Source organism: Prunus persica, chromosome G8 (genome assembly GCF_000346465.2).
Source record: "Prunus persica cultivar Lovell chromosome G8, Prunus_persica_NCBIv2, whole genome shotgun sequence".
NCBI classification, from domain to species: Eukaryota; Viridiplantae; Streptophyta; class Magnoliopsida; order Rosales; family Rosaceae; genus Prunus; species Prunus persica.
The window spans coordinates 21,266,356-21,767,511 of record NC_034016.1 but is presented as its reverse complement, the minus strand read 5'-3'; the positions used below and the strand labels follow the sequence as shown (position 1 = coordinate 21,767,511).

The 501,156-nt window shown below is 37.8% G+C and overlaps 95 protein-coding genes, 3 long non-coding RNA genes, 5 other non-coding genes and 4 pseudogenes across 138 annotated transcripts in view; 51 read left to right on the top strand and 56 right to left on the bottom strand.

Annotated features, from left to right (window-relative positions):
* Window positions 1,511-5,459, top strand: LOC18767953 (BTB/POZ domain-containing protein At1g03010). Of its 2 annotated transcripts, none has more exons than XM_007199690.2 (4): window positions 1,511-2,041; window positions 3,090-3,156; window positions 3,338-4,534; window positions 4,724-5,459. In XM_007199690.2, exons 1-4 carry the CDS (start codon window positions 1,950-1,952, stop codon window positions 5,264-5,266), a joined length of 1,899 nt encoding a protein of 632 aa, XP_007199752.1. In that variant the 5' UTR covers window positions 1,511-1,949; the 3' UTR covers window positions 5,267-5,459. The 2 variants fall into 2 exon arrangements, with proteins under 2 accessions (XP_007199752.1, XP_020409399.1); XM_020553810.1 differs by lacking the exon at window positions 1,511-2,041 and adding an exon at window positions 2,706-3,003.
* Window positions 5,841-5,913, top strand: TRNAR-ACG. The gene has a single exon. It is a non-coding gene; the product is annotated as a tRNA-Arg (tRNA).
* Window positions 5,925-7,360, top strand: LOC18768985. The gene is made up of 2 exons (XM_007199427.2): window positions 5,925-6,112; window positions 6,850-7,360. The coding sequence occupies exons 1-2, from the start codon at window positions 6,006-6,008 to the stop codon at window positions 7,040-7,042; spliced, it is 300 nt and encodes a 99-aa protein (XP_007199489.1). The 5' UTR covers window positions 5,925-6,005; the 3' UTR covers window positions 7,043-7,360.
* LOC18768225 (monothiol glutaredoxin-S1) lies at window positions 12,761-13,565 on the bottom strand. Its single transcript, XM_007199041.2, has one exon. It carries the CDS (start codon window positions 13,469-13,471, stop codon window positions 13,148-13,150), a length of 324 nt encoding a protein of 107 aa, XP_007199103.1. The 5' UTR covers window positions 13,472-13,565; the 3' UTR covers window positions 12,761-13,147.
* Window positions 16,811-17,550, bottom strand: LOC18766655 (monothiol glutaredoxin-S1). The gene has a single exon (XM_007199939.2). It carries the CDS (start codon window positions 17,285-17,287, stop codon window positions 16,967-16,969), a length of 321 nt encoding a protein of 106 aa, XP_007200001.1. The 5' UTR covers window positions 17,288-17,550; the 3' UTR covers window positions 16,811-16,966.
* LOC18766348 (OTU domain-containing protein 6B) lies at window positions 19,960-22,074 on the bottom strand. Of its 3 annotated transcripts, none has more exons than XM_020570874.1 (3): window positions 21,906-22,074; window positions 21,381-21,492; window positions 19,960-21,022 (listed from the first exon to the last, which is right to left on the bottom strand). In XM_020570874.1, exons 2-3 carry the CDS (start codon window positions 21,470-21,472, stop codon window positions 20,152-20,154), a joined length of 963 nt encoding a protein of 320 aa, XP_020426463.1. In that variant the 5' UTR covers window positions 21,473-21,492; window positions 21,906-22,074; the 3' UTR covers window positions 19,960-20,151. The 3 variants fall into 3 exon arrangements, with proteins under 3 accessions (XP_020426463.1, XP_020426464.1, XP_007200427.2); XM_020570875.1 differs by having other exon boundaries at window positions 21,381-21,482; XM_007200365.2 differs by lacking the exon at window positions 21,906-22,074 and having other exon boundaries at window positions 21,381-21,893.
* On the top strand, window positions 25,085-25,624 carry LOC18767434 (glutaredoxin-C11). Its single transcript, XM_007201378.2, has one exon. It carries the CDS (start codon window positions 25,207-25,209, stop codon window positions 25,513-25,515), a length of 309 nt encoding a protein of 102 aa, XP_007201440.1. The 5' UTR covers window positions 25,085-25,206; the 3' UTR covers window positions 25,516-25,624.
* Window positions 27,277-28,251, top strand: LOC18767416 (monothiol glutaredoxin-S11). The gene has a single exon (XM_007201376.2). The coding sequence runs from the start codon at window positions 27,722-27,724 to the stop codon at window positions 28,031-28,033; it is 312 nt and encodes a 103-aa protein (XP_007201438.1). The 5' UTR covers window positions 27,277-27,721; the 3' UTR covers window positions 28,034-28,251.
* On the top strand, window positions 30,491-32,349 carry LOC18768584 (annotated as a pseudogene).
* LOC18767564 (E3 ubiquitin-protein ligase MIEL1) lies at window positions 32,645-35,786 on the top strand. Its single transcript, XM_007200514.2, has 12 exons — window positions 32,645-32,991; window positions 33,088-33,175; window positions 33,290-33,346; window positions 33,460-33,492; window positions 33,596-33,673; window positions 33,807-33,850; window positions 33,952-33,992; window positions 34,531-34,613; window positions 34,699-34,790; window positions 34,897-34,966; window positions 35,062-35,100; window positions 35,432-35,786. The coding sequence occupies exons 1-12, from the start codon at window positions 32,918-32,920 to the stop codon at window positions 35,552-35,554; spliced, it is 822 nt and encodes a 273-aa protein (XP_007200576.1). The 5' UTR covers window positions 32,645-32,917; the 3' UTR covers window positions 35,555-35,786.
* On the top strand, window positions 37,126-40,190 carry LOC18766742 (zinc finger protein CONSTANS-LIKE 13). Its single transcript, XM_007201016.2, has 4 exons — window positions 37,126-38,078; window positions 38,579-38,782; window positions 38,860-39,137; window positions 39,544-40,190. The coding sequence occupies exons 1-4, from the start codon at window positions 37,476-37,478 to the stop codon at window positions 39,632-39,634; spliced, it is 1,176 nt and encodes a 391-aa protein (XP_007201078.1). The 5' UTR covers window positions 37,126-37,475; the 3' UTR covers window positions 39,635-40,190.
* Window positions 40,713-41,632, bottom strand: LOC18766709 (aspartic proteinase nepenthesin-1). The gene is made up of 3 exons (XM_020553607.1): window positions 41,599-41,632; window positions 41,375-41,427; window positions 40,713-41,327 (listed from the first exon to the last, which is right to left on the bottom strand). Exons 1-3 carry the CDS (start codon window positions 41,630-41,632, stop codon window positions 40,713-40,715), a joined length of 702 nt encoding a protein of 233 aa, XP_020409196.1.
* Window positions 48,602-50,114, bottom strand: LOC18766960 (probable aspartic protease At2g35615). Its single transcript, XM_007201585.1, has 2 exons — window positions 49,505-50,114; window positions 48,602-49,416 (listed from the first exon to the last, which is right to left on the bottom strand). The coding sequence occupies exons 1-2, from the start codon at window positions 50,112-50,114 to the stop codon at window positions 48,602-48,604; spliced, it is 1,425 nt and encodes a 474-aa protein (XP_007201647.1).
* On the bottom strand, window positions 56,633-58,145 carry LOC18768892 (probable aspartic protease At2g35615). The gene is made up of 2 exons (XM_020553606.1): window positions 57,536-58,145; window positions 56,633-57,447 (listed from the first exon to the last, which is right to left on the bottom strand). The coding sequence occupies exons 1-2, from the start codon at window positions 58,143-58,145 to the stop codon at window positions 56,633-56,635; spliced, it is 1,425 nt and encodes a 474-aa protein (XP_020409195.1).
* LOC18768257 (aspartic proteinase nepenthesin-1) lies at window positions 61,509-63,024 on the bottom strand. The gene is made up of 2 exons (XM_007199997.1): window positions 62,412-63,024; window positions 61,509-62,323 (listed from the first exon to the last, which is right to left on the bottom strand). Exons 1-2 carry the CDS (start codon window positions 63,022-63,024, stop codon window positions 61,509-61,511), a joined length of 1,428 nt encoding a protein of 475 aa, XP_007200059.1.
* LOC18768838 (bidirectional sugar transporter SWEET9) lies at window positions 68,560-70,352 on the top strand. The gene is made up of 6 exons (XM_007200176.2): window positions 68,560-68,739; window positions 68,935-68,971; window positions 69,084-69,294; window positions 69,387-69,548; window positions 69,644-69,763; window positions 69,865-70,352. The coding sequence occupies exons 1-6, from the start codon at window positions 68,691-68,693 to the stop codon at window positions 70,138-70,140; spliced, it is 855 nt and encodes a 284-aa protein (XP_007200238.1). The 5' UTR covers window positions 68,560-68,690; the 3' UTR covers window positions 70,141-70,352.
* LOC18766785 (rRNA-processing protein FYV7) lies at window positions 70,951-72,407 on the top strand. The gene is made up of 3 exons (XM_007199313.2): window positions 70,951-71,305; window positions 71,540-71,643; window positions 71,803-72,407. Exons 1-3 carry the CDS (start codon window positions 71,113-71,115, stop codon window positions 72,184-72,186), a joined length of 681 nt encoding a protein of 226 aa, XP_007199375.1. The 5' UTR covers window positions 70,951-71,112; the 3' UTR covers window positions 72,187-72,407.
* LOC18768495 (protein TRANSPORT INHIBITOR RESPONSE 1) lies at window positions 74,615-78,542 on the bottom strand. The gene is made up of 3 exons (XM_007201661.2): window positions 77,816-78,542; window positions 76,025-76,517; window positions 74,615-75,876 (listed from the first exon to the last, which is right to left on the bottom strand). Exons 1-3 carry the CDS (start codon window positions 78,277-78,279, stop codon window positions 75,079-75,081), a joined length of 1,755 nt encoding a protein of 584 aa, XP_007201723.1. The 5' UTR covers window positions 78,280-78,542; the 3' UTR covers window positions 74,615-75,078.
* LOC18768795 (heterogeneous nuclear ribonucleoprotein A1) lies at window positions 87,191-88,856 on the top strand. Its single transcript, XM_007200420.2, has 2 exons — window positions 87,191-88,510; window positions 88,638-88,856. Exons 1-2 carry the CDS (start codon window positions 88,239-88,241, stop codon window positions 88,726-88,728), a joined length of 363 nt encoding a protein of 120 aa, XP_007200482.1. The 5' UTR covers window positions 87,191-88,238; the 3' UTR covers window positions 88,729-88,856.
* On the bottom strand, window positions 88,749-92,610 carry LOC18768819 (sodium/hydrogen exchanger 2). Its single transcript, XM_007199412.2, has 14 exons — window positions 92,524-92,610; window positions 92,056-92,263; window positions 91,833-91,951; window positions 91,634-91,731; window positions 91,469-91,528; window positions 91,265-91,311; window positions 90,973-91,167; window positions 90,677-90,790; window positions 90,468-90,568; window positions 90,246-90,347; window positions 89,984-90,122; window positions 89,838-89,900; window positions 89,672-89,755; window positions 88,749-89,577 (listed from the first exon to the last, which is right to left on the bottom strand). Exons 2-14 carry the CDS (start codon window positions 92,230-92,232, stop codon window positions 89,221-89,223), a joined length of 1,656 nt encoding a protein of 551 aa, XP_007199474.1. The 5' UTR covers window positions 92,233-92,263; window positions 92,524-92,610; the 3' UTR covers window positions 88,749-89,220.
* On the top strand, window positions 93,627-96,606 carry LOC18768569 (tubby-like F-box protein 3). Its single transcript, XM_007199836.2, has 5 exons — window positions 93,627-94,701; window positions 95,130-95,217; window positions 95,472-95,601; window positions 95,683-95,862; window positions 95,945-96,606. The coding sequence occupies exons 1-5, from the start codon at window positions 94,357-94,359 to the stop codon at window positions 96,405-96,407; spliced, it is 1,206 nt and encodes a 401-aa protein (XP_007199898.1). The 5' UTR covers window positions 93,627-94,356; the 3' UTR covers window positions 96,408-96,606.
* LOC18767323 (F-box/kelch-repeat protein At3g18720) lies at window positions 97,059-98,272 on the top strand. The gene has a single exon (XM_020570673.1). The coding sequence runs from the start codon at window positions 97,206-97,208 to the stop codon at window positions 98,136-98,138; it is 933 nt and encodes a 310-aa protein (XP_020426262.1). The 5' UTR covers window positions 97,059-97,205; the 3' UTR covers window positions 98,139-98,272.
* On the top strand, window positions 99,334-102,090 carry LOC18768986 (protein NETWORKED 3A). 2 transcript variants are annotated; one of them, XM_020569533.1, is made up of 3 exons: window positions 99,334-99,463; window positions 99,633-99,751; window positions 101,193-102,090. In XM_020569533.1, the coding sequence occupies exons 2-3, from the start codon at window positions 99,664-99,666 to the stop codon at window positions 101,870-101,872; spliced, it is 768 nt and encodes a 255-aa protein (XP_020425122.1). In that variant the 5' UTR covers window positions 99,334-99,463; window positions 99,633-99,663; the 3' UTR covers window positions 101,873-102,090. The 2 variants fall into 2 exon arrangements, with proteins under 2 accessions (XP_020425122.1, XP_020425121.1); XM_020569532.1 differs by having other exon boundaries at window positions 99,335-99,463; window positions 99,647-99,751.
* On the bottom strand, window positions 102,325-103,325 carry LOC109950543 (classical arabinogalactan protein 26). Its single transcript, XM_020569604.1, has one exon. The coding sequence runs from the start codon at window positions 103,001-103,003 to the stop codon at window positions 102,602-102,604; it is 402 nt and encodes a 133-aa protein (XP_020425193.1). The 5' UTR covers window positions 103,004-103,325; the 3' UTR covers window positions 102,325-102,601.
* TRNAL-AAG lies at window positions 104,157-104,237 on the top strand. Its single transcript has one exon. It is a non-coding gene; the product is annotated as a tRNA-Leu (tRNA).
* LOC18768325 (probable indole-3-pyruvate monooxygenase YUCCA10) lies at window positions 109,430-111,062 on the top strand. The gene is made up of 3 exons (XM_007199873.2): window positions 109,430-110,197; window positions 110,338-110,697; window positions 110,784-111,062. The coding sequence occupies exons 1-3, from the start codon at window positions 109,568-109,570 to the stop codon at window positions 110,946-110,948; spliced, it is 1,155 nt and encodes a 384-aa protein (XP_007199935.1). The 5' UTR covers window positions 109,430-109,567; the 3' UTR covers window positions 110,949-111,062.
* On the bottom strand, window positions 111,043-117,480 carry LOC18766729 (protease Do-like 2, chloroplastic). Its single transcript, XM_007200244.2, has 21 exons — window positions 117,209-117,480; window positions 116,973-117,128; window positions 116,755-116,805; window positions 116,451-116,524; window positions 116,297-116,360; window positions 115,880-115,924; window positions 115,648-115,755; window positions 115,035-115,112; window positions 114,807-114,873; window positions 114,600-114,658; window positions 114,372-114,471; window positions 114,026-114,105; window positions 113,696-113,752; window positions 113,156-113,259; window positions 112,620-112,707; window positions 112,411-112,496; window positions 112,290-112,314; window positions 112,085-112,156; window positions 111,798-111,848; window positions 111,658-111,718; window positions 111,043-111,576 (listed from the first exon to the last, which is right to left on the bottom strand). Exons 1-21 carry the CDS (start codon window positions 117,422-117,424, stop codon window positions 111,332-111,334), a joined length of 1,887 nt encoding a protein of 628 aa, XP_007200306.1. The 5' UTR covers window positions 117,425-117,480; the 3' UTR covers window positions 111,043-111,331.
* LOC18768867 (auxin response factor 2) lies at window positions 119,930-126,181 on the top strand. Of its 2 annotated transcripts, none has more exons than XM_020570523.1 (15): window positions 119,930-120,348; window positions 120,695-120,871; window positions 121,327-121,439; window positions 121,658-121,753; window positions 121,884-121,940; window positions 122,141-122,296; window positions 122,692-122,776; window positions 123,230-123,320; window positions 123,433-123,597; window positions 123,706-123,825; window positions 123,951-124,026; window positions 124,113-124,251; window positions 124,388-125,013; window positions 125,455-125,645; window positions 125,757-126,181. In XM_020570523.1, the coding sequence occupies exons 2-15, from the start codon at window positions 120,724-120,726 to the stop codon at window positions 125,848-125,850; spliced, it is 2,157 nt and encodes a 718-aa protein (XP_020426112.1). In that variant the 5' UTR covers window positions 119,930-120,348; window positions 120,695-120,723; the 3' UTR covers window positions 125,851-126,181. The 2 variants fall into 2 exon arrangements, with proteins under 2 accessions (XP_020426112.1, XP_020426111.1); XM_020570522.1 differs by having other exon boundaries at window positions 119,930-120,506.
* LOC18766625 lies at window positions 126,203-127,442 on the top strand. 2 transcript variants are annotated; one of them, XM_020570525.1, is made up of 3 exons: window positions 126,203-126,772; window positions 126,862-127,147; window positions 127,353-127,442. In XM_020570525.1, the coding sequence occupies exons 1-2, from the start codon at window positions 126,371-126,373 to the stop codon at window positions 127,120-127,122; spliced, it is 663 nt and encodes a 220-aa protein (XP_020426114.1). In that variant the 5' UTR covers window positions 126,203-126,370; the 3' UTR covers window positions 127,123-127,147; window positions 127,353-127,442. The 2 variants fall into 2 exon arrangements, with proteins under 2 accessions (XP_020426114.1, XP_007199293.2); XM_007199231.2 differs by lacking the exon at window positions 127,353-127,442 and having other exon boundaries at window positions 126,862-127,268.
* LOC18768407 (secoisolariciresinol dehydrogenase) lies at window positions 127,261-129,126 on the bottom strand. The gene is made up of 3 exons (XM_020570524.1): window positions 128,547-129,126; window positions 128,267-128,341; window positions 127,261-128,131 (listed from the first exon to the last, which is right to left on the bottom strand). The coding sequence occupies exons 1-3, from the start codon at window positions 128,564-128,566 to the stop codon at window positions 127,330-127,332; spliced, it is 897 nt and encodes a 298-aa protein (XP_020426113.1). The 5' UTR covers window positions 128,567-129,126; the 3' UTR covers window positions 127,261-127,329.
* TRNAP-AGG lies at window positions 129,849-129,920 on the bottom strand. Its single transcript has one exon. It is a non-coding gene; the product is annotated as a tRNA-Pro (tRNA).
* On the bottom strand, window positions 130,404-131,420 carry LOC18768281 (F-box protein At1g49360). Its single transcript, XM_020553605.1, has one exon. The coding sequence runs from the start codon at window positions 131,418-131,420 to the stop codon at window positions 130,404-130,406; it is 1,017 nt and encodes a 338-aa protein (XP_020409194.1).
* On the bottom strand, window positions 132,210-132,281 carry TRNAP-AGG. The gene has a single exon. It is a non-coding gene; the product is annotated as a tRNA-Pro (tRNA).
* On the top strand, window positions 132,415-136,526 carry LOC18768575. 2 transcript variants are annotated; one of them, XM_020570262.1, is made up of 8 exons: window positions 132,415-132,625; window positions 132,782-133,069; window positions 133,268-135,309; window positions 135,384-135,653; window positions 135,795-135,875; window positions 135,990-136,101; window positions 136,193-136,253; window positions 136,352-136,526. In XM_020570262.1, exons 1-8 carry the CDS (start codon window positions 132,571-132,573, stop codon window positions 136,392-136,394), a joined length of 2,952 nt encoding a protein of 983 aa, XP_020425851.1. In that variant the 5' UTR covers window positions 132,415-132,570; the 3' UTR covers window positions 136,395-136,526. The 2 variants fall into 2 exon arrangements, with proteins under 2 accessions (XP_020425851.1, XP_020425850.1); XM_020570261.1 differs by having other exon boundaries at window positions 136,187-136,253.
* On the bottom strand, window positions 136,719-139,372 carry LOC18768957 (U1 small nuclear ribonucleoprotein C). Its single transcript, XM_020570265.1, has 6 exons — window positions 139,204-139,372; window positions 139,077-139,119; window positions 138,609-138,650; window positions 138,259-138,526; window positions 137,449-137,724; window positions 136,719-137,020 (listed from the first exon to the last, which is right to left on the bottom strand). Exons 1-5 carry the CDS (start codon window positions 139,209-139,211, stop codon window positions 137,462-137,464), a joined length of 624 nt encoding a protein of 207 aa, XP_020425854.1. The 5' UTR covers window positions 139,212-139,372; the 3' UTR covers window positions 136,719-137,020; window positions 137,449-137,461.
* Window positions 139,441-142,717, top strand: LOC109950642 (mitochondrial substrate carrier family protein ucpB). Of its 2 annotated transcripts, none has more exons than XM_020570263.1 (9): window positions 139,441-139,520; window positions 139,794-139,911; window positions 140,259-140,320; window positions 140,396-140,632; window positions 140,722-140,892; window positions 141,057-141,106; window positions 141,572-141,704; window positions 141,901-141,938; window positions 142,168-142,717. In XM_020570263.1, the coding sequence occupies exons 2-9, from the start codon at window positions 139,800-139,802 to the stop codon at window positions 142,262-142,264; spliced, it is 900 nt and encodes a 299-aa protein (XP_020425852.1). In that variant the 5' UTR covers window positions 139,441-139,520; window positions 139,794-139,799; the 3' UTR covers window positions 142,265-142,717. The 2 variants fall into 2 exon arrangements, with proteins under 2 accessions (XP_020425852.1, XP_020425853.1); XM_020570264.1 differs by having other exon boundaries at window positions 139,452-139,664.
* LOC18767075 (RNA-binding protein BRN1) lies at window positions 144,634-148,961 on the top strand. Its single transcript, XM_007199808.2, has 9 exons — window positions 144,634-144,951; window positions 145,192-145,274; window positions 146,612-146,663; window positions 146,810-146,935; window positions 147,035-147,114; window positions 147,468-147,647; window positions 147,843-148,176; window positions 148,274-148,417; window positions 148,498-148,961. The coding sequence occupies exons 1-9, from the start codon at window positions 144,780-144,782 to the stop codon at window positions 148,623-148,625; spliced, it is 1,299 nt and encodes a 432-aa protein (XP_007199870.1). The 5' UTR covers window positions 144,634-144,779; the 3' UTR covers window positions 148,626-148,961.
* Window positions 151,757-154,398, bottom strand: LOC18768296 (rho GTPase-activating protein 2). The gene is made up of 4 exons (XM_007199753.2): window positions 153,862-154,398; window positions 153,376-153,496; window positions 152,926-153,276; window positions 151,757-152,824 (listed from the first exon to the last, which is right to left on the bottom strand). Exons 1-4 carry the CDS (start codon window positions 154,179-154,181, stop codon window positions 152,198-152,200), a joined length of 1,419 nt encoding a protein of 472 aa, XP_007199815.1. The 5' UTR covers window positions 154,182-154,398; the 3' UTR covers window positions 151,757-152,197.
* On the top strand, window positions 158,205-159,104 carry LOC109950746 (phosphopantothenoylcysteine decarboxylase subunit VHS3). Its single transcript, XM_020570777.1, has one exon. It carries the CDS (start codon window positions 158,401-158,403, stop codon window positions 158,899-158,901), a length of 501 nt encoding a protein of 166 aa, XP_020426366.1. The 5' UTR covers window positions 158,205-158,400; the 3' UTR covers window positions 158,902-159,104.
* LOC18768968 (rho GTPase-activating protein 2) lies at window positions 159,749-162,135 on the bottom strand. Its single transcript, XM_007200215.2, has 4 exons — window positions 161,629-162,135; window positions 161,174-161,294; window positions 160,704-161,054; window positions 159,749-160,619 (listed from the first exon to the last, which is right to left on the bottom strand). The coding sequence occupies exons 1-4, from the start codon at window positions 161,949-161,951 to the stop codon at window positions 160,119-160,121; spliced, it is 1,296 nt and encodes a 431-aa protein (XP_007200277.2). The 5' UTR covers window positions 161,952-162,135; the 3' UTR covers window positions 159,749-160,118.
* On the top strand, window positions 164,061-165,851 carry LOC18767228 (peroxidase 3). The gene is made up of 4 exons (XM_007199947.2): window positions 164,061-164,358; window positions 164,509-164,700; window positions 164,803-164,968; window positions 165,232-165,851. Exons 1-4 carry the CDS (start codon window positions 164,152-164,154, stop codon window positions 165,639-165,641), a joined length of 975 nt encoding a protein of 324 aa, XP_007200009.1. The 5' UTR covers window positions 164,061-164,151; the 3' UTR covers window positions 165,642-165,851.
* On the top strand, window positions 166,313-169,976 carry LOC18768340 (NPL4-like protein 2). The gene is made up of 2 exons (XM_007199822.2): window positions 166,313-167,744; window positions 169,374-169,976. The coding sequence occupies exons 1-2, from the start codon at window positions 166,761-166,763 to the stop codon at window positions 169,626-169,628; spliced, it is 1,239 nt and encodes a 412-aa protein (XP_007199884.1). The 5' UTR covers window positions 166,313-166,760; the 3' UTR covers window positions 169,629-169,976.
* LOC18766819 (sister-chromatid cohesion protein 3) lies at window positions 170,398-179,419 on the top strand. Of its 3 annotated transcripts, none has more exons than XM_020570403.1 (22): window positions 170,398-170,873; window positions 170,965-171,154; window positions 171,735-171,847; window positions 172,107-172,199; window positions 172,409-172,572; window positions 172,667-172,903; window positions 173,020-173,164; window positions 173,266-173,444; window positions 173,541-173,686; window positions 173,794-173,921; window positions 174,199-174,372; window positions 174,807-174,968; window positions 175,054-175,254; window positions 175,332-175,469; window positions 175,563-175,760; window positions 175,883-176,027; window positions 176,299-176,405; window positions 176,613-176,750; window positions 177,464-177,729; window positions 177,832-177,947; window positions 178,545-178,851; window positions 179,146-179,419. In XM_020570403.1, the coding sequence occupies exons 1-21, from the start codon at window positions 170,823-170,825 to the stop codon at window positions 178,796-178,798; spliced, it is 3,345 nt and encodes a 1,114-aa protein (XP_020425992.1). In that variant the 5' UTR covers window positions 170,398-170,822; the 3' UTR covers window positions 178,799-178,851; window positions 179,146-179,419. The 3 variants fall into 3 exon arrangements, with proteins under 3 accessions (XP_020425992.1, XP_020425991.1, XP_007200321.2); XM_020570402.1 differs by having other exon boundaries at window positions 170,399-170,873; window positions 170,968-171,154; window positions 177,832-177,956; XM_007200259.2 differs by having other exon boundaries at window positions 170,399-170,873; window positions 177,832-177,956.
* On the top strand, window positions 181,590-189,405 carry LOC18766550 (nodulin homeobox). Its single transcript, XM_020570378.1, has 18 exons — window positions 181,590-181,851; window positions 182,741-182,792; window positions 183,109-183,237; window positions 183,335-183,493; window positions 184,085-184,168; window positions 184,245-184,373; window positions 184,607-184,825; window positions 185,226-185,357; window positions 185,486-185,581; window positions 185,722-185,883; window positions 186,110-186,401; window positions 186,496-186,621; window positions 186,705-186,774; window positions 187,136-187,199; window positions 187,308-187,376; window positions 187,759-188,295; window positions 188,379-188,413; window positions 188,635-189,405. The coding sequence occupies exons 2-18, from the start codon at window positions 182,751-182,753 to the stop codon at window positions 189,179-189,181; spliced, it is 2,892 nt and encodes a 963-aa protein (XP_020425967.1). The 5' UTR covers window positions 181,590-181,851; window positions 182,741-182,750; the 3' UTR covers window positions 189,182-189,405.
* LOC109946279 lies at window positions 190,424-193,647 on the top strand. Its single transcript, XR_002269468.1, has 2 exons — window positions 190,424-192,459; window positions 192,618-193,647. It is a non-coding gene; the product is annotated as an uncharacterized LOC109946279 (long non-coding RNA).
* LOC18767726 (SOSS complex subunit B homolog) lies at window positions 198,666-199,318 on the top strand (the record flags this gene model as incomplete). Its single annotated transcript, XM_007199052.2, has 2 exons — window positions 198,666-198,751; window positions 198,843-199,318. Coding segments are annotated over 2 exons (534 nt in total), but the record flags the coding sequence as incomplete, so codon positions are not given.
* On the bottom strand, window positions 199,437-206,137 carry LOC18768604 (serine/threonine-protein phosphatase BSL1). Its single transcript, XM_007201152.2, has 21 exons — window positions 205,499-206,137; window positions 205,329-205,389; window positions 205,097-205,175; window positions 204,866-204,945; window positions 204,659-204,753; window positions 204,430-204,529; window positions 204,271-204,340; window positions 203,743-203,844; window positions 203,422-203,503; window positions 203,151-203,321; window positions 202,467-202,656; window positions 202,173-202,374; window positions 201,924-202,091; window positions 201,598-201,836; window positions 201,287-201,371; window positions 201,099-201,197; window positions 200,815-201,014; window positions 200,661-200,736; window positions 200,296-200,431; window positions 200,086-200,225; window positions 199,437-199,973 (listed from the first exon to the last, which is right to left on the bottom strand). The coding sequence occupies exons 1-21, from the start codon at window positions 205,701-205,703 to the stop codon at window positions 199,890-199,892; spliced, it is 2,664 nt and encodes an 887-aa protein (XP_007201214.1). The 5' UTR covers window positions 205,704-206,137; the 3' UTR covers window positions 199,437-199,889.
* LOC18767342 (protein tas) lies at window positions 206,372-210,807 on the bottom strand. 2 transcript variants are annotated; one of them, XM_020570397.1, is made up of 11 exons: window positions 210,058-210,807; window positions 209,768-209,976; window positions 209,582-209,670; window positions 209,431-209,487; window positions 209,092-209,200; window positions 208,856-208,957; window positions 208,701-208,765; window positions 208,153-208,256; window positions 207,985-208,049; window positions 207,453-207,507; window positions 206,372-207,150 (listed from the first exon to the last, which is right to left on the bottom strand). In XM_020570397.1, exons 2-11 carry the CDS (start codon window positions 209,969-209,971, stop codon window positions 206,990-206,992), a joined length of 1,011 nt encoding a protein of 336 aa, XP_020425986.1. In that variant the 5' UTR covers window positions 209,972-209,976; window positions 210,058-210,807; the 3' UTR covers window positions 206,372-206,989. The 2 variants fall into 2 exon arrangements, with proteins under 2 accessions (XP_020425986.1, XP_007200598.1); XM_007200536.2 differs by having other exon boundaries at window positions 210,089-210,807.
* Window positions 210,903-211,761, bottom strand: LOC18767320 (histone H2AX). The gene is made up of 2 exons (XM_007201278.2): window positions 211,458-211,761; window positions 210,903-211,278 (listed from the first exon to the last, which is right to left on the bottom strand). Exons 1-2 carry the CDS (start codon window positions 211,650-211,652, stop codon window positions 211,057-211,059), a joined length of 417 nt encoding a protein of 138 aa, XP_007201340.1. The 5' UTR covers window positions 211,653-211,761; the 3' UTR covers window positions 210,903-211,056.
* On the bottom strand, window positions 212,145-212,964 carry LOC18768691 (histone H2AX). Its single transcript, XM_007201256.2, has 2 exons — window positions 212,682-212,964; window positions 212,145-212,569 (listed from the first exon to the last, which is right to left on the bottom strand). The coding sequence occupies exons 1-2, from the start codon at window positions 212,883-212,885 to the stop codon at window positions 212,348-212,350; spliced, it is 426 nt and encodes a 141-aa protein (XP_007201318.1). The 5' UTR covers window positions 212,886-212,964; the 3' UTR covers window positions 212,145-212,347.
* LOC18766579 (ankyrin-3) lies at window positions 214,739-216,851 on the bottom strand. Its single transcript, XM_007199754.2, has one exon. The coding sequence runs from the start codon at window positions 216,465-216,467 to the stop codon at window positions 215,049-215,051; it is 1,419 nt and encodes a 472-aa protein (XP_007199816.1). The 5' UTR covers window positions 216,468-216,851; the 3' UTR covers window positions 214,739-215,048.
* On the top strand, window positions 225,709-228,727 carry LOC18767669 (gibberellin receptor GID1B). Its single transcript, XM_007200285.2, has 2 exons — window positions 225,709-226,558; window positions 227,133-228,727. The coding sequence occupies exons 1-2, from the start codon at window positions 226,520-226,522 to the stop codon at window positions 228,126-228,128; spliced, it is 1,035 nt and encodes a 344-aa protein (XP_007200347.1). The 5' UTR covers window positions 225,709-226,519; the 3' UTR covers window positions 228,129-228,727.
* Window positions 231,328-235,302, bottom strand: LOC18767668 (pentatricopeptide repeat-containing protein At2g30780). Its single transcript, XM_007201094.2, has 3 exons — window positions 234,720-235,302; window positions 232,845-234,090; window positions 231,328-231,774 (listed from the first exon to the last, which is right to left on the bottom strand). Exons 1-2 carry the CDS (start codon window positions 235,152-235,154, stop codon window positions 232,966-232,968), a joined length of 1,560 nt encoding a protein of 519 aa, XP_007201156.1. The 5' UTR covers window positions 235,155-235,302; the 3' UTR covers window positions 231,328-231,774; window positions 232,845-232,965.
* On the top strand, window positions 236,287-241,289 carry LOC18766490 (LEC14B protein). Of its 6 annotated transcripts, XM_020570484.1 has the most exons (11): window positions 236,287-236,484; window positions 236,653-236,744; window positions 237,046-237,358; window positions 237,648-237,767; window positions 238,014-238,091; window positions 238,816-238,992; window positions 239,276-239,353; window positions 239,573-239,748; window positions 240,056-240,214; window positions 240,438-240,498; window positions 240,842-241,289. In XM_020570484.1, the coding sequence occupies exons 1-11, from the start codon at window positions 236,419-236,421 to the stop codon at window positions 241,055-241,057; spliced, it is 1,536 nt and encodes a 511-aa protein (XP_020426073.1). In that variant the 5' UTR covers window positions 236,287-236,418; the 3' UTR covers window positions 241,058-241,289. The 6 variants fall into 6 exon arrangements, with proteins under 6 accessions (XP_020426073.1, XP_007201155.1, XP_020426075.1 ...); XM_007201093.2 differs by lacking the exon at window positions 236,653-236,744 and having other exon boundaries at window positions 236,951-237,358; XM_020570486.1 differs by lacking the exon at window positions 236,653-236,744 and having other exon boundaries at window positions 236,288-236,484; window positions 237,036-237,358.
* On the bottom strand, window positions 243,053-245,312 carry LOC18766698 (MDIS1-interacting receptor like kinase 2). The gene has a single exon (XM_020553843.1). It carries the CDS (start codon window positions 244,555-244,557, stop codon window positions 243,349-243,351), a length of 1,209 nt encoding a protein of 402 aa, XP_020409432.1. The 5' UTR covers window positions 244,558-245,312; the 3' UTR covers window positions 243,053-243,348.
* On the bottom strand, window positions 247,172-249,687 carry LOC18768959 (histidine-containing phosphotransfer protein 1). Its single transcript, XM_020553839.1, has 7 exons — window positions 249,616-249,687; window positions 249,386-249,469; window positions 248,872-249,002; window positions 248,672-248,740; window positions 248,364-248,435; window positions 247,759-247,831; window positions 247,172-247,501 (listed from the first exon to the last, which is right to left on the bottom strand). Exons 2-7 carry the CDS (start codon window positions 249,446-249,448, stop codon window positions 247,451-247,453), a joined length of 459 nt encoding a protein of 152 aa, XP_020409428.1. The 5' UTR covers window positions 249,449-249,469; window positions 249,616-249,687; the 3' UTR covers window positions 247,172-247,450.
* On the bottom strand, window positions 250,910-256,901 carry LOC18767037 (autophagy-related protein 18g). Of its 4 annotated transcripts, none has more exons than XR_002272851.1 (10): window positions 256,168-256,901; window positions 255,247-255,711; window positions 254,669-255,106; window positions 253,816-254,061; window positions 252,877-253,710; window positions 252,645-252,802; window positions 252,245-252,375; window positions 251,393-251,962; window positions 251,194-251,276; window positions 250,910-251,119 (listed from the first exon to the last, which is right to left on the bottom strand). XR_002272851.1 is itself a non-coding variant. In XM_020570011.1 (9 exons), exons 1-9 carry the CDS (start codon window positions 256,336-256,338, stop codon window positions 251,272-251,274), a joined length of 3,018 nt encoding a protein of 1,005 aa, XP_020425600.1. In that variant the 5' UTR covers window positions 256,339-256,901; the 3' UTR covers window positions 250,910-251,271. The 4 variants fall into 4 exon arrangements, 2 of the variants coding, with proteins under 2 accessions (XP_020425600.1, XP_007199698.1); XR_002272852.1 differs by having other exon boundaries at window positions 251,393-251,959; window positions 256,168-256,898; XM_020570011.1 differs by having other exon boundaries at window positions 250,910-251,276.
* Window positions 258,587-261,630, bottom strand: LOC18766918 (annotated as a pseudogene). Its single transcript, XR_002272754.1, has 8 exons — window positions 261,434-261,630; window positions 260,669-261,092; window positions 260,285-260,536; window positions 259,921-260,075; window positions 259,713-259,792; window positions 259,487-259,622; window positions 259,204-259,353; window positions 258,587-259,083 (listed from the first exon to the last, which is right to left on the bottom strand). The product of XR_002272754.1 is annotated as a receptor-like cytosolic serine/threonine-protein kinase RBK2 (transcript).
* Window positions 267,939-270,192, top strand: LOC18766726 (annotated as a pseudogene).
* LOC18766979 lies at window positions 274,601-276,413 on the top strand (annotated as a pseudogene).
* Window positions 276,482-277,768, bottom strand: LOC18767671 (pentatricopeptide repeat-containing protein At4g32430, mitochondrial). The gene has a single exon (XM_020570651.1). The coding sequence runs from the start codon at window positions 277,346-277,348 to the stop codon at window positions 276,713-276,715; it is 636 nt and encodes a 211-aa protein (XP_020426240.1). The 5' UTR covers window positions 277,349-277,768; the 3' UTR covers window positions 276,482-276,712.
* On the top strand, window positions 279,549-282,390 carry LOC18767484 (probable LRR receptor-like serine/threonine-protein kinase RKF3). The gene has a single exon (XM_007201096.2). It carries the CDS (start codon window positions 280,142-280,144, stop codon window positions 282,104-282,106), a length of 1,965 nt encoding a protein of 654 aa, XP_007201158.2. The 5' UTR covers window positions 279,549-280,141; the 3' UTR covers window positions 282,107-282,390.
* Window positions 283,589-287,805, top strand: LOC18766476 (sugar transporter ERD6-like 7). Its single transcript, XM_007200932.2, has 19 exons — window positions 283,589-283,970; window positions 284,186-284,380; window positions 284,481-284,543; window positions 284,849-284,938; window positions 285,065-285,124; window positions 285,234-285,299; window positions 285,388-285,453; window positions 285,618-285,693; window positions 285,772-285,836; window positions 285,917-286,009; window positions 286,118-286,198; window positions 286,302-286,386; window positions 286,480-286,523; window positions 286,606-286,668; window positions 286,760-286,819; window positions 286,903-286,956; window positions 287,067-287,126; window positions 287,211-287,325; window positions 287,449-287,805. Exons 2-19 carry the CDS (start codon window positions 284,210-284,212, stop codon window positions 287,562-287,564), a joined length of 1,428 nt encoding a protein of 475 aa, XP_007200994.1. The 5' UTR covers window positions 283,589-283,970; window positions 284,186-284,209; the 3' UTR covers window positions 287,565-287,805.
* LOC109950659 (sugar transporter ERD6-like 7) lies at window positions 288,189-292,897 on the top strand. Of its 3 annotated transcripts, XM_020570389.1 has the most exons (20): window positions 288,189-288,736; window positions 288,821-288,883; window positions 289,205-289,294; window positions 289,386-289,445; window positions 289,559-289,624; window positions 289,740-289,805; window positions 289,966-290,041; window positions 290,139-290,203; window positions 290,290-290,382; window positions 290,488-290,568; window positions 290,662-290,746; window positions 290,873-290,916; window positions 290,994-291,056; window positions 291,151-291,210; window positions 291,296-291,349; window positions 291,458-291,517; window positions 291,601-291,715; window positions 291,816-292,456; window positions 292,561-292,630; window positions 292,729-292,897. In XM_020570389.1, exons 1-18 carry the CDS (start codon window positions 288,548-288,550, stop codon window positions 291,929-291,931), a joined length of 1,446 nt encoding a protein of 481 aa, XP_020425978.1. In that variant the 5' UTR covers window positions 288,189-288,547; the 3' UTR covers window positions 291,932-292,456; window positions 292,561-292,630; window positions 292,729-292,897. The 3 variants fall into 3 exon arrangements, with proteins under 3 accessions (XP_020425978.1, XP_020425977.1, XP_020425979.1); XM_020570388.1 differs by having other exon boundaries at window positions 292,561-292,897; XM_020570390.1 differs by having other exon boundaries at window positions 288,620-288,736; window positions 289,248-289,294; window positions 292,561-292,897.
* Window positions 293,934-297,604, top strand: LOC18766202 (sugar transporter ERD6-like 7). Its single transcript, XM_020570387.1, has 18 exons — window positions 293,934-294,113; window positions 294,231-294,293; window positions 294,577-294,666; window positions 294,769-294,828; window positions 294,925-294,990; window positions 295,125-295,190; window positions 295,296-295,371; window positions 295,461-295,525; window positions 295,618-295,710; window positions 295,817-295,897; window positions 295,978-296,062; window positions 296,257-296,300; window positions 296,378-296,440; window positions 296,532-296,591; window positions 296,673-296,726; window positions 296,848-296,907; window positions 296,997-297,111; window positions 297,275-297,604. Exons 1-18 carry the CDS (start codon window positions 294,057-294,059, stop codon window positions 297,388-297,390), a joined length of 1,314 nt encoding a protein of 437 aa, XP_020425976.1. The 5' UTR covers window positions 293,934-294,056; the 3' UTR covers window positions 297,391-297,604.
* Window positions 297,972-298,882, top strand: LOC109950762. The gene is made up of 3 exons (XR_002273061.1): window positions 297,972-298,249; window positions 298,366-298,495; window positions 298,740-298,882. It is a non-coding gene; the product is annotated as an uncharacterized LOC109950762 (long non-coding RNA).
* LOC18767470 (probable indole-3-acetic acid-amido synthetase GH3.6) lies at window positions 300,195-302,465 on the bottom strand. The gene is made up of 3 exons (XM_007198930.2): window positions 302,084-302,465; window positions 301,861-301,968; window positions 300,195-301,764 (listed from the first exon to the last, which is right to left on the bottom strand). Exons 1-3 carry the CDS (start codon window positions 302,368-302,370, stop codon window positions 300,435-300,437), a joined length of 1,725 nt encoding a protein of 574 aa, XP_007198992.1. The 5' UTR covers window positions 302,371-302,465; the 3' UTR covers window positions 300,195-300,434.
* Window positions 304,732-308,533, bottom strand: LOC18766748. Its single transcript, XM_007200918.2, has 4 exons — window positions 307,077-308,533; window positions 305,567-305,774; window positions 305,352-305,481; window positions 304,732-305,214 (listed from the first exon to the last, which is right to left on the bottom strand). Exons 1-4 carry the CDS (start codon window positions 308,048-308,050, stop codon window positions 304,949-304,951), a joined length of 1,578 nt encoding a protein of 525 aa, XP_007200980.2. The 5' UTR covers window positions 308,051-308,533; the 3' UTR covers window positions 304,732-304,948.
* TRNAS-UGA lies at window positions 310,155-310,236 on the bottom strand. Its single transcript has one exon. It is a non-coding gene; the product is annotated as a tRNA-Ser (tRNA).
* Window positions 310,610-314,514, bottom strand: LOC18767015 (putative E3 ubiquitin-protein ligase RF298). Of its 3 annotated transcripts, none has more exons than XM_007201624.2 (4): window positions 314,343-314,514; window positions 313,958-314,252; window positions 311,673-313,741; window positions 310,610-311,242 (listed from the first exon to the last, which is right to left on the bottom strand). In XM_007201624.2, the coding sequence occupies exons 3-4, from the start codon at window positions 313,671-313,673 to the stop codon at window positions 310,700-310,702; spliced, it is 2,544 nt and encodes an 847-aa protein (XP_007201686.2). In that variant the 5' UTR covers window positions 313,674-313,741; window positions 313,958-314,252; window positions 314,343-314,514; the 3' UTR covers window positions 310,610-310,699. The 3 variants fall into 3 exon arrangements, with proteins under 3 accessions (XP_007201686.2, XP_020409391.1, XP_020409392.1); XM_020553802.1 differs by having other exon boundaries at window positions 313,958-314,145; XM_020553803.1 differs by having other exon boundaries at window positions 313,958-314,003.
* LOC109950584 (methyl-CpG-binding domain-containing protein 4-like) lies at window positions 321,043-322,926 on the top strand. The gene is made up of 2 exons (XM_020569863.1): window positions 321,043-321,197; window positions 322,139-322,926. The coding sequence occupies exons 1-2, from the start codon at window positions 321,066-321,068 to the stop codon at window positions 322,649-322,651; spliced, it is 645 nt and encodes a 214-aa protein (XP_020425452.1). The 5' UTR covers window positions 321,043-321,065; the 3' UTR covers window positions 322,652-322,926.
* Window positions 323,003-336,661, bottom strand: LOC18766419 (piezo-type mechanosensitive ion channel homolog). Of its 2 annotated transcripts, XM_020569861.1 has the most exons (21): window positions 336,217-336,658; window positions 335,691-335,771; window positions 334,550-334,709; window positions 334,296-334,456; window positions 333,786-333,942; window positions 333,485-333,671; window positions 333,020-333,135; window positions 332,680-332,764; window positions 331,826-332,041; window positions 331,566-331,743; window positions 331,194-331,322; window positions 330,856-331,029; window positions 330,453-330,686; window positions 328,585-330,129; window positions 325,734-328,228; window positions 325,169-325,564; window positions 324,874-325,032; window positions 324,279-324,788; window positions 323,963-324,107; window positions 323,688-323,832; window positions 323,003-323,581 (listed from the first exon to the last, which is right to left on the bottom strand). In XM_020569861.1, exons 1-21 carry the CDS (start codon window positions 336,263-336,265, stop codon window positions 323,446-323,448), a joined length of 7,458 nt encoding a protein of 2,485 aa, XP_020425450.1. In that variant the 5' UTR covers window positions 336,266-336,658; the 3' UTR covers window positions 323,003-323,445. The 2 variants fall into 2 exon arrangements, with proteins under 2 accessions (XP_020425450.1, XP_020425451.1); XM_020569862.1 differs by lacking the exons at window positions 323,003-323,581; window positions 323,688-323,832; window positions 323,963-324,107; window positions 324,279-324,788 and having other exon boundaries at window positions 324,957-325,044; window positions 336,217-336,661.
* On the top strand, window positions 337,054-338,852 carry LOC18766763. The gene is made up of 4 exons (XM_007201452.2): window positions 337,054-337,368; window positions 337,754-337,964; window positions 338,204-338,373; window positions 338,464-338,852. Exons 1-4 carry the CDS (start codon window positions 337,120-337,122, stop codon window positions 338,488-338,490), a joined length of 657 nt encoding a protein of 218 aa, XP_007201514.1. The 5' UTR covers window positions 337,054-337,119; the 3' UTR covers window positions 338,491-338,852.
* On the bottom strand, window positions 338,963-341,549 carry LOC18767328 (transcription termination factor MTERF4, chloroplastic). Its single transcript, XM_007201639.2, has 2 exons — window positions 341,358-341,549; window positions 338,963-340,687 (listed from the first exon to the last, which is right to left on the bottom strand). The coding sequence occupies exon 2, from the start codon at window positions 340,657-340,659 to the stop codon at window positions 339,088-339,090; it is 1,572 nt and encodes a 523-aa protein (XP_007201701.1). The 5' UTR covers window positions 340,660-340,687; window positions 341,358-341,549; the 3' UTR covers window positions 338,963-339,087.
* Window positions 341,668-343,776, top strand: LOC18767909 (auxin-binding protein T85). The gene is made up of 5 exons (XM_007201264.2): window positions 341,668-341,802; window positions 342,278-342,384; window positions 342,689-342,892; window positions 343,183-343,250; window positions 343,499-343,776. Exons 1-5 carry the CDS (start codon window positions 341,718-341,720, stop codon window positions 343,608-343,610), a joined length of 576 nt encoding a protein of 191 aa, XP_007201326.1. The 5' UTR covers window positions 341,668-341,717; the 3' UTR covers window positions 343,611-343,776.
* LOC109946270 (pentatricopeptide repeat-containing protein At4g32430, mitochondrial-like) lies at window positions 349,137-349,751 on the top strand. Its single transcript, XM_020553604.1, has one exon. It carries the CDS (start codon window positions 349,137-349,139, stop codon window positions 349,749-349,751), a length of 615 nt encoding a protein of 204 aa, XP_020409193.1.
* Window positions 349,938-352,356, bottom strand: LOC18768353 (exosome complex component RRP4 homolog). Its single transcript, XM_007200339.2, has 7 exons — window positions 352,114-352,356; window positions 351,894-351,995; window positions 351,742-351,787; window positions 351,518-351,607; window positions 350,990-351,055; window positions 350,823-350,888; window positions 349,938-350,590 (listed from the first exon to the last, which is right to left on the bottom strand). The coding sequence occupies exons 1-7, from the start codon at window positions 352,266-352,268 to the stop codon at window positions 350,135-350,137; spliced, it is 981 nt and encodes a 326-aa protein (XP_007200401.1). The 5' UTR covers window positions 352,269-352,356; the 3' UTR covers window positions 349,938-350,134.
* On the top strand, window positions 356,070-357,837 carry LOC18767896 (probable galacturonosyltransferase-like 4). The gene has a single exon (XM_007200272.2). The coding sequence runs from the start codon at window positions 356,730-356,732 to the stop codon at window positions 357,765-357,767; it is 1,038 nt and encodes a 345-aa protein (XP_007200334.1). The 5' UTR covers window positions 356,070-356,729; the 3' UTR covers window positions 357,768-357,837.
* LOC18766773 (BSD domain-containing protein 1) lies at window positions 360,145-362,238 on the top strand. The gene has a single exon (XM_007199553.2). It carries the CDS (start codon window positions 360,439-360,441, stop codon window positions 361,954-361,956), a length of 1,518 nt encoding a protein of 505 aa, XP_007199615.1. The 5' UTR covers window positions 360,145-360,438; the 3' UTR covers window positions 361,957-362,238.
* LOC18767759 lies at window positions 362,836-368,069 on the bottom strand. Its single transcript, XM_007201649.2, has 7 exons — window positions 367,178-368,069; window positions 365,171-365,301; window positions 364,928-365,045; window positions 364,455-364,556; window positions 364,188-364,303; window positions 363,861-364,015; window positions 362,836-363,745 (listed from the first exon to the last, which is right to left on the bottom strand). Exons 1-7 carry the CDS (start codon window positions 367,722-367,724, stop codon window positions 363,271-363,273), a joined length of 1,644 nt encoding a protein of 547 aa, XP_007201711.1. The 5' UTR covers window positions 367,725-368,069; the 3' UTR covers window positions 362,836-363,270.
* Window positions 378,285-381,724, bottom strand: LOC18768385 (E3 ubiquitin-protein ligase SP1). Of its 2 annotated transcripts, none has more exons than XM_007201187.2 (11): window positions 381,189-381,724; window positions 380,964-381,016; window positions 380,638-380,759; window positions 380,444-380,539; window positions 380,118-380,255; window positions 379,979-380,044; window positions 379,485-379,597; window positions 379,273-379,383; window positions 378,985-379,028; window positions 378,797-378,899; window positions 378,285-378,700 (listed from the first exon to the last, which is right to left on the bottom strand). In XM_007201187.2, the coding sequence occupies exons 1-11, from the start codon at window positions 381,260-381,262 to the stop codon at window positions 378,598-378,600; spliced, it is 1,023 nt and encodes a 340-aa protein (XP_007201249.1). In that variant the 5' UTR covers window positions 381,263-381,724; the 3' UTR covers window positions 378,285-378,597. The 2 variants fall into 2 exon arrangements, with proteins under 2 accessions (XP_007201249.1, XP_020426396.1); XM_020570807.1 differs by having other exon boundaries at window positions 380,181-380,255.
* LOC18766447 (basic form of pathogenesis-related protein 1) lies at window positions 384,045-384,757 on the bottom strand. Its single transcript, XM_007199928.2, has one exon. It carries the CDS (start codon window positions 384,702-384,704, stop codon window positions 384,219-384,221), a length of 486 nt encoding a protein of 161 aa, XP_007199990.1. The 5' UTR covers window positions 384,705-384,757; the 3' UTR covers window positions 384,045-384,218.
* Window positions 386,566-387,467, bottom strand: LOC18768777 (GDSL esterase/lipase At1g54790). The gene is made up of 3 exons (XM_007201480.2): window positions 387,185-387,467; window positions 386,880-387,080; window positions 386,566-386,792 (listed from the first exon to the last, which is right to left on the bottom strand). The coding sequence occupies exons 1-3, from the start codon at window positions 387,378-387,380 to the stop codon at window positions 386,710-386,712; spliced, it is 480 nt and encodes a 159-aa protein (XP_007201542.2). The 5' UTR covers window positions 387,381-387,467; the 3' UTR covers window positions 386,566-386,709.
* Window positions 387,780-389,956, bottom strand: LOC109950564. 3 transcript variants are annotated; one of them, XR_002272802.1, is made up of 6 exons: window positions 389,681-389,956; window positions 389,502-389,554; window positions 389,288-389,403; window positions 388,785-389,178; window positions 388,588-388,695; window positions 387,780-388,464 (listed from the first exon to the last, which is right to left on the bottom strand). It is a non-coding gene; the product is annotated as an uncharacterized LOC109950564 (long non-coding RNA). The 3 variants fall into 3 exon arrangements; XR_002272804.1 differs by having other exon boundaries at window positions 388,615-388,695; XR_002272803.1 differs by having other exon boundaries at window positions 389,308-389,403.
* Window positions 390,433-391,153, bottom strand: LOC18768779 (basic form of pathogenesis-related protein 1). Its single transcript, XM_007199396.2, has one exon. It carries the CDS (start codon window positions 391,099-391,101, stop codon window positions 390,616-390,618), a length of 486 nt encoding a protein of 161 aa, XP_007199458.1. The 5' UTR covers window positions 391,102-391,153; the 3' UTR covers window positions 390,433-390,615.
* Window positions 397,188-398,597, bottom strand: LOC109946269. The gene is made up of 2 exons (XM_020553603.1): window positions 397,977-398,597; window positions 397,188-397,856 (listed from the first exon to the last, which is right to left on the bottom strand). The coding sequence occupies exons 1-2, from the start codon at window positions 398,595-398,597 to the stop codon at window positions 397,188-397,190; spliced, it is 1,290 nt and encodes a 429-aa protein (XP_020409192.1).
* LOC18767351 (GDSL esterase/lipase At1g54790) lies at window positions 402,046-403,834 on the bottom strand. Its single transcript, XM_007198996.2, has 5 exons — window positions 403,575-403,834; window positions 403,271-403,471; window positions 403,017-403,183; window positions 402,674-402,944; window positions 402,046-402,585 (listed from the first exon to the last, which is right to left on the bottom strand). Exons 1-5 carry the CDS (start codon window positions 403,768-403,770, stop codon window positions 402,341-402,343), a joined length of 1,080 nt encoding a protein of 359 aa, XP_007199058.1. The 5' UTR covers window positions 403,771-403,834; the 3' UTR covers window positions 402,046-402,340.
* Window positions 407,121-409,197, bottom strand: LOC109946297 (E3 ubiquitin-protein ligase SP1-like). The gene is made up of 8 exons (XM_020553710.1): window positions 409,007-409,197; window positions 408,810-408,862; window positions 408,560-408,675; window positions 408,270-408,449; window positions 407,933-408,100; window positions 407,777-407,842; window positions 407,372-407,487; window positions 407,121-407,280 (listed from the first exon to the last, which is right to left on the bottom strand). The coding sequence occupies exons 1-8, from the start codon at window positions 409,072-409,074 to the stop codon at window positions 407,211-407,213; spliced, it is 837 nt and encodes a 278-aa protein (XP_020409299.1). The 5' UTR covers window positions 409,075-409,197; the 3' UTR covers window positions 407,121-407,210.
* Window positions 409,630-411,745, bottom strand: LOC109946298 (E3 ubiquitin-protein ligase SP1-like). Of its 3 annotated transcripts, none has more exons than XM_020553711.1 (8): window positions 411,541-411,738; window positions 411,298-411,350; window positions 411,109-411,224; window positions 410,872-410,967; window positions 410,506-410,676; window positions 410,356-410,424; window positions 410,146-410,258; window positions 409,630-410,001 (listed from the first exon to the last, which is right to left on the bottom strand). In XM_020553711.1, the coding sequence occupies exons 1-8, from the start codon at window positions 411,609-411,611 to the stop codon at window positions 409,932-409,934; spliced, it is 759 nt and encodes a 252-aa protein (XP_020409300.1). In that variant the 5' UTR covers window positions 411,612-411,738; the 3' UTR covers window positions 409,630-409,931. The 3 variants fall into 3 exon arrangements, with proteins under 3 accessions (XP_020409300.1, XP_020409301.1, XP_020409302.1); XM_020553712.1 differs by having other exon boundaries at window positions 410,359-410,424; window positions 411,541-411,735; XM_020553713.1 differs by having other exon boundaries at window positions 409,921-410,001; window positions 410,364-410,424; window positions 411,541-411,745.
* On the bottom strand, window positions 411,873-413,654 carry LOC18768482 (GDSL esterase/lipase At1g54790). The gene is made up of 5 exons (XM_020553709.1): window positions 413,406-413,654; window positions 413,102-413,302; window positions 412,848-413,014; window positions 412,505-412,775; window positions 411,873-412,416 (listed from the first exon to the last, which is right to left on the bottom strand). Exons 1-5 carry the CDS (start codon window positions 413,599-413,601, stop codon window positions 412,172-412,174), a joined length of 1,080 nt encoding a protein of 359 aa, XP_020409298.1. The 5' UTR covers window positions 413,602-413,654; the 3' UTR covers window positions 411,873-412,171.
* Window positions 414,369-418,222, top strand: LOC18767536 (elongation factor Tu, mitochondrial). The gene is made up of 12 exons (XM_007199797.2): window positions 414,369-414,702; window positions 414,958-415,033; window positions 415,260-415,352; window positions 415,485-415,559; window positions 415,630-415,734; window positions 415,851-415,941; window positions 416,026-416,231; window positions 416,631-416,714; window positions 416,943-417,008; window positions 417,099-417,161; window positions 417,397-417,637; window positions 417,796-418,222. Exons 1-12 carry the CDS (start codon window positions 414,527-414,529, stop codon window positions 417,861-417,863), a joined length of 1,344 nt encoding a protein of 447 aa, XP_007199859.1. The 5' UTR covers window positions 414,369-414,526; the 3' UTR covers window positions 417,864-418,222.
* LOC18767539 lies at window positions 418,430-421,676 on the bottom strand. Of its 2 annotated transcripts, none has more exons than XM_007200986.2 (5): window positions 421,290-421,676; window positions 420,801-420,969; window positions 420,010-420,415; window positions 419,580-419,660; window positions 418,430-419,362 (listed from the first exon to the last, which is right to left on the bottom strand). In XM_007200986.2, exons 1-5 carry the CDS (start codon window positions 421,374-421,376, stop codon window positions 418,861-418,863), a joined length of 1,245 nt encoding a protein of 414 aa, XP_007201048.1. In that variant the 5' UTR covers window positions 421,377-421,676; the 3' UTR covers window positions 418,430-418,860. The 2 variants fall into 2 exon arrangements, with proteins under 2 accessions (XP_007201048.1, XP_020425361.1); XM_020569772.1 differs by having other exon boundaries at window positions 420,888-420,969; window positions 421,290-421,624.
* Window positions 424,173-428,081, top strand: LOC18767471 (BTB/POZ and MATH domain-containing protein 2). The gene is made up of 4 exons (XM_007200989.2): window positions 424,173-424,900; window positions 425,677-426,025; window positions 426,591-426,867; window positions 427,680-428,081. Exons 1-4 carry the CDS (start codon window positions 424,476-424,478, stop codon window positions 427,856-427,858), a joined length of 1,230 nt encoding a protein of 409 aa, XP_007201051.1. The 5' UTR covers window positions 424,173-424,475; the 3' UTR covers window positions 427,859-428,081.
* On the bottom strand, window positions 428,598-430,591 carry LOC18766599 (aspartic proteinase-like protein 2). The gene has a single exon (XM_007200919.2). It carries the CDS (start codon window positions 430,141-430,143, stop codon window positions 428,677-428,679), a length of 1,467 nt encoding a protein of 488 aa, XP_007200981.1. The 5' UTR covers window positions 430,144-430,591; the 3' UTR covers window positions 428,598-428,676.
* On the bottom strand, window positions 431,042-434,255 carry LOC18768499 (endo-1,3;1,4-beta-D-glucanase). Its single transcript, XM_007200306.2, has 7 exons — window positions 433,898-434,255; window positions 433,499-433,520; window positions 432,796-432,925; window positions 432,577-432,667; window positions 432,369-432,458; window positions 432,093-432,193; window positions 431,042-431,461 (listed from the first exon to the last, which is right to left on the bottom strand). The coding sequence occupies exons 1-7, from the start codon at window positions 434,043-434,045 to the stop codon at window positions 431,321-431,323; spliced, it is 723 nt and encodes a 240-aa protein (XP_007200368.1). The 5' UTR covers window positions 434,046-434,255; the 3' UTR covers window positions 431,042-431,320.
* Window positions 435,113-435,808, bottom strand: LOC18766493 (basic proline-rich protein). Its single transcript, XM_020553602.1, has one exon. The coding sequence runs from the start codon at window positions 435,806-435,808 to the stop codon at window positions 435,113-435,115; it is 696 nt and encodes a 231-aa protein (XP_020409191.1).
* On the top strand, window positions 443,968-444,695 carry LOC18768879 (heavy metal-associated isoprenylated plant protein 42). Its single transcript, XM_020553601.1, has 2 exons — window positions 443,968-444,016; window positions 444,064-444,695. Exons 1-2 carry the CDS (start codon window positions 443,968-443,970, stop codon window positions 444,684-444,686), a joined length of 672 nt encoding a protein of 223 aa, XP_020409190.1. The 3' UTR covers window positions 444,687-444,695.
* On the top strand, window positions 445,179-448,256 carry LOC18767874 (apoptosis-enhancing nuclease). Its single transcript, XM_007199219.2, has 7 exons — window positions 445,179-445,501; window positions 445,967-446,118; window positions 446,233-446,366; window positions 446,534-446,757; window positions 446,855-447,028; window positions 447,435-447,515; window positions 447,638-448,256. The coding sequence occupies exons 1-7, from the start codon at window positions 445,461-445,463 to the stop codon at window positions 447,906-447,908; spliced, it is 1,077 nt and encodes a 358-aa protein (XP_007199281.2). The 5' UTR covers window positions 445,179-445,460; the 3' UTR covers window positions 447,909-448,256.
* LOC18766699 (mediator of RNA polymerase II transcription subunit 33B) lies at window positions 448,977-457,321 on the top strand. Its single transcript, XM_020569884.1, has 12 exons — window positions 448,977-449,595; window positions 450,211-450,321; window positions 450,486-450,833; window positions 451,050-451,369; window positions 451,466-451,557; window positions 452,400-452,757; window positions 452,931-453,153; window positions 453,749-453,863; window positions 453,948-454,109; window positions 454,746-455,406; window positions 455,518-455,724; window positions 455,967-457,321. Exons 1-12 carry the CDS (start codon window positions 449,309-449,311, stop codon window positions 457,085-457,087), a joined length of 4,005 nt encoding a protein of 1,334 aa, XP_020425473.1. The 5' UTR covers window positions 448,977-449,308; the 3' UTR covers window positions 457,088-457,321.
* Window positions 459,439-462,248, top strand: LOC18766812 (protein PALE CRESS, chloroplastic). The gene is made up of 7 exons (XM_020569995.1): window positions 459,439-459,633; window positions 459,735-459,796; window positions 459,989-460,183; window positions 460,294-460,380; window positions 460,760-460,810; window positions 461,089-461,268; window positions 461,761-462,248. Exons 1-7 carry the CDS (start codon window positions 459,513-459,515, stop codon window positions 461,992-461,994), a joined length of 930 nt encoding a protein of 309 aa, XP_020425584.1. The 5' UTR covers window positions 459,439-459,512; the 3' UTR covers window positions 461,995-462,248.
* On the bottom strand, window positions 462,351-466,039 carry LOC18768328 (isoamylase 2, chloroplastic). Its single transcript, XM_007201688.2, has 2 exons — window positions 465,739-466,039; window positions 462,351-465,306 (listed from the first exon to the last, which is right to left on the bottom strand). Exon 2 carries the CDS (start codon window positions 465,211-465,213, stop codon window positions 462,562-462,564), a length of 2,652 nt encoding a protein of 883 aa, XP_007201750.1. The 5' UTR covers window positions 465,214-465,306; window positions 465,739-466,039; the 3' UTR covers window positions 462,351-462,561.
* LOC18768075 (CSC1-like protein At4g02900) lies at window positions 466,094-471,013 on the bottom strand. The gene is made up of 12 exons (XM_007200247.2): window positions 470,699-471,013; window positions 470,276-470,605; window positions 469,919-470,068; window positions 469,654-469,789; window positions 469,416-469,517; window positions 469,122-469,241; window positions 468,932-469,012; window positions 468,365-468,705; window positions 468,001-468,246; window positions 467,403-467,727; window positions 466,936-467,169; window positions 466,094-466,810 (listed from the first exon to the last, which is right to left on the bottom strand). Exons 2-12 carry the CDS (start codon window positions 470,587-470,589, stop codon window positions 466,589-466,591), a joined length of 2,271 nt encoding a protein of 756 aa, XP_007200309.1. The 5' UTR covers window positions 470,590-470,605; window positions 470,699-471,013; the 3' UTR covers window positions 466,094-466,588.
* On the bottom strand, window positions 472,375-473,687 carry LOC18767215 (EID1-like F-box protein 3). The gene has a single exon (XM_020553832.1). The coding sequence runs from the start codon at window positions 473,614-473,616 to the stop codon at window positions 472,726-472,728; it is 891 nt and encodes a 296-aa protein (XP_020409421.1). The 5' UTR covers window positions 473,617-473,687; the 3' UTR covers window positions 472,375-472,725.
* Window positions 477,006-490,051, top strand: LOC18766597 (probable glutathione peroxidase 5). Of its 4 annotated transcripts, XM_020570157.1 has the most exons (15): window positions 477,107-477,583; window positions 478,149-478,225; window positions 480,766-482,886; window positions 483,160-483,619; window positions 483,923-484,031; window positions 484,147-484,259; window positions 484,429-484,616; window positions 484,701-485,587; window positions 485,683-485,877; window positions 487,515-487,576; window positions 487,660-487,736; window positions 487,835-487,896; window positions 488,185-488,303; window positions 489,537-489,704; window positions 489,795-490,051. In XM_020570157.1, the coding sequence occupies exons 1-15, from the start codon at window positions 477,461-477,463 to the stop codon at window positions 489,825-489,827; spliced, it is 4,794 nt and encodes a 1,597-aa protein (XP_020425746.1). In that variant the 5' UTR covers window positions 477,107-477,460; the 3' UTR covers window positions 489,828-490,051. The 4 variants fall into 4 exon arrangements, with proteins under 4 accessions (XP_020425743.1, XP_020425744.1, XP_020425746.1 ...); XM_020570154.1 differs by lacking the exons at window positions 487,515-487,576; window positions 487,660-487,736; window positions 487,835-487,896; ... (1 more) ...; window positions 489,537-489,704; window positions 489,795-490,051 and adding exons at window positions 485,943-486,010; window positions 486,084-486,530 and having other exon boundaries at window positions 477,006-477,583; window positions 485,683-485,859; XM_020570155.1 differs by lacking the exons at window positions 487,515-487,576; window positions 487,660-487,736; window positions 487,835-487,896; ... (1 more) ...; window positions 489,537-489,704; window positions 489,795-490,051 and adding exons at window positions 485,943-486,010; window positions 486,098-486,530 and having other exon boundaries at window positions 477,104-477,583; window positions 485,683-485,859.
* Window positions 491,932-492,325, top strand: LOC18766299. Its single transcript, XM_020570159.1, has one exon. It carries the CDS (start codon window positions 492,054-492,056, stop codon window positions 492,201-492,203), a length of 150 nt encoding a protein of 49 aa, XP_020425748.1. The 5' UTR covers window positions 491,932-492,053; the 3' UTR covers window positions 492,204-492,325.
* LOC18766849 lies at window positions 492,944-497,381 on the bottom strand. 2 transcript variants are annotated; one of them, XM_007198931.2, is made up of 9 exons: window positions 497,266-497,381; window positions 496,707-496,771; window positions 496,202-496,361; window positions 495,244-495,947; window positions 494,576-494,749; window positions 494,352-494,468; window positions 493,860-494,039; window positions 493,730-493,776; window positions 492,944-493,575 (listed from the first exon to the last, which is right to left on the bottom strand). In XM_007198931.2, exons 2-9 carry the CDS (start codon window positions 496,752-496,754, stop codon window positions 493,266-493,268), a joined length of 1,740 nt encoding a protein of 579 aa, XP_007198993.1. In that variant the 5' UTR covers window positions 496,755-496,771; window positions 497,266-497,381; the 3' UTR covers window positions 492,944-493,265. The 2 variants fall into 2 exon arrangements, with proteins under 2 accessions (XP_007198993.1, XP_020425747.1); XM_020570158.1 differs by lacking the exon at window positions 497,266-497,381 and adding an exon at window positions 497,157-497,265.
* LOC18768933 (DUF21 domain-containing protein At4g14240) overlaps window positions 498,720-501,156 on the bottom strand; it is a 4,519-nt gene continuing 2,082 nt past the window's right edge. Inside the window, exons 8-13 of the mRNA XM_007201727.2 lie at window positions 500,754-500,841; window positions 500,551-500,624; window positions 500,142-500,469; window positions 499,889-499,935; window positions 499,677-499,746; window positions 498,720-499,159 (exon numbers count right to left, since the gene is read on the bottom strand). Of these exons, the coding sequence (XP_007201789.1) occupies window positions 499,052-499,159; window positions 499,677-499,746; window positions 499,889-499,935; window positions 500,142-500,469; window positions 500,551-500,624; window positions 500,754-500,841 (715 nt within the window). The 3' untranslated portion in view covers window positions 498,720-499,051. The remainder of the gene's footprint in view (window positions 499,160-499,676; window positions 499,747-499,888; window positions 499,936-500,141; window positions 500,470-500,550; window positions 500,625-500,753; window positions 500,842-501,156) is intronic.

Here is a 501,156-nt window from a genome sequence, read left to right as displayed (position 1 = left end):
AAGGCACATTTCTTGAATTACATGGTTAATAAGATTTGTGTAAAACAAGTTAAATTAAGGAATAAAGATTCCCAATGCACAACTTCATTACCTAGGTGGGGTCCACTTACACACTAAAGCCAAAAGACCAAAAGGTGCAAACTTGATTTGATGAGGCAGCTCTGCAGTGGCAATTTCAATTTGGTACAAACTTTAACTATATGCCATTTTTATATGGGACAAGTTCCATAACTTCAACAAATAATTGACTCTTCTTCAAAAGCCAGTGGCCTTCATTATAATAGAGAGGAGATGGAGGCACCAACACCAGCTTTGACTTCTTGTTGATACAATCTTATTTTCATAAATTTAAACCTATTTTTTTCACAACCTTTTCAGGAAAGATCAAATAGGTAAGTCAGAAAGTTGATTATATTGTATTTTTGGGTCAAACAATTTTGTTTGTTTATTTATTTAAGTTGTTACAATCGATAAAGAAAATATGATTTTCACACTCAGTTTAGACAGACTTCAATAAAGAACAAATGAGTCCAAACCTGATTTTCAATAAATTATTCTTCTTGTCTGGCACAGACTCTACAGAAAAGATTGCCATCTAGCAGCAAGCAAGAAGCTCCATTGGGATCTCACTCTGTCACTCTGTCACTCAGTCACTCATGATTTGATGCATTGTTTGTGCCTAAATTTCTACTAATATGAAGACCCAATTAAAGCACAGGTGGCTGGCTGGAAGCAATCAGTGCACCAGCAGCAGGGCACAGGGCACTCTGATTCTTCTTCTTTGCCTAATGCCACTGTAACTGTTCACAAATCACAAAGAAAGAAGTAAAAGACCCAATTTATATATATATATATATATATATATTCAAGTTTGGAAAGTGCCAAAGCTGGTGGTTTATTATTTGGCAGCTTTGCGTACAGCCAATTTTAAATGTTGTTCACCCACCGGTCATCCAGCAACACAAAAGAAAAAGATTGATGGGGATATCATTGTCACCTGATATATGCAATCTTAGGCCATGATGAGCCCAACAGAGTAACACTAAGAGCACTCAACACATTAATGTATTTTGTTTGCATAAACTAGAACTTAATACATGTGTACTTGGAAGGAAAGGTAATGTGTCATTATATAATCCTAGGTTAGTTTTTTTTTTTTCTTTCTATGCTGTCAAAATCGTAGTGACTGTGAGCCTGTGTATTCATTGAATTCTCCATTCTATGTTAATAGTGAAAAAAGAAAAGAAAAGAAAAGCACTTGCGCTAAATTTGTTTCTAAGAGTGATCTTGTACGTTAGACTAGAATTTTGTATGATAAATATATTTTAAGTGGAAGTTTTGTGGTTCTCATAATAACATGTAATCCCACTCATCCTTTTTAATTTCTACTTTAGTGAGCTTTACACATAATAGAGACTTAATTTAAGCAAAAGCTATTTTATGCTCGGTGGGTTGCTTTCAATGGCCATGATTACAACCCCCAAAAGCACTGCAACCCCTCAGGAATCCTGCAATTCCTCAAAAACAAAAACCATGTAAAAGAAAGGTCACTTCCTCTCCCTCACTACCTTTCACCGAAAAGTTCAAGTGCAGCTACAATTCCTTGACTTTTACATATTAAACTCATTATCAACACTCATTAAAAGTATTTGTGTTTCAAAGTCATCATCAACCCTTTGTTCCTGCATGGATTCATGTGACTTTCTCTTCACTCCAGCATTCTCTTCCCTCTCACACACATGACAAAGAGAGAGACACAGAGAGAAAGCAATCAAACCATCTGTCAGAAAACTGAATGATTTGTTATGCAACTGAAAATTCACTTTGAGTTGGGTTTTTAGTGCGCGCTAGTTATATTGTTGAAAGAGTTACACTTTTGAACTTTGGTAGTGGGATTGGTGTTGCAGAATTTTCAGTGGGAATTTTGAACTCTAGGTGTTTGAGGAAAGATGGGTGTTGTCACCATTGGTGAACTGAAGCCTAGCATTTCAGGGAAGCGGTCGTTTCGTCCAAGCTCCAGTATCAGGCATGCCACAGAATGGTAATGTTCTCCTTCTCTGCTAGCTTTTGATTAGTTACCAGCATTTAGTTTCCTAGTTGCAAGAGTAAAAACTCATACACACAAAACACACCAGAAAGTTTGTGTCTTTGAATTTCAGCCTCATTTTCTCTAGCTACTCGTCTCATGGTAGTTTAGTTTCCACCTACCAAAAAGCATTTAACTTTGGTGCCCCAGAGTTCATTTGTTGCATGTTTTTTTGGGATTTAATTTGTCCAAGACAGAGCCTGGGTTTCTCATCTACAAATCAACCTAAGCTGAGCTACTGAGGTCCCCCTAAATTTTATGGAAGATAACATCTCATGGCCATGAACCCTGTGACCTTCTACCTGACACAACCAAATCAAAACGACAGTGGCACGAGGTCCAGGCGAATTGCTGTCCACATGCTGCTATGTTTCACTGTCAACATTTTGAAGTGCCAACTGCCAAACGCAGTTAATGCCTTCTTGCATATCAATTATTTTTGCGCCTTTGTCATCTGTAGGCCCTCAAGGCTAAACATGTACGGACAAGTTGTACATTTGGTCACCGAGTATGACAAATCTTCTAGCTTTACATAAGAGTAACAACAAGCAAATCCACACCCTGCTAGCTTGTTAATCTTAAAGGAGCCCACATGGTGCCCCTGTATTTTTGTAAGGCCAGTGAATTTGGCCAATTTGGTTCCATTTCAGGAGCAAAGCAAGTTCTTCAAACTTTAAATCAACTTTTTAATCCTTTGGCATATCTGGCCTTACTGCCTGTGCAAACTGCAATCCACTCATTTTGAAATTATTGAGTCGTCCCTATCGAATAATTAGTCGCTAGGGAGGATCACTCTGTCCATATGTTTGAGATGTTCCACTGTTCTTAGGTTGAGCACAAATTGTGTAGTGTTCTTTCATGAAAATATATAGAAGAAGCTCCTGCAAAGTTTCTGACATGTTGGTACCTATCAGCATGTATGCATGCAATTCTAAATTATAACTTGGTTTTTAGTTTTCTTGTCTCTCTTCAATTCCCTTTTAATAAAGTTTCCATTTTGCAGGCCAATCTCTGATGTTTCCAGCGATCTTACTGTGGAAATAGGAGCTTCAAGCTTTGCACTTCACAAGGTAAGGAAAATCGTTTCAGCACTAGTAACGCTATTATTCAGTCAACTTCTAGCTTGTTATAGATCAATATCATGTGACAACTAAATGAACAGTATCGAATTATGAAATAGTATTAATAATGATCTGGACCTTTAATAAGAAAAGAAAGAGAATTAGTAATGTGATGGTGACTATTTTGCAGTTCCCTCTAGTTTCTCGGAGTGGAAGGATTCGGAAACTGTTGCTTGAAGCAAAAGATTCGAAAGTATCACGCATAATTCTATCTTCTGTTCCCGGTGGACCGGAGGCATTTGAGCTAGCTGCAAAATTCTGCTATGGAATTAATGTTGAGATTACACAATCAAATGTTGCCATGCTCCGTTCTGTATCCCACTTCCTGGAAATGACAGAAGAGTATGCTGAGAAAAACCTGGAAACCAGAACTGAAGCTTATCTGAAGGAGATGGTGCTCCCAAACATATCAAAATCAATATCAGTTCTTCATCGTTGTGAGACCCTCTTGCCAACAGCAGAAGAAACCAACCTGGTTAGCAGGCTTATCAATGCAATTGCAAATAATGCATGCAAAGAGCAGCTCACCTCTGGCTTATTGAAACTTGACCACAACTTTCCTACAAAAGCAGCTCCAATTATGGAACCTGAAACACCTTCAGATTGGTGGGGGAAAGCGCTTACAGTGCTTAGTCTTGACTTCTTCCAACGGGTTCTATCTGCAGTGAAAACCAAGGGTCTTAAACAGGATATGATAAGCAAAATTTTGATCAATTATGCCCATAATTCTCTTCAAGGTCTTGTTGTCAGGGATGCCCAATTGGTAAAAGGAAGTCTCTTGGATCTAGAATTGCAAAAGAAACAAAGGGTCATTGTTGAAGCTATAGTTAGTTTGCTCCCAACACAATCAAGGAAGAGTCCAGTTCCAATGGCATTTCTTTCGAGTTTGTTGAAAACTGCAATTGCGGCATCAGCATCCACTTCTTGCAGATCTGATTTAGAGAGGCGGATTGGTTTGCAACTGGATCAGGCAATTCTTGAAGACATCTTAATTCCTGCAAATTCACATGGGAACAACCACAGCACAATCTATGACACAGATGCTATATTGAGGATCTTTTCAATATTTTTGAACTTGGATGAGGATGATGAAGAAGATAATCACTTGAGGGATGAAAGTGAGATGGTTTATGACTTTGACAGCCCTGGATCTCCAAAGCAAAGCTCAATCCTGAAGGTGTCAAAGTTACTGGACAATTATCTTGCAGAAGTTGCACTGGACTCAAACTTGATGCCATCAAGGTTCATAGCACTAGCAGAACTACTTCCAGACCACGCTCGGATTGTGAGTGATGGACTCTACAGAGCTGTGGATATTTTCCTCAAAGTGAGAGTCTCTCTCTCTCTCTCTCTCTCTCTCTCTCTCTCTCTCTCTCTCTCTCTCTCTCTCTCTCTCTCTCCATGTGTTTTAAGTCCTAAGCAACTCAACTTTGATTTACACCCTGTCTATATTCTGCATTTTCATTGTTTCTTTCCAAGATGTTGAGTACGAATGTGCATTTGCATCTGTTTATAGGTTCATCCAAACATCAAGGACTCTGAACGGTACCGGCTGTGCAAAACCATTGACTGCCAGAAACTCTCCCAAGAAGCATGCAGTCATGCAGCACAGAATGAAAGGCTACCAGTACAGATGGCAGTGCAGGTACTCTACTTTGAGCAAATCAGGCTGAGGAATGCAATGAATGGTGGCCACAATCAGTTCTTCTTTGGGGCAATAAATGGAACCCAATTCCCTCAAAGATCAAGCAGTGGTGCTGGCAGTGGAGCCATCTCCCCAAGAGACAACTATGCATCAGTCAGAAGAGAGAACAGAGAGCTGAAGCTTGAAGTTGCAAGAATGAGAATGAGGCTAACAGACTTGGAAAAAGATCATGTCTCTATGAAACAGGAGCTTGTAAAGTCTCATCCTGCAAACAAGCTATTCAAATCATTCACCAAAAAGTTGGGGAAGCTCAATGCATTGTTCAAGATCAATAGCATTAAGCCCCTAGGGGGCAAGGCAAGCTCAGAGTCCAGATTTCCATTTCAGAAGCGAAGGCGTCATTCCGTTTCATGACTGTCTAGGAGTGTGAATATATACGAGTACAAGAGTGTATAGTATTATTTCTGTATTGTATTAGTATAATTATAAATTTACAACTCATAAAACTAGTGTGGTGGCTTCGAATCTTAGTTTGACAGTTTTTGAGTGTACGTACTTGAGAGAGATTCTATTTATTTGTTATATAACTTGTGTTCTTGAGATCAAATCCCTCCTCCACTTTTTTGATCAATAATCATATGAATGTTTATATGTTTGTTTGAGACAAAACGATAAGATTATGTCATGTTTGATGTTCGACACCTATATCTATATGTGGTAAGCTTGGGTTTGGTTTGTCAATGTCAATGTCAATGTCATTTTATGAACCCTTCTTTTTATGGGATAGGTTTTAATTTGGCCAAGCAGATTAATGTCAAATTAGGCAAAAGGACCGAGATTATTAACGGAATGAAACACATGCACCAAATCGGTCAAATTCAAATCACATCAACCAAAATATAAATTCAAGCAATATAGAGGGACCAAAATGGTATTTAACTCTTTCATATTAATATAAATATGGAGTGGAAAGCGATTCTAACAAGCTGACTCTGTGGCCCAATGGATAAGGCGCTGGTCTACGGAACCAGAGATTCTGGGTTCGATCCCCAGCAGAGTCGCTAATTTGTTTTTGTTTTTGTTTTTTATTTGCTAATTTGCCACTTCGCGCGTTTTCAAGAAGCTTCGGAATGACGTCGTTTTTAGTATCTTGATGAAATGGGTCTCTCTGCGTGCAACCGTCGTACAACAGAAACGGCGCGTCTTTGAGGTGGGAGAGAAAGAGATGAGCAGGTCATTGCCCTTTTCCAGGCTCTTCAGGTACCTCCTCATAATAAGTTTTAGGGTTTTCAAATGATGCCGAGAAAATTGTTGATAAATAGAAAGTGATTCTAGAACCTACTGGGTTTGATTTAGTGAGCTTTTCTATAATTAACCCGAATTTGTTTCCTTTCTTTTTAGTTCAAATTGGAAATGCTCTAAAGCTTTTGAATTTAATTCTGTCTGTTTGGGTTCGGTTTCTGTAAATCACAGGCTTATTAGGATATATGATCTAATTCTATTCTGAGAAGACCCAGATGGGCATTGGCCATAGTTATTTGATAAAATTCATTTTCTGTTATACAATGGATAGTTCTTGTATGCCTCATTCATTGCATCTAAGTTGCTCGATAAGAGTAGAGTTGCTAGCTGGGTTTTTTATGTGAATGGGAAAAGAAAGAACTTGTGCATTTTGGGGTGTATTGCTTTGGCATCATGTTTCGTAGATCGAAACTGAGTTCATCTTGCTGCCCCCTGTGGTGAAGTTACCCTTCATCATGTGTAGTTGTATGGGTTGAATTTATGTATCTGATGTCTGTGTTTCAAATGATTGCTAGAAACTAGTTTTGATGGCCCTAAAAATTATGCATCACAGACAATAGAGTGATGTTTCTGCTTTGTTTTCAGTTGCATACTTGATGTTCCTGTATACTCTTGCAAGTTATTTTCTTTTTACATTATCTTGTTTGTTATTTTTTGCATTCAATTGGGATTATTTCCTATTTCTTGTTGCATAGGCAGCTGGAGCAAGAGATGGAAACTGTGGTAAAGGTATTGCAGCCTGGACCTTTAGGAATCATAGAGCACAAGTTCTCTGCTGAGGAGATACGCAAGGCAAATGCTACAGTTCAGAGGGCTGTGGAAACTTGGCGGCAGAATGCAATCCTAGAGCAGAGGAATCCACTCTTGAAAGATTATATTCATAAGTGAAGCATCTGCTCAAGCTAACCTTCACGAGTAATGGAGCAATCGAACTTTGTTGAATACATAAATTCTCTCCCTCTATGCGGGAAGTGAGAACCTGTTACAAATGTGCAGTTCATGTATTCCTTTCACAGTTTTGTTTTTTTATGATGTGATATGAAGAAGGAAATGCTTAATTTCGTTTAGTCTCAATAATTACGACTCATTTGGCAAGTATACATATGTCCTATCTTTCACTGAAGATGATAAACAGTGGAGACATTGTGTTGACATTGATAAGGAAATAAACTGCTTCCTTGTGAAAACAGCATTGGAGGTGCTGAACCAGTGCCCTTTCAATAGCCTGCCCATTTAGAAGTTCATCCAGCTCGTACACTGTAGGGTTTTCCCCATAACTCGATATCAGTGACTTGATGGTGTGGCTCATGTAGCTAGAGCTCTTGCTGAAGACTTATCGTATCTATTAATGCTAGTGCCTGTAACGATGCGGATTAAAAGCGTCGTGAATTGTTTGTGAAGTGAAATTAGTGGAGATTGCTTGCTTGCTAATAGCTATGTAACTTGTTGCTGTGAGGAGCGCTCGTGTTGGTCTGTTTATGTTGTGCATGTGTTGCATTGTAAGAGCAACTCCACCCATGAGGGCAAAGTCTAAGGCGAGGGCAAACAAGGGCTGCCACTATTCACGTGAATAGTGTCAGCCTTGCCATTTGTGGTTCCACCCATGAGGGCAAAGTCTAGGGCAATTACTATTCATTGTACTTTATTTCCTATTTTTTTATACTTTAAATCATTAATTTTGATAATCTTTTGTAATTAAATTTTCGGATAAGATTTTCGGATGAGAATCTCGGTTGCCACTTGTCTTATTCCAGATAAAATTTTTGGATATTCATTAATAAAAATTATAATCTCATATTTTCCGATAAAATTTTCACCCTCTAAAATTGTGCCACGTGTCCCATGTCAGATAAGATTTTCAAATATTTTTAAAAAAATTATAATCTCATATTTCAGATAAGATTTTCACCCTCTAAAATTGTGCCACGTGTCCCATGTCTGATAAGATTTTCAGATATTTTTTTACAAATAGTGATCTCAGATTTCAGATAAGATTTTCACCTTCTAAAATTGTGCCACGTGTCATCTCTATCTTCTGAATCCCTCTATAAAACTACACCATCAACACCACTCCTCTCACACCATCTCTTATATATTCCTTCATTTCTCAGATTTTACAAAATACATTATACTCTCAATGTCAAACTTCAGGAGGGTGTTGGAGAGGCAACAGAAAGAATGGGAAGAAATCCGGCGTAGACGTGAGGAAGAAGATCGGGACGCCGATGAAGAAGAGGAAGAAATGCTTGTAGCAGCAGCGGTGTGTATGATGAATCAATCAAGCCAACACCATCGTCGTCGTGCCCCGAATGTGGACAGACGCAGAGAGTCTCGGGGTAAGAATCTCTTGGAGGATTACTTTATCCCAAATTCGTTATATCCAGTTTCTAAGTTTCGAGAGAGATATAGAATGCAGCCACATTTGTTCCAAAAAATCATGTATGATATTTGTAATTACGACACATACTTCATTCAAAAGCATGATGCTGTTGGAGTTTTGGGTCTTATCCCGGAGTAAAAACTTACAGCTGCTTTGCGGATGCTTACTTATGGGGCATCTGCAGAGCAGGTGGATGAGATTGCAAGGATGGGAAAATCTACTATCCTAGAGTGCTTGGTGAGATTCTGTGATGCAGTGAAAAATTTGTACACGAGGGAGTACCTTCGCAAACCCACTCCGAGGGACCTGCAAAGGCTTCTACAAAAAGGCGAGGCTCGAGGTTTCCCAGGAATGATCGGAAACATCGATTGCATACATTGGCAGTGGAAGAATTGTCCTACTGCGTGGCAAGGAGAGTATGGGAATCGGAAGGGCCAAAAAAGTATCATTTTGGAGGCCATAGCTTCATTCGACACTTGAGTTTGGCATGCCTTTTTCGGGGTTGCCGGATCTCAGAATGACCTCAATGTCCTTGGTCAATCCCCGGTGTTCGACGAGGTATTGTGAGGTCATTCCCCCAGGTCACATACCAAATCAACAATACCGTATACTCTGGTGCGTACTACCTTGCCGACGGAATTTATCCTAGGTGGACGACATTCGTGAAAACAATTCCGAATCCCCGATCCGAGAAGGAAAGAAGCTTTGCTGCCTTTCAAAAAGGCTACAGGAAAGACGTGGAAAGGTGTTTCGGTATCTTGCAAGCTCGTTGGGCAATTATTAGGGGTGCTGCTCGGATGCAAGATGAGGAGGTGCTGCGGAGTATTATGATGACTTGGATCATCCTCCACAACATGATTGTAGAGGATGAGTATGACTACGATGCTCCAGAGGTGTTTGAACCCGATCCTATGAACACGGCGTTGACAAGAATATATGAAAAGCCAATGGGACCAAATGGCCTACTAATGGAGCCCGAACCGTTACTTCGGGATGGTCGATTCAACAACCCCATGATTGATCGTTATCAAGAAATGCAATCTTCATATGTTCACGAAAGACGTCAAGTTGACTTGATCGAGCACTTGTGGCAGATGAAAAGCAATCACAATGAATGAAGGCTAGATTCGTGCTTTGTTTGGAATTATGCTTTGTTTTTTAATTATGCTTTGTTTTTGTGTGTGGTGTTTTGTGGAATTATTGCGAGGTCTTTTTTATTATTATGCTTTTATGTATGGTTTGTTTTGTGTGTTGTTTGCAATAAATGAAGGTTTGTTTTTAATTAATCTTTGTTAGGAATGCTCAAATGTTTTTAATAAATAGTCCAATTATAGAATGCTTTTTTGATTGAATAAAAAAGAAACAATACAACAAATTAAAGGATAATACAACAATTTAAAAAAAATACAACAATTATAAAAAAATACAACAATACAATCTAATGGTTTTCATCATTTAGCCAATCCGTATTGCTAGGTCCGTCGTCATGGAAAAGTTTTCTTCTCATCACATCCCTTCGTTTATGCTTCCAATAGGCCTTTGTTTCAGGAGACATATGGCTCGTATCCATGGCCATGATTTTCATCTCTCTCTCATCGTCGTCTTTTTCTTTTGCATGTTGCTTTTCAATTGCAAAGGCTTCCAATCGTGTCTTGTCGTCTTCATCTCTCTTCAAGTCTCTCTCATATCTTAGAGAGTTGTTCTTAGCTATTTGCTCGAATATTTGAACACAATCAATGTTCGAAGTGGCCCCTCTCTTGGCCTTTGCCGCCTTTCTCCCAATAGGTCTCGGCGGACGTGGGAGTGGTGACTCCGTTTTCATTGGGGAGTCCAATGGCGAATCGGTTGATGGCGATTCGTGGAGCGGCGTCTCATGCAATACAACCGGGGGTGCGGTAGGAATAATTTTGAATCTGGAACAATCCTTGACAATTTTCCAACATTGGAAATGCACAAAACTTTTTTTCCCTTGCCCCGTGGCACCGAACCACATTTGTGCTTGTATGATCTATTCAAAATAAATAATTGGAAGTGCATTAAAAAAATATACAATGCAAGAAATTATAAACTATTTTGAAATGCAAGAATAAAATTGATTATGTAAATAAATATAGACAAATTGAAAATGCAAAAACAAAAATAAAGATTATGCATGAAATTATAAACTATTTTGAAATGCAAGAATAAAATTGATTATGTAAATAAATAAAGCCAATTAGGAAATGCAAAAAATAAAATAAACATTGTGCAACAAAAAGAAATAGAATATGCAATAAAAAAAAGTTACATTAAATTGATTAAAATGACAATTAAAAATATTTTACCTCATCGGAAAGATTTTGACTTCTCCGAATGTTCTCCCTTGCTTTTGTCAAGGCATTTCTCCATTTCCCTAACTCTTTGTTTAGAAGTTTCCATCTACTAGACAAAGCCATTTCGATCCAAATGGAACCCGATCTTTGACAAAATTCTCCATGAATTTTGCTCCACATATGATGGAACTTCATCTCATTGCCCGTGATAGGGTCATGACTAACGTTCACCCAAGACTCGCACAACGCAATATCTTCCTGGGTTGACCACGAGCCTCCAATTTCGACAGAAGATGCCATTTGTTTATTTTCTACAAATGGAAAGTAGTACAAAAATGTGAGTGGATAGTAAAAAATATTGGAAGGAGAAGAGTTTGTATGGAATTGGTGTGGAAAGTGGAAAATATGAGTAGAGAGTAGAAAATATTGTATGGAGAAGAAATTGTATGAAGATTTGGTGTTGAAAGTAGATAAAATGGTTAGGTATTTATAGGGAAAAAATACATACTTTTTTGGTATTTTTTTAAAAAAAATTTCAGAATTTTTTAGGATTTTTTAGGATTTTTTATAAATTTTTTTAGCCAAAAAAATGAGAACCATAGGATTTCTTTAAAAAAACCAATCGGAGACACCCGGTGGCGACACGTGGCATCTTTCCGTTGGAGCCTGCGTGTGATGACGTCAGCGCTGAGGTCAAGATGACGTTAGCGCACGGAAGTCAAATTTTTTTACCGTTGGCGCGTGTAAAAAATTTGAACTTACCGTGCGCTGACATCACCAAACTCGGGCTTGAGCCCAGTCTAATTTCGCCCTTGGGCCTGCCCTGGTTCGTAGGACCCGCAGCTTGCCCGGGCTTCGTCTGCAGCGCTGGAGCTCGTCTGGGCTGTCTCGGGGGCCTTTGGCCCGGTTTGATAGCAGCGCTGGAGCTGCTCTAACGAATAAAATATTAGATCACCAAAAAAAGTCATCGATCGGATTCTCAGATCATCGCCCTTTATCTTCAAGCATGATTAGTCGATAAAGACGGACCAACTTTGCTCTTTGAAAATTGTTAGCCGCAAAATATTTATGACATAGGCTTTAATTCATGGGGTCTAAGCAATTGTCAACTCAATGCATAACTTACGTACAAAGAATTGTTCTATAGTGAGGGTGCCATATATGGATCATAGATGTGGACCTTTATATTATTCATAGGTTTCATTTGAATAGTAACTTGACTTAAGTTTAATGAAATGATCTTGTGACTAATATGATTTTTCCCATAAAGGGTTCATATATGACGCCCTCAATATAGAATTTCGCTACATATAGACTAATAAGGGTAACGATTTTGGCACTTTTCTTTTGGACCAGTACATGAGGTTGTTCAATCTTGTAAGTTTGTTGTAATATTTTCTTGGGCCTGATTTTGTGCATGTCAAAATGTGGCTCACGCTCATTTTATTAAATCATGGGCCTGGTTGGGGCTTTAACTTATTTCCTAGAAAAACGCAAATTCTTTCTTAATCAAAATGTATGCATCACATACAATGGAGTGATGTTTCTGCTTTGTATCCAGTTTGCATACTTGATGTTCCTTTTTACATTTGCAAGTTACTTTCTTTTTGTTTTTTGTATTCCAATTAGAATTACTTTCCTGTTTCTTGGAGCATCTGCGCAAGCTAACTTTCATGGTAATGGAGCGATCAAGCTTTGTTGAATTATACATGAACTTCTCCATTCCTTTGCAGAACGGACAGCTTGCGGGGGAATGTCAACTTCAGTGGATATATGTTTCAGAACCAGAATAAAGTAAAGCAAAACGCAAGATCGATTCGTGGCATCCTAACCATTTTCTTCTTCATTGATTTTCTTTGAGCTTGATGCAAGTTCAGCATTCACAGTGTTTCATAGTTCTGTGAATTATAAATAGTCTTAATTAATCACAGTTATAGATAGATCAACCATTGCAGTTCAACTCGCTGCCTTTATTGGACATACATCATATAATTAAGGGAGATTACATGAACTGAAAACATATATAAATAATAAGCTCATCCTCTTCAACCTAGACCAAGAGGAAACTAACTTCAGCCTTGCCCAGACAAGAAGAAACTAAAGAGTAAACAAAGCTAGGAGGGAACAGAAAAAACTGTTATTTGAGCTTCGTTAATTAGTGGACGTACGTAGGTACGTCTTGAAATTATTATTATTATTATTATTATTATTATTATTATTATTATTATATATAAGAGTATAATAATATAATGTGTATTATATTAATTGTAGATAGATGAGGAATTTGTAGGAAAATGTTATTCAGGTTCTGTTCCAAACCCAAATAGCGTTGGCCCTTATGAGCCGTGGGACAAGCTGGTTTTGGACTTGGAGGCTCATGACCTGATCAGCTCCACCAATGAACTGCTGCCCTATGAAAACAGCCGGCACACTTGGTTGGCATTGGAAGTGCTGAACCAGTGCCCTTTCAATAGCCTGCCCATTTGCAACTTCATCCAGCTCGTACACTGTAGGGTTTGCCCCATAGCTACGTATCAGTGACTTGATGGTGTGGCTCATGCAGCTTGAGGTCCTGCTGAAGATCACCACCGGCCTTTCGGCCACCATGCTCGTTATCGTATCCATGAATGCTAGTCGGAGCCTGGAACAATGCGGATTAAAGGCGTTGTGAATTGTGAATTTAGTGGAGCTAGCTTGCTAATAGCTAGGTATAGCTTGTTGCTGTGAGGAATTTAGATCTCTCATGTTGGTCTCTTTATAGTGTGCATGTGTTGCATTGTAACGAATAAAATATTAGATCACCAGAAAAAGTCATCGATCGGATTCTCATATCATCACGCTTTATCTTTAAGCATGATTAGTCGATAAAGACAGACCAACTTTGGCTCTCTCTGCAAATTGTTAGCTCCAAAATATGACCAAACCGATTTTGGCACTCTTTCTTTAGTTATATGCACTTCAAACAGAATATTTTACAATTCACGTGAGGACTGCAAATAGCGCTAAGTGTTAAAATCACTGGCCTTGAATAAAGCTAGGGTGTGATTGGAGGATGTCACTGTAGACCCAAAGGATTGGCATATTCACCACCTGCAGGTAGAGACAGTGGAAATGATGCCAATATATTTTAGACATATATAAATTAAAGAACACCTGCTAATTGTTGAGAGTGTTTGTCTTACGTTGAGAAATTAAGGGACATAGCCTGGGTTTATAAGGAGTTGGGCTATTCCCCCATCGCCAATTGGTTTTGAGGTGGTATCTCAACTTCCTTTATGGTATCAGAGCAAGGCTTCACGTGTTGGGCCCAACAATCACACATATTCCCACGTAACAGAATATGTGTTGTCCATGTGTTAGCTTTGAAAATTCGCCATATGTACGGAGGTGTGTTGAGAGTGTTTGGGAGCATCTACTCTATATTCTGCTAAGCTGGAGACAGAAGATTAGTTTATCCAAAGGGGGCAAAGATTCCCATCCACTTCAGTTGAACCAAACCCAAAGCGATCTATTGGAGAGAGAGAGCTAGAAACAAAGTAAAATAGACTTTGGAGGGATAACATATATGCTTAAGAAAGATTATCTGTCCCTTACTTAATCCACGTGATTACCGTACAAGTTGGAGAAGATACCTCAAGGACCCACCCCACCTCTTGATAGAATTGATAATATTCTGTGTAAATCGTAGCTAGAAGTAGTAAATTAGTATATGGTTTTTGATTCAACTAATTATTAGTTTAGTGATATTTCTCTTCAAAATATTCGAAATATTCGAACTCCTAAACGTATAGTCGGTTGCTGCCCACAAATTCTGACCATTGAATATTGACCAAAAGGATTGGACATGGGTCATTAACCCTTATAATTAAATTATAGGGTTTAGGACATCTAGTCAATCCCTAATCATTGATTAGTTTCCTGTTAAGACCTTTGTACCTTTTGTAGAACAGTCCAATGAACAGAAGCTAAATCTAAAGTAAAATAAAACAAAACTTTGAGGATCGATTCTTATTGCAAATGTCACTAAATTATATTAGTAGGTAGGTAACTAGTTCAAGTGATTTGCTATCAATATCATAAGTTGCTGCCAGTGATGGATATGGATAAGAAATTCCTTATACGTACAAGTTCAGATTTTTTTTAATTATTCCCGATGTCAACATTTTAATAATCAGTTAATACTTAGTTCATTATCAACAGTCAATGTAGAATTGATTTTGTTTGATCTTGATTCTGATTGATTTGGATTTCAAGAGCATATATGTCCATGCTTGCATGTGATTGAAAGAAAAGGACTAGCTAGGTTTTTGTTTTTTTTTTTAAATAAAATTTTTTAAAAGTTTGATTTGTCTGCAGGTACGATTTTAGATGAACCGCAACATCATGATGATGAACCTGATACCTGAGCTCATTTTGCAGTGATTAATTAAGTAATCAAATCATCATATATATTCTTGCTTTTTAATCTACGTACGAATTAATATTCTTGTGATTTTGAAAGACATACCATAATACATTACCTGCACCAACATTTTCATTTCATGTTGATCAGTAAACTTCTACTTAGGGCCCCGTTTGATAACCTTTTACAAAAATTTAGTGATCAATATTTTCTTTTGTACAGAAAGCTTTTGCAGGAGAATAAGCCTAAGCTAGCTCCATTTCAAATTCATATGGAGGATATATAGAATGTGAATTTTCTTTTGATAAGTGGGGACTGTATCTATATTTTTGTGGATAACATATGTCTAGAGAGAGAGAGAGAGAGAGAGAATACATACATATATACATATATATACATGATTGCAAGGTCGACGGTTCCTGGCATCACACAAACGTTCTGAGATTGCAGCCTATAAAACTTATACATCTCGATTTATTAGGCTCACATTTAAATAATATTCCATGAGGTGGAAAATCTTTTCTTCTTTTGGTCCAACAGATGGAATTTCTATCTTGTTTTTTGCAACACACTAGCTATCAAAGACAAAATCAAAGTTTAGGAAAATTCCAAAGGTAGATGGAGAGCATCTTTGTACGCGTAAAGCTTTAATAAGTTGTTTTCGTCTTTCCCTTGTCATCACGTGGGTTGCTATTCCATATTTTCTTGTCCTTCTCGCGTAATGTGATCATGTCCTTGAGGCCTCTCTCATGCAACACGTGTTCATCAGATTATTGATAAATTTCCGTGTATTACTCGAATATAGACACGTGGTATAGTTGTACACAGTGACCTAGTTATAATATAATAAATAGATATTTGTTATAATGTAACCATATTATAACATGTAAAGACATAGTCGTATTACATGATCATATTGTGTATTGGTACCATTGTGGGCTTTACTTATGTTATATTAACATAGTGTATAAATACGATCAACTGGTATTGTACAAGTAGTTTTATTTTGTGGAGCTGAAATAACCTCAAACATTCTGAAATCATATGTCAACTATTTGATTTTACGTTGTTCTTTTACTTTATGTCATCACATGAGGCGAATATGTGTGTATTGATAAGGAGAGTTGTAGACTCATACATTCTATTCTATACCAAACTCTCACGCGATCAAGCTCAAGTGTAGGGATTAATTTACTTACATGGAATGTTTTATTTTATTTTGAATATAAGTCATAGTCTAAATTATAAAAGGAGGGAGTTTCTCACACACTATATACCAAGGTGCCAAGGAAGTTCGAACCTGAGATCACGGATCTCCAAATCAAGGTCATTTTCCACTAGAACTAGACCCCATTGGCTTACTTACATAAGTTTGAACTTGAGACCACGGATCTCCATATGTATTTACTCACAGATCTCCATATGTATATGTATATGTAGATGTATTTACATAAGTTATGTAGATATTCGTATGTATCCGATCTTTACTTATGGGTTATATATTCGATGAAGCCTCTGTAAATACATCTACATATACATATATACATAAAGATAATCCATCAAAAACATAACAGTACGTACGTAGTTCTCATTTAGTTAGTAACTGATGCAAATCGAAGTGCAAAAAGATGGACCGAGCCTCATATATTGGATAGAGGCCGGCCATTTTATCAATATACATCTGCTGGGTGTGCATAGTAAGTCTATGCTACTAATCATCATCGATCGTTCCAAATCCAAATAGCTTTAGCTCTCATTAGCAAAGGGACAAGCCTGTTCTGTACATGGAGACTCATGACTGTGTTCGTACCTCCCACCAACTCTTGGCCTATGAACACAGCTGGTACACTTGGCCTGCAACCCCGCTGCAGCAGCGCCCTCTCGATTTGCTGCCCGTTCGGCATTTGATCCAGCTCGTAAACTGTAGGGTTTGCCCCAAACCCACGTAGGAATGACTTTGTTGAGTGACTCATGCAACATGAACTCTTGCTGAAGATCACCAATGGCTTCTCATCCACCAATCCTGCCACCATGTCCATCTCTCTTCGATCGCTTCGATCTCTTGCTACCTGCCTTTTTAATTGGAGAATTGACTTGAGGTTTTTGTTTGATGAGGAACTTGAGATCCATTATGGGTCTATTTATACTGGTTCATATCATTGTTCAGTGCGGTGGGGGATTGCAATGTTTAAAACTTTGATCGACATAGAATATAGAAGCTTTTAGCTAGCTAGTGATTATGTAATTCGATTCCCAAATTACCCTTTATGCATGCATGATTTACTTGGTTCTGCGCAGGACATGATCAGCTGAACACTTTGCATATGTTTATATGAAATTAGGTATGTGCATGCATATATATGTATCTGCCCAGCATTTTGTCAAGGTTGAGGTGAAACTTGTCATTGTGAAAGGGCCATGCATATGGAATAAACAAGTTGCCTATACATATACTTACATGCAAATTGTGACAGCATATCGTGGGATCCCTGAGTTCCCAAGTTACCCTTAACGTACCAAACAATCTATAGCCGCAATATATATATATACATTGTCCTTTGCAAGCACCAGATTCATGTTTTGCATGCATTTTATCCCTAACCAAATTAATATTTATTACAAAAATAAACTTAATTACTGTCTAAGGTTTAATTTGAGTTTGTAAGTAATTAATGTCTATGTGTGCAAGGGGTTTATTTTGTTTTTAGTACAAGCGGTAGTCTAAATTATAGGGGATGGAGATTTCTCACACATAAAACTATGGGATTCGAACATGAAACCTCTTATCTGCAAGTCAAGGCTTTTTCCACTGGTGGGGTTTATTTTGTTATTGTTATTGCTAAGATATATATGAATACGCAACGCAAGGGTTTAGTTAAGTGAAAGTAAGCTAAAGGGTATTTTTGGTATTTATCAATTACAACCCAGGTCTCATCATCTATTCTGGAGCATCTAGGTACAGTTATAGTGGAGAAGAAGATGGGTTTATGGAACGAGTAGGATAACAAGATTCGTGTACGTCCTCTTCAAGTTCAATTGAAGAGATCCGAAAGCGTGAAAATAAAGTCAAGAGAAAGGAAGAAACAATAATTTACGTACATACATAGTTAAGATTCTGATTAAAGGTAGGTTAACAGTTAACTTGCCCCTTGGGCAGCATGAAAATCCACCCAAGAATAAAACATTAAAAAGAAACTAGGATCCAAATAATTCAGGTCCAACTTGAACTTGCTAGGCTATATATGTATCAAGATTTCAATGGTTTCTTTTGGAACAATAATATTAGATTTGTAGTTTGTCAAATTTATATATGTCATCAATCATCTTGGTTCCAATTCGATTCCATCTATATAAAAAAACCAATTATCTCGTGTTCCAATTACATTAAATATGTTTGGCGAGGAGCATGAGGTTCCAAAAGAAGATTGCTTTCACAAAAGCTCTTTCCTTAGCTATATATGGATATTATTTCTTCTGCAACTAGCCAGTTACACACTGACAAAACAATTGCCCAGAAAAGGATTTGCTTTGGGTATATTCGCCACCTCACCAAAATGATCTCAGCTATCCATCCCATTTGATTTCATTGCCAATGTATAAAGTTTGTCAACCCTAAACGTCAAGATTATGCATGCATATGCAGAAAAGAAAGAAGGATAATCTAGAACATAAATTATGGATAATTAATGTTATAATATATGTTTGAGTTTGACAATCAAAGTAGTACGAGTGGACACGGTTGGGGATATGTAGAATTTAACAAAGGAGATAGCATCCCGAATGGATTAGATAAAGATCAAAGAGTGCTTGCTGGCTGCTACTTGTTTAGAGAAGAATTCTGCCCTTTTTTGCAACTCCATCTGCTATCTTTTAATATATATTATAGTTTGCTTACTAATCCAGAAAAGGAAAGAAGATATTTCATCATCAACTAGGTTTTGACTTTAGAGGAGTGAGGTGGGCGGTTGTCACTTTGCATATGCTATATGCTAAGGTCCATTCGATAGTCATTTCAATTTTAGTTTTTATTTTTCATTTTTTATTTTTTTATGCTAGAGTATAGAGGAAAATTAGAGTGAGAATGAGAATTAAGTATAAGATTGAGGGAGAGGATGAGAGGGAGGAGTAACAAATATGAAAACAAAAACGTGAAAGAGAAAACAATTTCAAATAGATTTTTTTGTCTTTTGTTACTCCTCCCTCTCAATTTCATCTTCACTCTCATTCTCCCTTTTTTCCCTTTGTACTCTAGAGAAAAATGAAAACTAAAACTAAAACTAAAATTAAAATGGTTATCAAAACGAGACCTACAATTTTAGAGATTTTCCAAATTTTCTTTTGGTCAAAATTAGTGTTTGTTGCCAAGCCCTTGACGCCCAAGCGATGAGAGAATGTGGGGCAAGGATTAGGATTTGTTCAGGTTTTGATTCCCTTCAATGGAACCAAATAATACATATTCTGAGTACTTACAAGTAAATGTATTGGTCCAAAAACAGATTTAAGAAATAAGGGAAGAATAAAGAGTAATTAACTCGTTTTGCATGAAATGTATCAATGGACTTCTCGGATGGATAAAAAATGGATGTGGCATGTGAGAATCTCTGGCCCTGGGCCTCTATAGGAACCTACAATTTGTGGCCAATTATGTATTCATGCTGGGTACTCAAGTTTCGACATAAACGAGCCAGAGAGAAGTCAGAAGAGACAAAAATTTGACTACAAAACTTAGTCCAGAAGATGTAGAAAACTTTTAAGGAAAACCAATCTGAATATAACCACTGTCTAGTGTAGTATCAATAATTAGTTTAGAGCTCAAAAAGTGCTTGTTCACACCACAAGTTACAAACCAAGTGATGAGCAAACCAAGTGTGTTTGCATTGTGGTTGCGCCGGCTATTCGATGATCATATTCGAACCACAGAATTATAGTGCTCACCAAGCCCAAATGCATGCTTATGGTATGACAACATAATACTCGAATCAGAAGAATCCGTACTGCTGCTATCTGATTTGTACTCCTTGCCCATCTCCACATCAGGGAAGGATCCTGAGTATATCATGATATGCTTTTTAAGGCAGTGAGTTAAAGCACCAAGCTCTAGCTGCCCTCCCCATGCCGCTGTTGACTCTACTTCTTTACAGTAATTCTCAAACCTCTCTGCAAGTGAATCCTCAGAATCTCCATCTACCGGATTCTCTGACAAAAAAAATGGGAGAAAATCAGATGCATGCTTCCTCATATAAGCAGCCACCATTTCTCGAAGCTCTTGGTACGTGTGAGGTGATGAACCTCCGGAAAGATGGGCCAGCTGATCCTGGATAGCTCGGTAGAGGCAATGACCATCGGGCTTTATTTCATTAATGGTCAAACCAAGGGGTTCAAGCTTTTTTTCTAGCTTCTCATTCTCAATCATTCGATCACTTACAAGGTTGCTCTGCTCTTCTTGAATTCTTTGCTCCCTAGCTGCATCTTGCTGAGCTCTTTTCTCCCGCCTCTTTGAACTCTTGCTGGGCTTTGCTTGGTCAGGTTGACTGGTGACAGAAACACCAGCTATGGCTTTCACTAAATTGTCAAGTTTTGCTTTCTGAGTTCCATTACTAGTGCTATAGCCTAACGAAGCAAGTTCTTGAGCATGTTTTTCTTTAAGCTTAGCAGAAAGCCGAGAAATCTCTTCCTCCACCTGCTTTTTCTTAGCTTTTTGTTCGGCCTTGCTACCTTTGGCAGCTGCCTTCTTCATTTCAATTTCCTTGTCCTGAAGTTTTGATATCTCTTTCCTGTATAAACAGACATGTCAAAGGGGAATACCAGAATTATCTATGGGAAACTTAACAAAGTCGACCTCGCCAATTTTTTAGACACCAGCCTCAATGAACCTATAATATGTCGTCATTCTTATTATATCAACCACTTCTTGGAGAACATGAAAACGCATCATCAACACAATTTCATCAATTCAAATATATTGAAGATAAACCTTCGTATTAGTCAACCACAAAGTGCGTTTGACTACCATACACATGTAAATAACAGATCGTATTTGCATTACCAATGTAACCACCAGCCAAATACAACATCATAAGAATAACTAAAAGATAACAAGTGATAAAAATGCAGACTTGATGAGCAAATCACCTGTGCCTCGAAAGCATTTCATCACGAGTTTCCTGTGTATTTTCAGATGATTTGTCTGACATTGTTTCAGATACTTCTTGGGCATCCTCCATTTGAGCAATCCTGAAAGCCACTTTGAACAATAATAGTATTATGTCCATCAAGAAGATCATAAAGTTTCAAACTTTTCTAAACCCAGGCCTAACCCAACATCTAATAAAAGCAGAAAGTAAGAAATTTTCAATTTTCATGACTAAACCAAATCCAAACATGAAACATAAGACCACCATATACAAGGAACTTCACTTAAAGTCCAAGGGATACAATAAACAACTTAAAATATACTAACCCAAACTGAGATAATCAAATTCCACACCCATGGAACCTGTAAGTCTAACCAAGTGCAATCCAACCATTTGACAATTAAAACTCTGTTTCGGTTCAAGGATGTGAACCAACGGTTTGGGTGCTTGAATATCATGCCGAGACTACGAACTTGAAATTCCTAATTTATTTTAGCTGATAGGTAGAACGAAATCTACTTACCCGAGAGTCCTTCTTTCAACCTCGACGCCGACCGAAAGCTGAAGCCTCCAAATTTATCGTTATCACTGCAAAGCCCTAACCCTAGGGTCCAATTCCGATTATACACTCTCTCCGCAAAGCCTAATTGAGCTTGAGGAGAGCCAAAGGAAATTTCTTTTTAAATATTATTATATATAAGGAAACATTCGACTATTAATTCTATTAATTCGAGGGTTTTGTTTTGTATTAGAATATTAAGTTTTTAAATGGGAAGGCGCGAATGTAACGCTATCATCAATTTTTTCTCTATTGTGCTATAGGTTAGCATGGTAAGTCACCACTTACATTAAGTCATGCGTCCTAGGTTTTGATTTATAATTAGGATTTCGTAATACATAAATGTATTTTAATGGTATATGTCACGTAACATGTAAGTTCTTATTTAAGTTTTTCTCGTATGAACATGGTGTACAAACCCACTCATAATGTTGTCAATTTTTTTAGTAAAAAATATATTTTTCAATCTCGACACACAAAGATATTATTAAAATAATTTTGATGAAATTTATAATTATCTTTCAATCATTTTATTAATTTAAACGTATGATTATGTTAAGAGATCACAAATGTTAGAGAATATTTGGATAAGTAAGATCTTGTAGCATCGGTAGAGGAACACATAGAACCTATTAGATTTGCTTGGGTTTAACGCATATAATCTGAATTTTTTTAGGCATATTTTCCCGTTATGGAGAAAAGTAAAAATTCTCAAGCAAAGGGATAAAAAGAAAAGTAAAAGAGAATCAAGTCTCAACAAGCTATAGGGCCCAAAACGTCCCTCTATTGTTCATTATCTAGCCCATCCTACACAACACAATTTAAGCAGGAAGTCAATCGAACGGGTTGAAGCCCACCCATTCCCCAACCCAACCAAATCCCACAAATGCCCCCGAGTCATTCTATAGTGAGGGCCTTATATGACCTTTAGGTGATGTCTTATCTTTTAACTGTTGAATCAAGCTAACCAATTTGATTCAACAACTAATCAATTTAATCCGACGATTAAGAGATAAGACCTCACATAAATGCCATATATAAGACCCTCACTATAGAAATCCTGAAATGCACCCACCCTCATCTAGGAAAAATACATCTCTATCCTGTTTTATTAGAGCGATTCTAGCAACAACACTCAGCCCTGGCAGGATAGGGCCTGAGTCCAAAAAGCAGCTTCCAACGGGCTTGTGAAGCCTGGGCAAGCCATGGGTCCCATGAGATTGGGCCAGCCCGCAGGCGAAACCAACCCGAGGCTAAGCCCGAAGGCTGCTGACGTTAGCGCAGTAATTCAAATTTTTCTACCACGTGGCCGTTCTGGTGCTCCAATGCTTTTATAAAAAATTAAAAAAAAATCCAACGGTTGGGCTTTTTTGTTGGGAAAAAAATTCACCAAAAAATTTTGAACTTTTTTTTCTCTAAAAATACCTACCATTCTTCTTCACTTTCAACACAAAATCCTCATATAATTTCTTCTCCTTCTATTATTTTTCATTTTCAACACATTCCATACATCAAATAAAATATAATTAAAAGAAAAAACCACAACCAAAGTATAAATTTTTAAATAAAAAAAAAATCACAACCAAAGCATAACTAAAAATAAAACATAAACAAAGCATAAATAAAAATTATCCAAGTTAATTGTTTAGGTTATAAAAAGAAAAAAACCAAAAGTGAATAGTATTTGCCCTTTGCTTTTTGTAAGGGCAGCCACTATTCATGTGAATAGTGTCTGCCCTAACCCCCCTTTGTCTTTTACCATGTTAAATGGATGGAGTAGCTCTTACTCTCTCCTTCTCTCTCTATATGAGGAGAGTGGTGGCTAGAGGAGACAATGAAACGGCAAGTTATCCAATCGTAAATGCCTTGTCAATGTTGTGATGCATGTCGACTGATGAGGACAATGCTAAGTTGTCGATGTGATACATCATGACGATGATGAATGGCTTTATTTTTATTCTTTTGATTGAGATGGGTATATGGAGACACGTGCCATATTCCGGATTTTAATATTAGGAAGAAGATCATGCAGAACAATCAAGAAGATGCATTTATTCCCAATCTTCAGTGTCATGGAATGAAGACTTTTTTTTTTCCCCCTGGAATTTCTGGGATGAGATTGGTTGCAGGGCTGTTTACTCAGTGACACATAAAGGAATATTAATAATATAGGTATCAAAATATAGATCTGTGAATTTGATGGAGGGACCATATCAGAAAAGAAAAGGAAAGTGAAATTCAATTGGATAAACTCTATCCCTTCTCCACATCAGCCACATACTGCAACATGCAATGCAATCCGAACAAAAACCAGATTGATTAACCAGCTTTATCTCTGCATTTTCCCCACTTCTTCTTCTTCTTCTTCTTTAAAAAAAAGAAAAATGAAAAAAGAAATGGGTTTATTGGTGGTGTACGTTTTGTCTCTGTACACAATGCCAAAGTGGGGTCTAAAATTCCTAGCTAGCTAGCTAGTCTCTGACTTTGTAAAAACAAATGCAAAGAAAAACGCTAGGGATAAAGTTCATTCTTGTTGTCCCCCTCTTCCATAAAGAGTTAATTTGCAACCAACCAAGAAATAATATGAATATAATTAATTAGTATATCTTGATGCGACCAACCAAGAATTAATATTAATTAGTATATCATGATGCAACCAACCAGGGCCGAAAGTGTGCGTTGGTGGTTAATATATGAACATATATGTGTGATTCTTATTCTCAACACTGTTCATAGTACGGACATTCCAGGAGATCTCTAAATAGACTGAAAATTATCATTACTCTGTGTCTGTGTGTGTGTGATTATATATATATATATATATTGTATATATGCTGCATGCAATTTGTTTATAGCATATAGCAGAGTCGCCATCATGCAAATCATCAGGGGCATTTTTCTTATCCAAACAAATATCTAAAGCAGCTACTACTTTCTCTGTCTTATCCATTTTATGGTTCTGAATTGTTTCTCTCTCCTTTTTTCTCTCAAGATTAAACAATGCCATCCACAAGCCTCTCCAGCCTTTATAAATAGGCTGATCAATCCCAAACTACACCAAGCAAACCCTCAAACCAATTAGCCATTAAGCTCTGAGTACATCTGCTTTTGCTGCTCTTGCATATAGCATTTCCCGTCACAAACAAATCTTTAATTCGAGTTTCTGCTTCTGGGTTTGATTTGCAGAAGTGATCAGCATTGCTAGTGATTTCTCTGCCCTTTACAGTGTTTGCATTAGTCAGTATACTTTGTTTTCTCTAGAGAAATGGAGAGTGTAAGAGAGTTGGCTTCAGAGAAGGCTGCTGTGATTTTCACAAAGAGCTCATGCTGCATATGCCACAGCGTGAAATCACTTTTCTATGAGCTTGGTGCAAGCCCTGCGATTCACGAGCTCGATCGATATGCCAATGGGAGGGACATGGAGTGGGCATTGAGGCAGCTGGGCTGCAACCCTGCTCTCCCTGCTGTGTTCATAGGTGGGAAATATGTAGGCTCATCAAAGGATATCATATCCTATCATGTTGATGGATCTCTAAAACAAATGCTCAAGGATGCAAAAGCCATCTGGTTCTAGCTAGGCTGCTAGCTAGCAGCTTACACATATTACACAGAAATTAAGCTATGCTAGTTAATGCTCTGTTAATTAGCTCTAAGTATACACAGAAAAGAATCCCAATACCATGCTTCAAGAAAAATGAGTATTGAGGTATATTTTCCTTTTTTCTTTTTCTACTATCTATGTAACTTCCCTGGCTGCATTCTATGTATGTGAAATGAAGTCAGATCATATGAAAAGTATATCCTGGAGAGTTCTGAAACTTTTCTCCATCAAAACATCTTCTACTTTTACATTACAAGTAATTGGACACTGCAATTTTCCCTATCTGTCAAATCAGCAATGGATCTAACTACATTGACCTATTTATGTATTTGGAATCCCAACTTAGGTGGCAACTGATATGCACCCCACATCGTTGTCCAATGCGAGAATGCCACCTAGGTTGGGAAAGAAAATTGGGAGAATGCCACCTATAAAATTTCATGATAAGACTGACTAACTAAACTGCAGCAGGTTTTTCATTTGTTCACAAAAGATTGTTTCCATGCTAAGCTAGATTAAAATTAAGTTTCAACCAAGCATAACAGTAACCTTTTATCATGATCAAGATTTCTGATCATCTGATCAATGATAAGAGATTTTCCAATACAAAAAACATATCCCCTAGATTAGGTGGGTCCCTGTTTGAAAAACTGAGAATCGCATTTGCCTATGAAATGTAAAAGGCTATAAAGTTTTTTCTGTTATTATGTGAGTTTGTATATGCATGGAAGATAAGAATCTTTTCTTTGCATATATATATATATATATATACTAGGCCGTGGGTGCAGGTTAATCTTTGAAGGAAAAGATGAAATGGTTGGGTGGTTCTCAGCATTCTGACGGTTGGGGCTCTCTCCCTTGAATTCCCCAGAGACTACATGCCAAGTGAATTTTATGGGAAGCCATGTGCATGACAGCTGCTGAGGGATCAGAGACAATGAAGCTTTGATGCCTTAGGCTCCTATAGCTAACCTTTTTGGGCCTTGTATTCCTCCCAATCCAAAAGGCCAAAAAGTTCTTCCATATGTCCTTCATCTATATAAAGAATAAGCAATTTAATAAATCAGAATCTCTGCAGGAGTATCTGATATGAACATCAAAAGAATTTAGATTTTCACTGATATGTTATATATGCTGATTGATGACTCATTATACTCTAAAAAGGCTTGCTCCAAGAAGAGGAATATCTGGCCTCTTCATTTATACAGAAAAGAAGTTGCTCTTCTAAAACGTATGGTGATCATTTCCATATGCCTATCCACATACATGTGGAGCATGGAAAAGTTTGGAAACTTAACAGTCTGTATGAACAATATCTAAGCTAGCTCTCTCACGTACGAGTGTGCCACACGTACGTGTCGTGTGTGAAAAGGAATCGTGCAAGTTGGTGGGCGCAACACAACAGAATCGCAGCCACCGAAAGCCATCTATCTATCTCATTCCCCATTTTTCTGCACAAGGATTCAAGGAAGGTGATTTAGGGAATCTGGTATAAATTGATCCCAGCTGCCTTAAGGAATAACTTTCTACTTTTGTTGGGTCTAGACACAGAGTATATGTATAATTGGTGTTTGTTTCCATTAAATTTGTATAACCTGAAGAAATGGTGCATAGGCTATACACGTAGGTCGCATATAAATTACACCACTCAATATATATGCAGTCATATGCCTGAGAGATATTAATTCACTTCAGCTAAGCATGTACTGCATGCAGGAAATACATCTGCCATGCAACTTGTTCAGTCTAATAGATGTTTGGAGTCTTTATCTTAAAAAGTAGCTTTTCTTTGTTTGGGCATCTAAATAAAGACCATCCTCTTTTGAATTTTCTTGTTCAAAGAAAAGCAGTCCACCCTGCTAATGCTGTCCCTATAAATAGTCCAGCAATTGAGAGCTCAAATATTCAAACAACCTTAAGCTTCAAACTCTTCTCTCTAGCCAACCTAGCTAATTATCTATCTCTTCTCCTCATCATAACTCCAAAAGCCAATTTAACCATTGGATCGAGTTCAGTTTGAATTCGATCCGATGGTTCTGATAAAGTCTTAAGTAAACTAGTAGTCTTAGGTAATCCAGAGGACTACTTTTTTCCTCGGTTCTTTTTTTCCCTTCAAGGCAAAACTTTGCCATATTGGGAAGATACTCTTGATCAAGTGTTTTTTTTTTTTTTTATCAAGATGGACAAAGTAATGAGGTTGGCATCAGAGAAGGGTGTGGTGATTTTTAGCAAGAGCTCATGTTGCCTGTGCTATGCAGTTAACATTCTATTTCAAGAGATTGGGGTGAGTCCTGTGGTTCATGAGATTGACCAAGATCCTGACGGCAGGGAAATGGAGAAGGCTCTTATGAGGCTGGGGTGCACTGCCCCCGTGCCGGCTGTGTTCATAGGCGGAACCCTGGTGGGATCAACCAATGAAGTCATGTCCCTCCACCTAAAAGGCCAACTCATCCCAAAGCTGAAGCCTCACCAGCAGCAGACTATGTCTTAATTAAAACTACTCAAATATCATGTTGGAAAAAATAAATTGGCTCAAATTAGTACTGTAGTAGTGAGCTCTGCATGCAAAGTCTATGTAGTAATGCTTCTTTCTTTTGTTTCTTTTGAACAAGTTATGTAGTGTTTGATGTGTCTAGTGCTCTGTAACATTTGATCAGCTATAGCATGTATTCTATTTCCTATTCTTAATGAAGTTAGCTTTATATACTTTCTGTCTTGGTGTGCAATTTTGTAGTTTGCTGCTTCCCCACTGCCACTATATAATGTCCAAAATGAGAACAATACCATTTTAAACTATGAAATCTAAACATTGCAGTAATGCAGACTCTAGACCATTTGGAGATCTTAAAATACTCTCCCTTCGTACTTCCCCCACGCAGAAGAAAAGGCGGAAAAAAAAAACGAAGAAACAGAGCTCTCTCTCCACAACTTGAAACAAAATGTAAGTGAATAGCCAGTTTCTTCATTATTTGTTGTTGTTGCTGTTGTTTTCTACGGTCAACCTTTGCGTATAGAATATCCTGAAGTATACTGTATGCTGAAAATTCTCTGAAATGATTGGAAACAGACAGCACAAAATATCAAGAGTTTTGGATTTAACTAGCTTTCAAATCATTATAGTAAATTGTGAATCTCTTTTTTTTTCTTTTTAAACCCTTTTTAAGCATTCTGAGAAAAGCTGCAACAGAAAAATTGAAGCAAGACAGAGAAACTTCCCAGACACTGAGTAAAAATCTGGAGTTGGAGAGAGAGAAAATTTAAAATCTAACTTTCATAATCCACCTTGCTTTCCTCCATACATGGTATTAAAAGGAAAAAGGAGAAGAAGAAGAAGAAGAAAAAGGTGTATTTTTCTAGGTATAGATTCTTCAACTTTATCAGAGATAAAGAAAGGTATTACATTCGTTTCCTTTTAACACTTTGCTTCCTTTTCTTTTATTCTCTTGATTCTCTCCCTCCAACGATAGATTTGTGTTTGGTAGTCAGTGTCAACCTATCAAGAACATCATGGAAAATTACAGCTCCACATGTTATTAGTGCGGAGCAAGATGCATATATGGCATCTCCCGTACATATTCCTTTTCAACTCACAGCCTCAGAGTCAGACGACACACATATCTATCCTTCTCACACAGAAAATATATACATGTCAATTCTACAACTTGCACATACAACTCTCTATCTAGAGAGAACTGTTTTTGCACTCAAATTCCAGCAAACTTGGATGCGTAGCGAAATTACGAATAAAAGTTGTACAGGTTAACTTTGCCAAACTCTATAGCTGGCTCTACTTGTCCAAGTTTGTTAACTTTTAAACAACCAAAAGGAATCAATTGAGTGGTGAGCTCCCCCAGAGAACCACACTAGAACAAAGATTCATTGTTGGCTTATGTTCTGCTGATCAATCTTAATCCAGAAAATTCAAAACAAAACATTAATATTAAAGTAGTGAAAGGGGCATGCAGCTGGCATGAAGTTTTCGAGGTTTTATTATGAAGAAGAAATGAAGTCTGTAATGTTTATGATACCATAACAAGATGCTCCTTGTCAGGCAGAACAAAATATTGTAGAATTTATCAAATTTAACCTGATAAAAAAAGTAAAAAATTATAGCCATGCCCTGCAGAATCCATTCAAATCTTACCTATCAGTATCAAATATTACGAGCATCATCATCCGAATCGATTTTGAGTTGAATACTCTAAACTGACAGTAAGAACTATAATAAATCATGAGATGCAGGTTCACTGTTGTAAAGTTGATCCAAACAACCTATTTGTTTGAAGCAATTATCATGAAGGATACCAGCATATTGGTGCGGTCCATTTTAGGTTACCCTGAACACTAGTCCACATGAGTAGTGCAATGTTTGGCGATTAGGATTGAATTGCATTGGATTAGGAGGTAGGATTAGTTGCATTGAATTACGTTCAATTGAAAAAGATATGGTCTAGATATTGTGAAATGCAGTTAAATATACAAGAACTAAAGTAGTAGAGGCTCGGGATTCCATTGACACTAGTGTCCTGAGTTTGTGTCGCGGCTCCCGGATCTTGAATTCAAGGTCAAGGGATTGGAGTAGCGAGATTATGCATCCCATGTCATTGATAGGATAAGTTGTCCTACAAAAAGGCATATAATAGAGGTGCGCATGCGACTATCTTTTATCCTATCCACATTCCACATTCCACATTCCACGTTCATTTTTTAACACAAAAAATGATATTGGATTAAGCTAATCCAATCCTATTACCATAAAAAAAGTTCGATTTTATAAAATTATAAAATTAAAAATTAAAAACAGTAACGAAATCATATATTAGACGTGTTCGATCTCAATTGTCTCCTCTTACCCAATCACATCTTGACACATCACTATCCATAGACCATGAGAGAGGTATATTAGTCGTTCGAGGCGGTCGGCAAAAAGCCTCCATTCTACACGTGGCGAGATATCAGTAGGAGTTTAAGAGCACGAAACTAAAGCCACCGATCAGAGCTAGAAGAAATCGTAGTTTCTTATCACGCCTCTTTCTTTCGTTCAAGAATCGATTCTCTTACCGACTGTTTGGTTGCCAGGAAAATGAAGGATAACTACGGAGGAGAATGTGAGAATTTCTCGGATCTTAATTACTGTTCCTTCGAATGCGAAAATCTTGATTACTGTATTCAGATCACTATGTAATGGAGATTTCTGGTTTTCATTATAAAATATTGAACACATTGCGTTATCAAATTTAATTGGTAAAGATCGTCGTGGATCACAGTATTTATAGTCTGATTTGATTTGGAAACTTGTGATTCTATTTTAATGAATATATATGGCATGAAATAGATTCGACATTATATTATTGTTGCAGAGAGATATCAATAGGATCGAGTTCTTGAGGCACTTGGGTCATATGAGGTGCTTACTTGGTTGGATTGGTTCCCAAACCCTTGATTCGGATGCGCAGCTTTTGCTTCTTCTTCTTGCACATAAGGTTCGATCCTCATTTGCCGCATTCTTGGCTTTTATAAAATCTATTTTTGATTTGGTTTATTAAAGATTATGAGGATTTTGTATTTCATCATTAGTGCTGAATAATCTGTTTGAAAAGGGAATGTTGAAAACTAAATGAGTGTTTTTTTTGCTCTCTTCTTTTCTTTCTTTTTTCCAGGTGGGTTGGGGGAGTTTGAATTCTTTCTGTGGAAGAAGTTGTCTGTTTGGGTTTTCAAGTTTGGGGAAGAAGAAGAAGAAGAAAGGAGAAGGAAGGGGTATATGATATGGGTCAAAGAGAGGAGATAGAGCTTAAGTTCAGGATTTATGATGGGACAGATATAGGACACCATTCTTATGCACCATCTATGACAGTAGCAAATCTAAAGAAAAGGCTACTTGCTGAGTGGCCTCAAGGTAATATAGCCACAGCCAAATTGGATTTTGATGAACGTGAGTTGCTGAAAATTGAATTTCATGAACTGATATATCATGTGGCGTATACATACAGATGAAAGTAGTCCATATTTCAGCTGCATTTTCATGTAACATAACATATTTTGATTGTTAAAACTTCTCTTGATCAAGCTAGCTATAATACTTTTGTCTAATCAATGGAACTTTAATTTTCCATCACCCCCAGCGAAAACAGTGACACCCAAGTCTGCAAATGAAGTTAAACTCATACATAGTGGCAGAATTTTAGAGAATAACAAAACACTTGCTGATTCCAGAATAACCTCTGCTAACCAGCCTGGTGGTGGGGCTGTAATCATGCATGCAGTAGTGCAGCCCCTTGTACCCAAACAAAAGAAGACAGGTTAGTTCTGTTCAAACCCGCCTTTTAATCTCGGAAGTAGGATCGGTCGATCGATCAGATTCAGATATATTTTTGTTTTTATAGTCACTGTATCTTTGTTTCTGCAAAGTTCTCTCTTTTAGTATCAATGGATACATGCAATTTCCTGCATGTTCATGGATGATGAGTGCCTGATTTATATGTTCCGGGTGGGTTTTGTGCAGATAAAAACCAGAAAGATATGCAAAAGATGAATTCATGCTCGTGCACCCTTCTTTAATCTGGGAAGCAGTCTCTGTAGCTGCGATTGCAGAGAACCACCACATTTAATTTTTCACATGTTATTTTGTTTCATTTTTTCATATTTGATTCAAGTTGTGTGTAAAATTTTGAGTGACATCTTTAGTCATGCAGTTAAGTTGCCTTTGTTACTTGAAACTACTGGTCATATTGCTTCATTTTTTCATATCAGGGGACTACTCTTCTTGTGTCAAACCTTATACGAAAACTTCAATTGTGGACAAGGCCAATCCTAGGTTTCTAATACATATGCTAAACATAATGCCCTATTATTATTATTATTATTATTTTGATTTTTTTACAAATAAGCCCATTCTAACTTGAGATATATCGCATTAAAACTCCCGTCATGGACTTATAAATCGAACAATAAAAACCCCAGTCATATTAACCACAGTTTTTCTTATCAACAATATAAAGTTGGTAACTAAATATTCTAGTCTCAATTGATCCCTTTCGTATTTTATATTCACCTTTTCTTTTTCTATAATAATAGTTGAAACTTGAACTGCATAACGTATACATGCAATATGTATTCCAAATTTACCCTAAGCATAGCAAGCAAGGCCAAAGAGTCCTGTATGGATATGGAGACTTCAGTTTTAATTTGATAAAATATTGTAAAAGGTCAATAAATAAAATAAAATAAAATAAGGAGACCCAAAAAACAAAACAAAAAAGACGATAAAACTTGGGTTACACTCTGACCCTGTTCACCCTTTTGGTAATCTCCACACCACATCCATCCAGACCAGAGCAATTCAGGCATTCACAATTGACCAGCAATAAACCATCCAATGGAAGACTCTGCTTCTCCTGCTTCTCCGCCTCCGACCAAGAGTCGACAAGATTTCGGAAAATTGGATTACGGGTAATAATAGAAGATAAAGCAACCGCCTTTTCTTACGTTTCGTCTGTTTCGTCGGTAATTTGTCAATCTTTGTTTTGTTTCTAATTATTGATTTAGATGCGACCATTATCGGAGACGATGCAAGATTCGAGCCCCTTGCTGCGACCAGATTTTCCCCTGCCGCCACTGCCACAACGAAGCCGCGGTCCCCTCTTTCTCTTTCTGCCCTTTTATATATTATATAATTCATAATTCATGTGTAATTGGGACTTTTTTCTTTTTTATTATTTATAAATTTTGTTCGTTTTGTGGTTCTTAGAGCTCCCTCAGCAACCCCAAAGATCGCCATGAACTTGTCAGGCAGGATGTGAAGCAAGTATGCCCCTTCCCCGAAATATATTTATTTATTCATACTAACATTCACACTTGCCTTCACTATTCTATTTAATCGTAGTGTTGATTATTTGGGTTTTGCAATTGCTGTTTTAGGTTGTATGCTCCGTTTGCAATACAGAGCAACAGGTTCGATTTTGGCGGTTCCTATGATATAATGCGTTTGTTTATTTTTAGTGCAATTGAAGCTTTCAAATGCGCTTATTTTGCTTGCACTGTGATCTGTTCCCAGGTTGCTCAGCTTTGTTCTAACTGTGGTGTCAACATGGGAGAATATTATTGCGACATTTGCAAGTTCTATGATGATGATGTAAGATAATTAGTTTCAATCCTTTAGTCATCTTTGGATAAATTAGATAAAAGTGTCTGAATTTCGGGATACAGCTGTTTAGCTGTTAAATTTGAGTATCTGATACCAAATATACTGTTTGTAAATGATGCAGATCAGCAAGCAGCAATTTCATTGCAATGAGTGCGGGATTTGTAGGTTAGCCAACTGGTGATATCTTCCTTTTATTGATTTCTGCTTTTCGGATCGTGCCCTTCTTTCAAACTGAACTATTTCTGTTGTTGAATTTTGATTCTCAGAGTCGGTGGTCGTGACCACTTCTTTCATTGTCAGAAGTGTGGTATGCACTTACCTTGTTTTGCTGTTTTTGTTCTATGGTTCTGTAAGCTTAATATTATAATCCCCGTTATTTCTTTTTCAATCACACTAGTCCAACTTTACACCTTCAGATGTACCATGCTTATATACAAGTGGGTTATTTCATGTCTTAACTTGGAGAGATGAAAAGTTCCTCCATTTTTAGGGTACTTCCAAGAAAAGAGTGATGATGAGGCAGGGCCTATAACTCAGAGAATTAGAGCTTGTGACTGGAAAGTTGAAACCACGGTGGTGAGGGGTTCAAATCCCTCACTTCTTATAATTGGCCAAAAAGTGAACAAATCTTTCCTTTTGGAAGTAGGGAAATCATGATAGAGATAACAGATCCATAACATAAGGTGGGGTTGGCCTTTAGGGTCCCCTGAAGTATTCATACATTTTCAGTCAGATTGCATTTTTCACAGAGGTTTTATTCCTCTTTTATTTTATTTTTTTGGGAATGGCAACAGGATAGTGGAGGGTGGCTGATTTTCCTTTTCTATGTTCTTCCATGAAAACAGGCTCTTGCTATGTAGTGGAACTGCGTGATAATCACTTATGTGTAGAAAACTCCATGAAGAATCACTGCCCTGTTTGCTATGAGGTTTGTGATTATTTAAAGTTCAAAAATTAAAATAAAATAAAATTTCTGTCTTCTAACAATAACAACCCTTTTACTATCCTGACAGTATCTTTTTGATTCGGTTAAAGGCACAACAATTATGAAGTGTGGACACACAATGCATTCAGAATGCTTCATTGAGATGCAAAGACAAACTCAGTTAACTACATATTATCTCTGAGATAACTAATTTATTATATAAATTGGATGAGTCAAACAGAAGTTGTTTGGTCATAATATATTTTGGATTTGTCATCCAATCCAGGTATCGTTGTCCCATTTGCTCCAAGACAATACGCGACATGGATTCTATTTGGAGATTGTTGGATGATGATGTGTGTATTCTGCTCCTTTTCATTCCTTTTTAATCCTTGTTCCTATATTATTGTGATTCTGAATTAGTTTTCTTTTCTTTTCTTTTGGGTGATAGATTGAAGCCACTGCCATGCCCGAGGAATACCAATATGAGGTCGTTGCTTTATCCCTTTTTTTGTCTTCCTATTTTTCAATTGTCTTAGCCATAGTATACTAAATGAATCTATGCCTTTATCAAATACTTGTGCATCTACCACATTGACTTTCATTGATGAAGGTATTTGATAGTTACATGATTTTTGGTATAGACCCATGTCTGCGTTTATCTATTACTCTACTCTTCCTAGTTTGAAACATACAAAAACTGTCAATTTACTTATTGGTTTTCTATTTATTTTATTGTTTTTTTCCCCGATTGTAAGCATATTGCTCTGTTATACCATTCTTGGGCACAAATTGAATGTAACAAGTTGCATATTCTCCAGGTATCAATTCTTTGCAACGATTGCAACACAACTAGCAACGCTCCCTTTCACATTTTTGGGCTCAAGTGCAGCAACTGCGATTCATATAACACCCGAAGAATTTCAGCTGCAGATCATCAATGACTGTTGATTACAAGTTTTATTGAATATGCAAGGCTGCGCCAATTCACATTAGACTTTTTGTCTATGCTTCGCCTTGGTTTGACTAGAATAGTCCTCTTCTATTGTACGTGTGCTTCTTGTACGCCAAGTGTATGGAAGAATGCACAGCTGCTGTAATTGACTAGCTTCCATTGGTTCATCCAATTTATACCAACTCATTGATTTATTGTCCAAGTGAGAACAGAATCAATCTCTCTCTCTCTCTCTCTCTCTCTCTGCGCCACATTGCTATGCCCTTTTTCCTTTATTTTCTTCACAAACACAACATGAAAGAAAGACGGGGACAAAACCTCTCTCATCTGTATTTTTGTGGCACAATACAATTAAAGAACAAGAAATGGTGCAGGCCAAGTATTCTTGTGATAAGTTGGGCGGTTTGTCATGCTCGCCTCGTGAATTCTCTTTCTGCTGAGTGAACTTAATGAGGAGGTAGCAGCTTTGTCATGGCAAAACACAGCTGCATGTCTTCTTAGTTATAAAAAGGTAACTGGTTTCTGCCGGGCTCTCTGTGTTAAAACTTAAAATTGCTGTCTGCCCTGTCATGTCAACTATTGGTTTATGGCATCAAGTAGTGTCGACAAAACCGGACTGGACAGGTGGTAGGGCTGCCTCACAGAAAGAAACCAATTGAAGAAAAAAAAATCACTTTTGTGTTAAGCTAACTGCTGCTGACCCAGATTTGGGGTTGAGAACTTGAAATGCAAGCTAGGAAAATTGATCTCTCTCCTCCCTCACATTAATTTTCATTTACAATTTGGTTCCCCTATCATATAATGAATCTGGACCAAACTTATGGAGGGCCTAGATTATGGATGTGCCAGAAACTTTATGATATGTTGACCCTTTTTTTGACAGACAAACGAGGGCTCTTCATCAAGTTAATGAGGAAGAGGGGCCCATCCCATCCCATTCATGAGACTTCTTGTAACAACACATCATCATTTTGTTAGCAAAAATCAAGAACCATCTAGAGATTAATGACGTCGTACATTGGATTAATGACATCATCAATGCCTCACCTAAATTTGTAACTCTCTTTAGTTTGAGAGCCTTAACAAAAAGGTTTTTATTTAATTTAAATAAATTAAGATGTAAATTGTAGTTTGGGAGAGCTATACCAGATAACTTCTCAAAAGAAGGGGCTTTATTTTCCTATTGTTTTTAAACAACATAAAGGACTTTGTTGAATATGGGTGATTATAGAATATCAAGTGATCATATTATTGTAATATTTTATAATTTCTCGTTGGATAGTTTCTATTAAGAAGAATAGAGATTACTCATTATTTTATGATTTGTTTAATTTTTTTATTAGTTCTTTTGGAACTTTTTCCGAACTTTTAAAGTAATTGTAGACCATGGACATGGAAAGGTCAGCCACCATAGCTTAGCAACTTTGAAGTTCGAAGGGAACGTGAATATTGTTGAGCTTTTATTATTTTCTCTTTTAATCGCAGTCCACACAAAAATGCTATAGAGGAGACGTCACCGCCAAAATTTCACTTTCATCTGCCTTGGCCCTTGCCCTTCTGCTAGCAACTAGCAAGTTCCAAATTCAACCTTTTTCAGAGCAAAAACTGCAAAGTCTCTGCGAGTGTTAACCAAAGGTAAAACATCACTTTCCTATCTTTGTGGAAAGCAGACAAAAATCAACAAACCGTCTTTAAGATTGTTCGTGTTCATCAAGTAATGATAAGATCTTCCTCTTTCTCATATTCAATTCTTCCAGCCCTGTTTCAAAGCCACACCAATATCTCTGATATTTAGAAGAAAATAAGAAAACAGATAAATACATATAAGAACAGAAAAAGAAGAAGAGAGATTCATTCATTCATACAGATATTTGCAAACCCAGAAGCCACAGAAACACACAGAGCAAGAAATGAATGGTTCTTCAAGAAATGAAGAAGCTGAGGCGCCACAACCAGAACGAGAGCACCAAAAGCGTCTCTGTGACTATTGTGGAAGCTCAATGGCTCTGCTATACTGCAGAGCCGACTCTGCCAAGCTCTGCTTCTTGTGCGACCGTGAGGTCCACTCAGCCAATCAGCTTTTCTCCAAGCACACTCGGTCACTGCTCTGTGACGCCTGTGACGGTTCCCCTGCCTCCATCTTCTGCACAACCGAGAGCTCTGTTCTGTGCCAGAACTGTGACTGGGAAAGCCACAACCTTTCGTCGTCCTCGGTGCACGACAGGAGGCCTCTGGAAGGGTTCAGTGGGTGCCCTTGTTTGAATGAGTTGCTTACAGTTGTTGGGTTTGAGAATATGGATAAAAAAGCTCTGCTTTTGAGTGATGAGAGCGGTGGTGGTGGAGGAGGAGGTGATGGGTTTTTGGGTTGTGGGGTTGATGGGTCTTTCGATTTGGATGATGGGTTTTCCGATTTTTTGGTTTGGGACACTCCCTCTGTTGTTAGTCTTGACGATTTGATTGTTAGCAATCCGGCTTACAAATTTCAGGCTATGGGGGTTCCTCCTCTGCCTAAGGTATGTATGTTTTTATTTTATTTTTATAACTTTCTTATAATTGTTTTTTCATTCGCAACTGTTTTTGTTTCTTTAAGATATAAAGGAAATGACTTTAATTTTTCTAACAATTTTTATTAGTGAAGGTCTTATGTTTTCATTAAAAAGTAAAAAGAAGCAAATGTTCTATATTGCTCTTTTCCTCTGTTCAATATGGTGTTAGTCTTGATGCTTTGCTCGTCTACTAAAAGAAGTGCTTTCTTTCAAGTAATATTTCTGGATTTCTTTTTTGTTTTTCCTCCAAGGTTCCTGGTAAAAATTCAGTTTCTGCTCAAAGAAATAAAAAAACAATAAAGAATCCTTTTGTTCTCAAATTGTCTGTTGTTTCTCACTCCCTTTGCTTCATTAAGAATATGATTTAAAAATTTGGAAGAAGGGTTTCTTTGCGCTTGTGTATACTGTTGAAATCGTCTATTATTTATTGCAATTTGACTTGGTTCGGGATATTGTTGTTGAATCAGAATCGCAATGCTGCTTGTGGTCGACACAAGGAAGAAATATTTCGTCAGCTTCGTGTGCTTGTCAAGTCAGAACCCAACTTGTTTAGCGAAAATGTGGATGTTAAACCCCTTAAGTCCCTAGCTTCTGAACAAAACATGCAACGAGGAAGTTTGTTTACAGGTTTTGAGCATGATGCAGAGCCAACTGTATTTCCTGCTTATGAGGTATGCTTCTCTTAATGTCAATGTTAGTGCCTGCAGATTGAATTTGAAAAATGATCAAGTGTGTTTCTTTCATGCAGGCACATGATTTTCAGTATAACGATTGTGGCGCAGCCGAAAAGCGAGAATCTTCTCCTAAAACATTTATAAGGAGCTACCTTCAGGAATGTTGTGTGGTTCCTGATAAACATTCATATAATGATGGCAGTGCAAGTCATGCTAATGATGGTCATGGGCATGGAGGGCAAATGAATTCTGAAGCCTCCTCAGCTTTTCCCAAAGTTGCTGCACATGAGTTAAGCAGCCAAAACAGAGAGACTGCTCTCTCGCGGTACAAGGAGAAGAAGAAAACAAGAAGGTATTACACCCCCATTTGCCACAAGTATCTCTTCTAAGTTTAAAATTTTTGACTTGATAGGATTGCAAAGTTCGTTTCATGCCAATGAGATTCTGAAATTTATATGTTTATAATTTCAAAATTTATATTAGTAACTGAGGTCTTTCTTTTATACTTGAAATCTTGTTGAGGTTGTTAGTGATTGATGGAGAAGTTCAGAATTGGAGGGAAGTTTATAAATTCTTTATTATCATTATCACTTGTGAGTCTAATCTGATATTATTTGCATCAAGTGGCGGTTGTGGTGTATTTATCAGCCTAACTTATTTGTGCACCTCCTTTTCTGCTTGGCCTGTCATGAATGTTATCATGTCAGCATCTTTGGATTTTGGTATGTGACATATGTTTGCTTGGAAACAATGACCAGGTATGAAAAGCACATCAGGTACGAATCGCGGAAGGTTCGGGCAGAAAGTAGGACAAGAATTAAAGGACGTTTTGCGAAGATGGATCACTGAGGAGAATGGTAAGGAAATATGACAGTTACAGCACACTTTGATGTCTTCCTATTCACACATCTTCTTCTTCTTCCGGGTAGAAGTGAATGGGAGCAAGGGCTATGAACACACTTTCCTGTTCTTATATATTTTCCTTGGCATCCGCTTTTAATTTTGTATAATGGCATAAGTATTCAACAGCTTTGACAATCAGATGAGGAATAGCTCAAGACAGAATTTGCGACATTTTGCTTTGCTAGGAGCCATTGAAACATCGGTATGCGGTCCTGAGAAAATATGACATTTTTGCTTTGCTAGGGAATTATTTATTATTAATCTTGTATTCAGAAGCTTTTGAAATTATAGCTTGGCTCATTTGGTTGCTGGTTTCTGAAAGAAAAAGTAAATGTAAAATCTTGTATTTGGATAACTCTGATGTACAAAGCATCTCATCATGTTCAACTTAACCTCTTTTTCTGTTGTGTTAAGTTAGTTATGACAGGAACTCAGTTAGGTTACTGTGGTCTTTATACATGTGTTTAATTTTATGGGCCATGGATGGAATTTCATGTTTAAATATCCATACTTTTCTTCAAGTATTCGTATTTTTTTTGTGCGTGCATGCGTACGTGTGTTTTAAGTTACATTTGGGCTTATCAGATATGCTCATTCATAGAAGATGAAAGTAGAAAAAACATGGGAAATCATTGAATTGCAGTCTTTATGCTGCATATAGTCATCTGAAAATCATTGAATTGCAAAATGGCTTGGATATATCTTTGCCCTGAGATGCGTAAATTCTGAAAATCTTGAACATCTTCTACAAAATGAGAGGATCCAGCTCGGACAAAAGAAAGAAAAATATACTAGGTGATTAAATCATGAAAGAAATCTAAAAAGTTGCAAAGCCATTGAAGAGAACTAATTATTTTCAACCAAAAAGAACATGTGGATGGATAGAAAGAGAGACATGATCTATCAAGCTTGATCTGATTAAGAATTATTAGCACAATCCTCAGGAACAAACTTCAACTGCTACCTGTTAAGGTCATATACGAATCTGTAATTCGATTGCTGGAATGATCCCAAGAGAGTACGCTCATCGTCTCGCAAGAACGCCAAACACAGCCTCATTTCCCTGCGAATCAACCTTCGCCGTTATGAATGCCTCCGATGGCTGTACCCCAAGGTCAGCATTTTCAAAGTGAAATGTCAATGTTGGCAGCTGCACCTCAACCGCCGGCGGCATCGTCCATTTATAGCAAAGTTCAAACGAGGGTGCACGAGGACCAGGAGCCCTAGCTAAGCGAGGATAGCGCATAAAATACATCTCCAGAAACTGAACCAGAGCCTCAAAAGCAGGCGTGATGAGAAAAGTAAATGAGGCACCATTGTCCATGATACAACCTCCTGCTGTGCCCTGATTTCGTATAGCAAACACCAACGGATCTATGAGAAGCTTCTGTCCATGTACACTTATGCCCAACAGATTCTCGTAGTAGAATGGTACTTCTTTGAAAAGCACAAATCTCTTGACACGCAGAAAGCCTGGTGGTGTGGGGATGTCTGTACCAAATCTGAGAAATGTTTGAACATCACTTCGGCGTGTTAGGCAGTGTGAGAATACTCCACCACTAAGATAGTTTTGTTGCAGTGGAAGGGAACTGGGACCATATCCCAAACCAATAGTCCTGCAATCTTGAAGTCTTCCTGCCTACCAAAAGTCATTCTCCTGGTGTCATAAGCACAACCAAACACTACGCCTGGAACCGGCTGCAGCTGCCCACCGCTTGACAACAAGTTGAAATTTTCAACTGCAACCAAATCACAAGTTATATCAATATCGAATTTTCATCGATGAGCGACTGTCATGTTATGTGTCACATTAGTTGCAATAATTGGAGCAGTGATTGGTGCCCTTAATAAATCTAATATACTAATATATATATATATATAGGAATGTTTTTTTGAATAAATGATCATGCCTGAAAGAATGGAATGGACAGCAGGGCCACCCATGTACTCAACGTGCTGGGAGCAGTAAGCACCGACGCAAACGTTTGGCTTGCAAAAGGGGTGCTGATTGCAACAGAGAGGGATATAAGATTTGGACTGGCTGTTAGGGAAAGGGGGTTCCCTGGTTTGAAAGCATTGGTTTCCAGGCTTTTTACAGTCCTCACACAGCACCCATAAGAGGCTGCTTCCAGTATCGACGTACAAATAGTATGTTTTGAACGGCCTTGCAGGGAAAGTTGCATCAAATGCCCCGATGCCAACTTGTACAAGGTAATTGCCGAGAGGGTAAAATTCGAGATTCGGACAATATCAAGGGGGTTGATTATAGTTTGTTACACATTATTGTTGCCGAGGGATGCCAGGGTAGCATGCAGGTATTGAGCTCGGGCATTGGATCGATCTATGAGTCTTTGGATTTCTTCTTCATAAGAAATATTGCCGGGATAGAGAGGTGATACCGGCGAGTCAACGGGGATGAGTTCCATGGTCAAGCCATTTGGTTTGCCTGCGGCATTAACACAAGCAAGCAAGAAGCTAAGTGATAGGAAGCAAAAAAGTACATGTGATGCAATATCGCTGCCATTATCTGCCTCATGTTTTTCACAATTCCTCAAAGTGCTTGCTGCTTTTATAGTATGGCCTTCGTTGGGGAATTAAATTTAGCCCAGTATGGTAATGGTAGCCTGCATATATTTGTTGGTCTGTTAAGCTCTTCTAATACTTTTCCATATGAGCAGCTTCTTTACCTTCAATTTCCCCAGGGGCTCGTTCTTTAATTTTCTGTACTAAATTGTCTCATGCATGCATGTGCAATGACAATGATGAGGGAAAGTATTCACAACACAACTACAATCCTCGGGTGCAGGCGCGATGGTTCTTCCTGTCGATGCTCACAAGAAGTGGGTTTTCATTTTCATCTTGCTGGACTCTGAATTTGGTCCCCCCCCTTTTTTTTTCTTCTGTCTGCGTGAATGTCATAGTATTACTCACTAATTGACTTATTGATAGAATGAGTGTTGTAATTAATTGGAAAGAGTATATCAATATATTGCAGCCTGCACATATGGATCATGGCGGGATTGTTTTGAAACTATATTGAATTGGAGAACTGGGCACCCTTAACAAATCATCCATTAGAAAGGATCCCACCCAAGTAGGCACATGATCAAAAGTATATAGACTCAAGTCCATGTTGTAACTCCATTTGGCGAGACAGTTAGCCACCCCATTCGTCTCTCTGTAAATGTGACACAAGACACAATAATCAAACCGTTCATGTGATATTTAAGGAGAGTTGTCTCCATTTATTGTGTTGAGTTTATTTTCAGCATATTTTGTTTATATATACAATTCAATTGCCATACGTGTCTATCCATTTCATTAAATTTTTAAATTTCAAATGGTGATTAGCATAAAGTTGTTATAAAACTAGAGGGAGAACATGTAGAGAAAAGTGATATGCTAAAGATAAAGCTTCACCATGTTTATTCCTTCCTTAATCTTTGGTAGAACCACCTATTTATAGGCTTACAAGATAGAAGATTGAATACCATCATTTACAATATACCTATAGGTTACAAGTACTAATTACAAATACTTAGTGCATAGGTTACATAAAATCCAACGGTGGAATATTAAGAGGTATGGTGGTCATCCACCAACTCATGCATTTACAACACTCCCCCTTGGATGTCCACCATACAATAACATTGTTTCCTCATTAAAAACCTTGCTTGGAAAACCCAGTGGGACAAAACCAAAGCGAAGGGAAAAAGAATGAAACTTTCTTCTGAATCATTGATATGGTGTTGGATGAGCTTATATTGCCTCGTTAAAACCTTGCTAGGAAAAACCCAGTGGGACAAAAACCTAGTCGAAGGGAAAAAGAGTACAACGCACATCTGCCTTGAATGTAGTAGAATTGGGATGCTCCCCCTGATTGATATCTCCCCCTGATTAATATCTCTCCTTCTCTGATTTGAGCAATACAAGCAACATTGTCTTCATACATGATCATCTATCACACTATTCAACCTGCTTTTCACTTTTCAAATGATTGAAATCTTTAGGAGTATCAACAACTAATTTAGTAGTTAGAATATGTTACAACAATATCAAATTTGAATTCAAAATACTCAAACTCTTAGTGTTAACTCTTAATTAAGAATATTGTGGTACTTTATATCCTTCAAGAGGTTGCTTCATCCGATATATCTCAAATATTTCATGAGCTTTGAGGATTTCCATGTACCATATAGTCTTAATAAATATGCATTTAACACATACTATAAGTTTTGCGTTAAAGTAACAACCGCACTTATAGAAATGTGGATGCATTTACGATGAGATTGGAGACTAAAATCACATGTCTCTCCCAGAAAACCTTATGTCATATTAGTGATCTTATTTCACTTCATAAACACCAATTCGTAACCTTCATACTGAACATTTGTAATTTGGTGTTTGAGTTATAGGTTCAATATCCAACTCTTCTTATTTAGTGATAAATGAAATTGCCTATTTCCATTTTTGGCCAATCACTTAACTTGTCGACATTCATGAAATGTGATTTAATATAATCATAGCCCTTGATGATTGTAGTAGCTACTAATAAACCAAATGTATCATCAATTTGTGATCCCACAATTCTTATGTGCATGCACATGCATAATTTATAATCATCTCATTGCTTTGGGGTACCAATGCCTCTTCAGGGGCTTATGTTGTCACTTATGGGACAAACATCTCTTTTACAATGAATTATTTAGAATATGTGGATCATAACCTCCTATAGAGCGTTATTTTTTATAGGGCTTGAATTTTTCAAATAATCTCCATTTCTGAGGAGTTAAGTCTTTAGAACCTATATTTCTGACATGCTTCAGGCAGCGCATTATATATATAGTCACCATGTTAATGGATTGTAATACGAGAATATCAATCCATGTTAGCATATGTACAACTTATATATGCATTATCTTGATGAGACAAAAGCGGATTGATTCAACACTATTTCGCGACGTTCTTCAGGAATTGTCATTTCTCCCCCTAACGGCGGGAAAATTGTCTCAAAATGTAGGAAAATAAACTCACAGTCGTTGTCAAATATGTGACCATTTTAGTAGGCACATTCAGTAAAACTGGTGAAGTGATCCATAATTAGATGTTGTATAGGCTCACAAATATCCCCTTGAATTATTTCAGGAAAGATGGCTCAAAGTCAATTTTTGACTGAGATGATCTTATGACAGCTTTTATTTGTGAGCGTTCTTTGTAATGATATTGTTGGACAAGACAATAATTTGAGTCTTTAAACGATGTCCTTACAAAATTTATAAAAATCTTATGCATCATTGTGGGACATGGATTGCCAAGATAGTCATGTCACAACATAAAAGTTATTCGGTCAATGAACTTCTAGTTCATGACATCATAATCTTCAACTATAATAGTTGTGTAATATTGGGGCCTCAAGAACTTTTGGTTCATAACATCATAAACTTCCTACCCACAAAAGAAAGTAGGAAGTTTCTCTAATAGACGCCTCTGACTATCAATATTGGGGCGGTAATACAAAACATTACCATTGTAAAACGAAATTAATTAATAACCTAACATAAATAAAATAAAATATAATAAAATAAGTAAAGTGGTATAAACAAGGAATAAAATAAATCAATTAAAGATTATGAAATTCCAAGATAATCCAATATTAATGTGGATTCAATATGTAGATAAAACTACAAGTTTAAGAATTGGATTTCCAACCAATTCAGGTTCATATAGGCACAAATAAGTAATGGACTTCAAGTTCATATATAGTATTAAGATCCATGAAAAACTATGAACTTCAGGTTCATATCAATATATATTCGAAACTTCAGGTACGAATACGTAGATCTAAATAAATTGAATTAATAGTTGTGCTTTGAACTTCATACTCAAATCGATGTATATGCACTCGAAACTTCTAGTTCAAGTTCTTGACATATGTAGGCCTCATGGAATTCTGATTTTGATTAATACAAAATCGAGGAGTTTTATGTCCTTATGTGCTCTTTAAATTCGCGGAACTTCACGCCCTCAATTATTTGGAATCAAAGAACTTCAGGTTCTGATTCAATCAAAAGGACTCTATATCCTAATCTAGTTATATGATGAGGATCACGGAACTTCGGGCCCATAATCTTTTGTATAATTCAAACTCATCATAATAATTAAGATCATACTTAAAATTAAATAAACAAACAAATAAAAACAAAAACATGGCATTATATTCATGTGTAATAAGAATAAGAATTTTTTTTTTAAACAAGCATGATGAAGTCTGATGGTGAGTACAAAGAAACTCTATATCATGTGATGACTCTAGCTCATATAAGAAGAAAAAAAATTCAGAGAAAGAAAACATACCAAGAGTAATGTCGTGCTGATAACGTGTTATAAAACTAGAGGGAGAAAATGTAGAGAGAAGTGATATGCTAAAGATAAAGCTTCACCATGTTTATTCCTTCCTTAATCTTTGGTAGAACCACATATTTATAGGCTTACAAGATAGAAGATTGAATACCATCATTTACAATATACCTATAGGTTACAAGTACTAATTACAAATACTTAGTGTATAGGTTACATAAAATCCAACGGTGGAATTGTTCACCCGTTTTCGTGTTTTACTCCTGAGGTGGAAGGGCGAAGTTCCCCACTGGCTTGGAGACCACTTGTTGGTCGACAAGTCAGCTTTCTTTGGTGTGCGAGCGTGCCACTGTTAGCAAAGTAAATTCTAGCAGACTTATTTTTAGATTGGATAACTTGCGCCTCAAGTTACTGACTTCTAAAACAAAGGATTGTGAATTTGGGTGAGGAATATCTCCCAAGTAAGTTCTTTTCTTGCCTCAGACTGGTGAGGACTTTCATAATCTATCTCAGTATCAAATGGTTGTTCTGACCAGAATAGATAATAATAAAATACTGTTTCAGGCAGAACTGCCTTTTACAAAATTAAGAAGGGAGAAATCAACCCTAGAAAGACAAGAAGATGGCTGGAATCCCATTTCTGCCTAGGTAGAAACTTCTGATCCGGGCTGGATTGGGTATGTCTGTGCTGGACTGTGCTGTTAACAACTTTGGCTGCTTGGCTTCAGCTGTAAATCGATACCAAAGTTCAATTTTGGCAGAGCTTCAATCTACTTCAAGCCTTAGGAGACTTTTGAGCGGGCAGAACTGCAGGAATTCTTCAGTTTGAAGGGACAGAAGTGGCTATTCTCGAGGATTTAGCAAGCTGGAACTATGCTGTAAAATTTGTTGAGGTTTTCATATTGGTAAAAACTCAAACTATGTTTGTCTTGGCTTTGCTGAACCAAATTTGTAACGAGAAGGATCTCGTTTTCAGAAGACTTATTTTCTAAGTCTGAACTTTGGGATTCTGATCTAAAGCTGTTTTTTTCTCTTGGGATCCAAGTGAACTTTTTCTTATTTGTTTTTTTTTTTATTGATTGATGAATTGAGTGTCCTGTTTCTTTGCCTTCTTTCGCTTTTATAAGAGATCCTCCTAAGGAGGTCATTTTTAATCTTTTAAACAATGGGCGGCAAAAAGATCTCTTATAATGTAAAGTAAGAAGGGTTTTTTAGATAGGTTCTGAGCAGTCACCTCCTAAAAACAGTCCCTTCCCTGATTTTCTGGGTGGCAGCTTTCTAATTCAACCAACGCCACCGTCTGTGTGGGCTTTTTATGGCGGTTTTGGCTCTTTTTCTTTTGTATTTTCTGAGTGGTTCCCTGTTTCCCGTTCTAATTTAGAAAGCGTGATCCGTGAATTTCTTGGGAGATGGTGTATTGATTTGGAGCAAAATCTTGAACACAGATGGGTTTTTGATCTTCAATTAGCAGTGTTTCAGAGACGTCCCTCTCACATTTTTAAATTTTAGTTGATATTGCTGACTTTTCCAAAGCTGAGGCAATCACGTGGGTGTGTCTTCGAAAGTTTCCACATCTGGGCTTTCTTTGGGCTGAGGCTTTATTTCCAACGTTTTTGGTGTGAAGCCCAAACTGTTTGGATTTTATTTTTTTCTCAAATCTCTGGGCTGGGCAGGCAATTTTATAATGGGCCTGCCTTCTGGTCTTGGGCGTGCCGAATTTGGGCCCAAACAGGAATATTAAGAGGTATGGTGGTCATCCACCAACTCATGCATTTACAACAAAAGTTGATTTGTCAGTAAGTTTTTATCTTCTTTTTTTGGCATTAAAATAGAAAAAATTCATGTTTTTACCTATGATTTCTATGTGTTATCTCCTAATATTTTAACACAACTAATCTTTATTTTAACATTTGATTTATTGGTTACTTGATTTTTAAATTTTTTGAATAATAATTTATCTATTTCATGATTTTTTTTCTTTTCTAAATCAACATATCTATTTGTTTCTCTTTCATGAATGATAATATACCTATTAATTTTCTATTGTACCTATTATTTTATGGATAATAATATACCTATTATCTTTTATGAATAATAACTTATCTCTTTTTATGGATAATAATTTACCTATCATTTTTTGTGATACTTAATGTCAATTTCCATACTTGAAACTATAAGTAAATAATTTTAGTAGTAGGTATATTAGTCTTTATTGTGCCTATTGATATTGTGTTATGGTGTTTTGTGATTCATTTCTCGCACAATTTTTACTGTGCCTATCAATACATTAGATTTAGGTTGATTGTTTGTGGCGACAATGGTGGTGGGAGTAATTGGCCATGACAAGTTAGTTGTGGTGGTGGTGACATGGTGGCGAGTGGCAATGATAGTCATGACATGGTGGTGGTAGTGTGAATCATATCAAGCTTGAGGTGATTAAAACATTTTTAAAAATCTATAAGGTTGCAAAAGAACTAATTATTTTGAACAAAAAAAGAGCACATGGATGGAATGAAAATGAAAGAGAGATTACATGATCTATCAAGCTTGAGGTGATCAAGAATTCTTAGAACAATCCTCAGGAGCAAACTTCAACAGCTTCTGGTTAAGATCATATATGAATAAGTAATTGGATTGGTGCATTGATCCAAGAATAGTACGAGCATCGTTGGCGATGAAGGCCAAACAAAAGAGATCGTTCCCCTGCTGATCAGCATTCACCTTTATGAATAAGTCCTCTGGGTTGATCACAAGGTCAGCATTTTCAAAGTGAAATGTCAAAGTAGGCAGAGGTGGCAGCGGCGTCATCCATTTGTAGCAAAGTTCAAAAGGGGGCCCAAGAGGCCTACCACCCTTAATAAGGTGAGGAAAGCGCATGAAATACATCTCCAGAAACTGAACCACAGCATTAAAAGCAGGCCTGATGAGAAAAGTAAATGAGGTACCATTGTCCATGAAGCAGCCGCCACTTGTGCCCTGATTTCGTACAGCAAACACATTTGGGTCTATGAGAAGCTTTTGTCCATGCACACTTATGGCCAACAGATTGACGTAGTAATATGGTACGTCTTTGAAGAACACTAATTTGGTGACACGCAGACCACCTGGTGGTGTGGGGACGTCCTTACCAAATCTGAGATATGTTTGGATCTCTCTTTGGCGTGTTAGGCACATTGAGAATACTTTACCAGTTTGATAGGATTGTTGCAGTGGAAAGGAAATCGAAGCATATCCCAAACCCAATAGTCCTGCAACCTTGAACTCTTCCCGTCTTCCAAAACTGATTTTCCTGACGTCATAAGCACAACCAAACACTACGCCTGGAATCATCAGTGGCTGCCCACTGCTTGACAAAAAGTTGAAATTTTCAGCTGCGCATGCAAAGCAACCAGTTGTCATTTATTAGTTAGTTGCGATATTTTTCGAGAATTAATACTAAAAAGATTAAGATATTCATGCCTGAAAGAATAGAATTGACAACGGTGCCGTCCATGTACTCATCGTGCTGGGAGCAGTAAGGACCGGTGCATTGGCCTGTCTTGCAAAACGGGTTTTGATTGCAACAGAGAGCAACATAAGATTTGGACTTGCTGTTAGGGAAAGGGGGTTCTTTGGTTTGAAAGCATTGGTTTCCAGGCTTGAGACAATCCTCGCACAGCACCCATGTGAGGATGCTTCCAGTGTCGGTGTACAAGTAGTATGTATTGAATGACCTTGCCGGGAAAGTTGCATCAAAAGTCCCAATCCCAACTTGTACAAGGTAAGAGCCGTAAGGGTAAAATTCGAGTTTCGGACGAATGTCAAGAGGGTTGATTATAGTTTGTGACACATTATTGTTACCGAGGGATGCCAAGGTGTAATGAAGGTGTTGAGCTCGGGCAATGGATCGGTCTGTGAGTCTTTGGATTTCTTCTTCATAAGAAATATTGCCCGGATAGAGAGGTGATGCCGGCGAGTCCACATGGATGAGTTCCATGGTCAAGCCATTTGGTTTCCCTGCGGCATTAACGCAAACGCAAGCAAGGAAGAAGCCGAGTGATAGGATGCATTGCAATATTATTGCTGCCATTATCTGCCTCATAGCTAGTTGTTGCAATCCTCATAGTGCTTGCTGCTTTTTATAGTACGTACGTGATATCTATGGCCTTAGCTGGGGAATTAAATTTAGCCCAGTATGGTAATATATTTGTTGTCTATATGATTAAACCCTTCTATGTATATATAATACTTTTCTATATGAGCAGCTTATTTACCTTAAATTTCCCTATAAAAAATTAAATAAAAATAAAAACAATTTCCCTATGAGCCGTTACCACATAAGCAAATTTACTAAAAAAAGGTTCGTCCTTTCATTTCTGTACTAAATTGATGCATATAAATAAATAAATGTATTTGGAGAATGCATGTATGTTTACTCAATGACAAATGGAATTTGTTTTTGTCCTCTACACTAATTAACAGATTTGAATTTCAAGTTATATCATAAAACTTGCAAGTAATATTCAGATTCCTGCTCAAACAAAGTTGGCTTGCTATGTGTAGTGTAGACCCACCAACTTATGAAAGTCACCTACATTTTCCTCTTCTCTTTGTCTTAAACAAACCAAACTATTGCAATTCTTAGAAGATAATTTGATTGATAATATATTATTAAAGTTAGGTTTTGTTTGGGCAAAAATTAATTTAAATCCGATCAGTCCAAGTCAACAGAAGGTCGAGTTCACGCGTGCTCCACCATGTGGCTCAATTCAAACCAATCTAGTAAAATGGCCAAGACGTACTTATAAAGACTTTTGCAATGTCCGATAACAAATTTCAACTCAAATTTGCTTGCTAAAACCAACAAGTATAGTTCTAGTAATTAAACTAATTGGAGTATTTTCTCCACAAAAGAAATAATAAATAATAAAAAATTTGCATTTCATAACAAACTAAAAAGATGAGAAACAGAAAGATATACACTTTCTTCTATGCAATAGGCCCCCTTCTGTTGCAATTTCAGCTTGCTCCAGGGCCACTGCATATGCACTAGATTACAAAGAAAATCAAGAAATACCAACCCCATAAGCGAAAAGTGTAAGAAAAGTGTAGTTATACACACACACACACATACATGCATATTTGAAAATTAACTTGACCACAGAAGAGAAGAATGAAGGGGATATCATATAAAGTATGCCCAATGCCCATAACTGAACACGAAATTAGGAACCTAAACAAGTGTACAAGCATAGCAGGCATGGCCGCTCATAAAAGTTGAAGCAAAAATAAATGGGAAAAAGAAAATAAATTGGTACAAAGCTAAGCTTGCCAGGTCATAGAAAGGAAGGCATAATTAATCGATGATAATTGCTTCACATTTCTGCCTTTTCCATTTAAGTAGCATCGTTGTGAGCGAGTGGTGCTCGCTGGCTCTTTCAACATCCAGTACAGAACAGAGGATGACTAAGACTTCATTTATAACTGCAAATCTCAATGTGCCGGGCAATTTATTCACACTTAATAATGGTTACCCTTTAGTTACTAAGCAAGGCCCCTCTCTTGTGTTTCGGACGAATATCAAGAGGGTTGATTATAGTTTGTGACACATTATTGTTGCCGAGGGATGCCAAGGTAGCATGCAGGTATGGAGCTCGGGCACTGGATCGGTCTATGAGTCTTTGGATTTCTTCATCATATGAAATATTGCCGGGATAGAGAGGTGATACCGGCGAGTCAACGGGGATGAGTTCCATGGTCAAGCCATTTGGTTCGCCTGCGGCATTAACACAAGTAAGCAAGAAGCTAAGTGACAGGAAGCAAACAAGTACATGTGATGCAATATCGCTGCCATTATCTGCCTCATGTTTTTCACAATTCCTCAAAGTGCTGGCTGCTTTTATAGTATGGCCTTCGTTGTGGAATTAAATTTAGCCCAGTATGGTAATGGTAGCCTGCATATATTTGTTGGTCTGTTAAGCCCTTCTAATACGTTTCCATATGAGCAGCTTCTTTACCTTAAATTTCCCCAGGGGCTCGTTCTTTAATTTTCTGTACTAAATTGTCTCATGCATGCAGTGGCGGACCTGTGCAGGCGCAAGGAAGTGCACCTGCACTTCCGGTGAAAGGACCCGCCCCGAATTTTCTCAAAACCCGGGACGAACCCTTTGGAATTCCTGACATCACCCCGATGCCGGGCCCACTTACTAAAAACCGAGACTTCCTGCCGAAATTTCGGCAAAGTCTCCCCTATAAATTGGACATTTCCCAAAATTTCAACCTGCATAAAAACGCATTTCAACTGGCAGCATGCACAATATAATTTCATGCAAATTCTCATAAATGGCCTTCGGCCTTCCAATAATTCTCAAACAACTACCAAACAATTCAAATACCAAATATGACTAATATTTAGTCTGCGGCTGCACCTAATAACCTTAGGCTGCCTACGTACCCTCCTTGAGGGATCAAGCCACACGTAGTTCTTCCTTAAAACCCAATTCCACACTTAAGCGATACCTTATTTCATTTCTCTGTATCTCACATAATCTCCCCATACGCCGGTACAACCAACGCCACGTATGGGGCCTGTCAACACGCCGGATAACCTACGCCATGTGCGACCATGCCATACTATCATAATCTCTCCCCATACGCCGGTACAACCAACGCCACGTATGGGGTCTGTCTCAACGCCAAATAACCTACGCCACGTGAGACCTACACATCATATCACATAACTCCCCATACGCCGGTACAACCAACGCCACGTATGGGGCCTGTCCCAAAGCCGGATAACCTACGCCACGCGGGATCTCAACATCATATCACAAATCTCCCCATACGCCGGTACAACCAACGCCACGTATGGGGTCTGTCGACACGCCGAATAACCTACGCCACGTGCGACCTCAACACAATATCACAATAGATCCCCATACGCCGGTACAACCAACGCCACGTATGGGGTCTGTCCCAACGCCGGATAACCTACGCCACGTGGGACCTAATTTTCACTTGGTGGTGCTTGTAGTGAATCCAAAATCCGGGGAGGTACCTACAGTAGTGCGTATAGCACTCCAAACTGACATTCTAGACTCTGTTGTACCCTTGTACAACCATATATAATTATATAAATAATTCTAATTTGTGTAACCCTCCACAATAGTCTAGCTCCTGATAATCCCCCCTGGAAGGGTGAGATTACTCCGGGAGACTCACGGTCAACCAAGGGTCAAACTACTCTAACCCTGGTCAAACGGACCTGTAGAACCCACGACCTCCAATTTCCGATCCGAAAGTCTCTATGGGTTCTACCAGGTATAGGACACTTGTCCTGCGAGTTTGGTTCAGATCGGACGGTCGGATTTCTCACGATCGCACGATCTGACGGTTAATATAAAATATAAACTTTAAATTATTATTCGGAACATCCGGGGCTCCGATTCACGATCCGTGAATTCCTAGACGATCCTAAAATTACCTAGATTAACATATATTAAATTTGGGACCATCCAACGGTCCCAACCTATCAAACCCGGATAACGCACACTATGCGATTATCCGTTCGATAGTCAAACGACGTCCGAATTGAGATCCGCGAAATCCTACGCACTCATGACAACCTAAGGATCTCATTGAAACACATCGCTACTTTTTCTACAGCGCGTGGGTGCCCAAAGCGATAAAGCTTCGCCGGAAAATCTCAAAACCACGGCTCCAAACTCCTACCCTAGGTATAACACCCTATTTGGAGCCACTTTTGTTCTTGGACCTACCCCAAAAAGTGGCTGGAAATGGCCGATCACGGCGGCTGAATTTTCGACCGATTTTCAATTCAAAAATCGAGTGATCTAGATATCGAATCGATCAAAACCCAACCAACAGGCAGCTAGAACAGCTCGAGAAGTTCAAGATCCATACCTGGGTCGACGAAAATGGTGGCCGGAGGAGGGAGATCGACGGCGTTGAAGTTTCGATGACCTCCCGGCAGTTTTCTGCACATTTTCCGGCCAGCACAGGCCGCGTCGCCGGCGGGGAACGGTCGGGGAAGGAAGGGGACGTCGTCCCGGTCGTTTTGGTACCGGCCCCGCCCACAGCCGTTGTCGGTGGCCGGAGATACGAGGAGAAAAAGAGAGAGAGCCGACGGGAGAGAGAGAGAAGTCGCGGGAGAGAGAGAGAGAAAAAAAATCTAAGTTTTATAAAAAATCCCATTTCGAAATATTTACGATTGTGCCACTGGGCTTCTTTTGACCATATCACTCTCGTTACAACTCCGATTCGAACCCACTACGTGTCTATGAACTCGTCTCAGTACGACCTATCCAAAAATACTAGTCACTGCCCCAAACTCTCTCCGGTTAAAAATATGGCCAAAATGCCCTTAAATAATTAAATAATTAAATAAGGGTTAAATTTGGGGTCGGGTGTTACATCCGGTCTCCTGAAAACTCCATAAAAGCTGCAGAACCTCTACTCATGCATGGAAGCTGTTCGATGAAATGCACAAGTGAATTGCGCTGCTGTGCGCTGCTCTTGAATGAAATGATGGAGGATGGGGTAGAGCCCAATGCATTTACTTACTCATCCGCTTTGAAAGCATGCGCCCAGCTGGAAACCGTTCTGCACAGGAAATTGATTCACTCCTCTGCAAATAAAAATCCTGTCATGTCTAATGTTTTTGTGGGTAGCGCTTTGATTTCTATGTATGCAAAATGTGGTATGTAATGGAGGCATTTCAAGTTTGACAGCATGCCAGAACGGAATTTGGTTTCTTGGAAGGCTATGATAGTGGGTTATGCAAAGAATGGTCTCTGCCAGGAGGCTATGAAGCTCATGTATTGGATTCGAACAGAGGGTTTTGAGGTGGATAATTACATCCTTGCCACTATTCTTACTGTAGGTGGAGACCTCCTTTTTTTTCTTCCTAAAAGGCCAAAGATAAAAAAAAACAAAAAAGAAGGGGAAACTGTTAGGCCATTCGTGGGCTTCTAAAGGGCTGTTATAATTCGTACCTAATTGGGTTTTAATTAAAAATTCTCTTTATTCAATTGGGTTTTGAGAATTCCTTATTTAAATGGGATTGAGAATTCTCTTTATAAAAAACCAATTTAACATCGTCCAAAGAGTGCGTGCATCACAAGAGTCCTGCGTTTTTTTTTTTTAGCTTTTAGCTTTTAAGAATTGCACATCCGTTGAAAAATTCCTAAGTCCGCTGCTGCATGCATGCATGTGCAATGACAATGATGAGGGAAAGTATTCACAACACAACTACAATCCTCAGGTGCAGTGCAGTGCAGGTGCGATGGTTCTTCTTGTCGATGCTCACAAGAAGTGGGTTTTCATTTTCATCTTGCTGGACTCTGAATTTGGTCACCCCCTTTTTTTTTCTTCTGTCTGCGTGAATGTCAGAGTATTACTCACTAATTGACTTATTGATAGAATGAGTGTTGTAATTAATTGGAAAGAGTATATCAATATATTGCAGCCTGCACATATGGATCATGGCGGGATTGTTTTGAAACTATATTGAATTGGAGAACTGGGCACCCTTAACAAATCATCCATTAGAAAGGATCCCACCCAAGTAGGCACATGATCAAAAGTATATAGACTCAAGTCCATGTTGTAACTCCATTTGGCGAGACAGTTAGCCACCCCATTCGTCTCTCTGTAAATGTGACGCAAGACACAATAATCAAACCGTTCATGTGATATTTAAGGAGAGTTGTCTCCATTTATTGTGTTGAGTTTATTTTCAGCATATTTTGTTTATATATACAATTCAATTGCCATATGTGTCTATCCATTTCATTAAATTTTTAAATTTCAAATGGTGATTAGCATAAAGTTGATTTGTTAGTAAGTTTTATCTTCTTTTTTTGGCATTGAAATAGAAAAAATTCATGTTTTTACCTATGATTTTTATGTGTTATCTCTTAATGTTTTAACACAACTAATCTTTATTTTAACATTTGATTTATTGGTTACTTGATTTTGAATAATAATTTACCTATTTCATGATTTTTTTTCTTTTCTAAATCAACATATCTAATTGTTTCTTTTTCATGAATGATAATATACCTATTAATTTTCTACTGTACCTATTATTTTATGGATAATAATATACCTATTATTTTATGGATAATAATATACCTATTATCTTTTATGAATAATAACTTATCTCTTTTTATGGATAATAATTTACCTATCATTTTTTGTGATACTTAATGTCAATTTCCATACTTGAAATTATAGGTAAATAATTTTAGTAGTAGGTATATTAGTCTTTATTGTGCCTATTGATATTGTGTTATGGTGTTGTGTGATTCATTTCTCGCACAATTTTTACTGTGCCTATCAATACATTAGAGTTAGGTTGATTGTTTGTGGCGACAATGGTGGTGGGAGTAATTGGCCATGACAAGTTAATTAGTTGTGGTGGTGGTGACATGGTGGTGGTAGTGAATCATGTCAAGCTTGAGGTGATTAAAACATTTTTAAAAATCTACAAGGTTGCAAAAGAACTAATTATTTTGAACAAAAAAAGAGCACATGGATGGAATGAAAATGAAAGAGAGATTACATGATATATCAAGCTTGAGGTGATCAAGAATTCTTAGAACAATCCTCAGGAGCAAACTTCAACAGCTTCTGGTTAAGATCATATATGAATAAGTAATTGGATTGGTGCACTGATCCAAGAATAGTACGAGCATCGTCGGCGAAGAAGGCCAAACATAAGAGATAGTTCCCCTGCTGCTCAGCATGCACCTTTATGAATAACTCCTGTGGGTTGATCACAAGGTCAGCATTTTCAAAGTGAAATGTCAAAGTAGGCAGAGGTGGCAGCGGCGTCATCCATTTGTAGCAAAGTTCAAAAGGGAGCCCAAGAGGCCTACCACCCTTAAAAAGGCGAGGAAAGCGCATGAAATACATCTCCAGAAACTGAACCACAGCATTAAAAGCAGGCCTGATGAGAAAAGTAAATGAGCTACCATTGTCCATGATGCAGCCGCCACTTGTGCCCTGATTTCGTACAGCAAACACATTTGGGTCTATGAGAAGCTTTTGTCCATGCACACTTATGGCCAACAGATTGACGTAGTAATATGGTACGTCTTTGAAGAACACTAATTTGGTGACACGCAGACCACCTGGTGGTGTGGGGACGTCCTTACCAAATCTGAGATATGTTTGGATCCCTCTTTGGCGTGTTAGGCACATTGAGAATACTTTACCAGTTTGATAGGATTGTTGCAGTGGAAAGGAAATCGGAGCATATCCCAAACCCAATATTCCTGCAACCTTGAACTCTTCCAGCCTTCCAAAACTGATTTTCCTGGTGTCATAAGCACAACCAAACACTACGCCTGGAATCATCAGTGGCTGCCCACTGCTTGACAAAAAGTTGAAATTTTCAGCTGCGCATGCAAAGCAACCAGTTGTCATTTATTAGTTAGTTGCGATATTTTTCGAGAATTAATACTAAAAAGATTAAGATATTCATGCCTGAAAGAATAGAATTGACAACGGTGCCGTCCATGTACTCATCGTGCTGGGAGCAGTAAGGACCGGTGCATTGGCCTGTCTTGCAAAACGGGTTTTGATTGCAACAGAGAGCAACATAAGATTTGGACTTGCTGTTAGGGAAAGGGGGTTCTTTGGTTTGAAAGCATTGGTTTCCAGGCTTGAGACAATCCTCGCACAGCACCCATGTGAGGATGCTTCCAGTGTCGGTGTACAAGTAGTATGTATTTAATGACCGTGGCGGGAGAGTTGCATCAAAAGTCCCAATCCCAACTTGTACAAGGTAAGAGCCGTAAGGGTGAAATTCAAGTTTCGGACGAATGTCAAGAGGGTTGATTATAGTTTGTGACACATTATTGTTACCGAGGGATGCCAAGGTGTAATGAAGGTGTTGAGCTCGGGCAATGGATCGGTCTATGAGTCTTTGGATTTCTTCTTCATAAGAAATATTTCCCGGATAGAGAGGTGATGCCGGCGAGTCCACATGGATGAGTTCCATGGTCAAGCCATTTGGTTTCCCTGCGGCATTAACGCAAACGCAAGCAAGGAAGAAGCCGAGTGATAGGATGCATTGCAATATTATTGCTGCCATTATCTGCCTCATAGCTAGTTGTTGCAATCCTCATAGTGCTTGCTGCTTTTTATAGTACGTACGTGATATCTATGGCCTTAGCTTGGGAATTAAATTTAGCCCAGTATGGTAATATATTTGTTGTCCATATGATTAAACCCTTCTATGTATATATAATACTTTTCTATATGAGCAGCTTATTTACCTTAAATTTCCCTATCAAAAATTGAATAAAAAAATAAAAACAATTTCCCTATGAGCCATTACCACATAAGCAAATTTACTAAAAAAAAGGTTCGTCCTTTCATTTCTGTACTAAATTGATGCATATAAATAAATAAATGTATTTGGAGAATGCATGTATGTTTACTCAGTGACAAATGGAATTTGTTTTTGTCCTCTACACTAATTAACAGATTTGAATTTCAAGTTATATCATAAAACTTGCAAGTAATATTCATATTCCTGCTCAAACAAAGTTGGCTTGCTATGTGTAGTGTAGACCCACCAACTTATGAAAGTCACCTACATTTGCCTCTTCTCTTTGTCTTAAACAAACCAAACTATTGCAATTCTTAGAAGATAATTTGATTGATAATATATTATTAAAGTTAGGTTTTGTTTGGGCAAAAACTAATTTAAATCCGATCAGTCCAAGTCAACAGAAGGTCGAGTTCATGCGTGCTCCACCATGTGGCTCAATCCAAACCATTCTAGTAAAATGGCCAAGACTTATAAAGACTTTTGCAATGTCCGATAACAAATTTCAACTCAAACTTGCTTGCTAAAACCAACAAGTATAGTTCTAGTAAGTAAACTAATTGGAGTATTTTCTCCACAAAAGAAATAATAAATAATAAAAACTTTGCATTTCATAACAAACTAAAAAGATGAGAAACAGAAAGATATACACTTTCTTCTATGCAATAGGGCCCCTTCTGTTGCAATTTCAGCTTATTCCAGGGCCACTGCATATGCACTAGATTACAAAGAAAATCAAGAAATACCAACCCCATAAGCGAAAAGTGTAAGAAAAGTGTAGTTATACACACACACACACATACATGCATATTTGAAAATTAACTTGACCACAGAAGAGAAGAATGAAGGGGATATCATATAAAGTATGCCCAATGCCCATAACTGAACACGAAATTAGGAACCTAAACAAGTGTACAAGCATAGCAGGCATGGCCGCTCATAAAAGTTGAAGCAAAAATAAATGGGAAAAAGAAAATAAATTGGTACAAAGCTAAGCTTGCCAGGTCATAGAAAGGAAGGCATAATTAATCGATGATAATTGCTTCACATTTCTGCCTTTTCCATTTAAGTAGCATCGTTGTGAGCGAGTGGTGCTCGCTGGCTCTTTCAACATCCAGTACAGAACAGAGGATGACTAAGACTTCATTTATAACTGCAAATCTCAATGTGCCGGGCAATTTATTCACACTTAATAATGGTTACCCTTTAGTTACTAAGCAAGGCCCCTCTCTTGTGTTTCGGACGAATATCAAGAGGGTTGATTATAGTTTGTGACACATTATTGTTGCCGAGGGATGCCAGGGTAGCATGCAGGTATTGAGCTCGGGCATTGGATCGATCTATGAGTCTTTGGATTTCTTCTTCATAAGAAATATTGCCGGGATAGAGAGGTGATACCGGCGAGTCAACGTGGATGAGTTCCATGGTCAAGCCATTTGGTTTGCCTGCGGCATTAACACAAGCAAACAAGAAGCTAAGTCATAGGAAGCAAACAAGTACATGTGATGCAATATCGCTGCCATTATCTGCCTCATGTTTTTCACAATTCCTCAAAGTGCTTTCTGCTTTTATAGTATGGCCTTCGTTGGGGAATTAAATTTAGCCCCAGTATGGTAATGGTGGCCTGCATATATTTGTTGGTCTGTTAAGCCCTTCTAATACTTTTCCATATTGAATTGGAGAACGGGAGCTTTGGATTGGGATGGTGGAAGAACGACGTCACATTCAGGTAATGGAACTTCTAACCCTAGTTTGTAGGAGAGGGAGGACACAGGACAGAGATAATGGAACTTCTAACCCTAGTTTGGAAAAGTAAAATAGAAAATTTGGGGTTTCACTCAAATTCATTTTTCCTAGTCCGCAACCCATCAAAATATGTTTCTTTGGCTAAAGTTCAGTGACTAGGATCCAACTAAGCTACTTACCTAATCAAGGTTTTAATATTTTTCAGATACCTAAATTACCCCTACTTACTGTTCATGTGATTTTTTTTTTTTTTTTTTGGGTAAAATGGGGGCGCCGAGCCCCAAAAAGAAAAACCAAACAGAATTAGGACAAACCGCACAGGTCCTGGGCACCCTTAAACAAATCATCCATTAGAAAGGATCACACCCAAGTAGGCACATGATCAAAAGTATATAGACCCAAGTTATGTTGGAACTCCATTTGGCGAGACAGTTGGCCACTCCATTCGTTTCTCTATAAATGTGACGCAAGACACAATAATCAAACCGTTCATGTGATATTTAAGAAGAGTTGTCTCCATTTATTGTGTTGAGTTTATTTTCAGCATATTTTGTTTATATATACATGTTCAATTGCCATACGTGTCTATCCATTTCATTAAATTTTTAAATTTCAAATGGTGATTAGCATAAAGTTGATTTGTTAGTAAGTTTTTATCTTCTTTTTTTGGCATTAAAATAGAAAAAATTCATGTTTTTACCTATGCTTGTTATGTGTTATCTCCTAATATTTTAACACAACTAATCTTTATTTTAACGTTTGATTTATTGGTTACTTGATTTTTAAATTTTTTGAATAATAATTTACCTATTTCATGATTATTTTTGTTTCTTTTCTAAATCAACATATATATTTGTTTCTTTTTCATGAATGATAATATACCTATTAATTTTCTACTGTACCTATTATTTTATGGATAATAATATACCTATTATCTTTTATGAATAATAACTTATCTCTTTTTATGGATAATAATTTACCTATCATTTTTTGTGATACTTAATGTCAATGTCCATACTTGAAACTATAGGTAAATAATTTTAGTAGTAGGTATATTAGTCTTTATTGTGCCTATCAATATTGTGTTATGGTGTTGTGTGATTCATTTCTCGCACAATTTTTACTGTGCCTATCAATACATTAGAGTGAGGTTGATTGTTTGTGGCGACAATGGCGGTGGGAGTAATTGGCCGTGACAAGTTAGTTGTGGTGGTGGAGACATGGTGGTGGTAGTGAATCATATCAAGCTTGAGGTGATTAAAACATTTTAAAAAATCTACAAGGTTGCAAAAGAACTAATTATTTTGAACAAAAAAAGAGCACATGGATGGAATGAAAATGAAAGAGAGATTACATGATATATCAAGCTTGAGGTGATCAAGAATTCTTAGAACAATCCTCAGGAGCAAACTTCAACAGCTTCTGGTTAAGATCATATATGAATAAGTAATTGGATTGGTGCACTGATCCAAGAATAGTACGAGCATCGTCGGCGATGAAGGCCAAACATAAGAGATAGTTCCCCTGCTGCTCAGCATTCACCTTTATGAATAAGTCCTCTGGGTTGATCACAAGGTCAGCATTTTCAAAGTGAAATGTCAAAGTAGGTAGAGGTGGCAACGGCGTCATCCATTTGTAGCAAAGTTCAAAAGGGGGCCCAAGAGGCCTACCACCCTTAAAAAGGCGAGGAAAGCGCATGAAATACATCTCCAGAAACTGAACCACAGCATTAAAAGCAGGCCTGATGAGAAAAGTAAATGAGCTACCATTGTCCATGATGCAGCCGCCACTTGTGCCCTGATTTCGTACAGCAAACACATTTGGGTCTATGAGAAGCTTTTGTCCATGCACACTTATGTCCAACAGATTGACGTAGTAATATGGTATGTCTTTGAAGAACACTAATTTGGTGACACGCAGACCACCTGGTGGTGTGGGGACGTCCTTACCAAATCTGAGATATGTTTGGATCTCTCTTTGGCGTGTTAGGCACATTGAGAATACTTTACCAGTTTGATAGGATTGTTGCAGTGGAAAGGAAATCGGAGCATATCCCAAACCCAATATTCCTGCAATCTTGAACTCTTCCAGCCTTCCAAAACCGATTTTCCTGGTGTCATAAGCACAACCAAACACTACGCCTGGAAGCATCAGTGGCTGCCCACTAATTGACAAAAAGTTGAAATTTTCAGCTGCGCATGCAAAGCAACCAGTTGTCATTTATTAGTTAGTTGCGATATTTTTCGAGAATTAATACTAAAAAGATTAAAATATTCATGCCTGAAAGAATAGAATTGACAACGGTGCCGCCCATGTACACATCGTGCTGGGAGCAGTAAGGACCGGTGCATTGGCCTGTCTTGCAAAACGGGTTTTGATTGCAACAGAGAGCAACATAAGATTTGGACTTGCTGTTAGGGAAAGGGGGTTCTTTGGTTTGAAAGCATTGGTTTCCAGGCTTGAGACAATCCTCGCACAGCGCCCATGTGAGGATGCTTCCAGTGTCAGTGTACAAGTAGTATGTATTGAATGACCTTGCCGGGAAAGTTGCATCAAAAGTCCCAATCCCAACTTGTACAAGGTAAGAGCCGTAAGGGTGAAATTCGAGTCTTGGACGAATGTCAAGAGGGTTGATTATAGTTTGTGACACATTATTGTTACCGAGGGATGCCAAGGTGTAATGAAGGTGTTGAGCTCGGGCAATGGATCGGTCTGTGAGTCTTTGGATTTCTTCTTCATAAGAAATATTTCCCGGATAGAGAGGTGATGCCGGCGAGTCCACATGGATGAGTTCCATGGTCAAGCCATTTGGTTTCCCTGCGGCATTAACGCAAACGCAAGCAAGGAAGAAGCCAAGTGATAGGATGCATTGCAATATTATTGCAGCTGCCATTATCTGCCTCATAGCTAGTTGTTGTAATTCCTCATAGTGCTTGCTGCTTTTTATAGTACGTACATGATATATATGGCCTTAGCTGGGGAATTAAATTTAGTCCAGTATGGTAATTGTAGCCTGCATTTCTGTATGAGCAGCTTATTTACCTTAAATTTGCCTATCAAATATAAAATATAAAATTAAAAAAATTTCCCAATGAGCCGTTACCACATGAGCAAATTTACTAAAAAAGTTCGTCCTTTCTTTTCTATACTAAATTGATGCATATAAATAATTAAATGTCTTTGGAAAATGCATGTATGTGCAATCAAGGGCGGAGTTAGAATTGTAAAGTTAGGGGGCTTGGAATAGAAAATACAAATATATAAAATATTGAAGTATTCAATAGTTACATGTCTAGAGTTAAATATTTCTAATTTATTCATGTCTAATTTATTTTAGAGAAATTTTAACTTCAATTATAAGTTGTTTAGTACTAATTCTATCTTGTATATATAATATAATAGTAGAGAGATAATATATATATATATATATATATATATATATTGTGGGGGTTGGGATAGGACTACTCCAGGCTTATAAGTGGCTCCGCCACTGTGTGCAATATTATGAGGGAAAGTACCAACCGTTCTGTCAACTCTTTCCTTATATATGTTCAATGGATTTTTTTTTTTTTAAATGACAAATGCAATTTGTTTTTGTCCTCTACACTAATTAACAGCATTTAAATTTCAAGTTCTATCATAATCAGGTTCAGCTAATTAAATCCAAATCTTAACCGATGCCAAATTGCTAATAGCTTATCATTGCTATTTTATCTCTGTTTACTTTGTTTTGTTGTGCATTGTGACTATAGCCTAAAATATCAATAATATCTATGCAATATTGAGAATATTATCATTTTTTCTGGTCAATAATATTTTGGAACGTATCCATACACATATCGTATAAATATCGATAATATCAACGTCGATAGTTTCTCTCACACTTCAATAATATTTGGCCAAAATATTGCTATAATATCGTTATAATATCGATAATATGGAGATGATGAAGACAATGAAAATTTTGAAGAGTTATTTACTGTCTGTGCAAATATTCTTACGGGAGAATATTCTCTTGTGGATTCTTCAACCTTTAATCTTCCTTCTCTCTTCCTCGGTTCCTGTAAAAAAGACCGAAGTAAATAGACCACACTCGGGGGGTGTTGTATCTAGGAGAAACAATAGCTAAAAAGGGGTTCGGTGTTTTCTCTACGGGGAGAACCGGGTGACCGGAGCCTTATGTGGTGGGCAGGGCTGTGTATGAAAATATGGAGAGATGAGAAAGATATTGCCGGCAGCACTGACGGTGCCATCGTGTTAAATTTAAAGAGACGGGCCAGTAGCCCAATACTAACAACACCGATATTGTCTCCAACTTAACCACCTACAAAGTCCAGTAGGTGTGGGATTTTATCACAAAAGGCCTCGGTAATATTAATAGTGGAACCATTCATTATATATTGTATTTTATTTAGTCAAGTTTCCGATGTGAGACTTATATTCTTCAACAAGCCCCCTCACGTGGGACCACTACATAGTGAGCCACACGTGGAGCCAAGTCCACATCGGAGTCAATCATTCAATCCCAACACGTGAACACCACGTATTGGGTAAAGGGTAGGGGTAAACATTCAAGCTCAACCTGTGAACACCACATATTGGGTAAAGGTAAAGGCCTAATTCAGGCACAGTCAATCAACCCGCTCTGATACCATGTTAAATTTCAGATAGACGGGCCAGCGGCCCACTACTAACAACACATATATTGTCCCCAACTTAACCACCTACAAAGCCCAGTAGGTGTGGGGTTTTATTACAAAAGGTCTCGGTAATATTAGTAGTGGAACCATTCATTATATATTTTATTTTATTTAGTCAAGTTTCCGATGTGGAACTTATATTCTTCAACACATCGGCTATGGGAGAGAAAGAGTGGAGAACTTTGAGTATTTTTGTAGGGTTTGAGGACTATGTTTAGAATTCATATTACCTTGAGTGTTGAATGAAGCCATGTATTTATAGGGCTCTAGGCATCTAGGATTTTTCAAAGAATCTAAACCCTAAAGAATAAACTCATATTGGGAAAGAATTTATTCTTTCCCCAAATTGTAGAGATTGAGTCCATTTGGGATTTGATCCCAATCAAATCTCGTAATTTGATGATGATATCTCCAAATAAGGATAATATCTTAATTGGTCATATTATCTCTTTAAAATAAATATAATATCCATATTTTTAGTATCAATTAATTTGCCAAATAAATGGGCTCAATTGATTGACCTAGGAGATATTCTTCTTGTCCATATGGCGTCTCATGATTGGAAGCCGAATTATTTGCTCCCAACATTTACACTAACACCCCCTAAGGTTTCTTGTGGTTTCATAAAATCCTCTCATGTCTCAAAAATTACACGAACACCCCTTGAGATTTCAGTTTGTTTTCACAAAACCCCTTTTCGTTGATTGATTGTTCAAAAATCGATGATTTTATTGAAAAAAAAAACTTATGCAAATGACAAAATTAGTATATGCAATCAAATCTCAAAGGCCAACTTTGTTATTTGGAGAATTTTTTCGTATAAAATCATCAATCTTTGGATGAAAAATAAATGAAAAGGAGTTTTGTGAAAATAATTTAAAACTTCGGGGGTGTTCTTGTAATTTCTAAAACGTCAAGAAGATTTGTGAAAAAACTGAAAACCTCAGGAGGTGTAGTGTAAATAACTAAAATTTGAATCTTATAGGAACTCTATGTGTACTAAGTCACTCATGTATCTTACCATGCAATGTATAAATGTGTAAAATACTGTAGTAAATCATTATAAATAAATGATTGTGGTGTGTTTAATGTTCTTTCATTAATTACTACATATTTTCTACACTCGTAGTATTTATCAGCTCGCTATATAATTAATTTAAATCAGTTAAACCCATCATGCAATGCATTTTCTTCCAATTTTTTGTGATAAATTAATAGATAATTGACTAAATAAACACCTCCAAAATTTCAAGAAAAATTTCCAAGTTTTTCTTATAATTTCAGTAGTTTTTATTCAATTTTTATCAATATTGATAATATCCCGATGTTTCCATTAAAATTTCTGTATTTTTAGACTACTAATATTTCCAAAACCATCAATATTTTAGACCTTAGTTATTACTAGGTCCACAATCGCCTTTATATTTCATATGCTAGTTAGGGAAATACTTGTCTTTCCCCGGCCAACTTGCAAGTAATATTCATATTCCTGCTCAAACGAAGTTGGTTTGCTATGTGTAGTGTAGACCCACCAACTTATGGAAGTTACCTACATTAATTTACCTCTTCTCTTTCTTTTTTTCTTTTTCTTTTTTTTCGGTCAGACTCTTCTCTTTCTCTTAAACAAACCAAACTAGCAATGCTTAGAAGATATTTTGATTGATAATATATTATCAGATCGTTAGGTTTTGTTTGGGCAAAAACTAATTTAAATCAGAGCCCAACTTAACAGAAGGTCGAGCTCACGTGCTCCACCATGTGGCTCAATCCAAACCAAACTAGTAAAATGACTGAGACTTATGCTTATGCTTATGGCTCAATCCAAACCTTGATTGAGAGCCTCTTGACCATTTTAAATAATCAAATTTCCCTTTAACCCTATTTATGACACGTCTTGACAACTTTCACAGAGCATTGCTTAATGTTGAAATATTGCTTGATGTTTTTGAGATCAAATGGAGTTTACGAAGAAAAAAGTATGCATAGGATTTCTAAGCTTGTTTCACCATTTTATTTCTCTGTATCCTACTTCTTGTGAATTCGTGTAAGTACTTGTTTATGAGTTTTTCTGTTTCTTTTGCCATAATTTGCATTAAGGGCTCGTATAGAACTGCTATTTAATTAAAAGTCAATTGAAACAGACTAATAACAATCCAACTAACTAATTGTTGTGTTTCGTTTGTTAAATATATAAATAAATAGCGGTTGCAGAAAAGAGGATTTGATGGAGAAGTGAAACATGGTCTGGAATTAATGTGCTGTGACACACAATGCGCTTGTGGTTGTTACCGTGCTTGTCTTTTAACCTAAACCTAAACATATTTAAAGTTGTTCCTTGTGTTCGCTAGGTTTTGTTTTGGGCAAAAACTAATTTAAATTAGAGCCCAAGTTAACAAAAGGTCAAGCTTACGTGGACCACCATGTGCTCAATCCAAACCAATCTAGTAAAACCGCCGAGACTTATAAAGACTATAATAAGTGGTTACAAATGTCAACTCAAACTTGCTTGCTAAAACCAACAAGTATAGTTCTAGTTACCTAATTGGAGTATTTCCTTCGCAAAATAAATAATAATAAAAAATTTGCATTTCATAACAAACTAAAAAGATGAGAAACAGAAAGATATACACTTCCTATGCAATAGGCCGCCCCTTCTGTTGCAATTTCAGTTTGTTCCAGGGCCACTGCATATGCACTAGATTACAAAGCAAATCAAGAAAGACCAACCCATAAGCGGAAAGCGTAAGAAAACTATATTTATACACATACATCCATATTTGAAAATTAACTTCACCACAGAAGAGGAATGAACGAGATATCATATATGGTAAGCCCAATGCCCATAACTGAACACAAAAGTTGTACAAGCATAGCATGCATGGCCGCTCACAAAAGTTTATGCGAAAATAAATCGGAAAAAGGAAATAAATTGGTACAAAACTTGCCAGGGCATAGAAAATAACTGCTTCACATTTCTGCATTTTCCATTTAAGTAGCATCGTTGTCTGGCAAGCACCAAGTGAGCAAGTAGCATTTCAAGAAATGGTGCTCGCTGGCTTTTTCAACATCTATTACGCTTTCGTCCCCAAAAAAATATCTATTATGAAACAGAGGATGACTAAGAAGAGTTTATTTATAGCTAGCCCTTGATGCTACAATTCTAAATGTGGCTGGCAATTTGTTCACACCTAATTATGGTTATCCTTTAGTACTAAGCTAAGAGTGTCTTAATCTTGTGGCTAATTGCTTGTAGTTGTCCTCATTGATTATGATTACCTAGGGAAAGAAAAACATGTGTAAAAAGAACAAGACACAGTAGAGTAAGCTAAAGACAGACAGTCCAATTGCCAATTGCCAATTGGCAGGCAACCAAAAGCTTTATAAACACACACACACTGCATATTCTGCGTACAATACATGAAAATACATTTGCATAAAGCCCTTTAAACGTAACGGCTGCTTTGTGGTGTGGCCTATCAGATATCCATTTTGGTCGACCTTTGCTTCACGTAACCTAATGGCTCAAGCTATTAGCTAGGCTAGGCTAGGCTAGGCTAGCTGCTCATTTTTCCCAATTCAACATCAAAACTAGTAATATAAGCTTGAAGGGTTCGAGGAGGAACCTCATTAACTCTTTGCCCACAACACATCAAATATACAGTTTGTTCATAGCTAGCTCCAACTCTCAGTTTCCAACACTAAGCTCAACTCTGTTTCTTTTTTCTTGGGTCTTCTTTCCACTTCTGCTCTCCTATATAAAGGCACACAATGCAACAATTAGAGCAACCTCTTTGAGTCTTTGGAGTGCCCCTCAAATCCTCACATACTCCTTAGGAGTTAAAAGAGCTTCACCCTGAGAATGGCAGCCCCTGATGCTTTCCTCTTGGCCTCTGTTTTTGGTATTCTAGGTAGGTACCATAGCTACACAGCTCTACCTCCTCTCAACCCCGGCGCCCACCATACACACCACCCACCACCCCTCCCCCTTTTGGTATTAATAATTGGGTTCTTTTTTCTTTTCAATTTTCACTTGGTTTTCAATTCTAAATTCTCTCTCTCTCTCTCTCTCTCTCTCTCTCTTCCTCTGTTTTTCATTTTGACAGGTAACATCGTGGCCTTCATGGTGTACCTAGCGCCACTGTAATCTCTCTCTCTCTCTCTCTCTCTGTCTCCTTCATGCACATATGGGAGTTCATGTATCATATGTAATTGTTATCTAACTTTTTGCACTGCCTTTTATTTTATTTTATAGGCCAACATTTTATAGAATTTTCAAGAAAAAATCAACAGAAGGGTTCCAGTCCATACCTTATTCGGTGGCTCTGTTTAGCGCCATGCTTATGCTCTACTATGCCTTCCTCAAGACCAATGCTTTTATGCTCATCACCATCAACTCCGTTGGTTGCATCATAGAAACCAGTTACCTTGTAATGTACATGATTTATGCACCAGCAAAAACCAGGGTACATACTTTCTAAATTTATAATGCTCTCTCTTCTTTCTACCTATAAGATATTCATTTCTTGTTCATCTTTAATTTTTTATGGTTTTGCAGATTTACACAGCAAAGCTTCTTGTCCTTTTTAATGTGGGGGTTTATGGTGTGATCGTATTGAGCACCTACCTAATTCCAAATCATTTTCTGCGGATTAAAGTTGTTGGGTGGATTAGTGTTGTGTTCTCTGTCTGTGTGTTTGCTGCTCCTCTGAGTATAATGGTAACAATATTGCTTATTTATTTCATGCCAAATCAAACACTATATTCTTGACAGATCTAAACACACAATTGATTATCTCCTGCTATACTTTTCAGAGGCTAGTTATTAGAACGAGGAGTGTGGAGTTCATGTCCTTCCCTTTGTCATTCTGCTTAACTCTCTGTGCTGTAATGTGGTTCTTCTATGGCCTTCTAGTGAGGGATTTGTTCATAGCGGTAAAACTTGTCATTATATATACATGCAGAAACACAATATATAATGCAATATAATTTGCCCAAGTTTTAAATCTATCTGCCTTGTTTTCTTTCATGTTTAGGCACCAAACATCCTCGGTTTCGCATTCGGGTTAGCGCAGATGATTATGTATCTGATGTTCAAGAACTCAAAGAAATCTATGTTACCAGAATTTAGCCTCAATCAGATACCAAATGTGGTTGCAGTAAATGACATTGTAGCAAGTGACAGTCAATTGAAAACAGAGGACACAAAGAAGAGTTCTGAAGCTGAGGAGAATCAGTCAACAGAGAGCATGACAAATGATAGAAGGGCTGGAGATGCAGCTGCTGCTGAGCCAAATGAATCAATTGTGTGATCACCTAGACTAGACCAAATGAGCCAAGTGAATCAATTACGTGATTGCCTAGGGTTGGCAAAGGGGCACTATGGAGATATTGCCAATTAGCATAGGGTTTTTTTTAAATATATTTTTATTTTCTATAACAGATATTGGAGGGAATCGAACGGTAGACATCATATTGACATTCTATTTCTCCATGATTGTCTTTTTCCCTTGCTCATACCTTATTTGGTTTAATCTTACATGTGGGCTTTCCTACCAGAATGAATGAATACTAGAAATAGAAGCGAGAAAATATAGTCTAATCACAATTGTAGCGAAACAAAAATGACAATCTAATCCAATGGATGCTTGAGAATTTATCTATCTATCTTCCTACTACATGAATTCAATCACTTGCGACAATTACATTCTTCAAATTTGGAAGTTCCCCAATGAGAGATCATGCATTCGTTTATAAAGAGAAAAACTTAACTCCAAGTCCAACTATCATATCGCTTCATCATGCTAATTTTATGAGTTTAACCACTCAAATGAAGTCCTTTTCTTTTATGACTAATTAACTTATTTTATCAATGAAGAGTATGGAGGATTTCGAAGATTGTATCTTTTTCAACTGTTAGAAAGCAAAATACCAATAGATGTTTTTCTTTTTACTATACTTCGCTTTCTACTTATTTTATCTATATATATAAAGCAAAAGGTAAAGAAGGGTAAAACATTCAAAATACCAAAAAATATCATTAATTAATACAAACATTAAAAATTAAAATTATTAATTAAATAAGAATAATATCTACGAGTCCCTGAAAGAAAAAAAATATCTACGAGTCCCGCCTTGCACAGTTGCACTAAAGCACTTTTGCCAATCCTGCAAATTAGGGTTTCCAATTCCTCCGCTTTAGTCATTAATCTTCCTCACCGTTTTGGCCGAATTTGCCGTATTTCTGCATCAGTTTCTCAATATTTTCCCAATTCCTTTCCGTCATGAAGAACCGATACCCAAAAGACGAAGGAAACAGGGAGAAATTCAACGGCTCGACATCGATCAACAAAAAGAAGGATAGCATGAAGAAGAAGAAGAAGAACATGAGGAGAATGGGTGGGCAAGGCCTTTCACTCGAGGCCTTCGCTAATGCCAAATCAAATAGCAGCAGCTACTTCAATCCTGCTTTGATAAGTATAAAGCCCTCTCCTTTAATTGCATTTTCATTCTACTTTGTTAAATATTTGCTCTTTACTCGGGTTTTAGTTTTTCTCTGTTTCTGTTTCAATGTTTTCCTGTTTATATGATCCTCTTTTACTTTTTTCTTGCTGGGAAGGATCTATATACATGAAACTTATGACCACTCCCTTGTATTTTGCCATATTTATAATGATTCTAACAAACAGGTTTGGTTGTGTTTTCTGTCAGAGAAGCAAAAGGAGTTTTACAAGAATTCCAAGTATGTGAACAAGTATAAGAAGTCACTGAAGCAACAGCAGAGCAATCTTCCATTGGCTATAAGACCCCTTGAGGTTTGATTTTTAGCAATGTTTCATTGCCTCTTCTTCAGAAACAGATTGAGACAAGATTAGCATTGTAAATAATATAATAAACCAATTGAAATCCTTTTTGTGAAACACAATTTGCAGCTTGAAATTTTATTTCATTTATCTTTTTGGTGGCTGGTACAGGAAGAGAATGAATTTGAACACGGTGATAAGGAGAGTGAAACTGAAAATGGTGGTAAGAAGCACAATGAAACTGAAGATGGTAGTAAGAAGGAGAACGAAACCGAAGATGGTGGTAAGAGGAGTAAGAATAACAACAAGAAAAAGAGGTATGGTGCTCGTAATTTAATAGAAGTGTATGAGAAGAAGCATGAAGAGGAAGAGAAAGCAAGAAGGGAGAGGGATGCGATTATTCAGGCAAAGAAGGAAGAACGAGAGAAGGCCGAAGCTCGGAGGAAGTCTGTGAGGGGGAAGATGCTTAAGAAAACGCATAAAGGTCAGCCTGTTATGAAGTACAGAATTGAACATCTTTTGGAGACTCTTCAAGGTTCTGCAAAGCAAACATAGTTTGTGAAATTTTCGAAATGTTTGATTTTTGGATAATTGTAATGTTGCTCATTGAATTACTTCTCAACTAACCTTGATAAGGGCAATTCCAGTTCCTCAAGCAAATGTAAAACCATTTTGATATGGTTAAGGTGCCAAATATGTTCTATCTACAGATTATTGTTCTGGTAGTTCTTTTCAGCATTGGCTATGACCATTTAAATGCTTATTGATTTCAATTATTTTGCCAAGCATAACTCTCTTTTGGGAGAGGATTAAAAGTTTCGAAAACTAATGCCTCAAAAGTTGAAATGAAAAAACCCTTGTTTATTACTGAAGGACAAACATAGGCTACATTTTATCAGTTAACACCATGGTTCTAAACAAAAACGCTTATAAACACTCATCTAGCTGATACAATTTGATCGAACCAGCCTCAGGCATATAATCACACACACAAGCACACGAACCAGTGCCGAAATGTTTAATCAAGAAAAATTGTCAGCGGATGCGATGCACAGCAATTACAGAGTACTTCGGACGTGGTTTAATGATGAACATGAGAGTACGAGAGCTATATCAAGTGGCATTAGAAGTCCCATAAGATGCAAACTGCCTTCATGTTGTTCTGAGCAAACCAACTTGCCCATGACCTAACTTCAAAGCTTGAGCCTCCTCGGCAACAATTATTTATCAGCCAAAAGGGTGAAGGAAAGAATGACATCTTCTGGGAAAGTTCTAGTATGTCTTAGAAACCAAGAATTTAGCATCCAACACTATAAGGCTTGCTCCCGGATCTTCTTCGGAGTCCAAGTATTTTGGGGTCTACTTGTACTTAAAAGTCCAAGTTTGGTTCCATATCCATGCCGATTTCCCAAACTAAGTCTAGCCCATTTCTTTACTGGCCTTGGCATTGTCGGGAACCCATATTCTGCCCCCACAGAAATCTGCTAAAAAGGTTTTCTTTTTCTTTTTCTTAATAGTCGATGATATGATATGATGAAGTTGGATTAGCAGAATATGATATTTGAAACTAAGATCTTAATCCTTGATTATGTTTTCATTTTTGTTTAGTTTTGGGGGGTTGTTGGGGAACTGATAATTAAGTTTCATCCTCATTTTTGTTGTTGGGCAATAAGGATCTGAATTGTACAATGCAGGTTCACTTATTTGGTACAAACTTTAACTGAGAGAGAGAGAGAGAGAGAGAGAGAGAGAGAGAGAGAGAGCTGGGGCCAAGGCAGGACACACTGAAGGATTGCACAACTTTAACTCTCTTTATAATGATACATACAGTACGAGTCAGTGAGTGAGTTTACTTTGATATATCATGATGATATAGGTGAGGTTGGGGGGTGAAACAGTAAAATCAGAGTGAGTGAGTGACGAAATCAGCAAAAGAACTATGGTAAGGAAGGAGGAGGAGGAGGAGGAGAGAATAAAAATGATGATGATCATCAATACCCTCAAACGTGTGGCCATCATCAACCAATAAAGTGTCTGCAAATTTGATTGCCCCACATTCCACACCACACTCAATTCTCATCTCATCTCAGCTCTGCTCAGTCATTCACCAACTCTTTTTCTTTTTTTTTTTCTTTCCTTTTCTTTTTGGAGTCAGTTTTTCAGTACGTGGTGGGGCGGGGGGGGTGGTCTGTTAAGTTGTTTTCAATCTCTCTGTCCATGTTATCTTTTTTTGCGCTCTCTCTCTCTCTGTCTCTGTGTGTTGGGGTTGTCTTATTATATTATCTCATATTTTCTTTTAATTTAATTAATTACTGTGGAAATCTATCTGATATTCAAAGGGCTTAAATAAGGAGTGTTCTTGGGTTGCTTGCTCTTGCGGGGTCATCAGGTGGTGGTGTGGGCTAGAAAAGAGAGCGTGAATGAAGCAAAAAGTTGTGGATACCCTCCAATGTCACCGAATCTATCACGTGGCTCAAAAGTCGAGGTCTCTCTCTCTCTCTCTCTCTCTCTCTCTCTCTCTACGCAATAACATTAAAAGCTTGCCAACTCAGCATACATACATTTTACCAAAGGAGCTTGCTTTTTCTACCCAACTGCCTTTTTTACCTTTCTTTTTTCTACCCTTCAATTATTCTCTCTCTTTTGGGTTTGCTGAGATGTAAAGATATAAAAACCTATGAGTGAAATGTCATTTCTCTTTCATATTATTTACCCAACCACCCTATGGTATGGTTGTTTGGAAATCTCACAACAATGATTACTCAAAATGTCAATAATTATCTTAGTGTAGTGTAATATGTAATGTAAGAAAATTGTTGGCAGAACAATCGGCCCTTTCGTGCAACTGCAAGAAGAACGCATGAAGAGGTCCTCAAACTCAGAGAGCTTTCAACAACATTTCCTTCATACATTTCAGCAGCGACCCAATCCAATCCAACCACAATCTAATCCATCTTTCACAAAACCAACTAAATCTACATGATAAATATTAAAATTTGAAGCTTTATTTGCTGAGATCGAAGGTTAACAATGATACAAATGGGTCCACATGGCAATTACTTCCTGTTGAAAAAAGAGGGCCACATAAATGCATAAACATGCAAAAGTCTGCAGCTGGTATACATGGTGGTGGCTATGCCGAATAAAATTAACAACTCTGTTCAATACATATAACAACAACAACAACAACAGGAGCTTAAATCTCTTTATTAGTCTAACTGGTATCCCATAGCTCAGCCAATGGTAAAATGAATGGCAATCGAGCTCTTGAGCCTCTGTATACCTCCCTCTACCCCGCTTCCACTCCAATCAGAGCTGCATCTATATTAAGCTACTGATGAATTTAAATGCGAAACAATTGAGTACCATATATTAAGCATGTACCTGCTATGCCCCCCATGCAAGACATATCAAGGGTTTGAATCCGTGGGTGTCTCAACGCAAGTGTCAAGTAACCCTCACTGCAGAATCTTCATCCATGGTCCAAACAAAGCCAGGCATGTCAAACCTTGGACCAGCGACGGACCTATAAATGTAGAGCTTCTCAACAGGACAGCTCTCCGGCCTGGACTCCGGGTGCCCCCTCTCATCTATAACTTCAACATTAAGCCTCGGCAACTTCTGACCTAGCAGCTTACATGCTCCATAACTCACTGAGCAAGAAGACATCCAAAGGGATCGCATTGTCTCCAGCTTTGCAGCATTGGCCAAAAGAGCCTTATCACCGAAAGGACAGTCCCTAATCTCCAGTTTCCGTAGATTCTCACACCCAGACAATACATGATGAAGCCCCAAGTCACTATCTCCAGCAAAGGCCAGAGAAAGCATCTCCAACTTTTTTCCATGTGTTCCAATATACTCAAACGCACGATCAGTTAGTAGACCGGAGACAGACAACCGCCGGAGATCCTTGCAGTGCTCAACAATGGCCCCAAAACCCACATCAAGTGGCTCAAGGGTAAGGTAGTCTGGAGTTCGGGGCTCAATTATACAAAGACGAAAACATGTAAAGTTAGGTTGATTCCTTGCAATGGTGATTAGTGCATCATTAGACATTTGCCGGCAGAAGTACAGAACTGACTGGAGCTTTGGACAGCCCTCAGAAACAGATATGAGGCCCTGCTCTGTCAACAACACATTTGGTTCCACTACAAACGGATCTGATGGAAACACCCTTAATTCTCGTAGATCTTTGCAAGATACTGCCAGGGCATCAAGGCCAACATCTTCAATGTAATCCAATACCTGCAGTCATATCCTTAATTAGCTACAAAATGGAATTACCAATTGGAACTTATTTGCATCTGTAAGCATCTGACCCTTGGACCTAAGGAGGATTAAAATTGAATTAAAGGCATATGAGGTTGAAAACATCAAATAAGATGGGACATACCCAAAGGCGCTGCAGATTTGGACATTGGCTAACAAGCTTTATAAGATCGGGACTTGGAATAGTGGCATAACTCAAATTTAGTGATGTCAGCCCGGGGCAGATAGAATAAATAGCTGGAAGATATGCTGGGACCACATCCCAAAACCCAGATAGGCTCTCGAGTTCCTTGCATCCCGAGAGCGAACCTGCTAGGTTTGAGAAGAGATCAGGCCGCAACTCAGCTGAGTAGGCCCCTGTGCCTAACTCAACCAGCTGAGGTGCCCGGTGAAGTAGATTGGCTAGCCTGTCAAGAGGCACAGCGCGATTGAGCCGGAGACTCTTCAGATTGGGACACCTACCCACCAGGCGCTCCAGAGAAGAGAAACTAAACTCAGACCCTAAGCAGGCAATGTTAAGGGAAACAAGTGATGTGTACGTATCAGGGAAATGGCTGAGCCAATGCCCACTCAGGTCCTCCACATCGCTCTCATGCAAGTCCAGCTCCCGCAGATTCCTGCATCAACAAGGTGAAAGGGTGCACTGATAAAGACAACGTATAGACATTTCACAATCTGAGCAAAAAAAGAAGAGTTTCACTAAATAAAGCAATAGGATAAAACAAAACAAAACCATGAAAACTAGATTCCTGATTAAAATTACCAGCTCATCACCATCAGTAACCGACAGTGACTAGACTATTATATTGGTTTAACTTTTCTACAAACCTAAGTTCACAAGAAAAGTAAGTCATGTATTTTTCACTAGTTTGATGTTCCCACTGAACCATCATCGCACAAAAGTTCACATTTCCTTCCAATTCCAGCATTCTCAAGTGAAAACAACATATCTCCCAAAAGCAAAAGCTAAAAAACAAGAAATCAGATCAAAAGATTCTTTGAGTAGCAAAGAAGAAGAGAAACTAGTGGAAAGAACCAAAACACATCCGCACCGTCCAAAGAGTTAGAATACAAAATTTGAAAAGAACCTCACATTACAACAGTCCATAACAAGCAAAGTAGCCTAAAAAAAAGAGAAACCCAAGTGCTCTTAACAACAATTTGAACATTAACCGTTCACACAACAAGATGTCCCAGTCAGATCTATAAGAAATAAAAGCAGAAAATAAGGAAGCCAGAACAAGTAGCAGGAGATCCATTCGTTTCCAATCACTAATAATTTTAATATATATATATATATATATATATACAGAACTAAGTATGGTAATGAACTGGGATAACCCAAAAATGGGAAAATATCTATGCGAGACAAACAAAAATGTACGGTAACTACTGCACGCTGCCATCAAAGGCAACAATGTGCAGCAGAAAACAAACCAAATCAGATGTCTTTACACCTTCACTCATATTAACCACTTAACACCACAACAACCAACAAGTAGAACGCAGAGCAAATATCTTAAATACAAAGTCTTGGTTGAAATGTAGGAAAAAGCCAAGAAATTGTAAGATTTTTAAATCGTGGGTATTTTACTATTTGAGGCCTGGCCAAAAATGGAAACTTAAACTCAAGCAACCCCAGCTTAAGTGCTCAAGCAGTAAAATCCGGGTGAAGAAAGTTCACTAATTTCCCTAACAAACCGAAAGATCCAAACTTTAATGCTTTTCTTTCTCTTACTTCTTCCTAGCAGCCTAAAAGAACCCCAAAAGAGTTCAAAAACAAAACAAACATACAAATCGAACCCAAAATTGACTGCTAGAGTAAAACAGAACAAGCAAAGCTGAAGCACCCATATCACAACCAAACCAAACCAAACACAGTGCAAAGCAAATGCACAGAAAGAGAGAGAGAAACCTGCAATTGGCAGCAATGGCGGCAAGGCCATCAGTACTGAACCCCTCGCAAGACGAAAGCACAAGGAGCTTGAAATTCTTGAAAGACTTGGCAATCAGCTCCAGGGTCTCGTCGGTGACAACCATCCTCTTGAGCTTGATCTCCTCAAGCCAAGGGTAGGCATCAGCCATGGCGGCGATCCAGGGGTGGACATAGCCACCCCAGCCTTCAGGGACCAGATTAAAGTCGGCGAAGTGAGGCTTCCCTTTAAGCTCGATGGATCTAATGTCTGGGAACCGTCTGATCATCATCCTAGGGCTCACGGCGTAGCAGTTCCCGATGAATATTCTCCTCCTGCACCATCGCTCGATCTCGTACCACGACTTGCACACCATCGAGATCGAGTTCCGGTCCGAGTCCGACTGTATGAACGAGAACACGTGTTCTAGCACCTCCTCTGGGAACGAGTTCGCCATTTTCAGCATTCCCACAGCTCAAACTGGAAAATTACTAAAATGACGTCGTTCTGGGAGTGCTTCGGATTTGAAGCAGCTATAAAAATAGCGAAAGAGATAAAGAGAGACGAAATAGATAGATATACTGAGTTTGTGTGTCGTTTAGATTAGATCTGAGACTCCATTAACGAGCTTATTCGTTGCAGACTTGCAGAAGAGATAGAGAGAGAGAAGTGAGAAAGAGAAAGAGAAAGAGGATAAGGTTTTTATGTTGCGCTGGGTGAGGTTAGAGTTTAACCAGGGTTAAATCGCATGGTGGGCTTCTGTGCGACTGATGCTGATTCACCCTACGATGGCGACACGTGTCAAGTGGAAGGTGAGAGCCGTTGGATTGCGCGGTGGCAGTGGGGTGGTCTTATCCGCTGGGCGACCAAGGGCAGCCGCAGAAAACGGGTGTACGTAAGGGGGTGGAGCCGGGTGTATATCAAAACGACGAGAGTTTGGAGCATCTCGTTGTGTCGCGGTATTATCGGGAGAAATTGAGGAGGACGAGAAGGAATGGGTTGAGGTAAAGTGTTGTCATGTGTACCGGAATGGGTAGTGTAAGGGGAATCTCATGATTCGCATTGCACGGCTGGATCTGTGGGAGAGTAATATTGTGGGGACCACGTTTAATGGGGTAGCGGAGTTAATAAAAGGTTAAAATAATAAGGAATGATTTGATGTGAAGTCCCCTGGTTATCATGACATCATGGCCGTCCAATCATGTGTGACTGTTTAATTCTAACAACACCACGTATCAGTGTATATTTTGTTTTTTGACAAGAAGAAAGCTAGAGTTACCAATTTACAATGATCCAGTGCGGTAATGTTCGCCTATCAATAAGAAAGATCACATAGGGTAGGCAGAAATTTGAATCTAGATTCCAAAATTGTGAGGATAAGTACACTGGATAGTTTGAAAGTGCTTATGTGAGGTCCAAAATCATTCATGCAGAGAAGTATTTTCACGTGTTTCTCTATATAATTATTTTAAATAATTATAAGAGATTTTTTATAAAATTACTTAAAATCGCTTAATGATTTTCTATATAAATGATTATTAGGTTATTCATAATCACTTTCAAACAAACCTGTCTTTTTTAGCTGAATAATAATAATAGACGGTTAGTAACTAGCATAATTAATAATTTCACATATATATATATATACATAAATTAAGCGTTTTTATCCCAAATATATTAATGTACGTAGACATGAAGTTGTTATGACCCTTACCCTTCCATATAGTTCCTCATGATTTAACGTCTATTATGAAATAATTGACAACATTTGAAAAAATTTAGCTTCGTCACTGCATATATATATATACATATGTATTTTTTTCACGAATAATACACATATTATTTACATAATTTATCTTACACGTAAATATTATTTATGTGGTGGACTTGTTTCTTATTTTACTAGCGATATGGTAACCAAACAATTTGATCGAAAATAAATGCATCCTCAGATTGCAAAATCGTCAAAATGAAATGCAAAAAGAGCAAAAGTAAAAATTGGATAAACTGCTACAAAAGTGAAATTGAAGAATGATATAATAATATTGGTAATTATAGCCTCACTTATTATCCAATTGAAAGGTCATGATGGGCAGAGAAATAGTTCAAATGTACTAAAAACAACTGCACGTTGCATCTTAATCAGACCATACGATTACGATGTGGCTTTTTTACAGTGTACGGTGAGATGGTAATTTACACATGGACCCATGAAAGCTCATGCAGGTAATTAAATTTTGGGACCATAAACGGTAAAAAAGCACAGTTTCACCGAGGGCCGGGTACGTACATTTTTACATGGGGCCATCACAAAAATTTATAAAATTGAGAGTACGAACTTGCCCTCTTTAGATCACACCCAACCCAGCTACCTTCGTTCCACACAAATGAGGGGTACTATTGCCAGTTTGAAAAGGACATGGTATTATTGGGATCCACTGCCTCAGCATGGACTCGATAGACCTGTCCCTTTTTATGTTGATTTAAAATCAACGGCCCAGATTTAGTGCTTGAGAAGCGAATATCTCAACCGTTGGTTAAAGCTTGTCTCTACTCGATTTCGATATTATATAATAAAAACAGCAAAAAGCGTTTTGGAAAAAAAATTTAAATTGAAATATCGCTCAGAAACTTAAGTCTTAATCAGTTAATTAATTTTTTTTAATGGAATAATTAAATGGTGAGCTGAGTTGGCCTGCACGTAAAGTTGATTGTTTATTGGTGAAAAATCGTGATTAAGATATAAAAAATAATTGATTAATTAAAAATGAGAGGATTTAATTATTAACCCCACGCATGGTTCTCCGGGAATCTCTCTTCTTCTCGAGTGGAATGGCTTGGACTTGCTCTGTGTGTGTATAATTTTTGCAGGAAGACCGCCCACCTATTCATTTCAAAATGTTTTCTCTACGAATTCTAGGAGGAGTTATAAATTGTGCAAAAAAAAAAAAAAATATATCATATTCTTCACCACCTTCAATGTCGATGATTAGAGAAAACATTTAATACAAAAATAGTACTATGATATGGGCAAATCGAAGTTGTGACAGCTCAGCTAAATGCATGCTGGCACATAAAGTTATACATTAGTCATTGTTTATTTATTTATTTATTTATATTTTAAGGTATTGTTTTCTTATACGATCATCTCACGAGTTATATTATCACGCACACTATCAATATATCATGAGAATTTGAACACGAAATCACTAGTTTATTCAGAAATAAAATGCGTAAAGAGCATCGAAATAAGGAGGAGTCAATGGCAACAAGAGCCCAAAGGACATGATTTCAATTATGGAGATCCAATCCAATTGGGGTCTAAATTAATTGAAACTTTAGTGTAATTGAAAGCCATGAATGATGCCTACGACTTCTTTGCCCATCAAGTGATTCCTATCATAGATAACACCCAGCACGTGATGGGAACCTGAGTTCGATTTGTTAATTGACGTTGTTCATTCATATTGGCAATCTTATTAGTGGAAGAGTCTTTATCTTATCATTAAGCAAAGCTCTCTCTCTCTCTCTCTCTCTCTCTCTCTCTCATGTGCAATTACTTCAAAAGTGTGGAACAGTATGCCTTTATGTGATAATGATATGCATGTAGCTGAAAACTCAAGCTTGTAGCTAGAGGGGTGGCTGGCCTTAGACCTATATACTGTGAGCATCAGATAGACGAAATTTGGCAAACTTTTGTTGACCACAGCTTGACAAAATTAAAAATTCACATAAAGGTGGATAAGATGGGTACACAACTCTCCCTAATCAGGAGAATCCACATAAAAACTATGCATATATTGTTTGCTTACTATACATCATTTTATGAAGAGTTTTTGTTTTTTTGGGACAAATGGTAGAGTTTTCATTTTCGTTATTCATGTAAGTTGAACTTAAAATCTCCTTGTATAGACAAATATCACTAAATCAAAAGCTAACTAACGATTAGTGAAACTACTTTATGTATTCCGAATTAGTTGGAACTTGGAAGTATATATTTATGTGTAGTGCACTAGCACTACTGACCCAGTTTGAAAGCAATTCATAAACTCCGCTATTTAGGGTAGTTTCTACAATGAGGATCTTATTTAAGGAGTTCAATCTCATCGTCAAACTATTTAAAATATTTAAGTCTATTGATTTCCTCACATTTGTTGATGGTGAGATTGAACCCCTTAAATAACCTCCTCATTCTAAACTCTTCGCTATAGCATTTCCGACTATTGAGTGATTTATGAAATGAACAAAGTACGCAGTGTGTGTGACCCCACCTTAACCTAATGGTGGTAGTCAGCAGCGGACCCAGAAATTTTTTAGCCGAGATGCAATTTATCGCTATCATCATCAACACCAACAGTTCATTTTTAACATACTCTATATAAGTAATTAGGAGTGAGCATCACAAAACACTTAGCATAAAAAGATAATCACAACAGTAGGGGATGTTGAGGAGAGGTAGTATTGCCATATGTTTATCAAATTCTACCATGTTGGTTGGCTGGTGCCGGCCACGGAGGCAGCTAAGAAAGAGGAGAGGGAGCACGATATGGCTAGGAAATAAGCACCGAGGGTTCTTCCTAGCTTGGAAAATCAAATCTTGGAAGTTGAATATTTGTGATATTGCCCAAGCTTTAAAATTGAAATCAGCAGGCTTTGATATTTGCTGAAAATCTAACAGAATGGGTCACCAAGATCTTTATGTTTACAAGAAACTAATTCCAATGGAGTGACCACCATATTTGACAAAGATCCTAAATCTTGGGTTTCAGTAAAATCAGATACTCGGATACACTACATATACAGAAGAGATAGCTATACTGCCTAGCCACAAAAATATGGGGGAAATCTGGCAGACTAAAAGATCGTAGATTGACTGCAAAACAGAAAACTTCATCTCTGTCTTCGTACGAATCAAAATTATCAACCCGTGTCCATATAAACGTGTTCCTTTTTTTTATTTTTTTTATTTTAAAGCCTGGTCCAAAACGACGTCGTTTTAACCAGGCTTTGTTATAAAAAAAATAAAATAAAATAAAAAAACAAGAAGCGCGCGCTGCGCCCAAGCCATTTGCACATTTCATCGACCAACTTGTGTGCGTCTCTACATGTGCAACTCCAACATCTTTTATGGAATTTTCCGACGAACGGAAATGCAAGTGCACCTCTTTGCGCCTGCACAGGTCCGCCACTTATGGTAGTACTATTTACCCATGTTGTAAGGTAACGCATAAAGCAAAGCAAAACAGTAAGCAGTCGAAGCCCAAAAGCCCAACAATCGTAGGGGCCCCTACGAAACAAGAGCTGGCTGGATCACTACTAGAGAGGGTGGCCAAAGTCTACCTGCCCTAGTGCCGGCCTGCACTGTCCAATCAAAAACTCGAGTGACAGACACAACCTTTTCCCCTCTCTCTCTCTCTCTCTTATCTGCGGTTTTGACGCAAGAAACAACTCATCAAGGAAGCTAACTTTATTAGAAAAGTAACACCAGATTTTAGAGTCTTTGTTGAGACAATCCCTGGCTTATCAGTTGTATGCTGTGCTCTCTATCTCTCACCGACGAAAGGCCTTTTCCCTGCTTTCCTTTTTAGGTGTACAAGTACTTACGTGGCCTTATCGGATTGGCTGATCGTTATCTCTTCTTTAATCTAAATTGTTGACTTGACTGCCTTTATCATTATCGTTATCATTTTCCTAAGGGAAACGTGGTATTCTACAGTTACGTCTTATGGGGGCGGCAGGTTTTTGAAAAAAAGGAAAGATAAATAAATTGGAATTTAACCTAATTTTTCGGAATTATCATGCGCGTTGACAGATGGCGTAGTGGGTATAATTTTACCTAATTTCGTTGATATAAACAGATACACGATTAAAATGTGGGTTAGGGATTTGTTGAAGAAAAGAATAATAGTAAGTAATCATCAACTGCCATCCATCCTTATAAAATAAAAATGGAAGCCGTCGTTTTCCGCTGGGTTAAGACAAAAATTGTGTTCCTAGTAGGAGTAGCATATTACCAACTGGCTTGACCAACAGATGTATGGAGATTCTAACAACAATCACGTAAGTAAAACATTTTCGAAAACATCATCGTGTGTGCGAAAGCGTAAAAGAATTTTCAGTTGTTAATGAATATGTACATGAATTCTTCACGCAAATTACATACAACTGACTGTCGATAACATATCTCAAAAACTTGTTTAAGTACAATAAATGCCCAATCTAATCTAATTGTATGCTAAACAATCGGATACAGCTCGTAGCTGACTTAATATTTAGTTGACATGCACAATCAATCATGCGTAGAAATAAAGTACTGCTTGGATGTGTAGGTCTTACCAAGAAAAGTAGCGGCACCATGTTCTATCGGCAGCCTTCCTAGAAACTTTCTCTGCTTAGTTTGTCTACAACAGGACAAATTAAGATTCGGCCCCCCCCCCCAGCACGCTTGAGCTGATGGGTTTAATGAGAAGAAAAAAATTAGCCAATGGTCAATAGCCAGATATGTATTGTCTTGTATAAAATATAATCGGTTTTAATGATTTGATTTGTTAAATATATATAGTGTGAGCGACCGCAGGATTAATTATAAACCCCCTCCTTTTTGTCATCCCACAACTATCAGTCTCTGTGGGCACGAAATAAAATTCAGGTACTCAGAAGTGAAGGGTGGTTCACTGTTATACTTAATATAAGGGTCTAAGTTATAAAATAATTCTATATGAAATGGACTTTAGAAATACACTTAAAATTCATTTACAACATAACAAAGAGGCTTTTAATTTCTTATAAATTACAAAACTACCATCGATTTTTCAAAACAAGCCCAACTTCAAAACCTCATTTAAAAAAAATCCAAAAAAATCAACAGGACATCAAAGTAATTTAATAATCAAAATTAAATTCAATAGAACCAGCTGTTATTTTTTGAGTTTATTTGTAAAAATTAAATAATATAGAATTTATTTATATTATTAATGTTAAGAATGAATATATTAGTAAATATCTAAATTTAATGCTGATGATGGGTGGCTTGTAGCTTGTTGGTGAGACCTCACACCAAGATGTTATAACTTTGTGAGTTATTATCAGTTCCATCTGTAGGTTTTTGAGCAGTTTATGTCACTTTTCTGGTTGAAACTTTAAATACTATATACAGCCACTATATACAGCCTATAGGTGTCGTGGTCCTGAGAATCCTGATGGTTAAAACTTGAACCCCCAATTGATCTGATGGCTCTACTTCATTGATTAATCTACGTACGTATACTTTTAGCCATTAATGGTCCAACTAAGAGTGGACCACTAATTCAAGGGATTTCTCTCTCTCTCTCTCTCTCTCTCTCTCTCTGTCCAATCCAGATTCAGAGGATTGGGGACCAATTTTTGTGACATTTGGGTTTGGTTCTTATATGCAAATCCAAAGGATGAAAGGTTCGCCAATTGGAAATGGGGACCAATTTTTGTGACATTTGGGTTTGGTTCTTATATGCGCAAGGGCCTGATATTGATATCCAAAGAGTGAGGCCCATCTTTATAATGTGTGTGACCCACTATGGTCCTATAATTATTTTACCTTACTAGTAAATTTGGATGAGAGGATTCAAACTCGTGTTCAAGATGACAGACTTATTGTCCTCACTAACTAGCATAATCCAAATGAATTTTTTAGGGTCTGTTTGGTATTTTATTTGGATCTAATTTCATAAACTCAAAAACAGATTTTAAGTCCAAACTCATAAAAATCCGTTTGGTAGGCCCATTTTTGAAAACTCAAACCCAAGAAAAACTCAAAAACACCTTCATTATTAAAAACAAAAAAAAAGTGAGATTCTCTCTCTCTCTCTCTCTCTCTCTCTCTCTTGTTAATTTCAATTTGGAATCTAGGGTTTCTTATTTCTGATTTTAATTTCAATTTTTTTAGATCTTAAAATTAATTTGGAGTTTAATACCAAACAAGTTTTTAGATCTTAAAATTCCCATTTGAAAATTCATGTTTTTAAAAAGAATCATAGTTTTTTAATTTACTTTTTTGAATAGGATACCAAACAGAGCCTTAATATTTTGCGAATATGTCTGTGTTTTGTCAATTCTTGCACCTACCTACACTCTTATCCTTGTTAGTTACAGTTTGTTTAGTATAGTAATTCAAAGAAGAGGCTTGAATAAGAGGTCTTGTTGTTGGTGAAGGTAGTGAACTCGTCTCTTTACACACAAGTTTGAATAAGCCAAATGATAAAAGTGAGCTTTAATCGTAGTTTTGGAAGGCATTGTTATAAATAAACCTAATTTAAACTATTAACTCTTTTATCAAAATAATAATAATTCACTTAGGGTAAAAGTGGAAGCACATAAAGTTGCAAGGCACCACCCTTGTTTGGGATTGCTTTTTTTTTTTTGTTGGTGGTCAAAAACCTACTTCACTTTAAATTTAAGTTGTTTAAGATATTTAGTAAAAATAAAATATCCTGATTATTTTAAAAACAGTTGTCTCTTGACAACAACTTTTAAAAGCAGGTTATGAGTTGCTTTTCAAACCTGCTTTCAAAATAAGCAGAGATGAGCATTTGATGAATTTTTTTAAAATTTCCAAAATACACCTCCGCCTCCAGATCCAACTCCACCACCTCCTCCACCACCACCACCACATCATCCTCCTCCTTCTCCGCCACCATCACCACCAAAATTACCACCTCCTCATCAACCTCCACCACCTCCACCTTCATCATCTCCTCTACCACTGCCTTTTTCACTGCCACCTTCACCTCTATCTCTTTAACTACCACCACGACTATCACCACATGATTAGCGCATAACACTTTCAACATCATGTCTATTTTAGTTATTATTTACAGTTACAACAATTTTATATTAAAATTTACCAAACGATTTTGACACCATTTTTTGTACCAGCGACACTTTTTAAAATAATTTTTTTAGCAACGTGGAGTTGTTTTACTTTATAACTAATTATTTTCAAAACACAACAAAAGTCATGTTCGGTAACGTTTTCTTACAATATTTTCAGATAATGAAAACAAGAAAATGAATTTGCATTTTCAGGAAATGAAAATGCATCTGGTAGATTAATTAGAAAACATATTTAGAAAACAAAAGCAATGAAAACGTGTCTGGTAGTACAATTTGAAATAATAATATGTGAGTTATTTTTATGAAAACGTTTCCCATAAGAATGAAAACAACTTTTTTATGTTTTCTACAAGTACACATGAACTTGTTTTCATTTTATGAAAACATTCTCAATGTTTTTGGTTTTTGGGCCATCAAACGTGTTTTTGCCTCATTTTTGTGCTCTAAAAATAAAAATAACCCCTTAAAACGTAACCGAACGCCACTAACTTTTTGCAATCCCAAACTTGCCCTGAATCTACTTGATTTATCCTAAATATAAGCAAAGCTTCTGACACGGCAGGCGGTGTTATTTATCAAAACCCTATTCGGAGTTTTGCTCGCTGTTTTTGTGAGTTCTTAATTTCAGAAAGATCCAATCTTTTCCTTTTGTTTTTATTTATTGTGATGATAAAATTGATTCTGTGTGGGTTAATTCGGTTAAGGGTGTTCAAAATTTGGCAAAAACAGGATTTTTGTATTTCTGGAATTGAGTAATCGCTGATGATGAGAAGCATAAAGGCCATAAGCAGCGACGACGTTTATGCGCATGGGTTGTCGTTGGGATGAGGAATGTGCCAATATGCTAATCTGAGGCCCCCTTTTCTCTCTGTCTCTTTAAAACTCTGTTTTTAACATCATAAACCAGTATATACTGTTTGTTTGGCAAGAAAAGAAAAGAGTTTGTGGCAACAATTAGGCTTATTTCATCCTTTGGGGCGATTGGGCTTTAGAGGCAGTAATTTTGGTGCAGCGTGAGGCATGCATGAACCAGTGCTCGTATATGAACCTGAAAGTGAAACCAACGAGAAGCAAAATGAAAAGAAAAGAAAAGAAAAAAATAGAGAGCCTAGAAGTTTCATACAAGTGGCATCCCAATTTGGGAATTTTGATCCTTTCCGACAAGTTTTCTACGGGATAGAGATTTCCCGGCGAATTTTGTTCTTCTTGCCGACAAACATATAGATTGCAAGGTGTAAGACTGGTAAGTTGAAGAAGGATAGTTGTCTTCTTGTGTGGTTTGACTTGCAGGTTTAAAGTGAAGAGTTGGTAGAAGTGTTTGTACATAATATCTTCAAATGCTTGCTTCCAGGTTAAGAAAGCTCACGCTGCCTGCCTGCCGGCCTCTCTCTCTTCCCACTTCCCACATTTTTTGTTTATATACATTCAACTAAACTTGTTTAGTTCGGCTTTGGTTTTCTGTTTTTACTAGGATCATCAGATTCAGCTACACCTCCAGACTTGAAGGTTCTCTTCTCTTTTGCTGGGCAGTTGGCACTCTGAGATAAAGGGTTAGTTATGGGACCTGGCGGACCTGGCGGACCTGGCGGACCTGGCGGTGGAGGTGGAGGGCCAGGAGGAGGTGGCTGGGGAGGCCCTGGGCCTGGAGGACCTGGTGGCTGGGGAGGCCCTGGACCTGGAGGACCTGGTGGCTGGGGAGGCCCGGGACCTGGAGGACCTGGTGGCTGGGGCCCCGGGCCTGGGGGGCCATGGGGTGGCGGTGGTTTCTGGGGTGGACCTGGCTTTTTTGGGGGGTTTGGTGATGGATTATGCAACCTGGTATCTTCTTGGTAATTATGATTTATGAACACCCATTTGAATTTTTGTTTCAAATGAATGATTATTCTATGCAAAGTTGTCTATATATGCATATGAAGTTAATTATGAACTGAAATCTGAAGTGTGTTGTTGTTGCAGCTTCTACTGCTTGTGCTGCTGTGGTTTGCTCCAAGAATGCTTTGGCGGCCCTCGTGGCGGATATGGTCCTCCCGGACCTCCTCCTTTCTGATCCAGTGTGTTTTGAAGTTGGCTGTTATTTTTAGCTTTGGAGCCATGTTTATGTTAAAGTTGCTGAGTTTATGTTTATTTGATTCCCTGAGTGAAAGTTTAACGTGAATTCCGAATCATCTTTTCAAACTGTTACTTTGAATCTTGTTATTTACTTCCAAATTGACACCTAAGATAATCGTTAATTGAAGTAATAGTTTACTTTGATGAAAGTTTAATTGAGAAAGAATCTTGTTCTTTTCCTCATTCAAAATCAGATGACCTTATATATTTATAGGCATGCTACAAAATCTGCTAACTTTTCTGTCAAAAGAATAAGAATTTGATTGCTAGTCAGAGTACTGTTAATCCCATTTCTTTCCTTGAGTTCCATAATGTCTGCATATGTACAATACAACACGGCTCAGGGAGGGAGGCCTGCCTATAAGTTATAATTTTGACTATTTACACCAATATATAACCCAGCAAAACAATCAATCCTCAAGTTATAATATTACTCTACTATCTGCTGCTCCCCAAGTACCGATTGGTGCACAATATCTTCGTTGGGTGAACCAGGAGCGAATGGCACAAATCCTCTACCGCCAAAAACAGGACGCATGAAACTGTCATCAAACATTCTCCAGTAGTAATGCACAGAACGAACCGGTGTCATCAAGAGCATACGCAGAACAGTTCGACGTGGAATTCTATCACCGGCCATATCCCACTTTGGATCGTCCCCATTAGTGAGGAGTGGCATAGCCAGAGACATCTCAGATGATAATAATTCAGAGGACATGATGCTGCCTGAGTGTTTATGTTGTGGCAACAACCACCTTACAAGAGGCTTAGTCAATAATCCGCACACCTGCAATTGCCAAACACCGACTTAAGTGATAAGCAGGCAAAGAGCAGGCCTCAGTCTTACAACAAGAAGTTTTAAAGTGGATAAGGAATTTTACCACATTGGTGAAGAGAACAACTGTGATTGTACTAGTGATCATGACTGCATTTCCACGGCGTTGAGTATGGCCTGACATTGTAAACTGAAAAACACAGCATATTAAAAACTTAGTTACATTAAAACAACAAGTAAACTAAAGTCATTAAATTTGATCCATTCCTTACCCAATTATAAGCAAGAGCCACAGATACAGCACCTCTCATGAGTCCTGCCCACCATACCGTTACCTGTTTGATTTTTGTCAATGAATCAGTCACTAAGTAATTCAAGAGGCTGAAAAACTTCAACAACAGATACCAAAATAGCTAACCTGTTGCTTAAATCCAATTTTGTCGCTCTGATGTTTCCTAGTTAAGTTCGAAGCAAAACATAGGGGAAATACAAAAGCAGCTCTTCCAATCAGAACCAGGCCAAGTAATATCGAACTGACTCCAATTGATGTCCCAGGACTGTTAAAAAAGAAGAAGAAAAATAAGCTTTTAATGACTTTAAAACAAATGGGAGGGTTGGGCTGCAGGGAAAGTCATCAACAATACTATCAAACTGTCCATTTGTATACATATAGGGGTTACCTCTCGCTTACAAATTTCCACTTCTCAATGTCCAAGGCATCCATACCAACATACAGGAAGATGAAAATCTCCGAAACAAATGATAATGTTGCAAAAGCATGCCTGCAGTTGTGAAAACAGCACATGAGAAAGAAACAGACACGCGACTTGTTTGTCCATGCTCTGTATATTTATACACACATACATGTCTGCTATGTTAAACTTTTGGAAAAGTTGGCTTACTTGGTTGTAACTCTTGATCTTTCGGTTACATTGTGCCAGGTATAGTGAGACATGACAATCCCGCAGAAGAAAACAGTAAGAATGCCACTTAAATCGAACAGCTGGAAGATGAATAAAATTTGTTATTGTTAACAGAGTCAAACACCAGTCAATATCTAAAACCAAACTGGATTGAGCTTTCAGTCCAAGAGGGTAAATCAAAATCTTACTTCTGCCACCATATATGACAAATAAGCCATTAGAATCATAAGAGCAACTTCACGATCAGTAGAGTGCCTGCCAAGGTACAACTTCTTCATGATGTATGCACTAAGCAATCCGACCTGCAAGTGTAAAAGAGAAGATGAGAAAATGAGCCTTCCAAGGTACAATTGTAAACCTGACCGAACTCCCATCTTTCTCTGTTTCTTTTTCGGTCTACCATGAAATCTCCCTAATGCCATCAGTCATGCATGAAAGCTGATAATATGAACATGAGAAAATGAGGATGTGCACAAAGACTCACAGCTATACCCAGCAATGTGCTTGTCAGAAACAGATATAAGAAATTGCCAATAAACTCCATCACAATGGTTGAGTTGATGTGAGAGAGATCAAATCTCTGGATTGCATTGAAAAGTACCACAGATGTGGCATCATTTACAACACCTTCTCCGAAGACTAGACTGTACAGTAAAGGCGTCTCATCTTGATTAAGCACCTGCCACATCAGAGACAAACTTAGTAATGATTTACAATTTTAGTTATCCACTGATTTTATGTTTCAATAAACAGGGCCACGAGGAAAATATACATACCTGAAGGGTGCAAACAGTATCTGTAGCCGAGAGGATTGCTCCAAGTGCTACAGGTAGAGAAGTGAAACAAAAAATAAGAGCATAAAGGGGCGAAATAAGAAGTAATAAATGTTTCAAATACAACACAAATATGAACTCAAACAAGAGTGTAATTACACAACAAAATTTATGTAGATTAAAATGAGAAAGTAATAGAGAGATTACCAAGATAATCGTTCATCTCCAGGAAACCAATGTCCATTTTTTCGAATAAGTGCAACGAACCTGGATCAAAATTACAAAAGTTGCAACCATTATAAACCGTAGCTTTGGTGAGTTTCTCTTGCAATATCAGCCCTACACTGGCCTGCTAGATTATTTAAAACTTACCTAGCCATACAATGACAAATGATATAAAACTGCCAACAGCACCCAACAACATGATTGTCATGAAGTTCTGGAAAAACCGCTTCTTTTTCACCTGGAATCTGGTATGGAAAATAATGAAACCAGGAAACTTCACGATCATGATGAGGCAGCATTGAATATAAAAGGCTGAGATGAGATTGATATGAAATACATGGCTTACCCAGCATTGAATATAATAGGTGGCAGAAGATATATGAAGAAAATATCTTCATTAAAAACTAAGACGCGTGAGCTTTTCCATTCGGTATTTAGAAGAATAACAATTCCAGTACAAAGGCCCTGCATTCAAATCAAACCCAACAAAAAAATCATCCGAAAATTCCGAAACAATGACATGTGATTCAGTAAACCAAAGCTAGAGCATTTAATTTGGAGGAACTTACAATGAGAAGGGCAGTGACTGATTCAGTCATCCATCGACTTTTCTCCAGAAGATGACCAATCACAATGCAAAAACAAAGGAGCACCACGAATAAAGTTATGGAATTTATGGGAGCTTCGTCGGTGGTCGTCGATTTCACCCCCAGTCTCATCAAAGCAGAGACCAAAGGGAAACCCATCGAGATGGAGCCACTCAATCTCTGCAAGCTCCTGATAAAATTAAACTCAAATCGTCACAAAGGCTCAACTCACTTCACCATCAAAAAATACATAATGCTCAAACTTTCATAAGAAAATAAATTCCAAATACCAATAACTCTGCATCAAATTACTTCAATGAATTCAAACATAGAAACGAAAACAAGTCATGAGCGTAAGGCTTAAAGACATTAGAATGAAAACTTTCTTTTCTTTTCCTCCACTCCACTTTCTATGAAACCAAACAGGACTGGAAAAGAAACAGTGCGCACCTCTATAATATCAATGGCCGCGCAATCTACAGCAAGACAAGATGGAATTTGACATTTAGAGAGAGTAAGGAGTCATATATAGTTTTAGAGGGAGAGAGCAGAAAATAAGAATCCAGAGAAAAAGAGACTTGAAAGACCGCGAAAGAAAAGAAAGAAGACGGAGTCCTTTTATGAGTTGAAGTCGCGGGAGAATCAGAGCCGTCCGAGTAAGTGGGCCCCAGCTCAGCTCTAACCTTGTTGTACACCCTACGCGAGTATTGTTACCGCTTTGGAAATAGGAAAGTAAAATCTTTAATTGAAGGCCTGCCAATCAAGAACTGCCACCTGTGAATGTCTCGCGGGTCTAAGAGTTGGTGCCCGTAGCATTACCTCTTTTTCTTGGGTAACCAAAAAAAAAAAACTAACCTTGTTTTTATGACGGTTATCAACAGAAAAATTAAAAATAAGATGAGAAACCCTTGACGCTGCGTTATGAATGAACAACAACTTAGCCCCCCAGCAGTTGTTGTTTATGAATGAACAACAACTGCTGCTAAAACATTATCACTAAGTTTAGAATGTCCACGAATAAACTACTACAACATTCTCATCAAAAGAAGGTTGTGAAGAAAACTAATTCGTATTAAGAAGAATATAAATCAATAAATAAATATGTGGATTATAAATGTATTTCGTAATTTTTATTTTATTTTGTTGACGTTGTCCTTTTTGTGTTATATGATAATTAAAATGATTTTATAAAATAGTAAAATTTCAAAATTAATATAATATGTTGTTGGTTGATAATATATACTGATTGGGTCATTCATATTGCGCCGCTAAAAGTTTATATCATTTTAATATTTACGCGCCATTAAACGGCTATAAAATTTCAACGGTTGAATTATATCTAGTCGTTAAAATTCAAATCAAGTGACTCAATACATAAGTGATCAAGGACTTAAATTAATTGCACTCAATTATTATTTTTGGATGCGGACTGCACTCAATTGTGCCACATGAGATTATCATGGCAGATTTGTTCAAATGTCTTTTTTCTTTGTTGGGTCAAGTTCAAATGTCATGTTATCTTAAATTCATTGCAAGAATAATCTTGTTAAAGCAAAACAATTGTTCATTGTTGGGTTGGGCTAAACTTGAACCAATATCCAATTCATCCAAACTATCCAAACCCGGAACCAATCGACTTCGGCCAATAAGAAGTAGCTTGGATAAGACAGTGTACTGGTAACAGGATCTATCATTCATCGCCCATCACTTTTCTCGGGGACTCTAGCACGGACAACAAAACACTGATCACCAAACCCTAATTTACAGCCCTCGGCGCTTACATTCATTTGCCAACCTTGGAAAATGGGTTTCAGTCCCTCTCCCTGACTCAAAATCTGGTATTTACTAGGCGTTGTAGATGTTCCTGTAAGCTGGTTTCCGAGGTTTGTGTGGTTCAATCTCTGTAAAAGTATAAAGCTTTCATGGGTTATCAGGAATGTTTGGCATTCAGTTTCTTTTAGGGTGTTTTTTGAAAGTATTTCTAGAGAGATCTATGGAAAAGTGACAAACTTTGATTGGATTTGGCGGTTTATCTTAGTTGATCTTTAGTTTTTCGGTTGTTGGATTTATCAGTGTAGTATATATCGGTTGAATAGTTTTGTAGATCTACAAACAGTGCATCAGTGGCTGAAAACTGTGTATATAAGACCTTGGGATGAAAAATGGAGTGCGGATGTAACATTTTGTAGTGAATTGTGCTGAGGGAAGAAATTTTTTATCAACGGTTGTCCCCTTTGATTAAAAGTATAGCTTTTAGCATTTCAGGCTTCTGGGATTTCAGTGATGTCTTTGAAGAGTATATTTCAAGATATGAAAGGCGAGTTTGGGAGCATTTCTAGGAAAAGCTTTGATGTGAAATTTGGTATAAGATCAAGGTCTCAACGGGTGGTTCAGGATACCACCTCATTTCGAGTTGATGCTTTGAAGCAGAGTTGTTGGGCTAACATGCCACCGGAGCTTTTGAGGGATGTGTTGATGAGAATAGAGGCATCTGATGATACATGGCCTCCGCGGAAAAATGTAGTTTCTTGTGCTGGTGTTTGCAGGAATTGGAGAGAAATCATGAAAGAGATTGTGAAATCCCCAGAAGTTTCGGGCAAGCTGACATTCCCAATCTCTTTGAAGCAGGTTTGAGATAGTGGCCCATATCCTTCCTACAAAGAATCAATTGTTCATGTTTTTATCCAATTGTGTTCAATTGTATAATGTATTCGTTTTACCTTTAATCTGTTGCTTGTTATAACATTCCCCTCTGGTTTGTATTTTTTGTTTAGCTTGATGAACTACATTGTTATATCTTGAAATTGATTTGCAGAGTCAGGAAAAGATCCTTATATTGTATGTAGCAATGGTAGCTTCCCAAATAATGGCTGATTGATGATTGTTGTATTGAAATGTGCATGCAAAAGAAACTACTAAGGCTACCTCTCATATCTTCAGCAAAACATTTTCATAAATATTTTTCCGTCATTGAAGTCTTATTAAGGAGTTAAGAATTGTAAATCTTATTGTTATCAATTTAAATAACAACTGAAGTCTTTGCTTATATTTTGCAGCCTGGTCAAAGGGGATCCCTTCTTCAGTGTTATATAAAACGGAGTCGTAGCAACCAGACATATTATCTTTTTCTGGGTTTAAATCAAGGTGATTTACTGAATATTTGTCCCGAATGATTGTGCTGATCTAATGTTGCTTTTGCTGGGATTACTGTGCTCTTTGCATTGTCTGTAATGCTCATGGTAGGATTCGTAATGTGGTTTTAATTTTGGATTTCATTAAGTAATTTGGTTGTTAACAACGTAGTTACTAAAACACAGAAAACAAGGTTAAGTTTTCTAGAGTCTCCTTCTCAGATGTGATTTTTTAATATTAATTGTTTTAGCTTTTGTACTTGCCAGCCTCAACTGATGATGGGAAGTTCCTTCTTGCTGCAAAAAAGTGTAGACGCCCAACCTGCACAGACTACATCATCTCTGTAAATGCTGAGGATGTGTCAAAAGGGAACAGTGGCTTTGTCGGAAAGCTCAGGTATGTTTGTCAGGCCTGTGAGATGACTAGTTCTTGATCCTCTTCTAGGCCTAAGTTCATCATCCCATTTTCCTTTAACAGATCAAATTTTCTGGGCACTAAGTTCACAATCTATGATGCGCAACCTACTAATACTGGAGCCAAAGTCACTAAATGTCGTTCAACCAGGCTTGTAAATATGAAACAAGTCTCCCCCAGGGTTCCTGCTGGCAACTACCCTGTGGCCCACATTGCTTATGAGTTGAACGTCTTGGGTTCCAGGTACGAGGAACATAACTTTCCTTTTTCTTTTCTCAAGTGATGTTTTTTATAAATACTGCGATTGATTTGCCATCAAAATCAGAGGTCCGAGGAGAATGCAGTGTGTAATGGATGCCATCCCTGCCCGTGCTGTTGAGCCAGGAGGCGTGGCACCCACACAGACTGAATTTCTGCATAGCAACCCGGATAGTTTTCCATCCCTCCCTTTTTTCAGATCAACATCAACCCGGATGGAGAATTTCGAGTCTGGTGAGAATGGAGGTATGCTGGTATTGAGGAACAAGGCGCCTAGGTGGCATGAACAACTCCAGTGCTGGTGTCTCAACTTCAATGGACGAGTAACAGTTGCTTCCGTCAAGAATTTTCAGCTTGTTGCTTCCCCAGAGAACGGAGTTGCTGCTGGCCAGGAGCATGAGAATGTCATCCTCCAGTTTGGAAAAGTGGGCAAGGATGTATTCACCATGGATTATCAGTATCCAATCTCAGCCTTTCAGGCATTTGCAATTTGTCTGAGCAGCTTTGACACCAAGATTGCTTGTGAATGATTGGCAAGCGCTAAGCAGGTTGCAATCCACAGTCGTAATGCTTGGAATTCCAGTAGTCTGTATTTAAATCAAAACCTGTTTCCTTTTTTCTTTTTATCCTTTTCAGAAGTGCTTTTCGTATTCTGAAGATGTGCAAAATCTTATTTTGCTTAAACATTATTTCCCTTCATATCTAGAATGATAAGCCTCCTTTCTTTTCTGTTTGGTTGTAAATACGAGAAATACAGTAGGATTGGATTGTCTTCAAAAATATTGGGCCGGGCCGAAAGCTAGGCATATGCCTTGGGCCTCACGTTGCCTCGTTTAGGAACACAATCCTTGAGAGAGGAAACGCTCCCTCTGGTCTGGGCTCCTTCCAAGGCATACTTTCGTAGTTTAATTTAATATTTTATATATATTGAGTTTTCAATGTAAAATTACAAATCCGAGGTTAATATTATTGACATGTCGAATTAGATAGATCCCTACTGTTGCTTTGCTTGTATAAAAGATACAAATTTGAAGGATCCCGGTTTTGGCCTCACTCCTCATTTCATATGGACAGAATTTGGATTAGCAAAACCTTTTAGAATTTAGAAACCCAAAGATGAACCAATTCAAAACTCTACTCGCCTAATAAGAAATCCCATCCCACTAACTATGTATTTTCCTTTCCAAGTTGGGAAAGGATTAAGCCTCTATATATTTGGCGATTTTACTCTCAAGTCTTAACAAGTTGTACAATTCTATCACTTTCATCAGTCCTCAAAGTTTTTCCTTTCTCTTTGTTTGCCGTTTCCAAATTCTTCTGCGTCGATAATGGGTCGTCTCTATGAATCTCATCACGAAGAGGACAAATCTGAAACCAACAAAAACATTCCCATGTTGTTCTTGCTTGGAGAATTCTCTGGGGAATCAAATCATGCTTGGTTAAACCCTAAAAACCACACCTCCAACTCCAAGCTCATCAAATTTCCAGAACTTGAGGACCAAACGGAGTGTCTCGCATCCGGGTTTGGTTGGTTGCTCATACAGTCTCGCAACACCTCCTCCCTCTTCTTTTTCAACCCCTTTACGCGTCAAAGAATCAACCTCCCATACCACCACAGCGTTATCACTGCTGCTGCGTTTTCAGCCTCCCCCACCTCCCCTGATTGCATTGTTTTCACCTATAGGATGCCTAGCGTCTTTGGCGTCCGTATTGACACTTTGCTTGTGGGACAAGAAACTTGGACCCGTCATGTTTTCATGCGAGATCCAAGCTTATTCGGTGGTTCGATCCAAGCCATCTATAACAAGGGATGCTTCTATTGTGTGGATCCATATGGAAAAATTGCCACATTTGATGCTAAACTGAGGACTTGGAACATTGTTCGTGGCAATGGTTTTGAGAGGGCTCACAGTTATTTCTTTGAGTTCAATGGAGAAATCTTTGCAGTGAAGAAGAAATCAGATTCATCTTTTGCTGAGAAACTTGAGAGGCTCAAAGTGGAAGGAGGAACGTATGGATGGGAAGAGGTAGACTTGGGCTGCTTGGGTGATGATGTTACACTGTTTCTAGGTCCCTATGGTTCCTATGCTGTTCCAGGTTTAAGCAATGTTGTTGGGATGGAGAAGAAGAAGGTTTTTGTGGCGGATTATAGGCCTCAATCCAAGTGTCTTATGTACAACAAGAGCAATGGTTTTGGGATGGTCGCTGATGCAGGATTCTTCTCTTGGTGTTATGCCCCAATTTGGATTCAAAGCTCCTAGAAATCAAGTGTCATGTAGTAATAATAATAATAATAATAATAATTAGATTTTTTATTTCTTATTTTACTCATGCATGTACTCTTTCTTAACTACAATAAATAAAATCATTTACTTTCTCAGAAATGCATAAAGAGTTCATGTGAATTAACATATGGAGTTTCTGGCAAAAAAAACATGGTTGATGATGGGAAAATATGTGATTTTTTATTTATAATGAAAAAAAAACGACCTTGTTTTAGTACATTATCTGAATAACACTTTCCATATCTTTTAGGTGATGAGAGAACTCTATATTTCTCAACATTCCTCAAGTTAGAATGTGATCGGTGGGCATGAACGTTTATGATATCATCAGAGAGATATGCTCATATGAATGCAAGTTGACTATGAATAATTATGCGCTTCATCAAGCATATGTCTACAATATGAGTTAATACTCATTATTACAACCATCCAACACACACTTCATTAGATGTATAAATTACGTCTAAATTACAAGCGATAATCTAAATTACAAGGAAGAATATGCACATTTAAGTGCAAAGAAGCGGGCTCGCTATTCCGACCTACTCACTTAACCCATATATGCTCTCTAAATGCGGGCTTAATTTATGTGAAAAGTATACAATATATATGCTTAATTATGCGCCTAAAACAATCGAAATGTTCATCATGGTTGGTGTGCCTTCCATTCAAACCCACAAACCACTTTCCTTTTTTTCTTCTTTCTTTCTAAAAGCCATATGAAGTCACCATTTTTGCTCACACAGATACAGAAGTGTATCTGTGACTGGATCTCATATTCATGACCGTTACACATTTATGCTCCATCCCTTTTTTTTTTGGGGTCAATTTATGCTCCTTCCCTCTATATTTATATTTCTGCTTCTGTTGTGGCCCCCACTACGCTCCCTCGCCCTTGATCCAGCTAGGATCAACGCGGTCAATGTTCACAAAAATCTCACTTTCCTAAAATACCCTCGTGTATTATGGAAACATAAGACAAAAGTTGAGTAATTTCGTAAAATTGCAAGAAATCTGAAGTTTTGAATCCGCCTTGAATTTTGCTATGGTAAGTTTGTAATTTTGGGATGAGACAAAAGTCCAAAGGCCTATCTAATACGTGTCGGACCCTGATTGCCTGAAGTGAAAATCCCAATTGACAAAACAATTTTGAAGGTCGAGGGAGTGTATTTAAATTCGTACTCTTTCACAGAAACTCTCCCACTCTCTGCGAAAGCTCCACAGTGCCAACATCGAGAGAGAGAGAGAGAGAGAGAGAGAGAGAGAGAGAGAGAGGCTCTCTGCGGAATATCAGAAACCAGGTACTCTTTCATCTCTGTCTTTGTTTTTTTTTCTCTTCATGTTTTGAGTTTGAATTTTTATGGTGGTAGGAGTTCATGGGTTTTTATTTTTTTAATTTGCGAATTAAAATTTTATTTTTTTGGGTTGCTGGGTTGTTGAATGAGAGTTGTAAAAATTGATTGTGCAAAGTTTCGAGCTTGAAGGTAAGCAAGGAGAAGAAATGACGAGGCAGCAGACTACACACTGGTGGTTGTATGACAGTCACAGCAACTCCAGACGCTCTCCATGGCTTCAAACCACCCTCGCTGGTACCATCTTCACTTTTCCTTTCTGTTTTTTCTAGATCGAGATTTTTTATTTTTTTTTGGGTTTTTAGCTACTGTGCTAAATGTTTCTGATTCTTGACCGTTGAAATCCTCTTTCTACACTTCTGAAATTTGAAAGTTGAAGTCTTTTTTAATTATTGTGGTGGGGACCTGTATAAAGTATAAAACTTTTATGCGATTTGAGTGAACATAGCTGGGAAGAATGGTCGGTGAGATTGCAAATTGATTACCCTATTGGCATTGTTTAACAAAAAGACATGTGGGATTACTCACCTTCATTTCTGTAGAAGAAATTTGATGTTAAGATTCATGAATTAGCTTATTGTTTACCGAGTTTAAAGGCAAAATGGCTAGCCCACCACCTCTCCCAATAAAAAAAGATTAAAATTTATAAAATATTCATGGATATGAATCCAAAAGGTGGCTTTGCTTATGTGGGAAGTGCATTTTTTTTTAAGCTTAATTGTATGTTTTAACTTTTTGTTTCTTGGATCAAGCACCTTGGGCGCCAGGGGAAAAGTTCCACCTTTGTTTATAATATCGCCTTTGGTAACTTTTATTGTTGAGGAACATAGCGATCAGTGGTTTAAACAAGGTTGTGTAAGATAACTCTCCCATTAACAACATTCTGATTAGCACAAGAATCAACTATTGGAACACTTTCTGATGAAGTTTTGTATAATTTCTAAAGACTTATAATAGCTAATTCTTGGGTGTTTGACTAATTACCTCACTAGCATTTACTTTGATAGTTGATCATCATGGTCCCCTACCCTACCCATGATGGAATGGTAGACTAGAAACTGGAGGGGATAGGGCTGCTGTAATTAACCCTGGATCACCCACCCGGAGGTGTACTATATCTTTTCATCTTATGGCTCTGGCTCTTAGACGTGATATATAAAGTCAGTGTTTTGATGATTGTATTATGCAAGGAGTTGTGGTGGTGGTCCTCACCTCACTGCAGATTAGGATACTAAGGTCCACCCTCCAAAGACATTGTTAAAGTCTTTTTATATTTACCTTTCTATGAATGATTTCTCCATAGACTTTATATCTACTGTTTATGTTTATGGCCTCATCTTGTTTTGGACCCACTGGAATCTAGTTATTTTCAAAACAACCTTTCTTAGGAACATAATACATATTGTACAAGAACAAAGAAAGTTAAGAGGGGCCGTGGGACTCTCTAATAAAAATATGAATCTCCCCATTATTTTTGTTCTCCTTTCTACTTGCTGTTTTATTTTTGGTCAACAACTCTTGGGAGTGGCAAGCAGTAACATGATCTCAGATTAGAATTTTCATGGATGCTTCCCAGGTTGCAATAGTTTCTCCCTAAGTGAAGTTGTATCATTTACCAATTTGTTCATGTTTTCACGTCACTAAATGATTGGTGGATGTCTCTTTCCTTCAATGGCAGACCTAGAGCATAAGACAGAGGACATACTAAAGCTGATTCAGGAAGATGCAGATTCCTTTGCTCAACGTGCAGAGATGTATTACAAGAAGCGGCCGCAGCTAATCAGCATGGTTGAAGAATTTTATCGAGCTCACCGGTCATTGGCTGAGCGATATGATCAACTTAAGTCAGATCCAGGAACTCGTCTCCTGACAACATTAGGGTCTCCATTCTCTTCCTCCAAATGCCAGTCTGAGAAGTCAATGAGCGTGGTGGATCTGAACTTTGATAGCCACTCCGAAACTTTTGAACCTGAGGAGTACTCCGAGTCTGAAGTTGATGATCCGGAACCGGATGATGAAACCCAAGTTGATGAAGAAATGAAAGAGAAGGCTTCGGGTGGGGTTAGTGATGATGAGGTGAGGAAGTTAAGGGAAGTAATAGAGAAGCTTGAGGAAGAGAACAGAATCCAAAAGGATCAAATAAAGCAGAAAGATGAAGAGAAGAGAGAGGTAATAAGACAGTTAAGTTTAGCTGTGGATATGCTCAAAGAGGAGAATGTGGAGCTAAGAAAGAAGTGCCTTGCCAGAGAATCACCTAAAAATTCGAGCCCCTCTGAGTGCAACAAATTCACAGGGACATTTTTAAGGAAGTTGTTTAACAGGTCTCCAAAGTTTCATCCTACAATTGTTGCACTCTAGATGTATGTTTACATGTTTGTAATAATGTATAATTTGTAGTACACAGTTTACTTAGATGTCTATATCGATTATAGGGGCCTTTCCCCTTTATTTTAAGTTAGGAATTTGAAGTGTTATCTTTGAAATAGCTCTAACATTTTGATATTCTTTCTGTGTTATTTGCATTGCCTGTAACTCAATTATTGTCTTTACTCAAATATAATTTTGATTTTGTACAAGATTCTTTGGTGAATATATAAAGTTATGCGTCTTTGCAGCAGACACAATGATCAATCAAAATCAATGGTTCTTATGGTTCAGATTCTTATTTATGAATAGAATCTAGTAGAATGAAGGTTTTTTTTGTTCTTCAATTCATAAGACTCGTAACAAGAGAGGTGAAAGAAAGATCAAAACTGAAACAATAATTATGCATTGAGAGAGAGGAAGGTAAAAGAATGGAAGCAGTAAAGTACAAGACTGAAAGGCTTACAACTTTTATTTTTCTAAAAAAATTTTGGATACAATATCCTATCACAATCCATAACAATGCCACGAACTGCATTTACCTAACATCACACACTAAAGCATTCTACATAGTTTAACGAAAATAGTTTACAAACATAAAGTGGAAACCACTATGAATTAACAATAATTGAAGCTTTCCACCAACATTGCTTTTTTTTTTTTCTTTCCAATTACCACAAAATCTCTCACATCACACTCCACACACCACACCAGAAATAAGCATTACACAAACGAGCAAACCAGCAAGCCAAGAAACAAAATCACATTCAGAGGCAGAGATGAAGTTACAGGAGATGAATGGGAAACTGGCAGAGACCCTGATGGTGCAAAAGCCAATCCTGGTCCAGGAGCGACTGTGTCCTCTGGATTTGGAGGGCTCGGGCTTGATGGGATGGTGGGCAGAGATGACTCGGCTGGAGAAAGTGGCACACCACCAGGAGAAGGAAATAAAGGAGAAATATCTGGAGATAAGGTTGGAGAAGAAGATAGAGGAGCACCTGGAAGCAATGCTGGTGCAGCAGATATACTTGAAAACTGAGTTTCTGGTTGAGATTCCAAGGCAAGGGAAGAATGGGAAGCCATGAAGATCATGAACATTGCCAAGAATGAGCAAAAGGAAGCCATTAAATGATGATATAATCAATCAAATTCTACACTTGACAATAGTAAGGGAAGTTCAATAAATGTGTCTTTTGGGGAGAGAGAGAGAGAAGGGGGTGGAAGAGTAAAGAGCTGGAGAGAATAAGTAGGGGATTAAAAGTGTCTTGTGAGAGAAAGTGGTGGTGGGGACAGAAACACAAAGTGCCAAATACAATTGGAAGCTGCTATGGTAATACAGCTCTGCATGTGCTGCTAAGTGACAAGGTTTCATTTGTGATTTTCCTCTGTACAGCATGAGGATGAGGTGTCTGTCTCTTCTCCCTTTAAGCATTTTTTTCTTCTTCTTCTTCTTTTAACTTTCATTTGCCGCAGCCTGCAGTTGGTCCGTGAATCTGCTATTAGGCTTTAAATCTTGGCATGTAGACACTGCAGCATTAATTGAATGACAGTTTCTGTTAGCGGCATGCTATGTTGGTAACTTGTGATGGCTACAGATGCAGATATGTTGGTTTATACTCTTTGCTACTTGCATCTACAGAGCGCAGAACAGTCTGCAGAGTGAAAAATTAAAAAAATTGAAATTTGGGTTTGGGTAAATGTTATTTATTTGGACACTGTCACACTCACTCTTCTAATTTCTAATGTCAACCCAGTTACTGTTTTGTCAATGGAGCAAAAAATTTCAAAACTTGATGCTTTTTTCTTTTTAAGCAAAAGTTGGATGAATATAAGCTCCCAAGTCATTTCCTTAATAGAAATTTGGAAAGAGGTCAGCTAATGATCAAACAATGATGATTTCCTTTTTTTTTGGGTTGGTGTATAATAGTATTCTGATCATGGTCTCTGCTTTTCTGACCGTTAGAGCAACCAAGAACCATACTTTATTCCGGTAGCCGGTAGATTTAGATAATAATTGGTTTGGTTTGGAGAGAGAGAGAGAGAGAGAGCATTGTAGACTGTAGAATGATGGGCTGTGGTATTTTGGATGGATATTGGAACAGACAGCTTAGTAGAGCATGTGGTTTCTCTTTATTTAATCTGCAGGTTTGCCTTTTTACTTCGAATAATATCTCTTCTCCTTTATGGTGACTCAGACATACAATCAGCCGTCAGGATCTCAAAAAGCGACCACGATACAATAGTATATATATAAAGACTTAGAAACCATGTATCAACCGTTGAGATGGCCGAGTTGGTCTAAGGCGCCAGATTAAGGTTCTGGTCCGAAAGGGCGTGGGTTCAAATCCCACTCTCAACAGATTGTTTTTATTTTAGGTTTTGGACCAGCATTTGAAGCCCACATTGGTTTATATTGGCCCAGGCCCTAGTCGTATATCATTGGGTTTGATCAATTCTTTAAGCAAAGTCCCAAACTCTAAAAACTTTTGGTAAGAAATGAAAGGCCCTTTCTGGTGTCAATTCAGTGGAAAAGTAATCATGCATTTGGATCCATTTTCCAAAGCCATGCACTGTCACTATCATTCAGGTTGGCAGTCAATTCTACACTTTATTTGGTTCTTAAAATTTCTGGTGAATGGTCCCCATCAGATTCAGAATCAGAGATTTAATAAGGGTTTCATAGCACCTTTCATTTATATATTCAACCATTTTTGCATGTTATGGTGATCAAGTAATCTCTACGTTTCTTTTGCTCCCCGCATCCTCATCCACATGCATATATCATTAGACCAATTTCTTCCTACGTGCCCCCAACAAGACCACGTTATACAATTTGACCACTTAATTTAATTTAATGCTTGCTTATCATGTATATGTAATTTGGTAATTAACTATAATTTTCTTACTTTTTTAGTGAAATAAAAGTCTCCCACAACTTCATCATTCTCCTCTCCGACAACCATACCAATGCCATGACAACAATCAATTTATCTAACGTAATTGTAAATTGTTGCATACATTTTTTACAAAATTAGTGAAACACCCATTCCTAAACATGAAACTATAAATATACCCTACACTATTTAAAACATAGAAACACACCCAAAATAAACCCAAAAATCGACAGCTGTCGATTTTTGGATTTAATTTCTATGTTAGATTACGGCTTTGACCTTTTCGTTTGAATTTTTTGAAATAGGCCCAAAACTCGCCAGCTATGATAGGGATATGAAGAACAAATTTTGAATGCGAGCAGCTCTTTGTATATTTCAACTCCAAGCTCGAAGTCGCTGGTTATAGTAGTTATTCGAATTCGGTAACCCTAAAACTGCAACTTTAGATAAAGAGAAGGAGAAGCCGGAAATGGAAGAGAACGAAGGTGTTCAGAACGCCGACGACGGTAGTGAGTGCGAGAAGAATGAAGATGAAGACGATTTCTCTTTCGCCTGCACTAACCCCGATAGATCGCGATTTTCAGCGACGACATATTCCAAAATTACCAAGTCCGTTTGGTGTTCCCGATTTTCAACCCGGATCTCCTATTCACTGACGCCGACGACGACGATTCTTCCAAAGCCAGATGTTGCATATCGTAGATCTGGAGACGTGTGCAAGGTACAAACCTTCAACTACATTGCTGCCTAGAATTTCTTTTTTCTTCCTTTGCTCTGATTGTTGATTCTGTCATAGCTTTTGGTTCCTCTTTTGAGCACTTGTCCTCGAGTGGCTTAAGAGGGGAGATAGCTGCTTCTATATCCAATCTCACAATGATACAGTCTTTGTAAGTGGTCTTACTACGTTTGCTAATGTAATGAGAAGGTAGACAATTCCGTTTAATGTAAATGAATTGAGCTGCTTATGATTTCAGGGATCTATCAAAAAACTTAACAGGATCAATTCCAAAAATTTTGTCTAAATTCCAGAATTTGACTATCCTGTAAGTTATTTGGTTATATGTCTAAAGTACTGTAAATGCTTAATTTGTTAGAAAGCACCGTGATAGATTCGATCTTTGCAGAAACTTGGAGAAAAACAAGTTCACAGGCTCGGTTCCGGTAGGACTGATTGAAAGAAAGAATAATGGTTTTCTATCACTAAGGTAAGCCTTTCATAGAAAATCATGGCCTTCAGATTCCGTGTTTGGCTCACCCTAAAATTGAGTGTTTTCTATTCTAATTTTCAAATATTCTCAGAATTTAAAATAATTAATTATCAGGTATTTCCTTAGAAGGTTTATTTGCATGCTTTTCAAATTTCTTTATAAAAAGTCTTTAGTGTTCTTGTCTCTTGCTAAATTGATGTGGAAAAGCCTCGTTTTATTCTTTTCCGATGTAGGACTTACTGAAAACAGAAAACTATTACTCGAGTTTCTGATTGTTTTTCTTCTTCTTATATTTACATCATAAAGGATCCAATATTTCAGTGCCTGACAAGTGCATTTGACACAGAAAAGTTATAAAGCACTTGGTAGGATAGATTTCTACTGCCACATGCATATCACGCAAACATGGTGATTACAGCTTTGTGTGTGCCTCATATGCATGTTTCAAGTTAATATCTTAATTAGTTGACCCTTTTGTTTAAAATAGGTGGTCTCATCAAACTTGTGATTAATCACAAACTAAAGCACTGGTCATTTGCTTTTCCACAAAGGCAGAATAATCTAAACTATCAATTATTTATGCTTTTTACTTAGATTTAATCTAAGTTGAACCAAATAATTCACCCAATTTGAACCAAGACTCAAAGGGTCTCCAGGAGCCAAGCATATGAGGATGGAAGACTGATTTTTATTTCATATTTTCATGTCAAGCCGTTAATGTGAAGATGCCATTTCGTCAGCCTCATGCTTTTCTTGCCTCCACACTTGTCATACTTTAAACCAGTACCTTTCCTCTTCTCATCTCACATCTCTCTTTCAGTAAGCATCTGCATAAGCAGAGTTAATTGAAATTGAATCAGTTTCATCTCTCTTTATAATCGGAGCCTGGTTTTGTTTATCATTTCCTTTTTGTTTTCTGCTTTCTTTGTTTTTAGGATTTTAAGTGCAATATTGGATTAACACAGATAAGATGGTGAGGTCTGCTTGTTGTGAAAAGCTGCATTTGAAAAGGGGTCTTTGGACTGAAGAGAATAAGTTTTTTCGATAATGTTTTTTGTTTGAATTGAATTTCCTTTGGCTCATTATGTCATGCTGTGTTTGTAGGCTCTTGACAAGATTAGATTTGAGATTATAATTGACAAGAGCAAGCTCGATGGTCAGCCAGAGCTCTTTATCCCTGACAAAAACAACAATACCTTGAATATTATTGATAGTGGTATTGGAATTACCAAAGCTGGTAAGTTGATTTGTAGTATACAATTTGTTTATCTATAAGTGGTATGAATATTTGTTAACTTCTAGTAAATGGTATGAACATTTGTAAACTTTTAGTAAGTGATATGAACAAATTGTTATACTGTTCATACCCTACAATTTAGTTGATTTCTATTACATAGTATTAACAGTGTTTGCTTAGTGTATGATTGAATTGAGATTTTGGCAATGGTGATATGGTGATTCAATTTGATTCTTCATTCTTTGGAGCGCCGATGATGCTAGAGTTGGTGGTAGTCAGAATTTTGGAATGATGGCGTAAAATATTTAATTAGTCAATATGAGTCATTGCTATATTGTATTTTCTATTTTAGAATGATATAATATTTGGAATTAGAGATTTAGAATTCATTATGCTTGTTTTTCTCATTGTTGTTGACTTGTTTAGCTCTATCTGTGTATGCTATCTAATATTTGGTTACTGAGAAAATTGAATAAAAGACAAGAAAAATGATAATTACTGTTCTTGGATTTAGATTCTCAGTGATCTAGGTTCTTTGTGATTTTAATGTGTAAAACACTATTTAGTGTTAACTTGGTTTTGATGTTTGGTTAGGGGTTCTTTATCGTACCTATTATGCAAATGAAATGACGTAGTTTTTAACTTCCAGTAAGTGATATGAACAGCTGTTAACAACTGTTCATACCCTGCAACTGAGATGATTTCTGTGACATAGAATTAACAGTGCATTTCTATAATATAATATTATAAGTGTACTTTTATGGCATAGTATTAACAGATTTTCAGTAACAAAGCATGCTTTATATTTTGCTCTATATATAGTTATGCACTTGAAGTTTATGATATGCATAAGAAGATAGTGTTATGACATAGTATTAACAATATTTTTTCTTTCTTCTTGTAAAGGTATTTCCTTTTGCCTTTGTGATTGTTTCTGGTGAAACAATGAACAATTGGAGGTGGTTTCTACAAAGGATATCGGATGTCTTGCTGGGCCTTTTTTTGGGTTTTTTGAGTTTTTTGTATGAGAGGGTATTAACATATACTTCTATGACATGGTATTATCAATGTACTTCTATGATATGGTATCAACAATGTATTTCAGGCTTGCTGGGCTTGTTTTGGGTTTTTTTTGAGTTTTTTCTGTTGGGCTTATTTTAATTTAATTAATGGCAGTCATGTAATTTATAAGAACATCAACACTCATTTATTATATAGTAAATGAATTTTGGGTGTGTTTCTAAAGTGCATTTCATGTGGGGTTGTTTTATAATTTCAATTCCTATTTTGGGTATATTAGTAAAGCTCCCTATATTTTTTCATGTTTAGTTTGCTTTTTTACTTGGAATATCCACCTGGAACGACAATCTTGCAGACACAGCAGCATGCCATGCATGCCGTAAACCAAAATGGAGGACAAAAACTTCCCTGCCCTGCCCTTTTCTTCACTTGTCGCTTCTCATCATTAATTCGTGTCTCGTATTAATCTAGACTTTGAAGATACTCAAAAACAATGCAGTAAAATTCTTTGCCTTTCTATTTTGCTATCTCGGGGTACACTTTTTTTACCACTAAAGAAAAGGAGAAAGATTTTCATGAAATATGGATAATAACACTATGATACACGTAATAATATTTTCTTATTGATTTAAGATAGCAACACAGTTCTATTCCCGTTGTAACTAATTAAGTGTTTTCCGAAGAAAAAAAGAAAAGGGGGAAGAAAAGAGGGGGGAACAGAACCCTGTGAATAGACATGAAGATTTGTAGAATACCAATGAATCACAGGGGGTGAGGTTGAGCCCACCAGCCGAGTCATTGAAACTGACTTATGCTTCAGACTTGTTTGGAAAGAAGGAAGCAAGCAATTGAAATAATAAAGAGGTACGAATAATGATGACGGTTGATGGAAAGCCAACATTTGTTACGTACATATTACTTCACTCTGTTGTCTCGTGCTACACCACGCATCTTACAATTACCAACATTTTTCTATACAATTTCTAAGTGTAAATGGAGATACAATTCAATCGTATAGATAACCCTTTTTTTTCTTTGTTTGTTTAACGGAAAAGTCAGCTGTCCCCCTACTTTTTATTGTATCAACCACATGGCATTTTCTACAAGAAACAGCTCATTCTCTTGGTTTCTTAATTCATACGTTTTCGCATTATAATTAAGCACCAAAAAAACATTATAAAAAAAAAAACATATTGACTGGCTAAATCATAGACTTGGTCACTTATTGGTGATTTTTCAAAATGGAGTATGGAACCCTCCTACTTGACTAAATCTTATTGGTTATTCTTTGCAACAACAGAAGAGAGCTAGAGAGAGAGAGGCCATTGAAATGGAGCAGGAGAAGGCAGTGATTATAGTCGGGGCTGGCCCGTCCGGCCTCGCCATGGCCGGATGTCTAAGCCGGCTTGCAATCCCATACATAGTCTTGGAAAGAGAGGACTGTTTTGCTTCCATGTGGAAAAAGTATTCATATGACCGTCTCCACCTCCACCTTCAGAAGCAGTTCTGTGAGCTTCCCCACATGCCATTTCCACCTTCTTGTCCCACCTACGTGCCCAAGAATCAGTTTATCCAATACTTGGACGACTATGTGTCCCGTTTCAAGATTAGTCCCATCCTGTACCACAGAAATGTTGAGTCTGCAAACTATGATGAAGCTTCTGAGAGATGGGTTGTGAAGGCGGTGACTGATAGTAATACTGGTGGCTCTGGTGAGATGGAGGAGTATTTTGGGAGGTTTTTGGTGGTGGCTACAGGGGAAGCAACCAACCCATATACACCAGAGGTTCAAGGTTTGAACACTTTTGCTGGGGATGTTCTTCACTCAACTCAGTTCAAATCTGGGAAGGGGTTCAGAAACAAGAACGTTTTGGTTGTTGGGTCTGGGAATTCCGGCATGGAAATCGCTCTAGACCTAGCAAACCATGGTGCAAAGACTTCCATCATCGTTCGAAGCCCGGTACGACTTCATTAATTTATAACTTAAATTTCTTTGATGTTTGTAGACGTGGGTTAGTTCAGATTAGTTTAATTTAGACTATAACCCGTATAACAAATTTCTTTCATGTTTAATATGATAGTTATGTGATATGAATGCAGGTCCATGTTTTGTCAAGGGGGATGGTTTACTTGGCCCTGGTTTTGTTGAAACATTTTTCGCTAAACATGGTGGACTCTTTGATGGTTTTGCTTAGCAAGCTGGTCTTTGGAGACTTAACCAAGTATGGGATAGAGAGGCCAACAGAGGGTCCCTTTTATATGAAGGTCAAGTACGGCAAGTATCCAGCCATTGATGTTGGAACCTTTAAGAAGATCAAGTCCAGTGAGATTCAGGTCTTGCCAGCAGAAATCAGCAGCATAAGAGGCAGCGATGTTGAATTGAAAAACGGCAAGTCGTACCAATTTGATGCAATTGTTTTCTGCACCGGGTTCAAGAGATCAACGAACTTGTGGCTCAAGGTGATGATTAAATAACAAATTAATCCAATGAATTAAAAGAAAAACAGTGTTTTTGATGTGAAATTTTTAATTTTTTTTTGTTACAGGGGGATGATTATCTTTTAAAAGATGATGGACTTCCAAGACAAAGTTTCCCCAACCATTGGAAGGGAAAGAACGGTTTATATTGTGTGGGATTATCAAGAAGAGGAATATATGGGTCTAGTGAGGATGCTCAAAACATAGCAAATGATATCAAGTCATTTCTATAGTAACCAAACTGAAGAAGGTCAACGGTCAAGTTTAACTCCCTATGTTTTTTTATTTATTTATCGTTTTTGGTTGTGATAGTATACAAATAATCAATAACAAATGGCTTTTTACTATTTTGTTACAGTAAATAAATTACAAGAATTGATTGCCAGCTGACTGAAGCAAACTTATGGATACAAATTATTAGATTCTAACAGACGAGGAAAATTGTTACACTAACTAATAAAACCAAACTGAAAAAACTCGAGAGTAAATAATAAAAGAGGAACACCTTGTCATGGCGTGAGAGGGGAGCCAATCTTTAAATAATTGTTGGCCTGCAATAACCATCATCTTTCTACTGATGACTTCGTATTCCTCCGGGATATAAGCAAATTATAATTTATGCCCAAATAATTCCATCAAAGCCAATTTCCAAATTTGAAACCGGACTGTCGCCGATGTCCTGATTGACTGCTTGGTTGTCCCCAAGTGAATCCACATAGGGTTCCAACAGATCGGAAGACCTTTCAGACGGAATCCCATAATCTTTGAGAATGCAGGAAGAAGCAGCTGTAGCTGCTTCCCTTTCCAAAACTGTTATGTAATTGTCTTCAAATTCAAAGACTAAGTACTTGTCCTTGCATGCTGATTAAGAGCACAGCACAACCATGAGAATCAGAATGGCACAAATTGAACAGGAAATATTTAAGGGGTGCTACTACTTACAATCTACAAGGTACGCCAAATGATGAATGTTCCTGATTTGGGTTCCATTTAACTTCAAAACCTGAAATCAATTTTTTGTTAGTGCAGCCATATGGTTGGCAGAGACATGCCAAAAATGTAAACAGAAACATATAACTTGCCTGCTGATTGCTCATATCCTCATACCCTATGTTCACTTCATTTGCTAAGACCTATAGAAGATGAATCCAAAAATAAGAAAAAAGGGCAACAGTTTAAAATTTTCAGAAACAAAGAGTGATGAAAGGGATGATTCTCCTTTTGTACAACTTAACATGCATAACATATTACGGGGAGGGCAAGAGAGGACAAATATGAAAGAAGCTACACGTTAAATATTGGCTTTAATAACCACAACACAATCTCAACATTTGATGTACATTGCTAAAGGAATATGTATGGAACTAACCTGTGATAGGATCACAATCTGTTCCCCTTTGAACCTAGCCAAAGAGTAGCGTGCCTTTGCCAAGAGTTTCAACTGACCAGAAGAGAAACCAAAAACCAATCAGTTTCCAAACCATAAGTGTGCATTCTGGTCAGCAAACGAAAAAGAAAAAACTAGTTAAACTGGGCTTTTGTGCTTAAGAATTTCCACCATGGTCACTACTTACTCCTATAGAGTCTTCACACTCCTCACTGCCAAAAGAACATAAGAAATGGTTAGTATGCAGTTATCACAAGAAGTTTATTACTAAAATAATTTATTCAGTGCCAGAAATGAGCGTGACATACTCTATCAGTGGTTCTGAGAGTGGGGTAAACACCAAACCAGCAATGATTAAGTAGGAAGGCTGACCTCCATCGATATGAAAGGGGACCTTATTGGGCCATAAAGAACTCAAAACAATCAGCATCAGGATGTTTATAAGAAAACAATAATAATAAGATTGAAAACAAAAGCTTTATGGCGTTGTAAAAAGAACCAAAAATTTACAACTTACCAAATGCACTCGTGGGTTCAAAACTGCTTTAACTTTTTTGAATTCTCCAGCTCTAATAATACCAAGATCAGAAACGTCACCTGCAAATCTGTATAGGAGCATTGTTAGCCTATAAATTGCACCTACAAATGAACAAATTAGAACATGGATGAAAATTCTACAGGAAGGAATTCATATGACTACCATGACTATGAATGAAGAGACAAGAAAAGGCAAAAAAGTCAAAATTTTAATAGAAAAAGGAATGTAAATTAAGAAATAGAAGCTAGTGACTCCTAAAAATCGGCATTAGTGGTCAGAGTAGTGACTCCTTAAAACTTGCACACTTGGGTGCGCCTTAAGGCATTTTTAGTCTAATCTTTCATTTTTCCACAAGAGCAAGTTCAGCCAGGCCCCACTGAAGGCATTGCAATGCCAAAGAATAATTGCAGGGGCTAACCAATGGATCAAGTATTCTTACCGGAACAAATAAGAAGTACTTAAAAAGAAAATGCAGCTTTTAACTTAATTTCTTTGTCTTAGAACCAAGGATATACTTTTGGCTAATGAGGTAGCGGAATGCAATGCGCTCATTTGATCGGAAAGGTACTGTTCCTTCACACCCTACATGAACATCATCAAAGCTTACAATCACGTCCCCCTGGAAAAGCACAAGTACTATCAAAGTTATTAACAATTAAAAAAATCAAAATTTCAATACGCTTTAAATCCCAAGATAAAGGGAAACATGAGGACAGATTCTACAAAATTGATTATGGACCATAATATATTCTAAGTTGACTCTAAATGCCCCATTCATGATTACCTTTTCACTCTCCAAAACTAACTTAGCAACCTTTTCCATACAATTACTTTATTTCCAGTTCTAATAGTTTGCCACTTCACATTTTCACTATTCTTTCATTATATCTTGAAGATATTTAAACATGTAATACTGCTAACATCTGATCATCTCATAAGCTGATAGCTTGAGAAGCACCAAAAATTTGACTTAAAGGTTTCCTTTGATGACTGTTTAACAAGTATATATACAACTCAAGTACAGCAATCACTCAAGATTCAAACAGCCAGCATACCTCCTTTAATACATTATGTGCATCAGAAGTGGGTTCAACTCTTCGTACCAGTACACCCTGTGCAAGCCAGATGTGATGAGTAAAAGCCTAAGCAAAATTAACTGATTAACAGATACAAAGCTAACATTATAATAACACAAAAACGTGGCCTGATATTATATTAGTTTCTACATAAGTAAATTCCTGCACGCTCCACTGCCACTTCATATCTGCTACACTTACATTTCTTATGCAAGAAACAATTTTAACCAGATGAAAGCTTTGCAATGTTTTTTCTTACACGGATACACCAGCTGATCCAGGAAACACTTAACCAGACAGAGAGACTACCTCAATAGACTCTACTTTTAAACACGCCCGTAATGCTGGATTCTCCAACTTTTGCAACAAAACACCCAGGCAAGGGAAACCTGGAAGTCAAAAAGCATTGAGGTGAAATTAACTGAAAAAAAATATAGCACTAATACTACTTTGCCGCTGAAGAAAGCAGCGGGTACTACACAGACAAGTTGAAATGGTATCCACAATCAATTGCTTTAGTTACATAAAACTTGGCACATTGCCATGGTCTATACCTTCTAACTCCCAGACAAGAGGTGTGTGGATAGTGCAAGATAAATATGCATATACAACTAAGTTCCCTTCACAAAGATGAAAGTTGGGAAGAGATTCTCACCTGTATACCTCCCGTTCCTCTCATAGTCATCCAAAAAATGAGACACAACTGTAGTAGGAATGACATATCCAATATTCTCGGCCTCTTCAGATCTGTAGACCTAAAAGAAGTGTCTCTTAAAATAATAAGGAAAAAGTTTTCATGCCACAGAATTGCCTATACAGCCAAGAAATCTAAGACCAAGTAAACATGGATAAACAAACTTTGACAGCAAGCCAACAAATTTACCTGAAATGCCACACCAATGCACTCCCCTTGATCATTGAATGCAGGTCCACCACTATTACCTACAATCTAGCATAGTATAAGCAGTGGCTATGATAAATATGCAAATGAAATATGCCACATAAAGAAGAAGGATTGTAATCTTGAGGCAGCTAAGTGACTTCCCAAAGAACAGAGTGTTATAATTGTAAATTTGAATCATAGACTGACCAGGATTTATTGCTGCATCAATCTGAATGCCCAACAAATCAGATGACCCATGAGCATATGACGTAACCTGAGGATATTAATAGTGAGAAACTCGATGCCCTATATTTATGTAACACAACTTAATTTGGATGGCATATTTATCTTTTAAGGACATCAACCGATTATCAGAGCCATATCCATCAGCAAGTAATAAATCATACAAGTCCACTCAGGTAAGGAAAGCCAAACCTCTATACGCGATACAACCCCCTTTGTTACTGAAATGGTATCTCCTCCAAGGGGATATCCTACAACAGTCACTGCTTCCTGTCCAATATAAAAACCACAGATACACTTAAAGGGGATGAACCATTGTGATGTTATAGCAGAAGTGTAGAAAATTCCAAACTTGGGTATAACAACCTCAACTTCTGCAGTTTCAGAAATAGTAAAGCTACATTGTTTTGAGGGGTAAGGTAAGGGATGAGTTTTATTATATCATGTCATATTTAAAATCTCAGATTTAGATCACGTGGGCAGTCAGTTTATATCGTAATACTAATATATTTAATAATAGGTTTGGATAAAGCGGGTGCACATGCCCTCTAAAATTTGAAATTTGAAATTAGTTTCTTTTGACACGATGTTTGCAGTCACACTCCCTATGCTCCACAATTAGTATTCCAAATGAAACTATCTCAATATAAATATATATATATATATGCGGTTTTTTTGGCTAATATTCTCTTTTGTATACCAGAAAATAAATTCTTGCAACCAACTGAAACATCTAAACCCAAGCCTCAGGAAGTTCGTTTGTTCATGTTAGTTTCTAAACTAACTAGATAGGAGTACTTTAAACCTGAAGATGTGGCAAGCTTCCCAATTGGAGTGGTTCTGCCCCTTTCCAGAATTCCTCACTTTCTACTGAAAGTAAAGCTATATCACAATCAACACCTCTGGCCAAAACCTGCATATCAAGTCACTAATAGTAAAGCTATATCATAATCCCCACTACTGATAATAAGTTGCAACATCGTCTTTATCTCCAAGATATTGAGCATCACTATGTTAATTTTCTGAGGGTGAAATACCTTAGCCACATATTTGGTATCATCCCCTCTTCTCTTCACTTTAACCTGCATTTGTAGAGAAAATAAAAATACAATGACAATAAAAATAAATAATCGGACTGGACCTCTTGCCTAAAACATCATTTTGTATAAATACATAAAAAGTAATTGTATCCTTCACTTTCCTCAATACAGACTTTCTTCATCGGTCATGTTTTCCATACATATTATAGATAGAGATGTGATTGTGCTTATGAACCCTCAAGGAAAAACACATAAAAGGCAACATATAAAACAAGTGTGTATGTCTTCTAAAACCAAAGTTGATATACTTATGACAAATGCGCTTAGAAGGCTAAGCCTATTCACTGACTAGATAAGTAAATGACACTTTTGTACCTTTCTACTGACTATTGACTAATAAGGACAACAAAGTACCTGAGTATAATGCTCAACACAGTGGGCATTTGTCAAGAGTTTCCCGTCACCAATCATAAAAGCACTGCATTAAAGATTCAGATTATAAGTTCTTTAAAACACACACCCACACAGGCTAGTGAAATGAGTACGAGGATAAGAGTTCAAAACTTGCCTGCCTGTACTTGTATATTGTCTTTGTTTTTGCCAAGGAAGGGAGTAGTCAGGGGCGGTATGGGTGCAGTAAACCTAAACATATAACTGTTAGCTACAAACTGAGTGCGCAATGGATTCAGCAGATTTTGATATTTAAGTGACAGGATTGACAAACACCATACTCCCACAGTTCAACAATATAACAATGAAAGGCAAATAGATTGTTTAAAAAAAGACAACAGACATTTCAATTGGGAGCTTATATTACAATACAGAACCCACAGCCCGAACAATAACATTGGCACTGACAGAGGTATTCATACCTTAACGACAGCATTAAGAAAATCAGCATCCTGAAGGCTCCTCGGTTCAACCTGAATCAAGTACAATCACCTCATGAAGATAAAACCAAATTTTCAAATTTAAATAAAAAGATTTTCAAACAGTGAACATTTTTTTAAAAACTTGACTGTAAATTTATAACACAAACTAATCCTGCAATCGAATTATGAAAAGGAATTCAGTGCAACAATTATCAAACCTGTTGCTCTTTTTGATCAACTGCAAACTCTTTCTTCTCTTTTCTTTGCGTTCCAAATGATCTATAAGCTGTTGGTTGAGACTGTCCCTTCTTCCCTCTACCAGTAACACTCCATCTATCACCATTTCCGCTCAACTTATTGGGAACAGCTTCTTTCTGCATTTCCCAAGCCAATATTAATATTAATTAATCAATTATCAAGAAATTTACACAAACAGTAGTGCTTAGGGTTTCACCTCTGGTTGGGATTTAGCAGATGACGACGACGACGAGGAGGAGCCTTTTCTTGAACTGGAAGCTCTTTCTCTCTTGCTTTGACTAACAGGTTTAAGAGCATGGCCATTGCTTGACCAAAGCGACGTGGCGAAGCAGGGTTGGATGGAAACAGAAGAACGGAATTTAACGGTGGAGGTGAGTGCAGAGAAGCAGCAGTTGCCGACCGCAACGGCCATTTGAATTGAAGGTCAGCTCACTGCTAAAAGAAGAAGGTTGAGAAGACGAAGTTTCTCTTTTATAGGACCGCGCAGCGTTTCCTTATCCGAAATAATTGGACTTTTTCGGGCGTGGGTCTCTGAATTTTGGCGCCTACGGGTTTACTTCGAATGGGAGATTTCAGGCCCCATCTATCTTTGGGTTTCGGCTTAAGCTCATTTTATAACTTGGGCTTTAAAAATCCGTACCACAAAGCCCATATGAAAAAACCAAAAGAAAAGGTTCATTGCCTTCCCCTTGGAAACATGACGAAGCGTAACAGCTCAACACACGTGTGGGCTTCTGAAGTGGCTACTGTTGTCGGGGCAGACGGTGATGGAGCTGACTTTTCCATAAATGCCCCGCATGCTTTATAGGAAGTGTCGTTCTCACCGTCTTAATTGCTCCTGTCCGTTCGTGTAATTTTCGCGGGCCTCAAACAGTTTTGATCTGCTGCTACTCCGTCTCCGTTACCTCCGTTTCTTTAGTTTAACACTGACCTTGGGATGAAGCATTATTTATACAACATTGAATTACAAGTGTAGCCTGAAACTATGTAAATACTTCTTCCTTAGTATGGCATTATATAAAATTTGCTGTAAAGTTTGCAAAAGTCTATAAAGTCCCCAACATTATAAAAAGATAAATACTTGCCATTTTAATGTTCAATGTTTTTAGTTTTGTTAGTGGTACATAGGGGTGGGCACGGTTCGGTTTGGACCGATTTTTGCCTCAAATTAGAACCGATCCAATACTATTCATCCGGTTTGGTTCGGTTCGGTTTTAATTAAAAAAATTTCAAAAACTGTCCGGTTCGGTTTGAACCGGTTTCGGTCCGGTTCCGGTTCGGTTCGGTTTTGAACCGGATTATAAAAATTATTTTTTTAAATTACTTTTTAATACAATTCTCAACTGAAATATTATTTTTTTACTTGAAAATTAACAAATAATTCAATTTCATATAAAAAATAAATATTAAAGTGAGAAAATAGAGATATTTTGACATTAAACTTGGATAAATATTATGTTTTTTTTAGTGAAATTAAAAATATAGCATTAAATATAAATATATATATTGAAATTATATATTTTTTTAGTTTCACCCGTTCGGTTCGGCCCGGTTCGGTTTTTGAAGACATGGAACCGGATCCGGAACCGGTCCAAACCGGTCCGGTTCGATTTTTGACCGGTTTTTGACTTTTTGGTCAACTCGGTTTTTTTCCGGTTTGGTTCGGTGCGGTTTGGTTTGGATTTCCGGTTCGCCGGTTTGAGTGCCCACCCCTAGTGGTACATATATATTAATAAGTATGCATTTGAATGTCCTAATCGTTAATGTTTTAATCACCTTGTAATTAGTCAAATCAAAACATTCATCAATGGTCATTTGGAGATTCCTTCAAAAGGATCATATTTAGACATGTCAATGAATTGAATTTTGATATGAATCTGATATAAATTCGGTGTAATTAATAGGAGATGACTTGGACTTCTTAATTCGATAATTCGATTATAATCCGAATCCGTTAATATGATTATAAATGGATTCATATATGAATTATATGTGTAAATGAATAATTTTAGTTTTATAGCACTAAGAATACACTTAAAAAACTAATTTTAAAGATAAATAAAAAATTGATATAAAAGTAGATAAAAACAATAAAAGAACAATGCTACTAATAAATTTTGAATTTGTTTTAGGTACAATTCAAAATAAATCCGATAATAATTTGATTTGTCGAATCCAATGAGTAACGGATGTGGATTGAGAGGTGCAATCTAATAATCCGAATCTGATAATCCAATTATAAATAGATTTGGATTTGGATTAAGGTATATCCGATCTAAACCCTATCCGTTTACATGATTAAAATATTAAAAATTAGCCAAATATAAAGTGTGGGACAAATTCATTAGCATCATGATCATTCAATGGATGTGTTTGTTGAAAACAATGTTTCATCTATTATTTGACTAGTACCATCAAATACCAAATAAAGAAAATGTGTCAAATTATGAGACTACATTGCATGATGAGTCCCCACCATGGTTTCTATATTCTGATTAAAGAATGATAATGGATGTATTATTATTTATAATAATTTATTATGTATATTAAATCACTGGAAGAATTTATGTTTCGCCACTTTGTTGTTTCAGTCAGCGATAGGTTTACCAGCTAACAAAGGGAACATACGACACACACTGAAGCCGAGCCGGTCTAATTAAGCCAAATTAATCCCCGTGGACAATGGTTAAGCGACGCTTGCTCTTCATGCAAAACAAATACGAATTTAATTACAAAATTAAGTCCAACATTACTCGTTCTCTTTCTTTCTTTGTGGTTTTCACAAGACAGGCGGGACCCAATTTCCCGGAAATCGACGGTCAGTGTTGCCACACGCAAGTAAAGAAAAAAGGTTGACGGAGAGAGATATGACAAATGGGCGAGATGCATGAGGCGAGGGCATGCACTGCAGGGCAAAAGAGCGCATCGAACTCATCGGCGCAAAGTAGCAAACACCGCCAGCCAGCATCGCAAAGCAAACAATAGTACACTACACACTTGCAGCAACACAGACAGAGACCCAAATTAAACGAAAGAGTCTCGGAGAGAGAAAGAAAGGGGAGAGAGAGAGGAGCCAAAAAGAGGCCTGGCAGGTGCAGGTGTACCAAATCACAAACACACACCTGCAACGCGCCTACATACATTGAACGGTGCCTGGACTGCACTGCAGCCTATCTTTCTCTCTCTCCTCTAGCTCGCTCGCTCTGGTGCACAACAACAACAACGAACGACATCCAGTTTTTGCACTAAACGTTACAACGACATCACGCTGCTCACGCTGCTTGCTCACAGGGGCCTCTTCTAGAGAGAGAAACGCTGAAACGGCCGGGTGTGGAGGTGGGAATTGTGATACTTGCTAGTGGAGGGGAAGAGAAAGTGTGTGTGTGTGTGTGTGAGAGAGAGAGAGAGAGAGAGAGAGAGAGAGAGAGAGAGAGAGAGAGAGAGATTAAAGGAAGTTAAGGAAGGCGACACATTAACGCCATTAGGTGGACGCGGTACCTGATTAATTCTTAACGCCTATTTGTCCTGATTCTCCCTCCCTCCCTCCCTCCCTCCCTCCCTCCCTCCCTCCCTGAGCTTTCCTCTTCCACTTATTTTCACCCTTTTCTAATTTTCTCGCTTTCTTTTCTTCTTCTTTTTTCTTCATCTTCCGCAATATCTTCTTTATTCTATTTTGGTTCAGAGGCGGAGAGAATTGATAAATAAATAGACATGGCGCCGAGGACGACTGCCGGTGTAGAAGGCTTGGGGCCCACCACCGTCAATATTGCCGAGAGAGAAAGCAGCGGATGTAGCGATGGTTCAGCCTTCCCTGTTGATGCTGCTGCTGCTGCTGCTGCTGCTAACAAGAATAAACGAGGTGGACGACCTGAACCAGTGACCTCTTGTTTTTCTTATTCATTTTATTGTTCATGTTTGTGTTGAACTCTGCTCGGAGAGAAAATTTGTAACTAAGCTCTGTTTTAGTCTTGGATTTTATTTTTTTCCACAGTAAAATGAGATGTGTTGACCATTATTAATTTTTAATGATGGATTTAAAAACTATTCTATTTTTGGGTTACTGATTCAGAAACGAATTCTACAATTGGCATTTTGATTTTTCAGAGGTAGCTCAAGGCATGTTGCATCAAATTTTTATGATGAACATTTAGGATCTTCAACTCTCTGTATATTGTGGCCTGTAACAAGTCTCATTTCTGAAATGGGTTCTCAAATTCTTATGGACTTTCACTTTAGCGGGTCCTCATGGTTTGATTTTCACCCCCCGCCCAATTTTGCCTCGGTTTGTTCTTATGTTTTCAATTTTGGTGTTAGGTGAGAAAGATGATTCGTACACTCGACTATGGCATGCATGTGCAGGTCCTAATGTTTATGTTCCGGGCCCCGGAGAGAAGGTTTTCTACTTCCCTCAAGGTCACATGGAACAGGTTCTCTTCTCCCTCACCTCCTTCATAACTATTTCTTTTATGGCACTTTTAAGGACTCTGTTTCTTCTGTCTATTAAGCAAATTGTGAAGTTTTCATGCCATTTCTATTTGGTCCTGGGCCCACTTTTTAGATGGTCCCTAAATTTCAATCAATCCCTTCAATTTATTTTTGTCTGAGGTCCAAATAGGTAACATCTTTGCCTGTTGATCTAGAATAGGTCGAGGCATATGCAAACGAAGATGGCAAAATGGAAATGCCAATTTACAATTTGCCTTCCAAGATCCTCTGCAATGTTGTCTGTGTTCTGCTAAAGGTAAATTGTTCCTCTCTGCGTGTGTTTAACAAAATGTGATGGGTATAACTTTAAAATTGTGTATGGACTTGAAAATTGAATGGCTTACAATTTATGAGAATTTATTAATTTTTGAATGACTCATTTGCAGGCTGAAGTTCACACAGATGAAGTGTTTGCTCAAATCACCTTGCTTCCTCTGACTGAGGTTAGCTACTGAGTGCTGAGATGACCTTACTTAGGCCCCATAAGAACTTACAAGAAATTGATATGATATCTTTTTGAAGCCATTATTTTTTTTTTTTTGTATTGCTCATAATTTGAAAAGTTTACATTATTTCACCTGTTCTGGAATTTTTACATGTGATGATAATAACAACATATGCGTACTGCTTTGGCACCTTGCAGCAAGAACAGCTAAGTTTAGATGAAGAAAATAATCAACCCGTGCCTCAGAGCACCAGTACACGCTCCTTTAGCAAGACACTCACCCCATCTGACACAAGCACTCATGGTGGATTCTCTGTTCCGAAACGACAAGCTGATGAGTGCCTTCCACCTCTGGTTGGTTTTTATTCTGATGGCTTTCCATAACACCCATTAGAAAATTAATGGCACACATCTGCTAAGCAATCATTTAACCAATTCAATGTGATATAAGTTGAGGCTAAGTTTAAATGAGGCAGATGGGGATAAATGCCTTCATATATTTGATTTTGGCTTCTCTTGTTACTGTTTCTTGGGACAGATATGAAAATCTTAGAACCTAGTCAACCTAGTAATCTACTACTAAGTGACAAGAACTATGCTCGCATGTTGGGTACTTTGGATTATACAAGTGTCATAGGAAATCTTGTCTCAGATCTTCACCTTTTGCAATAACCTCTACCTCATAAGATTTATATAAAATGCTAAGTATTAGAAGCCAGTTCCTTCACAAGTTATAGATGTTTTTGTAGGACATGTCTCAGCAACCACCAGTACAAGAACTCGTCGCAAGGGACTTGCAGGGATTTGAGTGGCACTTTCGCCATATATTTCGTGGTATCTTCAAATTCAGACACTCTCAAACATCTAACTGTGGAAGTAATTTAAGCATCATTATCAATACTTACAGAATCAGAAACGGATGCATGACACTTGAATTTGGTCATTGTGTTCGACATTGCAGTAATGTACTTATGGATGCATTTCTTTGATTATTTCAATATGTGGGACATGTTTTTCTTTCAGAAATTTAAAATTCCTCTCATCATGCCTAGGAGAAAAAAAGCAATTTGCCATGGTTTTCTGACTCCATGTAATACATAATGGACCAACCTACAAATAAATGCTCACTAATGTAATTGCATTTACAGTTGCAATTTTATTTCTGATTATCCTTCTTAAGTGTGGCGAAGACTTTTAATTCTCATGCATGTTTCTGCCTTAACCTTCTACATTGGATTCATCATATACGACCAATCTTAAATTTATGCTGCATCTCCCACAATGTAGGTCAGCCAAAGAGGCACTTGCTTACCAGTGGTTGGAGTACATTTGTGACTGCAAAAAGACTTGTTGCTGGGGATGCATGTATCTTTGTCAGGTAGTCTCTCTCTCTTTCTCTCTCTCTCTCTCAAGTTAAAGGGTTAATTAATATATGTATTAGTTATCTGTCTTCACTTTTAGTTATCTAATGATTGTAATTCTTGCTTCAGAGGAGAAAATGGAGAGTTGCGTGTTGGGATACGCCGTGCGAACAAAAACCAGGACAATGCATCAACTGCTCTCATTTCAGGCCACAGCATGCAACATGGCATACTTGCCAGTGCTTTCCATGCCAATTCTACTGGTACCCTGTTTACTGTGTACTATCGTCCATGGTAAGCTATTTGATTCTGTGAGCTAATAGGGTTTAGATTTAATATCAGTATCACTGGGTACACACATATTCTAAGGTTTTAAGCTGCCATCTTTTTATGCATATGCAGGACCAGTCCTGCTGCATTTATAATTCCTTATGATCGATACATGAAATCAGCAAAAAATGACCATTCTATTGGTATGAGATTCAGAACGTGTTTTGAAGGTGATGAATGTGCAGAGAAAAGGTAATCAAGCCTTGGCTTCTGAGTGCAAGAATGGATGGATAAAAATACCGTAGACACTGTTAACAACCTACCTTTTCCCCCACTGTCATGGTGTTTTGACTGAATGTGGTTATTGTATGAACCAGATTGGCGGGTACTATAATAGGTATTGAAGATAATGATTGTATCAGGTGGCCCAGTTCAGAATGGAGGTGTCTGAAGGTACCCAAGTTCCTTTTCTAATCATCAAAATCTCAAAATCTTCAAACTGATACATAATTATCTCATTAATTGATCTGTCCATCCAGGTCCAATGGGATGCCTCATCAGATACAAACTTGCATCCTGAAAGGCTTTCTCCTTGGAATATCATGCCTCTCCAACCTAATAAGAGAGCACATGTTCCTGATCTGATATCACCTGGGTTTCCTAACTTGGCTACGAATGGTCAGTAACTCTCATATACCTCCCTGTGGAAAGTTTCTCTAGATTTCAGAAAAAGCTTCCTTCGTCAACTCAGTTTTAATGATATATCCAATTAAAGTCAAAATTAATCAACTTATCTCTCTTCTTTTCTTCATAGGCTTATTGCCAATTCCAGTTGAGTATACACCTCCAAGACAAAAAAAGGTCTTTCAAGGTCAAGAAATTAGTGACCCACCTGCTCATGAACCGGGTACACAAAAACCACCATTACTACCGCAGTTCATTCCACCATCAAATCCTGACTGGACCCATACAGAATTGGGATTGGACAACAATCCATTGCATGACCCACTTTATCAATGTCCTGGCAGTGCAATAGCTCCAAGTCTCACTAACCGATGGCCACCAATATTTAATTTTGGAGTCTGGGACAGTGTAGCGTTTAGAAGAAGCATGTCAGTTCCAAATATCAAATCCTCTGGGTCCCAGGACTCGAGGGCCTTCAAACCAAGGAGTGAGATTGAAGCGCCACTTGTCCAACCAAATAGCCGTGGTACAACCATGCTGTTTGGAGTCAATATAGTTACTAGTCACCCGGAGCTCCCTTCACCACAAGTTGTCACTTCTAGTGAACTTTTTAGTCCTTGTTCTATTACTCCAATATCTCAGTCGAGTGTTTCTGAAACTGTCCAGATTTCAGAGACCTCTAAGATTGTTTCTGGTGTTCTTTCTGCGAAACAATGCAAGAAATGCTGCTCTGTCACTAACAGGAGCTGCATAAAGGTACATTACATATAAAACTTCTTCTATGTTGTCTTTCCAAACAAGTTGTAGGAAACATTTATGCTAATTGAATTATCTTTATTGTTTTGCATTCTATATTATTCAATCACCAAACTAGAATTTGATTTCATGCACCTTAAAGATGTATCTGTGTATTTAGATAACGAGCAACCTTCTAACTAGTTTCTACAAACTTCCAAAGAGCTGTGTCTGGTGGTGATTATGCTTTGTTGAAGTTATATGGTCAAGCATAGTTACGTGTGATTCGGGTCCCTTAGAAGGCACATGAATAGGCCTTCTTATTACTTTCAAGTTGCATTTGTAGGATAATGAATCAGTGTGCAGATAATGTTGAACAACTAGTATTTCTCTTCTCACCTCCTTATAATGGTTGAGTTGATTGCTCAAGTTAACCTTGTCAAAATTTCAACGCTCTTTCAGGTGCTCAAATATGGAGCTCCTGTTGGAAGGTCGGTGGACCTCGCACGCTTTGATGGGTATGGTGAACTCATTTCTGAGCTTGACCAGATGTTCGATTTCAAAGGAAGCTTGATCGATGGAAGCAGTGGGTGGCAGGTAACCTACATGGATGATGAAGGAGACATGATGCTGATAGGAGATTACCTGTGGCAGTTACGAACTAGAACTCATACTGTGACTTAAAGTTTGCCATTTCTGATGTGCTGTACAAATCTGATCTGCTATCGGTCTTTACTAATTTGGTAATCATGTTACATATGCAGTGAATTCCAGTCCATGGTGCAAAAATTGTTCATCTGTCCAAAGGAAGAAATCGACAGACTGAATCCAGGCTCGCCAAATGCAACATCCCTCTAATTCTTTCCTCTGAGGTCATTTGTGTTTATCTGTTCATATGAGGGAGTGTGAGAGAGACAGAGACAGAGACAGAGAGAGATGGTATCGACAAACATGTCCGCATGAATAGCTATGTCCACTTGTGCAAATTTAATCATCTAGTGTAGCTACAGTTTACACATTATCTAAATTTAGCCAAAAACAGAAGTTCGGTTGTTTGTTCTGAAGGATGCTAGTGTTTTGTGATAGATTGCTGTCCTGTATAAAATCCAGATATATACCTGTTCTGGTAGAATTATGGACCTGGGCAGTGGGCATGAATCATGATAGATACTTTATTCACAGTATTTTATATTGGATAGTTGTTCTTTATGTCGAATTTGGTTTGCATATTGGGCTAATATGTGGTTTTTTTGGGTGTATTTATATGGTATGGGCCCGAGCACCTCGGTTATCCGGAAAAAAAAAAAAGACAAAAAGAAAAAAAATGTGAGAGCAGCTTGTGCCTCGGAGGCTCAGCCTTTGAAAACCCTATCTGTGAATGTCCAGGCGCACGCGCCCTTCGTATATTTCCCGCCACCAAACCATTCTCTCAACAAAGAAAATCTGCAGTGAAAAGAAAGTAACCATGAAATCTTTGTATCCAACTAGACCAATTGCAGCCGTCCCAAAGTTTAATTCTACCTCTTACACCAAAATTTCTGCTATCACCAATGTTGCTACGCCTACGCTCAATTTCTGGGTTTCATCACCACATCCAATTCGCTCACTGAATTATTTTCCCAAGCCACACCCACACACTGCTCTAAGATCTCAGTCTCCTTCAAATCCACAAAGCAACAAGCAAGAGAAAGATGAAGTGGAAGAAGAAGAAGACCCAGATGCCCAAGTCCAAGACCTTGTGGTCCCAGAGCATTGGTTGGTCCCTTCCAAGGCCTTGGAGGTACCATTTTCTCTTAATTTACAGAAATTAAATTTCAGCTGTTTTTGGATTGCTTGTTTTGATTGAATGATATCTATTTATCTATCCAGGAATCAGAGTGGCTAAGGGTTACTTTGCATAAGTGGTTGGATGATGAGTATTGCCCAGAAGCCACCAATGTTGAAATCAGCAAGATTGCTGCTCAATCATACTACAAATCTTTGCTGGGAAAACAGACTGACTTGGGTGAGATTTTGCTGAAGATGGCTATAGAATTGGAATCTATTTCCTACCAGGAAAGCTTCCATGGGGCATTCTCATCCGCCAACGCAGCAGTGAATTTGATTGCCCAACGGATAGAGCAGTCCTGATTTTAACTCAAACCAGTTGATGAAGGTTTTCACTTTTCACTTTTCATTTCACCAAATTAGTAATTTATCTTCTCCTGCATTTCCTATGTAAAAACAGTAAGTTTTCATACATCAATCTTGCATGAAAAGGCCTTCATCTTTCGAATCAATGTCTTCTCATCTCATATGTCTTTGCATAGTGAGTCAGTGACAACTGATAATGAATGTTTAATGCACCTGATCTGGTGCAGGAAATTCCAAAGTCTTGAAAGATGTAAAACCTCCATCTATCACCAAATTATGCCCACTAACATATTTAGCATCATCTGAAGCTAGATAAAGTGCAGCATTAGCAATATCGTTGGGTTCACAATTTGTGCCCTCCAAGACGCCGGCATTCTGTGTTATTTCTATTAGACGCTGTATATCGACTCCCGGGAAAATCCGACTCATTTCTTCAAGTACAAATGGGGTTGGGATGGCAAATGGCGATACACAATTGACCCGAATTCCATGCTTGCTTAGCTCTGCAGCCAGAGACTTAACAATGCCTATGACAGCAAACTTGGATACCGAATAGGTGTGCTGTGCGAGTCCTCCCATTAGTCCCGTGACACTGGCTGTGCATAGAATGGAGCCAGTTTTGCGCGGGATCATCACACGCGAAGCATGTTTCATTCCTGCAACGACTCCTCGCACGTTGATGTTCATGACACGATCGAACACTGCCAGGTCGAGGTCCACAATGCTCGGGGGAGTGTTGCAGGCTACCCCTGCATTGGCGTACATAATGTCAAGCTGGCTATGTTTAGAGATGGTGAAATCTACAGCATTGGAAATGTCGGATTCTTTTGAGACATCACAGGCGATGAAGGTCGCATTGGGACCGAGCTCGTTTGCTGTGACCTGGCCAAGCTGCTGTTGGATATCTGCAATGACAACTTTGGCACCATTGCTGATGAATTTGGATGCAGTTGCCTTTCCTATGCCACTTGCTGCTCCAGTGATCAGCGCCACTTTGCCTTCAAGTCTGCTTTGTCACACATAGCAAAGCAAACATGGTCCAAGTCCAAGCATCAGTTGCAGACTTAAAGAATCCAATCAACAGAAAGGGGAAGCATCTGATAAAATCTAATTAACCCCATATCCATTCAAGTTTGCCTACCTCGCAGTCTGGGACGAAAATCCCATCTTGAAGCTTGGAGAAACCACAGGAGCTCTTGAAATGGTAACCTTTTTTCTGTTCAAAACTTCAAACCATTAGCAACTTTTCTTCTGAGTTGTATCCAAAGATAAAGATTATATCTTATTGAATAGGAAGAGAAAACCCCAGCCAAAAAAATAGAAAACCCCAAGAAAACCAAAGCCAAAAAAAATCCCAGCACTTCGAAATGATTTCTGTGTGTCTGCGTAGATATCAGAATTAAAAGGTAAGAGAAGCAAACCTTAATGCAACCCTGAACATGGTTCGTTTTGTTTAAGAAGATGTGGTGGTTCTTGTTTCTTATTTCTATCGGCCAATTGTGGAACATGGTTGGACCGACAAGGAGGATGTAAGAAAGCATCTTACACGGCCGGCAACGTGTGGGCCCGTTGCATCAATAATTTTTTCTTTTTTTCTTTTTGGGGTCTGAAATTTTGTTTAATGTCAATATAATAGTGTCAACAACAAAATCTGGGGAATCTGGGGTTGGAGTGGAGTGGAGGACTATATGACAAAATCTTTTAAAAATTAATAAACCTTGAAGGATTATTATTGTAGTTAGCCATTCTTGAACAATGTTTATTGAAACTAGTCCATCCCTGTCATAATTTTCAGTTTCAGGGTTAATTCTAGAAATGCACAGCAAAGAAGATAATAACAAAAGTCTGATGAATTGGGGAGATTTGACAGAATCTTGGGTGGATCCAAACCCCTTTAAAATTACGGGGGCTATCGGATTGGATGAGAAACGTTTCTCATTGAAAACAACAATCCAACAGCCAGCTGCCTCTCCACCTTCTTTGTTTCCAAATATTCCCTTTCCTCTATCAATGGTATACATTCAACTTCAGCTGCTAATGGTGGCCCACCAGGAATCAGGCAAAAGTTACCACTTCCAGTGTAGGTTGCCAGCAGCAACGGTGACCCTGATTAACTTGTCTCCTTCGTCGCAAAAGTAGAATTCTCCTAACTGAAGACGGGGTAACACCACGCCGGTGTGGAATCCATTCATTGCCTCCGCGGTTGAGAACATGCAGCTCCAATTCGAAAGCATTGGTACCCCCTTAATCAAAAAATAAATTTAAGGCGTAGGGCCGCGCGGCTTTATACCCAATAAATTTAAGGAGTATAGCCGCGCCCTTAACCAAAAAATAAATTTAAGGAGTACAGCCGCATGGCTAAACTGTTTACGTAAATCGTAGAGCCGCGCGGCTATACTTGTGAAATAAAAAATATATTTAAGGAGTATAGCCCTTTTCCCCCACCACCTCTAGTACCCAACAGCTCCGTCAGCCAACAAAAACGAGTGAACACAGGTAATTGAAAACAAAAGGCTTGCCCAGTATCGCACACAAGTAGTGCAGATGAAGACAAATAATGAACGAAGAAAGAAAATAAGAGGAGAGAGAGAGTGAAGCAAAAGAAGGATAAAATCATAAAAGTGCCCCGGTGTGGGTGGAACTCTCGGAGGTGTTTTAAACGACATCCCGTTTCACATGCCAAAGTGAAAGAAGGAAAAATACAAAAAAATATCTAAGAACCAGGGGCATTCCGAGAATTGAACTCGGGACCTCTCGCACCCTAAGCGAGAATCATACCACTAGACCAAATGCCCTTTTGATTTACATTCTAAAATTGTAAATATTTCTTTTGGTAATTCAGGATGAAAATCCCATCTTGAAGATTGAAACAAAGTTCAAACCCCGTTAGCCAGCAACAAAAGGAAAAAAAGCTTTAAAATTTTATTTAATAAAAAGGAAAAAAAAAAAAAACTTCAGCAACAAAAGAAGAACAAAATTGAAAACAAAAGGCTTGCCTAGTATTGCAAACTCTGTTTTTGGAAAGATTTGAATCTTGATGATAGAACAACCAAATTCTTATATCATGGTAAATATTATTATAGAATTTGTTACAAATTCATAGGAAGCTACATGTAAGAAAATTGAAGCAAAACCCAAAGAAGAACTATCTTATAAGCAAAACCAATTGAGCACTACATCGAAGTGTAGCAATAGTAAACTGAAATAAAGACAAGAATATTACTAGCTAGGAAAGGAAAGGAATAAATTAAAGAGCAAAAAGCAGTGATGAAGCAAATTCACCAAGTCTCTTCTTTTGGAGGGACTTGGCAGAATTTTGGGTAGATCCATATCCCTTTGAGTTGATGGCTCTTGGATTCTTCAACACGATCGCCAGAAATGCTCTCACAGTAAACGAAACTGTCCTGGTCACCAGACTTCCTTTGTGTCCCACAAGTAGAAAACGAAACATCCACATCATCTGGCAACCCCAGCTTCTTCTTCATGTCAGTGTTCTTGAAATAACTAGCGTAAACAATGAAATCTGACTTGAGTCCCACAGAATACTCAGAAGACCTTCTGGAAAACCTCCAGCTTATTGGCTTATGAATAGTAGATACAATAATGAGCACACGGTCTGTATGGTCGAAAAAGTATAATTCTTGTTTTTCAGTGTGGTAAACAGCGCAATTGATTGTACCGATTCCTGAACAAGGAATGTCATATTGGAACCATTCCTCGGCTCCGCGGCGAAGTAAATGCAGCTTCAGTTCATAATCATTGACGCGGTTTATGACAGAAACTGTGCAATCCCGGGAAGTTGGAGCACACGAAAATGCTGCAACATGATCAGAGAGCTCCAAGAAAGGGCATCCCGGAAGGTCTATTTTTGTTTTGGAGAAGGGCCGAAAGAAGAACATTGATGAAGCACCACCACAATTACCAACAGCTTCACCTTCAAGACCTTGTTTCTTGAACAAAAGAAGCCATCCTTGGTTTGATGCAAGGCAAGTTGTTCCGTCCAGTTCTGGAAGTCTCATGGTGAACTTCTTACCAGTTTCTGTGACCAATTGGCATTTATGATCAGAATCCTCAGCATACAGTAGAAACCAGGGTTCAAAGTCTGGTGTGGATTCAATTTTAGCTGAGGCAGTGGAAGAAGCAGAGTTCCAAGCCTTGCAGACGCTCCGGAAACTCAGAAGCTCGATGGGGCCTAGACGCTCTGCTATGTTTGACGCAAGTTTAGGAGGAAGATCAGACCACGGCGGCCATTGCTTCATTTGCATTTGCATTTGCATTTCGTCTCCCACAGACATTTTGCGAAAGCACTGACCCATGTGATGTATTTTCTTAGCTGCTCCATACAAGCATACATCAAGTTGTTAACTTGATACAGAGACATATATGTTAAAGTCGAAGGAACTGACAAACATGGAAAAGAATTAGGGTTTAACTAGCAGCGAATATATAGTCAAGTTGTTAACTTGTAAAAGAAGGCAACAATCTGTGAGGTCTGCAATTTTCTTAATATGTTTGGTTTGGTGATTATATTCGTAGTGTATGTATGTGGCATTTCTATCATTGGATCAAGAAAAAGAAAAAAAACAGAGAATGGTTTAAAGAATATCAAATTGAAGGTACTATCTATAACGAGAATTACAAACTAAAAGGGAGAAAGAATACTACCTACACGCCAAACAACTTCTTCAAGTTCACCAAAAACCTGCATTATAAAAATAAAAATAAAAACATTAAAACAAAACATTTTCATATTCTAAATCCAAAACCCTAAATCTGAATATCATAATCATTGAGCGTTTACAAAGAAATATAACACAAAATTAGCCTAGAAGAAGAAATCAACTGCTTCTAGAGTAAACTCTTGTTTGAAATTAACATTGGAATTGGAAGAAGAGATTGCTATACAACTCACAATTGTAAGATCATTAGTTCACAAACAGCCCGTAAAAATATAAAAACATAACTGAAATTAAAAGGATAAAATCATCAAAGTATTCCAGTTTAGCTAGAATTCTTGGGGGGTATTACTATTTATGTCCTTTTATTTCAGCTCAAATAAAAAAGCAAAAAGCAAAAACATCAGAGGGGCATTCCGAGAATTGAACTCGGGACCTCTCGCACCCTAAGCGAGAATCATACCACTAGACCAAATGCCCACATGTTAGAGGTTGGCAATTTTATTTAATATAATAGATAGAAATCAGATATTTTCCCTCCAAAAACTCTCGCTAAAATAGAATCCTCAGCCTGTCTGTAATTTTGATTTTTCCCTCCAAACCCTAACAAAAGCCCTCCAATCAAAACCTTCCAAATTCCAATTCAATTTCCCTGCTTATATCATGTCTTCTCCAACACAACTAAAGTAACCAAATTTCAGTCTGTTTGGGTAATGGAAGAGTGATTTGTTCTCTCAAAGATAGAGTGCTTGACCAACCTCTTTGGGCTATGGCTGTTTCTCACACTGAGGCCCAGACCTCTGATTTTCCGTCTCATCCATCTGGTAATGATGATCTTCAAAGATTGTTCTTTTTTTTTTTTTTTTCTCTTCCTGACGATTCTTCAGGGAAATGGTGTTTTTGATCCGTATGTTGCTGTTTTGATTTGCATTTCGAATATTAGGTCTGATTAATTGGAGTTTCTGTTGGCTTCTAATTAGGAAATAAACTCAAATGTGTCGATGAAGATGAGGAGCAGCAGCTACAGTTCCAAGACACTGTGCCCTTTGAAGATACTTTTGTGCTCGATAGCCAATCCATGGAGGAAACCCAGTTACTGGATCATTCAGATTTTGGTGACGAGACAGGGACTGGTATGCATGAGTACGAGGAAGAAGTGGTGCTTGACAGTGAGGACGAGGAAGTAAATGGAAGTAGAATATTGACTGTTAAAGCCCATGTCTTGTCTAATCAAAAGCTCAGTCTTCATCATCTGCAATGCGGTCCAGGTTAGTATATACTATTTGCACTGGAGGTGAAATTGTGAAAATTTTCAATTGTTTATATGGGGCCTTCTTTTTGTGTTGTTTTTGTTCATCACATCACGGTTGGTGTTATATAACTTAATGTTTATGTGGAATATGTGTTTAATGAATCTTAAGTAAGTGATTTTGAGAAAACTTTTCTTTTATTTGAATACTTTGAAGGAGGAAAGGATGAGGGATCTCCGCCGCTTACAAGGTTAAATTACATTGGCTCTCAGGAACCCGGGGGGGAGTCATCCCAAGCCAATGCACTTGATTTTGTGGATCATTTTGTGTCGTTGAACGATGATCTGGGTGGCTCTCCGGGAATTGATCACAGGAAAACCATCAAGGAGAAATCCCCTCCTGTCTCAAGGACAAAGGGGTCTCAAAGGTTGGCTAGGATGGTTAAACTTGAGTCTCAAATTGAGAGGGCAAAAACCTTTGAATGGGTTGATCCTCCTGAGGAGCATGGAGGGGTGTATCTCTTTAACAAGAAGATACAATCATCTATTGATTTTGTAGACTGCAACCAGAGATCTATTGTTGGGCATCAGAAATTCAGGCTTGTTGATGATAACATATGCATTAGCTCGGGTGGTGAGAGCAAAGAGAGGAAAATAATTCAAAGCCTCCATAAGGAAATAACGGAATCTGAAGAGAAGATTGAAAATGAAATTGTTAATGATTTGGAAGAACAGTTAGATACAAAATTGACAGGACTGCAGTCAGAAGCTAGTGCCATAGGAACAGATATAGTTGACATGTTTGATGTTGGCTTTAACACTCAAATTGCTGCCGAAGCTATGCAGGCCTTAGCATATGGGGATCATCTTGACTGCAATTCTGCTGATGCTTATCAAGGTATGGAGAACACTGCAGATGTTGTTTCAGGAGGTGCTACAAAGAATACAGCACTTTTGGAACATCCTTCTCTTCCAAAGAGTGATTTTCCAAAGATAAAAGCCATTAACATGAATGCAAAGCGAAGAAAGCGTTCCACTAGAACAGTAAAGAGAAGATTTGCTTCATCTCAAAAGCAATCTCAGAGTCGGGAGTTAGATCCTGATTTGGCAGCACAAACAACAGTGAAAAGAAGCAGATTCTTTTCTGAATACTCTAGTAATTCTGCTGATGCCAATGGAAATTTATGTAGACAGTCTCCTAAACCTACCAAGAATAGAAAGCTAGAGAGAGCTACTGGAGAGTCCAACCTTAGAGTGTTGGAGAACAATCTAAGTTCATCCATATCAGCTGGGCGCAGCTTGCTTGGTAAAGGCCAGTCTCAAGGGCATTGTAAGAATTATTCTTCTGTTTCCAACCAGACTAGACAGTCAAAGTCCGGGGGTAAGTTACTTGGGACTGAGGATGGACCCAACAATCCAGGAGAAAGGATGAACAATGTTATGGAGGATGGTATTATTAAATACAGAAGAAAGAAGAGATGTTTAAATGCTCATCCATCTAAAACAATCAGAGGGGTTGAGGGTGGATCTAATGAGCCAGTAGAAGGGACGAACAATGTTAAGAAGGATGATATTATTACCTACAGGAGAAAGAAGAGAATCAGTGCCAAAGAAAATTGTCCCAAATTATGTGTTTCATCTGAGGGAGATAGAGACATAAACGCCAGTAGTTTAATCTTAGATCTATGGAGCCATCCCAAAGGGAAAAGAACACGTCTCAATGCCCGAGGCAATTCTCGCAGAACTACTGTCTTCTTTACTCCTTTTTCAATAGTTGATGGAAAGGACAGCTGTTCCCCTTGTGATGAAATGCCAGAAAGCTGCAACGATATAAAGGGGAAAGCACAGTCATTATTGTTATATTGTTGCCCACCTCAGCATTCTTCGAATAAAGATTCTGACAGAACCTTGCCGGCATTGCAATCTGGTAAGCTAGATAGCACAGATCCTACATCGCTGGTTGATGTAAAAAGCCAAATTTCAGTAGTATTATCTGGTTCAGAACACACTGCTCCATCTAACTCTACCACTGGCATAAACGTGGGATCATCCAAATATCTGTCTCATGATTATCACAGAAAGCCATTCAACAAAAACTTGCCCAAATCATCCCTTTTGAAAGAGCTTATTGGACTAGGTATCCCTGAGTCAATAATGGATTGCACGTGGAAGGATTTGAGAAGGCGAAGAAATATGGCATATGTTCGAGTTCTGTTTAGCCAGCACTTGGATAATGATATCATTAAGCAACAGAAAAAGGTAGATTTTGACTTTGCCTGATTTTGAAACAGCTAGACAATCCACATCTAATGTTTCCTCTTTTCTCCTAATAGGTCATTGCACGACTGGGCCTATCCATTGCATCATGTTCTATTGATGCAACACACTTTGTAGCAGATCAATTTGCGCGTACAAGGAATATGTTGGAATTCATTGCTCTTGGTAAACCAGTGGTAACACATTTGTGGCTTGAGAGTTGTGGGCAAGCAAACTGTTTGATTAGTGAGAAAAGCTACATTCTGAGGGATGCCAAAAAGGAAAAGGAAATTGGCTTTAGCATGCTTGTTTCACTGGATTTTGCAAAACGGTGTCCGCTTCTAAAGGTAATGTATAAGCTTTTGTTGTTCCTTTGACTTAAAGATAATACTGTTTTTCTTTCCTCGGTGTTCTTATACTGATGTCTGTCTTGCCACCTGTTTGGCCTTATGGTGCTGCCTATAACATAGTTTCTGCTTAACTAGCAGGGTGAAAAAGTCTTCATCACGCCAAACATAAAACCTGATAGAGAAATGATGATTAGCTTGGTGAAGGCAGTTCAAGGCCAGGTATATGTATTGTCATTACATACATAATTTAGTAGTTAGTATCCATTCTTGGTTTCCATGATTTTATTACCCTTTTTATGCATGTTTAAATTTAAATAAATATATGTTCCTCAGCCAGTGGAGAAGGTTCAGATACCTGCAGCAAAGGATAAAAAGAGTTTGGAGGATCTTTTGATTCTTTCTTGTGAAGAAGATCGTGCGATCTGTCTGCCTTTACTTGAGAAAGGTAACGGCATTTCATCCATCCTCTCTTTCATATAAAATTGTCTCGGTCGGTAACTTAGGCTCTTATAAAATATTATGCCGTGCAGGAGCAGCAGTTTACAGTTCAGAACTTGTGCTAAATGGCATAGTTATTCAGAGACTGGAATACAAGAGGTCAGTGCTATGCTTGTAAAAGAAACATAAGCCTAATTAGTGTGCTTTGGGAAATTAGTCTAAGAAGTCCTTGTTTCTCTATTTCTTCGGCTTTGCAGACATCGGCTCTTCACAGCTCTTGGCAAGAGGAATCGCCCATAGGCCTTAAGCCTTGGTTCCTTTCCGCATAACCAATAAAACTCTGTAAAATCATGTAATTAGTGTTGTTTTTGCCATATCGGTTCGGATTACTTCATGTTTTCCAGATTGTAGTGAACCTGGTATACAGTCCTGGAAATTGTTTGGATGTCGGAAGGATCAATCCTTCTATCAATTTTGTTCTTTTTGCTTTTTTATAAGGAAATGAAAAGGGCTCAAGAGACGATCAAAATGAGTTGGGGGAAGAAAAGCTTAAAATCCAACATCATTTACAAGATCCCTATGGCTCTGCCACACCATAAGATCCCAAAACATGTTATTGCAATCGGCCTCACATTTTAACTTTGTATATGACTGCACATTTTTTAATAAATACGAACCATCAAAATAAGATGTGTGATTTTCAGAAGGGATACAATTGGCCTACAAAAATGTTAAATTGCACAATTTCCACTACTATTATAGGAAGGATCCTCTCACGATCCCACAATTTCCACCTTTAACAACAAATGACAAGCTCCTGGTTCACATCACATTGATGAAAGCACATTATGCCAAATTATGGCAGAAGACCTCTCGAACGAAGGTGCTGCAACACCAATGATATTCCCTGGTTTTCAAGTGATTGCCTGTGATGAGAAATACCATGGAAGTCCAATGAGAAAACCAGGAAGTCCCAATTACATGATATCCCACCCATAAAATAGGGTAACATGGTTACTCATACACCATAAAATAAAAAAATGCAATAATTTCTGAAAATAGAGACTTCTCTAGTTTTTCCTTTATCTTAACAAGTTTAAGAGGTACTCATATTATACTGGAGAACTTATAAAAATGATCAGAAACTGTTGCAACTTTGGTTTGGACAGTTGATTTATAAAGAAATTGAAAGCTTCATTTGTGCCCAGCAATTTTATGAACCACAGGTCCACAGAATTTTGCACTGCATTTTTGTTAAAACAAGATGCAAACAGATATATTTGGTGCCTACATCATGAACTTACACACTGTTGCAAGATGCCTCAGTTTTCTTAAGTACAGAAATACCACATACCAATTTGACCACATTACTGACTAGAATCAGGAGGTTGGGTATTGGGATTAAAACCATCATAGCCTCCACTTGTTGGTGGTGTTTGATTGGATTGATACATTGGAGGTGGAGCCATAGAAGGGACACCAACAGAAGCATTTGGTGCTGTGCTGCCAGCAACTGTTGGTGGAGGATTCATAGTGGGAGGCCTCATCGGAACATTTAATTGACCAGGCATTCCAGGAGCACCAGGTGGAGCCATCATTGGCATCATGGGCGGAGCAGAGCCATATCCTCCTGCCAACACCAGGAAAAAGCAAAAGATTCAATACAAAACATCATTACTATTATATAGTAAAATTCTTCTGCCAGCAGTATATTGATGCATGTTTGACCAGTAAAAATTATAATTACAACAACAGGTTAGCAATGGGATCTAGAACACAGCTGCATCACAAGGTAACACACCATTGCAATTGTTCAGAGCCATGGAGAAAGGGATGCTAATTGATTGCATAAAACACAGATCACCAAAGGGCAATAATTAAGTGAGCACGAAAAGGCATTCCATTTTCCCTGCCTACACGTAACGGAAGTCTCATGTCAAGTAGGTAGCAGGACTAGCAATCCATAAAGTCTCTAACAACAGAGTTACATATATCAGAAACCCAGAATGAAAAATAACAGAACAATAATGCAAAACATTGGTTTGGTCAAGCCGTGCAAAAAGTATGCACGCCAACATGCAAAATACATATACAAATAAATCACAGAAACAGCACTACAATGGAATGCCAACGAGAAATGAAGATATACTGTATTCAAGATTACCTGGAGCTCCAGGCATAGGTCTTGGCAAAACTGGAGGCCTCATCCCTGGGACCATTTGTGCACCTCCAGGCATTTGTGGCATACCAGGTGTTGGTAGAACAGGAAGACGGGGGCGCTGAGCCATTAAATGTTGATTGTAAGCTGCACCAACTTGCCCGTAAGCTGCAGCTTGGCCAAGGTGCTGGCCAAGGTGCTCCTTGATTCTTTGGTCAACCAAACTTTGGGTTTGTTGCTCCTCAAATTTCTGATAGTACAACCTCACGTTTGCCTGAAGTTAGGCACAAAATCAGTGAAGGGGAAGGCCAAAAGGAAGTGGTGATTTACTCTAATGACATAGAAACCAACAATACCTTGTGTTTATAACCAGCATTGTGTTGCTTTCTAACTGAAGGCTGAAAAAAATAGGAAAACTACTTGTCAGCAATTGAGAAGATCATGATTTCACTTCCTCATTGCGGACAGTAAGCTTAACATGAAAGATGCCACATAATTTTTTTTTTTTAAATGCATGCATACAGAAAAAGAAAATTAGATATCCGTGAGTTGCAAGTGATGAACACATGGGCAACTAAAAAAGGCTCGATGGCAATAACCCGAAAGTTCCCAACGTCAATCAACTAGCAGCTACTCTATTCTCCCATTTATTTTGACTAAACCCAGAATCATAAACCCAAAATAAAAAATTCCGCTCAATGTGATTAACTCTTTAACTTTAGCAAAAATTATCAAAAAGCAAATTGAAAGCTCTCGGAAAAAGTAAAATCATACTTGCAAATACGATTCAAAAACCAAAAAGAGGAGAGAGAGAGAAGTGTTACCGAATCGTGGGTCAAATAAGTGTCACAGTAGTCACAATAATACCTGAATCATTAAAGATATAAAAAAATTCATGTCATTTGGATCAGAATCATTAAAGCTATCCAATGAATGAGATAGAGGTGTTACCGAGGCATTGCTCTGAATTCTTTGCAGTAATTGGGGTTGAGAATCGAGAAGTAGTGAAGCTGTACTAATCCAGAAAACCCTAGGGACAGAAAGAAGAAGAAGCTTCTGGCTACCGGTGATGAAAGACGAAGGTTTTTAACTTAGTGGGCTGTGGGCCTCTTTATTTAAACGAAGAATCAAATGGAGTCCGTGTTACAAAACGACTCGTCGTTTTTATCCTACTCAGTGTTTCTTTCCCATTCGACATAAACAGCGCAAGTCATACCTCCAAAGTCGGAATTCGAACGCAAATCCGCTTCCGGAAACTCTGCTTTCAGGTTCTTTCTACGTCGGACCTTAACTTTTGTTTGATTCCCGAGAAAACTGAGGAAAAGAAAAGAAAAGAAAAAAAGAAACAGAATATGTGTTCCAATGTTGTTTTTTCATGGAAATGGAAGATAAGCTAAGCCAAATAGTTAAAGGTTTTAGTCAGAAGCTTCATTTTTCGGATCCTCGGATCCCAAACATTTTAGAATTCTCAGCCCAAAAATAAAAATATTTGCTTTTTTTTTTCTTGTAGCTTTTGTAATGTTTTTAATTGAAATATTCAGCGGACAATGAAAGTGAATGGGAAGCAGAGTTGGGCGGTGTCGCCGTCCGATGTTGTTTATCATTTCGGTACGAGTGGACTTTCCGTTGCGGCTGCCACCGCGGTAACTCATCCTCTAGGTAATTTCTGAAAGCAAAAAAATTTACTCTTTTACTTTTTCAGCTTCCAATATGTTCGATTGCCTGTGTGAATTTTGCACTTGTAATCTTGTGGTGGGTGCTTGAAAATTGTAATCAATTGGTTACTGTCAAATGTGAATGCTAGATGGATAAAATCAGAGCTCATTGTGTGCTTAGTGTTATAGCATAATTTTGTTGTTAATATGGTGATGCATAGCTTGTTGTCTTCTCCAAAGTCTGGTTTGGTTGATCTGCATAAATTTGGGATTGCTCCAAGTGTCATAGAGATTATGGTATTAAATTTGCTAAATGTAAAGAATTTTCATTAATGTCAAATTGGGACGCAGATGTTCTCAAAGTTAGGCTGCAAATGCAACTTGTTGGCCAGAAAGGCCCCCTTACTGGAATGGTATTATTCTCCAGCTCTTTTTAGCTCATGCATATCTTCATCCAATTTATCAGAGGTGATAGGGTTGATATACAGGGACGATTGTTTCTCCAAACTTTTAAAAACGAAGGGCCAAGATTTTTGTATCTTGGGTTGGCACCAGCATTGACAAGGTCTGTTCTTTATGGGGGTCTCCGTTTAGGCTTGTATGAGCCCTCAAAGTATGCCTTCAATTGGGCTTTTGGGTCGACCAATATTTTTGCGAAGATTGCATCTGCAGGATTTGGCGGTGCAATTGCAACTGCACTGACGAATCCAGTTGAGGTTTTGAAGGTAATGCCACCATGGAGAGCCTAGTTGAACATATTTTCTCTCTTTTTTTCAGAGACTTCACTTTAAGATCATTTGCTTCCTTCCATTAGGTGCGGTTACAGATGAATCCACACTTGAGTAAAGGTGGGCCAACGGGAGAACTGCGTAGGATGATTTCTGAAGAGGGAGTGAAAGCTCTTTGGAAGGGGGTTGGCCCTGCTATGGCCAGAGCTGCTACGTTGACTGCATCACAACTTGCAACATATGATGAAACCAAGCGGGTCAAGTTCTAAGCATGCTATTTTTCGCTTTGAATATCCACGAAGTAATTTCCACTGTTTCTAAATCATTAATGTTTGATTGGCAGTATGAAAAGAATCCGTCTTCATTTTTCTTTTAATTCTGTCTGACTTTCAGGTTTTGTCCCAACTTCCTATGATTGCAGATATTGATCAGGTTGACATCACTTGAAGAAGGATTCAATCTACATCTCATGTATGTATGACACTATCGTGAACGTTCTTATTGTCTGTCTAAGATCCTTCATTTTCTTCAAGCAAAGTTGATTAACTTGGTGTTCTGAGAACTTGTCACTTTGAAAACAATTTAAAGTGGCTGCCACTAAAACGCATGCAGTTGCACAAAGAAGTATAAACTGAAGAAGGATGAAGTTATGTTTATTGGGACATATAAGTTGATCTGGAAAGTTGTATGACTAACAGAATGGGAGCGTTTTTTTAAAGTCTCATGTTTGTTTGAATTTTCCCATAAACTGGTAATCCCAAGAGCTAGCCTGGTGATTCTCTTCCAGGTTGACCACTATTCTGTATGAGATTATTTATATTGTTCTTGTTTAAAACAGAAGCAGCTCATCTTAGAATGTAATTTGAAAAGTCTGTCAACTTCGTAGTTTTATCAAATATATGGAGAAAAACTAACCATATTTTGCACCTTATGAAGCTCAAGCACAGTCGCAGGCATGGCGAGTACCCTCATAACTGCGCCAGTGGACATGATAAAAACCCGTCTGATGTTGCAGAAGGAATCTAAAAGGATGGGAAGCTATAAAAATGGATTTCACTGTGCATACCAGGTATACATTACATATTCTCTTCTTTTCTATTGCAGTTTAGTTATGCTTTTTTGGTGTAATTGGGCATGATAACCTGGTCCTATTTTACTTGTCATTGTAGCTTTTATTTTACATACTTCGTAGTCGACTATGACTTTCATTGAATCTCAGGGTCACCTATCTTTCTTATCTGATGTTCTATAATATTTGGTTTCAGGTTATGCTTACAGAAGGCCCCAAGGGTCTTTACAAGGGGTGAGTTTCTCTTCAGTCCCGAATACTGGTGCTTTTTCGTATACACATCTGGTTCCATACAATCTAGACACACTTATTGCTCACTGTTGAAAGTTAATTTTGCTGAAAAGCTTCAAACTTTCCAATATCTATTAGAATGTATTGGGATTGAGTAACTACAGAGAATTAGTGGTGCCTAATCTCTTAGAATGCCATTGAGTACAATATTAATAAGGTGATAACTTGCCAGGAGCCTTGCAACTTTTGCAAGATTGGGTCCACAAACTACAATTACCTTCATACTGTGTGAGAAGTTGCGTGAGCTTACTGGATTGAACGCAATCTAGCCTTGGGATCAGCAATCTGCAATCGCCGACTCTTCTGGCTGTAATGAGTTCTTTTCAATTGGAAGATACACATTCCCACAAATTCCCATTTAGGGGAAGGGGAGTTCTTTTTTACTATGCTAGCTTTGTTCTTGAGTTTTCTAGGTGGTTTTACAGTACCATTGCATTATTAAGGAGATCATTATGAATAAGGTCTGCATGTCATTAAATCCCTTAGGAAGAAGCTCCAATTATTTTGATCACGTTCTTTTGTGTACCACGATCCCACATTTTTTCGCTCGAGACTGGGTGTATCTAATTGAACAGTGTATCTCCAGTAACTCTTGTCCCTTGCATTCGTGTTGTGTAAGAATAAAAGAAATGGTGATTCATTGCATCACTCCATGGTTTTTATATTTTTCGGGTAACAAGCTCCGGATACGTGCAAACACTCGAATAATGAAATTTCATTCATCTTTGTTACCTTTCCCTTATCTATCTACTGTTAAGCAACAAGATTTATGTGCAAGCCAGCCAGACCTCATTGTATGTGTTTGATTAGAGATTTAGGTACAACTAACTTGTATTTTGACTTTAAGGAGAGTTTTGCCAAATGGGTCCTGGTTCTGCATACTCGTGTAGTCAAAGACGTCAAGTTATAGCTGATCAAATTAATTCAAAACGAACCGTCGGCCCACTTCTAGCAGTTTTGGACCCCGGCCCGGGAGAGATATTCCAGCTTGCCATGGCACGCAAGGATTTGGGTCCCACCAGCATGTGAGCTGGTTCTTGGTGGCGTCCAATAAATATATTTTCCTAATCATTATCGAAAGTGGATTTTAAATAGAAATATATTTTCCTTTTGCCGTCAATAAAATATTTTCTTCGCTTTCTTATTAAAAAAGGAAACGACCTTTCACTTTGGATTTAAAGTAAATTTTTTTTGGTGGAAAAGATAAATATATTATGATTGGAGAAGTAAACAAAAGCCATGCATGCCTAAGTTTAAGTGAAAGTCAGTGGTTTTGTCTCTGTGCACGCAAGCCGTGCAAGTTGCAACGTTAAACAGTGATGTGGCGCTGTAACTGTTGTTGGACAACCTTGGGAGCCTTTTTGAGGAGAAGCAGAAGCACCAACAGCCTTGGCCTTTGGCGGGACAGTCTGGCGTCCTTATCCTTTCGCCACGGTTTCCACGCTAAACTACTTTCCTACCCTTCCCTCTTTATTTACCATCCGGCCCCCCCCTCCCTACGAAATCCTCACCTGCTTTCTTCCTGAAGACACGGCCTTTGTTGTGAAAACGACCCCATCTTCAGTAGTCAACGACTCCATCTTCAGTAGTCAACGACTCAACAAACAAACCCCAACACTTATTTTTAATTTTTCTTAAAAATCTAAATTGAAGTTTTTCTTTTAAATAAATATTTTCAAAATGCTGTAATGATCATCACAGTTTCTAGATTGTAAACACACGATAATTTTTCAATATGACATTAACACCAGAACCTAATGTAATACATTCATGTTATTACAAGTATTCTTTTCATTAATATTATATCATAGTATATAAACTTATCATTTACACAAATTATAACACGTGAATTAGCATAACGGCAAGACCCAAAAGTTTTCCAACGGGACATACATGTATCTTATGGCTTATTATATACATGTCTTCCTGGTGCTGCATATGCAGGAGGAATGTTGAGAATGGACTAAATAAATACAAGAAAGGGCCAACACATAGATGGGCATGACAGGGGAATTAGGGTGTCTTTCTTTTTGGTCCATTGATACACAGTACACTGGTTGGAGTAGCTCGTATTCACATGCCCAAATTGAGCAACTCTTTGACATGCCACTGTTTTATTTAATTTTAAAATGAAAACAGGTAGGACAACTTTCTTTCACAATAATTAAGTTCATACACAAATACAGAGCAAGCAAAACTTTGTCCTTTGTCCTTTTTTTTTTTGGTTGTTGTTCGTCTTTTGAATATTATTGTTGTCTCCATTGGCACGTTGATGTTGAGTGAGGGCTGTCATGTTCGGGCAGTCACTCAATTTTTTGGAAAAGTGTCTACATTTTCTTAAAAAACAATATTCATTCTTTGTGTTTCAACAAGATTAAATTGGGAAAGTTATTATACTTTTTGAAGTGTAATAAATACACGTAGACTTGGGCGCATCGTAATTTCATCCGCTGACGACGATGTAAGGATATAAAGGTAAAATCGTCCACACTCCTTGCGACCAGTTCCCTTACAAATTGACCCCAAGGCATAGGTAGAAGAACTGGAACCGCTCTCAAGTGGCAGTCCCGCAAATAAATTGGAATCCGAGGGTTAAAAACTATTTTGATAAATAAGTAAATCTAATGAAGATCCAACTTTGCCATCCAGGAGCACCCCAATTTTCCCTTCGACGACTCTACGAAGAAAAACAAAGGCTCAAAATCCTTTTACGCGGAGAGAAACAAGACAGAAAATAAATACAAACGAACCGAGAAGTTAGAGAGAGAGATAGTGAAGTCATTAATGGCGGAGGGGAAGAAAGAGAGAAAGTTGAACAGCGAAGACAGCGTGAAGCTGTTTGTCGGTCAAGTGCCGAAGCACTTGACCGAAGCTCAACTCCTCGCAATGTTCAAAGAGTTCGCTCTAGTAGACGAAGTCAACATCATCAAGGACAAGACGACGCGCGCTTCCAGAGGTTTCAAATCTCTCTCTCTCTCTCTCTCTCTCTCTCTCTCTCTCTCTCTTGCATTCTCTCTACTAGTTCGTGATTTGGTTTTGAGTAGAGAGTAATGTGCGTTCTTGGTTTGGCTTTTGGTAGAGAATGTGTGTGATTTCCGCGATTTAGAAAATTGTGTTTGAGATTTGTAGCGTTTGAGTGCCTGAATTGATCTTTCAAACCCTAATTTGTTGCTTCGGTGTTTGTGTGTGTTTGCAGGATGTTGCTTTGTGATATGTCCGTCGAGGCAGGAGGCAGATAAAGCGGTCGATGCGTGTCATAATAAGAAGACTTTGCCCGGGGTTAGTGCAATTTGTATCTGTTTAAATGGATTGATGTCCTTCTTTTGCTGTTCTAGTTGGTAACTTCAAACTTCGGAGAATGTGATTGGAATCTATGCCGCCGCCACCCACCCCACCCCCCCTCCCTAAAGTATGATTAGAATGATTTTCATACGTCATCCGTAAGCTATCTCTTAATGATTGAACACTTGACATTATACAGGAAGAGCAGGTGTGTAGCCTTTGACTAGTTGTCGATCACAGATTCACTGTTATACTTTCTTGTGTGTATTTGAACATTTAATAGTAACTAAACCATACCCACTGACTTAATTCGACAATGTTGACACTTGTGACCAAAACGTTCTGCAATTAATTTTCCATAGGAAAAGTGAAATGACTTGCCTCTCAGTAAAGTTCCTTTGTTTTTCTTTCCTTGTTAAATTACAATAGGCTCCTTTGGCAACAATTTCATCCTTTTTACAGAGGGCTAGCCAAATTTCTCTTTAGGTACTTTCTATAGGCAAAATGAACATGTTTCCAATCCCATAGGAGGTGCTGTAGGATGTAATTGATGAACTGTATATTATAATTTGCATATAGTAATGCAGATTATACTGCCAGTATCTTGCAGTGGAAGAGCATGACCATAAATAAGAAATGGGGTATAATGTCCCACAAAATAAGAGCAGAATCTCTTCATATGAACATATTGAAGTGAAAAATTGGTTCTGCCCCGTCAAAGTTGTAAGGGGCATGATGATTAGTAAGCCATAGTACCCTGAAAAAATTGATGCAATCAAGCCAAGCTTAAATATAGCTGTGGTGTCAATTTACAAAATAGTTAAACAAAGAAGGTTGCATGCTTGTTTCAGAAGATACAAATATCAGTGACCTTAGTTAGATCATGTGAGTAAACTATTGACCATTTGGCCCACATTTTAGGCAATCTTCTTTTGGTACAGTTTATCCACTAGAAATCATGATTAGCAGATTGATATTTGGACAACTTGATATAAAATATGTGCTTATGCAACTTGGAATTTTCCTGGCATAGGTCTTAGAGCGACTGGGGGAGCCTATGTAGGCCTTGCTGGACCTTCAAGTGGTTGCCCAGGCAAGATTCTCAGTTGGGCTCTTGCCTATGCCTGCTAATGAATTGTGATTCAACTGATTAATGTGACTTTACTTATTTGTATTACTTGATGGAAAATATAAGGTCAACCAAAATATTTTTGGCTGTCCGCATTATTTCCCTAGGCCAGTGCTAACTTTTCACAACTTGTGCTTTTAGTGCTCTTGATGTGTTTTGTTATTCATTCTGATTCAAAGCCACCCTGTTCTTTTGTCCAATTCAGGCATCTAGTCCGTTGCAAGTGAAGTATGCTGATGGCGAGTTGGAAAGACTAGGTGTAATATATTTTCATGATTTATTTACTGATGTTTCCTATGAAGTTTTGTTGAACCAATGCTTACTGTATTTTCTTTCATCCCATTTATTTATTTATTATTGTATGGACCCTGATTACTAATCTTCGCCTTCCCCTTCAATCCAGAACACAAGCTCTTTGTTGGTATGCTTCCAAAGAATGTTTCCGAAGTTGAAGTTTCTACTCTTTTCTCTAAATATGGAACAGTAAAGGACCTGCAGATATTAAGAGGTTCTCAGCAAACGAGCAAAGGTAACTTTCCCCACAGGGTTGGTTTATTCCTAGGGAACCTCTAAAATATACTGGTCCTCAACTAGTAAATGAATTTACCGTGTCTTTCTCTTCTGGCAGGCTGTGCATTCTTAAAGTATGAGACAAAAGAACAAGCTCTTTCTGCCCTGGAAGCCATGAATGGAAAGTATAAAATGGAGGTTTGTGTCTAATACATGCTTTGGTGGCTGGAAATGTATATTGAAAATTGTTTATGTAATTCGTATTGGAGGCTCTGTTTTCTATTGCTGGTTGGCTTCCCCCCTTTCTAAATATTTACAAGACACCTGCATTGGCAGAAACATATATTCTTTTCTGATTGAGTGGACAATAATGATGAATAATGAGTCAGCAATTGAAGACTGTGTCTTATTATCGAAGTTATTTAAAAGGCTTGTATGCCGTACTAATTGACTGATTGAGTTGAATTTTATCATTGACATTTGCTTATGACTTGGTAGTATGGATGTATTGGTACAATTCTATAATCCACTCTTATGGCTTGCGTTCTTAGGGTTCAAGTGTTCCTTTAGTTGTCAAGTGGGCAGACACAGAAAAAGAAAGGCTAGCTCGGAGAGCTCAGAAAGCTCATTCCCAGGCTGCTAATGTGCCAAATGCTGATTCACAACATCCTTCGTTATTTGGAGCCTTACCTATGGGCTATGTTCCTTCATATAATGGTTATGGTTATCAGGTCAGTCTCATGTCTCTGTAAACTTTTATTTTTTCATGGTAAGAAGAAAGCATAACCATTAGCACGTTTGGAGCTTTTCTTTGGCATTATGCCCTAACCTATATATGAACTCCTGACTTAATGTCTTGATATTCTGGTTTTTTGTTATATTGTCTTATATAGTAATGGAGTAATGTCATTTCATTTCCTCTGTAGGCTCCTGGGGCATATGGACTTATGCAATACCGCCTACCTGGACTGCCGAACCAACCAGGTTTCCATAATATGATACGCCCTGTAAACCAAGGAAATGCTTTGCATGGTATCAGGCCTCGCAATATCGCCCCCAGAAATTTTGCTATGCCTCCTGCAAGTTATGTGGGCTCTGCTTATCCTGCAGTTCCAGGTCTTCAGCATCCGATGATGTATCCTGGAGGAATGATGAGTCACCGGCCATTGAGTTCACCTGGTTCATTGTCACCTACAGTCGTGAACAGTAACCCAGCAACATCCTCAGGCACGAGTAGAAGTTCTGGGGGTCAGGTTGAAGGTTGTTATCTATACATGTATTATTGATTTTTTTCAAATTAAAAATAAAGTTCTTGGTGGTGGTATTTTGTCAATTACTCTTATCTTCTCTGACTTAGGTCCACCTGGTGCTAATTTATTTATCTATCACATACCTCAAGAATTTGGAGATCAAGAGCTTGCCAATGCTTTTCAAGCATTTGGTAGGGTTTTGAGTGCCAAGGTTTTTGTTGATAAAGCAACCGGCGTCAGCAAATGTTTTGGTGAGAATATCCTCTAGTTACTTGTGATTGTCATGTGAGCTATGTGGAAATCTTTACCTCTAATCAGTCTCAATTTTCAGGATTTGTAAGTTATGATTTACCAGAGTCTGCTCAATCTGCTATCAGTGTGATGAATGGATACCAATTAGGTGGTAAGAAATTAAAGGTTCAGCTTAAGAGAGACAACAAACAGAACAAACCATATTGATTTGGAGGTGAGTGATGCAAGGACAAAATTTCTCCGGCTGCATGCAAACCGAATGTATGGGAGTCAACTCAACTTCATCAAACATTGTAGGGTGGATTTAGCTGATCTGCAATTATATGGGTTATTCCATCCTACGTGTAACTTCCTCAAGGGAATGAAAGTCCTGAAACTTGTAATTCATGGTGCATACTGTGCCAATACAATCTGTAATTTGTGAATCATGAAAGTTCATTTAGACAGTAACTATCAATTTATTGATTCTTCCCTCATGAACATCTGGTTGTATAATTTTGTTGAATCATTCATGATAATTGATCCCCGATTCTTTTGTTTTCAGAGTTCAAAGACATTATTTCATATTTTCATTTATTTCTTGGTTAGGCACTTCTTGTATCCTGACTTATTTAAGTATAAAGCAAGCTATCCCCTCTGCATTCTTGTTGTAAGAGTTTGTTTTCCAAATTATGTGGCATACCTTGAAGTTGAAGATATTAAGTAGCTAAACAAGCATTCTTTTAGTAGAAAAGGTGCGTTGTTGTATAAGCGTACCAGAATCCATGTTAGATAAAGTGGTTGTCTATGCCATTGTGAAAATCATAATTTGAATGTTGTGCATCTGATTTATATTTTAATGCTAGTCCATATTTTATCTTCTCTTGTTCATTATCTATATTTAATAATTTTTGCCATTTAGGTTGAATTTGAATCTAGTTTTGTTGCCTACCAATTAATATGTACTTGTTTCTCTTTATGTTAAATCTTTCGTGGAGTTTACTGATGAGACTGTTGTGATTCAAGGTGTTGGTCTTTTCCAAGTTAGCATCCAGCATGCTGATTTTCTCTGTTTTGTAATGTTGGAGATGTGTTCTCTGGGCTCATTTGTTTTGAGATGTAGGAGCACTGGATTGAAGGTTCAGCATGTTTGTATGTATTCTTAGCTGTTGTTCGTCAGTACTAGACTGCATAAACATTGCTGTTGTTGGAGGGTAAACGTAGAGTCTGCATCTCTGGTCTCAGTTGTTGCTTCTTTGCTATGAACTGTCAAATTATCAGGTGAGAATGAGCCATATTTTAGTTGCAGATGCAAGAATTTAAGGCACTATTGTTGCAGTCCAGATTGTAGTTGATGAAGGTATGATGCCATAAACCTTAGAAACCTCAATAAATCCTTTTTGGTGCGCTTGATGAGTATTTATTATTTGTTTTAAGCAGAACTCTCTCTCTCTCTCTCTCTCTCTCTCTCTCTCTCTCTCATATTTATTCATGTAGTACCCTTTTATGTACATTCTGGGCTTGTTTGGTAGGGAGGACTAGACTAAACTAGAAAAATACCTACATTTCATGTGCATTGAAGGCATAATATGGATATGTTGCCTAACTTTGAGGAAGAATGGGGACTCTCTATAAGAGGTTGATGACTAAAACTTATCCCCCCTAATCCCCTTGAAAATGGTGGGATTATGAGGGATAAGTTTTAGTCATCAACCTCTTATGAATAGTGCTCCTTCATTCTCCAAGTTAGACAACAATATCCATATTATGCCTTGATTGCACATGAAATGTAAGCATTTTACTAGTCTAGTCTAGTCCAGTCCAATCTAGCCCTCCCTAACAAACAAGGCCTCTGATATAAGTAGTCAAGAGTTTGGCACTTTTGAACAAGTTCAAAGTTTGTCTTGTGTGTATGTGTGGTGGTCACATAAACATGTAATAGCTGGTGGTGGTTTTCTTTGGTGGATGACAAGTGTCTTCACCTGTGATAAAATCCCTTGCTTTTGAAATGGATGAGATTTTGTGGCGATCATGGAGAGCATTCTGTGAGTTGACCTAGTTACAATAACTTGTAATGGAGCATATTAAGCTGCAGACTTCGGAAAAAAAAAAAAAAAAAAGAGAAATGCAGAGACTTAGACCACTTGGATTGAGTAATGAGTAGGGTTCAGGATGACCTAAGTCGAAGAATCTGGATTGACATTGTTGTCTGTCATATGAATGTTTTTTTTATTTTTGATATTACGTGGATTTTAATAAACTACGACATATTTCATGATCATCATCGGTATGCTTTATGTTCAGATATAATCTAGTTTATTAAGAAAGTATTTATATAGTCGATGCTGGTAGTTATTCGTGCATATTATCATCATTATGACATTGGTATGCGTATAAAGCAGTCGGCCATAATTATTTCATGGTCATTTTGGGTATGTTTTATGTTCAAATCTAATCTAGTCTATTTTATCCAACTGGATTCTTCCGCTGTAATCAGGTATCCATGTCTAGTTTTGAACACTAGTAGGCTCATAAATTTCCTGATGTGTCATCATGCTTGGATGTTGAGCACTGTTTCTCTTCTTCTGCATTTGGTAATATTTGGCCCCCTTCTTTTGGATCTTTTATTGAAATTTTGAAATGACATGTATGGAGGTCTATTAAATAGATAATTTGTTTGTGGAGTGCTGGTTGTTGGTTAGACTGCGGTAGGACCAATTTCTGAATGTTCTTTATCTGTAGTTTGATCTGTGCAGCAAGCAAAGCTTCATGATGCTTCAGCTCGATGCGGCATCCTTCCAGCCTTTTTGGCTTAATGATCGATGAATCTCTGAGGCCCAACAATGAAGTCTCAGATATCAGTCATGGGTGCTTCTTGGTTCGTCCCAATGTTTCACTTTCCAGTCCTCTTGTAAGAACAAGTTAATATAGTTTGATGTTCTTTTGTTTCGCTTTGTTGTAATTGACTTGACCTTTTTACCCTGTGGGAGTGAGGTTTATCACGTAATTCTTCTTAAGTGTGCCATATTTAAGCTTCATTCTATATAGTGGAGACTTGGAATTAATGAAGTCGGATATGATACTCTACATATTTATTTTGGGCACTAGTTTGATCCCAAACCAAATTGGCTCAAGGCTCCCGATTGTCAGCCTGAGCTTTCTTAAAATCCTCTATGACGAGTATGGACCTTCATTAGCTGATTTAGGGCATAATTATACTCAACCTTGAGCCTGGTTCTCGGATTTTCCTTGTAATGTGGGTGTTAAGTTTTCGTTTTGAATATTGGGATGCCACAGGGATCTTGTAGGGTTGACAGTTTCTGAATGCTGTTAAGCAGAGAATGAAGAAAGAATACACAGATAGCAAGCTTACCTTTAACAAACATGAGCTTATCCAAATTTCATGTCAGGGACAACATACTGACAGAGTTGCACACAATTTCAGACTGGCTGAATCAAGCTCCCTAAGAAAAACTAAGAAAAACTAACAGAGTTACACACAGATCACCACTAACACGGTAGTGAGACTAAACTTCTGACTAAAGCACATCCTAGTGGAATGTTAAGGTTAGAGATCCTATTCTATTACAAACCAAACATAAGTTCAGCCCAAAGCTGAACCTGACTACTCACAAGTCACAAAGAGCTACAAAGCAAGCATTGCATTCCCAAGCTTGCTTGGTTCAACTAAATCCTCTCACAAACATCATACCATTTACAGAAGTAAACAAGACCGTTGACAGAACACCAAAATCCACTGAGAAAGCAATGTTCAAATCACCCAGAAGATGAAATGTTGGTCAAACAGATCCGCTAGATGCAATCGATGGCTCCACAAATTTGTCCACCATCTCCATTTCATCCATGTTAGCACAGGCTATTGATACAGGGATCTCTGTATCCATGTCCTGTTCCACAGCTACAATACATTTTCCAGAGTCTTCTTCCCCGTCACTTGTACTAAAACCAGAATTCCCATTCTTGCTATCAGAAAATGATGTGCCAGACTCCCCATTGAAGCCGGAGCTGCTTTGAGGACTCGGACAATCCCCATCTAACTGAGCTGTTGGTTCATCCATTATTTCCAAACTACTTGTGGCAGTTTTAATCTCATCCAGTTGTCTCAAGAAGCATTCTTCTATCTCACTTAGTGACCGGACTTCATCTCGGTCTTCGCTTCTGTGGCTGCTGTGGGGATTCTCATCATAATCTGATGTTGGTCCACTCAACTCAGAGCTACTTTCCATCTCCATCTCTTGCTGGCTATCAAAGTCTTCGTCTGTTTGATGATCAGATGAACGAGATGACATGGGCGAATACGAACCAGTATCAGTCTCTTCACGTTCTCTTAGTGTTTTAATAATCAAGGTCTTAAGCAAATTCATTACTTGAACAGCATGCATCAAGGCCGTCAGAGGATCAGACATCTGGTATGGAAAAGAGTTGCAAAACGAAATAATCTGTCAATCTTTACTATTTAACTATATTAGGCAAAAGAATGACCTCCTTTCTCCTGTTTTAGATTTACCTGAGTCATGTTTGGAGCGAACACCATAGCGATATTTCTTGGATTCATTTTGTTGAATTCTTCCTCTTCAACAACATCAGCCATCAGATCAATAGCCCAATTGAGTAATGCAGCCTCAGTTGGCCTTAGCTGCTTCACAAGCTCAACGCAGTCCTCTTCTGTTTCGCATTGAAGTACTTGTTGAGGTGATAGTCCATCCAGCACTCCCGAAGGAAGCTCTCGAAACCAGGCCTTAATTAGACCTGACAAACAATGGACATCAATGTCATCTGGCACCATACCCCTGTTCAATTGGTTTCTCACAATCTCCTCTTGGCTGTTCTCCGGGTTTATACGGAATATTCCTTCTGCCTGCAAAACTTCCAAAAGGACTAGTAAGAAGACTGATACAGAAACAAGAAAAACCCCAAAAAGATGGTATATATTTTATATATAAACAAAAACTTGTACCTTCAATCCTCCTTGTGAGTATAACCGCTCCTGCATTAGCAAGAGAATGGTAGGGACACTGTTCCCTTTTGAATCAAAAGACAACTGCATTGACTCTACTGAGACGCCAAACACACTTACACTGTGAAAAGTAGATGAGTTACAACAAGTTAGACTATATGTAAAAATGAACTTCTACCTTCCTTTGTTAGCTCAATTAGAACATCTACGTTATAAGGCATTATCTCAGCAACCAAAAATGTAGGGACAAGCAATTGCCCCAAGTAAAGAACTGTGTGTTTCCCCAACTTCAAAATCGAGGAGATTAAAGTTAAAGAGCTAAATCAGTTCAAATGCAGTTGAGTCTCAGAAAGCAACACGCAGAGATTTAAAAACAGCCTAATTTAGAAGAGTTTTTCCATTTCCAAGCATTATTCTAAGCAAAACCCAAGTCAAATTTGACAAATCTAAGAGTGCCCAGAAAGCAAAAACAAGAGCTTTGGTTACCTAGCACTGGGAACTCGACCAGGGATCTCAACCTCGAACTCAACGGGAAGACCCAGAAATCCATTGAAGCGGTCGAAGGTGACATGAGTAATGTGCTTGACATTTGTGGGCCACCCGATGTCCAAGTGATGGACGGCGGAGATCAGTTCTTCACCTCGCTCAACATGGCAGGCCACCATGGATTTCCTTATAGCAGCCAAGAGAAAGGCTACCAGAGGGAGCTGGTTCTGCTCTTCCAGCTCTGAGCTCTTTGTTGCCTTGGCTCCTTTCATATTCCCACCACACCCACCTCCCCTTGTCACCATTACAAGCCCTGTCATCTTTACCTCTGTCTTTCTAGTCTATCTCTTCTCTAGAATGAGTGAGTGTTGGCAGTGAAGAGAGAGAGAGAGAGAGAGAGAGAGAGAGAGAGAGTTCAAATATCAGCATGGGAGGGGTTTAAATGTGTGAGGTTTTGTTTCAAGCTCAAACGGCCACCCGTTTCAAATTTTACTTTATCCACCATCTTGGGTAATCTGACCTCCTAGTTGATGGTAATAACAAAGGCGCCATTCTACGAGTGGCTCAAAAAGCCCCCCACCCCGGTGTTTTCTGTCTTATACATATATAGACGGAAATCAATTAAAACCTAGGCCCGTTTAGTTTACAGAATGAATTTTATCGGAAATTATTTTTTATGTTATTTTTTAAGGAATAGAAAATGAAAAATTCATTTCCCACGTTTGGTAACGCTGGGAAAGTAATCAAGATATATCACTTTATTTCATTTTTCTTTATATAAAATTTCAATTTTACCCATATTAAATTAAATAAAAAAAGAATGCATTTAATGATTTATTATAATTCTAAATTGTTAATGAGGATAAAATTTTCATGAAAAATGTTTATTTAATATTAACTCATTTTCCCAAACATTCTCATGAGGAGGGAAAACAAAACCCAAGTTGAGAGGATGGCTTCACTTTCCCCCATATTTTCTCATGGATCAGGAAACGATTTCTCATATCTGAACTTACCAAACATGAGAAAACAATTAATTTCTTATCTCTAAATCTCATTTCTCATTAACTAAACAGAACCTTACTTTAATTGGATGAAACAGGGTCTATTACTGTATTTGAAGCAACGAACAAAAGAGCATTATTAGTAAAGTGAAATTATGAAATGACGTTCCTTCAGCCATCAGCCATCAGAAATCCAGGTGGAATTGATAATGCTCATTGGAATTTGGAGACAAAGCAAATTCTTCTTCTTTCTTTCTTCCTTTTTTTTTTTTTTTTCTTTCTTTCTTAGGGGAAACCAAAAAAAAAAACAAAACAATTTGAATTCGTGGGATATGACCGTTGAAGATGATGATTGTGTTTGGTTCCTCAACTCGAATAAAGCACAAAACTGTGAGATAATGGAAGGAAATAAATTGGATCAAATGTCTGTGATATTGCATTAGGCATATCATAATTTTCTTTCTTTGCCAAAATATTTGTCATTTTGTCTTGGCTATAGCTCCATGTTTTCTGAGAATTTTTGCACGTTTTAGATCCACATCCACCAATACCATTGTAAATAAGCTTGTCCTATTTTAGACACATACACATGAAAACTCTAGTTTTAATATTTCTTTGTTCGACGTTTGAAATTGAATGGTTCCATCCAATCCAAGTTACTATCTATTACTATGAAGAGGAGCGCACCAGATTGAATCTTTGTTACATTCGATTCGACATCGTTCCGACAAAATGGGCCCCACCGCCCTGAGCTAAGAATTATTCGAATTTCAAAACTTTAGATCCCGTTACCAACTCATTATTTTCTTTTTAATCCCTTCTTTTATTTATATATACATTTTTTTCGGGGTCAGTCAATTGCCATACATTTCATCCTGTTGTACTTTTTTTCTTTCTTTCTGGACAAGTCCTTTTGTACTTAATTACAGGACACACAGACAGAGCCAGTATTCTTTCTTTTTCTCCACAACAATGAACTCATTTTATTACATGTGTAACGTAACACACCTGGTGTATTGTATTGTATTGTAATTTGTATTTATGTGAATGTATGCGAACCGTACATGATGATACGTATGACTACTCTATTGGCAGGTTTACCATGTACAATTATTTTTTGATTGTTGACCATGTACAATGAGAAATATGAACTCTCAAGCATTTGAGACATTAATTGCCTAAAATCATATATATATATATATATATATATATATATATAAAAGAAACTCCAAGATCCAACTTGGTGGTCAGTCAACAATCAATCCATGGATATACTAAATAGTCACTCAGAAATACTTGTCCCATAAAGAAAAATGAATGACAAAATCAATTTGTTCATATATATATATATAGGGTGGACCGTGGAGAGTCATGTGCTGTTGTTTTTATAAAAATGATTATTAAATTATTCAGAATCACTTCCAAACGAACCCTCAATATTATAATGAATGAATTAGAACTCCAAATTTATATATAGCAAGTTGTATTAATTTTGTATGATACTTACCAGTTGGGTTTTTTTAATTTCAATTAATATGATAATAAATTTAAGGGGATGCTGCCACTACCAGCCACACAAAAGTCAAGCATTGAGCAAGTTTTGGACCAGAAAAGAAAGAAAATGACAAATTAAAATGTATGCCACCCACCCAGCAAATTCTTCATTTTTGATTGAGTATTGTCTCCTTCTCCATCGATATTCTTGTGTTTGAAAGCTGCGAAGAGGCCACGCCGTAAAATTCACGTTTCAAATATATATTAGGCTATGACCGAGTACAATAAGGACAGCTTAGCTCCATCCAGTGGACCTTTTCAAACATTTGGTGCCCTCCCTAGTCCCTCCCCATCTGCACTGCAAGTCAGCCTGCAATCTTCAAGGAACATTTTGATGCCCCACACCACACGATTATATATATATATCTGATTCATCAACACTAACAAACAAACCAGATTTCTAATATGTAAACAGCACAACACATAAGACCAAGCAAGCAAGCACTAGTTGAATTGAACCTTAATTTGAGTGCATGTGGATGTCGAGGCCAATAATTATATATACTAATTAATTCCCAGTCAAATAGGCAAGTTAATTAATTTCGATCACAAAAGATATATATTTATTTATTTGGATGTCTGCATGTTATTATCATGCGGATGTTATTATAAACATGTAAGAAAATAAGGAGGTATAGTACAAAATACATGACATTCGCATGATAATAACGTCTGAATATCCACAGGGGAAAATTTATGTATATGTATATTAAGATATTTTATTGAAACTTACGGCATATGGACAATCTTTTCTTGCAGGAAGGAAATGGAGAAAAAAAGGGGTGTGTACTTTTCTTGAACAAGTTTGAACAACTCTTTTTCAATTTTTTTTTTCCAAGAATTAGTGGCTAAACATCAGGACATTTATTTCTTTATCTTGATTGACACTTTTGTTATGTTGGAAGTGTTGTGTTGGTCATCACTACTAATTATGAGGCTAAACACTTTTTTTCTTGGTCGAATTTCCTTGAAATTCATGCAGCACGCCGGCCAAATCCAAATTAACTAGAAGAGTTTAAACTAGAACTCTTTTCTGAAATCTGCATAAATAAAAATAAATAAATAAACACTTTGAGAAAACAATACGTACGTTATCTAGTACATAGTTTTATTAAACTAGTTCTCCATTAAATGACACAATATTTTTTACTTATATCATCAAGTCTTCTTCTTTCGGTCGTTTTGAATATTTTGTCAACTAAAAACTGTTACTAGACAAGTATCTGTCTAGTAACACGTATACTTTTGACTAACAATTTTATTCATTCATTCCATATTTTCTAGAGACTTGTTACTTGTATGTTTTTTGAGAGAGAGAGAGAGAGAGAGAGAGAGAGATTGCTGTGTGAACTAATAATACCAAATATTTTAGTAGAAAAGTAAAAAAAAAAAGGAAGCTTCGGTAGCCCGCACAAACAGTAAAAGCAAAAGATAAACATGCGCCAACAAATTCTGATGGGGGGGCAGGCATGGAGCAAAGCAAGTAAATCAAGTAATCAAGTTGAGATTAGGCAAAGCCATGTGCCAGACACGTGGCAGCACATGGGATGGGATAGATATGAACTGCCCTTCAAGTTTTGCCCATCCATGTAAAACTTTTTCCTTCTAGAAGATTAGGTTGATTTGATCGATCAGCCATTTATAGCATAACAAGGCTAGCTTATTAGTTGTATTGCCTTCCTTCTAGAAGCCAGCGAGCCAGCCACATGTTTCATTATAAATACATGTCCATTTCAACAAGTTCCCTTTTCCATAATTTTTCTATCATGCCCATGATTTTGATCAATCCAGATATTTTAGTAATATTATTTTGAGAGGAGACCGACCTGACGATGGGAAGATATATAGGAGGAGGCCCCCACGACTTTTTTAATTGTCAAACAAGACAGCCTGCCTGCGACGTCTCTTATTATTCCTCTTTATTTAGGCCTGCCTATTTTTTGCAGCGTTAAAAAGAGAATTTGATTTTTGTGTGTTTGAAATGATTCATTCATGGTTTCCTATGGAGGCAAACACGGACGTGCAGAAGCAGACGAATGCTATGCCTAAGGCTATGGATGTGTCTTCTTTCTTGCTCTTTGAAGCCAGTGGTGACTCTGAGGCTGATCAGAATTACCCTGATCCCAGTTTAGCCATGGCTGAAGATGATGCTCAATCATGTAGCTATGATTCAACTGATATTCCTAATGTTGATGATGATGAGCTACATGATATTGATGATCAGGGTGATTCCGTTGATCAAGCATATAGTCATGGCGATGATGATGACGAGGACGAGGAAGAAGAAGATGAAGAAGAAGAATGTTCATCAGTCTATCATCAAAGATGGGGTGGTGGTGAACATAATAATATTGGGATGCCATTGCCATTAATGGGGCACCAGCTGAAATCAACTGTCTCTGTTGATTCAACCAAAGAGTATGAGTTGTTGAATGAGGTGGAGAAGAGCAGGCTATTCTGGGAAACTTGCTTGGCATCATAAGACTGGCTGGCTCCATCTTTTTTTCCCGAGTCATCAATTTTCAGGTTGTTTCTCTTTTTCTTCAAGAGGTGGGGGAAAAATTAAGCCTGTATTTTAAAAAAAAAAGGCAGGTTGGGAATTTAGAAGGGGTTTGTGTTAAACAGTTCTGTATTTGAAGTGATATATAGAAATTGTATATAACAGATTCAGAGATGATCATATCATTGTTCTCATCATTTTTCACTATCTGCACACCATGTATCGTATATTTCTTTCCAGTTGTATTAGATTGGCATTAGACTTAGAATTATAGGTTCTGGAATATTACCCAACTTTCTTTCTGGTATTATTGTTAGGGAGAGAGGTGGGACTTGTTAATTATATCAGCAGAAATAGCTCTTGGTTTATAACCAGGAAATTGTCCCACTCAAAATATATGTGGATATATATTAACACAGACATATATATTTAAACTTGGAAAATTGAACACAGAAGAATAGGCATTAGTGCTGCACTATGTGACACTGTTGGCAATGCGCTTCGGATTCTGATGGATATCTCCCTATGCGGTATGTATGTATGTCTTTAGAGTGACTAGACCAATAAAGTGGTTTCAAAAAGAAACATGCAGCTAAAAGCAGTGGTTCTTGATGAGATTGAGTTCCACTTTCTTCACAGTAAAGTATGGTTTAAGGTTTAGTGGTAGATACAGCAGTTGATCAACAAAACTCGTTCATAAGAAAAGCTAACAAATTCTTATACTCTATAGGAATCTCCTCTGCAACACAATATGTTAAATTTTCATAAATAGGTAAGAATTAGAATACAAACAGGTCGCTTCACTAAATTTCTTCGAATTCGAGTGATATATCGTAACAAGCAGAATCTCAGGCTTTCTATCATTGCACCAAGAAGAATTATCATAAGCAAGCATAAGTGAGGACTAGACTTATGACTACAAATAATTTGAAATGAAATGTCAAAGTTAGAGGTCCTATTCTCTTACAAATCAAGCATAAGTTCAGCCCAAAGCTGAACCCTGACTTGCTCACAAGTCACAATCAACCACAACCAAGCATTCCCAAGCTTGGTTCAACTAAATCAACTCACAAGCATCATATAATTAATATACAGAAGAAACATGACTGGAAAGCAAACTAAATCCATCTCCAGAGAAGAAATGCCCATCAGACAGGCCCAGTTGATGCAAACAAATGTATATGTGAAACAGGCTCCATTTATCTGTCCACCATCTCCATTTCATTCATTTTTGAACATGATACTGATGAAGAGCTCTTTATACGTTTCCCAGAGTCTTCCCCATCACTTGTACTCAGGCAACTTTGAGGACTTAGAGACTCCCCATGCAACTCGCCTGTTAATTGATCCAAGCTATTTGTGACAGCTTTATTCTCACCCAAGTGTCTTAAGAAGCATGCTTCTATCTCGCTTAGCGACCGGACTTCATCTTCATCTTCATCTTCATCTTCACTGCTGCAGCTGGAGTGGCCATTTTCATCAAAGTCTGATGCCGGTCCCCCCAATTCAGATCTGGTATCCATTTCTTGCTGACTATCAAAGTCTTCATCTGTTTGATGATCAGATGAACAAGATGACATTGGTGAATATCCACCAGTTTCATCATTCTCTTCCCGTTCTTTCAGTGTTTTCATAATCAGGGTCTTAAGCAAATTCATTACTTGAACCGCATGCATCAAAGCCGTCAGAGGATCAGACATCTGGTAGGGAAAGAATTACAAAAGGGATTAATTAACCCATCAATTTTAATCATTTACCAATCAATACCAGGCAAAAAAGATTACCTGAGTCATGTTTGGAGCAAAAACCATAGCGATATTTCTTGCATTCATTTTGTTGAATTCTTCTTCCTCAACAACATCAGCCATCAGATTTATAGCCCAATTGAGTAACGCGGTCTCAGTTGGCTTTAACTGCTTCACAAGCTCAACAGATTCATCTTCTGTGTTACATTGAAGAACTTGTTCAGGGGATAGTCCATCTAGCACTCCGGAAGGAAGTTCTCGAAACCAGGCTTTAATTAGGCCTGCCAGACAATGGACATCAATGTCATCAGGTACAATCCCCCTATTCAATTGGCTTCTCACAAGCTCCTCATGGCTGTTCTCTGGGTTGATACGGAATATTCCTTCTGCCTGCAAAACATCCAAAGGGGCTAGTAAGAAGACTGATAAGGAAAAAAATAAGTAAACTGAGAAGAGAAATTCACAAATGCAAACAAAAGATGGTATTGTTATCTCACAAAACTTTGTACCTTCAGTCCTTCTTGTGAGTATAATCGCTCCTGCAATAGCAAGAGAATGATAGGGACACTGTTCCCCTTTGAATCAAAAGACAGCTGCATTGACTCTGCTGAGACGCCAAACACACTTGCACTAAAAAATTAGATGATTTACAAGTTAGACTATGCCTTTTTAAAGATTCACTTGTAAGTTGTAACTACAATTTCTCAGCAACCAAACAAGTAGGCAATAGGGATTTTCCTAATACAGAATTGTATGCTAAAACCCCAAATCTGAAGCTTAAGAGCTAAATCAGCTCAAAATGCAGGTCACCCTCATAAATCCACACTCATCAAGCAACTTACTTTAACTGTCAAAGATTTAAAAGCAGCCTAAAGAACCACCATTCAAGCATTCTACGCGCAACCCAAATCAAATTTCATAAATCTAAGAGTGCCCAGAAAACAAAAACAAGAGCTTTGGTTACCTTGCACTGGGAACTCGACCAGGGACCTCAACCTCGAACTCAACAGGAAGACCCAGAAACCCGTTGAAGCGATCAAAGGTGACATGGGTAACGTGTTGGACATTTGTGGGCCACCCGATCTCCATGTTGTGGACGGTGGAGATGACTTCTTCACCTTGTTCAACACGGCAGGCCACCATGGATTTCCTTACAGCAGCTAAGAGAAGGGCTACCAGAGAAATCTGGTTTTGCTCTTCCTCTGAGCTCTTGTTAGTTCCTTTAGTTCCTTTCCCATTACCACCACCACACCCACCTCCCCTTGTCACCATTACAAGCCCTGTCATCTCTCTCTCTCTCTCTCCTCTCTCTCTGCTCTGTTCTGCTCTGTTGTTGTAGCTTACTAGTTTGACTGTCTGAAATGCTGAAGCGGTCACTCTCTCTTTGAGTGTTGGGAGTGAACAGAGAGAGGTTAAATCTCAGTGTAAGTATGTGAGGTTTTTGTAGTTCCAACTTGTTTCCAAAGTTCAAACGGCCACTCGTTTCAAATTTCCCTTTATCTCTAGACTTTAGTAATTTGACCTCCGAGTCGATAGTAATAACAATAGTGCCACTATTGGTGCTTTTGGATTGGTTAGTCAAATCTTATTTATGAATTTAATTAACATCATTTATTTACATCCTAAGGAAGCATTGTTATTAATGAGATGGGTCCATAATGTCATTTCCCAAGAAATCCTTGGGTCATCATCGTCGGTGATTGGAATTTGGAAAACAAAACAATTCTTTTATTTTTCTTGCTAAAAGAAAGAAGCGGAAACAGACAATTTGAATTTGAAGATCGGACCGTTGAGAAACAGGGATGGGCCCGCCAATAAGGACAACTTTCATGTGTCCAAAAGTCAGGGTCTTTTTATGCCACTGCCATTCTCGTGAAGAAAATGGGTTAAAATTCTGTTTCTTTTTCCCAATTATATTATATTATTCTCTCTTTTTCCAAAAAATATTTGTCATTTTGTCTACAAGACTGGGGACCCAAGAAAATCCTGGTTTTGAACATTTGTCATTTGATTTGAGAGCTCAATCAGTGGCGGTGGTACTTTCATTTCATTGGATTCTATGTTTCACTGTTTTTGGAGCTTGTACATGTTAATATAGAAAATGCCTAGGGACTATATCAGTATATCTTCTGCATACAAGTTCTTGTTTTTTGTGTTTTTCCTTTTCTTTTGTTTCCCTTTTAGAATTTATCAAATTTCACTTGAAAATCTAGAAAATTAAAGCTCCTAAAAACTCACTTAGCTCCTACCTTAACAAAAAGATACATCTATTACACAGGCATATCATGCTAACTAGTAAGAATATCATATTCGCCAGTTACATTTGAATTCGAATTCCTCAACAAAAAGTTTTATAACACATCTCTAAAAAGAAATTTAGCATGACAGTCCTGAGACACGTAGCATTGTAACCATGTCATTGCCAATTGACCATGGTGTGGCAGACTGCCATGGTTAGTGACAGCCATTGACCCTTGATCCTTGCAATCTTTTGTTAGTGAAATAGTTATAAAGAACCTTACTTACTAAACAAATTAATGAATGACTTTTTGTTGTTAATTTGTCCTTGCTGGCTGCTGGGTTCTATTGATTGAATTTGAATCCAACTCAAATTTATCAAAAACATTTTATATGGATCACTGTGGTTGACGAAAGAGCTTAGACTAATTAAAAAATTAATGAATAATCTCTAATCATAGGGTTAGCTAATTTAGCAAACTTTCCAGAATTCCGGTTCATCAACTTATGAGACAAATTCGTATCAAAAAACTTATGAGACAAATTTTCTTATAATGGTATAATGTATCATCCAATCATGTAGACGGACGGATATTATTCATTAATCATGTTTTGGCTAATCAGTAGTGGGACACGTTTACAACAACTAATCATGTTTTATGCCCACAATGTCAACAATCCTTTTTTTTTTAAAAATCGCTAAGCAAGTCAACGAGGAAAAAAGAAAAACTCAACACATAACCCTATGTTTCTGCTAAACCACGTTCGTCCTATGATGTCCCATCCCATCATATTAGGGACACCGACACGAAATTTTAATACCAAAAAAATGTAAGAAAAAACAAAACACAATGTTGTTAAGTTTATCTAGACCAACTTCACGGCATCAATTCTGCATTAGCAATTATAGACTGATGAACATAATTATCATATATTAAACAATGACTTAGCCTCTGTGTTTTTTGTTTTGGTTATGAGAGAGAGTTGATCTATTATAATAATTAATGCAGCTACCTAACTATAGCCTATAGGGGTATCAATTATTGACGAAACCCATAAAATAATAAGAAGATGCGTTTTGTTTCCCCACTTGGGATGCCATACAGACTCTCCCCCTATAAAAGGAAGAATTTGGTTTTGTACAATGCATTGTAGATTGGAGAGCTTAGAGAAACAAGTTGGTAGATTAGGTAATTAATTAGGGCAAGTGAGGTTCATCAACGATATTCAACAGGAGTTAACGTTTAAAATGAATGTCAATATTCTGTTAGTGGCCTTTGTAGTTTGTGGCCTTCTAGGGGCCTGCCAAGGAGGCCAGCTGAGGAAGAATTTCTACCGGAGCACGTGTCCTTCAGCAGAGGAGATTGTCAGAAATGTCACCTGGAACCATGTCTCCAGTAACCCCAACTTGCCAGCAAAGCTCTTGAGAATGCATTTCCATGACTGTTTCGTCAGGGTAAGCCTCAACTGTTTCGTCAGGATAACTATATATGCATGGTTGCATGACATGCAACATTTCAATGCTTATACATTGTTCATGTTCATATTGCTTATGATATATATATTCGTCTAACCTTGTTGAAGAATGCATGTGAAATATTTGCAGGGTTGTGATGGCTCAGTTTTGTTGAATTCGACAGCAAACAACACGGCAGAGAAGGACGCAGCTCCAAACTTATCTTTGGCAGGTTTTAATGTTATTGATGATATCAAAGAAAACCTAGAGAACAAGTGTCCAGGAATTGTATCTTGTGCTGACATCTTGGCTTTGGCTGCCAGAGACTCTGTTTCATTCCAAGTAAGACATTCTTAAGCAAAGCAAAGCCTAAAATTACAATTCATATGTATATATATGCTGCAGCATCGCACTCATGTGTTGTATAACTTTTGATATATATAGTTCAAAAGATCGTTGTGGAAAGTGCTCACGGGTAGAAGAGACGGCACAATTTCACGAACTAGAGAGGCCTTGATCAACATTCCACCACCTGCCTTCAATTTCACCCAACTCAAACAGCGCTTTGCCAGCAAGAATCTTACAGTACATGACCTTGTGGTTTTATCAGGTATAGTGTACCCCAGAGACGATGATAATTAATTATTTTTTCATTATTTTGTCAAAACGATATTCTAAAGTACTTTAGCTAATGTATGGGGAGTGAGATCGAACTCGGATTCAAGAAAATATACACACTGTCTTAGCCAATTGACTTAATAATCCACACCTGCTTACACTATAGTCGATTAGCAAATTAATAATTAATTAAAAGCAAACATAAATGGCCAATCTTAATCTTATATATAATATATAAGTATTATTATTGTGTAGGTTCACACACAATTGGAGTAGGGCACTGCCCCACCTTTAGCAACAGGCTCTACAACTTCACTGGAAAGGGTGACCAAGACCCTTCTCTGAATGCAACCTATGCTGCATTCCTCAAGACTAAATGCCCAAGCCTCAACGACACTACAACCACTGTGGAAATGGACCCTGGGAGCTCTTTAAAATTTGACACTGGCTACTATGCCACCCTCAAGCAGCACAAGGGACTCTTCCAATCTGATGCAGCCCTTTTAACAAACAAGGGTGCCGCCAATATCGTCCAGGAATTGGGTGACAATGACAAGTTCTTCGCAGAGTTTGCTCAATCAATGGTGAGGATGGGAGCCATTGAGGTCCTCACAGGCACGTCCGGTGAGATTAGGAGCAAATGTTGGGCTGTGAATTCCAATTAATCAAATCCAATTATTGGGTGTTTGCCATGAATAAAGTATAGCCTAGCTAGCTAGCTTGTGGGCTTGTTTCAATATATCCTTCAGTATTTGTGTCTCTAGTAAATTAGCAATGTGGCTCTATCTATAGCCTCTGTTCTGTATTATTGTTGTCAACTAGTAATACATCGAAGGGATGTTTTCAGTATTATTTATTTATTCTCTCTTCTTCCATATTCCTTAGCACTCGTATGGATCCCCTAGTCTTTCATTTCCTTGTGATACCACAGGGTGGGAAATCAAATTCGGGTGCAAAGGAGAGGTCACATATATCTTGGTCAATTGGCTTAATTCACATTTGCGACACTTTTATTATATCAACAATATTAATCTTATAAGAACTTTTATCTCCAAAAAAAAAAAAAAAAATCTTATATGAACTTATAAAACGGATTAAACACTAACACTGCCAAGAGACACCAAGATGCAAGAATTCTATAGTGAGGGCATTATATATGGCCCTTAGGTGAGGTCCTATCTCTTAACCGTTGGATTAGATTAACTAATTTAATCTAATGACTAACTAATTTCATCCAATGATTAAAAAATATGACCTCATCTAAGGGCCACATATAAAATTCTCACTGTAGAACGACTCCATCAAGATGCACTATCAAAACTTCGGGGGGTTTTAAGTTTCCGATGGTGCATAAACGCATAATCCAAAAATAAGAAAAAAGCCCAAATCAATTGGATAAGCCCAATTACATACCGACCCAAAAAAGAAACACTCTTCCTCGTGACCAGTAGTTTTCCTTCTCCGATTCTCGCACAACTACACAACACCAGTCTCCCACTCAACATCAACTCTTCCCCTTCCAGTTTCCAACAGCTATTATTCTTTTCCTCTTTCCCCTTCCCCAAGTTTTTGTAAATTCCCTAACTTTTTATTTCTTCCTTTCTTTCCCAAATCCACACTCTTCAGGAATCATTTTTCACTATCAATTCCCTTCCAAGCACCGACTTCTCAATCCCTATTAATAAAACCACAAAGCCAAACCTTTCCTTCAACTATTGAATATTATTATATCACCTCTCTCTCACTCTCAGCCAAAATCAACAGTAATTCGACAAATCCCAAAGATGATGCTCAGAGTTCGCAGCAGAGACGGTCTGGAACGAGTCACTGTAGATAACCCACAACACACCACTGTCTCCCAACTCAAAGCCCTAATCCAAACTCAGCTCCGAATCCCTTTCCAGAACCAGACCATCTCCACCAACCAAAACCTCCTCTTGGCCAAGACCCATGACGACATCTCCCGATTCACCGACATGGCAAATCCCAACACTCCTCTCTCGGCCCTCAATCTCTCCCATGGCTCCATCGTCTACCTCGCCTACGACGGCGAGCGCACCGTCGCCGGCCCCACCTTCCACCCGGCAGGCTCTTTCGGTCGCAAGATGACCATGGACGACCTCATCGCCAAGCAGATGAAAGTCACCCGCCAAGAAAACCCGCACAGCGAGCTCGTCTCCTTTGATCGCGATTGCGCCAATGCCTTCCAGCATTACGTCAACGACACGCTCGCTTTCGCGGTGAAGCGCGGTGGATTCATGTACGGTACGGTGTCGGAGGAGGGAAAGGTGGAGGTGGATTTCATATACGAGCCTCCCCAACAGGGGACTGAGGCGAATTTGGTGTTTTTCAGAGACCCAGATGAGGAAAAGTCGGTGGAGGCTATTGCAATGGGGTTGGGAATGAGACGGGTCGGTTTTATATTCACCCAGACGGTGAGCCAGGACAAAAAAGACTATACTTTGTCGAATAGGGAGGTTCTTCAGGCCTCGGAGTTTCACGCGGAGAGTGGCTTGAAGGAGTGGGTGACTGCCATGGTTAAATTGGAGGTGAATGAGGATGGCGGTGCTGATGTGCATTTTGAGGCTTTTCAGATGAGTGATATGTGTATTAGATTGTTTAAAGAAGGGTGGTTCGAGACTGAGATTGAAGAGGGTCATGATCCAAAGTTGTCCAAGATGAAGAAGGATGTTGTTGTTGGGGTGAAGGATACTAGGGAAGTGGACAATGATTTTTTCTTGGTGGTGGTAAAGATCTTCGATCACCAGGTACGCTTAAGTTTACTATTTTTATTTTCTCTTGTTTTACTTGAACGAATTGAATTGCACTATTTATTTAGATTGTTGTTTTATCTTGCTGATCAATGTTACTTTTTGCCCCTAACAATCACGTTCCTGGTCGATTTGTAGAACGCCCTATTGTTGTGACATAGGAAATGAACTGTTTAGAAATGTTAAGCATGAAATAATATGAACCAAGAAGACAATCTTATTGATCAAAAGCTCAGATGAATCTTTACAGAGAGAACAGATGACTATTTATATTCTCTGTTTACAATATATCTAAGTAATCTTCAACTTAACCGTCTGAGATTGTGACACTTGTCACAATCTGAGCAGTCTAGTGCTGTAGGCAATAAAGAGACATGGTAATCATGGTTAAAATCATGTTGTAATGAAGGCTGTTGCAAAGCCTGATTCCTTGTTTATTCAGGTTATATCAACAGCTTTATCTGGTTTTGAATTGCCTGCTGTTCAATAGATGTTTAAGACTGGATGTGTGAGAAAATTTTGGTGCTGTTGTGTGTGTGTGTGTGTGTGGGTGGCGATTCCCTTTCCTAGTTACTGTTGTGCTCTTAAGGTTCTGAGGTATATATGGTTATACCTACAATGGACTACTTTTATTTCAATAGCTGATGGTTTTAGATTAGCTTTAGTTCTGAACCATTAATTACCAAGAATTAGACCACCATGCTTATTTTTCAAATTCCAGATACCGTTGACACTGAAGCTAAGCCAGTTGACCGGATGGTTGAGGATGTGTAGTGTTAATTGATAACGTGGGTAATTTGAATGTTTGCAAGTTGAGTAGTTTAAAGTTGTTCTTTTTGGTTTTTTATTTATTTATATTTTCATATCAACATTTGCCTTTTCTTGGCTCCAATTGGTGATTTCAGTAGTTTGATTTGGTTTTGGATTCCCTGCAAAACCATGGGGTTTTGTGGCCTTCTATCTTGTCACTGGAGTTATAAGATTTGTTTTAATTGGTAGAGCAATATTGAACATCTTAGAGCTCAGAGGAGTTAAATCCACTTGAAGTGGTTGATCTTTGAAAGGAAAAGTTCATTTCTTAATTGCTAAGATTCACTAGGGTTTACTCTACGAGTGGTTGATCTTGGAAAGGGCTCTAATAGTGACCTTACAAGATTCACTCAAGTAGGGTTCGTTAGCATGATGTATTGTCTGATATCCAATTTTTATTTGGTGCTAAGTTATGGAAATCCGTAGTGAGGGCTCTGATTGCTAGTCCCACAAGTATTATGGGTTGACTAGGTTGAAGGTATCAAAATGACGGGAGTGTAGGAGGGATGCATAGATTATACTCATTATCTGGGAACACTTGTTGCATGTGACATTTACTGTTGGGAGACAACATCTAACTTGATCATCCAGTAATCAATGAGATATCCGTTGGGAATGATTTACAAATTATATGTTTTTCCTTATGGTTCAATGTATACTTACATATATGTCTTGTACAATCACTTTGCTGCATAAGTTTACCTAGTTACTGTGTTCTGCATTATATTAAACTATTCTGCAACTTCGTCTACTTGGGTTTCTTATTGTAAAGAAGAATCAACTGTTGTTCTCACACGAATTTGTATCACAATGCAGGGCCCACTTTCATCATCTTTTCCTATTGAGAACCGTAACACCCCAGTGACGTTGAAGGCTCTGAAAAATCATCTGGATCGTGCTAAGAGTCTTCCATTTGTGAAGCGAATTTCAGATTTTCATTTGATGCTCTTGCTGGCCAGGTTTTTAGACGTTGCTGCAGATATTCCTGCTTTGGCAGTGTGTGTCCATACAGAGTCACCCATACCAGAAGGCTACCAGTTATTAATCGAGTCAATGGCCAATGCTTCTTGATGCTGCTTTGCGTGCCCTTTTGGAAACTGATACATTCTAAGATTCAGATGAGTGTGGCCAAGCAATGATCCTTTATTGTGATTAGCTCCTCCTATGCAACAATCCCTGTTGGTTTCTTGTGCCATGCATCACACAAAAAGTTTGCTTTGCCGCCTGAGTAGTTTAAGTTTTAACATGTCATTTCTTAGGCACTTTGTGTACTAAAAAATTCAAGCATATTATTGCATCAGATGGTCTGGATATTTATACTTGCCAGAACGAGGCTTGTGTCATTGTCGATGTATTATAAGTTTAAATTTATGAATTCATGTTCATCTTGCAAATCATGATGCATGGACGCGAAGGTCTCTTATTAGTCTTATGCTTAAATTTCACTGCAAAATGCAAATGGTCTTCCGATGGTCTTAACGTCTTTGTGCTTCAATTAAATTTTATCGCAAAGATGGACTTTACGAAATTGACAGTCCAACATATTCTGTGTAAGGGAATGGTAAAATGAGCAACAACATGTGCTGACTGATATAAGAAAGAGATTATAATTTTTTATAGACATGGACTTAGCTAAGTTGATTAGAGTTATAATTTTTGAAGGGAATAAGTTTATTTCCGCGAATTTTGTCCGCATAGAAGAACATTGGCTGTCTTAGAAAAAAATTTGCACATAATATTTTCATGAAAAAACTTTCATTTACTAATAATTTTTTATTTTTATATATAGAATCATTTACTATTTGTTACCGTTTTTATTAATATAGTCCAGTCTTGATCTCTTGGATCACATGAGTCTAAGATATTGTGGTCACTTATGAAAAAAAGTTTCTTAAAAAGAGTGCACAAGTGAGTGAACCGTTGAATTTATATCCAACGGTGAGTGACCACAAATTTCTTGGACCCTTGTGATCCAAGAGATCATAACTGTAATATAGCCGAAGGAGTAAATGAAAAAAAGAAAAGAAAAAAGAAAGTAAAACTGTAACACGCGCTCCATCACAAACATTGGTGAACATGGTAATTGTGTGTTATCTGTGAAGTAATTGACCCTCTCAGATCTTACTAAAAATTCCATTTCACAGGCGGGAGATTTCTCCCTCTCCCTCTCCCTCTCCCTCTCTCTCTCTCCCTCCCTCCCTCCCTCTCACTCTCTAACTCTAAATTAAGTTAGGGCAAATCTTGTGGTCGCAGAACCAGTGGGCCATGGAGGAGCCAGCCTCAGCCACAGCCACTGAACCATCGACTGTCCTCCGCGTGAGTTTCATTTCTCTTCTCTCTTTCTTTCTCTCCATTTGGTGAAATTAGATATATCTTTGACCTGATTCGGTGTGTTGCTGATAAGTAGCAGAAGAGGACCAGGGCTCAGACTCATAGTACTGAGAACCATGAGAGGACCAGCGCTGGGAGTGACCAGGCGGACCGCGAGAGCTCACCCGAGGACTTCGAAGAGACTCGTCCTAAAGCTAAACGAGGTCGACCTGCCGCAGCTGGCACTTCCGCCGCGCCACAAAAACTCGCCACTCTCACCTTGATTGGTACTTCATTTCCCACAGCAATTATATATATGTTGATATATATATATATATATATATCTCTGCTGTTCTATAACCATAAGAAACACCATGAATTCTTTGCTGAATTACCTGTTATCTTTATTACTTGTAGCTTGCATTTAGTTAAATAGTTTAACTGGATGTTTCATTTAATGAGTGAAGAAATTTTGAATGAACGAGATGGGTTTTTGCAGCTAAATTCTTAAGGGACCTTCTACATCCATGACGATCAATGACCCATTTGCTAAAATACCCACTAAATTGATACATGATTTCCTGGTTCATACAATCCCCGCTAAGTAATCATGTAGAATAGTGCTTTGGCCAAAAAAAGAAAATCATGTAGGATGTTGTTGCATGGTAATATTACTGTTGGGACACGACCATGACATAAAACTTTCTATTCTCTTTTTTCCATGACCAGAATTCTTGTGAACTGAATCGAGCTTTAATTTTTGAAGAATTTTTACACCGTGACTCCTAAGTTCGAATATACACTCTGTGGGGATTTAGTATACGCATCTACACAATTAAATTCACCTTGGTGTCTAATCTTCTGCAGAGGTCATCAAGGGCAACGGAAAACTTATTCCTCAAGCAGTCAAGCTCTGGGTCGAGCGATATGAAAAGGATCCAAAACCTGCTATGGTTGAACTCTTGATGATGCTGTTTGAGGTAATCTGGAAGATATTTTAAGAGGCTTCTCAACCAGAATAAATTAAGCAAAAGTAACAGAATTTCAAAATTCCAGCTAATAGTTGAAGGCTAAAGACAGATCTAAAGGATATTATAAAAGAGTGAAATGGGTTGGGTTTCCCCATCTCAATCGGACATTTGTTTTCCTCAAATCAAAATACTTAAAATGACTGATTTTGCAAGCACAGGGTTAACTAACAAATGTAGCTCGAGTATGATGAGACTTATATATGTGCAGGCATGTGGCGCCAAGTATCATATCGAAGGTGAGTTGCTGGATGAGACTGATGTTGATGATGTCGTGGTTGCTCTGGTCGAGCTTGCTAGAAGTGTATCCTGCATTTCTTCATTATTATGTTATCTTTATGGTTTTTTCCTGGTTCAGGGTTTTGTCGTATGCCATCTTCCTTTTACTTCTATTTCACTGTTTTATGCTATCTTTCAGTTCCCACCAGAAAACCAAATGATCTAAGCTATCAACTGGTCATACATCAACATTCTTTTGCCCAAAAATTTTCCTTCACTCCTTTGATCTCCTAGGGTAACGTTGAAGATTACCAAAGTTCAAAAAAGAAGGAGTTTAAGAACTTCAAAGATAATCTTCAATTGTTCTGGGATAATTTGGTCCGTGAATGTCAACATGGGCCATTGGTTGATCAGATTTTGTTCGAGAAGTGCATGGACTATATTATTGCTTTGTCATGGTCAGTGCTAAATTTTTTGAAGTTCCTACTGTTAAGGCTAAGTTTGTCTATTAACTAAGCTCTGTGATAAATTGCCTGGTTTTGTGTTAAGCAGCACTCCTCCAAGAGTTTATCGTCAGGCTGCTACTTTGGTGGGTCTCCAACTTGTCACATCATTTATAACTGTTGCTAACACACTTGGTTCTCAACGAGAAACTACTCGTAGACAATTAGATGCTGAAAAAAAGAAACGAACTGAGGGGCCTCGTGTGGAATCACTGAACAAGAGGTTCTCAACGACTCATGACCACATAACTATATTAGAGCAGATGATGCGCAAGATATTTCAAGGGTAGGATATTCTGACTTAGTATTATTAGTAAGAAGCAAAGATGAGTCTGATTTGATAGAATTCCTGGTTTATGATAATCCTGTAGTTCTTTATTACAGTCTAAGCTATCATTGTAGGTTATTTGTGCATCGCTATCGAGACATTGATCCAAATATTCGGATGTCTTGCATAGAGTCACTAGGGGTGTGGATTTTTTCCTATCCATCAATGTTCTTGCAGGATTTATACTTGAAGTATCTTGGATGGACGTTGAATGATAAAGTAAGTTTAAAATTATGGATAAGTCATAAACTAATTTCCTTTATACTTCTTCTTATGTGCTAGAAAAAACTCATTTCTTTTCCTCTTTTACTGCTTCTAAGAGTGCTGGTGTAAGAAAAGCTTCTGTCCTTGCGTTGCAAAATCTTTATGAGGTTGATGATAATGTGCCAACTCTTGGTCTATTCACTGAAAGATTTTCTAGTCGGATGATTGATCTTGCTGATGACATCGACACTTCTGTGGCTGTATGTGCCATTGGCCTTGTTAAACAGCTACTAAGGTGACTGCCTGTTTTGGGAACTTGTTAATAAATTAATAATTCCCTGTTCACTATTTGTTTGAAATCTCATTGAATTAAGCTTTTTGTATGCTGCAGACATCAGCTTCTACCAGATGATGACTTAGGTCCTTTATATGATTTGCTTATTGATGATCCAGCAGAGATCAGGCATGCTATAGGAGCCTTAGTGTATGAACACTTGATTTCTCAAAAGTTCAATAGCTCCCAATCTGGTGCAAAAGGTTTCACTCTTTTGGAACTCTATTGCTTTTTGTGGATTTTATGATTCTATCAACCAAATTATTTTTCCCAGAACAAATACTTGTGTTCATCACTGTATTCTTTCCAGGTGATGGCAACAATTCTTCTGAGGTCCATCTTGGCAGAATGTTGCAAATTCTAAGAGAGTTCTCTGCAGATCCGATTCTAAGTGTCTATGTCATTGATGATGTTTGGGAGTACATGAAGGCGATGAAGGTTTAGCGTTAACTCTGATCGTTTCATCCTTTCATAAGTTATAATACTTTAAATGTATGCCTTATAAACCTTTTATTGATAGTTACTTCTTCAAAACACCCCCCCATCCCCCCAAAAAAAGCTTAGTTTTCCTTGGAGAAGCTACTTTAAATTTATTTTCCAATGGACATCATTATGGTATTTTCATAATATATAATAGAATTAAGAGAACCCTCATTGTCAACCGTCTGTTTACTTTTATTGTTTCTTGTGCTGGTGGTTCGTATTCTTTTTGCAGGACTGGAAGTGTATTATCTCCATGCTCTTGGATGAGAATCCTTTGATTGAGCTTACTGATGAGGATGCAACAAACTTGGTACGACTTCTTTGTGCATCTGTCAAAAAGGCTGTAGGAGAGAGGATTGTTCCTCCCACAGATAATCGGAAGCCATACTACAGTAAAGCTCAAAAAGTGAGTAAATTTCACTTTTATCTTTTGCTCCTTTGTTTTCTAAAGCACCGTTTCAATTACAATGTCATTATTGTTCTTTTGTCAGCTATAAGGTGTTTTTTACTTGATTGGGTGAGCCTAATGTAATTTGGTGCTTTTAAATTTGGTTCTTGGATTGTTCAGTTGCTGTTGCCCTTATATGTCTGCTGACTCTGCTCCCCTTGTAATCCAGAGCAGACTTACTCTGTATGTTGTGTTATCTTTGTGTTGGTTGGTCTTTGTCCCAGTTGGCCAAAGCATATATTATTTCAATCAATATTTGACGTGCTTTCCTTGAAGTTTACTGCCCTGTTTGTGCCTTTACCAGCTATAAGTCGTTATTTGGATTTATGTTGGTTTGACTGAAATATACAAAAGAGGTTTGGATTCTAAATTCCTTCTTTTGAGTATGTCAGGAAGTATTTGAACACAACAGACGAGATATAACTCTTGCCATGATGAAGAACTACCCATTACTTCTACGTAAGTTCATGGCTGACAAGGCAAAAGTACCATCACTGATTGAAATTATTGTGCATATGAATCTTGAGCTATATTCCCTGAAGAGGCAGGAGCAGGTGGGTAACTGCTTGTTTTGTCCTTGCTTGTTATATGATATTTCTTTACAGCTTAGTCTGACAGCAAGTGCTTTTATGCTTTCAGAATTTCAAAAGTGTCCTTCAACTTATCAAAGAGGCATTTTTTAAACATAGCGAGAGGGAGGCTCTGAGATCTTGTGTAAATGCTGTCAACCTTTGTTCCACAGAGAGTCAAGGGGAGCTAAAAGATTTTGCCCGTAATACATCAAAGGAACTTCAGGATGAGCTTATTGCTAAGCTTAAATCTGCAATGAAAGAAGTGGCGGTATATTTCAACCATATACTCTTTTCGTCCTTGCCAACTGTCCAATGATAAAAAATTAATGTGATCTGGAACTGCAGGATGGTGGTGATGATTATCCTCTTCTTGTAAATTTGAAAAGGTTGTATGAGCTTCAATTGTCAAGAGCTGTGCCTGACGAAAGCTTGTATGAAAATTTTGTCTCGACTATTCAGAGTTATACAAACAGGGACGACGAGGTGTGTTAAATGTGGTTGCATAAGAATAGAACTCCACTTTTCAGATTTTCTTGCAGTTACTCATTATTTTGCTGCTGCTCATGCTCATTTCAGGTTGTCAGTTTTCTGCTTCTCAACATGTCTTTGCATTTGGAGTGGTCTCTGCATTCAATCATAAATAGTGAGACTGTCTCTGAAGCATCTTTGTCTTCTCTATTAGCAAAACGCAAATCCTTGTCAGAGCAACTAGAGTACTTTCTTAACAGCCCTCCTGAATTGGAGGGTAATCGTGGTAATCTGCTAGCTTGTAGGGTAAGCATTTTGCTTCGATTTGTGGTATTTCAACAAAATCACACTAGTGAAATAATTTGGATTGGATTGAATGTTTATGGAAATTCCAATTCTAGTCTAATGAAATATTTGCTATACCCAAGGTTTGTATACTGCAAGCAGAATTGTGGTTTCTGTTCAGAAAGACAAATTTTTCTTCAACAAAGCTGGAAAGGTTGGGATATTATCCAGATGCGTCCATTCTTCAAAAGTTCTGGAACCTTTGTGTACAACAGCTCAGTATTTCAGGTAAGTAATTTGTTCTTACTTTCATCTCTGGAGCTAAAAGTAAAATTTTAATTTCCGGTTCTTTTTCCGTATATAATTGGACTTGTAATCTCAGGCCCAAAAAAAAAAAAAAACTTGTAATCTAATAACTTAAGTGATACACATGTTGAACTCAACTTTTGGTTATGTACTCAAAGGTCAATTATGCATCAAGATTACTTTCTCTGGGAAAGAAAATATGTTTGTGTACTCATCTTGCTGTATAAATCTACTTCCAATTTCTTTTTCACAGATGAGGCAGAAGATGATGATGCGAACAAAGAGTATATTGAGGAGGCAAATAGAGATGCAGTGATGATTGCTGCTGCAAAGTTGGTTGCTAATGATAAAGTTTCTAAGGTGAAGTTAGCATGTGTTGTATATGTACTGAATGGTAAATTTCACCCTGTTAGATTAGAATCATGTGTAGTCTGGCAAGTTGTGCTTTGTTATCCTAGCATTTAGTTGCTTATGATTAAGCATGTAGGAGTCCCAAAATGGATTCATACATGCTTGATTTTATATATCAAGTTTTTGTAGGTTACCTAAAATTGATTCCTAATGCAGGAGTATCTTGGTCCGGAGATTATCTCTAGATTTGTGATGCATGGAACAACTGTAGCGGAGATTATTAAGAATCTGATTACTTTTCTGAAGAAGAAAGATGATGATCTTCCCAAACTTTTCTTCGAATCACTAAAAAAGGTATATGACTCCTGAATATTGTTGAGTTCTTAGTTGTTCCTGGTGGTGGTGGGGGGTTTGGAATTATTACAGTTGGTTAAACTTGCTGATACTTGTGTGCTGATAAAAAAACAAGCTTTCTGATATTAGTTCTGAATAAAAATGAGCCTTGGTTTGCTATTTTGTTGCATCTCTGTACTGAGGTGATAGTCAACATTCACATGGCTCTGCTTATTTTAACTGGCTTCAACTCAACCTAAGTGTTGGAAAGTTTCTTCTTACTTTTCTCTAGCTTATTTGAAAGAAAACATTTCCTAATGAAAAGAAAACTAGAGTATCCTCATATGTCCTGTGGAAAAGTTTTCTGCAAAAACTATTTTCCAACTCGTGAAACTATTTGCCAAGACTGTTTTCTATGGAATCTAATGAAAAGGAAACAGAAAATATCTTGATGAATATATCATATTGCATTTACCAACTTGGCCGTACTTCTGTTGTTGGAACTCATTTTTCTGAAGCTCTTAAATTTATGATAAGGGAAAAAGAGTTCAGGTTCTTATTGCAATTTTAAGCACTTTTTTAGGCAATTACCAGAAGCCTCTTGTGTAAAAATGCACTTGTAGATGGGGATATGGGTCTATACTTAATTATGGTAGAAAAGCGTAGTCTTTACTTTTTCTGTCCTATTAGTTTTATAAAAAATGTCTTGTTTTTTATTTTATTTATTGGACTAGGCCTACCAGCGGTATATGGTTGAACTTTCTGGAAGTGATGATGAATCTTCAGCAAGCAAGCGTTTTCAAGAATGTAAAGAACTGGCTGCTCGGCTTTCTGGAATGTTTGTAGGTGCCGCCAGGAACAAGCACAGATCAGACATTTTAAAAATTGTTAACAATGGCATTGAATATGCTTTTCTAGATGCTCCAAAGCAGTTATCTTTTCTGGAAGGTGCTGTGCTCCATTTTGTATCCAAACTGCCAACACCTGATATCCTGGACATGTAAGACTTTTTCTTATATAATTTTATCCTCTTTAGAAGTTTTCCCAGCTTATATTTTCACCATCTTCTAGTTTAATCCTTATAACTTTTTTTTGCAAGTAGTGTGAAGGATGTCCAGAGCAGAACAGATAATGTAAATACAGATGAAGATCCTAGTGGCTGGCGCCCCTATCACACATTTGTTGATAGCTTGCTTGAGAAGTATGCAAAGAATGAAGGTATCCAAGGTATCACTAAACAGAACTAGTCTTTTTCGCTTTCCTCTATGTAGTCAACTGATTGAGGTTATTTCATTTTATCATTGTATGTCCCTGTAGTTTCAAATGCCTTCCTACTGTGTTAAAGATACTCAACTAAAACCTCCTTTTATTCCTCACTGCTCTTTCTTCTACTTGCCCGTCCATCCTTGTTTCCTTCCCCCTAAATGCACTCTAATGAGTTCTGCAGCATGATGTTAAGACAGTTATGGAAGGTCGACTGAGCAGTAGGTTTACATGCTTTTTTTTTAAAATCTGCATAACTCTGCAGTTATTCTAAAACCAAAGTTCCACATCAATCGAGGTAACCTAGAGAGTTAACCGCTCAAACATGCCAAACATAGGGCATAACATGATTGTGGATGCATTCCTGGTTCTTGGTTAAGCATCTGGAGCCATCTGTTGTATGCAGTTGAATATACTCTCTTTTGCCCATCCTTGGAAGACTTTCCTTTTGCATTTATTATGTGGTGTTAATTATGTCACTGATTAAACACCTTTCAGTCTTTGCAAGTACCATATCCTATTGTGTTTAATCTGAGCACTGGATAATCGCAGATGAAAAAGATGGGACCTCTGTAAAGCGCAGGGGTCGTCCACGCAAAAGGCGTCGAGGAAAGGGACTTTTTGATGAGCACAGTTCAAGTGAAGAAGATGATTCAATAAGCGCATCTGACCATGAAAATGCTCAAGATGAAGAAAACAAGCAAGATGAGGATGACGATGAAGATGCTCCTTTAATACATTCAATTAGGTCATCATCAAAGTTGAGGTCATTGAGAGTGACAAGAGAGGAAACGAAGGCCAGATGAGGACTGAGATTTTAAAAGAGCTTAAGATAACTTAGCTGCTTCAAGGATGTCAGGTATGGAATTATGGGATATGTGCCTGGTGTGACAGATTGACACACTGGCGTTTCCCTTATGGTTTGTTTACAAAGAACAATTTCTGGTTGTATACTAAATTGAAAAGCAATTGCTTCTTATCTCAGAAATGTTCCCCAATAGATCTATATATCTTTTAGATTTCTATTCCAATTGTATGCCCTATTTGGAGATATGAATGATTTAGTTTTCGAGTAAGTTGATTTTCGTTACACTGATTTTACTGGTTATATGTAGGTGGTTGATTGATGGTTTTCTTTTTGATTCCTGTGCAGCATCCTGGAACTAGAACTGCAACCTGCACATTGTACATTACAAGGTATATATAGCTCGTTGGTAACACATTGTATATCTAATGACTTTGATCGACCTAGGCCTTGGGTGAAGATACAAGAATTTCAACTCCAGTTAATGTCTATTGTTTTCGTGTTGCCTCTATAACTGTTGGGATTGGAGATCCAATCCTATTTGTGTATAATTGAGATTAATTAACCCTTGTAGTATTATAGTTTCAGTCTTTTTTCTTTGGAAATTAATATTTTAACATAATTAGCTGTAGTTTACCTATTATGACGTACTAAGTGACTTTTTGAGCGTAGTAATGCTACACCATCGTGCTCGCATCATGTTGGTCGATAACAGCAGAGAAAATGGGCAGAGGGATGGATGATTTGGAGGATGAGCAAGTTCTTGAACATAATTTGTATAAATTTTATTATTTAAATTATAGGGTTCACAATTAATTAAAATAAATAGGAGGAAAACTAGAAGCTCAATAATTACACGGCCTGTTACCTACCACTAACAATTCAGTCTTCCAAGACCATCCCAGATGGTGATATGGAATCCTACGTAAATGGAAAACATATCAAGGGTGTAGACTACTTAACATGAGCCAACATTTCTTGTCGGTAAAACTGAGACTGCTTGAAACAACATAAAATGAACAAACATACAGAGAAGATTCCAAAGAAACAAAATTGCAGATGCTGTCTAGCCATGATAAGAAGAAACCTCAGGCAGGTGATAAGTAAAAACGTAACCGTGAAGCAATCAAGTTTCATCTTCTTCCCGTGATCCCCAACAAAGGAGAAATTATACCCCGCATCTCTTGCAATGATTGTTGTATTTGTATTTCCTCCTCAACAGACCTTTCTAATATGACCCTTCAAATCATCATAAGCTCTGATGTCTTCAGCCCTCATTTCAAGAACCTTCTTTGTCAACCCCATCAACAGTCCAAGGTCGGGTGCTTCTGCAAAAACATCAGCAACAATCCGAGCTCCTCCAAATCCATATTTGAAACACATTTCAGCAATTTCTTCCTTGCTACCAATTCCTCCATCACAGCCACAGCATTCTCCAGATTCTTACTACCCAACACGTACACTAGAGCTTCCTTCTCCAGCGTCTTTTGCCTCCTCTCATACTTGGAAAGCGGCCTCTCTAGCACCTCATCAAAGCCACCCTCAAAATCTTCCTTGTTCTTCCTCCTCCCAGCGTATATTGTCCCATTCCAAGTCCCAATAACCCTGGTCATACAATCCGGCGAATGAGGGGCAAGTTATTTTGTACTCTTCTATATTTATCATTAATTAAGCCAAATCATCTATTTCATTGCTTATTCTACCATAACATTAACTATCGTATGAAAATAAATCTGTCTTTAGAGATGTTATTAGGCGATTGAAAATTATTCCATGCAGCTAATTTGCGCATGTGAGAATGTAATGGTTCATTGCCACTCAAGTGATCTAATTGCTAAAATCTCTTATGCTTATGCAAATTTTATATTTTTAAAAGTTAAGTTCTTACTTAGTTACAGATGTTATAAGAACGTAACCATTAGATCAGTGATTACGATTAATATATTTCATGCGTATAAAGAATTGTTTATAAGAGAATTTAACCAGAAGATCCTTATGAGCGAAGTCTTAAGTCTTACACGTGGATTATATGATTAAGATATGCACATTTCTTTATATGTATCGCGTCTTCTCAAATGCGTATGATATGATATGCACATTCTTTATATGTGCGCGTATTCTTTATTTGTACATTTTCTTTATGTACGTGTATTTTTATATATGCATAAATGCTTATATTATGTTGAAGGAAGAATATAAGTTCCACTACTAATATCACCGAGGCTTTTTGTGATAAAACTTCATACTTACTGGGCTTCATATATGGTTAAGTTGGGGACAATATAGGTGTTGCTAGTAGTGGGCCGCTAACCCGTCCGTCTGAAATTTAACATGGTATTAGAGCGGGTTGATTGACTAAGTCTTTACCGTTACCCTTTATCAATACGTGGTGTTCATGTGTTGGACTTGAATGTTTGACTCCGATGTGAACTTAGCTCCACATGTGGCCCACTATATGTTGACCTCATGTGAAAGTGCGTGTTAAAGAATATAAATCTCATATCAAAAACTTTACTAAATAAAATAAAATAAAACATATAATAAATTATTCCAATACTAATATCACCGATGCCTAAAATTTATAAATAATTAAGTTGGAACTTTGTAAATGATTCCACTGCCAATATAACATATAAGATTCTCCCTATGAAATTTAACATATTCATCGTACACGCTGAGTTTTTAGTAAAGAAAACTTTTTTTTTAAGTCAGTAATTATCTTCTCTTGTAAAGCTGAGGGACCAAGAAGTCGAATGAATAGGAGGTTAACCAAATCTCATGCTAGTCATTATCAGCAATCATACAAATTGAGACTTGAGACACAACACCACAACCAAAACACCAAAATTAGAAAACGGCAACAACTAAAAAAGAGCGTATATAAATGTGAGTCTCAATCCCCGTTCCTCAAATCATTACATATTTACACTTCTCCAAATCATTCACTCCACCCAATAAAAACCCGCGAATCTCCCTCTTGCATTTTTCCTGTTTTATCTTCTCTTTCTTTCAAAAAGTTTGAAACTTGAATCTCGTCGTCGCTGCAACTCCCAGGTCAATTTTCTGTCTCAATTTACGTTATTATACTCTGCAGCTAGTTGTATTCAAGCTTTGTCTGTTTTCATTTACTTGCGCTGTGATTTTTTCTTTTCTTTTTTCTCTATCTGAAAGTGTATGCATTTGTAGGGTTTTAACGTTCAATTCACTTTGCTTGCTCTAATCCTAGGGTTTTCTGATGTGGGTGTTTGAAAAAGATTTTTATTTTTCTGCATATCGAAGTTGTCATCATAAGTGTATATTTCGCATAATTTCACTGTCGGAATAAAAAATTAAAAAAATAAATAAATTTCAACTCTCTCTACGTAAGTAACGTTCCTTACAATTCCCCTACTCTTTTCCATTTGAAGTTCGTTCAAGCTTCTATTTGAAAGAAAGAAACACCCCTACAGTCTATGGTATTAATTATCGATGACTACCTGCATATTTGTCCAGTAGTTTCGTATTAAGAAGCAAACACAATGTTTTTTGCATCTCATTTAAACTTGCATAATTTTCAGTCTAATATCTCCCGATATGTTGATATTTTCATATGTACAGATTTTTTGTTTGTCTGAATGCGTCTAGATCCTTAATACTTCTGTCGACATTGATATTTGAGACAAAAAAATGTTTCTTCCCCATCATCTTCTTCTTTGTGTTGTCATTTCAAGATTCATTAGGGAAATTTCTGAAATTTATTTTCTCTATGTGCCTTAAAAATCTCTCACTCCCTCCCCAACAGTTGTATTGTTGATGAATTTTATGGATTCTTGAAACAGCACTACTAACATAAATCTGATGGATTCTTGAAAGATGCATCAGTAGGATTTTACTCCTGTGAGCATGAATGATCTTATATTTATCCTCATTATGTCAAAGTTTTTTTTGTTTTTTTTTGGCGTAGGTTTTGTAGAATGAGACATGCTAAGGAAGAGCCGTCATGTAGTGGTGCACAAGTAAGATCCTGAACAACCAAAAGTTGACTGTATGATTACTTTAGTTATTGGGTTCATTAGGGATCCAAATTTTCTCTTTGTCTCGTCTATCCTTGCTTTTTAGTCCAAGTGGTCTATATGAAATCCAAGAGTTCTAATGGATTTTTTAGTTTTATTATTAACCCCTGAGAAAGATGAGTTCTAATGGACCACTACAATTAAGAAGCAAGGATAGCCAAGAAATGGAGAGGACCCAAATTTGCTTATTAGACAACCAATTAGTTTTATAAATTCTGTCTGTTAGCATGAATAACTTTTAATTTATTTGTGTGAACAGGTTATTGACTTAGTTTCAGCAGTGAAGGAGTTACATGGGCTTAACTCTCAGGAACTTAATAAATTACTGAAGGAATCTGATAATTTTACTATTCACTATGTTACTGAAAAAGGATCAATATTGAAAAAGGTCAGAAATCATCCTCACTGTTAGAAATGCCATATTCTTCTTTTGATACCTTACCTTTTTGTGGATATGTCATTTCTAAAATGGCGTTATGTTTCAGATCGATGCAGAAAAGCTTGCAGGCTTTCTTCCTCTGCACCTTATTGCAGTGCTTATGTCTTCTGACAGAGACGAAGCTCTGTTCAGATACCTATCATGCGGCATTAGGCTCTTGCACTCCTTGTGTGATTTAGCACCTCGACATGCCAAACTTGAACAGGTTGCTTATAATCATTTTCAGTCCAAGTTTAATTTTCTTTTTGTTTTATTGTTTGCGTGCCTTTTCTTGTGATCACAATAAAAAATTATGTAGATGCATGATTATTCAATTTTGACGTGAGACTTGAAACTTCATATGATCTGTAGTATTAGGTGAATTTGTTATATCTTTGCTCTTTTCTTTATACAATATTGCTGCTGATAATTAATTTAAAAAGTTAGTGTAAGGGTGTATAGAGGATGCCCAGTAGCTTCTCTGATTATAAATTAAACAGAGATGTTTTTACTTTTCATTTCGAGTACTAGGGTCTTTCTTGATTGTAATGAATCTTGTCGAGGTTTTCCTTTTTATTTGGGATAGGTGTTTGAAAATTGGTTATTGAACTTGGGATCTTTATTCTTAATGGAGATACACAGACGTCAATAGTTTTTTGGCTAGTTGCCTAAATTTTTATACTGTCATACCAGTCAGTTTGCTTGTTAATAGAATTCTTTTCAACTCTGATTACTTCATTGCTCTTTTCCAAACCATTATAAAATTCTTGTGGAAATAGTATATGAAAATGAGCCACTATATCTTTTATGGTTACAGGTTCTGCTAGATGATGTAAAAGTGTCAGAACAGCTGCTTGACCTGGTGTTTTATATACTAATCGTTTTTGGTGGTTATGAACAGGTTGTCCTTAATCCTTTCCTCTAAGATCTATTCGCTTTTCTCTTTTTCTCCACTGAGACTTGCTTTCATGATGCAGAAAAATCACAGTTTTGGTGGGGCACCCCTGATGTATTCTGCACTGGTTGCGTGCAGTTTACATCTACTAACAGGTTGTATATCTTCGCAATGGCAAGATCTTGTTCAAGTATTGCTTGCACATCCTAAGGTATTATTAGCCCAAAATGATTCTTTTAAGCTGCTATTCATAGAAAATTGAAACCTCTAGCAAGCTCTTCTTATAGCCATATGTTTTCATGTTCATGGGATTGTTATGCAGTTTTCTGCTTCTTTTGTTTTGTGTTTGTGATGGTACGCTTGTGATTGTCATACATATTTTTCCTGTTATCCTCGTGCTGACACATTGATGCATGTACTCATTGTAAAACTTCTCTGTTACAGGTTGACATATTTATGGATGCAGCTTTTGGAGCAGTTTCTGTTTCCATTAAGTTTCTGAATATCAAGCTGTCAGCTCAACATGATGAGTTCTGTACAAAATCAAGTTTGACTACCGAACAAATAGTGCACTCTCTATGCCAGCAATGCGAAGCCTCTTTACAGTTTCTTCAATTGATGTGCCAGCAAAAATTGTTTCGGGAACGGTTACTCAGGAATAAGGTTTCCAAACAAGATCTCTCCCATTCTTTAAGTTTGGAGTAAATATTATGCCAGATATGTCTTATTTCTGTTATCTGTAAGTTTGTAATTTAAAGGGAAAAAACAAGTGAAAGAAAAGATGGGTTTGGTCAAACTGAAAGCAGAAGTTTCCTGGGCAGATACTAGATGCTCTCTAACTGCACTTGTATGCAGTAAACTAGTTAGGACAGGAACTTAGAGGGAGGGAGAATTTAATATTGCAATAGTGAGACAATGTTCACGAGCAGGAAGTTCATGGAAGGCAATCTTGAATGTGCTCTTGTAAAGCTAAGGACTTGTTCTTTATGTTATTTTGTTAAACACCCAATGATATCACAGTTTTTGTCATTTAAGTCAGTCATCTGTTTTTGGTACTGTACAGGAATTATCTGGAAAGGGTGGTGTTCTATTTTTGGCTCAAGCCATCTTGAAGCTAAACGCCGTGCCTCAGTTTGCAGCATCTGCTAGAGTTGTGGCTGCTGTATCTAGGCTGAAAGCTAGAATACTTTCAATTGTGAGTCCTAGTGATGAAACTACTTTTAAATTTCCTTGGGATGTTCAACTGCTTTAGAATCTAGTACAGCTTATTGTATACCCATGTGCAAAAACCTCAGTGTCCAGTCACTGCTTTCCTTGTTGCAGCTGTTGAATCTGAGTGAAGCAGACAGCATTTCTTACCTGGACGAAGTTGCCAACTCGCCAGGAAGCCTGGATTTGGCAAAGTCAGTCGCATTGGAGGTTAGCTTTTTTTCCATCTTATGAACTGTCAGGAATGCTGGTTTTTATCAGCCCATTTTTATTATTGATGTTCTCTTCTTTGTACAGAACCTGTTTTAACTGTCAAGCTGCTTGCTGTTAATTTATTTGTGATGATGCAGATTCTTGACTTATTGAAGACTGCTATTGGCAAAGATCCCAAATGTTTTGCTGCCTGTTCTGATAGAAGTTACCCAATGGGGCTTTTGCAACTCAATGCAATGCGCCTAGCTGATATATTTTCCGATGATTCAAATTTTAGATCTTACATTACAGTATATTTTGTAAGCTATAATCATCACTCTCTTGTCTGCGTTTAATTTTGTTATCCTCCTTTTTCAGACCATCATTGTGCTTTGATATTCTCAAAGATGAGAGAATCTATAATTTCCCTTTTCATTAGAAATCATTTACATTATCCACATGTGATTTTGATGCATCTAGTGTGCGTGCATCATGTGTTCTGATCGTGAAAAAATTTGTGACTGTGTCTTTTGTATGTCCCTCCAGACTAAAGTGCTGACTGCAATATTTTCGCTCCCTCATGGAGATTTTTTAACCAGTTGGTGTTCTTCTGAACACCCTGAAAAGGAAGAAGATGGCAGTATTGAGTATGATTCATTTGCAACAGCTGGGTGGGTTTTGGATGTATTTTCATCAATTGACCTACAAAATTCACCAACTTTAGAATGTACTGTTACTCCCATTAGTGTGACCCAGGCTTCCTACTCACATCAGAGAACAGCATTATTTGTGAAAATAATTGCAAATCTCCATTGTTTTATTCCCACTATCTGTGAAGGTTTGTTCTTGATTTTGTGAATTTTCGTAACTACTTCAATTAGCACGTCATTGTTTTGTGTCTTATCAGTGAAATTCTCTGTTTTAATTTACAGAACAGGAGAGGAACCTTTTTGTTAACAAGTTTCTGGAGTGCTTGCAAATGGATCTATCTAACTCGTTGCCTGGATTTTCCTTTGCTTCTGATACTCCGAAACCTGCGACTGTTTGCAGAAATCTACGTAATTATCACCCCCAATGAATCTTTTTGTAAACCTTAATTGTAGAAGTTACTCCCTTCCTTACAAGTAAGTTGCACGTGCAGGCTCGTTGCTAAGTCATGCAGAATCATTAATTCCTAATTTTTTGAACGAGGAGGACGTACAGCTCCTAAGGTAATACTGTCAACCATGCTTCTTCTTTCATAGTTTTTGTAGTTATTATTAATGCTTAGTTTTTAGAATTTAGCCTCAACCATGTTAAGGTGACCTCATCCAGAGCTGGAAATGGGACTTCAAAGTTGTAGAATGGGCTTTACATGGAATTTACTTAATAAATGCTACAATGTTTAGAATTTTTATTAACATCTGAAATAATGCTCTTCAGCTAAATCTGATGACGACCAAAGCTTGTTTTTACTTATATGTATTTGTATGTGTATGTATAGAGATTAGTATATGGTTTATCTATCAACTACATACTTCAGTACACCAGCCTTGTAGTATCACTTTTTATTTATTCATACTTTCTTTTCAGGGTTTTCTCTAAGCAATTACAAGCATTGATCACTTCGACTGAATTTGAAGAAAACCGAGTTCAGGTAGTAAAACACTAATTTTCTAGAAATGAATTTTGCCATTTTGTTTGATTCCTTCCTGCCCCACCCCTTGCATATATGTTTGAATGTTTTCAATAACGATGCTGGCAGGAGAAGAAACACGAGGAGTCAATATATAGGGATAAATTTGCTAAACTCAACATCAGTGATCATCATCAGGTAAATGTTTGATAGTTTTTTTTCCCCATCTTCTGGGTGGCCTGAAAATGCTGGTTGTTCAATCTACTTAGACCAATGATCACATTATTGAGTTGACGTGCTTTTAAATTGTTCTTTGGTATGACAAGCTTCACACACAATTATTTGAAACCAACTGTAGGAGTATTAAACTTGAACGTGAGACTCATAGCCATTGGGAGACAAACTGAGTGAGATTTTTCTAATTAGTAATTAATATACCTTAGATTGAATAACTGCTGTCTCCGATCTTCAAGTGGAATAAATGAGCCAATCCTCAAATGGGCGCCCAATTGAGTTTGCTAATGGTGATGTAGTTATTTCTCAACATACTGACCTGAGAGTAAACTTTGATTCCTGGTAGGAGGCTCAGAGTACTGGAGGATGCTCGCCACCTTTATTGAGTAAACAACCTCCTAATCTTAATAATAGAAGTGGTAATCTAGAGGAAATGTCTGAGAATTCTGCTTTTCAAGACGTGGACCAAGTTGATGCAAACAGTGAGCATATGGATCAGGGGAATGATGTAATGAGGGAAGACAAAGGTATATCTGGTGGGAGTGCATCTGGACGTTTTGGAGCCATCGACCTAGATGCTCATAATGTTGAAACCAGTGGTTCAGACACAAGCTCAACAAGAGGGAAAAATGCTGTAGATCAGATGGAAAACAGTGAATTCCCAAAGCCGAGTGCACACATAAAAGAAAGTGGATATGGGGGAACCGCAGAGGATGAAAAGGTTGAAACTGTTCAGTGTGAGGAAAAGCAGCGAAGGAAACGGAAACGAACAATAATGAATGATACACAGGTGGAACTTATTGAGAGAGCCCTATTAGATGAACCTGATATGCAGCGAAATGCAGCCTCAATACAATCATGGGCTGAGAAATTAAGTTTTCATGTATGTCAATGCTTCTAACTTTTTATTGAGTGTTTTTATTTTATATTTTAAATTTAACATAAGTTAACCATTTTGTTATCCAGGGTTCCGAGGTTACATGTCCACAGCTTAAAAATTGGTAAGTCATCCTTATATTTTCCTGTGTTCATTTTCTGCGAGGCGTTTGAAACTACTTTTAGTAATCAATATGACTTGTTTTATTAACTGCATTTGTTTTTTTGGACACAGCACAATGTTTACGTGCAAGATATTTTCGCACCGCACCAATCACTATCCTACTGCCGTGAATATTTGGATGGTTGCTTGTTATGAAAACATCATGTTTTTGTGTCTCCGCAGGTTAAACAATCGAAAAGCGAGGCTAGCCCGCACAGCTAAGGATGTTCGTCCAGCACCTGAGGCTGACAATGCGTTGCAAGACAAGCAAGGTGGGCGAGGACTAAGGTCCAACAACTCACCTGATACCGCTGGTGGAGATGCTTCCAGCCAACTAAATGTGAGGAGAGATCCTCAAATCATGTTGAGAACTGGTATCAGGGAGATCTCTGAGACTAACGTGGCAGAAGCCGCTGCCCCCCGTGGTCCTGCAGAATTTGATCTGTGCAAGCAAGGCGACTCCATCGGCCTCATGGGTGCAAATGGAGAGGAGATTGGGAGAGGAAAGGTGTTTCAGGTGCGTGGCCAATGGTATGGAAGAAACTTGGAGGAGTTGAGGGCATACGTTGTGGATGTTAAAGACCTAAAAGCTAGAAGAGCAACGAGGCTTCCGCACCCGTCTGTAGCCACAGGTGTCTCATTTGAGGAGGCTGAAACAAAGATTGGCGTAATGAGAGTGTTATGGGATTCAAACATGACTTTCACATTGCGTCCTAAACGAGCAATGTAAGCCACAGGTTAAACGGCCTCGGCTTCGGCCTCTGTAGAACTACAAGTCGTTTCGTTACCTGCAAGATGTAAACGTGTAATCATTGTAATTACTTAGACCTCTTTTCCCCTTCTTTTTTTTTTTTTTTTTCTTTTGATAAACAGAGTTTGGAATTTTCCATATACATTATTACACACAGCTTTCTAACTTTGCGGAATGTTAAATATCGAGTTGTTCTGTCATCATCTAAAAAATATGCAAAGTTGGTTTTAGGTAATTTACTAGGAATAACGTTGTCGAAATGATTTCATTTTCGTGGAAAGGAAGGCGGGCTCCAAAAAAATAAAATCTATTTTGGAAATTGAAGGACGACAATTTATTTTGGAAATTGAAGAATTAAAATCCAAATTGGATTATAATTATTCCTAGTCATCCTTAAAAAAAAAAGACGTGTTATTACATGTCAAATCATATATGGATGACTGAAAACTTAACTCGTATTAATTTTGAAATTTGATATCCCAAATATGTACGAACAAATTTATCAAAAGACAGGTTATTCTACACCATCATTAATATTAGGGATGGGCGCGATCCGGTTCAGTGTTTCAGTTTTCCGATTCCGATGCTCACCCCCAATTAATATAGTATCAGCCGTCAGATCTTTTAAAGGACATGAACGGTTGAGATGAATAAGCAAGGAATATCCCCAAACATAAAATCGCGCCAAAGAAGTAACGAAACATCGCTTTGTATTGTAACACCTGCTTGGTTGAGGTCGAAGAATTGACTGAGCGAATCGGAACAAGCGCGACCATCTCTCAAACCCTAGACCTACCCTTCGCTACCCCATCACTGTAACATGGAGCTCGGTCCTCTCCCTCATTCGACGTATTGTTCTTCATTCTTCGTCTTCTTCATCAACAGAATCCCAAACCTTAACCCTAATCCGAAGATGTAGAAGACGAAGAATCTGCTGGCAAATTCGTTCATCGTCGAATTTGATGGCGCATTCGTTCATCGTCGAATCTGATGGCCGATGTAGAAGACGAAGAATCTGCTGGCAAATTCGTTCATCGTCGAATTTGATGGCGCATTCGTTCATCGTCGAATCTGATGGCCGATTCGTTCGTCATCGAATCTGCTCGCTGATTCGTTCATCGTCTTCGCACCATCGGATGAGCTTCGGCTCCGAAGAGACCTACATTAGGTTTTGAGCTTCCGCAAGTCTCTTGCTATCTTACGTGCACTCGTCAGGTTGGCCCTACATCTTTCTAACCTAATTACTTGCATTTATTTTAGTGCTCTTTGAATCCACTTTTGAGATCTAGTTGCATTTCATTTTAGCGATCTTTCTATTTTTACTGTGCGTTTGGATTTTTCTTTTTTTATTTCCTGGGAATTTGCATTTTGGATGCAAATCATATGCCAATACAATACGTTGAGAGACTTGAAAGATAGTTGTTGCCTGAATTTAAGCAGCACGCCATTTGTAGGTGGTTGTTGAACATCTTCTGTTGGAATTGAAAATTAAGGCGATGTAGGTTTGTCTATTATGAGCTGAATTGCTTTCTATGTATGCCTATCTTTATGGCAACAGCTTGGAAACTGAAATTTCAGGTTGATCCTTTCCCATTTCTGGTTAGGAACTAAAGCTCAGTGACATTAATTCCTAGGTTATGCATACCAGCAATAAAACTCAGATGCACCAAATTTATTGTATGCATCAATTAGTCTTGTTACTTTAGTTCCCTGTAGTTCTTAAGCTGGTAGCAATTTGAGTAAATCACACAAAGAGCAGACGTGGAGTTTCTAGTATGGTTGTCACAAAAGAAGGTGAAAATCTTGCCTTTGGGGTTACCTTTTTTCAACTTACGTTGGCCACTATTGATGCTATAGAAACCTTTAGAACCTATGCTGCAGGTTTGTTAAATTGTTATAAAACTTAATTATTTATAGGGTTTGATGACTTTGGGTTTTATTTATTTTTAGAATTTATTGTTTGTTGTTCTTTTTCCTTCCTGATGTTTTGTGTATTTTTCCGTTGTCACATAATTTTGTCGTGCTGCTGTATATGTATTATTTGTTATCTGTACTTTCCGTCTGTTACATCTTCACAGCATACAGTAAATTACACACACATGTAGAGATACACTGACCAAACCATGTAGAAGATTCATGTTTCCAACAGTTACTAGGTTGGATATGATTTTAGGGCAAATTAGAGTTCCGTTGATGGAAGTTCATTGCTTGTGTTTCTTTAGATGGAGGTGACAATACGAAGTAAAATGCTATTTCAATGTTTTAACTGGATTATTGCAAATGTGAACTTTCTGTTTTTCTTCTCTTTTCTTTTTCTCCTATGGGAATTGGATAAATATAGGTAGCTAGCTACACAGAATAAAAGGTTTGCGTTTCTCTGATTATGAGTTAGGCAACCTCGAAATAGAAGGGTTGTTTAATCATTTGCATCCAGAAATTTCCATCCTAATAATGATGTATAGAAGTTCTAATTATATGTTTAATTAGAAACCCTGTGAAAACATAATAAACGTGCATGGTGGATATGCCCTATATGTTTCGTTTTTGTAACTTTCAAGGTTTAGGACTGCAGTTTATATTTGCTTCTGGTTTCTTGAATCTCTCTCGCCTTCAGAATTGGATTTTTTTGGCCCATAAATTTACTTACAGGAGACCAAGTTGTCACCAGGCATAAAAAGACGAATAACGAACCATACTAATCAATGTTCTGCAGTGATCGATCACCACCCCCCAAAAAAAAAAAAAAAAAGAAGGGATGGGCCAATGCGAATTGAAAGTGAGGACACGTGGCCAAGTCTAGGGTCGAGGCAATTAAGCAAACCAGTCCAGTCCACTAACTCTATAAATTCTAAATTATAATACAAAAGGAAACGACATCGTATGAAGAAGAAAACCTTCTTATCTTAAAAGGCGCCTGATCTCGCAAATGATAAAACCTTAACCCTCGGGCCCTCAGAGTCCCAAACGCGAGTGAGAGCAGATCTGAGAAAATGAGAGATGTGAAACACAGAGAAGGTCTGGAAACCCTAACAATGGCATTGTCTCTGTGATCCGAGCCTTCGCTGTAGATCAGAGACATGAGCGTGAAGAAAGAGAGAGACGACGGGGCATGAAGAAAAGCTCCTCCAATGCGATTCTTGTTTTGCGAGGTTTAACGCCTCGATGACCGCCATTGATCCACGATCGGATCCGTTCAAGAGCTCACCGTCGAAATGGCGTAGTAATTAACACCAAGACCAGAGATCTGATGGGGCTAGGTATGGGGTTTCCAGGACCCGTCAAAGTTGATTTTGAAATTTAGGGTTTACTGAGATCATTGTTTTTTATTTGATGGAGCGACATGCCTGAGGAATTAATTAGTAGGTCGGTCTTTAATTCAATGCATTAATGCGTTCGCTGTTTGCTTCCATTCCAGGTACACTCCCTGTCTGCTTGCTCAAGATGCGATAGTGCGATGTGGACTGATAGAGGCACTGACAGCGGGCCTTCCATATCTTTAAGGTTTTACTCCTTACTCATTCAAGCATGTTGATGTATGTTTTTCTTTTGTAAAATTTCATTTTTTGTTTTTAAATGGAAACAAAATGAACAAAAATAAGCTTCCAGAGGCAAATAGCATAGTATTGTTGAAAACTTGAACGATATATCTGACAAAAACAAAATTGACACACATTATGGGAGCTCTTTGAAATAGCATATTTTTGTTGAATGATGTATTCTGATATGAGGGAGTGGGGGACGGTATCTTACATATGGAATCAGGAACATTGTGACATTACATCAGTGATACACGGTGGCGTGGTGAATTTAAAAGTAATCATTTGTAGCAATATCGGATGGTCTAATAACCTTGCATAACTAGACTGTTCGGCAACTTGATGTTCTGACCAAAAGAGAACATCGGATGATGGGGTTTCTCTAACTTTCAATGTAACATGAGTTGGAAGACATTAGAACGTGAAAATTCATAAATGGGTTAGTGCATTATTCAAATATTGTCGCACACAATGTTCTAGTTAATGTCAGTAATCTGAGCTTCTGAACTTTTCAAGTTAGGATGAGAATGCAAGGAGTCTCAGAAGTTCTCAGTATTTGCTTTTGCATCCATGCACCCAAGCAATGTTTATAGGTTATTACCATGGAAATAAAATTTGAAGCAGTAAATTTCGTAGAACTAAAATTTATCTGCTCACATTGTCAAATATATACGGAGGATAGATTGGCAGTTATAAATTTAGAAGTCTATTCACTCTCTCTCTCTCTCTCTCTCTCTCTCTCTCTCTCTGGTGTTCTGTTATATTTCCTAGTTGTAGTTGGTACATATCAATCTTAATTTGATATAATTTCTCATTGTAGTTGTTTATCATTCATATTTTGTTATCTATTGACAATACCTTTGGATTGTGTACAAGCTGGAAGATATAAAACATATATAATTTCTGTTTTAATTGTTTTCCGTGTATTGACAGGTATTCTTTTGGTAGTAAAATGGTGTTTAAAATGAAGTTATGAATGTACAAATGTAGTAATAGAGTATTTTAAAAAATTTCTTCAGGATGTTGTGTTCTGGTTTGCGATCTTTAACATTCAGTGGTTATCCCACACCAAACGTTCTTCCTATGAGTTGCAGCATCTTGCATTTTAAATAAAAGAACCTGTTGTTCTATGTATTTTTTGTTATTGACATAACAAACTGTTCTTCCTATCATTCCCACTTGTTGCATTTTAACTTTAATTTTTTTTTTTTTCTATGGTTTTTTTGATATGCTTTTATATTACTACCTTTCAAGTTTGTCCACATTTTAAAGACATTATCGTTCCTGAAATGCCAGCCTTTTATTTTGTAGGTAATTTTTTAGGATTCATGTTTCTTCTAGAGACATGCAATGAATTTTTTTGTCAGTTAGTTCGTTAGTGCGACCTTCTTATGTTTGTTGTGTCGTATACTTGCATATTCAGTAGTTCTGCTTCGGTTCAACTTATTATTTTGCACACTGAACATCTGGTTTATTTCAGTGTTTATTCCAATTGTTATTATTTCTGATGGTTCTAATTGTTTAATTTTGTCTCAACTTTTGAGTCTTGATATTATTTTATTAATTGTTTAACTGATTTTTTTTTCCCCAGGTTCGCCTCAAATTTCCCTTTTGTTTTTTTGACTAATTTGATCTAATTTCAATCAAAACAAGTCTGTATAATATCAATTCTTTTATTTGAGTGCTGCGGATTGTTGTTTTTACTTGGATATACTTCCGACCCGCAATACTGAATTGGGCGTCGTCAAGTTTAAGGTTTATTATAAACGTCCAAATGGGACACCTAAAGGCCCATGAAAGACAAAATTGGCCCAATGAATGAGCCATAAACGATCAAAAAGGCCCACTGGAAAGCCCATACAAGGTAAATAGGCTCAATGGAGGGCCCATAAACCACAAAATGGGCCCGATGAATGGTCACTAAACGACAAAGTAGTCCCAATGAAGGGCCACGGAATGACGGTAATCCAACAGAAGAGTCACTAGAAGACAAAACAGGACAAAATAGGCCCAAAAAAGGCATATAATAGACAGAGACCCAATAAAGGGCCACTAAACGCCAAAAATGGCCCCAGGAAGGCACTCTAAAGACAAAATAGGCCCAATAAAGGCGACTAAACGACAAAGATTAGCCCGAATAAAGGATCACCAAAAGACAAAATAGGCCCAATGATGGCCACTAAACGACAAAGAAGGCCCAATGAAGAACTGCTAAAAGACAAAATAGGCCCAAGGAAAGGCATACTAAAAAGACAAAATAGGCCCAATGTCCACTAAACGACAAAAACTAGACCATTCTAAGGGCCGCTAAAAGACAAAATAGGCCCAATGAGTCCACTACACGACAAAAACTAGACCATTTTAAGGGCCGCTAAAAGACAAAATAGGCCCATGAGTACACTAAACGACAAAAACTGGACCATTTTCAGGGCCGCAAAAAGACAAAATAGGCCCAATGAGTCCACTAAACGACAAAAACTAGACCATTTTCGGGCCACTAAAAGACAAAATAGGCCATGAGTCCACTAAACGACAAAAACTAGACCATTTTAAGGGCCCCTAAAAGACAAAATAGGCCCAATGAGTCCACTAAACGACAAAAACTAGACCATTTTAGGGCCGCTAAAAGACAAAATAGGCCCAGAACAGGAGCACTAAAAAACAAAATAGACCCATGAGGACCACTAAACGACAAAACTTGGCCCCAATAACGTGAAACCTGGCCCACAGGCCCAAAATTCGGCCCAATAAGGTGAAACAGGCCCAAATTCGGCCCAATAACGTTAAAGAGGCCCAAAAGTTGCCCCGGTAACATGAAAAATAAGCCCAATAAAGTTAAACAGGCCCAAAAGTTGGCCCAATAACATGACACAGTCCTAAAAGTCGGCCCAATAATTTGAAACAGGCCCAAGAGTGGGCCCAATAACGTAAAAAGGGCCAGAAAGTCGGCCCAGTAACATGAAAATGGCCCAAAATAAGGCGCAAAAATGTTAACAGGCCCAAAAGTTGGCCCAATAACATGATACAGCCCAAAAGTCGGCCCAATAACGTAAAACAGGCCCTAAGTTGGGCCAATTAACGTGAAACAGAAGTCGGCCCAATCACTTGAAAGCCATGGGTAGAGGTAGGCCCTATAACTTCAAGACGGGCCCAATTTGCTCATATATAGTGTAGATGTAGGCCCAAGATCCTGAAAATGGCTATATACAGAACGAGACTGCCGATGACCCATTAATTATGCGAACATGAGCCCATATTGGGTCAAAATACTGGAATTTTTACTTATTAATGTCACGCTCCATACAATCCAATTGGGCCAAATAGTTGTTAAGGGCTTACTTCTTTTTTTCTTTTTTAGAGTTTGATTCCATTGTCATGCATCGTATGATTTGATGAAGTGAAAAAGGAACCCAAGGCATATAAAAAAAAAACCAAATAACATCTCCCGATCAGAATCGAACCTACATAATCTTCATCGCAGTCATTTTTTCATTCTCATTTTATCCTCTCATCTTCCAACTTCCTAAAAGTTGTCATATCATTCACCCAAGTCGCTTTCTCCATCATCATCATTTATCATTTCAAGATCCCAAGCCTTCTCATCAACGAGCTTCAGGTTATCGAAGCATCCCTCCCTGAAGTACCCTTTTGCATTTCAAACTTTAGAGCAAAAAAGACAACCACCAAATGAATGCAGATACACAAAAGCATAGCAGCAAAAGATACAGAAGAAACAGATAAAACAAGTACAACTAAATGTACAATAACTGGAACCGCAGCTCCATTGCATCCAGGGATGGACATCAAGAAGAACTGGAGAACTATCTGAGAAGTTCGCTATATGCTCATTCGTGAGGACGCATCATTTCCAAGCAGTGGCGGAACTAAAATTTTAATTTTTTCGGGCCAAAACATAAATTACATTTGTAAAAATATACCGACTGCAGATCAATAGCTGAAGTGGCATTATTTAAACATAAAAACCAATCAATTGCAGTGCAATTCCTAATCTACCAATCTAAACTGTACTAATGCATGCATCGCATTATAGAAAGAAAAACTAATCAAGTTCACTGTCGCATATTTGTACAATTTATATAACTATTCTTACTGTTTTGAAAATTCGATTGGACTATGAAAAAGTTCTTGAGAGCGCTTCTAATAGACTAGAGCCCAATTTCCAGCAAAGAAAGGCTGGTAGACTGTTAAGTCATCACTTGACATGCATGTATTACAGCATTACCGGGGGCCTTAGCATCAGAAAAAGACTTCCTTTTAATATTTCTAGGCCAGTTGCTTGGTATTAATAGTGGTGCCTGAAAAAGATGCATAGGACAGATTCATTGGAGCTGGTAAATTTAAGTCCAGCCTAATTTCAAATGCTTGATTGTATGAGGTCTTTAAAATGCACAAATCACAAAGACAAAGAAACCTGACAAAAGTTGAGAGAGGCTACACAGAATCAATTACATTTCACGCAGGTAAAAGCAATTCACTCTTTCAACCTGAAGTATTCCTAAACTCATGAATCATATTTACTAGATTGATTCTTGATAAATCAAAAGGCTCAACATTCCAGGCCCTCTTTCCTTGAGATGTCAAGCAAGCCTCGGTTCTCTTACTTGAGACTGCTATAATCAAATTAAAACTAACTTATTATAGCCAAATTTCTCATATCCTAAAGAATCAAATAAGGCAGATACGTTCAACAATTTTAGCATGGATATTCAATATTCACCTCTCCTACTAAAATCTCTATTCCCAAATATACTACAAGATTATCCCTGAAAAGGAGGGTGGATGGCAATAAAAATATAAGTTCTTGAAATTTAGGCCCAGATGTATTGTATTTCATGGCAATGAAATTCTATAAGTTGGTGCTAGCTATGTGACAGAAACCTAAATAACACCAAAGGAAAATTTGTAGGGACAACCACAACTCTTTACAAACATTCAAGTACAAGTCCAAGAGATCAGCCATAGCAAAATAAGAGGTATCAAATGAAGCAAGGATCACAACACAACAATTAAAAGAAGCTAACTGAAATGAAAGTAAACGAGTTAAACTGAAATAGAAGGCATACACTAAGTAACTCTGAAATGAGCAAGCAAGCTTTATTGCATTTTACCAGCAGACAAAGAAGTAATTACGGATGCAAGGCAGTCAAAAATACTCACAGAAAATTGAATATCTGAACAGTCAATAGAAGATATTTCCTACTGAATACTGATGCAAACTCTTTTTTTTTTTTTTTTTTTGTGCATAAAATTAAACCTAAGGATGATTATATTGCTAATATCATATCCAAAAAACCAATGGACGTAACCATTTATTCTTTTTCTGAAAGTAGAACTCATATCAATTGAGATAATCCATCACAGATGATAATTAATCCGCTTCAAAAAATGAAACAAGTGGTGCATAACTAAATAAAAGGAAGCATAATATTACCTGCAGATGAAGATCGAGAAGGTAAAGATTCGTAAGAAAACTCTCTTGCATAAGCGAAATCTTTTTCCGAAAGCGAGAACCGATTCTCAACGAAGAATTGAGACCCCAATTCTCAACGAAGAATTGAGACCCCAATTCTCAACGAAGAATTGAGATCCCGAAACCGAAGATTACCGGTCGGAGAATCGACTTGAATCGAAGCCATTATTGATATCAGCCTCTCTTGGTGATGGGGCTGGAGATCGGGTGTGGTCGGAGCGAAGGTCCGATTGAATCTGAACATCCGAGCAAGCTCCATCGATGAGATTTTAGGGTTAGGGTAAGGAGGAATTGACTCTTGCTTTTCATGAATAACGATACTATCTGAGTGCCCGGTGGCTATTTTGAGCAAATCTGGCTTGACATAAACAAATAAGAAAAAATTATCGTCGTGGTGGTGGTGGGTATTTTAGACTTTTCTCTGGAGGCACAATAAAACGCATGTCGTTTAAAGTCGCGGATTTATCCTCCGCTTCCCTTCTTGCAACACAACTCAACTCATGAATCGAAAGCATTAGTGAGGTATTCTCTCTCTGCGATTTTCAATTCAATCAAATACCGGTTTTGAATAAATTGTTGGGCCAATTGATTGAAAGGTTTTTTTCTTTGGCAGAAACAAAGCAAAGATACATACAGAGAGATGGTGGCACTCAAAGACAGTGCCAGCAGCACAGAACAACATAGACACAAGGTTCATACTTTTGGACAAAGCCTCTATGAACACATCCTCATCACAAGGCCAAAACAAGACATGCCTGGCACTCGTGGCCGACGAGACGGCGGCGGTCCACTTTCAGCTGTGGGGGGAGGAGTGCGATGCATTCGAGCCCGGTGACATCATACACTTGAGCAATGGGATCTTCTCTTACAGCAGGAACAGTCTTCTGCTGAGGGCGGGCAAGAGAGGCAAAATAGAAAAGGTTGGAGAGTTCACCATGGCATATGTGGAGACACCAAACATGAGTGAGATTCGTTGGGTTCCTGACCCCAACAGCTCTCACAAGTACATACAGGAGGCTGTAATTTCTCCACATTCACGTATATTTCCACCCAAATACTAATATCATCATCAAGCTCTTCTTCTGGCAATTTCAATTTGTCTAAATTATTGGATTTCGAAACGAGTTGTGAAGGATTTTTATTTTATTTTCATTTCTGGATCAAAGGACAGCAATTTGAGAGTAATCATGAAACGTATACAGTACACTTGCAAAACCAGGGCTTGTTCTGAAACACGCCTCTTCAAAAGAGAATACAATAAATGCTTTGAAAAGAATCAAATGTAAAGTCATTATTTATGTTACAATACGGTAAAACTAATAAACCCAATTTCCCTTCCCTATAAATTATCTCTACAGCATAAGACACAAAAAAACCCTTCTACATTTCTTCCGCAAGACTACGTTGTTGTACATATATTACAAACTCAATTACGAGAAACGGTAATTATTCAGTCCCTAACATCTAAGTTTCTAGCATTCTCAGGCTGTGTACACTGACTAGACAAGGCTTCGACTTCTGCAACTCTAGCTTCCAAATAAAACAACACGCTGCGTTGAGGAAAACAAATCCACTCAATGTGGAAACTGGGAAAGCATCAGGCCTCAAGCGAAATGTGGATTGTCACATTCACTAATTGTAAAATACAGAAGTCTATCAGCTATATATATGCAAGTGAGTTCCGATCAAGATCAGGCTGTGGTCGGCCACGTGTAGGAGTTGGCGGTCTTTGAATGTTTAGCTCCTACAGGACATCAGAAAGATACAAGAGTATGAAAGAGGCAGGTGGCAAATTTTAAGATTAACAATTAAATAATACATATTACGGACTAACAACATTATAGAGAATGGCTTACCTGCATCCACGTGTCCTCTATGACCCGTTCCGGAGATGTCTCCGGTGACTGAAGAGGAGGTGGCAAAGGATGAATTAATTTTGGAACCACAACCAAGCCTCTGCCAACAACCAGTATAGCACCAGCATTGTTTGCCGTCCCTACATGAAAAGGCCATATGAGATTGCAAACACCAGAACATAGAAAGAAACTGACCAGAAATTTGCTTACCACAATAGTTAGTTGCAGAAAAGAGGGTGATCAATTGTCCCTGGGCAAATCTTTCAAACCCATCCATAACACATTCATGAGCTCTTATAATAAGTTGTAATTTGTTTCTCTTACAAAAATCCGTGACACGATCAGGCTGCGAGTAGTAAGAACATATTGGTAGGGTGGCACAAGTATGCATTTCATAAAATTATGCACATGCAAGCAAGCAGCAACCATATGAAAGAGTGTCGGATGAAACAAGATTACTAAGGTATTCACACACTGTCACCAACAGAAATGGGAAATAAATTCATGTAAAAAGCAATATACATGTCCATCCAAATATGAATAAATAAAATAAAAAAAGGGCCAAAAGTGCGTACCCCGAATGTGACAAGACCAGGCCCTCTGGCATTTGGTCTCAAGCCCTCTACACTATCGTTTTCTGTAGGATCAGACCTGTGTACATAGATTTCATAAGACCATAAACATTAACCATCAATAGCAAACAGACAGATGAATTGAGCAAGAGTGTACCACAGCAGATCCATTAAGATTATAGACCCAGCATCCATTGTAATGGGTCTTTCAAGCTTCTCAATCTGTTCTACTGAAGTTATAGATCTTCCAATGCCTCCATGCATACAAATAATTTTCTTTTCAATTAGTGCAGCAAGTGGGAGATAGTTGAAAAGTTGATTGAACCGTGTCCATGCCCATATTCCGTCATTCTCTCCCTGCATGCACATAAGTTACTACAACATTTAATATTCTGAAATTTCAGAGAAAATATATTATCAAGTCTGCATAAGCATCCATACCATTCGCTCAATGCATTCAATACGAAAACCAAAAAGTGCATTGATATCAGCTGCCTCATGGTTTCCACGTATTAAGTGAACATTGTCAGGATACTCAATCTGCAGAATCAAACAGAGCATGCAGTCAAATATAAGAAGTGACAGAATACAACTATACATGAATTAGATTACTTAAAAGCAGAACTTGCCTTAAGTGCAAGGAGCAAAGTTATGGTCTCCAAGCTGTGCTGTCCTCGATCAACATAATCCCCCAAAAACAAGTAGTCAATATACCTGTAACAACAGAAGGGTAGCATCAGCCCTATAAAAAAATCCTTCTAACAACAAGTCTCACTTCAACATCTTAGAAAGATTTTGACAAGAAGAATTGGAGTAAATTGTTCTTGAACTTAGACTACTGATGCCTTCAGTGAATATCAGAGTCACAATTCTGGTGCAAAACGAATTCTTCCCACAAGTATAATGACCGATATGGCATGAGAAAAAGTGCTCAACTTACGTTATGTCTCCCGCAGCAGATGGAAATCCGTATTCATCAAATAAGCGCATTAAATCACCAAACTGTCCATGAAGATCGCCAAATACTTTAACAGGGGCTTTCAGCTGAAGAACTGTTGGCTCCTGCATAAAGATCTGCTCAGCAGCATAACAAAGTTCTCCCACTTCATAAGAATCCAAGAAAAACTTCCTATTCACAGGAGCTTTCCAGTTCCGAGGTCTCAGCAATGTAGATATAATCTGCAGAACAAATGACAAAAAACAATGTTGAAGTAAAAAATAAAACATAAAAGGAAAAAGAAAAATTAAATGTTAATTGATGCTTGCCTTCTTATGTAGGCCCTGTGGAGACTTCTGCCTGGTGAACTTTTTGTTAGGATGTGATAAGTCGTTATTCATTGGAATCATTCGTCTACTCTCATTTTCAAATTGATCCAAAGACAACTGTCTTACCATCCCACCCAGGTTACCTACAGCCTCTTTGGCAACGACAACCTACAACAACATAAAATTATAAATATGCCACTTAAAGATGCAAACAAATCCCGAAATTAGGCATTGATACAACAGACATACAGCTCGGTGATGAAGGCGAACATCTGCCTCAGTGTCACTACCATCAGACAATGTTTCTGCAACATGTGAGTTATCATCCGAAACAGAAGTTTCTTCAGCAGGAGTGGCAGATGTTGCCTGCACAGCTTGCCAAACAGCACTAGCTGCCTCAGCTTCGGCTGCAGAAGCCTCCCGTAGTTTCTCCATAGAATTTTTGTCCATGCTGCCAAAGATGATTACATATCGCACAAATTATGAGCATGTGGCTCAGTCAAGTACTTGGGAAAAGAGGGAAACGAGGACACGGAAAAATACCTCAAACCTCTGGATGGGGGGCTCTCAGGTTCGCCATCCGAAGATGGTGATGTTCCAAAAGTACTTGTGTTTGCGTGAAACGGTCTGGGACTTGTTACAGTTGGCGATCTCTCAGATGTTAAAACAGGCGAACCAATTTCAGATTGAAATGATGAATTTTCTGCAACCAGGAAGTCATCTAGCAGGATGTCTGTACAAGAAGACAAACAAAAATTATATTACCACATGATATAGTATATACAAAACCACATAAGTAGAGGAAGGCTGCACCAGAAGTGCATATTGGAATCTAATATAGACAGGTCCCAGAGGTCATATACAAATATCTCGCTTAATTTAAACGTTTTTTAGTGTAGTAGTATAGCTACAAAACAAACCCTATGAAAATTTCATCAAAGAAATATTACCGGTGTTAACTAATACCAGCTTATTTTTTCAGGAGACATCCCCTTAAATCCAAGATACCAATGCTAAATCTCTCATGTCAAGAATCTTCTGATAATTAAGGTGGAAAGCTACTAGATGATAATAAACAGAATGTTTTAGTCTATTCTTGCAAATAACACTTTGGATTCCCTCCTAACAACCAAAAATCAGTACGTCCATTCTTGCAATTAACACTTGATTCTTGTTTGTTATGCCATTACATTATTCACATTCTCAATTATGTTCTAAAGTCTTTACCTCCCTTAAGACCTCCATAAATATATATACGAACACCAAGAGATGCAGCAGCGTGGCGACAACGACGCATAAGCTCCAAAGGAGGATCATAGTCATTCTGTCCCTTTCCTGTCCGTGAGGAAGTCACAAGCCCATTTCTGTCTAGCCAAACTCCGGCAGCAGTGTCCAATACTATCAAATACGGAAAAAGAACAAACAAAAAAGGTATTAAGAAAACTTACTGAAATTACCATATAAGTCATGGTGATGAAATTGACAACCAAAAGATTACCTGCAATAGCTCCTTCACCTTCTATACCACGTCCTCCCCTAAGAGCACCACCTGTGACATGTAATCTTGCACCAACAAAAACCTGACAGCAAACAATGTCAATTTGATGCTTAAATAAGGTTCAATGGGTAAAGTTAAGTCAGAAGAGAGGCAGCCAAGTACGTACAAAAATGCAAAATGCATTCATACCAAGAACATTATATGATTTCTTCGCTTAAATATATATTCCATAACCTAAGTGGTACACTTAGAAAACACATATCAAATAATCCTGAAACATACAAAGGGTAGTATATTCCTGGTTTATATATTATCACTTACCGCAGCATGTTGATACCTTGGTGAAGGGGACACTCCAGGTGCAAGGGTCCACTCCCACTGACCATTCCTATGCATGAGCAGTCCATAAGCATCTGCTAGTGGCTGTGGGAGCATAGATATGAGCAAATGCATCAGATAAACTATTAGCCCAGAAGACCTCGAGTATACAACTGACACACACAATACCCAACTATTTCTATTAGTAACTTCATAAATGAAAGTGAATTCATTATTTAAAAAAAACTGAAAATTTAGATCCATGGTTACAAGGAAAATCTACTTAGAGAAATAAAGCCTCTACAATTCAAAAAGACATCTCCGAAACACATGGAAAGTGCCAGAAGTGGGTTTGATATAATTGAGAAATGTTTGCTCAAAAATTCTATGTAAACTTCATGATCTTCAATGTCATGCAAGTGAATGATTCCCCCTAACTTTCCAAATCAATCCTAAATCACTTCTTGCTCCATGTTTCACATATGATTTGGAAATTTATCAAATCATCTGGAAAGAAAAGATCCCACATACCGCTCCAGAAATATCTCTTCCACCACAAAGCAAAAACATGCCATCTGAGCGGGCACTGGCTGTTGCATACCTACAAAATAAGGTTGGTTCATGAAGTATTTACAAAGTCCACCAGCATTTTCATAACTTTTCAATTGTCAAAATATGAATATTACTCACATTCTAGCAGAAGGCCTGTCACCTTCTGGGTTCAGCCTTGCCCATGCATAAGGTTTCTGGGCAGTATCCAGAGCCCATGCATCAGAAAGAACTCTTTTTCCTTTAAAATAAAAGTTAACATTAATAAAAGATAAAAGGAACCATCACATGCTTCTAAAAAAAAGCCTTGCATTTGACAACAGTGAAACTCACGGATAACAATTACTTAGGGTTTAGTGAATACACCCACCATCGTTTCCACTGACAGTAACAAGATATCTTTGAGCAACTAAGTCCATTACATGGCCATACCGAGGCCCAGGTCCTTGTCCTTGTACAACCACTCTACAGACAGATAACAAAAAACCAAAATAAATATGATTCGTACCACCATTTTAAAAAATAATCTATAAAGTCTGAAGTAGGATAAGCTCAATTTAAGGTCACTTATCCTCACCTGTGCCATTTAAACTTATCGTTGGTTAAATCAAGCACATAGAGATCGTCTGTAGAATGCCCAGCAGGACCTATGCCACCCTAGACATTAAGCAGGAATAACACTCATTAAACCCAGTAAGAAAAGTTAATCCATATACTTTCAAAGCTTTAAAAGCCCAGTAAAAGAAAACCTCCGGAATTATAAACCTCTAAATTTCCAATCAGTCCCCAAATGTATTTCTTAATTTACCTGAAAAACAACCATAGTGCCCACCGCAGCTGCCGCGTGAGCTGCCCTGGGAGACGGTGGCTCACCTGCAGGTCTCATTCTGCAAAATTTGAACACCAACCAACAGAAGAACGATCAGTATGCTTCCAATTCAATCCAACTAGTTATAAAGGTCAGATTTTTATTTTTTTTCCAAAGAAAGAAAAGGAAGATAAAAGAGAGACATAATTCACAATTAACAAATGGCAAAAACCTAGTCCACTTCCTGGTAAGAACATCATAGGAATGAACCGAATTGGTCACCCCCGCTAACCCTACATTCAGAATTAACAAACGCTCACACAATTAAGCAAAATCGAAAAGGAACAACTTCAATACAAAAATCGAAAAAAGAAGAAGTTGAGAGAGGGAGAGAAATGATACTGATGCCAGGGGCGGAGGAGGCGGCGCCGCCTTCAATGGCGGTGGCACCACCGAATAGTATGAGGCGTGGGCCATGGGTCTTGGTGGCAGCGACGGCGGTGAGGGTGTGGCCGCAGCGTGGACCAGGGCCGTCATCGTCGGTATCCCAATAGGTCTCGAGAGTACGATAGGTCGGAGCCGGGTACAGCCATGGCTTCGAACCCATCAAACCCAAACCAGATCAAAACCAAACCCGAACCCAGAAGCAGCAGCAGTAACAATCAAGCCTTTGATTGATCTGCTGCTTCGTCTTCCCTGCTTGCTCTTACTTTCGACAAATCGATTCAATTAGAGGGAAAAGAAAAAACAAAAGAAACCCGTTAATGGTGATGATGATGATTAGTGATCGCTGTTGGCTGAAGTTGTGGTGCTGCTGGGGCCCGAGCTTCGGCTCCGGACCCTCTATTTTCTTTTCTTTTTTCTTTGTTTTAATTTATGTTTTTACTTAATCGTATCGACTGAGAATTGAATTGAATAATCGGGGAGGTTGTAAGGGTTTCAGCCTTGTGGGTGTTAAATACATTGCCTTTTTTTCTCCTCCGCTCTGTGAGATAACACCTATAAAAGCCTACGCGACTGCGCAGAGTCAACGGCGTCAGATTTTGTCTTTGTACCACATTGTCCATATTTAATACAAGTACATTGTAACAATGTAAAAAACGAGCAATTTATACACTAGCATAACTAGATTGTCCTAATGAAGAAAAAACTACTCCACGTCCCATTAAATTATTGATATATTGATATTTTTGGTTGTCAACTGCAAAGATATATTATCCGTACATATTTTCATAACGTCTCATCTCTAATGTCATTTATAATGAATCGATATCATTGTTGTCAATCAATTATATCCATATATTTTTGACACAATTTCATCAACATTATACATAACACAAAACATAAAAACCTACCAGAAATGTTAAGCCAAATTTTGGGTACATTTTGGTCTTCTAGAAAGACAAAAATTGTCTTTTAGATGTCCGCCCATACATGTATATATGTATAATGTAACAACGTAAAGACTTTACCAAGACTTTTTAACACGCCGGGTTCTTGTTCAACATTCTGCAACATGTAGCTCAAAAGCTAACACCACCACAATGCTGAGCTACATAGTTCACAGCGGTCAATGCCCGTCACGACAAAAGACCGGCATGGACCCAAAATTGAAGGAAAGTTGGCTTAAAGAATGTAGATGAGGCCCCACTTTTTGGCATGAGAAGCGCATTTAAGTTACAGGATGCTTGGAAGGAGGAATCACCATCATATCTAGACAGACAAAAATCCTACAAGATTCTGAGCAACTTTCTAGACCAATATCCTCCATCATTATCTATCAATTCAACGAATTTACAAATAATATATACACCAGAGATGAGATGCGAATCCATTTCAGACATTCTGACAATAATTCAAACGAAGAAGAATTAGAATTTGCTTGAATTTTGATCAGGGACATGGATTAGGAAACCTTTCATGAATCTTGTTGATTTCTGTAATTACTTCAGGTGTCAGCTCGACCTTGCATCCATCTAGAACCTCCTGCAGTTGCCATGACTTGGTTGCTCCAAACACAACACTCGCAACAAGGGGGTGGCTCAAAACAAAAGCTGCCACATCACAAATTGAAATGCATAAAACATAAATATCGTCAAATCTATAGTTTTAAGGACAACAACGTAGTTTATGTCAAATCTATAAAAGATGTATTAGCTCAAGAAATTAAAGGCGGAAATGATGCTGCAATCAGTGTTTTCCTGTATGTATGGTTTCAGCAACTAGGTTGAGAAAAAGGGAAGAGGAACAAGCAAACAGGTGACTTTTCATTTTCCAACATTGTCTCCAAACCACAGTCCTAACGTGGACAAGAACATGAAGAAACTATAAAGAATTGGAGGGAGAGGTGTCGAACCTATTGCAAGAGATACTGGGTGAACACTGTACTTCCCTGCAATGTCAATGTATTCCTGTGAATGGAAATAAAAGCAGATTAGTAAATCAACATGTGACGGGCAAAATTCGATAAATACAACATGCAGTAAAGAGACCAAATGCTGGAACTAGAGATAATATTCAAAATCATTTTCCTTTTAGAACAATGAGTACTGCAGAAATTCATGAACTGCTATGGCACCGACGCAGAAACACAGGCTTGTATATACCCACACACCCAAGCATGCATGCATACACTTAATCAAAAGTAATATATTGCCTTCAAAAAAATATTAATAACCACTGGGCATCATACCAATAAGACGTAAACATGACATTGAAACAAAGCCAGTGAAAAGGTATGACTATCATTTTCTCACCCAGAGGGCCAGATTTTCATCAAAGTTTTGAAAAAGGCATTTGTGCTAACTTGAATTCAAAGTTCTAAATAACCTTAGATTCAGAGTAATCTTTCAATTGGCCTATCAAAGTGAACAGAAGAATATCTATACCATGGCCGCTGCTCTTATGATGTGATCAGACAGGTTGTATCTGGATTCCCCTTCCGAATATTTACCTGCAAATAGAAACATGACAGTCCAATTGAAACAAAATCACCACCTAAGAGTGCAGAAAGTTCCTACATATCAAAAGATGACATGAACAATTTGAAAATTGACCTCTAAAAAGATTCAACCGGGCATCTGCAGGACCCCCATCAGGCAAAAAATACTTCCCAGAGAGTATACCCATTGCAAGGGGGCTGTAGGCTAATAAACTGATCCTAAAACATTCAATAGCCCAACAGAAAATCATTAGTATTACATGAAGTGGCAGCAACTCATTTTACCACTCAATATAACTGACTCAGAAACTCCCTTGAATAAGGTTTATTCAATGGCTTACCTAGGTTTGAAAGCCATAAAAAATGAAAACCCAAAATGCATGTTAAGATAAGAAGCCCTCCCCAAAAGTGACTCTCATGTTCTCTGTTGGAATTTTAATTCCAGTTACTAATTTTATATTATTCAAGCTACTAATTAGCAAGAATATTCAATTGAATTTCTTCAAGAACTGCTCAGGACAGGATAGGAAAAGTAACCTAACTTCAACTTCATCAAGAAATTGGGATGCACAAATCAAGCAAGCTTTCCCTATCATTTCATACCGGATGAAATAATTAACTGTTCAGCTATTCACTTTTTCTGAAAACCAGCACTTTGAATACCTCTCATGATGACAGCATTCAGCCAACCCAGAATCAAAAGTTCGACAGAGCAAGCTGTATGAGTTCTATCAAATAGACAATAAGTTGCATTAGTCCAAAAAACAGCAACAATACAGTAAGCATTTGACTGAGAGTGCAATGATCAAATAGGCAACCTGCACAGAGACAATCTTTGGATGGCGAGTACCCCTTTCAGCTACCTGAACAAACTTCATCACCCCATACGGTGTTTCGTTACTGAGACCAACATATCTAATCTACAAAACAAACATTTCTGTTCAATTCACATGGGAATGTTATACTCTTAAAACATTGCAAAATAAAGGAAAAAGTCCCCAAACTAAATGACTTATCAAAGAAAGGGGATGAAAGGCAACAGTATGAAACTAACCTTACCAGAATCAACAGCTCTTCCAAGAGCATCAAGTTGTTCGTCTATAGGAATCGAACAAAACTGTCGGGTTGGATCATACTCAATTTCTCCGAACATGGGAACATAGCTACAAAAACAGTCATTAATCAGTTCAAGTCTTACTAACAGGGATTGTGTAGGCACAAAGTGGAAAAAGCAAGACAAGCCTGGGTGAAGGCAAGCAAATTATGGAGTTGTAAACATATATGGTTGGGGAAAAAATAATGTGAAAGCAATGAAGGATACACCCATTGTCAAATTTAGAGTAATGTGAAAGCAAAATCCCAAAACACTAAAAGGAAGGATCTACGTACAAACCGATCAGGCCAATGAATCTGATAAAGATCAATGTAATCTGTCTGCAATCGCCTTAAGCTGCATTTAAACATTACATAACTCATCACGCAGCACAGCATAACACGAAACGTTTAAACAGAAGCAAAATTACGAACTGTTTGCTTGAGCAAACCTGCCGTCAATGGCCTCGGTGATATTCTTAGCATTCAAACACTTGGGGCCATCTCGTATCCAAGTCATCTGCCCAGACGGTCCCGTAACCTGTAATATCAGAACAAATTTTCACACATCAGAAGTGAAAAGCAAACTGGCACACCATTATTAGCATGAACTGATACTCTCAGAGCTACTTTACAACCTTGGTGGCCAAAACGACGCTGTTTCGAGGAACTCTGCGCTCTCTAATCCAACGGCCAAGGTACTCCTCGCTCCTCCCTTGAGTCTGGGCTCGCTGAACCACTGGATACATTTCTGCAGAGTCAAAGAAATTGACGCCGACCTGGAAAGCTTGGTCGAGGAGGCCAAACGACTCCGAAAACGTGTTTTGCTCGCCGAAAGTCATCGTCCCTGCGAAGAATGAATTTATATTTGAGGATGAGAGGGAGGGCCAAAGAATCAGACTCAGATTCAGAGGGTATAGAATTGCACAAGTAGATATGGGCAAGAAATAGAGTTGAACCAAAGCACAGCTTTGAAACTGTAAGATTGGGGGCGAGGTTGAAGAGAGGCACCGCCATTGCTTCGCCTGAGAAGCTGTTTGAGTTTGCCAACTGTGAGTGGAACGGGAAGGAGAAAAATCAAAGTATCTGCTATATCGGCGCAAGTTTGGTATTTTCAGCGGTTGGATAAGCTAAAAAGAGAACGGAGTTACTACCTATGTGTTCGTTATCGCTAATTTTCAACAACAAAAAATGTTCGAAAAATGGGCCTAGGCGCCCGCCTCGGCGTTGGGTCTGTTTTTTTTTTTTTTTCCCCCGACTTTAAAGAAAACCTTGTCTTAGAGGCCTAGACGTCTAGCGATTTTTCAAAGTATAAAATTCCTCATTCCACCACATACTTGATACAAAATATTTGTTTACTAAAAACAGCCGCAAATAAAATTATTTTCACATTAACAACTAATTCGTGCTGATAATTGATACAAATGTTTGTTTACTAGCACTACCATTTCCCCTTAGTCAACTATTTTCTATTAATTTTGGCGAAGAAAAACTATTTTCCATTAATACACTCTTTTAACTTACTTTCTTTTCCATTTCCCAAAATTAAAAGTGGATTTAGAACTTTTGTAATAACAAAATAAGGTATAAGAGGGCAACTAATTATTGTTTAGTTTACAATTTAATTTTAGAAAATCCATAAAATCATTTTGGTTACATTGAATTAGATCTTCAAACATCTATAATTTTGAAGATCATAATTTTGATTTAGAAAACTAAAACATTTTCATGTTAATTTCATTTTCTGGACTAAAATAAGATAATCACCCCATATATTTTTATATTTTCAATTTGATTTCTCAACCGATAAGTAGCACAAATCTCATAAAAAACGCCAGTCAATTTCAATCCGCAAAGATAATTACTAAACCAAAATTCCCAAAGTTTGTGTTTACAACAAATCGTCCCCAAATTTTAACAAGCAGCTCTAAAATTCTTGAGAGGCAGATCCAATGTCTCCTTTCCCTCTACCAATCTTCTTCGGCAACAGAGTCTGATGAATGTTTGGCAAAACACCGCCATTAGCAATAGTAACAGTCCCCAAAAGCTTGCTCAACTCCTCGTCGTTACGCACAGCCAGCTGAATATGCCTTGGAACAATTCGATTCTTCTTGTTGTCTCTGGCTGCATTGCCAGCAAGCTCAAGTACCTGTAACCCAGTCAAATCAAACGCCTTAGTTCACTAAAACAAACAGAGATTAAGAATCAAAGATCAGGATCGTTTCCGACCAAAATCCATTTGCAATAACAAAAATTTATTCTCAGTAACCAAACAACCCGTAGAATCAAGAAAACAACGATCCCAAGAAGCAGGTTAACAAAACAAACCTCAGCAGCGAGATACTCGAGAACGGCAGAGAGATATACCGGAGCGCCAGCACCGACTCGCTCGGCGTACTTGCCGGACTTGAGGAATCGAGCGATACGGCCAACTGGAAATTGGAGGCCAGCCTTGTGAGACCTGGACACGGATTTGGAAGCTTTAGGCTTGCCTCTGCCTCCCTTGGAAGTCGGCGAACTCATACTGGGATTTGAATAGGGATTGAATCTGAAACCCTAGGAGAGGAAATCGAAATGAGATAAAAGTGCGATGCTTTGGGTTACAGGTGTCTGATGCGTAAGGGTTTGGAGAAGATGATGGGTTTATATAGGAGAGAAGGGTAGTGGGATGTGAATGGATGCTTTACTCTGATTGGTTGAGGAGGATTGCCGCGGATTGCCAGCGTGGAAATTTAATTTTCACGAACATTTAAAAAAGAGGGAAAGTTTGGTAAAACGAGGGAAGCTGGAAAAGTGCGACGCTGATTCAAAGTTCAAACTTTCTCTCCATACTGGGGCCCGGCCCATGTGGAAACCAAACATCAAAATAACAACGGCAAATGCTTAGCAAGATTTTTTTTTTTTTTTTTAAGACAAATTCTTAGCAAGATTGATTACTATCAGAAATTTTTGCACCCACAAAAATATTTAAAATTAACCAAAAACAAGAAGCAGATGTAATTGGACAAAACCAAATTTGGAAATTAGAATCTGCACTGAACGATATAAACTCCAGTAGAATACAACATAGTTATCTTCCTGGAAGCAAAGCTTTACAATATGAGGTTTCTACTTCCTTCTAACAATCTAAACTACCCATCAAAAAGCAAGAGCCTTAATGAACAAGGGGCTCAAATTTTTCTTTTTCTTATTTTTCCTAACAACAAAATCTACCAACCCTAGAACTCCTGGGAAGCAGAACCAATCTCGCCCTTTGCTTTGCCACCCTTCTTTGGAAGCAGATTGTGATGAATATTAGGCAGAACACCTCCATTAGCTATCGTCACAGACCCCAAAAGCCTCGTAAACTCCTCATCATTTCTCACTGCAAGCTGAATGTGTCTCGGAGTGATTCTGTTCTTCTTGTTGTCCCTCGCAGCATTCCCTGCCAACTCCAGAACCTGAGCACAACCCAAAACATCAAACAGTTAGCCAACAATAACCCACAAAAGAGAAAGAGAAACCCCAAAGGAACAAAGAAGTTAATATAACAGCCTTAAAACGACGACGTACCTCAGCAGCTAGGTATTCGAGGACAGCAGAGAGGTAGACCGGGGAGCCACTGCCGACTCGTTGAGCGTACCGACCGGCCTTGAGGAACCGGGCGACGCGACCGACCGGGAATTGCAGACCGGCCTTCTGGGATCTTGAGACCGACTTGGTGCCTCTGACGTTGCCTCTGCCTGATTTGGTGGTGGCTGCTGCTGTGGAGCTCATGGTTCTCGATTTGGGAATTTCAATTCAAGTTTGAAAAAATTCAAGTCTTTGGAATTTGGAGATGCCTTCAAGGTTCAACCTTGTGGGTTTATATGGACGGAAGGATTAGTGCCAGAGAGCGTTTGATTGGTAGGGTGAGGTTTCACGCGGATCGCTGACGTGGCTGTGGAGGGAGATGATTTGTATAGATTTGAAATGTTTCGAGCCCGCGAACTGAAATCTCAGTTCGACTGTAACTTTCGAATTCGAAAAACGACGTCGTCGTCTCCTGTGGGTCATCTTCCGGACTGGGCTTCGCTTATGATTGGTCTAAGTCATGGGTTTGTGGATTGAGGTTGACCCAACCCAAACAATTGACTAGTTTTTATCTGGGCTTCTCTTAATGTGGTCTGGAAGCTCAATTTGGTTTTGACCACATTCCATGAAACCCCAATTTCATGGGCTGTTTCTTCTTGCTTTCATATCGTTCTTCTAGATAAAGTCTATAATATAGTCACATTCCTTCGTGGCTGATACGTTCAAATTCAGTTGAATTCATCATTAAACCCTGGTTGGGGGATGAACCAACCAATTGATAAGTTTCAAGAATAAATATTTTTGTTTATCTTATCAATAAAATACTATTGTTTTTTTATCAAGAAATAATTGCAAGAATAACTATGGGTGGACACGGTTTGGTTTGGATCGGTTTTTACCTCAAATTAGAACCGATCCAGTACTATTCATCTAATTTGGTTCGGTTCGGTTTGAACCAGTTTCGATTCCAGTTCGATTTTGAACCGAATTATATAAATTATTTTTTTAAATTATTTTTTAATACAATTCTCAACTGAAATATTATTATTTTTACTTGAAAATTAACAAATTATTCAATTTCATATAAAAATAAATATTAAAGTTAGAAAATATATATATTTTGAAATTGAACTTGGATAAATATTAGTTTTTTTTAGTGAAATTAAAAATATAGCATTATATATAAATATATATTAAAATTATATATATTTTTAATTTGAGCGGTTCGGTTCGATCCGATCTGGTTTTTGAAGACATGGAATCGGATTCGAAACCGGTCCGGTTCGATTTTTGACCGGTTGTTGACTTTTTGGTCAACTTGGTTTTTTTGGGGTTTGATTCGGTACGATTCGGCTCGAATTTCCGGTTCGCCAGTTTGAGTGTCCATCCCTAAGAATAACTGCGTAACTCCATGTCGATTTTTCAACGTCCAATACCGAGTTAAGGACCAAATTTAGTTTAAGCAGAGTTTCAAGCCATTGATAAAATAATTCTGAGAAATTTTCAGCTGACACTTTTCACAATTGTTTTTGTAATCTGACTTAGGATAGACGTTGTTCCCACATGCCCGACAAGACCAACTTCATAGTTGAGATTGTTGGTGGATTTGTGGGCATGTAAATTGTAATGTATAACAATTGTTAGCTCAGGTAGGTGCATTGAAATTTGCAATCTAATGAAATGAGTTTGACCTGAAATCAGATCCGCTTCCAAGATATTCAATTATATTCATCTTACGCCCCATATTGCTTGCAACTTTTGTAATGTTGATGACAATACCAGAAACTAAAGCCGGCAAAGTTTTGAACTAGTCTTATTTCATAAACTTGAATCACTTGATGAAGAATACATATGGTTCGTTTGGGAGTGATTATGCATATGTTAATAATCACTTCTCTATATAATTACTATATGTGGTTTTAAGTGATTTTATTTTATGGAGTTTTTCTCTCCATTTGCTGAGCATATTGCATAGTGACTCTTGGATGTCCAAGTTTAGAAGAAAATAAAAGGCTCGTACAGGCATCGATTGAATTTGAAACAAAAATCACAGTTCATTTTAGGTGCTTGAAAAACTTGATTTCTCGCGGTAAGTAACATATGAGACTGAACTGAAGCTTCATCAGAAGCCATCTTGGTTCCCTAGAAATGGGAGTTTTACTCACTTTTACAACATGGTTGTGGAGGGGAAACACAATTATAACTCCTACATATCTCTCTCTACCCCAACCATTCAAACTCATCATCCCACATTATACAACAAACATCCGAAAATCGACATAACTATATACACATTTGATTGCATAGTGCATCATAACATAACAAGATAATTCAACAACACATTATAATATTCACGATATCAGTTCTTCAAGCTCGCTCTTTTCCATGACACAAAGGCTGGACAAGAGCTGGGTGGTTCTTGAAACGGTCCAAATTGATAGGCATCACACCCTCCAAACTCTTCACATTGGCTCGAGCTCCATGAGCAACCAACAGCAGAGCAACCTGCACGTGCCCCGCCTCCACTGCGCAATGCAGCGGCGTGTACCCAGCATCATCAACCACATCAACCTGAGCACCATGGTTAAGCAACACCTTCACACACTCAATCCTGCCTTTGAATGCAGCCCTGTGCAAAGGGGTCCACCCATTTTGGTCCCTCCCATTCACATCTGCCCCTTCCGCAAGGCAACTCTTCAACCCATGCGCATCGTCCAACCTCGCCGCCCGGTGCAGAACGTCGTCGTAACGCAGAACACCGAGCAGGCCCGAGTGCCCGTTAGCCGCGGCTATGTCAAAAGCCGTCCTTCCATCTCTGGTTACGGCATACTTGACATTGGAGCAATCTAACAAACACTTAGCGGCCTCCAAATGACCCTTCTCTGCTGCGCAATGAAGAGGGCTCCAACCTTCACAGTCCGAAACCTCAGCATTGCCTCCAACCGAAATACAAAACTTCAACGTCTCGACGTGACCGTGAGCCGCCGCGACGTGGATCGGAGTCCGACCTTCCGGGTCGACCCAATTCAGGTCGATCCCGGCGAAACTCTTGCACAAAATCTCAATCAAATCGACCCGGTTTATCGCCGCTGCTTCGTGCAAAACCATGTCGGCCGAATTGTTACCAATTCCGCAGCCGGAGGCTATCAGAACCTTTACAATTTCAACGTTTCCGGCTCCAACACCCAGAGATAGCAAAGACCCAGAATCCGAATTTCTCTGATTCACAACCGCACCGGCGTCAATCAGGTCAGAAACCAAGTTGGCATTCCTAGAGGCTATGGCGGGTTTGAGCAGCGCAGTGAGGTCAGATACAGAACACCCAGAAATCGCTTTGTTGAAGAAAGAATCAAATTCCGAGATTCGGGTTTGCTGGGAAATGAGAAACTCAACCACATGTGGACCCACGAAGGCGATGGGTATGGTGGCGTCCTTGAAAACGTGGGGCCCAGGCCTTGCAAACAGACGGCGAAGATCGTCCTGATGCGCCTTGCCGGTGGGGAGCATGGAGGTTTTGACGTTGATGACGTCATGAGGGGTCGACAGAGGGAGAGGGGGTTGATCAGACGGCTGAGAAAGGAAGAGGCTGTAGGATGCTGAGGAGAGCGGTGGGATTATGGAGAAGGGCTGAGAAAAGGAAAACAGAGATGGGTTTGTGGTGGTAAGAGACACAGCTACAGACATGGTGTGCATGAGGTTGCTTAGCCTGAACGTTGTGGTGCACTTTTGGTCTCTCTTGAAGTTGAGCTCAACTTCTTTCACGTCTGGCTTCACCAGTCTGTCCATGGCGAAACTGAAACTGAAAAAACCCCTCCGGTGTTCTTGCTTTCTTTTCTTTTTTCTGGGGAAGGTTTGGTTTGATGGGAAATGATTCAAAATGAAGAAGCTGAAAACGGAGACTGGGAAGGTGGGGTGATCTTTTCCTTTCGTTTTCGTTCAAAAGTTGTATTATTATTATTATTATTATTTAAATATTTCTGTGGGAGTTCAATTGTTTATTGGAGAAGTTATATGGTTGGACTAATTTAATGGTTGGCTTTAGGGTTTTGGCGTGTAAAGAAATTGAGAGAGGTGGGGACTTTGACAATGAGAGAGAGTCGTAGTTGTTGGCTTTGTTTGAATACGAATATGAATATGAAATCTTGAAGAAGATTGAACCACCTATCTTCAAGAGGGGGAGACAGATTGAGGTACATATTTTCCGTAGTTTTAAGTGTTCAAACTTCAACTTGATGACCAAGTGGGTGAGGCTGTGTGGTGGATTTCCCAGTAGGCTCCATGTTCTCATAAAATCTCCAACAAAAAGTCATGTCATTTTGCTTAAATTTCTGAGGCGAGACCACCAAGTTTAGGCAGCTGATAAGGATGCTCAGCTGCGGAAATTACTATTCTATGGCTTGTGATTGAAAATATAACATTATCATTAACGTTAAATGGGATCTGACTCATCGCTGCCTAATATTTTTAGCTTCTTTTTCAACGCTGATATGTAGTGCTTGCTAAATGGCCAAAATTTAGTGTTTTATAACTCAAGTGATTATGAGTTATTATCTATGAATTTGAAATTCTGTGTTCGAGTCATCTCCTTCAATATCATTTGTAACAGAAAAAGAAAAAAGTAAAGTAGTTTTGAAACCTCAGCAGCAAGCAGCATGCATTGCTTGATTGTAATTTGTAAGACACAGAATGCTGCTAGATATACTGTTACCTGTTCTTGCAAAACAGTTTTGAGTTTACATGGGCTCCATTAACACACAAGTGACAATGATTGCCCTTTGACTAATGAGAAATGCCGTGAATTTCGATTAGTTTATGTTGTTAAACCTAATAAGATGCTGTCAAAATATAAAAATGTACATTATAAAAAATACATTATTGTTTCTTTTGTTTATTCAATTTATTGAACCAACCCAATAGTTATCAATTTTTTTATGGTATAAATTAGTGTCATCAAGCTGGTTTTTGTATTGTTGCATTTCGTGTTTGTTCTTTTCTTTCTAATAGTAAGGAAGGGAATCGATGTAGTGATTTTCGGCTCAATATGAGAGAGAAGATCGAAGGCATATTTGGCATATTCTTCTAAAGTTGCAGGATTTGATTTTTGTCACAAGATTTTGTGTCACTTTTTTATATCATCATGAATTGAAAAATTTACTTGTAACAGGTATAGTATTGTTTAGCTATTTTTAGCCAATAGTATAATGACACATGAAAACGTTATCTTACGTGTGTTATTAATTAAGAATAACAAAACAATGTTATTCCCGTTACATGAGAGTGTTTCTTTATGATGAGGCCTGGATTGGATTATTTGCTATTTTTTTACTTGCTAGCAGCATAGAATTTGATTTTGGACTTGCTGTAAGTTAGTCTGCATTGTTCTTCAGCCTATGCTGAAGTCCATGACCCAAAGCCCAATTGCTGAATTATGTTAAGCCCTCATCTTTTGTGCAGTAAATATTTTGAGGATTAGGCCCATCTTGAACAGACTTGTCACCAAGTATTTGCAACGTGCGATTTAATATGGGCCTTGAGCTACCCAATCAAAAAAAAAAAAAAAAAAACCCATTACTAAAAGCCAGTCATCTGACAAAGACTTACCAACCAAACAACCAAATTATTTTGCTCATTTTTGCTGCTCCGTTATGTTACCAAAGACGCATCTTTTAGATCCAGGATGGGTGATCTCTGGGATGTCCTAGAATGAGTGATCTTTAGGGAAGTCCTAATATGCATCTTTTAGATATAGCCCAAGAAAAAACAAGGAAAAACTATAGAAACCGAAATACTTGACACGGGGTGCTGGCTAAGGATTGTTGCTGTTGCTCTAGCCTCTAGGGGGTCTTTGCCCCCTTTTTTCATCAAGAAAAATATACTTGACACAGCCAATGGGGTTTACCTGCGGTGGGTTGGCAGCATATTTTCCCCCTCCTTCCAACTGGCATCTAGGTTCCAAACCCCCTTATGTAATTAAAAAATAATTTGTGGTTATGTTCATAAATACGTGTTAACTAATTAGTAATGAGAAAGGCCGTGAGAGTATATATGATGTTAAAATAATTAGTAAAAATATTTTCAAATTGAAAAGGTATTTTAAATATATGGAAAAAAAGTTCCATCTTTCCCTTTTTTTAAGCATTGTCAAGCGCCAATAAACTAAATTGGGACAAATATATTTCCCCTTTTTATTGGTTTCCTTCCTAGATTCTGATAGATCCATTTTCGGTATTTCTAAAGCTGGGAATTGCTCATCAAAAGCAAGCATTCTCAAACTTTTAAAAAGATTTGATCCAATTCATTGAAGCTTGGTTTATGAAATTCCCACAAAATAGGCTGTGACTGTCTCCAGACATATTTGTATATTCTTCCCTTCCACACACCCCTTGTACTCAATGTAGGGAACCACATCATGGTTCGCCACAGTCGTTTTCTTCTTACTTAGGTTTTTTTTTTTTTAATTCATAAATTCGTCATCCCTGTCATCATCATCACCCTTGGTCATCGTTTTTTATTGCCATTGAATTGGAAATTCAATGTGCTAATTTAAGTAGTTTATATTTGACAATGTGTGCTCTGACTCAATCCATCATCTTTAATTAATACAAACGCTAAACAAAGTTTGAAACCATGGCATATGTTTATACTATATCGGAGGAAGAGTGTGTGAGTTTGCAAGAGCTGTCCATTTCACTAATTTTTTTAATTTTTTTTTCTCTGATGCATTGCTTGCAGAAAAATGATTGTATCAAACACCTTATAATCCAACCCCACCAAAAAAAAAAAACTTAATTGGGTTCATTTTATATGAGAAAAATAGTTTAATTTTTTTTTAAAAAAAACATATATGAAATATATCATAATCTTCAGTGGCCAATTGGGCTGCCTTGATAGTTACGTCACAACTTTTGATAATTATGAATTATCCATACTAATTAGTATAAGTAAGCTTGCTCCAAAGTTTTCTCTGGCCTTTTTCATTTTCTGGTTGAGGATCGTTCCTTGTAAGTTGAAGCAAGCAAATGGCTAATAAAGTATCCCAAAGTTGAAGCAACCCCATTGGCTTAACTCATGTTCGCGTGTGAACGATACTTATGAATGCACATACAGTTAAATATCTTAATCAAAAAAGTAACTAATAAACATTCATCGAATCTCGTAAAGATAAATTTTTAATGAATGATAGTTGCATATGACAAAGCTATCATACCCGGCGGTTTATTTAAACTGGATTATTCACTTTACATGCTAATTTAAGTGCTGTTAACAGTTTGGTATTACCTAACGAATAATAAAGCGTGGTCCACGACCTTTTAAGATGGATGAGTAGAAAATTTGGGGACGATGCATTGAGACACATGATAGTATGATACATGCTTAATTGTTTTTACTTGAAGAGAGAATCTATCTGGTCACACACCCAAAAGCCAATACTAGCTCATACACAAATTCAATGCACATTCTTTCTTGTTAGGTGGTTTCTTTGTTCTAATCACACTTTAAGGCATCTCCAAGATCCTCATTCATTGTACATGGCTTTCTTTTTTGTCTTCGTGTCCATTCAAAAGGCGTACACACAGACTGAACGTATCCAAAGGGGATTTTGACTCATTGACTCATAGACTCTTTGCCTTCCAGCCTTTGCCTACAACTATACAAGGAAGGGATAAATATTTCCACTATATATAAAATGGATTGAACTCAAATCTATTTGAACTTTATTTTTTGTCTTTTGGTCAGAAAATCTAGTATGAGCTACTTTTGTAGACTTTTTAATTTAATCGAATCCGACCCATGATTGAAATCTAACCCCCAAAGTTTATGGGATTGGATCAATGATGGCATAAAACTAGCCACACATAAAATATTATTATCGTATTTTGAACATAACATGCATGTACCAACTACCAACCAAGCATAAAATTATTTATGATTTTCATAGTTTTTAGAGATATTTAGTGATATACTCATTCTTAACACTAATATTATAGATAAATTCTACACAATTGAATTTCTATAAACAAATCCAAAAAAACCTAAAAAATGATAACTTGCCTTATTTAACTTAATATTGATTATTAAATTACTTTGATGTCCTATTGAGTCTTTTGGGTATTTTTATGAGATTTTGGAGTTTGGCTTATTTTAAGAAATTGATGGCAATTTTGTAATTTATAAGAAATTAAAAGTTTTTTTGTTATGTTGTAAATGAGATTTGAGTGTGTTTCTAAAGTCCATTTCGTATAGGGTATTTTTATAAATTGGGTCCCTATATTGAGTATAATAGTAAATCTCCCTAATTTTAAATGCCTATAAGAATAAAAAGTTACCAAATCCATTCAATTATATTAAGATGTGTCGGAAGAGTTTGTTAACTAAATTAAATTTGGTTCTTTCTTTTAATACAAGAGATAATGTGTAATGGAACGAATTCTCTTTCGTGATCAATTGACCTAACTTGCTTTCGTGACAAGCTGGTCTACCACACTTATATGTCTGTTTCTGGATTTAAAAATCTAAGTCAATTGAAATTACCAACCAAAAAAAGTTGAATAAACCCTCTTTACTAATTTGTTTTCAACATGTGGAATTGTTTGGATTTACTATAGAACACAAAATTCAAATAATTCACCTCTCTTTAGTGGGATTGACCAGAAGGACACAAGAAGACAAAAGCTGTTCCCAGTTGTTGACCTAACGCACAAAAGGCCAAACCCAATGTGGGCCGCACGTTACTACCAAAAAAAAGATCAACTCCCAAAAGAGAAAAACGGATATGACCCAAATTAAAAGAGAAAAAATTAAATAAATATATATGTATATGTGTAAGCCACACGGCATTATGTTTTTGGTACAGTTTGTGTTTGTGTTTGTGTGTGTTGGGCGCTGCGGCGTGGCACATGCTTAGCCACCCCCTCACAATACGACAACGTATGCATCCAAAAATACAAGCACTCAATAATATCATTGTTTTATGAAAATTAATTTATATTAATGGAGTTTTGGACCGTTGCCAATGCCATCATTTTTTAAGGGTATTTTATTATCGTGGAGTTTGAGGAAGGACTTGGGTGTGAATTGCTTAGACACTTACTAATTTACAAGCTCGGAAGCTTCTGTGTGTATGCTATTGAGGGAGGTTTAGCCATCGTAGACAATCTGACAAAAAAAAAAAGAAGCCATCGTAGACGACCAGCCAGTTGGCAATTTTAATGTTTTATTTTATTCATGTTTGCATTGTTGTTTCACTCACCAACAAATTTGGTTTTCCTGATGAAAATAATCGTCCTTTGATGTAGTCTTTTATGTCTTTATTATTTAGACGGGACAATGTTTTTTGTCCAATTACATTGTCCATTCAAACTAATATTTGAATAAATAATTCACTTATTTAATGGGCAAATTTTCTTTTCCAATTTTTCACTCAATCATGTACAATCCTTGCATCGTGCCAAGGGATTGAATCAAAACAAATAAAGTCCTTTAATTTATGAAAAATCTTAATATCTATCAAGATCATTTGATAGGCATGACTAAGTTCGCACATATGAATACAATCCAATACAGTTCTTTTAAATGAATTTGTATGGTATATTTAGCTTATGTCAATTGTAGAGCAGTAAGTTCAACATCTTACAGTTAATCGTATGATTTAACTTTATAATATGTTCACGTAAACATAATGTTAAAACATTTTTTTATTTTCATATAAAATTAACAACCTCGATCTCTTGGACTACAAGAATCTAAGAGATTGTGGTTATCCACCGTTGAATGTTAATCTAACGGTTCAAAAAAGTTTCTTAAAAGGAGTGTAAGAGTGAGTGAACCGTTGAATTTACGTACAACGATGAATGACCACCAATTTCTTAAACTTCGGTAATTCAAAAAATCGAAACTGATAAAATTAATATGCAAAGAATTGTAAGAAACTATAAATTAATAAAAACAGCCGCATAGTGGCTCATGATCGAAGAAAAATCAATGTTCTTCTAACAGTGTACCGGTCACTTGTCTATCTTTTTGCTGTTGAATTTGTTCTCCTACACTACACCACCAATGGCTCCATAACATAGCCATCCGATTAAAAAAAACAAAGCAAAAGAAACCAACGGCGGAGATGCACCAAAGTGTCCCACATCAGATGTCACAAGGAATATCTAATCAATCAAACCATGAGGACCACGTGGTATACTCGGATTGATTGGTGACCATCACGGGGGCTTTAAAGGGTCCCACCACCGAGTTCATCGTATCAACTTGATTTTAGGAATAAGGCCCTAAGAATGGGCCCACTAGAAAACGTGAGAGATATGCATTCGCCACGTGTACGTAGCCCACGATTAGGATAGAACACGCTCCAGATAATACGACAAAGCTCAAAGCCCACGTTAGAATTAAGTTTCGTTTTTCCAATTTAGTTAATGAAAGGGGCTCTCCCAAAAGTCCCCCTCAGCCTCTGACAAAAAACATGTCGTCACGCGCCTTCCACTACCGGACAAAACAATGTCGTCTTGAATGGCAGGTTCGGTGTTTCAAGGATAAATTCGTACTTTGGGTATGGAGGTTTGGCAAAAGAATCGGGACGGAACCCTTTGTCGCCACGTGCCTTGGCGTCGGCCGCACGCAGGAAACTCTTCTTGTCTCTCTCTCTCTCTCTCTCTCTCTCCCTTTTATTTTTATTTTTCCTTTTCTTTCAAGAATATTTTGTTTTATTTTCTAAAATTCTAAGGTGTGTTTGCTAGAGCTGGATTTTGGCTATCTCATAGCATCCTAAAGATAGCATCTTTAGGAGGGTCTCTAAATTAAAGCTAAATTATAGCTAAAATAGTTAGAAAACTATTATAATAAACTACTAAAAACATGTTCTATCCAACAATGTTCTTTATTTTGGCTAATCTAAAATATTTTATTATTATTATTATTTTTCTCTTTCTCCCTCTTTCTCTTGCAAATTCAATATATTAAAATAAAATAAAAATGTAGAAACTCAATCCTACCAATCTCCCAAATGTCTTTATCTCTCTCTCCCTTTTTCTCTCTCCTCCTAGTCAAATTCTCTCTCCTTCTTGCTAGATGTAGAGAGCTAAAAGTTGGTTCTCCAAAATAAAGAGCCAAGTGAGGAGTCTGCTGGAGAATAATTTTTCTTCTTTTTAGCCATAGTAACTAAGGCCATCTCCAGTCATAGGGCTAAATGTAGTCAAGGGCTAAAAATTTAGCCCTCCAAAATATTAATTTTTTAAAGAATAGTGTAGGTCTAAATTTTTCCATCTCCAGTCATGCATGGCTATATTTTAGAATCCTTCATATTTTATTATTTTGAGAAAAACTATAGTACAACAACACATACATTCCACAACTATATATTGTTTAATTTAATTAAACTACTATTTAGAGACAATATTCCATGACCAATAATTTGTTATAATTTTTTTAAATTCAAACATTTGAAAAGGTAACTAATTTTTTTTGTTAAATATATAAAAAAGGATAAGTTTCAATGGTTTGACTCCAATAGTCATGACCAATAATTTTTTATAATTTTTTTACAAATTGAAAATATTTTAAAAGGCTTTTAAATATATATATATGACATCATCAATGAAAAGCACATGCATAGAGACCACAAAAATTTGGCCTAGGATTAGGCCAAAGCTGGGCTAAATGTGGCCTGATTGGAGGGCTAATGGCCAAATATAGCTCTCTAAATTTAGCCAAAAATTTGTTTAGTCCATGGTTAGAGATGGATTTTGTATTATTTTATAACTATATTTGAGATATAATCCATGACTAAAGATGACCTAAGAATAAAAAGATAAAAAGTCTGTTGAAGATGCTTTCATGTGATTGGGTTTCCTCCTTCTTGAAAAATAACGAGACTTTAAAAAAAGATGTTTGAAAGTTATGGTAAAAAGTGTGTCTGTTCTGTTGGTAGTAGGTCTCCTTTTTGGTGTTCAAGGAATATTATGAAATTATGAAAAGTAAATAACCCAGTTTGACTTTTCTGATGCAAATATTTAATTATTGATCAGAATAGTGTGGAACATAGTAGAAAGTAGTTAACAATGCAATGCAATGCACAGTGCACCGTCTGTCATAATTTTAATTTTATATTCCTTTTGTTTTTGGTTGGACCTTGGAAGTAAGTATATATTCGTATTCCTACTATGTCTTTCTATCTAAGCCTATATTTATATAATAACTAGCCTCTCATAGGCGAGGAAAAAATTTATATCTATTTTTGAATTAAAAAAGATAATGAGTAGTTGTGTTATATAAAAATACGTTATATTATCTGATTTTTTTTAATTTTCATTTTTTTTAATATGACAAAATATGAATTTACTATATTATTCTTATTTAATTAATAATTTCAATTCTTAATGTTTGTATTAACTAATGATATTTTTTGATATTTTGAATGTTTTACCATTCTCTGCTTTTTGCTTTATATATATAGATAACATGCTCTTGACAAAATTACAAATTTCAAATAAAGAAGAAAAAACATTATAAAACGAAACAAGAAAATGAAAAAAAACAATCCATATTTTTCTGGATAGAGAACTCCATCAAAATACCACAAGTAACTTGATGTCATGAGTAACAAGAAAATATGAAGCATATGTCTTGATGAAAATGAAAGTATTGAAAGTTAGGTAAGTTACGGGTCCACATATTTTGGCTTATTATTTACAACGATAAGTATAGTACAAGAATATAATTACGTGATATAATTTGTTCACATATTATAATATAATTATATATTTATTGATATTATACCCTAAAAATAGAAAGTTTTAACCTTATTATTCACTTATATTATAACACCTGAGTTATACTATTTGATTGTATTTCAGTACCATAGGTTTGATATTATTGAGTATTGTATAATCATTTATATCTTCATCCATTAAAATTGTTTATGTATATTTAATAAGTAAAATTACTTAAAATAACAATGGGATAGTTGGAGTTTCATACTAGTTTTTTATTTATAAAATATAGAGAATAATGGAAAAAGTAGAAATACAGTGTAAAGCCAAAACAGGGCTGTCAGTAGCCATTCCAACCTTTTTAGCCCATTCGCGGGAGAGAAACAGAGCACAACAACACAACACACAAAACACACTCTCCCTCCCCCTTCCTTCCCTTCTTTTCCTCCCTCCCTCAAAACAGAAGCACAAAGAAACCGAGTGAGAGAGAGCAGCAGACCCATTGGCAATGGTGGCAAATATAAAATGAAAACAATACAATTGAAAATTTAAAAATAGTAGGTCCCAGCTCAACAGTTTAATTCGGCCGCCTGCTTTGTCGTCTCTCTCGTCTCCGTCTTCACCACCGCCGTTCCTTTGCGTTTGACTCTCAATCTCTCTCTCTCTCTCTCTCTCTCTGCCTTTCTCTTTCTCTATTTTTTTTGTTGTTTGTACGTTTTCTCTGTCTCTCAGAGTGATATCTTTGATCTCTCTCTGTGCTTGGTCTGAGCTGTCTCTGCTCTCTTATTTCAGAAAGAGAAGTGTCTCTTCCTTGTTCAGTTAACCCAAAACGAGGAATCAATCCGATAAAACTCAAAAGAGGAGGTACAAAGAACAAACCCAAGCCCATCAGCACAGAGGGAGAGCCACACAGAATAACCAAACCCATCACATCCATTGCTTTCTCTCTCAGGTCTCAGCCAAACCCATCACATCCTTTGCCAAACTCATCCCTTTTTTCCATTTTTCTATCATGTCCATTCAAGGGGGTGTTTTGCTCAGGATCATTGTTGGGTTTTAAGCGTCTCTCTTTCTGGGTTGTGAATCTTTTGCTGTGTTGAGAGAGCGTCAGAAAAAGAGATATTCATGGCTGGCAGTAATGAAGTCAACGTCAATGAATCCAAGGTACACTCTGTTCCTTGCCTTGATCAATCTTAGTCCCTCAAAGCCCTCCCTCTCTCTTCTTGTTTTTCTCTTCAATTTTAATTTTATCGTGTTGCCATTTTGGGCCTGCCTATTTTTGGTTCTAGCAAGTTGGAGATTGCTGAACTTGAGAGTCATTTGGGGCCAAACTCAAGTTTGATTCCCTTTTCTCTTTTTGTTTGGGTTGAAGGTTTGAATTGTTCTCAAGGGCATTTATATTAATCACCTTTTTTTCATAAAAGAAAAATTATCTTCTGTGCTTAAGATTCGTGGGTTGGTTGGATTTTCTTAGTTCTTTCTATTTCTTCTGTGTTGGGTCCAATTTCTTGTTCTGGAAAGTTACAAGTTTGATAAGTTCTAGTTTCATTTGGTGCAAAAGTTTGCAACTTTTCACTAAGATTTGAAGGTATTTGAGGTGAATTAGGCACATCCTCGTTTGTTTTCCCACCGATTTTGCCTTCCTTGTTCAATAATTTCCTGCTGGCTTACTTTGAAGGCTTGAAATATTATAGATAGATTCAAGTTCTAACCCTTGTCATTTCTTTTCCTTTTTCAGAGGGTCGTTCCGCTTAATACATGGGTACTCATCTCCAATTTCAAGCTAGCTTACAATCTCCTGCGCCGGGCTGATGGAACATTCAACCGTGAGTTGGCAGAGTTTCTTGACCGCAAAGTCCCTGCCAATACAATTCCAGTTGATGGGGTTTTCTCATTTGATCACGTTGATAGAGGTACCGGACTCCTTAACCGGGTTTACCTACAGGCCCCTGAAAATGAGGCTCAATGGGGGATTGTGGATCTTGAGAAACCCTTGAGCACCACCAAGATTGTCCCAGTCATAATTTTCTTCCATGGTGGTAGCTTCACTCATTCCTCAGCCAACAGTGCCATCTATGATACATTCTGTCGCCGTCTTGTTAATACATGCAAGGCTGTTGTAGTGTCAGTAAATTATCGTCGATCGCCTGAACATCGATATCCTTGTGCATATGATGATGGCTGGGCAACTCTCAAGTGGGTTAAATCAAGAACATGGCTTCGGAGTGGGAAGGACTCAAAGGTTCATGTTTACCTGGCTGGAGACAGTTCAGGTGGCAACATTGCTCACCATGTTGCAGTAAAAGCAGCTGAAGCAGAAGTTGAGGTATTGGGAAACATCCTTCTTCACCCCATGTTTGGTGGGCAAAAGAGAACAGAATCAGAAAAGAGATTGGATGGGAAGTATTTCGTTACAATTCAAGACCGCGATTGGTACTGGCGAGCTTTTCTTCCTGAAGGAGAAGACAGAGACCACCCAGCATGTAATATATTTGGCCCCAGAGATAAAAGCCTTGAAGGGCTCAAATTCCCCAAAAGTCTTGTTGTTGTGGCTGGTTTTGATCTTGTCCAAGATTGGCAATTGGCGTATGTGGAAGGGCTGAAGAATTCAGGTCAGGATGTGAAGCTCCTTTATCTAAAGCAGGCCACAATCGGTTTCTACTTCCTGCCAAACAATGAGCATTTCTATTGTCTCATGGAGGAGATAAGCAACTTCGTCAATCCTGACTGTTAATAAACTCTACTTAACTTTACCTACAGCCAGCCATACATAGCAAAAGATTGACATTTTACTTGGGTTCCTCCCCCCTCCTTTTGCACTGCCCTCGTGTCTAGTTGTAAGATTGTCTAGTATTACTTGTTACTTACTTACTGTGTTTACCATTTGTTGTCGTAATTTTAGAGTTCTGCTACCGTCGCCCTTCGGAACTGTTCGATATCATTCTTGCTCTGGGGATACTTGTCTTGTTCTATGTCTCTTCAAGTTGCCAGAGAAGGCCGGCGGCCATTTTCGGCAGCTTGGAAGGAAGGATCAGAACTCAAATTGTGGGATTTGGCATAACCACCCAACAGATGTAAAAGCTTTTACCCTGGCTCACTTCTGACCATGATTGATGAAGGGAAGGGTTGGGGTAAAATGCTTGGTGGTTGATCAATATGTTATTTAGTAAATGGATTTTATTGTAAGCACTAATTTTTCAGAACTTGAACTGTGGAAGGAACATATGCTCCTTGTTATGAACATAAATCAAATGTTATACTACTCTGTGTTACTTACTGTTGTACTACTAGCCTCCCTTAAATCAAATATAAAAGATTTCGTTGGCGTTTCAATCTTCTTCGTCAGTTCCTGACCTTTTGTTTCATTTCATTGCTTCTTTTAACTTCAATCACGCCTTTTCCCGGTGAAGAGCTTTGACCCTGTTTTGCCTTATGCGTCTTTATCCTTGACATCAGTGCATGCCTTTCTGCATGTTCTGCTAGGCTTTTGCTTGCTTTGAAATTTTGATCCCCTTTTTCCATATTTTTGGTGTTCCATCAAGGATTTAAACTTCAAAATCGCCTCAGAAAGATGATACTGAAAGTTGAAACGAAAGATAGAAAGACTATCGCTTGTATTAAAAAAATAAAAAATTAGAAAGGTTACGTTGTTGTAAAATAATTGGTACAAGACCTCTCATGGGATGGCATTGGCGTACCATCCATCCCAGTCACCCAAAAAAACCAAAACCCCAATCTATTATTAATATTATTCACCAGAAAAGACATGAAAACTGAGCAAGATAAGTGATTGGACACATGGACTTGGCCATCTTTCTACATCTGTTTGTTTGGTTAATCATCGTTATTCTATCTAGATTCTAGATAGTAGAAACTAGAAAGAAGACTAAAATTGGCATGGGTTATCTTATTCTGGGGATGGATTTGGGATAATGGCAAATGCAAAGAACTGGGTTTGTTTTTTGGTAGTGGGGGGGAGGCTCATCTGGTTGGTAGTGGTTGGGAATTTTGGATGTATTCCAAAGGGACCACATTTGAAAACTCAACGGAGCAAAGAAAAAACAAAAAAAACAACACACAAAATTTAATAACATTTTTGGGATTTGATAATGGGCACTAAGTGGTAAAAAAAAACCACAGCTATGCTTGGACAAGGACATGGAACCTTGTCTTTATTTGACTTTCTTTCTTCTATTCAATGCATTGCTTGCTTGCTGAGAATGTATTATGCTTAGGTTGCTTTCTTTTCATTCACGTTGGTGTTTTATTCTAAACCCAAACCAACCCAACTTTTAAATTTTGAGTTTAATATTGTTAATTGTTAAAACGAGAGCTTATGTTGCTCGGATTGTCATGGTTTTTCCCATGTCGTGTCGTATTATGGCTTGTCTCTTGCAAATTAGCTGTTTATGTTTAGAAGTTATTCCCCATAATACGACACAATGAGTCCTTGTCAACAAAATGGCCTTTTTCTTTAATGTCGATGGGCGAGTGCGGACAAAAACCCTTAATTCGTTTGCTCACCTCACTCACTACCCTTTTACTTTTCTGCATTAAAATATAATTGTTGTGGGTCATTGGATGCGGTGCGTGTTCACATCTAATTCATGTCTTTTTAAGAGAGACACGTATGGGTGGGTGAAGGGAAATAACACTGTTTTACTATATTTCCGATCAATCACTCTCTATCAAATGTGATAATTCTTTGACGTGACAGTCACAAAGTTTTTCTGCTTTTGAGAGCCCTTTTTTTCTTGCTTTCATCCTCCACCCCCTTGTTGAAATGAAAAGGAAAGCGTTTTCCTAATCAATTGGCTAGGTCTTGGTCATTACTCATATCACCCATCATGTAAAAAACACCATTCAAGTTCAAGGCAACTGATCCATTTGGATTTTTCTTTTTGTAAAGAAAAATAAAATAAAATAAATGTCATTTCTAAGTTTATACGCATGTTTTATGTTTATCGTTAAGTTCTAACTTTATTTGATGTCGGGAGTCTTTCCAAATTTATCTGATGGAGTATGTTTTTATTTATACAGAATATATTCCACTACAATCATGACATGGGATCATCCTAATTTAATTTTCCTCAGGATAAATAAAGAATATAAACAATAAATTATAATTTTTTAGAGTGAAACCTATTGGAAATTTTAAAACATGAGAAAGATGCGATAATCCTTTATTTTATTGATGGACAGATGACGAATTAACAATGATAAGCAATACCATTATGAATACTTATCCTTTTACTCTTTTAAATATATATGTAAATAATTATCCCCTGAATTTGTACATAATTAGACGGCAGGCGTAACATTGAGAATAAAATTTAATTCGAGTCTTTAATTTACTAAAAAAAAAAATCAGGAGGTAAATTGATATTTAGGGGGCAATTCCACAGTTTACCTTATATATTTTGCAATTGGGTCCAGCCACAGCATGGTATTTCATGCTTGTATGAAGTCATTTTATCAACACCTGAAGGTTGGATTTGCTTTCCCAATGAAAGAAAACAAAAGAAAAGGGCATTGCAATTGCACCCCAATGTTGTGAACTAGTGACGCATTCTGGGGTTTTTTGTTGGGGAAAAAAAACAAATAAATAATGAGCTCATTGATAAGAACGATTTTTGGCTGTATCATGAACATAAATACGTTATTTCTTCTATTCTGTTTGGTTAAATAAATGGGACAGTTTCATTGGAGATATAAGAAAGTAGATAGAAAAGTTGTAGAGGATTATTCTCATCAGTCTTTCTAGGGTAATGCTACCAGCACTCATTTAGATACTTGCACTTTAAAATGAATAAATCTTATAATTTTTTGGCACTCACAGAATTTAAGTGCAAATAGCACTGACCATTTTCTAAAGACAAGATATGTATTATATAGGAGGTGCTTGCTGAAACATTTAAACAACAGAAGAAATCTTTGGGAAGAATAACATGTGTTCACCTTTTTCAAAATTCATAAACAGATCCAGCAACCAAAACAGGTCAGTCTAGAAATGCCCTCAACATACATTTAAGGTGCAGTTGGATGGTCATCCTCCTAGAAAACAAAAGGAAAATATTAAATTGCTAGCAAAAATATTTAACATGCAACATCTGGAAGTCAGCTTCCAAGTATTATTTGCTCTTGTTTCAGATGTAATTTGATACATCATCTACAGCCTTCAAATACGTCAAGAACTATCTCTTCTTTGTCAATGTAATTTCTATAATAATTAGCAGATTCAATCACAAATGCTGGGACTTTCTGCAGGAAGACAGACGGCGGCGCCTCTTTGAATCTATGATGTCTTGGTGGAACTTATTTGGATTTCCATAGGCATTCAGCGGTTTGGTACACTTGGTCAATGAAATAATGTACAGATTCTGCAACCCAACGTAGTCAATCAATTGTGTGTATATGAAACCAATCTTATATAAACTGATGACAAAAACTGAAATAACATAATTCAAGAGCAATCACATGATTCGGTTTGACCCATAAAATACACAGAAAGAGGTTAAGAGTACCCAAATAAATAGTTCTCATTCAGACTAATGACAGTAACGTAGTTGCATGGGGGCCAATCATATAATGTCAATATCCAAGGAATTCGGGATGCGACAGCATCGATATTCATAAGCTTTTTAAAGTTACCCAGTGTTAGTTGGACATAAGAGTCCTTTGTTCCTTTTTTGGCATCTCAACAAAGGAACTCCATTCAGGTTCATCTGCGGTTATACTATTCACACTACATCTAGAATGATCTCTTGGCAAGGCTACACACATGCACTCACACTCACTCACATTTAAGTATATATTGTTCAACAATCAACAGAACACGGGTTACCAAGGTCAGCCCACAATATTTTTCATAATGTCAGTGGTGTGACATTATAGAACCGGTAAGTAATCTCAAAGGTGAAGCACAATTATCAATGAAATTCAACCACAACTAACTTATTGTACAAATTGCTGACTTAGAAGAAGCCTCCTAGTAATCAAGACAGGCCAGCACAGACTACTGCAATCAGCTCACACTGACTTCCCAAGTGTCTACCCAAAGCATGTGAATCATGTGATGTGTAAATTCTTCCATTCAAGGATCCTAAAATGCCATCAATATAACTTGTGGATCAATTCAATGGGCAGGTGATGAAAGATGGCTGTTTGACAAAGAAAACCTTGTTGAGCTGATTCATCTTTTTCAGTGAATCCAGGGTGGCACTTAGCCAGTTGATGAAAATAGAAAGGCTCTCAGTCTCCAAACATTTTGGAAAAGGGAAGAAAAGAAAGAAAGAGGCCAGACAACAATATATAACCATAGGATTCTAATCAGTTATATTAATAGGCAATGGCGGGCAATCATCCTGGACTGATATACATGTACTTACAACAAAAAATTCAGGCAAGGGAGTCAATACCAACAAGCCACTTTCTGAGGTAAGATGTGTACCTGTGAATAATGTGGAACCTCTGTTGCGCCTTATGGATGTAATGAACCATTCACAATGACTGGCTGAATGCTTTATGCAATTGCTGTCATCCAATATGCTCTACCAAAGTGGAAGGAAGAATCATGACAGCAATTCATCCAAAGGAACGTCATATCCATGCTTCCACATTAATCCTATTATTTTCGCAACCTTATATCTTTGACCACACCTTGAGTAGGCTTTGTACAATATCCAAAATGTTCTTTTGGTACAGCCCAGGTTAAAATTCTCCATCTCATTAAGCACACTCTCCATTTCTTCTAAGCGCTTTTGTGATGCATACATGACCATCTTACAATGATACAGGGACCTGAAAGTTCTCCACCTTGCCCATGCCGCACGCTTCACAAAATTTTCAAGTCTGTCCACTTCATTGCATCGGAAGTAACTTGAAATTATAGATCGCATCACACCTGTAGTAGTTACAGAGATTTTGTGCTCAAATGCCTCATCTATTGACTTCTCCATTGCCTCAAACCAATCCTCTTGAGCATAAACCCTAATCAGCAACACATTCAACCAAGGTCTGTATTCATTTTCTGGAATAAGTTTCATTAGCGAGTGAATCTTTTTCACTCTGTCTGCGGCAGAACTCTTGCAATAAGCACATATCATAGCTCTTATCAATGGGATTTCCTTGTCATTCACGTGATGTTTTACCAATTCATATGTCTCCTCCATCTTTACCAAATTACCTGCATGAGCATACCCTCGAAGCATTAGCAAGTGGGTGCTAGTATCAGGACTAACAGGGCCCACCTTCATATTTTGGAAAGTTTCTTCCATACTATCCCACATCCAAGCTGTAATATATCCAGCAATCAAATTGTTGTATGTGCTTAAATTAGGCGAGAGATTTAAATCATTTAAGCCCTGGAGAGTTGCCTCCATATGATCAACCAGCATCAACCGACCAAAGACGGAAATAAGAATATTGTATGTTACAATAGTGGGACTGCAATCTGGTTCCCTCTTGAGGTCCCGAAACAAAGACTGACATTTAGCAGCAAGACCATTGAACATATAAGCACTCATCAGTGCATTATAAATAGAAGTCGTCTTGATTCGCTTGTTTAGAGCCTCGGTAAATAACTCAACAGCAAGTTCAACATTCTTGGTTTTACCTGCCAATGTAATAGCCTTGGCATACTCCTCCGGCGTCATAGGAGTGCCACCAGCCACCTGCTTTCTTCTCCAATAAAAAACCTATAACATAAGCAAAACAGATGAAAAGAAAATAGATAATTAAAACCAACATTTCCAATAGATTTTACCTGAAATTAACATAGGTAAGGCACGGTAAAGATTAGCCATTCCCTACATTTAGTATTCATCTGTCTGTTGTTGTGGGTTTGTGATAATTTTCTACAGACGCAAGCACATCTCACGTAGACCAAATCAATTCCGTTGTGTTTTGTCTTTTAGATAGTCTTAAAAATTCAGAACAATTCACCATGCATATAGACTTCGAAAGAGCCCTAAGCAGGATAAACCAGGGGTAGAAACTTCTGCTGTGATTAAATTTTACAAAATCTGTTTGCATGTTAGCAGTGCATATTCTGAACAGAGAACTGAAAATGAGATATGCTATCCGTCAAAAACTCCTAGCATGCCTAAAACCCAAGCAATCTTTTTGAAAAGCAATTGGACCCATATAGATACACAATGGCATTTCAGCTGATTCTTATGCTGCATAATTAGTAAAATAAGCAAAAACTTATACTAAATGCACATCAAACAAACCACTGGGATTACATATATCATATATACCACGCCTAAAACCGAAAAACTTTGACCTTTTAGTTTGAAGTCTCAAACTTTATGAGGGAAATTACCTCCACGGCTAAATGGGGCCACGAACGTAACTGGTTCATAAGCTCAACGACAGCGTATCCATTCCCATAGCTCGAAAAGAAAGAAGAGCCCTTCTCTTCCAAAACCCTAACAAACTCGTCAGAGTCCCCACTATTTTGAACCAGTTCGTCCCTCAACTGCGTGACCTTGTGCACCAGATCCTCTCTGGCCCTCAGGTCTTGGGGCGAGGGCTTGTCGATGAACAAACCGATGATGCTTGGGAAGGAGGTGGGGGAAGATGAAGATGGAGAGGAAGATGAATGGTTCTGGGCATTGACATCGCGGGTGAATCTGTAATTAGGGGAGTTGGTGAGGGTGAGATTGTAAGGAGGTAAGGTTTTGGTTTTGGAAGAGCATCTGTGGCGGCAGAGAAGCTCTGATTGGGCGGCGTCTGATAGCTTCCAAACTCGCTTCATTGCTTGGTGTTAGCGGCGACCGTTGTGTGCATCTTCTGGGTTTTACCAGGGTTTTTCTCTCTGCCTGTCGATAGACTACCCGGCGGCCAATGGTCCAACACCAATGTTTGGGATTTGGTTTACTATTTTCTTATTGTCTTATTTCTCTTTCCCCTAAATTAATACAAAGTAACAAATCACATTTTATTTATAGATTATCATATAAGAAAATGAAGAAAAAAGAGATAGAAAAGTTGGTTGGGTTGGGCTAAATAGGTATGGATTTCGGCCCATATGCTTCACATAATGTGGGTTGGTACTCGACCCATCTAGGCAGGCCCAGTATGCGTTGCTTTTATTGATAAGCCCAAATCAAGGCTCCAAACCAACCTTCCGATCTCAAACCCATTCAGCCCACAAACTATTAGGTTCGGTTTGGTCACAACCCACAAAGATGTGGGTGGCTTTTTCCTAAACAAAAAGCTTTTGGTTTTTGGTTTTTTTTTTTTTTCTCTTCAAACGATATTGAGAAGAGAGGAATCAAAATCGAACAATGTTGGAAAATTAAACTCCTCCAACTTCCAAAAAAGTGTGTGTAGTGTATCATGTATGCACTTATAAACAAGTTCGTTTACATTACCATATCGTACTCAATACAATCACCTAAAAATATCATATTCGTTGAACCTAATTTACTACTTGCAAGCTCATCGTAGCTCATTACACGACACATTTGCCCATCAAATAGTGCAACACCTACATTGATCATAGTTCCTATTTAAACCATAGAAAAATCGGAATCAAAGAAATTATTGTATAGGTAAAACCAAAGCATATGTATCTATGATGTCATAGCGGCCACAAGAAAAGAAGAAACGAAAGAGAAAAAAAATAACACAAAAGTGAGGATATATTGCTACCAATTAAGTAAATTTAGGTTTTAATATAGCCAATTTTTTTTTTTCATTTTTGAAAAAAGTCAAAAATTTTTATAAAAAAACAAAAAAACCTCTCAACTTTCAAATCAAAGACATGCAAATGTAAATTTTTTTTTTTAAAATCCAAAAATAAATAAGAATAATTTTATCTATTTTATATTATTTTAAAAAATTTATCTCTCCTTTGAATTTTAAGTCTCCCTAAAAATTAAACCCCCAAAAGTGAGGCAGTGAAGCCTACAGTCGCTCTTATCGAAGCCGAAGCTGAAGCTGCTTGCTTTACAAATTTCAAAGCTTGGCGTTGGCATTAATCAACAACAAGAAGTCTCAATATTTATTTATTATCCATGTCGATGTGCACATGCACAGTGAAAGAAAGCCCCCTCCAATTCAAGTCTCTTTCTTCACAACAGGTGAGTCTCTCTCTTCTTTGTCGCCGACGCCGTTAATTGAATTTCTTTCATTCATGGACTTTCTTAAATTGTTCTAATCAGATTAGTCTAACTGGTAAATGGTTCGTCAAGAAATTTTCCTCTGCATTGGTTATGGCTTAGTATGATAGGATATAATTCAATTTGCAGATGAGGGTAACGGTGTTCTCAAGGTTTAGGTTGTTGGGTTGGAAGCTTGTTGTCGTATTTGTAAAATTTCCCAAGAAAGGAAGTAGCTTGAGGTGTGTGCTTACGAAATAGGAACAAGATTAGCTACTTGGTTGGTTGTCCTTATATTTCTTTTGGTGTTATGGCTTATACTTGTAGGATTGGCGTGATTGGGATGCTTTTTTTTAGTGTTTTCAAGGTTCGGCTATATTGTTAGTCCTTAAAATGTGTTGTGCAAAATCATATTGCTTCTGGGCTTAAACTCAGATACATATCACAGCCGCTGCGGCTGCAGTTTGATGAATTTGATGAGATGGGCTATTCACTGAGTAGATTGACCCTAGAATCTGACCATTTTGATGAAGTTGGTAGCAGTCAAACATCCGGCAAACTCTTGCATAATCTAGAGCATGAAGTGGCCCAACTCACGAAGTTAAGGTCAGCACCCCATGAGCGGCTCAACCAAATTGGACCGGGGAAGCGGGACCTGCCCGTTTCCGTGGTCAAGATGCTGGCTGGTCGAGAAGGTAATTATTCGGGAAGGGGAAGGTTCTCTTCTGCAGATCGTTGTCATGTTCTAAGTAGATATTTGCCAGTGAAGGGTCCTGGGCTTGTTGACCACATGCCCAGCCGAGCATATGTCTCACAGTTTTCAGCAGATGGATCTCTTTTTATTGCTGCGTTTCAGGTAACATGTTTACTGACTGCACTTGAAGCTAAATTTGGCAAATTTGGAATAAGATGACCATCCTGACCTCTATTTTTTTGTTGAGTTCATCTGTTTGCTCATAAAACCCAATATTTAAAGATAGTTGTGCTGTTTCTTCAGTTCCAAAGCAGAAAAAAATGGACTTAAGATTACATAAATCTCAAAAATGGACTTAAGATTACATAAATCTCTAATGCCGTGGTTGCTACTTGTTAGTGATGCTATAGGCTTGCTTGAATTTTAGTTGTTGCACACATGTTGGTTGCAGGATAGCCAGATTAGAATATACAATGTGGATAAAGGGTGGAAAATACAGAAGAACATTCATGCGAAAACTATGCGATGGACCGTCACTGATACGTCTCTTTCCCCAGATCAACACCATCTTGTGAGGCCCTGTATATTCTTAATCTTAATTTCATGTAAAATGGTATCTTTGCCCTTACATAGTGAAACAAGAAATCATGATAAATGAAATAAGGGGAAGGATTTCAAACTACTACATGGACTTATCAAACACTAAATATATAGAAATTGGAATCAATGAAAAAAATTTCACAATGGCCAGGGGTACACATAGCAATGTCTCTCAATAATTTTATCTTTATTTTTACGTTGTACTCTGATATTTCAGGTTTATGCGAGTATGTCACCTATTGTTCATATGGTTAATGTGGGATCATCTCAAATAGAGTCTCTTGCAAATGTAACGGTATGAAGTGCAATTGTTCCCAACACTTCAATTTGAATGGGTGTTGTAATTTTTTTGGGAAGATCTCATGCATACTGCAAAATAAAAACACATTTTACGCTTACCAGCATAGTATGTCATCATTATCCTGGGCTAACTGTACTCTCTTAAATTAGCTTTCCTAGATATTCTATTTTTCAACATTTTGCTCATCTTCTCATGGAAGATTCTAATTATTTGAAACTAAAAAAAGAAAAGTAATGGTGAGTGTTTTAGATCCTTGCTGATGTATTCTAAGATCCTAGGCTTATCTGTATTGATCGAAAATATTTGGTCCATGTACATGCTCCCTGTCAAAACTGTACTACAGCTATCACTCAGTCACATTGATTGGATGATTCTCATGTTATTTCAGATTGGAGAAAAAGAAACATATAACTGATTAAATAGAATAATATTGTTATTTTTTAGCACAATTACCATGGCCTTGAGAATATGGGAAAGAAAAGATGTCAACGGTGAATATCATCTGAACTCACTGAGACAAATATCTGTCATCATTGCTTTATATGCTATTACTTGATTGCATCTTTCTTTAGGGGGTGCAAAAATGGTGAATGGTAGATATTGCGGGTATAAGATTTCTTCTGAAACCAGGATTTATTTTCCCTTCTATAATAGGTTTGCTTGACATTCACAGAATTCTTTTTATAAAAAAACATTCAGAGAATGATTTCTTTTGCAGGAGATCCATGAAGGTTTGGATTTTTCCTCGGGTGATGATGGAGGGTACTCGTTTGGTATTTTCTCCATAAAATTCTCAACAGATGGACACGAACTTGTTGCTGGAAGTAGTGATGACTCCATATATGTTTATGATCTTGAAGCCAATAAACCCTCCCTTCGAATTTTGGCACACACGGTATAAGCATTTCTAAACGCCTCAATGATTCTATCTTCTTGTTCTTGATTGTATTTTACTTATTGCTCTCTAGTCCTTGACTCCGCTAAGGAAGTGGGGCTGGGTGCCTCAGCCCTTTCAACCACCCACACTAATTAGTCACCAAATGTCTTTTTTTCTTCTTTACCTTCTAGTATTTTCTTGGAGTTTTTTGTCCTCATATTGAGGAACACTGAAATGTAATGTGGTGACTGCTCTTTGATGGGATCTTAGGGGTCGTAAATTTGATTGGTTTCTTTTGCAGTCTGATGTGAACACCGTATGTTTTGCCGATGAAAGTGGCCATCTTATTTATTCTGGAAGTGATGATACTCTCTGTAAGGTAAATTTGATGTCCACATGCTGGCACTCCATTGAAGTACTTCTAATTTTGAGTTTCCCTTGTACATAAATACATCTTGGTAGACATTATGTGTATTTCACAGAATTCATACTTTAGAATTCGCAAAGTTGTAGTTATAGAGAAGTTTTAAGGAAGTCATTATTATTTGACTTACCTGAGATGAATGAGAAAACTCCTATAAGGTATAGCTTTGTGTAGGTGTGGGACAGACGTTGTTTTAAAGCTACGGGGAGGCCAGCAGGAGTCTTGACGGGACACCTAGAAGGTATTACATTCATTGACAGCAAGGGAGATGGTCGTTATTTCATTTCAAATGGTAAAGATCAGGCCATTAAACTTTGGGATATTAGGAGAATGACTTCTAAGGCCACCTGGTATGTTCACATCCTAGCTTCTCACGGTGCTCTTCTAATCATACATGTATAAGTTTTCCTTTTATTTTTATGTGTCCAGTAGTTGATCATGGTCATGAAATTTTATTATCTATCTGTGTGAACGCGATCTTATTAATTCTGTTATATAAACACCCGATATGATATTTTTTCACTTCTTAAATCAAGATCAGAATTGCAAATTTGTTTGCTGGGTCTGCAGGAAAGTTTGGTCTCTTGCAATTTCCAGTTATGGTTTCCAAAATTAATCACTGTTGCGAGAAAGTAACAATCCTTCAATTTATTCCAGCATTCCAGGGCAAAGGAGTTCTGAATGGGATTACAGATGGATGGACTACCCACCCCAGGCCAAAGATATCAAACATCCATCTGATCAATCAATAGCTACATATAGAGGTCATTCAGTCTTGCGTACGCTTATTCGCTGCTACTTTTCCCCCGCATATAGGTAAGCACTAATCATAATCTTTTTATTCATACTTCTCTAGAGGTCCAGAAGCTGGTTTCATATCACCGTTGAGTTTCTTTGTTCAAATGTGATTGGTGATCTTGAAATTTAACCTACTTTTGCATTAATGCGATAGGTACAATTTTGAATGAGTAATATTCAACAGATTTCGAGTTAATCAAACTTGAGCTTTTAACATACTTGATCTTCATGAAATTTGCAGCACTGGACAAAAGTACATCTACACTGGATCACATGATTCTGGCGTTTATATATACGATTTGGTATGTGGTACATGTATTAGTTATTTAGAGCTGCACATTCTATTTTTTTTTTTCATCTGGTTCCAGACCTGAGTTAATGGATCAGGATACTCCTACTTATCTAGACTTCAAATGAAAGGAGATTAACACTCACCAGTTCATGAGACTTTTGGATAAAAACTGCAACGTATTCATGTTAGGTTTTTCCCAATCTTACCACCAATCCGGTGTGCTGATGTCAATGCTCAAGTGCCAAGTCTGTGGCTTGTGCCACTCTGGAATGCTTGCTTTTTCTTTACTCCCCCTAGCCCCTGAAGATTTCATGACTTAACTTATGGTAATTTCTTTGGTTAACTCTATGTAGGTAAGTGGAGCCCGAGTCGCGACACTCAAGTATCATAAAGCACCTGTAAGAGATTGTAGTTGGCACCCCTATTACCCAATGCTCGTGAGCTCTTCTTGGGATGGGGCTGTTGTTAGATGGGAGTTCCCAGGGAAAGGAGAAGCACCAGCACCAGCACCAGCACCAGCACCAGCATCTTTCAGTAGAAACAGAATCTGGAGGAGACATTTTTCTTGAACTCAGGAGTGATATTGCAGTCAAGACGCAGTTTTGTTCAGGACACAATAATCTGGCGAATGTATGATGATTCCTCAAGTTGTACCTATACCAATGAAATAAGCCCCGCCCCTTCTTTTGTAATAAGCATATGCACGAAATTCAGTTGTAAATAAATAACCAAGTATGTGTTAATTTTGATCTTGCAAAACATCCTATTTGTGTACCTGTTCTTGTTATTTTGCTACTTTTACTCGATATGTATAAGCCATTTCAAAAAGAATATATGCGAATGCAAATGAAAAACAGGAAAAACAGTAACGGGAAGGAAATAAAACCAAGTAAATTTCATAGTTGAAAACAGTAAAATGGATTGGAAAAAGAAAAAAAGCTTATTAATAACACAGAAATTGTTAAGGGGCCAAAAAGAAAATTAGTACAGGAATACCTCAATCATCCTGTCTACGGTCTACCCCCCACCCCATGATGCAATTTGAGGGGAGGTGACATAAACAAGAAAGGGCCCCTACTTAGGTAATCGATAAAAATTTTTTAAAGCAGGCACTGCAATTGAATAATAACATAATCAATGAGGAACCCTTCTTGGAAAAGACAATTAGTTAATATAATTAATTAATGATGCAGAACCATTACAATTATGAACAAATGTTAAAAGGCATGGCCCCACTTTATTGCAATATTATTTTTGTAACCCCCTATGATCCATCCCCTCCCCTCCCAAAAGATAAAAAAAGAGGAAGAAATGTCTTGTTATACAAGCTTAACAGAAGATCATTTGGTAGGTAGGCAGCAGATTCTTGTTATACAAGATTAACAGAGACTGCCTTCCTGCCCAAGCTTCACAGAATCCAATTACCAAACCAAAAGCATGTTTTTTATTTTCTTTCTCACAACACAAATTCCATATTCCAGTAATTTTCTAAACCCAGACAGTAGACACTGTAGACACAGAATATATATCCCAGCCCAGCATTAGGTTATGGATTTAATGAATTGGGTTTGACTACTTGTGCCAAAAGAGCTCATAATAATAATAATATTCCATTCAAGGGAAATGCCTTTCAAACCTTTTGGCAGAAGCCAAACAAAAAGAAGAGACAACAAATGAGTCAATTGCTTCAATTTCTTTTTCTTTTTTGTTTGTTAAAGTGTGTCATAGATTGACACTTGTGCTGACTGCTAGCTTTGTTCATGTGCTGTCATCTCTAACCCCCACCTAATCCCAGCTACCTTCACATGTCCTCTTCTTCCATGGCTTTGCAGTTTGCACATTGCATTTCTCAAGAAAGAAACAAAGGGAACATATTCAGTTGATGGTTTGGTTAAGTTTTTACAGGTAAATATATGCACCAGCCAGCCAACCACCACCCACCATCCCAAAAGTTAAAAAGGAACCCAACTTTGAGTTATATTTTATGTTATCTAATCGCATATATGCAAGTTATGATATTGAATAATGTTGCTTCACATTTCACTCAACTAGTCTTTTGTAACTGGCTCCAATGATGGCTAATTTTGGGGAGAAGAAGCCCGTGCATAGCAAAAGCCGAAAAGCAGAGTTACCTGCATTGGCACTTGCGGTCCTTCTTCATCTTTCTATCAAAAATAACGAAAAGCAAATCAAGAAAATGATGTGCATGCTCTTCTTGAATGAGACACATCACGACTCGGAAGAACTCAGAAGCTGTTGCTGCTCTCATCAACAACACAGATGAAATTCTGCTGTTTTTTTGGCACAAAAACTTGTTTTAGCTTCAAACTTGACAACTTCTTCAAAAAAGATAACCCTCAATCTCCATGGTTGATAGACATATACATGAGGGTTGGATTGGATTCACTCCTCTTTTCATCCCTTAAATCAAATGTTTTTTGTTCTCATCAGTTCACGAATTCTAAAGTAAAACAAAATCCAGCATATGTCACCTTACATCCAAGTTCGAATCTTCCTCTCCGTAGATTAGATTAATTATTTATATAAGAAGTAAAACAAAAACCATGAGAATAATTAATTATCACAATAATAATATACCATAAAATACATTCACAGAGTCTTGCAAAAAATTCTTCATATTTAATAATAGAGTAGAGCATTAATTTCCCCTACATAGTTACACTATTAATTTCTGAATATCCACAAATCTTCTTTTAATTCTTATTCATCATTCATCATTTTCTACTATTTTCCCCAAAAATAAATAAATGAATCTAAAGCAACCCACCGCCCACAAAATATAGAATATATTAAATTTTAATAAAAACAAAAATATTAACGCCCATCCGAATTTCCCACTTTACCCCCTCCACTCGTTGCACTGCGCTGTCGGCCTAGTCTTCTGCTTCCCAGCCTTCAATGGGCACGGCGTCTGTAGGGGCGGGACCATGCAATTATACTGCAGACACAGCGAGCTGCTCACTGGAATCTCAGCCGTCGGATTAATCTGAATCCCAGTAAGAAAATTGTGCTGCAGATACAGTATCTGTATATTCGCAGCCAGTAACCGATCCACGAAACTACCCGGAACCTGACCCGTGAACCGGTTGTTATTCAGGTACAGACTCTGTACGGTAGAGAACAACGGTGAGATTTCACCCGATAACCGATTGTAGCTGAGATCAATGGTCGATATTGAAACCTGACCATCCGGTTGGACCCGGCCTGAAAACATGTTTCTCTGCAGCTGGAGATTGGTGATTGGGTATGTGAAGACCCGACCCGGAATCGTACCCGTAAACTGGTTCATACTGAGGTCGAGATAGTTGAGCTGGCCTAGCCGGTTCAGGAGGCCGTCGACCGGACCGGTTAGCCGGTTCCAGGAGAGAGACAGGTATTGGAGAGAAGGAGGGAGGGAGTTGGGAGCGAGCGAACCGGAGAGGTCGTTGTGCTTCAAGTCGAGCCGGGTTAAGGTTTGGGAGGCAAACGGAGGGACCGAACCGGAGAGGCGATTGTGGCAGAGAATGACGTTGGAGAGCTCTGGTAAGGTTCCGATAGCTGTAGGAATTGCTCCGGCGAACAGGTTGTAGCTGAGGTCGAGTGTTCTCAGGTTGCGTAGCTGACCGAGACCCGCAGGAATCTGACCGGAGATGAAGTTGCGGCTGACGGCGAGGAACCGGAGGCTCTTCAACTGCGAAATGGATTGCGGCAGAGCGCCGAAGATCCGACCCGGAACCACCGAGAGCTCGGCGAGTGCAGAGAGCTTGCCAACGGCAGGGTCGATCCGACCCGTTAGTCCCGGAGCTCCGGCTCTGGGGTCGCCGAGGTTGAGAGCTATCACCTTATCGGAGTCGCAGTACACGCCGGCGAAGTTGCAGGGGTCGGAAGTGAAGTCCCAGGAAGCGAAGTAGTTGGAGCCAGGCATGTCATTGAGAGATTTGCGAATGGATTGCAGAGCCAAGAAATCAACCGGGTCGAGAATGGCGAAGGCGATGGGATTACACTGAAGCAAACAGATAGAGAACAACGCAATGCACATAAAGCTCTTAACCCTCTGACTCTCCGCCATTACAGGTCAAGTCAACTGGGTTGAGTGAAAGAAGAAGGCTTTGTGTTGTGGGTTTTATAGCAGAGAGAAAGGTTGAGCTTTTAGGGAAGAAGAGGTTGGAGAAAACACTTTTTGGTGAGAGGAAGCTACAGATTTCTCGTGGGAAATAGCGTGAAAGCTGTAATGGAAAAAGTATGGAGTTGGTGATGATGACCAGTATGAGGTTCAGCATCCAAATAGCAAAAATGATGGCTTTGGCTTTGGCTTTGGCTTGGAGAAGAAGGCAATTATTTAGTCTTGTATTGTATTCTACTACAATCTGAGCTCTCTCAAAGCTTTTCTTTTTCTCTGAATATTTTTGGGTGCTGGCTTCTCAGAGAAGACGCAATCACTCACTCTGCAACTTACTACAGAGCACTGCAAGGCTCTTAATTTTTTATTTTTTTATTTTTGTTATTATTAATATTTTACTGTTTTTGTTTTCTTTATTGGGGCTTGGGATCGGGATCAAACGGTTGTCCGAGCCTACGTGCTTAGGCGGAACCTCAGGTTCGGGTACCAGCTTGGCAACCGATGAAATGCGGGGATCACGTGACCTTGCCGCAACGTCATCAATAGCACGTGGGAAGGTAGAGGGCCTAGTGAAACTGTGATCTGATGTGGAAACTATTTGCCAGCTAGATTTGGTTCCTTCTTAGGAAATGATACTACTAGTCGTTTTTAGGGCTCGGATTCCTAGTCGTAATTTACTTTTGCTTGCTATTAGATTATAAATTAGAATGGTATACTTAGATTATAAATTCCTACTTTTGCTTGCTATTACTTTTCCTACTCCTTTTTTAATTCCTTTTCTAATCTTCTGTTATTAGATTATAAATTAGAACACGGTCACGTTGATAATGAATTATAACTCAATTGATTAAAAACATTCCTTTGTAGATTAAAAGTTTCGTATTCAAATTATTCATCATCTAATACGCTTGTATTATCAAAAGTTTTATTTCATAGTTAAACTACCAGAAAATTACTCAAAAATATATAATGACTTTGATATCTTTATCACTGAGGAAATGTTTTGGGAAAGAAAAACTTTAGTAATAGTAAGTGAGATTTGATTTTGGATTTTGGAGTACATAAAAAGCTCACAAAAGCCCGAAGTCCCACTGCAAGAACATTTCATTATGGTCTCTATAGATGCGCAAGTACATGATGGTATGGGGTAACTTTTGCTTTCTATGAATTTTGTGGTATTTTTGTAATTATGTAGCCTGCCAAACTTCTTCAAAAGCCTCAATTCTCAAACAAATTTATTCACCATAGCTTTCATGATTTGATCTACACCCACTGTTTTTAATTACTATTGTACCAAAATCTTTTATGAAGTTTCCATGCACCTCTCAATCAATATCCCAGGAATGGTACAAAATTAAAATTCCCAATGGCCATTCTGACTGCTTATTTTGTATTTTCAGTTGGCATTTACTTCTCGAAACTTGCTCTCCTTTTTCCTTGAGGTGGCTTGGACCCAAAGAAAGGTGAGCCCCATAAAACAAAACAAAACAAACCAAACCAAACCAGCATCAATGGGAGGAGTCAAAGAAGTTGGTAAAAGTTACGAACTTCACAATCTCACATAACTTGGTGTTCACTCCTCCTTAGCTCTTTCTTGATATCACAACTGCCTCCCTGGCTCAAGTCAAAAAGTTACCAAGAAAACCACACTACAATTCCATGTCAAAGGCTGTCAAACAAGTATTAGAACCTTTGATTTGCTTTAAACTATTACAAATCACACCAAAATATATATGTATTTATTGCTATGCAAGCATGAATTGGCACACTTTGGCAGGTAGGTAAAAACACACAAAAATTTGTATGCAAAATTTATCACGCACGCACTACACACCGTAATTGGCTAAAGATAACAAAATAGTGCTATCCCATTTCACACAAATATTTCTTGTTAAAAAATAAGCAGCAAGCTAGCAAACCCCCATATGCAATGAAGCCCCCACAAAACAATGGTAGTATTTTGTTGGGTTGTGAGCAGATGACACCACCCACCCCAACAACTAAAACATCCACACATTCCCACTCATGGTTTTGGTTTAGGATATGGTAATGGTTCCATGCCATGCCAGAGACTGTTGGGCATTGCACTCTTTACCTTACATTAGCAGCATCCGCATTTATGAAACTTATTTGTGCGGTCCCTTTCTTCCACCTACACCACCTTCCGCACAAAATGAGCTTCATTCCCTCCTTTCTAGCTTCAAGTACCACAAGAAGCTGAGATGCGTATGTGTGCGTGTAGCAAGATAGCAAACTCTGATGCATACATGATAGTGGGTTTTTGTCCTCTCTCAAGATTTTTAAGCATTTATGGTTTATTGGCTTCTGTTCATACAAGCTACAAATACATCAACGATGGCAAAAGATGCTCTAAAACTGGTGGCCTGTAGGTATTAATTGTAGAAAAACGTCTTGGCTTAACTTTTAACTTTATATGTGACCAAGCAGTTTGTGTAGGTCTTAATCTCATGAAACAACAGGGTCCCCAAAAAAAATTGATAAGAAAAAGAAAAAAAATTTCCATCCAAGATGCTGATGTGGTGGGCTGCAGGAGATCATTTCACCAATTGGATCATATGGGCTTTGGCCATAACTCAAGTTCGATAATAACAACTTCCTCAGTAAGAATGATGATAAAATGATGTTTAGAGTCTCAGAACAGAGCCTTACATACTCTAAGCAAGTTCTTAAGCTACATTGTTACCAAAACGCTAGGGGGGACGTAGGAAACTTTTCACTAAGTCAAAGTAAATTCAATCTTAAAACTAAAAGAACTCCGGTAAATTATGCGACATCCCATATTTCTCGACGTTTTTCCTAGCAGGGGATTCTTTCAAAGAATTTATTCCATAATAGGAATTGACCCGCCGGCAGCCACGATCTGTTGCTCCAACTACAGTAACCAAAGGGGGCAACGTCAATGGATGATTGAAGATAGGCAGAGAAGCTAATGTAAAATCCATATTGAGATTGTTCAAAGGCAGCAATGCAATGATTCTTTGGAGAATCCCAAGGGATGAATATGTCAAGGTAAGAACATAAGTTATCTCCCCTAGCTCACAAGCATGACTATGCCAAGATTTCCCTTTGGATAATCAAGAACATCTTGGCAAATACCAGCTATCTCAAATAGAATTTTCATGTACTTACCATAAATAAGTATTCAAGCTTGCTCTTCAATGCAGAGCTTTCTTGTTGTACTTGTTGCAAACATCTCAAACACCTGCATCAAACAATATCTGAATCACATTTAGGTGCAACTGCCATGCCACAACCCCTTTCTTCATCGTTAGGGTCAAGTAAAAACACAAGAAATACAAGTCATACACATGATACCAAGTTCACTTAATTACAGTGGATTCAGCAAAATTGCAACGTTAGTGTAGTTAGATTATCAATTTTCCTTCAATTGAATAACAAAGACTTCCGAAGTTCTAGTCCTAATTTTATAATTGCATCGTTAACAAAGGCAGAGCACCCGTTGACTAATTTCCAATTTGATGGTACTTCTGAAAAATAATATATATCATAAATCAATCGATCTTGGTTCAGCCAACAGTTGCAGATATTGATATTCATGAAAAGAAAAAAACTGCTCAAACTTGAATAAATTCATCGAGGCATGTGTGGCAAAAATTTGTGTCAATACCGTAAACTGATGGCGCCACTTCAAGTATTAAGTGGCTAAATTTTCAGGCTTACAATGAAACAGAAAAAAAAAAATGAAAATATCAGCATGAAGCAAAACTACTTACCCTTCAAGGTTCTGGGCCTCACAAGAATTTCTGAAGTTGATGCATACATTTTTAAGTCTTGATGCACCTATCCTGTAAACCACCGAATTCTATGATCAATTAATCACTTCAAAAAGAACAAGAAAATGAGAAAAAAATTAATGTACAACTCCAGAGCTAGGTAATCCAAATTTCAAATAACAAGCAGACCAGTTTTTAGTTTTTTTATGCTCCATATAAGCACTATCATTTGCACCTTGCAGCAAGCCAGGCATTTGAATTGAAAGAAAACAGAGAATAAAACAAAAAGTAATAGAGCTTGGACATACCAGGCACTGCTACCCTTGAATTGATGGACGTACGCATCTACCTGTTTGAAATTCACAACATTCTGTTCTCTACAAAAACAAAGAAAATCCAATTAAAATTGTTTCACCTAGCTACCACTACAGCCAAAAAATAGGAATAAAAAATCTCCAAAGTGAAGCAAACCAGAACAACACTTGAAGGTTAAGACAAAAAAACTCACAGAGCCCTGCCCATATTGTTGAGAAGCTTCTCAGAATCTTGAAAGAAAAGAGAAACAACCTCAACCACAAAATCTGGGCTGCTTTCATCCTGGAGCTTCTTTAGCTGTGCAAACTGATCGTCCAAGAATCCCTTTTCACCACCAAAAAAATCCAATCATCAAAATTCCTTCAACGACCCAAAATTCAAAAACAAAAAGGAGAAAACAAATCCAGTTTTGAACAAAATAACAGTTTGTTCTGAAGAAAGATCCATTTGTTTCTATAAACAACTTATCCTTTTAATCCGAAACAATAAAAGCGTCAAACAATATGAAAGTTCCTAACTTTACACACGAACTAATCTTATACTCCAAACAATGAAGTTTCTTTTGCTGAAATAAACGAAACCCAGAAATCTTTATCCCTATAAACAGACAGAGGTCGACAGAGAAAACCCAGTAGAAATCCCAATCATCATCATATTAACGAAACTTGTAGAAAAGGGAAAGGAAAAAAGAAAAAGAAAGCAGAAACCTCTCGGCGCAGAGACTGGGTGTAGTCGAACCACTGTTTCTGCCACTGAGTCACAGCATCCATGGTTGCTTTCTTGCTCAGTTGCTGCTACAAGTTACAGCCACAGATGACTCAAAAACGATAGTGTGGAAATTGGCATATCACAAACGGCTTTGACCCTCGACTTAACTTATAAGGTTGTACAAGAAAAGAGTTACAAACGTGTGAAATCTTGAAAACGCTTAACTGACCTGCCACTGCCAGAGAAGATTTTGGTCAATATCACCGGAAACAGCTCTATCTTAATTAATTTCCAAATAATATAAAATGTCTATCTTAGTTAGTTAATTACCAAATGAAAAGGGACAACTAATCATCTCGCTTATTAGTTTATTCGTTATTATTATTATTATTTTGGTTATGTTTTTCCTCCTAACATATATATATATATAAGGGTTTAAAATTAAGTTAATTGGTCATGACAGTGAATTATTCCATTGAATCTAAAGTTGAGTTCTTCTGTTTGTAAATTAAATTCATAAATTAATTTATAATAATTTAAAATATGGCGTGCATATACTAAACTAAAATAAAATAAACGAGGGTGCATTGGCACCGCGCAAGTGGTATGAGGTGTCCTTGACTGCTTTTGTATTTATGTTTGCTTGAAATTGAAAACCATGTCATTGTCTCAGGCTTGCAAGCAATTACGGCCTGAACCAATGAAGACCATTCTATGTGTTGGTGGGGCGGTGCAATACGCATGGAGATGGAGAGGATCCATATCCACCTAAGCAATAATGATATGGTTATTTTTTGCTAAATCTGGTTTGATGCCTAGTCTAGAGAGACCACCCATTTTTATTAACTTCGCATCAAAGGACACAAGTCAAGCGCACGGCCAAATCATGAAACTTTAGGAAAGCCTCTACCAATACCAACCAATCATACAGAGCTATACTAGGAATTTTATATTAGCTTTGCTTTGGCATCGCTAATTTAGGAAAAAGCCCAAATCTGGATATCCTTTCCCTACTTGACCCAATATTTAGGACTGGGTACAATTTACATAGCACAACACCAGGCCCGCTCAACGTCCTTAGAATCACTCCAGTAGAATAGAGAACAACAGGATGACCACCAGGCTTCCACTGCTTTATTTTATTTTAATTTTTTTATTTGTATACATGTGCCACGCAACGTCTCTACTTGGTGATCGGATCTTCGGAAAAATGTCTCAATTAAAATTTAACTTTTAACTTAAGTAGTTAAAGAGCATTTGTTCATATCATGTATTTGGTGATTGAATCTTTGTTTTGTTTATTGGTTTTTAAAAATAAAAAAATACAAATACAAATGATGGTGTAAAACAATTTTAAACTACCCTAATTTATGGAGAAGGTGATCGAAGTCAAGTGCAAAGAGAGAATGCACATTGCCGGCCAACTAGCCTAATCCACATGTATATCATACAATAACTGTTCAGCTGAGCTATTACACTCAGACCATTGTTGACACTACTTAAAAAATAGGCAAATAACACAATTTCCGATTTACTTATTTTCTTGATCACTTTCTTTTTATTTTATTTTTCCATTTCATAACAACAGAAGAATAAAAGTATTATACAAACTTGGAGAGAACTTGTTTCACACCAAATTTATCTGTACAATACACAAGAGAATCGGTGAAAAGTTCAACGCGAGCAATAGCAATTCCAAATCCACTTTCTACGACTCGCCCCCTTCCCCACCGCTACCACAATCCATTAAAAAAATTTAATTTCCATCTACAATATGTACAATACCAAGAGAAAGAAGATAAGTCACCTTAATTTGGGAACAAAATAACTTTATGCATTACATATTGATTGTCGGAAGAGGCAACATGCGGCTTTAATTTATACATCAACCTGCCAAAAAGAAAAATACAATAAGGTCGCTACCAACCGAATTATAAACACTTTATGAAAATTAAAAGGAAGCTTGTAAAATAACGTTCTGTGAAGCCATAGGTTTAGATTTTAACCTTCATCAGAAAAGGCAAACATGCCTCCAAGCATTTCACTATCTTCCTCATCCATGGCTTTCACCTTATCGCAGTGGCTACTGTCACTGTCAACATCATCAGTTATGACTTCAGTTAACCCATGGCATCCATTCGGCACCAATGCGTTACAATGCTCCTCCTGGAAAAACTGTGAAAGATCTATTGGATGCTGCAAAGTGGGAGCCCCCTCTGCCACAATATTGGTACTTGAAGGATGTTGATCAGAGTATAAAACTGAGACCTCACTGATCCCAATTGCTTTTAAAGACAGGCCTTCTTCAGCAGAAACTCTTCCTCCTGGGGTCAACTTACTTTCTAACACAGGAAAACCGTTGGTGAGACAACTGGAAACTTGAGAATCGATGTTCTTAAAATGTTCAGATGGAGTACACAGAATGCTGAAAGATATATGGTTTTCTAATGAAGGCTCAACAATTGTATTGGCTCTTCTTTCCGGGCCATTCAAGATCTGACAAACTGTTGTGCGGGCCTTCTCATTGTTCGTTTGATCAAAATCGAGGAAATGCTCAATTCTTCTTGACGAACCTGCTAGGAATTCAAATAGGAATTATGTGGACGCAATTAGTCAAAATGATCAGGAAGGTATTTCAGCTATAATAGAGAAAAGTTTACACGAGCCAACATCTGGGTTTATCATACATCTGGACAATTGACTCAAAAAGGCTTTGCAAGAACAAAAATAGATATTAAATCTCCATTCCTATTTTTTCTCGAACGCCCGATGAAGAAGCAGCAGTCCAAGATGGACAGGCAGTCTAAGATAATAAACATATATTGATTGAAGCATATTTTCTATATATTATATCATACCCCCATCTGAGCTTTCCGTGGAGCTAAGCGATGCAGGCTTTGAGTGACAAATAACAGTCTCTTCCAAGATCTTGTCTTGAGCTTGATGAGGTTCTGACGAAGAATGACTGGGAAATCTCCCACCCGGGACTCTGAATCATACAATCAAGTGAGCATTTAACAAGTATCAGAATGGTAGGAGAAAGGCACAGACACGTGTATGACACACACCGGAATGCACTCATGCATGATATATATAACAGTACCTTGCCCCAGCACCTGGTAAGCTCAGATCAACCAAAACTAGAAACTTTTAACAAGATGCAGACACAAACATCTCCAGCAAGGATCAAAACACTATATTATTTACATTTCGGAGTTTTAAGAATGTGGGTTGGACTATAGATGAAATGGTTGTCACCTGTCATCCCAGCTTGATTTGATGATATGGAACTGCTCAAAAACAGGCAATAATTCCTTCTGTCTCATTTCAATTTCATGAACTGGGACTTTTTCAATTTCAAACTCTCCATCAGCAAAACTATCGACTCTTGGACAACCCATTGTATAAAAACAAATCTGGAACAGTGAGAAGAAAATTACCACCAAAATAGAGAAAATAAAACTGGAAATGTAACCTTGACAAGAAATACCTTAGACTTTTGCCATATTGGTAATCTCAAAGAACTTATTTGCACCTCTGCATTAGAGAGGTACCAGTGGGACCTATCATTGAGCTTTCCAGAGTAAGTTTCCAGTCTCCTTTCCCCCCCAACAGCACCATTTAAGTCTAGAGACTCCATTCCATGAGTACCATCAGAACCTGATTTAGTTTGGTTTATTTCTGCTACATCTTGTCTATCAGATGTGGTACCTAAAACAATGTCCTCTCTTTCTGGCCAGTCTGACCGCCTACATACATCCCACCATTGAATAGGTTCAACTTTCACTCTCAGATCTTCCTCCTGCATATGCATAGACGTAGCTGCCTGGGTACCACTATGACTCTGATCTACCCCTATCCTTGGCTGAAGTTCATGTTGAACTACATGACCAGATGGAGTATAAACTAATAGATGCTCCAAGGTACTGGTCCTTGAGTTACTCTGCCGAGGACTTTGAGATAATGAATTATGGAATACAGCTGCAACAGCACCAGATGGCACAAACACCTTCCCTGTTGTAGAAGAAGCAGTGTTGTTGACTGGGCTAAGCCATCCAAAACTGCTATATTTTATCCTGCTCACAACGGAAAGAGCAACAGGTGCTGGGGGTGGACAAGATTGTTGATTAAAAATGCAAGAAGAAGTAGACCACCAAGGTAGAGATAAAACTGGATATAGGGAGGGTTCTTCACCCTGAGTATTAAGAAGTCGAAATCCAGCATCGCCACCAAAAGGGGATAAAACAAAAACATGGCAGGTCCCCTTGGATGAAACAATTGCAACCCACTGACTGTAATGACTAAAGCAAATGTCCTGGATCATCTGCCAGAATAATAAAAATTGAGAAAAATGCATAAATAGAACATACAACACAAATTACATGGAAGAAATGAATGAACATCTTTAAAACTACATATATGCACTAACAGCTGATGTTATTCCACGATGCAACTTGTAAAGGTGCACATGAGATGAGCTCCAATCTAAGTTCTGACCACCTGATCCACTGTGTTTGCTTGAAGGCATAATCCGGAAAATATTAATGTTATTTCCATATATGGAGGCTGTAACCAGAAGGGTCCCACTGGGATCGAAACATAGAGCAGATATTGGGCTAGTATGAGCTTTAAATTGTGATATAACAGCTTGGGAAACAAAATCTTTGACAACAACCTGCAAGCAATCATTTTAATCAAGTAATGAATAAAAACTTTTTACTCAAAGCTAAAACTTAAAACTTCTGGTTATCAGCCAAGGCATAAAACAAAACTGTACTGAAACATCTGATAACCATCATGTAATTATTAAAGATCTCACTTCTTTTTCCTCGAGGTTTTAATTCTTATAGGATAAAGTATTAGAACTAAAAAAGGAAAATAAGACAGTCTATGAGGATGCCATAAAGCTTTGTGATCTATGTCATTAGCTGTGTAATATAGATAAGCGTTATGAGGAAAAATTAGCACCATAGAGTACAAAATCATCTATATGTCTAGCCATCCTACTAAAGATGAAATCAAGGATTGAGAGAGCTAAATCCAAGCAATTATATGAAGTTAAGAATTACTAAAGAAAAATAAAGATTGTCCACATTATCATGCTAAAGCAAACAACAACAGAGCCCACCTGTTTCAGGATAAAGAACATACAGAGACTCAATAGTTAGAAGAGATTATTCAATTTTGTAGCTTGCATGCCTAGACAAAAGACCATTTGTGAGATTTTCATTTAGTACATTGCAAGATGCAGTAAAAGTATTCATGGTGAGTAAAGAACTAACCATCCCTGCATTATCCATCTCTGTTCCTGCATGCCGACTGACTTTCCAGCCTGAATTTGATGATATTGGAGAGTTAGATCCATCTGGGAGCAGATCTTGACAGTATTTGTACAAGGTTTTGCATCCCATGTCACCCAGGTTAATTATTCCAGCAGCCAAATGTTTACTAGACTCCATCGCATAACGAGCCACATAACTACCACTGCCAGGTGATGTAGATGGACTAACTCCTGGAGAAGGAGTGAGGTTTTGGGGTCCTAAGCGACCTGTGTTTGACACTAGTGGGCTGTTGGAAGCATAGGCTAACCACCTTGGACCCACAGCCATTGGGCCATAACCGACATTAAACCCAATTGATCCTTGTCCGGCTAGCTGAGGAACAGGATAGGTAAGAACACTGAATTTGTTTTCGAGGGTGAGCGCGTCAAAGCAGTAAATCTGCCACCGAATATCAGGAAGATGAGTCAAAAATCTGCATCTAATCTCTTTTATACAGAAGGTGTAATCCTAAGTATTCAATCTCATACTTTTTAATATTCTCACATTCTAATATATGTCACATATAAGCGAGTGCTTACTTGAGTTGCAAGACCCACAGCTACTATCCGAGGACTGCATCTAATCATACACACAGCAGACCGAAATCTCAGAACATGCACATAACCGTGGGACCTAAGGGAATAAAACCGAACAGCTGTAGGAGAGCCGACAGGGTTTCCTGGCCGAGACTCCAAATTACTATCCCTGCCTATCCCTCCCAAGTGGCTCGTGTTATGAACAATCCCTGGACCATTGGTGTCGTCTCCAGCAACAACCAGCAGCAATGGATGCGCCATTCTGAATCCTTGGTTACCATCAGATGCTGCAGGAGAGGGCTGCATCTGTAAGAATGAAACTGGGCCATCGCGCTTTGAAACCAGTTCGCTGAAATTAGAGGCATCCTCTACATCAAAAACTTGAAATCCGTTCTGATAACCAAGTAAGAGAACATGCTTAAAGGCAGAGTGACTAAGCTCTAGCCTGCCAAAGCCAGCCCAAGTTACCTATTCACCAATGGAAGTTAACAAACATACAATGTTAGTTAATTAGTATATATGCATTAAACGGACAACCCAGTGATCAAAACCTGGCTCAGAAGAAACATTATAGTAACCGCCAAACTCAACAAGAAATTTGCTAATTCACATAAAGCAACATAAATTGAAGATAACATTCACCATTAAAAGCTGCCACCAAATCATTTTCCTCAAAATTCAAACCAAGTAAATAATTTAGAGCCAAACAAACTTGAATACAGCGATTCAATCATGCTGCCCAATCACTATAATTCTCTCTCACCCTAACATATCATAAATAAAAAAGCACATCAATCAGAAAATCCAAAAATAAGCTCCAGATTTTTTATAAAAACACCAATAACCAGTTGAAAGCCAAAAAAGGAAACAACTTTAAAATTAAACAAAAGCGAGGAAACACTAAATTTAGAAATCGCTTTGCACCTGATCCTTTTGATCCTCGGAAGCAGAAATAGAAGCAGCTACAGACGCACCAGCAGAGCGAACTGTAGAAGCGACGGTGCTCGCATTCGTCGAAACAGTTTTGAGGCACGACGATATGATCCTAAGTGAGTTCGGCAACAAGCCATTGTTCTTGCCCTTGCTCTTCTTCATTCTCCACCACCACCTTGACCTCGCACTAAGTGTCTTCTCTCACCCGCCACCACCGCCGGATTTAGGTTCTCCACCGCCGTGACCGCCGACGAACATCTCCGATCGCCGAAGATCGGATATAGCATCCGCTAATTGAAATCACAAAAAAGGAAAAAAAAACTATGTATGAATATGAAGGTCCTGGTTTCTTTGACTTGAACAAGGCTCTTCAACAAGGCGTGTGTTTTCTTAGCTAAATTCGCTCGCTCTCTATGATCAGACTCCGTATTTTTCTTTTTCTTTTCCTTTTCCTTATCTCTCGCTTTCAGTTTTTCTACCTTTTTTTCTTTCTCATGACTTCTCTCTCTGTGCTGTGTACGCTGTTGTATAGTTATGTTTTGTTTCTGTGGCGCAAAACCAATAATAATACTCTCCGAGTAAATTATAGAAGCATCTGCTCCAAAAAAAGAAATTAAAAAAATCTCTGAGGAAATTGATTTTTTTTATTGTTTATATTTTGGCCAATTTTTTTTCTTTATACAAGTAATAATCTGTTTTGATGTAATCTATTACCGGGAATTCGAACTTAGGTATAAAATAATAGCATATCTGTTATACCTAATTTAACTAAATTCATATCTGCATTTCAGTTATTTCTTAAATCTTATTAAACGCGTTTTGTTAAATAGTTTGGACACAATTATTGTGCCCTTTGTTTAGATCTGTTCATTATATTATATCAAAATATCAAATGTATTGTGGTTAATTTATCAATATTTTCCTTTTACTTTAGCAAGGGAAAAAATAACAAATGTTAAAATCTCAAGTAATTTTAAATCTGATACCATTTTTCAAATAGAAACAGAAGCATGACACCATTATTTAGATGTTTAAATCAATCTTTTGTGATTAATTAATTCACTATTCATATTTTCTCAAGAGATAAATTATTTTATTTATTTTTAAGGCTTATTATCACAAAATGTTCCTAAAGTTTACGAAACTATCATGGCTTATTATCACAAAACGTCTCTAAGGTTTACGAAACTATCAGATTGCATCCTTAATATTATTTTTTTGTCATTCGTGGTCCTCAAGGTTAGTATGTGTGATCACAAATGGTTCATGTCGTTAGGTTTCGTCAAAAACTCTGTTAGTTTATTGATGTGGCAGATATATATATATATATATATATATAACAAAACACCCTGAAGTTCATGCACCTATCACAAATGGTCCCTAAAAAAAATTTTAATTTAAAAATATATATTATATTTTAAATACATGTGACACTATATTATTGTAGATGTGGGCTCCATATATATGCCACATCAACAAACTAATGGAGTTTTTAAAAAATAATTTTAAAATGAAAAAACTAAGAGTTTAGGGTTCATAAATGGTCCTCGAGATTATAATCCTTCTATAAATGGTTTTTTCATTTATAAATAATTTTAAAAAGAAAATCAAAATTTTATGAATTTTAAATTAAAAAATTAAAAAATTTCGTAGGGACCATTTGTGATAGGTGCTGAACCTCAGAGATGTTTTATGATATATACATATATGCCACGTCAATACACTAACGGAGTTTTTGACGGAACCTAACGGCATGGACCATTTGTGATCGCACATATTAACTTTGAAGACCATAAGTGACATAAAAAAAAATTAATGATGCAATTTGATAGTTTCATAAACCTTAAGGACGTTTTGTGATAATAAGCTTATTTTTAATTGTACACAAAATTTGACTGATTAGATCTGATTAGATAATCAAATGATGAATACTTTAAAAACTTGTGTTTAGAACTTGGAAATGATAAAATTGAATGTGTAAATTATCATTATTGTTTTACTTTTCCAAAAAAGAAAATAAAAATTAAAAGGAGTGGCGTGGTGAGTAGAGCAGGAAGGAAGGAGGAGAGTAGGGGCTTTAGCGTCAGAGAGTAATTGTGGTGACGACTTTGGTTGGGTTTTATACGCCATCCGGCGTGGGGTTGCGTGCCAGCCGGATTCAAACAAAACTTGCCGATACCATCTATGGCTTGTGTCCCAGCCTAGCCTAGCCGCTTGCCTGTCTAGCCAAATTGTTAGCTTCAAATTCAATTCAAACACGGATTTATTAGCTTCAATTCAAACACAGGATTTATTAGCTTCAATTCACACTCCATGTTCATGTTCATGCATCCCTCTTCATCATGATAATTGACACCCTATTGTCATTATAATAATTGATATTTTATCTGTCATTCATCACGTGAAGAGAGAGACATACACATAAATTTATACGATCTTCTGAAATAATATATAATCAACCAATGTGATAACTAAAACAGTTTGCTTAACTTACTAACATTCATTTCTTTGATTGTAGTTTGTATTATGTACATGGGTTGGATAAACAAATTGTCACTCTTTCCTTTTCTTCTTTAACTCTTAAATACACTTACACAGTTTGAGGACCATAGTCGTTCTTTCCTTCTTTGGACTTGATGGACCAAAACCAGAAACTCCTAGTTTCCATTCCCATTACTCCAAAAGTTCCCATGTCGCATTACTTGTCTCATGGGACAACAACCTCATGGCTTCCACAGTTCCAGGCGAACCCCCACTCCATAATGCCGATTAAGGTCCTTTAATTCTTGGTTGGACATGGTCTTCTGTGTTGATGTGCTCATCCTGAAATGCTTTCCGGTAAAACGACATTCGGCTTTTCTTCATGCACTTCAAGCTGCTAAGATCTCCACTCAAAAGTTGTACCACCTAAAAACACCATGATTAACATCTCATCTTGTTTTACATGCTTAATCTTATGAAACTTATCAAAAGCTTCATAAGCAACAGCTTTTGGTTTATTGGTTATAGGAAACAAACAGAACATACTTGATTCATACTTGGCCTTCGTATTGAGGACTGTTGTATGCATGCAGAAGCAACCAGCAATACGAGATTCATCTGCCGAGTGTTGTACTCATCTCTTAGAGAAGGATCGACTAAGCTTTTAACCTCATTCTTCTTCAGCAAGGGCTTTGCCTGGTGAAATACATAAACAAATTCTGCATTATGAATATCCATTTGTTTTGACTTGTTTGAGAATATTAAACGAATGTGAGCGCCATTTGGTTGCGGACATCCTAATGGGAAAGAAAATTCCTAAACAACGTACCCACAAAACAAGGCTTTGCTGAGAGTAATCTAGTGCTCGGCGTCCGGTGACTAGTTCCAACAGCACCACACCATAGGCAAAAACATCAGTTTTTTCATCTACTATGCCGTGCAGTAGGAACTCGGGAGCAAGATAGCTGTGAATTGTGATGAATACATATCAGATTAAGGCTAGCTAAAGTATTTGATGGATTATAGAAGAGGAGGCAACTATAAGGTTTACATACCCAAATGTGCCCTCAAATTTTGATATAGTGTGGTGAGTCCATTTCTCTGGTAGCCATTTTGCAAGACCAAAGTCACAAATCTGTATGAAAGTCATCCCAGCATTATAATTATTTGCGTTATGCGTAAATTGTAAAGAAATAAATAAAAGCAGAAAGAGTACAACAACAAGGGCATTCAAGCTACGGAATGTCAAGTTCAAAAGGGTACCTTGGCCTCAAAATCCTCTGTTAGCAAAATATTTGCAGCCTTAATATCTCTGTGGATAATTCTCCTTTGACAGCCCTCATGAAGATATTGTAAACCCTTACCTGCACCTAATGCAATTTTATACCTGATCCCCCAATCAAGCTTCTCCTTTGAACCTATAAAATAAATAAGTCAGTCAGTAAACAGGATATTCACCAAGGATGAAGATATATAAGCTGGAACACACTGCTGGTTTTACTCTTCTTTTTTTATGAACAAGTGGGGCAAAAGCCGCAGCACAAACAAACAAACCTGCTGGTTTTACTTTGTGTTACATTAAAATAGAAGCATGATGGCATGGCATCAAAACTGTGGGCTTACTTACCATAAAGCACAGAAGCTAAGCTCCCTTTTGGAGACAATTCCAGAACCAAGTGCATCCCTCCTTCAACCCCATACCCAATTAACCTGGCAGTATTTGGATGATTCACGTGAGCCATGATACCAATCTCTGCTAAGAAGTCCCCGGTAATCTCTTCCGGTGTCCCCCGGGTTAGCCGTTTGACTGCCACAAGTTGCCCATTTGGTAGACAGCCCTTGTAAACTTCAGCATAACCCCCCTTTCCAATCTGATTTTCTATACGAAAACAAGAAAAACAACTATTATTTATGCAGTGAAATTACTTACTAACTCTTCCAAAATTGGCATTCTGAAAAAGAAAAAATAAAAGTAAATGTGAAATTTGAAGCACAGCACAAGTTTACATACCGTGGCTGAAAGACTTGGTGGCAGCCTGGAGCTCATACAGGGAGAAGTTCTTCCATGGTGACTTGAAAGGGTACATATCATCAATATCTGACTGAAACTTCGGCGTTATAATCTCACGCATACTACTGCTCATTCTTTTTGAGAATTTCACGAGAGGATGCATTGTTGTGGCTATGGGTTTCTTGGATTTAGTTCTCAATAATTGCACAAGTCCATGCCACCGAGAAGTTGGTTTTGATATTTGGTGATTTTCAGAGTTCGCAGTCGGCTCTTTGGAAAAGCTTGTTTCAGAATCCGAACTCCTAAAATAGTCCTCAAGAACTCCTTTGGGAGAGTCCGTCTCAACATCTTCCTTCATTTTTCAAAGATCACAACCTACCAAACTCCAAAAAATTTCAATTCACCCAATCGTCTCTGTGCTTTTCTGCATATATATGGCCCATCAAAACAGAAAGAGTAAGAGGAAACCTAAACAAAAGAGGGATTGCAAGCAACCCATTAAGGAAAGTTTTAAAATTAGAGGAAAACTAGGAAACATATGCATGAAAACCCAGAGAAGATGTATAACCCAATAAGAGAAACAAAAACTGAAGAAACCCAAAAGAGAGAGAACAATAAACAGAGTTAAGGTATATAAGCTCTATTTTAACATGCAAATACTAATTGAGGCAAACCCACAAACAGAAACTGTGCAAACTTAGATGTCAAAACAGAAACCCAACAAAACTAATAGAAAAAGATGAGAAACTGTGAGGTTGAGCATACCACAAAGACTGAAGAGTGAAGGTTCTCTTAATCTTCTCATACACAAACAGAGCAATAAAACAGAGGAAGAGAGAGAAAGTGTGCAGAGATTTGGAAGAAGGTGGACTTGGATTCGGAATTACTCTAACCGTTTCAACGATGTCTCCCTTTTCAAGGTTCCCCGGGAAACTATTCACAAATCCTTTTTCTTGTATATTATTGCAAAATTTTGTAAATATATGTGGCAACAGGAAATTCTCGGTCCTATGTATCTGTGGAGCAGAAAACAGGATGTGGTCCGTGCGTGGGATTAATTTGGTCAAATATAGCCCCGATTTGGTCTCCTTTAGGATTGTGCCATGTTGGATAATCTAGCATGTGTGATTTTTTGACACTTGGATTCACTTAAGCCAAAGTTTAGACTACTTCGTTCTAGTTGAGCAAAAATCAAAGATGGTAGTAATGTTTATCTCTAATTAAAGATGGTAAGCAAAAATCATTCTGATAAAATAATAAAATATAAAGTCTTAATCTTTGGCGCAGTTTGGGATGTGAGAAAGGCCGTTGGTTTTATTGGTAAAATGTTACGAGTAGAATAAGTTTTGGTTTGATTGAGATGTTGAGTATTTTTTTTCTTCACCAAACTTTCTTTCTTTATGGATTTTTTAAGGCAATGTTTTAACGGTGTCATCTTAGGAAGACCTATATTTTCTAGTTTTTCTAGGTGTACTGTTTTATTGGAAAGTTAATGAAGTTTTTCGAAAAGGAAATATCAATTAAAACAAAAACAAAACAGGCAAGTCTCCATTGCAAGGCTTATTATCACCAGGAAATCCTTACTATGATCGGATATTACATATTCGTAGCATAATCTTTTTATTGCTAGAGAAGAAAGCATGGATTCTTATTAATTAATACCAAAAATTGGTATCCTATTCTAATTCCTAGTGCGAATTGGTAAATTTTTAAATGAATAAAAAACTAGTCCCGTTTTATATTTTTTGTGATTAATTTCTATGGTATCGGTTTTTTTTTTTGAGTTCGAATTCCATGGTATCGAATTCTTGTGAACTAGTGATAAAAGTTGACCATATATGCCTATTATGTATAGTGATGTTGACCTTTGTGTCCAAAGTCAAATCAGTTGAACTTAAAATTAGGGTAGATGGTAGGATTGGTAAGCTTACTTTTGTTATGGTTGTTGTTTGGTGCCTAATATCAATATCAATATAGAATTAGCACACAATCGTAATTAATTATAATGATGATTATGTATACATGCGAAAGCAAGACTGGTCCAATGATGCAGACGTCATAAGGTGGTATATTGGTTTATGTGGAGCATACCATGAGTGAACCTATGGTAATAATCATATAGGCAATTTTCAGAATTGTAATCTTTTGGCAACGTCGATCTTATGAAGAGTATTAAAAAGATCCAATCCAATTGGAACAAAACGACAGATGCATAATTTCATTTGTTGCGTTTGGTCATCAAAAAAAATTTATTCATATTTAATATCATAGTGGCTTGTACTTATTTCTATTCCTCTTATCAACAAAATACTATTGCTCTTTAAAATTTTTTTTGTAATGCATTATAGAATAAAAAACAATGGCCTTTAGATTTCATGATAATGGTTTCATGTGTTTTAATATATCTTTCTAGTTATTACAAATTACAATTCACTATCCAATTCAATTTCAATTGGATCCTTTGGATTGGATTGAAAAACTCGCAATCTAATTTACATATAATCAAGCACGGATTGATTAAATTTTATTGATTTCAAATCAACGAATACCCTTAATCCCGATGCCTCAGAATTATAAAGATCACTCAAAACAACTACCGAAACAAGTATATTTTGTTGCTTTTGTAATCATATGAATGTAATCATTGCAAGCACTATGCATGGAATCAAAACCCTCACACAATGAATTTAGATTATGTTCATGATTACGGACATTCTTCACTCACAAATCAAGAAATTGCTCCATATAATCATACCCATCATCAAATAGTTAATACATTTTTAGTTTGTCTCACATCACATGTACACACTAGTTTGGTGCATAAGTCGCTTGTTTCTTAAGTTTATATACCAATCCATGAGTGATATTATAATTTTAAAAAATAATGTCGAAATGATTCGAGGATACTCAGAGTCAGCTTTCAATGTTGTATTCTCTGGTAGGTGGCGGATTGCAATCCCAGCATAATAAATCAAGGCTTCAGATATTCTCACTGGTCAACAACTCTCTCATTATTTCTTAGATTAAAAACAATATATCTTATTTCATTCCTTTTCTGTTTTTCCTTTTCCCTTTTTATATTCGAAATTTACACAAAAATATTTACACTTATTCACCAAGCAAAGAAGACTTAAATTAAATTACTGCACGCGTAATAAATAAATAAATAAAATTAAAGTTTTAGACCAAAATAAATTTTAATTCCTTCAAAAAGAGAGAAAAAAAAATGAAAGAAGAAGCCATGATTACATATCCCCTGTATAAGTTGTTACATGTTTCTTGGATGAGAAGGAATTGCATGACAGAGTTTTCTTGTGCAAGTTAGCATAAATTCTTTTTGGGATTTTTTTAGTAAAATCTCACGCAATATAACTTGTGGGGGGATATGCGGTGCGAGTTTGGTGTTTGTATAATTTGTTTCCATGTGGTGTGGGTTATGGTTTATATATATATATATATGTTTGAGGCAATCACAAGACAGGGAATTTTATTTTATTTGCCTTTTCTTTTTCCTTTTTTATAACGAAATGAAACGATTTTGTGATCAATCATTAAATCATTAAATATTATAAAATCAGGTCCACAAACACACATCATGCCAAAGATGATATTGATTGGTGAGTAAAGTTGTATGTAGTTTGGATTTCACGATGTTCCTCCTTGCGTTCTACATCAACTTGAAGAATTAATAAGAAGTGAGAGGTGGATTATTTATTTATTTATTTATTTTCTTCTTGCTTTTCAAGTTGAAAAGGAGGCTGAGCTGAAAGCTTCAAACCAAACAGAGCCCCGAATAATTAAGAACCTTCACCTTTTATTGTTTACTTTTATACAAGCGATAATAAAGGAGGGATATGTTTATACATAAAAAGATAATCACGTTTTTAAACACTTGGGGCTTGTTTGTTACACCTCTTTGGCTTGGATTGGCTTGGCTAAAAGTTAAAGTAAATTTAGGTTTTACCCATAAAAAAACTTTTACTTTTGGAAAAAGCCAAAGCTTTTTCAAAAAAGACAGAAAAACCTCTCAACTTTCAAACCAAAGACATGCAAATGTAAAAGATTCTTTAGGAAATCAAAAAATAAATAAGGGCAATTTTGTCCATTTTGGCTTCTTTTAAAATTTTTCTCTCTCCTTTGGGCTTTTCCAAAGTCTCCCGGAAGTTAATCCCATGTTTGATGTCACTTGGTCCTAATATTAAGTGGGATTAGTAATTCCAAGCCCACCAAAAATACCTTCTTAGGTGTTCTTAGCTAAACCCATGTGAAAATGAGGGACTATTAGTCCTGACCAAAATTCTGCAACTAACTCCACCGAAGCGCCGGCGGCAACCACCCTAAACCCTAAACCACCCAACGGCAATCACAACCACCGACTATGGGTTGTAGACGGCGATGACAGGCAGCAACAGCGATGGCAGACGGCGACGACAAACCACCACGGCGATTGAAGCTGTTCCACGATTTATCTTTGGGTCTTCATTGAGTCTGCTTCTACCTCTCTCTCTCTCAAGTTTTTTTGTGGATAGTGATTTTGGTGTGGGCTATGAATTTTTGCCATAATTTAGGTGTGAGCTCCTGCCTCTCCCTCAAATTTGTTTCTGTAAATTACTTACCACACCAAAGCCAAAGTATTTAAACTGGATGATGTTTTTAGGTGGGGTAGAAATTACAATCCAGGGTTAGTCTCCTTAGGATTTTGATGATGCCTTACAATCCAGGGTAATCTACTCCTTAGGAGACTAACCCTGGATTGTAATTTCTACTGATGCAGGGTAATCATATCTTAACTAGATCCAAAGGATAATCTACTGATGCTTAATTGGAGTGATTTCAATAATGTGAAATGAATTACCATAAGAAATATAATGTTATATGAAAGTGCAGTTGAAGTTGGGTTTTACAAATCAATTGCTCATCTCTCTCATGCCCAAGATGAAGTTGGGTTTTAGAAATATAATCAAATTGAACGGTCTAGCAGAATATTTTAAAAATCATATTAAAATAGTATAGCCGCGCGGCTATACTCTTAAAATATTATATTTAAAACGGCTATACTCGCTGAATATATTAAAATATTTTAAGAGTATCGCCGCGCGGCTATACTTTTTTTGGAAATTCGACGTATTTTTGAAATGGGTTTTCGTGATTTTGACGTTAATCGAAAACCCAACGGATTGCCCCTGAATGGTGAGCTGTTCTGGGCCATTTATATGAGCTGCTTTGTCGAAAATAAGATGGTATATCAGTTGAGAGGATAAAACAATTTACAAACATCCCATCAGAAGCAGCATGGGAGATAAAAGACCTGTTCCTCCTTCAAATTGGCCTTCCCGTGGCCATGTCGAGCTCAAAGACTTGCAGGTAGTTTACCTTCAGTTCAGTTCTGTTTATATCTTCTGAACAAATAAAGTCAAATCTTACATTCCATGAGCTGCTACACTCTACCCATTTGTCGTCCCAAATGGTATATTTGTACTACATCTTCCATGGCTAGTTGTCCTTACTTGGTCATCTCCATTACTTTGTCTCAAGCTAAATAAGCCCTGTTCCTTTTGATATCGTCTAATACACCTTTGGTCCTCAAAGGCATTAGTCCAAGCATTCACGGGGGTGAAAAGACTGGTGTTGTGGGTCGAACAGGGAGCGGGAAATCAACTTTGATCCAAGTGTTCTTTAGGCTGGTGGAACCTTCAGGAGGCAAAATTATCATCGATGGGATTGATATAATATAACCACAATAGGGCTTCACGATATCAGGTCTCGCTTCGGGATCATTCCTCAAGAAAGAACCTGTCCTTTTTGAAGGAACTGTGAGAAGCAACATTGATCCAGTTAGGAATTTATTCAGATGAAGAAATTTGGAAGGTAAAAACCTGATAAACTTAAAGATGTGGTAGCTGCAAAACCTGTTTAGGTATGTGACTCTCCCCATTATTTACTCTCTGGAACTGAACTGCTAGCTAGCATAAGGATTAGGTACTGACTGATTCCATCAAATTAAGTGGCTGATGAGGGCGACAACTGGAGCATGGGGCAAAGACAGCTTCTCTGTTTGGGGCGAGTTATGTTGAATCACAGCCGGCTCTTGTTCATGGACGAGGCCACGGCTTCAATTGATTCACAGACAGATGCTGTAATACAAAGGATCATCCAAGAGGATTTTGCTGCATGTACAATAATCAGCATTGAAAATTCTCATCTCTCTCTCATGCGCAGTTGAAGTTGGGTTTTAGAAATCAATTGCTCATCTCTCTCATGCGCATGAGGGAAAAACTCCTCAAATTGAAGGGTCTACTAGAATATTTAAAAAAATTCTATTAAAGAGTATAGCCGCGCGGCTATACCTTCCGAATATATTCGAATATTTTAAAGGTATAGCCGGGCGGCTGTACTCTGGAAATACTGTATTAAAAAGGTATAGCCGGTCGGCTATATGCTTTAAATATAGGGAAATAGCTTAAAATGCCACCCTTGTTATAATTTTAACTAAAAATACCACCCCTTCCCAATTTTTTTACAACTACCACATATAAATACATCTTTATTGTGGAATGATTGTACCCATTTCAGTTTTTCAGAAATTGGGTTCTCTCTCAACTCTCTTGGCTCTATCTCTCTCTTCAGCCCTTCTCTCTCCCTCGTGTAACTCTCTCTCTCTCCGACGCAATCGTCTTTCTCCCTCAGCGGTGGCTATTCATCCAAGCTTAACTCCACGGTTCACATCCACGAGGTACTGTTCATCTTCCTTGTCTTTGAAATTTGGGGTTTTTGTGAATTTGGTTTATGGTGTATGAATTTGTAAGAAATTGATTTAGGGGTTTCTTCGAAATTGGTTTTGGGTTTTAGGGTTTAGGGGTTGCTCAGAAACTGGTTTAGGGTTTATGGGTTTCTTTGAAATTGGTTTAGGGATTTCTCTAGGGTTGAGGGTTTATGGGTTTCCATGAACTGGGTAATAACTCACACCCACTCTCACTCGCTCGCAGACACTCTTCACAAAAATCAAACTCTTCATTTTGTCACAGAAAGTTTGGACTTTGTTCACCTTTGTCTGGGTAAGTCCCAACTATCTATATTTTTTGATGAGATTTTAAGCTCTGGGCTCTGTGATTTCTACAAGAATTAATTCCACAATATTCTGATTTAATTGTTCAAATCAAAGCAAAGGAAGGAACGTTGTTTATGGATGGGTAATTGTCAAAAACGACTTCTGGAATCTACATGCTTATAATCAAATTTTGCTTATGGATTTATGGGATGGTTTTGGGTTCCCTGTAATCTTTTGAGAATGTTTTGTTTATGGCATTTTTAAATGGGCTTGATTTTTGGTTTGGTAGAATGCATTTGATTGTGGTTTGGGTGATAGAGTGGTGGAGATGCAGATGGAGGTGTGGGTACTTTGTCTCTGTTAAAAGGAAATTGCAGGTTTATGGTTTGGTTTAAACAATTGTGTGGTTGTGTGTTCGCTTTAGGTGTCAGTATCGTGATGCAAAGGAGACTGTGTTTCTAGGTTTAAATTCAGTGTTTCTATGTACATAATTAGGTGATTTCTTAATATTTCTATTAGGTTATTTCAGTTTGTTTTCTGTTTGATTTGGAGAGCTGCGCTTGGCATGATTGTTTTCTTTAAACTTGGTTGATTTAGGTTTGGCCAGAAGGTGCTGGCAATGGCTACAGCGACATATCCACCACTACCACCGTATTATAAACTCTACAAAGATTACTTGCAAGATCCCAAATCAGCTCCGGAGCCGCCCTCTCCGATTTAAAGGACATGCATTTGTTATGGTGACAATTACACTATGAGCTTTTCTCATTCTTTGCATTCTTCCTGTCAAAATTTATATAAACTGTGTAATTTGATTTCTGAAAATTGCTTTTGTCACTAATGACTAGATGCTAGAAGTTTTTGTGAAAAGTAAAGTTTGTTGAATTTACTGTTTGAAGAATGCCATCTCTCCTTTATAGTAGTTGCTTTACTGTTTGAAGAATGCCATCTCTGCTTTATAGCAGTTGCTTTAGCCAGGAATGTCATATATGACCTTTAAAGTTGTTGGCTTTGAATGTTGAGTTTGGAAAATGTGTAATTCTATAATCTACTGTGTTGATGTTATCAATGTATGATTTCTTTGTTTTCCTTGTAATCTCTTCTTAATTAGTTTTATCTTATTTTATATAGACTGATGACATTCTTCCGAGCTTGGAAGATCAGGGAGTGCATCAACTGTATCCAAAAGGCCCAAACATTGGTATGCCTCCCTCCGTTCTAGTTTTAATTATTTGTATTGTCATGTGAAATTACTGCTCTTGAAATTTCTGATTGATTGCCATAGTTTTCTAGGCTATGGCGTATATCCAATCCATACTAGAAAATGTTGTCATGCATGATAAATCCGACATTACGACTAAAATATGAACCCTTAATGAGCCTTCTTTAGTGCAATACAAATGTCCTCTCTAGAAAGGAGAAGAGTGTTAGGGGGTATGTATCATCTGGTTTGCAGAGCATGATTTTATTGATAATAACTAACAAGAAACAAATAAGAACTGCCTGTGCACATACGTGTATGTCTGTTTATTCTAGTGTCTATATATATATATATTGTGCATATGCATGTGTTTGTTTTCCGCCTCTAAAATGTTTTATGCTTCTCTGACAAAAATTGTGATCCTTCTTAGATTTTAAGAAGGAACTGAGGTCACTTAACAGAGAATTTCAGCTGCACATTTTGGAGCTGGCTGATATTCTTGTAGAGAGACCTTCACAGTACGCGAGGAGATTGGAAGATATATCTCTTGTCTTCAAGAACTTGCATCATCTTCTCAACTCATTGCGTCCCCATCAAGTAAGATAGTTTTGGGTCTTAGAATGCACTGTATTGGTTTGTGTTTTGAGGTACTTTATTTTGTAATGTATTTTATCAAACAGGCTAGGGCAACGTTAATTCACATTCTAGAACTTCAGATACAACGTCGTAAACAAGTTGTGGAGGATATAAAGAGGTATGCTTTCAACAATTACTGGAAATATTTGTGGTCTGAGGCTGAAATGTTTTGCTTTGTTTTCCAAAACAGTTGAAAGAAAATTTCTTTGTCCTTCGATCATTGAAATGAATCGCTTATATAGCATTTTATTTAGAGTAAAAGTACTTGAATCTACTAGGCTATTCTTTTGGTGCATTGTAGAAGTTGTTGAAAACTCCCCTGTTCTTGTATGTGAGGCATCGAAATGTTGATTTTTAGTTTCTTTCAACCTTGAATTATGAGGTTAAAAGTAAACTGCGGTGTGTGCATGGTCAGTGTAAGAGTTCGAAGATGCATATAAATTCTTTAAATCTACTGGTATTGTGACTGTGTAATCAATCTGCCATGTGGATTGGATGTTACATAATTGCTTGTGACTATTTGCTTCACTTTCTTGTTTAGGAGGAGAGAAGAAGCACGGAGACTTCTCAAGGAGTCTATTGGAACGTTGGAGGACACCGACGCATCTTTTGTGCTAAAGTAAGGGTGTGTGCTCATGTTCGTTCTGCCGCCAATTGAAGCCTCTTGGAGAGTTGCATCTCAATACCTTCATCATGCTTCATGTATTAGAAAAATTATAGGTTCAATTATCATTGTAATCAAAGTAAAAGCAATTTGATAGTGTGCATGATACTGTTCTCTCTTGCTCTGCTGCTATGAAATTCTTATTTACCAATTGGCAAAGAAGAAAACATAGTTTCGACAAAGTCAATAGATCATTACAAGAACCCTAGAATACACTAGCGGAACTAGGACAAAGGCTACAGTGGGCTGTAGCCTAGGGAGGTTTTGGGGTTAAACAAAAATCAAACCTATATATTTGCCTCATTTGAAATGCAGAGCAATAGGCTCTTTAAATTGTAGTCTGTAATGGATGTCGGATGTCCCCACTGATACTTAAAGATGTCGGATGTACCCCCTCCAAACGAGCATGTCAGTTACCCTATTGCATGTGTATTGTACTAATATTGCCTTTGTATTGCATAGATATTGTATGCATATTGCCACCCTATTGTATGTATATTGTGCTACTATTGCTGTTGTATTGCTGTTATATAACTCTAATATTGCCTCTCTAGTGCACGTATATTGGCCACATATTGCCATTATATTGTATGTATATTGAGTACGGCTTATCAATGAGTTTACAGTTTAGGCCCTACTTCATTCAAAAAGAAGACGAGGACGAGAACGAAACAACGTGCCTTTCAAAAACAGGCAATCAGATGCATAATAATTGCATCGTAAGACATTGTAAGAAATTATTTTTAAAAATAATGTACACAAAAAGGAAGGTATGAATAAATATGCAAATGCTTCGTGATGGGTTGAAGAAAAGGATGATTACATTTGGTGGTTTGATTATGTTTGGTGATACGATATGTTCTTCATCTTAATCTTCTTCATATATATATACTTGTTGTATTATTAATTCACACAAATTCATCTCGTAATCATCCAACTATTAAAGCTAAGTAAATGAAATGAAACAAAAGAAGAAGCCCAAAATAAACAGAAACAACAATTTCTAGCACCCTTTTATCGCCTCTCTATCACTACTGTATCACCAACCTATCACCAGTTTATTGCGTTTTAGGCAAAAACAAATTATGCACTTCCTCTGTTTTTTATTTTTGACATATGTCCATTGTTTGACCTCCATTTTCCTGTAAGGAAAACAAAGAACACATGAATTTAATTTGGAATGGATAGATAGCTTTCCATTAAACCTTTTGACCAAAAAAAGTAAACAGCAGAGCTTCTCCTAGCAAGCAAAGGCAGGATTTAGTTGATGACCATTAGTTCAAACATTATGTGATCTAATAGGGATAACAAATTTTGGGAACAAGTAATGAATCTTCAAAACGATAAAGAACAACTAGTAAACTAATTTATGCATTTTAACTTTGCACGGGTCACAGCGCTGAACATGATATTTGGTAACCATCTCTATACTTAGGGGTCACAGTGCTCAACATGATATTTGGTAACCATCTCTATACTTTACAGTTATGAAATTGACATGTACATTTCTTTTCCCCAAACCAAAGGTTTTTAAAAATTCCACAAAGTTTATGTATAATATTTGACTGTATTAAACTCAAAGAATTCGATTAATGTATGAATAACAAATAATTCTTCATATATGCAAAAGTCAATCACATGACTTGAAATTAGAAATTCTCACTGCACATAAATCCACCATTACTACATACAAATAAACATCCACAATTCCATAAGGCATAAGGCAAGTTCTAAGGGATACACAAGGAAAGAAAGAAAAAAATATTTCCAAGAACAGCCAATGAGAAATAATGTTACAGACCAAAAGCAAACAAGGCAAAGTTAAACCACCATTCTTAAGACAAAAGGCACCAGACAATTTCTATTTATTGAATCAGCTCACAGAAAATGGTCGATGTGTATCACTTCAGGTCTCTCTTTGTCTAGATCAATTCATTAATTTGCCATTGCACTTCTGATATCTAGGAAAATCCATTGGCTCAAAAGACACCATCAGCTTCAACTCTGAAATTATGCATGGTTGACTACACAAGTTGTTTTGACCTCCAAACATGGGAAAAATTCTCAAGCCTGCAAGTACGCATAAAACTTCTCAAGAATGGAATGATAAACAAACTCTGCGAAAAATAAAATAAAATACTACATGTAAAAAAAAAACGAAAAGATAATTAAACTGAACACAATAACTTACAGCAACATTTAGTAATCTAATTCATGGATACAAAGAAAACATTGACTTGATTTGCTTTCTCTTATGAGCTTTAGTATTATTAAACTGCAGCATCCTATTAAGTGCCTACAAGAATCGGAAGATATTTTCTGAAACCCCATATTTTTAGAATAAATAAAGAAAAAACAACATCAGCAAAATTGTTAAAACATTAGTCAAATTGTTGAGAATATAAAATCTCACATCCACTATTCTAAGCCTTGCATTTCAATATATAAAATTATGAACCTCTTCAGCCATTATCACCATAGTACTGGACTTCGCTGACAAATAATGCATAACAAGTGGATGTTGCAACAAGTGGATGTCTCATCAAATAGAACTTTGTAGCTAAAGGAATAATTAATTACATGATACATATGCAATAAGCAAAGGAGCTGGAAATTAAATGAAACCAGGATGGGCAAATCTATTTCTTCAATCACAGAAGCATTTAATGGGTAAATTGAACAAACAACATATAGGTTCATGGGCTGAGGTAGAATTTCTTCATTCATCGTTAGCCACCTTAGTCCTTAAGAAGAAGAAATACATTAATCCCTAACCCTCCTCTTCCTCAAATTTCTTTCCTTCCATGCCTTGAATTCTATCCCTATTCATGCACCCATGACATGATCTGTCAAAGAGCAGTATCAACAAGCTACAAAAACAAGTCTCCTCATGACCCATTTGAACCATGCTCAAATGACACCCAAAAACAGAGTGATGTTAAAACAATTCCTTCTGAGCCACAAAACATGGCGAAGAAGTAACCAGGCTAGATCACGGGCAAAAAGTACTTCATAATGAGAGCAGCAGAGTCACTGCTCTGTCGAAGAACTCTGTACTAGAAAACCATCATATGATGACAGTCAAAGTGAGGATTTGCAAGGTTTGTCATGTCATGCAATAATACTAGTCCATCGAACACATCTACCTAGTGAATAAAAAAAAATATACATTCCAACCTTAAATATGAATGGAATTGATTTCGTTTAGATTTGAAACTCTGCACCATCTTACAAAGTAAACAACCTATATTTTCACATAAGAGGACTAGTAAACATCTAACAAAATTTAAGACCCTGTTGCACCACATATGCACTTGTTTATTTGAATTGAACCTAGAAAGAAACCTCACCCATAATTTTTTAGCAACACCTATAAATGACACATACAATTTTCCTTCTTTGGATGGAAAAAAAAAAACAACAGGAAACACAGACTTCAATTGCAAAAATCACAAAAACCATTAAAACCATAATGAAACGAGAATAAAATCATAATAAACTAGCAATACAACAACACTAAAATGCCAATACACAACCACTAAATTGGCAATATGATAGCAAAAAACAACACTAAAACATCAATAAAACATCAATAACAACAACAAAACAACAGTAAAATAACAGAATTCCAAATCAAACGTAAGAATCAATCCACAAGAATAAACCCATTCAATGTTTCAAATACGGAATCATCAGAATCAGACAATTTCAAAGGAACCCCTCAACCCTAAACCAATTTCAGACAAAGCCCTAAATCCTAAACCAATTTCAGAGAAACCCCTAATCCAATTTCAGAGATACTCCTAAACCCTAAACCAATTTCGAAGAAACCCCTAAACCAATTTCATAGAAACCCATAAACCCTAAACCAACTTCAGAGAAACCCATAAACCAATTCAAATTGACGATGAACAGTACCTTTTGCAGGTGAACGATGGAAGAGGAAGACCACTGCTTCACAGAGAGAGAGAGAGAGAGATAGCTGTGCAAGAGAGCCCCTAGAGCTTCCCGCGACAGTAAAAGAGAGAAGAAAGTGTGAGAGCTGATCGAACAGAGAGTGAGACCTGAGCAATAGAGACAGAGAGAGCTGAGCGACAAAGAGAGAACAAATTTTTAGCAAAAGTGATATGTGTGCAATAAGTGGACAATAAATATATATTTATAGGTGATAGTTGCAAAATTTTTGGGAAGAGGTGGTATTTTCAGTTAAAATTATAAAAATGATGGCATTTAGAGCTATTTCCCTTAAATATATACGAATTTAAATCGCAGCCAGCTTTCTTCTGTTCCTATTCGAAGTGGGAGTTTCTGAGGAAATTCGAAGTCTTTGGGAAATGGGTTTTTGTGATTGTGAATTTGTGATGTTAATCGAAAAACCATTGATGGGATTTTGAATTTGAAGTGATTGGATTGGTTCTAAGGGTCTCTCATGGGGAGATTTCTTGGCGGGTTTGTGTTGCCTCTGCTGCTGATAACAGGTATTTTAATGAAAATGCCTTTTGTTCATTTGTTTTAATAACCCTGTTATTGTAGTAACAGGATTAAATTCAGGGCAACCATTTTTGGGCAACTCAGTTTTCTTGTAAATTCAGGGGACATGGGACCTCTGAATTCAATGGTGAAGTTGTTGCCACCGTTTGCGGTATCGTCGAGCTCGTCAATAAGCGTTGGAGAGTGGAGATAAACTATAGCCACGATGCATTGTTGATGTTTTCTTGAACTTACCTGACGGCATCCAGGTATAACTGTTAGCATCTGTAGTGATAAATTTCCTTTACCAGAGAATCAAGCTAACTAGTAATGGTGATATTGAAGATATTGACACAAGGCACGGAGTTCTGTTCTATAAATTCATGTAAATCTGTTAGATGGTCTGATTTCTTTGTTTGAACTTTTGTTTATCAATCTGAAGGCTGACGCAAATTGTGAGTTGGAAGTATGGAAATTCTTTCCTTTTGATCCGCTAAAGTCTGTTTCTTTAGATAACTAGTGGATATTCCACCAACTGGGAAAAGATGTATTGAGTATTAGTATTACAAGAATATAGTTAGAGAGCATCTTTTGGCATTTTCAAGGGAAAACACATTTGAGCAACTCTGATATTAATTCTAATATAAAACGTAAGGAAAATTGCTCCATTTTCCCTTGCTATTCCCTCGTTTCATTGTTAGAGGCAACGAACTGCTCTGGATGAACTCAACATGCGCAGCATTTTTGAGGAGAATGATGTCATTTGTGTATGTCCGCTAACATATATTACTGGCCTAATCGAATCATGAAAAAAGAAAGGAATAAGTTAAGAACTGATCCAGTGTTGCAAATACTTGCCCTTTTCCAGGCTGAAGTTCGTGGTTTTCAACATGATGGTTTACATCTCCAAGCTAGAAGTCAGAAGTATGGAAAGGTTTGTCTTCTTTTTATGTATTGACTGTTAGAAGGATGCTTCTGATCATTATCTTACTTGAGCTTGCTTATCTTGCATTCTATTTGGCTGTTATGGGATATTTTCGTCGTCATTATTGCTTCCCTCAATCAATTTTAATTTGCATTGCTTTCATTGCATCTATCCGATGTGGTCTTATGATTATCCATTGTTTTGTTATTGGTTTTCATTATGATTATAACCTGCATTGCAGCTTGGAAGGGGTCAATTGCTGACAGTCCCTCCTTATCTGGTGAAAAGACGCAAGCAGCACTTCCATCATTTAGAAAACTATGGTATTGACCTGATAACTGGCTGTAATGGATTCATCTGGGTTGGGGAACATGTTGAAGTGACAGACGATATGGTAGTGGATCAAGTGAACAAGTCTGAACAAGATGATGCCAAACCTGATGAAAATTTCATTAGTCCTGAAGATCAAGAGAAAAACTACACTTGGCAAGAGACAAGAGAGAACATATGCAGGGCTGCAAATGCTATCCACGTATTGTCTACTTTAGGCTTCAATATTGCTGTAGAAGTAATCATGGAGACGGTTGATTTGAGCACTTCTATAAATGTTGCTATACATGAAATGCTCGGTTCAGAGTTCTATGTTTTGGTTGCAGAGAAGGAGTCTGTAAGGCGAAGCATGACAAAAAAAAAAAGTGATGACTCTGTCCGCTTGTGAATTCTGTTATAAGAGAGTTGTTCGTCCTTAATCCTTTTCTTTTATCTTTATATTTTACACAATCAAACGTATTTTTGGAGAACAAGTGAACATAAGAATTATTCTCCATCCAATCTCATCTCATTAAATAGAGAGATGACATCTTCTTCGTCCATTGAAATCATAGTTGTCCAAGACACTACGTTGCGATCATTCATGTACTAAAAGACTAATTTTGCATCTTCAGTAACCTCACACTTTGAATATGTCAAGATCAATACATTACAAACTGAAACATGACTTCCATATCCTGATTTAATTGTCAAGCCATGTATCTGTTTCCCAAGTTCTAAATTCATTTCATGACCGCAAGCTGAAACTGCACTAGTAAATGAGACATGATCTAACCCCATCCCTTCTCCACCATCTCAATAAAGACAAAAATCGCCTCAAGGCCATGATTTCCCTCTTGAGAGTAACCTGATAGTATTGCATTCCATGAAACCAGATCCTCCTTCTCCATTTCATCAAAAACACTCCTAGCTTCTATTAACAGCCTCGACCTCGAATACATACTTATAAGTGCATTTCCAACAAAAACTTCACCATATAAACCAGACTTAAATATAAGAGAATGCAGTTGTAATCCAAATAGAAAATCTTCATGATCCGCACAAAAAGCAAGAATCGCAGTATAAGTCACTGGATAAAAAACAACTCCATTAAAATTCATCCTAAGAGCAAAATTCAATGCACCTTCACTTGTTCGAAACCCCGAAAGAATAGTATTCCAAGAAACTATATCAATATAGCACATAGTCTCAAAGATAAGTAAGGGACCATCAAACTGTCCAGCTTTGGTGTACATACTCATCAAAGAATTTGAAATCGTAGTATACGAAGCAAACCCAGAAGAAACTGCAAACCCGTGAATTTGGCATCCGGGTTTGGGGTCCCCTTGACAGGCCTTGACAGCAAGGGTAACGGTAACTTCATCGATGTTATGAGACAAATGTAGTTGATGTTGCTTACAGAACATGTCAAGGGCTCTAAGGGTAACGGTAACTTCATCGAGTTCGTTTCTCTATCTCTTCATTTCACTAGCGCACCACATTCCTCTGCGAGTGCAAGCTTCGTCTGTCTTCATTTGGAACAAAAAGGAGGCTGCCAGACCCGCCCAGGCTGCCTAGGCGCCGCCTAGACCCACCCTCGCCACCTAGAACCGCCCAAGCCGCCTAGAACCGCCCAGGCCGCCTAGGCTTAAAAATCAAGGGCTCTAAGGGTAACGGTAACTTCATCGTGTTCGTTTCTCCGTCTCTTCATTTCACTCATGCACCACATTCCTCTGCGAGTGCAAGCTTCGTCTGTCTTCATTTGGAATAAAAAGGCGGCGGCCAGACTCGCCTAGGCGACCTAGGCGCCGCCTAGACCCACCCTAGCCGCCTAGAACCGCCCAGGCAGCCTAGGCGCCGCGTAGACCCACCCTCGCCTCCTAGAACCGCCCAGGCCACCTAGCGCATCCTAGAACCGCCCAGGCCGCCTAGGTGCCTCTTAGAACCGCCCAGGCCACCTAGGCGCCGCCTAGAACCGCCCAGGCCGCCTAGAACCACCCAGGCCGCCTAGGCGCCACCTAGAACCGCCCAGGCCGCCTAACTCCCTTCTAGCATCAGAGTTGTTATCTTAGTGGAGATTTCAATAGCTGAATGACATTTGATGGTTTTCGTAGAGAGTCCAATCCAATCCAATCAACGGAGCAGCCGAAACGAAAGAAAAAAAATTCGAAGCTTGAGTTGAGAGAGAGAGAGAGAGAGAGAGAGAGGCTCAAGTCCCAGCTTGGAAGCGCTTATGGAGAAGCGAAATTGCTGTGACTGCGAGTGCAAGCTTTGCGTTTGTGAATATACTTAAGGCGTATAGCTGGGAGGCTATACCTTAAAATACTGAAAATAGAATAGCCGCGCGTCTATACCGTTAAAATATTCATATATATATTCGAAGCGTATAGCCGCATGGCTATACCTTAAATATACAATTTTGTCATGTTATTTTAAAATACCACTTTAGCTAATTAGGATAGAGTTATTTCTTCAATTATTTTATTTATACTAGTGATATTGGGGAATGAGAATTTAAGTTCTTTCCGATACCTCCAATTCTAATGATTTCCAGCTATTAGTCTATTAGGCAAGAATACAAAATAAATTTTATTTATAAGAAATAATACGGGTTAAACCCATAAATGCAACCACAAAAAAAAAATCCAATCCAAAGGCTTTGGACCTTTCTACACATTACCAGTTACAAAGATTTTTATTTGTGGCAGCTCTTCTTGCCAATTAATTTTACGATTTTTAGCACCTTTCTACACATTACCTGTTACGAGATTTTTAGCAACCTTGTAAAATTCATAGATGCAACTTCATAGCATCCTCAATTTTGGCATTACCATACAAAGGTTTCGGACCTTGAGTAGACCAAAGAGCGGTGGCTAGAGCATTTTATCAAATAGTTTTAATATAAATGTCATCAATGTCAAACCTTAATATGGTTTGATTGGATTCATGCAGAAAATGCACTTTGAACAATTTTGATTTACAATGTAACTTAGGAGACAAAAGAAAATGATTTTTGGTGTTTTTGATACTGCTTCTTATTATATTAAATGTTGGAAATTTCTCTACAACATGATAGGGGAGAGAGTCGCCCGGTTTATTAGCCGAAGAGGTTGATTCCTTGGAATCAAATGAAATTGTAGAGAAGAGAAATCAAAAAGAGAAGAGAAAAGGGAGAAAAAGAGTCGAACGGCTACGTAACCGTGATTAGAAAATAAAAGAGATAAGGTGGCTGACAATGGCATCTGGGACTGGGAGGACTATGCACGCACGTAAACACAGCACACACTTGTTGAATTATCGTTAACTGTATTTGATTAAATGCATTATATTTGTGTTGGAAGCTGGGCATATTATATTCTAATATAAAAGATAACGCTATAAAATAAAATAAAAATGGTTAAGCCGTAACGAGATGCTTGGTGTTACATTCAAAAAGTGATGTTTTAAACGTGACAATAATTATAATATTCAATTTGTTTTGTGTAGAGTGTGATGTATGCATATTGGCATGTGGAACTTTGTTATGAAAGGTTAAATTCAAAGGGTAGAGTTGAATGCTAAGAAAATAAGCATGAAAAGTCGCCACAGCAGACAACCTACCACAACTTAAGAATTCATGTATTGAAAAGAAAAGTAGACTTTTGTGTGCATATATAGTAAACTAGATTTTGCGCATTAAAAAAAAAAAAAAAGTAAACTAGATTTTGTTGTGAATTGCATAATGCAAACAATAATCACAAAGAGACCATCGTTTAGAAGCACATTTGAGTGGCATGTCATGTAATGTGTCAAATTTGAAAATGTGATACTTAAGAGTTATCTTTCTCGATAAAAATACTACCTATTTCCGTTTCATTGTTCTCTTCTTTATTTATCTAATCAGGTCGAGAAGCGAATAATGCAACGGGAATATGAAAAATTCTCTACGGGTATTCGGCCTGGCAAAATCTTAAGTTGAAGTCCCGAAAGACAGGCACATAGTGACACAGGTGACACGACATAGGCAGGCCGGCGAATCAGATTAGTTTCTGAGGGGGGCGGGTAGGAAGCTTCTCTGAGCTCGCCACCAACTCCAACTCAGTGACTAAATCATCAACTGTCAAACTGGCTGGCTGGACTGGATTTTACCAGAACGGTAAGCAAGCACCACACCACACCACTTGCTCTTCTCCACCTTCCCCTTCCCTTTCCCTCCTTCCCTTCGCCTTGCTCCAATTATCATGCCCTCGATCCAAACACCCCCATATGAAACCCTGACCATCCCAACCCCAATGTCCTCTCTCCTCTTTCTCCTTCTCCTCCTCCTACTTTCCTCCTCACCTCCTCCAACTCTCTCCCAGAAAAACGACACCGTCGCATGCCCCCTCAACTTCACGGTCCTCCGCCGGTTCGACCCGGCCTCCAACCGCCCCAAATTCGACCGCAACACCGAGTGCCAGTACATCCTCCAAGGCCTCCGGCTCGTCGAAGCACAGTACCTCCAGCTCACCGGCTCCTTCCTCCCCCCACCCAACGCCTCCGAGTCCTGCTGGGCCGCCTACCAAGCACTAGCCTCCGAGTTCGTCCCCAATTTCGACATTCGCGCCTCCTGCGGCTTTGAGACCAGCTGGATCTCGCAGGGCTGCATGAACATCACCACCAGGCGGCAATTCGAAGCCCTAGTCGGAAACGCAACGCTTAAGGACGTCATCGACAACTGTAACCAGTCTCTCGAGAACAGCTCGCCCTGTGCCTCTTGCACCACCAGCTTGTCCAGCTTGCAAGCCTCGTATTTGACCGGCAAGTCCGTCGGGAACGTCTCCACTTGCACGGCGTACCCGTCGGTGTACGCGGCGGCTTTCGCCAATCAGTATGGGCCGGCCGATGCCGGCACCGCCCAGTGCCTGTTCTCGCTCAATTTCTCGACGCAGAGCTCCGGTAAGAAGAAAAGGACTGTTATTTTGATTTCTTTGGTTGCTTGTGGTGTTGCGTTGTTGGTTATAATTGGCGGGCTTTGGTTCTTGTGGCATAAATATGACCAATTTATGATCAAGAAGAGGAGAAAGGATTATAATGATAAAATTGAGAAGGGTTTGGGTTCTGCCTTAGAGTCAATCAGTGGAAGCACTACTTTGATTAAGTTTAAATACGAAGAGATTAGTGCCGCAACTAAGAATTTCTCTAGGGACAACATAATTGGACGAGGAGGCTATGGGAATGTGTACAAGGGCATTTTGGATGATGGCTCTGAAGTTGCATTGAAGAGGTTCAAGAATTGCTCGGCTGCTGGCGACGCGAATTTCGCTCACGAGGTTGGGGTGATTGCAAGTGTTAGGCATGTCAATCTTGTTGCTTTGAGAGGTTATTGCACTGCCACTACTCCTTTGGTGGGTCACCAGAGGATCATTGTGTGTGATTTGATGAAGAATGGAAGCCTCCATGACCATTTGTTTGGGTCTTTTGGTAGCAAGCTTAGTTGGCCAATCCGTCAAAGGATTGTGCTGGGGACTGCAAGGGGATTGGCATATTTGCATTATGGGGCTCAACCAGCTATTATCCACAGGGATATCAAAGCTAATAACATACTTTTGGATGAGGCATTTGAGGCCAAGGTGGCGGATTTTGGACTTGCAAAGTTTACAGAAGAGGGAATGACGCATATGAGCACGAGGGTGGCTGGAACGATGGGTTATGTTGCTCCCGAGTATGCATTGTATGGGCAATTGACGGAGAAAAGTGATGTGTATAGTTTTGGTGTTGTGTTTCTTGAGCTTTTGAGTGGAAAGAAAGCGCTTCATGTGACTAACGATAACCAGCCATTGCTTGTGACTGACTGGGCATGGGCGTTGGTGCGAAATGGACAACCCCTGGATGTTGTTGATGATGATATGCCGGAGAAGGGTGCACCTGAAGTTTTAGAGAAGTATGTATTGATTGCTGTTCTTTGTTCTCACCCACAGTTGCATGCTAGGCCAACAATGGATCAGGTTGTGAAAATGTTGGAAACAGACTTGTCAGTTCCCTCAATCCCGGAAAGACCGGTTTCCATTGTGGCTAATATTGAAGACATTGAAAGACACAGCAGTAGTGGCTCACTTCATCTCTCTAGTTCGGGGGGCTATCAGACTTATACATTTGAAAGTCACCTCCCTTTTAACCCCAAGGGAGACGGAGAAAGTTCATTTTCCGGAGTATCAACTGTTTGACAGATTCCATTAATTGGTATGTTCACCCCCAATTTGTTTGTTGGTTCAGATTGTATGGTTTTATAATCAAATTTCCCTCTGTAAATATAAAATAGATGTATGACTAAAGCTGATTCTTTATTCAAGTGAAATAGAACAGAACACACTACACATTTTGACCGTCAGTGTCCTTTGTTACTTGAGCCCCTAATAGGATATGGAAGCTTATTGTATCATTGAAGTTTATTGCTTTGCAAATCCGAAGATGTCAATATTGCTCGTATATCACAATATTTATCTTTATCTTTGTCCAAGGAGGGATGGTTAAGGAAATGTGATGCCTTTGGTTGCGAAAAAAATCGAAATTATCCTTGCCTACTAAGATGCGGAATTTTGTTTTTCATCCATGAGTTAGTGGTCATAGTTTCTGAGTTCAAAGTTCCTGTGAAAACATAGACTGGTTGGTATATGTTGAGTAGGGCTTTTCATAATTCAGAGTTCCTCTGAAAAAAAAAAAAATCCGCATTTACTTGCCTTAGGTAAATGCAATGAAAGCAAAATTCAGGACAAGGTAGGTAGGTAAAGTTTCATGTGTTTTGTCATATTTTTCTAAAAATTGTTTTCATAGCTGGTACTGGGGGGTCGCCAAGTACCCACTGGTATTATTGTAAGAGAAGTGAATAATTTCAAAGCTGTCAACATGACAAATCTCTTGGGACCACGGCCTATCATTTCAATAAATTACTGGTTTGTTGATTCTTTTCCAAGTTTGATTCTGTGATCCAAGTCGACCCAAAGACTGCAAACATTAGCTTATCTTATATACGGTGGATCTGGGTTTTAGCGGTCATGATCGTAGATCTATAAATCTGTCATTTTATTTGAATTGAGTGCCCATCTTATTTTTTGGGTTACAGACAAATGAAGCTTTAGACAACGTGGGTGTCTGATGCCTAGACCCAGAAAATAGAAAATTAAAAAGGGAGCTCAAATTCGAACCTAAAGAAGAATGGTTGTTCAATGATTGAGAACTTTGTTTTAAGAAAGCGTCATTAACGTTCCGACAGGTAAAAAACGACATTGACTTGCAGATTAGTGGTTTCAAGTTCGAATCACCATGGCATCTTCGTAGTGTGTGTGTGAGAAACTCCTAGTATCACTTTTATTCATAAAAAGAAACTGGCATTAGCGTCAAGTTTCTCTTGGTATATACTTATTTACCAAAAAATTCCTGGAGGTATTGTCCTTTGCCTCTAATAATTCATCTTACATGATAAAACCCACGTCCACTCAGATTTTTCTTTTCGGCCACATTTAATATGGTAACACCAGCTAGCAGCAGAAAGAAAGGGACATAACAGCAAATATATCAATCGAATTGTTAGAACTTAGAAAGCTTGGATTTGATATCTGCAAAATGCCTATTAAATGAACCACAAAATTAATGAAGTTCCATCTTTTGAAAGGAAGATAAAGAAAGAAAAGAAGAGATCATATGAACCTGTGCTGGCAAAGCAATCACTTTGACTAGACATACATTCTTCCTTTATCTTCTCTCTTGGATTTTTATCTGCATCCTCTTCTTATCTTCAAAGCCATAGAGGGTTTTGTGATAATTTGTCATTCTTCCTTCCTCCTGTGTTTACGTGAAACCCATAACTTTTTTGTTTTTGTTTTTGTTTTTTGCATTGACACGACAGGGCAATTTTTTCTTGAATACAACAGAGATTCTTGTATTCCTCTTTTAATGAACTGGTGTTATGATGTTACTGCCTGCCTTGTCAGCTTATGCAATTGGTGGCAAAACTTGAGCACAACAACAATTGCCTGCATTTAGCTCTTTGTTGTTTTTATTAAATCAACCAGGCACTGTCAGTAAGAACACGTAAGTCAACCTTTATAAGTTGGAAAAAAGTTACTTCTGTAGAAAAAATTTACATCCTTTCTCACATATTGCTCTCTCGTCCCTCCATGTCTTTGCCAATAAGAGGATAAAGTTTTGCTGTTTCCTGTTTTCCATTATTTGATAGTTTCTTGCTTACACTACCCATCTCTTTGAATCTTCTTCACTTTGCCATTTACAAAAATTCATATAGACAGTGGGAGTTATATAATCAGGCAGAGATGGCCATCAAAGAGGATGTAGAGAGTGATTTGCAGGAGGGCATAACAGATCCACTCATGAGGGTAGAGAAGAACTTGGCTGATGGAGGTAGCAGCAGAGGAGGGAATCAATGGATGGTTTACCTCAGCACATTTGTTGCAGTCTGTGGCTCTTATGAATTTGGATGCTGTGTACGTGCTTTTTATGCATTTAGCTTTTCATTAATATATCTGTAAAAGTTGTGATCGTTCGACAGGAAAATTCTGACACTCTTGTACTGCCGGCTTCCAGATCGGTTATTCGTCGCCTACCCAGTCTGCCATCAGGGAAGATCTCAGTCTTACATTAGCAGAGGTATGCAATTTATTGCAACATTGATAACTGCTCTATCAATATTTCTATCAGAGCTGTTCTTTTGGATATGTAAGTTCATGAGTGGAAATCTCTATCTGTTGTACTGGAGGACTGAGGGTTTGCATTTTCTGCTATGCCATTGCTTTCAATCTCTGAGTACAATGGGACAATGTTTAAAAGCAATTCAGTAAACTTTCAGCATAATGCTTCATAAATTTTTTCTTTCAAATAACTTACTGGATATTCCTTTAAATGCTAACAAAAAAAGAACTTCTAATTGCTATCTTGACAAATTCTGCATGCAGTATTCAGTGTTCGGCTCCATTGTGACATTTGGTGCAATGATAGGCGCTATTACAATTGGGCCCATCAGTGATTTTCTTGGTCGAAAAGGGGTACGATGGCAAAACTATGTTGAATATACAGGACACACCGGTTATTAAGAACTTTTAGCAGTAATTTAAATCTGTTTCCATTGATATCACCATATAACAATATCTATACTACAAAATTGTATGCAGGCCTTGAGAGTGTCTTGTGCTTTCTGTGTTGCAGGTTGGCTTGCTATTTACTTTTCCAAGGTTTGTATGATTTTGCACTTAAATTTTTGTCTGTGCTTTTAGATGCTAAGCAAATGTTCTCCTCAGATATTTGACTTTAGTCATGTTCTCTATCTTATTGCTACTGAAGGGGGCTTTGTCTTTGGACATTGGGAGACTGGCAACTGGATACGGAATGGGAGCCTTTTCGTATGTGGTAAGTTGTTTACCCTCCTCTAGAGCCCCAATATTATTTCAATACATGTTATTAACAAAGATTAATGCAATATTGGATGGATGATAAGGTACCTGTTTTCATAGCTGAAATTGCACCCAAAAATCTTCGAGGAAGATTAACTGCTATAAATCAGGTAAACATGTAACAAGAAATGCAATCCTTGAACCTAGCTAGTAGAAATCTTTTGTGAGTTAGCTTTGATATTTTAAGCAAGAAATTGATGTGGGTTAGTTCAACAACAGACTATATGGGTTTGGACTGGATCATATCTAACTTTGTCTTCTGCTCATTTTATAGTTAATGATCATTTCTGGAGTGTCCATTTCCTTCATAATTGGGGTACTAGTAAGCTGGAGGGCTTTAGCATTAATCGGTGATTTACTTAGACAGACTGTGCTTTAGAATACTTACCAATATAGTAGTAGAGTGCTCATTTGTGTGGTGATTGCAGGACTAGTTCCCTGTGCAGTGACCATTTTCGGTCTCTTTTTCATTCCCGAGTCTCCAAGATGGTTGGTAAGAACTACTTTTCTTTTTCTTTTTGTAGTTATATAATGGCAACATTCAACAAGTTGATGACTTCGTCATCAATTCAGGCGAAAACAGGACGCCAGAGAGAGTTTGAAATGGCACTGCAGAAACTTCGCGGCAAAGATGCTGACATATCTCATGAAGCAGCAGAAATACAGGTTCTTATTTTCAACTCCTCAACTCCATCTCCTAGCCTACATTGACAATCTCTTGGAGCATCAGGATGATCATATATGTTATGGAATAACATGTAAATACCTTGATAGGATTATATCCTAACTCTTGACCGGCTCCCTAAAGCCAAATTGCTGGATTTGTTTCAAAGGAGATACTTGCGCTCAGTCATGGTAAGAGCTTCTTTCTACACCGTTTGTACTGTCAGTTTTTTCTTTTTTCTTTCTTTGTCTTTCTGGTTAGACCTTTCTTTGCTATTAATCTTTGTTTGATCAGATTGCAGTTGGGTTGATGGTCTTTCAACAATTGGGGGGAATCAATGGGGTCTGTTTCTATGTCAGCAATATCTTTGAACAAGCAGGTAGAAAGAAAGAATAGCTTGGCATTCTGGCACTCCTACAATCTATGTTTTCAGTATCTAAAACTTTAATGTACCTTTCTGTATCTACTTCAGGATTTTCTTCCAGTGTTGGAACTATAACTTACGCTATTCTTCAGGTTCGAAATCCCTACTGTGACAGCTATTCGAATCTTTTAATTTTTATCCACTAAAGCATCTTGATGTGGTTCTGCTTTACAGGTTGTGGTTACTGCCGTTGCTGCATCTGTAATGGATAAAGCTGGACGAAAGCCTCTAATTTTGGTAAATTGCTGCACAGTTTTTGTTCTGAGAATTTGCTGAGACAAGTTGCTATTCACATTCAGAAGGTTTAACTTTTTCCGATTTATTCTAGGTGTCTGCGTCAGGGTTGGTACTTGGCTCTCTCCTGACTGCGATTTCATTCTTTCTGAAGGTAATCCTCAATCAGTGACACCCTAACGTCTCTCTGTTTAGGTTTATCCAACATAACATGACGAAAAGCTCTTTGTGAACCAGGTTCATGAATTGGCACTCACAGCAACTCCCATACTTGCTGTAACTGGCATACTGGTAACTGACGAGCCTTGTCGAAATATATTATCCATGCAGATTGTTCTCTTTTAACATTGAGTTTCCATTTTTTTTCTTATATTTCTTTAACAATTTGTTTCTGGATTCAGATATATATAGGATCCTTCTCAATAGGAATGGGAGCAGTTCCTTGGATTGTGATGTCTGAGGTATATAAAATTTGCAACATTTACTCATCTAACCTTCCATAATCGATCATGTCACTGATCTGAATAAATTTCCATCTGCTGCAGATATTCCCTATAAATATTAAGGGGCAGGCTGGAAGCTTTGCAACTTTAGTGAACTGGCTTGGTGCATGGTTGTGTTCCTACACTTTCAACTTTCTTATGAGTTGGAGCTCCTATGGTAAATACCTTTTCCTTTTCTTAATATAAAAACTAGAGAGTAGAGAGTAATATTTAGTAGAGTTAATTTATAAAGCAATCTGATTATACATGGTAATAACTCATTACATATCTCTATTTTCAGGTACCTTCATTCTTTATGCAGCCATCAATGCTCTGGCTATATTGTTCGTGATCTTGATGGTACCGGAAACGAAAGGGAAAACTCTGGAACAAATCCAAGGAGACATTAATAAATAGAGAATTGAAGGAAGAATTAAAAAAGAAAAGAAATGAAGAGCATTTTTTGTGGTTATTAGTTGTTGAAAATTTTGACAGCACAGTGCAGCAGATTGGTTGATGGAATCTTGAGAGACGCTTCCAAACCACAAAAATATTGTACTGCTTCTGTTTACCCCACAAAAACATTGTCCCTACTTCTTTTTCATTTGTTTCAATGACTGTTTGGCATTGATTGGTCTATTTATTTTGCTTTTGTTTTTGCCCCATGAGAGAGCTGAGGTATTGCAGAATTAGAAAGGAACAGAAGAGCAAAAATATCAATGGAATTGTTAAAAAGCTTGGATTTTCTAATTTGGAAAATAAATTTCCACCTTCCTTATGAAAAGGAAGAAATTATAATATGAACCTATACTATACTGGCAGCCACTTCGACCAGAGCTACATCCTTCCTTATCTCCTCCGTCGGATCTTGAAATTATAATATGAACCTATACCGTATAGACAGAGTTATTCTAAACGGCATGTCTCTTTTACTGTTCTGTTGTTGACATGTTGTGATGTTACAGCCTGCCTTGGCGTTGGCGGCTTTGCAACCGGTGGCAAACATAAAAGTAAGTCAAGTTAGAAAGAACTACTTGAGCACAAGAAGACAATTGCCGGCATTTAGCATTTTGTTGATTTTTTTAATTCAACAGGGTACTGTCTCATTAACAGGCAGTGTAGATCAATCAAACCTTCAGAAATTCAAAAAAAAGAATAAAGAAAACAAAAAAGGAATAAAAAAAAACAAAAAAAGAAAAGATACTTCCGTACAAAAAAGCATTTACATCCCTTCTGGCATATTGCTCTCACTATTTCTATGCCTATAAGGAGAGGATAGAGATTTCTTGGTTCCATTATTTGATAGTTTTTTGCTTACACTACCCATATCTTTGATTCTTCTTCTCTTTGCCATTTATAGAAGTTCATAGGGACAGTGGGAGTTATATAATCAGGCAGGCATGGCCATCAAAGGGGATGTAGAGAGTGATTTGCAGGAGGGCATAAGAGAGCCACTGATGAGGGTAGAGAAGAACTTGGCTGATGGAGATGGATCAGCTGATGGAGGAAGCAGCAGAGGAGGGAATCCATGGATGGTTTACCTCAGCACATTTGTTGCAGTTTGTGGCTCTTATGAATTTGGATGCTGTGTAAGTGTTTATAGTTTTTTTAACTCAGAAAAACCATTGTGATCTCTGGACAGGCAAGTTCTGAAACTTTTGTATGGCTTCCAGGCAGGTTATTCGTCGCCTACTCAGTCTGCCATCAGGGAAGATCTCAGTTTATCATTAGCAGAGGTATGGAAGTGATTAGATCATCTATAACTGCTCTATTAATATTTCTATATGAGCTGTTCTTTGGACATATAATAAGTTCATAAGTAAAAATCTATACTTGTTCTACTGTATGACTGAGGGTTTGCATTCTCTGCTGTGCCATTGCTTTCAATCTCTGAGGTGCTATCAGTGTAATTTCAGCATGCTATAGAAAATTTTCTTTCAACTGACTCGCTGGATGTTCCTTTAAATGCTAAAGGAAAACAGTTTTTTAATTTGATCTTGACAACTTTCAAACTGAAGTTTCTTCTCTCTTCCTGTGCATCTGTATTCTGTATGCAGTATTCAGTGTTTGGCTCCATTTTGACGTTTGGTGCAATGATAGGTGCTATCACAATTGGTCCCATCACTGATCTTCTTGGTCGAAAAGGGGTACAAATTGCGAAACGATGTTGATTATACAGGACACATCACTTATTCAGAAATTTTACTACCAGAATCTTCACTGTAAACTTGTATGCAGGCATTGAGAGTGTCGAGTGCTTTCTGTGTTGCAGGTTGGCTCGCTATTTACTTTTCCAAGGTTTGTATTATTTTATACTTGGGATTTCTCTGCGCCTATACCTACTAAGCAAATATTTTCCTCAGATATATATATTTGCCTAATTCCTGTTCTGCATCTTATTACTTTTGAAGGAGGCTTGGTCTCTGGACATTGGCAGACTGGCAAACGGATACGGAATGGGAGCCTTTTCATACGTGGTTAGCTATTACCCTCCTTTATAACTTGAGTGTATGTTGAGACCACAAATTACATACAAGTACCTGTTTCAACACATGTTAATAACAAATTTTGATGCAATATTGGGTGATGAAGGTGCCTGTTTTCATAGCTGAAATTGCTCCAAAAAATCTTCGAGGAAGACTAACTGCTATAAATCAGGTAAACCTGTAACAAGAAATGCAATCCTTGAAGCTTACTACTAACAACTAACAATCTTTTGCGACTTGCCTTTGATACTTTTTAGTAAGCAAATACAGATTACTTCAACAACAAACTATATGGATTTGGATCATATCTAACTTTGTTATTCATTCTGCAGTTAATGATCTGCTGTGGAGTGTCTGTTTCCTTCATTATTGGAGTACTAGTTAGTTGGAGGGCTTTAGCATTAATTGGTGATTACTTAGACAAACTGTGCTTGTAGTTCGAGATTTAAAATAGACAATAATATCCCATACAATAGCAGAGGGCTCATTTGTGTGGTGACTGCAGGACTTATTCCCTGTGCTGTGAATATTTTCGGTCTCTTTTTCATTCCTGAGTCTCCAAGATGGCTGGTAAGGAACTACTTTTATTTAATTATTTCTACTGAGTTGATGGTAACATTCAACAAAATAAAGACATTATGATCTCATGAATGCAGGCAAAGAAAGGACGCCATAAAGAGTTCGAAGTTGCACTGCAGAAACTTCGTGGGAAAGATGCTGACGTATCTCATGAAGCAGCAGAAATCCAGGTTCTTATCTCCGATTCCTGAACTCCTCTGAGCCCACATTGATGATTTCTTAGAGCATTTGGAAGATCAGATATGTTAAGACATACCATGTAAATACTTTGACAGGATTATATAGAAACTCTTGACCGGCTTCCTAAAGCCAAATTACTGGATTTGTTTCAAAGGAGATACTCACGCTCAGTCATTGTAATAGTTTCTCTCTACCATTTCCACAGTCAGTTTTACATTTCTTAGTGTTTGAGTTAACTTTCCGTTGATATTACACCTTTGTTTGATCAGATTGGAGTTGGACTGATGGTCTGTCAACAATTTGGAGGAATCAACGGCGTCTGTTTCTATGTCAGCGATATTTTTGATCAAGCAGGTACAAAATAAAGAATAGCTTGGCATTCTGACACTACTACAATCTATGTTTTCAGTATCTACCGACAACTTCACTGCACCTTTCTGTATCTTTCTCTACAATTGAAATATAAATGTTCTATCTCAGGATTTTCTTCCAGCATTGGAACTATAACCTATGCTATTCTTCAGGTATTCCTACTGTGACATCTCTTGGAATCTCTTAATCTTGTCCATTAGATGCATCCTAAAGTGGTTCTGTTTTACAGGTTGTGGTTACTGGCATTGGTGCAGCAGTAATGGATAAAGCTGGAAGAAAGCCTCTAATTTTGGTAAACTAGGGCACAGACTTTAGTTCTGAGAATCTGCTGAGACAAATTCCCATTTATATTCACAAGGTTTAACTTTTTCCAATTTCTTTTCTAGGTTTCTGCATCAGGGGTGGTACTTGGCTGTCTTTTGACTGCAGTTTCATTCTTTCTGAAGGTGATCCCTCAATTTTTGACCCTAACTTCCCTTTGTCTAGGTTTATTATCCAACAATAATCTGAAAAAATCTCTGGGTGAACCAGGTTCATGAACTGGCACTCACAGCAACTCCCATACTTGCTGTAACCGGCATACTGGTAATGCATTAGCCTTGTCAAAACATTATCCATGCTTATCGATCTCTCTTAGCGTCAAATTTTCATTTATTCTCCTTGCATTGTTTAACAACTGGTTTCTGGATTCAGGTCTATATAGGATCCTTTTCAATAGGAATGGGAGCAGTTCCTTGGGTTGTGATGTCTGAGGTACATAAAATTGCAACATTTACTCGTCTAACTGTCCATAATGGATCTTGTCGTCGACGTAAACAAATTTCCATCTGCTGCAGATATTCCCTATAAATATTAAAGGGCAGGCTGGAAGCTTAGCAACGTTAGTGAACTGGTTTGGTGCATGGTTGTGTTCCTACACTTTCAACTATCTTATGAGTTGGAGCTCCTATGGTAAATACCTTTTCCTTTGTTATTGTAAAAACTGAAGAGTAAAATTGGAAAGCAATCTGATTATACATGGTAATAACTAGTTATATGTCTCTAATTTCAGGTACCTTCATTCTGTATGCAGCAATCAATGCTCTGGCTATATTGTTTGTGATTTTGATGGTACCTGAAACAAAGGGGAGAACCCTGGAACAAATCCAAGGAGCCATTAACAAATAGAGAATTCAAGCAATAATTTTTCATTTTAAAAAAGAAAAAAAAGAAAAAAAAAACAAGAGAGCATTATTTGTGGTAATTCTCATTGAAAATTTTGACAGCTCAATTCAGCAACTTGGTAGATGGAATCTTCGAAGATGCTTCAAAACCACAAGAATATTGCACTGCTTTTCTTTTTTCTTTTTTTTTAATAAAAAGATAGTTTAAATTATTCGTACCTTTGTGTTTTATTTGTTGCAAGGAATGTATTAAAAATATATATATTTTTTTAGAAACAAAAAAAAGGGAAAATATTGTCGGGAACAAAATTCGCCGGGAAAGGTAACAAAAGCTTATAAATCGGGACCTAGAAAGAAACACATCTTAAATCTTGTGTTTTGCTTGAACCCATTTCTGAAAAGCCTTCGGACAATGCTGATTTCCAATTGACACCACCTGGTCGTCTTCTAGATAAGTAAATGAATTTGTCTGTATCAAAAGGAAATGATGGACAAGGAGGCATTGATCAAGTCAAAACATATCTTAGAGGTATTGACCATTCATTTTTTTGCCCTTTTTGCTAGTTTTCCGTGTGAGAGCACACAGATAGCATACTGGGCATGTTTTGATTCAAATCCTTTCTTTTGTCACAGAACCTGTAGGGGGAAGGCTTGCACTGATAGGAAGCACTCCCATCTGGAAAGCAGCTCTAACCGTTGCAATGTTAATAATAGAATCAACATCTTCCTTTCATTTTACTTCTTGTGGTGTGATGTCCACAAGTTATAAGAGCTGATAGTTTACTTGTTTGTGATTTTCAGGAATGTTCATTCTGTATGCAGCATTCTTTGTGGTATTTCTCATTGAAAACTTTGACAGCTCAAGCCTGCAACTTGTTAGATGGAATCCCGGTAGATGCTTCAAAACCGCAAGAATTTTGTATTACTATTTTTAGGATGGTTAAATTCATTCATGCCATAATTTAGGTGTTTCATTTGTTGCAAGGAATGTTTGCCATACATGACAATAACCAACAAATGGAGATCACTTCTACAAGCATTGTGATAAAAAGCCTTGAGAAGAAGTATAATCTGAGTTAATGCATAGCATTCCGAAATACAAGGCTTGGATTCGATCAAGCCACGATACATTTGGTGCTCATTTACAATCTAACAACATAACGGGCTAGATGTTTGATTAGAGTTTATACGGTCATTTTACGTAGTTTTTGAACCTAACTATTGGCCAAGCCATCACAATTCAGCTATCATGCACAGACAGCATAATGAAAACGGATAGAAATGTTACAAAGCCTGGATTTTCATTTCTGATTAAAGGTTAAAAAAGGAAAGGAAAAAAAGGATTATTATAAGCCTATACTGGCTGCAACTTTGGACAATGACTGCCGACCAAAGTCCTCCCTGTCTCGTCTCTCGGATTAGGGTCTTCTTTTTATCTTTGTAGTGATTGACTTTTAATCTAAGCCTACTATAATACAAATCCTATAAATACTCCTCAAAATCTTCAAAGACATAGAAGAAACCGATTGCTTGTGTCGTTTTCCAATTCTGTCAATACCTTTATGTGAAAGTGAGAGCATGTCATGCAAACGACAACGATTTATTCAATACGGCATATTACTATATATTGTCCTGTTTTACTGGACTGAACTTGCGTTGTCAGCAAATATACAATTCGTAGCAATCTTGAGCAAGTCAAGTTTTAACCAATTGAGCACGAGAATTGCCTACTTTTGAGCTCCTTTGTTACAAATCCTAGAAAAATGAAAAAAACAATGACCGCAAAGAGGCAGCATTGACCAAACTTAGAAGTTTTAAAATAATAATTTAATCGAAAATTTAGAAAATTTACCACCCTTCTGGCATATTGTGCTCTCTACGTTTGCCTTCCATTATATCATATTTTCTTGCTTAAAGTACCCATCTGTTTGAATCATCTTCTCTTTGCAATTTATACAGATTCATAGACATACAGGGGAGTTATATATAATCAGCCAGACATGGCCGCCATCAAAGAGTATGCAAAGAATGATGCGCAGGAGGAGATAAGAGAGCCATTGGTGAGGGTGGATAATAACTTGGATGTTGGAGATGGATCAGGTCATGGAAGCACCAAAGGGGATCAATGGATGGTTTACCTCAGCACATTCGTTGCAGTTTGTGGCTCTTATGAATTTGGATGTGGTGTAAGAGTGCTTAGCATGCATTTAGCTTTTGATTGGCAGAGCAGAAAATTTGTGATCTTTGGACCGAAAATTTCGTTTGATATTGTGTTGTTCTGACACTCTTTGTATGGCTTCCAGGTGGGTTATTCATCGCCTACTCAGTCTGCCATCAGGAAAGATCTCAATTTATCATTAGCAGAGGTATATGAAGGTGACTAGGACACCTGTAACAATATTACTAACACAGCTATTTTAATGGATATGTAAATGCATGCATGGTGTTAGGGTGGACTTTTAGATTCAAGAAAACAAAAACAAGATATAAAACTAATTCCTGAAATGAATTAGAGGTTGAAAATAAAATGGGAGAATACTATCAAGGAATTTGGTAAACATTCCGCATAATACTTTTGCTGGATTTTGTTTAAATGCTAAAGAACAACTAAAGTTTTTTTTTTCCTCTCTTCTGTGCATTTGTGTGCAGTATTCAATGTTTGGCTCCATTTTGACATTTGGTGCAATGATAGGTGCTATCACAATTGGCCCCATCACAGATTTTCTTGGTCGAAAAGGGGTACGATTTGAGAAACTATGTTGAATTTATAGGACACGCCTTAATTGTGTTCATTGATATATTCACTATCTAACAATATCTAAACTGTAAACTTGTATGCAGGCCTTGAGAATGTCCTGTGGTTTTTGTGTTGCAGGCTGGCTTGCTATTTACTTTTCCAAGGTTCGTATTAACTGTACTTTTGAAATTTCTCTGTGCTTTTGCCTACTAAGCAAATACTCTCCTCATATATGTAACCATATTCATGTTCTACTGAAGGGGGCTTTGTCTCTGGACATTGGGAGACTGGCAACAGGGTACGGTAGCGGTGCCTTTTCATACATTGTGAGTTATTACCCTCCTCTATAATTTGAGTATTTTGTGAGACCACTATATAGTGGAAGTACCTTATATATGATATTTCAAGTTTTAACATATGTTATTAACCAAGTTTGATGCAATATTGGGCGGATAATAAGGTACCTGTTTTCATAGCTGAAATTGCACCTAAAAATCTTCGAGGAAGACTAACTGCTATAAACCAGGTAAACATGTAATCAGAAATGCAATCCTTGAAGCTAACTGGCAACAATCTCTATACCTATATGGGTTTTGATCATAACTAACTTTGCCTTTTGCTTATTATATAGTTAATGATTGTTACCGGAGTATCTGTCTCCTTCATAATTGGGGTAGTAGTCAGTTGGAGGGCTTTAGCAATAATCGGTGAATTTCTTAGACAACCTGTGCTTTTAATTAGAATACCCTATGATCTGTAATACAGTGGCGGAGGCTCATCTGTGTGGTGATTGCAGGAATTGTTCCCTGCGCTGTGATCATTTTCGGTCTCTTTTTCATTCCTGAGTCTCCAAGATGGTTGGTAAGAAAGTACTTCTCCTTTTCTTTTTCTGTTTATCTGATGGTAACATTCAATAAAATGAAGACATAGATTATGACTCATCATCAGTGCAGGCAAAGACAGGACGCCAGAAAGATTTTGAAGTTGCACTGCAGAAACTTCGTGGCAAAGATGCTGACATATCTCACGAAGCAGCAGAAATCCAGGTTCTTATCTTCAACTTCTTAACTCATTTCCTAACCCACATTGATAATCTGATAGAGCATTTCGAAGATCATATGCGTAAAGGCATTTCATTTACTACCTTGACAGGAATATATAGCCTCTCTTGAACTGCTCCCTCAAGCCAAATTGCTGGATTTGTTTCAAAGAAGATACTTGCGCTCAGTCATAGTAATAACTTCTCTCTACACTATTTATTTGTACAGTCAGTTTTATATCTCTTTCACTTTGAGTTAAACTTTCCTTATCAGATTGCAGTTGGGTTGATGGTCTGTCAACAATTGGGGGGAATCAATGGGGTCTGTTTCTATGTCAGCAATATTTTTGAGCAAGCAGGTATAAAACCCTACTAACTGAAAGAATAGCTTGACCATCTGACACTACTATATAATCTATGTTTCTAATATCTACAACTTTAGTGTATCTGTCTCTATCTCTTTCATCTTCCTGTCAGCAAACTGAATCACTCACTTAAAGCAGACTTGTTATACAATTGAAAGCTAACTACTCTATTATTTGAACTATCTCAGGCTTTTCTCCCAGACTTGGAACTATAACCTATGCTATTCTTCAGGTTCTAAATTCCTACGGTGACAGCTCTTGGAATCTTTTAATTTCTCCCCATTATGTTCATGTGGTTTTGTTTCACAGGTTGTGGTTACTGGCCTTGGCGCAGCCGTAATGGATAAAGCTGGAAGAAAGCCTCTAATTTTGGTAAACTAGTGCACACTTTTAGTTCTAAGAATCTTCTGAGATAAACTCCTATTCATACTCGTTAAGTGTAACTTTTTCCAATTTATTCCAGGTTTCTGCATCAGGGTTGGTACTTGGCTGCGTCCTCATTGCCACTTCATTCTTTCTCAAGGTAATCGTCAAATGCTGACCCTAATATCTGTTTGTTAAGGTTTATCCAACAAAAGATAAGAAGAGAGCCCTTGTGAAACAGGTTCATGGATTGGCACTCAAGGCATCTCCCATCTTTGCGGTAGCAGGAATATTGGTTAGTAACTCATTAGCCTTTCTCAAAGCATACTCTCCATGCAGATCAGTTTCTTTTAAAATCGACTTTTCGTGTCTTTTCTCTTTTCATTCTATAGTTAACAATTCATTTCTGCATTCAGATCTTTATAGGATCCTTTTCAATAGGAATGGGAGCAGTTCCTTGGGTTCTGATGTCGGAGGTATACAAAATCTGCTAGGTTTACTCATTTTATCCATCATGATTGTCTTGATCAGTCACCAATCTAAAGAAAAATTATATCCTCTGCAGATATTCCCTATAAACATTAAAGGACAGGCTGGAAGCTTAACAACGTTAGTGAACTGGCTTGGTGCATGGTTGTGTTCCTACACTTTTAACTTTCTTATGAGTTGGAGCTCCTACGGTAAATAGACATCAACATTTTCTTCACTTATAAATAGAAATATTTAGCAGAGTAAACTTATTAAGCAAACAACTCTTCTATTTTGTGAAAGCTAAGTCCAAGTAATTTATAAGTTTACAAGTTATAAGAGCTATTCATTAATTTACTTGTGTGTCATTTTCAGGTACCTTCATTCTCTATGCAGTAGTAAATGTTCTGTCTGTGTTGTTCGTGATTGTGATAGTACCTGAAACAAAAGGGAAAACCCTGGAACAAATCCAAGGAGCCATTAACAAATAGATGATTAAGGAAGAACAAGAGAAGACATGAAGAGCACTCTTTGTGGGTATTTCTCATTGAAAAATTTGACAGCACAAACCAGGAACCTGGTACGAGGAAGAGGCTTCCACACCAGAAGAATTTTGTACTGTTATTTTTACAGATAATTAAATTGATACATACCAGAATTAGTGTTTATACAAACATAAACAAGAACCAACTAATACTTGGATTTAAGGTGAAAGTCTTTGTTTTTATGGGATTAAAAGTGAAAAGAGGGGTTTCTCACTAACACCACTATCAAAGTGTCATGAGATTTTGAATGTGAGACCACTAGTCTGCAAGTCAATGCTCTTTTTCATTGGATTAGACCGTTGACAAAAGTAGCCAATTGTGCCAATTGTATGAGTTTGCCAATATATGTGTGTGCATATTTTACAATTTGTCTATTATAGGCTTGGGTTTCTGGAACATTGTAATTCTCTTTATCTAGAGCGGGCTCATTACTCTTTGGGCCACCTAAAAAATAAAAACCCAATTTCTCTGAACTTGAAGAATAAGAGATGACGATTTTAGGCCTGCGATTTGGGGCCAACCGGTTATCGACTAAAACCAAAATCCCCAAATGTATTCGACCAAAAACAAAATCCCTAAACCTAGTTCTTCACAAGTTGTCGCTGGCCATAAGATCACTAAATGATTTACGATATGTTCAAGGGTCGATTTTTATGTAATAATTATCTAACATTGCACTCATAGGACCTGCATAAGAGATTAGTTTGGGATAGCCTTTCTGTTTATTTACGTTGTTATTAAAACGTCATAGCCAATGCTGGTAGAGGTTGGGAAATGATGTACTGGAATATAAACATAAATTCTGGTAGGGTGGTAGGGATTTTATAGTGTCTTTGAAAGTTTTGAATGGTTTCTTCTTCCGTTTGCCTTAATCTTCTTAATATCTAATTTATTTGTTGTGTTTCTCTGTTTTTCTTGTAGTGTCGTAAAAGACGGTTAAGAGTGGCTGTAAAAATCATAGACAATGATGTTTTGATAATGGACAAAACTTCTGGTTTCGATACAGCTGTTGAAGAAGCACAATGGGCAGTAAATTCAACATATAATTGAGGTAAATTATCATGCTTATTGTTTCTTATGTTACTTATTCAAATCATTTTTACTGCTCGTGCATGGATTTATGTTCATGTAAGTGGGTTTTGTTACTTTGAAGATTGATATCTCTTTTATTTGCTCATGTATTTATCATCTATATGGTTACTTTCCTTGATTAGTAGGAGGTGAAGTATTTGGCATCACTTTATCAGCATGAAATTACTTTTGGAGTTTACCTGACTCTTTGGTATTTGTTGCAGTCTCGGATAATCGGTTAGCTGCGGGCCTAATCCAACTATGTGGGGTGCCTCTGCCTAAGCCATGGAGAAGCGGGAAAATAGTTGTAATGTCTGCACAACATTGTATAAAATCCGAATGAATAGCATTAGTGAAATTTTGAACATGTTCATTTAATATTTGTGAACATGGATCATCAAAGAAAATGTATGCTCTTTCTAACTTTATAAATTCCTAAAATCACGTTGCTTTGTCAAAATATACACGTTCGTATTAACCTGTGGAATGGAAAAAATTAAAATTCAAAATCAACTTTTAGCGGCGGTTTTCTTAACCGTTTCTATAGATTCTTTTAGCAACGCTTAGCGACGACTAAAAGCATTGCCAAATCTATTAAAATTTCGTCACTAAATCCCATAAAACCGCCGCGAAATCGTGAAAATCGCTGTTAAATGTTTTAAACCGTCATTTAAAACTCTACTGGCTACTTTCTGCTGATTAGAGCCTTCCTCCTTTTCTTTTCCAGCTGAAATTCATTTTCCGGCTTATACTGCACGAAATTTAGCAAGATACAAATCCCAATTTCATTACTATTTGTCCTATCAATATCTACAATCAATATAGACTCTTCCGTGTTAAGAAATAACTTGTAAATTTGCTCTTAATATCGTCTACAATAAACTTGGCATAGGTTTCATAAGTGTATAAAAAATAACTTGAGTTTAAACTGAATTTCCTATTATCAGATTGCAACTGGGTTGATGGTCTGTCAACAATTGGGGGGAATCAATGGGGTCTATTTCTATGTCAGCATTTTACTAAAAGAATAGCTTGGCCATCTGACGCTACTATAATCTTTCTTTCTGATATCTACCACTTCCATGTATCTGTCTGTATCTTTCATCTTTCTGTGTGCAAACCGAATCACTCACTTAAAGCAGATAATCTTGTTCTACAATTGAAAGCTAAATACTATAGTATTTTGAACTATCTCAGGCTTTACTCCCAGACTTGGAACTATAACTATGCTATTCTTCAGGTTCTAAATTCCTACTATGACAGCTCTTGGAATCCTTGTAGCAGCCGTAATGGATAAAACTGGAAGAAAGCCTCTAATTTTGGTAAATTAGTGCACAGTTTAGTTCTAAGAATCTTCTGAGATAATTAACACCTATTCATGCTCAGAAAGTGCAAAGTTTTTCCGATTTATTCTAGGTTTCTGCATCATGAAGAAGGAACACTCCAGCAAAGTGCAACTCTTTGTGGGTAATTCTCATTGAAATTTTGACAGCACAATCCAGCAACCTGCTAGAAGGATCACTCTTCGACACCACAAGAGTTGTACTGTTATTTTTACAGATGATTAAATTGATTCGTACCAGAATGTTTTCTTTGCTTTTATTAACCCCAAAAGAGCTGATGCTAATTGTAGATTTGATTAACATCTCTTACAAAAACAAAAGCCATAAGCAAGCATAAACAAGAACCAACAAAATAAACAAGTCAGAGACACAGAGTAACAGACGATCATGAACAAATTTTACAAGAATCATTTGTTACAACAATGTATTAGTTAACCAGAACCACAGTTCAAGGTGAAGAACTTTCAGACACGTGTGTTGTACACTACATCCGTAATTTAAGGTTCAAGATATAAATCATACAGGAGGACGCATCTTGCCAAGAGTAAACCTTGATTTCTCTTTCTTGTCAAGAATTCATACAACGGTAACAAGAGCAGATCCTTCAAGGAAACGAGCAATTTCACGATTTCTTATGATCTTGGGTGGTTTATACTGGCTAGCTGGTGCTCCATTCCTGATGGCTACCTGTGATAGTCTGTCAAAGCTACCAGGCTTTACAACATATAATAGCAAAGGGCCTGATTCACCTCTATCTCTCTGGACCCTGTAAATGCCTCCCAAACCATCCTCAAGGGAAGAACAAAACCTCCTTAGAACTACAACTGACTCCTCTATCTTCTCTTGCATAAGCGACAGGCATCCCTCTTCAACTTCTACAAATACCTTCAACTGTTTTGGGCTCAACTCCATGTCTACAAAACTCGCAAACTCCGTAATCTCCATTTCCATTGCATTTCCAAGGTCAAGCTGAAACTTGTGGATTGCAGACATCAAGTCCTTCTCAGTTATAATCTCGTTGGGCCCTTTGGGTGCTTTCATGACATATTCCACTTGTGGAGATAAATTATAAAAACCAACAACCCTCACTATATCACCCAAATGATACCGGTAAAATCCTCTGTAAGTAGTGACAACGACTTCATACATCTTCCCCACTTCAACACCAGAAATATCGACTGTTTCTTTGCCAGCAGCATCAGTCTCATTCATATCTAATGGAAGAAACTCAAAATACGCTGCAGTTGGAAGCAAAACGAATCGAGTTTTCTCGGGGGGTTGCATAATATCCAAGTTAATACCCACACAGCATTCTGAGGCAAAATAGTCTCCACCTAAAAGAGGTATCTCTCCTGCATAGTGCTTAAGTTTTGGATAATACTGCTCCATACTTCCAGTAGTAACACACCTAACATAACGAACGTTTGGCCATAACTTGCTCACAATCCCACCCCGACTCTTTTCCTCGAAAACTGATCGAACTCTCTTCGCCAAGTCCAGTTGAGGCCCACCAAGAACCTCAACAACAGAATTCCTCATTGCAACATCAGAAAACTCCAAACTCGGGAACCCATGTTCAAGATCATGACATAGCTGCTCCCACTTGGACTCTAGAAGGCAAAACACTTTGATCAAGCCTATGGCATACGGGGCTCGAATTCCATCGACTAAATCAAAGCTCCTAATGCCACATAGAAGATGGCAATACATTTGGTGCTCAGCATTGGACCCAAGAATAACTTCCCGGGGACTGACAATAAAGCTAAGCTGAGACCAATTTGCATTGCCACTCTGCAAAGGGTATGTGGAAGCAGCCATAACCTTAACACCACCTCTAGTAGTTCTTACATTATCGGCATATATAAACCATAGTATCTTATTGACTGTAGGCCTTGGAGGAAACAACCTAGATACAAAATTTAAAACCAAACCCATCACACAAAAATCTAAGTTAAATACGAAAATGAAAAACAGAAATCAAGAATTTTGTTAAAAATTATACCTTTTGAGAATTGCGGCACTGCCTTGGTGAGCTATGTAGGAGGCGGCTTTGGAGAGTTTAGAGTCGAAGTAAGGTATCAACTTGGGCCTCGGTGAACTTGTCCCGGAGCTTCAACAGCCAAAAAACTATATAAAGGACTTAATTTTTCATTTAGATTTGCCATGGCAGAAGAGTGAGATCGAGAGTCAGATTGATGAATATATATATATATGTATGTATGTACCTGTAGAAGAAGCAGAGGAGAGGATCGACAGAGAGGAGAGGTTGATGATGATGACGTGGACTGTCGGCCATTTGATTGATGAGGTCAGCGTAGTCATCGTACGAAGACAAGGGCACGGAGCGGCGGAACGTGGCGGCGTCGAGCGGCGCATCGTGGGCTGGGAGGTAAGGCTGGAGATACAACACGGTACCGTTTTGGTCGAGGATGGAGCGGAGGGTGTCCAGCTGGTGACGCGTGGCGTTGCGGGTGGAGTCGTCGAGTTTCAGGAGGAGCTCGTCGTCTGTCATATCGTCCAGTCCAATGAGGCAAAAAGAACAGAGACGGCGCGCTTTTGTTCCAATAGAGTGACACGTATCTAGAAAAACTCAATATTGCCCTTACTATTTTCGTATTTTAGTAGGTAGAAACGACTTTAGCTATTTTTCGTTATTTTTAGTTTGACCCCAAGGGTGGCTGTCGTGTAGTGAAATATTTTCCAATTAGGCCCAAATACTTGTTGAGCTTTTATATGCTGCCACGTGTCCGCATGTACTCTCCTAGGCCTAGCAAAGAAAAGGTTTTGGACCGTTGAAGAAGCAGAGCAGAGGATCGAGAGAGAGAGAGAGAGAGAGAGAGAATCGGCGGAAGATGGCGGCGTCGGGCGGCGCCATTGATGCCTTCGAAGCTAGAGATGACTGAAGAACGACGCCGTTTTGATCGCGGATAGAAACATGTTGGTAGTTTTAGTAAATGAAAGCAATTAAGCAAATGAAAGAAGTGCAAAACTCATTTCTTGATCAACGACCTGATCATCATCATGATCATCAAGATCATGTTTTTCTTGGTGCGAAGGGTTCGGACTTGACGATGTGTACGGAGATTCTGGGCTCAGAGAGCGGCGATTTCATGGTGGCCGAGACTCTGTGGACGGCGATGGCCGATGAAGACGTCCGATCAGGAATATCGTCGTCTTCTTCTTCTTCTTCTTCAGCATTAAAACTGAGAACGACGTCGTCAATGCTGAGGAAACAGAGGCTGATGAAGAATTTGGCGCCAATGCTGCCATTGCTGTCCACGCTGGACATGTACGGACGGCCAAGATTCACTCTGGAAAGGAAAACGAGTATGATGAGCGACGGACGGCTCTTGATTTCTATAGACAAGGGGCAGCGCCCCAGGGCTGTGCCGCCTAATGGGAAGCGGAGGAGCACTAGCACTAGTATCAGTAAGAAGCTAGTGCTTTCTTACAATTCAGACTCTAATGATGAAGAAGATGATCGAGAAGATTCGGAGAAGAAGCGAGAGGGTTTATCAAATTGAAAATCTATACTGTGAAATTAATTGGTGTTAGGTAAATTTGATCTTCTTCAATTTGGTAGTATTCAATTTCAATTTGATCGTCTCCGTGACGTTCTTGATTTTCTTGATCATCCGGCAGACTTCGCAGTCGCAGAGAGAGATCAGAGGTTGATGATGAGGAGGAAGGATTTCCCGCCATTATTGTGTACACTGAATGGGAACGGACGGCCAAGATTCGCTATGAAGAAAGTCAGGAGCGATGGACGGCTCTTGATTTTTGTGGAGAATAACTAACCCCCCGGCGGTTGAAAAACAACCACAAGTAGAAGTTCGTTCTGTGATTTACAGTTTTGAATACGAACACAACCAATTGATCGTGCATGACTACTTTACATAATTTGTGATCATCGATTTGTTTAGTTAATTAAGAAATTGGATTGGATTAATTTAGACTAGACTGTAGTCCGTAGAAGTGATTACTGTTTTTGTTTATACCGGAGATAAACGGCCTATGACAACCGAACACGTGGACAGGATCGATTTTGGCTGCAGAAATGCCTTCGGCATGCTTCCTACCGAAGCCATCTATCTTGGCCCTTTTTACCATCGAACACGTGTCATGCTCACAATCCATGTCCACAGTCTCACATCGGAAATATGAGCATAGTGCACACCTCCCAAGGCCTATATAAGAAGACCCCTATCCCCAAAAAGAAGGGATCAGAACGAACGGTACGCTACCGATTGAACTGTCAGTTAACATTACTAAATCTGTACTTACTAAAGCATCGAAGAGCCTTCGGCCGGTACCACACCGGTACCTCAAGGACTTACCGAACGCGTCCTTTTGCAGGTACTCACCCTTCCGAAGCAAGACACCTTCCGAAGCAAGTCACCTGCCGAAGACATAAATATAACTAAGTTGACGAAATACGTGCCGAACCACTTTTTCGTATAACTACTCAGCTCTCATTTTTAATTTGCATAGCTTTGAGCACAAAGGTCATTTTCTCCTCCATAAAGCGATTCGTTTGAATGCCAATTGGGTACCCAACGATTGATCAAAGAGTGATCTATGGACGACACCCAAGGTGTCAACTGGGCTATGCTCCTCCTACTCATTGATTGCACAAGAAAATTTGATGGTTTGGCAAAGAAAATATGTCTTGCACAATTAAGACAATGTTTCCCTTTGCCATAGTTGTTGTTACTTGCACTACACGTTTGGAATTGTATATAAGAACTGAGAAGGGGATGCACTTAATGTGGAAGGTTGATAAGACTAATGGTCAAAGCAGCTCATCTTTCTCAGTCAAAGTTTACACTCAATGTCTGGGGTAACAAAATGAGAAACAAATCAAGAAAGTGAAGAACAAAGAAATCACTCTGATAATAATATATTAACTTTTCACTCTGCTGTACAATTTGAAGAAAAGAAAAATGCCAACCACACCCACCAAATTTCATCAGTTGTTCTGTTCCTAATAACCCAAGTAGACAGTAAATCAATCTTCCCCTCCTTTAACAAACCAACACTAAATCTAAACTGTAAAAATACAAGTCAATTAACCTATATATTATTTCTGATCATTTCTTTGGAAGTTTCCATATCCCTTTTGATGGAGAAGTAGTGTTTGTTATCTTTGTAACCTTTTGCTTCATTTGCCGCCTTCTGGTGTGATCTTCTCCAACACCATTATCCACTTTTATCACATCAACTCTTACTATATGATGATCTGATGTCCCTTTGGAAGAAAACACTGAGTATGACCCAGGAACAAACTTGTAGGGTGAATTTGAAGATGCCAATATGTAATCCACCCTGGTTCCATACTTGCAGGTCCCCTGCACACCTGCATCAAAGCATAAATCTAGGCATTTAGAAGGGGATTAATTCGAATTCGCTGAATTTTTTTAATGAGGCCTAATTGGGAGAGAAAAATAAATAAATAAGGAAAATTAACACTAGGGTACAGGTTGGTTCTTGTACTTTGGCCTTTGGCAATCATAACCACTGATTCATATTCTCCTTCAAAGTCCTTAGCATCTGTATATTGTTTACTCTTCAAGTATCTCATTACTTCAACCTTAGGCCTTGGCTTTCCCATCTCCTCATAATACTGCAGCCAAAGAAAAACAAGGTGATTAAATTAACTATATAATCAGTACACATAATTATCATTAGAAACCTCACTTATGTATCACCTTTACAATATCAGTCCATCTTTCTTGAGAGTAGTCTGATTCATCCAAAGAATTGAGACCTCCAGCCAAGATGTGGGGTTCATTGCTAGATTGGATTATAGCATTGATCTGCCTCATCCTCCAGTTCTCATCAAGATGGTCAAGGTGGGTGCAGTGGAAGTTGACTTCTCCTGCTTCAGGAACATCTATGGTGGCCTTTAGGACATTCCTGTGTGTGTGTCATTTTCAAGCACCCAATTTAGTTAATCTTTCTGTCCGATTTTCACTTATTACTAAAAGTGATTTTACATCAGCATTAATCATGATGTTTTCACTGTTAACAGAAAAATAGAGGACCAACAACAGTTAAAGGCAATGCTGCCTTTTCAAGAAACAGAAAGATGTAAAAGTCTCGTGTATCTCAATCATGCTAATTATTTTATTAACATAACCCACCTACACTGCAGTCCAGTCATACCAATGTACTCCTTACCTAACATTACTTTTTTATACTCCTTAACAGCGATATTTCTCTTTCATTAAAAGGGAGCTTATGGTTAGCTAGGAGGGTTAAGCCTTGTGAAGTTTGAGTGATATTGACAATCATGGATGGTAAAAGACTTTTCCATCATCAGATACCTTTCTGAAAAGAGAAACATCGCTAGATATTGAAATATGAGTAAACTGGTACATCTGTAATTCCAAATTCCAAATCCACCACTAACCAAGTGCTCTCAAGCGACAGATACATCTGTACAGTTGGGATTTTATGCGGCGTAGAAATGCATTAAGTATTAGTTCCCCCAGCCCAAAAAAGAAAAAGAAAAAAAGAAAAGCATTAATTTGTGATTCAGAAATCAGGTTGCCAAGGAAATTATATGAAATGAGGTGCAAATTTCCAAGAAACTCTTGGTTAGGATATTCCTCAAAAACTCAGTAAATTTGGAAGCTTTGATTTATCGTAGGAAATGTCCGTAGATCAGCTAAGAACATTGATAGTGCATTCTGGAAATGAATCATTATCAAGTCTCAGGACAACCTAGAAGATAATATATAAAAAATTGCAAAATACGTGGACAACTCTGCACAGCACAGCTGTTACTGAGGAGACTCAGATAATAGCAGACTCAGTAAAACACCAAACTTTCGACCTAATATAGTTGAACCAGACAGGCTGTAAGGTAATAGAAGCCCATGAACAGATAGATCACAGATTTAATTTAGGACACTGGAATCGATTCCGATATGGGCTATTTTTTCTAGCTTTTGAAAAGTTACCCAAATAATATCAGATTGTATTCTATGGTAAAGTTTAGAACTTTAGAATCATTGATGACTTTATGAAAAAAAAAATATATGAAAGTAAACATGTCTTCAACTTTGTTTTGCAAAGTCTGGGACCATAAACTGAGCATTCAATCGAAGAAATTTCCTTGAAGGCAGCATTAGAAAAGAGAAAAACAGAGGACATTACTGAATGATGTTAAAGAACCAATTCTATATACAAAGGAAAAGGAAAAGTTGTAATCACCTGAAATCAGTGTCATCAAAGATTTTCTGAACCTTCGACCGCTTAATCGGCCATTTTGATAAGATGGCGTTGCCATACTCAGGTGCCCAACTTTCAGCAAAAACATAATTCATGCCCAAAGCAGCAGCCAAATCAGACAGAGGCTTCATGGCCTTCTCTTCCTCTGCCTTCACATCTTGCAAAGCCAATATATCAGCATCCAACTCTCTCAGCACATCAAGCACTGTCCTATGGCTTCTATAAAACTCTCCTCCATCTGCTGTGCGATTACCAATATTTGCACAAAAGCTCACACTTGATGATCTCAGAGGAGCCTTTCCTCTCAGAAGTCTAGTCTTACCACTACTACTTGGACAAGAAGAGTCTTCCTTTCCTCCTCCTCCTTCAGAAAAGCTCAATTGTCTATTTCTCAGTAAAGAAATCTCATTGTCAGGCAAATTGATCGAAACCCGCAACTTGGATTTCACAAACTTCTGTTGCTTAGAGAGATTCTCTGTGTTGTTCATTGAATTGGGATGTAAAGGAGATTGCTTTAAAATACTCTTTGGGCGATCATTTACAGACTTTGCTTGAACGTTAATGTGCCTAACCTTCATACTATCTCCGTTTTCATCATCAAAGCTCTCAACTTTCTCACTTTTTGGAACCGCAGGTGCCATTGAGAACAGGGCAGCATTAAAAGTCGCTATCCTTATAGGCCTCTCTGTTTTTAAGTCACCCAATTGACCATTAGGGTGAACTGCCGCCGACCCATTAATGCTAGCTTCATGTCTAGCCTCAAGTTGAGATTTTTTGGAGTTTGTTTTCCCAAATCGCTTGATGACAACTTTGGGCCTAGAGCGGCGGCGAACCGGCCACCGGAGGCGGTGGCAGAGACGGAGGAGGCTCTTGTTAAGGAGATTGAGCATTGGGGAGAAATGGGTGCGGCACAAAATGGCTGGTTCTGGTTTTTTTTGTGTTGTTGTTGAGAGCATGAGAATGAGAATTTTAAAGGGAAATTGGAGAAAGCTGCAGAGTTGTTTTCAACTCTGGCTCTCTCGTGTTGTTAGGCACGAATTTTATGGAAGTAGAAGGATTAGTTTAGTGACTTAAACTTTTGTTAGATAGAAGGTGAAAATGTGGAAGGAGTCTTCTAGGAAAAGGGTTGGTGACACTTGGCGGTCAACTAGGGGTTGAATAAGACTTTAGGGGTTAATGATGATGCATATAGATTCGTGGAGAGAGAGAGAGAGAGAGAGAGAGAGAGAGAGAGAGAGAATGGTGAAATCCTATTCCCAACTGCTCCATAGTCTCTCCAAAGAAACAAAGAAAAATGCAGAACTGCATTATTTGTATATGCCCGGCCGGCCTGCTCCTAGCTAGTGGGTTTATTGGACTTTAGAGAAATGTCATGTCGTTTGGTTTGGGATTTAAGATTAAGATAATGGAAATGAGTTGTTTAATTAGTGAGGTCCAATAAATAAATAAAGAGAGAAAGAAATGTGAATAATTATTTTTGAGAAAGGCAAAAAGAAATTAATAAGAAAATTAAAGCCCCTGCCCGACAACTACAGGCCATGCATGCAAGTAGAAGTAGGATTCTTATTTCGAACGCCACGTCACCTGAAATCCGGCGTATCCAACTCCTATGCAAGCCTAGTGGAGCTGGACTGCTGGAGTCCATTACTTGTCAACTACTATAAATGAGGTGTTGTAGGGCCCTATGGGCTCCTCCTCCTCTCATCATCCTTAAATACAAAGGCCCATTAATTCTCTCCTCCGACTCCGACTGTTCTTTTCTAGTTAAATAAATATGTTATGTTGTCGCACCGTGAATTTATATTATACATAAATTGATACTCGAACAAAATAATATGTCATTGACCTGAAAGAAAAAATAAAAATAAAAATAAAAATAAAAAATGTCAGACCCGAATCGAAGAGAAATAAAATAGTGAGCATAGAAAAGCCAAGAGAGTTAGACAACAAATGCTTACAAAAATGGACTCGGCATTCTCTGGAAGATGAAGAATAATAAATGAGGGATATAAATAAAAGAATAGTAGGTGAGTTGGGATTTGTTTATGTCTTTATGGAGGTGACTTTGTTTTATTTTAGTGTGTGTGGGTCTCTAGCTGGATATGAATCTGATGCATGGGATTATTGGCAGCTCTTCTTTTCTCAGCAAAATGACAGCTCTTATTTTCTCTCTTGTTGCCCCACGTACGTAACCCTCCCTCAGCACCTGATCATCATTTTTTGGGCTCTTGGAAGATTGAGATCGGAATATTTTAGTGGCTGTCCTAGTCTCTAGTGGAATAAGAAACAGTGAGGCCCATAATCTGGAGAGAGAGAGAGAGAGAGAGAGAGAGAGAGAGAGAGAGAGAGAGGTGCAATATGGAATATTAAAGATGTTGTTTGCTAGCTAGAGATGGAAAGGAGGATTAATTTGATTCTTAGGTCAACTGGCTTCCTGGATTTCAAGACCTACCAGTCTAACATGAGGTTTTGATCAAACTTTTCAGATTTTTTTTGGGTCTGTCAGATCAAATCAAACAAGTCTATATACTTATTTACTCTTCAAATATCATGCTGAACATGTAGAGCAGCAATTTTGGGTAGGTAGCATTATATATATATATATATATATGAGAATGGCCAATCATTTGCCCAATTGTGACCAGATAGAGATTTCAATTAATGGTGTGTGGCTGCTGTTCTTTCCTACTTTAATTTAAATTTATAGATAGATATAGCAGAAAGCATGGATATATAAGTCTCACCTGGGAATTGGCCCAAAGATCAAGAAATTTATGGCAGAAATAATAATGACCAGAAAACTCATTTATGCAGAAGCCCACCTCATGCCTTCAAGGGCCATGCAGCTTTATTAGGGTGAACTTGTGCATTGCCTTCAAATGGTACAGCAGGTTAAGAAGCAGGTGGTTTCTTGGTTTTGCTTCTTCTTCTTCTAACCATAAAAATGAAAATAAAATTTTGAGGCTTTGAAATATGTGTGTGTGAGAGTGCAAAGCACCTTCAAGAAGAAGAGTTTCATGTCGGGATATAGCACAATTAAACAAAAAAGAAGAAAAGAATCGTCGACAGCAGGGTTCGAACCTGCGCGGGCGAAGCCCAACAGATTTCAAGTCTGTCTCCTTAACCACTCGGACATATCGACTTCTTGTTCATTCTGTTCGGCTAATTCAATTATAACTGAATTACTTATTTTTGGAATTGAAGAACACTCACTCTATCAGTATTCAGTAGATGTGAAATACAGCAGCATTAGGAAGATAAAAATTCTTACTTATATGAGTATGAAGTCTAACCATTAGTTCTTTTTTAAGAAAAGAAAAATCCAGGTTGAAAAGAACCAGAATTAAAGGAACATTGCAGAAGGCATATTTCATATTATATAAAAAGGTCATCCTACACTTTACAAGGCAACTATGACTCCACAAACTCTTCTCTGTCTATTTCTTTTTGGGGTTGAACCACCTCTATGACCTGTATGACCCAGAAAATAAAAGAAAACAAAATCCACCATAGTAGGAACGAATTTAACTAAAGTTTCCTCCATTGATCCATTCAAATGATTGCTCTCATTATCCAGTCACTATTCTCACTAGAAGGTTTACACACTATGGATGAGCATACTGCACATTGATCCTTCGTTGAATTGGGGTCCTACAAGAAGGGCAGTCCTCCATTCCTTGTTTCTTATGAAGCTCATTGCATTTTGCACAAACAACCTGATGCGCACACGGAAGGAAAACCACTGACATCTCCTCAGATAGGCACATCACACACTCGCGGTCCTGTCTCAAACTTCCAGTCCCAAAATAGTCCTCGGAATTCATTACCCTCTTGATGCTGGTAAAATTTTGGGTTCCCTTTGTTGCCATCAGTGTCTTTCTGTCTAACAGGCAACCTCCAAAGCTTCCAGCAGCTCCCCTTCTTAGTGCTGCAATTCTTGAAGAGTCAGACTTCAATTGAAATTCAGATAATTTGCTCTCGAGTTCTTTGATGTCTTCCATATACTTCTGCATATCATTTTCTGCCTTCTGTTTGATCTTGTCCTCCTCCACTTTTGCCGAAGCTTCACGCTGTTCTCTTTCATTTCTCATGGAGTTAGCATGTGCAAGTAGTTTCTCATTTTCTGTGTTCTCCCGTTTCCATCTAGCCTGTAAAATTTATCATCATTAGTAAGAAATAACAACCAGCACATCACTGGGCCATCAATTTACACCAGCAAACACTTGAATAGTACCAACTAGTATCACATGTGTGTTGACTGTCTATTAAATTTTGGTTTTTAAGGTCATAACTAAACCATCCCCAACCCCATCACCCCTTATCGCTTGAGCCAAAGCTCAAGTGGAAATTTTATGTATACAATCGTGTGAACAATTCATGGAAAAAGAAGATTCCTTATTATGCTCAGTGAGAACAATTGTTGACTTAGTAGGATCCCATCACAAGCAAACATTTTGTTTGAAAACAAGGCCACGACCTTTTCCAGTGACTTAAGACTTGTTCACCAGTATCCCACAAGCGATCCAACTTAACTTGTTTCTGAAAGGTAACTTTTACATCCACGTTGAAGAAGCATACCTCGATTTGATGATGGACACTTTTTGCCTTGCCTAGATCCTGTTGAAGTGAAGCCACCTTCTTCTTTTCTGTTTCAAGCTCCTCCTGCAATGAGCTTATCTCCCCCTCCCATGCCTGGGCCCTTTTCAGTGATCTCTGCTCTTGGTCTAATGCATCCAGGTGACGTCTTGCTTTCTCCAAAGCTATTTTTTTGGCATCAAGCAACTTCTTTTTCAGAGTGGAATTCTCCACCTCAAGCCTACAGATATTAGAGTTAGCTCTCTCAACCTGGCCAGTTGCATTGTTCAAGGCATGCTCCAACTCAGACAGCCTCTTCATGGTGTTCTCCTCCAACATTTGTTTCTCCTTCTTAAATTGCTCCGCTTCTTCCTTCTCTTGCCTCAGTGTTTTAAGTTCAGGCCGTTCCTTACTAAGCCTACGAGAAACCTGCATAACCTTCTCATTGGCCCACTTAGTCCAGCCTTGTAGCTCATTCTGCAGCTCCTCCAGCCTAGGAACTAGCTTCAAAATCAGCTCATCCTTCTCATCTTGTGGTACATACTTTCCTAGAGACTTATCATATGGAATGCCAGCACAGTAATCAAGAATCTTGGGGGATTCGGAGGTGCAAACTGGGGTCTTAGGTCCAGATATCTCTTCCAACCCAGATTTCTGGGAAAACTTGGTATCTGTAGAAGGCAAGGAAGATATGGCACCTTTTTCAGGTACTGTTGATGAGCAACCTGTTGCAGGTGAAGCAGATGGACTACTGGTGGAAGCATGATGCCTTCCATCTGCTGAAGGGATGGTGGCTCCACCTTGAGCACTTGACTTTGAGGAACCAACTGTTGTACGTGCTCCAGGAAGTTCAGGCGGAGGCTTCATCCTCTTCTCCACAAAGAAACCACCAACTGTGACTTTCCCTGACTTGAAGCCTCCTTTTGACCCATAGGCCCTGTAATTTCTCTCCATATGGAAGGACTTCCTCCGAAGTGCTGCTAATTCTTTCTTGGTGCGCCATTTTCGAACGGCTCCTGACTTTTCTTCAGAGGTACATGTTTGAGATTTGTTTTGCATATATTCCTCAGTGAAGCCTAAGCATTTTTCAAGACTGTCAAGCATAGATGACAAACTGTCTTTCTCAGGGGTTAGCCCTCCAGGCGCATGAGAATGTTTGGAGTTGGGCACGTTAGGGAAACTTCCAAATTTGAGTGCTTCAGTCGAATTGTTTTGAGGAGCTCTCTCTTGAGCATGGGAGAGTGGAGGCATTGAGGAATTTGCTTGGTTGGGATTGGGATTTGGATGGATGGTTTCAAAGCTAGTTGCCTCTGATCTTAATTGGGTAGAGGAAGAATCAGAGGAGCTCGCTCTTGAGGATTCTTCAAAAGCACTTAATGGATCTCCTTCCGATGTACAGGCTTGCAAAATGTTTAAGTCACAGATCAACAGCCACCACATTGCTTCCGCAACTGATAAGGATGGCCTCACCTCCCTAAGCACACTGATCATTTCTAGCATTGTGTACTCCACCAGGTGCTGTAAATTACCAAACTCATTATCTCTTGAAGCATCAAAACCCTTCCCTTTGTTAAGAAATTCCAGAGTATCATTAACAATATTTGATAGAGGGTCTTTACTGCCAATGTAAAGGCCGCCTCTTGAAACAGCCTTTTCAGCAACCTCCTCACTGTACCCGCATTCAGCAACCTGCTTAACTGCACTCTGGAAAATTGCTTGCAAATAAGACAGCAACAGTTCTTCCAGCTGACACACAATGGGATCATCCCAATCTGTACATTCAAAGGCTCCCGCTTCCACTTCTTCTTTGGGCTGAACCACCCCAGCATCCACTGACACATTGTCACTCAATTTTGGACACATTTCTGGAGATAATTCACACTGAGGGAATACAGTTAGGGGAGAAGTTGTATTCTCCAGAGAAGGGTCAGCTAATTTTCTCTTGTTCTTACTTCCTTTTCTTAAGGATTCCCCTTGTTTACTAGCAGTACCACTATTGACCATTTTTCTCAAACTATGAACAACAAGAACTAACTTCACAAAATCACCAGTCGACTCTAAATCAGTAAACCCTATACACGAAAACAAATAAAAAGAAAAAAGTGAGAATTTTACAGAAACGATCGAACAAACATTGTCAAAAGGGAAACCATATTCTCAAACATTTCGCAGATACTCAATGTAAACAAAAAAATTGTGACTTATCAAGGAAAGTAATCATAAACAACAAGATAGGCATTCGTCATTCTTCAAATGAAATTAACTAGAAATACTAGAAAATTTCATACCTGAGCTACTAAGAGACGAGGGCAAATAGGCACAATAAGCACTCTCCTGTTAAAAAAGCACTTAAATTGTTCAAAAGCAGACACGCCCATGTATGAAAGTTGGAGAACAAACAGATTATAAGCGCACCCAGACCCAGTTAGCTAAAACCAGCAAATAGCCAATAACGCATGCAGCCACACAAGTCCAACTGTTCAAATACCAAGACATCACCGACAAACCATTGCTTCAAAAACATCAGAAAGTTGATGCCCATTTCACAAAACCACCAAAAGTTGATCCTGGTGGTTACAAAATCTTAAATAGATAGAGCAAAAAATAAGAACGAACCCAAATGAAGAAAAATATTAAATTTTTTCATATACCCACAATCAAATAGAGACGTACCAGGCAAAAGCTGAGGTTTCTGTGAAGCCAATAAAAGCTTCGACGTAACGTTAATGGCGAGGAGAAAGTTAAGGGGCAATGGCTCCCATTCTGCTACGAGAGAGCAATGCGTGAAGCTTCTTCAGTGCCTGCTGCTGTGTTTGCGCCTCACTGGCTCACTCTTGGGTTTTGGGGATGGTTTTACATATACAGAAGCCACATAGCCAAATAAAAACTGGTCCTGCTTCGCACTAGACCTCTTGGGTCTTGGCCCAATTTGGCTTTATAAGGACAACTTATACAAAGATTAGAGACCTTAAACCATTTTCCCTCCTACCTATTTAATTTAATTCAACTTCAATTCTTGAGATGCACTAATCTCAACCATTCAATCAATATCCCCACTTGAATTCACTTTAATGGATGGCTTGGATTTGCACACTAATTATAGTAATAGCAGAGGACTTGAAAACATTTAATTTCATCATTAGGTACATGCAACTGACCCAATTTAGGGCTAAATAGGGTGAGTAGTTCTAGTATATTGTTCAGTAATAAAAGGTAGGTATAGGAGTTTTGGTAGGTTAATAAATAAAATGGATTTATAATCCATTTTGCACTTGTATATTGAGCTTTGGTGTTGATAAAAGTGTACATTTTATTGATGATTACAAAGAAGAAGTTCATGTTAATCCATATCATACTTATTTAGTTCAATCAATTATCAAAATCTAACATAGATTAGTATGATCTTTTCCTTCGTCGCAATGTATAAAACACCTACACTCAATTTTTTTTATTTTATATTTTAGTATAAGTGATTGTCTAAGCTACAGGGGATGAGGATTTCTCACATACACACACTACTATAATATCGTGAAAATTCAACCTGATATTTTTAGTATGCAAATCAAGGCTATTTTTTCCTTAGCTACCCCGTTGACACCGCACCCAAATTTAAGCACATAGCAATTCACACAAAGACAAATTAGAAAGTAAAAAGGTGAGTTCCTTTTGCTGATTTTCATATCCATATAAGTCCAGATGCTAGAATTAAATTGCATTAATTACCCATGCAAAAGAACAAAAGGCAATAACTGAATAATTAAGGGAATCCAACTCCTAGTTAAAATAGGAAACTGATTATTTTGTTGGTTTATGGAGTGTTTGTAGACTTATTTTATTTATTTATAATCAGAATTGTAAAACATCCAACTTTGTTGGTATACTGTTTAATGTTTATTTATATATATATTTTGGAGAAATATTTGTTACTTGTTACTTATTAGTGGTTGTTTTAGCGATTTCATAATGGAAAATTCATTTAATGTTTTATTTTCTGAGGCCCAATCCTAATCAAAATAATATATCTAACTAGGGCATTTGGTTTTATTAGTGTTTTAATACAAGGCCCAATTGATAGCCCATCTCTCCTTTTGTTTTTCCCATCAACAAAAGCCCAGGCCCAAGTCTAACATGAGCCGTCTCCAGCCCCTCCCTGTGACCTATCATGATTCATCTTCTTCAATCCTCATCTCGCCACCCCAAAATCTGAGCCACCATCATCATCTTGTCCCTGACCTTGGAGATTCCAAAATAGCGTTTTTTTTTATGAGTCAAAATCTCCCAGGCCGCCTAGGCGGCCGCCTAGCGCCTAGTCCCCGCCTAGGCCGATTTTTCGAACACTGCCTGAACATCAGAAACCTCCGCAGAAAATAGTATATGCTTATAGCTTCCTGATGCTAATTCCTTGCCTGAACTCCTTGAAAAAATTCCTCAAAGGAAATCATGCCCGCCCACCCGAAAGCCATTGTTCATGAATAATTTCTGCATTCGTTTCCTTGCACTAGTCTAGGGAAGAAAACACGTGGTGCATTTCTTTCTTGACAGAGAAAAGCAACTAAAACACTTGAAATAAGCAAACTGACGTTGATCCCAATCTATTTCAGTCAGTTTCTACCAGTGCCAACCAAGTAGGCAATTCTCTCAAGAAAAAAAACATGCGGTCATGGCAGAACCAGTTACAGTGAGCAATAACTTGCCAATGTCATCAGAGGGAGGCCCTACAACAACATACTAAAATGATGAATTCCCTACCCTCCATAAAAGATTATTACAAACTGGATGCTTATTATATTACACCCAAGGGGAAAACAGTGAGAACCCGAAATGAGATAGCAGCATTTTTAAAAGAAAATCCTATATACGAAGGCATATCCGCTTCAGATTTCGACTTTGCAAGCCTAAAGGTTATGGAAGACACTATCCCTCTGAAGGATGAGGAGGAGACGGCCAGTGTATGAGTAGTGTATGTTGAAAGATCACCGGTGAGAATTTTCTTGGGAGGTTTTGCCTTGTGTGGAAATGATGTATGTTTGTCCGTACTGATATCATGTTGAAATTTTGATGCTCCAGCCGCACTTGTGTTCTTTATATTTCTGTTTGTTCATTTCACTAACGAAGACGATTGGAGGAGAGCCCCAATGTTATTCATATCGATTGAACTTTCGATTTCGGAAAAATGATACTTGTAGAGAGTTGCATTGGTTGAATTTCCATCGTATTTTTTGTTTTCTTTGGTAATTGGTTTTAAGCATATTTCATTTCACAAACCTTTTGAGTAGGGGAGGGGTGGCAAGGCAACAATATATTCAAGTGAAGTCATTACAATGGTGACATGACATGGTTTGTCCAACTGATACATATACATCCTGTGTTTTTGAAGGAGAAGAAACAGAAATCTACTTGGAAAATATAATATTGTTGTATGGCTTTTCTCCAACTTGTATTGAACTATATACATGATAAATCAAAATAATCTTGAAATACACGTGTACATGTCACCACTATGCCTTCTGTGATTATGCAAAGCTATGCTAAAATGTTGAGCTCTGTGCATATCCTTATACATGGAAACCAGAGGTTCTCTGGCTGCCGGAGTTTTACATGGCGGCCGAAAGAATTTTGTTTTGAATTTCTTCGAATATAACTGGGTATCGGTGTCTGTATTTCCGATATGTATAATGGGTGTTAGTCAAACCTAATGTCAATTTCAAACCTAGTTGAGTCCTTGTCAACTGGAGGTAGCATGTCTAGTCGGGTTTTGTGTATTCGAGCAGCATGTGCGGTGACCAGCGTCCAGTAAAGGACCTCTTCAACTCCAAGCTCATCCTCTGCTCTAGCAGCATATATATCCTCACAAATGGCTATCAACCTATACGATAAAAGAGCCATATAAGTTTCAGGAAAATATTACTCTTATTGATACTTGGTTTGGAAAATGAAGATAAGAAGGAAGGACCAAAACAAAGCTGCCTTACCTATCACAGGAAAGAAGGTTCTCATTGGGGATTCTCATTCTTAAGTCAGAGCATTGAAGTCTGATAAAGCTGCCAACCGCAAGAACAAATGTTATGTAGAGACCCCAGATCCTGTAAATCAATAGTATTCCATCATTTCAACAAAAAACTGCCAAGGAAATTACTGCAGGGACATGAGCCTCTGTGTAATCTGTGTAAGATTTCAATACAAACTTCTCTCTCTTTCTCACAATCTCTCACCTGAAACCAAGAGCTCAAATTGATAACAAAATTTGATATATAGAACTTACGTTAGTTAAAGATGTAACTGAGAGATAGGCCCAATTGAAAGCCCATCTCTTCTGTTTTTCTTATCAACACGAGCCGAGGCCCAAGTCTAACACGAGTCGTCTTCCTGCCCTCCCCGCGACCTCTCATCTTCTTCAATCCTCATCTCGCCACCCCAAAATCTGAGCCACCATCATAATCTCGTCCCTGACCTTGGACGTTCCAAAATGGCGTTTTTTTTTCTGGGTCAGACCCGCCCAGGCCGCCTAGGCCGATTTTTCGAACACTGCCTGATCATCAGAAACCCCTGCAGAAAATAGTATATTCTTATAGCTCCCAAAATCTGAGCCACCATCATCATCTCGTCCCTGTCCTTGGAGATTCCAAAATGGGGGTTTTTTTTTTCTGGGTCAGACCCGCCCAGGCCTCCTAGGCGGCCGCCTAGCGCCTAGTCCCCGCCTAGGCCGATTTTTCGAACACAACCTGATCATCAGAAACCTCCTCAGAAAATAGTACATTCTTATAGCTTCCTGATGCTAATTCCTTGCCTAAACTCCTTGAAAAACTTCCTCAAAAGAAATCATGCCCGCCCACCCGAAAGCCATTGTTCATGAATAATTTCTGCATTCATTTCCTTGCACTAGTCTAGGGAAGAAAACATGTGGTGCATTTCTTCCTTGACAGAGAAAAGCAATTAAAACACTTGAAATAAGCAAACTGACGTTGATCCCAATCTATTTCAGTTAGTTTCTGCCAGTGCCAACCAAGTAGGCAATTCTCTCAAGAAAAAAAAAACACGCGTTCATGGCAGAACCAGTTACAGTGTGCAATAACTTGCCAATGTAATCAGAGGGAGGCCCTACAACACATACTAAAATGATGAATTCCCTACCCTCCATAACACAATCACCATCCGAAAAAGACAACTTGCAGACAAGTATACTATCTTCCTGGACAATCATTATTGAAGATGCAGAGCTTGAAAATCTTGTTAGATATCATGCACTGCATGCATGGCCCGTATACTAGGCCGACTGCCGTTAAACGCAGACCTAAGCACGCAGACTTTGCTGTTTGTGAACTGAACTGCCCCTCCACAACTAAATTGACCAACTTGAAATGACAGGCACCAACGTGTTAAAAGTGGAAAGTGAGGGTTTAAGCACACGCTACCATTCGTCTTCCGAGCCTCCACCATCACCTGCGCCTTCACCTCTCTCGCTCTCTCATGGCTACCGCTACTCCAGCTAAGCGAGTCGGCACTCACAATGGCAGCTTCCACTGCGACGAAGCCCTCGGCTGCAAGGTCTACAAGTTAGTTAAGTAGCATCCTAGTTCCTTCAGGTTCTGATTGATAGATTGCTTCGAGTCACTGTGATATATTGGTATCTTAATTTAGTGTTTTAAAAAGCTTTCCCCTTTGTGTGTTCTGTACACTACACACAAATGCATGAATTTGCTTTTGTAATTTTTCTGACCCTGTGGTATTTGTGAATTGTGAGTGGCACTGTCATGTGTGCTGGGGGTCTTATTCAAACTATTTGGGCTGCCTGTATTAGCCTAGGCACTGGATCCGGAGCAGATCAAGTTAATCTGTATTAGCAAAGCAGATGTGCTTTGAAGTGCTCAATCAGTTGTTTTGTTGTGGTTTGTCCTTAGCAAAGAGAAATGTGTGAGGGAGAAGCGAGATATATGAGATCATGCTAAGCGTTCCATTTGTGTGCACAATATTTTCGTAGAAAACTGTATGAAATAACTTGCTGCTGTGGGGGCAATGGCTCCCATTCTGCTACGAGAGAGCAATGCGTGAAGCCTCTTCAGTGCCTGCCTGCTGCTGTGTTTGCGCCTCACTGACTCACTCTTGGGTTTGGGCGGGATGGTTTTACATATAAAGAAACCACATAGCCAAATAAAAACTGGTCCTGCTTCGCACTTGCCGTCTTGGCCCAAATTCCCTCCTACCTGTTTAATTTAATTCAACTTCAATTCTTGAGATGCACTAATCTCAACCATTCAATCAATATCCCCACTTGACTTCACTTTAATGGATGGCTTGGATTTGCACACTAATTGTAGTAATAGCAGAGGACTCCAAAACATTTAATTTCATCATTAGGTACATGCAACTGACCCAATTTAGGGCTAAATCATACGGTGAGTAGTTCTAGTGCATTGTTGAGTAATAAAAGGCAGGTATAGGAGTTTTTGTAGGTTCATAAATAAAATGGATTTGTAGCATGTTTTACACTTATATACTGAGTTTCATTATCAATATCGGCGAGAGAGTGTACATTTTATTGATGACTACAAAGAAAAAGTTCACGTTAATCCATGTCAAACTCATTTCGATAAATCAATTATCAAAATTTAACATAGATTAGTATGGTCTTATCCCCGTAACAATGTATAAAACACTCACATCCCAAATTTAAGCACATAGATTAGTCTGATATTATCCCCTATAGCAATCCACACAAAGTAAAAAGGTGAGTTCCTTTTGCTGATTTTCATATGCATATAAGTCGAGATGCTAGAATTAAATTGCATTAATTACCCATGAAAAAGAACAAAAGGCAATAACTGAATAATTAAGGGAATCCAACTCCTACTCCTAGATAAAATAGAAAACTGATTATTTTGTTGGTTTTTGGAGTGTTTGTAGACTTATTTATTTATTTATAATCAGAATTGTAAAACATGCAACATTATTGGTATATTATTTTAGTTCTAGAGACTATTGAGAAAAGAAAGACAGAAAGTGATTGTGAAATAAGGATATGAATAATAGTAAATAAAACTTTTAATTTTTTTTTTGTTGAATAATAAATATTTAAAACCATTTTCATGTATTTTAAAAATCGTTGTGGGCAAAAGATCCACTAGTGTAGTGGTTTGGAGTATTTACTTCCTCAGGCAAGATCTTGGGTTCAAGTCCTAGCATCCGTGTTGTGTGTGTGAGTTTAATTTAATATGTCATCGCCCCTTTCAATACAAAAAGTTCTATAAAAAAAAAAATCGTTGTGGTCATATTTTGTTTATCAAAAAACAAAGATGCGATTTCATACTTAATTTAATTATTCTTTTAATATGATCCAGACATTAGAAGGTAACGACGTCGTTTGGTATAAATATAAATGGAGATCCGTATTGAGCATATATGCTGATTATCCTCCTCCTCCTCCTCCTCCTCCTCCTCCGGCTGTTTGGCAGGAAGGAAAGAGAGAAAGAATTTTCCAGGAACAGAAAAAGCTTAATGGACAGCCAAAGAACCCCTAGAACGTCGTCCAAGGTACGAATAGAATCTGTTTGATCCAATATTTTCCTCAATATCTCATTGAAATTGGGTTTCCAGTGTTTCAATCAAGGATAAGTGCTAGAGGATTTGATTTGCTGCTCCTTAATCCAATTCAAATTATTTTTGCGTTGATAAGTAAATCTGGAAAGCCTTCACCTTGATAGCATTTAGCGAAAATAAAATTGTAAAGCCTAAGTTTAGATTGAGTTTGAAATCATTCTTAATTTTTATTTTTCAGAAAAAAAATAGTTGAAGCTTGCATGTTCACTATCTTGTATGTTAGCCTGGTGTGAAATGCTCGTCTTGAGATTATTGGCAAGTGATCAGCAATATGATGCCCCTTTTGGTACATTCTTGCTTTTTCAGTTTTGTCTAGGATAAGTAGCAGGGTATTTACTGCTCTTTGACCCAATTCAATTTAATTTCTCTTTGATATTCACCTTAATCATAATTAGCAAAGAGGGACAATACAACCTTAGATTCAGTTAAAATAAAATTTGAATTTTTCAAAGCATGCTCATAATTTCGTGCGTTAGCTGGTGTTAAATGTGCTTCTTGATGACTTTAATGGCATATAAGATGTTGTTTTTACTGCTCAAATGTTGTTGAAAATAACTAGCTTAGAGAGATTTTTAAGAAGTTAAGTATGGAATGACTATGATTATCCCACAATGAGATGGATTACATGCTCATACCGGGGAAGCTTGGCGTGGCATTAAAGTGGAGTTGGGGTGAATTGAATGAACAAACTTTGCGCTTTCTTTGTATATTGTTCTTCTTCATATAATTGTATGCAATCTGGTGTTTATGCTTCTTATAGGATTTTGACTTTAATCTGCATGAGTAGTTGCAAATTCTTGTTGGGTTTAAATTTGGTTCTGATTTTGATGGCTAAATCATTGAATATGCTAAATCCATTTGGATTCTCTTGACAGAAACCACAGACAGGGACAAGTTCAATTGATCTATATGCTGCGCAGTGTGACGAATGCCATAAATGGAGGGTGATTAATTCAGAAGAAGAGTTTGAGGAAATCAGAAGCAAAATGAGTGAGGAACCGTTTTATTGCAACAAAAAACCTGGTGTGTCTTGTGATGATCCTGCCGATATTGAGTACAATAGCACTAGGACCTGGGCCATTGATAAGCCTGACCTTCAGAAGACCCCAGAAGGTTTTAAGAGACATTTGGTGCTTAGAAAAGATTATTCCAAACTAGATGCTTATTATATTACACCAAAGGGGAAAAAAGTGAGAACCCGAAATGAGATAGCAGCATTTTTAAAAGAAAACCCCATATACGAAGGCATATCTGCTTCAGATTTCGACTTTGCAAGCCCAAAGGTTATGGAAGACACTATCCCTGAGATTGTTGGTAAAAAGGGTTCTGATAGCAGCCACAAAAAAATGAGACCTCCGAAGGATGAGGAGGAGACGGGCAGTGTATGAGTAGTGTATGTTGAAAGATCACCGGTGAAAATTCTGTTGGGAGGTTTTGCCTGGTGTGGAAATGATGTCTGTTTGTCCGTACTGATATCATATTGGAATTTTGATGCTCCAGCCGCACTTGTGTTCATTGCATTTCTATTTGTTCACTTCACTAATGAAGATGATTTGAGGAGAGCCACAATGTTATTCACATCGATTGAACTTGGGTCGACTTTGGAAAAATGATACTTGTAGTGAGTTGCATTGGTTGAATTTCCATCGTATTTTTTGTTTTCTTTGGTAGTTGGTTTTACGCATATTTCATTTCACAAACCTTTTGAGTAGGGGAGGGGTGGCAACAAGGCAACAATATATTCAAGTGAAGTCATTACAATGGTGACATGACATGGTTTGTCCAACTGATACACATACATCCTGTGTTTTTGAAGGAAAAGGAACAGAAATCTACTGGAAAATATAATATTGTTGTATGCTTTTCTCCAACTTGTATTGAACTATATACATGATAAATCAAAATCATCTTGAAATACACGTGTACATGTCACCACTATGCCTTCTGTGATTATGCAAAGCTATGCTAAAAATGTTGAGCTCTGTGCATATCCTTAAACATGGAAACCAGAGGTTCTCTGGCTGCCGGAGTTTTACATGGCGGCCAAAAGAATTTTGTTTTGTATTTCTTCAAATATAACTGGGTATCAGTATCTGTATTTCTGATATGTATAATGGGTGTTAGTCAAACCTAATGCCAATGTTCAACCTAGTTGGGTCCTTGTCAACTGGAGGTAGCATGTCTAGTCGGGTTTTGTGTATTCGAGCAGCATGTGTGGTGACCTGTAAATCTTCACCAGCGTCCAGTAAAGGACCTCTTCAACTCCAAGCTCACCCTCTGCTCTTGCAGCATATATATCCTCACAAATGGCTATCAACCTATACAATAAAAGAGCCATAAAGTTCCAGGAAAATATTACTCGTATTGATACTTGGTTTGGAAAATGAAATATAAGAAGGAAGGACCAAAACAAAGTTGCCTTACCTATCACAGGAAGGAAGGTTCTCGTAGGGGATTCTCATTCTCAAGTCAGAGCATTGAAGTCTGATAAAGCGGCCAACAGCAAGAACAAATGTTATGTAGAGACCCCAGATGCTGAACTTGCTAAGGGTGTCACCAAGAATACCCTCTGAAGTAACATTGCAGATCAGAAATATCACCCAAAAATGAAGAACAAAAGTCATTTAAACCAAAAATATTGTTAGTAAACCACAAAGCAAACTTGTGCACATGAAACAGGACATTTTTCATAAACTTACCTGGCGGTGTTTCCTCAGATACAATGATGGCCATGGGTCCTCTCAAACCTCCACATCCATTGACGTCGGATGAATTGATGTCATGGAAGGACCACCAGATGTAATTAGCACGATTTATGACAAGATCCGCACTAACAAAATTATCCTGTAAATCAATAGTATTCCATCATTTCAACAAAAACTGCTATAGATCAATACAAACATCTCTCTCCTTCTCTCACTCTCTCACCTGAAACCAAGATCTCAAATTGATAACAAAATTTGACATATAGAACTTACGTTAGTTAAAGATGTAACTGAGAGAGGGAGAGGGTACCTCTAGTTCCAATGGTCTTACATCCCCGGAACCAGTGACGCGGAAGTATCTTGAATAAACATTGTATATCCTAAAGCTGTTTATAGAGCCATTAAGAACTTTCTGGACATCTGATTGTTTTGGAAGATCCTGAGGATCCACACTTCTTTCATATTTAACAACTTCCTTGCCTTTGGGCCTGCCCCTGGAAAGCACCCAAGTAAAAGATATATCCATGTGGGTGTCCCAATCAAGGGACTGAATGAATCTTGTCTGAACCACATTGGGGATAAGCCACAGAGTACTTGCATCAGCTTCACAGCATATCAACTGGACATCCTTCTGATTATACGTATCCAAATAACCTTTGGGATCAAGATTAACATCAGAGTTGAGCTTATCCCATTGGAGCTTTTTACAGAGGGTGGTTTGATACAGACTCAACCTTCCACTCGCTGTCTTGATGTCAACCTGAACACTGGCATCTTTAATGGGGTTTTCAATGTTGGTCGGGTTACCGCTGCTATACATCTGTAAGGGGAAATGATATAGAGAAAGTTAAAATCAAAGCGCACGTGTACTTGTCTGCTTGTCTGCGAGTGTGAAAGTTGCTTACCAGCATTGGAGCCCAAATAACACAAATCAATATAAAAAAAAGACATATGCCGTTGCAGCATTTGGTCATTTTTGTTTGCTTTTCTCCTTGCTTGTGCTTTGCTCTATTCAAGACTGCATCACATTTGACAAGGTACAAGCTCGCATGTATGTCCTCCAGCTAAGTAGAAAGCTAAAATCAGTTTCAGGAACAACATGCAAATGTTCAATCAAAATTTACTGCATAGTTTTCAAAGGTTGAAGTTCAATGCAAGATTAATTATAATGGAATGCTGTAGAGAGATTAAGAGACTTACTTTTAGCCAATCATACATGGTCAAAGATGTGGTTGTGCACGACCAGTCAAGTGCACATCTCAATTCATAAAGGAATGGCAGAGCGCGATATAGTCGATATCCTAAGTAATTAATTCGTGAAATTTCACTGGTCAAAAACTGCCGGTACAAAGTGCTTTTATGAGGAATTCCATGTCGCAGTTGTATAGCCTGCAGTGCCAGAGAAACTGCTTTTGCAAGAAATATAGCACGAAGTGCTAATCCTCCAGCATGTTGGTGGGAAGGCTCCATGTGCCAAGCATACTCTGTAACTGAATATGTGAAGAGGATGAGGTTGAAAAGGTAGAAAATTACTTTTCCAGTGGCAAATGAGCAGAGGTAGATTATGCGATCAAGGACAATCAAGAAAAAGATGATCTGCAAGGAAAATCATTTATCCTTTTAGAGAACATTATACATTTCAACCAAGAACAAAAGATGATTTATTTAGCTTCAAATTTGCAACTCCATGTTTTTTGCAATAGACCATAAAGTAAACTTGATTTTGCACTACTTAAAGCACGACAGAAAATTATGAAAAACTAACCATTAAGATGAACACAAACTCCTTAGGAAACTGATCTTCAAGCTGATACACGTCCAGAAATTCACTTTTATTTTTTATGACAGATTGGTAGAATATGGCGACTAAAAAGAAAACAGTCAGATCGGCACCAAACACATAGGCATACAGATCAACGTCCCTTTTGCCTCCCCCAATTACAGAGAGTATAGGGTATGGGAATCCTATTTCTTCAACAAACCCAGCATTCTGTGCTTGTAGAATTTCCTTCGCCACATCAGCTGCTGGAGTAAGTGAATTGTACCATTCTACCGAAGCACACTCTGTTATGGGGGAGGCATATACCACCTCGAAAACAACCAACGCTACATTTGCATTTTCTTGACTCCTTTCAATGCTTTGAACATGCACCCTACTAGCAAAAGGGCATGGAGTAGGGGTTTTCTGCTTGCACCTTTCATCATGGATGATTCTAAGCAATTGATTTACTCCAGACTCAATCCTTTCTGGTTGAATTCCATCGTCCGGCCATGAGCGGACATCCATAGACACCTGAATAAAGTAAGGAGGGGAATCTGCTCCCTGTGTCAGTGATTCCCAGTACCTAAAGAAGCTTCTGATTATCAATTTTATTGCATTTCCCATTATGTGCAGCAGCTCCTTTGTTTTCTCACTCCAGCTATAACTTACAGGAACCTCTTTTCCATGGAAAGCACTCCTCCTATAGAAGTCGAAGTCCGTAGACGACATCCACTCACCATCTTTTGCAGTTATAGAACTCTGTATGAGGGTAAATAAGTAGACAAGAAAGAGAGGCAATGAACTGACAACAAAAGAAGAAGTGATTTTATGTGCAGGAAATCCCCACTCACGAAGTAGGTCTGAAGCAACACTCAAACCCCAGTGCTGGATGATAATCTGGTACAGATACTGAAGCAAAATATAGACTTCTGTGTAAATCAGCATAATAACCCAGAAGATGTAACTTGGACCAGAATTTACACATAGGGCGTACAAGAATAACGCTGCCAGATACACCATAGAAAGCAAACTGAAGTTCCACAAGAAGACAATGACAAAGCAACAATAACACACAATATCATTATTGGACCGCATTTGGGACCATATGTGACGAAAGATCCTTCCTAACTGCAGACTTGTGGGATCAGAACTCGTATCGGACTGCAGGGAAGATGAACGGTTAAAACACATGTACTTAGTGTTTTGGCTCTCCATCTCATCATATACCCCATCCTCAACAGAAGAGTGCTCGTTGATATCAGACTCTTGTTCAATGTTCAAAAAGCTTACTAGGTTGTTAACTGCCTGATTTCCAATAGACTGTACCTGGGAAACGCCATCACCTATCAGATGAACTGCAGAGATGAGTGGGCTTTCCTTTGCTTGCCCTTTAACTTTCTCCTTCTTTTCTGAAGAATAAAATAATACACCATCAGTAACATCTTCGACTTCAGTGATCTCACAGTGAAAAGATTCCATCGAATCCTTCATAGACTCCACCACTGTTGGGTTTTCCATGTTCACTGTTGCAGGAGATTGATGCAATTCATAAGGGTACAACGAATCCTCTTTAAGTATCTGCTCCTTTTTCATGGGTAATCCTTCTTTATCAGGGGTCCCAGCATCGTTATTTGAGTTAAGAGAAGTACTCCTCCTCCTTCTTAGGCCTTCACTGACAGGAGGAGAGTCACCACAATTAGTAACTGAGTTCATGCTGTGAAGCTGGATTTGCAGGTTGAGCATCTCTGATTTCATTTTCTCCACTTGCAGGTTGCGCTGGTGTTTCTTCTCCTCAGATTCACGAATGTGTTTTAACTGTGCAGTTTTCCAGGCAGCTTTCTTTTCTTGCTCACGCACAATGGCACCAATTTGCTCAGCTTCAAGATATCGAGAAACATTATCAAATTCTTGGGAGGAAAACATATATGACTGAAGTGATACCACCATAAATATGACAATTTCAACAAGAGCTGATCTTGCAGTAATCCGAAACCCATAGTCATACTTATAAAGTCCAATCATCTCAAATATGTAATCTACCGTCTCACACTTTCCAGCACAAAACTCCCCCACAAAGGGAGATTGATATGCAAGAGAAAGAACAATAAGAGCAAAATTGTATATGCGCAAGAACTTGAATATCTTGTTCCTCTTCTTTAGGATTTCAAGTCTCACCCGAAAGAAAACCAGCGCAAAAGCAAGATAACCAAGGTGCAGAATGTCATACTCAATGGTTCCAGTAATCAAAACCAATGCTAGCACAAGATCCAATAGGTGGCAGTAGCAGTAAAGCCTCAGGTAGTCAAAGAAGGTCCACATGCTTTTGGTTTCAAAAGAGAGGTCTCTCCACACAAATATATTTTTACGTTGAGATATCATTTGACGGTAAGTTGATGACACCGAGAAGCCGGACAAATGGTCAGCACGAAGTTTGAAACAAGCAAACATGAAGACAGCAAAATAGCTGATAAGCATTCGCGGATCATCAACAATAAGTCCTATGGCATAAGTGGTATACATTGTTAATAACTTAAATTAATGCATTGATCTACATAAGAACTGAAACATAAAAGCAAACAACAGATATAAGGTCACAGATCAAAATAAATTGTCTTAGAACTTGTCAAAGCAATGGGCCAATAATCCAATATCAAATTTCTGCAACATTTTCCAATTCAAAAAAGAAACTAAATAATTTGAGTATCTCAGAAACCACAAAGCCTTTTAAAGGCTAATGTTGGAGAAAATAAAATAAAACTAAAAGTAGTATGTCTGTTTGCACATGCATGTGCATATTTGTGTATATTTGTGTGCAGGCCTCTGTGTAAATCTCAGATGGCTAAGAGAGTAATACCTAACCAACAGTACTTGCAGTAACTGAAATACATAGTTGAGATTTTCCAGCAATCATGGCAACGTGCATTAGTCTCATCAGGATGATTTGAAGGCCACATACTCTTCCAGATGGCAAAGTACTCAAGGATGAGAATGGATGCAAACAGGAAAACAAGTATGGGCCATATCTTACGTATAATATGCCGATTCAAAATAATACAAGTAGCAAGTAACGCAATGTATACCAAAGAAATGGCATTCAACAAAGCAAAGCTTGCAAGAAGCAATGCAATCATGTTTATCTCAAGACCAAAGAGGTTGAACATATTTTCCATCCAGAATTTCAGATAGATTTTTGAGATAAGCTTCTGTGTTTCAAATCTCTCCTTTCTCAAGGTAAGAATCCGTTTCTTGTTCCACTTATGACTCTCCTTGGTGCTGCCCCAAATGTACCCAAATGAGTACTTGTTACTGCTACTACCCTCAGAACCTCCTGCTCTAGGGGACATAGGATTATGGGATTCCGATAAACCTGGGGAGAAAAATGGCCATGAATGGCTCCTAGCCCCTTCTCGTTTCACAGAAAGTGCTTCAGAATCTGTTGATTGCTTGTTTTCCTCACTAGGGATGGAAGAATTAATATTGGCATCTTCTGCTGAGACAAACAATGGACAAGGCTCTTCCCACTTTCCTTTGTTTAGGATAGTGCTTGGCATCTTCTCCAACCAGCGGAAAACATTATATTGAAGGGTACACGCAGCAATCACCAGCACTTTTCCTCTCAAGCCGAATTCTAGACCCCAAAATCCAGGTTTAAATACACGGAAACCCAAAAGAAGGGAAATATTAGAGTGCTTTTGTCCAGGAAACATTGCAGCCTGTCTACCCCACATCTGAAAAAGATACTCAGCTGTTACTAGAAATCCTGTGTAAACCAAGAATAATTTAGACGGGATCCGTGAAGCTTTAGGAAAAGTTGAACAGATGACAAGGCCAAGTAGATACAAAAATCCAAATGTACTAATTGGAGATAAAGATGCATAGAATACTGCAATAAACAAGATCTTGTTGCTGTGCCAAACAACAAACCGCTTTATAAACCCAAGCACTCCAAATTCTAACACATCAGCATCATCTGACTTGTTATACCTGCTTTGTCTCCTCTCATAGCTATAAAGTTGCATCACAATCAAGACTGCTAGGGATTCCCAAACATTTTCCAAAGATGAAGCTTCTGAGTCATAGCCTAGATAGAAATAAAGGTCTATTAACCTGGACAACCAAACCTCAATGCTGCGGAAACTGCTCAAGCTATAGATAAAGATAAACACCACAATTGCATATGCTTTCAATGGGAACCAAAGGCGCTTTTTCGTTCTCTCAACAAGTTGTCTTCCAATTATCCAAGTAAGGAGAAGGAATATGTACCCAAATGATACATAATTGGGTCTCACCAGGTATACAGTAAGGAGAATAGTAAGGAAGGCAATGTAGGTTCCACATGATCGGTACACAGATAAAAACTTCTGCCCAATAGCACTGAGGAATAATGCTATTCTTCTTTCTGGAAAGAGAAACAAATCAGCAAATATAAATGTCAATAGTAGTTAAAGGAAGGGTAGAAGCAGTAGCAGAAAAGCACAAGGACTGGCGGTAGTTTCCCTAGTTGCCTAAGAACAATGAGTTTAAACTGATTCTAGTAGACCCTGCAATTTGATTAAGAGTTTTTTCTCTCATGCGCAAGAGTTAGTTGCACATGAGAGAGATCAGCAATTGATTTCTAAAACCCAACTTCAACTGCACTTTCATATAAGTCTGCGATTGTCAGAGACCAGATTGGCCACATTCAAGAAAAAATAAATAAATATAACAAGGATAAAATTATACCATAAGAAGGATTATCATGGCTGTACTTAATGGCTGAGGAGGCATACACTGACAACAAAACTGATTTGTTCAGGCCAGCTTTCAAAATGCTAAATCCAACTGGACGGCTAGAGGTATGCTGCACAATTGCTGAGAACGAAAACAGCATTTCAAAACCATGGTTATGAATTGCACAGAAGCAAGCAAGCAAAGCTATTTTCAAAAAATCCCACGAGCTTTCATGTTGAAGGAGACCTGCATCATTTCCAGATAAGATAATATCAGTACACATTGCTTTTTTCTTTTGGCAGCAGTTTCTGACATTAAGCATAATCAACTCCTTCCTCATAAGAAATTAAACCATAACCAGGTCCACATGTCAAATCATAAAACATAAATGAACCAAGAAAAAACAGTTGCATACCTAACTGTGATAAAACTTCTGCACTCAAAGAGCCTTTTCGCTCCAAAGTATCAGAGATCGGATTAATCTGAATGATATACAATAGTGCAAAGTGAACCTCACATAGGAGAATCAAAGACTGGCGTATCTTTCTGCTAATGTTGTGGCTCAAAAGATATATCAAAAAGAATATCACTGAATCACAGGTCAAAACATAAAATTAATTAGTTAAAGTGCGGTGTTGTAATTTAAGCATTAGTTTCATGCATTACAAGATATAAAAAGACAAGATTGAACAAAGGGCATCCTGATAAGAGTCAACTTCATGAATTAATAACTAAATTAGGCTTGACACATACCATAAACAGCATGGATGAAACCAGGTTTCATGGCAATGAGAAATATCAGTAACAGCATGATAGCTCGAGAGCTTTTGCGCAGTCCCCAAGCAATTGTGGCCACAATCAATACTTTGGTCTCTCCCTCACCTATGATTAAGGATATAAACTGAATTAAATATATGGAAGGTAAATACAATAAGACATGACCTAAGCATATACATTACTGAAAATCAAGGGAACAGCCCAACGGTTAACAGAGATATACTCTTGGAGAGATATATAGCACAAAGATGATATCCAATGTTGACCTATTTTCATACAATATTGCCATTAAACTTTACACCACCATACACGCATGCGCACACACACAAAGAAATTGTATTTCAATACCTTCTACAGTGCTGTTGTCATTTGAAAATCGCGCATCCTCATCAGACAAGCAAAGGAAAACTGAGTTGTTCACAAGATTACCCAAGGCAACCAATATTCCAAGACAGAACTGTGCAAGCAGAAAGAATCCAGGTATGGGATAATGCCACAACCCAACCATCTCCCATATGTCCGTGTTCTGTACATGTAATCAAACAGTTAACTTCCAATCATTTTCTGTTAAATTCAGACATGAAACATTACCAGAAAGAGAGTACTACCTTCCCAATTTTCCAATTCAGGAATGCAAATGCTACATTGAAAATATATGTGCTAACAGCCCACAAGAGAATGAAGACAAGAAGCAGCCCATTCAGTCGATGCAAACGGAATAAGGAAGGGAAGGCATATATGATGTAGCCAACATATGCAAGTAGCCCGAATGCACAAACGCTTGCAAAATGAAAACTCCAAAAAGAAAGAGCAAACAAGGACACCTGTCAAATTCACCACTAGAAATGTTCATATAAACCCACGAATATAACAAGACTAAAAAGTAAGATCTAAAAACATCAATTTTTGCTAGACGCAAGTAAATGAAAAAAATTGGGAACTCATAAGTTAAAATTCAGCAGATACTTTCGTACTACTTCATTCCACATGTGACAATCAAAAGATGATGGAGTAGGCCACCTAATTTCCAACCTGCCCACTTTATCTACCTCAAACTATTATAAAATTTCCAGTTGATCTTAATTTAAAAGAATAAATCGGGTAAAGTTTGCAAGTAATACATTTGAGGAGAAAAGAAGCATGCATTTTGCTACAATAATTTTTTTTTTTTCCTGAAATCAAAAAGATAGAAACTAACAAAAATAAAAATCAACTGTCAAATTAGGCTCACTGGATTGGAAAAACATAAAAATAACAATTTAAAACACTATGGCAAGTAAGATCCCTAGATGATGGTTCAAACTAAATAGATACCTAATGCCTCATGCATTAAGTTCAAGCACTGAAATTCACTACTGCCTATCTTCACCTTCAAAAAGATGGCATGCATGGGTCAATTCAGCCTCAATAAACATCATGATGTTGTTCAATCAAGAGGAAGAGAGAGTATAGGAATATATACCGGAAATCCATATGTGAAGAAGTTGATACTAAAGGTCCGGAAAACTGCTCCCGTCAACAAAACATTGGTATGCCTTACACCAGATCTGCGAAGAACAAACAATTACTTAAGCTGCACACAAACACACTTACAATTATAAGGGTTCCCACATCAAATCAGCTTTGCTTCATTAAAATCAAAGATATGGATTAAGGGGAGGAAGACAGAAGGTCTCCTCCCATATGTGTTAGAACTTCCAACAAATTTGAAAAGTTAACTTATATGCATTGAAGACAATAATCAAAGGAGACAGCATCATGTGAACCGGATGAAAAGATGTTCCAACATCCAAGAATATTACCTAGATTCACGAATAAAAAATGAATGCTTCGAAGGAAGAAGTTGCTCCGTCAAGTTATTTTCTTTCATGGATAAAATAAAATCCATTTCCTCTAGATCACATTTAACACAGGATAGCTGCATTAGAAAGAAGAAAAGGTATAAGAAAAACCACAACAAGGTAAGCAATGCGGCAAGGATTTTAAGAATTGAAACACTTATGTAGCAAAGTAGCAAGGACGACACACACATTTGATATGTAATATAGGATTCTCTGTTGCACATAATCCAAATCTGCATGGTTCTTAACTTAATTCTGAACTACAGTCAGATTAAATAGAATGATATAACCATATCATCCAGGGATGAATTATTACATGATCAACTTGCAGAACCTACACTTTAGAGAAGCTGAAGTCACTGGTTTTCAAGTATCCTGCTACATAAACTGTGTTGGATTTGTAGATGTCATAAAAGATAGACATACCATGATGTAGAAAAGTAAAAGAGATAAGCTTGAACAAACTTCAGTCCAATCCGAATGTAAAGTTATCTTGAACAGACCAATGAAATCAGCTATCCATTGTAACATGTCTGAAAACTCCACAGGTAGCTGATACACATAAAGCAAGACAATGTTGAAGCCTGCATACAAGTGAAAAGGCTTCCACCACCTTCAAACCCATAGATGCAACCATTAGCAACAGGAGAAACTAATTAAAGCAGAGAGAGAGAGAGAGAGGCAACAATGTCAGCCAGTAACAAATGAAGGTTTACAAGGAAATCACCTGAAAAGTCCTAAAAAATTGCTTGTCAAAGACCAATCTACAAGACCAACGCAGCTCCCAATAAAAAATGGTAGAGAAACCCATGAGGGATGGCTAATTCCAACAACCAGCTGAATGGCAGGCAACAGCAAGCAGGAAGCAACCCTAAGATGAGAACCTTCCAGATGTAACAGATAAATAATTCCAAATCAGTTGTTACTTTTGTAAGATCAATTATGGAGTTTAACATGGGCATGCATCTTGCATTTTAATATAAGGTTAATAAGGTGAATACATCAATTATTCAAAGCATCTTTAACAGTTTGCAAGAATATTTGCCCAAGAAGACAATCTAATGCATAACAAGAACCTTATTCTTTTCTTCTTCATTTCTTTTGAGAATAAAAATAAGAACCTTATTCAAGCTTTGTCTATTAAATTTCTTTATGCATATAATGCTAATGGTTCAACAGGAAAAATCAAAGAAAACCCCATGGAAGAATAAATAAATTCAAGCGGTTAATTACTTACAAATTAATCGTTCAACAGCTGACGAAAATCGACCCCAACATGAATCACACGATGAAACAAGACCAAATCTGTTTCCATACAAATCAACTAAAGCAACAGCTACGACTGATAGTTGTAAGAGTAAAAAATATAGCACAGAGGGAGATTTCCATGACTGCAATCTGCAAAACCATACACAAGAAACAAAGTATATTATGTATGCATACGAAATAAAGGGATATGAGATTAAAATAGAAACAAAAGACAATTCATACATCATGAATCCAATAAGATTTGCCCACCAAGCACCTGCTCCAATCCATTTATTTCCCTCAATAGCCCATATAACAAGATATATCACTTGAGAAAAAATAACAAATAAAGAAAATATGACAATGAGCCACAATAATAAAAGCCTCCTTCCAAAATGAAATCCTACAACAAAGAAAACACTGTTAGAAGTAGTAAAAATCAATTATATAAATACAAGATATTTCCAGCATTTAATATAATAAGAAGCAGTATCAAAAACACCAAAATCATTTTCTTTTGTCTCCTAAGTTACATTGTAAACCAAAATTGGTCAAAGTGCATTTTCTGCTTGAATCCAATCAAACCTAAGGTTTGACATTGAATGAGATACTAAATAAAACTCAAGTAGATCTCTAAAACTTATTTTTCCTTGATTGTATAAAATAAGTTCACAGCATTTATGCCTAAATTTGGTATGCACGTGGTTAAAGCTACTTAAGAAAACCAAAGTTGAGCACTCAAAGATGCACTTAATCAAATTCCTACAGCACATTGAAAAAGGATTCATGTCAACTATATATTTTAACAGCAGTTAAAATTTCTACTCAATATATTTTTATGGAATCTATAACTGCATAATCTGTTTCTTTGATCCTCATCCATAAACAGACACTTACCATTTTTTACAACGAAAACAAAATAAAAACTAATGCAGAATCATGCTATCACAGTTATGTCATAACTGAGGCACAAGATTCAATTTATGGACTGGTGAGTCAATGCACCTCAAGTAACAGTCAATATGCAGGACAAATTTAATTAAGTGATTGAGATCACTTTACAACTCAGATTGTTCTCAGGCTAAAACAAAGAATTTAACTAGTCTGTTGTAGCTAAGAATTGTCATATCAAGAAAACCCCTTCCATATGAAAAGTTTTGTGCCAACTCATTAGCCAGACAGTGGTAATCCATAAGCACATACTTTTCCTAGTATATTGATTTCCTGGTCAGATGAAAATGTCTACAATACACCAGAGGAAAAGGGAGAACGAAATTCACATGAAGAGCATCCAACAAGCGCATTTTCACTGGGTAGTGTGTACTTAGATAAAAGCATTCGTAATGTGGAAGACAAACTGAAAATTTTACGGAGAGCAACTTACCTATTTTTGGTGCATTAAATAGAATAAGAAGAAATGCTACCAAATCAACAAGGGAGAGCAAGCTCCAGTTGATAAAAGCAGCTGCAAGAAAAATGGAAACATGCCAAGATTAATCAAACCTCAGTTATTAAGCACGCATGGATTGTCAGTAGCTATAAGTAAGCTTTCTAAGTCCAGAATTTCTCCACAACCATATAAAATAGAATACGCATTATGGTTGATGATGATGAAGACAGTATGAGACTATATATGTGATAGAGACAATATACAAGCTTAGCTCATCTAAATTATCATAAAAAGAAGTTAAATGAGCTCATTCAAATTGCTAAAGAAAACCCAACAACAAGGAAATCAGCACCTCAATCCAAATGCATGCTAACTTTTGAGTTGCAGATTACTAGAACAGCTGGTCAAGTGCAACACATATAATACCAAGAGTAATATCCAGTTCATCTACTTGAAATAATCTTACTACAACAACATGGCTATTAAATCAAACAAACCAAAGGCATTTTCATTTAAATACCTGTTAGCAGCAGCAGAGGCAACACAAACCCGCCAAGAAATCTCCCCATGAGAGGCCCTTAGCACCAATCCAATCACTTCAAATTCAAAATCCCGTCAATGAGTTTTCGATTAAAATCAAAATCACGAAAACCCATTTCCCAAAGACTTCGAATTTCCTCAGAAACTCCCAATTAGAATTGAAACAGAAGAAAGCTGGCTACAGCTTCTTCCCTGTTTCGCGCACGATAACGAAATAAACAGAATATCGGTACGTTGGGTCCTCTAAATTCGCGGCAACTCAAACCATCGTCCAAACAAAGTAAAGATTAAAACGACAGATGTTGATCTCAAGCTACGGTAGCTACCAGTCCCAAGTCCGAGCTAAAAGTCACCCAAATTTTACAGCAAAAATGTCGATTTCAAACTGTTGTCTTGCAAATGAGATTGGCAAACTAGCAAGAAAGAAGCTTTGAGAACTAAAATACAAAAATTAAATTAAATAAACAGAAGAAATAATAAAATTTTAAAATTTTATTATGTTGTAGCCAGTAATAAGTAATCTCCTGACCAATAGGAAATTAGAACATCGGGAAATTTTTTTACTTTTCCGGTTTTAGCCTCGAGACTCGAGACTCGATCTGACGGACTGCGGTGATTGGTTTTCGCGGGGAAATAATTGGCGTCCTACAAGTGTTCGTTTCTTTTTGGGTTTCAACTGGTGGGCCCCATGTATGTTCTTTATAATTGGGCCAACGATTGGGCCCACAGTCAATATTTTGGGCTGTTTTTGGTGTTAGAAAGTGAGGCCCAAATCTCGGTCTACGAGCTCTGTTCCCTACCTTTAGTTTCTTATCTCCCTCTGTTTTCTTTGCATCTCCTTCTTGTTGAGTTGGCAGTGATCTTATCAGTAGAGTGTTTAAACATGAACGCCTTAACTTCAACTTCTCTCTGCAACCACCAAATTTCAAGATTTCCTTTTACTGTTTCAAACCCGAGAAACATATCTCCATTTCCCAGCAGAGTCTTCTTCAAACTATATGCCAATGCCAATACCAATGAGTTAGATACACAGGCACAGGCAGTGGAGGAGCCAAAACAAGAGCTAGAAGCTGATCCAAAGGAAGCAGGCAAGGCCTCCCCTGCTTCTCCACTTGACAAGGACCTCAAAAAGGTTGGTTTTTTTTCTTTTGATTCTACTGGGGTACCCTGAATTACAATTTATTAGAATTATTTCATGAATGCCAGCTCCAAGAAACTGCCCTTTTTTCTTCTTCTATGTGTGCGACTGCATTTTTGTACAATTTTAGTTGGATTGTGAAATAGGTCATGGTAGAAATAGATTTGGAAAGGCATAATTTTTTAGCTTCAGTACTAGCTAGAACATGATAGAAATAGGTCCCAGCTAGTTTATATATTTTACTTACAGTTTTAGAGTCTTAGTACCTGGGTTCCTTTTTGTTTTGCATATCCCCTATGTAATGATAGACTGGTTTTCAGATTGAAAGTTATTGTGTTATCAATAATATCTCAAGGTTATGCTTCCATTTGCCTAACAGGTTGTTCAGAAGACTGCTGCAACCTTTGCACCAAGGGCTTCCACAGCTTCCAAAAACCCTGCTGTGCCTGGCAGTACTCTGTACACTGTTTTTGAGGTTCAAGCCTATGCCTCCATGCTGCTTGGTGGAGTTCTGTCTTTTAATATCGTATTCCCTTCAAATGAACCAGACATATGGAGATTGATGGGCATGTGGTCCATTTGGATGTTTAGTAAGTTATTCCCCACTGAACTTAACTGCAAATTTTTCTCCTGTACTTTAGGTATATTTGAGATATACCATAACTTATCTGTCAATATAAGAAGAACCATATATGGAAACTTTTCACATTGAAGTGAAATAGGCAGCTGTTTCATTTTCATGGTTTACAGAGCAATGTGTACATGATGATTATTTTACATACTGCAGAATTGGATTCTAACAAAGAATCCAACTTTCTAATTTTTGCAGCGATTCCTTCACTGCGTGCACGAGACTGCTCAAAAAATGAGAAAGAAGCTCTAAACTATCTCTTTCTTCTCGTCCCTTTACTTAATGTGACAATCCCATTCTTTTGGAAGTCCTTTGCAGTTGTTTGGTCCGCCGACACCGTAGCCTTCTTCGCCATGTATGCATGGAAGGTATGTAATCAGATATATGAATTAGGCATTCCCTTTAATAATTGTGACATTTTTTCTTCTAACATAGAAGCATATATTCTGTTTCTACAGCTTGGTTGGCTGCAAAGAAAAAGCTAGAATCCAAATCGCTTCCTTTTTTCAAATGAAATGATAGGCACATGACATTATATGAAATTTCTCAATGCTGATGGCCCCAAAGTACGAGGAGAGCTTGTACATTTACAGGACAAAATGGTGCTTGCCTCCCCTGCAGCCTGCAGGAGCCAAAGCCATCATCAATTTTTGAAACATGTCGTGATGAACGAATGCATTTGTGTTCAGGCGCTCTTGTTTATATAGGATGGATATTAACAAGTGAAAATATAGTCGAACAGAGCAATGCAATTATAAATTTGTACATAGAAATCCTGAATCTTTTTCCCTTTTTTCTGTCACATGACAATCTATACTGCTATTCATACATCTCCTTTAGAAAATTAGAATATTTACTCGCTTCCTCATGGGTGTCTAATTACAATCTTGTCATAGTTATTACTATCTGTTCTCAGAAACAAGTATTGAAATTGGTGTGTTTAGCCAAAAGGTGGAAGTGTGTAAAAATGCTTCAAGTAAAGAAATTTACTTTCATAAATATAACATCCATAAAATTTACAGGAAACCCCAAATTGAAAAGCCAAACTTTTGAAGGTGATTCCCTGAAATTGAGTGATCATTCTATACATAATCATCATCACTGTCATCGTAGTCTGAACCCGAATCATCGCTCCTGGGTTCTGTGAGTGTATTCATATCAAATGATGGCAACAACTCCATCTCCTCCATTTCGATAGTGTCATAGTCCATCCGTTGTGCAAACTTATCATCAGAGCAATTAAGAAGCCATCCAAGGGAGCATTTCAACCCCTTCTTTGAAACCATCTTATGTCTTGGTTTTATAGTAGATTCCAGACCGTAAGTAAAGAACGCCGGGAAATCAACCAAGTCATCCAAAGGCCTTTGCATCTCTGTTTGAAAGAAATCAAAGCTAAGTTTCATGATGTCAAGATTCAAGGCAAGCAATTGAGGGCACCCTGCGACCATCTTCCTCACTTGTTCCAAGGAGAATCCACAATTCTTAAGGAAATCTACATGCTTCATCATAGGTCTATCACTGAGGCTAACAACCTGAGGCATCTTCTCAACAACTCCGCCAAACTCCTCAGGACTCAAATCAATTACTGACTTGAGTGAACTTTGTTGACCGAGAAGCTTAGGCTTCAGATCAATTCCTATTATCTCAGGATATTGTGCCACTACAGAAGCAAGTGATTCTTTTCGAACACAAAACTCCAAAAGAGATTGAACATTTGGTTTCACCCTCTCCTCCAATCCAAATCCAAGGATGTGAGGCCGCTTCTCTATCAGTCTAGCCACGCCTAATCTTGGAATACCCAAATCTTCAAGATACTCAACAAAAGGCTTGATCACCCTACCTACACGCATCCCTAAAATCTCGGGGTATCTAGTTAACACCCCTCCAATCTCTCTTCTTGCGACCCCAATTCCGACTAAATAAGCCACTGAAGTGCTCATGGTCCCCTCAAGCTTGAATCCCAAGACTTCTGGATATCTTTCAAGAACCCGGGGAATATCATCAGGTTTGATATCCATTCCTTGAAGATACTTGACCACTGGTGAAAGGTCAATAACAACACTAGCATGCAGGACTTGTGGATATCTTCTCAAGAACTCTGTGAAAGTGGACTTCCTAACACCCAATTTTCCAAGATAATCAAGTACAGGAATCATGTTTTTCTTCACACTGCAGCCTAGAACAAGTGGATAGTTGTTAAGGTCTTCAATTGTAAGCCCCAGCTTGTGAAGAAAATCCACACGTTCCCTCATAACTTCAACTGTAACAGGAAGCTCCAACCCATCAAGCTCATCGGGGACAATACCAATCCCTCGCAAGAACTCATAAACTCGTGCACGATTTTCCATCCTATCATTCTTCATATCTAATAGACTAGGACGACTATATAATGATGAAGAACCTCCTTGTCTCCGACCCAGACGATTGGTGTTTTTATTCGACACAGATGAATCCCCATATCTAGTTGCCGACCTTCTATCAGCAACAGAATACTGAGACCTTGTAATCATCCCAGTCAACTTCTCACGGCTACAAGGGATTCGGAACGTGAATAAAGAAGTAAATTGGGGATTACGAGATGTAAGTGCTGGTAACTCTGGATGCACAAGCAAAAAGCTGGGTTTGGTAATACCAGCATAGCTTCTGATCTTCATAGTTCCAGATTTAAAACTATCAATGAGCCTAACAAGAGAGAAAAAAAATATACATAATTAAAATACACAATGCTAATGCACCAAAACAAAAACAAAAAACAAAAAACCTGATATTTCGCTCATGCAAAGCAAAATAACAGTGATTTAACATAGGCAAGAAAATAACTCAAATTGAACCCCTATCTGCAGAATCTTTGTTATTTTCATACTTGTTGAATAACCGACTCAATTGTTATAATGAAAATAAACTTGGAAAATAAAATACGAAGGCATATTCTCTAATCAACTTCAACAACTCAGAAAAGCTTTTTCCAACTTCAAGGCATTCTTTTTCATCAAACAAATGAGGCTTAATTACATTTAGAAGACAAATTTCTACAAAATCTAGCCTAATATCTTAGGTACCAAAGAAAAATTGTGTTCTATTTACGTCTTTGTTAAATTTGAGAAACCGTTTTGGTTATCTTGGTTGGTTAACTGAGAAAACCCAGAAGAGGGGAAATACAAAGAAACGTAAAAAAATACGAAGATATCAAACTCTGGAAATCTGAAGGAAAAAAACCACCCAAGACTGAAGATTTAGAAGCCCAGTTATCAAAAATCCATAAATTTATCATCTTCTTATTTATCTACATGTTCTTCAGTGAAAAGGTCTTAACTTGTACGAAGTTCTAGAGAAAGAAGAAGAAGAAGCTGACCTGTCCGAGGAGTTGGCTCAGGTTGAGTATTGTGCTCGCAGCTTATCTAGAGTGTAGCTGAGATTGACTCAACAGTGGCTTTCAGCTCACTCAAGCAGCAGTTAAGCAAATACTCATCTCCTCCTGCTAAAGCCTAAACCTTTTGGAAGGCTGCAAAGAGCTGTTGCAGAGAGAAGAAAGAGGGAACTGGCCTTGCGTGCCTTATCCTACACGACCATGATCCAACACTTGCTCTCATGGGCCTGGAAGTGCTTTTGGGCCTGTAGCGCTATTAACTTACGCAACACAAGTAAAAACAGAACTTTAGAAAATAAAATTACTTAACGCACGGAATGTAGAAGTTGTGGAACTAACGAGAAAATGGCAGGGCCTTCTCTCACTATCTTCTTCTTGAGCTTGCTATTCTTCTGTGCGATATCTGAAGCTTCCAAGTGCTCAGTCAAAGGTAAGCTCTTGCTTAATCTTTTATGGATTCAGATTGTGGGTATGCCCCAGAAATAACAAGTATCACAGCTGGTTCAGTGTGCTTTACCTAATTTGTGCTTCAAGTGGGCATTTCTTGATTTACAGTGTTTTATGACTGAAATCCGACTGGTTTTTTAATTTATGTCTATTTTGGTGGCTCGATACGATTGTTGATAGTTTTTTTTTTCTTATTGCGTTTAATTTATAATTCTCTGATGGTGTTTGGTTTTGTTTAGTTTCTTCTTGAACTTCTTATTTTGGTTATTTGGTGGGAATTTGAGCTTGCCCCCTTTGTGAAATTTCCCCGGTGGCTTGGAGGAGGAGGTTTTGATTGTTTGGTTCAAGTTCCATGGAATTCGCCCCTTTTTTATAACCTTCAGATTGTGAACTTGCTTATTGATGATATAAATTAAGCTAATTAACTGTTCTCTTGCTATTGTATATGTTGGATTCAGGGTTACCTGAAGTAAGAAATATCAGTGCCCTTCCACAGAGTAACTATGGAAGGGGAGGTTTGGTACACACAACTGTTGCTGGTTCACTCTTGCATGGGTTGAAAGAGGTATGCAGTGCACCATTCATTAGAGAATTCACTGTTCTTTTGATCTTGGGGGCTTGAAAAACAATACCATTTGCATGATAACCTTGACCTTAAAACAAACTTCACTGAAAGTTGTCTGATAATTACTCATGATGTTGATACTTTGAGAAGTAAATGGGCTATCTTTTTTATTTGACTATGTTTGTAGAGCTTTTCGTCCTTCACCGTGCCTTGGACGTTACAAATCTTACTTTGCAATAACAAGTTATAGATTCCAGAAATATTTTGGGGGACATCATGTTTGATGCAATTATTGGGTTCACAGGTTGAGGTTTGGCTGCAAACATTTTCTCCAGGATCAGGCACACCAATACACAGGCATTCTTGTGAAGAAGTTTTTGTTGTCCTAAAGGGGAGTGGAACTCTCTACCTTGCACCAAACTCACACGAGAAGTCCCCTGGAAAACCACAAGAATTCTCTATCTTTGCAAATAGCACATTTCACGTACCTGTTAACGATGCTCACCAGGTAAAACAAAGTATTCTGCACTTAGTCTGTTTTATACCCTAGAAAATTTCATAAGCGTTCGTGATGATTCAGTTTATGTTACTTTTTTGCTTATTCATAATTCTTATAGGGATGTATAGTATAGTTAACCCTGTAATACGTCTGAGACCAAATCCTGGGTTTAGGTCCAAGACTTATTTACAGTTAAGCAGAGGGTAAGTTGGTCATTTTTTATTATCACATTTCTTCTTGTAGTAGGGCTCACAACTTTTACCCAGTCGTACTTATTTACAATCCTCATTGCTATGCAGGTCCGGAATACAAATGAGCATGAGGATCTGCAAGTGCTTGTTGTCATATCTCGTCCCCCAGTTAAAGTGTATGCAATCTATCTTCTTTCATCTTCAATGTTTACTATTACCTATACTTCTTGAAATTGCTTCATGTTCATTATCCAAAAAGAGGACCATGATATGCAGACACATTCTTTCATTTTCTCATTCTAGGTTATTTAGTTCTTCTTTTTTGGATTGCTAGGATGGTTCAATTTTATTACACTTCTATGTTTTATTTTTTACTTTTTCATTTTGCTTGAATGATGCTTCTAAGTTCTTTCCTTCATTTCAGGTTCACATATGAGAACTGGTTCGTGCCTCACGCTGCAGCAAAATTAAAGTTCCCCTACTACTGGGATGAAGAGTGCCTTGAAGTCGAACCGCCGCCAAAGGACGAGCTATGATATTTGTATCTAGTCTCATTATCATTTGAGAGAATGGAAAAGGTTGTAGACTTTAAAGTTTTCATAACAGCCAAATAGAATGCAAGACAAGAAAGCTCAAGTAAGATAATGATCAGAAGCATCCTTCTGACAGTCAATATATATAAAGAAGACAAACCTTTCCATACTTCTGACTTCTTGCTTGGAGATGCAAACCATCATGTTGAAAACCTCAAATATAGCTAATACTCATACATCTTTTTCCCAGTAACCGGAATATCCACTAAATAACTGAGGACTATACTTTCCAGAATAAATAAACATGATCTTACAACTGTCATGCAACTGACAATAACTATAGGAAACTTCCTAGAAGTATAATCCAAAGTTTACAGTATTGGATAAATACGAGAAATTTCCAGCATTCAATATAATAAGAAGCAGTATCAAAAACACCAAAATCATTTTCTTTTGTCTCCTAGGTTGCATTTTCTGCATGAATACAATCAAACCTAACTAAGGTTTGACACTGAAGAAATAGAGACAATATACAGGCTTAGCTTATCTAAAGTACCATAAGAACATAACTGAAGAAAACCCAACAAGGAAATCAGCACCCCAATTCAAATGCATGCTAAATTTTTGAGTTGCAATTAACTAGACCAGCGGGTCAAGTGCAACACATCCACTTGAAATAATCCTGTTACTACAATAACATGGTTATTAAAACAAATGAACAAAAGGGATTTTCATTTAAATACCTGTTAGCAGCAGCAGAGGCAACACAAACCCGCCAAGAAATCTCCCCATGAGAGGCCCTTAGAACCAATCCAATCACTTCAAATTCAAAATCCCATCAATGGGTTTTCGATTAACATCACAAATTCACAATCACAAAAACCCATTTCCCAAAGACTTCGAATTTCCTCAGAAACTCCCAATTCGAATAGGGACAGAAGAAAGCTGGTTGCAATTTAAATTCGTATATATTTAAAGCATATAGCCAAGCGACTATACCTTTAAATATAGTATTTTCAGCGTCCAGCCGAGCAGCTATATTTTTAAAATATAGATATTTTGTGATATACCCATTTTTAGCACTAATATTATAGATAAATCATACACCATTGAATTTCTATAAACAAACCCAAAAACAAACCAGCTGGCCTTATTAAATTTAATATTAATTATTAAATTACTTTAATGCCCTATTGAATGTTTTGGGTATTTTTATGAGATTTTGGGGTGGGGCTTGTTTTAAAAAATTGATGGCAGTTTTGTAATTTATTAGAAGTTAAAAGCCTCTTTGTTATGTTGTAAATGAGCTTTGCGTGTATTTCTAAAGTCCATTTCATATAGGATATTTTTATAATTTGGGCCCTTACATTGGGTATAATAGTGAATCTCCCTTTAAAATATTCGAATATATTCACAGGGTATAGCCGCCCGGCTTTACCTTTTTAAGATAGTATTTCCAGAGTACAGCCGCCCGAGAAAGGTATTGTCGCGCGGCTATACTCTTTAAATAGAATTTTTAAATATTCTAGCGGACCCTTCAATTTGATGAGTTTTTTCTCTCTGGCGCATGAGAGAGATGAGCAATTGCCCAACTTCAACTGCGCATGAGAGAGAGATGAGAATTTTCAATGCTGATTATTACACATGCAGCAAAATCCTCTCGGATGATCCTTTGTATTACAGCATGTGTCTGTGAATCAACTGAAGCCGTGGCCTCGTCCATGAACAAGAGCCGGCTGTGATTCAACATAACTCGCCCCAAACAGAGAAGCTGTCTTTGCCCCATGCTCCAGTTGTCGCCCTCATCAGCCACTTAATTTGATGGAAACAGTCAGTACCTAATCCTTATGCTAGCTAGCAGTTCAGTTCCAGAGAGTAAATAATGGGGAGAGTCACGTACCTAAAGAATTGAGTCTATCAGGTTTTGCAGCGTTCAAGGCTCTACAAGAAAATTAAGATTTAATGTGAATAAACATACAGCATGGTTTCATCTAAGTAAGTGAATGATGACAAACATATACAAACAAATTGTATAATTCAATCTTACTGTTTTTTGAGGCTACGGGTTACTCTATTATGTAATCCGGAAACCAGATAGCGTTGTGTTTTTTACCTTCCAAATTTCTTCATCTGAATAAATTCCTAACTGGATCAATGTTGCTTCTCACAGTTCCTTCAAAAAGGACAGGTTCTTTCTTGAGGAATGATCCCGAAGCGAGACCTGATATCGTGAAGCCCTATTGTGGTTATATTATATCAATCCCATCGATGATAATTTTGCCTCCTGAAGGTTCCACCAGCCTAAAGAACACTTGGATCAAAGTTGATTTCCCGCTCCCTGTTCGACCCACAACACCAGTCTTTTCACCCCCGTGAATGCTTGGACTAATGCCTTTGAGGACCAAAGGTGTATTTGGACGATATCAAAAGGAACAGGGCTTATTTAGCTTGAGACAAAGTAATGGAGATGACCAAGTAATGAAAACTAGCCATGGAAGATGTACTACAAATATACAATTTGGGACGACAAATGGGTAGAGTGTAGCAGCTCATGGAATGTAAGATTTGATATCTCCCATGCTTCTTTTGATGGGATGTTTGTAAATTGTTTTATCCTCTCGACCGATACCATCTTATTTTCGACAAAGCAGCTCATATAAATGCCCCAGAACAGCACACCATTCAGGGCCAGTCCGTAGGAGAGGGTTAAACCAACATTCTCTGCACCATGAAGGAATAACTGATTTAGCCAAATCTCTGAAATAGACACTCATCTACTGCAGCTAATTTATATCAGATGTGCCAAAATAAGATGTTAATTTATATCAGATACGCTAAGTATTATACACTCAGGCATCCCATATCATAATTGGCCATGAATCAAGTGCTACATAAGACATCTTGTTAAGTGTCGCACCAAAAAGAAGAAGGATGTACCTGGCTTTATTATACTGCTTGGCAACAGGAACATGAATACAGTGGAAATGCAGAAAACTAAACTCCCAAGCATCTCCATACGGAAACCAAACACTCATTGGACCCATTGTTGTGGAAATCCCTACCTACATTGGCGTTAAACCCGTTTAATATTTTCCTTGGAGAACATGTTCTGCATTCTGCAAGAGCGGATCATCATAACTCCGGATACGCTCTCTGAGAAGTGATGGATAACAGGAGCTTATGTGAATGAATCAAGTCGAGTTAATTCACGAGATGATGCAAGATAGTAACCCTATAATCCAAACAGTAGAAAAATCTCAGCATAAAATGAAGGCCACATTCATAAAACAAGATATTTTAATTTTCCAGTCTAGCACATTCATATATCTGCATAGGGGTGTTTCAGTTCAAAACATTTATATTATCTGTCTAACAAGAGTTGGATTGACCAATAGTATTCATGACAAAGGTCATAGAACTAGATATTTTATTTTCCTGTCTAACACACATTTGTTAAACAAGAAGAACATATTCATTGCAACATTATAGTTCTTACACTGATAAATATCAACAGCATGATAAAAAGAATGACCTACCCGGTACCAGATAAGTGGAATCAGCAAGAATACTGTTGAACACGAATTTTGGCATACAACGATAAAGATGGCAAGCACAGTGATGTACATGGCAATGGTCATACCCAAAATGAAGGGAAGAAATTGAGAATATCTGATCAATTTGATGCCTTGTGGTGGGTGATAAATTCTCATCAGTTAGCAAAGAAAACAACGTATACAATTTAGATTAAACAGAGAATAGGATCTCTTACCAGCAAAACTCTGACTCACGGAAAGCCTGAATTCTCTTATTAAAGTGCTCCTCCCAAGCCTGGAATTTGATCACACGCATGTAGTTAAAGCATGTCATTTGTTGCCTTCATTCTTGAATCCCGACCCTTCATCACATTAGATTGGAACCTGTTGTTCCGTCTTGTGCCCAGCACAACAAACACAAGAACACACATGAATCATGATTCCTACTACAGATGTGATCACTGCTGCGCCAAGGCTGTTATACAGAAGGAACATTGCAATGGCAAGTTATAGCATGCACTTGGCATTTTTGACAACGAAAACAAAAGAAAAACTAATGCAGAATCATGCTATCACAGTTACTAAGCACGCATGGATTGTCAGTATCTATAAGTAAGTTTTCTGCGTCCAGAATTTCTCCATAACCATATCAAATGATAATTCAGACTACTCATTATGGTTGATGATGATGGAGATAGTATGAGACTATATATGCAACAGAGACAATATACAAGCTTAGCTTATTTAAATTACCATAAAAACATAACCGAAGAAAACCCAACAAGGAAATCAGCACCCCTATCCAAATGCATGCTAAATTTTTGAGTTGCAATTAACTAGACCAGCTGGTCAAGTGCAACACATCCACTTGAAATAATCCTGTTACTACAATAATCCAATCACTTCAAATTCAAAATCCCATCAATGGGTTTTCGATTAACATCAAAATCACAAAAACCCATTTCCAAAAGACTTCGAATTTCCTCATAAACTCCCAGTTCGAATAAAAACAGAAGAAAGCTGGATACATTTTAGAAAGTAAATTCTTACACAAGCAATTTTATACTCTGAAATTCAAGATTCTTTTATCCCCAAAATGTTGGTGGATCCCTATTTGTTGTTGATGTATTTATGGGTTTAATCCGTATTATTTCTTATAAATAAAATCCATTTTTTATTCTTGCATAATGGACTAATAGCTGAAAATCATTTGAATTGGAGGTATCGGAAAGAATTTAAATTCTCATTCCCCAATATCACTGGTATAAAAAAATAATTGAAGAAATAACTCTATCCTAACTAGCTAAAGTGGTATTTTAAAATAACATGACAAAATTGTATATTTAAATAGTATCGCCACGCTGCTATATTATTTTAACTGTATAGCCGTATGGCTATACTCTTTGAATATTTTGAATTTTAAAGGTATAGACGAGCGGCTATACTATTTAAATATATTATTTTCAAGGTATAGCCGTGCGGCTATACTCTCTGAACATATTTGAATATTTAACGGTATAGCTGCGCGGCTATACTCGTTAAATATATTCCAAAACGAACGCGAAGCTTGCGCTCGCAGCCACAGATGCTTCTCTGTAAGCGCTTCCAAGCTACAAAGGCTCGGTCTTGAGCCTCTCTCTCTCAACTCAAGCTTCGATTTTTTTTCTTTCGTTTCAGCTGCTGCGTTGATTGGATTGGATTGGACTCTCTCTACGAAAACCATCAAATGTCGTTCAGCTATTGAAATCTCCACTAAGATAACAACTCTGATGCAAGAAGGGAGTTAGGCGGCCTAGGCGGTTCTAGGCGGGGCCTAGGCGGTTCTAGGCGGGGCCTAGGCAGCCTGGGAGGTTCTAGGCGGCCTGGGCGGTTCTAGGCGGCGAGGGTGGGTCTAGGCGGCCCCTAGGCAGCCTGGTCTGGTCTGGCCGCCTCCTTTTTGTTCCAAATGAAGACAGACGAAGCTTGCACTCGCAGAGGAATGTGGTGCGCTAGTGAAATGAAGAGACAGAGAAACGAACTCGATGAAGTTACCGTTACCCTTAGAGCCCTTGACATGTTCTGTAAGCAACATCAACTACATTTGTCTCATAACATCGATGAAGTTACCGTTACCCTTAGAGCCCTTGACATGTTCTGTAAGCAACATCAACTACATTTGTCTCATAACATCGATGAAGTTACCGTTACCCTTGCTGTCAAGGCCTGTCAAGGGGACCCCAAACCCGGATGCCAAATTCACGGGTTTGCAGTTTCTTCTGGGTTTGCTTCGTATACTACGATTTCAAATTCTTTGATGAGTATGTACACCAAAGCTGGACAGTTTGATGGTCCCTTACTTATCTTTGAGACTATGTGCTATACTGATATAGTTTCTTGGAATACTATTCTTTCGGGGTTTCGAACAAGTGAAGGTGCATTGAATTTTGCTCTTAGGATGAATTTTAATGGAGTTGTTAGGAGTGTGTTTGATGAAATGGCGAATGAGGATCTGGTTTCATGGAATGCAATACTATCAGGTTACTCTCAAGAGGGAAATCATGGCCTTGAGGCGATTTTTGTCTTTATTGAGATGGTGGGAGAAGGGATGGAGTTAGATCATGTCATTTACTAGTGCAGTTTCAGCTTGCGGTCATGAAATGAATTTAGAACTTGGGAAACAGATACATGGCTTGACAATTAAATCAGGATACGGAAGTCATGTTTCAGTTTGTAATGTATTGATCTCGACATATTCAAAGTGTGAGGTTACTGAAGATGCAAAATTAGTCTTTCAGTGCATGATGATCGCAACGTAGTGTCTTGGACAACTATGATTTCGATAGACGAAGAGGATGCCATCTCTCTATTTAATGAGATGAGATTGGATGGAGTATAACTCTTCTGTTCACTGGTTCTCCAAAAATACGTTTGATTGTGTAAAATATAAAGATAAAAGAAAAGGATTAAGGACGAACAACTCTCTTATAACAGAACTCAAAAGTGGACACACAGTCATCACTTTTTTTTTGTCATGCTTCGCCTTACAGACTCCTTCTCTGCAACCAAAACATAGAACTCTGAACCCAGCATTTCATGTATAGCAACATTTATAGAAGTGCTCAAATCAACCGTCTCCGTGATTACTTCTACAGTAATATTGAAGCCTAAAGTAGACAATACGCGGATAGCATTTGCAGCCCTGCATATGTTCTCTCTTGTCTCTTGCCGAGTGTAGTTTTTCCCTTGATCTTCGGGACTAATGGAATTTTCATCAGGTTTGGCATCATCTTGTTCAGACTTGTTCACTTGATCCACTACCATATCGTCTGTCACTTGAACATGTTCCCCAACCCAGATGAATCCATTACAGCCAATTATCAGGTCAATACCATAGTTTTCTAAATGATGGAAGTGCTGCTTGCGTCTTTTCACCAGATAAGGAGGGACTGTCAGCAATTGACCCCTTCCAAGCTGCAATGCAGGTTATAATCATAATGAAAACCAATAACAAAACAATGGATAATCATAGGACCACATCGGATGGATGCAACGAAAGCAATGCAAATTAAAACTGATTGAGGGAAGCAATAATGACGACGAAAATATCCCATAACAGCTAAATAGAATGCAAGATAAGCAAGCTCAAGTAAGATAATGATCAGAAGCATCCTTCTAACAGTCAATACATAAAAAGAAGACAAACCTTTCCATACTTCTGACTTCTTGCTTGGAGATGTAAACCATCATGTTGAAAACCACGAACTTCAGCCTGGAAAAGGGCAAGTATTTGCAACACTGGATCAGTTCTTAACTTATTCCTTTCTTTTTTCATGATTCGATTAGGCCAGTAATATATGTTAGAGGACTTACACAAATGACATCATTCTCCTCAAAAATGCTGCGCATGTTGAGTTCATCCAGAGCAGTTCGTCGCCTCTAGCAATGAAAGAGTAAAACTTAAAAGGGGGAATAGAAGGGAAAATGGAGCAATTTTCCTTGCGTTTTATATTAGAATTAATATCAGAGTTGCTCAAATGTGTTTTCCCTTGTAAATGCCAAAAGATGCTCTCTAACTATATTCATGTAATACTGATACTCATGCATCTTTTCCCAGTTAGTGGAATATCCACTAGTTATCTAAAGAAACAGAATTTAGAGGATCAAAAGGAAAGAATTTCCATACTTCCAACTCACAATTTGCATCAGCCTTCAGATTGATAAACGAAAGTTCAAACAAAGAAAAACAGACCATCTAACAGATTTACATGAATCTATAGAACAGAACTCCGTGCTTTGTGTCAATATCTTCAATATCACCATTACTTGTTAGCTTGCTTCTCTGGTAAAGGAAATTTATCACTACTGATGCATGCTACCAATTCGGGCTAACAGCTATACCTGGATGCCGTCAGGTAAGTTCATTGAAGAAAGCATCAACACTGCATCATGGCTATAGTTTATCTCCACTCTCCAACGCTTTGGAGCAACCTGAACAATAAACAATTATCAGATTATAACAAGACCCATAAAACTAAACATATCTCAACAAAGAAAACAAAGCATCAATAATCAAATTTTAAACAAAATTAACTAAAAGGGGGTTAAGCATTTCTTTCTTTTACCTCAATAACACGCCCCACTATGATATCTCCAACCTCTGGCTTGTACCTACCATCATTTTTGTTTTTTGATAATTCCATAAGCAATAAGGAGCAAAGTTTCCATAAAAATTATCGGAAAAAATAAATAAATAACACAGTGAATTAGTGAGTACCTGGCCCTTAGAGCACGCACATAGACCAGCTTATTGACGCGCTCGACGATACCGCAAACGGTGGCAACAACTTCACCATTGAACTCAGAGGTCCCATGTCCCCTGAATTTACAAGAAAACTGAGTTGCCCAGAAACGGTTTTACGGAGAAAAACCAAAATTGACAGAAAACCCAAGTTCAAATTCATGCCAAGCATTTTAAAGACAGAGAGGAGAGGTACTTGAGAAGGCCGTCTTCGTAGTTAACAGGGATTGAATCGGCGACAGTAACAGAAGCATTGGAATTGGCCTTTGAAGACAAAGACTCAAGCTTTTCGAGAGCTCTCTGTAGCCGAACCTTCTGGGTTTGGTTCAACGAAAGCTGTAGCTCTCTCATCGTTCTCACAGTGGAAGAGAGAGACGAAAACCCCTAACTGAACCCTAGCCTGAATTTTTAGATCATTGCATGGACCCAAGGCTCTCCACATTTTTAGACCCAATAAACAAATGACAAGAAGAAGCCCACATTGGAATGGACGGCGGTGCCTTGCTAAGTTTAGAGAGAGTGGAACCTCAAGCCCCAAATATTGGTTGCATTTTTTTATTATCTTCTATATATCTATATATATAAAGCAAAAGGCAGAGAATGGTGAAACATTCAAAATACCAGAAAATGCCCTTGGTTAATGCAAACATTAAGAATTAAAATTATTAATTAAATGAGGATAATATGGTAAATTCATAATTTTTCATATTAAAAAATTTAAAATTAAAAAAAAATTCAGATAATGTATCCTATTTTTATGGAACACAACTATCCATTATATTTTTTAATTCTAAAATAAATTTAAATTTTTTTTAAAAAAAAGCCTCTCGCAGGCGTAGAAGCGCTTGCAAAGAGGCTAGTATATATATAAAGTAAAAGACAGAGAATGGTGAAACATATAAAATATTAGAAAATGCTCTTGGTTAATGCAAACATTACAAATTGAAATTATTAACTAAATGAGGATAATATGGTAAATTCACACTTTTCATATTTAAAAATTAAATTGAAAAAAAAATCAGATAATGTATCCTATTTTTATGGAACACAACTACCTATTATCTTTTTTAATTCTAAAATAAATTTTAAAAAAACCACTTGCAGGCGTGGAGGCTAGTGGGTAACTAACGGAGTTTAATTCTAGCATCTACACTTACATGGATATGAAAATCAGCAAAAGGAACTCACCTTTTTACTTTCTAATTTTGTCTTTGTGTGGATTGCTATGGGGAATAAGATCAGACTAATCTATGCACTTAAATTCGGGGTGTGGGTGTTTTATATATTGCTATGAGGAATAAGACCATACTAATCTATATTAGATTTTGATAATTAATTTATCGAAATGAGTGTGATATGGATTAACTTGAACTTTTTTTTTGTAGCCATCAATAAAATGTACACTTTTACCAATCGATATTGATACCGAAACTCAGTATATAAGTGCAAAACATGTAATAAATCCATTTTATTTATGAACCTAAAAAAACTCCTATACCTACCTTTTATTACTCAACAATAATGCACTAGAACTACTCATTTAGCCCTAAATTGGGTCAGTTGCCTGTAATGATGAAATTAAATGTTTTGAAGTCCCCTGCTATTACTACAATTAGTGTGCAAATCCAAGCCATCCAGGAAATGAAGTCAAGTGGAGATATTGATTGAATGGTTGAGATTAGTGCATCTCAAGAATTGAAGTTGAATTAAATTAAAGGTAGGAGGGAAACTGGGCCAAGACGCCAAGTGCAAAGCAGGACCAGTTTTTATATGTAAAACCATCCCGCCCAAACGCAAGAGTGAGCCAGTGAGGCGCAAACACAGCAGCAGGCAGGCACTGAAGAAGCTTCACGCATTGCTCTCGTAGCAGAATGGGAGCCATTGCCCCCACAGCAGCAAGTTATTTCCTACAGTTCTCTACGAAAATATTGTGCACAAATGGAACGCTTAGCATGATCTCATATATCTCGCTTATCCCTCACACATTTCTCTTTGCTAAGGACAAACCACAACAAAACAATTGATTGAGCACTTCCAAGCACATCTGCTTTGCTAATACAGATTAACTTGATCCGCTCCGGATCCAGTGCCTAGGCTAATACAGGCAGCCCAAATAGTTTGAATAAGACCCCCAGCACACATGACAGTGCCACAATTCACTAATACCACAGGGTCAGAAAAATTACAAAAGTAAATTCATGCATTTGTGTGTAGTGTACAGAACACACAAAGGGGAAAGCTTTTTAAAACACTAAATTAAGATACCAATATATCACAGTGACTCGAAGCAATCTATCAATCAGAACCTGAAGGAACTAGGATGCTACTTAACTAACTTGTAGACCTTGCAGCCGAGGGCTTCGTCGCAGTGGAAGCTGCCATTGTGAGTGCCGACTCGCTTAGCTGGAGTAGCGGTAGCCATGAGAGAGAGCGAGAGAGGTGAAGGCGCAGGTGATGGTGATGGTGGTGGCTCGGAAGACGAATGGTAGCGTGTGCTTAAACCATCACTTTCCACTTTTAACACGTTGGTCCCTGTCATTTCAAGTTGGTCAATTTAGTTGTGGAGGGGCAGTTCAGTCCACAAACAGCAAAGTCTGCGTGCTTAGGTCTGCGTTTAACGGCAGTCGGCCTAGTATACGGGCCATGCATGCAGTGCAGGATATCTAACAAGATTTTCAAGCTCTGCATCTTCAATAATGATTGTCCAGGAAGATAGTATACTTGTCTGCAAGTTGTCTTTTTCGGATGGTGATTGTGTTATGGAGGGTAGGGAATTCATCATTTTAGTATGTTGTTGTAGGGCCTCCCTCTGATGACATTGGCAAGTTATTGCACACTGTAACTGGTTCTGCCATGAACGCATGTTTTTTTTCTTGAGAGAATTGCCTACTTGGTTGGCACTGGCAGAAACTGACTGAAATAGATTGGGATCAACGTCAGTTTGCTTATTTCAAGTGTTTTAATTGCTTTTCTCTGTCAAGAAAGAAATGCACCACATGTTTTCTTCCCTAGACTAGTGCAAGGAAGTGAATGCAGAAATTATTCATGAACAATGGCTTTCAGGTGGGCTGGCACGATTTCCTATGAGGAAGTGTTTCAAAGAGTTTAGGCAATGAATTAGCATCAGGAAGCTATAAGAATATACTATTTTATGCGGAGGTTTCTGATGTTCAGGCAGTGTTCGAAAAAACGGCCTAGGCGGCGACTAGGCGCTAGGCGGACTGGGCGATTCTGACCCAGAAAAAAAAAAGCCATGTTGGAATCTCCAAGGTCAGGGACGATATGATGATGGTGGCTCAGATTTTGGGGTGGCGAGATGAGGATTGAAGAAGATGAATCATGATAGGTCGCAGGGAGGGGCTGGAGACGGCTCATGTTAGACTTGGGCCTGGGCTTTTGTTGATGGGAAAAACAAAAGGAGAGATGGGCTATCAATTGGGCCTCATATTAAAACACTAATAAAACCAAATGCCCTAGTTAGATATATTATTTTGATTAGGATTGGGCCTCAGAAAATAAAACATTAAATGGATTTTTCATTATGAAATCGCTAAAACAACCACTAATAAGTGACAAGTAACAAATAAATATTATACAAATATTTCTCCCAAAAAAAAAAAATATATATATATATATATACAAATAAACATTAAACAGTGTACCAACAATGTTGGATGTTTTACAATTCTGATTATAAATAAATAAAATAAGTCTACAAACACTCCATAAACCAACAAAATAATCAGTTTCCTATTTTAACTAGGAGTTGGATTCCCTTAATTATTCAGTTATTGCCTTTTGTTCTTTTTCATGGGTAATTAATGCAATTTAATTCTAGCATCTGGACTTATATAGATATGAAAATCAGAAAAAGGAACTCACAGTGGAAGAGAGAGACGAAAACCCCCTAACTGAAACCTAGCCTGAGTTTTTATATCATTGCATGGACCCAAGGCTCTCCACATTTCTAGACCCAATAAACAAATGACAAAGGGAAGCTCACATTGGAATGGACGGCGGGGCCTTGATATTTGATAATCAGACACTGTGGAACTTCAAGCCCCAAATATTGGTTGCATTTTTCTATTATCTTTTTTAAAAGGTTTACATTTTTTGTACTGATATATTATGTTGCTTATTACAGACTACAGTTACTATTATGTTTTAAAGCTTAAAGTTCGTTTAGAACTGCTTATGTAGGAAGTACTTTTGCTATTTATTGTAACCGAAAAAGGATATAAAAAAACTTGGCGTGCGCTTAGGAATTAAGCATGTATCCATGTTAATTAAAACTTGCCTTGCACATGATCTTTGATCAGAGAAGAAAGAGGCAAGAAAAAAAAAAAAGCCCAAAAGTTTCCATTATGAATGTCAAAAACTTTGATTATTGTTTGACTAGAGAATATCTTTATGAAAGTCCAAGCACGAAAGATGTTATTATGAGTCAAAATTTGGCATTCTTGCCCTTTTAAGGATAAGGAGGCAAAAAAAAAATGGAAGGTAGATATCAAACGGACTAAAAAATTCAAATTAAGAAATAAAATTAATTACGTAACATTGATAATTTTGGATAACTTGGCCTAGCTATGTGCATGATTTTGTGACATTGGGTGGTACCTTAACCTTATTACAAAAGCCTCCGAGGAATCTTCTCTTCCTCACAATCCCACCGAATATTTGTATAACAATCATTAGTTTCTAACCTTTCCCCCTAAACTTTCTCTCAACCAGCCTAGTAATGGCTACCACTCTCCCTGGTCCTCCTCTTCATCCTTGACCCCCCAAACCACTTTTGTTACCATTAAGGGCAGGATGGCCTCTGCGAAAACTCGTGGCCTCCTGTCGCTCCTCCTCATCCTCCCCCTCATCACCCTCGCTACCGCCACCGCAGGTATCCGCCTTGGCATCATTCTGAAACCCTCCCCGGATGTTGCCATCTTCCGAGAAGCCCCTGCTTTTCGAAATGGGGATGCCTGCCAGCCTGCAGAGAAAATCCACATTGCCATGACACTGGACTCTAACTACCTAAGAGGCACCATGGGCGCGGTGCTTTCGATTTTGCAACATTCAACGTGCCCCGAATTCATTGAGTTCCACTTTCTCTGGGCCAGATTCGAGCCTGAGGTACTCTCCAACATCAAATCCGCCTTCCCATACCTAAAGTTCAATGTCTACCGCTTTGATTCCAATAGGGTTCGTGGAAAAATATCAAAGTCTATACGCCAAGCCTTGGACCAACCCTTAAACTACGCACGCATATACCTAGCTGACATAATCCCAGTTGATGTGAAAAGGGTTCTATACCTAGACTCAGACCTTGTGGTTGTGGATGATGTAGCAAAGTTATGGAAGGTTGACTTGCAAGGCAAGGTACTGGCTGCACCAGAATATTGTCACGCAAACTTTTCCAAATATTTCACAGAATCGTTCTGGTCAGACCAAATGTTTTCCAAGACATTTGAAGGCAGAAAGCCTTGCTATTTTAACACAGGGGTTATGGTGGTGGATGTGGAAAAATGGAGACAAGGAGAGTACACAAAGCAAATGGAGGAGTGGATGGTAGTGCAAAAGCAAAAGAGGATATACCATTTGGGGTCTTTGCCACCTTTTTTGCTGGTTTTGGCTGGGGATATTAGGGCAGTGGATCATAGGTGGAACCAACATGGGCTTGGTGGGGACAATCTTGAAGGCAAGTGTAGGAGTTTGCATCCTGGGCCTATAAGCCTGTTGCATTGGAGTGGGAAAGGGAAGCCCTGGTTGAGGTTAGATTCAAGAAAGCCCTGCACCGTTGATCATCTTTGGGCCCCATATGATCTTTACCGTTCATCAGCTCATTACTTGGAAGAATGAGATGAAAGTGAAGATATATGCAATGAGTAATGAGGTGGAGCTTTGGATCAATTTGGGGCAATATGGGGATAAGGGAGTTTAATTAATTAGAAGAGAAGGAAGGTGATTAATGGGTAAGTGCTATACCTTTTTTTTTAAAATTTATCTTAGACCAATTAAGGAAAAAAAAAGTTCAAGAAAAATTATAGAAGGAAAGTAAGACTTGTGAAGTAACTTAATTTGGGGTTGAAGCTGGTTAATTACAGAAGGGGAAGAACCTTATATTTGTTTATAATGGTTATGGCCATTCATACTTGGAGGAGAGGATTTCATGGAGGAAGACTGCAAATAATTTTGAGTTTTCTTTTTCTTCTGTTGAGAATGTTATCGGCATGGTATGATACCTTTCAATCACCAGAAGATCCTCTTACCAGAGTTTCTATGCGGCCCTCTGAACATTATTGCTCTCTCTCTCTCTCTCTCTCTCTCTCTCTCTCTCTATATATATATATATATGGAGTGTATATTATTAAGTTTATTTAGCCTAACATTGTTTTGGTACGTAGTTTTTGTTTTTTTTTTTAATTTTGATAGTCTTTTTTGTACCTTCTTGTAGCGTCTTACAGTTTGATGAGATGATGAGCCACTGAGCCCCCAAAATTAATTCAAAAGCTTAAGTCTTTATACCACCAAGATTAGGTTACTATATTGGCGACATTTTGATGGGAGCCACTCAATAATTTCAATTAGAAAATATCCAGTCTCGGATATTCTGCATATCAATTTTCTGATTTTTGTCATCGTGTTATAGTTCTTTTTCCTAGCAGTTTCGATGGTGAATGCTGATACGATTTGGTTTTTCAGACCCCTGAAAAAGAAAGAGGGTTTTGAAAGATAAACGTTGTGTGTTATCTATGAGCATGTCATATATAAAACTACAAGAAAACAAAGAAAACAAAATATATTAGAATGCCCACTTTGTCGTCCTTATGCATTTGATACCGGATAGAGGGATAGAGGAAAAAAGTTAAGCAGATCTTAGCTAGAAAATTTAAAATCCGAATCCTTTTTAAGATAACCTTCAATATAATGTATCTTTATATAAAATTCAATGAACATTGTTACTTTAATCTTTTTATTCTGATACATATACTATAGCATAACCTTTTCACCATAGTTGCTCGCAACCTAATCATCGTGACAACCTTACCCAATGGATGCACAACCCCAGCCGCGAGCCACCGCGCCAACTGCCACATGTAGCCAAGAAGACTAAGATATCCTTGGCTCAAGGCCATAGTTCCTCCTCATAGCTTCCTTTCTACTCCGAATAAACGCATCTGATTTTTCATTTATGTTTGGTGCAACATGAAAGAGTGGCCTTACACGCCTCAACCCAAGCCTTGAAATCTCATCTTCAACCTCCATTGCTAGCGTCAACTTTTCACCACTAATCACACCCTTTCCTTTCTTCTTATTGTTCTTCTCTTTCTCTAACTCTCCCACATCTTCAATGCTCGAACTCTTCTTTGGCTCCTTTGCTTGGGATGTGGCTGTGGAAATGAGCTTCACCTCTCGTGGACCCTTGTCTTGAATCTCTGCCTCCTTTGTTCTCTCTATTGGACCCAACTTGTCCACTTGGGTCCATGATTCTTCAAAGTCCTCATCGGTTTGCTTGTAGTGAATTTGAATCTCAAAAACTGATTCGTTTTCCGGTGTCTGGAGAGCCTGAAGGTACATAGTCTGACCAGCCTCATTAGGGTCGGCTGCTGGGATCATAGGCTGTAAGTCTTGAGGAATTGGATGGCCTAAGGTCACACGCTTGACAAGGCTTCTAGCAATGTGGCTGTTCATGATGAAGGTGATGAGCCTGTGGCAGATGCCAACAGGCTGGGAAGGGTTGCCTTTCTCCTGCATTGTTTGCTTGGTTTTCAAAGGAGAAAACGCTAGAGAAGAAGAGCTCCTAGCTAGAGGCTAAAAATGGTGAGATGGGGATTTATATGTATTGAACAAACTAAAAAGTGATGGGATGATTTGATGTGTGTGTGTGATTCCATGCTTGGAAACATGGTAACCAAAAGTAAAGAATAATGTTACTTTGATGGAAGAATGAATGCTTTTGTCTTTTAATCCAAACCAAAGGGAAGAATGTTATTTTCACATACTTCCTTAAACCTTGAGACTTGAGATGCTTTGTTATAGCTTGTCAATTGGAAAATGGTCTAGACTACAAGACCTATGAAAGATTGCAAACAAATCTCACCATTTTCGGGAAGCTTCTATACTCGCGAGGCTATGTTGAGGAGTTCAATCCAACCGTCCAATAATAATAAAATTATTAAATTTAAACATTTTTTGTTCATTGGATGACTATTATTATTAAGGGAGCCTCCACTTCATTTTGGGTATTCCATTGCAAGTGCAATGGGCCTACAAATTATAGACCCATGGTCGTACAATCCATAGGCCCATAGACATAGATGGGCCTGCAATCCAAAACCAATCAATTTGCTATTTGCATGCTGAGATGAGCCCATATATCATCCTCAAATCCACCCTCACTTATGCGCACCGTTCAGGCATTTTTCCTAAATTTCCATTTCGATAACCTCAGTCCTACTCCAACCTCTCTCTCTCTCTCTCTCTCTCATTTTCTGGTAATTCTCAATCTCTCTGCTTCCCCAAAAAGTCCATGAATTTCTTCAAGTCCGTATTCTCTGATGAACCAGATCCTCCAAATCCGGATTCCGAATCCGAATCTGAACCCGAGTCTCGTAAGAACCCAGAACAAGAAGATGCAGATTCGAAATCCCCACCAAGCCAACCCGATCCAAACCCAAGTAGCAATAGTGGCGGGTGGATGTTTGGTGATCTTATCAAAACCCTAGCGACCAAATCCGAGTCGGTGATCGAGACCTACCGTCGCGACCTCCAGGAATTCGGGTCGGGTCTGAAGAAAGAGATCGAGGTGGCTCAGGGGTCGTTGGAGACAGTTGGGAGCGTCATTGATGAGTTTGGCAACACCGTCTTGAAAGGGACGGCCCAGATCATCTCTCAAGGTACGGACGCGATCCTCGCCCCTGATCACGTATCAGATTCCTCCGATCCCAACAGTCAGAGCTTTAGCTCTCAGCAGGGCTTGAATTCGAAACGGTACAGTCGGTTTGACGTTCAGGTCCGTGCGATTCAAGGTGACGCCGGAACTTACTGTGAGGAACCTGAGGATTTGGATGAATTTAACAAATGGAAATCAGGGTTTGTTTTGGAAGACAAAAGTGAAGAAATTGAGGGGCTGTTTGAAGAAAATGGAGCTATGGAGAGCATTTACAAAAGGGTCGTTCCAAGTAGCGTTGATCATGAAACCTTTTGGTGTAGGTACTTTTACAGGGTTTATAAGCTCAGGCAAGCTGAGGATGTTAGAGCCAATCTTGTTAAGCGGGCAATTTCGATTGAAGAAGATGAGGAATTGAGTTGGGATGTTGATGATGAAGAGTATGATGAAAGTGTGAGCAATGTGGTGTCGAAAGCGAATTCAGCGAAAAATACTGAAGGGGCTGCTTCTGGTAAAGTTGAGAAAGTTGAGGACTTGAAGGTTGATAGTGAGGTTGGTGATAAGAGTTCCTCTAATGTGGGAGAGGTGAGCAGTGTGGGTGAAGAGGCTAATGTGTGGTCGAAGAAGGGTGATTTAGCGGCAAATAGGGAGTTGGTCAGCAAAGATTCTGAGCAAATGAATGTCAAGGAAGAGAGCAGCTCTGTTGAGGAATCTCAAGTTGCTGGGACTTCTTCCAGTGTTGTTGATGAGAAGGGAGGGAAGAGCCCTGAAATGGATAAAGAGAAGAAGGATAGTGCTGTGAAGTTGAGTGGTGATAAGGAGACTGAAAAGAAAGTTATTGTAGAAGGAGACTCTGGGAAGAAAGATTTGCCATCGAAGTCTGAGGAGAAAGTGGCTTTGGAGGGGAAGAATGAGGCTCTTGAATCTGGCGATGCTTCGGTTGTTTCAAACCGGTCCTCAGCGCCGGAGGAAGAAGACCTTGGCTGGGATGAGATTGAGGATCTTAGCGGCATTGATGAAAAGAAGGTGACCCATGTTGGAAGTGGAAGTTCTAATAAAGCTGACCTGCGGAAGCGGCTCAGCACTGCTGAAGAAGAAGAAGAAGAAGACTTGAGCTGGGATATCGAGGATGAAGATGATGAACCAGCTAAACCTTGATTGGCAATTGAATTTAAACTTGTTGCTTTTTAAATTTAGGGCACTAAATTCTGTATTCTCCCCAAAATCTATTCCTGTAAGTGTGATATAATGTACAGGGGGAATTCTTTGTTCTTTTCTTTTCTATCAGTTGGTTCAAAATGCAAATATGTTCCTTTGCATCTGAATTTGTCAACTTGAAGTCTTGAACCCAGCCTTGTCTATAAAAGCATTACTTTTCATTAATTTGTGAATTGTGACCATTACTTGGCAAAAAAATTAGACACATTGGTTGCCTTCTGTTATGCATTTTCTTATTTTTGGAAATATTCTGGTATGTGTTTGGAATAAAACTGTATTGTGTGAGTATATAATGTCCTATTCCCAGTTCCAAGTATGAAGTGTTTCTTCTATGGCATTTAACACTACTAAACAAAAGATGTCCAGGGCAACAAACAATTCAATCCTGACTTCTCACTGTCAACAGAAAAGTCTGGTGCATGATTATAACCTAATCCCTTGTCCTTGACTCCTTGGTGTGGCATTGATATTGAGTATCATGCGGAAAACATGTAAATTTACATTGGTATTTAGTGTCATGCGGAAAACATGCATATTTGTCCCCACCCCACTTGTGGAGGATGTTGATGCCTCTCTAGTCAATTTTTGTTTCAACTCTCTGGTTGTTTTTTGGTGGGTTTTCATGTTCTGCTTTCCTTCTTTCTTTCTTTTTTTAATTAAAAAAAATTGTAATTTGTTTGTTTTTGGTTTGAATGTAATGGCTCTTTCTGAATTTCAATTATAATTCTGAATATCCCTCTGTTCTGAGGAACCTGGAAAAAATAATACAGCATTGGTTTCCAAATGGCAATTGAGATTGAGATTAGAAGTAGAACTTCACAAAAGTAAATTGATCAAACATTCAGATGCTAATTCACAAACCTGGACATTAAGAAAATAGAATTCTGTAAAGAAAATAATATATAACCTGTCTATGAAATCCTTTAGCATTAACTTAATACAAAATTCAGCTCCTTACTTGAGCTAATTCACACTCCACAAACTTGATGCTCAACTACCTCCGAAGCCCTAACATGATCGGCATCCCAGAAAAGTACTGTAACCATCGCGCTAGCACCCTAATCTTACTGAGGAAAATAAGGGGGAAAGCAAATTGAAAAAAGAAAAACAGACTCCTCTAACAGCACCTAGGCTCTGTTTGTACAACAAGAAAACTCCTGCAGAACAAGGATGTGAACATGAATGCTAACTTTTCTGATTTATATCGTTGGACCCAGGGCTGCCTCTGACTAACTCCATACCGATGCTCTTCCATTACACACTGATGCCTGGCTCAGAAGTGGACTCACCCACATGTGTTTCTGGCGGGGACGGGAGCACCATAAGCCGTCCTTTTTGGGCACGAGGTGGGAGATGCTTTGCTGGTTTTCTTGATCCCACAGTCCAGGGCAAGAAAACCCCAGTACCACTTGGAGGAACTTTTCGAGGACTCAATACCATAGGCCGAACTGGGGCCAGCATGACCACTGGAGCCCGAAGGACACCCCATTTGGGCGTTACATCCATTCCCTCATAGCCATTGAGAGCTCCATCTTGCACTGCATATGGACTCACAACACCAGGTTGCCATAGAGTCATGGCACCATTCTGTGTTGGACTTGGTGGTGACTGGAATTGGTTGGAGTCTGCTCTAACTCTGAAGAATGTGATGCTCACCCTTCTATTTGGAGACGGACACATGACGTGTCTTGCCATGTCGGCACTGTTTCCCCTCATAACTAAAAGAGACCTGCAGAAGTTACATTCAATGTTTGTGCTTTCCATCACCATGAGTTGATCCATCCCAATCACAGCCACAGTTAATAGATATGTAATTGAAATTCAAAAGAATTAAGAATACATACCCTTCTTTCAGTGAGAGCATCAGCGGCCCCTTGTAGTTCCCATCATTATCACTCAGAAGGGTGCGCCCAAAAGCCATCGTTGATTCAGAGAGGAGAAGAGTGGCGATGGGCTGGTCCAAATGGGGTGGTTTCAGGAATGGCTGTGAATATTCTCCCTACACAAGAAATAATTGTGATTTCATTTGTTTGTCTCTTAAAATTGAACCAAAAGTACATAAACCAAGACTCATAACACAAACCAATCGTGTGAAGCGCCCTCTTTGCAGCTATGTTCTAGTAAGCAATAACAGAGGAGGTAACATGATAATGCAGCAAAACATAGAATACCTCCTCAAAGAAGTTGATGATGCAACCATTTGGTCTTTTATACTCTGGAATTAGTTGCCACAGTACAAAGTGATCAACCACATCTTGGAGAAGAGCTGGAATTGGCCCTATATTGCCTACAAAGACAAATGTCAAATTAAAGTTAGCTTTGGAATTTAGTATTCACTGCATAGACTGCATCATTGATAAGAACCAAACCAAAATTTTGACAAATTGAACCAAATTTATTAGATAGTTGTAGTATGTATTACTAGTATCGATTATTACTTGTAGTTTCCTCCTTGATCTGTCCAAAAATTGGAACACCAAACTGAATCAGCTCTCTCCTGTTTCCCTTAATCTGCTTGTTGAATAAGATAAAGGTCTCACCTGTATTCAATCGGGAAGATAGAATTAGATTTTTGTATGACTACCAACAATGTATAAAATTACCAGTTACTCTCATTAGTATTGTTACGTAGAAATGATTTAGTGCTTAAACTTTAAAATATTTTTTTTATAAAAATGGTGACGCATCTGATCGCATTGGAATGGTGTATGTTAGAAAAACCTATAATAGAGCAATACACAAGACTTCAACAAACAAAAAAAACTATAATAAAAATGATCAACTATACAGGTTCAAATTAGTCTAACTACATGGCTTACCAAATCTTGCTATCAAAACAGCATTAATTACAACGTGCATAAAGTCAGTTGAGTAACAAGAATGAGGTTCAAATGAAAGGGGATGCGTTTACCTGAGAGCTCTCCATTCAGTCCAGCCGCATGGAGTTCATTTACAAAGTCAGTCAATTTAAAGAGCTCTGAATCAGTGAATATGTCCTCATATAGCTTTAAACCTTTAACAACATTCACCTGCCAGTTTCAATCATCCGTCAGTCAGTAACAGCTACCTGGTCTTCCTTTACCAGAATATACCACAGAAAGAACTCTTTGACATCCATCTTCTGTAGTGATCTTAGATTATATAAATAACTCACCATATGCCCTTTGACTGACTCCTTTGCAGAGAAACCTTTTGTCAACTTGATCTCGGTACGACGGGCCTCACATTCTTCATGATTAGAGCATATCTCCACGTTTACTGAATTGAGCTGTGCTTCTTGAGACCCTGCAGTAAAAACAGTAGATAATCAAATGAATTTACAAACGCGAAAACCTGTGTTCATTTGCTGCATAACAGATAAACAATAGCTTGTCAGGGACAAATAAATAATCATTGAAACAGAGAACTGATCCAAAAACCAGTTGGTAAAGTTAAGAAAGAAAACAAGCATTTATCTAAGTCTGTCGAAATAGCTATTATTCAGAAATGATGCAAGTTTATATCAAACCTGAGTCTATAAAACATCACAATAGCATTAGGTAACCAATACACATATATTGTACACAAAGCTTTGAAACAGAACACATTCCAGTGACTCCCATCCACATAGCTTTTAGTTCAGTTTTTAAAATTGGATCTTCGCCAAATGCATACCCATAACTTATTTTTAAATGATTTCCAAGACTAGACCTTTCAAAACTGATAAAATAATTCCACATCTTTGTGAGATGATGCATTTGTGCATTCTATCACTTCAACGTTCAATGAATGGATGAATTTGGCTATATGACATGGTTGGCACCACCCTATACCCTATAACAAAAGTGATTTGCAAAACCATATAAATGCTCACTTAAATCCAAACATGCCGTTCATTGGTGCTTTTACAACAAAGCAAGCAAAAAGCTATCACTCACTTACTGCTCACCACGCGCACCAACAAGCTCGACCAAAGAGGCAGGACACAATAACAAACAAAAAAAAACTAAAAAGCTACCCAACACCACCACTCAACATATCCGAATCTCGAATAGCTTATTCGGCTGCCCAAACATAATGACCCCTGAGTTGACCCGGTAAGGCAACTCGGTAAGCATCAAGCGACTCCGGCCCACAACCAGACTAAAGAAAAAACATTTGAATGTTGGAATGACCACCCAAACTTTTGTCAAAGCCCACCTACCCACCCTCTGATTAAACCAACGAAACGAACCCGTGACGTCAACTGTGTATTAAGACACGGCTCTGATCGAGCGCCGCCTACAATTAAATCAAACGGCACGCATCTCGAGGTTATTACATCAATTGATAGTTGAAAGGCGATTCGCCAACCCCGAAACTAACTATGACACCGAGTGCAACCAAACCTTTCCCTCACCTCGAGAATCTCAAACCCCCCTATAACCTCGGGAAAATATACCGGCCACAAAAAAACCATATAAAATGTATTTCTTTTTTTATTTTTGTTCATTTTTCCGGTTGAGAATTTAGTAAAACAGAGAGATTAAGCTTTAAAATCAGAGGGATCGAAACGTCAAAAAGAAATCTATCACTGGCTATAACGGAACGTTGAATTCAAAGCCAAAGCCAGAGGAAATGGAAAACGGGCTTTGAATCTCGGATCTGATGGAGAAAAACATGTTTTCATTTGCCTCCTAAAATAATGGACAGAAAAGGAAGCTTGGCTTTTTTTATATTTATTAAAATAATAATATATGTTTGTAATCAGAGAAAATGATCTAACAAAATCTTTTTTTTTTCTCGGAGACCAAACAGGGGAAAGTTTTCCAAATTCCAAACAGAGCTTCATTTCTTCTCCTTACGTTTTCTCACCAACCAAACGGGCCTAACTTCAGAAAACTGGAAAATCAGTACTTTCTCAGCTACAGCTACGTAGCTTCGCGTTTTTGAAGAATCGGAAAATCAAACACACCTGTAGACAGATATCTGATCAACTAAAAATCGAATAAACAAACAAAATCAAAGCTTTAGAGCCATGCTGCTAATCTCCCTCAGTACTCAGTCAAACAAACACAGTATTTCATCATAAATTCACAAAAATCGATTGTAATCAAACATAAAAATCATACCTTTTCGTATCAAAATTCAGAATTATGTAATAAAAATCATATCTTTAAAGAAAAGGAATCAGATTACTTACCTGAATCAGTAATCTCGCTATCTGGAGAAGCCTCCTCTTCGATAGCCTCGTCGGCAGCGTCATTTCCATTACTTTCTTCCACTTTCTCATTTTCCTTCTCCTTCTCCTCGTCCAAACACGACTTAGCCTCCTCGCTCTTACAATTTTCATCGGTTCCTGAAACCTCACCGTTTTCTTCACTCTCCTTCTCCGCCTTTTTTGCTCCGACGTTTCGGAGCTCCACCATCACATCGGCGATTGAGTGATACTTCTGCATCTGGAGCACCGGGATCCAATTGATCCTCCTCCGGTGTATCGCTGCGAAAACGGCGCCGTATTCTGCCCCTCCGCCGCTGAGCTGGGTCAGGTGGCCGCAGAGCGAGTCGATGATCGCGTTCGCGGCCGCAAACTCGCCTCGGTACCACCCGATAATAGCGTCCTTCGCCATGGCGTCTGAGACCATCGCCACCGGCGCCGGCGTCGGCATCTGCATATGCATCATTGCGGGTCCTAGCACCGGAGCGGCTCCATCAGTCGGCGACGCAGCTGGCCCAACCGCCATCGCCATCTATGTCACACTGAGCCCGAAATAAACTGTGTTCTTTTCGTATTCCGAAACCGAAATATCGCGTTTTTATTGTGCACCGGTGTTCCTCTCAGTTATTAACTCGGTCGAGATTTCGGTGAAAAATAAATCACGCAGAGAGAAACAGAGAGAGAGGCGGAGGGAGATTTCACTTGGAGGGGTTTTGTTGGTGGGGACTATATATATACTCGGAGGAGGAGCGAGTGTGGCATGTCCGTGTGGGTGGGACCACTGTTGACGTGGCAAGTTCGAGGTCGACCGACGTGGCACAATGGAAGCGAAGGTTGGGTTGGTTGGCTAAATGGCTTGGGAAGGGAAGGATGGTTAGGGCACTGTAGCTAGCTGGGAAGGTAAGTAGAGCGAGATGACCGAAATAGCCTTCCCCCAAATGTGTTAGGTCTATCTGGCACGTGCAATATTTGGCTGGCGGGGATTTTCATGCACCGGTGAGACTAATATAGGAAAAAATAAGGCCTTTTAATTTTCAATTTTTGGACCGTCGGATCTGATCTGGTCTGGCATTGCGGTCAAAGCGGTTAGTACACCCCCCCCCGCCCCACAATATTTATATTTCCATATATATATATATAAAAATCTCCATTTTAGTTTCTTTTTCCTTTAATTTCAAATTTTACTAATTGAGAACGCGTAATTCTTTAAATTGTAGCTGTTTTGTTACTATCAGGAGTGTCTGCAGTAAAATTTACAACTCCTAATTTGGTCATTTGCCGAACTCTTCAGTATTTTATAGCCAAGTTCATAATTACAGTCTTATCAAATATTCGGGTAGATTTTTCAATTACTCACTCAACATGTATTGCAGATGCATGTATAGTTTATGATTTGGTTTAAAGGATCCAATAATGTTTATACGATATTTGTGGTCGAATGTGTGCATAGCGTAATGATCATTAAGTGAGAGATGTTTCGAATTTAAGATCTCGTTTTAATATTAGAAAGATAAATACTACTAAACCATGAGCATTGGTAAGAATTTTAAGGGATTCAAACGAAAGGTGAGGGAAGGAAAGATATCATAAATGAAGAAGAGAAGGATTGTAAATTATACTTCAAATCACGTAGCTAATATTAAATATTATCTTAACCCATCTTAATACGATGAGAGTAACTAAAGAACTAGGGTTCCGCATTAATAGTTACTACTAACTTGTCCACATAATTAAGTGCTAATCATACAATCAACGGTCATAACTAATTAACTACTTGTATAAAACGGTCACAAACAGTCATAACTAATTAACTACTTGTGTACAACGGTCGACACAACGATCATAACCAATTGTATGCAAACAACTATTAATGAGCTCTTCTATCTAAGACTCAAGCTCAAGTGAGTTATATCATAATGAGTATCCATTTTGATCATACAAATTGTGTATATTATTTAGTTAGATCATTTAATCCATATACTTGCCAAAAATAACAGCCATAACTAATTTTGCATTTCATTTAGTTATTAATGAGTTCTTTCACCTAAGGGTTGGTTATGTATACTCAGCTTAAAGAGAAAAAAGAAGATAGGCATCGAAGTGAAGGAGAAAAGGTTTCGGCAATTGACATCACTAGGTAGGCAGAACAAAATCAATGACAAGAGACGACCAAAAAAATGCCATGTGTGGTGGTGGGGCAGCAACCCCATGACCAGCAAGGTTCGTTTGGGTGGGTAGGGTCCATTGAGATGGCTCTATTGTTGGCTTGTAGACGAGGAAGGAAAGTTGCGTGGTCCCAAGGGGAAGGGAAGGGAAGGTAGTGCCCTAAAACTAAAGGCTAAAAGGGCTGAGGCCCCATCAGAAATACTTATCTCTGCCCATTTCATTGTTTCTCTCCTATCTCTCTCCGTCCTTATGCCACTTACGGGATGAGAGAGAGAGAGAAATAGAGAAGAATGAAACGGGAATATGAAAGTATTTATGCCTGATACGACATGGAAGACATGGACAGATTATATATGGACTGGTGCACGATGGCTTCTCAGCAGTTGCTACCACCATAAAAGACACTGCCAACGAAAGCCGGCTATTTATATATTGAAGCAAGCAAGCCACTTGACATGCCATTCGGCTTGGCCTCAAGTGCTTTTACTTTTTCCCTTCTCTTTTGTGCAAGAACCTTTCTTATTCGCACAAAATGTTTGCTGTCTAATTTCTTTATTTTTGCATGAAAACAAAACAAGCAGCTTCTTTCATAAGCTTGACGTTTACCTGTCATCCATGTGATGTGAGTTTAGATCTTTATGTTTAAGAGAGATACCAAACTAATAATGCACAATAAGAGAAAAGAAAACAAAAACAATACAATATCTGATTGACGTTATAGTCACATGATGATGAGAAAGAGATTCAAATTCTTAAATGTGGTCACTGAGATTCTAATTTTCGATCGTAATTAGAACGTCATATGAGATCGACCTTAATGTCTGTATTATATATTTCAATATTCTCAATATAAGGTCATTGCTACGTAGTCGTTGTATTCCAATATCATACAATAATTTGTCCACTTATAAACTAACCTGATCCAAAATATGTGTTTTAATGAATGACAATATAAATGTATGATATTGATTAAAACACATTACATCTTTTAAACCCTTTGATAAGAAATTATTTATCATTTGAGTATCTTATCTCCAACCTGTTAAAAAAATATATATATATCTTCAACCTAGGTATGAAATCTTTTTAACAAGAACATTTTTAGGTGTGTCACCTACGCACTTTAACATTTTTTTTATTTATGAAGTTTCTTTATTAAAGAAGGGTTAAATAATTCCATTTGGTATAAATATCCACCTGTCACTTCCTTAATGGTGCAAAATGAATAAATTTAAGTTTTTTAAGAAAAAAAAAAGCAATAGTGTTTATTGAGGAATAGCAGAGTAACTATTACAAAAATCGGGTTAATATCGGCGGCGGTGATAGTGTTTTATTGGGGAATAAAAATTTACACTTTTAATTTCTCCAATTAGGATATAAAGCAGTTGTTGCTAAAAGGATGACAAAGCCATCATCTTTAAGTGAAGTGAAGAGTTAAATATATTAACTTTAAAGGATTCAACCTTTATCAGATTCTACATGGAGATGGGCATAATTGTAATAAAATGAAAATAACTCTGCGCGACCAAGTTTGCAGGCAAGCCAAAGCTTAAGCTGACCTGAATAGTGGGGAAAAAGGGCCATGATTCGATTTCACCTTTTTAGCAAAAAAATCGAAGGTGCACATGAGAATTGGGCGGTCCACGTAAAAAGTAGAGTCCAAAAAAGAGCGCCATTTGGATGGAGACCATCCCATGACTCATGCTCGCAAGTCCCACACAAGAAGCACTTTGTAGAAAAGTCAAATTCAATCTCAAGTTTCACGCAATTTATAATCTTCAAACTTCATGCCAATAGAAGCTTTACATGTATTGCTCATGCATGAACATCAAGTCTATATCAATATTTTAGCATATACTTATTAGACCTAGATAAACCAATAGTTTTTTTTTTATGCTCTTGATATAATGCCAAAAATCTATAAAGCTAGGTCATATTTGTAGTTATTTATTTCACTATGCATGCCTACTTTTAGGGTTCCATTTAGGATGTGACATTTCAAGTATAAAAACTTTAGCTAATGCTCTATTATTATTGCTTTTAAGTTGGCGGTGAAAATAGGATATCGTTTGTGTGCTTTCAATTTTTCGCTGGAAGGAGATACTCTTACTTTTTATAAATTACAGTTTAACACATATGCAAAAATAATTAATACAGAATACAAAAAGAAAAACTTATACATACATGTCAAACTGTCGTTGACATGAATATGAAATTCTTACTTACACGAGAATGAGGAAAATATTTTCCGTGAAAATATTAACAATAGAGATACATTTTTAAATTAAAAAACAAGACATATACTTCGGTTAAATTTTCAGAGTAGGAAGATCAAAGATCTTACCCATAACCGAACCTAATACGGATCTAACCCAAAATTCTTGTAACACCAAAGAAGATAAGAAGTTCCTTTATATTCATCCAAAAAATGAGATCACCCGTCTACTTTGAACGTGCTTGTGCTTGTGACAAGCATCACTTTTTGTTGAATTTGGATGGTGGAGGATGATGTACACAGCTGAGGCATATATATGTAAACCTGGAGCATCTAAACTTAAGTACAAGTTGTTGTATATTAAAAATGGTAGAGCAATGGCATGTGGATTCTTCACGGCTGTGAGCTTGGGAAGGATATAAAGAAGAAATTGGATTCTTTTTCATGATCTGTAAAATCTCTGCGATGGACGCTAACCCAATTAAGAAGGTCCTCGAAAGAAAAAGCCACAACTTGATTTTAGTAAATATTCCATAATCCATCTCCCCCTTCCCCTTTTTCTCTCTCCCAATCCCTCTCAAGGTATTTTTAGCAATTATATACTTCCTAAGTAAGATTTTGTGGACAGAAATGCAAAGTCGTAGCCTTGTAGGCTGTTTGGCTGCATGCATAACCAAGGGTTTTAAATCTTAATATATATATATATGGCTAGCAATGGCTGCTCCAACAGTAGTCCCTTTCTGCCTTGAAGTGCATATGTATATTTAACACACAAATTATTAATCTAATTTATAAGGAAACAGATTCGACTTCGAGTGCAAGAGAATGAACTCACCGTTCTGGTCAATTAGTCTAATCAACATCTGCAACAAACAGTGAAGTTATTAAATTGTATAATTGAATTTTTTTTTTAAATTGATAAAAAAAATATGTCACCATCAATATATAAATATATGTGTGTTTTTTTTAATGGTCTACAAAAAATTGAAGTTTGACTTTCTCTAAATCATACAATATGTGTGTGTGCGCATGTGTTTGGGTGTGTATGTGGGGCTTCCTAAACATGCATGATTTGGGGGTTGGCATTATACACACATTCACACATCATATACATATTTTCATGTCTCCCTTCTATAATTTGTGTCACAAATTGAATTTCGAAACCATTTCTTAAAACAAATCATATTAAATGCAAGCAAAGCAAAGCAAAGAAAACAATATAATTGTGAAAGCATGCGTGAACATGCTACATATGCAATTCAATATTGTGATTCATTTGACCTCCGCTTTTTTCTTTTTTTCTTTTAAATTTATTTTAATTTATAGGAAAAAAAAAGAATATAATATATCTTCTACGTACTTGGATGCCTACGTACGTATATCGTGTATATGCAATAATAATAATAATAAACAATAGTTGGTCGTTTTTATAAACAAATATATAAATTTAGTTTGCTCGTTGAGACCCCCGAAGGTCGTTTTTTCTCATCAGAGATGTGTTTATATCAATAAAACAAAAATACAAAAAGGACGGTGATTTCATGTTTAAATTTAGAATTATATAGTTTGAGGCATTATTATTAGTTCTCACATGATGCATGTTTGAGTTTGACTTGGCTCAGTTTGGTCACAAGTATTTCAGATTTATTTATGAGCCAGCCAGAGCCAACCTTACCTGGTTGGGTGACCAAGTTTTCATTTGAAGCAAACATAACAATGCCTTTTTCCCCATTTCCACCCGGCAATACTTTTTCACTTTCAAATTTGAAAAAATGGTCCATCATTAACATTAAACAACATTATTAAGCTCAAAACTACGACATTGTTTAGCCACAAAACCATAAAATGTTACCAAATTTTATTACAATTAGCATAGGTGACCACCAGGGACGGAGCTAGAATTGTAAAGTTGGGGAGTCGAAGTAGAAAACACCTAAGTATTCAATAATTACAAGTTTAGAGCTAAATATTTTTAATTGAGTCATGTATAATTTGTTTTAGAAGAAATTTGAACTTAAATTATAAGTTGTTTATTACAAATTTTATATGTTATATATAATATAATATAGGAGGGATAAAAATCTTGGGGGGCAGCTTGGGGGGCAGGGCTAGGCTTAGGAGTAGCTCCATCACTAATGGCCACCTAGAAAAGCTCCGTATATAAGCTACGGATACATCCGTGGGTGTCAGGTCAATGTTACCACACTAGCTAGCTAGCATTACTCTAAATTATCGCAGTCAAAATAATTTATTGTTCAAGTGATTAAAAGTGTTTTATTCCTACATTCGAAGTCTCATGTTCAATTTTCATCTTTTAATATTGTTTGTACAAAAAATTTAAAAAAGGCAAGAATCATAAGTAAATGAAGTGACATCATAGTGTGAGAGTTTCATAGAGCAATATGGCATATACCATTATGCGCATGCTGAGCCCCAGAAAACGAGAACTTTTCCAAGGCAGCTAGAAGCGTCAGCGAAATGGTTCAACTTCAAAATTTGGCAGCAAAAATGAGAAGATTATGAATAGAAAATTAGAGAAATAAAGAAATTCGTCAATTCATTAATTAATGGGTGATTAGAATTTTATAGGTGTAGTTGGAGTGGAGGAGATGTCGTCCAGGACAGGAATATAAAAATGCAGAGGAAGTTGAAGAAGAAAACATGGTCATGGTGTAATGGGCCGTCACGCAAGGAATTGAATTAGAAGCATGACGGATGACCAATCCAGAGGCCTAGTATTTTTATTGCATTTTCTCAGTTCTCACTTCAATTCAAATCAACTAACCATAAAGTTGGGTGGGCCCCACTGGCCCTACCCTGTGGACCATAGACGATTATGGAAATATATATTTTTTTTTTGGGTCAATATGGAAATTTCATGCAGTAGAAAACAAGATAGGGTCCAGTATTTTATTAGAGTAATGCTATTTAGACACACAACATTGATCACTTTAACTGACCACCTTATGTGGCAACTGATGTGTCATGCCATATCAATTAATGAATGTCGTCATGTCAATTCAAAAACAAATTAAAAAACCCTAGCATTCCTAGTGAGTGGCCTCATAGTAGCATTCATTAATTGACATGGCATGACACATTAGTTGTCACATAAGATGGTCAGTTAAGGTGGTCAATGTTGTGTGTCCAAATAGCATAACTCATTTTATTATGATGTAACAAAGAGAGTGGGCCAAATAGAAAATATCTGATCATGTGTCACAAATTTAAAATCATTGTTAAGGCCCATAATAGCCCGATCGTAGGGCTTGCTTTATGGTTGTCCCAACATACCCAGCCCATGTCGACATTTTATTTTTATGTTTTTATAAAAACAATATTGGACGAGGAGGGGATGAGGGAGGATCCGAACACAAGACCTCTGATGCAGGAATAACTGCTCTTAACTACTTGAGTTACAATCCCCGTCACCAAGCAAATGAAAAATTTGTGATATTTGTTCAGAATTTATCTATCTAATTGCTACTTATGTCAGTTAATATGCTTTGTTTTAGGTGATGCTTTATCAATCCCGCCATTTTGGTTCACATGGGCTTGTGCCACGTCGGCCTATGACTTTACAGCCCATCTTTGCTCTATTCAGCTGACCCAATTGTTTGTTTGGCCAATCTTGGATTGGACTTGGATATTGTAGATATTAGGAATCTCCCCTTCTAGTAATTTGCAATTTTAATTCATATTTAACCAGATTTACAGAGCAAAGAGAGAAGAAAACAATGCTTAAACAGAGTAAGCTTATTATGCATTAGACACTAATAGCATGCACACACAACACAAATTACAATTAGGAAGATCAAGGATTTACTCCCAGCAAATACCAACACCACCATTATTTACTTAGCACAACCCATAAACCAAAAGTTGAAATAAATAATCTCCTTCTTACTCTCTCTTGAAAGAAGCACTCTTTCCAGCACCAAGATTTGAGGGTGTAGATTTGAACTTGTTCTTTGCACGATGAATATAATCAGAGAAATGGTCTTTGACACTTTCTTTTTTCTTCGCATCATCATCTGATTCTGATATGTTGTTCGACGACATGGTTCTGATCTTAATCTTTGCCTGGTTGATATATTCAGAAAACGTGTCATTAATATCCAGCCCTCCTGGTTTCTTACCTTCATTCTTAACTTGTGGTGCCTCTGCCTCATGAACTTTCACAGCAGCATCATGATTGTACAGTGCTTCCCCAACAGCTCCTTTTAATGGAGACTCAGAGTGCTTAGGCTTCTGCTTCTCCTGCTCCTCAGCTTTTGAATAAGTAGCCTTGTTTGGCTGAGCCTCAGAGTACTTGGGCTTCTGTTTCTCCTCCTCAGTAGCTTTCCGTGGCTGAGTCAACAGCTCTGCCTTGTGCTTGGGGCTTCCTTGGTCATGATGTCCTTGGCAAACCTTTGCCACTTTGGTGATCCTTTGAGCATGCACAGTTAGAGCAGCAGCAGCAGCAGGAGGCAGGACTGTTTTCTCAGAAGTGATTGGAATTTGAACCACCTTCGGAGCTGATTTCTTGGGTTGTGGAGGACTGATTTGAACATCAACAATCTTCACAGCATTAACATGACTATTGGCTGGCAGATTTAGAGGATCTGATCTTGCAGGGGAGACAGAAGCGATTCGGCGAATCGTTCGAAAAGCAGGAGTTACTGTGATGACGCTAAAGATTTTCTCACAAACCCCGGTTGAGTCTGAGGCAGCAGAAACATTGCCATTGTTTCCCATCAAGTATCTATATATATATAAATATATATGTGGTGAAGTTGTGAGAAACCAGAGTGGCTTGCTAACTACAAGAGAAGGTGGTATTTATAGGCATTCTAAATTAATGCCAAATGTGGCCAAAACATATAATTTAAAACAAAGCAAGTTGTGGTGTGCAGAAACGAAGGGGGTTTGTTGGGTAAGAATCCCTCATAGACTTGCCACAGAAAAGAAAAGTAGTTTGTCTAATTTCAGGGACATAATGTTTGGGATCATATTCTCATAGACTTTATGTGACTATTTTCTACGGATATTATCAGATTCTCAAAAGTACCACTAGGAAAGCTGGTTTCCACAAGTGCTTTTTTTGACAACAGAGTTTTCGAGAAGGAAATGAGGCACCCTGCAGGGAAGATTGAGTACTTGTTGTGGATGGATGAGCATCTGTATATATTATGTGGGAATAATGGAATCTCTTCGAGTGTGGAAAACTTAACCCCCTTGTAATTACAAGAATCTCTTATGGTTGTGATCCCACCAATTACACTAAAAAAAAAAAAGAAGCTTGAAAGAATCATGCTTTTGCTGCCTCGTGAGTCATGCGTCGTGACAAACCAGTTCACATTAGAAACTTCACCAGTTCACATTAGAAACTTAGACTAGCTTTTGACTAATTGAATGAGTTCTCTCTTTTTTTTAAAGAAAGAACCTCATGTGAACGAGGAAAACTACCATAAAAAAAAAATGTCGCAATTCCTACGTTGTAATGCAAAACCTTCAAATTTGTTATATGCTTATGCATTTCAGCTTCAGCACCCACTTTTTTTTTTTTTTTTTCCCCAAAGTTAGGAATGGATGGGGAGGGGAAAAACTCACACACTCAAATACCGTAAGGCCCCGTTTGGTTCATGGGAAAGGAGGCTTGGGAATGGGAATTCAATTGCTTTCCTATGTTTGGTAAATCCAGGTATGGAAAATGGTTGTCTGGCACATGGGAAAGTAAGGGGGGAAGTGAAACCCTTCTCTTAACTTGAGTTTTGTTTTCCCTCATCATGAGAAAGTTTAGGAAAATGAGCCAATATTCAATGTACAATTTTCATGACTATTTTGTCCCTATGAACAATTTATAATTACAACGTATCATTAAATGCGTTTTTATTTTATTTTATTTAATATGGGTATAATTGAAACTTTGTTTTCCATTCCTACTCAAAACAAACATGGAAAAAGAAACAAAGTAAAATCTCCCGATTACTTTCCCGACATTACCAAACGTGGGAAATGAATATTTCATTCCCATTCCTTAAGAAATGACATGGGAAATGATTTCCCCTCAAATTCATTCTGTGAACCAAACGGGGCCTAAGGGTTTGAACCCAGGACCACTTAGGAGCACAAAAGTGTGAACCAATCTAACACACACCCCATTGGTGCATTTCAGCACTTAATTGGAAAAGTACTCTATTGAGAAGAAGAAATCACAAAGATTTGTAGCTTTGTTAATGTAAACGAACATTCTCTTCACATTTCACGTGTTTATGGGGAAATTTTGAATGGGAAGCTAGGGTGTTTTTCCTTCCCTTTGTTTTCCATTCAGATGTAAGAATCAAATTATACAAAGTTAAGAAGATTATTTCCTTTTCTTCTCCTTTCCTCATAGGTTAACTTTGCTTTAAGATCATTCTCTTCACATTTCACGTGTTTTATGGGGAAATTTTGAATGGGAAGCTAGGGTGTTATTCCTTCCCTTTGTTTTCCATTCAGATGTAAGAATCAAATTATACAAAGTTAAGAAGATTATTTCCTTTTCTTCTCCTTTTCCCCATAGGTTAACTTTGCTTTAAGATCTCTTCTCATTTGTCGTAAAGTGTATCTTGATGCTCTAATTGGTGGTCTAGTGATGCCTTAGTGAAGACTAACGTTTCAACCCACAACGAAAATCATTCTTCCACCAAAAATAAAAGCATTATCAGCCAACAAATGAAAAAGGCAGAGTTAAACCAAACAAGAAAAGCGGCCATAATTTCTATAGATCACATCAATATACAAAGATACAAGGATGTTCGCCGGTTAATCATTTACAAATTTTCAACAGCAACGCGAGAAAGCACCATGTCAGGAATATTTCCGGATATAGAAGCATATAACATTGCGAGTTTACTCATAGGCAAAAGTTCCGCCGACCGGAGGGGCACTGGCACAGTTGCACCGCATAACAAGGTCTTCGTTAAACTCCCAGAATGAGGAACAACTCAGGCATTCAACCATCAAGATTTCTTCACAGCTAAAAAACAATTGAAGCAGAATCCTAATGGCGGAAAGTCTTCACTGCCTGATCAATTCTTCGTCGGCAGAGAGGACAATTGGTCAGGTGCAAGGAGCATGTTGTACAACAGCACATATGACCACACCTGATGGTAAAAATAAATGAATAAGACATGTGCTAAATTTAAGAAGTAATAAATTAGACTGCCTATTGTATCAAATACTGAAAAGGCAGTTCTTACGGCACAAAAACCGCATTATACTCGTGCTCAAGGCATATCACACATAAATCTGGCATCAGCCTCTTGCTTCCATCTAACACATTATCATCTTTTTCGTTCGAACCTGGGAAGAAAAAAGTTCAGCCTTTCAGTACATTTTCAGGCATATATTGCATACAACATTGTAACAAGGACACTCATCAATATACCTTCATTATCTTCCCCAGATCTTTTAGCAGCTGCAGCAAGAACCCTGCACGGACAGGAATTTCATTATCTATTTGTCACAGACAGACAGAAGAAACAATGGAAGAAACAGAGTTGAATAAATTGGGCTTCTACTTCTACCCAAAACAATAAACCTCTTTGGAACAGGCGGCCTATTTTTATGCATGCCAAAATCAATACATGCTGTTTTCCTTTACAAGACTACATATGCAGCGACTTCTACAAGCAATCAATTTCCAAATAAACAGACAAACTTGGGCGAAACTTACCTTCTCTGCAATTCCCAACGGCGCCTTCTTTCCAAGATGTATTGGACAGAATGCTTAGCAACCAAATAAACACCAAACACGGTCAAACCCAAAGATGCATATTTGTACCACCTGGTAAAAAGATCTATATTAATTAGACTTCAGAAAAAGCACACCATTAAGAGGCACATGAGTGACATGTCAATACACATTCAGGCTTTCATATAAACAACCTTGCCCATTTCCCAAGGTTTGCAATAAGCTGATCAATGGTTTTGGGAGAGACATAAAATGGCCCTTTGTGAGGTCGTTGAATCCGGATGGTACCAATGTCATCTTTGACAGCCTGATATAAATTTGAAACAATAAGTGAGTATACAAATGAGTACACCAACATCATAACATTTCAATGCACACAATCAAAGAACTGCCTGCAAATACAAGGGCGATTTGTTTATTAAACAACAGGTTAAAGCTGTTTTACACGAGTGCAAGTTCTTATAAGACACAAGGCTCAGTCTAGGAAAACATCAAGGTGTTTGGATTACATACATGCATATCATCCAACTTAAGTACATTTTGGTACCATACTAAACTAAAAACGCTTGTAGAAGCAGTAAATCTATAATGTAAACTGATGTCTATTATCTGAATATCAATTGTAATTTGTTGGCTTTAAGCTATTTCTATATGAAAGGATACAGTATCATATTAAACTACAACATACCTCACCAACAACACTCAAAGACGTGCCTGTTGGAAGTACTCTCTCAATTCGTTTGACACCAAGCATCTGAGACAAAATAACTATCATATTAGTTGAACCCACTTAGTTTTGCCAGATATAACTACTAAACAAGACAAACCTTGAGGCCCTGAAGATAATCTAATGTCCCACGTACGAGGGACCGCCCTGACTCTTCAAATACCTCACTTGCGACCGGCAATACAAAGCCTGTGGCGCCTCGAGCTCCCACCACATGCACACGACCGGTTCCATCATCCTGATAAAAAGAACAAGGAACCACGATCATATCCTAATACTCAACTTTCAACTCTAAGTGAACTGAAAATAATATTTACTAAATCAAACACAAGAATGGACATGTGGAAGTCTCAGAAGACCACACCACGAATACGCCATTGTTGCATACTCTCATGTGAAAGAGATAGAGAGAGCTCAAATACTCACCAAGTACCAGGGGACTTCTTTACTCATTGAAAGCATCAAAGCAGAATCCTGTATCCATGAACCAGCATCATTGTGTTTCAAAAAATGTTGTTCTGCCTGAAGAAGATCAACAAGATAGTTAATTACCAATTACGAAAGAAAACAAAAACATGGCTGATGAAAGCATATATTGTTTAGAGTTATGACTTGTGTACCGTTTCCTCCACAACTACACCTCGTAAACCAGTGAACTCACAGGTGATGGGGGTTTCAGAGCTAACTCTCCCCGAAATTGCAACCACCAATGGTAATATGCACTCGGAATCCAACAATTTTGCTGAAAAGTGAGAGAAGACAAAAATTCTTACTTAGGAAACAAAGCAAAGCAGACTAACGGCATCGATCACTAGCAGATAAATCTTTTCCCAGGCAGATGTTCGACATGAAAATGCATTTAAAAGGCAATGGCTTTCAAAAAAGGCGCCAAAAAAGAAAATAAAAAACAAAAACCGGTCTTTCAATTTCAGAAAAAGAGGCATACCCAATTCCTTCAACTGATTAATCCGAGTGGCCGATTTAAGAATATCTGCATCCCTGTGAAATCACCAAACACCAAAGAAGTTACCCTCAAGAAATATAATCTCTCCAAGAACTTACAAATACAAAAGACAAGGTGCTTCATAACTTCAAAGCGTGTAATTAATGGTTACTAAAGCTCTTATTAAAACAAAGCTGATCCAATTTTAAAAATGGAGCATACACGGACCTGCCACTGCTCCTGCCAAGAAGGTAAAGAGCAGCTGCACTCAAACAACAACTTAATCCACCCCAAGGCAGCATCTTTTACAACCTCAACAAGTAAAACCCTAATTCCAAACCATCGAGCTATTTCTCTCCGTCATAGTTATGTAATACTGGTGGGATCAAAGTTTACAATAAACGGATTCATAAAGAAAGAAAATGATACACGAAAAATTGATGCTTTATGAAAAAGCGGAATAAGAAAAATAGAGAAGGACGTCGGAATTAGGGATTTCGGGATTGAGAGGAGAAAACGAAAAGAGAAATTCTAGGGAAACAGGAAACCGCGAAGAAAGGGTTCTCGAATCTTTCTGTTTGTTTCCCGGGAAACTTAAAAAGGAAAAGTTGGGAAGGGAAATTAGGGAGAGGGAATTAGATACGAGAAGTGTTGGCAAGGGCGAAGGGAGGTGAAGGGACGAGAGACAGAGACAGAGCGACAGAGCTTTCGGTTTGGGCGTTTGCTAAGATCCTACCCATCACTCACGTGGATTGGCGTTGGGGATAGATAGAAATAATGTGCAATGCAAAGATGGGAAATTTATTTATTTATTTATTTTTCCGACAGAAAAAAATAAGAATTTAAATTTTGACGTCTTTTCCACTGCAATCGAATAAAATAAAAAAGGGATAAAGTATAGCCGCGCGGCTATACTATTTATTAAAAAGAACAAAAAAGGGACCCAGTATAGCTTTATTACAAAAATTTTAATTATAGCCGCGCGGCTATACTATTTATTAATAAAATTAAAGGGCCAAGGTATAGCCGCGCGGCTATACTATTTTTAAAATAAAATTACCCGGGGACAAGGTGCGGCTATACCTCTTATTAAATAGATTTAAAATAGCGACAGAGTACGGCCGCTTGGATAAACTATATTTTTTTTTAAACAAAAAGGGACAAGGTATAGCCGCGCGACTATACCAATTGCATCAACAGCCCCTTCGCCTGAACCTGGGAGACAAAATTTCAAGACTCTTGGTACATTTAGGACAATATATTATATGGAAAATAACAGTGTAGTGGGGACGCTCCGCAATATACCTTCATTATCTTTCCCAGGTCTTACAGAAGCTGCAGCAACAGCACTGCATAGGCAGGAATTTCATTTTGTATTGGTCTCAACAGATAGAAGAGACAATGAAAAAAAATATATATCTAGAGTTAAATAAATTGGGCTTCTATCCAAAAATACACCTCTATGGAACAGGTGTGGCATATTTTCATGAGTAACAACATCAACATAAACGTAACTTGGGCAAATAGCTTACCTGGTCAGGCTTCTCTGCAATTCAAAGCGGCTCTGTCTTCCCATGATGTTTTCATTAAATTCCAAGGCAATCAAAGTAAGACCGATGAAAGCCAAACTAAAAGATGCATATTTGAGAAACCTGGTAAAGAAACCTATGTTAATTAGACTTTAGATAAAGCACACATAAAAAAGCACAAGAGCAGCGCACAGTGTAAACACACACACACACACACACACACAAAGCTAGCACACACGTCTATATGCATTCAGGCATTCATATTAACAACCTTCCCCAGTTCCTACGGCTTGCAATGAGCTCATCAATGGATTTGGGAGAGACATAAATCGTGGGGTTTTTGAATTCGAATGGTACCAACGGCATCTTTGACAGCCTGAACGTGAACTTGAAAGATTGAGGGATTACTATATAATTAAGTAGACTAACATCATAACATTTAAATGTGCAAAAAATCTCCCATCAGTGAACTTCCTGCTAATAAATGGGGCATGTCTATGAAACTACAAGTTAAAGCTGTTTATTGTGTATGCTGTGAAACTACAAGTTAAAGCCGTTTACTGTGTATACAATACCAAGTTCTTCTAAGCAAAAAAGGCTCATCCTTGGAAAACATTCATGTGGTTGGAGTATATCCATGCACATCATCCACACCATCCATACAACTTATGTAAAGTTTGGTATTGGTAGCATATTAAACTGAAAACCTTGGTGTATGCTGTAATTCTATAATGTAAGTAAAGTCATATATACATAAACACACACACGCACATTGAATTATCTGAATACTAGTAGTTGATTATTAGCTTCAGATCGTAGTTGTATGAAATGAAAGTGCTTCAAAACCTTGGGATATGAAGTACTTGCAGCATCACATTGAATTACAACATACCTCGCCAACAACACTCAAAGAAGTACCAACTGGAAGTACCCACTCAGTTCGTTTGACTCCAAGTACCTAAGACAAAATAGTGAAAAATTTAGTTGAACCGATGAAGTTTTGTCAGATATATAGACTACTAAACAAGGCAAACCTTGTGGCCTGGGCGGTAATCTGTTGTCTCACATTTGAGGCATCTCCTTGACTGTTCAAATACCCCACTTGAAGCCGGAAGGTTAAAGCCTGAGGCACCTTGAGCTCCCACCACATTCACACGACCAGTCCCATCATCCTGGTATAAAAAACCAAGGAACCACCATCATATCACGTTAGTCAACTTTCAACCAAGTGCACCCAAAACTAATATTTACTTAATCAAGCACAACAAGGAACATGTGGATGTCTCTAGGAAGACCACACCCCAAATACACCATGGACATGTGGATGTCTCAAAATCTGTAATGACATAAGCAATCCAAGTTCCTACCTCTAATTACTGCGACCACAATCTTGACCAAAGGTTTTAATCCAAAAATGAAAGAATGAGGTAATGAGATAATATTTCAGAAACAGATAGATTGACCAAAACAACATAAAGAGAATGACATAATATTTTGGTTCGAATTTACAAAAATGAAATAATATTATTCTTTTTCATTTTTTTATTCATTCTCTTGTAACCTCTCACAATTCCATATCAAGTGCTAGTCGCGTAAAGGAAAGCTATGAGTGTGGGGAAGTATTCGTATACACCCGTTTCATTTTATTTTTCTAAATATTTTGCAAAAGAATAAAAAAAAACACGGGACCTCTCAACATGCCTCATGTAGGTGTGCGTACATACATCGTCTAGTATGGGCGCTCATCCTCGGGCTGGTACATGGGATCGTAGCTGCAAACGATGTAGTTCTTTCCATCCTTGCACTTTGAAATGCCACATCCGACCTCGGTGGTTTTGCCCCAGATCACAGCAAGGTAGTGACCACATTCCTCTTTGACGCATTTGTTGGACTTGGGGTCATAGAACTCTTTCTCGGTGACCCAATATTTAGTGCCAGCTGCGCCGGTCATGCCGTCGCCAGAGGTCAAGTTCTCACCCCAACGCCCCCTTGAGTGCTCCATAGCGCAGTCGTCAACTCTTTTGTTGGCATATTCTTGGGCATACTGGGCCAAGGTCGTGTTCCATTTAAGGGGTTTGTTGCCGACCTCTTTACGAGCCTTGTTGTGCTCCTCGAGAAAGCCATCGATCTCTTCTTTGGAAATGTTTGCAGAGACAAGAGTGAAGACCAATGCGACACAGCATATGGCCAAAAGAAGCTTCGTGTTGAACGCCATTTTTGTTTCTTGATATGAGAAGTTTAAGGTCTTTGCTTTGTAGCAAAGAAGGTTGGATTGTTAGAAGTTGATTGAAATAGGAAATGAGATTGTGCATATTTATATGGTTGGGAGGGTTAAATATAGGATCCTAAAATGGGAGGGTTTGTTAAGTTCTATAAACAAGCATGGAGAACAAATAAAACTTGTGGCATCGCGTCACCGAGTGGATTTGGTATCCATACAAACATTGTATTGTCAGACAATCAATCCATACCATTGATTAAGTGAAGTTTTATTTGAATCATATTTTACAGTATATAATCAGGTGGGGATTTTTAGCTGCAATTACTAAAACATTCAGCCTTACACTGAGGATCAAAGTTTTGACTTTGTTAACGATATAAATGAACTTTCTTATATGGCCCACTCTGTCAACTTGTTGTAGCTTTTAAAAATAAAAGTTAAATGCATTATGCTTCTCTCCAAAATATAAAGAAATGAAAGAGGAAGCAAATTAGTTAGGCAAAAACTCACTTTTCATCTAGTTTGACGAAAATTTCACTTTTGTTCATGTAGTTTCAATTTTAGCAATTTCATTTATGTAGTCTGATTTTCTTGCAATTTAAAGGACACTTCCAAATTTTCGTCCAATTTCTTGATGAAATAAACACTTGTCTCTTACGTGGAGAGTATTTTGGACAGAGTTTTGTATGGACATTTGGATGTGTCCTTGAATTATGATAGAACGAACTTCATGAGTTAAATTGACAAAATTAAAATTACATGGACTAAAGTAAAACCTTCCAACTTATAAGGAGTTGGGTTACTCACATACCACCCCCACCCACACCCCCCTGCTAATTGGTTTTGAGGTGGAACCTCAGCTTCCTTCATGGTATTAGAGCAAGTTGACCACGTGTGAAAGCCCAACGACTACACGTGCTAATGTCACCCAAAATGTGTTTTCTACTTGTTAGGTTTGAAAATTCGCCACACGAGGTGGGGCGTGTGAGAATGTGAAGGCAAAAAGTCCCACGTTAGAAAGTTAGAAAACCTTACAAGGGCTGATAAGGATTTTGGTTACTCCCCTTATTGAAAATTGGTTTTAAGGTGGAATCTCAACTTCCTTCAAAGAAGACAAGGGGGGATGAAAATAGCGGCACTCAAAAGAAAATACACACGGTTATTGAGCCTTAAGTTTCTTACCAGAGTAAGGATAATTAGTCCTTTGTTAAAATTTTGAATAAACCAATTAGATTTTTGTCTGTTTGTATTTCTCTTAACAAAATTAACAAGGGACGGCTAACCCGGCGAATGGCGCCAAGGAATACATGTATTATATAGGAATTTCCCCGAAATGCAACCATCAATCTATCGTCAGATTTCAATATGATATAAGAATTTCAAGAACAACTAAGAGTTTCTACTGGAAAAAAGAAACAGTGCATACCCAAATCCTTGAACTCCGTAAACAGTGCATACTGAGCTCTGCCGAACAAAAAGCTTGAATCTTTTGAAAGGAGACGATTAACATAAAGCTGGAGCATAAACTGAGCTGTCACAGAAGCACCTCCCAACAAACAAAATAATATACCTTCAAACATCTTCTTCTACTCTCTGTGAAAGAAATCAAATTTGACCCTTTTACATAAAGCATCTTCTTTCATGGAGGAGTTTTTGTAATTAAGAAAAACCCAGGAAAAAAAAATTACTAAACTTTCAATCATCTTCTACTTTCGGTACTGTGAGGAAGAAATCAAATTTGTCCTTATTTATTGTTAAATAAGGGCAAGTTCCCTCTTTTGTGAAGTAGTTTTTGTAAATAAGAAACACCCCAGGAAAGAAATCAAGTTGAAAAGGGTAACAAATTTGTAACAAACTTAATGACCAAGAAATATTCATATTCAGGCAAGTTTCAGTGGCCGCCCTGTTTGGGGTGGGCTAAAACGTTAAAATCATATTGCAAGCCCTACAAAAAGTTTGAGCCCAAAAGGTTGGCTTGGCTTATAGCCCAAGATTCGGCTCAGCTTGGCTCGTTTACATCGAATGTGTAAAGGCCCTGCTTGAAATAATCTTCGAAAGGGAGGACATTTTGAAGCTTCTTGTCTAAATCCCACACCAGTCACCAAAACTCTCATCAGTAAATTCCACATGATCAACAAGCCAATTCTTACCACATTATATTATTATTACCTTTAGATAGTAACTCAAGAGCTTTTGCCTTGAATCTGCCAAATTGAGCAACCTGAATTCCAATGGAGAAGGGGCTTATTGAGGCTGCATTGGCTGAAAGAACAGTAGACCCTGCAGTTGCAAAATTGCATCCTGTTTGGAAGCTTGGTGCACCAACAGAATCCAAGTATGGATTCAGAAATGGTAGGTCCATTTCATTCACTGCAGCATATATTAATGCAAGTAAAGTAAAATTGTAACATGTCAAACATGTCTATGTAAACCAAAAATTATATACATGTACATGTAAGAACAAAGATATATACTTAGGTAATCAATGATCAAATAGCCATTGCAGAAACGTTTAATAGGAAAAGCAATTCCTGCATTGAGGCCTCCGGTGTCTGAATTCGAATCGCCGAAGTTAAACAATGCCGGATAACTGAGATTGGCGGGGATAGTTGTAGGCAAGAATGCAGCCAATGATGCTATTAATTGAAGGGCAATAACTTTCAGAGCCATGGTTAAGAAGGATGATTTTTATTGAAGATGGATGGTTAAGGTCATAGAGGTGAAACAATTTTTAATATATATAGGTGCTTAAGGTGGCAGGCCGGAACCTGAAAACAAAAGTTTGGTAAGATATAGGTGTCTTGTAAGCTGAAATAGCCACGTAGGGATGCAAATGTGTACGAATGCAACGGTCCGAAAAAATATATGGCAAATTGTGGGTAACTTGTCTTGCTTTCTGATACTTAGTCCTCCACTACAAGCCTCAACTTTGAGATGATCCAATCATCTAAGCATTCTGCTCTGTTAATTCAAGAAAGAAATTTGCTTACACACCGACCTCTAAGTTACAACTGGACCATGACCTTATCTGATTAGAGAAGTGACAAAATATAGAACTAATTCAAGCAATGAATAGAAAAAAATTCTACATACAAATGTGTATACAACGTTCCTCTTACAATAACTGATCACGTGACCAGCACATGAGAGATAAACGTGAGAGGACACAAAATTTACTCAGACCACTTTCAACCTCAAAAAGAATGGTGCCGTTACACTAAAAAGTTTTAGAAGTTGCAAATTTACATTCATAAGCAAAAAGTTGAGGGCCATTGGCACAGTTGCACCACATAACAGAGTCAGATTGAGAGTACAAAAAAGAACAATTAAAGGCCTTCAAATTCTCAAAACTATGATCCAATCATCGACATTCTCTGCAATTTCTCTCAACGGGGCTTTGTTTCCATGATGAATCATATAGAATGCTTAGCAATCTGGACAGCACCATACACAGTCAAACCGAAAGCTGCAACGTAGCAGAAGCTAGCAATGAAAGACATCTACATTAGTTTGGAGTTTAGAGAAAGCACACATGGAGGAAGAGATGCACATGACACAAGCAGCAGCAAACGAACAAATGTCGCAAACATACACACACGCTACCACATGTTTGTATGCATTCAGGGATTCATACAACTAATCTTGCCCACATCCTCCTGTCTCCAGTGAGCTGATCAACGGTATGGGGAGAGACATAAAATGGTCCTCCATATGCTGCCCAAATCGAAATGGTACCATTGCCATCTTTGACAGCCTGAACAAGAATTGTAAATGGGGGCATTTCAATGTCATAAACATCATAACATTTCAGTATCAACAAAAGCTCCATCAAAGAACTTGGTGCAAATAAAATGGGGGAATTCTATGAAACTACAACCTAGTAAAGCAGTTTATGGTTTCATACTAAGTTCATCCAAGGATCACCAACAACACTCAAAGAAGTACCAACTGGAAGTACAAGCTCAATTCGTTGGACTCCAAGGACCTAAGGCAAAATATCCAAGCCATCATATTACTTGAAGAATCAATGAAGTTTTGTATGTATATAAAGATCACTAATAAAGTAAGCCAAACCTTGCGGTCTTTCTACCCTTTTGTTATGGAAGGAAGGTTTTCGAGATCAGCCACTGTCTCAATTCCAGGCCAGCTTTTCTTTGACCCTTTAAATACTGCATTTTCAGCTGGGCAGTAAAACCCGCTGGCACTTCGAGCTCCCACCACGTTCACACGAAAAGTCCCATCATCCTGAAGTGAACCAAATATAAAATTTCCTCAATCCGACGCAAAAATGAACACACCATGGTTGAGAGAGAGAGAGAGAGAGAGAGAGAGAGAGAGAGAGAGAGTAAATTGGGACTTCTTGTGTGGTAGAATGCAAGAGTTTATGAGTCTTCATCCATATATCATCCCTGTCCTTATCCTCGTCCTTATCCATGTTCTTGATGCGTTCCAGGAAATACTGCTCTGCCTAAAAACAGACATCAACAAGAGTGTAGATTATCAATGATGACCGAAAAAAGAACCCATTAAAGAAAGTTTCCAAATTTGTAAAGGTTATTTAGAGTTAAGATTTGTACCCTCTGCTCCACAATTATACCTTGTAAACCACTCATTTCACAGTTAATGGGAGTTGCTGAGCACACCCTGCCTCTAACGGCAACAACAACTCGGCATTCGTATCTCAGCAACCCGACTGAAAATGAAGCAACATAAAATTCCTATTTAGAAATGTCAAGAACTTGAAGAACAATTAAGAGTCATATGGAAAAAAGAAACAGTGCAGCAGCGTACCAAAATCCTTCAACTCCCTAATCCGACGGACCGATTCAAGTTTACGTGCTTCACTGTAATAACCCAAAACGCAAAAAGAAAAGTTGCCCACCAAGAAATTTAATTCCTGTAAGAACTTAAAAGAATTGTACCAGACAAAATAAAAATGGTGCTTCGGTTCGGAACTTCAAAATGCGTACTTATTTGTTCGTGAGCTCTGTTAAACATAAAGCTAGAATCTTTTGAAAGAAGAAGCTAGAATCTTTTCAAAGGAGACGATCAACATGCCTGTCAATGTGACAGCCAAGAAGGAAAAGAGCACCTCCGCCCAAGCACCACAGTATTCCATCCCGAAGCATCTTGTGCTGCTCTATCTATGAAGAAGAAATAAAATCTGAAGCATCTGCTGCATTTGGGTGAAGTTTCAACCGCGCGGCTACACTATTTGTTAAAAAAATTAAAACCAAAAAAACCCACTACGGCCGCTCGGCTATACTATTTTTTTAAAAAAATAAAAAATCGCGTATAGCTTCACGGCTATACTATTTACAAAAACACAGAAGAGGACCTGCCAACGATTAGGTACCCACGTGTCAAAGTAAGTATAGTCGCGCGGCTATACTATTTTTCAGAAACAATAATTAAACCGAGTATAGCCAGATTGCTACAATTTTGCCAAAAAAAAACATAGACATAATTGGTGAAATATAATTACAACAACGAACACATTCAAATTTTCAAAATCTGTAATGACATAAGCAATCAAGTTCCTACCTCTAATTACTGCGACCACAATCTTGACCAAGGGTTTTAATCCAAAAATGAAAGAATGAGGTAATGAGATAATATTTCAGAAAGAGATAGATTGACCAAAAAAACATAAAGAGAATGACATAATATTTTGGTTAGAATTTACAAAAATGAAACAATATTATTCTTTTTCATTTTTTTATTCATTCTCTTGTAACCTCTCACAATTCCATATCAAGTGCTAGTCACGTAAAGGAAAGTTATCAGTGTGGGGAAGTATTCGTATACACCCGTTACATTTTATTTTTCTAAATATTTCGCAAAAGAATTAAAAAAGCACGGGACCTCTCAACAGGCCTCATGTAGGTGTGCGTACATACATCGTCTAGTATGGGCGCTCATCCTCGGGCTGGTACATGGGATCGTAGCTGCAAACAATGTAGTTCTTTCCATCCTTGCACTTTGAAATGCCACATCCGACCTCGGTGGTTTTGCCCCAGATCACAGCAAGGTAGTGACCACATTCCTCTTTGACGCATTTGTTGGACTTGGGGTCATAGAACTCTTTCTCGGTGACCCAATATTTAGTGCCAGCTGCGCCGGTCATGCCGTCACCAGAGGTCAAGTTCTCACCCCAACGCCCTCTTGAGTGCTCCATAGCGCAGTCGTCAACTCTTTTGTTGGCATATTCTTGGGCATACTGGGCCAAGGTCGTGTTCCATTTAAGGGGTTTGTTGCCGACCTCTTTACGAGCCTTGTTGTGCTCCTCGAGGAAGCCATCGATCTCTTCTTTGGAAATGTTTGCAGAGACAAGAGTGAAGACCAATGCGACGCAGCAGATGGCCAAAAGAAGCTTTGTGTTGAACACCATTTTTGTTTCTTGATATGAGAAGTTTAAGGTCTTTTCTTTGTAGCAAAGAAGGTTGGATTGTTAGAAATTGATTGAAATAGGAAATGAGATTGTGCATATTTATATAGTTGGGAGGGTTAAATATAGGATCCTAAAATGGGAGGGTTTGTTAAGTTCTATAAACAAGCATGGAGAACAAATAAAACTTGTGGAATTGCGTCACCGAGTGGATTTGGTATCCATACAAACATTGTATTGTTAGACAAACAATCTATACCATTGATTAAGTGAAGTTTTATTTGAATCCTATTTTACTGTATATCATCAGGTGGGGATTTTCAGCTGCAATTACTAAAACATTCAGCCTTACACTGAGGATCAAAGTTTTGACTTTGTTAACGATATAAATGAACTTTGTTATATGGCCCGTCTGTCAACTTGTTGTAGCTTTTAAAAATAAAAGTTAAATGGATTATGCTTCTTTCCAAAATATAAAGAAATGAAAGAGGAAACAAATTAGTTAGGCAAAAACTCACTTTTCATCTAGTTTGACGAAATTTTCCCTTTTATTCATGTAGTTTCAATTTTAGCAATTTCATTTATGTAGTTTGATTTTCTTGCAATTTAAAGGACACTTCCAAATTTTCGTCCAATTTCTTGATGAAATAAACACTTGTCTCTTACGTGGAGAGTATTTTGGACAGAGTTTTGGATGGACATTTGGATGTGTCCTTGAATTATGATAGAACGAACTTCATGAGTTAAATTGACAAAATTAAAATTATATGGACTAAAGTAAAACCTTCCAACTTATAAGGAGTTGGGTTACTCACACACCACCCCACACCCCACACCCCCACCCCCGCCGCCCCTCGGCGGCAATTGGTTTTGAGGTGGAACCCCAGCTTCCTTAATGGTATTAGAGCAAGTCGACCACGTGTGAAAGCCCAACGACTACACGTGCTCCATGTCACTCAAAATGTGTTGTCCACTTGTCAGGTTTGAAAATTCGCCACATGAGGTGGGGCGTGTGAGAATGTGAAGGCAAAAAGTCCCACGTTGGAAAGTTAGAAAACATTGTAAGGGCTGATAAGGATTTTAGTTACTCCCCCCATTGAAAATTGGTTTTAAGGTGGAATCTCAACTTCCTTCAAAGAAGACAGGAGAGTGAAAATAGCAGCACTCAAAAGGAAATACATACGGTTATTTAGCCTTAAGTTTCTTACTAGAGTAAGGATAATTAGTCCTTTGTTAAAATTTTGAATAAACCAATTAGATTTTTGTTTGTTTGTATTTTTCTTAACAAAATTAACAAGGGACAGAGTATAGCCGCGCGGCTATACGAATTATTAAATAAATAAAACCCGGCGAATAGCGCCAAGGAATACATGTATTATATAGGAATTTCCCCGAAATGCAACCATCAATCTACCGTCAGATTTCAACAATGGCTCTGAACAATAAAACCAGATTTTAAAAATATATATATATATATATATATGATATAAGAATTTCAAGAACAATTAAGAGTTTCTACTGGAAAAAAGAAACAGTGCGTACCCAAATCCTTGAACTCCGTAAACAGTGCATACTGAGCTCTGCTGAACAAAAAGCTTGGATCTTTTGAAAGGAGACGATTAACATAAAGCTGGAGCATAAACTGAGCTGTCACAGAAGCACCTCCCAACAAACAAAATAGTATACCTTCAAACATCTTCTTCTACTCTCTGTGTTTGACCCTTTTACATAAAGCATCTTCTTTCATGGAGGAGTTTTTGTAATTAAGAAAAACCCAGGAAAGAAATCAAGTTGAAAAAGGTTACAAATTTGTAAGTTGTAACGAACTTGATGACCAAGAATCTATTTGTGTCAGTTGATGGTTTCACAAAATAGAGGCAAACATGATAATGGTCGGTGTCAATATTGGAAGATGTCAAGTGTGCGTGTTTGTGTGTGAGCAAAGTCAAGGAACCACTCGAGGAGTTGGATCCCTCAAGGAGTTGGATTCCTAGACGTGCTATCGTAGTATTCTATAATCACTCGAGGAGTTGGATCCCATGAGAAGATTTACAAAGTTTCACCCCTTAATCATTTACAAAGTTTTTGCGATCAGCTAATGTCTCAATCTGGGGCCAGCTTCTCTTTGATCCTTCAAATACTGCATTTTCAGCTGGGTACTCAAAGCCTCTAGCTCTTCGAGCTCCCACCACATTCACACAAAAAATCCCATCATCCTGATATAACAAAATCAAGGAACCACCATGTCCTTTTGAGTCAAATTTCAGCTCCAAGGTGAAGCAGATATAAAATTTCTTCGATCCATCAAAAAAATGAACACACCATATAGGTGTCTTAATTGTGTGAGAGAATGAGGCAGAGAGAGAGAGAGAGAACAAATTCTCACCAAATACCATGGAACTTCTTTTGTGTTAGAAGGCATGAATTTATAATCCTTCATCCATTCATCATCCTTGATGCGTTTCAGAAAATATTGTTCTTCCTATAAAAAGGTATCAACAAGATTGTTGACTATCAATTACACCCCACCCCCCCCCCCCCCCCCCAAACCAAAAAAAAAAAAACCACCACTAAAGAAAGCATCCAAATTTGTATAAGTTGTGTTATGATTTGTGTGGGAACCTAATTAAACCAAAACCCTAGGTCAATTAATTAGGCCAATCAATTTGGGAATTATTTGACCTAATTAGGAGTTACCTAACCTAATTGGGAATTACCTAATCAAATTGGGGGTTACTTGATCCCCAATTTAATTAGGGATTCGGTTCATCCATAATCCCTAAATGCACCAACCCCACCAACCACACCAACTACACCAACCCCACCTACCTCTCCAAAGGCCACTATAAATACCTGGTTACACACAAGGATGAGGTACGTCTAAATTCCTACTAAAACTCTGCAGAAATTATTTCTCAAGAACCCTAGCCACTTCCTCTCTTTCTCTCTCTCACACAAGGCTCCGGCCACCACACACGGCTCCGGCCACCCGGTTTTCCTTGAAATACCCTACCTAACTTAGGCATCGGAGGGCCTTTGGCCAACACCCCCCGGATGTGGTCCTTTTACTCCGATCTGTTTTGCAGGGAGAAAGAGAGAAGCAGAGAAGACGAAGGAATCTTTGGCGAATATTCTCCCGTGAGATTATTTGCACAAACAATTTGCATACCCTTTGCTCCACAACTACACCTTGTAAACCACTAAGTTCACAGTTGATGGGAGTTTCCGAGAAAACTTTTCCCCGAATTGCGACCACCAATCTATGTTCATATCTCAACAATCTCTCTGAAAAGTGAAATGATGAGATAAAAATTCTCATGTAGAAATTTCAAGTACTTCAAGAAACACTGCAGCCTACCCAGATCCTTCAACTTCCTAATCCGAAGGACCGATTGAAGATTATCTGCATCACTTTGATAACCCAAAACGCAAAAAGAGTTACTCACCAAGAAATTTAATCATTTTAGAACTTAAATGTACCAAACAAAAGAAGAAGAAAAAGGTGCTTCAGAACTTCAAAATGTGTACTTAATTGTTACTGAGCTCTGCTTAACATAAAGCTAGAATCTTTTAAAACAAGACGATTAACATAAAGCTAGATTTAGTTTCAAAAGATGAAGCATAAACGGACCTGTCACAGAACCAGCCAAGAAGGTAGAGAGCACCTCCGCCCAAACAACTTAGTATTCCATCCTTAGGCATCTTCTACTCTCTATGAACAGAAACAAATTCGTTCTTTTCTATTATTGAACTGATGCTCTTTTACATAACAACAAGTCATTATAGTGGAATTTAAAGAAATTATAAATAAAAAAACTCATCAAAGAAATAAAGTTGAAACAAGGTAAAGAAAGGAATAAAAGAGTAAACTTGATGACCAAGAAATATATATTCACATTTAGGCAAGCACTTGGGTTCTGTTCTACATTAACACCCCTCCCTTTGTGTCAAGTTTCAAGAACAGAACGAGGCAAGCACTTGATCATGTATAATGAATGTATAAATCATACATTACATGTTACACAAATTTTCATTTCATCAATAAGTGACGAGGGATTTAAACTTGGGAAATAGCTCTAAATGCCACCATTTTTATAATTGTAACTGAAAATACCACCCTTTTAAAAAAAATTGGAACTATAACCTATAAATATATATTTATTGTCCCCTTATTGCACACATATCACTTTTGCTGAAGTTCTCTATCAGTTTTGCTGAAGTTCTCTCTCAGCTCTTTCTCTTGGCTCCGTCTCTCAGTTTCTCTTCACTCTCTCGTCGCTTTGCTCTCACTCTCTCATCTCTTGTCGATCAGCTCTCACTCTCTCGTCGCTCAGCTCTCAATCTCTCGTCGCTTAGCTCTGACTCTCTCTTCTCTCTTCCTCTCCCAGCGAAATCTGTTCATCGAAGCTCAACTCCATCGTTCACCTTGAACAAGTACTGTTCATCGTCATTTTCTTACAGTTTAAGGGTTTCTCTGAAGTTGGTTTAGGGTTTATGCATTTCTATGAAATTGGTTCAGGGGTTTGTTCGAAATTGGTTGAAGGTTTAGGGGTTTCTCTGAAATTGGTTTAGAGGTTTCACTGAAATTGGTTTTGGGGTTTCTCTGAAATGATCTTAGTATGATGATTCCTTGTTTGAAACAGTGAATGGGTTTGTTCTTTGTGGACTGATGCTTGCACTGCTGTTGTTTTGCTGTTGCTATTGATGTCGTATTGTTATTTTTTTGCTAATGTAGTGTTGTGTTGGCATTTTAGTGCTGTTGTATTTTTAGTTTATTATGGTTTTATTATGGTTTTTGTAGCAGTTATTGATTGGTATTTGGTGGCTTACTATGGGTCTTTACGACCATTGCATTTAACCTTCTTACAAGTCTAATCGGTATCTATTTTCTTTGTTGAAGATGATATCTAAAGTCTAAGACAATTAAACTGTGTATATCATTTTGAACTTGTAAACTCCCAACCATATCATACTTTTTGTTTGAGAATAATGCTTGTTAATTTGACATATTTTTTTATAACTCTGTTTACTAACTTTAGGGCTTGCATATTGGATATGGATAAGTTTTCTTTAGAACTATATGTGATGTAATATGAGTTCTTTAAAAGTTTGCTCTTTTGTGCTTGATCATTGTCTGCTTAAAAGAAAGCGGGAAATGAGTGAAGATGGGAACCTACCACCAACATGTGTGGTTTAGAGAAATGGGGACATTGATTTTGCTATAAGCTAACTCTTTAAGCTTTTGCTTTTCTTGTTTGTGTATGGATACTTAGAGAACTTTGTTTCTGAGGAGAACTTATAATTTTGTAATTGTACATGTCTTACAAACATTTTTTACAATTTTGATGGTTTATTTATTAATTTATCTTTGATATCGATAAAGCAGAGAATACATACAGACCTCTTATTTTGTTAAGAAAAAACTGAAGGGATGATGCCAATTTCATTCATTTTCTTACATTTGAAAGGAGGGCCATAGTGGAGTCATTATTGTGGTTGCCACTAATTCATAAGATGTTCCATTACATTATGCCTTGAAGTCAATCAATTCTTTCCTGATGTCTTCTTGTTTTTTAAAACTCTTTCTAGTCAGATAGATTTCAATCGTTAGTCTTGAATTGTTCTCAATTAGGCTTGTGCTACCGCACATTCCCATTCTAGCTGAAGCTGTCTCATGATTATCTGGTGTGTTGAGATGTGTCTCATGATTATCTGGTGTGTTGGATCCATTTAGAATTACATTCCAGTCCCTTTAATTTCACACTCAAATTATAATAGCAATCTGGAAGCAATACCAGTACAATAAAAGTTCAATATAATAGCAATCTGTCAGCAATACAGCATGCTGTAGCAATGCAACCCAAATTATGCAAATTTAAAAGAATTCTCATTCAACATAACACGAAACCCACCACAAATAAAAGTAGAGTTTACATGACCTACCAAAGCAACACAAATCATATTGTCTAAGATACATTGCACAATGGAATATTGTTTTTACAGGTGCTTTTATTGTGGCTTGCGGAACCGCACCTTGAGCACTTTCTTCTAATGGTGCCCTCTCCTTGCGAGGGAATTCTTATCTTCTTTCATCTGCCTGGCATGACCCTTGCCATGGGAGGCAGCACAACTCGACTTCGAACATCTTCAGAAATATCCCACATTCCGTGAGGTTGTACCAGGTAGATGCTATCCGAATAAGCATCCATCCAGGTTTTCCGAGTGTAATACCGAGAAGCCTTTGTGTATACATTTACTTTCAAGAAGTGGCAAACTGCAACTACATGCTTGCAAGGTAGCTGCTCAAGCTGAAACTTTCTACAACTACAACTGTTGTTCGTCAAATCTACGAGGCCGTCCATATCACAGTCCAAAACATTAAACTGTGCATTATTTACTTTAACTACATTCATCCTTGCAGCATCCTCCAACCTGTTCCTCAACTTCTTCTCTCCAAAATTAGGGTACAATGTTGTTGTGCAATTCAAAGCCAACTCACGACGTTCGGTGAACCATTTCACAAGGAGATTAACAATTTCCCCTATCAAATGAACCACTGGCAGCATCCTTGCAAACCTAAGGACTGAGTTGATTGACTCCGTAATATTTGTTGTCATTACATTGTAGCGGTGTCCATCCATGTGAGCTCTAGACCACTTATGTAACCCTGCCTCTTCAAGATATTGAGCAACATGTTCCTTTCGCTTGATCTTGTGAAAATGACAATCAAATTCAGCAATGGAATAAGATTTCGCAGCCTACTTAAAGTGCATAAGTATGTGACCACGCTTTTTCAACTTGCAAGTGCATTTCATGTTCCCCTTCATATGATAAAAGCATATGCCATGTTGTGCAGTTGGAAAAATTTTGTTCCACACATTCTCTATGCTAACATTGCGATAAAAAATAATAACAAGATTGGGACACTCACCAAAGGCTTCATGAAGTTTAGTGAAAAACCAATGCCATGATGCATCCGTCTCCAAATCTCCGATCCCAAAAGCAAGAGGATATATATTTCGATTACCATCGAATGCATTTGCTACAAACATAACACCCTTGTACTTGGATTTTAAATGAGTGGCATCCACGGCTATCACTGGGCGCATGGAAGAACGGAACCCTCTAATACATGCGCCAACCGCCATAAATAAATACACAAAGTGATTGTTCTCATCAGTTTGGATGTGTGTTTTTGTGCTGGGATTCATACGCTCCAATTCATAGTAATAAGCTGGAAGGATATAATATGCCTCCTCCGTTGATCCTCTAATGGACAATAGAGCTAACTCCCTTGCTTTCCAAGCTTTCGAATAATGGATGGTGCAACCAAAGTTGTGTTTCACATCTCTCATAATGTCACTTGGTGTGTATATTGTCCGAGAATCCTTCAACTTCCTTTTAAGTGAAGTGGCTACAAGTGCTGCGGTTGCTTGACGATGCTTGTCACTTACGAACCTCAAATCACATTCATGGACAGTTGTACACCTCACAATCATGAAGCTGTATTCTCCAATTCTCGATGCTCAGACCCGCCATGGGCATGGACGTTGACAACAAACCACAAGCAACCTCTTAGTGCAAGAGAATTGCACCTTAAATTCAAAGTGGCCTCTTAATGCCGTCAACCGTAACTCCATCAACAATGCTTTCTTACTAGAGAAAATTTACCCAATTGTAATTTTCGGATTCCAATCACTTCGTGAAAACCCGCTGTCCAAATATACTTCTTCATCATTTACACCGGCTGCATTGTACCGATTTTGTTCACCCATTTGACTCCAATAATGTTGACGAGTGGGTTCAGATTCTCCTTCTAAACGCATTATTGGCAACTGGGCAGCTGTGTTCAAGCAGCCCAAATTAGGAGGGGCAGAGTACACTGACACTTCATTTCTTTCAATACCATTATCACCACCATGCATCTCCTCCACCTCGCTAAAATCAATCATATCCATAAAATATGTCCCTACTTCACCTCCCACATCAGTGACATTTGTATTATTCCAAGTTACTTCATTGCTTTCAACAATGGCAACTGAAGAATGACCCATCCGACTACTATCTGTCGTGATATGCATACTATGAACTACATCATTTGTCAGTCATTTATCTTCTATACTCACGAGTAAGGGAGCTAGTTTTAAAGGTGTTACCTCGGAATTGTACTTCATAAAAAAATTGACATCATCATCGTCCTCAATCTTTATGTGCTTCCACTCATTCGAGGCCACCAAAACTGAGAATTTTAAGCAAACCTTGTCTTCCCTACTGTTTGTATTACCAATTTGATGCACACGGTCCAACATTTCAGCAAATTTGATGGTCCGTGGAACTATTAAGCCTTTTAAGTCACCCCCTTCGTATTTGCACATCTTCTTCGAGGTGACCCATTTTCCATTGTAGCTCACGAGAATAACAATTGTCTCCATTTCTGACCATGACAAAACAACATTTCATTAACACAATATAACCACAATAACCATACAATACAATAGCAATATAACAACAATATAACAGCAATATAGAAGCAATATATACGCAATATAATGGGAATATAACAGCAATACGACTGTAAAATAAGAGGAACACAACAGCAGTACACCAGTAACACATCAAAATCACAGTATACAGATCTACTACATCAAATGGAAAATCCCAAGTTTCAAGATTCACATATCCAGACCAATCTAAATACAATTGGTACAAACCCAAATGAATGAGCATGAATATTCAACAAAACCTAACCCAAAGAAATTAAAGCCAAAACGAATTTAACACAAACCCAAACAATCAAACTATAACCCATTTTACATAATCCCACTGATATTAAGAAAATAACCATCAACACTACCTTTTCGAGGTCGGCAATCCACTAGAGCTTCAAGGTTGCAAGCAGCTATTCAGAAGACATAGCTAAAGGGAGGGGTTCGCGATTCCAAACAGAGAGCAAGAGATCGAATAGAGGAGAAAGAGACATAACGAAGCTAGAAAGAGAAACAGCTGCGCTATGAGAAAGAGAGCAAAGAGAGACACAGAGAGTTGTGCTAGAGAGAGAGAGAGAGAGAGAGCCAAGATAGAGAGAGCCAAGAGAGACACAGAGAGCTGTGATAGACAGATACCAAAGAGAAAGAGAGATGTGCCAGAGAGAGAGAGAGCTGTGTGATCTAAAAGAGAACAAAATTTCTGAACTTGTGAAAAATCAGCAATAAGTGGACAATAATTTTATATTTATGGGTGATAATTGTACAAAAATTGGGAAGGGGTGGTATTTTTAGTTAAAATTATGAAATGGGTGTCATTTTAAGCTATTTCCCTTTAAACTTCTACCATTTCCAATATTAAAAAGAGAAATATTCATTACACGAAGAGTTATTTTGTCATGCTTCCTCACACATTCATCCCCTTAAGCTAACTAGAGCCCATGGCTATAGGTACACAGTTTCAGAAAGTGGAAAATGTAGCTTGCTGCCGCCATTGCTGAGTCAATATTGGAAGATTGCAAGTGTCTCTGAGTAATTTCCTGTCAATATGCTGGTTGACACATACTGATTTGCGGCTTGAGTATAATGTTGCCGTCCCAATTCACATACTCTTCTGGATTAGTGCATGGTGTTGCAGTGACCAAAGTCCCATTGGGATTCTTGGTTTACCCACAATTAATCCGATTATCAAAATTTAATGGCAGACCGCCATATCCACAGCAAGCTGCTATGCCTTGTTTGAATCCTGAAAGCCAATAATTAACATTCTTGGATATTATTAATCTTGAGATCCAAGAAACCCAATTTAATTAATTAGGAAAGCTAGCTTACCGTATTGAGCATAGTTTCTGATGAGGTCCAACTTTATTTTGTAGACGTTGATGTAACATTGGCTTCTGGGAATTTTCTCTGATACTTTGAACAAAGATCATGTTGTTGTGCATCGAAAGCAGTAGCAGCACGGTTGTTGTGCATCGAAAGCAGTAGCAGCACGGTTGTGGGAAGCAACGCATCCAAATTGGTCAAGCTGTGATGGGTTTTTCCCAAATGTTGCAATAATTCTTGGCAGGCAACCTAGTGGCCCTGTGTTGTGAAGCCAAAAATTCCTAGCCTCCTGATTGTATAGTTTCTGCTAAAGAAAAAGAACAAGAAGTTAAAATTTGTCACAATAGAGACTCGGGTAATAGCCTAATAGTAATGGATAATGCTCTAAACTACTCTTATCGATAAACGAAAATTAGAAAAAATAAAAATAAAAGAAAAAAAGGAACCCGCTCTATATATATATATATAGTATAGCCGACCGGCTGTACTATTTATTAAAACAAACCAAAAAAAAACCCAGTACCACCGCTCGGCCATACTATGTTTTTCAAAAAATAAAAAATTGTGTATAGCCGTCGGCTATACTATTTATAATAATAAAAAAAGCAGAAAACCGTACAGCATGTGAAAATTAGTATAGCCGTGCGGCTATACTATTCTTAAACAAAAATTAATAAAACCGAGTATAGCCGCGCGGTCATACCCTTTTGGAAAAACACATTAACAAAACCGGGTATCGCCGGGCGGCTATACTATTTTAAAAAAAATTAAAACAAAAAACCCGTAAAGCCGGTCGGCTATACTATTTTTTAAAATCGAGTATAGCCGTGCGGCTATACGATTTATTAACATAAGAGGACCTGCCAGCGATAAGATACCAACGTGTCAAACTAAGTATACCCACGCGGCTCGGCCATACTATTATTATTATTATTTTTTAAAAAAGGTGTAGCCTCTCGGCGATACTAGTTGTATATGTTAAGAATCCGCCCAGTATAGCCGCGCGGCTATACTATTATTTTTAAGAAACATTAATAAACATTTAGGCAAAAACGATTATATATTCATATTTTGACAAGCATTTGGTTCTGTTCTACATTAACACCCCTCCCTCTGTGTTAAGTTTCAAGAACGGAACGAGGAAAGCACTTGACATGTATAATGAATGTATAAATCATACATTACATGTTACACAAATTTTCATTTCATCAATAAGTGACGAGGGAATTAAACTTCGACGAGTTTCAATATTGAAAAGATAAATATTCGTTTCACCAAGAATTATTTCGTCATGCCTCCTCACACATTATTTCATCCCATTAAGCTAACTAGAGCCCATGGATATATAGAGACAGAGTTTCAGAAAATGGAAAATGTAGCTTGCCATTGCTGACTTTTGAGACTTGTTTTATTGTTTCTGAGAAAATTTGCATTCAATATTGGAAGAGGTCAAGTGTCTCTGAGAAATTTCCAGTCAATATCTGGGTTGACACATACTGATTTGCAGATCGGGTATAATGGATGCCGTCCCAATTCACATACTCTTCTGGATTAGTGCATGGTGTTGCAGTGACCAAAGTCCCATTGAGATTCTTGGTTTCTCCACAATTAATCCGATTATCAAAATTTAATGGCAGACCACCATATCCACAGCAAGCTGCTATGCCTTGTTTGAATCCTGAAAGTCAATAATTAACACATTCTTGGATATTATTAATCTTGAGATCCGAGAAACCCAATTTAATTAATTAGGAAAGCTAGCTTACCATATTGAGCATAGTTTGTGATGAGGTCCAACTTTATTTTGTAGATGTTGATGTAAGTAACATTGGCTTCTGGGAATTTTCTCTGAAACTCGAAACAAAGATCACGTAGTTGTGCATTGAAAGCAGTAGCAGCACGGTTGTGGGAAGCAACGCATCCAAATTGGTCAAGCTGTGATGGGTTTTTCCCAAATGTTGCAATAGTTCTTGGTAGGCATCCCAGTGGACCTGTGTTGTGAATCCAAAAATTCCTAGCCCCCTGATTGTATAGTTTCTGCAAAAGAAAACAAAAGTTAATATTTGTCTCAAATTAAGATTCTGAAGTATGAAAAATGACAGACAGAACCTGAATTCCGGTCTCGAATTCTGTCATAATAGATGGGATTAAAGCAACTACTTGGTCTTCTGATTTTAAAGAAAATGCACCATCAAGATCATTCTGTCCCACATCGAATGTGTAAAGGCCCTGCTTGAAATAATCTTCGAAAGGGAGGACATTTTGAAGCTTCTTGTCTAAATCCCACACCGGTCACCAAAACTCCCATCAGCAAATTCCACATGATCAACAAGCCAATTCTTACCACATTATATTATTAGTACCTTTAGATAGTAACTCAAGAGCTTTTGCCTTGAATCTGCCAAATTGAGCAACCTGAATTCCAAAGAAAAAGGGGCTTATTAAGGCTGCATTGGCTGGAAGAACAGTAGACCCTCCAGTTGCAAAATTGCATCCTGTTTGGAAGCTTGGTGCACCAACAGAATCCAAGTATGGATTCAGAAATGGTAGGTCCATTTCATTCACTGCAGCATATATTAATGCAAATAAAGTAAAATTGTAACATGTCAAACATGTCTATGTAAACCAAATCTATATACATGTACATGTAAGAACAAAGATATATACTTAGGTAATCAATGATCAAATAGCCATTGCAGAAACGTTTAATAGGAAAAGCAATTCCTGCATTGAGGCCTCCGGTGTCTGAATTCGAATCGCCGAAGTTAAACAATGCCGGATAACTGAGATTGGCGGGGATAGTTGTAGGCAAGAATGCAGCCAATGATGCTATTAATTGAAGGGCAATAACTTTCAGAGCCATGGTTAAGAAGGATGATTTTTATTGAAGATGGATGGTTAAGGTCATAGAGGTGAAACAATTTTTAATATATATAGGTGCTTAAGGTGGCAGGCCGGAACCTGAAAACAAAAGTTTGGTAAGATATAGGTGTCTTGTAAGCTGAAATAGCCACGTAGGGATGCAAATGTGTACGAATGCAACGGTCCGAAAAAATATATGGCAAATTGTGGGTAACTTGTCTTGCTTTCTGATACTTAGTCCTCCACTACAAGCCTCAACTTTGAGATGATCCAATCATCTAAGCATTCTGCTCTGTTAATTCAAGAAAGAAATTTGCTTACACACCGACCTCTAAGTTACAACTGGACCATGACCTTATCTGATTAGAGAAGTGACAAAATATAGAACTAATTCAAGCAATGAATAGAAAAAAATTCTAAATACAAATGTGTATATAACGTTCCTCTCACAATAACTGATCACGTGACCAGCACATGAGAGATAAACGTGAGAGGACACAAAATTACCTTCAAATGTGCAATGAGTCTATACAAAGACATTACACACTTTTTCATAAGACTAGACTTATAGAGAGTTGGTTACATGACCAATTATTGGAAAATGAACTTTGTAAGAATTGTTTACTTGTAATTAAGGTGAAAGCATCCCATTGTATGACAAGTCGTTGGATGGCTTGATTCTTCAGCAAGTGTCATCCGTCATGTCGTTGTCGTTGTGCGATTACATAAAGACCAATGTGACGCAGCAGATGGCCAAAAGAAGCTTCATGTTGAACGCCATTTTTGTTTCTTGATATGAGAAGTTTAAGGTCTTTTCTTTGTAGCAAAGAAGGTTGGATTGTTAGAAGTTGATTGAAATAGGAAATGAGATTGTGCATATTTATATGGTTGGGAGGGTTAAATATAGGATCCTAAAATGGGAGGGTTTGTTAAGTTCTATAAACAAGCATGGAGAACAAATAAAACTTGTGGCATTGCGTCACCGAGTGGATTTGGTATCCATACAAACATTGTATTGTTAGACAATCAATCTATACCATTGATTAAGTGAAGTTTTATTTGAATTCTATTTTACTGTATATCCATCAGGTGGGGATTTTCAGCTGCAATTACTAAAACATTCAGCCTTACACATGAGGATCAAAGTTTTGACTTTGTTAACGATATAAATGAACTTTGTTATATGGCCCGTCTGTCAACTTGTTGTAGCTTTTAAAAATAAAAGTTAAATGCATTATGCTTCTTTCCAAAATATAAAGAAATGAAAGAGGAAGCAAATTAGTTAGGCAAAAACTCACTTTTCATCTAGTTTGACGAAATTTTCCCTTTTGTTCATGTAGTTTCAATTTTAGCAATTTCATTTATGTAGTTTGATTTTCTTGCAATTTAAAGGACACTTCCAAATTTTCGTCCAATTTCTTGATGAAATAAACACTTGCCTTTTACGTGGAGGAGTATTTTGGACAAAGTTTTGGATGGACATTTGGATGTGTCTTTGAATTATGATAGAACGAACTTCATGAGTTAAATTGACAAAATTAAAATTACATGGACTAAAGTAAAACCTTCCAGCTTATAAGGAGTTGAGTTACTCACACACAACCACACCCCCTCCCCCCCCTCCCGGCGCCGCGACAATTGGTTTTGAGGTGGAACCTCAGCTTCCTTCATGATATTAGAGCAAGTCGACCACGTGTGAAAGCCCAACGACTACACGTGCTCCATGTCACCCAAAATGTGTTGTCCACTTGTCAGGTTTGAAAATTCGCCACATGAGGTGGGGCGTGTGAGAATGTGAAGGCAAAAAGTCCCACGTTGGAAAGTTAGAAAACATTGTAAGGGCTGATAAGGATTTTGGTTACTCCCCCCATTGAAAATTGGTTTTAAGGTGGAATCTCAACTTCCTTCAAAGAAGACAGGAGAGTGAAAATAGCGGCACTCAAAAGGAAATACATACGGTTATTTAGCCTTAAGTTTCTTACTAGAGTAAGGATAATTAGTCCTTTGTTAAAATTTTGAATAAACCAATTAGATTTTTGTTTGTTTGTATTTTTCTTAACAAAATTAACAAGGGACAGAGTATAGCCACGCGGCTATACGAATGATTAAATAAATAAAACCCGGCGAATAGCGCCAAGGAATACATGTATTATATAGGAATTTCCCCGAAATGCAACCATCAATCTACCGTCAGATTTCAACAATGGCTCTGAACAATAAAACCAGATTTTTAAAAAAAAAATATATATATATATATGATATAAGAATTTCAAGAACAATTAAGAGTTTCTACTGGAAAAAAGAAACAGTGCGTACCCAAATCCTTGAACTCCGTAAACAGTGCATACTGAGCTCTGCTGAACAAAAAGCTTGGATCTTTTGAAAGGAGACGATTAACATAAAGCTGGAGCATAAACTGAGCTGTCACAGAAGCACCTCCCAACAAACAAAATAGTATACCTTCAAACATCTTCTTCTACTCTCTGTGTTTGACCCTTTTACATAAAGCATCTTCTTTCATGGAGGAGTTTTTGTAATTAAGAAAAACCCAGGAAAGAAATCAAGTTGAAAAAGGTTACAAATTTGTAAGTTGTAACGAACTTGATGACCAAGAATCTATTTGTGTCAGTTGATGGTTTCACAAAACAGAGGCAAAAATGATAATGGTCGGTGCCAATATATATATTTTTTGGTACAAACAATAGTTTAAACTAGAGGGAAGGGAGGATTTCTCTCACACACACACAAATGATGCCATATGGGTTCTAACATGAGACCTCTTGTTTGCAAGTTAAGACTCTTTTACATTTAGTTAGACCCCGTTAGCAGTTGGTGCCACTTTTATTTTAAGTAATAGATGAACTCCGGTATCTTGTTTTAATTGGTAAATGGTCATACATGAATGAAGCAGAATATAATGCCATAATAATATTCATAATTTTACACAAATTTTCCATCAAGTGATCATTTCCAATATTGAGAAGACCAATTAAGCTATAGAGACAGTTTTTTATTATTATTTAAATACAAGCAGTAGTCTAAATTACAACGTGATAGATTTCTCACACACACTACTTAAGTGTCATTGGAATTCGAACATAAGACCACTTATCTACAAGTCAATGCATTTTTTCACTCAGCTAAACCACATTGGTATAGAGACATGAGTTTTAGAAAATGGAAAATGTAGCTTGCCATTGCTGACTTCAGAGACTTGTTACATTGTTTTTGAGTTTTACTAATACAACTGAGGAGTTGGATCCCATGAGAAAATTTGCATTAAATATTGGAAGATGTCAAGTGTGCGTGTTTGTGTGTGAGCAAAGTTAAATTGAGAATATAAAGAGACAATTTAAGGCCTTCAAATTCTTTTAAAAGTATAATCCATTACAATCATCGACATATATTCCTCTCCTCTGCAATTTCTCAACGAGGCGGTGTTTACAAAAAATGCAAACCAATATCGGCAACACCAAGCAAAGTGAGAACGACAGATCCACCATAGAAAAACCTGGTAATTAAAGACATGTATATTATTAGTTTAGCCTTTAGAGAAAGCACGCATGAAGAAAGACACATGTTTGTAAATTGTATGCATTAACCTTGCATCGCCCCTCTGCACTTCAGTGAGCTGATCAATGGTTCTTGGAGAGACATAAAATGGTCCTCCTCCGTCTGGTCTCTGAATGCGAATAGTACCATTGCCATCTTTGACAGCCTGAACAAGAATTGTACAGTGGGGGCATTTCCATGTCAACAAAAGCTCCATCAGAGAACTTTTTGCAGATAAAATGGGGTATTTCAGAGAAAATACAACTTTTTTCTGTTAGCAAGCGATATTGAGGGAGGAGGATTTTAACATGGGGCCTCAACTACAACTTAATAAAGCCGTTGTTAGTTCCACACTAGCTTCTTCCAAGGATCAAGGTAATTTTTACGTTTTAAGTCTCTATTTGTATGTCAAAGGGTATGAAGTACTTGCAGCATCATATTAAACAACAACATACCTCACCAATAACACTCAAAGAAGTACCAATTGGAAGCACCCGCTCAATTCGTTTGACTCCAAGGACCTAAGACAAAAATAGGGCCAAGCCATCATATTACTTGAACCCAATGGAGTTTTGTATGCATATAAAGATTACTAGTAAAGGAAGGCCAACCTGGCGGTCCTCCTTCCCTTTTGTTATGTACGGAAGGTTTTCAAGATCATCTAATGTCTCAACTCCATGCCAGCTCTTTGATGGTTCAAAAACTGCATATCGATGTGTGCAGTAAAAGCCTTTGGCACTTCGAGCTCCCACCACATTCACACGAAAAGTCCCATCATCCTGATATAACAAAATCAAGGAACCACCAACATGTCCTGTTAAGTCAAATTTCAACTCCAAAAGAACCAAATTTAAAATTTCCTTACTCAAGCAGGCACAAAACAAACACGGCAAATACAGTACTCTCATGAGAGAGAGAGAGAGAGAGAGAGAGAGAGCAAATTCTCACCAAATACCATGGGACTTGTTTGCTGGTAGAATGCAAGACTTCATAATCCTTCCTCCATTCATCAACCTTGTCCTTGTTCTTCTTCTTATCCTCTTTCTCGTCCTTGTCCTTGTTCTTCTTCTCATCCTCTTTCTTGTCCTTGTCCTCATTCTTGATGCGTTCCAGAAAATATTTTAAAACCTAAAAAAGACATCAACAAGATTGTTATTTATCAATGACACCCAAAAAAAGAGCCTACTAAAGGAAGCATCCAAATTTGTATGGGTTGTTTAGGGTTATGATTTGCTTACCGTTTTCTCCACAACTACACCTTGTAACTCACTAAATTCACAGTTCATGGGAGTTTCCGAGCCAACGTTTCCCCGAAGTGCAACCATCAATCTATTCTGAGATTTCAACAATGGCTCTGAACAGTAAAACGAGATTTAAAAATCTAATTTAGGAATTTCAAGAACTCAAAGAACAAGCGTTTCCACAGAAAAAAAAAAAAAAAAAAAAAAAAAAGAAAAAAAAAAGAAAAAAAAAAGAAACAGTGCATACCCAAATCCTTAAACTCCCTAATCCGAGGGACCGATGCAAGCTTATCTGCCTGCCTGAAGTAACCCAAAACGCAAAAAAAGTTACCCACCAAGAAATTTAATTTCTTTAAGAACTTCAAAATGTGCAGTTAATTGTTGTTACTGAGCTCTGCTGAACAAAAAGCTTGAATCTTTTGAAAAGATGGAGCATAAACTGACCTGTCATAGGAGCGGCCAGCAAGGTAAGAAGCACCTCCCAACAAAAAAAATACTAAACTTCCAGTCATCTTCTACTCTCTGTACTGTGAGGAAGAAATCAAATTTGTCCTTATTTATTGTTAACTGATGCCCTTTTAAATAAGGGCAAGTTCCCTCTTTTGTGAAGTAGTTTTTGTAAATAAGAAGCACCCCTGGAAAGAAATCAAGTTGAAAAGGGTAACAAATTTGTAACAAACTTAATGACCAAGAAATATTCATATTCAGGCAAGTTTCAGTGGCCGCCCTGTTTGGGGTGGGCTAAAACGTTAAAATCATATTGCAAGCCCTACAAAAAGTTTTGAGCCCAAAAGGTTGGCTTGGCTTATAGCCCAAGATTCGGCTCAGCTTGGCTCGTTTACAATAAAAAAAATATTTATAAATAATATAAATCATACCTTACATGTTACACAAAAATTGGGAAGAGCCATCACACTATGCTAGGATCCCCACATAATACATCTTGTACACGTGTTATAATTTGGGTGAACAATAAGGTTTATTTAAACATCCCCTTATTTTAGAAAACAGTATCAATAAATATACACTTATATTCTAACACATATACAAGATGTACCATGTTGACATACTACTATAGTATTCTATAATCACTTGAGGAGTTAGATCCCGTGAAAAGATTTACAAAGTTTCACCCCTTAATCATTTACAAATTTGGAGAAGTAATCCATAAAATATATAGAAATTGCAAATTTACATTCATAAGCAAAAGTTGAGGGGCATTGGTGTAACTGCCCACCCCACATAGCAAAGTCAGATTGAGAGTACAAAATAACAATTTAAGGCCTTCAAATTCTTAAAAATATCATCCAATCATCGACATTTTCTTCTTCTGTGCAATTTCTCAATGGAGCTTTGTTTCCATGATGAATCAGATAGAATGCTTTGCAATCTGGACACCACCATACACAATGAAACCAAAAGATGCAACATACAACAACCTGGTTATAAGGACATCTATTAGTTTAGACTTTAGAGAATGCACACATGAAGGAAGATACAAGTGACATGAGTAGAGAATGAACGCCGCCGCAAACACACAAGTGACACATGTTTGTATGCATTCAAGGATTCATAGAACCAACCTCGCCCACATCCTACTCTCTTCAGTGAGCTGATCAATGGTTTTGGGAGAGACATAAAATGGTCTTCTGTATGGTTCCCGAATCGAAATGGTACCATTGCCATCTTTCACAGCCTGAATAAGAAATTATAAAAGGGGCATTTCAATGTCCAACAAAAGCACTAGCAAAAGAACTTTGTGCAAATAAAATGGGACATTTTCATGAAACTACAACCTCACCAACAACACTCAAAGAAGTACCAACTGGAAGTACCCGCTCAATTCGTTTCACTCCAAGGATCTAAGCCAAATTAGCAATCATATTACTTGAAAACCAATGAAGTTTTGTATATAGAAAGATTGCTAATAAAGTAAGGCAAACCTTGTGATCTTTCTTCCCTTTTGTTATAAGTGGAAGGTTTTTGAGAAAAGCTAATGTCTCAATCTGGGGCCAGCTTCTCTTTGATCCTTCAAATACTGCATTTTCAGCTGGGTACTCAAAGCCTCCGGCTCTTCGAGCTCCCACCACATTCACACGAAAAGTCCCATCATCCTGATATAACAAAATCAAGGAACCACCATGTCCTTTTGAGTCAAATTTCAGCTCCAAGCTTGGTGAAGCAGATATAAAATTTCTTCAATCCATCAAAACAATGAACACACCATATAGGTGCATAGTCTTAATTGCGTGAGAGAGAGAGAGAGAGAGAGAGAGAGAGAGAGAGAGAGAGAGAGAACAAATTCTCACCAAATACCATGGAACTTCTTTTGTGGTAGAAGGCGTGAATTTATAATCCTTCATCCATTCATCATCCTTGATGCGTTTCAGAAAATATTGTTCTTCCTATAAAAAGGTATCAACAAGATTGTTGATTATCAATTACAACACCACACCCCCCCACCCCAAAACCAGAAATAAAAATAAAACACCACTAAAGAAAGCATCCAAATTTGTTTAAGTTGTTTAGAGTTATGATTTGCATACCCTTTGCTCCACAACTACACCTTGTAAACCACTAAGTTCACAGTTGATGGGAGTTTCCGAGAAAACTTTTCCCCGAATTGCGACCACCAATCTATGTTCATATCTCAACAGTCTCTCTGAAAAGTGAAATGATGAGATAAAAATTCTTACGTAGAAATTTCAAGTACTTCAAGAAACACTGCAGCCTACCCAAATCCTTCAACTTCCTAATCCGAAGGGCCGATTGAAGATTATCTGCATCACTTTGATAACCCAAAACGCAAAAAGAGTTACTCACCAAGAAATTTAATCACTTTAGAACTTAAATGTACCAAACAAAAGAAGAAGAAAAAGGTGCTTCAGAACTTCAAAATGTGTACTTAATTTAATTGTTACTGAGCTCTGCTTAACATAAAGCTAGATTTAGTTTCAAAAGATGAAGCATAAACGGACCTGTCACAGAACCAGCCAAGAAGGTAGAGAGCACCTCCGCCCAAACAACTTAGTATTCCATCCTTAGGCATCTTCTACTCTCTATGAACAGAAACAAATTCGTTCTTTTCTATTATTGAACTGATGCTCTTTTACATAACAACAAGTCATTATAGTGGAATTTAAAGAAATTATAAATAAAAAAACTCATCAAAGAAATAAAGTTGAAACAAGGTAAAGAAAGGAATAAAAGAGTAAACTTGACGACCAAGAAATATATATTCACATTTAGGCAAGCACCTGGGTTCTGTTCTACATTAACACCCCTCCCTTTGTGTCAAGTTTCAAGAACAGAACGAGGCAAGCACTTGATCATGTATAATGAATGTATAAATCATACATTACATGTTACACAAATTTTCATTTCATCAACAAGTGACGAGGGAATTAAACTTCGACGAGTTTCAATATTGAAAAGATAAATATTCGTTACACCAAGAATTATTTCGTCATGCCTCCTCACACATTAATTCATCCCATTAAGCTAACTAGAGCCCATGGATATATAGAGACAGAGTTTCAGAAAATGGAAATGTAGCTTGCCATTGCTGACTTTTGAGACTTGTTATATTGTTTCTGAGAAAATTTGCATTCAATATTGGAAGATGTCAAGTGTCTCTGAGAAATTTCCAGTCAATATCTGGGTTGACACATATTGATTTGCAGCTCGAGTATAATGGCTGCCGTCCCAATTCACATACTCTTCTGGATTAGTGCATGGTGTTGCAGTGACCAAAGTCCCATTGAGATTCTTGGTTTCTCCACAATTAATCCGATTATCAAAATTTAATGGCAGACCACCGTATCCACAGCATGCTGCTATGCCTTGTTTGAATCCTGAAAGTCAATAATTAACACATTAGTGGATATTATTAATCTTGAGATCCGAGAAACCCAATTTAATTAATTAGGAAAGCTAGCTTACCATATTGAGCATAGTTTGTGATGAGGTCCAACTTTATTTTGTAGATGTTGATGTAAGTAACATTGGCTTCTGGGAATTTTCTCTGAAACTTGAAACAAAGATCACGTAGTTGTGCATTGAAAGCAGTAGCAGCACGGTTGTGGGAAGCAACGCATCCAAATTGGTCAAGCTGTGATGGGTTTTTCCCAAATGTTGCAATAATTCTTGGTAGGCATCCCAGTGGACCTGTGTTGTGAATCCAAAAATTCCTAGCCCCCTGATTGTATAGTTTCTGCAAAAGAAAACAAAAGTTAATATTTGTCTCAAGTTAAGATTCTGAAGTATGAAAAATGACAGACAGAACCTGAATTCCGGTCTCGAATTCTGTCATAATAGATGGGATTAAAGCAACTACTTGGTCTTCTGATTTTAAAGAAAATGCACCATCAAGATCATTCTGTCCCACATCGAATGTGTAAAGGCCCTGCTTGAAATAATCTTCGAAAGGGAGGACATTTTGAAGCTTCTTGTCTAAATCCCACACCAGTCACCAAAACTCTCATCAGTAAATTCCACATGATCAACAAGCCAATTCTTACCACATTATATAATTAGTACCTTTAGATAGTAACTCAAGAGCTTTTGCCTTGAATCTGCCAAATTGAGCAACCTGAATTCCAAAGGAGAAGGGGCTTATTAAGGCTGCATTGGCTGGAAGAACAGTAGACCCTCCAGTTGCAAAATTGCATCCTGTTTGGAAGCTTGGTGCACCAACAGAATCCAAGTATGGATTCAGAAATGGTAGGTCCATTTCATTCACTGCAGCATATATTAATGCAAATAAAGTAAAATTGTAACATGTCAAACATGTCTATGTAAACCAAATCTATATACATGTACATGTAAGAACAAAGATATATACTTAGGTAATCAATGATCAAATAGCCATTGCAGAAACGTTTAATAGGAAAAGCAATTCCTGCATTGAGGCCTCCGGTGTCTGAATTCGAATCGCCGAAGTTAAACACTGCCGGATAAGTGAGATTGGCGGGGATAGTTGTAGGCAAGAATGCAGCCAATGATGCTAGTAATTGAAGGGCAATAACTTTCAGAGCCATGGTTAAGAAGGATGATTTTTATTGAAGATGGATGGTTAAGGTCATAGAGGTGAAACAATTTTTAATATATATAGGTGCTTAAGGTGGCAGGCCGGAACCTGAAAACAAAAGTTTGGTAAGATATAGGTGTCTTGTAAGCTGAAATAGCCACGTAGGGATGCAAATGCGTACGAATGCAAGGGTCCGAAAAAATATAAGGCAAATTGTGGGTAACTTGTCTTGCTTTCTGACACCTAGTCCTCCACTACAAGCCTCAACTTTGAGATGATCCAATCATCTAAGCATTCTGCTCTGTTAATTCAAGAAAGAAATTTGCTTACACACCGACCTCTAAGTTACAACTGGACCATGACCTTATCTGATTAGAGAAGTGACAAAATATAGAACAAATTCAAGCAATGAATAGAAAAAAATTCTAAATATAAATGTGTATACAACGTTCCTCTCACAATAACTGATCACGTGACCAGTATATGAAAGATAAACATGAGAGGACACAAAATTACCTTCAAATGTGCAATGAGTCTATACAAAGACTTTACACACTTTTTCATAAGACTAGACTTATAGAGAGTTGGTTACATGACCAATTATTGGAAAATGAACTTTGTAAGAATTGTTTACTTGTAATTAAGGTGAAAGCATCCCATTGTACGACAAGTCGTTGGATGGCTTGATTCTTCAGCAAGTGTCATCCGTCATGTCGTTGTCGTCGTGCGATTACATAAAAGACGGGCCGGGTTCGATTGATACGGGTGGTTATTTTGTTACCAAAAGCCCGTCGGCAAAACCCTCGAGAAATCCCAAAAGCCCTAAACGGCTTAAAGCCTAAAACCCCACAAACTACACACACTCCGAGTCTCCGCCACACTCTGAGTGAAGGCTGAAGCAAATCCTTCTCTCTGCTTCTTCGTCCTCATTTCCAATGGCTGCGGTCGCTCTCAGAAACCCTAGCTCCAGGCGCATCCTCCCCTACTCCTCGCAAATCTATTGGTGTACCCGAGGATCAGTTGGTTCTTCAATCTCTGAATCCAGTTTTGGAAATGACCGATCTTTTAGCCCCAATCCTTGGTGGAGATCCATGGCCACCTTCACACGCACGTTAGTATTCATCCGTTGTGTGTGTTTGTTACTTTGAGTTGGAATTTTTCATAATAAAAAATGGGACTTTTAGAAGAGAGAGATTTGTACGCTTGAGTTTTGTATTGTTTAATTTGTCCCACTTTATCATTTTAGTCTGAATTGGATTTATCACCATTCTTTTCTTGTTTACTCTTTCGAACTTGAATATCATGGGATAGGAATTTTTCTGGTTTGTAACTATAATCACATTCTCTGATGCTGTTTGGCCAACAGAAAACCTCATGTGAATGTTGGAACAATTGGACATGTCGATCATGGAAAAACCACTCTGACTGCCGCAATTACAAAGGTGGGTCATTGATGCAGTGATTGCTTTTCTATGCATGTTTCTGGACTCTATGTTTGTCTGTATTTCCTTCTTAAGTAAGAACCTGAAAAGAAGTTGCTAAAGAGAGCAGCTTTTCCAACCTATAATACCTCTCCTTTTCATGAAATGAGGCCCGGTACATATGAAAGAGTTGTCAACAAAAAAAGAGAGAATTTTCCATAATCGTAATGTTTTATATTTTCCTCAGGTACTAGCAGAAGAAGGAAAAGCTAAGGCTATAGCCTTTGATGAAATTGATAAGGCCCCTGAAGAGAAAAAAAGAGGAATTACAATTGCAACGGTTAGTATGTTTTTCTTAATTATCATCTTGGCATTTTGGTATTTGTGGAATAGTGTAAGCTTCAATTGGGTTATTGACTCATCTTCTCAAAGTATTATTCCAACCTAACTTGGGTTTGCCGTGATTTTGAAGGCTCATGTAGAGTATGAGACTGTCAAGCGACACTATGCACATGTGGACTGCCCAGGACACGCAGATTATGTCAAAGTAAGCTTTGAATTTAAGGGAACAATATTTGCATACATGAATTCTTCTAACAAGTATGATTAACACACAGAACATGATTACTGGAGCTGCCCAAATGGATGGGGGCATTCTGGTTGTTTCTGCTCCTGATGGGCCTATGCCACAAACTAAGGAGCACATTCTGCTGGCTCGACAGGTGGGTATTTTTGTGGTCACCAGATTGCAAAGAAAATCAAACTTATGTGCTTTTTCTCGTGTATTTGTGTGCACATTGATGTATATGTATACTTTTTTGTTGGGTGTATTACACAGGTCGGTGTGCCATCACTTGTGTGTTTTCTCAATAAAGTCGATGCTGTTGATGATCCAGAGTTGTTGGAGCTTGTGGAAATGGAGCTCCGTGGTTCGTAGATTTTGGAGATCACTTTATTAGCAGACGGCTTTATATTCAATTGAAGTTTTTTAATTTGTCTTATGTTTCTGGCAGAGCTTCTTAGCTTCTACAAGTTCCCTGGGGATGAAATCCCTATCGTCCGGGGTTCGGCTCTGTCGGCTTTACAAGGCACAAATGAAGAGATTGGCAAAAAGGCAATTCTAAAACTTATGGATTCTGTGGATGAATACATTCCTGACCCTGTACGCCAGCTTGACAAACCTTTCCTGATGCCAATTGAAGATGTTTTCTCAATCCAGGTAAGTTGGGCATGCATTTAGCTATACTCGTGTAGACATTCCTAAATCTTAATCCCTTTAGGGCATTGACATTTGTTACAAGGATTGTCTTAAAGTTGGCCTTTAATTTTGTTCATAACATCTGGGTACATTGCTCTCGTAATATCATTGCTGCTGCTTTTACTATTACTACTGTTTTGATCATGAAACTATTATTTTAATTATAAAGTAGTACGATTATAAAATTGATGTGATTTATTGAATTGCCCATATTCTTGTGTTTCACATTTCTAATGCCTTACACTGTTCTGATCCTTATTTTTATTTGATTTCCTTTTTCTTTTGTGCGTGGTTTTTTGTAGTAGGTAGTTTCATTTTTAGCGGTCACTTCACATTATCAATTTCTTTTGTGTTTTGAAGGGTCGTGGAACTGTTGCCACTGGTCGTGTTGAACAAGGGACCATTAAAGTTGGTGAGGAAGTTGAGATTCTGGGGTTGCATCAGGTCTAACACAAGTTTTTATATTGTTTGGTGCTGCAAAGCTTTCTTGTGCATTTATTTCCCTTTTATTGCTTTAGCAAATGATTTGCTATGCAACTCATTCTTTGAGTTGGCATTGGCCTAAGGTGGACCTTTAATTTAGGCGGCATTGATCTTTGAATTAGTTTTGATAGCTTAAGGATAAAATACCACTCTAAGAAGGGCTAATCCTTAGTTTGTGTTCTTTGTCAGGGTGCTCCTTTGAAAACGGTGGTGACCGGTGTTGAGATGTTCAAGAAAATCTTGGATCATGGTGAAGTAAGTGACTGATTCTAAACACTCTTCAATATACCAAGGCTTTTTTACCGCACAAAATATATCTCATGATGGGTTTGTTCACTTGACTAGGCTGGTGATAATGTTGGTCTTCTTCTTCGAGGTCTAAAGAGGGAGGATATCCAACGAGGACAGGTGTGTGGTTTCAATTGCAGCAGAAAAATTACCTGTGGAAATTATTTTAAGAAAAGATATTGAACTTGATATTACCTAGTGAGTTTATACCTTGTGAAAATGATCCTTTTATTGGTTATTTTTTATTTGATGCGCTAAGTTTCTTTCAATTGTTCGGGCAACTAAACTCTGTTTCAGCACTGACTGTTGTAAATGTTGGATGGCTCGGCTGCACTTGTTTGTTCCTATTGCATAGGTAATTGCTAAGCCAGGAACAGTGAAGACACACAAGAGGTTTGAAGCAGAGATATATGTCCTCACAAAGGATGAAGGTGGACGCCATACTGCCTTTTTCTCAAACTACAGGCCTCAGTTTTATATGAGGACTGCAGATATCACTGGAAAGGTAGAATTGCCTGAAGATGTTAAGATGGTTATGCCTGGGGACAATGTTACTGCAGTTTTTGAGCTGATTCAACCGGTTCCTCTTGAAGCAGGTTTGTTCACATCATCTCTGCTGCTGAAAGCTAAATAATCTGCTTGTCTGTGTGTTAATTTGACGTGGTTGTTATTTCCAGAGTTTCACTGTTTCTGTTTCCCTATTCCTTTTAATTGAAGTTTTGAAAGCTAAAACTTCCCTACGATCATGTGGCAGGACAAAGATTTGCCTTGAGGGAAGGAGGTAGAACGGTTGGTGCAGGAGTTGTTTCTAAAGTACTCTGAGATGAGATTTTCCGGGTGGATCCTTGAATCTCTTTCTGTATGCACATTAGTGGAAAAAGGGGTGGGGAACCAAAAGAACTCCACTTAGAAAAAACTGACGTGTGGTAATTGGTTACATAATCCGCGTTGCTTGAGTTTGTTTTAGGTATTTTCGATGAGATCATCTGTGTTAGGAAAAGAACAGAGTAAATTAAGAAGGAAATTTGGCACGTTTTCATCCCATAGTTTTTACCAAGGCTGTCAATAATGCGATCAGTGTCAGTTCGTTCAAGTAATTTATATTCTTTACCATGTACAATGTGACATTATTTTTTTTCCTTCCGGTGGCCGTCATTGCCAATCTGTTTCACTTGTTGAAAGCCTAATTCTTCCTTGTATGTTCTCTTTGTTCCTTTTTAGTTTGCATGCTTGCTAGTTGCGAAAAAAGGTAATAGTAAAAATAAAAGATTTTGCCCTTTTACCCCAAAAAAAGTGTCCAAATAGAAAATAATCAAACAAAGATAACATAAAGAGCCAATTGACCTGGCAGAAAAGAGGGAAAAATGGAAAGCACGATTCCAACGCTATTTGAGTTCCAATAACAGCTATTATTAAAACATTTATTCTATAACGAATGAAAAAGTTATTTGAACAGCCATCGAGATTATAAGAAAATAGAGGGGAAGAGAGACAGTTTCATGCACAAAATTGTTTAGTACTACAGACTACCACCAAGTCACCCTTCTATCAATTCACATTCTACATGACTACTACTACTACTACTACCAGCTGACTCATCATTATCCAGAGCTCGGATGACGAGAGCTCCAGTTCACGGCAACTGAAATCAGATTTCCACTTTTCTTTCAAAGATGGGTTCTTCACCTCATGTCCAACAAGCTTCACCTCTCTGCCGATCACCCAACTTGGTCACCATATGTACAGATATTCTCTTGTTCAACGCTCTAGTCAAATGTTCCTCAAACCATCTGTGTATCTTCTTCTTCTCATTTCATGCTCAAGCAAGCCTCAACACGGCCACTGCCATCAGTGTTGCAGCTCTAAAGTAAATCTCTTTCACGCTTCCCTCTACCCTTTCCATTATTTCCTCTTCTTTTAGATCCAACTTCTTTGAATTCTTGCTGATATGAATAATTGTGTCCCTCAGCTTGTTCACTGCCCAAGAGAGCCAAACTAACCCAATTGCAACTCCAGTATTCAAGAGTTTGGACGCACAAAAGGGCCCCCTCCCACAACCTACTTTACAGAGGACAGAGAATAGGAGAGCTAAGCCAGTTCCAGCGATACTAGCAGAAAACTGGGTGAGGAGCTCTGGAACCTCAGGGCCAGATCTTTGAAGTGAGAGAATTGCTGATTTCCCATGCTGCCTTCTGTTAATCATTAAAGATAGAAGGCTCTCACAGGCGTGGAAATAGTTCCTCTTGTAGAGATCTCTATCTTTGCCTACTCTTTTCCCACTCTTCTGCTTTTGTGTTGCCTTTTTTTTGACTTTTTCCGGACTGTTAAGTAGATAACAGACAAAAAGTTAATATGAAGCATGCTTTGATCCAAGATTTGGTGGAAGAACAGGCATACCAGTGTGACACCAATAATATCAATTACAGCAAAACAATTTAGTTTAATCTTGAAACTGATATCCCTTAAACAGGTACAAAGAAATTGAAAGAGAAAGGGTAAAAGGGAAAAAGAATAATAAAAACATGTTCATGTCAATACCTCTTTAAAGGAGCAAGGGTAGTCACTTGCATCTTCAAAAAAGTTCCATCAATATTAGCTCCTGCTTCCCTGCTCTCCACCCTGATTCATAAAGTTATTGTGAGGTCATGTTTTATAGGCATGGAGAACATTTAAAATATAGACAGTTGGAAAGTATAAAGAATATTCATCAAAATGAAAAGTACTTTTCTAAGCAAGGATTATTAAGGAAATATTCATTCTAAACACAGTTTTTCTTTCGACCAAAAAAAAAAACTCGGTCCACAAGATCTACTGATTCCATACTGTTGAAAGAAATATATTCATGCATGTGTATTCAAACATGGTTAGAAAATATTCATTCTGAGGACTAGATAAGTATTTGATCCTGTAAAAAAAAAAAAAAGATGTCAAATTTAAATTAAAAAAAGGTATAATTGTCCGTGCATACCTATTGAAGTGCGGAACCAGCACAGACTGCTTTTTCCAACAAACTGAGTTTCTCAATGAGTAAAACTCAGCAACAACTGAAAGGAGATGCTCCATCTCAGTCCCTGTACCTGTAAATAAGACTCGACCATCTGGCTGAACTGTAATTTTGGAACTCCAGGCAAGACCTCCCACAAAGTCCAAGAGAGGCTTCTGGGTATTAAACTCACTACTTGGGTAGATAAGAGAAGGAATGAATGCTTGTTGGCTCATTTCATGTAACCCCATCAAGTTATATAGTACGGTTATATCTAGTCCGCCTTTCTCTGCTTCAGTTTCTCCAGACTTGAGGAACTGCAACATTTTTTCACGTCTTATGAAGTGTTCAGCAATTCCAATACTGAACAGCACTGAGTCTGGATGAACATCTGTAATCAGCAGGAAAAAGAGATAATTCAACATATTGCAAAGAAATTACATTTCATTATAACATATGCGATAAGGACATAACCGCATTAATTTGATATGTCATTATTGCCAAGTTAAGTTGTTCTAATTTATTTTAGGATGCATGAGATCATCATTTAAAGAAAGTTCTGCTGGAAATGGAGAAGAATAAATCTAATTTATTGTAGCACCACTCAGACCATCTAAATCTAATTTTATTTGTAACCACAATAGAGCAAGATGGACAAAATTTAAATAAATTCTTTGGGACAAACGGCAATGAAATCAATATAATTTGGTTATGGCTATAACTCATAGATTTTCAAACAATAGCTGCATACAACAATGAACTATTGAGGTGCATACTTTGCATGTCAGTGAGTACAGGCCTTTCGGTCTTGGCAAACCAGTTAGCCTCTGGCAATCCACTAGCGAGTTTCCATGGCTCCTCACCTTGCTGCGGCATCAATTTCAAAGATCCCAGTTTTGTGATTTCCTGCTTTGCTCCATAACTCGGCAGAAGGGGTTGAAAATCCTGCGTTAATCAAAGGAAAATATAAAATCTTTTCAGCAACAGCTTTAAAAGAAAAAAGGAAAATATATCGGCTAGAACTTCAATTCCATTCAGAACAATAAATCAAAACAAGAAAAACTGAAGCCCCAGATAGAGCTAAACATGCAAGACAAACTCATGGAACCGAATTTGATTAATATTAAAGCAACCCAAATAACAATCAGACATGAAAATCAAACCCAAATGAGTCAAATTCGAATGCAAATACAAAAATCTCATCTGCAAACCAAATACCAAACCAATGAAAACAAATAAGCTAAGCTAGAAAACCTTTGCTTTACCTTGATAATACCCATGCCCTGCTCTTGCTGTAAAACAAGGCCGTGAGGGTAGCCATGAGAAGCCATCAAACAAAGCTTATCTGCCATGGCCGAGAGATACCCAGTTTCAGAAACCAAATTTCTTTCCTTTTTGGTGCGTCGTGCCTCTTCTTCACACCACCATAACCTGATCCATCCCGGGACCTCAAAATCCAAGATTTTTCACAGTTTGGTCTTTTTCATTTTGAGCTGCAGCCACACATAATAAAAATCGGAAATAACAAAGTCGGATTTTATGTCATCCAGTTGTTTGATCGACAAATTTCTGATCTGAGAATCCAGGTTGGATTTCTCACGTCAGACAAAAAGTGTCTGTTTTCTTCCACCTTGGACTCTCCTGAATATTGGGTTTTCTGCCCGTGTAACTTTGTGCACCATACATTATATTTCTTTAGTTTCTGGTTGTGGCATCTTGGCCGTCGATTTTGCATACCACTGAGATTGTGGGCCCTTGTTGATCTACGTTTATATTGTTTGATTTGGCTAGGGTGTGATGAGTCCGTACTGAAACAGAATTGGGGGGAAAAAATCTTTGCATGGAAATTGACCCCACAATGGAAACCTCTAGATTTATTTGAGGGTTTGGATTGTGACATACCAAAAATGAAAATAAAAATCCCACAGATGTTATCGGAAAAATAAAATTCATCTTCTAGCTTGCACAGTTCGAAATTCACTTTAAATTCATTCTCGTTTTGAGGGTGCTTTAATTATTGTGAAATGCGTAGGTTAAAATTTTCAGTTTTATTCAACGAATTGTGTTTATTGCACATTTTATTTTAGGTGATCAAATAATTTTTTGCATGAATGACTCGACTTAAAATAAAAATAGTCTGTAAAATATCTACTAGTATAGTTGTTTAAAGTAATTACTCCTCTAGACAAGATCCTGGATTCGAGTCTTAACATCTATTCTGATTGTTGAATAGAATTATGAAAATAGTCTATAAAAAAAGATGTACATTTTCTTTTTAAAATAAGAAAAACTCATTATAATGGTGCCAAACTTCATGCTTCGTTTGGCACACCTGAATGTTTTTTCAGTCTCTTAACAAGTGCAACATGTGAGTATTAAATCCAAATCATGGCATTGATTGTCTTCTTAAATACAAATCAATCACTTAAGCATTCAATAACTCAACCATAACACCAAAATGATAAAAATATTTGTTCATACTAGTCGCGTTTGCTGCCTTTAAAGCAAGGCAATCCCTTGTTCGATTCTCTTTATTTTAATAATGAGAGCTAGCTGGCTGGAAAAGTATATAAAATAAAAAGATAAATAAATATTCTTTTAAAATTAGAGAAATAAATATGACCACCAAACAGAGCAAAGCTACCACAAAACCTAATATCATTTTGGAAGTCAAAATGCTTATAACCGAGATTGAATGGGCTGCAACAACCTCTGTCACATGTATTTTATTACATTTATAAATGCACTATCTACTTGTTATTCTTCCTTCTTTGGTCAATAGTCGTATCACGTAGTGAATAATTCATATATCTCACAAGTAATGTTCAAAAGGAGGAGAATACAAAAATAAAATAGAAATATCCGTTGTTTTAGAAGCTTTTCTTTGAAAATATGTTACGATCAATCACCTGCTTATATAGACTGATTTAGTCATTGATACGTTTGAAACCTCACATGCATCAACGACAAGAATAATAATGTGCCAGACAGCATGCAACCAATTTTATTATTGTTTTATTTTATTTTTTTTAAATTGTAATTTATATTTTCTTTTATTTGGAAGATGATAATACGAAATCTATCAGGTTCACACCTGGCATTGTGGCATTTAATCTCACAAGTAAGTAGTGTGGTCGTCTGTGTAGACTAGTTATCCCCGCAGCAGGTGGTCAGCTCGTCACCCGTGCAAGCTGGCTCGCGCACATCGCCAATTGGCGCGTCTCATCTCGCACAACTTGAGCAACAAGCCAACGGCTATTTAATCCCATGTTTTGTTGACTTTTCTCCTGAAAAGCAAATTACAGATTTTTATATGCATAAATAAAAACAAAAATATGTTTTGCGACTTCTCCCAATTTTTTTGTTTATTTAAAATAATAAAATAGAAAATAAAATATATGACAACTACTATATTTTATAAAAAAACACTTGGGAAGTCTAACCCAAGAAAAAACCATCCACTAGTTACTTGTTTTTTTTTTAAATTTTAAATTAGTTTTTATTGTGTTATTATTATACAACATGATGCATTTATTTATTTATTTTTTAATATAAACGATAGTTTAAAATGCAAGGTATGAAATAGTTTAAACAGCAAGGGCTGGAAGTTTTTCTCACTTACACACACTACCAATGTGATATGAGAGTAAGAATCTAAGACTACTAGTTTACAAATCAATATTATTTTCCACTATATTAGACCTTATTGACGATATTTTCTAAAGTATTGATCTTGAATGAATATTTTTTGTTAGATTGTAAAATTATCATTAGTTTATATGTGAAAGGCTCTATTTAAATTGACCAACAAAAAAAAAAACTATTTTATTTTTATTTTAATGTATTTCTTTCTCAAATCGTGTAACAAATTTAAACATGGGTTTATCTTGTTTATCAATCTCACTCCCAATTAATATGGATACTAAATATGGAACATTTCTAAATAGAGAAGTAATCTGCGCGAGGATTAAATTGCGTATCCGAATGACTAGAATGGCCTTGTGTCTCTATAGAGGCGGATGCATACGTGGCCCAATGGGAGAGCGAGTTGGTCGAGTTTTAAAGGTCGGCAAGTGCGCTTCTGCTTCATCACCAATAATTTCACTGTCGGGAAAAAACAACTATAAAAGTACAATCACAAGTCGTCATGTTACCATTTCTTTCTTTCTCTCTCTCTCTTCTCTCTTCTTTCTCTGATTGTGAGAACTCAAAGCTCTGGAAACTCACCTTCGAGAACAACATAACTTTCCCGAAGGAAACCCTAGATTCTCTCGCAATACAGTCACTTTCCCGAGAAAATATTCAGGAAAAGAAGAATCTTGTTTCGCAAGTCCAAGGTTCTTCATTTCGCATCCAATTTTATCCAAATTCCACATTTCCGATTAAACCCTAGATCCCAAATTCAATCCCAGAAAATTAAAGCCCCGAGTAATTCAATTTTGTCGCCGGGTATGGGTAAGGTTTTCAGAGAAACCTCCAGGCCCTCGTCTTCTTCATCTTGCCCGGCCTCTTCGTCGCCCCCGACAACCACATCGACGTCGATCACCGAGACCGTCAACGGGACCCACCATTTCAAGATCACGGGTTATTCTTTGTCCAAAGGGATTGGGATTGGGAAGTACATAGCGTCCGATACGTTTAATGTGGGCGGGTATTCGTGGGCCATCTATTTTTACCCAGACGGCAAGAGCGTCGAGGACAATGCCGCGTACGTCTCGCTCTTCATCGCGCTCGCGAGCGAAGGAACCGATGTGAGAGCTCTCTTCGAATTGACCCTTTTGGATCAGAGTGGGAATGAGAGGCACAAAGTGCATAGCCATTTCGGGAGGACCTTGGATAGCGGGCCCTACACGCTCAAGTATCGCGGTAGTATGTGGTGGGTTGGCAAATTTCCAGTTCTTGATTTTGTCTTTGTGGGAATCTTGGTTTCCTTGCCTTGTGTTTTTATGAAAGTTTATGAGTTTGTAAAAGTTGGTAACTTGGGTTTTCCATTTTCAAAAAGAAGCATGCTTTTATTTTTTGATCTGTTTTTGTTTAGGTGCAATGTTTACATATAACAGATCCAGAAGAAGGGTATTAAAGTTAGGTTTAAAAAATCTTGAAAATCTGTTAATGTAATTAGGAAATGTGAAGCAATCAGTGGGTTCGGGATTGAAAATTTTCTGCAATTTGGAAAGGTCTTGATTGCTTGTTGTTTTTGGCTTTTTCGCTAATCTTGCAACCTGCAAACCTTTAAATCTCTATGCTGAACCTGATTCGAACATGTGTATGATATTTATATAAATGTAACGGCTTTTCTATGTGGATACAAGTAGGAAAGTTAAAGGCAATATGTAACATCGGGCAGTGAGAGAATAAATTCATTGTTGATCTTGTTAACCTGTCAATGTTCCATTTGATGTTTTAAAAGTGTCTGCCAGGGAGTTTAGTTGATTACTTCTTTTGATGCATGCCTTGGAGTGATTATATAGAAATTTCATGTCATTTAAATATGACAAGGCATCGATGTTTTCCATGCAGTCCATTATCCTCAATCATGTTGTGTGATTTTCTTGGGGTCTAGCTTGGTTTCAGCCTTGTATCCTGTACATATCCATTGTTGTCACTAGTTTGCATATGGGAAGAGTTTAATGGATTCTTGGGATGCTGCAGGGGTTACAAGCGTTTCTTCAAAAGAACTTCTCTGGAGACATCAGACTACCTTAAAGACGACTGCTTGTCAGTGAACTGTATGGTTGGTGTTGTGAAGTCACACACGGAGGGGCCAAAAATATACTCCATACCAGTACCACCATCCAGCATGGGCCATCAGTTTGGGCGGCTACTGGAAAGTGGAAAGGGAACTGATGTAAATTTCGAAATTGACGGCGAAATTTTTGCTGCTCACAAGTTGGTACTAGCAGCTCGATCACCTGTATTCAGGGCCCAACTATTTGGTCCTATGAAGGATCAGAACACTCGGTGCATAAACGTTGAGGACATAGAGGCTCCAGTCTTTAAGGTTTGATGCATTTCTTCTTTTTCTTTGGTTGATTATGTTATACATTTGTTTAACTAATGCTGATCAATGTTTGTACTTTAGATATTAAATTGGTTACCATACTTGTTTGCAATTGTGTCAGTTTGTCAGACATGTTGCATAGACATTGTCATCCAGGAGTATGATCTCATGCTTTCTGTGCTTTTGCTGCCAATCCTGCCAGATGTTAGTGATCAAATGTCATTCTAGGATGATTTTTTATTTTTGCTTTGTTGCTTGTGCAGAATGGTTGTAAGTGGTAAAACATGGCCTAGTGTGAAGTAATAAGTTTCAGTTTTCATGGAGAACTCCCAATTTGGGTTGTATTATTATGCTTTCTGCATAGTGCTTATTCCCTTTCATTATAAATGTAAGCTAGGTTGGCTATGCGGTTTCTGCTCTAATTCTATTGTTTCTTGTGCTATCATGTGAAACTGTAGAATTAGTTAATTATAACCATCCACCTAGGAATTGTTTCCATCGATATTATTGGCGTCGTTCTCACTATTCAACTGTTTTTCCACTCATTCATTTTGTCCTTGTGCAGGCTTTACTTCATTTCATATACTGGGACTCTCTGCCCGACATAGAAGAGCTTACTGGAATAAACTCCAACGGGTCTTCCACTTTGATGGCACAGCATCTGCTTGCAGCAGCAGATCGGTATGGCTTAGATAGACTTCGGTTGTTATGTGAGGCAAATCTCTGCAAAGATTTTGCGATAAACACAGTGGCAACGACATTAGCATTGGCAGAACAACATCACTGCTTCCAGCTGAAAGTTGTGTGTCTCAGATTCGTTGCAACACCTGGAAATCTATCAGGTAACTCTTTTCTCTATCAAGCTTTGTTTTACAATGCTGTGTAATTTGAAAAAGAAAACTGTCATCATCTAGGCCCCAAATGAGATTGTTGATGATGATTATGCATGATGATTTGGTTATGTGTGGATGACTCTAAAAACTGTGGTAGAATTGTAATCAAGATTGGAGAAATTAATGGCTACAATGATCTTTGACTTGTCTTTCTTATTCCATTTGAAGTTTTTAATTTGTTTTCGGTTGTAATATGTGTCCTTTTTTCCATTGACGGTTATATGAATTAATATGTCTCATGTTAGTCCAGATGGTTAGTTTAAACTGTAGGCCTCAAGGTCATAAAACTAAGGATCCATGTTTCATAACCTGTCATGTTAGGCTTTACCTATCATGAGAGTAGTACTTCCTCTTGGCCCTTTGGAAGGTCATTTGGTACTTGATTATACTTCTATCATCGGCCATTTTACTTATGGATACATAAGCCTTTGAAAAGGGTTGTCAAAATTGGCTGAGATAGCAAGAAAACAACCCACTCTGTATAGTGATATGTGGTTTACAATTGAAAACAACTAGGGTATTTGGGATCTTGTTTTTTACTTGGAAAATCTTCTAGACTTGGTTTAATTACTGGCCGCATGAATTCCCGCATGAATTCTCATCTTCCATTCTTCTATGTTATGTACAGTATCTCTTGTTAATTTTTTTTTTTTTTCTAGTTCTTCTGATGCATTGGTCTTTGTTTGATTTGTGATTCCTGAATATAAATAAATGCGAATGTTATGTAAGTAATTCTTAATTCTTTTATTTTTGTTTTGCAGGTGTGATGCAAACGGATGGTTACAAACACTTGAAGGAAAGCTGCCCGTCTGTTTTGACTGAACTCTTGGAATATGTAGCTAGAGTTAGTGAACATTCTGTATCTCTATGCAGGCATGGGAATGAAGCTATTCTTGATGGTAGTGACATCAATGGCAGGCGGGTGAAGCAAAGGCTATAGCGAACTGAGCTTTTTAAACATCTTCCATGTAGAAAAACAAAATGGAAAGAAAGAGAGAGAAAAGTGAGGAGAAAGATTATTTCTAGGTTTAGAAATAACTATTAGTTTTTTAGGCTTTGTTATTCGAAAGGATGTTGATGTCTCTGTTGGCTTGTAATTGAAAGTTGTAGTACTTACTGTTTTGATTGAGAAAAAGAAAAATTCAATTCCCTGGTTTGTGCCTTCTCCCCGTGTTGAAGTTGTAAAACTTACTGTTTTCTTGATATAGAGCAAAATTCAATCCCCTTTTTTTTTCTATCTCCTTTTTCCTGCGGTGGCAGTTTATTTCTAACCAATAAACAAAGACCACAAGCATTTGTAAAATGTACTAAATTGACAGTCAGCAGCAAACCTCACCCTCAGATTGCTCTACAACTCTGTTTTGATGTCTTGAAAATTGGTGCAATTGAGCAGACAGTTTGCCCTATAACCCCCTTTTTGCTGCAGATTACCAATGCCTGTACCTCGCCTATCCCAAATTAATTTCTAATCCCTCCCTCACACTCATCTACTTACCTCTGCAGTTAGTATAGAAGTCAACAAATGCACACAAGCCCTGATAAAAAGTCCAAATCCGAAAAATAGAACCGAATAAATTACAAAAATTAGTTGGCCTTTGGCTTCACAAACACAGCTTAATGAAACCTGTTTTGATTTTTTATTTATTTTTGCCATTGAAAAGAAAATGTCAATAATCTAATAAATGGAAATGAATCACACAATTTCATTGATAAATTTTGGAGCATCAAAATGAATGCTGGCCACTTGTTGAAGTAAATCTAATACAAAGAAGATATTTGCAGCAGCACAGAACTTATTAATAACAAGAATTTCAATAATCTTCCAATTGTTAAAGTGGAAGCTGAAGAAAGATTGTGGGCACCAATAGTGACAATTCCCCCTGACTTCTCATCTCTCACTTTGATGCTTGAAGAGCAGTTGTAATCCAACCACCCAATTTCCTGATTCTCAAGATCATAAATGACTAGCTTATTTGAAAGCACCAAATCTCCCAGAAGGGTCAGGGAATCTCCATTTCCGGATTTCATCCCACTGCTCTGCCAACCAGAGCACCAAACATCATCCTTCAACTGGAACAAATAGTCATGAGGATACACCGTCATTGAAGCCGAATTCTTGAAATGGAACTTCACCACTGGAAATCCATCATCGACACTCTTGGAATACTGGAAACATTTGAACTGCTCATCAACTGTATGTAATTTCAAGTCAGGCTGACTTGCAAAGATCTTGCTCATGACTGGTTGATAAACCTCCTCTGGAAGATAAGCCAAGGTTGTACCACTGTCAATTATTGTCCCTTCCTTGTCTCCAGTGTCAAATATACCTGTGGGAAGTTGTTCTACCACATTGCCACCCACCTCAACTGCCTCCATCGCAACATTGTAATGTGCCTGCCTTGGCACCAATGGAGTTGTATTCTTCACTTTTGGCTGCACCACTTCCCCAATGGCAAAAATCCCACCTCCGTTTACATTGTCCAGGCAATGTGCAAATTGTTTTCTGACCTTTCCAGATGCAGCCAGCTGCGAAATCACAGATGAATTTGCCTGCCCAAAACCAAGTATCCCATCAAGTGCTTCAGAAGACTTACCTAGCTGCCCAGATTGTTTATCTCCACAACCAAATACCATACTTCCATTTGTTCTTTCATCAAATTCAATATTGTCCTTCACAAAGTAACCAGCTGTTGCGCTTCCATCTCCATAAGTCACATCATATTCGCAGAGCAAGGTTGGCCTGCAACCAGGGAGCTGACCACTGTATTTGTCTGTGCAAAAGTCTTGATCACAAGTAACAGTTTGTGACGTTGAAGAGCTCTTTGGATCATACAATGTGAGCTTCACACCAATATCACTTTTCTTGGGACAGTTTGTGCAGCCAATACAATTGACCCATAAAATGTCACTTCCTGTATCGACCTGGACAAAATAGTCCTTTGAAGGTGAGCCAATCCCAAGTTTGGCAAAGTAGAGGCCAGTGTCAGAAGGATGGCCATTGCCGCCTATTTCCAGATCCACAGCAGAAGTAGAGCCTGAGCCTGCAGAGGCTAGAATTCTACCATGGCGGCGAGCATCATGGGCTTTCAATGCACTCAAAGACCGCTGGCCCTTGAACTTATGGTGCACAGGGAACACAAAGTCACCTGACGCATCCAGAACCAATGTGAAAAGAACCAGTATACGACCCAATACAGCCCCTCTTGTCGTTTTCCCAAGATCCATTGAAATTGCCCAACAAAGCAGGAGCCTTTAACGCTACTTTTACAAAATTGATTGAGATTGAAAACAACCCAAAGATTCAATTTTGATAGGCGAGAAAACTGAAGCTACAAGATCTGATTGGACCCAACAGCAAAAGAAGCTGTTCTGGGACAAATCCCAGATTTAAAAAAATTCGTAGCTTGAATTCTGAGGCTTAGAGATGTTGGTTTTGTTGAAAATTCATTGTCGAGTTGGGTGGAGAAAGAACAAGGAGGTGGGTGAAGGAGGAGGGAAAGGCATGTGTGAAGAGAGAGGAGTGGGAAAGCCTGATAAAGAGAAGAAAAAAGCGCAAAGCAGACGGCAAGAGAGAGAGACAGACAGACGAGAGAAGACTCGGACGAGAGAGTTGCGCGTTTTGAATGTCAAAGATTTACACTAATTGATCCATTAGTTCGTTCATCTCAACTTTAATTAATAGTACCAGACCAGTCAACATGCTAAACCAACAAAATAAAATTAAAAAGAGAGATAATAACAAAGTCAAGATAATAAGCATCTATCCAAAAGACCACAAAATTACAACAATTTATTTTTCTCTATATTTGGAAACGACGTTCAACAACATTGAAATTGCCAATTGGGTTATTCGTGGCAATTACGCAGTTGCCACGTTCTCTCTTTGTTTCTTCTTTGGTTTTTTGTTATATTCCATTTGGCCGGCCGCATTCTCTTCTGGTGAAAGAAAGACTTGGTAAAGAGATCCAACTTTCCTCTTCAAATACGGCCTTTTGAGTTCGTGAAAAAGGAGGACGAAGTTTGATGGTAGCTACATGTCCTTTGTGTTTCGAGAAAAGTTGGATAGGTGTAATAAAAGTGTTCTTTGTTTTTGGCTTCGGTTAATACTTATTTCAAATCAAAAAAACAAAATCTCCAAAATCAACGGTGGAGATGAACTCTATCACAATTTTTATGCAAATAACACTAGGGTATTATATTATCCTTCAACAATATTTTAGAAAAGCCAAATAGCTTCTCAAGCCTTCCCAAAGGAAGCAAGTTTAGCTCTCACATAAGTCTAATTCAACAATAACACTAGGCTATTATCTTATTATTCCAACTTTTCCTGCTCATCATCGTTATTGGTAACTGATTAACTGATATAATCTGATGGTGAGCATTTCATCCGCCATGATTATCTTTACTTGACATGCTGAGTAAACCAGGCCAACAAATCATGATGGGCTTCTCCAGCATGCTTGACAGCAGCCTCATCCTCTTCCTTGTACCTGACAGTCCATCCATGTGGAACACCAGGAAATATTTTCACATAGCCATTAACCTGCATAAAAACTACATCAATTAGTTTCTGAAAGTCATGTTGGCATCTGGGAAATTCCTCACTTTGTAATCACGGAATCATCGTACGACAATGTATCATACAAAGACTTCCGTTTAGGTTTCAGTGATTTTTCTAATGAATTTCACTTTCAAGGAATTGTTTTGTGCGGTGGGATTTGATAACCATTTCAATTTTAGTTTTTAGTTTTAATTTTTTGTTCTAGAGTATAGAACAAAATGAGAGTGAGAGTGAGAATGGGAGAGGATGAGAGGGGAGGATGGGAGGGAAGAGTAACAAAAATGAAAACAATTTCAAATAGATTTCAGTTTTTAGTTTTTATTTTCACTTTTGTTAATCCTCCCTCCCATCCTCCCTTCTCATTTTCCCTCTCAATTCCATCTTCTCTCATTCTCACTTCCATTCTCCCTCTTTTTCCTATATACTCTAGCACAAAAAATGAAAACTAAAAACTAAAAACTAAAAACTAAAATTGAAATGGTTATCAAACGGCCCCTAACTTTCTGAAACTGGAAGACCATGACAATTTATGATACAAAGAATTCCATTTAGGTGTTTTATTAATGAATTTCACTTCAAATATATTAACTTTCTGAAGTTGGGAGATGCTTACCTCAGGCTTACTGGATAAAACCTCCTCGTACTTTTTCAGGAGTTCAGGTGGAGAGATCTTGTCAAATTCAGCACCCAATATGGCTATTGGAGCCTTAATCTCTGAAACAAAAGAAGAAGAAAAAAAAACAGTAAAAGGTGTATTAGTAACTTCAAACACCAGAAGAAGCCAACAAGAGTGCAGTGCAGTAGTGCAGCCCAAGACACTAGAAGCAGAGTCTTCCTTCGGCCATATTTATCATACACAGCAGTTTAATTCTGCAGTGAAAATACATACCTTTAATATCATCAACTGTGACAAGGGAAGGGTGTAGCAACACTGCGGCTTGAATGTAATCAGACTTTGCTAGCTCCACCACCACCTTGGCTGAATAACAACCAAGAGTTGTTGGTTAATTTAACAGTAATTGCACAACTAGTGAAACCTAAAAAACAAATTTCTACAGTTATATGATTCTACTCTAAAAGTGTAGTAGGAGTCTTACCACCCCAACAGAATCCTGCTGCTCCTATCTTCGATACCCCTTTGTTCCTTAGAGCAGCAATTATAGGTTTAGCATCTTCAAATCCTTTGCCCTTAAAGAAAGAGGTGGGGGAAGAAAATAGCAACACTTTTAGCACATGATTAAACTTGAGTCATGATTACACATTCAGCAAGTTTACACTTTAAAGATAAGGAAAATAAAAAAGATTCAGAAACAAACTGTTCCATGAGATTGTATCCAAACTGATACAGGCCTCTCAGCATTGTCCGGTACGTAGGGATCTCCATAAAAGAAGTCTGGAACCACAACATGGAATCCAGCAGCACTAGCTATTTTGTCGGCCAGCTTCCTTTACAGAAACAGCAGTGAGTTCAAGAAAAATGAAAACATGTAATGAAAGGACGGGAAATAAATGTCAAAGCAAAGAGTAGTCCAGTTGTTAAAGCAGATTAACTCTTGTTAACAAAGCAACAAATTCACTTATCATGAGGTTTCAGAAATGGCGTAGACAAATATACGTTTCACGGACTGAGTGATAAAGGGCTTGGAAGTGCAGCATCAAATATAAAGTTTTTACACATTTGGCGGAGAATTGTCATTTCATTTGGTGAGAGGGTTTTTTAACAACTGTGAACCCACCAGGGTCCATAAAATAAAACTTCTCTTATAAATGGTTGCCCCTAACTAAAACAACCCATTTCAAAATATTTATTTTTATCTTTATGCAGACGTAAATGATCATGACCAGAGTAGGCAACAAAGAGTATCCATCAGAATTCAGTAGCTAGATAAGCTGCAGCTAATATTTTTTAAAAAGGAAGGGGATTGGGAGAAATCATGTTAGGCTTTTCATGTAAGGTGCTAAAATATCCATCATGTACAATTAACAAACGAGGATGCAGAGTTGAGAAAGTAGGCATACCTTAGGTTTGGTGCTTCAAATCCTTCAAAACAAATAAATATACTGTCAAAACTTAAAATTTCAACTCACCAAGCAGAATTGAAAGAGCTCTAAACATGTACAAAAACTTACTAAAAAGAAAGTATTTGGACCAACAGAAAGAAATAACCATGTAACTGATCAACTTAGAAGTTAAGCATCAATATTATACATGTACAAAAAGAACACAAAGGAAAAAGAATCCATTTTTGAGAAGCTAAGCATGGAAACCATAATTTAACTACCACCCAGATCACAAAAGCAGATGAGATGTGAGACAAAAAACCCAAATTGGTATGTGATAAACAATAGCAGCAAAAAAGAAAGAAACTTCATCAAAATTACAAAGAAAGAAAGAAAATTGGTGAAATGGGTAATTACCATATACATCAGAAACGAGAAGAATGGCCTGCTTGGAATCAGAAGGGCCAGCAACGTAGGCTTTTAAGCCTCCAATTTCAGTCACTGAACCAGCTCCGGAGCTTGAGCTAAGGGTTGGTGGGTTTTCACAGCACTGAGGCCCCGACATAGCTTTACTCAGAGAAGCAGAGATTCAGAGCCACACACACACAAAATCAATAAGTGAGAGAGCTCCACTGATATATTAGGAAGCTAGCAGTACTTGCCTTGGAGAACAATTTGCTTCCTATCTGAAATGTTACACGTATCGAAACATTATTGAACAAGTTTTCTCCTGACTTCTCAACGTCACAGACTGTTTTTCTTTTTTCCCTCATGATTGATGAAGACAGATGCAAGAAGAGCCACAGGCACCGTAATTTTCTTTCTTTTGGGTTCACAAAGAGCCACAGGCCCAATATTTTTCTTTTTTTGTGGGTTAATAAAGAACACAGGCCCAGTTTTTTTATTTTCTTTTGGGTTCACAAAGAGCCAGAGGCCCAGTATTTTTCTTTTTGGTAATTTCAGTCAATATTTAGCCCAATCCTCTTGTCTTGATTAGCTCACGCATGGGAGGAGTGTGACTTTGCTATTGCATGCTTGCTTGCTAATTGCGGAAATTCTCAAATGCGGGATAATTGGCCACTCACATTCCTCAACTATCCCGCATTATATTGTAGATCAGTTTACGGTAACAAGATAATACATTTATATAACTAAATCAACAGTTAGCCGAAATTACAAACTGATTAGAAAATAGAAATTGGTAATTCTTAATTATTTACCATGATTAAGTACCAATTTCACGGGACATACATGTACTTAATAATTAGACCTAACCTACCCAAAAGGAATAGCAAGTTTGGACACAAACCAGCAGAATCACATGAAAAGAGAGAGAGAGAGAGAGAGAGAGAGAGAGAGAGAGAGAGAGAGAGATGAATCTATGTATAAACTCCTCAACATTACAAATTTGTAAAATATTTGCATCGAATTGTTGTTTCATCCTCACAATATATTAAATTAAAATCATGTCTAAATATGCGATCATGATTCCAATTTAGAAATATAACATATGTGACAAAGTATCATTATTGTACCGACACATACACTTTCATCTCCAAAAACAAATTCAGAGAGTTGAACAGATGCAATTGGTTCTTGAAAACAGAAGAAATAATAACACACGCAAACACCTTACATTATGGTGCAAGCACTACTGCTAGTGTTATCGTCGCTGAAATAATGGAGCATTGAGTTGCCAACCGGCGGTTCCTTTGTTCGATGATAATAAGGATAAGGATACATTTGCAATGGTGGCGGCGGTCGTGGCAGCGGTGCCATGCTCGAGTGGTGACCATTACCACCATATGCATGTGGCGGCGGTCGTGGCAGCGGTGCCATGCTCGAGTGGTGACCATAACCACCATATGCATGTGGCGGCATTGGTGGCCATGGCGGCAGTGGAAATGCAGGCGGTGGACCTGGCGGTGGCCTCCCGTACATCCCTCGGGCCCAATTGTTTTTTGGCCCAAGCGGTTTTGGCTTGGGGAAATTGCCCTTGCCATGGGGTGCAACAAATGGATCATTAACATTGGCTGGCTTCTTAATTTTATGTCTACGACCATGATCATCTCCATCAATCTGATCGTCAGAATCAGAATCAGAATTTGAATGATCATGATTATGATCATTGTGATGATCGATGATCTTTTTCGTGTCCTTGGCTTTGGGGTGGTGATGATGATTTTGAGTGTTCTTCAATCGTTGTGCTTGTTTTTTCTTTTGGGCAGCACGAGGGTCCTTGTAGGACACAAGCTCTGTCCTAATCTTAAGCTTTGCAATTGTCACTAAGATTGTGGCTGGATCTGCCTCACCAGAAACTGCTACCATCCCTTTTTCATAATCTATGGTGATGGAATTTACTCCTATGTATATACAAATCGAACGTACCCAGAAATCAATTGAAAATTGAAAAATTAATAATCAAACCAATACCAATTTTTATTTTATTTTTTCTATGTATAGTAGGTATATATGTCACAAAAATGCAAGGCACAAAAATTGGAACAGAAGAGTGAGTTTTCGTACCGTTAAGTTTCTGCAATTTCTTCTTTATTTTGGTAGCACATCCCTTGCAACATGTAATCACCTTCTTTTTTTTTATGAACTTGGGGGGCCATAGCTTGGTGAAGTGGGGAGGCCATAGCCGAAAACCCCCCAGACAACATGTACTCACTTTCAAAATGCAAGTCTGCAAGAAAGAACATATTAAATTTTGTTATATTAATCGTAAACTGAAAGAGAAGGTAGCCCTAGCTAGAGAGACATACGGGACCATCAGCAGGGTGATTCTTCATTGCAAGTGCAGTCTCTTTGATGAGAGCTTGAGATTTTGTACGTCTCCCTCACAAGTCCAAAGCAAAGAACCCTAAAGCTATAAAGACAGGTGCTGATTAGTCGGCAAGAACTTAGACTTGGATTTGTAAAGAAAATTGATTTGGGAGAAGATAGCGGTGACATTTATAGGTTATTTGATTAGAAGTTGGGTCAAGTATTGATTATGAGGATCTCCATGAATTGAAAATCTTGTACCATTTTTGGTATTTTTCACTCAAAAATAAAAATAAAAAATAAAAAATTTCTGATGTATAATTTTGGTCCGTTAGTTATAGCCAGTCCTTGATCAAAGAAACTCTACCTTCTTGGTTCATCTCCACGCATGGTTTGGATCAGGAAGGCTGAGAATCTGGAAAAGCATACCAATCACGCAACCCAAGGAGTCGTCCCTAACAGTTAATACACTTTATATATATGCATGTTAACAACCTTTTTTATAATTATTAATACGTATTTTATGGTATAATTATACCTAATTCTGACTTGGATATTCATATATATATTTTTAACTTATCCAAAACAAAAAAAAAAAAAAAAATCGCTTAAATATATACATAGAGAGTAGAAGGCCACATTTTTGTAGTTCCCCTAGAACCTCCAAAACCTTAGGACCGTCACTGTATGCATGTAACCAGTGCTGACAAAATTACTTCTGTGATTACACGTTTATGAATATTGAATTATGACCAAGTAAAATTCACTAATTTATTATTGTTTATTTTAAATTCAATTTAATTATAGCATATGTGAATTAAGACAGTTAACTAAAGCATTGTTCCTTCTCTTCACCTAAATTCCATCTCATTCCTATATATTAGAGTAATTTAAAAGAAATCATTCCCCTATTAAACAAAACATTTCAATTCAATTGACGTGTGTGTATAGAAATTTGGAACCCTCCTTTGGGTAAGACATAAGATCTCCATTATCATCTATAAGGGCAAGAGCATTGTTGTTGGGACCAAGATCATCTGCCACATCAGTATGCTTTGCGTTTGACATGTCTTTGAATCTGATCTCAATAGATACACGAAACGAGAATAATTATAGCTGCAGGTTTGGTGTGTTTTTGGAACAGTGAACTTCCCATCAAGAAACGTTTGAATTAATTTGTACGTAAAACTAGTTATCTGTTTGTCTTCAAATCTATGCATGCAACCAGTGCTGATAAAATTACTTCTGTGATTTTAGATGTTTCTGAATATTAAATTATGACCCTTTAAGTAAAATTCACTAATTTGTCATCGTTTATTTTGCACTTAAGTTCGATTTCATTCCCATATATATTAGAGTAGTTTAAAAGATTACCCTTATCAAAAAATTCAATTCAATTCAATTGACGTGTGCGTGTGCGTGCGCGCATAGAAATTTGGATAGCATCCACCTACCCTTGGTACTTGTGACACGGACTGAGACATATGCGACTAAAAGCTAAAGTTGTTTTTCTTCAAAGGTAAAAGACAATTACAATCCATCTTTAAATAACAAAAGTTACTTATATGTACTATACCTAGTAATAAAAATTAAGGCTACATCACTATATATTATATATATAGAAATTCTCTTATACGGATGTCCGGACGAAATTATCAAAGAAGTCAAAAGTCGTCACAAAAAGTTTGGAAAACGGAAACCAGTCGCTGAATCTGTTCAAAACAAAGATAGTTTTCAATATTAGATCAAAGCATGTGGAAACTACTCGCAACACTTTTGTAATTAATTAGTTAAAAACGTATAATGCAAAGTATAATTAATTACAAGCACCACAGTCTAGTCTTTGTTAATTCTTACCCCAACTGGTTTCTTTTGGGGACGACGAGAGTCCTCATAGGCCGAAAGCGTAAGTGTTCTCTTGTATTTTGTCAATATTGTGTTCGTGATTGTGAGTATATCTATATCACCAAAAACTTTTACTTTCCATTCATGAGGTCCATATTTTGAGAAGCTGAAGACGAAATCTACTCCTACAACCCAAAAGATAGAAAATAAATACATAAATATGAGTATTGAATAAAACATATACACAATTAAAAAAGAGTTTCATTTGCAATGCACGAACCTTTTATTTTGCGCAACGTTTCCGTTATTTCGTCAAGACAACCTGGGTAATGTACCTTCAAAACACAAGTCTGCAATGCAAGAAAATGTATTTATAATTAAATTTAGTCATAAAATGAAGAGGCCGTGAGTGAGGCGTAGCAAGACATACCACCGGACCATCAAAACCGCGGTTCTTCTTCATCAATGGAAGAGCAACCTCAGTAGTACTGCGGTTCTCCATTGACGCGGGAACAATAGCATCCTTTGAGTTCGATTGAAATTAATCAAATCATTAGTTATACATAATCAGGGAATAATGCAGAATGCATGTATGCTAATTAATATGTTGATATACTGAATGAAGGATTATAATGGTGATGCTTAGCCGGAAATTGCAATCTTAATTACCTTGTTATAATTAGGGGATAATTTTGTGTCGTTTTGAATGAAGTGATCATTATTCTTGATCGTTCGACCTTGTGCAAGATTATTTGCAGCAGGATTTGAATTCTTCTTGTCGTAGGACACAAGCTTTGTACGTGCCTTACAAACCCTTGATATTGTCTCTATGACTATGGCTGGGTCTACAATATCACCACAAACTGCTATCGTGCGTTCGCGTGCATTAATGGTGATGGATTTTATTCCTAGAAGAAAAGTAAAGAACTATATTAATATCAAACGGAACCTCCATATATATATATATATATTTGCAGCATTATTATTAATTAATAATTATGAAAGAGTTTATTTGTACCATTTATTTCCTGCAACAAATTTTTCTGTATTGCCTCAAAATAATAAGTAATCCCACCTCTTGAAATCTTCACAACACAAGTCTGCAGGGAGCATGTATATAGACGCATTAATGCATGGTTATTATGAAAAATAAAATGAAAATGAGGAGTAATACGATATAATATGTATGTAAGCTATAGTTTTTCTTGGTTGATTTCTTAATAACCTCAAATTGGAAGTTTTTCTTGTTTTTGAATCCTTGTGCTGCTGCAGCAACAGGTTTGTCCTTGGCATTTCTGTGGGGCTTAATCTGTGCATACTTTTCTATTGTCTTTACCAGTGTGGCTGGATCTACATGATCACCAGAAACTGCTATCCTCCACTGATAATAATCTACCGTCACACAATTTATTCCTATATGTTTGCAAACCCAAAATTTGAAAAACTCATATAATCAAACCCGTACGTACCAATATATAGTTGAGAGTTATGTATAGGGGTATATGTTAGATTGAATTTTGAATGAGTATATTGAAATCAAATCCAAACATATAATCCTATATATATATATATATATATATATGTATGTATAAAGTTTTTGAATAATTGGTACCGTCAGTTTTGTTCAACTCTCTCTTTATTCTGTTAAGGCGTTCAAAACAACACAAGTTAACGACCTTCACAACATGAGGGATCTGCAACAAGGCAATCAATATATAACACGGTATATATTAGTGCATGTAGATTTTGAGATGGTTATTTGCTTCTAGGGTCTCAGTTAATTTCTTACCTTAGAATAGAGAATTTTCAAGTCCTCGGCAGGTCTTTCATTCTGAATATGGTTGTTAAAGGCTTCATCACAAGGGTTCTTTTCTATTTTGTAGGACAAAATCTCTGCATCCGTAAGTATTGTCTGAATGATTGTGACTGGATCTACATGATCGCCACAAACTGTTATCTTGGCACCACACCTATTTCCTCCCCTTTCAAAAGGCTTCGCTGAGACGGAATGTGCTCCTACACACACACACAAACACATATATTCGAATGTTATATATACTTACTCAGTTGTACAAATTACTTGCATAATAAAGAGGTTTATTTATTAATTTTTACCTTCAATTTCCTCCAACTTTCTTTTTATTCTATTACGCACACTAGACTCAAATTGGTTCACCTTCACGACATGATAAGTAATCTGCAACAACATACATATTAATTCCATACCATTCAGTGCTATAATATAATGCCGAATTAATAATTAAGAAGTAGCTTGATACATACGGGGGTGTCGTGATGAACACGGTGGTTCTCCAATGATGAAATTGTACAACTCTTCTTTGGGTTAGACATAACATCGCCGTTATCATCTATAAGGGCAAGAGCAGTGTTGTTGGGACCAAGATCATCGTAGTTTGCCCTCACTGCCACAGACGTATACTTTGCGTTTGACATCTCTCACACAATCCCTTGCTAGCTAATAGATTAAAGACTGCGGACTAGTCGTAGAAGAAACCTAGGGTTCTTTGAGAAAGTAAATAATGTTGGGAGAAGATTGTGATTTGTGAGGTATTTATATCGCAGAAAATATATGCCAATATTACTTTTTTCAGAATCTTTTGACCTTTTTTTTTTGGGTATGTTATGAGATTTTCTAAGCCTTGCTTTGCCAGGAAACCCTTGTTTCTTAGGAATCTTAAACCCTTCCCTTCCTTGCTGCTTAAGAATAAACGGCAACCAAGAAAAGTGAATCAAAATCCGATTTCATAAATGCCAATTTTAGATTTTCTTTCCATTAATTATATATGCTTCTCGTAAAACAATGTTATTTTGATTTGGCGAAGAAACAGATTTATTTCTAGGAAAGAAAATTCAGCTTAATTATAAATCTTTAATTTGCGATCACATAAGCTTGGCTCTTAGTAAAATTCACTAAATCAGTCTCGTTTATCATAAATCTTGTGAGTTTTGACAGTTGGTATGTTATTAGAATTTCTAAGGTTTGGTTTGCTTCACACCAGGAAGCCGCTACTTCTTAAGAATCTTAAACCCTTTCCCTGCTTGGTGTGCTTGAGTTGAGAATAAGGGAGCTTGAATAGTGATACCCGAACCCTCTAGGAATTCAATTGAAAAACCCAAAGCTCATTTTAGAAAACAAAATTACAACTTTGCCACCACCTTTTCAAGGCAAAAACCCAAATTGAAGCGTAGCCCAAGTTTCACTAAAACACCCCAAAACACTCAAAACAAGCCCACCCCACATTAAAACAAAAAACAAACAAAAACAAAAGAAATTAACAATCGCTGGGAAAACGTGCGTAGGAACACAAGTATTGGCCTCATGATTTTCCTCGTACTTTCTTACGTATTTCCAAGTGCTTTCAACTGAATAATTTTTTTTAATATATAAAGAAGAAAAAGAGAATTAGAAACGAAAACCACGTGCAACACAATCAACAAAGCAGTCCAGCTGAATCGCTGGGAAAACTTGAGTACGGGGGTAGAACTCATTCTGTGAGAGGGCAGGGAAAGTGTTATGAAAAATGTGGTAAGAGGGCAAGGAAAAACACATATCTTCCAGCTGAACACAATTCATTCTGTGAGGTGGAGTTCGCTAATATAATGAGGGTTATTTTTATTAGAGATGTAGTACACAATGTGATATAAAAATGTAGTAAGTCTAGTATTTTTCAAAAAAGAAGCCTGGTTTGCGAATCAACGGGTAAAAAGCCGGCAGCCAATAAGAATATAGATCTTGATTTTACTCCGTTTGCGAGAAGCCTCACGCAACAAGTGCCTAAGGTTGTGAGATTGCCAACGTCAGTGAAAATTGACATTGACTTGTAAAGTCGTGGTTTAAGTTCAAATTCCCATGACATTTTTGACTGTGTGAGAGAAATACCCTCTCTCCCATATCGCTTGAATGAAAAAAAAAAAAAAAAAAAAAACATGTGACATATAATATCATAGCAAACTTGCTATCATGGAGGGAATGCTAACAGTGCATTGTTGAAGAAATCATATAACATTTTGAAATCAGAAGGGTGCAATTATCTATTCTTCAGGCTACTGACGCTATTGTATAATTTGTATTAGTTAGTCCCATCAATTGGGAGAAGATTGTAATTTGAGATATTTATTTACACATAAGTTACTTTTCATCAATCTTGTAAGTTGCAACTTGTAACCAAGATCCAATTTCATATGCCAATTTCAGAGGGGTACAAACGACATTATATATTTTGCAATATTCACGAATTTGCCTCAGGATCATTTGTCTTATCCGAAAACTTCTGCCCATTGGTCTGGTCCTTTGCAGTTGAGGACAATAATTGGTTTAATTACATTTTTAGCTAGTTTGTACCTAATATTCGTTCCTGTAAAAAGGATTCATTTTTTAGGATTCATTTTTTGGCTTAAATGTTAAAATGGTCCCTCTGTTTTATCTCATAGGCCAATTTAGTCCATGTGTTATTAATTTGGCCAATTTGGTTCTTGTGTTTGTATATGTTAGTCAATGTGATCCATTCCTTTAAACATATGTAATTAATTATAACAAAAACTGTAATTGATTATAAAATTTTAAATTCAAACTGAAAATGGAATATATTTCTTTTAAATTTCACCTTTCCCAATTTCGCGCACACACCTCAACCACCTTCCAAACCCAGCCACCCTCACCACCACCACTCCAACCCCAAAACCATAGCCACCCTCACTACCATTCCAACCTCACCTAAACTACAACAACTCTCTCTCTCTCTCTCTCTCTCTCTCTCTCTCTCTCTCTCTGTGACAAATCATGAAGATCATCATAGCCAGTCACCGTAAGCTTGACGGCTCTACCGCCAATTGATCATCTTGGCTGCAGCAAAAGTCGATGACATTCAGACCAATAGATCGAAGAGGAGAGAAAGATGAAGGATAGAGTATGAGAAAATCTTAAACATAAGATAGAAGAAAATTTGCAGCAAGAAAAGAGTAGGCATCAATTCTACTAAGAACCCTTTTTTTTTCCTAAAGGAATCGAGACCATTGGAGGTTGAGGTTGTGTGGGTTTTAATCATTTTAGCATTATTATTATTTGAGTTTAAATCTTTATAATTAATTACAAAATTTTAAATTAATTTTAAATGTTCTTTTTTTAGGTTTTAACATAATTTTGACAAAAAGGATCAAATTTATTAATAGATACAAACACAGAGACTAAATTGGCCAAATTAATAACACAATGACTAAATTGGCCGATAAGGTAAAACACAGGGACCATTTCAACATTTAAGCCTTTTTTTTTTGGCTGAATTCTAATTCTTCAATCTTCACCACTTAAGTGAAATTTAGTATCTCTCACTTTTAATTCAATTCAGGATTTTGAGCTTTCTTCCCACTTAAGTATCTCTTGAAACCAAAACAAAATCACTCAAAGCCGTTAATTGCGTTTTAGCCAATTAATAATTAGTGCCCATAAATCCTTCACATTCTCTATATATATATATATTTCTTACCTATCCAAAAAATATTCATCTTGAATTCATTTTTAATTTCTACAAAACCCATTAGTCTCATACCTCTTCTTCTATTTCCATTCTACTATACAAAGATCTGAAGCAATTCTGATGGAGCAACATCGTGCACCCGTTCCGGTATGTATTTTTCTTTTATTTCTATTGTATTTGGTGCATATGTAAACATATATTACTCTAGCGTTTTCGACTTAAATGGTTCTGAATTTGTTATCGAGTTGCATTTTGATTATATCATATTATTCCTAACTATTTCAAATTAATGTTTTCTGCAGATTTGTACTATAAAAATGAATCTCCATTGTTGTGCAAAGTGTCCAATAAAACTGAAGGAAAAGTTGCAGAAACTCAATGGTAAATATATTGTTTTCCGTTCATGATTTCATCATGCATCTGGCTCGTTTATTTAGTTTATAATTTATTTTATTTAATTTTTTTATTTTATAGGAGTGGAGGACATAAACATAGATCCAGAACAAGGATTATTAAAAGTTTCAGGTGACATAGACCCTATGGTTCTCACAAATATAGTCAAAAACATGGACAAAAAGGCAGAACTTTGGTCCTTCCAGAAAGAACCCTACAAAAACAATGTTAATATTGGTGCGTCTACTAAGTACAACATCCAAATTGGCGAAGATTGCTCTTGTGATGGTGATGAGGCTGAAAGCAGTTCGGATGATGAAAGCAAACGCAGTATTGCACCCAAGAAGCAACATGGAGTTCTCACTTGGGCCAAAAATGACAAGAAGAAGAAGAATGGGAAGGGATTTTCTGGCATGGGAATGGGCATGGGCATGCCTATGCCTCCTCAGCATCGGCCGCCTATGCGGCCATCTATGGGCATTCCGGCTCATAGGAGTTTTCATGGGATGCCCGGACTCGGATACTGGCCACCAAACCCATTTTATCAACCAATGGCGTATCATAGATCGTCACCGTCACCATATGGTTATTACGGACAAATTCAGCCACCACCTTATTCATATTTTCAATCAAGATCGCCACCCAAAGTTAACCCTATTGTCCACTACACTAACTATGCGGACAACTATCGGTACCCCATGTAGGCTGGTCATATATTGTTGATTGAACATGCCTAGCCCATATATTTTTTAAATTGTTGCTAGGTTAATTTATATGTACATGGGTTTTGCTTTCATGTTCGGATAATTTCTTAATTTCCTTGTTTTGGCTCAAACATGAACTTTTTGACATTATGTTTTAAAGATTTCTAGTCTCATAATCATTTAATTCTATGTTAAAGACCTGATGTTTATTCTTTCTCGTTTGCGTAGCCTCATGCAATTAGTAATTTTATGTTCATCAAATTTGATGATTATTGATAATTTCCTTCTTCAAAATCAATATGCACCGTTTGTTGTAGATAAAGCATCAATTCTAAATCGCAGGTAATAGCCGAACCCCTAAAAGTGATGGAAATGGTTTGGGATAAAAGAAATTCCAATTAGGTTTTCTCTTAAAAGTGCTACCACATAATTTATGGATATTTATATTACTTTATTAGTGATTTTGATTCACTATCTAATATCTATGAAGAGAAATTACTCATAACATAATATTGATATAAAGATTCGTATATATAAGAGTGATTTCTTGCCAAATATAATCAATTATGATAAGAAAAAAAATGACGGTCGCATAGAGAAATTAATGGTACAATTACTTGAAAAACCCTAATTCTCTGACTCTCTGTGAGAGAAGTCAGAAAAAATATCCCCCATTTGGGCTCACCTCCATTTTGTGCACATTTCTCGTACTGCTGTTTTCCCGCCAATTTTGAAGCCTCGTCGACGGCGTTGCTGAGAGCAGCTCTGGGCTCCATGGACTTCGAACCAGAACTTCCAAAAACCACAAACACAAGGTTCCATCTCTCTCTCTCTCTCTCTCTCTCTCTCACATCTTCTGCAATTTGTGAGGTTTATGGCTTTTATTTCCACATTTCCACAAGGACTTGCATGCTTGCTGAGAAATTGAATACAGATTTTGTTTGGGTGGCTTATTTATGAACTTTTCTGATAAGCTAATTGAGGTGCATTGCAGAATTTGACATGGTTTATCACGCATTGTTTGATTCTAGTTTTTTCGAAGTGTATTTCTTGATTTGGAAATAAATTTCCTTTGATTTTGGAAACAAATCCTTCCTTGGGGATCATTTCACTTAATTAATCCCAATTGTCCTGCTATAGTAATGTATCTAAACTTGAATATTTAAGAACAATTGCAAAACTAGTTGACAAACTGTGCTATTAGGTATATACACAATGTGATATGTGATTTTTTTGTTGTTGAATATTTTGAAAAGATTCTTGACCTGTGGGCTTTGCAGGTACAAATGTGCTGCATGCTACAAGCAGTATAAGAAAAAGGAACATCTAGTCGATCACATTAATGTCTCGTTCCATTCAGTTCATCAGCCTAGATGTGGAGTGTGTAAAAAGCACTTCAAATCTTTTGAATCACAGAGGGAGCATGTCACCGGTGAGATGTAATTCCGAGTTGCATTGTAATTGATCAGATCATTGCATAGTCGTTTTGATTCATCTATAAGATTGCTTGCTGTTTGATATCCTTTCTCTGGTTGCTATGATTTAGGACCACTGGCAAAAGAAAATTGCAAGACGGTTTTCTCTGAACAAGGTTGTGATCTATGTTTGAAGATTTTTGATAGCCCTAATTCTCTGAGCGCTCATAAATATATGTGTCGCCTATCTGCACCTGTTCCTCTGGTAAGTTGATTAGTTGAACATCAAGCGTCCTGTATGGAATTGGGAAACTTGTCAGCTTCCAGTATTCTGAATCTTTTACCCTTTTTACCCATTAAAGATACTCTTAGCAGCAACCGCATATAAGATATGCACATACATTACTTATATTTTCAGTCAAAGTGTTGCAGGTAACAATGATGGAGCGATGTGAAGAATTTAAACATGATATAAACTCCAGCAACGAATATCACGTTGGAGATGGTACGGAAGCAATTGCTCTGGATTGTGAAATGGTTGCTGGTGGAAGTGATGGATCACTGGACCTGTGTGCAAGGGTGTGCCTGATTGATGAAGACGAGACTATCCTCTTCCACACTTATGTGCAGCCCCAATATCCTGTCGTTAATTACAGGTACTAGTGTGTTATGTTTCTCATCTTTGATTTCTTACAAGAATTTTGCGAATAGGCCTCTGATTATTCCCACGTGTTGACAATGTTTCCATTCCAGATATGAAGTTACTGGGTTAACAGAAGAGCATCTCAGAGATGGCATGCCACTCCAAAAAGTGCAAGATAAGGTTTTGCAAATTTTGTATAATGGAAAGACCAAGCTTCTTGTGGGGCATAGTGTAGAGAATGATTTGGATTGCTTGAGAATGAACTATCCTGATTACCTGCTGAGGTATAAGAGTTTCTGTTTTCTTCTGTAATCCTCTTCTTGAGATATGTGAATCACGAGCACAGTGTTTCTATAGTTTTTCTAGATCTGATTGAACTATCATGTCATGCTATGTTCTGGTTCTCATATGCACTTGTATTCTTCTCTTCAGTCCCTTTCTTTATTATATAGGCCATAGTGTTTGGGCTGCTTTGTGTAGATGTAAGATAGACGGTGTCACTGTTTCTTGGACAATTGCGTTTATGGCTGTACTTCCTTTCATTCAGGCCAGTCAAGATTATGGCCTTAGTCATGATGAAATTTTGCATAAAGGACCAGCTTATATGGCATCTATTTAACATAGATTGAGCAAAGAAGCCTGTTCTCTGTTGCCTCTTAGATGCTTGATGGTTACTTATTTTATATGCAGGGATACTGCAAACTACCATCCTCTGATGAAGACAAATCTGGTTAGCCACCCGCTCAAGTACCTCACCAGAACATATCTAGGGCAAGTTATTCTTCTTCTCAGATTTTTACTTTTTTAGTCTCTATGTTATTTGCTTGTAGAAGCAGGCTCTAGTTTTAATTGCTCCATTGAATATTTAGTGTCATGAGGCTTTGGTTTTACAGGTATGATATCCAGTCAGGTTTTCATGATCCATATGAAGATTGTGTGTCTGCTATGAGACTCTACAAAAGGTTCTGTGCGCTAGATCATCAGAAAGAAGGCAATGTGGCTTCACTTGCTATGCTGTGTGCAAAAGACATCCCTGGAAGTTTTGATTCTTGGGAAACCGACAAACTTGAGAAGATGACACTCGATGAGCTTTATGAAATGTCGAGACCAAACTACAAATGTTGGTGCCTGGATTCAGTGCAAGCAATGCAACCTCAGCATTAGATTCTCACTTGAAGTTAAGTCATTGCAATTTTCGTTCACATACCGCAGGATTGACAGAAACATCACATGTAGGAATATATGTAGGAATTACAAGTCTGAAGCTGTTGGAGATTCTGAGCAAGGGTACCATCGCACATGTAGTAGGAAAATCTTTTTAGGGGGTCATGCCTTAATGTTATATAAGTTTGTTCATGCCTCCTTTTTCGTCATCGGTCTCGGATGGTGAAATGATGCAAATTCTCTAAGGCCCTGTTTGGTTTGGGAGAGAGGATTTGCATTTGCATTTAGATTTCAAATCTATGGATATAATTTCATGACATGATTTTGCTGCTTGGGTTTTGGGGTAGATTTTATTTGTGTGATTCCCTAAAGAGTACAGAGCTTCTGCTCTGGTGTGGCGTGGTGCACGTGATGAGATGCTTAAAGGTTCAGTGGGTGAGTTAGTAATTTATAAGGTGGGTATACGTATATATTTCTCTAGAAGCAGAACTACTTTTTGTTTTATACGTATAAACCGAAAAAGGAGGGTTGGGCCTCTGTCACTATTTACAGCCCAACTAGCCCATCTTCAGCTGTCAGATTAGCAACGACTTGTGGGCTTGTAGCATCCTAAGGTAATAGTAATACCAAAGCAAATGTAAATTCTATTCCGAAAAAAGTTAACCCAAAAAGAAAAAAAATCAGAGGACTACTGTTCAACCAATCATAATGTTTTTTGGGCAGCAATGAAATAAGATTCAATATGCGATGATCTCCGTTTTCAATTTTCCCTTGTATGCAAAATCAAATCCAAATTGGGAATTGCTAGATCCATTCCATTTGTATGTTTCCTTTTTCCCTTCATATATTTCCATGTTGTTGGTGCTCCAGACCTTTCATTTTCGAGATCATTTAAACCACAAAAATCACTCAAATCGGAAATTGTTTAAGCATTCAGTCAATAGTGTGCTAATTTATGTTTAATCAACATTCTATTTATTTAGTTCATTTTGTCAAAAATAATCATTAAATGTTGGTCTAAAAGGAAAAATAAGACAGCTACGATGATCAAACCACATTGCAGAGAATAAGTTAGAGAAAATAGAAAGGAAACCTACAACAGAAGGGTAGTTAGTTAGCTAGCATTTCCCGTCCAAATTCAATCAAAAAAATAGATATATGAGAAACAACGCCTTTTCATGTTTCAGAAAGACACGTATTTGATATCTTTTGCCAGTCAAGTCAACGGTGAACATATACCCGCCTCCTGAACTGACTTTTAAGCTTTTCCTCTCAGTTGAGTCTCCAAACACTATTACACAATTCAGAATCCAAGGGAGCAAAGGAGAACAAAAGAAAAAGGCTCAGATTCTCTCCCTGTAATGAACCCTAATTCCTCTCCAGTCGAAATCTAGAAGACGATGATGGCGGTGTCCGTACAGCAACCGCTGAGCCATCTATGGGACACGGTGCTCCAGCTCACCAAGTCCGCTCAGGACAAGAACAGCGACCCGCTCCTCTGGGCGGTTCAGCTCAGCAACAGCCTCAACTCGGCCGGCGTGGCCTTGCCCTCCGTCGAGCTCGCGCACCTCCTCGTCTCCCACATCTGCTGGGCCAATCACGTGCCCATCACGTGGAAGTTCCTCGAGAAGGCCTTGACCGTCAAGATCGTCCCTCCCATGCTTGTTCTTGCTCTGCTCTCTACCAAGTACTCACCCCTCACTCCCTCACAAATCGTGCTTTTACTGTCATTTTCTTATTTCTAGTCATCATTATTATGTTAAAGTAACTATTTATATTGTTTAGTGTACTGAAGTTGATTGTTTATGGGGTTCAAAGGTTTTATAGTAGATGAAATATCTGATTAGTTACCGAAATCCTACAGTGTGGTTCTTCTCTTTGAATGGTTCTAATATTTGTCGTACTGTGGTTAGGTACATTACATACATAAATTAGGCAAATTATTTAATCCAACTTTAACTATATGGTAATATTTAGGGATGGCTTCGCGTGAAATGCCTGAGTTACTTGTAATAGTCGGTAATTTCCCATTGAATATGCTTCATTATATCTCGGATGGTGGTTTGAAAAGATATTGTAATTCAAGTATGTGCTATCTAGTGTGATGGATCTTATACCTTAAATATATCGTCTTCAACATTTGCACTCACTTTATTCTGTCTTACACTATAGATTGGGTCCTCTTTTTGTTTTATTTTTCCTGTTCTCTACACTTTTTGATGTTCCATTATCAACTATTGTTATACATATGCTTATTTTTTTGGTTAAAATTTGCATTTAATGCTATTGTTGTTTAATACAGGGTTGTTCCAAATCGGCAACTTCACCCTGCAGCATATAGACTTTACATGGAACTTCTTAAGAGACATACATTTTTATTTGCTTCACAATTGAATGGACCAAATTGTCAAAAGTAAGGTTCAGTTTTTCTCTTTTTTGTCGTACAATAATGCATATATAGTAATTTCTTTCCTTCTTTTTTTTGTTTTTTTTGTTTTTTTTTTTTTCTGTCAGTAGATAATTTGCTGTTTTATGCTCACACAATAATTTTTAACTTATGTTTTGATGCAATTACAGGATCATAAAATCCATTGATGATGTTCTGCATCTTTCCCAGCTGTATGGCCTTCAAGTGTGTGAACCTGGAGTTGTTATTGTTGAGTTTGTCTTTTCGATCATATGGCAGTTACTTGATGCATCATTAGATGATGAAGGTTTGCTGGAACTTACCCCAGATAAGAAGTCTAGATGGTCTACCAGGCCAGAAGATATGGAAATAGATGGTCATGATTGCTTTAATGAGAAGAGAAGTGAGCAAAATGAAGGCTTGCAGAAAGCAAATACTGCAATGGCTATTGAGATAATTGTAGAGTTTCTGCAAAACAAAGTAACTTCAAGGATTTTGTGCCTGACACGCCGAAATTTGTAAGGACCTAATTTTTTTTTTTTTCATTTACTTTTGTTTTTTCATTGTGTGCATCTTAATGTTAATCACGTCGTGTTTGTGAGGGAGAAGTGGGAAAACAGCAGTTTTAGTAAGCATGGGTGTATTGTAGTTTGACTAGTTTAAAATCTCATGTTAGAGTTTTGAAAAGTATTATTGAATGAAGATGCCAAATATGTCATCCTTCTTCTTTTTAGGCCGTCACATTGGGGAGGTTTCATTCAGAAAATGCAAGTGCTTGCAGCAAACTCATCAGTTTTGAGGACTTTGAAACATATAACTCCAGAGTCCCTTCTGCAGTTGACATCTGATACACGTCGACTTCTGACTCGGGAATGCAAAATCATTTCACGGCAAGGTTTTCATGCAGTATTGTCTTCTGGGTCTCTGAGGTCTTCTGCTAGTCAATCTCACGGAGTGAGTTCATCTGCTTTTTGGCTTCCCATTGATCTGTTTCTGGAAGATGCTATGGATGGATCAGAAGTAGCAATAATTAGTGCTGTTGAAACCCTTACTGGTGCGGCCAATTCTTTTACAGTAATCTTTCTGTCTTGCAAGCTGATAAGATTCTAGTTCTTTTAGTCAGAGATGTTGATCTGAGTTAATGGTGCAGGTTTAGTAAAGGCTCTGCAGGCAGTTAATAGCACCACATGGCACAATGCATTTTTAGGTTTATGGATTGCAGCCCTTCGACTTGTTCAGAGAGTAAGAATTGGTGCCGACTAGTTTAGAAATATATATCTTTAAAGATCGATTGATGTCTTGTTGTGTGCTGGAAAGGATGATACACAATGCTTTTCAGACTAATTCATGTTTATACCTAAAGCTTGTGTGCGCACACACACACTTCAGTTTTGCAAATGGAAGAGGCATATCTAGAGATATAAGTTTTTACTGGATAAGGTTTTCAAATGCCAATGTTTGCCTGGATCACTCCCTAAACACCCACCACAATATTTATGCATTTGTGATATATGTGTATGAACTGATATGATGCATCAAAAAAGTTTGATTTCAAGTTTTGAGCAGGCTTATCAGGTTACCTCAAGCTGACATCAAACCCTTATTTACGTAAACATGTTAGGGCATCCAAGGGCTTGGCTCATCTGGAGTCTAACCCATGTGGTTTGCAATTCTGTAGCTTGGAATTAAAAAAATGGTAGTTATTTTGGCTCTGCTTTGAGCTATTTAAAAACGCTAGATAAGCCCCTTTTGTTTTGTTTTTGGGGGTGGGGATTTGAAAATATTGATCATAATCCAAATCATCTACTTGTTTCATGGGGATACTAGAAATTTGGAATATGGGATGGAGTTGAAGTAGCTGCTATGTGTCAATCAGAAGTAAAATGTCGAAACATGAAAGGCTCAATTGATGTATGTTCAGATACGTCCTGTATATAATATGTGGGTGTCTCTAAATAACCAGCTTAATTGAATGAAGGAGTTGCTTGTGATTAGATCTTAGCAAGCTTTATTCTTAAGCTTTATATACTCTGTTTCAGTTGTTAACCAGATTGACCTATTATGGCCTTTTCCCTTGTTTATAGGAAAGGGATCCCAGAGAAGGACCTGTCCCTCGTCTTGATACCTGCTTATGCATGTTGTTGTCTATTACGACACTTGCAGTGACTAATATTATTGAAGAAGAGGAAGCTCAGCTGATGGAGGAAATCGAAGGGGATCGTACTAACCAAAGAAAGGAACAAGCTCCAGGAAAGCGTCGCGAGGGTTTAATTATGTGCTTACAGCGGTTGGGTGATTATGAGACCTTATTGACTCCACCTCAGTCTGTTTGTTCGGTAGTCAATCAAGCTGCAGCCAAGGCTATAATGTACAGATCAGGCCTTACAGTCAGTAATGGATACTATGAATCTGTTAGTGTGAATGACGTGCCAATAAATTGCAGTAAGCAATTAATTTTTCCTTCAGATTTGCAATTTGATTTCTGATGGATTTTTAGATTGGGAGGGTATAACGTAGCTTCGGATTTGAGTCTTCATGTGTTAAGACCTTTCATTTGTTGATGTTTCTTTAATTCTTTTTTATAGATCAATTGATTTTTCCTTTTGCACTTACAGTGGGAAACTTACGGCATCTGATTGTTGAGGCTTGTATTGCTCGGAATCTCCTCGACACATCAGCATATTTCTGGCCAGGCTATGTGAGTGCACGTAGCAGCCAAGTACTACGTAATGTGCCTGGCCAAGTGCCTGGCCAAGTCCCTGGTTGGTCTTCGATAATGAAGGGGTCACCTCTAACTCCATCATTGGTTAATGCTTTGGTTGCCACTCCTGCTTCTAGGTATGCTGCTAATTGTATTACTTCAACGTGTGTGTGCGTGTGCATTTTTTTTTTTTTCTCAACTCCAAAGGGAAGGGGGTGGTGATGACCAGGCGTGCGTGCGTGCATGTTTGCAACAAGCTAAAATGAGATATACTGAACATTGGTTGACTCAATCTTGAAATTTCAGTAAATGGTCCGGCTCTACTAGTAGTTAGAAATTTCTATTGAAAGATATAGAAGAGTACAACCCGTACTAGAAATTCCAGAAACCGTTTATTCCATAAGCATTTGCCTGATAATGCTATGGTACATTAGTTGACCTAGATGGATGTTAAACAGTCCCGGTTCTGAGGGAAAGCGAGTAACACTGTATAAACATGAGTCCTATGCCGGATTCATTTATTAGGGGTCAATGATTTTGAGTTTGTATCACTGTTTAGCTCATAACTGTACGTACCAAATAATAACTAAAGTATCCTAATTTTTCTTGACGTAATGACCTGGTCTTCAGTTACACCCTTCTTTTTCCTGAAGCCAGGTATATCAGATGCTCTTTTTTGTAAATTTACCCAGTGGTATGGCAACTGAATTTAAGCTATGGATTTGATGGAAGCTTAGCAGAGATCGAGAAAATATATGAGATTGCAGTCAATGGTTCAGATGAGGAGAAGATATCTGCTGTTACCATCCTTTGTGGGGCTTCTCTTATTCGTGGATGGAATATACAGGTAGGGTCTTTCCCTCCCTCCCTCCCTCTGATTGCCTCTACTCTCCCTGAATGTTGGTCTTATATAGTTATTTGTTGTTTGCAGGAGCACATCTGTCTTTTCATTATAAATTTGCTGTCGCCTCCAGTTCCTGCAGATTACTCAGGGAGCGATAGCCATTTGATCAGCTATGCTTCATTCTTTAATGTTCTTCTGGTTGGGGTATCATCTATAGATACTGTACAGATTTTCTCCTTACTTGGATTGGTATGTTAAATTTTCAAAAACATTTCCTGCCTGATATCTGTATGTTATTGTGGCGTTAAGATCAAATATTTTCCGGTGCTAAATTTAAGAAGACACTATCCTCACATAATACTAGTCGTCATATACACTGAATTATCATCCATATATTGTGGACAAGAAAAGGGCCAAAGAACCTTTTGAATTATTATATTTCCAAATCTATAGAAAGTAGGTTGTAGAAAGGCATTTATAATATGTTATAATATTAATTTCATAATGTGACTAGAATTTGTAGCACCTGAAGCAAGATTCAAGACTCTTTAAACTTTCAAAACTGACAATCAACTCACAAGATATTATTCTGGATCTTGCCTGCAGAATTCAAGGGGCAGGTGGGTGTTGGGCGGGCCTTAGTTTGAATATGGCCTAGTGCTGATAGAGTTAGTAATTTCCTAATAATTTGGAGTGAAAAGGAACAGGTGATATGCTTAAAGGGGTCCATTCCATCAATGAATTATGGAATTTAAAGAAAAGAACAGTGCAGAGCCCTTATTGATATAGTTAAGATAGCAAATGGTCTTCTGTGTAATGGAATGAAATTTTTTTCAAAGCCGTCATTTTTTACTACAACTAATGTTATTTGCCATTCAAATCTAGGTTCCACTACTTGCAGCTGCATTGATGCCCATTTGCGAAGTTTTTGGGTCAAGCGTTCCCAATATCTCATGGACCCCTACAACAGGGGAAGAACTCTCATGCCATGCAGTGTTCTCAAATGCTTTTACACTTCTATTGAGGTTATGGAGATTTGATCATCCACCTCTTGAACACGTGATGGGGGACTTGCCAACTGTGGGAAACCAAGTTGGTCCAGAATACCTATTGGTGCTTCGAAACTCTCGATTAGCATCCTTAGGTAATTCTCCCATGGATCGAATCAAAAGCAGAAGAGTTTCAAAATTTATAACCTTCCCTTCAGAAACCATTACCATGGATCGCTTTCCAAAATTGAAACTCTGGTACCAGCAGCATCAAAAATGTATTTGTTCCACCCTCTCTGGGCTTGTACCTGGGACTCCTGTTCATCAGATTGTTGATGCACTCCTAACCATGATGTTTAGAAAAATAAATAGAAGCAGTCAGCCTTTGACTCCTGCGACTTCAGGTAGTAGTAATTCATCTGCGTCGGGAACGGATGAGTCCTCTATTAGACTCAAGGTGCCAGCGTGGGATATCCTTGAAGCAACTCCATTTGTGCTTGATGCTGCTCTTACTGCTTGTGCCCATGGAAGACTTTCTCCCCGTGAACTGGCTACAGGTTTGTTGAACTCTCTTTACGGATTAATAGAAAAGCAGGACTGTGAGATTCCTGTGACAAAGTTGTAAAGTTGGTTAAGGTTTGTTAACTTTGTTACATGCTTTATCTCAGGACTGAAGGAGCTTGCTGATTATCTTCCAGCAACTTTGGCAACCATGGTAAGCTATTTTTCAGCTGAAGTAACAAGGGGAATATGGAAGCCAGCTTGTATGAATGGAACTGATTGGCCAAGCCCTGCTGCAAATTTATCAATTGTTGAGCAGCAGATAAAAAAAATCCTAGCTGCCACTGGTGTTGATGTTCCTAGCCTTGCAGTAGGTATGTTATGATTGAAAAATGAAAGATCTTTTTTAAAGAACTTTTTTGTTTTTCCAGATTATGGTTGAAAAATGAAAGATCTCCATATATCGCCTCTAAAGTCTGATCCAACTTGTTGAGAAAAATTATGTCAGTTGTACTCTCGTGATGAAAAATGAGAATATGTTTGGTTGAGATTTAAGTTGTTAACTTCTGATAGTTATCCTGTTAACACTGTTATGCCTTTACATTATTGCTTGCAGGTGGGAGCGCTCCAGCTATGCTTCCCTTACCATTTGCTGCCCTTGTTAGTCTCACGATAACTTATAAACTTGATAGAGCCTCTGAGCGTGCCCTAACCCTGATTGGGCCAGCACTGAATTCCCTAGCTGCTGGTTGCCCTTGGCCATGCATGCCCATCCTAGCCTCATTGTGGGCCCAGAAGGTAAAGCGCTGGAGTGACTACCTTGTGTTTACTGCATCTCAAACTGTGTTCCACCACAATGGTGATGCAGTGGTCCAGCTTCTCAAGAGCTGCTTTACATCCACTCTCGGGCTAAGTTCCTCCCGCGCTTACAGTAATGGCAGCGTGGGTGCCCTCCTTGGCCATGGCTTTGGTTCCCATTTCTCTGGTGGGATCTCTCCTGTTGCCCCCGGAATTCTTTACCTACGTGTGCATCGGTCCGTCAGGGATGTAATGTTCATGACAGAAGAGGTGCTCTCTCTTTTAATGTTCTCCGTTCGAGACATTGCAAGTTGTGGGTTGCCCAGAGATAGAGTGGACAGATTGAAGAAGATCAAGCATGGGATGAGATATGGCCAGGTTTCTCTTGCCGCGGCAATGGCACGAGTCAGGATCGCAGCTACACTTGGAGCCACTTTAGTTTGGATATCTGGTGGGTCTAATTTAGTTCAGTCCTTGATCAAAGAAACTCTACCGTCTTGGTTCATCTCCACGCATGGTTTGGATCAGGAAGGCAGAGAATCTGGAGGCATGGTTGCCATGCTGGGTGGCTATGCCCTTGCATATTTCGCAGTGCTGTGCGGGACATTCGCTTGGGGTGTGGACTCCGTGACGCCGGCATCAAAGCGGCGGCCAAAAGTTCTCGGGGCGCATTTAGAATTTCTGGCTAGCGCACTGGATGGGAAAATATCACTGGGTTGTGATTGGGCCATGTGGCGGGCATATGTATCCGGGTTTGTGAGCTTGATGGTGGCTTGCACGCAGAAGTGGGTGCTGGAAGTTGATGTGGAAGTGTTGAAGAGGCTGAGCAAGGAGCTTAGGCGGTTGAATGAGGAGGAATTGGCTCTGGCCCTGCTAGGGCTTGGCGGGGTAGGGGCCATGGGCGCAGCAGCTGAGCTAGCCATTGAATGCGAGGTTTAAGAAGACGACTGACTGGCTGGCTTGTGTATGTCGTCTCGTATGATATCCTTCTTGAGATGGAGAGATTGGGATTATATAACTATATATAAGATTATTTTTTGGGAGAAAATGTAGCTTATTCATGTAAATTTCAAGCAGGATTTTTCTTTTGGAAAAAAAAAAATTGTTTTGATGCTTCTATACATAACTTGAAATAGTAGAAAATGATGTGATCAATGAAAGAGGTTTTCATGCAAATCACAAAGAATGTTTAGGGTGTTGGCTTAATGAGCTTATAACTCGACGGGCATCCTAAATAATGTATTTTTCTTCACTGAAATTTGACGGCACAACTTTTTTTTATTTTTTATGATCAATTTGAACACAAGGTCAATGTGCAAGACTTCAAAGAAATAAGTTAATTATTATTTATTAAGTAATATAATTTATGAAGTTAATTACAATAATTAATACTAATAGAAATAATAATTAAATAAGGGTAAGATATTATTTAATTACCAAAAAAAAAAATATTTATTGACCTAAAGAAAAAGAAAAGGATATGCTTTTGAATTTTAAAATATTCGAATATATTTAACGAGTATAGCCGGGCGGCTATACTCGTTAAAAATATTCTTAAAGAGGTATTCTGTTATAAAATAACCTGGAATATGTGCGAATATTGAGCTGCACGTAAAGTAGATGAGACACAGTATTTAACGAGGTTCGGCTATGCCTACGTCCCCGGAGAGCAGCAGTAGTAACTTTTCCACTATGTAAAATAATAGGGCTACAACTTTAGTGTTTACAATATGTGTGGCTCACTGAATTTTCTCTCTAGGAAAATTTCTCTCTGCTCTCTCTTTCCTCTTTCTTCCTTCTCTTCCTCTTGTCTCTTTCCTTTTCTCTCTTTCCTCTTTTCTCTTTCTCCTACTTTCTTTCCTCTTCTCTCTTCTCTCTTTCTTTCCTCTTCTTTGTTTCTTTCCTCTTCTTTTTCCGTTTCTCCCTTTCTCTTCTTTTCTTCTCTTCTCTTCTCTCTTCTTTGTTTCTTTCCTCTTCTTTTTCTTTCCTCTTCTTTTCTTCTCTTCCCTTTCACTTTGCAGGTTGCCTATTTATAGGCATTGATAAATGGCACCCGTGATTCATCTTCACTATTCACTATTCACCCGTGAATAAACTCATGCACCAAAGTCTACAAACAAATAGTAAGTGGGCTCCACTACTTTATACTTTACAACATATTCGAATATTTTAAGAGGTATTCGATTATTTTAACACTATAGCCGTCCGGCTATACTCTTTAAATATTCGAATTTACTTAAAACGTATAGCCGCACGGCTATACTCTTAAAATATTGCTTTTAATAGTATAGCCGCGCGGCTACACTGTTTAAAAATTCAAAACATAGTCTTTTAAAAGAAAATAGTAATTAACTTATTTTTTCACTTTAATATTCATCTGGACAAAATTTTCTTCGGAATAGCCAATTACTTAATATTTTTAATTGAGTAATATCTTAGTTTTATTTAATTAATAATTAGCTTTTAGTTTTTTTTATTGAATATTTAGTATTTAAATATTTTCATTAATTTAATAAATTACTTAATAAATAGTAATTAATTATTTTGAATTATTTTATGCATTAAAAAATTATTTTTAATTTCTAAAATTATTTTAAAAATAGTTTTGATTATTTAAAAATCCTAGAAAATTAGTTTAAGTACCCAAAAATATTTTAAAATTTATTTCAGTATTCCAAAAATGGATTTTAGTCTCCAAACCTTAAATTCAAATCACAACGTGATTCGATAATATCAAGTACATATTGGAGTTTGAATGAAATATATGAACTTGAGTTCCACATTGAAAAATGAGAGAAAGTCACTCCTCTTTAGAAGTGTGTGTGAGTCTTCACACATGTACTATATAGAAGATGGGCCTAGTGGAGTGGAGCTTGGGCCTCATTATATATACATAATAATTAATATTTAATAATTGTAAACTTGACTAGATTTAAAATTAAAATTAAAATTTTCAAACAACACCACTAATTTTTTTAATTTTTATTAATGAAATTTCTATTTTAAGGATCATTTATTGCCAAAAAAAAAGGGTTAAAAAGTGGCATAAATTGAATATTGAAACAAAAAAGAAGAGGATCGACAGTAAGATTGTAAGAAAATGATTTATAAAAAAAATATTTAACCCAATTTTGTACTCTAGTTTATAGTACTCTATAGAAATATGCGGTTTTTAAAAAAATTCACTATTTTTTTTTTGGTCAATAAAAAAATACATCAGTATTGTCTTTTTAATTTATAGCTTGTATTTTAAAGTAGAATATCGCTTCTATTTTTAGAGTTACCAAATGTTTCCGAACATAAAAAGTTGGCGAACGCTCAGAGTCTGGCTCAGTAAAGAGTCGGTGAGTGAAAACAAAGAGAAATGGAAGCAAGGGTGTTCCCGCTAACGTGCACAGCGCTTCCACTCTCACCTGCGTCATCATCTTCATCTCATGGAAGGCTCTGGCCCTCTCCTTTCAAGCCCAAACATGCACCTAAAACAGGCACGTACTATTAATTTGATAACCTTTCAGTGCTCTCACATCACTTGGTTTTCAATTTTTTCTTCCTAAAGTTGTATGTTTTCTGGGTTTTTTTATTTCAGTTTTGAGGAAGAGCAAGGAAGAGCCACTGTTAGAAGGTCTTCCCAAAGAGTATTACGACGATGTAAGTGCCCTTTATCCTTAATTGGCCAAATGGGTATCCAAATTTCATATTTTTCTCGTTTAGAATCAGATAACATGAATTTTTGTATGAAGATGTGTTCTGTTTTTGTTCTGTTATGCCAAATTCAATATTATTTGTTAGCATATTTATAGTTTTGGAAGCTGGAACTGGAAGTAAGCTTTTCTAAATTAGGAATGGCAAGCTCGGCAAAGGGAGAAAACAAAGGAGTTGCATCAAAGACGTCAAGAGGAAGATGAAGAGGAGGAAAGAAAGGTTGAAGAGTATCGCGAAATTGGCATGAGATTGAAGGGTTATCCGGAAGAAGATGTTCGGAAAGCTCGGAAATTGATTTCCAGCTTTATCAGAGCAGCCGAAGAAGTGGAAGAGGTAATATCAGTAACCGTGAACACTTTCAATTCCTTATGTATGCTTTGTTGAAATTTCCTACTTCAGCTCAGACTGTGGGTTAATTGATGTTCATTATGTAATATATGCAGAAAATTGAGGAAGCTGCTGAGAAAGGAGAATTGACTGAACTTGTTTTGATGGTCATATGGAATCGTCTTGACCTCGCTCGACGTGATGTAAGTTGATCGTGGAATGTCTTTAACATTTTCCTCGTTAATCAGCCTAATGCCTTAATAATATCAAAATTCTGGTCAAGAAAATGTAATGTATTTATTTTCACAAGATTGGTTTAGGATAGTTATTAAAAGACTGATTTAGTGCTAGAAATGAAGATGCTATTTTCATATCCTATAAGTTAGTAGCTGGCTTCAATAAACTGGCCAGCCTTGCTGATAGCTTGAGATCAGCAAACTCAAACTAACGAGTAGTTTCGGATTAGTCTAATGTTATAGATAACCTATAATAACATTTTCCTCGTTACTCTCTCACATTTCCTCATTGTTCTCTTTCCTCTTTCCAGCTTATTGATTTTAGGTATTTATGACCTTTTTACAGGAAGAAAAGGATGTTATTAGAAGTCTTGATTTGTTATACAGAAGGGTTGAGGTATGAGTTGCTGTCTTCCTATTCTAAGTTCTAGCTATGAAATTGTTGATTTTAGCATTTTGGAACCAGCTGTTAACTTGTTATACTTTTGGTTTCGTTACTAGTGGGATAATTTTGAGCTGTTGTGATTACTGAATGGTTTCAGCCTAGAATATCTTGCAGAATTAGTTTAAACTAGCCTTTATACCCCCTAAGCTCTTTGTGCATAATCTTATTTGCTTCTTTTTTCCATTCTTGGAAAGAAAATCACAAAATCTAAGTTTTACTCGACATTTTAGGCTGAGATTTTGAAACGGGAGGCTACTCCTGCCATGAGACTGCTCAATGATCTTTTGAATATGCATGATGGGTATGATGGTGAAGGATGGCTGAAGGAATGCAAAAAGCGCATGGTTGATACTTTTCCACGAGAGGATCCATTTAGCATTCTCGTTCCAGAAGGATTTGATATTGATAAGGTATGCTGCAAATATGCATATTGCAGGCTTATGATTGAGTTGTTTTCAGATTTCCTCTTTTCCACAGGTTTTGAATGTCTGGCTTTTAGGTTCAGTCTTTGTTAGTGTTTCATTATTCTATCGTGTGAAGGTTTCTTTCATGGGAATTTTTTGTATAAGCTTCTTAAAAAAAGGGTGGGGGTTGTACTGTTGGCTATTTAAGCAAGTTCAAAAGGAATTAGACGATTGAAGTCCCATTTACTCCGACCCACCCTATCATTCTTTCTAGGGAATACCATAATGAGATAATATTGGAGTTAGTATAGATTGTTATTACACTTCAGCATGCAAATGAACATTGTTGGACACAACTTTTCTGTCCCTAAATAAATTTAACTATTCACAGATGATTTTGATTCAACTCTTTAATAGATGATGTTGTCCACAAGGTTATGTAATTGTTAATTTAATTTCGTCATTTCTGAATTTTTTTATTCGGCTATCCTCCATCAGCATCAGGGACCACTCCGGCTACCACTTGAAGCTGATGATGTTCTATTGAGGGTAGACTTTGTCAGAGAAGTTGATGCATTGCTACAAGAGGTTAAGGCCGAGCAAAATGAAGTACAAAATGCACAAGGGCTTGATGCTGAGTCCATTGCAAGTAGGTTGAAGCAGCAGGAGAAGCAGCGGGCAATACGCTTGGTAGAAGCTGTACTAGACCTGGCCATTAATTTGAAGTGGTAGCAATATTGCATTTTTATTTTTGTTTTAGTTTTTGTAGCCTTTTCTTCTTCTTGCTAAAGGTTTTCTTTTCTTGGGGGAGAGGGGGCTGTTGCAGTCAGATCCCCTGTTATGGCAGCATTAAGCTCTTCAGTCTCTTACAGGATTCCATAAGTAATTATTCGAGTACAAAACTCCTATATGCAAGGACATTGTGTATTTGCCTTTGGTTTTTGGCTTTTGGCTTTCAAACGATCAAAGATTCAATGTCTGAACCACCCATGCTGATTCCACTTGGTATATAAGAAAGGGTTAATTTCAGTTTGGTACCTTGAACTTCAGGGCACCAAACTGAAATTAACCCTATAAGAAAAGACGAATTTCCTGAATAATTATTTTATTGCTTTAATTAAAAATTGAAGGCATTGAAATTACAGGAAAGGCTGTTGAATTTACATAGAATTTACAGCAGTGCCCTATGTGCTACTATACTGCACTTCAATGGTCTTATTATCTAAGTATCCTATCAAAAGTTAACCAACGAAATAATAATATTCCACAATGTAATTGAATATGGATCAACTAACAAAGTTACAAGCTTCTGGCTTCAAATAGAGCACAACTGTGAGACTTCATTTCATATGCAAATAAACCCACAATTTGCTCAACGACGGGCTCACCATCAGTAGAGAAAAAACCTGGGAATGGAAGAGCTGTGTCGACCAAACGGCGCCATCCCATACCTTCCAGGGGCGGAGGCAGAACAACGGTCTCTGAATGATCAGCTGCACTGAAGGCAACAAATAAGTCTCCCCATGAATGAGAAGATTCATCCCCTGGTTGGTTCACTTCATCTTCGTCTGCTTTCAACCTCATGGCAAGGAATTTGCGGGACGGATCTTCCCATCTTGGAGGAGTTTGATCACTCTCATACCAGCCAATATTTTCTTCTTTCAAGAAGTTCCTCTTCTGAAGAAGGTCACTACGCCTCTTCCTAAATGAACTTAAAAATGCGATAAATTGTGTGGTTTGAGTAGCAAAACCTGTTTCCAGTGCATTCCAATCGAAAGCTTTTCTGTCACTGTATGCAGGGGAACCACCAGTGGACTGTCCACACTCATCTCCCATATTAAGAACAGGAACGCCCAGTGAAACAAACAAGATAAAGAGAAAATTACGAATTTGTTTAAGCCGTCTTTCTAGTACAGCAGTTTTATTTGTAGGTCCTTCTTCCCCGCAGTTCCAACTCAGTTCTGATGCTAACTCAACACCACTGAAACTAACAAGGTCCACAAGAGGAAGTCCAGAATTCCTGGAAATAAAATTGAAAGCGAATGCCGGGCCTCGTCCATCCGAGAAGATGTCCCCGTTCCCACAAAGCCGTGTAGCAAGGTCACTGAGAAGACCCTCACCCCTCAAAAAGTTTCTTACATCATTACAGAATTTTGTGTTTACTTCTGCCCATCTCCTCCAATGAGGAAAATGAGTTTCCTTTGGCGCCATGCCATGAGGGTCCCAGCAATCTGCAATGATCTTGGTCTTCGAAAGTAGTGGATCAAAAGCAATTGCTTCAACCAAAGGTGGGCGAGATAAGTATTCACCATTGAACCCTCGCAAGAGAGATGATGCATTTATGAAAAAAAAACCATCGACGTGAAACTCAGTCACCCAGTACCGAAGACTATCCAATACCAGTTGCTGCACAATAGGGTAGTTACAATTCAAAGCATTTCTGGCTTCCAAATCCTCAACCTCATTTACATGATAATAAGATGAAATATCGATTCCTTGCAGAGCTTCACCCTCAGCAGTATGGGTGAAAACAACTTCCAGTAGGACCTCTATTCCATTGGCATGAAATTTCCTCACCATCTCTTTCATGGAATTGACAGCTGATACAGGGCCTCTAGAAGGTCCAAAACAATCCATTGGTGAGAAGAAATGGTGAGGGAAATATGGACCCTTTTGCTCATCAAATGGGAAAATGGGCTCTAATAAAACTGCATTCACACCCAGATCTTTAAAATGCTCTAACTTCTCTGTCAAACCTGAAAAGCTGCCTCCTATATTAGTTGGTAGCTGACTGGACTTGTGCTCTGTAAAACGCGTCACGTTCAACCGATAAACCACTAGTTTTTCCATACTTAAGTCAGGTCGAACATCACCAGCCCAGTCAAAAGCAGGTTCTTCGCATAGTCTTCCAAGATACTTCAACCCTGTTCCATGATTATTAGGAATAGATTTCGCAATGACCTTAGCATATGGATCCAGCAGGACATGCCCTTCATCAAAGTTATTTTTGTTTGTCAGCAGAAGGTTCCCCTTAAATTTATAACCATAGCTCACAAAAGACCATGCACTTCCAAATGACACATGCCAAATGTCACCTGATCGATTGACATATGGATCTAGATCAAGCTCCAAAGCAGGTTTTTCAGCTGTGGTGTTATCATACAAGCATAAAGCCACACTCTCTGCATTTCTTGAAAAAATGGCAAAGTTCATGGATCCATCATTAGAAAAGGTGAGACCCAATGGACCAGGATAACCTCGACCAAAACCAACTGGGACACAAAAATTTGTCTTCCTATGGCTTCTTATCTCCATATCACTCACATTAGCATCTGCTGGAGAAGTCAAAATAAATGAGAAATAGAAAGGGATTTGTTTAGCCTCAAACTCCAATTCGAGAGTAAACCTGCCGGAAGAAGTCTGAATGAGTGGAGTTTCGAGGGTGGTAGTTGTGTCATTTGGGGTTGAACTTTTGAAGTCTAATGGCACAAAACAGGATGAATCAGCTCTATACATGCCCCAACGCAGTACTAGTCTTCTATCATTGCTAGACAGGTGTGAAGATGGAACTTCAATATTCACAGTGTACTTGGCATTTCTCTTTCTAACAAAGACATTTACCACGTCCCCAATTTCTGTCCTAAATAGATAAGTTGATACCTTGTCTATTTCTTCAGTTTCAGTACCAGTGGAGAATCTTTGCTCCATTGGCTCAACAGAAACTTGGGATTTAGCATACACTTTCAAGTTATGATCCCGTGGCAGGTTTTCGTTGATATTCTGCACAACTTCTCGGAAAACTAGCTTTCTTTCTGCATCCAGTTTTACAAAACCATGCATAGCTTTGTCCCTGTGTCTAAAACCATTGGTAGCTGTCAGCTTAGATGATTCAGTGATTCCACAGTTAAAACAACAGGCCTGTATTGCAATTGAAAGCGGAAGAGTTGCCATCTACAGTCTCAAAGGTGGAGAATTGCAAACCAGATTGCAGACCGAAACTCTTGCAAGCAATAAGATCTCCCTACTCAAATGCAAACAGGTACTCTGTTCAAAAGAAGTATACAAAAAATATCATTAAATGTAGACGAATTTGCCAATATCTCTAATATTGGATCCAAAAAATCATCTTCTCAGATATCATTAACTTCTTAAATCACTGGCAATTCAATGTTTCAAGCTGTAACATAAAATTGCAATGACAACATTTTCAAAGATGGAACATTTCCAATCAAAGAAAGAATAGGATCCATGAGAGGGTCATCAATAATAAAAAAAAAACTACGTCAATCAAGAAAAGAAGTTAAACCCAGTTGCCATTTTGAGAAAATCTCGATGGCCGTTCAGAATTCTAGTATAAATGATCAAAATCTACCCATATATCAATGGCATCGTCAGCTAAGCAACGAGACAGAAACTCACAAAACACTAACGAACTGAAAGATTCAATCACAACAAAGTGAGAGGTATTGAACTTACATCATTGGATTTCTTCAGTAAAAATCAGACTGATGCACCAGGAGTGATCGGAGAGAAAGAATGAGACCAATCAGAGTGGAGGGGCAGGAAGACAAGAGCGGAGAGGTGTGAGCTTGTCGTTTTATCGAAAAATCGCATTTTAATGGCCGCACAACGCAGCAAAGCTGATTGAGATCGAGATAGGACAGCTTGAATTGATGGGTGACAGTGAGCCTGAATTGTTATAATGAAATTTCCATGGGTAAGATGCTCGATCTTAACCGTTCGATTTTCGCCAAAATTGTATACTTTCCTTCTCTTTCTGGTAGGTAAATATTATAAAATTTGTACCCCAAAAAAAAATTTTCCCCAATTATTTTTATAACCAAAAAAAAAAAAAAAAAAAAAGGTCCAGGCCTTTACAACATTCTCGGGTTATTTAAATTTGTAATTTGGGCAGAGGTGGGTTAGATTAGGGCAGTGAGCCAACCTTTTGAACTCAAGTTCGATGTCCCTCTCGTATTTGTATAAAAAAACAAAAAATTGTAATTTGGATCCAAAATCTTGATAGTGGTATTGTTTCTTTATGTTTATTAAACCATACAATTGAAACAAATTTTGGTAATTTCTATTTTAACAAAACTACAAACCACCAATGAGCTTGAGCTGCCATGGCAGTAAATAAACTCATGTTACAACATACAAATATTGGCTTCCTTCCCTATTATCAACAGAATGAATACTAGAGTATAAATCAATGTTCTTCCTGGTGCATTTACAAGATCAAAACTAAGTAACAACATTTAAAGGGAAATTAATAAACACTAGAAGAAGAAGGGGCTTTTAATCCTAAGATAAGATTTCAGATATATCAATTTTTAACTTCAGAACTGGCATCAGACTCATGTTTGCTTCCCATTTGGGATGTTCTCTTTGTGGGAACAAGAGGGCTGCTGTCTTCTTCATCAAGGTCTTCATGTTTCTGCGGCTGCCCTTCCTTGAACACAGGATGTACATAAGCATCCTTAAGATAGTTCATCAAATTCAGGTTTGGTTCTGTTGCCTTTTCAACTGTATCCTTCACCATTGCTTCCTGTTGCCATTTGCCAAACCAAAGACATATATATATAGATTAAGAATATATTAATGCAAGTGTTAAGGTTAAGTAAATGTACAGATGAAACTCCTTGTAATGGAAACTGGAAAATTGAAACTAACCTGCAATGGGAATTTTAAGAATGCTGATTCGAAACGTCCCTTGCAGACTCTATGGAACCAGATTGTCAAAACAGGCTGTGCAACGAGAATAAATGTTGATTTTGCAACACCTAATGTGCTAAAGAGCCCCATTAGAAGAATTTGGGATATGATTAGGCCAATAATTACCCGCAGATGCACTTGTGGCCAGAAGGCTGCCGCACTCTCATATTTCTGGTCATAGACATTAATAATCTGGCAACAAAAGGAAAAGAATACTATTAGTGCCACCTAACAAGGAAAATTGCTCTAGGATTTTACACTAGAATATCTAAGTATGAACTGAGAAAACACTTCAACCTTCAAAGTTCAGCTTAATGCTAATATATAAATGAATGAGCTTGTGCTTGATATTTCTCCGGCCAGAGCAAGGGTCAAGACAATCATGGAAAATATGAACTAGAGCAATGGTGGTATAGCTAACGTACCTGATGACGGAAAACCAAGTAGGCGAAAGAGAAGAAGATAAGAATGAAAGGAAGAAGTATAGGTGTGACAACGCAATACACAAGCCCCAGCAGAAAATATAACTGTGTCCTAGGTTCATTTGTAGCAAAGTTCAAGGAACCAGGATCCATTGCCTGCTCCCTGTCTTCTTCTGTCTTGACCAAAAATGTGTTCTTAAGGTGGAACAAAATTAATGGAACCAATCTGACGATTTCTGCAGCAACTCCACTCCAACCATCAACCATGATATAAGTAATGAAGAATGTGGCTTTCATTGGAATGGACCTCCCAACAGTTTTTGTGAATCTGCAAAACCAACAGTATGTATCCTGTCAGATATCCCATCATCAATAGGCAAATTTGGAAAATTCCAAGTGTAAGACACAAAGATGCAAATGTCAACATTGCTGCTAAGTTGTGAAAAACATCAACGTAATTCCATAAGAAAAGAAACCTGGGGATGCAAATGGTACATCTTGATTTCTGCTTATTGGAAATTATTATTTGCCATTAACACAACAAAAGACAAACAACTCTGACAGTTTGGATAGACACATGGAAAGAGTTACACAAAATTACTCTGTTGAGGGCTCGTTCATAAGTTTCTCAAGCTGCTGAAGTGCTGTTCCTGTAACAATGCTTCCCAGAAACACATTTATAAGTATGAACAAATGATACTTCGCAGCAGACCTCCTATCCAGAGATGAGAGTGATGTGAAACCTTCTATCTTGGACATTATCATAAGAATCATTGGAAGCATAGCAAGGAATATCTTTAATGCAATTCCTGGAAGAAAACCTTGGATGACAGACTTAATGGACTTCCTGGGAAAAAACGGAAAAAAGAAAAAGAAAAGAGGGGTGACGATTTGAAACCTTTATTCTTAGTCCATATAACCACACATGAGAAATCAATAACTAACAGAATGAAATAGGGACTCACATCTCCAGTAGTGGCTTCAAGAAAGGAAGGACCTTCATAATCCCCTCAATGTTGGCTAGAGATTGGACGAATGCTATTGGAATCATAAAGAAGAAAGTAAGGAAAAAAAAGGCTACAGCCATGAGTAGTTTCCGAACATTGAGTTCAACATATGGAATTGCAAGATTTCTCCAATAGATGTCGCGTGGCTCAGAAGCCCACTCTGTCAACCAAAGGATAGGATTACTTGATTGCTGAGTTTGAGCACATACAGCTGCTCCCCATCGCGTTCTGAATGAAACAAATGCTGCAGGCATTATGGCATCAGGATCACTTACAACCTTTTCCCTTTCTTGTTTTTCCTGCATGAAATCTACATCATTATGCATCTAGAACGGACGAACAAAAACAACACGTATACTCTAGCAGATTAGTTCCCATTCATTTTTGGGAAGAGAAGAGAATATTTGGCTACATGCAGCAGCATCTTCATTGGATATAGCTAAATTAGCTAGCAGATGTAAAAATAAATAGCAACAATACTTGCATAAGTCAATACAAAGTATAGGTATAACGAGGCATACTCACTTCTTGGCTCATCTTCTCAATCTCCTCAGTGTAGTAATTAATCGCGTCCACTTTATGTCCCCACAGGCCCAAGAAACCTGTCTAATGGGACATGAGATGATGAACTCAATAGTGACAAATTATTAACAGATGAAACTCTCAAACAAAAACATAATTGAGCGGTTATCAAATATCAAGTAAAGAAAGAAACCTTTGTAGTAGGCCTTGACTTGGGGTTTCTTTCATATTTGGTTTGGTAGTAAACAAGCCAGTTATTCCAACTCTTCTTCTTCGCGACCACCGCCGCAAGTTTATTTGCATTGTATACAACCTACAGACATTTAAAGGTTACAAACAATAGTTAAGTTGTTGTAACACTGGAAACCTATTGCAGATACAACACAGTTTACTATCTTGTTCTTGAAATTTTTTTCAGCAGTATATGCTGATTCTTTCAGCAGTCAAACTAACAAAAAAAATCAAACAAGTTTAAAAAACCGCATACTTGATGTGTAAGGTAGTGATCGGGATGGTTTACGCAGAAGAAATGTTCAATATGCTCACTGACTGATTCATCAGGATCTGGGGGTACATTCCTTACAAGAACCTGTGGGGGACATAGAGATAATATTGTCAACAGCAGAAAGCTTAGCAGAATCTAATGGGAGAAGACATAATAAATCAAATTCTATAAAGACATATCATTGAGGAAACAAAACAGAGCACCATGTAGATGCCCTCACCGTAAATTGATCTGGACGGCGTTTTTCAGATGCTAAAAATGCAAGCCTTTTAGTAGCCACTGTCTTGTATTCATGGTATAAAACAAAGCACGTCCAAAAGGAGAAGACATAAGACATCACCATATGTGCCCAAAACCTACAAGACATAAGATAAATTCATACGTGGTGAATTAAAACCAACAACAAAAAGTATTTCTGACCCCCAAAAACCATGACATTTACAGCCTAGAAGAAAACAAAGCAAAATAAGAGAGAAAAAACTCACTTGGGAGATCCGGAAGGAATATTGGATATTGAGAGCTTATCAATATCGCTGAATGTTACTTCACGGGTCTTTCCCAGCGTATTTCCGGTATAATTGACAGGCACCAAAACAATAAGCGCAAGTGCAGTAATGGGGACAAATATCTTCAACCTACGTGTAATTAATTAGTATCATTAAAATATCATCAATAGTTTAGCATGAAAAATTAGGGAACTGTTATTAGCATACCAAAATAGTTATTTATTCTGCACTAAGGTTGCTGTACCTTAAGACTACTATTTTAGAGTACTAATAACAGTCCCCATAAAGACGATCACATGTGACATTTGTTTCGTAACATGTACATGAAAAAGTTACCCAAGTATGTAAATCCGAATGTAGGCAGCGGAATCGAGGCCTGCGTGATCAATGAGTTCCGGCTCAGGCATCCGCAATGCTGCCGGCATCCAATTGAGAAACTTGATGTAGGTTTTGGCGTCCAAGTTGACGAATTTTTTCACGAAAGCCCCAGAACTCGTGGGGCTTCCTCTGATCCCCTTGAGGTACCATTTGGGAAAGTATACTCTGTCGTTGAACGGTTGAAGCCGTATCAGAGCAAAGGCCACGAGAAAGCCCAATGCAGACAATATATTGATGGCCGCCGATACTGATATATCTTGAAGGGTCGCCATTTTCAATTGCTAGCTCCTGCAAATTCACATTCGAAACGGCGATCAAACAGAGGAAGAAGAAGAAGAAGATGAAACAGAGGAAATGCACATATGCATATGCATGACGAACCTGTGTGTGCCTTGGGCGTGGCTTTTTGGGATTCAGTGAAATTGAAATTGAAAATTTGGACAGAGAGGGATGAGATTGGGTTTTTCTTTTTCTTTTTCTTTTGTCGATCAAATGTTTGGGAATGGGAGCAGAATAGAGAGCGGTTCGATGGCGCCAACAAGGTCGGAGGCATGTTTGGCCTCGCTGCACTCACGCTTGTGTACGTTACAGCATGTATTTGAATCTGTTCTTTGACCCAACTGCCCCTTTTATTTATTTTCTATGTTTTTATTGTTCATAAAGAAAATACTTATCTATTTTCAAATTTTTACCAAGGATTTGATTTAATAAACACTAGCCTCTCTGCACGCGCTTCCGCGCATGCGAGAGGTTTTTTTTAAAAAAAAATTTAATTTATTTTAGAATTAAAAAAGATAATGAATATTTGTGTTCCATAAAAATAGGACCCATTATCTGAATTTTCTTTTAATTTTAATTTTTTTAATACGAAAAATTGTGAATTTACCATATTATCCTCATTTAATTAATAATTTCAATTCTTAAGGTTTACATTAACCAATGGCATTTTCTGGTATTTTGAATGTTTCACCATTCTCTGCCTTTTGCTTTATATATATAGATAGATGAATCTATCAGTCCCGATTTATGGTCATATATAAAGCAAAAGGCATAGAATGGTGTGAAACATTCAAAATACCATAAAATGTCATTGGTTAATTCAAACATTAAGAATTAAATTTATTAATTAAATTAGGATAATATGGTAAATTCACATTTTTTTTCATATTTAAAAATTAAAATTAAAAACAAATTAGATAATAGGTCCTATTTTTATGGAACATAACTACTCATATTATCTTTTCTTAATTCTAAAAATAATATATAAAATAAAAAAAAACAAAAAAAACAATTGGCACATACTCACTAAGAAAACGATATAAGCGTAAGTGTAATATAAATAATATTTTCTAATCACTTGTAAATTACATGTAACTCCAATTTTTAGTTTTACAACTTGTTATAAAATTATATACACAAAATAGGCTAAAAGTGTTTTGCACATTTTAGTTGAATGTAGGCCTTTTATGAATTCATTTTGGTTGTTTTCCTAAAGATTAAAAACAACAATTCATTTTGGTTTATATTTAGATTTTGATAAATTATAATTGTATGCGTAAATTTGTTTATTTATTAATTAAATTCCGGCCCTCAAATTAAACATAATAGATTCAACCATATAATATGAAGAAAAAGAAAAAGAAAAAGAGGTATATGTGATATTATGTGGTCAATGTAATCGACAAACCATAGCCTTAACTACCCATGATACAAGTATTGTTCTGTAAATTTATTTATATGTTGTCTTTGACGAAGGTTGCTGCAAATCCTCTAATTATTCTTTGATAAAGTTTTTGATTTCGTTTATTTGTTCGCTCTTATGTGCAGGTAGATTATTAGAAATCATATTTTTTCTAAATTGTGGTAATAGGGTTTGTTTATTTTAAAGTTTTGGTTATGTTGGGTTTGTAGATTTTGTTTGAACTTATAATTAATTGTGGTAATGTGAACTAGTAATTTTAATTCAACTTTTGTCTGCATTAATTTTACTTCTAGCATGTTAGTAATGTGTTTGAAGTTTATCTAACAAAATTTCTATTTAATAAAAAAATAAAAAATAAAAGTAATCGACAAATCAGAATGGCTATATAAAATCCAATATCCTATCACACACTACCATGCTCCATCCAGCCGAGGAGCAAAATAAAAAGAAAAGAAAAAAAAAGAAAAGAAACGAGTAGAAAAAAAAAAAAAAGAAAAAAGGAAGAAGCAGCGGAACGGAACTCACACAAATAATTTCCACAAAAATGTTACACGTCAGCCTAAATTTATGTTATCCAATCTCCACATCATCCCACACCCAAAAAATCTCCACAGCAGCAACCGACGCCGAAAGGATGCGAACCACCGGAGAGAAACCAAAAGCAACGGTCCAACATCGACCCATCAAAACGGGCCCCAGAGGGCAGTTACTTTGCGGGCCCGTCCACTACAACTTCCTCCCCCATAGAGCACATACTTCCATTTGTGGCCGTCCGATCGTCGTAGCCAATTCTGCGGACTCCACCATCATTATCATCGAAATCGGAGTCATCACTACCGTCCATCTCATCATCCTCATTATCATCGGACGACAAAGGCACCAGCCAACACGAACCATGCATGTGCCCGTTCACACACACAAAATACTCCAACGCCCCATGATGCGAGCCAAGCCTCCGAGCCGCGCTCTTGGGCACCAGCCCAGCCGTGGTCATGCTCCACTCGGGGGCCCCACAGTAAGGACATCTCACCCTTTCTTCAAGCTTTACTCGCCGTCCGATCAAATACGCCCTCGTCTTTGACTTGTCAAATCCCTTAAATACCCCTCTGTAAATCCCCAAATCGTCTTCCTTCTCCCCCATCTGATGCTCGCACGGGTCGCTGACGTACAGCAAATCGCCCCGGCACCGCTTCGTCAAGAAGCTCTGACCCGAAGTCTTAGAGAACCTCGACGATTTGACGAAGTGGCCCGGGGTGGGTCGACTCACCTTGAAATTCCGAGTCGGCTCGCAGCCGCAGCAAAAGAACATGAGCTTCGCGAGCGTGTGCCATCCGCCGCCGATTCGACCGCTCGGCACAGCGTTCTCCAGCGACGCTATCATGCGCGGGGCGCTATGCGCGCAGAGCTCCCGCCACAGCAGCCTCTTCACGATTGCTCGGAGCTTGTGGTTCACCGACGCGGTTGAGCAGAGCGCCTGAATATCCCATTTCATGGACCGGAAGACGAGGAAGAGTATCCGCTCGTTGAGAATTCCGAGGTCATCTGAATCGGACCTCTGACTCGGCGGGTTCGGTCTGAGTCGCCGATTCAAACTCATCGCGACGATGCCAGAGTGTATTTTTGAAAGAAAAAAAATTATCAATAATCGAGATGAAGTCGATGCTGTCGCGCGAGCTTATATATATGGGGGACGAGGGGGCACGTGTTGAGTTTCGAGTGGTTAACTAACTCGCATACTTCTTTGCGCAAGTAGGGTACATGTCGAATTTCTATTTGCGGATCGACGCGTGTTAGCATGTCATTGCTTGGATACTTAGATAGTGAATCGAGGAATTGTATGATCAGTGGAATGGAATCGGGTATAAACTCGTTGGGAGCCACGTGTCCAATTGTCTTGCGAATCAAAATATCTTGTTCTGTTGGCCCAAAAAATATCCCACAAGATATATCCATTCTTTGACACGTGTTGGCGTTGCAGGCTCCCACGTGTAATTCATGATTTTGATAAGTAGTTTGTTTAGTGTTGGGTCCCACTATTTTGTCGTCACGTGGTCAAGTTATGTACAAAAGTAGAACTATTATTCTTTTTTAGGGAGGAAAGTAGTTGGCCCATGGTATTCCAAAATTAACGTTTTACTTTGTCAGTCGGGAGGAGCCCGACCTAAAAAGCTAATCATCAGTTGGTCTCACCTTCACTTTCAAGCCTTTTTTCTTCTTTTGCCTTTTTTTAAATTTTTAAATTTTATTTTATGAACCTCACTATCAAGTTTCAAATACATATATATTTATATATACACATTTTATTATTTTCCTAAATTAAAAATACATAAATATTACACCTATTTAATTATTTTTCTACAAATCAATACGATGGAGAATGTGAATCCGAAACAGAAGATAGGCAAAGCCTAATATCAAAATTTTCTTTAGAAAAGTCAACACCTAACCCAATTGAAAATAGAACTAGGGCCCAAAGGGAAAATCCACAAACATCAAAACCAAATGAGTCCCGCGATGTGAAAGACACAAGAAACCAACAAGGGACAAATCAAACAAACACCCCCAATAAATTTAAGTGTGACTATATTCGTTTACCTATCCATCATGGTTTCTTGCTCCTTTATTGTGTTTTTGTTCATACATAATTTACCTTCTTTTAGTACATACTAGTCCCTTGCTACACACTCTGGTTTTTTTTTTTATTTTTATAAATTTTAATTTATAAAATAATTATTTTAATTTATTTTTTTAATTTATAATTATTATTTTTAATAATATTTTATTTTAAAATTTAAAAAGATAATGGATAGTTGTGTTCCGTAAAAATAGGACCATTATCTCATTTATTTTAAATTTAATTTTTTAAATATAAAAAAGTGTGAATTTACCATATTATCATCATTTAATTAATAATTTTAATTTTTAATGTTTGCATTAACAAATTACATTTTATGGTATTTTGAATGTTTTACCACTAGAGCATGTGTCAACTGATTTTATTTTTTTATTTTAGAATTAAAAAAGATAATGGGTAGTTGTGTTCCATAAAAATAGGACTGGTTATCTTATTTTATTTTAAAATTTTTTAATATGAAAAAGTGTGAATTTATTATATTATTATTATTTAATTAATAATTTCAATTCTTAATGTTTGCGTTAACAAATGACATTTTTTGGGGTTTTTTTAGGTAAACTGATGTATATATATATGTATGTAGGTAAACTATTATGCATAAAAAACTACATCGATCCTTGAAGAACCAGACTATAGGTAAATATTTAGGTATACAAGTTGGGTAAATCACTGTACACATAATTTATAAACCAACCTATAATTTTAAGAGTGTAATTACATATTGAAGGCTGAATATTTTAAATACAAGCCGAACTTAAGAAAACAAAAAGTGAATGAGTTAAAGATCTATAATTTTAAGAGTTACAAGAATTAACCCCATGGCGTGGCAATAGAATTGTTGTCAATACATGGAGAGCTAAAAAAATATGGCACGGCAATAAACCTCCTAAACCCTAACCCCCAAGAAATGAAGGCGGCATAGCTAGCTAGTGGGTGGCTTTGCATGAAAGAATGTTTGGTACTTTCTCCCCCCTCAAACATGATTCTTCAAGAATATCCACAAGAAACTCGAGCTCCTTTAACTTTTCCTGCAAGTCGCCATCACCACTTCTCAAGTATTCAATCGGTTTGGCCAAGAACTTGTTAACAATCTCTCTACTCAAATCTTCCACCAATATGCTCTCCTCATGTGATAGTTCCGATCCTTTGGTTTTGTTCATCAACTTTTTCTTCTCCAACTCTATCACCCTTTCCCCAAAGGCCTCTAGCCTCTGGATTATAGAAGAAGCAGCTTCCATCTCCAATGTTCTTGTACAATATTCTTTCTTATTGCTTTCTAGCCCGGGATTGGAGACGATCAAAACGTTGTCGTTTTGAAATGGGTTCTTATTGATCAATACTTGGAAGAGGCTTTTGGGTTGGTATGTTGAAGTTAAACTAACCCTACAAAGATTATTTCTCCTCCCTGTACTGATTGAACTGGCCTTGCAAACAAGGCTGTGATGAAGATCTTCACGTGGTCCGGCGGCGCATGGCAGAGGCAAGACGATCATTTTGAGAAAATTAGGTTTTGGTTCTTGCAGGTTTCACTGAAAATTTGTTGACAAATTCTTGAAGGCGATGTTTTTGGTTGCTCTAGTTTGGTGAAGTAGGGTTATGCGATATGTGAGTTTTGAGCGTGGTCCAACAAGGGGTTCGAAAACTATATATAGAGTTTGGCTTCAAGGGTTTTGACTTACCGCGTACGCGTTTTTACAGGCACATATGCCTACATGGACTTGGAATCCGAGTTTTTTGACGGCAAATAAAATAATCTTTTTGCATTTTACAATGTAAAATGAAAAAAAGGACAAGATGGGCCAGCCCCTTCTGTTCCTCTCAGTAAAGAAATCGGACCCAAGATTGAGGCCCGAATACCAAAACATGATCCAATGGTCGATAATGATGGTCCATGCCTTCTTAAAGTGGCTCAACTAGTGGGAGTTTCCAAACCTCATGTACACAATGGGTCACAAGGCCATGCCATATAGCCAGTTATTGCCCGACTTCTATTTTGTTATTTGCCCAAAAAGGACCAGTCTGACACGAAATAATTAAAAAAATTACTTAGAGAACTAAAATAAAAATTGGACATAAGTTCAGAAATCCTTTTAATCAAAAACCCTAGCGGAAAGACAATTTTTCTCTCACTAACTAAGCATTTCAAAACTTACTTGATATACTGATATTTGTTTGCGATATAGTTCGTGGATAACATGGCTCTATTTATCCCGAACCAAACAGAAGCGGGTCGGGTTTAACCACAAAGCGGAAAAAAGTAATTTGAGTTCTACTTGAGGAAGTGTGGAAGCATGGCTGGTGGGTCACGTGTTATTCGCATAGCACAATACTAGTCCCTTGCAATATGGCCAATATCTAAGACCCTGGTGACATCACACATCCAGCCCACGTTAGCATATTGCAACCAGGCCAAACTAAAAACCTACACGGGACTTATACTGCACACCCCTAGCGCACATTAGTCTCCCCATCACCTAACCAACTCATCTCTCTGTTTGCGCTTCTTCCACATAAAACTCTTCTATCATACTCATCCAACTCTTTCGTCTCTCTCCCCTTCTCTTTCTCTCTCTATCTCTCTCTCTTTGAAATTAGGGTTTCGTGCACAGACTCAGTCACTCACTCTCTCGCTTTGAATGCGATCTCTGTGCTTCAATGCCTGCGAATCTCCCCCAGAGATTTTCCGTAGAGTGCCAGATTGTTCAATTCCTTGGGCGGTTGCGGCACATCCCTGAGTTCGTGTATTTATTCCAGTTCAAATAGCGTTCCCTAATTCAATTGGAGCGCCTCCGGTGGTGGTTCTTTGATGGCGCCCAGCCGAAGGAAAGGAGCTAGCAAAGCCGCTCAGGCCGCCGCTGCTCGCCGCCAGTGGAAGGTTGGCGATCTTGTACTTGCTAAGGTCAAAGGCTTCCCTGCTTGGCCTGCTACGGTAAGTCTTCTGTGAAAAAAAATATCTTATCTATTTATTTATGCCATGCCGGTCAAGACGACTGCGCAGTTGAGGAATATGCTTTAGTTAGGGTTTTGGTGCTTTTGTGCAAGCTTAGTGAATTTGATACAGTGTGGGCTATTGCTTGGAAGGATAGATTTCTGGATCTGAGTTTCAATTTACTTATTCTTTAATTGCCTTGAGTTAGCTTTTTTGGTTTTGTAATTTTATTGTTGGGTTTTTGTAATTTTTTAATTTTCTAGTCTTGGTAGTTGGAAGTGTTATGTGATAGAGGTGATTCATGAGTTCTTCAATTTTATTTATCTAACTTTTGTCATTTTTATTATGATATTTCTTTATCGATGTATTTGGAAATGGGGTTTTGATGACTAGCGTTAAGTTTCTACATTTAAATTTGAAATTTTTAATTTTCTTTGATCTTTATATTCATCGATTCTCATGGACAGTCACTATGGAAGTGCACTACTGTAGGGATTACTAGACTTACTTTCAGTGATTATTAGGACTGCTTAACTTGGCTTATCGAGTTGGTTTGTGCTTGCAGGTAAGTGAGCCTGAGAAGTGGGGTTACTCTGCTGATTGGAAGAAAGTACTTGTCTACTTCTTTGGAACCCAACAGATGTAAGTACTCAATGCATTCTTGATTAACTTCTAGTCTAACAGCGGTGGTTTCTATAGTGGTGTAAGTCAAATAATTGATTAGTTATGACTTTCCTTTCAGATCAGACTTATTGACGGAAGTTAACTTTGTACTTTATGATAATATGATGTCATGTTGTTTGAGTAAGGTATGATTACTATGTTGATTGTACTGAGTTATGAAGAATAAAGCTTGATTATGTTGTTCTTCTCTTCCAAAATTTGGTAGTTGGCTTCTTAACTTGTGTTGCTAGATATGTTCATATGTTTTTTGGTCAATCGAAAATCGCTACTATGTTATTGTGTCTGTCTTCATTCTCCTCATTTTTTTTTCCATCTAATTGTACATGAGTCAAATTTTAGTTGTATATTTTTTTTTTCACCCTGTGAGTGTTAGTTGCCGCTGAAAAAAATTAGGGATGGTACTAGCAAAGTTGAGTGGTGACTAATAATAGAAAAACTTGTATGTTACTGATGATTTATTGTTATTATTTAGGGCCTTTATTCTATTCCATTAAGTGAGGATAAAACAAGGTAATTTGGGTAAGGGCTTTAAACACTCTTACAATGTCAATAAGTAAATTGATGAAGATGAACAACTCTCAACTCTTCCCTCTTTTAAATTTAAAAACAACGTTGAGAAAAAAAGGAGAGAATTGTGATGTAATCAAATGGTGGTAAACTTGCATACATTGAATTGAAGTGAGAAAGTTATGCTTCACCCTCCAAGAGTAGCAAACTTTACTCAGTATTTCAACACCAGGGAAAACAAATCTTTTGGAGGTCTTCCGGAATAAGCACTTGTATAGACTATTTGAATGTTTTCTTTCAGGATATTGTGAGGTTTGAACATATTTCATCAGTTTAGAGTAACCTACTTCGTATGAGAAATAATTATAGTTGGACATAGATTTGAGGCCGTGGGTGTAATTGTAGATTTGTGTGTGATGCTTTATTGGATGGACTCCAATCTCTCTTGCATCACAAGTGATTTGATGTAAAAAAAAGGCAGCGGATCTACTTTCCTGGTTTTATTCCCTCCACTGACAAGATCTCGTTCTGTTATTACATTCTTGTTCTTTGCATGACACTTTTCTATCTCTACTAGTTATTTCTGGTCATATAATTAGTATTAGAGAGATGAGGGGGAAGAAGCTCCTGAAGAATTTGTTTTACTTTTAGGGAAATTTAGAGTTGGTTGGATAGCAGATAAATGACCACACTTAAGTCGACGTTTACCCCTTTGAATTATGCACTGGAAAAACCTGACTTGGCAAATAATTTTTACATTATGAAGGTAATAGGGCAAGATGATGATCCTACATCAGATAATTTCCGTAGTAAATGGTGGTTAGTTTCTTCCTCTTGTTAGAATACTAAGTGGGGAGTGCCATTGATTAGAAAAAAGTGGGATTGATTTGGGGTTTTTGTTGTTGCTTTTTTAGCCTTGCTTGGAGGTGAAGCCTGTTTGAATGTTTTCATGACAAATATTTTATGTTACCAGATTGTGAACCTGAACGAATGTTTTTTTTATATATAGTAAGAACTGACTTGATCAATTATTCATAGTCATGGCCTAGCAACAACACACCCGAATTTCTGAAGAGTGAACAGATTCCTATATTTATCTTGTTTGGGTGGAGCTATAGGAGATGTTAGGGATGTGAATGCTTTTCTTTTTTGTTTCTAAAATCTGGTCTTTTGAGTCATTTACTTCATACAGGTTTCATGCTTTTATAAGGAGAATAATTGTAATAACACATTTTAAAATGATCTATTTTCTCCTATCTTAATTTTGGCTTCACATGCAAAACTGGCATAAATTTGCTTTCATAGGGCTTTGGTGTAGGAAATAAAGATTTTGTTGATGAAGGACGAGTTTTTTTAGGAGGAGATAAAGATTTTTGATATATGCCTGTTGCATAGAAGTATATTTGATACGCTAGGACTCAAATGTTTATTGAAGGATATTTTCTTTTTATCCTTCTGTTTACTTGGATTGTGAATGTGACTGTGTGCACGAGTGTCCTTGCATCCATGTGTGTGCATGCATGTTTTACAGCGTAGAGGGCTTTGATTTGTGAGTGAAGGGTTGTAAGCTTAACTTCTATCCTTTAAAGTTATTGAAGTTGCAGGACCCCAAGCACTCCCCCATCAATTAGCTGGTTACATACAATCAGGGATGATGAAATATAGGTAGTCCACAGAATATTGGTGGGAATATTAGTAAAGATTATAGAAATGACAGAAATTTTCTGAATAACGTTGAAATTGTGAGTTAGGCTTTAGTAAATATATACCAATGAGGGTGCGTTGTGAATGTATATATAAGCTGGAAACTTCAATACTATTGTGTACAAATCTTTATTTCATTTTTTACATCACATGCCCATTATGTTTGTGGTGACAGTGACCTAACTTACCTAAGTGATGCGTTACCCTTAACTGCACCAGAAGTCTGAATTTGATATTTGCCAGCTAGTTTGCCTTATTCCATTGAGTGTATTTCTTTTTTAATGCAGAGCGTTCTGCAACCCTGCGGATGTTGAGGCATTTACTGAGGAGAAGAAACAGTCTCTTCTGGGCAAGCGTCATGGAAAGGGTTCAGATTTTGTTCGTGCAGTCCAGGAGATCATTGATAGCTATGACAAGCTGAAGAAAGAGGACCAAGTTGATGATTTCAACTCCACTGCAAATGGAGGGAACTCAGTGGACTCTTCGTCCAACTTTGGTTCGAAGGATCAGTCCGAAGCTCCTGAAGCTATTCTTGATTCACGCTCGAAATCTTCACATTCAACAATTGATAGAAATGAGCCAAGTTTATCTGTTGAGGATGCTTCAGCGACTGCACAAATAGATGCAATGGTTGATAAGGAGGCCCTAACTGAGGAACCTGCTGCCACAGAAATGGTTACTGAAACACCTCGGCCAGTGACCTGCTCTTCAAGAAAAAGATCAAGACATTCGCGACCACAGAAAGAGGAAGCACCAGCTCGTCGATCAAGAAGCTCATCTAGGATGGAATCGCGTAGATTACGGAACCTCATAATGCCATGTGATGATGATGCCAAGGATGCTAGGGACGTATCTGGTAATCTAGTTCGAGATAGGTGTTTAAGAAGGAATAAACGAATACGGAAATCACCTGATAACTCTGAGTGTGATGATGTGAATTCAGCTGCTTTTGTTTCAAATGGTTTTATTGAAGACAATGGTTCTGAAGTAGTCACAGTTGATTCTGACACATTTAGTCTTGATGAAGGTGGTGCTATTGATTCTGGTTGTAAAGGTGAACATTCAGAGACTGTTGTCGAATGCATGGATGGTGATGCTCAGTTGATCAAAGGACTTGATCTAGGAGGTAAGGTTGTTATTAAGAAGAAAAGGAAGCCGAACAGAAAGCGAGTTACTAATGATGTATCTGAGCCTATTAGCATGTTGGACAAGGAGACAGTTTTGGAGGTTGGTTTGCAAAGCAGTAGTCAGACTCTGCAGACTGATTGTGGAAAGATGAATGGGACTTGTTCCAAGGAAAATGGAACTTCTTCTAAGGAAGATGGAGATGAGCACTTGCCATTGGTGAAACGAGCCAGGGTGCGAATGGGCAAACCATCTTCTGCTAATGAGGAAGCTGATAGCTTTGCGCACAATGAAGGAAGTTTGAAGGAAGTTATGGTCAATTCATCAGAGCCGATCAGCACATCCTCTAATTGTGATGAAAATTTCCCTGCTGCTAGGGACTCATTTGTGGTAAATGAAGCTCTGGATAATATAACACCTTCAAGAGGTTGCACTCGAATTTTGGGAAATAGGCCTCATCTTTGGAACACCAAGAAAGACCAATCATTTGGTTCATCCGCTGATGGTGAAGCTGTTTTACCTCCATCTAAGCGTCTTCATCGCGCTCTAGAAGCCATGTCAGCTAATGCTGCTGACGAGGATGATAGATGCCATTATGAATCTTCAATCTTGAAGATGTCTACGATTGGTTGCCATATTTCATCCACGAGCAGATGCCTCCCTATCGCTGTGGAAAGTGGTACAGGGAATGGTTTGGGACTTCAGAGTGACGACTCTTTGGGCAATAAAGCTTCAGGGGTTGATGCTTCTAGATTCTCTACCAGTTCAAACCCTGTAACCTTGGAGGAAAATACTAAATCAGTCGTGGAAGTGGATGTTGATCAAAGAACTGAGAGTCCTAACATTCAAATTCATGAATGTTCAATTAATGATTTTCCAGATTCTGGGGACCTTGCTGATGATAAAAATCTTAGTGGTGGTTCTTCTGGTTGTCACACTATTGGAACTGCAGTCCAGACTGAAAGTCCAGTGCATTTATTGCCTAATGTGGATATAAGAGAGGCTGGTACTGGAGCTAATCAAGCTTCAATGGGTGAGTTGCCTCTGAAAGGTGATGCTAAAAATGAATTGAGCAATTGTGATGCAGAAAATCCTGATATTGAATGTGATACGTCAGAGCCTGCTCTGAAGAGCACAGATCCTGTATCAGGCACCATCCATGGGATGGTTGAAGTTTCACCTCGAAATGATGCAAGTCCACGTCACTATGGTGGAGAAGGTGCCAGTGAGAATATCGAGTTTTTGGAGCCCCGTTCTGAAGATAACAGAGAGGTCAATGACATGTAAGCTTCTGTACCATAGTGTAGTTATGCAGTAGAATTTGATAGTTCATTGTTTTCTTGTTCATATTTCGCAAGATTGTCCCCGTCTCCATCCTTTTCCATTTAGTAAGTTAATGTCTATACTTCCTTAATTTGTTTACTTTTTTTCCTGACATTGTTATGGAGGAGTTTTTGGTACCGAAACCTGCTTTACATTTTGTGTTATCTTTTATAGAGGAACTTTTAGGTTAGTAATGTTCTAAATCTCTGTTGCTTTGTATTTCTTTGTTTTAGGTTTGATGTTGTGAGAGAGGTCGAAAATAGACAAACAGAGAAGGATCCAAGTTCAGTTTCTTATCCAAATGAGTATTTAGGTGAGAAAACCGTATCTGGTATCCGGTCAAGTCCATCCGTAACAGATGGAGGAGATTCTCTTGCACAAGCATCACCTCCCAATACCTCAGGTTGTCGCATGTCTACTTCAGATAGTAGTAATATTCTTCAGAACAATGGCAGTTGTAGTCCTGATGTTGATTTACAAGACAAGAGAACTTCATCTACTCCAGTTGATGAGGATGGAAAGTCTGAATCAGTGGTTAGTCAAAGACCAAAATCTGTGGGCAGGTATGAAGAAGCACTTGCTGCTCTCACATCATTTGAGACAACGCTTGGAACATTGACAAGGACCAAGGAGAGCATTGGTCGAGCAACTCGTGTAGCCATTGACTGTGGAAAGATTGGTGTAGCTGCGAAGGTAGGTGAAATCTAATTTCTAAATTAGTTAGAGGAGATATGGCTGGTACCTGATTCCCCCTTGGTTATTTTCTTTAAATTTCAAAATTGTGTCGAACTTATGTAAAATCTTTAGATATATGAATTCCTTTTTGATGACTGAATGGATATAATGCAAATATTTCTGTTTGTAGTTGTAGATGATACACCACGGACTTCTTTTGTTATTTCCCTTAGAACTTTAAATAATGTTGAAATTGTTATGGAGAACAAGCATGCACCTAGATTTTTTCTCCTTTTGTAATATTTCTTCTTTAAAACTCAGGCATTGGAAATTCTTGCCCGTCATTTGGAAACTGAGTCAAGGTTACACAGACGGGTGGACTTATTCTTCTTGGTGGATTCAATCACTCAGTACTCTCGAGGTTTGAAGGGTAATGCATCTTTTCAGTGTATCAGAGCTAATCATCTTACACATACAGAGATAAGTAAAGTATGAATCATCTATATGTTGGATTTCGTGATCTTGATATTGATTTTGAATAATAGGTGATGGTGGTGGTATGTACCTTTCTGCTATCCAAGCAGTCCTGCCACGGTTGTTGTCAGCTGCTGCTCCTCCTGGAAGTGCTGCACATGAAAATCGTAGGCAGTGTCTAAAGGCAAGCAAAGCTCTTTTTTCTTTGTTGGGTCTTTTTAATTTCCCTTTAATAGCACATCGTAATAGTAGCCTCTTACAATTCATTATTGCTTAGTGTTGGGCAAACATCTGACAGTATTGTTGTCTGGCTTGTTCTAAGTGCCTTACGTGCTCCTCTTCTTTTGTATAAGGTTTTGAGACTTTGGTCGGAAAGAAGGATTTTTCCAGAGTCCATAATTCATCGCCATATGCGAGAACTGAATTCCCTTACTGGGCCTTCTTCTGCCGGTGCCTATGGTAGGCGCTCCTCGAGAACAGAAAGGTCTTTGGATGATCCTCTTAGAGAAATGGAGGGTATGCTTGTTGACGAATATGGAAGGTTTGAATTGGTTGCATCTTACTCCTTGATTATCTTGTATTCTCATATTATATCGTTTATTGAGTTCTTCCTGTATTGCTGCAGCAATTCAAGTTTTCAACTTCCGGGATTTTGTATGCCCCGCATGCTCAAGGATGAACATGATGGAAGTGATTCTGATGGGGAAAGTTTTGAAGCTGTCACTCCTGAGCATAATCCTCGTGGGCATGAAGAATATGAAACCACACCTGCTACTGAAAGGCATAGGCATATCTTGGAAGATGTCGATGGAGAGCTTGAAATGGAGGATGTCGCTCCTTCTTGTGATGTTGACACAAGTTCATCTTGTGGTGTTGCCATAGCTAATACTGTGCAGGCTTCACATAATCAGTTTGAACAGAACTGTCCATTGCCCCTTGCCCCTCCATTACCTCAAGATGTGCCACCATCATCTCCTCCACTACCATCTTCTCCTCCGCCTCCGCCACCACCACCACCTCTGCCTCCACCTGTTGTCATCCACCCTCCATGTTCTAACTTGGATGCGCATTTGCAGAACGTGCAAGAAAATAGAGTTCAACCTCCACCCCAGCAGTTGAATGCACCAAGAATCAACCAAACAATTTCTGATGCCGTGCACTTTCGCGCCCCTGAATGTAGAGATCTTCAAAGACAGATGCCTGATTCTACTTCTTGCTCTTATAGTAGTTTTCCTACATATTCAGGGAGAAATGTTCCACAAACTGATGGTGCTACCTTTCATAATAAAGGTTACCCTTTACGACCACCTCATGCTCCACCATCAAATCAGTTCTCTTATGTTCAAGGAGATCAGCAGGTAAAGCCTCGACGGGAGGCGCCGCCTCCTTATCACAACAGATTTGACTTTGGGCCGAATGGGGACAGAGAAAACTATTACAATAATCATGAAAGAATGAAACCCCCTTATGAGCCCCGTGAGAGCTGGGGGTTTCCTCCACATTCTTTTTCTGGTAATTTTTTAAAATAACAAGGCTTTGGAACACTTCCCTGTTTCCTCTGGTATTTTATGGTGTCTTAAAATGATTTGCTTTTCTTTCTGCACTAGGTCGATATCCTGACAAGGGCAAGACGTCTTATGGAACTGCCCCCTTTCGTGGCCCCCCATGTGAACCAACAAGGTTACCTGGCCAAGGGTGGAGATATCCTCCCCGATCAATGAACCACAGAGAGTCTATGCCCTTTAGACCACCTTTTGAAGGTCCAATACCCGTCAACGGCAGAGGTGTGTGCATTTCCTGCAGTGTTTGGTCTCTTTATGCAGGGGATGATTTTGTTCCCTAATTTTTTCCTGGTAATTTGTTGTAGATTATGGTGGTTCAGGTCCAAGCTTCTGGCGGCCACGATGAGCAAACATAGCAAATAGTCAGGGACTGGTGTGTTACAGCGACAATATCCCTAAATTCACTATTTTATTAATATTTGTAACTCATGCTAATTCTGTAGCAGTTGATAATTGGTAGGTATGATCCATTTTTGATCTTGCTTTCTGCTGCTTATTCAAGAGGGCTGGTCATTTCGCCAAAGCCATTGTTCTTCATGTTGTGAGGCGCAGGCCTTTTAGAGGAGAGAGAGAGGCTAAGGCACAAAGACAGGCCATTGGAGTATGCTTCGGATTTGTACATATGTAATTGTATCCTTCCTCCTGCAAAAGCAGAAGAGCAGGGAGACGGTGATTGTAGAGATGATTGAGAGCTGGTGACTAACTCTAGGTTGGCAATGGCATGTATAATTTATTACCCTCTTTTTTAATTTTGCCAATTTTTATGTCAAAATTTTAGAATGATTTATTTCTTGGAAGCCCTTACATAGGAATTTTATGACATGCATGGGGCATTTGATGGAACATATACTTATTGCTTTGGTGCAATCTTTATCTGTATATTTCTCTTCTTAGCTGTCTTGTCCGTTCCTGGAAATTTTTATGCTGCCAACTCTATCAAACCATCAAATTGGGCAGCTTTCCGTGCTACTATTAGAAGAATAGTTTGTTATTAAAATGCCTTGTTCTTATAAACCAAAAATCTCTTAATTCTGCGCAATGGACCCGAGAATCTGGTGGTTTGGAGCAACACTCTCTCATGAAAGGTCTTGTTTTAGCATTCTTGTAGTGTGTGTGAGTTTAGTATGTCATTGTCTAAGAAATATCCTTCAAAAAATCTCTTAATTCTTGTAAGATTTCATTTCTTGTTAAAATTAAAGGTAATCTATTTTCAATGTAGAAACTAATTTATTTGTGATTCTAAAGCATATTGAGTTAAGTTTCTAGTTCCCCTTTAAATTTTCTAATATCAGAACAGAACGTGGTGCGGGCCATTGACAGCGGGAGCGGTTGTTATGTGTTTACTGTGATTGCGCAATATTAATGAGGGTAGTTGGCTATTTCTCAGTCCACCGACTTTTTATGTTACATGAGATGTTTTTGAATCAGATTCTTGTTTTTGGGCTTAATTAGGGTTTGTTTTACATCCAAATATCTTCTTGACTGAGTGACTGATGGCTGAAATTCATGAGAAATAGTTTACCCGAAGAAAAGAAAAACTGGTTAGAATTAGAAAGACAACACATATTGGTTGGAGCAAACAGACCACTGACCCCTCTCATACTCGTGAGACCCAACAAAATGAAAAGGCCAAAAAAAGAAGTGATTGAGAGTAAATTATGAAATGAAGTGAAGCCCTTGTCCCTAAATTAAAAGAGTTTTGAGCCCCTTGCCTATCTGCCGTGTGAACTGCAGCAAATTGATGACAAACAAGGCAACTGTAAAAAGTCTTTCCTTCTTCATCTTTCCCTTCACAGTTTCTTCTTGCTCTGTATAAATTTTTACCAAACAAACAGTTTTGCTTCTGTAAAGAGACAGAGAGAGAAACAGAGAGAGAGAAATGGGTGCTTCACATTCACAGTCGGTCTCTGAAAAATCCATCCATGAATTCACAGTAAAGGTAATTCCAAGTTCATTGCTTTTTCTTTTTCAAGTCAATGGTTTCGTTCAGAAATCTTGAGAAGTTTTGTTTTTGGGTGGCAGGATAGCAGAGGTAAGGACGTGGACCTCAGCCTTTACAAAGGGAAGGTCCTCCTCGTTGTTAACGTTGCTTCCAAATGGTTCTCTCTTTTTCCCCTTTTATTTTTATTTTTTAGTTCTTGAGTTTGATCACTTGATTAATCCTTGTGTTCTTCTTCTTCTTCTTATGTGTTAACAGTGGATTTACTGATACGAATTACACTCAGTTGACCGAGCTTTACAACAAATACAAGGACAAAGGTTTCTTCTTTTCCCTCTAAACCTTCACTGCTGCTTTATATGTATGAACATATTATCTATATTTACAATCAAGTTTCGCGAAGAAGTACTAATTTTGAGCGAAGGATTATTAAATCCCATGAAAAACTCTTCTGGGTTCTTTTTCTATAATCCAAATTTTATAGTTTTGTTTATGTTGCTAATTTCCAAGTTCTTATCAGTTTAGTTGATGCATTTGCTCATTAAGACTGAGAGTAAATATTTCTGTTAGTTTTGTGTTTGATCCGGTCTAGACATGAGTATTTTTAGGTCTTGAGATCCTGGCATTTCCGTGCAATCAGTTTCTGAAGCAAGAGCCTGGGACAAGCAAGGACGCGGAAGAATTTGCATGTACAAGATACAAGGCTGAATATCCGATATTCAAGAAGGTAATTGAATATCTTTTGCCACATTTATCAATCATCAATCCGGTTATCTTAGTCCTACATGGTGCTTGTGATATCCTGAGCTTTGAAGAAAATGACTATGTATGTGATATTATTATTTGCTCATGGGTTTTGCCAATAATTTTTCTATGATCCTCAGCTTGGTTTTTGTTTGAATTCACCCATGTCCAGTTTAGGAAATGGAAAAAGGTTACCAGACAGCTAAATACTGCTCACTGCTATTGCCTTTATATCCCCACCTAAATACTAGAGTTAAGGAATGTAGATATTATCTGGAAAAAAGGAATGAAGAGATTAGGTAATAGAAGTTAATCACTATAAGTTAGATGTTTTCCAGTCAGCGGGTCAGTTCTAATGGCACAGACCATTGGAAGAGCACGTGTTCTTTCAAAGAGCTTTTTGAGGAAGGCATTATCAAGATTTAGAATTCTCAGACTCATATTGGATGGCTTCCTGGTTTGTTTTGATTTGTGAAAAAGGGAAACGCTAAGACTAATGCCCTCATACTTCAGTATAAAATGTGGCCCATACCCTGTGCTAATAATATTATGAGGTTCCTTCTCCACTAGAGCATATTAAAAAGAAAGAATAAACCTTGTCACCTTTCAATATTACGACTTCTGGATTTATATATATATATATATATATATAGTTTCCGTAGAACGAAGGAAACCTTTCATTTCTATTTATTTGGTTCCTTTCTTGAGTGTTTAGTTGATGTGCCTGAAGTTGAGTGCGATGGGCATGTTATTTCATTGATGTTGGTTGTGCTTACGTGTATTCTCAGTAATGCAATCACTTGTTATCTTCATCTGGTTGGTCAATTGCAATGGATTGCAACAGGGGAAGAATATTACTGATTCTGTACCAGCTGTAGCCTTTTTATCCATTACCCCTTTATGAGAAATGGTTTACACAGTGGTGGAATATGAGAGGCCATTATGGTTGCCAAATATATTTGAATGTGTGATAGAGAGAGGAGAGCGAGAGAAAACCACTTTCTGGGAGATGCTTCACTATCAACCAAGACTAAAGAAAACCTTTGACAGGAAACAAATCCATGATATCAAACAAGCTAATTGATTGGATTTGTAAGCAAAATCATGATTTCTTTCCGAGTGATGCATCTGATGTTAAGATCTTAGTTCTTTTGCGCAATCTGCAGATGAAACATAACAGTTTAATAACATGGATTATGTACTCTTCTATATCTAGGTACGTGTCAATGGGCCAGAAGCAGAACCTGTTTACAAATTCCTCAAAGCAAGTAAAACTGGATTTCTGGGGAATAGGATAAAGTGGAACTTCACCAAGTTCTTGGTTGACAAGGATGGCCATGTTATTGAACGGTACAGCCCAACCACGTCTCCTTTGAGCATTGAGGTTTGTTCTCTCAGTCTCTCTTAGACACATACATACACACAGAAGCACAGCTCTGGTCATCTCTTAAACTAATATTCTTCCCTATCACAGGTTGATATCAAGAAAGCTCTGGGGGAGGTGTGAGGTTATCAGGCAGTTCAGTTCTTACACTAGTGAATACGAACTCTTCTCTGTGAATTATCTTTCTTCCTGTCTATGTAACCCTTCTCTGTTAGTACTTATTATTCATTTCACGTTTGTCCTCAAAGTCTTTTCCTATAACAGAATCAGTACTTTGCATATGAAAATATGAGTTGTCCTTCAACTTCCAAAATACAAGTGCGAATCATTTCTTTTTGGTGGGAAAATATCAAAAGTGCCACATGCTTTTCAATTTTTAACCCTTCGCTTTGATTTTTATTCAAGATTGTGGAAGCGCACACATTCTCATTGGTCTAAGTAACATTGGTTGGTTCCAAGCAACCCCTTTGCTTCCTTCCTCATGTGCATTTCCAAAATTATCACGCAACACGTGTCATGTTGTGGGGACTCGAACACAAGACTTAGTGTGCAAGAATGATAACCACTTGAGTTTTGACTTAGTGTGCAAGAATGATAACCACTTGAGTTTTGAGTCCTTTGCAACATTGTGGGGTCTCGCACCCTTGTAATCTAATGTGTAATATTGTCATGTATGATGTATAGTGATACTTATCCCTGTGATTTTCCCCCCTTCCGTTGAGATAAGGTTACGAGTGTTTATGACAGTGGCTGTGCTAGCTCTGGCTGCAGCACAGGGACAAAGACAAATGGGATTTCTCAGAACCACGTGTAGGGCTCCAAATCCACTAATTCAGAAAGGAGGTGGCCAAAGTTGGGACAAGTTGTCCATTGTAGAGGTCACAGTGTAGGGTTTTGTAAGGTGGTTGTAGTTGAAGGCGAAGGATCATCCTGAGTGTCGCCTTAAAGTCCATTAGTGTAGTGGTAGTGGTAGGGCTTCCTTCAACTTCAAGTCAGTGAAGATAAAGATTCATTTCATGTATTCTTAAAAAAAATAGTGGACGGCATGTCGGTTTGACCAGTACGACGTACTGCACGTGATATTCGAGCCCTGTGCAGCTGTGCTGTGAGGAGGATGATGAAAATGTGGGTGGGCCCCTTTGTACTCGTTTTCTTTATGTTACACGTGGGCTCTCTGGTTGTAGTAGTTACCAAATGTGAATGCTATTGTTAACGGTCAGTCCCGGTCTAAAGTTCAACTCCAGGAAATACCCATATGCTTTTTCAAGTTCGATTTCTTTCAGAAAAAAGAAATGATTGTGAACAAGATTAGCTCTTATACTTGTTACCAAATTAAGGGACACGTGTACCACCACTTTGATGAGAGTTAATTGCTGAAATACCCCCAAACTAGGACCCTAATCGAACTTAATCCCCTGAACTAAAAACTCAACCAATTTAGGACCCGAATTAATTGAAATTGTCAATTTCACATCTACAGTTAGATTTTAGATGAAATTCATAAAATTTAACGGTAAAGTTTAAATTGGTTGTTTTAATAAATTCAAGTACTAAATTAGGGTCATAATTCAGGAGTAAAACGGCTGAAAATTGTTTTGATAATATACGTTATCTATTGTAGATAGCTCCTTCAGTCCCCTTGGACTGTTTGTTGCTTTAAATGTTTATCACTATTAGTCTATTAATAGACTTTTATGATATAATTAATTTTAGAAATCTATATTGAGAGCATCAACTGGAACTAATGTTCCTTGACTATTATTAAAGTGTATTATTTGTGGGATTTATTTAATAAATAAATAAATAAAACAAACTATATCTCTCTCAAATCTGTTTGGTTTTTGATATTCTCTTTCTAGAATACGCAATGCATGAAGAAAACTCCCATTTGTGCACAGTGCATGCATGAATGACATTTTAATCAAACTTATTAATGATTCTGAATTGTTTAGGTGATTGATTTGAGCATGCATTATGCATATTGCAAATGCATGCAGATATCAATGTCAGTGAGACAAGGGGATGGCCCCTCCATGGGGAAGAGTCGATGAGAGGTCCTTATCCAGAGCAGAGGGTGTGCCTTGTCATGTTGCCCAAAAACAGTGGGGCCCTTCCCTGTCCCTTTGGCTCAACCAGTGGCCAACATTTATCAAGCACCACATATTTGTTCCTCGCATATCTTCTTCTTCTTCTGTTCTGTAGTCTCTCTATTTAAAGCCCCTGGTTAACACCCCTTCAAACCCACAACACAACAAGTTTAGTTTCAAGTTCCAACTTCTTTAGTTAATTGTCAAAAAATCTCAGCCAAAGTTCGATTTGTGTGTTGGTTTTGTTTGTATATATATAGGCATGGGCATGGCAGCCATGGCAATCCCAACAACAAGGAGCAGTTTGAAGCTTCGGCCATGGACACGGTGTTCAAAGCACATAAGAGAGCAGAGGGCACGGCTTTACATCGTATGGAGATGCAGTGTGATGCTTCTGTGCTGGCATGATTAACTATATATTTAAAAGGCTAATTAATTATGTTAATTAGCTCAGTTGAGTTGAAGCATGCACATGCACTACTGTGTTGTTGTTCTTGTTGTTGATCAATCTCCACTCCAAGCTTGGGATTCAGTAGGAGGATTAGGGTGAGTAATTAACCATGCCGTACGGGTGGATGTTGTGGTGTCTCTCTCTGCATCTGCATGTTGTATAATGATCAAGCAAACAAGAGTGACGCAGTTTTGGCTTAGATGGTAGGTAGGTTAAAGTAAGTTGAAGAAGCTATATATATATATATATATATATATATATAGCTCCAATTTCGAAATGTGTATTTGATTTGACTATGTAAATACATACATGTACCGTATGATATGATGTATGGATCTCTCTAATAATTAATGTAACTCCTCCTTGCTTATAAATAATGACACTATTGCACGTCCAATCCAATCTGTCTGTCAAACTCATTTCCGAGATGAGATTAAGCCAATTTACAGAGGTTAACTTACTATTACTGCTTGGGTCAAAAACTGAGCTGAGCAATTAAGAGGGGAAGAATATGATTAGCTTATAAGCCTTTTTGACCTTGCAGCCGTTTTTCATCTTTTCTTCATGTTTAGTGGATCCATTAGTCGATAAGCATCTGGACATGTATATATATTATATATACACTTGGCCGAATCGAGTTCACAAAGGTTTTCTGGGCTAGAGTTAAAGAAAGCCTTGTAAGCGTTGAAGAGGGCCTGGTGTAGAATAATATCTTCAAAACTCCGCAAGTTTTCATTATTGTTTTGTTTCGAATATATGTACTGTACAAATCATGATAGAATATAGAAAGTACTCGCAACTTTCAAAGTAGTATGCGGAAAGAGAGAGAGGCTCAACTAGTACTCCTCAACCCTATGGAACTACTAATAACACTCCAAATATATTATATTTTATATGTATGTATAAACCCTACTCTCAACTTAAACAAAAATGCATTTGGCGAAAATCCTTCGAAGTTGATCTTGTTGGTCGTATTCACACAATACCATAATGTATGCAATAGTAGGCTTAGAAATCCAGTTATTAGTCGACGACAACTTCCCACCCCTCGTCCACAAGTGCTTGCGCAAGTTCTCTTCTTTCATCTTCAAGTCTGCTTGTTGGTGATAGGCCATCAACAGAAGGAGCAGGACTTGCCTTCTCTGCAAACTTTGGTGACTCGACTCGTTCCAGAAGCAAATCAAATGCCCCCAAGCTTTTCAGGGATGATGAGCCAGAAGAAGCTAAGATGCAACTAGTCTGGCTTGAGGAAACAGACTGGCTTAGTGGAACCCGTTCATCAAATTTTTCTTTCAGCAGCCTGACATCCAGACAAATAACAGAAATTTCTCCTCTGCACAAGTACCAAAGTACCATGTTATCTCCTCAAAACCATAAAACTAAATATTGCAGAAAAAACATAGACATGAAACTATCAAAAGAAATTTAGAAAGCCTCGAAAGGAAACAAAACTAATATATTAAAACAATGTTGACAAGTTTACTTACTGCAGCATATCGACAATGCGACCACGGTCCATCAGAAACTCCCGCAACTGCAAAAAGAGAAGTTAGAATGAAATTATATCATCAGTTACTCTACTTGAGTAGGTCCATGGTCATTGGAAATAGTTGCAACCTTGGAATTCTCCTCCGCCTCCTGTTGCAATACTTTTGACGCCTGGACCACTTTCTCCATCTCCGCTTCTTGTTCAGCAAGAGCTGTCCGTGCAGATTCTTCCTTTTCTAGCTTGTCCTGCTCAGCCACTTTCCTTGCCTCAGTTGCTGCATCCAGTCGTTCCTCAAGAGTTTCACGCATCTGCAGTTACCAAACAAATAATGAACTAAGAAAATGGATATCTTTGTATCAGCTGCTGTGCATCGATTGTAGCCAAATAAGTGACGGATAACATTTGCCCCTTTTTTTTTCTGTATGAACTCTGTCATGATATTTCTTGATAATTAGAGTAGTGAAACAGAGAATATAATCATTGCCTTTGAAGAATACAACATGAAAAGGATAGCATAATAAATGAGGAAATTTAAAAGATGAATAAATAATTTAGTTAAACATAGCATGACAACAAATTAATGCAGTGTGATGAACAACTTGATGAACTGAAGTAATAACCTCATTCAGAATTGCAAGTGATTTATCCCTTTCATCCGATAAGCTGAGCAATCTAGACTCGAGCTCCCTCACTTCAGTTGCTAAAATTGCTTTCTCCCCATACACTTCTCCAGCATGCTGCAGAAAAAAGAATACATCCTCAGTTATGATGCACCCTTGACAAAGAACAGCAGAATTCAGAATCCATTAACTTATAATCTTAATCTCATTTAGCAATCTACAACCATGTCATTTGCATCCTTCGCATGTGCCAACATCTGTTTCAGCTCCTCCACCTTGACCATGATATCCAAACCTCCCCTAGAAGCTTCCTCTTTGACAATATCAACAGCTTTCTCTTGGACTTCCACTTCTCTCATCATGCTTATAACTGACTCCATCGCTGAAAACAAGGTTTTCTGCATCATTGTTTAATAATTAGGAACTCAATCATAAGAGAGAGGAGAAAAAAAAAATTAATGATGCTGAAAACTGACTCCATCAAGATGCTGCATCAGCAATGTAAACACGTAATAAACTACTCAAATTAATAATAAGCTCCCAAATGTCAGCCAATAATTATCACCAGTACATCCCACGATGATACAAATTATTGATACAAAGATGAAATGAAGCACCGAAACCAAATCTATAGAACATAATATCATTGCATTCAAAAGACAAAATCGTATAGTACTTGTTTCACACGGAAGAATTAAAAGCCACTTCAAGAGACCCAAATGAAAACACAGAGCATTGTCACAAAGAAAGGATCAAGATGATAAACTACCATCATTAGGTTTAGAATCTGATAGTAATTGAACAAAAAATTATTCAGTTGTAATTTTTATGGTAGATGCATTTACTTCTGAATTGCAAGTCTAAAGCTAACAAGTTGTAAATCCATTAGTACCTTGTTATTTTTAGCATCTTCAATTATCTCTTCAAGAACATAAATATTGCATTTGTTGTTCGGTGTGGTCTCCTCAATATCAACCATTTCCCTGGGAGAGCAATCTTGCTTGGAAGTACCAGTTGCTTGTAAGTTGTCATCAGCAAGAAGAGGGCCTGAACAGAATTCTGAATGAAAGTCACACTGTGTAGCATCCGGTGCATGTTCTATAAAAGAAGAATCCAGCTGAGCCACAGAACTTTTAACGTCCACCAAAGAGTCAACAGCAGATGATTCTACTTTATGACATGTTTCACTGATAGCCAAATCAGAATCATCATGCACAGGAAAATCAAAATTCTTCCATGCAGGAAGTGGCTCATCCAAGATGCCATTCACCCAATCTTTTTCTGGCATTGAAGGGCTTGACTTGCAAGATGGAGACTGCTGAAGCCCAACTTTGCCATCAAAATTCAAACCCGTTTCATCAGAAATCGGTTCTTCGTTTCGAGTATGTATCCTCAAAGGATCTGCCGTGACAGGGACATTATGCAATGCATGCACTTCCTCCATTGGTGTGGGTTCATCATGAGAGGCACCACTTGTATGATCATTTTTGTTGCCATCCTCACCAGCTGCGGTTTCTGGTTCTGGTAGAGATCCAACTCCTACTTCCTTAATTACCTGCTGGTACATCAATGCTTTACCCTTCTCCTTGTGGTCAACTGCAAGTTCATCATGCACATATAAATAAATACCATTGTTAAAATATCAAATGTTTACCACTAGATAGAGGGTTTGAATATATGCATAAAATAAAGCCTATACAATATTAACCATCTAAAGGTTAAAAGAAAAAATGGCAACACTCTAGTGTTTATCAATATATAACGACGGGGAATAGGAAAAATATAATGGCGTCAATAACAGAATGATATCAGGAATTGGAAAAAAGTTCTCATGAAAAGCTATAGATTACCTGTAACTGGTGAACCTGTGCGATGCAGAACCTGTGCAGGACTAACAAGAGACAATGATTGTGTGTTCAAGGAAGGGAGCTCAGTAAGAACATCAAGCACTGCTGCATCAGCATCGGTGGGATGTTCAATAGCAACAGCCCTCAGAAGGCGAAAATCCACCTGTGCAGCATTAGAAGAAATAACATGGAGAGTCAGCAGAGTCAACACCAAAAAGACAATTCAAGCATCCTAGGACACATAGATTCCCTAATCTTACAGCTCTAACATTAAGGAATATTAAAGAAAACTGTACAAATCTTTTGCTTAAGATCTTAGGGACGACAATGTGTATATTCCATGAAATCCAACTAGTAGTAATCATTAGCATCTGCCGGAATAAAAACTAAAAAACAAGAAATAAAAGGCAAAAAGGAAATTGAGGCAAACAAGGAAATCTAATTAGACAATACCAAAGATAACATTATAATTTAATCAAAAAATGCCTTTTGAGGTAAAGACCGGTACCTGTGGAAAAACTTCCTTTAAGCAACCATAAACCGCATTGAAACCCATATCCAAGAGCTACAAACCTGCACATACCAAAAAAAAATTCATCCATTTGAGAGTTCCAAACTCCACATATTAGTAAACATAATTTTTTTGCCAAAGAAACAACAAAGAGCAATAATTTGACACAAGAAAACGAAAATGATGTCAAGATCCAAGATGACTTTTTTTTTTTTTCCTTCACTCTGTAAACCTAATTCTCCGTTTGGTTTAAACTTAAGAAAAAATCAGAATTTGATTCGAAATTGAGAGCCGACAATACAAAATTCATCACAACGGGGAAATACGCATGAGATGAAATCGAAATTACAATCGCTCTGTTCGGCTGCCGAGAAAATAACATTAAAAAAAAACCCTAAAAACGAAAAGAAAAGAATTCAGAATAAAAAATTTCTAACTTTTTTAAACCTGGTATTAAAACGAAAGAAAGACGCGAAATTTCACAATCCTTTCTCTGCGATTCTTATCCTTTCTGGGCAACTAAACGGAGGGAAATAACAAGAACATAAAGACTGACCGTTCAGATAGGGGGAGAGAGACTGAGTGGGAACCAGGAAAGGAGGAAGGAGAAGGGTTTTCAGGTTTGTACGATATTTGTATTTGTAGTGTTCGATTCTCGGGAAAATAAACAACTAGAAAACTCGGCTGGGCTTGGGCTGGGGGCGAGTTGACCCACGCGGCTAAGGAAACGGGTACAATCGTTAATCTAGCTACTATGCGAGGGTAATTCCGTCGGTTTATAATTTGACTGTTCGGCTGATATGGGCCGCTAGTCAGGGTAAACAAGTTTTTATTCGTCGGAACTTGGATGGGCCACTGGATAACGGTTAAGCTGACATGGAACTTGGGAACTTTCCTGCTGCTTTCTGGTCCTTTCTTTCACACCATGTTTGGTTCACGGAATTGATTTGAGGAGAAATTATTTTTCATGTCATTTCCCAAGGAATGGGAATGAAATATTCATTTTCCACGTTTGGTAATATCGGGAAAGTAACTGGGAGTAGGAATGGAAATATCCATTTCTCACGTTTGAGTAGGAATGGAAAACAAAGTTTGTATAATTTTTTAATTATACCCATATTAAATCAAATAAAAAAAGAATGCACTTAATGATACGTTGTAATTATAAATTGTTCATAGGGACAAAATAGTCATGAAAATTGTGCATTGAATGTTTACTCATTTTCCCAAACTTTTTCATGAGGTGGGAAAACAAAACCCAAGTTAAGAGGAGGGCTTCACTTTCCTCCATACTTTCTCATGTGTCAGGCAACCATTTCCCATGTCTGGACTTATCAAACATAAGAAAACAATTGAATTTTCATTCCCAAGCCTTCTTTCTCATGAACCAAACGAGGCTATGTCTTTCCCTGTCCACAAATAATGAAAAATCAGCTTCTGAAAATGAATGCTTTCTTTTCATTATTTACCCAAGAAAAATAATTGCTTTATTTTCTTTTTCTTTTTCTCAAATATATGGAAGAGTCTCCTGAATGTCATATTAGGTCAAAGACAATTTCTTGAGATTTTGTATGAAAATTAAATGAACCCCAGATTGTGGTGCAAGTGCTCCTACTTTTCGTTTGTCTGGTTATTTTCATTGTTTGAATTATTATTTCTTTTCAAAGTTAGGAAGGAAATGAGAGAGGGGTGTTCGTTCGAACATGAAATCACTGGCCCTTTTTTATTGGGGTAAACACCATTGACATTTTCATTGTTTGATTAACGTATTCTTTTTGTCTAGAAAGACCACATTATATCACACCTCTAATAAAGATGGGAGATGAAGCAAGCAACCATGCAACGACTCTAAATTATATTAGAAAAGGTAATACACTATATTATCTCCAACATTTTCCTTTTGTCCGAGTCTTCGGTAACAGGAAAATCGGATTCCCTTTGTCCATACCGTCGAACTAAGTCGGTAAGATTTATGGTGAAATTATTCATTTATAGGCCCCTCCCCTTCCGTTAATTATCTATCTGTTTCTCTTTGGTAGGCTTTTATAAATAACCCAAATGGGTTTTACTGTGGTTGGACAGATCCAGTTTGTAGACTGACAAAATTTTTTACCAAAAGAACAAAAAAACTTGACAAAATTTAAATCCAGTTATATACGCATGCACACTATAATCTACAAGAAAAGCCTAGCTTATAGATGTGTAACTGTAATCTTGATATTTTAACAAAGGAAGCAGACTGTTGACCACAACTTCGTGGCATGGCATGATAGTTAACAAGGACTGAAGGTAGCCGCCCACCGCAACTTTGTTTCCCAACCGGAAGTCTGGAACTACCGTTGTCATCTCTTGTTGCCTAGAAGAGGCTCCCGAGGATTCCCTGAATACCTCACCGAATGTGCATCATCTTCTGCGGACTTCTTTGGGGTTTGTCCATGCTCAGTTAGTCCCTGAAGGATAACCAAATCTATAATTAGACAAATAACTTTGAACTTCCAGAACAGCTCACAGAAATGAAATACAACTTGTAATTCTCCAAAATATGTACTTGGAGAGGAAGCTAATAAATTTGATACTTTTCAAACTTTTCTTAATTTTGGCTACTTTGTATGAAGTTACTACTATATGATGATTCCCGCCCCTTCAATTATTCTTCTGCATAGAGCTACTACACATTTATGCACTACAAATGTACTTTAAGCGCGAGCAATGCATGTAAGAAGCACAAAAACATTGGAGTTTTGCAGATGAAAATTCTGTTCAAATATAGCCCCATGTGCTTCACAAATTGCAAATTTGGTGAAATGTTCAGTTACTGGAAAACTTGTGCTTTTCCAGGAAATGGGCTTTTATCTCACTTAACAAAGAAGATGGGAACTGATGATGATGTAAATCCATATAGTGGTTTATGAATTCATGTTCAAATGACTTGGCAATGAAGATTGACAAGTGAATGATGTAACTTACTGCAAGCAACTTCCGACTTGATGGACCTCGTGCCATGGATGAAGCAGCTGCCACAGCAGCCACACGTATCCTATACAAATCATGCATTCCAAATTAATCAAGCAACTTGACCATGAGAGAGAGAGAGAGAGAGAGAGAGAGAGAGAGAGAGAGAGAGAGAGAGAGAGAGAGAGAGAGAGAGAGAGAGAGAGAGAGTTCAGATCCAATCGTACCTCCTATGTACATCGATATATACATCTGTTTCATCTACAATCTCCTCCTGCATTAGAAAGGGGAATCAGGAAAATATATCTAAAACAATGGAAATATGAAAACAAATAATATGCGCATATTTTGTAGTGGAACAAATACTATCCCACTGACTGAACCGCGAAAAGATAGTTTAAATGGGTTGAGTGCTACTAAGCCAAAGTCCATGACAATTTATAGACCATTCCGAATCTATAAATTAGAGGCAGAGCTTACTTGCAGAAGTTCTTCAAAAACATCCTCCAGGGTGATGATTCCAATGACATCCCCATCTTCAATATCCTCAGTTGGCTTGTTTGTCAGAGACTTTGGAGATTTATCGATGTTGACAACAACACTCCCTGATTTGTCATCATGCTTGCTTAGCAAGGAGGCAACTAATTGAGATTTTTCATGGGACAGTTTATCCTCTTCAAATTTCTCTTTGTCAGCAGTTGGCAAAAGGTTCTTGTTCTTTCCTTTGATTTTCACTACAGCCGCCAGGTGACTGCTTCCTTTTTGAAACTCATTAAGTATATCATACAGAGGCATATCTGCAGGAACCCTGGGATATCCATGCATAAGAATTTAACAATTTCCCACAGAGAACAGATACATAAAAGAGAATATGGAGAAAATAACACACCTGGGAATTCTTCGAATGGAAACAGCACTGACTGGAGTCTCCGTTTCTGCTCGTACTGTGAGAAGATTTTTCACCTAAGTCCACAAGAAAATTATAAAAATGACTTGCAAATTCTACCATCAGCTGTTACCAATAACAGAATATCATATAAGACACACACGCACATACACAAACTTCAGACAGGCTAAAGTTTTCACACCCACCAGTAGGAGGCCAATAATGTTTCTTGGATTTCCATAATAGACAGGAACTCGACTATGACCTCGTGCAAGAATTTTCCCAATTGCTTCCCTGCATTAGGAAAGTGGGATTAAAAAATATATGTTCATGTGTTTACTCCTGATTAATAAGAAGATATACAACCATTTAAGAATACATATATCCTTATATCATGAAAAACGAGAGAAGAACAAGACGCATCTTAACATCAACCGTGATCCTTAGAATTCCTTCTCACTACCTAGTTCTTACTATATTCTCCTTAAAAGATCAGCAGATACAGAAACAACGTAAGGATCTAGAGATGTCAGTATCTGTCACTGCTATTTTAGTATCACAAAAGAATGAACACGAAAGAAGAAGAAAAAAAAGTCCAAAGGAAAACAC

What these genes read in the sequence shown, in the direction of transcription:
- LOC18766763 (XM_007201452.2), top strand. Translation starts at nt 337,120, where the DNA reads ATGAACGCCTTAACTTCAACTTCTCTCTGCAACCACCAAATTTCAAGA. An exon ending in TTGACAAGGACCTCAAAAAG is followed by an intron (nt 337,369 to 337,753) that starts GTTGGTTTTTTT and finishes TTTGCCTAACAG; the next exon opens with GTTGTTCAGAAGACTGCTGC. An exon ending in GTGGTCCATTTGGATGTTTA is followed by an intron (nt 337,965 to 338,203) that starts GTAAGTTATTCC and finishes TAATTTTTGCAG; the next exon opens with CGATTCCTTCACTGCGTGCA.
- LOC18767215 (XM_020553832.1), bottom strand. Translation starts at nt 473,616, where the DNA reads ATGAGTTTGAATCGGCGACTCAGACCGAACCCGCCGAGTCAGAGGTCC.
- LOC18768569 (XM_007199836.2), top strand. Translation starts at nt 94,357, where the DNA reads ATGTCTTTGAAGAGTATATTTCAAGATATGAAAGGCGAGTTTGGGAGC. An exon ending in TTTTCTGGGTTTAAATCAAG is followed by an intron (nt 95,218 to 95,471) that starts GTGATTTACTGA and finishes TGTACTTGCCAG; the next exon opens with CCTCAACTGATGATGGGAAG. An exon ending in GGCTTTGTCGGAAAGCTCAG is followed by an intron (nt 95,602 to 95,682) that starts GTATGTTTGTCA and finishes TTCCTTTAACAG; the next exon opens with ATCAAATTTTCTGGGCACTA.
- LOC18768407 (XM_020570524.1), bottom strand. Translation starts at nt 128,566, where the DNA reads ATGTTCAGGGTTGCATTAAG. An exon ending in ATGTTCAGGGTTGCATTAAG is followed by an intron (nt 128,342 to 128,546) that starts GTTTGCTTCTCT and finishes AGTTTTGAACAG; the next exon opens with AAAAAAGGTTACCATTTCAA. An exon ending in TTTTCGTCCCAGACTGCGAG is followed by an intron (nt 128,132 to 128,266) that starts GTAGGCAAACTT and finishes GTGACAAAGCAG; the next exon opens with ACTTGAAGGCAAAGTGGCGC.
- LOC18766490 (XM_007201093.2), top strand. Translation starts at nt 236,419, where the DNA reads ATGTCGATGTGCACATGCACAGTGAAAGAAAGCCCCCTCCAATTCAAG. An exon ending in TTTTTATTGCTGCGTTTCAG is followed by an intron (nt 237,359 to 237,647) that starts GTAACATGTTTA and finishes TGTTGGTTGCAG; the next exon opens with GATAGCCAGATTAGAATATA. An exon ending in TTCGAATTTTGGCACACACG is followed by an intron (nt 238,993 to 239,275) that starts GTATAAGCATTT and finishes TTTCTTTTGCAG; the next exon opens with TCTGATGTGAACACCGTATG.
- LOC18767075 (XM_007199808.2), top strand. Translation starts at nt 144,780, where the DNA reads ATGGCGGAGGGGAAGAAAGAGAGAAAGTTGAACAGCGAAGACAGCGTG. An exon ending in GACGACGCGCGCTTCCAGAG is followed by an intron (nt 144,952 to 145,191) that starts GTTTCAAATCTC and finishes GTGTGTTTGCAG; the next exon opens with GATGTTGCTTTGTGATATGT. An exon ending in TTCTGGGGGTCAGGTTGAAG is followed by an intron (nt 148,177 to 148,273) that starts GTTGTTATCTAT and finishes TCTCTGACTTAG; the next exon opens with GTCCACCTGGTGCTAATTTA.
- LOC109950543 (XM_020569604.1), bottom strand. Translation starts at nt 103,003, where the DNA reads ATGGCTTCCTTTTGCTCATTCTTGGCAATGTTCATGATCTTCATGGCT.
- LOC18766709 (XM_020553607.1), bottom strand. Translation starts at nt 41,632, where the DNA reads ATGGGTGGCCCTGCTGTCCATTCCATTCTTTCAG. An exon ending in TGTCCATTCCATTCTTTCAG is followed by an intron (nt 41,428 to 41,598) that starts GCATGATCATTT and finishes ATTTGGTTGCAG; the next exon opens with TTGAAAATTTCAACTTGTTG. An exon ending in AGCTGCAGCCGGTTCCAGGC is followed by an intron (nt 41,328 to 41,374) that starts GTAGTGTTTGGT and finishes GACTTTTGGTAG; the next exon opens with GCAGGAAGACTTCAAGATTG.
- LOC18767470 (XM_007198930.2), bottom strand. Translation starts at nt 302,370, where the DNA reads ATGACAGACGACGAGCTCCTCCTGAAACTCGACGACTCCACCCGCAAC. An exon ending in CTCCTCTGCTTCTTCTACAG is followed by an intron (nt 301,969 to 302,083) that starts GTACATACATAC and finishes TGGCTGTTGAAG; the next exon opens with CTCCGGGACAAGTTCACCGA. An exon ending in AGTGCCGCAATTCTCAAAAG is followed by an intron (nt 301,765 to 301,860) that starts GTATAATTTTTA and finishes TTTTGTATCTAG; the next exon opens with GTTGTTTCCTCCAAGGCCTA.
- LOC18768328 (XM_007201688.2), bottom strand. Translation starts at nt 465,213, where the DNA reads ATGGCAACTCTTCCGCTTTCAATTGCAATACAGGCCTGTTGTTTTAAC.
- LOC18766819 (XM_007200259.2), top strand. Translation starts at nt 170,823, where the DNA reads ATGGAGGAGCCAGCCTCAGCCACAGCCACTGAACCATCGACTGTCCTC. An exon ending in AACCATCGACTGTCCTCCGC is followed by an intron (nt 170,874 to 170,964) that starts GTGAGTTTCATT and finishes GCTGATAAGTAG; the next exon opens with CAGAAGAGGACCAGGGCTCA. An exon ending in GATGGACGTTGAATGATAAA is followed by an intron (nt 173,165 to 173,265) that starts GTAAGTTTAAAA and finishes ACTGCTTCTAAG; the next exon opens with AGTGCTGGTGTAAGAAAAGC.
- LOC18766699 (XM_020569884.1), top strand. Translation starts at nt 449,309, where the DNA reads ATGATGGCGGTGTCCGTACAGCAACCGCTGAGCCATCTATGGGACACG. An exon ending in TGCCTGACACGCCGAAATTT is followed by an intron (nt 450,834 to 451,049) that starts GTAAGGACCTAA and finishes TCTTCTTTTTAG; the next exon opens with GCCGTCACATTGGGGAGGTT. An exon ending in TTCGTGGATGGAATATACAG is followed by an intron (nt 453,864 to 453,947) that starts GTAGGGTCTTTC and finishes TGTTGTTTGCAG; the next exon opens with GAGCACATCTGTCTTTTCAT.
- LOC18766698 (XM_020553843.1), bottom strand. Translation starts at nt 244,557, where the DNA reads ATGGCGGAGAGTCAGAGGGTTAAGAGCTTTATGTGCATTGCGTTGTTC.
- LOC18766299 (XM_020570159.1), top strand. Translation starts at nt 492,054, where the DNA reads ATGGGCATGGCAGCCATGGCAATCCCAACAACAAGGAGCAGTTTGAAG.
- LOC18767434 (XM_007201378.2), top strand. Translation starts at nt 25,207, where the DNA reads ATGGAGAGTGTAAGAGAGTTGGCTTCAGAGAAGGCTGCTGTGATTTTC.
- LOC18768867 (XM_020570523.1), top strand. Translation starts at nt 120,724, where the DNA reads ATGGCGCCGAGGACGACTGCCGGTGTAGAAGGCTTGGGGCCCACCACC. An exon ending in TTGTCTGTGTTCTGCTAAAG is followed by an intron (nt 121,754 to 121,883) that starts GTAAATTGTTCC and finishes ACTCATTTGCAG; the next exon opens with GCTGAAGTTCACACAGATGA. An exon ending in ATAGGAGATTACCTGTGGCA is followed by an intron (nt 125,646 to 125,756) that starts GTTACGAACTAG and finishes TTACATATGCAG; the next exon opens with TGAATTCCAGTCCATGGTGC.
- LOC18766773 (XM_007199553.2), top strand. Translation starts at nt 360,439, where the DNA reads ATGAATTTCTTCAAGTCCGTATTCTCTGATGAACCAGATCCTCCAAAT.
- LOC18768819 (XM_007199412.2), bottom strand. Translation starts at nt 92,232, where the DNA reads ATGGGTTTCCCTTTGGTCTCTGCTTTGATGAGACTGGGGGTGAAATCG. An exon ending in CCTATTATATTCAATGCTGG is followed by an intron (nt 91,732 to 91,832) that starts GTAAGCCATGTA and finishes TTTCCATACCAG; the next exon opens with ATTCCAGGTGAAAAAGAAGC. An exon ending in ATTTGTCATTGTATGGCTAG is followed by an intron (nt 91,529 to 91,633) that starts GTAAGTTTTAAA and finishes ATTTTGATCCAG; the next exon opens with GTTCGTTGCACTTATTCGAA.
- LOC18767953 (XM_007199690.2), top strand. Translation starts at nt 1,950, where the DNA reads ATGGGTGTTGTCACCATTGGTGAACTGAAGCCTAGCATTTCAGGGAAG. An exon ending in CAAGCTTTGCACTTCACAAG is followed by an intron (nt 3,157 to 3,337) that starts GTAAGGAAAATC and finishes ACTATTTTGCAG; the next exon opens with TTCCCTCTAGTTTCTCGGAG. An exon ending in CTGTGGATATTTTCCTCAAA is followed by an intron (nt 4,535 to 4,723) that starts GTGAGAGTCTCT and finishes ATCTGTTTATAG; the next exon opens with GTTCATCCAAACATCAAGGA.
- LOC18768838 (XM_007200176.2), top strand. Translation starts at nt 68,691, where the DNA reads ATGGCAGCCCCTGATGCTTTCCTCTTGGCCTCTGTTTTTGGTATTCTA. An exon ending in ATGCACCAGCAAAAACCAGG is followed by an intron (nt 69,295 to 69,386) that starts GTACATACTTTC and finishes ATGGTTTTGCAG; the next exon opens with ATTTACACAGCAAAGCTTCT. An exon ending in CTGCTCCTCTGAGTATAATG is followed by an intron (nt 69,549 to 69,643) that starts GTAACAATATTG and finishes TATACTTTTCAG; the next exon opens with AGGCTAGTTATTAGAACGAG.
- LOC18767539 (XM_007200986.2), bottom strand. Translation starts at nt 421,376, where the DNA reads ATGGCAGATAAGCTTTGTTTGATGGCTTCTCATGGCTACCCTCACGGC. An exon ending in TGTACTCACTGACATGCAAA is followed by an intron (nt 420,416 to 420,800) that starts GTATGCACCTCA and finishes TGCTGATTACAG; the next exon opens with ATGTTCATCCAGACTCAGTG. An exon ending in CTGGTTCCGCACTTCAATAG is followed by an intron (nt 419,661 to 420,009) that starts GTATGCACGGAC and finishes TTTATGAATCAG; the next exon opens with GGTGGAGAGCAGGGAAGCAG.
- LOC109950659 (XM_020570389.1), top strand. Translation starts at nt 288,548, where the DNA reads ATGGCCATCAAAGGGGATGTAGAGAGTGATTTGCAGGAGGGCATAAGA. An exon ending in TCGCTATTTACTTTTCCAAG is followed by an intron (nt 289,446 to 289,558) that starts GTTTGTATTATT and finishes TTACTTTTGAAG; the next exon opens with GAGGCTTGGTCTCTGGACAT. An exon ending in CTTGGGTTGTGATGTCTGAG is followed by an intron (nt 291,518 to 291,600) that starts GTACATAAAATT and finishes CATCTGCTGCAG; the next exon opens with ATATTCCCTATAAATATTAA.
- LOC18768325 (XM_007199873.2), top strand. Translation starts at nt 109,568, where the DNA reads ATGGAGCAGGAGAAGGCAGTGATTATAGTCGGGGCTGGCCCGTCCGGC. An exon ending in CCATCATCGTTCGAAGCCCG is followed by an intron (nt 110,198 to 110,337) that starts GTACGACTTCAT and finishes ATATGAATGCAG; the next exon opens with GTCCATGTTTTGTCAAGGGG. An exon ending in CAACGAACTTGTGGCTCAAG is followed by an intron (nt 110,698 to 110,783) that starts GTGATGATTAAA and finishes TTTTTGTTACAG; the next exon opens with GGGGATGATTATCTTTTAAA.
- LOC18767228 (XM_007199947.2), top strand. Translation starts at nt 164,152, where the DNA reads ATGAATGTCAATATTCTGTTAGTGGCCTTTGTAGTTTGTGGCCTTCTA. An exon ending in GAGACTCTGTTTCATTCCAA is followed by an intron (nt 164,701 to 164,802) that starts GTAAGACATTCT and finishes TGATATATATAG; the next exon opens with TTCAAAAGATCGTTGTGGAA. An exon ending in TGACCTTGTGGTTTTATCAG is followed by an intron (nt 164,969 to 165,231) that starts GTATAGTGTACC and finishes ATTATTGTGTAG; the next exon opens with GTTCACACACAATTGGAGTA.
- LOC18766785 (XM_007199313.2), top strand. Translation starts at nt 71,113, where the DNA reads ATGAAGAACCGATACCCAAAAGACGAAGGAAACAGGGAGAAATTCAAC. An exon ending in CTTCAATCCTGCTTTGATAA is followed by an intron (nt 71,306 to 71,539) that starts GTATAAAGCCCT and finishes GTTTTCTGTCAG; the next exon opens with AGAAGCAAAAGGAGTTTTAC. An exon ending in TGGCTATAAGACCCCTTGAG is followed by an intron (nt 71,644 to 71,802) that starts GTTTGATTTTTA and finishes TGGCTGGTACAG; the next exon opens with GAAGAGAATGAATTTGAACA.
- LOC18766625 (XM_020570525.1), top strand. Translation starts at nt 126,371, where the DNA reads ATGTCCAGGCGCACGCGCCCTTCGTATATTTCCCGCCACCAAACCATT. An exon ending in TCCCTTCCAAGGCCTTGGAG is followed by an intron (nt 126,773 to 126,861) that starts GTACCATTTTCT and finishes TTATCTATCCAG; the next exon opens with GAATCAGAGTGGCTAAGGGT.
- LOC18766348 (XM_007200365.2), bottom strand. Translation starts at nt 21,532, where the DNA reads ATGATCTTCTTGATGGACATAATACTATTATTGTTCAAAGTGGCTTTC. An exon ending in GAAATGCTTTCGAGGCACAG is followed by an intron (nt 21,023 to 21,380) that starts GTGATTTGCTCA and finishes CTGTTTATACAG; the next exon opens with GAAAGAGATATCAAAACTTC.
- LOC18768575 (XM_020570261.1), top strand. Translation starts at nt 132,571, where the DNA reads ATGGCTGTTTCTCACACTGAGGCCCAGACCTCTGATTTTCCGTCTCAT. An exon ending in AACGGTGTCCGCTTCTAAAG is followed by an intron (nt 135,654 to 135,794) that starts GTAATGTATAAG and finishes CTTAACTAGCAG; the next exon opens with GGTGAAAAAGTCTTCATCAC. An exon ending in TGAAGGCAGTTCAAGGCCAG is followed by an intron (nt 135,876 to 135,989) that starts GTATATGTATTG and finishes TATGTTCCTCAG; the next exon opens with CCAGTGGAGAAGGTTCAGAT.
- LOC18766599 (XM_007200919.2), bottom strand. Translation starts at nt 430,143, where the DNA reads ATGGATCTTGGGAAAACGACAAGAGGGGCTGTATTGGGTCGTATACTG.
- LOC18766960 (XM_007201585.1), bottom strand. Translation starts at nt 50,114, where the DNA reads ATGGCAGCAATAATATTGCAATGCATCCTATCACTCGGCTTCTTCCTT. An exon ending in TGTCAATTCTATTCTTTCAG is followed by an intron (nt 49,417 to 49,504) that starts GCATGAATATCT and finishes TTGCATGCGCAG; the next exon opens with CTGAAAATTTCAACTTTTTG.
- LOC18767896 (XM_007200272.2), top strand. Translation starts at nt 356,730, where the DNA reads ATGGCCTCTGCGAAAACTCGTGGCCTCCTGTCGCTCCTCCTCATCCTC.
- LOC18768777 (XM_007201480.2), bottom strand. Translation starts at nt 387,380, where the DNA reads ATGGCTCTGAAAGTTATTGCCCTTCAATTAATAGCATCATTGGCTGCA. An exon ending in TTTGATCATTGATTACCTAA is followed by an intron (nt 387,081 to 387,184) that starts GTATATATCTTT and finishes TATATGCTGCAG; the next exon opens with TGAATGAAATGGACCTACCA. An exon ending in TCTTGAGTTACTATCTAAAG is followed by an intron (nt 386,793 to 386,879) that starts GTAATAATAATA and finishes TGTGGGATTTAG; the next exon opens with ACAAGAAGCTTCAAAATGTC.
- LOC18768779 (XM_007199396.2), bottom strand. Translation starts at nt 391,101, where the DNA reads ATGGTGTTCAACACAAAGCTTCTTTTGGCCATCTGCTGCGTCGCATTG.
- LOC18767759 (XM_007201649.2), bottom strand. Translation starts at nt 367,724, where the DNA reads ATGGCGATGGCGGTTGGGCCAGCTGCGTCGCCGACTGATGGAGCCGCT. An exon ending in TAGCGAGATTACTGATTCAG is followed by an intron (nt 365,302 to 367,177) that starts GTAAGTAATCTG and finishes TTTTTACTGCAG; the next exon opens with GGTCTCAAGAAGCACAGCTC. An exon ending in AGTCAGTCAAAGGGCATATG is followed by an intron (nt 365,046 to 365,170) that starts GTGAGTTATTTA and finishes TGAAACTGGCAG; the next exon opens with GTGAATGTTGTTAAAGGTTT.
- LOC18767564 (XM_007200514.2), top strand. Translation starts at nt 32,918, where the DNA reads ATGGAAGACTCTGCTTCTCCTGCTTCTCCGCCTCCGACCAAGAGTCGA. An exon ending in TTTGCAATACAGAGCAACAG is followed by an intron (nt 33,493 to 33,595) that starts GTTCGATTTTGG and finishes ATCTGTTCCCAG; the next exon opens with GTTGCTCAGCTTTGTTCTAA. An exon ending in CTTTCATTGTCAGAAGTGTG is followed by an intron (nt 33,993 to 34,530) that starts GTATGCACTTAC and finishes CCATGAAAACAG; the next exon opens with GCTCTTGCTATGTAGTGGAA.
- LOC18768968 (XM_007200215.2), bottom strand. Translation starts at nt 161,951, where the DNA reads ATGACAGGGCTTGTAATGGTGACAAGGGGAGGTGGGTGTGGTGGTGGT. An exon ending in ACTCACAAGAAGGACTGAAG is followed by an intron (nt 161,055 to 161,173) that starts GTACAAAGTTTT and finishes GATGTTTTGCAG; the next exon opens with GCAGAAGGAATATTCCGTAT. An exon ending in TTGCTCCAAACATGACTCAG is followed by an intron (nt 160,620 to 160,703) that starts GTAATCTTTTTT and finishes TTTCCCTACCAG; the next exon opens with ATGTCTGATCCTCTGACGGC.
- LOC18768879 (XM_020553601.1), top strand. Translation starts at nt 443,968, where the DNA reads ATGGTAAATATATTGTTTTCCGTTCATGATTTCATCATGCATCTGGCT. An exon ending in TTTCATCATGCATCTGGCTC is followed by an intron (nt 444,017 to 444,063) that starts GTTTATTTAGTT and finishes TTTATTTTATAG; the next exon opens with GAGTGGAGGACATAAACATA.
- LOC18766550 (XM_020570378.1), top strand. Translation starts at nt 182,751, where the DNA reads ATGAGACATGCTAAGGAAGAGCCGTCATGTAGTGGTGCACAA. An exon ending in TTTTTGGTGGTTATGAACAG is followed by an intron (nt 184,169 to 184,244) that starts GTTGTCCTTAAT and finishes TTCATGATGCAG; the next exon opens with AAAAATCACAGTTTTGGTGG. An exon ending in AAGCTAGAATACTTTCAATT is followed by an intron (nt 185,358 to 185,485) that starts GTGAGTCCTAGT and finishes TCCTTGTTGCAG; the next exon opens with CTGTTGAATCTGAGTGAAGC.
- LOC18766812 (XM_020569995.1), top strand. Translation starts at nt 459,513, where the DNA reads ATGGAAGCAAGGGTGTTCCCGCTAACGTGCACAGCGCTTCCACTCTCA. An exon ending in TTGACCTCGCTCGACGTGAT is followed by an intron (nt 460,381 to 460,759) that starts GTAAGTTGATCG and finishes ACCTTTTTACAG; the next exon opens with GAAGAAAAGGATGTTATTAG. An exon ending in AAGGATTTGATATTGATAAG is followed by an intron (nt 461,269 to 461,760) that starts GTATGCTGCAAA and finishes ATCCTCCATCAG; the next exon opens with CATCAGGGACCACTCCGGCT.
- LOC18768604 (XM_007201152.2), bottom strand. Translation starts at nt 205,703, where the DNA reads ATGGGTTCGAAGCCATGGCTGTACCCGGCTCCGACCTATCGTACTCTC. An exon ending in GATAAGTTTAAATGGCACAG is followed by an intron (nt 204,754 to 204,865) that starts GTGAGGATAAGT and finishes ATCTGTCTGTAG; the next exon opens with AGTGGTTGTACAAGGACAAG. An exon ending in TTCTGCAACTAACTATTGTG is followed by an intron (nt 200,226 to 200,295) that starts GTAAGCAAATTT and finishes CTTTTCATGTAG; the next exon opens with GGACGGCAAACAATGCTGGT.
- LOC18766748 (XM_007200918.2), bottom strand. Translation starts at nt 308,050, where the DNA reads ATGCTCTCAACAACAACACAAAAAAAACCAGAACCAGCCATTTTGTGC. An exon ending in TTTGATGACACTGATTTCAG is followed by an intron (nt 305,775 to 307,076) that starts GTGATTACAACT and finishes ACACACACACAG; the next exon opens with GAATGTCCTAAAGGCCACCA. An exon ending in TATGATTGCCAAAGGCCAAA is followed by an intron (nt 305,215 to 305,351) that starts GTACAAGAACCA and finishes GCTTTGATGCAG; the next exon opens with GTGTGCAGGGGACCTGCAAG.
- LOC18767342 (XM_007200536.2), bottom strand. Translation starts at nt 210,146, where the DNA reads ATGGCGGTGCCTCTCTTCAACCTCGCCCCCAATCTTACAGTTTCAAAG. An exon ending in AGTTTCAAAGCTGTGCTTTG is followed by an intron (nt 209,977 to 210,088) that starts GTTCAACTCTAT and finishes CATTCTTCGCAG; the next exon opens with GGACGATGACTTTCGGCGAG. An exon ending in CCCAGTATCTCTTGCAATAG is followed by an intron (nt 207,151 to 207,452) that starts GTTCGACACCTC and finishes GTGATGTGGCAG; the next exon opens with CTTTTGTTTTGAGCCACCCC.
- LOC18766742 (XM_007201016.2), top strand. Translation starts at nt 37,476, where the DNA reads ATGAATGGTTCTTCAAGAAATGAAGAAGCTGAGGCGCCACAACCAGAA. An exon ending in GGGTTCCTCCTCTGCCTAAG is followed by an intron (nt 38,079 to 38,578) that starts GTATGTATGTTT and finishes TTGTTGAATCAG; the next exon opens with AATCGCAATGCTGCTTGTGG. An exon ending in CTGTATTTCCTGCTTATGAG is followed by an intron (nt 38,783 to 38,859) that starts GTATGCTTCTCT and finishes TCTTTCATGCAG; the next exon opens with GCACATGATTTTCAGTATAA.
- LOC18768296 (XM_007199753.2), bottom strand. Translation starts at nt 154,181, where the DNA reads ATGACAGGGCTTGTAATGGTGACAAGGGGAGGTGGGTGTGGTGGGAAT. An exon ending in ACTCACAAGGAGGATTGAAG is followed by an intron (nt 153,277 to 153,375) that starts GTACAAGTTTTT and finishes GAAGTTTTGCAG; the next exon opens with GCAGAAGGAATATTCCGTAT. An exon ending in TCGCTCCAAACATGACTCAG is followed by an intron (nt 152,825 to 152,925) that starts GTAAATCTAAAA and finishes TTTCCATACCAG; the next exon opens with ATGTCTGATCCTCTGACGGC.
- LOC18766655 (XM_007199939.2), bottom strand. Translation starts at nt 17,287, where the DNA reads ATGGACATGGTGGCAGGATTGGTGGATGAGAAGCCATTGGTGATCTTC.
- LOC18767669 (XM_007200285.2), top strand. Translation starts at nt 226,520, where the DNA reads ATGGCTGGCAGTAATGAAGTCAACGTCAATGAATCCAAG. An exon ending in TCAACGTCAATGAATCCAAG is followed by an intron (nt 226,559 to 227,132) that starts GTACACTCTGTT and finishes TTCCTTTTTCAG; the next exon opens with AGGGTCGTTCCGCTTAATAC.
- LOC18768340 (XM_007199822.2), top strand. Translation starts at nt 166,761, where the DNA reads ATGATGCTCAGAGTTCGCAGCAGAGACGGTCTGGAACGAGTCACTGTA. An exon ending in TAAAGATCTTCGATCACCAG is followed by an intron (nt 167,745 to 169,373) that starts GTACGCTTAAGT and finishes ATCACAATGCAG; the next exon opens with GGCCCACTTTCATCATCTTT.
- LOC18768795 (XM_007200420.2), top strand. Translation starts at nt 88,239, where the DNA reads ATGGGACCTGGCGGACCTGGCGGACCTGGCGGACCTGGCGGTGGAGGT. An exon ending in TGCAACCTGGTATCTTCTTG is followed by an intron (nt 88,511 to 88,637) that starts GTAATTATGATT and finishes TTGTTGTTGCAG; the next exon opens with CTTCTACTGCTTGTGCTGCT.
- LOC18766729 (XM_007200244.2), bottom strand. Translation starts at nt 117,424, where the DNA reads ATGGCCGTTGCGGTCGGCAACTGCTGCTTCTCTGCACTCACCTCCACC. An exon ending in TTCTTAATGCTGTCGTTAAG is followed by an intron (nt 116,525 to 116,754) that starts GTATGAATACCT and finishes TTATATGTTTAG; the next exon opens with GTTTACTGCACCCATACCGC. An exon ending in AGTGTGAAGACTCTATAGGA is followed by an intron (nt 112,157 to 112,289) that starts GTAAGTAGTGAC and finishes TCTTCTGGTCAG; the next exon opens with TTGAAACTCTTGGCAAAGGC.
- LOC18768257 (XM_007199997.1), bottom strand. Translation starts at nt 63,024, where the DNA reads ATGGCAGCTGCAATAATATTGCAATGCATCCTATCACTTGGCTTCTTC. An exon ending in TGTCAATTCTATTCTTTCAG is followed by an intron (nt 62,324 to 62,411) that starts GCATGAATATTT and finishes TTGCATGCGCAG; the next exon opens with CTGAAAATTTCAACTTTTTG.
- LOC18768075 (XM_007200247.2), bottom strand. Translation starts at nt 470,589, where the DNA reads ATGGCGACCCTTCAAGATATATCAGTATCGGCGGCCATCAATATATTG. An exon ending in ATTCCTTCCGGATCTCCCAA is followed by an intron (nt 469,790 to 469,918) that starts GTGAGTTTTTTC and finishes TATGTCTTGTAG; the next exon opens with GTTTTGGGCACATATGGTGA. An exon ending in ATCACTACCTTACACATCAA is followed by an intron (nt 469,242 to 469,415) that starts GTATGCGGTTTT and finishes AAATGTCTGTAG; the next exon opens with GTTGTATACAATGCAAATAA.
- LOC18767328 (XM_007201639.2), bottom strand. Translation starts at nt 340,659, where the DNA reads ATGAAGATCAGAAGCTATGCTGGTATTACCAAACCCAGCTTTTTGCTT.
- LOC18768499 (XM_007200306.2), bottom strand. Translation starts at nt 434,045, where the DNA reads ATGTCGGGGCCTCAGTGCTGTGAAAACCCACCAACCCTTAGCTCAAGC. An exon ending in TCTCGTTTCTGATGTATATG is followed by an intron (nt 433,521 to 433,897) that starts GTAATTACCCAT and finishes TTTGTTTTGAAG; the next exon opens with GATTTGAAGCACCAAACCTA. An exon ending in GGATACAATCTCATGGAACA is followed by an intron (nt 432,668 to 432,795) that starts GTTTGTTTCTGA and finishes TCTTTCTTTAAG; the next exon opens with GGCAAAGGATTTGAAGATGC.
- LOC18766579 (XM_007199754.2), bottom strand. Translation starts at nt 216,467, where the DNA reads ATGGACAGACTGGTGAAGCCAGACGTGAAAGAAGTTGAGCTCAACTTC.
- LOC18768985 (XM_007199427.2), top strand. Translation starts at nt 6,006, where the DNA reads ATGAAATGGGTCTCTCTGCGTGCAACCGTCGTACAACAGAAACGGCGC. An exon ending in CCCTTTTCCAGGCTCTTCAG is followed by an intron (nt 6,113 to 6,849) that starts GTACCTCCTCAT and finishes CTTGTTGCATAG; the next exon opens with GCAGCTGGAGCAAGAGATGG.
- LOC18767671 (XM_020570651.1), bottom strand. Translation starts at nt 277,348, where the DNA reads ATGTTCTGTAAGCAACATCAACTACATTTGTCTCATAACATCGATGAA.
- LOC18766493 (XM_020553602.1), bottom strand. Translation starts at nt 435,808, where the DNA reads ATGGTAGCAGTTTCTGGTGAGGCAGATCCAGCCACAATCTTAGTGACA.
- LOC18768385 (XM_007201187.2), bottom strand. Translation starts at nt 381,262, where the DNA reads ATGCTGCCTTGGGGTGGATTAAGTTGTTGTTTGAGTGCAGCTGCTCTT. An exon ending in CTTTGAGTGTTGTTGGTGAG is followed by an intron (nt 379,598 to 379,978) that starts GTATGTTGTAGT and finishes AATTTATATCAG; the next exon opens with GCTGTCAAAGATGACATTGG. An exon ending in CGTTGGGAATTGCAGAGAAG is followed by an intron (nt 379,029 to 379,272) that starts GTAAGTTTCGCC and finishes CTGTCCGTGCAG; the next exon opens with GGTTCTTGCTGCAGCTGCTA.
- LOC18767909 (XM_007201264.2), top strand. Translation starts at nt 341,718, where the DNA reads ATGGCAGGGCCTTCTCTCACTATCTTCTTCTTGAGCTTGCTATTCTTC. An exon ending in TTCCAAGTGCTCAGTCAAAG is followed by an intron (nt 341,803 to 342,277) that starts GTAAGCTCTTGC and finishes TGTTGGATTCAG; the next exon opens with GGTTACCTGAAGTAAGAAAT. An exon ending in CTGTTAACGATGCTCACCAG is followed by an intron (nt 342,893 to 343,182) that starts GTAAAACAAAGT and finishes ATTGCTATGCAG; the next exon opens with GTCCGGAATACAAATGAGCA.
- LOC18768353 (XM_007200339.2), bottom strand. Translation starts at nt 352,268, where the DNA reads ATGAGAGAGCTACAGCTTTCGTTGAACCAAACCCAGAAGGTTCGGCTA. An exon ending in TAGTGGGGCGTGTTATTGAG is followed by an intron (nt 351,608 to 351,741) that starts GTAAAAGAAAGA and finishes TTTATTGTTCAG; the next exon opens with GTTGCTCCAAAGCGTTGGAG. An exon ending in AGGAGAATGATGTCATTTGT is followed by an intron (nt 350,889 to 350,989) that starts GTAAGTCCTCTA and finishes GCCCTTTTCCAG; the next exon opens with GCTGAAGTTCGTGGTTTTCA.
- LOC18766202 (XM_020570387.1), top strand. Translation starts at nt 294,057, where the DNA reads ATGGTTTACCTCAGCACATTCGTTGCAGTTTGTGGCTCTTATGAATTT. An exon ending in CCACTTCATTCTTTCTCAAG is followed by an intron (nt 296,592 to 296,672) that starts GTAATCGTCAAA and finishes CTTGTGAAACAG; the next exon opens with GTTCATGGATTGGCACTCAA. An exon ending in CTTGGGTTCTGATGTCGGAG is followed by an intron (nt 296,908 to 296,996) that starts GTATACAAAATC and finishes TATCCTCTGCAG; the next exon opens with ATATTCCCTATAAACATTAA.
- LOC18768986 (XM_020569533.1), top strand. Translation starts at nt 99,664, where the DNA reads ATGACGAGGCAGCAGACTACACACTGGTGGTTGTATGACAGTCACAGC. An exon ending in GCTTCAAACCACCCTCGCTG is followed by an intron (nt 99,752 to 101,192) that starts GTACCATCTTCA and finishes CTTCAATGGCAG; the next exon opens with ACCTAGAGCATAAGACAGAG.
- LOC18768892 (XM_020553606.1), bottom strand. Translation starts at nt 58,145, where the DNA reads ATGGCAGCAATAATATTGCAATGCATCCTATCACTCGGCTTCTTCCTT. An exon ending in TGTCAATTCTATTCTTTCAG is followed by an intron (nt 57,448 to 57,535) that starts GCATGAATATCT and finishes TTGCATGCGCAG; the next exon opens with CTGAAAATTTCAACTTTTTG.
- LOC18768495 (XM_007201661.2), bottom strand. Translation starts at nt 78,279, where the DNA reads ATGCTGAAAATGGCGAACTCGTTCCCAGAGGAGGTGCTAGAACACGTG. An exon ending in GCCATTGCTGCCAATTGCAG is followed by an intron (nt 76,518 to 77,815) that starts GTTTCTCTCTCT and finishes TTGTTGATGCAG; the next exon opens with GAATCTGCGGGAGCTGGACT. An exon ending in CAAATCTGCAGCGCCTTTGG is followed by an intron (nt 75,877 to 76,024) that starts GTATGTCCCATC and finishes ATATGACTGCAG; the next exon opens with GTATTGGATTACATTGAAGA.
- LOC18766447 (XM_007199928.2), bottom strand. Translation starts at nt 384,704, where the DNA reads ATGGCGTTCAACACGAAGCTTCTTTTGGCCATATGCTGTGTCGCATTG.
- LOC109946269 (XM_020553603.1), bottom strand. Translation starts at nt 398,597, where the DNA reads ATGATTGTGAGGTGTACAACTGTCCATGAATGTGATTTGAGGTTCGTA. An exon ending in GCAATGTTAGCATAGAGAAT is followed by an intron (nt 397,857 to 397,976) that starts GTGTGGAACAAA and finishes CACTTTAAGTAG; the next exon opens with GCTGCGAAATCTTATTCCAT.
- LOC18766849 (XM_007198931.2), bottom strand. Translation starts at nt 496,754, where the DNA reads ATGGGTTTCAATGCGGTTTATGGTTGCTTAAAGGAAGTTTTTCCACAG. An exon ending in CGAAGGATGCAAATGACATG is followed by an intron (nt 494,469 to 494,575) that starts GTTGTAGATTGC and finishes TTTTTTCTGCAG; the next exon opens with CATGCTGGAGAAGTGTATGG. An exon ending in CACTTGCAATTCTGAATGAG is followed by an intron (nt 494,040 to 494,351) that starts GTTATTACTTCA and finishes TGGTAACTGCAG; the next exon opens with ATGCGTGAAACTCTTGAGGA.
- LOC18768225 (XM_007199041.2), bottom strand. Translation starts at nt 13,471, where the DNA reads ATGGATACGATAACGAGCATGGTGGCCGAAAGGCCGGTGGTGATCTTC.
- LOC18767874 (XM_007199219.2), top strand. Translation starts at nt 445,461, where the DNA reads ATGGACTTCGAACCAGAACTTCCAAAAACCACAAACACAAG. An exon ending in CCAAAAACCACAAACACAAG is followed by an intron (nt 445,502 to 445,966) that starts GTTCCATCTCTC and finishes TGGGCTTTGCAG; the next exon opens with GTACAAATGTGCTGCATGCT. An exon ending in TATCCTGTCGTTAATTACAG is followed by an intron (nt 446,758 to 446,854) that starts GTACTAGTGTGT and finishes TTTCCATTCCAG; the next exon opens with ATATGAAGTTACTGGGTTAA.
- LOC18767668 (XM_007201094.2), bottom strand. Translation starts at nt 235,154, where the DNA reads ATGAAGCGAGTTTGGAAGCTATCAGACGCCGCCCAATCAGAGCTTCTC. An exon ending in GGCCCCATTTAGCCGTGGAG is followed by an intron (nt 234,091 to 234,719) that starts GTAATTTCCCTC and finishes CTTATGTTATAG; the next exon opens with GTTTTTTATTGGAGAAGAAA.
- LOC18767536 (XM_007199797.2), top strand. Translation starts at nt 414,527, where the DNA reads ATGGCTGCGGTCGCTCTCAGAAACCCTAGCTCCAGGCGCATCCTCCCC. An exon ending in ATGGCCACCTTCACACGCAC is followed by an intron (nt 414,703 to 414,957) that starts GTTAGTATTCAT and finishes TTTGGCCAACAG; the next exon opens with AAAACCTCATGTGAATGTTG. An exon ending in ACATTCTGCTGGCTCGACAG is followed by an intron (nt 415,735 to 415,850) that starts GTGGGTATTTTT and finishes TGTATTACACAG; the next exon opens with GTCGGTGTGCCATCACTTGT.
- LOC18768957 (XM_020570265.1), bottom strand. An exon ending in CTTATTTGACCCACGATTCG is followed by an intron (nt 138,651 to 139,076) that starts GTAACACTTCTC and finishes TATTTTTTTCAG; the next exon opens with CCTTCAGTTAGAAAGCAACA. An exon ending in ATGCTGGTTATAAACACAAG is followed by an intron (nt 138,527 to 138,608) that starts GTATTGTTGGTT and finishes GCCTAACTTCAG; the next exon opens with GCAAACGTGAGGTTGTACTA.
- LOC18767320 (XM_007201278.2), bottom strand. Translation starts at nt 211,652, where the DNA reads ATGAGTTCGCCGACTTCCAAGGGAGGCAGAGGCAAGCCTAAAGCTTCC. An exon ending in TCGAGTATCTCGCTGCTGAG is followed by an intron (nt 211,279 to 211,457) that starts GTTTGTTTTGTT and finishes ACTGGGTTACAG; the next exon opens with GTACTTGAGCTTGCTGGCAA.
- LOC109950746 (XM_020570777.1), top strand. Translation starts at nt 158,401, where the DNA reads ATGATTCATTCATGGTTTCCTATGGAGGCAAACACGGACGTGCAGAAG.
- LOC18767484 (XM_007201096.2), top strand. Translation starts at nt 280,142, where the DNA reads ATGCCCTCGATCCAAACACCCCCATATGAAACCCTGACCATCCCAACC.
- LOC18767416 (XM_007201376.2), top strand. Translation starts at nt 27,722, where the DNA reads ATGGACAAAGTAATGAGGTTGGCATCAGAGAAGGGTGTGGTGATTTTT.
- LOC18766419 (XM_020569861.1), bottom strand. Translation starts at nt 336,265, where the DNA reads ATGGGGAGATTTCTTGGCGGGTTTGTGTTGCCTCTGCTGCTGCTAACA. An exon ending in AATCTTATTGGATTCATGAT is followed by an intron (nt 334,457 to 334,549) that starts GTATGAATTGTC and finishes ATGGTTTTGCAG; the next exon opens with ATTGCAGTCATGGAAATCTC. An exon ending in TTTTACTTTTCTACATCATG is followed by an intron (nt 333,136 to 333,484) that starts GTATGTCTATCT and finishes TTTCTAATGCAG; the next exon opens with CTATCCTGTGTTAAATGTGA.
- LOC18766476 (XM_007200932.2), top strand. Translation starts at nt 284,210, where the DNA reads ATGGCCATCAAAGAGGATGTAGAGAGTGATTTGCAGGAGGGCATAACA. An exon ending in CTTATGAATTTGGATGCTGT is followed by an intron (nt 284,381 to 284,480) that starts GTACGTGCTTTT and finishes GCCGGCTTCCAG; the next exon opens with ATCGGTTATTCGTCGCCTAC. An exon ending in TCAGTCTTACATTAGCAGAG is followed by an intron (nt 284,544 to 284,848) that starts GTATGCAATTTA and finishes TTCTGCATGCAG; the next exon opens with TATTCAGTGTTCGGCTCCAT.
- LOC109950584 (XM_020569863.1), top strand. Translation starts at nt 321,066, where the DNA reads ATGCTGATTATCCTCCTCCTCCTCCTCCTCCTCCTCCTCCGGCTGTTT. An exon ending in CCCCTAGAACGTCGTCCAAG is followed by an intron (nt 321,198 to 322,138) that starts GTACGAATAGAA and finishes TTCTCTTGACAG; the next exon opens with AAACCACAGACAGGGACAAG.
- LOC18767323 (XM_020570673.1), top strand. Translation starts at nt 97,206, where the DNA reads ATGGGTCGTCTCTATGAATCTCATCACGAAGAGGACAAATCTGAAACC.
- LOC18768959 (XM_020553839.1), bottom strand. Translation starts at nt 249,448, where the DNA reads ATGGATGCTGTGACTCAGTGGCAGAAACAGTGGTTCGACTACACCCAG. An exon ending in GAGGCCCAGAACCTTGAAGG is followed by an intron (nt 247,832 to 248,363) that starts GTAAGTAGTTTT and finishes TGTTTGATGCAG; the next exon opens with GTGTTTGAGATGTTTGCAAC. An exon ending in AGCTTGAATACTTATTTATG is followed by an intron (nt 247,502 to 247,758) that starts GTAAGTACATGA and finishes TGGTTACTGTAG; the next exon opens with TTGGAGCAACAGATCGTGGC.
- LOC18766597 (XM_020570157.1), top strand. Translation starts at nt 477,461, where the DNA reads ATGGCGCCCAGCCGAAGGAAAGGAGCTAGCAAAGCCGCTCAGGCCGCC. An exon ending in TCCCTGCTTGGCCTGCTACG is followed by an intron (nt 477,584 to 478,148) that starts GTAAGTCTTCTG and finishes TTGTGCTTGCAG; the next exon opens with GTAAGTGAGCCTGAGAAGTG. An exon ending in CAACAAATACAAGGACAAAG is followed by an intron (nt 487,897 to 488,184) that starts GTTTCTTCTTTT and finishes GAGTATTTTTAG; the next exon opens with GTCTTGAGATCCTGGCATTT.
- LOC18767037 (XM_020570011.1), bottom strand. Translation starts at nt 256,338, where the DNA reads ATGAAGAAGAGCAAGGGCAAGAACAATGGCTTGTTGCCGAACTCACTT. An exon ending in CCGAGGATCAAAAGGATCAG is followed by an intron (nt 255,712 to 256,167) that starts GTGCAAAGCGAT and finishes ATTGGTGAATAG; the next exon opens with GTAACTTGGGCTGGCTTTGG. An exon ending in CAATATGGCAAAAGTCTAAG is followed by an intron (nt 252,803 to 252,876) that starts GTATTTCTTGTC and finishes TCACTGTTCCAG; the next exon opens with ATTTGTTTTTATACAATGGG.
- LOC18767351 (XM_007198996.2), bottom strand. Translation starts at nt 403,770, where the DNA reads ATGGCTCTGAAAGTTATTGCCCTTCAATTAATAGCATCATTGGCTGCA. An exon ending in TCTTGAGTTACTATCTAAAG is followed by an intron (nt 403,184 to 403,270) that starts GTACTAATAATA and finishes TGTGGGATTTAG; the next exon opens with ACAAGAAGCTTCAAAATGTC. An exon ending in AATTCGAGACCGGAATTCAG is followed by an intron (nt 402,945 to 403,016) that starts GTTCTGTCTGTC and finishes TTTCTTTTGCAG; the next exon opens with AAACTATACAATCAGGGGGC.
- LOC109946297 (XM_020553710.1), bottom strand. Translation starts at nt 409,074, where the DNA reads ATGACTGGAAGTTTAGTATTTTTTTTGTTGGGAGGTGCTTCTTACCTT. An exon ending in CTTTGAGTGTTATTGGTGAG is followed by an intron (nt 407,488 to 407,776) that starts GTATGTTGTTGT and finishes ATTCTTGTTCAG; the next exon opens with GCTGTCAAAGATGGCAATGG. An exon ending in GTGCAGAGGGGCGATGCAAG is followed by an intron (nt 407,281 to 407,371) that starts GTTAATGCATAC and finishes TTTAATTACCAG; the next exon opens with GTTTTTCTATGGTGGATCTG.
- LOC18768691 (XM_007201256.2), bottom strand. Translation starts at nt 212,885, where the DNA reads ATGAGCTCCACAGCAGCAGCCACCACCAAATCAGGCAGAGGCAACGTC. An exon ending in TCGAATACCTAGCTGCTGAG is followed by an intron (nt 212,570 to 212,681) that starts GTACGTCGTCGT and finishes GGTTGTGCTCAG; the next exon opens with GTTCTGGAGTTGGCAGGGAA.
- LOC18767015 (XM_007201624.2), bottom strand. Translation starts at nt 313,673, where the DNA reads ATGGTCAATAGTGGTACTGCTAGTAAACAAGGGGAATCCTTAAGAAAA. An exon ending in GTGTCCATCATCAAATCGAG is followed by an intron (nt 311,243 to 311,672) that starts GTATGCTTCTTC and finishes TAAATTTTACAG; the next exon opens with GCTAGATGGAAACGGGAGAA.
- LOC18767471 (XM_007200989.2), top strand. Translation starts at nt 424,476, where the DNA reads ATGGGTAAGGTTTTCAGAGAAACCTCCAGGCCCTCGTCTTCTTCATCT. An exon ending in AAGTATCGCGGTAGTATGTG is followed by an intron (nt 424,901 to 425,676) that starts GTGGGTTGGCAA and finishes GGGATGCTGCAG; the next exon opens with GGGTTACAAGCGTTTCTTCA. An exon ending in TAGAGGCTCCAGTCTTTAAG is followed by an intron (nt 426,026 to 426,590) that starts GTTTGATGCATT and finishes GTCCTTGTGCAG; the next exon opens with GCTTTACTTCATTTCATATA.
- LOC109950642 (XM_020570263.1), top strand. Translation starts at nt 139,800, where the DNA reads ATGAAAGTGAATGGGAAGCAGAGTTGGGCGGTGTCGCCGTCCGATGTT. An exon ending in AAGGCCCCCTTACTGGAATG is followed by an intron (nt 140,321 to 140,395) that starts GTATTATTCTCC and finishes GTTGATATACAG; the next exon opens with GGACGATTGTTTCTCCAAAC. An exon ending in CCCAAGGGTCTTTACAAGGG is followed by an intron (nt 141,939 to 142,167) that starts GTGAGTTTCTCT and finishes ATAACTTGCCAG; the next exon opens with GAGCCTTGCAACTTTTGCAA.
- LOC18768281 (XM_020553605.1), bottom strand. Translation starts at nt 131,420, where the DNA reads ATGTCTGTGGGAGACGAAATGCAAATGCAAATGCAAATGAAGCAATGG.
- LOC109946270 (XM_020553604.1), top strand. Translation starts at nt 349,137, where the DNA reads ATGAAGAGACAGAGAAACGAACTCGATGAAGTTACCGTTACCCTTAGA.
- LOC109946298 (XM_020553711.1), bottom strand. Translation starts at nt 411,611, where the DNA reads ATGCCTAAGGATGGAATACTAAGTTGTTTGGGCGGAGGTGCTCTCTAC. An exon ending in CTTGGCTGGTTCTGTGACAG is followed by an intron (nt 411,351 to 411,540) that starts GTCCGTTTATGC and finishes GGGTTATCAAAG; the next exon opens with TGATGCAGATAATCTTCAAT. An exon ending in TGAGTGTTGTTGGTGAGGTT is followed by an intron (nt 410,259 to 410,355) that starts GTAGTTTCATGA and finishes TTTCTTATTCAG; the next exon opens with GCTGTGAAAGATGGCAATGG.
- LOC18768482 (XM_020553709.1), bottom strand. Translation starts at nt 413,601, where the DNA reads ATGGCTCTGAAAGTTATTGCCCTTCAATTACTAGCATCATTGGCTGCA. An exon ending in TCTTGAGTTACTATCTAAAG is followed by an intron (nt 413,015 to 413,101) that starts GTACTAATTATA and finishes TGTGGGATTTAG; the next exon opens with ACAAGAAGCTTCAAAATGTC. An exon ending in CACAAACTATGCTCAATATG is followed by an intron (nt 412,417 to 412,504) that starts GTAAGCTAGCTT and finishes ATTGACTTTCAG; the next exon opens with GATTCAAACAAGGCATAGCA.